The sequence below is a fragment of the Tachypleus tridentatus genome, chromosome 4, assembly GCF_004210375.1.
Source record: "Tachypleus tridentatus isolate NWPU-2018 chromosome 4, ASM421037v1, whole genome shotgun sequence".
In the NCBI taxonomy this organism is placed as follows: Eukaryota; Metazoa; Arthropoda; class Merostomata; order Xiphosura; family Limulidae; genus Tachypleus; species Tachypleus tridentatus.
In genome coordinates this window covers 26,447,152-26,985,708 of record NC_134828.1, presented here as the reverse complement: position 1 = coordinate 26,985,708, position 538,557 = coordinate 26,447,152, and the positions used below count along the sequence as shown (strand labels likewise).

The 538,557-nt window shown below is 34.2% G+C and overlaps 5 protein-coding genes and 1 pseudogene across 17 annotated transcripts; 4 read left to right on the top strand and 2 right to left on the bottom strand.

Moving 5' to 3' along the window:
* The first annotated feature begins 4,088 nt into the window (after positions 1-4,088).
* Positions 4,089-56,336, top strand: LOC143248731 (uncharacterized). Its single transcript, XM_076497406.1, has 4 exons — positions 4,089-4,247; positions 48,465-48,584; positions 50,210-50,378; positions 55,682-56,336. The coding sequence occupies exons 1-4, from the start codon at positions 4,179-4,181 to the stop codon at positions 55,978-55,980; spliced, it is 657 nt and encodes a 218-aa protein (XP_076353521.1). The 5' UTR covers positions 4,089-4,178; the 3' UTR covers positions 55,981-56,336.
* Positions 56,337-81,414: 25,078 nt separating this feature from the next.
* LOC143248730 (tyrosine-protein phosphatase Lar-like) lies at positions 81,415-324,400 on the top strand. Of its 9 annotated transcripts, none has more exons than XM_076497397.1 (37): positions 81,415-81,676; positions 161,964-162,114; positions 200,198-200,293; positions 220,222-220,257; positions 232,443-232,727; positions 246,965-247,147; positions 248,183-248,293; positions 254,497-254,769; positions 258,684-258,971; positions 265,720-265,740; positions 267,039-267,139; positions 267,630-267,825; positions 268,699-268,983; positions 271,281-271,589; positions 274,833-275,144; positions 279,738-279,935; positions 280,977-281,069; positions 281,813-281,999; positions 288,211-288,418; positions 289,213-289,399; positions 291,440-291,534; positions 301,050-301,266; positions 302,613-302,782; positions 305,988-306,170; positions 307,270-307,493; positions 311,971-312,199; positions 314,112-314,417; positions 314,732-314,845; positions 315,001-315,155; positions 315,587-315,872; positions 316,344-316,437; positions 317,075-317,151; positions 318,370-318,504; positions 318,736-318,861; positions 319,451-319,605; positions 320,099-320,234; positions 320,970-324,400. In XM_076497397.1, the coding sequence occupies exons 2-37, from the start codon at positions 162,039-162,041 to the stop codon at positions 321,036-321,038; spliced, it is 6,216 nt and encodes a 2,071-aa protein (XP_076353512.1). In that variant the 5' UTR covers positions 81,415-81,676; positions 161,964-162,038; the 3' UTR covers positions 321,039-324,400. The 9 variants fall into 9 exon arrangements, with proteins under 9 accessions (XP_076353512.1, XP_076353511.1, XP_076353516.1 ...); XM_076497396.1 differs by lacking the exon at positions 81,415-81,676 and adding an exon at positions 137,992-138,173; XM_076497398.1 differs by lacking the exon at positions 81,415-81,676 and adding an exon at positions 147,426-147,448.
* Positions 324,401-332,088: 7,688 nt separating this feature from the next.
* On the bottom strand, positions 332,089-346,769 carry LOC143248273 (bile acid-sensitive ion channel-like). The gene is made up of 9 exons (XM_076496680.1): positions 346,257-346,769; positions 341,690-341,921; positions 340,754-340,935; positions 339,530-339,663; positions 338,972-339,146; positions 336,960-337,040; positions 335,604-335,706; positions 333,249-333,337; positions 332,089-332,692 (listed from the first exon to the last, which is right to left on the bottom strand). Exons 1-9 carry the CDS (start codon positions 346,576-346,578, stop codon positions 332,544-332,546), a joined length of 1,467 nt encoding a protein of 488 aa, XP_076352795.1. The 5' UTR covers positions 346,579-346,769; the 3' UTR covers positions 332,089-332,543.
* A 7,445-nt stretch (positions 346,770-354,214) lies between these two features.
* Positions 354,215-440,811, top strand: LOC143248729 (kinesin-like protein KIF21A; annotated as a pseudogene). The gene is made up of 35 exons (XR_013027160.1): positions 354,215-354,408; positions 382,140-382,319; positions 385,412-385,454; positions 386,538-386,720; positions 387,813-387,869; positions 388,361-388,453; positions 389,327-389,455; positions 393,776-394,081; positions 399,252-399,447; positions 399,583-399,772; positions 401,044-401,113; positions 402,291-402,509; positions 404,743-404,827; positions 405,793-405,853; positions 407,349-407,540; positions 408,077-408,276; positions 409,574-409,814; positions 414,436-414,500; positions 415,966-416,034; positions 416,405-416,476; positions 417,437-417,556; positions 417,866-417,967; positions 418,509-418,668; positions 422,438-422,486; positions 425,283-425,340; positions 427,568-427,806; positions 428,198-428,350; positions 429,235-429,354; positions 434,023-434,162; positions 434,679-434,862; positions 435,089-435,253; positions 436,251-436,371; positions 437,035-437,205; positions 437,853-438,052; positions 440,592-440,811. The product of XR_013027160.1 is annotated as a kinesin-like protein KIF21A (transcript).
* Positions 440,812-443,160: 2,349 nt separating this feature from the next.
* Positions 443,161-473,715, bottom strand: LOC143248728 (uncharacterized protein KIAA2013 homolog). 4 transcript variants are annotated; one of them, XM_076497394.1, is made up of 16 exons: positions 473,698-473,715; positions 471,696-471,763; positions 468,822-468,925; positions 464,495-464,614; positions 462,088-462,216; positions 460,942-461,000; positions 460,538-460,630; positions 460,236-460,309; positions 459,325-459,459; positions 457,874-457,976; positions 457,049-457,117; positions 455,918-456,117; positions 446,470-446,582; positions 445,624-445,888; positions 444,812-444,936; positions 443,161-444,384 (listed from the first exon to the last, which is right to left on the bottom strand). In XM_076497394.1, exons 2-16 carry the CDS (start codon positions 471,749-471,751, stop codon positions 444,200-444,202), a joined length of 1,830 nt encoding a protein of 609 aa, XP_076353509.1. In that variant the 5' UTR covers positions 471,752-471,763; positions 473,698-473,715; the 3' UTR covers positions 443,161-444,199. The 4 variants fall into 4 exon arrangements, with proteins under 4 accessions (XP_076353509.1, XP_076353507.1, XP_076353508.1 ...); XM_076497392.1 differs by lacking the exon at positions 473,698-473,715 and adding an exon at positions 473,578-473,668; XM_076497393.1 differs by lacking the exon at positions 473,698-473,715 and adding an exon at positions 472,611-472,640.
* A 622-nt stretch (positions 473,716-474,337) lies between these two features.
* LOC143248727 (dedicator of cytokinesis protein 7-like) lies at positions 474,338-535,037 on the top strand. The gene is given in 45 exon segments (XM_076497391.1): positions 474,338-474,457; positions 476,608-476,698; positions 477,282-477,460; positions 477,769-477,840; positions 479,283-479,508; positions 480,353-480,577; positions 481,283-481,368; positions 485,183-485,249; positions 485,773-485,922; positions 486,219-486,281; positions 486,734-486,902; positions 487,410-487,606; positions 488,500-488,593; positions 489,799-490,079; positions 492,682-492,752; positions 494,434-494,575; positions 495,778-495,879; positions 498,288-498,374; positions 499,160-499,432; positions 499,773-499,940; positions 501,014-501,382; positions 503,583-503,732; positions 505,384-505,706; positions 507,618-507,799; positions 507,984-508,132; positions 508,939-509,118; positions 510,335-510,464; positions 511,260-511,359; positions 512,511-512,607; positions 513,583-513,628; positions 513,631-513,716; positions 514,867-515,019; positions 515,899-516,057; positions 516,316-516,492; positions 517,505-517,621; positions 520,127-520,270; positions 520,562-520,693; positions 520,903-521,037; positions 521,309-521,398; positions 522,112-522,202; positions 524,607-524,752; positions 528,966-529,109; positions 529,638-529,747; positions 530,369-530,518; positions 534,499-535,037. Coding segments are annotated over 45 exon segments (6,393 nt in total). The 5' UTR covers positions 474,338-474,416; the 3' UTR covers positions 534,548-535,037.
* Positions 535,038-538,557: the final 3,520 nt, after the last annotated feature.

Here is a 538,557-nt window from a genome sequence, read left to right as displayed (position 1 = left end):
AGACGCGCTACTTATAATTTGTTTTTACACCCGACTTAAACTGATCGTTTTACCAATAGAAAGTTCTCTTTGGAACCTTGCAGAACCAAACGATTCATTATAAAACTGTTTGATTGGTTAATTCTGGACAGTATCTGAATAAATGTTTCCTTTGAAGTTCCCGCCTACTTAATTTGCATGCTTAATCTACACTAATTAATTCAGGATTTAGTCGTAGCTGTTGATCTTACAGTTGGTAGAATCGTTGTTGTATGTTTCAATGTTAATTCTGTCGTAAGTATGAACACGCATTTACAAAATAATTAAATAAAACAGGAAGGGGCAATACAAGAAGTAGTTTTTTAACAATGACATGTAAACAAATTCATATCTTGTGTTTAGCAAAACTGATTCATATGAACCAAACTTGGCTGCTGAGAAACTCGAATAACTGTCTGAAATTCAAAAATTTAAATAATGCTTCTACTACGATTATCGATTATCTTTCAGATTTAACAGAAATATGAGGAGGCCCTGGTACTAGCTGGCTTCCCTCTAGTCTTACACTGTTAAATTAGGAACGGCTAGCGCAAATAGCCCTCGTGTAGCTTTGCGCGAAATAAAAAAAACCCAAACCAGAAATACGTCTGGAAAATCGAACCTTTATCATTACGAAACCTTCTTTTTTGACTTTGTTTTATTACAGAATTAATTTGAACTCTGTTTCATTTTCGTATAATAATATAACATCCTTTTTCTCTCGAAACGGAAATTAAACATAAATATCTTCTAAGTTATTACCGTCTTCACTTAAGCCTACAAAACAACCGGAAATGATGAGCTTCCGCTTCCGCAATGTGGTTAGTCTTCCTTTCTTTCGGTCAAGGTTTCTCAATGCTCTATAGAAGCAAGATAGCACGGATTAGAATTATGCATATTTTGTCAGCAATCGAGAATATGTGCGTCTATATATCACGATGGTTTAAGTTTGTTAAAATATGCAAATAAACCTTCAGCTATCTTGTAAACCTACGACCAAGATATGTTGTTTTGATTCACGTGCACAAAATGATATTGACAAATAATAACCAATGACAAGAAAATAGCGCTGCACGAGGAATTATTTACCCTTTTAATCCCACTGTCCTGCATCTGTCTTATCTTTAGTATTAGTACAGAAGTCTCCCACTAGGACAGCGGTAAGTCTTCAGATTTACAAATCAAAAATTAGGGGTTCGATTCTCCTCGGTGGAAACAACAGACAGCCCGTTATGGTTTTGGTATGAGAAAATCACAAATACACTCTTTAATATACGACAAACAAACCTGCACACGTGCAAATATCAAACATAAAACCAACGTGTTCGACGGGAAGAAGTGACTTTTGTTGTCTGATGTGATATCCTGTTTTAACATGTGACACACGAATTTTATTCACTGTGGAGAAGATGTTAAATCATGTTCAGGTACTGTGAAATTCCACAAAATAGCTTCTCTCTTTATCAGACTCGGATTCCTCATACAAAATGTTTGTGGTCAAGACTCTTGAAGTGCCTGAAGAAAAGTGCTTGTTGGAACACTTTCATCATGTTAAATAATTCTGTTTTGGAAGTTTCTGAAGGGAAGTATTTATCGGAAGATTTTAATCGCAGTAATTAATTCTCTTTGTGAGGGGAGGTATCTAGTGGAACACTTTTCACATTACATAACAAGTGAGTAAAAAATAAGATGTCATATGGTTGTAAGGTTAAAGATATAAGAAGTAAGTAAGAAAGTAAGATGTCGTTTGGGTGTAAAATTAAGGATATAAGAAGTGAGTAAAAAAGTAAGATGTCATTTGGTTGTAGTAAGATTAAAGATATAAGAAGTGAGTAAGAAAGTAAGATGTTGTTTGGGTGTAAAATTAAGGATATAAGAAGTGAGTAAAAAAGTAAGATGTCATATGGTTGTAAGATTAAGGATATAAGAAGTGAGTAAAAAAGTAAGATGTCATTTGGTTGTAAGATTAATGATATAAGAAGTGAGTGAGAAAGTAAGATGTCATATGGTTGTAAGATTAAGGATATAAGAAGTGAGTAAAAGTAAGATGTCATTTGGTTGTAAGATTAATGATATAAGAAGTGAGTGAGAAAGTAAGATGTCATATGGTTGTACGATTAAGCGTATAAGAAGTAAGTAAGGAAGTAAGATGTCATTTGGATGTAAGTTTAAGGGTATAAGAAGTGAGTAAGGAAGTAAGATGTCATTCGGTTGTAAGATTAAGGATATAAGAAGTGAGTAAGGAAGTAAGATGACATATGGGGGTAAGATTAAGGGTATAAGAAGTGAGTAAGGAAGTAAGATGTCATATGGGTGTAAGATTAAGGGTATAAGAAGTGAGTAAGGAAGTAAGATGTCATATGGGTGTAAGATTAAGGGTATAAGAAGTAAGTAAGGAAGTAAGATGTCATATGGGGGTAAGATTAAGGGTATAAGAAGTGAGTAAGGAAGTAAGATGACATGTGGTTGTAAATTTAAGTTAATGAAAATTTTAATATCAGAAGCTAAACAAAATTGAGTAAATAAACATTTTTTTTTTTAATTTCGCGCAAAGTTACTTGAGGACTTTTTACGCAAACCATCACTAATTTAGAAGTTATAGAGTGGAAAAACATCACCCACTGTAAACTCATGGGCTAGTATTTCACCAAAGATAAGTGCGATTAATTATCACATAATAACAATCTCACGTCTGAAAGAGAGAGCATGTTCAGTGACGGGATTTGAATTCGTAACCTCAGACTGCGAGACAAGCGTCCTAACCACGAGGCTATGAATGAAGCAGGAAGTTTTTGATTTCATGTACGATACTTCTGTATGCTCAGCAGGATAGATAAAGAGTGACGTAAGCAAAGACTTCCCTAAGGTACTGGCCACTTACAGAGGTAGTTATATTTCAAGTACCATTAGAAGCTGCCTAAGTGTCGACATGATGAAGATTAACACAGCTGACACATCCTATTCTTACAACACTATGTTGTACTTGTAGCACTTGCTTCTCACAGAATTATTGTATCCCTTTGCGTTTATAAACTTGATGACAGTGGTACGATACATTTCTAAAAATAAATGTTGGGTATATCTCAAAGTCTCCTTGGGCAATATTTACAAAAGGGTTTGGTTTGTTTTGAATTCAGCGCATAGCTACACGAGGGCTATCAGCACTAGCCGTCCCTTATTTAGCAGTGTAAGACTAGAGGAGAGGCAGCTACTCATCACCATCCACCGCCAACTCTTGGGCTACTCTTTTACCAACGAATAGTGGGATTGACCGTAACATTATAATGCCCTCACGGCTCAAAATGCGAGCATGTTTGGTGTGACGGGGATTCAAACTCGCGAACTCTAGGATTACGAGTCCCGTGCCTTAACCACGCCGGGTCCTGTTTATGTTGAATACATACATGCTAATTTCTAGTTTATTATTATTTTCTCTGTTTTAATTACTTTGATGGTATAAAAACAAACGGTTTAATTAAGAAACTTCGTAAGTTAATGTTGGAACGTTTCGAGACAATTAAACAACTACACTGCTATTCCAGACAAATGAGGTAACATTAAAGGTTACTGGATTGTTCCTAAACCATCCTCGCTTTTCACATGTATTGCTATTGAATCTCATCAAAACCTATTTACACTGTTAGAAGAAGAAACAACAGCTGCTATGGTCTATCAACAAGCTTTAATTTATATTTTATTATTTTTTGTTTGAAAATCAAAAGTTTAAATTAAAAATTAAAATGACACGAAATACGAACGTTTTAAATAAGATTTTAAAGGTAATTTCATCGCGTTTTTAAATACATGTTTCAAATACCTTGTAGACCTGTGCAGGAAACGAATAATTCAGCTAGCATTAAATAAAAGTAGGAAAGTCCTTTAGCTACAAATCGTAAGTAAACATTCGATTTAGCGAGCTTCCTTAAAAGGAACAAACAGTTCACTTTATGGTCTGAATAACTTCACATCCATAAGGAAAAAGTTACAGCTTTACTTCTCCAAGAGGTGGCGTTTCGACATGATAAGCCAATCAGCGATCTCGAAGAGCCAGACAACGGCATTGGTTTCGAGATTAAGGTAAGTTTGGATACAGATCCACACTCTGTTCAGATCTTAAGGATTTGCTGCTAGGAAGACGCTGTCTGTTCCTATCCACAAAGATGAAAGTTGTCTTTATCCCATTGCTGGTTCTTACAGTTCTAGTTATAACTGCTGATGCGTGGAAGTTGGTGAGTTTTTATTCAGATTGTTGTCACTAGTTAGACAGAAAACAACAAATTCCACACGAAAGAGTCTCGGTATTAACAACAATCTTAATTTAAACATTTGTCAATAAACACACAGTGTTAGTTGTAACACATTAGTGGAACAATATCGACATTTACAAACTGTCAGTAATAACGTTTATTAACTAATAAAAGTAGTAATAAATCTAAATATCCAGAACATTAACATTAGTATAAATTTTCAGTAGTAATGAAATTAAGCACTGTATATAAAGATGTTAATTAAACAACGCCGGTAGGGGGCACACGGAAACAGTGACAATAGTAATCAAACAACGTCACTAATGATTACTCGGAAATACTCAGTTTGAATAAATAATATTACTTAAACAACGTCGCAAATAATAAATGTGAATATTGCCCGTGGTGATCCATGCTTCAAATCCGTTCTCTTTATCAGACGTACTTTAAGAAAATGTTGTTCAATATGTATAAATATCGATCGAACTACAGGACTAAAACTACATCACTTGTGTGGCACTGGTGATGTCACTTGTGTGGCAGTGTAAGACTGGTGACGTCGAATAGTGGGATAATAGAGGGCGAGCATTACCCTCAGATTACGAGTCGCACGCCTTACGCGCTTGGCCATGCCAGGCCAAAAGAAATGTTAAGCAACAGAATTCGGCAAGTTTAGGCTAAGCATGGCCAGGTGGTTAGGGCGTTCGATTCGTAATCTGAGCGTCGTTGGTTCGAATTCCCTGTTACATCAAACACGCTCACCCTTTTCAGCCGTGGAGACGTTATAATATTACGGTCAATCTCAATATTTGTTGGTAAAAGAGTAGCCCAAAAGTTGACGGTGGGTAGTCAGGACTAACTGCTTTCCCTCTAATCTTACACTGCTAAATTAGAGACGGCTGGTGCAGATAGACCTCGTGTAGCTCTGTGCGAAATTCAACAAACAAACAAATCGGCAAATTTAGTGCCAATGCTTGTCTAACAATAGTGAAGTCTGTAAAAGCCATTCTTTAATAATTGTTAGGTTACGGTATTCAGCGAGTTTAGTTTCAACACTTGTGTGACAAACAATAGCAAAGTCTGTAGCAGGTGGTTTTTGATATCACTGCATAACAAAGATTTTGCTTCTTGAACACTGTTGTTCCTTATAGATTTTTGGCTGCTGATCACGAAAATCACATCCAAATTTGCGCATCACGTACCGTTTCATCGAAATCTTCAGTTTTGCTACGATGGAAAAATGATATCAGGGCAACTGGAATCCGTCAACGCTTGCTGACTACTGTTGGACACTGCAACGTGATGCACCGGACATTGAATACTAACGAAAATCAGGATTAAAACACTTTTAATTCTGTTGAACTTAATAGCGTATTAAAAACATAAATGCAATTAAATACGTTATTGCCGGTAAACAGTTAACTGTCTATTTCTCTGAGTTCCTACGTGATGAAACAAAACCAAAACTATATTTGTGCATATCCACCAGGTACCAGTCACAGTCAGCCAAAACCTTTCAGGAAGCAAAACTTTTCAAAAACATTGTTGTGCAGTGTAATCGTTGGTTTACATAATTTAACACGTTTAGATTTTAACATTTGCAGAGTTAGTGAAGTCTGTCATATGTATTCTTTCATAGTGTCTGGGCCTAAATAGATGCATAGTTTGTAACAAATAATAATAATATTAATAAAATATAACGTAAATACACTTAGCGCTGTCAAACTGGGAAATGTTTGTTATATTAAATATCTAACTATGTAGTTTGTCCAAAGAAATAGGTTCTATGGGCAACATAAGCGATTTATTAGAACAGCAAACAATTTTGTCAGACAGTTGTTTAAAGATTTGTAATTGAACAATTCACATATCACAACAAAACATATATAACGGTAACATATAACATCAAATTATTATAAACAGTGTTGTAACATTATACCAGTTCATACTGAACATTCAATACTTGCTTGGTACTCCATATTGTGGCGATGTGGCATGCTACCGATGAGGTTAGTAATGCTATCTACCGTGATTTCATCCCGACTTATTACTAAAAGGCGATGCAACTCAGCTACAGTAGTTGGTTCAAGGTTACAGATAGTAATTTTTGAGCTCAGTTCTGCTCAATAGTTGTTAATGCGATTAGAATATGAATAATTTGCTGGCATTCTTATGAAGTTCTCCTGGTCGAGATAATCCTGTTCAATGCACGCACTGGAACATAAAATTATTGCCAGATCTAGCCCTAGCATATGGCAGAACTATCTTCTTCATGTGACGCTTGTAAGAGACGCCACTGAAGTTACCTTGAAGGATATGAAAAATAGTTTTTCCAACATGATGAATAGCTGCCTAAACATGTACTGCGCCACCTCCTGTGTGTCCCATGTGGGAAAGACAGTCTTCTCTCATCTGTTTTCTAGGCAAGTGCCGAACAAGACTCCTGCCATAAGTTTTAACAAACCGAAATCAAGAAATATCTGAAAAGATTACATGTTACCACGGTCTTAATTGAAACTTGGAATGCTGTCTTGCCCAGGTAACACAATGACAGTGATGTGTTATGGTTAACATGAATTTGTAGATAGCCCTTCTTGCAAAATAACCTTGTTTGATCAGTTTCCTATTCAAGGTTTGTTTCTGGAATAAACGTATTCATGTCATTCCTCCCGTAAGATGTTGCAAGACTTCTTTCGACATCGACGTGTTGACCTGACCACAACACAACCATTTCGGGAGTATTTTCCGGTGTTTACCAGTAGATTTTCCTGGTACAATATGTCGTATTGTCCGATGATGTTGCAGGATTTTGTGTACAGTAGAATGGATGTGCCCTACTGTTCTGTCAACGTCTATTTACTTCATACTGTTTGTAGACAGTCGAACAACTTGACATCTTATCATTTGTGGCACGTGACGAAGCAGGGCTCTACATTAGGTACAGAGAAAGGTTCTGAACAAAGAGTTGATCAGTTTCGAAAAGGATTATACCAAAAGTACACCATTTGATACAAAACAGGTGGATATGTGAGTTTTGAAAAACAAGTACCCAAAACAACTTAAGCAGACCATAATAACAGCTGTACATGTTTGTCTGATCATACGCTACCTTCCATATTACTACTCGGATGTTCACTCAATAACAACTCTACGACAATAACACTAATATGGAACATTATGTAATAATTTTGGTCAATGATGTAATTCTTATGTTTCTTAATTCAGCGAGATTTATATTAACACTTGTGTAACAATAGTAAAGTCTGTAACAGACGTTATTAATAATTTTAGCTTACATAATTAATAGAGTTTAGTGTCAACACTTATGTAACAACAGTAAAGTCTGTAACAGACATTATTATTAATTGTTAGGTTACAGTATTGAGCGAGTTTAGTTTCATCACTTGTGTAACAACAGTGGAGTCTGTAATATACGTTCTTTAATAATTGTTAGGTTACAGAATCCAGCGAGTTTATTTTCAATACCTGTTTAATAATAATGAAGTCTGTAATGATGTTCTTTAAGAATTATTAGGTTTCATAATTCAGCGAATTTAGTTTGTGTACGAGTAGTGAAGTGTCTAACCGACGTTCTTTAAGGACTTGTTTGATATTTTGTTCTCTGAGTAACTCCACTGTTAGAAGTGTGTGCTGTTCAGCAGCCCTATTTTCCTCTGGCTCCAAGTCTGGCTGGACTCAAGTATTTCTTTGTGTTGTTTATATGGTTACTCTGAAACTAAGAAACTTTGTATTAAGTCTCACCTAATCCCAAAGAACCACATTATTGTAAGTATAAAGTGTCAGTTTAAACAATGTAAAGTTCAGTGTAGAATTATTCCATTCTTTGTTGTGAGGTAAGGCAGAAAAGGTCACTAGACTTCGTGATATTAAGCACTTTCTTCTCTCCAGGAATTAATATCTCCTCTGAAGTCTGGCCATGTTTCACAATTTTTGACATCGGTTATAACATTATAAATCGAAAGCGGAAAGCCTAAAAAACACTGAATAATATTACCTTACTTTTCGTAAGAATTCTTATTATAATACGGCAGAGAGCTCATCAGATCGGATTGATCTGTTTGTAGGTTAAACCGTTGACAACGAATACAGCCGAGAAAACAAATAGTTTCAGCTGTACAGCGGGTTACTCTTAATCCATTATAAGACTTCTCCTTGTGGGGTTTACTCCCTCCGTCAGAGCATCTATATAAACAACAACCTACGTTCTAATTAATATCGGCGTCACTTCATGAGCGACAGGGATTATACAGCGAATGATTTATTTATTAACAGGAGGTAGGACTTACTTTCACAGAATAGCAGCTGTTTATATGCTTCATTCTGGAGGTGTGATTAGAGCTATTATCATAAAAAATGTAACGATGGGCAGAAAATGTTGTCGTTGATTGGTTGGAGAGCGTGTAATTTTTGCGCTAAATTATAAACACATGTGGTTATTGATTTTAAAGTATGGGGATTAAATAATTAATCACCACTTTCTTGTGTAGATTAAATAAGCAGTCCTGTGTAATTAATCACCACCTCTTTGTGTGGATTAAATAAGCAGTCCTGTGTAATTAATCACCACCTTCTTGTGGGATTAAATAAGCAGTCCTGTGTAATTAATCACCACCTCTTGTGTGGATTAAATAAGCAGTCCTGTGTAATTAATCACCACCTCTTTGTGTGGATTAAATAAGCAGTCCTGTGAAATTAATCACCACCTCTTTGTGTGGATTAAATAAGCAGTCCTGTGTAATTAATGACCACCTCTTTGTGTGGATTAAATAAGCAGTCCTGTGTAATTAATGACCACCTCTTTGTGTGGATTAAATAAGCAGTCCTGTGTAATTAATGACCACCTCTTTGTGTGGATTAAATAAGCAGTCCTGTGTAATTAATCACCACTTCTTTGTGTGGATTAAATAAGCAGTTCTGTGTAATTAATCACCACCTTCTTGTGTGGATTAAATAAGCAGTCCTGTGTAATTAATGACCACCTCTTTGTGTGGATTAAATAAGCAGTCCTGTGTAATTAATGACCACCTCTTTGTGTGGATTAAATAAGCAGTCCTGTTTAATTAATGACCACCTCTTTGTGTGGATTAAATAAGCAGTCCTGTGTAATTAATCACCACCTCTTTGTGTGGATTAAATAAGCAGTCCTGTGTAATTAATCACCACCTCTTTGTGTGGATTAAATAAGCAGTCCTGTGTAATTAATCACCAACTCTTTGTGTGGATTAAATAAGCAGTCCTGTGTAATTAATCACCACCTCTTTGTGTGGATTAAATAAGCAGACCTGTGTAATTAATGACCACCTCTTTGTGTGGATTAAATAAGCAGTCCTGTGTAATTAATCACCACCTCTTTGTGTGGATTAAATAAGCAGTCCTGTGTAATTAATCACCACCTCTTTGTGTGGATTAAATAAGCAGTCCTGTGTAATTAATCACCACCTCTTTGTGTGGATTAAATAAGCAGTCCTGTGTAATTAATCACCACCTCTTTGTGTGGATTAAATAAGCAGTCCTGTGTAATTAATCACCACCTCTTTGTGTGGATTAAATAAGCAGTCCTGTGTAATTAATGACCACCTCTTTGTGTGGATTAAATAAGCAGTCCTGTGTAATTAATCACCACTTCTTTGTGTGGATTAAATAAGCAGTTCTGTGTAATTAATCACCACCTTCTTGTGTGGATTAAATAAGCAGTCCTGTGTAATTAATCACCACCTCTTTGTGTGGATTAAATAAGCAGTTCTGTGTAATTAATGACCACCTCTTTGTGTGGATTAAATAAGCAGTCCTGTGTAATTAATGACCACCTTCTTGTGGGGATTAAATAAGCAGTCCTGTGTAATTAATCACCACCTCTTTGTGTGGATTAAATAAGCAGTCCTGTGTAATTAATCACCACCTCTTTGTGCGGATTAAATAAGCAGTCCTGTGTAATTAATCACCACCTCTTTGTGTGGATTAACTAAGCAGTCCTGTGTAATTAATCACCACCTCTTTGTGTGGATTAAATAAGCAGTCCTGTGTAATTAATCACCACCTCTTTGTGTGGATTAAATAAGCAGTCCTGTGTAATTAATTACCACCATACTGTGAGGATTAAACAGGTAATTCTATGCAATTAATTACCACCATAATGTAGGGACGCAGTTGGCAACTGTACCTAATCACTGATTACCACATTGTATAGATTAAGGCAGTCCTGTATACGTAACCACCACCACATTATCAAAATTAGGTCAGTAAATCTGTGTAATTTAACCACCATCACACTGTGGGAATAAAGTAGACAGTTCTGTATAAGTAACCACCACCATATTATCAGGACTAGGTTGGTAAATATATGTAATTTAACCACCATTACACTGTGGGAATAAAGTAGACAGTCCTGTATAGGTAACCACCACCACATTATCAAGACTAGGTCGGTAAATATGTGTAATTTAACCACCACCACTTTGTAGGAATACAGTAGACAGTCCTGTGTAAGTAACCACCACCACATTGTGGGAATACAGTAGACAGTCTTGTATAAGTAACCACCACCATATTGTGGAGATTAAGTCTGCTGTTCTTTATAACTAATTACCAATTTTTTAATCTTACAACGATGATTTTCTATGTTTTGAGATTTATCTAAACCTTTATCAGGTTATTATGCATTCATAATTATTTTGAAACGTTCTACGAAGACAATAAAACAGTACTTCTTGACTAGGACTAAACGACCTAGTAACAGCAACTTCTTGTTTTTATTTAATTGAACACTAAACTTTCGCTTTATAGTTTCTTCATTAGCCTTAATAAGTGCTCAGTGACACAGCGGTATGTCGGTAGACAATGCTAGAAATCGGGTTTCGATACATGCGGGGCAGAGAATCTATTGTAAAGGCTTTTTTCTGAAGTTCAAGTAAACAAAGCATTTACTAAAACCGAAAGTGACAGCAGAAAGTTCTTTTGAGTTTGAAAATAATTCTCTCTTAAATAACATTATCCTTAAGGAAAACAAACTCTGAAAAAAACAACACACTCTTGGAAAGTGATCTTAAAATAACACTGTTGAAGAAACTATCACAATTTTTGGAAAACATAGCACGTTCTTGGAAATCTCCAGAGAAACAGTGAAAATGATCAGGCTCAGATAATTATATTAATTTTTATAAGGTATCGGCAAAGTAAGTTTGTTCACAGTCGAACGTAAACTGTTTTATTACTCTGAAATTTTGCTTCCAAGTGGCTCAACGGTAAGATTTATAATGTTCACATCCTGGTCTCGATATCCGTGGTAGGCATAAATAGTCCATTATGTAGCTCTTTGCTTAATAATAAAACTGAATAACAGAAAGCAGTGTTTTATTTTAGTTAAAATTGGTGGTTAATAACACAAAATACATTTTTATGCGTTTTGTTGTTGTTGTGGTTTGGTTGGTTAGAAACGCTTTATAAGAAATTATTTTGATAAATAACAGGGTTGCATGGAGAAACGAATTTTCTTTCTCGGATTTGCCTACATATATATATTTGAGTGTATAGATTTAAACACAACTGACTAACATCAAGTGGGTCTAGTGAAACCACCTTGCCTGTAGTCCAGCTCTATAAACATACCTTGTTATTTTACGCCTTAGAGACGTGTTAAATCAACATATATGTTGGCGTAGAAAAGCACGAGCTTTTAAAATTCTTCTGATTCGTTCAAGCCTCGTAAGACAGCTATGCGTCACGCACGTTTTCTAGAGCATTAGTAGGATGTATATTTGGGTATCTTCCCCCCCCAAAAAAAAACAACAACCAAGAAATACTCTATTCCATCAGGTTTCAGCGTTATTTATATTTTAAACTGACCCAAGTTACAGTACTACAACCTGAGGTTTAAATTTTAATAATATCCTCAAACCTTTAACTTTGCATGATATTTCTTTAAAAGCGCGAGAACCAAATTTTGTCATCTGTTAGATTACAGGTGGCGCCTTAATTAATTACACGACTTGCTAATAGCTGTTGATTCAACACCATGCTCCTGTCATTGGATGTAAAACAAGTAATGGTAGAAAAATTCTATGTAAAACAAGTAATGGTAATTTAATATTGGATGTAAAACAAATAAGGGTAAATTAGTATTACAGGGTCTAAAACAAGTAATGTTAATTTAGTATTACTCAACCAGAGTCCTCTGTTGACCTATGATTGCTTAGAATAGAAATAATTACGATTTGTAAGGACATCAGGATTTTCACGAATGAAAGATTACATTAGAAGAGAAGGTTCTCTGATTCCTAGTTGAGAACCTTATGTTAACTCTTCGTTTGGTCAGGCCCGGCCGGCATGACCAGGTGGGTTAAAGCGTTCGACTCGTAATCTGAGGATCGCGGGTTCGAATCCTCGTCGCACCAAACATGCTCGCCCTTTCAGCTGTGGGGGCGTTATAATGCGACGGTCAATCCCACTATTCGTTGGTAAAAGAGTAGCCCAAGAGTTGGCGGTGGGTGGTAATGACAAGCTGCCTTCCCTCTTGTCTTACACTGCTAAATTAGGGACGGCTAGCGCAGATAGCCCTCGAGTAGCTTTGCGCGAAATTCAAAATCAAACAATCACCTGAATTGATTGACAAGAAATTAAAAGAAAAACATAACTCGGAAAGTTTTGTTTTTTAGAACAACGTGTTTCGATTTCGTTCGTTACTTTGTCGTGTTTTTACTTGTTTTTTATTTTTAGTATTTTTCGATCTCCCAGCCCTGTGTTTGTTTCACTGCAGTCTCTGCGTTCTTCCAACTTCACGCCAGTAACACGTACTACAGTTTTCACAAGGTTTTGTTCAAAATCTATTCACTTGAAGAATCATCGGGTTAAGCCTTTCACACGTTGGTATCTAAACTGCATTACTTTCAATGGGTGCCTTGTGATATTCCCCTTCCCCAGTCAACACATTTTAAAATAATGTTAACATAGATGTTCTAATATCCAAACCAGGAGCCTTTGATGACGATTTTCAGTAAAGTACAAAAATATATTTAGTTTGTGAACATATACATAGATCACACTCTATTCTTAGATAATCTAATTGTTTAATTGGCAGACAAATACACAGACCAGACTCTATTCCGAGGTAAAACAAATTATTTAGTTAGTGAACAGATACATAGACCAGACTCTATTTCGAGATAAAACAAATTGTCTTGTTAGTGAACAGACACATAGACCAGACTCTATTCCGAGATAAAACTAATTGTTCAGTTAGTGAACAGATACATAGACCAAACTCTATTTCGAGATAAAACAAATTGTCTTGTTAGTGAACAGATCATAGACCACACTGTATTCCGAGATAAAACAAACTGTTTAGTTAGTGAACAGATACATAGACCAGACTCTATTACGAGATAAAACAAATTGTTCAATTAGTGAACAGATACATAGACCACACTCTATTCCGAGAGGAAACTATTTCTTCAATTGGTGAATAGATACATAGACCACACTCTATTCCAAGGTAAAACTAATCATTTGGTTAGTGAACAGATACATAGACCACACTCTATTCCGAGAGGAAACTAATCATTTGGTTAGTGAACAGATACATCGACCATACTCTATTCCAAGATGAAACCAATTTTTTAGACTGTTAACAGATACACAGATCAGATTCTGTTTTGAGATAAATCTAAGTAATTATTTGTTAGGTTGTGAATAGATACATAGATCATATTTTGGTCTGAGATTGTTTACATAATGAGTAGATACGTAGATTAGACTCTGTTCAAAGATAAAATATCTAACATAATTATTTATACCGTGAACAGATACATAGATCATACTTTGTTCTTGGATAAAAATAACTAATTTTTATATAATGAACAGATACGTTGATCAGACTGTTCTAAGATTAAACAATCAGTTATTCAGACAATAAACAGATACATAAACCAGACTCTGTTCTAAAATAAAACTAACTAATTATTTAGATAACGAACTAGTTACTAGATAACATTAATTAGATGTTTAGATAGAGGACAGGTACATTAATCTCTCTGGCCTGTGATAACGTTAACCTAAAAAAATGTACATTTTGTTACAAAAACTGTTAAGAGATGAGGCACACTAGTTGTTTTTTTTTCTATTGTCTAGATAAATGAGAACCACTAGAAACATTGCGTTTGAACGTGAGAACCAATGGAAACATTGCGTTTAAACGTGAGAACCAATGGAAACATGATTTTTGAACAGCAAAGACCACTTTCTCTGCTGTTAATATTGCACGAAACAACCCAAAATATACAAATGAAACTATGAACAGAGACTCAGCAGTACTGTCTAAACATTCCCTAGAGCGGAAAGAGATAGTTTCAACTTAAAATAACACAATATGCGACATAAATATTGATGTTGAAGGCCAGAGAAGAATCACCAGTAATCAAGTCACGGATACCTGCTGAGGGCCTGGCATGGCCAAGCGTGTTAAGGCGTTTGACTTGTAATCCGAAGGTCGCGGGTTCGAATCCCGGTCGCACCAAACATGCTCACCCTTTCAGCTTTGGGGGGCGTTATAATGTGACGGTCAATCCCACTATTCGTTGCTAAAAGAGTAGCCCAAGAGTTGGCGGTGGGTGGTGATGACTAGCTGCCTTCCCTCTAGTCTTACACTGCTAAATTAGGGACGGCTAGCGCAGATAGCCTTCGAGTAGCTTTGCGCGAAATTAAAACAAAAAACAACAAACCTGCTGAACAATTCAAGGATACCTACTGAACAATTTAAGGATACATACTGAACAATTTAAGGATACCTGCTGAACAATTTAAGAATGCTTACTGAACAATTGAACACTTCACGAACACCTGCTGAACAATTCAAGTATATCTTTTAAACAATTCAAGAATGCCTGCTAAACAATTTAAGGATACCTACTGAATAATTCGCGAACACCCGCTGAACAGTTCAAGGATACTTGCTAAACAATATAAAAATACATACTGAACAATTCATTTGTACACAAAATGAACAATTCACAAACACCTGCTGAATAAACCATTATCCTGAAATTACCTTGTAAACAGAGAATTATTTACCTGATTTCGTGCTGAACAATTAATTCAGTAACCTGATAACGTTATTGTTTTCTAAGCCTACGAGAGCCTTAGAGAAAGTTATTTGTGTTCAAGTTTGGTCCTTTAATCTTTTAGTTTGAACATCTATCATTCAGTCGAGTTTGTTTGTTCGAAATTAAGCACAAAACTACACAATGGGCTATATGTGCTCTGCACACCAAGGGCTTCGAACCCAGTTTGTAGCGTTGTAAGTCCACAGACATGCCACTAGGGGCATTCATTCGAGACTGGTGAAAATTTTACTGATATATTTTTTTTTTAAATCGTTCCCCCACTACACTTCCCCTCACCCTTAAACCGCTTAAGATTGTTGTTGTTAAATTAATATGCACACTTGGCTTCATCCCCCTGTCTTTCTTTCAGTTGTTTAGTCAACAAGACGTAAAACGTTAAATATATAAGAGAGGAAAACTTAAAGTAAAAATAATTTATTGTTGTTCTTTTTGTGATTTCAAGGTCCGTTGACCACTAAGTCTTATAAGATGATACATAATATTATATTGTGAGGTACATTCCATTAAGCCTTACAAGATGATACATAATATTATATTGAAGGGTACATTCCACTACGCCTTACAAGATAATACATAATATTATATATGTCAAAGTTAGGGTAAACATACATTCTTGTAGTTTATGCAGGAAAACGTTGAAGTGGTGTATAATTAAACATTTTACTTAAAATAAGACACGCTAAGAACCGTGAGCACCAGAGCTCCCTATAGAATCCGAAAGAACTTTTGTTTTGTTCTTTTTCATGTATCCCCCCTTAATCTGAGGGTCGCGGGTTCACATCCCCGTTGCACCAAACATGCTCGCCTTTTCAGGCGTGGGGGTGTTATAATGTGACGGTCAATCCCACTATTCGTTGATAAAAGAGTAGCCCAAGAGCTGACTGTGGGTGGTGATGACTAGCTGCCTTCCCTCTAGCGTTACACTGCTAAATTAGGGACGGCTAGCGCAGATAGCCCTCGAGTAGCTTTACGCAAAATCGTGAAACAAACAAACAAACGTACCTCCCCTAGCGATATTGTTGAAACAGAAGAAAGTGGACATGCTACTTAAGTATCATCAAATGTTTTTTTCTTTACTTTCTAAGCAGAAATAACTATTGATAAACTGAAGGATTATAGAACCAGTTCAGCGAGAGGTGCGCATGTTTCAAACACAATATGACCTCAAGAATAACAGTTTTAATAAAGGAACCCAAATTCCCGTTCCCTTACATGTTGTGAGGTATTTGGATTCATTTTCTTTTAGCTTAGAGCTGAAATAATTCACAGTCACTGTAAAACTGTTTTATTACCATCAGGATGACAGTCAGCAGTCCTCGCTGGTTGTCAACTAGAATTCATTAATATGTAATGGTCATTAATAGTTCCGCTTTCAGCAAAAAATGACAGGCAGTGACGACAGTCACTAGGCCTGGGTGGTAGTCAACTCGAGCTATGTAATAGTTGGAAATGCCTTCACTTTAAGCAGTCATCGTATGACAGTTAACAGCGTGTAAGAAGATCATACTAGTGGCCATCTTTACTTACTCCAGCTTTCATCAGAGCATGACAGTTAATTTAAGAGTCATGAAGACACAGTAAAATACTTCAGTTTTTAGGAAAATATGACAGTCAGTGGCGTGTTAGTAGGCTATGGTGGTAGTATTCAGGTTTAATTACTTGAGCTTTCAGGAAGGTATGACAGTTAGTGGCGTGTAGTAGTAGGCTATGGTGGTAGTATTCAGGTTTAATTACTTGAGTTTCAGGATACGATGACAGTCGTTTGTACTGTATTCTGGTTCATTTTTAATAAGTTGTCCAAACTTTTAGAGTCACTAAGTGGACACACATGACTCTGATATTCACTCTGACGACATAATTACTTTGTGTCAAATGTCGTTTCTACATCTTTAAACAATGTATTTACATTCGGTTATGAGCTTTGGGAAAAGCTTTTAAATATCATTATGACGTTGCTTTTCTAGGCCTAACTCCTTGTGTGCTATCTTGTTTACCGTTTTAACAGAATGCTCTTTACTTTCAAAAAATGACTCGCTATGTTCTTGGGCTATTTCTTGCACAATCGTTTAGTTTCTTCATTACTTCCGGTGTGCAACTGGAAGTCTGTTGGAGATTAGCCATATTTTTCTTGCTAATACTAAACATCATGAACAACCTTATATATTAAGTATAATAAGAGTGGAAACACATTATAAAAAGTTCCATTGAAATATGAGGGTTATAGTTATCGAATTTACCCGTTAGGCTAAAGATAACAAGAGCATTAGAGAAAGATGGAAGTTTCATTTTTTTCTGTTCTTTTCTCTCTCGTCACAATAGCTTCTCTACGTAAATATCTCCAAAAGTTTTTATACGATATAAGTGATATAACGAACTGTTAATATCAGATTAATCATTATTTTTTCCCTCACAACAAATGTCCTTTGAAATGTTATGTTTCTTTTCTACGAATCTTCTGACGTATGGAAATCAAATATACGGAACTTCACTATAAGACACGAAAATAATAAGTTTTATTACTAAGACAGTTGTCTTCTCTTACGAACCTATGTGATCCAATGGACCCCATATCCTAGTGGGACAGCGATAAGTCTTCGGACCTGCAATGCTAAAATCAGGGGCTCGAATCCTCTCACTGTACACAGCGGATACGCGATGTGGGTTTGCTATAAGAAAACATACACACACGAACCTAAGCGGACTAGTGGCTGCGTTACCCTCAAATACTATAGTGAATCACAAAAGCTGTCATATAAAACTCGTCTCATTTCTTTTCTGCAAAATTTGGTTCATATTTATAAAAAACGTAGCGTTAAATATGTTTCTACGGATTAACACATCAGTCATGTAACATTTTAATCATTTTGTATAACGTGTGATTTATAGCAGGGTTATTTTGATATAACACGTCATTAAAAGCAAGGCTAGTTTCATGTAACATATAATTTATAGCAGGGATACTTTGATGCAGCATACGATTTATAGCATTGATACTTTGATATAACACATGATTTATACCAGAGTTACTTTGAAACGTACGTGATTTATAGCAGGGGTACTTTAATATAACGTGATTTATAGTAGGGTATATTTTGACATTTACGTGATATAAGACAAGATTAGTTTGATATATATAGTACAACGTGAGAAAACTTACATTATATAATTACGTTTTATATAGTACCACGGAAGAACACACATCATAAAGAGCACAATATATCACACACAGTAACACTTGAGAACACACATCATATATAAAGTATCGCTCGAGAATACACATCATATACATAGTATCGCTTCAGAATATACATCATATACATATATTATCGCTTGAGAATACACATCATGTAAAATACAAACATTATACACAATACCACTTCAGAAGCCCTCTCAACCTCTTAGAAATTAGAACTTAAAAATCCAAGACTAGTTATTCAAACTCTTAAGAAGAGACAGGAACAACTGTACTACTGACTGGTTATTCACACTCTCAAAAAAAAACAGAAACAGCTTTACTACTGACTGGTTATTTAAACTCTCAAGAAGAGACAGGAACAACTGTACTACTAACTGGTTATTTAAACTATCAAGAAGCAAAGGAAACAGCTTTACGACTGACTGGATATTTAAACTGTCAAGAAGTGCCAGATACAGCTGTACTACTGGCTGATTATTTAAACTGTCAAGAAGAGCCAGGAATAGCTGTACTACTGACTGGGTATTTAAACTGTCAAGAAGAACCAGGTACAGCTTTACTACTGACTGGATATTTAAACTGTCAAGAAGAGCCAGATACAGCTGTACTACTGGCTGATTATTTAAACTGTCAAGAAGAGCCAGGAATAGCTGTACTACTGACTGGGTATTTAAACTGTCAAGAAGAGCCAGGTACAGCTGTACTACTGGCTGATTATTTAAACTGTCAAGAAGAGCCAGGAATAGCTGTACTACCGACTGGGTATTTAAACTGTCAAGAAGAGCCAGGTACAGCTGTACTACTGACTGGTTATTTAAACTGTCAAGAAGAGCCAGGTACAGCTGTACTACTGGCTGATTATTTAAACTGTCAAGAAGAGCCAGGAATAGCTGTACTACCGACTGGGTATTTAAACTGTCAAGAAGAGCCAGGTACAGCTGTACTACTGGCTGATTATTTAAACTGTCAAGAAGAGCCAGGTACAGCTGTACTACTGGCTGATTATTTAAACTGTCAAAAAGAGCCAGGTACAGCTGTACTATTGGCTGATTATTTAAACTGTCAAGAAGAGCCAGGAATAGCTGTACTACTGACTGGTTATTTAAACTGTCAAGAAGAGCCAGGAATAGCTGTACTACTGACTGGGTATTTAAACTGTCAAGAAGAACCAGGTACAGCTTTACTACTGACTGGGTATTTAAACTGTCAAGAAGAGCCAGGTACAGCTGTACTACTGGCTGATTATTTAAACTGTCAAGAAGAGCCAGGTACAGCTGTACTACTGGCTGATTATTTCAACTGTCAAGAAGAGCCAGGTACAGCTTTACTACTGACTGTGTGTTTAAACTGTCAAGAAGAGCCAGGTACAGCTGTACTACTGGCTGATTATTTAAACTGTCAAGAAGAGCCAGGTACAGCTGTACTACTGGCTGATTATTTCAACTGTCAAGAAGAGCCAGGTACAGCTTTACTACTGACTGTGTGTTTAAACTGTCAAGAAGAGCCAGGTACAGCTTTACTACTGACCGGATATTTAAACTGTCAAGAAGAGACAGGAACAACTGTACTACTAACTGGTTATTTAAACTATCAAGAAGCAACGGAAACAGCTTTACGACTGACTGGATATTTAAACTGTCAAGAAGTGCCAGATACAGCTGTACTACTGGCTGATTATTTAAACTGTCAAGAAGAGCCAGGAATAGCTGTACTACTGACTGGATATTTAAACTGTCAAGAAGAGCCAGGTACAGCTGTACTACTGGCTGATTATTTAAACTGTCAAGAAGAGCCAGGAATAGCTGTACTACTGACTGGGTATTTAAACTGTCAAGAAGAACCAGGTACAGCTTTACTACTGACTGGATATTTAAACTGTCAAGAAGAGCCAGATACAGCTGTACTACTGGCTGATTATTTAAACTGTCAAGAAGAGCCAGGAATAGCTGTACTACTGACTGGGTATTTAAACTGTCAAGAAGAGCCAGGTACAGCTGTACTACTGGCTGATTATTTAAACTGTCAAGAAGAGCCAGGAATAGCTGTACTACCGACTGGGTATTTAAACTGTCAAGAAGAGCCAGGTACAGCTGTACTACTGACTGGTTATTTAAACTGTCAAGAAGAGCCAGGTAATGCCTCAATATGATAGTAAATATTAAACAACAACATATTGCTAATGAAATGTTTTATTATGGTAGTAAATATAATATGTAGCAAGGAGATATTACTAGTGAAACGTCTTAATACGGTAGTAAATATGTAATAGTGCGATGTTGTTAGTGAAACGTCTGAATATGGTAACAAATATTCAACAATAATATTTTGTTAGTGAAACATCTCAGTATTATAGCATACATTAAAGTGTGAAATGTTGCTAGTGAAACGTTTCGGTATGATAGCAAACAGAAACACTAAAAATGAACTCAGCGCTATCTCGTATGGATCTGAATGTAAAATATATTTTTGAAAATTTTTTATTCCGATTTTTCCAGTTAAGAAACTCAAATCACGGCAACTGTAGTACCACTAAACGATTTCAAATAACACAGGTCCAGTGTTTGTCTAAACCACCAAAGTTTAAACAGGTAACTACGCGTATGTCTAGAACAGCAAGAGAAGACAAAGATATTTACCATACGCGAATCAAGCTCATTCGAAGAGATTCGCGTTCAGATAAACGTCGGATAGTTTATGAGAGTAGATCTCGGCTAATAACCGCAACTGTTGCGAACTTATGAATTATTCAAACTATCGATCATCGGACTATTGAAATCAAAGATCCTCCATGCCTAAACTATTCTTTGCGTGTGGTCGTCAGATACCAGCGTTTCTGCTCCGCTTTAAACACAAAATTTATAGAAAATTACACAGTGGATTCCCGCCAGCTGTATTCTAATGAACCCCAGACTAAATTAGTTCTTCAAATATGGTGTTTGAACTACTAATTGAATTTAAAGAAATTTTCTTTATGTGTGTCAGACACCACTTACGATCCTTCTCCAAGTATAGAAACATCCGCATTAATTACAGGTAGTAGAAATTCTGTTAAAGTTAGGTTGTGGTAAAATCACATCGTTAGTCTTAGCAAAACATTATCAGGGACTGATAGAGGACCATGTTTGTAGATAAATCGATAAAATATTACAAAAAATCTTCTGTTTTGGATTTTAATAAACAAAACGGTAATAAATTAAATACTGAGTAACATAAAAAAAACGAATTATGCAGAGAAATAGTTAGATACTATGTGTTGCCGGGAGTGTTTTTTACATGTTTTAAAACTTATGTCACCGACGAGTTTTTAAGAAAACAACATGATTTTAAATCTTTCAGTACAGACAGATTTCATCTCGATTCAGTGATTTTGCCAGCTTGGACTTTTCATTACTTAAACTACTGTGTTTCAGGTGTGTTCACTGTATTGTAAGTAAACGCACAGACCGGGCGGGGTCCATTTCTTGGTGCTTGTCAGCGTTCCGAGCGCGCGTGGGTTTGTGCGAGAGAACGTGTGCAAATTTCGGTTCAAGATCTTCGAATTCGCTCGATAGCTATCCATGCATATGTCTCACAAAAGAAAACTACTAAACCATTCCCCACACATTGGGGCTTTATCGACATGCAGAGAAAGCAAAAGTAAAAACTCGATCCGTGTCTTTTAAACTTGTGACAAATATAATTATCTACTGACTTACAATATCGGTCGTTGCCCGCATTGTGCATACTGGCTATCGTTTTCCTCTGTATCATGTTTGAAAACTTTGACAGACTGTTTTATTAGAATTGGTTTAAATATAACATATTTAAGTTACAATTTCTTTCAGGATGAGAAAATCAGGCTCAAAACAACCAATGTAACGTCTTGGGCGAACGATTTTAAAAATAGTTCTACCAAATACGAAAGCAGTACCACTCAAAGTATTGCTTTATCTTTTTCTTATATGCACAGACTGGCAGAAAAAGTAGAAAAATACAATTCTAACAGAAGCTATTACATATTAATAGTAATACCCTATGGATACAAGAGTTGAAATTTATTTAGATAAATTATTTTCATAAAAAGAGGTTATTAATGTTCCATAAAATGTCACGCTGTACACTGGAATCATAATATGATAACGTAATGCGTCAAACATTATTTATTTTCATAGGAAGAAGAAATACGACAGCCAAAATCGCCAAAAGCGATATTTCCTGATCGTCAACCGATCGAATACACTTTTGATTAGATGAGTGATTGCACGTATTACGTTACACACACTGTTCTTCGTTGATTCAGCCTGCATGCAACCAGAAATAAAGAAAGAGTTACAGAGGAAAAGTAATAACAAGTCTTATAAAACTAAGTCTAGGACTTCCTTATCAATGAACAGATGGTGTTGTGTACTTTAATTTAGACAGCTGTATTGTTGTTTTTAACAAAATAAGGTGTTGTGTACTTTAATTTAGACGTCTGTATTGTTGTTTTTAACAAAAGATGGTGTTGTGTACTTTAATTTAGACGTCTGTATTGTTGTTTTTAACAAAATATGGTGTTGTATACTTTAATTTAGACGTCTGTATTGTTGTTTTTAACAAAAGATGGTGTTGTATACTTTGATTTAGAGGTTTGTATTGTTGTTTTAAACAAATGATGGTGTTGTGTGCTTTACTTTAGAGGTCTGTATTGTTGTTTTAAACAAAAGATGGTATTGTGTGCTTTACTGGTGGTATCGCTGATAGATAAATTGTACTATATGAAGCAGATCTGTTGATGGAACTTCATTGGATCTAGCTAAATTATATGTACATTTAAAACAGTTAAGAAAGTATTATGCTTCTCTGATTCAGTTTTTTCATGTTTTAAACAGTTAAAAAATCGAGGGTCTGTGTTTCTAGTACGTGCTCTCATATTTAGATAAAATATCCTACATTTATTTGGAATGTATTTATATGGAAGTGAATCGGTTTTATTACAGTAGGTTTAAATGAACTTATAAGTTCGGTTACACTAAGTTTAAATGAATATATTCGTGTAAATAAACGCGTAACTTGTGGGTGTGGCATCTGTTATTTAAAGCACGTGTGTACTACACGTGTGAATGACATCACATCTTTAATTTCTGCTCATCCAACCGTTCTTTCTTCCAAGTTGTTATCGCTTATTGTCGGATGTTGCTCAGTTGCCTCGTCCTCTCGTGTCTATAATCGCGTGCTATTGCGATGATTAAAATGAGTTGTTTGTTCACGAACAGGCTAATAAGAAGAGACGCCGTGGAAATAAAAATAACATAAAATTGGACACTCTTTAAAACACAAACACGGCTACTTTATTGAAGTGTTCATAGTTGGTATATAATCATTCTTGCCGGGAATCTCAGTGGAACCATCGTCTTCAAATTAGATGAAGCCCTGGAGATGATTTGAATACACACCCTCAACACTGTTGGCTGGGAAAATCGATTCCAGCTTTGTCCTTACCTCTCCTGTTCTTCAGAGAAAGAAGAAACTCATATAGAAAAACGTACACTTAATGTAGGATTATTTACTGTTCCGGCGTAACTTTAATGAATCCTTTATGAGAGTTTTCATGATGGCGGAAAGATACTAATACTGTTAATATATTCAGGAATTTGAATGAGCAGTAAATGAAAAAAAAATAGAGGAAAGGAGAAAAAGTAATATGAACAAGAAACTTGAAGAAAGTTATATCATTTATTTAATTTACATTAATGGAGTTACGTTTCATTTTCAATAGAAAATTTGATAACAGCTTGCTTTATACTAGAATGAAATATCAGCCCGGCATGGTCAGGTGGATTAAGGCGTGCGACTCGTAATCCGACGTGCGCGGGTTCGAATCCCCGTCGCGCCAAACAGGCTCGCCCCTTCTAGCCGTGGGGGCGTTATAAAGCTACGGTCAATCTCACTATTCGTTGGTAAAAGAGCAGCCCAAGAGTTGGCGGAGGGTGGTGATGACTAGCTGCCTTCCCTCTAGTTTTACACTGCTAAATTAGGGATGGCTAGTGCAAATAGCCCTCAGTAGCTTTGCGCGAAATTCAAACAAACAAAGAAATACCACACTACCTATCACGTCATCACAGCGCCCCCAATTGTATCATCTATTGATGTAGCTTGGCAGCTCCAGTTGAAAGTATCATCTCAAAGCACTGCTTGATGTTTCTCATAACACTATCTAATAGCGCCATCTCGTGACAGTATCTTTTTATATCAATCGGTAATCTTTAGATTAATCCTAAGTGCATGTATTTTGCAAACACAAAATAAGAGAAATAATAATAAATATTGCAATTCAGATTAATAAGATCAGATATATTAAATTTTATGTATCAATGCTGTTAGTCTTAGTAATAATAAATAAATAATAAAGTGTACTTTACTTATGTAACACAAAACACTAGTTGTCTGCTTCAAGTAATAGCGTAGGTTTAATTTTTTTTAGTTTCGAAAATTTCGCTTACAACCATTTTGTAGTAATAATTGTCAGTGTTAATTTCCGGTCCAACTTTCGTAACATAATCTGTTAGCGTCATTTGAGAACACCAACTGGTAGTACCACTTAGTAACACCAGATAATAGCACCAACTGATAAAACCACACGATAGCACTAACATATGATAGTACCAACATCAGTTGGTAACAAGTAGCAGTTGCGAGTAAGGGTGGTTTACAAAAAACATATGATGAATAAAAAACCAGATAACTTAACTATTTCTTTCCAAACGTACAATACTTTCCTCGTGCAATACTTTCCAAACGTACAATACTTTCCTCGTGCAATACTTTCCAAACGTACAACACTTTCCAAACGTACAATACTTTCCTCGTGCAATACTGTCCAAACGTACAATACTTTCCTCGTGCAATACTTTCCAAACGTACAACACTTTCCAAACGTACAATACTTTCCTCGTGCAATACTGTCCAAACGTACAATACTTTCCTCGTGCAATACTTTCCAAACGTACAACACTTTCCAAACGTACAACACTTTCCAAACGTACAATACTTTCCTCGTGCAATACTGTCCAAACGTACAATACTTTCCTCGTGCAATACTTTCCAAACGTACAGTACTTTCCTCGTACAATACTTTCCTCCACTTTCAAGATGCCACGAATTTTGTAATAAAAATGAACACCGACAATCAATTTCACAACTGGCAACATCGCAACATGCTCGGGGTTAGTGTGCACGCAACAAGCAACTTAAGGAAAGACGGGTATATTAATGTGTTTGGATAAAAAGTGTGAACCGCACACGGGAAGCGTAAACAGGTCCGAGCAGTTTTGTTTTCTCTGTGAGCGTCTAGAAAGACTGGCGGTCGTACACGGTTCTTAGTCAGACACAAACCAGTTTGAAAAGTAAAAAAAGAACGTCTCACATGTTTTTGTGTATCCATTCTTCACTGTGGCTGTTTTTGCCTTTTCTTAGCTACACAATGTTATAATAAATCATTCACGTATAAAAACATAGACAGGGGCGCGAGACAAGGAATGTTGTGGCGCTGTATCAAATCCTGGCTTCAAGAACAGAAGTAAATTGTTTTAACATAATAACAACCGAATACATAGATTCCATAATATACAGGATTTTGTTAACAGGGGTTTCAGCGCCCTAACTATAAGAAGTGTTACAGAGACCAAAAACACAAAAATAATATTGTTTGTTGTTAAGTACAAAGGTAAAAAATGGTCTGTCTGTGCTCCACCAACTGCAGGTATCGAAACTGTATTTTTAACTTTATAAGCCTAGAGATTTACCACTGAGCCTTCTGTGTGGCCGTTAAAAACAATAATATCGTTTTAAAGTATATATATATATATGATAAACACTTACCAATCCTTCGGTGGTGTATTAAGAATTTTTAAAATATAAAATAACCAGCCGGTAGTAAAGCTGTACCTGGCTCTTCTTGACAGTTTAAATACCCAGTCAGTAGCAAAGCTGTACCTGGCTCTTCTTGACAGTTTAAATATCCGGTCAGTAGTAAAGCTGTACCTGGCTCTTCTTGACAGTTTAAACACACAGTCAGTAGTAAAGCTGTACCTGGCTCTTCTTGACAGTTTAAATATCCAGTCAGTCGTAAAGCTGTACCTGGCTCTTCTTGACAGTTTAAATAATCAGCCAGTAGTACAGCTGTACCTGGCTCTTCTTGACAGTTTAAATACCCAGTCAGTAGTAAAGCTGTACCTGGTTCTTCTTGACAGTTTAAATACCCAGTCAGTAGTACAGCTATTCCTGGCTCTTCTTGACAGTTTAAATAACCAGTCAGTAGTACAGCTATTCCTGGCTCTTCTTGACAGTTTAAATAATCAGCCAGTAGTACAGCTGTACCTGGCTCTTTTTGACAGTTTAAATAATCAGCCAGTAGTACAGCTGTACCTGGCTCTTCTTGACAGTTTAAATAATCAGCCAGTAGTACAGCTGTACCTGGCTCTTCTTGACAGTTTAAATACCCAGTCGGTAGTACAGCTATTCCTAGCTCTTCTTGACAGCATTACACTAGCACATTGCACTGCTTAATATTTACTATCATATTGAGGCATTACACTAGCACATTTCACTGTTTAATATTTACTATCATATTGAGGCATTACACGAGCACATTTCACTGTTTAATATTTACTATCATATTGAGGCATTACTCTAGCACATTTCACTGCTTAATATTTACTATCATATTGAGGCATTACACGAGCACATTTCACTGTTTAATATTTACTATCATATTGAGGCATTACTCTAGCACATTTCACTGCTTAATATTTACTATCATATTGAGGCATTACACTAGCACATTTCACTGTTTAATATTTACTATCATATTGAGACATTACACTAGCATCTTTCACTGCTTAATATTTACTATCATATTAAGGCATTACACGGGCACATTTCAGTGTTTAATATTTACTATCATATTGAGGCATTACACTAGCACATTTCACTGTTTAATATTTACTATCATATTGAGGCATTACACTAGCACATTTCACTGCTTAATATTTACTATCATTTTGAGACATTACACTAGCACATTTCACTGCTTAATATTTACTATCATATTGAGGCATTACACTAGCACCTTTCACTGCTTAATATTTACTATCATATTGAGACATTACACTAGCACATTTCACTGCTTAATATTTACTATCATATTAAGGCATTACACGGGCACATTTCAGTGTTTAATATTTACTATCATATTGAGGCATTACACTAGCACTTTTCACTGCTTAATATTTACTATCATATTGAGACATTACACTAGCACCTTTCACTGCTTAATATTTACTATCATATTAAGGCATTACACGGGCACATTTCAGTGTTTAATATTTACTATCATATTAGGGCATTACACTAGCACATTGCGCTGCTTAATATTTACTATCATATTGAGGCATTACACTAGCACATTTCACTGTTTAATATTTACTATCATATTAAGGCATTACACAAGCACATTTCACTGCTTAATATTTACTATCATATTGAGACATTACACTAGCACATTTCACTGCTTAATATTTACTGTCATACTGAGGCATTACACGAGCACATTTCACTGTTTAATATTTAGTATCATATTGAGGCATTACACTAGCACATTTCACTGCTTAATATTTACTATCATATTGAGACATTACACTAGCACCTTTCACTGCTTAATATTTACTATCATATTGAGACATTACACTACCACATTTCACTGCTTAATATTTACTATCATATTAAGGCATTACACGGGCACATTTCAGTGTTTAATATTTACTATCATATTGAGACATTACACTAGGACCTTTCACTGCTTAATATTTACTATCATATTGAGACATTACACTAGCACATTTCACTGCTTAATATTTACTATCATATTGAGGCATTACACTAGCACATTTCACTGTTTAATATTTACTATCATATTAAGGCATTACACAAGCACATTTCACTGCTTAATATTTACTATCATATTGAGACATTACACTAGCACATTTCACTGCTTAATATTTACTATCATACTGAGGCATTACACGAGCACATTTCACTGTTTAATATTTAGTATCATATTGAGGCATTACACTAGCACATTTCACTGCTTAATATTTACTATCATATTGAGACATTACACTAGCACATTTCACTGCTTAATATTTACTATCATATTGAGGCATTACACTAGCACATTTCACTGTTTAATATTTACTATCATATTGAGACATTACACTAGCACCTTTCACTGCTTAATATTTACTATCATATTAAGGCATTACACGGGCACATTTCAGTGTTTAATATTTACTATCATATTGAGGCATTACACTAACACATTTCACTGCTTAATATTTACTATCATATTGAGGCATTACACTAGCACATTTCACTGCTTAATATTTACTATCATATTGAGACATTACACTAGCACCTTTCACTGCTTAATATTTACTATCATATTGAGACATTACACTACCACATTTCACTGCTTAATATTTACTATCATATTAAGGCATTACACGGGCACATTTCAGTGTTTAATATTTACTATCATATTGAGACATTACACTAGGACCTTTCACTGCTTAATATTTACTATCATATTGAGACATTACACTAGCACATTTCACTGTTTAATATTTACTATCATATTGAGGCATTACACTAGCACATTTCACTGCTTAATATTTAGTATCATATTGAGACATTACACTAGCACCTTTCACTGCTTAGTATTTACTATCATATTAAGGCATTACACGGGCACATTTCAGTGTTTAATATTTACTATCATATTGAGGCATTACACTAGCACATTTCACTGCTTAATATTTACTATCATATTGAGACATTACACTAGCATATTTCACTGCTTAATATTTACTATCATATTGAGGCATTACACTAGCACCTTTCACTGCTTAATATTTACTATCATATTGAGACATTACACTAGCACATTTCACTGCTTAATATTTACTATCATATTGAGACATTACACGAGCACATTTTACTGTTTAATATTTACTATCATATTGAGGCATTACACTAGCACATTTCACTGCTTAATATTTACTATCATATTGAGGCAGTACACTAGCACATTTCACTGCTTAATATTTACTATCATATTGAGACATTACACTAGCACATTTCACTGTTTAATATTTACTATCATATTGAGGCATTACACGAGCACATTTCACTGTTTAATATTTACTATCATATTGAGGCATTACACGAACACATTTCACTGTTTAGTATTTAGTATCATATTGAGGCATTACACTAGCACATTTTACTGTTTAATATTTACTATCATATTGAGGCATTACACGAGCACATTTCACTGTTTAATATTTACTAACATATTGAGGCATTACACGAACACATTTCACTGTTTAATATTTAGTATCATATTGAGGCATTACACTAGCACATTTCACTGCTTAATATTTACTATCATATTGAGGCATTACACTAGCACATTTCACTGCTTAATATTTACTATCATATTGAGACATTACACTAGCACATTTCACTGCTTAATATTTACTATCATATTAAGGCATTACACGAGCACATTTCACTGTTTAATATTTACTATCATATTGAGGCATTACACTAGCACATTTTACTGTTTAATATTTGCTACCATATTGGTAAATGTTTACCTCTCTGCTGAGACAGTCCACTAGCAACAAGCCTGGCAATGAGGGTTCAAATTCCAATAACATCAAACATGCTCGCCCTTTCAGCCGTGGGGGCGTTATAATGTGATGGTCAATCTCACTATTCGTTGGTAAAAGAGTAGTCCAAGAGATGGTGGTGGGTAGTGATGACTAGCTGCCTTCCCTCTAGTCTTACACTGCTAAATAAGGGACGGCTAGTGCAGATAGCCCTCGTGTAGCTTTGCGCGAAATTCAAAAACAAAAAAACACTAGTAACATTTCACTCTTACATATTTATTACTATACTGAGGTATTTTACCTTTAACATCTCATTCTTTAACATTTGCTACCATGATCAGTCCCCGAGACGGACAGCAGTAAGCTTTCTAATTAACAACAGCAGACAGAGCGATGTAGCTTTGGTATAAGAAAAAAACAACACAATACCATGATCAAGCGTTTCACTAGCTATGTCTCAAAGTTACATATATTTACTACCCAATTGAGACATTTCACTCTTTAATAATCGCTACCATACTGAAATGTTTCACTAGCAGCATCTCCCCGTTTCATATTTCTTACAATGTGGAGACGTTTCACTTGCAACATCTCACTCCTACGTATTTACTAGTATGCAGAGACGTTTCACTAGTTATTTCTCAAAGTTACATATTTGAAACCATAGTGATACGTTTCGCTCCTTAATATTCGCTACCATACTAAGATATTAATATTTATTACCATACTACAACCTCTCGCTATCATCGTTTTAATATTTACAACCAAAACAAAGCCTTTCACTGGTAAAATATCATATTTTTATAATGTGGTAATTTAATTTTCAATATGAAACACGTGAGAATCTTCTCTGAAGATGCGAACAGTTTGTAACAGCATCCCTACCCTAAGAAAACAAAAACAGAGAACCTTTTGAAACATTATATATTTATTTTAATATTTTGTAAAACAATGTTAGGAATGATTGAGAAATTTGACTTCTTTATCTTTTACGTTTGGCTTTCCTGGATTTGTACATCCGGTGTATCTTATCCACATTTGATGTGATCTTTAAAGTCCTTATATCTGATTCACCTTTCTCTAGGTATTGAATATAGTGTCTTTGTGTTGTGGTCCATGTTGTCTTTGAGTTTCGAACATTCGGCTTGCTAATCTCTATGTATAAGGCACTGTATACTTCTGCTCCGGGCGGAGATAAATAGAACCTAAAGATCGACAGAAGCAAGCACTGTGATTGGTTATTTCTATTACGTTTGTATCTTCACTTCAAGCACATCCCTTGAGCAACGTAGACGAATTCGTAATAATTACGAAGGAAATGTTTTCTTAGTGTTTCACCCTCTTGACATCTGTCGCCTACAAGCGAAGACACCCAGCGTAAAGATCCACTATGTCATTATAACATAGCACATATGTTTTCTAAACCTGTAATAGTTTTTGTCCTACACTAAACAGTTTATTATTCTCGTCACCAACGACTTCCTCTGATACAAGAAAAACTACGTTACGTTTTGATTTCTCTAAATTATGTTTCTAGAACTCTGAACTACTCTCACAAACTTCTAATGTAAACGACGCCACAGTTTATAGTTTCTGTAAATATTAGGGGCATAGTTTTAGTTTAGCTTTCTATCCGTAAACTCTTCTAAATTATGCCACATTTTTATAGTCTCCAATAAATATCTATAATAGGGTTTTCCGTTCAATTTCCTGTCTGCAAGTTTGAGTAAAACGGTTTATTTTACCTCTAAATAATCAAATTTCTATCTAGTAAACTACACGAACTGCTTGAGGTTTTTAAATGGACGAAACTAGTGCATTTCTGTTGTAACATAGAAACGGACGTGATTAATTAGTGAAACTGGCACGGTCTGTTTCGTCTGTCAAGTGAACTTTCGCGTCACTACAAAATCAATTAATTTCGTCCGCCAGGGTGACTCCGTAGCTGTTTTTTTTTTTTCTGTGTACGGATTCGTTCTTTAAGTCTTTACTGTGAATTTATAATATTTTACATGAAGGGTTATTTAAATTAGTTTCGAAATTTTCTTGTCCAACAACCTCGAAATACATTAAATAAGTACAAAATCTAAAGCTAATTTATACACGCAAATGATTAAGAAACATTTTTTAGATGGGTTTGCTTCTTCGTCTATTGTTAAGCCCAAAGCTATACAATGGGCAAACTGAATAATGAAACTCTGTTTTTAATGGTATTAGCCTTCAGACTTGTTGCTGAGCCACTGGGGAGTGAAGTGGAGATTAGACAGGACTTTTTATTTAAGTCGCTGGTTTATTTGTTATGCAAAAAGCAACACGAGTGGTTATTAACACTTTTGTTTGTCGTGAATATCAGAGCCAGATTTTTGGCTTTATAACACATTAGTATTAATTATTATTATTAACTAAGTAATGGGCGCGGCATGGCCAAGCGTGTTAAGGCGTTTCATTCGTAATCTGAGGGTAACAGGTTCGAATCCCAGTGGCACCAAATATGTTCGCCCTTTCAGCCGTGGGGACGTTATAATATAAAGGTCAATCCCACTATTCGTTGTTAAACTGTTTTACCTATAATTAAAAAAATAATTGCCAGTATTAAAAACTCTTAGTGAAGATAACAATAGTACCACCACTAAGTATTATAAGGGAAATAAGTTGGTTATTTTCGGTAAAATGGTTAACATTTTTAATGATCCAATCAAACTACTCTTAACACCAGAGAAATAAAATTTAAAAAAAAATAATAATAATTTTTTAACTCAGGCACAAATAAGTCCAACATGTTTTTTATTACTTGCTCCAAGATACGTAAGGAATGATGTACACTTAGACCTGGGTTTGAAATATTGGAACCTGTAATTGTATGTAGGTATATTATCTATCTACAGAAATGTTATGCCAATATCGATTAATACCTACCACCGGTGGTTCAGCGGTAAGTCTGCGGCCTTACAACACTAAATTCCGGGTTTCAATACTTTTGGTGAGCAACACTGAATTTCGGGTTTCAATACTTGTGGTGAGCATAGAACTAACAGCCCATAGTATTGTTTTGCTTTTAGTAACAAACTAATTAATGAATATACTTGAAACATATTTTTGAAGTTTCTAATAAACGACAGGAACTTAAAAAGTTCCAAACTTAAAATTTATCCAGCTAGTTTTGACATTCATGGTTTCTATACCAGATACCCTTTGGAAGAGAAAAATACACGTGATGAAAGATCTAATTCTTAGTGTCAAGTAGAATGTGATATCCATTGTAGAAAGTGTTTTTGAAAATCTAGTTCTTCGTGTCAAGTAGAATGTGATATCCATTGTAGAACGTGTTTTTAAAGATCTAGTTCTTAGTGTCAACTGGAATGTGATATCCATTGTAGAACGTGTTTTTAAAGATCTAGTTCTTACTGTCAACTAAAATGTGATATCCATTGTAGAACGTCTTTTTAAAGATCTAGTTCTTAGTGTCAAATAGAATGTGATATCCATTAAAGAACGTCTTTTTAAAGATCTAGTTCTTAGTGTCAACTAGAATGTGATATCCATTGTAGAACGTGTTTTTAAAGATCTAGTTCTTAGTGTCAACTAGAATGTGATATCCATTGTAGAACGTGTTTTTGAAAATCTAGTTCTTAGTGTCAACTAGAATGTGATATCCATTGTAGAACGTGTTTTTGAAAATCTAGTTCTTAGTGTCAACTAGAATGTGATATTCATTGTAGAACGTGTTTTTAAAGATCTAGTTCTTAGTGTCAACTAGAATGTCATATCCATTGTAGAACGTGTTTTTAAAGATCTAGTTCTTAGTGTCAACTAGAATGTGATATCCATTGTAGAACGTGTTTTTAAAGATCTAGTTCTTAGTGTCAACTAGAATGTGATATCCATTGTAGAACGTGTTTTTAAAATCTAGTTCTTAGTGTCAAGTAGAATGTGATATCCATTGTAGAACGTGTTTTTAAAGATCTAGTTCTTAGTGTCAAGTAGAATGTGGTATCCATTGTAGAACGTGTTTTTAAAGATCTAGTTCTTAGTGTCAACTAGAATGTGATATCCATTGTAGAACGTGTTTTTAAAGATCTAGTTCTTAGTGTCAACTGGAATGTGATATCCATTGTAAAACGTGTTTTTAAAGATCTAGTTCTTAGTGTCAACTAGAATGTGATATCCATTGTAGAACGTGTTTTTAAAGATCTAGTTCTTAGTGTCAACTAGAATGTGATATCCATTGTAGAACGTGTTTTTAAAGATCTAGTTCTTAGTGTCAACTGGAATGTGATATCCATTGTAGAACGTGTTTTTAAAGATCTAGTTCTTAGTGTGATCTAGAATGTGATATCCATTGTAGAACGTGTTTTTAAAGATCTAGTTCTTAGTGTGAACTAGAATGTGATATCCATTGTGTTTTTGAAGCTAACGAAATCTGCTATTGGATGAGTTGCATTTTTTGTAACTTATATTATCAACTTTATGATGTAGTCCTAGGCTCTAGATTGTTTTATCACGAAAATCAATTATTACCACAGTCTTTTAAACTACTGTGTTATTGGTAGAATCCGAATGACAATATTAGAGTTTTCAAGAACTCAGAAAGCCGTTCATAGTTGAGGTGATTATAAGATAACAACAATCGCTAGTCTGTACTTAAATGTTACAAGTTTTATTTGGAGAAAACATGGTAAACGTCTTGGTTATCGTACATAGAAAATCTCAGATACCTGTGAAAATACTGGTAACGTGCAGAACCTCTCAGAACCCACTTTGTAGATTTTATCCAGAGTTGTAAACGTTCTTTGTGCCTTATCATAATGCAGGCTTATGTAAGCTTTAGGCGTTCAGGTCATTATTTCATTTTATCTCTTACCCCTGACGATGGCTACACTACCGATACATATAGAGTTTTTTTAAGGCAGAGTCTAATATAGTTACCTTGGCTCTATTACAATAAAATTACTAAATATTTACCCTGTTTCTATTGCAGTAAAACTGCTAACATAGTTACCTTGGTTCTACTACAATAAACTGCTAACATAGTTACCGTGGTTTTACTACAATAAACTGCTAACATAGTTACCTTGGTTCTACTAAAATAAACTGCTAACATAGTTACCGTGTTTTTACTACAATAAACTGCTAACATAGTTACCGTGGTTTTACTACAATAAACTGCTAACATAGTTACCGTGGTTTTACTACAATAAACTGCTAACATAGTTTCCTTGGTTTTACTACAATAAACTGCTAACCTAGTTACCGTGGTTTTACTACAATAAACTGCTAACGTATTTTACCTTGGTTCTACTACAATAAACTGCTAACATTGTTACCGTGGTTTTACTACAATAAACTGCTAACATAGTTACCGTGGTTTTACTACAATAAACTGCTAACATAGTTTCCTTGGTTCTGCTACAATAAACTGCTAACATTGTTACCGTGGTTTTACTACAATAAACTGCTAACATAGTTACCGTGGTTTTACTACAATACACTGCTAACATAGTTTCCTTGGTTCTACTACAATAAACTGCTAACATTGTTACCGTGGTTTTACTACAATAAACTGCTAACCTAGTTACCGTGGTTTTACTACAATAAACTGCTAACATAATTACCTTGGTTCTACTACAATAAACTGCTAACATAGTTACCGTGGTTTTACTACAATAAACTGCTAACATAGTTACCTTGGTTCTACTAAAATAAACTGCTAACATAGTTACCGTGGTTTTACTACAATAAACTGCTAACATAGTTACCTTGGTTCTACTACAATAAACTGCTAACATAGTAACCGTGGTTTTACTACAATAAACTGCTAACATAGTTACCGTGGTTTTACTACAATAAACTGCTAACATAGTTAACTTGGTTCTACTACAATAAACTGCTAACATAGTTACCTTGGTTCTACTACAATAAACTGCTAACATAGTTACCGTGGTTTTACTACAATAAACTGCTAACATAGTTACCGTGGTTTTACTACAATAAACTGCTAACATAGTTACCGTGGTTTTACTACAATAAACTGCTAACATAGTTACCTTGGTTCTACTACAATAAACTGCTAACATAGTTACCGTTGTTTTACTACAATAAACTGCTAACATAGTTACCGTGGTTTTACTACAATAAACTGCTAACACAGTTATAAACTGCTAACATGTGGTTTTACTACAATAAACTGCTAACATTGTTACCGTGGTTTTACTACAATAAACTGCTAACATAGTTACCGTGGTTTTACTACAATAAACTGCTAACATAGTTTCCTTGGTTCTACTACAATAAACTGCTAACATTGTTACCGTGGTTTTACTACAATAAACTGCTAACATAGTTACCGTGGTTTTACTACAATAAACTGCTAACATAGTTACCTTGGTTCTACTACAATAAACTGCTAACATAGTTACCGTGGTTTTACTACAATAAACTGCTAACATAGTTACCTTGGTTCTACTAAAATAAACTGCTAACATAGTTACCGTGGTTTTACTACAATAAACTGCTAACATAGTTACCTTGGTTTTACTACAATAAACTGCTAACATAGTTACCGTGGTTTTACTACAATAAACTGCTAACATAGTTACCGTGGTTTTACTACAATAAACTGCTAACATAGTTAACGTGGTTTTACTACAATAAACTGCTAACATAGTTACCGTGGTTTTACTACAATAAACTGCTAACATAGTTACCGTGGTTTTACTACAATAAACTGCTAACATAGTTACCGTGGTTTTACTACAATAAACTGCTAACATAGTTACCGTGGTTTTACTACAATAAACTGCTAACATAGTTACCGTGGTTTTACTACAATAAACTGCTAACATAGTTACCGTGGTTTTTACTACAATAAACTGCTAACATAGTTACCGTGGTTTTACTACAATAAACTGCTAACATAGTTACCGTGGTTTTACTACAATAAACTGCTAACATAGTTACCGTGGTTTTACTACAATAAACTGCTAACATAGTTACCGTGGTTTTACTACAATAAACTGCTAACATAGTTACCGTGGTTTTACTACAATAAACTGCTAACATAGTTACCGTGGTTTTACTACAATAAACTGCTAACATAGTTACCGTGGTTTTACTACAATAAACTGCTAACATAGTTACCGTGGTTTTACTACAATAAACTGCTAACATAGTTACCGTGGTTTTACTACAATAAACTGCTAACATAGTTACCGTGGTTTTACTACAATAAACTGCTAACATAGTTACCGTGGTTTTACTACAATAAACTGCTAACATAGTTACCGTGGTTTTACTACAATAAACTGCTAACATAGTTACCGTGGTTTTACTACAATAAACTGCTAACATAGTTACCGTGGTTTTACTACAATAAACTGCTAACATAGTTACCGTGGTTTTACTACAATAAACTGCTAACATAGTTACCGTGGTTTTACTACAATAAACTGCTAACATAGTTACCGTGGTTTTACTACAATAAACTGCTAACATAGTTACCGTGGTTTTACTACAATAAACTGCTAACATAGTTACCGTGGTTTTACTACAATAAACTGCTAACATAGTTACCGTGGTTTTACTACAATAAACTGCTAACATAGTTACCGTGGTTTTACTACAATAAACTGCTAACATAGTTACCGTGGTTTTACTACAATAAACTGCTAACATAGTTACCGTGGTTTTACTACAATAAACTGCTAACATAGTTACCGTGGTTTTACTACAATAAACTGCTAACATAGTTACCGTGGTTTTACTACAATAAACTGCTAACATAGTTACCGTGGTTTTACTACAATAAACTGCTAACATAGTTACCGTGGTTTTACTACAATAAACTGCTAACATAGTTACCGTGGTTTTACTACAATAAACTGCTAACATAGTTACCGTGGTTTTACTACAATAAACTGCTAACATAGTTACCGTGGTTTTACTACAATAAACTGCTAACATAGTTACCGTGGTTTTACTACAATAAACTGCTAACATAGTTACCGTGGTTTTACTACAATAAACTGCTAACATAGTTACCGTGGTTTTACTACAATAAACTGCTAACATAGTTACCGTGGTTTTACTACAATAAACTGCTAACATAGTTACCGTGGTTTTACTACAATAAACTGCTAACATAGTTACCGTGGTTTTACTACAATAAACTGCTAACATAGTTACCGTGGTTTTACTACAATAAACTGCTAACATAGTTACCGTGGTTTTACTACAATAAACTGCTAACATAGTTACCTTGGTTCTACTACAATAAACTGCTAACATAGTTACCGTGGTTTTACTACAATAAACTGCTAACATAGTTACCGTGGTTTTACTACAATAAACTGCTAACATAGTTACCTTGGTTCTACTACAATAAACTGCTAACATAGTTACCTTGGTTCTACTACAATAAACTGCTAACATAGTTACCGTGGTTTTACTACAATAAACTGCTAACATAGTTACCGTGGTTTTACTACAATAAACTGCTAACATAGTTACCGTGGTTTTACTACAATAAACTGCTAACATAGTTACCTTGGTTTTACTACAATAAACTGCTAACATAGTTACCGTGGTTTTACTACAATAAACTGCTAACATAGTTACCGTGGTTTTACTACAATAAACTGCTAACATAGTTACGGTGGTTTTACTACAATAAACTGCTAACATAGTTACCTTGGTTCTACTACAATAAACTGCTAACATAGTTACCGTGGTTTTACTACAATAAACTGCTAACATAGTTACCGTGGTTTTACTACAATAAACTGCTAACATAGTTACCGTGGTTCTACTACAATAAACTGCTAACATAGTTACGGTGGTTTTACTACAATAAACTGCTAACATAGTTACCGTGGTTTTACTACAATAAACTGCTAACATAGTTACCTTGGTTCTACTACAATAAACTGCTAACATAGTTACCGTGGTTTTACTACAATAAACTGCTAACATAGTTACTGTGGTTTTACTACAATAAACTGCTAACATAGTTACCGTGGTTTTACTACAATAAACTGCTAACATAGTTACGGTGGTTTTACTACAATAAACTGCTAACATAGTTACCGTGGTTTTACTACAATAATCTGCTAACATAGTTACCGTGGTTTTACTACAATAAACTGCTAACATAGTTACCGTGGTTTTACTACAATAAACTGCTAACATAGTTACCGTGGTTTTACTACAATAAACTGCTAACATAGTTACCGTGGTTTTACTACAATAAACTGCTAACATACTTACCTAGGTTTTGCTACAATAAAACTGTTAAGACGGTTGCATTGGTTCTGCTACGATAAATCTACTGATTTGGTTACCTTGGTTGTATTACAATAAAACTACTAACATATTTGCCTTGATTATAACATAATTACCTTGATTCTACTGCAGTAAAAACAATTAACATAATACTTTGGTTGTACTACAGTACAACTCTTAACATAGCTGTACTTGTTCTATTCCAATAAAACTATTTACACATTTATTTACCTTGGTTCTACTAAAATAAATCTGCTAACACGAGTAAACGATAAGAAGGCCGAATAAATCAAATGTATTAGAACCCGCCTTGGATGAGTGTGACGTATTTGTTCATTAAAATTATAATAAGATCTTAACAAGGTAAGTGATCAACCTGAAACTTAGCTTACTCTTTTATAAGCTGTGGACTGACACAAAGCTTACAGGTTGCTGCTTATGAAGAGATACTTCGCATGACTCAGATGGACTCATTTCCTGTCTTTGCGTAGGAAATACGACACATCTTTCTGATTAAATAAGTCATCAATACTTTCCAAAAAGACACACGCTTCAAACAACACCTGAGAACTAAAATATAGGTCTCGGGTGTGTTATATCTCTAAAAAGTAAGAACATGTTCATTAATTATGTAGCAGTACATCTGAAATTTGATTGTCGCTACGAAATAAAAACAAACGTAATATTATTTTTATACTACTGCCGTTGTTCTGAGCATGCGCCAACCGACCATTGTCACCACCACAAGACTAATCTCAAAAGAGATTTAGAATGAATATCCGATCACATAAGAGCAAAATAACGACGACAATCCTCACATTGCTCACGTTTGTCATGTATTAATTTTAATAATAAACGATGTAATTTACTGAATGTAAGCGCAGTTACGAAGGTCACGAGATCACCACGTAAATAGTGCATCAGTCACTATATGAAGATGCTTTTGTTCATTTTTGTGACTTCATATCAATTCCTTGATGTTTAAGCTTTCTATAATCTCTACTAATACTCAAATGTAGGAGATTATACCAAATTAATCTTTACTGAAATGCCTTTGAGTAATGTTTCTATACACTCTGCTGTTAGAAACTTTGGTTGTACACCAATGTCTACCATCTCTAGATGTAGTCTATACACTATATTGTTTGAATCTCTGGTTGTACATCAGTATGAACTATTAATGGATGTAATCTACACGCTCTGTTATTGGGATCTTTGGTTCTTCGTCAGTGTCTACTGGTATGGACGTAGTTTGTACACTATATCTCGTTAGGATCTATCTATATCACCACTGTATACTAGTTCTAAATGTAGTCTATACAGTGTGTCGATCTATCTATATCACCACTGTATACTAGTTCTAAATGTAGTCTATACAGTTGTCGTTGGGATCTACATCAGTGTCTACTAGCTCTGGATGTAGTCTATACACTATGTTGTTTGAATCTCTGGTTGTACATCAGTGTTTACTAGCTGTGAATGTAGTTTGAACACTTTGTCGTTGGGATCTTTGGTTCTACATCAGTGTCTACTAGCTCTGGATGTAGTCTATACACTATGTTGTTTGAATATCTGGTTATGCATTAGTGTCAACTGGTTTTTGGATGCAGTCTATACATTCTGTGCTGGCACCTTTGATTGTTTGATTGTACATCAGTGTCAACTAGCTCTGAATGTAGTGTATACATTCTGATCTTGGAATATTTGGTTATGCATCAGTGTTTACAAGCCTTTGTTGTATCATACACACTGTGTTTTTTGACCTTTGGTTGTATATTAGTATATTCTATCTTTGGATGTCACGACTATAATCTGCTAGGATATTTTTCAGCCATATTATAACATTATATTCTATTAGGATACATTTAGCCATTTTATAATTATATTGTACAAGGATATAATATTGCCGTGGTATGACTTATTCTAGTGGAATACAAAATAAACATTTCATGACTTTTTTTATTCTACTAGGATACATTTCAACTATATTATGATTTTATACTGTAATAAGGAACAATTTATTCAAGGTATTACTGTATTCCAATAGGATACAAATTATCCAAGTTTTTGATTATATACTCTTCAAAAAAAGAAACGCAAAAGGCAAAATTTGAGACAAATTGTTAACAAGTTTATTCCGGGTAGTTCTGTATGACGCGTGTGAAACTTTGTACATTCACTGCTGAACATCCAAAGTCTGCAAAGGCGAAGTCCACGCTCACTAGTTGAAGTTTAACGTCACTCAACGTCAATAACGAGTATGCCCCCCGTGAGCATTAATAACTGCTTGACATCTCCTGCCCATGGAAGCGATGAGATGACGAATCACATCCTGTGGAATGGCTGTCCACTCAGCCTGCAAAGCTGCTCCAAGCTGAGGTAGAGTCCGCGGTTGAGGTTGTCGTCGTCGCAGACGTCGGTCCAACTCGTCCCAAAGATGTTCGATGGGGTTTAAATCTGGTGATCTGGAGGGCCAGGGAAAATCGTTGATGTTGTGGTGTCTCAAGAAGACAGTGGTGAGTCGGGCTGTGTGAGGAGGGGCGTTGTCATGTTGAAAAACGTTGTTGACGTTCACCATGATGGGTTGTACATGGGACCTAAGAATCTCGTAGACGGTTGCGTACGGTCTGATCGGAAATCCTACGCAGCCCTGGTATGGTTGAGGCAGTAGACGTCGCAGTGGTGGTCCTATCCGAAGGTGACGTAACCGGATATAGCCATCTTGTGCGGGCGTGGTCACACGAGGTCTGCCAGATCGTGGACGGTCACGAGTTGATCCATGTTGTTGGTGACGATTCCATAGCTTTGTGATGGTGCTTGGATGGACATTCACAGCTCTGGCAACATCTGATCGAGATTCGCCTGCTTCCAATTGACCAATGGCGTTGTTGCGTTGTGTTTCAGTCAGTCTTGGCGTAACTGTATTGCGTGTCGGTGGCTTAACACTGAGCTATGGAAACCGAGAACCCGTCACTTTTATAGGGATTTTGCACATGTTGCACTTGCAGAACATGCAGATCTCTCAAACAAATATATTGGACACGCATGCGTTTTGGCGAAAAATCCGATGTTTTCCTCAGTTTTCAAAGTGCATAACTTTTATTGTCATTTTGGTCTGACAATCAGTGCCTTAACGCGTGTAACATCACATACTCTGAGCTTGTAACGTTATTACATATATTTCAATTTAAAATAACAAAAATATCCCTTTTGCGTTTCTTTTTTTTAAGAGTATATATTCCTAAGATACATTTAATCCGTGTTTTATTTTTATGCCCCACTGTGAATACATTGAGTTCCCTGATTTTAAAAAAAATAATAAAGAAATGAATGTATCTAAATAAAATATACAGTTTTTTTTTACAAAAGTTTTTCTGGAATTAAACAAAAATGTTATAAAAATTTTCGTTTAAAAAAAATCAGTTATCCTTTAATACATTTGTTATTACCAAGTAAAGCTTCAATCTGAGACGTAGATAATACTTAAAATGACGTCTTCGAACAATACTTTAATGTATTTCGAAATAAATACACTGCTCTTCCATTTGTGTTTGACGCTGGATTGATAGAAGACCATGTAAAGGAAATAGGTTCGTTGGTTATTAGTGAACTGTCAGTTCTCTAACAATTCCATTTCTCTGTCATTATAAAATATAAAAGACGATGCACGAGATGAGAATGCCCGTAGTTACTATTTATTATCACATTAGAGCTCTTTTTTTTCGTATCTTCTTAGTTCTTGTGTGTTTTAAAACCTTCAAGCTAAAGTTTACCTTGCTGTCACGAGAATGTATTATACGGTTTGGACAAACTATTAAAAATCCCAGGTAAAATAAATATTATCATAAACACAAATATAATTTTGTTGATGACAGTCCAAGACAATTCTGGTGAATTTATGTGCACGTTAACGTAGGTTTTTTGTTTTTGTTTTAATCTAATTAAGGGGCATAAACCACTAGAGCTTGCGAAACTGACATGCTTTATGGTTGGTTTGGCCTAAAAAGTATACAACAACTTCACTGTAGAGCATGCGTTAACAAGTGCTTGTTTTTCTGTCTGTTTTTACAGAAGTTTTTTTTGTTTGTAAGATTTCCAGTATCTAAACGATTAAGATTTTAGGTGTTTTTTGAAATCATTTTGCATGAGTGTTTTATTTTATTGAACACTTTAACTCAAATGACAAACTTCTTGCAGCCGCCACAAGTAACTCCATACTTTTAGGTGTATTATGGTTGGGAGTGTAATAGTATGACAGTATCCTTTTGTTGGAATAGCGTGACACACTGCTATTAGTTATCTCCACTTGAATACACCGCCAGAGGGTACCACTAGTGTGTTGGCCTCGAACAAAGGGGAAGATTGTAATATATTATGACATTATCGTCTCTGATAATATTACAAAGTGCCACTAGAAGGAGCTGGCGCCATGCTATAATGTCATCAGTAATGATGGCGTCATAATTTCTAGAAATGAAACCAGAGGACGCTACTGTTTTAGAAAGAGGCGATATAATAGTTCAATACCAGAAGGTCTGCTACTATAGACAAGATTGTGTGACGTATGGTTACATGCGGAATGTGTTGCTATAGGTGGTTTGTGCTACCAAAAATAGTGTTTGTATAAAAAGATGATGTTGCCAGGCGGATAGTGTTATTATAGATAGATAGCCTTACAAAGGCAGATATTGCTTAACAGGACTGCATACAGGTTTCAACTTAACATTCAACCGCGTAACTTCCGTGGAGCTATGACATCATCGTCTCTGACATCATATTACCATATCATCGCAATACAGCAATGGTGACACTTACAGCAACTATGATGTCTCAAGTGGCATCAATGCACATCAAGGGTAACTATAGGTAACTATTAACACTTCAGCTGTAAGAGCGTGACACAATACTTCAACTGAAATATTGTAACACAGTCCGTCACCTACAATAGTGTTACATAATCCTTCCACTGATAATGTAATTCAGTCTCTGTCGTTACGTATTACCTCAGATAGATATGTGTACTTTATAACTGTCACGGAACTGACACCCAGTGTGAAAATTGTAGGGGATAAAAGTGGATTTCAAGATCTTAATACTAAGTATTTCACTGCGTTATCACTAAGATCTTAATACTAAGTATTTCACTGCGTTATCACTAAGATCTTACTACTAAGTATTTAACTGCGTTATCACTAAGATCTTAATACTAAGTATTTCACTGCGTTATCACTGAGATCTTAATACTAAGTATTTCACTGCGTTATCACTAAGATCTTAATACTAAGTATTTCACTGCGTTATCACTAAGATCTTAATACTAAGTATTTCACTGAGTTATCACTAAGATCTTAATACTAAGTATTTCACTGCGTTATCACTAAGATCTTAATACTAAGTATTTCACTGCGTTATCACTAAGATCTTAATACTAAGTATTTCACTGAGTTATCACTAAGATCTTAATACTAAGTATTTCACTGTGTTATCACTAAGATCTTAATACTAAGTATTTCACTGCGTTATCACTAATATCTCAATACTAAGTATTTCACAGTGTTCTCACTAAGATCTTAATACTAAGTATTTCACTGAGTTATCACTAAGATCTTAATACTAAGTATTTCACCGCGTTATCACTAAGATCTTAATACTGAGTATTTCACGGTGTTATCACTAAGATCTAAATACTAAGTATTTCACTGTGTTATCACTAAGATCTTAATACTAAGTATTTCACTGCGTTATCACTAAGATCTTAATACTAAGTATTTCACTGCGTTATCACTAAGATCTTAATACTAAGTATTTCACGGTATTATCAGTAAGATGTCAATACTAAGTATTTCACTGCGTTATCACTAAGATCTCAATACTAAGTATTTCACTGCGTTATTACTAAGATCTCAAGACTAAGTATTTCACTGTGTTATCACTAAGATCTTAACACTAAGTATTTCACAGTGTTCTCACTAAAATCTTAATACTAAGTATTTCACTGAGTTATCACTAAGATCTTAATACTAAGTATTTCACTGCGTTATCACTAAGATCTTAATACTATGTATTTCACTGTGTTATCACTAAAATCTTAATACTAAGTATTTCACTGAATTATCACTAAGATCTCAATACTAAGTATTTCACTGCGTGATCACTAAGATCTCAATACTAAGTATTTCACTGAGTTATCACTAAGATCTCAATACTAAGTATTTCAATGCGTTATTACTAAGATCTCAATATTAAGTATTTCACTGCGTTATGACTAAGATCTCAAGACTAAGTATTTCACTGCGTTATCACTAAGATCTCAAGACTAAGTATTTCACTGTGTTATCACTAAGATCTTAACACTAAGTATTTCACAGTGTTCTCACTAAGATCTTAATACTAAGTATTTCACTGAGTTATCACTAAGATCTTAATACTAAGTATTTCACTGCGTTATCACTAAGATCTTAATACTAAGTATTTCACTGAGTTATCACTAAGATCTTAATACTAAGTATTTCACTGTGTTATCACTAAGATCTTAATACTAAGTATTTCACTGCGTTATCACTAATATCTCAATACTAAGTATTTCACAGTGTTCTCACTAAGATCTTAATACTAAGTATTTCACTGAGTTATCACTAAGATCTTAATACTAAGTATTTCACCGCGTTATCACTAAGATCTTAATACTGAGTATTTCACGGTGTTATCACTAAGATCTAAATACTAAGTATTTCACTGTGTTATCACTAAGATCTTAATACTAAGTATTTCACTGCGTTATCACTAAGATCTTAATACTAAGTATTTCACTGCGTTATCACTAAGATCTTAATACTAAGTATTTCACGGTATTATCAGTAAGATGTCAATACTAAGTATTTCACTGCGTTATCACTAAGATCTCAATACTAAGTATTTCACTGCGTTATTACTAAGATCTCAATATTAAGTATTTCACTGCGTTATGACTAAGATCTCAAGACTAAGTATTTCACTGTGTTATCACTAAGATCTTAACACTAAGTATTTCACAGTGTTCTCACTAAAATCTTAATACTAAGTATTTCACTGAGTTATCACTAAGATCTTAATACTAAGTATTTCACTGCGTTATCACTAAGATCTTAATACTATGTATTTCACTGTGTTATCACTAAAATCTTAATACTAAGTATTTCACTGAATTATCACTAAGATCTCAATACTAAGTATTTCACTGCGTGATCACTAAGATCTCAATACTAAGTATTTCACTGAGTTATCACTAAGATCTCAATACTAAGTATTTCAATGCGTTATTACTAAGATCTCAATATTAAGTATTTCACTGCGTTATGACTAAGATCTCAAGACTAAGTATTTCACTGCGTTATCACTAAGATCTCAAGACTAAGTATTTCACTGTGTTATCACTAAGATCTTAACACTAAGTATTTCACAGTGTTCTCACTAAGATCTTAATACTAAGTATTTCACTGAGTTATCACTAAGATCTCAATACTAAGTATTTCACTGCGTTATCACTAAGATCTTAATACTAAGTATTTCACTGCGTTATCACTAAGATCTTAACACTAAGTATTTCACTGTGTTATCACTAAGATCTTAATACTAAGTATTTCACAGTGTTCTCACTAAGATCTTAATACTAAGTATTTCACTGAGTTATCACTAAGATCTTAATACTAAGTATTTCACTGCGTTATCACTAAGATCTCAATACTAAGTATTTCACTGCGTTATTACTAAGATCTCAATATTAAGTATTTCACTGCGTTATGACTAAGATCTCAATACTAAGTATTTCCCTGCGTTATCACTAAGATCTCAATACTAAGTATTTCACTGCGTTATCACTAAGATCTCAATACTAAGTATTTCACTGTGTTATCACTAAGATCTTAATACTATGTATTTCACTGTTATCACTAAAATCTTAATACTAAGTATTTCACTGTTATCACTAAAATCTTAATACTAAGTATTTCACTGCGTGATCACTAAGATCTCAATACTAAGTATTTCACTGAGTTATCACTAAGATCTCAATACTAAGTATTTCACTGCGTTATTACTAAGATCTCAATATTAAGTATTTCACTGCGTTATGACTAAGATCTCAATACTAAGTATTTCACTGCGTTATCACTAAGATCTCAATACTAAGTATTTCACTGCGTGATCACTAAGATCTCAATACTAAGTATTTCACTGAGTTATCACTAAGATCTCAATACTAAGTATTTCACTGCGTTATTACTAAGATCTCAATATTAAGTATTTCACTGCGTTATGACTAAGATCTCAATACTAAGTATTTCACTGCGTTATCACTAAGATCTCGAGACTAAGTATTTCACTGCGTTATCACTAAGATCTCAAGACTAAGTATTTCACTGTGTTATCACTAAGATCTTAATACTAAGTATTTCACAGTGTTCTCACTAAGATCTTAATACTAAGTATTTCACTGAGTTATCACTAAGATCTTAATACTAAGTATTTCACTGCGTTATCACTAAGATCTTAATACTAAGTGTTTCACAGAGTTATCACTAAGATCTTAATACTAAGTATATCACTGAGTTATCACTAAGATCTCAATACTAAGTATATCACTGAGTTATCACTAAGATCTCAATACTAAGTATTTCACTGCGTTATCACTAAGATCTCAATACTAAGTATTTCACTGTGTTATCACTAAGATCTCAATACTAAGTATTTCACTGAGTTATCACTAAGATCTCAATACTAAGTATTTCACTGTGTTATCACTAAAATCTTAATATTAAGTATTTCACTGCGTTATCACTAAGATCTTAATACTAAGTATTTCACTGAGTTATCACTAAGGCTTGAATGTACAAAGTACACTGAAAGATATTTTTATCTTTTCCAGAGAGATGAACACCATTACAGAAGCCGCAAGCACGAGAAACGCGACAGAGTTATGTTCCACAAACATCCATTCGTGGTGCAAAAACGAGTTCACGAGGCTCATGGATCTAATCACCATCACGTAAGTATTCCGTCATTCGTGGAAAGGTTGGTGCAAGCACTCTTCGACTTCACTAAACTGACGGGTTTAGATACTTAACTTATGGCTAACAGTAAATATTCCAAGTTCATGGAGAGGATGGCGAAAAATCTAAAACTTCACTAAATTCATGGGCTTAGCTTCTCATTTTATGACAAACGGTAAGTATTCCCATGTTTATGGAGAAGATGGTGAATGACATTTGGTCTTCATCTTCCAGGCATGAGGATCATGGTGAATGACATTTGATCTTCATCTTCCAGGCACGAGGATCATGTTGAATGACATTTGGTCTTCATCTTCCAAGCATGAGGATCATGGTGAATGATATTTGATCTTCATCTTCCAGGCATGAGGATCATAATGAATGACATTTGATCTTCATCTTCCAGGCATGAGGATCATGGTGAATGATATTTGATCTTCATTTTCCATGCATGAGGATCATGGTGAATGACATTTGGTCTTCATTTTCCATGCATGAGGATCATGGTGAATGACATTTGGTCTTCATGTTCTAGGAATGAGGATCACGGTGAATGCCAGTTATTCATCACTTGGGTAAACTTGATATCTAAACCGAAATCTCTTGAATACCCAAATTATAATCACTTATCATTTATTTTTAATCAGTTTTTTGTGTCCTATACAGATGTTTTAGAAGACCCACAAATGACATTCTTCAATTGATATGAAGGTGCTACAAAATTCGGGTACCTACAAAATGATGTTCCAACAGGTGTACGTTAACGAAGTTATATGTGGCTAGAATCAAGGCCAAGTCAGGTATTGTGTTCCAATAAATAGGTTGAGTAAGATATATAAAAACTATTTGAAAGGCTTACATCATTACAATCCATGCCACGTCCGGACGTACTCTAACTGATGACCATGCATCTTGATAGTAGTCCTGCAACGTGGTTCCCTTTGCAAAATACACCTTCGTAAGGCTGTCGTGTTAAAGTAATAAATTACTTCCAGGATGCTTTGCATAATTCATCTAATGTAGCAGGAGGACGATTTCCCAGCATATATATCAATATTTCAATCGCCCAGACATTCTTAGATACTGTTTATTACGAGAGATATTTCTGTTTTGGAAATTCTAAATAATCGACCTGGAAACATTGCTAGGATTCGAGAGTATGAATACTTTGCGACGTAAAGGGCTGTTACATGCCTATTTCAAAAGTGGTTATTCCTCATTGGCATTACAATGCGAAATGACAAACAATGTCAGAATGTAGTTCTGATACATGGTGTTTCACCGCGACTATTTATTTGCAGTGGTTTGTGCGCAATATTTTTTCGCACATTTAAACGTATTTTAATATAACGTACTTCGCCTTCAACAAGCTTGAAATTCGAGAATACTTGCTTCTATGACTGGTAAAAAGAATGTGGAAAAGTTGAATAAATCAAAATGTTGCACATACTTAACAAACTGGAAAATGAGGAAAAGATATTTGACTTTTCATTATTTCCAAACAGTATTCTTAGTGATTTTGTTCTCTATATATACCAAAGACACTGAATTTGTTATTCTGTTATAAAAGAAAAGAACAGCGAAAATATTAATTTTAAAACTTTTTTTTATTTGAAAACAGGTCAAGCTTCAACCCAGTCTCGCTTCTCACAGACTGCAGAGTCATCTGTTGGTTTACAATGAAAACAATCAAAACATAATGGATCCAAAGGAAGAAAAGGATTTTCAAAATCTGAATAACGCAGGGCTACAACAAATCCACTACCGCAACAGTAGACACCATCAACACCGTACGTACACAGTTATTCAATATAAGTAATACCATACGTATTCAATTATTAGATACCACAAAAACCGTACTTACACAATCAGTAGACAACACCAACACTATGCGTACAATTAGTAGACACAACCAAAACAATACTTACGCAATTAGTAGACACCACCAACATCATACCTACATAATTATTGGACAACTACATAAGTAGTAGAAACCACCATTACCATATGTACACAGTTAGTAGACACAACCATCACTGTATGAACATGGTAAATATATACCAGGAACATAATCTCTACATAAAAAGCAGGTATCAACAACGATGTGTGTTCATAAACAGTGGACAAATAATACTGTATATACATAACTAGTAGACACTAGCAATAGTATATGTACATAAATCATAGACACCCACAATATTGTATGTACATAAATGGTAGCTGTTAACAATGATATACGTAAGTAACTAGTAAACACTAAGAATACTAAGTGTACATAAATCGTAGACACCAACAATACTCTAGGTACATAAGCAGTAGATACGAACAATATTGCATGTACCTAACTAGTAGGCCTCGCCAGAACGTATGTAAATCAACAGTATTCCAGAGGCGTAGCTAGGGTTTTCAGCGCCCGGGGACAAAGTCAGTTTTCGCGCCCACTCGTGACAAAATGTAAGCCATAATTCCTAATTATTAACATCAATTTGGCGCCCCCCACCCCCGATGCTGGTCCCGGAGACAGATGTACCCCTTGCCCCCCCCCCTAGCTACGCCAATGCAGTATTCATAAACAATACTGCATGTATGTAACTAGTAGACACCAAATATATGTATGTACATGTATAACAGACACAAACTTTACTCTATGGACATAGCTAGTACAAACAAACAACACTATGTGTATCTTATTTGTAGTCATTGCAACAGATTTTGAAGATAAATAGTAGAAACCAACAATACTGTATATACATAACCAGTAGGCTTCGTAAAAGACGTACAGTCATGTGAAAAAGTTAGGGCACCCTATGAAAGCCTGTGTATTCTTGTAACATTTTTGGATATATAGATATTTAATCTCAATTTTAACAATACTGAGAGATTATAGGAATATAACTAAACAATTAAAACTGAAGAAAAGACTTTTCAAGATCTTTTGTAAAGGTAATTCTACAAAAGTGCATATTCTAACTGAGGAAAAAGGACACCCCCACATTTATTCCCACTTAAAATGGCTCAACTCACACACAGATGTATCACACCAGGTGCACATGATTAGAAGATCGTTACTCAGCATTTTGAATGAGGCTTGCCCTATTTAAACCTCAGACATTTAGTTTGGTGTGCTCCTGACTGTTGAAGTGAGAGTGAGCACCATGGTGAGAGCAAAAGGGCTGTCTGAGGCCTTCAGAAAGAAAATTGTAGCAGCTTATGAGTCTAGTAAGGGATTTAAAAAGATCCCAAAAGATTTTGAAATAAGCCATTCTACTGTCCAGAAAATAGTCAACAAGTGGAGGGCTTTCAAAACAACTGCCAACGTGCCCAAGTCTGGTCGTCCAAGCAAGTTCACCCCGAGAGCAGACCGCAAGATGCTAAAAGAGGTCTCCAAACACCCTAACATGTCATTACAGGACCTACAGCAGGCTCTGGTTACTGTTGATGTGAAAGTGCATGTCTTTACAATCAGAAAGAGACTACACAAGTTTAACTTGCATGGGAGGTGTGCAAGGAGGAAACCTTTGCTCTCTAAGAGAAACATCAAGGCCAGACTGAAGTTTTCCAGAGAGAATGTAGACAAAGACCAGGTCTTCTGGAATAATGTTCTTTGGACAGATGAGTCCAAAACTGAATTATTTGTACACCAGAACAGAGGACATGTTTGGCATAAACGAAATACAGCATTCCAGGAAAAGAACCTCATACCAACTGTGAAGCATGGAGGTGGAAGTGTCATGGTTTGGGGCTGCTTTGCTGCAGCATGACCTGGACAGCTCACAATCATAGAATCCCCCATGAATTCTACTGTGTATCAGAAGGTGCTTGAGGATCATGTGAGACTATCTGTACGAAAATTAAAGTGAAGCAGAACTGGACACTGTAACATGACAATGACCCAAAAGATACCAGTAAATCCACCAAGGACTGGCTGAAAACTAAGAAATGGAGAGTCCTGGAATGGCCGAGTCAAAACCCAGATCTTAATCCCATTGAGATGCTGTGGGGTGACTTGAAACAGGCTGTACATGCAAGAAACCCCTCAAACATCTCACAGCTGACAGAATTCTGCATTGAGGAGTGGATCACACTTTCTTCAGACCAATGTCAGAGACTGGTAGATGGCTACAAGAAGTGTCTCACTGCAGTTATTTCAGCCAAAGGGGATAACACTAGCTATTAGGGGGTGGGGTGTCCTAACTTTTTCCTCAGTTAGAATATGCATTTTTGTAGAATTACATTTACAGAAGATCTTGAAAAGTCTTTTCTTCAGTTTTAATTATTTAGGTATATTCCTATAATCTCTCAGTATTGTTAAAATTGAGATTAAATATCTATATATCCAAAAATGTTTTAAAAATACACAGGCTTTCATAGGGTGTCCTAACTTTTGACATGACTGTATGTGCATAAATATCATACATCGACAACATTGTAATATCATACATAAAGTTTTGGAAAAACATGGGACCTATTATTCCATCTCAGTTGTTCCTTCTTATAAACTGAACTAAACCTATTATTAAATAAATAAATAAAAATCTTAAAGTCAGCCTTTATCATTCAAATACTTACAAAGCATTCTTTTAAACTGACTTCAATTTACTGCTTCCACAACACTAAGGCAACCCACTTGAAAGGCCAATCGCCTTGTTAAAAAATAAAACTGTCTTAGCTGAAAATGACTCCTATTCTGCTAAAATTTACACCTATGTCCCCTATTCCTACTATTCCCACTGTTAATTATGAAAAATGTTGAGACCTCAGCACAATCAATTCTCTTTACAATTCTAAACACCTCAACCCTGACTCTTCCTTTTTCAACATTAAACAATTTGAGAGATTTCAACCTCTTCTTGTATGACAACCCCTCCATTACAGACACCATTGTAGTAACCTTTCTCTGAACCATTTATAAATACAACCTAATATGCCATTTGTCCTACTATTAGCAACAGCACACTGCTTGGATGGCTTAAGAAACTGATAGACTATTACACCAAGATTGTTTTATTCCATGACACCATTAATTTTTTCTCATCCAAGTTATAATTCAAATTATGATAACCCACATACATTATCTTGTATTTATTTTAATTAAAACTCATTTGCCATTCATTTACCCAACTCAATAAATGATCTAAATCCTTTTGTAAATCAACAGCATCCTCTTCACAGCTAGCAACACCCAATACTTTAATATCACCTTCAAATATAAGTAACTTATTGACCATTCTTTCATTTATATTATTGATGTAAATCAAAAAGAGTAAAGGTTCTAATACTGATCCATGAGGTATCTCACTTGTGACTTTAATCCAGTTTAACTGAAGTCCATTTAGAGCAATCACCTGATTTCTTCCATCCAGCTACTCTTCTATCCAATTTGCTAACTTACCCCCACACCTATCACACCTACAGAGATAATATTTTTTACAAGCCTTTTATATGGCACATTTTTAGATACTTTTTGAAAACCCATAAACATCAAATCTACACCCATACTCCCACCTGTATAAACAGTAACCTTTTCAAAGATTACCAACAGATTTGTAAGGCAAGTTTCTCCCTAGTGAAACCATGTTGACTATACAATACAAGTCTAAACTTTGTTAAATGACTTTCAAAGCATCTTTTATCAGACTATCCAAACATTTTTCCCACAAATGAATCAGACTAATAGGTCTATAATTGCAGGGACAATTTTTATCACCACCCTTGAAAGGAGGAGTTACATTAGATAACTTCCAATCCTATCAAGGACTAACCAAGGACATTAGACATTGTTATTGTTATAAACTGATAGTGTTTTAAAGACATTAGATATTTTTATTGTTATAAACTGATAGTGTTTTAAAGTCATTAGACATTTTCTTTGTTATAAACTGATAGTGTTTTAAAGACATTAGACATTTTCTTGATTATAAATTGATACTGTTTTAAAGACATAAGACATTTTCTTGGTTATAACTTGATAGTGTTTTAATGACATTAGACATTTTGTTGGTTAAAATTGATAGTGTTTTAAAGACATTAGAGATTTTCTTGGTTATAAATTGATACTGTTTTAAAGACATTAGACATTTTCTTTGTTATAAATTGATACTGTTTTAAAGACATTAGACATTTTCTTGGTTATAAATTGATAGTGTTTTAATGACATTAGACATTTTGTTGGTTAAAATTGATAGTGTTTTAAAGACATTAGAGATTTTCTTGGTTATAAATTGATACTGTTTTAAAGACATTAGACATTTTCTTTGTTATAAATTGATACTGTTTTAAAGACATTAGACATTTTCTTTGTTATAAATTGATAGTGTTTTAAAGACATTAGAAATTTTCTTTGTTATAAATTGATAGTGTTTTAAAGACATTATAGACATTTTCTTGGTTATAATCTGATAGTGTTTTAAAGACACTAGACATTTTCTTGGTTATAATCTGATAGTGTTTTAAAGACATTATAGACATTTTCTTGGTTATAATTTGGTAGTGTTTTGAAGACATTAGATATTTTCATGGTTATGAATGGATAATGTTTTAAATTCATTAGACATTTTCATAGTTATAATATGATAGTTTTTTTTAAAGATATTACAGATTTCCATGGTTATCAGTTGAATGTTTTAAAGACATTAGACATTTTCATGGTTATAAATTGAATATTTTAAAGGCATTGGATATTTTCATGGTTATAAGTTCATAGTGTTTTAAAGTCACCAGGTATTTTCATGGTTATAAATTGCTAGTGTGTTAAAACTATTAGAGATGTTGATGGTTATGAATTGATAGTGTTTTAAAGTGATTTGAGATTTTCATGGTTATAAATTAATAGTGTCTTATGTAATCAAAATTGTTATGATGTTAAACTGATATTATATTTTCATAGTTAAAAACTAATATCATGTTTATGAAGTTTATGTCAATAAATATTTTTAATTTAACGAGCTGTACATATATCATACTCTTCTGTAAATTTTAGAGACTGCGTCCATTATTTTAATAGTTTATCTTTTTACCCTAAATAAAGTTTTTGTTAATACATTTAATTCAAAGTTAACCTTTAGTGACTTTCAACTGTGTTTTATGTGTGTAGATAAAATGAAGCCATCGTCAGAGCTGGTAATGCCATCAGAGCCAAGGCATGACTTGCTTCATCTCAAGAGAAAACACCAGAGTAACTCTCGTGGCCGTGGTAAACACCATCAGAAACAAGAACATACAAACAAAGGCTACCGGTATCACCTCAGTAATCAGCGTTACAACAATAAACAACATGGCTCGCACTCTAGTAACACTGAGCATGCGCACTACCCATCCGTTGTTGACCGTCATAGTCCTCACTACGCCTCCTTACGTATGGCTAGAGGTACTTGGAAAAAACACTCGGGCTAGGAAACTCCACAGAAATAAATCTAAAGAAACCGACCTTTCAAAGTCGACCTTTGAAAAGAAGTCTCCTGGTTGGGTAACTTATGCTAAAATCAACAGTCGTTTTATGGTGTGATTTATAGCTCAGATTTTTCTTCTATTCTTGGAGATGTGTTGTTTTCATTATTTCCACCTTCTAGTCTTAGAATCTGTATTTAGAACTAGCGTTCCTAATAAACACTGTAGATTTTAACACTGTCGGTATGTTTTATCGAAGAATGCCTTGAATATTGAGAACGGTGATGACGTAAACCATTCCCAGAATTCTTGTTGTAATAGAAAGTTCAGAATGCATGTTTTTGGATCTCTTTCTCATTAATATAACTCAGTATCTTACGTGAATTATTTATATTCTGCAATTTACTTTATTTTTGCAAAAAGTTTTACTATGTTTTATAACCGACTTATGGTAGATAAGATGTAAATTTAGAAGATTGCGACGCTTAATCCAGAGTTTCGATTCCAAATAGCGGACAAAATGTACATAACCCCTTGAGTTGACGCTCGACAACAAATAAAATTTGTAATCTACTGTCTCTTTTACGAGGTTTTATTTTAATCGTTTATATTTTATGTGTTTTTATGCAATAACTATAATTATATAAAGTGGAAAATAAGTGAGGTGTAAGCCTAAATTTAAGGTTCAGCAGTTCGAATGTTTCAGAGTTTTAGATCATTCTGATAACGCCTGTGTGAATAATCAGTTTAAACTATTAGTTACTTATTTCACGTTAAGAAAACAGGCGAGATCTCAAATTTAAAACTTTGCATACATTTGTTTTAGGTCAGATTATGAGAATGAAACGGTTATCAGTATTTGGTGTCGTTGTAGTTCACTTAACGTTTTCAAAACTTGTTACACTTTTGTCTAGCAGATTGTTTAAGATTAAAACAATTTGAGTGATGAGTGTTGTCATTCATTGTTAACAGTCTGGGATTCGCTGTTAACGGTTCATAAGTAATTTTTAGAATACCACCTCTTCAAGAAACCTGATCCATCACGTGCTAAAAGTAGGAAAGGAATTTAGTTGATATTTTAGGTTCACAGCAGTTTTCTCGTAATACGAGAGTTTGTTTTGTAATTGGATGAAATACTGCACGAATTCTAGTTCCACAGTTCTTATTGGTATAGTAGCTAAAGCTTGTTTAAAGTTTTAATATTGAGGTTGATTTTCTGTAGAACAACTAAGCGCTTCAAACTAATCTTTAATAAAAAAAATATTTATGTTCTTAGTTATCTTTGTTCACAAAAATAAATAGCAAACAATATGTAAACGTTTGTATTTATGTATATCCGTGATGTGTGTGGAATTTTCTGTTTTGTGATTTCATTCCGTTGTTCCGTAACCTGAACAATAAAGATATTGGTTTATCCACAGTTATCGTTTTTTGCTAAAGTGTTGCATTGTGAAAGATAGTAATAAAAGAATAAATAAAGCTAAATAAATTTTATCAAACTACGATAAGCATGTTTATAAAATTTAGCTTGTTTGGGATTCATTCGTAAACAAGACTAGAGTGAATACCTAAAGAAACTTGGTTATTGCTATTATAATGGTATACATACGACTAGTAGAAAGTGGAGTGAATACCTGAAATAACACGTTTTGCTACAACCATGGTAAACATTCAGCAGTTACAAATGCAATGAATACCTAAAGTATCATATGTCTGTTATTATCATGATATACATACTACTAGTACAAACTAGAATGAATCCATAAAGTAACATAGTTGTTGCTATTATTATGGTAAACATACAACAATTACAAACTAGAATGAATCAATAAAGTAACATAGTTGTTGCTATTATTATGGTAAACATACAACAATTACAAACTAGAATGAATCAATAAAGTAACATAGTTGTTGCTATTATTATGGTAAACATACAACAATTACAAACTAGAATGAATCAAAAAAGTAACATAGTTGTTGCTATTATTATGGTAAACATACAACAATTACAAACTAGAATGAATACCAAAGTTTTTTATTCCCTCTTATTCAGGCCTGGCATAGGCAGATAGTTAGGATGCTAGATTCGAATCCCCGTCTCACTCAAGATGCTCATCCCCTTACGTTAGCGGGCGTCATGAAAAGTAGGCATTCAATCCCGTATTCGTTGATACAAGAGTAACGCAATTACAAATAACTTGTAATTTGTTCGAATATTTACTGCTGAAAAAAATAAAAGAATGGACGAACTTAAAATATGGGAATTTTCAATTGAACAAAAAATCATAAATCCAGAAAGACATTACGAAATCTATCTTTATTCAGTCTGACTTTCAGACTAATTTTAAACTGGAGAAGGTGAAATTATTTTTGCTTTCGAACGGATTCAGTTTTTTCTTTAAATCCTGATATTTCAGTCATCAGTTATTGTTGGTTTTTTTTCAAAGAGAAAACACAATCAGAGATTTCGCAGTGAGTTTGTATTAGGCCCGACTTGATCAGGTCGTTAAGGAATTCTAGTTGTAATCTAAGGATCGCGGGTTCGAATCCTCGTCACACCAAACATGCTCTCCCTTTCAGCCATGGGGGCGTTATAATACCACTATTCGCTGGTAAAAGAGTAGCCCAAGAGTAGGCGGTGAATGGTGATGACTAGCTACCCTTCCTTTAGTCTTACACTGCTAAATTTGGGACGGCTAGCGTAGATGGCCCTCGTGTAGCTTTGCGCGAAATTAAAACCAAACTAATTTGAATTAATATACGCTTTCTTTTGAATGTTTGAAAAAATTATTTTTTCATGACAGTATTGAAAGTTATATATAACCCTTTGTATTTTCAAACAATTCGTGAAACTATTCTTCCCTCGTATTCAACCAGAAAGATGTAACTGATGTACGATTTCCAAATTTTATTTTTTTTTTATCAAAACTCCCAAGCGTTAAGGCTCGATTTGTTTTGAATATTACGGCTAGTTTCGGTTTCTCACTTTACTTCTGAAGAAATACCAAAATTTGGTATGGTTTTGAATTTTGCGCAAAGCTACACGAAGAGTACCTGCGCTAGCCATCCCTAATTTTGCAGTGTAAGACTAGAGGGAAAGCAGCTAATCATCACGACCCACCGCCAACCCTTGGCCTACTCTTTTAGCAATGAACAGTGGGATTGACCGTAACATTATAACGCCCCCACGGCTGAAAGAGCAAGCATGTTCGGTGTGACTGGGATTCGAACCCGTAACCCTCGGATTTCGAGTCGAATGTCTTAACCACCTAGCCAATACCAAAATAGAAGAGAAATTGAAAAATAGGAATTTTCTATCAAAATTCATACATATGGAAAATCCTTATGGTTCTTCTTTTCAAATTCAGTCTTACCAAAAGTAGTTTGTTTTCTATTCAAGGTAAAAGGAGTTTTTCTTTAGTTTCGAAATGATGTAAATCTTTTCACGTAAATCTTGAGTTTTTTTTAAGAAGTAAATGCAATTGTGGATTTCATATTATATATATTCTCTATATAATATTTATTTTTCATATTATATTTACAATTAAATTAAAAACGTTTCTCCGTATTTCAGAAGAAAAAAAAATCACGAAATTACCCTTGATATATTTTTGAAAAATTTCGGAGAAATTTTGTACACATTATTTGACTACAAAAATAAACGTAATGGACGATTTTCAAAATGGAGCTCCTTTTTACCATATCTCGTAAGATTTAAGTCTGGATTTGCCCGGAATAGTTTGTATAGGCACCCGCTAATACAACGGTAAGTCTAAGGATTTACAACACTGTAATAAAGTGTTCGATTCCCCGCGGTGGTTTCAGCAGATAGTCCGATGTGGCTTTGCAATAAGAAAACACACAAACGTTCATGTACAGTTTCGATTTTATCTTACTTGTGAACTAACAATAAACTGTACAAGGTAAACAGTTTTCCAAACTGTTTTCACATTTTATTTTGTTTTTATTCTTGTTAGAGTAATGTATTTTTTCAAGCACTGAAAGCAGTATAACATTTCACATTTATATACTTAATATTTAAGTCTTATGTTTTTTTAAAAAAGAAGTACACGCAACCAGAGATTTCACAGTTAAATTTTCACTGGTGGACGCTCTTTTTAGCATGTTTCGAAAATGAATTTTTTAGGGAGATTACGAATGCTACAACTCTTTATATTTTTCAAAAAATATGTCGACATTTTTTTCGTTCTTATTCGATTACAAAGACGTACTTGACGGATGATTTTCCAAAATGAAATTCTTTTCCTCACAGCTCCTAAGATGCAAGTCTCGATTTGTCCTAAATATTCTGGTTAGTTTGATTCGATTTCATTTCTAAAGAAATACCAACGATGGAAAATATTCAACTTTTAATCAAAATTCATAAATGAGGAAGGTCGTCAGACACTTGTTCAAATTTAGTCATATTTTAAGTTTTTTATAACTCGGATAAAAGGAATTTGCTTCATTAGTTTTAAAAGGGATAACCTGGCTAGTTAAGTTCTTGATATTTTAATCTTAACTTTTATCTGAGAAATAAAACACATTCGGATAATTTACACTTAAATTTCAAATTAAAATACGCATTTTTTTGGCACACTTCAAAAGGTATGTACACGTTTTAGTAAAATTTACTCAGACTGTAGGCTTAGTTTGTTTGGAAATGTCGCACAAAGCTACTCGAGGGCTATCTGTGCTAGCCGTCCCTAATTTAGCAGTGTAAGACTAGAGGGAAGGCAGCTAGTCATCACCACCCACCGCCAACTCTTGGGCTACTCTTTACCAACGAATAGTGGGATTGACCGTCACATTATACACCCCCACGGCTGGGAGGGCGAGCATATTTAGCGCGACGCGGGCGCGAACCCGCGACACTCGGATTACGAGTCGCACGCCTTACGCGCTAGGCCATGCCGGGTTCCCTATAGGCTTAGTAATTTTCTATAAATTTCGTCAAAATGTTTTTAATTCTATTTTAATTTAACAGATGCTCTGGATGTGTGATTTTCGTATTAAAACTATTTATTAAAACTCTCAAGAATTAAGATGTGGTTTTTACTGAATGTATTGCGTAATTCGATTTTACTTCAGAACAAAAGACAAACAATAGAATGGATTCGAAAGAAATGGATTGGAATCGAAAATCATAAATGTAGAGGTCGTTGTGATTATTTCACAATTAACTCCTTAATATTACAGTCTTGAGTTTTTCTAAGAAATAATCACAATCGAAGCTTTCACACTTATATTTTCAATTAAAATACAAACTTTTTTGCGTGTCTCGAAAAAAAAGGTTTTAGAATTTGCTTTCGTTCTTATTTGATTACTAAATGGAACTCTTTTCATTAATTCTCCTAATAGCTAAGACTTGATTTGTCTTGAATATTATGGCTACTTTCGATTTTACTTCACTGTTGAAGATTCATTTATTGTTTGTTTTGGAATTTCGCGCAATGTTATACGAGGGCTATCTGCGCTAACCGTCTCTTATCTAGCAGTGTAAGACTAGAGGGAAGGCAACTAGTCATCACCACCTACCACCAACTCTTGGGCTATTCTTTTATCAACGAATAGTGGGATTGACAGTCACTTTATAACGTCCACACGGCTGAAATGGTGAGCATGTTTGGTGTGACGGAGATATGAACCCGCGACCCTTAGATTACGAGTCAAGGGCCCTAACCACCTGTCCATGCCGGGATACATATTCTATGAAATATACAGAATCAGAGATTTCACATTTAATTTTGCATTAATATACGTGAATGTTTGGGTGTTTAAAAAAGAAACATCAAATTTCTCCAAAACTTGTGTCTTTGAAATTTACTTCACTAGAAACCATGTACGTGCTTTAAAAACTGAAATTGTTAATCATATTTTAGTAATTTATTTCACCTTCAAGTTTCTATTTACTCTGAATAAGAGAAATCTCCTGTTTACGTTTTGCAAGATATATATATTTCACTATACTCCTAATTTTTCAGGCTTGCTGTTTATCTTAGAAATATTCACAATACAATATAAAACAATGGTTGATTTTGTTTGTTTGGAATTAAACAGAAACCTACACAATGAGCTATCTCTGCTCTGCCCACCATAGGTATCGAAACCCGGTTTCTGACTGTGGTAATTCGCAAACATGCCACTGTTCCACTGGGAGGCATAATGGTTTTTATCAGCCATTATATCAAACAATTAAAATTGACTTGACGAAATACAAAACAATGTGAAAGTCGTTACATTAATTACCTCTTCATACAAACAGGTAAATTCAGAATTATTTTTTTTAAATTTTATAAATAATTCAAACAAAAAATATGCGCAGATACTTCAACTGTAATGTACTCAGTTTGAAATATGAAGACACAATTTCAGTTTATTAGTTTTAAACAGTAAGAAGTACTAATAACCGACTTGATATTTACTAGGTTTAATGACCAACTGATTACAAGTTGTCTGCTAAAAGTGAACAGTCATTTCGTTTAAGTAACAGGTTAGATACTCACTACTTCTAATGAATTATACAGTACTATGCAAAAGTGTTAGGACAAGAGAATATTCTGTCATTCAGTGATGACGAGAAACCCACTTGTTGAGAAATTTATATGTAATTAATATTACATCTAATACGGTATTACATCTAATACCGCCCTCTACATTTCGACACACAGTTACACAACCCCTTTCAAACATGTGGTCAGCTTCCGGTCAGTTACCTCTTTCTTTGTGAACCTGACGATGACCGAAGAAGGTCGAAACGTTGTTCGCTCTTCTATGTAAAAGTGTTTTCTCAGCCCAAACGAGCCGTTTTTGCATATAAAATTCTGTCATTCTTTCCATCTTATAGGGTTAATTCTTCCACGTTGTTACAGAATGTAAATTTCAACACTATAGTAATGCTTCACTAATCTCTGATGATAACTGAATGAGCGAAGGTGAGAATGTTTATTCTTTAGAATTCCCATATACTTGTACCAAGGACATGTCATACCGGTTCTGCGTGAATGAACATACTGGTCAAATTTAGGGTCTGAAATAACTGTCATGGTACCCCATGCAATGTCTTAACGATATAGAAACTAGCACATGGTACCGGTATATGATAGAAGAAATTAGTTTAATAACACTCTATGAATAAACCTTGATAAAAAGAGTGTTTAATAGTATATATTAAGTTTTGTGGTCGTGCTGTGGCGTTGATAATTGTCAGGAGAACAAAATTCACATAAAAGCTGCACGTGATGTTTGTTGGACTCTTCGTCAAATTATTGCTGCAGATTTTAAATGCTACCCAAACACTTCCAAGTACACCATAGATTGTGAAATCTATATGCCGGTACAATTTTAGATTTCTTTGGAATTTAGGTTAACTCTGCAAACCTCTTTCTTTTTTTGTGAACCTGACGGTGACCGAAGAAGGTCGAAACGTTGTTCGCTCCTCTACATAGAGTTTTCTCTACCCATACCAGCCGCTTTTATATATACATGTAAACATTAGCTTTATGCAATAGGTGAATTGAAAATATCACGCAACAACTGAAAATAGAACGCTGAAAACGTTAAAAGCTCAGTTGTAATTAATCGTAAGACAATTACAAATCCCCCGAGATAAATTTTCATTGCAAAGAAGGCTGGATAATTAATTGACTAATGATGAACTTCTGTACATACAACTTAATGTTTATATCGACGCTGCCTCCTGTATCTAGCTGGGATTGCGTAACTTGTTACAAAACTACTTCTCGCAGGGTTTGAAACACCTTCGTAGGTTTACTTCACAAGTAGGTTTGCAGTCACTACTAGAAGCGGCCCAACTCGTAATCTGAAGGTCGCGGGTTCGAATCTCCGTCGCACCAAATATGCTCGCCCTTTCAAGCGTGATGGCGCTATAATGTGGCGGTCAATCCCATTATGCGTTGGTGAAAAGGTAGCCTAAGAGTTGGCAACAGGTGGTGATGACTAGCTGCCTTTCCTCAAGTCTTAGACTGCTAAATGAGGGACGGCTAACGCAGATAGCCCTCGAGTAGCTTTGTGCGAAATTCAAAACAAACAAACTAGAAAATAAAAATTGCTCAATTACTACGGCAATTGTTTTGCAAGATTTATTTTTCAAAAAACTAGATATTTCAAAGGGTGTTAGCACAGTTATGCTTGCAGTTTATTCGATGGATGAATAAATCTCACATCCATCCTCTGCAAATCTCTTTTTCGTTTAGCGAAGTGCTTCGCATGGTTTCCTGTCACTTTACACGAACGGCGAAATTTAGGCCGAAATTCGTTTAGATTTCTTAGAAGGTGAATTCTATTACAGACAGTTGTGTGTGTTTGTAATAGCAAAGACACATTGGGCTATCTGCTAAGTCCACCGAGGGGAATCGAGCCCCTGATTTTAGCGTTGTAAATCTGTAGACTTATCACTGTATAGATAGTTTCTAATATTTAGAATATGTGGGTGAAATACTACTGTAAAGCTAGATTGTATGTCGAAATTCATAAGGTTTTGTTTTGTTATGTTTCAACAAAAATACACACATTACTGAATATTTAAATATATCTTTTTTATTTTTGGAATTTCGCGCAAAGCTACAGGAGGGCTATCTGCGCTAGCCGTCCCTAATTTTGCATAGTAAAACTAGAGGGAAGGCAGTTCATCACCACACACCGCCAACTCTTGGGCTACTCTTTTACCAACGAATAGTGGGATTGACCGTCACATTATAACGCCCCACGGCTAAAAGGGCGAGCATGTTTGATGTGACGGGTATTTGAACCTGAGACCTTCTGATTACGAGTCGAGTGCCTTAACCACCTAGCCATACCAGAGCGTCCTAACATTTGGGTTTAAACATATACTGCTGGCCAAAAACTTAAGGCCAATGAACAGAAAGAAAAAATATGCATTTTACGTTGTTAGACTCAACCACTTATTTGAGTAGAGCTTCGAAAGATGAAAATAAGAAAAGGGAAAATAAAAATAAAAACCTTTTTCAGCATTTAATAGCGAAAATGTAAACACTATGAAATTAGCTTAAATACTAGCTGGTCAAAAGTTTAAGACCATGACAAAAAAAGTCCTAAACAGGGAAGGAAATGCCCAACAAGAAGTCTCAGTTGTGAGTTGCACGCCGTCATTGCGAATAACTTCAAACTTTCACTTCGGCATGGTCGATATAAGCGTTTTCAAAAGGCTAGCTAGAATATTATTCCAAGTGGTGAAGATGGCTTCACAAAGATCATGCACTCTTTGGAATTGACGTCTATTTCTATAGACTTCTCTTGCCATCCACCCACAAACATTTTCAATGGGGTACAGTTCGGGCGAACACGCTGGATGGTGTTCCAAAAGAATCACGTTACTCGCCATGAAAAATTCCTTTGTCTTGGGGGCATTGTGGATTGCAGCGTTGTCCTGTCGAAATATCCAGTCATTTCAACACAAGCGAGGGCTTTCATTCAATAAGGATGCTCTCTCCAACATGCCAATGTAACCAGCTGCTGTTTGATGCCCCTGTATAACCTGAATCTCCATTGTTCCATGGAAGAAGAAAGCACCTCAGATCATGATGGAACCTCCTTCACTGTGTCTTGTAGAAAATTTCTCCGGTGGAATATCCTTATCGTGCCAGTAATGTTGGAACCAATCTGGATCATCCAAGTTAAATTGTTTCTCATCAGAGAACAAAACCTTCGTCCACCTTTCTACGTCCTATGTTTGGTGCTTCTCAGCAAGGTTTAACCAAGCTGTTTCGTGGTGTGGAAGGAGGCGTGACCTTTGAAGACGTTTACGGTCTTTAAAGCCTTTATCTCATAGATGCCATCTTATTGTTCTTGAGCTGCATTCTGCGTGGACCTTAATCTGGTTCGACGATCGGCTGGTGTCTTGCTGGACAACCCGTCAAATCCTCCTGCTCAACGCCGGTTAAATTTTTTTGGGCAGACCACTTGAGATTCTCGTTTCGTATCCCTCAGGGTCTTTTAAGAAATTTGCCACAGCAGTTTAACTACGCTCAATGTCACCAGCGATGGCACGTTGAGAGGGACCTTGCTTTTGCAGCTCGACTATTCTGCCACGTTCAAATTCTGTCAATATTTTAGCCTTTGCCATGCTTTTACCCAATGTAACACAGGAGATGTCAGTGGGAGATGTTGACAACGCTAATGCTTGAACACAAATTACTAAATTCCGTTACGTGTTTACCGATTAACGCTTCGTTTCAGTATGGTCTTAAACTTTTGACCAGCTAGTATTTAGACTAATTTCACAGTGTTCACATTTTCCCTGTTAAATGCTAAAAAAGGTTTTTATTTTTATTTTCCCTTTTCTTATTTTCATCTTTCGAAGCTCTACTCAAATAAGTGGTTGAGTCTAACAGCGCAAAATGCGTATTTTTTCTGTGTGTTCATTGGCCTTAAGATTTTGACCAGCAGTGTATGTCATTGTCACATACCAATAAATCCGTAAAAAAAAAATCGGATTATTTAGCAATATTTCAGTTAAGATTAAAACGCGCTTTAAAACAAATGAGAATGAAATACACATCAACACAATATGTGCACAATGAAAGTTACACTAATAACATGTAAGGATGTTCACTTATTGAGAGTTTTCTTGTTCATATAGTCACAGTTCATAATCTACTTCATCTGTCTTTACATATATATATATTTATATATATTTATTACGTATTAGAATATAATTGTAAGTTATTTAGAATTACTTCCGGTAGATGGCAATAATAACGCTATATGTTATTTCTTTATATTGAAGTAGTGAAATTTGTTTAAATTTTTGTACATAACATAAAGGAGTTATCTGTGCATAGCCACTCTTAATATTAAATTGATAGACGAGAGCGAAGGTAACTAGTCAATAGCATCCACAGAGTTATTTTTATCTGATCGAATAATAGGATTGACTGCGTAGTGTCAATCTTTTTGCACACCAATGGCCTTAAAGTTTGCAGCAAGTTTTTATAGTAACAACGTGAAAAGGGACTCTCTGAATCATAGTTCAGACACGCTAATCACTAAGCCACACCAGACCTAGTCATGAAGAAAAAATACTTTATAGGGAACATAAAACCAACTGATTGAAAATACATAAAATTAAAGAGTACTCGCAAAGCTACCAAGAAATACATATTTCATCAGCTGGCTTCGTGATGTTAGAAAAACACTTAGGTTCAAGAAGTCTTATAATCAAACGATAAAACACTATGATTCGAGCAGCTTCGAAAGGTGGACTTCTCTTCTTCAGGATTGAAGAAGAAAGGTCTACCTTTTATAAACTGACTCTCACCCTGACAAATTTTTGAACATTCTTTTAACTTGAAAATGACAAAGCTAATATTATCGATGCTTACTACAAGAATTCGTGGAACTGGAACAATGTCTAATATAAATATAATTTAAGTTGCATTTCTTCGAATACCCGTCAGTAAACCACTATGTAAGACATATGTTAGTCACTTCAATATGCCCATGCATTCCACGTGGTTAAAGTTCAATTACAAAATATTTAATCTCCGCCGATAGATGGCAAAACTAACGCAACATGTTATTATTGCTGAATATTGAAGTGAGGTTTAGAATTTTAGAAAGCTGAGCTCGGAGTTTAGTGTTCCTGGTACGTAGGACAGTCACTTTCGATTATTTTAGTTTTTCCAGTGGAAAGCTATTATTACTCCAAAGGTTTAATTGATGACTCAATTTTCGCGCCATTAGTTTTCTATGTTACAGTAAGTATAATTCAGGACATGAATTATGACGTCAAGTACGCCGTAAAATACTTCGAAAAGTTTTAGCAATATAGATAAAAATAAAAATATGAAACACCAGTATACGGTTCATGAGTTGTACCAATATAATTTTCCTTTGAAAAACACGCTCAGTGGCGTAGCTAAGGGTGGGGGGCAAGGGGTTACATATGTCCCCGGGCGCAGCATCATGGGTGGGGGGCACCAAATTGATGTTAATAATTAGGAATTATGGCTTACATTTTGTCACGAGGGGGCGCGAAACTGACTTTGTCCCCGGGTGCTGAAAACCCTAGCTATGCCTCTGAACACGCTCATATATCTAAACACCCTTTATGGAGAAACACTTGTATTTTCTGTTTTACCTTGTTTAGTGTTAAACAATCAACATCACGAAACTTAAGAGAGCTCTTACCAAAACGTAATTCACTTGAACTTGTAAACAAATTACTTATTAAGGATTTACCACTCGTTTTTAACTCTTGTAAACAGTCCATCTAGCCAACGTTGTAAGGTGGTGTCTAAACTGGGTAAGCAAGCTGCATTGTTAGTTTGCGTTTAAAATCTGTAGACATCTAACCAACAAAACTTTGTAATGTTTCTGGTTACTCAATAAACCTTCCACTAATTTTGATAACAATATTCTCGGTGTTTACAGAAATGTTCATAAACTCTTGATATTTCGAACTTGGTATTAAAGAAATTACTGAAAAAAATTTAAAACGAAATAGTTTAGTTGTTAGACATAAAGTAATCTAGATATGTATACATTTTAACAAGGAATAACGAAATATGATAGTTGAACTTTGAACTAGCTCAGAAGTCAATAGGTTTTAATAACGAAGAATTGGACAGTTTAATTGTTGTATTTGACCTTCTTCCAAGAAGTCAGTTGGTTTTAACTAAGAAGAACTACACAGTCTAATTACTTAACTAGCCTAAACCGCGTAAGCATTTTAAGAAGGAAGGTGAGTTGAAAAATTAATCGATTCTTCAGCGTATAAAATGACGAAAACAAATGAACAAAACAAGTTAATGTCAAATTACTCACACAAATAAAACATATTTTTTTCTCTTAAGCAATATCTAGTACGTTGAAAGTATTTTGAAAAAAACTGTAATATTAATTACATTGATTATAAGACGATTGTCACGAGTGTTTCTTTATTAAGTATCTAGAGTGCCAGTGGTTGCGTCGCTTAAGTTATGAAGATAAGATACATTGACACTTCTTTCTACCCTTGTTACTTTTTATCAGTATAACTTTAACTTCACATAAATTATGTTAACAAACTTCTGTAACGTTTCTAAAATCAGGAAATTTACTTTTACCTCAATTCATTTATACGTTCTCCATGTGTTTAATACCGGTGTTTCCTGGTATTAAATGATTATGTTAAACACAAAGCCATACAACTAGCTCTCTGTGTGGTGCAAATCACGGGTATCGAAACTCAGTTTTTAGTGTTATAAGTCATGGGAGTAATAATTGTATTATATAACAAATGCTAGAAAAAACCGTCAAATATTTCTATAAAAAAATTCACGAAAACTAACCCATATCTTCTAGAATTTTAGAAAAACACGAGTTGTTTTATCATTGTTAGATCTATATAGATCAGGGGTATAGCAGTTAGAAGATAATAATTTAGAGACACTTTTCATTATTCTTGTATAAAGACATATTTCAATCCTAATTCGTTGACAAAAATAATGCTAGGTTTGCTATGTGTTATTGATATAAAGATTAATTTGTATATAAACATATCTCAATCCTGATTCATTAATCTAAAAGTAATTCTAGGATTCTTTGTTGTTACTAATATAACATTACTTTTTATAAACACATACCCTACATTGTATTCATTAATTTAATGATTATTCTCTGTTTGCTATATGTTATCAAGCAGGCGCAGCATTGCCTATATAGGGATGCCTCAGATTCTTAGCTTGATTTGTTTTGAATTTCGCACAAAGCTACTCGAGGGCTATCTGTGCTAGCCGTCCCTAATTTAGCAGTGTAAGGCTAGAGGGAAGGCAGCTAGTTATCACCACCCATCGCCAACTCTTTGGCTACTCTTATTATAACGCCCCACGGCTGAAAGGTTGAGCATGTTTTGGTGTGACGGGGATTTAAACCCACGACCCTCAGATTACCAGTGAAGTGCCTTAACTACCTGTCCATGCCGGGCCGCCTCGGAGTTCTTATCGAAGTGGTATTTTAAATATCTCCTCAATAGGTCATCAGAACCTTACAATACCATATATTGTTTCCTTTTATGATATTACGTATTTAATGACTGAGTCACAAGTTCTGGTAATGTCTGTAAATATGAGAGCAAAAACTTTGGATATCTTGTCTATCTTTTTCTGTTTCTTTTTTATTACATAAAAACTCAAAAACAAAAAACAATATGTCGACCAGTTTCACTGGGGTGACGTAATTTCAAACAGTGTACCTTGTTTTACAAGTGTTATTAATTACTAATAATTTTTTAAAATCGTAATTCTTGTGTAGACAATGGTATCATTACCTCTGGAAGTTAGCTTTCCTACATCGATTTGGTGTTTCCTCACGGTGAAACAGCAATTACCAGCCGACAACAGATAAACAATAAATATTGCAGGTTAAAAGTCATTGCATTTAGAAGTTGGTTATAAATAGAACCATCTCTATTGAAACACTGAATTAAAACCAAAACAAAGAAAAACTTTTATAAAAAATTGAAGTAAATCTATGGATAATTAATATTAATCATTCATAAACATGAAAAGAATGGAATTTATATATCCTTACATAATAGCACAGGTAAGAATTAACACACACACATATATATAAATATTCAATCACTGTTTACTTTATCCTACCTTCGTTAACCTTCCACTGCTCTATGTGCCTATGCTATTATGTAAGGGTAATACCATCTCATCTATCTTGTTTGCATTGTTTTTGAGAATATTCATCTCTATATTTACTTCCTGTTTTAAAAGGTTTTCTTCACTTGTTGACACAAAAGTATTTTATATAAAAACAAATCTCAATCCTTATTGGTTAATTTAAATGTGATCCTAGGTTTGTTGCATGTTATTGTATGAACACAAAACTCAGTTATAAGTACATTAATTTAAAAATAATTCTAGGTTTGATATATGCTGTTAATACAAACCTATTTTGTATAAACACAAAACTCGATTACAACTTCATTAATTTCAAGAATTCTTCTAGATTTGCTCTACATTATTGTATAAACACAAAACTTAATCAAAGCTGCATTAATTTAAAGATAACTATATATGTTGTCTTTATTATTGGCGTAAAACTATATTGAGTTGATTTTTATATTTTCGAAGCTAACCGCAATGCAGTACATACACTGAAAGAAAAGACATTTTACTCCACGAAATACAGTTTATTGAACGATAAAATATATCGTCTCAACGACTTTGTCACTGACTTACAACGACGATGGAGACAGAGCATAGACAAAAATTGACGTTCAATAATTTATGTTTCTATAGTTGGTCTGTGTTTTGTTGTTTTTCACTCTGTGATGAATCATGACCACTACGATAAAACGTGGTATTTTTAGACTAGTCTAAAAAAAACACTTGTTCTTGATCATATAGAGAAACTCGATAAATGTTTTGTTACACTAATCTAAAGGTATGCAGAGAACAAATGGAACAGAGATTATACAGTGTAAACTGTAACGGATATACTACTTAAATATGTGATATTTGAATAAACTGTTTCTTTATGTTATTATTAAGCATAAAGCTAAAAAATGGGCTGTCTATGCTATGCCTTCCACGGGAACATCATGTGTTTATTTGGGCCTGGCATGGCCTAGCGCGTTAAGGCGTGCGCTTCGTAATCTGAGGGTCGCGGGTTCGCGCCCGAGTAGTGCCAAACATGCTCGCCCTCCCAGCCGTGGGGGCGTTATAATGTGACGGTCAATCCCACTATTCGTTGGTAAAAGAGTAGCCCAAGAGTTGGCGGTGGGTGGTGATGACTAGCTGCCTTCCCTCTAGTCTTACACTGCTAAATTAGGGACGGCTAGCACAGATAGCCCTCGAGTAGCTTTGTGCGAAATTCCAAATACAACAACAAAACAGCCTTCCACGGGTTTCAATGCACAGTTTTTAGCGTTTGAAGCCTTCAAACCTAACACTATTTATTCTATGGATTCATATTAATAATACTCGAGGATTAAAAAGGGAAAAGATAACGATGCTGTCATATTGAAATATAAAACCACAGCTAACACATCTTCATTTAGTTGAAAAGGTCTAAAGCATTCCAGGAAGTCGAACTGCAGCTTCCATTGTTGACGATGTAATTTAAATTACATATTAATTCATCCACTCTTTTATCACCAGCCTTTACTTTTAATAACCCAAATTAAATGTGTTTCTTTCTGTTCCTCTGAACGTATTGAGCTTTCTCCACACCAATACTTCTTTTATGTTCCAAGTACAAAGATGACCTTGTATCTCATTTTCCAATATGGCGAATCAGAAGGTTAGTAATTTTGAAGAATTCTCAGAGTGAAGTATAAGGTAAGGACTAATTAAATGATTTAATTAATAACTTTAATTGATAATGACAGTAGTTGTCTAGCTTTTCTAGAAGAATATGCTAGTAAAACAGAAAGTAAAATAGATATTTTCTTGGCATACAATACCAGTTTGGAAGAACGAGTTTATGTCATTTGTGATGAAATAAAGGAACGTGGGCAGGGAGTGCTGGCTCCTCATGGTTATAGTGTAGTTTTAGTACTGGAGTGTGATTTGTAACCTGATCCAGAAAAATTAACAGCTCTGCGATTTATGCTTCTGCAGTTAAAACTAAGTATCAGACAGTTAATTCAATTAACAGTTTGAATAGTGAACCAAAGAGGAACGTTTGGAAATGATGTTACATGAATTGAGAGTCCAATAAGATTTGTTGCTCACAATGACGTGTAAGATATCACTGGTGAGGGTAGTTCACTAATGTCACACGAAGTGCAAAAAAAAAAAAAACTAAATAAAAGATAGTTAATTGAAATCAGTTTATGGTGGTAGTATGAGAGTGCCCCCCAGTGGCACAATGGAACACCTATGGACCTGCATCACTAAAAACCGGGTTTCCATGACCCTGGTGGACAGGGCACAGATAACCCAATGGACTTTTTAACTATTTATTTGACCTGAGTTTATCGATTCGTTTGTATTGTTAAGAGTTTAATCCTAAAATGAAATATTAGTATTTTCTAAAGAAAGTTTGTATTCCTTTCGTCATAGAAATATCCATTACAGCCCAAGAAGTATTTCGGTTTTGAGCAGTAGCGTAGCTAAAGGGGGGGGGACAAGGGGGTACATATGTCCCAGGGCGCAGCATCGGGGGTGGGGACGCCAAATTGATGTTACATAATTAAGAATTATGGCTTACATTTTGTCATGAGGGGGCGCGAAAACTGTTTTTCTAGCTACGCCTCTGGTTTTGAGTTCTAAATATTTTTTTATTATTTGGCTTCGGTTACTCTAAATCGTTTTAAAATAAACGATTATCGAACTTCCAGTAGTAAGTTGTTTTAAATAAAAATGTTTAAATATGTATTCAATAATTTCTTAATTTTTGGTTTAACAAGAGCTTAAATGACGTTTTATTTTATGACTATTTATCCTTCATGGCTGTAACTGTATTAAATAATAAAAATAGAAAAATAACACTGAATAGTGTTTAGTCTTCTGACACAAGGATTGAAAATCAAAGAATATAAAACACACACAGGTATCTATACTAATCTAATATAACCGTAAAAAGTTGACAGAAATTATTATTTTCGAGACAAAATAATCGACACCTTAGCAAGCCTTTAACGATGTATGTAGCATTCCGAGTCTGTGATCATATTTAAGTAATATTTTCTTACTTAGCGTTTTAAACAAATTATAGTATGTGTTAATTTAGATATCATGGTCACACACCACGTTTTTAAATGAGTCGAAAAACAAAACTAGATTTCAGTATGTGATAAATAATTAAAAAACAGATATTTCTTGTCGGTTTGTTTGCTTGGTTGTTACTAAAGAGCAAAACTACACAATGTATTATCTGTGCTGTGCCTAATACGAGTAATTCGAATTTGAACATTATAAGTCTTCATATTTATTAGAAACACAGAAGGTGATGACATCTAGAATATTCAGCTCCTACACATGGATGAAGTGATGAGACAGCCAGAAAATACGTGACTCTAACTACGTCACAGAGAGCTCGGAAGACACCGTATTGATTGGCTGAGAAGGTGTTAACCTGAAGACTGGCATGGGATAAAGTGAGGCGCTCGTTTTGATTGAACTAGAAAACTGTGTATCGCACGAAGAGTAAAAATTTAAAGACCATTTGACGCTCCCCTTCGGTCATGGATGTCAGCAATTACAGTTAAACTGTTAGCCCTCTTACTATCAAGAAGAAACAAAGGTTGCGATCACCTAGGGTTATAACTCATTCAAGACGTATTTGTAACTACAGTTCATTAATAAAATTAACAAGAATTTCAATGGTCAATCGGTCAATTGAAGAAACAGCTCTTCGAATCAACGTTATGGTGTTTGTTGTAGTATAAACTTCATCTGAGTTAGTGTGTTATTGTAATTGTAGCCATTTTTATTACATTCCTCCATATAGAGTGCTAACGCACTCTCTTTGATATATAAGACGTTTGAATGCCCTCTCCCATTCTGTATGAATGCTGTGTGACTGATAATTTAAATTTCCTTTGGTGTTGGATGTAAGGACATGGCACCATTAGTGAATGTAGATAACGTTATCTTGCAGTAAAGATAATAACTGTTCAATAAAATCAGTAATGGGGTAAAAAGGGCAGTGTACCGCCATTAATTTGCCTCTTACTTCAAACTATCATCTCACAAAAGTTATTTGAGTTTGGCCCAGCAGCCTCGTAATATTTAGATAACAGACAAACAGACAGATATGCTGTTTTAGTTTGTGGTTTGGTATATAGATTATACTTGTCATAAGACACTGGTGTTTAGGTATATTATGTATTTTTAACACTACATTTCTTTATTTACTCAATTATGTTGTTTTTTAAGATTTAGAATAATATCTCATCCACATTAATTTTGTTACATCCACTGGCAACGATAGGTTAAGCTAGATTTAGAGCTTATCAGCTTTTCTATGGCACAATAAACGCAGTACCTTTTATAATATGTCTTTATTTTATTAAGCTAGATTCAGAGCTTATCAGCCTTTCTATGGCACAATAAACGCAGTACCTTTTATAATATGTCTTTATTTTATTATTTGCTGTACTTCTACGTTTTATTTAAAATAGCCTACTCTTAGACTAATCTGGAAGTGGTCACTTAACCTTATACTGTGTTTGTATATATGTATGTGTGGTATTCGAAAGAAGTGAACATGTTTTCCAGAATATTTTGTAATTCAAGCAATTTTTATTTTTTTAACTTGTACCCTACACCTGAGGTGGGGATCTCGAACTTTCAAAATGATAACTATTGGATTATCAAGTCTATAAAGGATCCATCAAATCGCGGTAACTATTGAAGAATCAAGCCTACTAAGATCCATCAAACATTTGTAGCTACTGAATAGTAAAGTCTATTAAGGGTCCATCAAATTGTGTTGATTATTGGATAGTCAAGTCTATAAAAGATCCACCAAAACATGGTAACTGTTGAATGAACAAGTCTATAAGAATCCATAAAACCGTGGTAACTATTGGATGATTAATATTATAAAAGATCCATCATATCAAAATAACTAATGGGTGGTCAAGTCTATAAAGAATTCATCAAATTGTGGTAACTCTTAGATGTCAAGTCTATTAAGTATCCATGAAATCGTGGTAACTATAAGATGTCAAGTCTATAAAGTATCCATCAGATCATGATAACTATTTAATAGTCAAGTCTATTCTATTTCAGATACGTACTTCAGAAAAACAGAAAATATTACATTCTGTGATCAGTTTCTAAGAATTTCAGGAAAGAATACCATTGGACATTTTGTTATGAAAAACAACAACAGTGGCATGATACATTCTCTGTTACTTGTCTCTAACTTTAAACAACATACAACAGAGTCATTCTATGTTCGGTTTCAGTGGCTTCAGAAAAAATAACAACACGACACACATTCTCTGTTAATTTTCTGCAACATTAAAAAAGATAACAGATATATTCTACGTTTCACATTCTGAGGGTATTATCATGGATCACAACAGTCGTTCGTTGTCTGCTGATCCACCTGGTGGACCAAAATGAATTGTTCTTCTAAACACTTCATTAACCTCAGATTGCACTGATGCGTGAGGTTAACGCCCGGGGCGACAAACATGATGCTGAATGAACCGTTGTGTTCATAATGGAATTTCTTGGTTAGTTAAACTGAAACAGCGATGCCTCGTCTTCCCAACACGTTTCTACCATGACGGTCCTTGGGGGTCATGCTGTTTCATTAGCGTCTAAGTAATAAAGGCGATACAATCACGTGTCCTAAGTAAGATCCAATAAAAATGCTAATCTAACAATTTCTTCTGGTCTTTTCACTGTTATCGAATGAGCACAGATGAAAACAGCTTTATATAAAGGTGCACCAGTTTATAGACTGTCTCATATTAATTAATTTGGTTTGTTAATTTGGTTGTTTGTCCGAGAAGTTTTCCCACACTGTATGGTAGTTTTCTGAAGACCGTAAGTTTGACTTTTTTTTTATATTTTTACAGAAGATAACGATTTATTCCGATGTAAAGAAAAATTCACATGTTTCACTTGCTGTACATGATATTACGTCACTTTCTAACCATTGAATTAAATCACTTGATATAGATTTGATTACTTTCAGTGTTCAGTGTAACAAAACTCATTTTCATTCGTTAGTTTGTTCAGTAAAACAGTTCAATAAAATGCCTTCATTCTTTAGTTTTTTCACTGTTACAATATTGTAAAATTCGTCTCCTTTTTTTTACTTTCTTCATTGTAACAGTGTAATAAAACTCATCTACGTTCGTTAGCTTGTTCTGTAAAACAGTGCAATAAAACTTATCTTCATTCTTTAAATTCTTTAGTGTAACAGCATAATAAAAAGTCATCTTCGTTTTAGTTCGCTCAATGTTACAGGGTAATAAACTAATCTTCATTCTTTAGTGTCTTCAGTGTAACAGTGTAATAAAACTCATCTTCATTCTTTAGTGTCTTCAGTGTTACAGTGTAATAAATTCATCTTCATTCTTTAGTGTCTTCAGTGTAACAGTGTAATAAACTCATCTTCATTCTTTAGTGTCTTCAGTGTAACAGTGTAATAAACTCATCTTCATCCTTTATTGTCTTCAGTGTAACAGTGTAATAAAACTCATCTTCATTCTTTAGTGTCTTCAGTGTAACAGTGTAATAAATTCATCTTCATTCTTTAGTGTCTTCAGTGTAACAGTGTAATAAACTCATCTTCATTCTTTAGTGTCTTCAGTGTAACAGTGTAATAAATTCATCTTCATTCTTTAGTGTCTTCAGTGTAACAGTGTAATAAATTCATATTCATTCTTTAGTATCTTCAGTGTAACAGTGTAATAAAACTCATCTTCATTCTTTAGTGTCTTCAGTGTAACAGAGTAATAAACTCATCTTCATCCTTTAGTGTCTTCAGTGTAACAGTGTAATAAAACTCATCTTCATTCTTTAGTGTCTTCAGTGTAACAGTGTAATAAATTCATCTTCATTCTTTAGTGTCTTCAGTGTAACAGTGTAATAAACTCATCTTCATTCTTTAGTGTCTTCAGTCTAACAGTGTAATAAACTCATCTTCATTCTTTAGTGTCTTCAGTGTAACAGTGTAATAAACTCATCTTCATTCTTTAGTGTCTTCAGTGTAACAGTGTAATAAACTCATCTTCATTCTTTAGTGTCTTCAGTCTAACAGTGTAATAAACTCATCTTCATCCTTTAGTGTCTTCAGTGTAACAGTGTAATAAACTCATCTTCATCCTTTAGTGTCTTCAGTGTAACAGTGTAATAAACTCATCTTCATCCTTTAGTGTCTTCAGTGTAACAGTGTAATAAACTCATCTTCATTCTTTAGTGTCTTCAGTGTAACAGTGTAATAAATTCATATTCATTCTTTAGTATCTTCAGTGTAACAGTGTAATAAAACTCATCTTCATTCTTTAGTGTCTTCAGTGTAACAGTGTAATAAACTCATCTTCATTCTTTAGTGTCTTCAGTGTAACAGTGTAATAAAACTCATCTTCATTCTTTAGTGTCTTCAGTGTAACAGTGTAATAAACTCATCTTCATCCTTTAGTGTCTTCAGTGTAACAGTGTAATAAACTCATCTTCATTCTTTAGTGTCTTCAGTGTAACAGTGTAATAAACTCATCTTCATTCTTTAGTGTCTTCAGTGTAACAGTGTAATAAACTCATCTTCATTCTTTAGTGTCTTCAGTGTAACAGTGTAATAAACTCATCTTCATTCTTTAGTGTCTTCAGTGTAACAGTGTAATAAACTCATCTTCATTCTTTAGTGTCTTCAGTGTAACAGTGTAATAAACTCATCTTCATTCTTTAGTGTCTTCAGTGTAACAGTGTAATAAACTCATCTTCATCCTTTAGTGTCTTCAGTGTAACAGTGTAATAAACTCATCTTCATTCTTTAGTGTCTTCAGTGTAACAGTGTAATAAAACTCATCTTCATTCTTTAGTGTCTTCAGTGTAACAGTGTCATAAACTCATCTTCATTCTTTAGTGTCTTCAGTGTAATAGTGTAATAAACTTATCTTCATCCTTTAGTGTCTTCAGTGTAACAGTGTAATAAACTTATCTTCATCCTTTAGTGTCTTCAGTCTAACAGTGTAATAAACTCATCTTCATCCTTTAGTGTCTTCAGTGTAACAGTGTAATAAACTCATCTTCATCCTTTAGTGTCTTCAGTGTAACAGTGTAATAAACTCATCTTCATCCTTTAGTGTCTTCAGTGTAACAGTGTAATAAACTCATCTTCATTCTTTAGTGTCTTCAGTGTAACAGTGTAATAAATTCATATTCATCCTTTAGTGTCTTCAGTGTAACAGTGTAATAAACTCATCTTCATTCTTTAGTGTCTTCAGTGTAACAGTGTAATAAACTCATCTTCATTCTTTAGTGTCTTCAGTGTAACAGTGTAATAAACTCATCTTCATCCTTTAGTGTCTTCAGTGTAACAGTGTAATAAACTCATCTTCATTCTTTAGTGTCTTCAGTGTAACAGTATAATAAACTCATCTTCATTCTTTAGTGTCTTCAGTGTAACAGTGTAATAAAACTCATCTTCATTCTTTAGTGTCTTCAGTGTAACAGTGTAATAAACTCATCTTCATTCTTTAGTGTCTTCAGTGTAACAGTGTAATAAAACTCATCTTCATTCTTTAGTGTCTTCAGTGTAACAGTGTAATAAAACTCATCTTCATTCTTTAGTGTCTTCAGTGTAACAGTATCATAAACTCATCTTCATTCTTTAGTGTCTTCAGTGTAACAGTGTAATAAAACTCATCTTCATTCTATAGTGTCTTCAGTGTAACAGTATCATAAACTCATCTTCATTCTTTAGTGTCTTCAGTGTAACAGTATAATAAACTCATCTTCATTCTTTAGTGTCTTCAGTGTAACAGTGTAATAAACTCATCTTCATTCTTTAGTGTCTTCAGTGTAACAGTGTAATAAAACTCATCTTCATTCTTTAGTGTCTTCAGTGTAACAGTGTAATAAAACTCATCTTCATTCTTTAGTGTCTTCAGTGTAACAGTGTAATAAAACTCATCTTCATTCTTTAGTGTCTTCAGTGTAACAGCGTAATAAACTTATCTTCATTCTTTAGTGTCTTCAGTGTAACAGTATCATAAACTCATCTTCATTCTTTAGTGTCTTCAGTGTAACAGTGTAATAAAACTCATCTTCATTCTTTAATGTCTTCAGTGTAACAGTGTAATAAAACTCATCTTCATTCTTTAGTGTCTTCAGTGTAACAGCGTAATAAACTCATCTTCATTCTTTAGTGTCTTCAGTGTAACAGTATCATAAACTCATCTTCATTCTTTAGTGTCTTCAGTGTAACAGTGTAATAAAACTCATCTTCATTCTTTAATTTGTTCAGCATAAAAGTGTAAGAAAACTCAAGTTTTCAAAAGAATCATACGGGTGGACGGACTTTATCGATTATTCATTGTTAGCTTTAAATCTCAAATTTACTAAATGTTATAAAACTCTTCTAATTAAAGTGCATTTAGCGCCACGTGATATTATCGTAAATAATGATCCTTAACATGGCAGTACCGAGTGCATGCGGGTGATGACAAGAAACTGTTAATCTAGTTTCCATGGAATTACTATAAAGGAAGTCATCAACACTGTTATAAGAAAGAAGTACACCAAATATTTTAAAGAATCTGGCTGGTTCTGTGACGTTAGTCTGTTCCAAGTAATAGGGTTAAAATCCTAAATCTAATGTTAGTTACTATCGATTGTCACTTTCTTACATGTAGTTATTTAGCGTGTGTTAAGATCTGAAGCATGATAAATGTGAATAAAAGGTGAGATAAATGAACTGAGTGTGGTATTCAAAGGAACGAAAACAAAATACCAAACTAGGTATAAGTCTATACTTGTAGCACTGATAAGAATTTTACAAATATTCAATCATTATTTTTTTGTTTTACCCATCATCATGCCCTAGTTGAACAAAAATCGTGGTCTGCTTAACTGATGGATGCATATTTGCTGTACAATTCTTAATTCTAAAAGTGTAACTGTCAGTATCAGTTTTGATTTCATTCTTTTAAGTCGCACACTGAATTATTTCTTGGTGGAACCTATTTCGACACACGTAAAGTGTTTTTGATCAGATTATATGTAAACACTTTTTAGTTATGTATCCTAGAAACTACAAACATTGCAACTCATGAATGGAACATGTCTCAGAACACAAACATTCCTACTCAACAATAAAACATGCCTCTGATAACACTATTCCGGAGTGGTACACAGCTCATAATACTAACATTACTATTTAGGAATGGAACATATGTCACAACACAAATATCACGGAACTGGAACACATCTGAGAGCACAAACATCACAGAGCTGGAACATGTCTCAGAACATAAATATTTCTACTCAGCAGTAAATCATGTCTCGTGACAACACTACACTGGAGTATAACATTACATGACTACAGTCATTAACACAGATGTGGTCTACTAGTGAGACGTGAAAAGTTTATAGTATGTTACGTTACTGCCTATAGGTTAGAATAACTGGTATGGTTTTATCTATGACGGTTGGAATAGAAGCTGTAATTGGCTATTGATTGATTCGTGGCCATTTCCATTGGACGGTGGGGTAAAGAAGCTAGAACTCTACGTCTATGAGAGCTATTCTTCGTTTAAGAAATAGACATATGCCTTTACAATAACGAATACATACAACAAAACAGAAACTGAAAAATCTCCTATCTATAACATATGAAATTTTCCATTTCTATTTTTCATGATCCACAAAACACAGCTTTAAAACCAGGCAGTTGGTGTGCGCATGTGCGACAGTTCTCTGAACCTCCACTGCCTCTGAAGGATCAAGCGTTGAGAAGAAAACGAGCAGTATTTAAGGCAAGCTTTGCTTATGGTCTCGCCTAACGTATATTTGCTTAACTAATTGCAATATACTAGTCGTGGTTTAAAACAAAGTCTTGATCCCAAAATAACGTATATATTGATTTTGAAACGACGAACCAAGAAAAAGAAATTATCAAAGAATCGTGATAGCAAATTATTCTGTTGTATGAAGAACTGAAAAAAACATTTTAAATTGTTGAATATTTGAAAAGTTCATAAGACTAGTGTAAAAATAAACACTTCTAGTCAACGAAGATTTCTCCAAGCCTCGAGGTATGATATTCGGCTTGTCCTTACTTACAATTCTAAGTGTTTAGTTTAGAAGTCCTGGTGTTATAATGAACCCCTACTCCAAGCCTCTGGGTATGATGTTTTGTTTATTCTAATCTCACCAACTGTTATAAAGTTTAGTTTAGAAATACTGCTGTTATAACAATCTTATCCTCCAATACCAGTGTGTAAATATTTATAATTTATACAACAATACCAGTGTATAAGTCTTGAACATCTATGAAACAATACCAACGTACAATTATTTACTGTCCATGAAACAATACCAGTGTATAGATATTTACCACTTATGAAACAATACTAGTGTATGAATATTTAGCATCTATGAAACAATAACAGTGTATAGATATTTACCACCTATGTAACAATAACAGTGTACAAATATTTACCATCTGTGAAACAATACCAGTGTATAAATATTTACCAAAAGTGAAACAATAATAGTGTATAAATATTTACCATCTATGAAACAATACCAGAGTATAAATATATAATATCTATGAAATAATGCCAGAGTATAGATATTTACCGTCTATGAAATAATACCAACGTATAATTATTTACTGTCTTCGAAACAACAGCAGTGTATAGATATCTAACATTTATGAAGCAATACAAATGTATAATTATCTATTGTTTAGGAAACAATAACACTGTATGATGCTTTGTCATATATGTTTGTTTGCAGTTAAGCACAAAGCTATACAATGGACTGTATATATTGTGCCATCACAGATATCGAAACCCGGTATTTAGCATTGTAAGTCTTCGGACTTACTACTGTACCACTAGGAGGCTACCATCAATCAAATAACGCTAGTGTTAGCACCTGTGAACAACTACCGAATATAACTCTTAGTATATTACTGTCAGATACCAGTTATAAGTATCTAATTTCTCTCTTACGAAACAAGACAGCATGTAAACATTTTTATTTCTTACATTACTTCTGTCACACATTTTACCAACTAACGTGTCGTGCTTGCCAGCTTATAGGGATGTTCTACCATTATACGCCCAAAGCCATCATACGTTCAAACACAAGAATCACACATAACTACTCTATTTAATTTGTAGAGAAAAAAAAAAGAAAAACCTGTACCATCTAGATCTTGTTATAATTTATTACACGTGGTTAGGACATAGTAAAAGATGGAAATAGCCACGCCCATTGACATGCAAATAAATATTGTCTTTGTAGTGTAGATGTCACTGCTTAAAACATGTACTAGGCGTTTTAGGTTTACTTGTCCAGGATTCACGAAATCCTGACATTAACATAAATTTTCCTATTCTCATTATATGGAATTTTATTAACACTGATTACAAATTTTGAGCTATGTCTTGGCACTCTAAAACTTATTACTTCAATGTAAAAGAGTTATTCATAGCAAAGTGGAGACGCGATTACCTACGATAACCCCGCCCTGAAATTCATTTATCACGTCAGGGAATATTGTTGTTTCGCTCACCAACAACTGTAACACTTAACAAAGGTTCTTAAAATGACCGAGGTATTAAGTCACCTGCTATATAACTTGATTGTAACAGTTGTCAAACATAATAATGGTGTTTGAACTGTCTCAAGTGTTTTTAACCACGAGATAGCGGCTCACATAATAGCTCTGAGTTCTCGAAGTTAAAACATTTATCTTATAGCTCCATCATGTCTTGACCGATTTGAGATCTAATTACAGTTTTGGACTCAGGAGATCAAACCCTTTCGATTGGTGTATTTGACCAAGCCCACGGTCCCATACATTAATATGCTCTAATTCTGCCTAAATAAGTTTCAATTTCAGAATAGACTGTAAGAGATCCTGATGAAGAATCAAACTTAATCGGGTATTCACGCGTCCCACGCGTAATTTGTTTCTGCTATAACCATTTTTAATTGCTTCTTACGTAAGTAGGCCCCCCGTCATAGCCAAGTGGATAAGGCCCTCGATTCGTAATCCGAGAGTCGCGGGTTCAAATCCCCATCACACCAAACATACTCGCCCTTTCAGCCGTAGGGGCGTTATAATGTGATGGTCAATCTAACTATTCGTTGGTAAAAGAGTAGTCCAAGAGTTGGTGGTGAGTGGTGATGACTAGTTACCTTCCCTCTAGTCTTACACTGCTAAATTATGGACGGCTAGCGCAGATAACCCTCGTGTAGCTTTGCGCGAAATCCAAAACAAACCAAACTTAAGCAAAGAAAAGATAAGTATGTCAGTGGCGTAAGGAGTTGTAAAGTGGAGGTACCTGGCTAGACTTGAAAGTTTTACAAGGGCATATCAATCTATGGGGGGTTTGGAGGCATGCCCCCCACAGAAAATTAATACTATAATTTAGAGTTGTTATATAAATGGTTCTGACGCCTCTATGTATTTATGCCCGGCATGGTCTGATGGTTAGGGAACTTGACTTGCAGGCTAAGGTTTATTGTTGGTTCAAATTATGTACTTGTATATGCTCGCCCTTTCAATCATGAGGAAGTTATAATATATTGTTCAATTACAACATTCTTTGTTAAGAAGTAGTCCAAGATTGGCGGTAGGCAGTTTTGACGAGCTAATGTCCCTCTAGTTTATCATCCAAAATCAGGGACAGTTCAAGCAAATACGTATCCCTCGAGTAACTTTGCGCAAAATACACAAACAAACAAACATATGGTGTGTACGTGTTGTACAGACAGACAGATAGAACTTTGGTACGTACATTCTTTCAATACTTTCAAGATTGTGAATGTCATTTGACATTACATGTTAGTTACTTCCTTAGATTTCGTAATTTGATGTATTCTTTCGTCTGAGCTTTTATTTACACAAACATTCAGACGTGGAGAAACTCTTACTTCTGTAGATCATTGAAAACTATTTTCTATTCTACATAGTGATGCGCTCTATTGAACTCTTAGCTTTTCTAGACAAAGAAAGACCTAATATATAAACAGAAAGCAGGTCTAAATTACTCAGCAAACGGGTGGGGACTTATAAAGCTGCGACATGAAATAAGCGACCTACTAATACAGTCAAAAGCATACACGAAGATAACTAAATAACTATACTGTATTCTTATAATCCGACAACTGTATATCCTATGAGATCCAGTGCTAAATGAAAGATAGTTAAAGCAATAAAAATACAATCATATCGAAGTATGACGAACTGTTAAAATATTACTTGTTTTAGGCCCACTTGCTTGAAATATTGTTAGCAGATAAGTTGTTTTAGGCCTACTTGCTTGAAGTGCTGTCATCAGATAAATGTTGTTTTAGGCCTACTTGCTTGAAGTGTGTTTATCAGATATAAGTTGTTCTAGATCTATTTACTTTAAATACCCTTATCAAGTGTCAATTGTTTCATGCCTAATTAAGTACACTTCCTTTCCTTACTAAATATTACCTGTCGTTAATTTTAACGAGAACTTGCTTAAAACACCGTTATAAACATAATGGCTATTACACAGTGTAATACATTGTACATATATATATATAATATATTTTATACTTGCAAGTAGAAACTTTAAAATAGTAAAATAATTTTTTTAGTAAACCTGATTAACGACGTGTAGTTTCGTTTGATTCAAAATAAATCAGCTTTCATATGGTAACGTAATGTACAAAATAAAACAGAAAAAAAAATACCACAGTGTAGCGGTATTTAATTTATTCTATCACACAAAAAGTGGAATACGTAAATGAATAAACTGTAACTTATAAGAAAAAAATAGATGATATAAAACCTAGAGATAAAAATATACGAATTAAATGAATAAACAGAGTCCAATAAGTGAGAAATATCATATTTATACGAAACATGGTATTTGCTCTCTCATGAAACCTAAGTTACTCCCGTGAGTCAAACATATTGTAAGGGAGAAACAAATATATTCTTAATGTTTTAAAGTCACGTTAGCTTAAATATAATATTATTTACGAAACTCGTTTTACTGATCAGACAAAGCATCCTCGCGCACGCATTTTACGGCTCTTGTAAAGCTCAGACTATCCTCGACGGGGGTGTGAAGCGTAATCAGTAATGACAGACATTTCTTAACAGTACAATTAATAGGTTCGCGCTCAGTTAATGCTTTAAGTGTATTTCGCAATCATGACAATCAGTTTCACCACATGCGCCATGACAGTATGACACCCTGCTGGGACCATATTTTCTGGTGTCAACGTACTGATTACCTTAATGTTTTGCAACATTTGTAACGAGTGTGTTGCTGACAAATAATCAGAAACTGAATACACAATAAACGACGACACATCTTGCTGTTTAAGTTTGTTTTTGTTTTGTTTTCGGAATTTCGCACAAAGCTACTCGAGGGCTATCTGTGCTAGCCGTCCCTAATTTAGCAGTGTAAGACTAGAGGGAAGGCAGCTAGTCATCACCACCCACCGCCAACTCTTGGGCTACTCTTTTACCAACGAATAGTGGGATTGACCATACATTATAACGCCCCCACGGCTGGGAGGGCGAGCATGTTTGGCGCGACTAGGGCGCGAACCCGCGACCCTCAGATTACGAAGCGCACGCCTTTACGCGCTAGGCCATTGCTGTTTAAGAACCATCAACCAAAATATTTTGTTAAGCTTTCAACCAATACAGCTTCAACACAAAAGTTCTCCCCTTTTTTTATCGTGCTTTGCTGAGGATTGGAGATTTCCTGATACCTGATAACTTCATTAAATATCCCTAATGATAATACTAATATTTAGATTCACCACGTGTCTTAGATCGTTTGAATCGATTTGGTTTGCCAACTTTTATTCTTGTTTTCCAAGTACCGTTTGTCGCCCGTGAGTGTATAGTTCAACCGTTGTGTGCAGTTCTCGCGAGATACGTGATTAATGGAACTAACAAAACCTTACGCTTTTTCCATACGATGACATTCTGCTAATTATTCTTCATCTAGCTAAACAAATTTCTGTACTTAACGCATGTTTTACCTTTCTGTCATTATAATCAAAATACATAGTCTGCGACTGACAGCCAGCACAATTTATTCTAATTATTTCAATTTGCTCAAAACGATGGTTAACAACCTCTCTTCATAATTTATTCTAATACTATCAATTAACCCCAACATAAATTTACAGATATTCTACTTAATTCATTTTAACACTGCCAGTTAACCTCAACAAAAGTTCTTAGCTTTTCTTGTTAAGTCATTCAAACGCTATCAATTTTTTTTTTCAACACAAGTAGTTTCTTCAACATAATAAACTTTGCCTACAAGGTAATCACTATTTACAATCTATCACTAATCGCGGGAGTGCTTAGCATCTAGAGATGGGCTGGGGGGAAAAAAAAGATCATCGCATATTATGTATTGTTTATCATTGCCTGAAATCTCTTTTACAAGGCCCTGCATGGCTAAGCGTGTTAAGGCGTGCGACTCGTAATCTGAGGGTCGCGGGTTTGCATCCCCATCGCGCCAAACATGCTCGCCCTTTCAGCCGTGAGGGCGTTATAATGTGACGGTCAATCCCACTATTCGTTGGTAAAAGAGTAGCCCAAGAGTTGGCGGTGGGTGGTCATGACTAGTTGCCTTCCCTCTAGTCTTACAGTGCTAAATTATGGACGGCTAGCACAGATAGCTCTCAAGTACCTTTGTGCGAAATTAAAAAAAACACAAAAAAACAAGCTCTTTTATAAAAAATTTAAGATACTTTAATAAATGCATAACTTTGGTTTTCGAGGTTTTCAAAAGCTATTAAGAACTTCAGTGTAGCCAAAGCACATCGTTAAAGTAGAGAACTGGTGCAATAGCCAAATGTTCTACTGGTTATTCTGATTTTGACGTCAGAAGAGCTAGCTGGCCAGTGCTTGGACTTGTTGATAAACTCACCAAAATGTTGCATTTTAATTTTTGGGAAGTGCGAAAGCAATAAAACGTTTCACAAACTGGAACATATGATGTCCATCAAGACAACCCATTACACAAGACTAAAACTGCTGCCATCATTGGGAATGACATTCATTAAAAAAACTGAGGTGAAACGAGTAATAAATAAGGATGACAATATTAAAAAGTAAAGAAGTAAGATAAGGATGAATACCCTAAACCATACCTGTATAAGCAGCTACTGGGTCAACGTTACAATCCTATGGGAATTGTTATTGCAAGACTTTATTACATTAGTCAGTTTAAATGCTATTATTCATATTTGAATTCAACCAGATGAAAATAATTCAACATTTATTTGTAGATAAAAGTTTTTATTGGAAATATGGAAAGATTTGGTTATTTATGTCGTGACTTTTGTGTGGTTTTGTGTATTCATTCTCCCTTGTTTCTGTACTTTTTAGTGTATTGCCATCCTTGCATCATACTTTGTTTACAACAAATTTTATTACTTGTAGAACATTTTCATGATCCACATTGCTTCTTGGAAAATATTTTAGGCTTAGTATGTTTATGAACGATAGTAGGAAAATGTTTTAGGCCTAGCACGTTTGTGAACGTTTTTAATAAACCATTAGCTTACGCTACGATTTGGAGAAATCTTTGAAGCCCGTGAATAGTAGAATGTATAATACACGTGTGAAAATTCGTGCCTAATGAAATATGTAAGTATACTCATTTACACCTTATGAAAACTTCAAGCTTTTGAAATAACTAATCATACATTCTTAGCAAGAACAGAACTATTATAAATTCGCTTTAACTGAAAACACTATGCTTGCTTTTATTAAAATGCGCTTTAGCTACATCGGGTATGTTGGTTCTTTCAATAGTCTAAAGAAATATTGAAGTAGTAAATGTTGGTATAATGTTCCTTTAGCGTGGTGGTGAAATTTCAATAAGTGCGCTGCCATATTCCTTATTGAAAGTATTTGATAAGGCGACACCTGCGAGCACAACTAAAATTACCAAACAGTAAAATAAAAAAGAAAGTGAGAAGAAGAGACTCAGCTTGTTTCACAAAAATGAATTAAGATCTGAAAATTTGGTCTCTCTGTGTCTGAATTTCTCCATCTTTACTATCAGAAGAGAGTTGTAAATCACAACGTTATATTGCTAGAGGTCACTAAGTTAATTTTAGTTTATGATTCTATAATCGACAAAACTAATTCTGTCTATATATACAGCTAGTGTACAGATAACACAGACGAACTTACCGTGTTTTTTTACAATTCGATTTACGTGTAAACCAGATTTATAGTCACGCTGTGTTTTCATATTTTTAACTTGCTTCTCTTCTTTAGCAGGAGCACAATTTTTTTTTTTACAGTTTTACTTATTAAACTGTATTTATAAAAGGCATAAATTCGTAATCATTAAAACTTATCGTGCTACAATTCGAGGCTCTATTCCTGTGTCGAATACATCATAGATACCTGATTCTGCAACATTGATATTAAAAAACAAAACTATTTAACCAATCATAAATTAAAGCTTTTCTCTTACCAAAACGTATTTGTATGGAAAATAAAATACAACAACGTTTCACATTAACTATTTTCATTATTTGATAAAAAAGTAGACAACGGTGCACAGCACTTACCTTCATCACACGATGAGAAATCAAATGTTTTTAACATCATCTAACTTTATCACTTGATGAAAAACCAGACAGTTTACATCATATCTCGATCGCAAAGTAGTAACTGGAATTTCTAGTTAAACAAAATACAGTGGGTGTCAGTATTGTATTTCTCTACGACGAGAGGTTTGTTCTCTCTGCAACATAAAACGGTAAAACTGCTAGTGTTGACTCACTCGACAAACATAAAGATTTCTCTTCTGTTCGACACGATCACCTTGGAATTAACTCCATCACTGACGAAATGAACCGGATGCACTCATCCAACCGATCTATCTGTGTGTTTCAGCTGTTAAATCACTATTCACAAGATATCGCAAATATCGCTGGAGAAATTGTGATTACTATAGCAACCCACTGTATCAAAAAAAAACATACATATATGTTCTTACAGAAACACGATATCCTTAAAACAGAAAAAAAATATATAAAACTTTAATGCAATTTTGAAACTCTTAAAATTCTAAAAACTATTCTATAAATAACCAAACACGAAAACTTTCACAAAACTTTAAATAAAAGAAAACACTAACTAAATACAATACGTAAAAAAAAAAACAATGAACGAGCAAACCAATAAATCACTTCTAAAACAGTATTAGTAGTGTTGTTATACGACTTTGTCGTACTGTGGCATCTAGAAATCATGTAACAAATTAATATACTATTTAACTTGTATAATGTGAACACTGGAAGCCATGTCATAACTTTACTCTTTGTGTATCTCACTATAACAACTGGTAATCACATACCAAGAGTACTCTTAGTGTCCTAATCTATAAAACCTGGTAATCATGTACCAAGAGCGCTGTTAATGTCCTAATCTATAAAACCTGGTAATCATGTACCAAGAGTACTGTTAATGTCCTAATCTATAAAACCTGGTAATCATGTACCAAGAGTACTGTCAGTGTTCTAATCTATAAAACCTGGTAATCATGTACCAAAAGCACTGTTAGTGTTCTAATCTATAAAACCTGGTAATCATGTACCAAAAGCACTGTTAGTGTTCTAATCTATAAAACCTGGTAATCATGTACCAAGAGCACTCTTAGTGTCCTAATCTATAAAACCTGGTAATCATGTACCAAGAGCACTGTTAGTGTTCTAATCTATAAAACCTGGTAATCATGTACCAAGAGTACTGTCAGTGTTCTAATCTATAAAACCTGGTAATCATGTACCAAGAGCACTGTTAGTGTTCTAATCTATAAAACCTGGTAATCATGTACCTATAAAAGTAACTGTTAGTGTTCTAATCTATAAAACCTGGTAATCATGTACCAAGAGCACTCTTAGTGTCCTAATCTATAAAACCTGGTAATCATGTACCAAGAGCACTGTTAGTGTTCTAATCTATAAAACCTGGTAATCATGTACCAAGAGTACTGTCAGTGTTCTAATCTATAAAACCTGGTAATCATGTACCAAGAGTACTGTCAGTGTTCTAATCTATAAAACCTGGTAATCATGTACCAAAAGCACTGTTAGTGTTCTAATCTATAAAACCTGGTAATCATGTACCAAAAGCACTGTTAGTGTTCTAATCTATAAAACCTGGTAATCATGTACCAAGAGCACTCTTAGTGTCCTAATCTATAAAACCTGGTAATCATGTACCAAGAGCACTGTTAGTGTTCTAATCTATAAAACCTGGTAATCATGTACCAAGAGTACTGTCAGTGTTCTAATCTATAAAACCTGGTAATCATGTACCAAGAGCACTGTTAGTGTTCTAATCTATAAAACCTGGTAATCATGTACCAAGAGCACTGTTAGTGTCCTAATCTATAAAACCTGGTAATCATGTACCAAGAGTACTGTCAGTGTTCTAATCTATAAAACCTGGTAATCATGTACCAAGAGTACTGTTAGTGTCCTAATCTATAAAACCTGGTAATCACGTACCAAGAGCACTGTTAGTGTCCTAATCTATAAAACCTGGTAATCATGTACCAAGAGTACTGTTAGTGTCCTAATCTATAAAACCTGGTAATCATGTACCAAGAGCACTGTTAGTGTCCTAATCTATAAAACCTGGTAATCATGTACCAAGAGCACTGTTAGTGTTCTAATCTATAAAACCTGGTAATCATGTACCAAGAGCACTGTTAGTGTTCTAATCTATAAAACCTGGTAATCATGTACCAAGAGCACTGTTAGTGTCCTAATCTATAAAACCTGGTAATCATGTACCAAGAGCACTGTTAGTGTTCTAATCTATAAAACCTGGTAATCATGTACCAAGAGCACTCTTAGTGTCCTAATCTATAAAACCTGGTAATCATGTACCAAGAGCACTGTTAGTGTCCTAATCTATAAAACCTGGTAATCATGTACCAAGAGTACTGTTAGTGTTCTAATCTATAAAACCTGGTAATCATGTACCAAAAGCACTGTTAGTGTTCTAATCTATAAAACCTGGTAATCATGTACCAAGAGCACTGTTAGTGTTCTAATCTATAAAACCTGGTAATCATGTACCAAAAGCACTGTTAGTGTTCTAATCTATAAAACCTGGTAATCATGTACCAAGAGCACTCTTAGTGTACCAAGAGTACTGTCAGTGTTCTAATCTATAAAACCTGGTAATCATGTACCAAGAGCACTGTTAGTGTTCTAATCTATAAAACCTGGTAATCATGTACCAAGAGTACTGTCAGTGTTCTAATCTATAAAACCTGGTAATCATGTACCAAGAGCACTGTTAGTGTCCTAATCTATAAAACCTGGTAATCATGTGCCAAGAGTACTGTTAGTGTCCTAATCTATAAAACCTGGTAATCATGTGCCAAGAGCACTTTTAGTGTTCTAATCTATAAAACCTGGTAATCATGTACCAAGAGCACTGTTAGTGTTCTAATCTATAAAACCTGGTAATCATGTACCAAGAGCACTGTTAGTGTTCTAATCTATAAAACCTGGTAATCATGTACCAAGAGCACTGTTAGTGTTCTAATCTATAAAACCTGGTAATTATGTTTTGCAGAGCACTATTATTGTGTTTAACTATATCTGTAAGTGTTAATTTATCTATCAGTTCAACTGATGTATAACATCTGAACATCTTTATCAAGTGTTGTAGTAACGTATCTAACTATAACTGATATAAAATATGTGTCAAATCTGCTCTTATTGTATTTAACCTTATCTTGGATTATTCTCTGTTCACATGATTATCTAGTTGTATTATTGCATGTATAGTGCAGTTTTATTGTTGTGTGTATTCTCACTACTAATTGTTTGTATTATTCTATGTACATGACTAACCACTTGTATTATTGCATATTAACGTGACTAGATAGTTGTATTATTGTATCTATTCATATGACGAGTTAATTGTATTATTGTGTGTATTCATATGACGAGTTAGTTGTGTCATTGTATATTCACGTAACTAGTTGGTTGTATTAATGTATGTTCATATGGTTAGTTAGTTGTATTAATGTATATTCATATGGTTAGTTAGTTGTATTATTGTGTGTATTCGTATGCCTAATTAGTTGTATTATATATTCATGTAATTAGTTAGTTGTATTATTTTGTGTATTCATATGACTTGTCTCTCTACGTCCATTGCCTAGTTATTAGCACCAGTTACACGTCTGTATTCGTTGTTTTAAATTTATTCTTTTTCATGTATTTCACAACTAAAGGTAAACAGTTTATAATATAAATTGTTACATTCTTACTTTATGGGTAATTAAGTTACACACATCGTGTATTTTTGTTCCTTTGTATGTAAAAACAAAGGTATGCATTAAGAAGTGAATTCTTTTAAGTTTTGGTTTTAGTTTGAGCTTGAAGGCAGTCAAATTTACACAGGGGAAATATGAGCTAACAAAAAAAAATTATAATGCGTTATTTATGATTAAAGTTCAAAAACTTTAATTAAAATAAAAAAACTGATGTTCCCCGAGCATGTGCGTGTGCTTTTTGTATTTCAACTTTACAAATGATGTAATAAAACATACACAAAACATTCACTACGTTACGGTGCTGCTAACTTATGCCAGAAACGATTTCTTTCTTTTTAGTTTGTGCACCAAAATTAATCACCTGTCAGATCCCCATGTTCTTCACGAAACCCCCCTTTGTAAAAGAGTTTCTCCCTCTAAGCTCATGAATCGTGTAACAAAGCCTTAGTATTTCAAAATTTTTACCCAGTGGTGTTTGTGTTTTCTTATAGCAAAGCTACATCGGGCTATCTGCTGAGCCCAGCGAGGGGAATCGAACCCTTGATTTTAGCGTTGTAAACCCGTAGACTTACCGCTGTACTAGCGGGGGGCTTACCCAGCGGAAAATGTTAAATTCTCTGTAATTAATTTTAAATACGCATGTTTACATTCTCTTCTCATATTGCATGTCGTTTTTTTTTTCCTTTGATTTGAATATCTGATGAAACACCCTTGCATCATTATTTGTTGTAATATTTTGTTTAGGAATCTTTCATCAATAATGAACAAGTAACACAATAAACAGGTGATTTTCAACGTCATATCCATATATGGCTCCAATTAAAATAAAACTATGTTGACATTCAACCAAAGTTTGCTACATTTCGTTAAAATCCTCTTGTAATAATTACATTGAGGACAAACCAATCTCACTACGTCATTTATGACGAAATGTTGAATAATAAAGACGTTTGTAATATTTTCATTTTTTGGAGAAAAATAAGTCAGTTTTACGGTAAGGACTTTTGTAGGGTAATAGGTTTAAAAATATTTAAATATTTATAATTACATTGCTGTTAAAGTTTTCCTGTTAAGCTCCCTTCTGGTGTAAATAATAACTAACACCGACAGGTTTCTTGTACAGAGTAGATAAAGTCAATATTATGCGGTGTGTAATAGTACAGAGTAGTTAAGGTTAATAGTATACAGTCTGTAATAGTACAGAGTAGATAAGGTTAATAGTATACAGTCTGTAACAGTACAGAGTAGGTATACTATTATACCTATTAGTATATTAGTATACAGACTGTATACTATTAACCTTATCTACTTTGCACTGTTACAGACTGTGATAGTAGAGTACATAAGGTTAATAGTATACGATCTGTAATAGTACAGAGTAGATAAGGTTAATAGTATACAGTCTGTGATAGTAGAGTACATAAGGTTAATAGTATACAGTCTGTGATAGTAGAGTACATAAGGTTAATAGTATACAGTCTGTAATAGTAGATCTGTAATAGTACAGTCTGTAATAGTAGAGAGGTTAACAGTATATAAGGTTAGATTAGTTAATATACGATCGTAATAGTACTAGTTAAGGTTAATTGTATACGATCTGAGTACAGAGATAAGGTTAATAGTATACGATCTGATCTAGTATAATAGTAGTACAGAGTAGATAAGGTTAATAGTATACGATCTGTAATAGTACAGAGTAGATAAGGTTAATAGTATACGATCTGTAATAGTAGAGAGTAGATAGGTTAACAGTATACGATCTGTAATAGTACAGAGTAGATAAGGTTAATGTCAAATGGCTCGTTCTTGTGATCACGTGACATAACATACCCTCTAGTTTGAAAGCGATTCTTCAGCATACGTTATTTTTCTTTCTTGTAGCTACTGAACCTTGGTGAAGCCTTCGTAGTAAGAAGATGTATGTGGCTAATAATCATAACCAATCACAGCAGCTGGTATTTGTTTCTTTAGGGAAGAATCTTAGCATGGATAATCCCTATAAAAGTTAGTAGGAATATCAGCGTAAGAACAAAGATGCTTACCACCTACAGTTAATCTACTGATATACAATCCTGTTTACCACTGAGAAAGATACTTGGTATTTATTACAGTCCCTAGATAGTACGCTATTGTATCCGCGCTTAAACTTGATTCTCTTGTGAGTAGTTGAATGAAGAAAATGTCAATATTAAGTTTGTTAGCTTCACGTCGACCTTTCTGATCTAAGGAGGTGTTCTCTTTACTAAGCAGGTATTCTCTTTACTAAGCAAGTGTTCTCTTTACTAAGCAAGTGTTCTCTTTACTAAGCAAGTGTTCTCTTTATTAAGCAGGTGTTCTCTTTACTAAGCAGGTGTTCTCTTTACTAAGCAGGTGTTCTCTTTACTAAGCAAGTGTTCTCTTTACTAAGCAGGTGTTCTCTTTACTAAGCAGGTGTTCTCTTTACTAAGCAGGTGTTCTCTTTACTAAGCAGGTGTTCTCTTTACTAAACAGGTGTTCTCTTTACTAAACAGGTGTTCTGTTTATTAAGCAGGTGTTCTCTTTACTAAACAGGTGTTCTCTTTACTAAGCAGGTGTTCTCTTTACTAAACAGGTGTTCTCTTTATTAAGCAGGTGTTCTCTTTAAACTGATCTTTGTGTTGTTTCACTGCTTCAGTCATAAAAGGCAACTGATTTCTTAACTTGCAATTGCTTTGTCAACTCCTCCGATAATATATCTAAACCTTGTGTATAAATATTCTAGAATTAAGATACGTCCTCTGCAAAAAATAACCGTGTTTGTCGAAAGTATGTTTAACATAAGAGAAACTGCACGAACGTAGTTACCAGAAATAACAGTAGGTTGACCACTTGTGATTTAGTAGAAAGAAAATATTTACTGAACATCCGTGCACGTAATTTGGAAATTATTATTATTTTGTTCGAATTTGTTCACGTATTCCCGTCGCTACAGGCATTTAGAGGATTTGAAATAAACCTTTATGTTGAGTAATCTCGAGATAAGCAAGCAAAGTACAAAAATAACATGGAATATAATTGTGTAAGACGTTATAAAATGTAAAACTAGGTGAAACCTCACGCGGCGTATAGAACTCTGTGAAGGTGCACTCCTGGTGCATTACATGATGGATCGTGGACTTTACATATATATACAAAATTCTATTGTAAAAGTAGTTACTCTTCATTGTTCCACAATAACAACAATACAAATATTGTGTTTACTTCTCGTAGTTGTCCGTGATGATACTTAAACTTATCAAACGTTGTAACCATAAATGTTATACTCTGTATATCTGACAGTAAACAAGTTTTAAGTTTTATTTAACAAGGTACTTCCTTTTAGTTATTTAGCTTTCAACATTATTTAAGTTCCCTATCTTTATTCAACATTGTTGAAATGCCTTTCTTTGTTCAACATGACTGTTGAACATTATTTAAGAATCCATCTTTGTTTCATAATGGTGTTCACATATTTTAAATACCTATATTTACAGTAGTGTTAAATTTTATTTAAGAATCCATCTTTGTTTCATAATGGTGTTCACAGATTTTAAATACCTATATTTACAGTAGTGTTAAATTTTATTTAATAATCCATCTTTGTTGAACACCACTCCCACTATTTAATGAATGGTATTCAACATTATTTAAGTACTTCCAATATTTAATGAATGGTATTCAACATTATTTAAGTACTCCCAGTATTTCATGAATGGTGTTCAACATTATTTAAGTACTCCCAATATTTAATGAATGGTATTCAACATTATTTAAGTACTCCCAGTATTTCATGAATGGTGTTCAACATTAATCAAGTACTCACAATATTTCATGAATGGTGTTCAACATTAATCAAGTACTCACAATATTTCATGAATGGTGTTCAACATTGATCAAGTACTAACAATATTTCATGAATGGTGTTCAACATTAATCAAGTACTCACAATATTTCATGAATGGTGTTCAACATTAATCAAGTACTCACAATATTTCATGAATGGTGTTCAACATTAATCAAGTACTCACAATATTTCATGAATGGTGTTCAACATTGATCAAGTACTCACAATATTTCATGAATGGTGTTCAACATTAATCAAGTACTCGCAATATTTCATGAATGGTGTTCAACATTAATCAAGTGCTCACAATATTTCATGAATGGTGTTCAATATTATTTAAGCACCCCTTTTTCTCAACGATGGTTTTTATACTCTGCTATTGTACTGTATATGAAATGATAATTAACAAAATAAACACTAAACGTTTCCAATATCTGTGAAGAAAACAATATCACCAGTTTAACTTTTTTCTATAACTGGAGGTGTTGGTGTCCTCAACCTGAATCATACATTATGCGATGGTTGACTAGAGGAGGAGCAAGATGTCTACAACACTTGGAACATATTAGGCTGTGTCGAATATTGTATTGGCTGTCAACTGTATTTCGTGGCTCGAGCTTTGGGCTTTCTGATCCTTAGCTTAACCTACACTTTACAGTTTGGGACCTCTACAAAAAAAAAATGTCATTAATATGTAGATAGTCAACAACAACTGGACTGTAAGTGTAGGTTAGAAAAAAACAGTGAAGTCTTTGGTTAACAAGGTTAATCAACAAGTAATCACTATACCGGGATCACTATACCAGGGGAAAAACCAGAGTAAGAATTTCTGCTTGTTTATTCATTGGACAAAAACAAGACAAAATATTTGAATGTTTAAAACCTCTAGTTCGGAGTAAACAAAGGAACCTTAGTAGGTTAGTGAAAGTAACAATGTAATATTTCTGTAACAGTAGAAAGTTTCTGTAGTAATACGATGTTTTTGTAATCATACCAAGTTTCGCTAGCACTAAGATGTTTTTGTAATCATACCATGTTTCGCTAGCACTAAGATGTTTTTGTAATCATACCAAGTTTCACTAGCACTAAGATGTTTTTGTAATCATACCATGTTTCGCTAGCACTAAGATGTTTTTGTAATCATACCATGTTTCGCTAGCACTAAGATGTTTTTGTAATCATACCAAGTTTCGCTAGCACTAAGATGTTTTTGTAATCATACCATGTTTCGCTAGCACTAAGATGTTTTTGTAATCATACCATGTTTCGCTAGCACTAAGATATTTTTGTAATCATACCATGTTTCACTAGCACTAAGATGTTTTTGTAATCATACCATGTTTCGCTAGCACTAAGATGTTTTTGTAATCATACCATGTTTCGCTAGCACTAAGATGTTTTTGTAATCACACCATGTTTCGCTAGCACTAAGATATTTTTGTAATCATACCATGTTTTGCTAGCACTAAGATGTTTTTGTAATCATACCATGTTTCGCTAGCACTAAGATGTTTTTGTAATCATACCATGTTTCGCTAGCACTAAGATGTTTTTGTAATCACACCAAGTTTCGCTAGCACTAAGATGTTTTTGTAATCACACCATGTTTCGCTAGCACTAAGATGTTTTTGTAATCATACCAAGTTTCACTAGCACTAAGATGTTTTTGTAATCATACCATGTTTCGCTAGCACTAAGATGTTTTTGTAATCATACCAAGTTTCACTAGCACTAAGATGTTTTTGTAATCATACCATGTTTCGCTAGCACTAAGATGTTTTTGTAATCATACCAAGTTTCACTAGCACTAAGATGTTTTTGTAATCATACCATGTTTCGCTAGCACTAAGATGTTTTTGTAATCATACCAAGTTTCGCTAGCACTAAGATGTTTCTGTAATCATACCAAGTTTCGCTAGCACTAAGATGTTTTTGTAATCATACCATGTTTCACTAGCACTAAGATGTTTTTGTAATCATACCAAGTTTCGCTAGCACTAAGATGTTTTTGTAATCATACCAAGTTTCGCTAGCACTAAGATGTTTCTGTAATCATACCATGTTTCACTAGCACTAAGATGTTTTTGTAATCATACCATGTTTCGCTAGCACTAAGATGTTTTTGTAATCATACCATGTTTCGCTAGCACTAAGATGTTTTTGTAATCATACCATGTTTCGCTAGCACTAAGATGTTTTTGTAATCATACCAAGTTTCACTAGCAGTAAGATGTTTTTGTAATCATACCATGTTTCACTAGCACTAAGATGTTTTTGTAATCATACCAAGTTTCACTAGCACTAAGATGTTTTTGTAATCATACCAAGTTTCGCTAGCACTAAGATGTTTTTGTAATCATACCAAGTTTTGCTAGCACTAAGATGTTTTTGTAATCATACCATGTTTTGCTAGCACTAAGATGTTTTTGTAATCATACCAAGTTTCACTAGCACTAAGATGTTTTTGTAATCATACCAAGTTTCGCTAGCACTAAGATGTTTTCGTAATCATACCATGTTTCACTAGCACTAAGATGTTTTTGTAATCATACCAAGTTTCGCTAACACTAAGATGTTTTTGTAATCATACCATGTTTCGCTAGCACTAAGATGTTTTTGTAATCATACCAAGTTTCGCTAGCACTAAGATGTTTTTGTAATCATACCAAGTTTCGCTAGCACTAAGATGTTTTTGTAATCATACCAAGTTTCTCTAGCACTAAGATGTTTTTGTAATCATACCAAGTTTCGCTATCACTAAGATGTTTCCTTACAAGCACAATGTATCTATAACAGTGCGATGTTTGATCATGTCCTGGCATCGAAAAACATTTTCTTTTATAAAAACAAAAATTCCATCTTTATCATATGTTGTTTTTTGGAGGATTAACTTATATCGAGACAGTGACGTCTGGACTTATCGGACGCTGCTTTTAGAATATTTAACATCCGCTCCTAACCGACGCTCGTGTAACACATAAATGTCCTTAATGAGCCACTATTTCGAAAGAATTATGATATTGCAGGTCTCTTGCATAAAAAACACGGTAGTCATGGTAACCACTTCACCGAGATTACGTTTCTAAGTCCAGCACTGGTTCTACGCGTATCTAGTTGGATTTGAAACAAATAACTCACCGTTATCATTTTAATACACGACAAAATCTTTCTTGTATAACCAGATACGTACTCACTAAAGGGGTAAATCAACAGTACTCAATTTTCGTTTCAAAGTTCGTGTGTAACGCCAGTTGTTATTACTTCATCCTCTCGTTTGATATTTAACGTTTCTACAACATAGCACTAATCCGATTCTTTGTGACGATAAAGAATTTTAGTAGCGTATAGATAGACGCTATAAAATAAAATCATGTTGAAGAAACAATGATCAAAACGTTGTAAGAAGTGTTTGTTTATTTCGGTCGGTTTGGCACGGCCTGGTGGTTACAGCGCTCGGCCAGCAGTTATCGTGTCGCGGAATCAAAACTCAACCCCTCAAACAAATTGTAAAGACGAACATAACGCTTGGTGAACCAGCTAAAAATATAAATCGCAACAGTTTTAGTGTTGTAGAACTCCAAGTTTTATTCAGTATTCAAAAGTTTTTCTTACGTGTTAATCAACAACAATAGGGTCACAAATAGAACCAGTCTCGCTGATATTTCTCTCGCTTTGAATATGAAGAGAGATAGCATGTGAAAACTGGATGTAAAGTCTAGCTGACGTAAAAACAGCAAAAATACACGCAAAATAAGCTGCTTTTAAATTACTAATACAGGATAATATTATAGTTAATTTTGTGTATCAAATAATATTGTATTATTATTGTTAGAGGATAAGATTACGGTTAATTTTGTATATCAGGTAGTATTATATAACTATTATAGGATAAGATTATGGTTAATTTTGTATATCACATAATATTGTATAAATATTGGGTCAGTTAAGTCTTGTGGCATCGGAACACTTGTAAATTAATGTATAACAGTAGCAACAAGGTATGTCAGTTAATACTGGGTCAATTAATACTTGTAAATTTACGTATAGCAATAGCAACAAGGTATGTCCTTTAATACTGGGTCAAGAAGCACTTGTACATTACTATACCAGTTCAGTGAACACTTGTACACTAATTTATAACAATAGCAATAGGGTATGTCAATTAACACCGGTTCAGTGAACACTTGTACATTAATGTGTAACACTCGTATGGTGTGTGGTGTTGAACAGGGTTATATCTAGTGGCGAGAGATTAATAAATATAGCAGAAGGGTATATCAGTTAATATTGGCTCAATAAACTCTTGTACATGAATATATAACACTCCCATTGTGTGTTATGTTTAGCAACATTATATCTAGGGTCTCCGAAAATTAATAGATGTGTCCATAGTGTATGTCAGATGACAAGAATTTCATTTATCTCGCCTGTCTTATAATATTTTTATCTTTACAATATAATATTAGCAGATTAAAATATATGTGAGAATCAAACTACAAACAACAAGAAGTTATGATTGTTTCGAGACTTTGATATGTTTATAAATAAAGAATCACATTTCAATGCCTCTTGGTGGCGCAGTGGTTTGTTTATGAATTTCGCGCAAAGCAATGTAATACTAGAGGGAAGATAGTTAATCATCACCACCCACCGCCAACTCTTGGGCTACTCTTTTACTAACGAATAGTGGAATTAACCATTACATTATAATGCAACTACGGCTGAAAGGGCGAGCATGTTTGGTGTAACGGGGATTCGAACCCGCGACTCCCGGATTACAACTCGAGTGCCTTAACCACCTGGCCATAATGTGCCAGGCACAGTGGTGTGTCTGCAAATTTGTATTACTAAAAACCGGGTTTCTGTACTAGTGGTTCGCAGAACACAGGTAGCCTTTTGTGCAATTGTGTGCTTCATAATAAACAACACATACCAATAAATATTAACTGTTAACATTTCATCCACTAATAGTTTCGGGCTAATTTCTTTTTTCAAATTTCATGTTGTCTTTAACTTCTACAGTCTTATAATCCCATTTATTTCATTCACAAGTGATATATCTTTGCCTCATTTCGATAGATAATTTAAAGTTAAATTGTGATGATTAAATTACTTGACTATAGGGGTCGTGCTATCAAAAACATTTTTCCAAGACGCAGTTTGCTTGATGCACATACGAAGCAATGTTACAACAGTAGATTATGTTTGTTTGTATTGAAATTTCGCGCAAAGCTAGCCGTCCCTAATTTAGCAGTGTAAGACTGCAGAGAAGGCAGCTAGTCATCACCACCCACTGCCATATCTTGGGCTACTCTTTTATGAACAAATAGTGGGATTGACCGTCACATTATAACGCCCCCACGACTGAAAAGACGAGCATGTTTGGTGCGATGGGGTTTCGAACCCGCGACCCTCAGATTACGAATCGAACGCCTTAACCCACCTGATCATGCCGGGCATCAGTACATTATATTCAATGATTAAGTCGGCAACGAATCTACTTGAACTTAAAGTTTAAACGCGATCAAATAAAATTATGTATGCATCTTAATCAGATAAATCAATAAATCACTTTTAATTGACTTTAACGCGTGGAAACTAGAGATTGTCAAAGCAGGTGATCTACATTCACAAGGCAGAATCTACATTTCTATCTATAATAAAAGTTCGTTCAGATAAATTTCTACTAAATCAATACTCCCAAATATATTCAAGATAGAAGGTACATCACAAGGTGTTATGTTGCAATAAAACTTCTTAGTCATCGCTGTCCCCATCAGGCTCATGTAGTCACTGTAGAAGGTACATCATATAGTGTTACATAGGACTAGCTTTCTTGGTCATCGGTGTCCTCATCAGGCTCATGTAGTCACTGTAGAAGGTACATCATATAGTGTTACATAGGAGTAGCTTTCTTAGTCTTCGCTGTCCCCATCAGGTTTATGTAGTGTACTGTAGAAGGTACATCATATAGTGTTACATAGGATTAGCTTTCTTAGTCTTCGCTGTCCCCATCAGGTTTATGTAGTGTACTGTAGAAGGTACATCATATAGTGTTACATAGGACTAGCTATCTTAGTCATCGCTGTCCCCATCAGGCTCATGTAGTCACTGTAGAAGGTACATCATATAGTGTTACATAGGACTAGCTTTCTTAGTCTTCGCTGTCCCCATCAGGTTTATGTAGTGTACTGTAGAAGGTACATCATATAGTGTTACATAGGACTAGCTTTCTTAGTCATCGCTGTCCCCATCAGGTTTATGTAGCCACGGTAGGAGGTACATCATTTTGTTTTCTAAATAAGGCATCAAATTCCAATGCCCCTCGGTGGCACAGTGGAATGTCTGCAGACTTATATTGCAAGAAACCGGGTTTCTGTGCGCGTGGTCCGCAGAACACAGATAGCCCTTTGTGTAGCTTTGTGCTTCATAATAAACAACACACGTCAATAAATAAATATGAACTGCAAACTCTTCGTCCACTAATAATTTCGGGTTAATGTTTTTTCAAATTTCTTCTTCATCCCTGTCCACATCAGGTTTACATAGTCAATGAAGAAGGAACATCATATATTAATTTATTTTTTTGGAATGGTCAGTATATTTTGACTTCTATATCGTCGTTATATTTTGAACTGTAACTTAACAATATATATCAGGTCATTCCATAAGTAATGTCCGAAAATTTAATAGAGAAAGCGCATCATCATTTCTCACTTTGTAAAAGCCTTTAATGACTAAAATATGTAGTAGGACGTGTATAAAAATGTTCAGACAGATAAAATAAACTAACCCAACTCCACTTCTTCAGGTCATTAATCAAATAAACCCTTATGAAGATCGATGTGTCTGAGGAGCACATTAGGCATATAACGCTTTGTGAGTTTTAAAAAAAGGCAATAGTGCAGCACAAACTACACGAAACATTCAAGGTGTTTATGGTGCGGAGTCTCTGAATGAAAGAAAATGTTGAAGGTGGTTTCAGAAGTTTAGATCAGGTTAGTACAGCTTAAGTGATGCGCCATCGTCCTGTTGAGTTTAATGATGACTTGCTGCTGGCTGTCCTTGATGAAGATTGTGCTGTAACAGTTGAAGAACTAACACAGAAGCTTAATTCAACCTATTTAACAGTTCACCCTCATCTGCAACAGCTTGGAAAGGTTAGAGCGCTTGAATGTTGTACAGACACTGAAAGAAATGATTTAATCATTCATAAAAGTGTTGTGTTACACCAGGATAATGTACAGCCCATTACAACTAGGATCATATCTGTAAAGATTGAAGAGCTAGACTGGGAAAACTTCCACATCCTCCTTATTCTCCAGACCTTGTCTCATCTGATTATCATCTATTCCGATGTTTGCAGAACTATCTTGATGGAAAAGAGCTCGGAACACATGAAGATGTCAAAACCACCCTCTCTACATTCTTTTCCCCCAAACCCCAAGAATTTTATAGAAGTGGCATTCAGAAGTTTGTGAATCGTTGGCAGGAAGTAATTAATAATAATGGAACGTACGTTATTGATTAAATAACATGAAAAGCGTTTGAAACCTTTCTCGTTTTTCTGAACCTAAAATCGGACATTATTTAAGGGATAACCTGATATATAGAAATTACTGAGGATGGCCAATATATACGTTGATCACTAGTTAAATACTTTCATGAAACACCTAAATTTTCAACCTCGGATTAATTTCTTAAAAAGGTATGTAACCATTTAGTTGCCTGAAGTAAAATATATCTTTTATTGTAAGCTGTTAGGACTTGTTTGGTTCTTTGGTCAAAGGAAAGTTCACTACAAGTTGGGAAAAAAAATATGTGTGTTAACCCTAAATACACGAGTGTTTAACAAGTGAAGTAAAAATACTGTTGCCCTAATTATTTAAAACTTTGTTGATACTTGCTACTCCGGAATTTACGTTTTGTGGTCGGTTCTGGAACCAAGACTGTTGGACATGTTTGGGATACGAACAATGTTTTATTCTTGACATAGGATTAGAACTGAGGGATGGTTGACAGAGATTCCGACGAGTACCATCAAACGAGAAAGAGCGAGAGGCAGACATGGGTTAGAAGTGAAAATTAGGAAAGCTGCTACGAGTAGTGAACAATAGAGGACCATTATGGCTGCCCCTCAGAATTGTGAAAGGTACCTAGAATGATTGGCTGAAGCTCAGATTAAATTTATTATATCTAGCCCCCTTTGGCCACCGACTTAAACTTTTTAAATCGACTTTTTATCTCATCAACGAACTACCAATGGCATTAATGAGAGTTTCGCATATTGTACGATGACTTTATATACATTTACAGCCAGATATGTCTTCCTCTCCAACATTTGAATTCCAGCTTTCGAATCTGTCTTTGTATAAAGTGGGTTCCAGCAACTCTAATCCTTAACTAAATTGGGCGGAAGTGACACCCTTAGCTGTGCAAAATCATCATCGTCGCGTGCGTATCGTCGTCTCTCTTCTGTATGCTTTACGAGTCTCGTTACCATGACAACGACAAGGACTTTGAGCACCAGTTTTCCATCGTTAATATCCATGTTGCCGCTAACGAGATGTGAAAGGACGTAAGAATACGAGTAGAGGTTTCAAGGAAGAGCGAGTCCTCTACTGACGATCACATTAGTCTGCCTGTTCCAGTCCAGTCCTATAGCAACAAATCCCTCTTAGTTTTCTGTTGTTGCCATGACACAAAGCCTTAGAAACCACGATCATAGCTAATTTCTAGAAAGCAGTAGGAACAGACAGAAGAAACGTTTAGAAATAATATTCTTCTGAAGTTGTCATAGTAACTTCTAAATGACAGAAACACGGAGTTTGAACTTAAAATTCCTAAGCATGCTACATAACTGCCCTCTATCAGCTATAGAATATCTGTTACACTCTTAAAACGTGCTACAGAACGCACTATATAATAATAATAATGTTAAACTCTTAAACCATGTATAGAACCTCATTCTGTTGGTCAAATAATGACGTGCTATATAACCGCCCTCTATTGGTTATATAATAATCTTTAAAAGTCTAAAAAGGTGACACAGAACTATTATCTAGTGAACGACATTCTGTGTGTATAACAAAGACCATTCAGCTTGTCAAACAAGAATTCAGAACTGCGTCTTAGCGGCAAAACCAGTTCAAGTTTTTGCACCATATCTAGCTGCATTTCGATGTGTGATACCTAGTCACAAAATCACGTATATTTACCATATCTTGTAACGTGTACTGGTACTTGTGTTTATAACAAAGCTAGAAAAGCTAAGTTTGACCCGCCGTACATGAAAAGAAAACAGACAAACAGTCAGCAGCGTCTGATTACCACTCTTATAACGTGTTTACTTGTATATCTTAAAGTGCGTGAAGTATTTTGTAATTTACGCTGGGCTGAAGTGTACCAGCATTGTTAACAAAAACAGTATTCTGTAATTAACGCTGGGGCGAAGTGTACCAACATTGTTAACACAAACAATATTCTGTGATTAACGCTGGGCCGAAGTGTACCAGCATTGTTAACAAAAACAGTATTCTGTAATTAACGCTGGGGCGAAGTGTACCAACATTGTTAACACAAACAATATTCTGTGATTAACGCTGGTGTACCAGCATTGTTAACAAAAACAGTATTCTGTAATTAACGCTGGGGCGAAGTGTACCAACATTGTTAACACAAACAATATTCTGTGATTAACGCTGGGCCGAAGTGTACCAACATTGTTAACAAAAACATTTTTCTATAATTAACGCTGGACCGAAGTGTACCAACATTGTTAACACAAACAATATTCTGTGGTTAACGCTGGGCCGAAGTGTACTAACATTGTTAACACAAACAATATTCTGTGATTAACGCTGGGCCGAAGTGTACCAACATTGTTAACACAAACAATATTCTGTGGTTAACGCTGGGCTGAAGTGTACCAGCATTCTGTGTTTTTTTAAACCGAATGAGCATTTGAAGAATCAGAACACCTATACTATATTTTTTTAAACAATAAACAACAACATTTTTTTTTAATTTGACGCTGTAACAAAGAGTTCCAATATTGTCACTTCTACTGGGCCCTCCAATGGCACAGCGGTATGTCTGGGGATTCACACCACTAAAAATCGGGTTTCAACACCCTTGGTGGGTAGAGCATAAACAGCCCATTGTGTTGCTTTGTGTTTAATTCTAAACAAACACTTATATTTGACTGACTCCTCAATGTCAGTTTCTTACATATCCTTGAACTTCTCTCTCACTATGACAACAAATTCAAAAATATGAAATACTAAATAAAGAAACAAGCAAACGTAAAATTAAAGAAGCCTTACTTATACAACAACTCAAGCCAAAATAAACCAATACAAAGGAACACCTTTATACCTATATTAATAAATATAATCAAACATCTAAGCACGCCCTCTATATTCCTACACTCAATTACACAACCCCCTTCAAACATGTGGTCAGCTGTCGGTCAGTTACATGTTTCTTTCTTTGTGAACCTGACGACTACCGAAGAAGGTCGAAACGTTGTTCGCTCCTCTACATAGAGTTTTCTCTACTCATACCAGCCGTTCTTACATATATATTTTTCTCTACAAGTGGGTTTTCTTGTCATCACGGACTATGAACTGTGACTATATGAGCAAGAAAACTCTCAATAAGTGAACATCCTTACATGTTATTAGTGTAACTTTCATTGTGCACATATTGTGTTGATGTGTATTTCATTCTCATTTGTTTTAAAGCGCGTTTTAATCTTAACTGAAATAATGCTAAATAATCCGATTTTTTTACGGATTTATTGGTATGTGACAATGAAATATGTTTAAGCCGAAACGTTAGGAGGCCCTGGCATGGCCAAGTGGTTAAGGCACTCAACTAGTAATCAGAGGGTCTCGGGTTCGAATGCCCGTCACTCCAAACATGCTCGTCTTTTTAGCCCTGGGGTTGTTATAATGTGTCGGTCGATCCCACTATTCGTTGGTAAAAGAGTAGCCCAAAAGTTGGCGGTGGGAGGTGATGACTACCTGCCTTCTCTCTAGTCTTACACTGCAAAATTAGGGACGGCTAGCGCAGATAGCCTTCGTGAAGCTTTTCGCAAAAATCATACCAAAACAAACCCAAATATTAAGCTGTATAATACAAACATTCCTTTTGCCTCATAAAACGCAGCTTAATTAGCTATACCAAGTCGTGTTTAATTTAGAATAAAGACTGTGTTATATCTGTTATAATAATATTCAGTTTTTGTCTGTCATAAAAATGCATGCACAACTTAACGTTTAAATGCGCATGTGCGCTCACTTCACTTCTACGGATGTATGTAAAAATAGACGTAAGTATACTTAGTGGACGTTTTGTAGAACAACATGTTTGAAACGTATCAAAGCTTTCAGAAAGGACTTACGTTAGGTCGTGGAATAACATAGTAAATTTATTTACTGGTAGTATTAAGTACATTAACGTTTAACCCTAACTAACCATATAATGTTAGTTTAACTTGTATCAAGTTTGTTTGTGTGTTTTTAAGTTTCGCGCAAAGCCACACGGAGGTTATCTTCGCTAGCCGACCCTAATTTAGCAGTGTGAGACTAGAGGGAAGGCAGCTAGTCACCACCACTCACCGCCAACTCTTGGGCTACTCTTTTACCAACGAATAATGGGATTGATCGTAACAAGATAATGCCCTCACAGTGAAAGAGCGAGTATGTTTGATGCGATAGAGATTCGAACCCGAGACCGTCAGATTACGAGTTGAGTGCCTTAACCACCTGGCCATCTCGGGTCTGTATCAAATAAAACGCTTAACTATTGTTAGGCCTAACAAAAACGAGCATACTTACATATTTCGCTACTTGCGATTATTATTATTTTGTATTATCCCAGAAACCCTATAGTTAAAAATCTTATTGTAATAGAAATATTGATTTGACCAGCAAATATTTTGCGGATCGCTGTAAGTATCTGATAGTATGATGCTTATATTCTCCGTTTAATAATAATATGTATGTGCATTTCCATAGATTATGCTAATTAGCCGTTCTCTATCTCATAATGTTAAGTTAGTGTTGACAGTTTAATAATACCCCCTCTAATAATATTAAGTTAGCATTCTTCTTCTGAAAATACTAACTGATAATGTTAAGTTTGTAATATTTGTCGGATATGTTACATATTATAATTTATCTCGGACGAGTCTCCGATTTCTTGTGTTATGTGTTACAATTTCAAATAACCGGAAATTTTAATTTATAATTTATTTAAATATCAATATGTATCAAATTTGTGATATTTTCCAACAAGGTTGAAACTCAGAATTTTCTTTCTTAACACAAATATATTTTAATATACAAAGATCAATATCATTTATAGTAACGGTTATTACAAATAATAATTTATATACAGAAGTTTTATCAATACAAACTTACAGACAATACTGAGTCTTCTATCTGGTCTGGAACTGAATATTTTATTAACGGTTCACGATGAGCGAATTAATTGTATGTTAATACATCTCCCTTGACGGGTGAGCTAGCTATCTCTTCACACTCTGAAGTTACACAATTTCTTTGTCGAAATACTAACATCCAAAGTTAATTTACTGAAGTTAAATGGATGGTTATGTTCGAAATCGATAAACATTCCTGGTCAGATATTGATAAGCGTTAATCATCGGTAGACCTTTCGGAGGTTTATAGTTTACTAACTGTAGCCAACCAACAATATTAAACTGTCTCTCCGCGTGCTGGTTTATAAACGTTTAGGTGAGGTTCTTGAAAGTTCAGTTGGCGATGGTACTGGTATATTCATACACGCCTTATACATTGTGGTTCTTATACTCGAGCATCTTTAAATTAAAAAAAAAAAAAACGCGAGAATTTTGCAATACACATTTAACGATATAAGTTACATATGTTTCTAAATATATATATATATTTAACTAAAACAAACATCAATATTAAAATAAATATACATTAGTAAATCCGTTACAGGTAATAGTAAGTTAGTGTGTTTTTGTGTGTGTGTTTTCTTATAGAAAAGCCACAGCTATTTGCTGAGTCCATCAAGTAAGTTAGTGCTCTCTGTCTGATAACGGTAAGTTAGTTCTTTCTGTCTGATAATACTAAGTTAGTGTTCTCTGTCTGGTAATAGTAAGTTAGTGTTCTCTGACTGGTAATACTAAGTTAGTGTTCTCTGTCTGGTAACACTAGGCTAGTGTTCTCTGTCTGGTAACACTAGGCTAGTGTTCTCTGTCTGGTAATAGTAAGTTTGTGTTCTCTGTCTGGTAACACTTGGCTAGTGTTCTCTGTCTGGTAATACTAGGTTAGTGTTCTCTGTCTGGTAATACTAGGTTAGTGTTCTCTGTCTGGTAATACTAGGTTAGTGTTCTCTGTCTGGTAATAGTAAGTTTGTGTTCTCTGTCTGGTAACACTAGGCTAGTGTTCTCTGTCTGGTAATACTAGGTTAGTGTTCTCTGTCTGGTAATAGAAAGTTTGTGTTCTCTGTCTGGTAATACTAGGTTAGTGTTCTCTGTCTGGTAATACTAGGTTAGTGTTCTCTGTCTGATAATACTAGGTTGGTGTTCTCTGTCTGGTAATAGTAAGTTAGTGTTCTCTGTCTGGTAATACTAAGCTAGTATGCTGTCTGATAATACAAATTCGTTGGTGTTTCTGTTTATAAACGTTTTTATCAACAATTACCGGAATAGTTTTGAAAATTGTAAACCAGACATGATTTTGAAAGTCACCTTTATGGTTTTCTTAAATTTCGAACGTATAATTCTTTCTCACTTAATTTGTTAACTAGCTATTGTGAGCTGCTCAAGTTCGGTAAAACATGACACTGAACGTTTGGTAATCTCTGGTAATTTAGTCTTCATTTAAGACTAACGTTTCCTCAAAGTATTTTCTGAGCTGTTGGTTTTGATCATTATTTTAAAAAATGGTAATCGTAAAAAAAAATGTTTTCAGTGACGTCCTTACACAGTTTTATAATGTGAAGGTTGATCCAATTGAAGATAGACTGCTTTATTCGTTAAAAAAACATTGAACGAAGGTACCTATTAAGAAGCTACTACACGATCAATAATAAAAAAAGACAGAACTACAAACAGACATAATCCACACAGTTCTTCATTTTTAGTTTCTTCTTTAAAACAAAAAAAAACCAAAAAAAAACGTTTTGTAAATTAATGGTTCTGTCCTGGAAATTAAATAGCATTGATTTTGTTTTTACGCCGACGTCGGCGCCGACACTGATCCATTGATGCCAGACGGACGATAGAAAGAAGACCTGACCATAGACTATTAAGCTCGCAGTTTTTCCTTAACGGGAGATTCGTTTATACATATAAATCTTAAGGTATTTCTGAAATTATGCCATAAAAAATAACGGAATTTTGTTTCTTTAATCGCTTATAATTTTACTCTAAGATCTCTACAAATATAGTCTGCGTATGAAATCAACATAAAGGGTTTAAGTTCAGTAATTAGGTAGAAAAAATCTATGATAGGAATTCTAATGCCACATTATTTGTGAAAGCTCATGTAAACGAACTATGACAAGACGACCTTCTTTCAAACAACTATATCATTAACAAAGTGAATCTGGGACATAAGAAACGAACACTAATATAGAGATACTGTAGTCATTTCCTATGTTACGTATTAGAATTTATCTCGGACGAGCCTCCGATTTGCTATGTTACGTATTACCATTTTAACTTGCCAGAAATTTATATTTAGAAGTTAGTTAAATATCTATGTGTGTTAACTTCATGATGTTTACCAACAAGACTGATACAGACAGTTTTTTTTCTTATTTTGTTTGTTTATTTGTTTTTGAATTTCGCACAAAGCTACTCGAGGACTATCTCCGCTAGACGTCCCTAATTGACTAGACCAGTGGTTCTTAACCTTGTTGGAGGAACTGAGCCCCGGAAGTTTCGTACTTGCATTCACTGAACCCTTCGTAATTGGAAAAATAAAATATGTTTTTTTTCAAATTCAAAACATAAGTAGATATTTTATTAGTGCACAAAATGAACCATGCATCAGTTACACACAATATCAGTGTTCAAAGAACAAAACCAACAAAACATGAATTTCACACAAAAACATAACTCAATGAATATTTACTGCAAATCAATATGACTTTTGCTGTTGCCTTTCAGAGACAAGTTCTGAAATGCACGGCTTCACCTTGGCAAGTGCCACTCCCATATCATTTTCGCAACAAATTCTGTTCCTTTTCTTCGTTTTATGTCTACCATCCTCGAAAAGGATTGCTCGCAGAGATACGTTGTAACAAACGGTATGAGTATCTCAAGGGCTTTCATAGCAATCAGAGGGTACGCTACGATTTGGTGACACCAAAACGTTGAGAGCGTTGTTGTTCTGAAAAGTTTCTGTTGAACCTGGCTCTGCTGAAGTTCAATGATTTCGTCGAGGTATTCATCATTGACATTTGCGGTCGCAACACTAAACGTGAACGGCTGTCTCACCTATGCTGGATATGACTCTCTGTGGGGAAGTATCCGTTGAGAGACTTTGCGAGCTCATCTAAGTGCATGGCAATTGCTTGCTTCAGTTCCCCGAGTACAGAAATGTCTCCGATTTCAGACACATCTTCGATCTTACTTACACAGTCGTCCAGCAGGGGAAAGTTTGCGAAGTTATCATTTTCTGTTCGTCGTTTCCATAATGGTAGCTTTCTTTGAAAAACCTTCAGGTTTTCTTTCACTTTGATGATGTTGACTCCACCGCCCTGCATCTGTTGATTGAGATGATTGAGAGCATTGAAGATATCGGCCATGTGCGCCAAAATGAGAATGAACTCAGATTTTTCGAAGCAATCTGCATGACAATGTTGGTGCTCTCACAAAAATAAGGCTAATTCCACACGCGTGGCAAGAACACGATTCAGCACCTTTCCCCAGGATAACCACCGAATGTTAGAATGGTACAGAAGTACCTCGAATTCAGAGCCCATTTTATTACACGACTCTTTGAAAATGCGGTGCTTCAGGGCACTATTTCGCACAAAGTTCACACATTCCACTACAATTTTTAATACTTCTGCCAGTTTTGAAGGCAAGGTTTTTGTTGCCAAAGCATGCCTGTGCAAAACACAATGCGTTACAATGATATGTGGTGCATCGGCTTTCACTAGCGCACCAAAACCAGAGTTTCGTCCCAGTATGACTGGAGCTCCGTCCGAACAAACTGCAGAAACCATATCCCACGTAAGATCGTTGTCTCTGATGAAGTCATCCACAAGTTTCTTCACGTCGGCTGCCTTAGTTGTTGTTGTAAGAGGCTTATAAAATAAAAAATCTTCTTTTATCTCGTCGTTCTTCACATAGCACACGAATACAACAAACTGGCTTAGATTGGAAACGTCGGTGGTCTCGTCGAGTTGAAGGCTGAATTTTGCTGGACTTGAAATCAGATCTGCAACTACTTCAGCCAGGATGTCATCGCTCATGTCATCTATTCTGCTGCTGATGGTGTCATTTGAAAGAGGAATTTGGGATAACTTATTTTCAGTAGCTTTTCCCAAGATGATATTCGCCATATTCAACGCAGCTGGTTTTACGAGTGCTTCACCAATGGTGTGTGATTTGTCCTGCTTTGCGATCAAGTACGCAACTTCGTACGATGCTGTGAGGATCGGTTTGTTGATGGTTACAAAGCCGAGAACAGGCAAAGTAGCCTTTTCATCGAACCTGGCTCTCTTTACCTTCAGCAAGCGTTGAGTCCTTGTATTTTCCATCTCCATGTAGCTTTAGGGAGTGTTCTCTTAGTTTTTGCCAGTGCTAGACTAGAAATGCTCAACTTGTCATTGCAAATCATGCATTGAGGACGCTGACTCCCATTATGTTCCGTTATACACGTGAATCTATTTTGTATGTATTCGTCCGACCACTTTCTGTTTTTGCTCGACATAGTTAGAATGAAGGGATTGAAAGATTAGGAAAAAAATCACAAATGACGCACGATTACTACAGTCACAAGTCGACTGCTAAGCGCACGAAGTTCTCTGCAGCACAGATATTAAGGCCAAGTGATGTGACATGATCAGCCGCAGCCAATGATGACCAAGTGGAATATGACGTCACGAATCATACGAGTGGGGTGAACGGAACAGATACACACACAATGTGTGAGTGTATGTTGATCTCCGCCGAACCCCTCAGACTGACTCACCAAACCCCTGCGGTTCGATTGAACCCAGGTTGAGAACCACAGGACTAGAGGGAAGGCAGCTAGTCATCACCACTTACTGTCAACTCTTGGGCTACTCTTTTACTAACGAATAGTGGGATTAACCGTCTCTTTATATATGTCCCCACGGATGAAAGGGCGAGCTTGTTTGGTGTGACGGGGATTCGAAACCGCGACTCTCGGATTACAACTCGAGTGCCTTAACCACCTGGCAATGCCAGGCGTTTCTTTCTTAACACAAATATAATTTAATGTATAAACAACAATACATTTTATAATAACGGTTATTACATATAGTTATTACAAATAATGATTTATATACAAACGTTTTACAAGCTTACAAGCAATATCCGTTTGACTCGTAATCCGAGGGTCGCGGGTTCGAATCGCCGTCACACCAAACGTGCTCGCCCTTTCAGCCGTGGAGTGGGAGTTATAATGTGACGGTCAAACCCACTATTAGTTGGTAAAAGAGTAGCCCAAAAGTTGGCGGTGGGTGGTGATGACTAGCTGCCTTCCCTCTAGTCTTACACTGCTAAATTAGGGACGGCTATCGCAGATAGCCCTCGTATAGCTTTGCATGAAATTCAAAACAAACAAAATAAACAAATAAATAAGCAATATTCAGTTTTCTGTCTGGTCTGAAACTGAATATTTATCGACGAGCGAATTACATCTGAGTTGATATTGTTACACTTCGTTTAAACTAGCCAGCTCTCTATTTCTGGTTGGTCTCACACCGTTTAAAAGCTGAATTTTAATCGTCAAAGATATTTAATGTCCTTGTAGAAATACTAAAGTCCGAAGCTAATTCATTGAAGCTGAACGATTTGTAATGGTCAAAATCTATAAACTCTCCTGGTAAAATATTTGTAGTTTTCAGATTAATAAGTCAGCCCAGATTAATAAATCTGAGTCGGCCCAGCAATACTGATATTTACATATATATATAAGCGTTGTTGATTTTTATGCTCGAGAATCTTCTAAAATGTTAGTGAACAATACATATTTTAACAATATATGTTATACGCACTTCTAAATATATATTTGACTGAAACAAACACTAATACTCATATAAATATATATTAGTAAATCCGTTACACCTACATAAGAAAGACCATGGCTAGCACTCTAAAGTATAGATCCTGTATTTACTTTCTACATGAAAATAACATGTCTAACAGTGTAACGTAGAAATCCTGTCATTATTTCTTCCATAAGAAAGAACTCCCCATTGGTACAGTCTTATGTCTGTAGACTTATAACGCTAGAATCCGATTTCGATACCCGTAGTGGGCAGAGCACAGATAACCCATTGTGTAGTTTTGTGTTTAACTTCAAATCAACAACAACCGTAAGAAAGAATGTCTCTAACACTGTAATGTAGGGATTTCGCAGATATTTCATACGTAAGAAAGAATGTCTCTAACACTGTAATGTAGGAATTTCGCAGATATTTCATACATAAGAAAGAACGTGTCTAACACTGTAATGTAGGAATTTCGCAGATATTTCATACGTAAGAAAGAATGTCTCTAACACTGTAATGTAGGGATTTCGCAGATATTTCATACGTAAGAAAGAATGTCTCTAACACTGTAATGTAGGGATTTCGCAGATATTTCATACGTAAGAAAGAATGTCTCTAACACTGTAATGTAGGAATTTCGCAGATATTTCATACATAAGAAAGAACGTGTCTAACACTGTAATGTAGGAATTTCGCAGATATTTCATACGTAAGAAAGAATGTCTCTAACACTGTAATGTAGGGATTTTGCAGATATTTCATACATAAGAAAGAATGTCTTTAACACTGTAATGTAGGGATTTCGCAGATATTTCATACGTAAGAAAGAATGTCTCTAACACTGTAATGTAGGGATTTCGCAGATATTTCATACGTAAGAAAGAATGTCTCTAACACTGTAATGTAGGAATTTCGCAGATATTTCATACATAAGAAAGAACGTGTCTAACACTGTAATGTAGGAATTTCGCAGATATTTCATACGTAAGAAAGAATGTCTCTAACACTGTAATGTAGGGATTTTGCAGATATTTCATACATAAGAAAGAATGTCTTTAACACTGTAATGTAGGGATTTCGCAGATATTTCATACGTAAGAAAGAATGTCTCTAACACTGTAATGTAGGGATTTCGCAGATATTTCATACGTAAGAAAGAATGTCTCTAACACTGTAATGTAGGAATTTCGCAGATATTTCATACGTAAGAAAGAATGTCTCTAACACTGTAATGTAGGAATTTCGCAGATATTTCATACATAAGAAAGAACGTGTCTAACACTGTAATGTAGAGATCCAAGTATTTAATTATTTCCTTCATACAAAAAGTACGTACTGTTTCTATTATTAATATTTTACATCATAACGACGTAAGGATAAATTTGTAATTAAAATGCTTTGATTAATAAGTTTGGTACTCTTGTTGCTATCTCGTTACCTCATCTGTCTGAACCAAATGCCACGAACTAGCAAACATTCTCAGAAATTATCTAGCTTTACTCTTTAGTTTTATTTCTAACACTATCTTTAAGTAGTTGGTATATGTACGTTTGTTTACGTATTATTAGCGTGAATAGTGGCAGATTGGGTGCTGCTGCTCTGGTTAGTAGTTCAGTTCAGAAACAATGTCACCAGTAGATAAACTTATTAACTTTTTCTTAGATACAAAGTCATTGTTGATCCCAAAAATGAATCTTCCTGCTTTTCTGATTTTTTGGAGTTGTTCATTGATGTGATATAACAACATACTATTGTTTGTTTGTTTTTTTAATTTCGCGCAAAGCTACACGAGGGCTATCTGCGCTAGCCGTCCCTAATTTTGCAGTGTAAGACTAGAGGGAAAACAGCTAGTCATCACCACCCAACGCCAACTCTTGGGTGGGCTACTCTTTTACCAACGAACAGTGGGATTGACCGACACATTGTAACGCTCTCACGGCTGAAAGGGCGAGCACGTTTGGTGTGACGGGGATTCGAACCCGCGACCTTCGGATTAGGAGTCGAGCACCTTGACCACCTGGCCATGCCGGGGCTACACAATTCTGACATCTGCTTGTGTAAGAAATAACACAATTTTGATTTCTGCTGACATGTGACAACCACAATTCTGTATTCTCAAGACAGCTGGTATGGGTATTAGCACTTTAACACTCCTAATAATTAAATAATTAACACTCCTGTTAATTAAAATAGAGAACAGTACAACATTTTGACCTAAGAAGGTCATCTTCAGGTTAACAGAGAACATTTTAACTTCGAGTCGGTTTTTCATCATCACGAAACCACAGTTCTGTGTCCTATTTACATGTCAAAAATCATAATTCCGATTTCCACTTATATAAGAAAAAACACAATTCTGAATCCTGAAACTAAAATGCATATGTATTTAACTTTATAAGGTCACGTGCACGATCATAATGTCAGCCAAACTGTTATGTGTGAAGCGCCCTCTTGATAGTTCAGAACAAAATAAATAAACCTTACTGTTACACGATATTTCTTCTCCTCTTCAAAGTAAAATAAGTTGTGTTCCTTATGTGAACATAAAAGTAGGCCTTTGTGACGTCACAGGCAATGATCAACACAAGGAAGAGCGAGAATACTAGTAGAGCAAACAAATGGTTTGTTTGTTTGTTTGTTTTGAATTTTGCGCAAAGCTACACGAGGGCTATCTGCGCTAGTCGTCCCTAATTTAACTGTGTAAGGCCAGAGGGAAGGCAACTAGTCATCACCACCCACCGCCAACTCTTGGGCTACTCTTTTACCAACGAATAGTAGGATTGATCGTCACATATAGCACCCCCACGGCTGAAAGGGTAAGCATGTTAGGCGTGGCGGGGATTCGAACCCGCAACCCTCGGATTGCGAGTCGAGTGCCTTAACCGCCTGGCCAACAAACAAATGAGGAGTTAAGCACCACAATAAAACCAAACACTATTCTAAGTATGCGTGAATAGATAGATAGATGTATTGTGTACACGCCCCCCAGTGGCTCAGCGGTATGTCTGCGGACTTACAACGCTAAAATCCGGATTTCGATGGGCAGAGCACAGATAGTCAGCCCATTGTGTAGCTTTGTGCTTAATTCAAAAAAACAATTGTGTACATTTAAATAATAAAAATGAATGACTGAAAGAGAGGTGAGTCAGTGCTTGTTGTGGGAGTCGTCTCACACCATGCTACAATAAATTTAAAGAAAAAATACAACATGATTGGTTTATAAAACAAACAATACAAAAACCAAATAACGAAAAACATGAAAACAAAATCGGTAAATTATAAGCGTTAAAAACGAGTGTGTTTGTATGTTACAAAACTGGTTGATAACGTATAAAACAACTGTTTAGTGGTTGAGTGCTGTAGTTAACACGCCGTTCTTGAAATAAATGACGTCAGGGGGTGACTTCACGTCAAAGAGTAGGTGATTAGTTGCTGTGTTTTAAGTGATACAACTACGGGTATCCTGTGATAGTGGCAATTACCAACACTGATGAGGAGCTGCATATTATCCGGCCGCTTCCTCGTCGTTTCACATGTTCTAGGTCGTTCTGTTAATTTTCACTTTCGTGCACCATTAGATCAACGCGATCCCATGTTAACAGAACTTATTCAAGACCGGAGTTCATAGGCATTCGAAGTTAATCATTCATTCTACGGCTCGCTATCTATGCATTTATAAACCAGACTATCTGGTTATATCTTCACTTTCCCTCTCTTCTTTCTTTCATTGATTTCTGTAGATGTGGTCAAATTCTTACCTATCTACAACTTTGTTTATCTTTGTTAAATGGGTGTGCCTTTGATATAATTTTCTTCGAAACAGTTCAACGCTTTGTTCAGACAGTTTCTCTGTACTTGGTGCAGACCTCTTCGTGTGCCACAAGTTATGGAGCGCCAAATTATGCGACTGTCTAGAATTGGTATGAAGTAAACCCATTATACAGAATCCTGCAACGTCATTGGATAATAATATACGTTGTACCAGGAAAATCTTCTGGTAGACGCTGAAACAATACTGCCCGAGATGATCGTATTGTGGTCAAGTTAAAATGTCAAGGTCAAAGGAAGTCTTGTAACATCTTACGACAGGAATGGTATGAACATATTTGTTTCAGGATATCAAAAAGAACAGCGAACAGGAATCTGACCAAACAAGGTTATCTTGTAAGAAGAGTTATCTACAAACTGATATTAACCAGAATTAACTGCTGTCACCGTATTACTCGTGGAGACAACATGCCAACTAAAAATTGGGACACTGGCGACATGTCATATTTTCATATGAGTCCTTTTTCCAGTTTGTTAAGACTGATGGTGTGATTCGTGTTCGTCGTTTGCCTGGAAGACAAATGAGGGAATGAGGTTTTTTCCACAGGAGGTGATGCAGTACATGCTTGGGCAGCTGTTCATTATAGTAGGAAAACTGTTCTTCATATCAGGGAAACGTCAATGGTGCCTTCTACAGGTATCATACGGAGGCAATATTTCTGCTATACGATAGAACAGGGTTTTGTTGTAGAAAAATAATGCTACTGCCCACAATGGGTGTATGGTATAGGATCATCTTAGAGGAAGACTACCATTAAAGTCTCCATATTATAATAACATTGAGAACTGTTGAGCCGGAAAACTGTTAACCTGGACCCTAAATCAGTTCCTATAGCTAAGTAACAGCTCATTTTGGTAACAAGCTAGAATGGAATCACGGTGGAATACATCAACAACATCACTAACAGCATGCCACATCACCTTGCGAAGGTTATTAGAATATGAGAATAACCAACAGAATACTGAATGTTTAATATGATCTGACATAATGTGTAAGATGCTGTTTATTATAATTTTATTTTGGTAAGTTTTGTTGTGATAGGAGAATTGCTGAAATATACATCTTTCTACAAGTACCTAATAAAAGTGTTTGTCATTCTCATAAATCGTTCAAGGTAACCATGGTTCCTGTCCCATTATGCAAATTACATATGTTTTAAAATAAAGTATTATAAGCAAGCCTCTTCTGTGAGGACAGATATTAAAAGGATGAAGAAGATCAACTGGTTTAACCACAAAAATAAAAAGAAGAATACAAGCAGGATGACAATTGGTGAAAACTTTGGAAACATACACTATCAGAAACTAGAAAAACGGTTAACGTGAACTTTTTAAATTATGCAAAGAATCATGCTCATAATTACTTTCAAATTTAACATAAGCCATAATTGAAAGTTCATTCTTATCTAAATTAGCAAATTTTGTATTAAAAATTTATTTATTTTTCCAAGAAAGTTTGGTTTGTTTTGAATTTCGCACAAAGCTGCACGAGAGTTATCTGCAGTAACCGTCCATAATTTAGCAGTGTGTAAGACTAGAGAGAAGACAGCTAGTCATCACCACCCACCGTCAACTCTTGGGATACTCTTTTATTACCCAATAGTGGGATTGACCGTCACTTTATAACGCCCCCACATATGACATGGCGAGCTTGTTTGCTGTGACGGGGATTCGAAACCACGACCCTCGGATTACGAATCGAGTGCCTTAACCACCTGGCCATGCCGGGCCTATTTTAGAAAAACAACTTTTAAACTTTGAAATACTTTTCTGATTTAATAGCTTTTAAAGCTTAATAATTTCCCGAAGTAACAACTTTAAACTTCATAGTGGTGATGTATTACATAAGAAACCTCTAGCGTAAGTAGCTTCCCTGTATTAGAAGCATACGTTATTTTCTTGCAACACAAACTTCCCAACATCAACAAACAAAATAGGATACCTTATCCTAGCTGTTTCCACATTCTTACACTAAACTAATGAACAAATATAATTAAATTAGTAAAAGACCACGGCTGAACACTAACCCTCACCGCACTTCATCATTTGCTGACTTTTAGCTGATAGTAGTGTAAGTTTTGATTCATCTGAGTTAGATTACATAATGTTTAAAATAAGGCTTAATGATTGACGTGGATATTGCGTTGACCTAACGCAGGCCCACATGTAACGAACCATCGTAAAAAATTAATAAGAACCTATAGCAACGTTGTTAGATAGGGAATATTTGGAAACACTGACGCAATTTTTTTAGACACTGAATTAATCTGCCTGAAAGAAGTAGTTTCGCTTATTATGTTAAGAAAACAGCTTATTACTAACACAGGCCTGCAATTTAGACTTCCAAAAAGTTGTTTTGGTTTCAGTAATGGATGTTCCATAATTCCGCTACACAGATTTCGAAAATATTCTTTGTTTTTCTTTTTCTATCACGTAAGGATTGATTACAAATCGGGAAAAAAAAACAACAACTTAGATCAAACTATTGTTTCGTTTATCATATGAACGTTTTTTTTTTATTGTTTTGTTTGGGTTCTAAAACGATCGGTGAGACTCTTACGTCGCATTTGGTCTAGAGAAATCTGTAGCCACTGGTGTCAACATTTTAAACATAACAAAATGTGACCCGATTTCAATTACATTTATTCACTTGTATAAACGTACATATGACGATTTGTTAAATAATCTGTTATACGTGATGGATAAAAACGTATATCATTTTCAGATTCAGCGTACAGAGATTACTGCAAAAAATATAAAAAATTCCAAGACAATAAAACCATCGCAGGCCTGTGTAATGTGTATCATTATCATATCTTGCTAAACGACCCAACAATTTGTATCTGTACCGTTAATTACTTGTCACAATGAATCTAGGGTTTACTTTTAACAATTTATTTACAGAAAAAAAAAAATCGTTAAAGAGCTATTAATTTGTTTGACTCATTTTGAAAAGGCCTCGCTTAAAGTCCCTGTAAGAAACTGCAGGCCTGTGTAGCATTAAACTAACACTATCACACAAGCTTCATTCATTTTCTATAAATTCAAATTCTGTTCACAGCAATTACAATTTGAATGAAGTAATTCTCACGCGTGTACAAAAATTTATTTTTCTCGAATATTCTTCGTGCACCCGAAACATCTGAACATTTACGATATTCAGATATCTTGCCCAAATGTTTGTGTCTCAGTACGTAACACATAGTTTCTTATTTCACTTCGTTATGTGTATTTTTGTGTTTCACTTCCGTACTCGTAGTTCTGTTTCTTACTTCGTTTTGTGTAGATTCGTGTCTGACCTCATTGTGTGTAATTTTCTGTCTCACTACATGAAAATGTCTGTGTCTCACTTTATGACTTATATTATATATTTAACTCTCTTACTTTGCTGCCTTCAATACTACTGTGTTACAATTAACACGCGGTGCTACATTTGTTGTACTAAATTACAATGAAAGATTTGTATACGCTATTATATGGTTTCTTAGATGCAAACCATGTAGCCACAATCCACATGTTTATCAAATTCCTGGCCATTCGACCGTGAAATATCTTCATGGTTACCTAGAGACTCGAGATTTGTATAACAATCTTTTATTGAGAAAGATATTCACAGAGGAAAATTGTTAAACTATGTAACCCTACACTGGTACGTTTAGGACAACAATGGACAAGAAACTACGCCAAACAAAACAGACCAACAAAGTGACGAAATAGTTACGAAAAAGATCCTTGACTCCATTGCGATAGCGATGTAGTTTTAACGGACTTTTATGTCTTTAGCCAAAGTAAATATGTTAATTAAAATTCCATGTCCATGTATATTGTAGTGGATGTGTGTGGAAAATTTCTCGAGACCTGTTGACCTTCCCATCTTTCACAAAAGATTTTTTTTTTTTTACAATGGAAATTGTGGTGTTGGACAATATTGTGTAATAATGACCACGAGAGTGAACTCGAACAACAAACAGAAAAGTAATTCCGAGGGATATGCACGATTAACCTCAGTTAAGTTAGTTAAAGCACAAGACCCGGAATTCGCAGTTACTTTTAGTACACGTAGTTGTAGCACGAGGATTGCTACACGTAGTTACACTCAGTGCACATAATATTAGCACAAGACCCGAAACACAATTACTTTCAGTACACGTAGTTGTGGCACAAGGCCTGAAACACACGCTATATCTGAGTACGTGTATAACGGTATGAAACGAACACGCCACTGCAATTAGGGTTCAACAAAAAAACAAAACAGTTTTTCAACAATAACAACACTTAGAAATCAACACAGCACTTACTACAACACAGTAAATAAACAAGTGCTTGGTCATGACTTGACACTGATGTTAATAAACAATATATCATATATATCAATATTTATACAGAGTATATCATGTCGCCTGATGTCCGTATATATCGATTTCAACTATTCTTATTAGTCATTAGGGCAGTTTTGTAAACGTTTTATACAAGTTGCATCATGTTCAAATACTGATTGGAACGGAGTTCACTCGATGCGTTTATTTTAACTTGCAGTACTTAAAAAAGACTAACATGGTAACCTGTGTCCCGCCAATATGTAATGGACTGGTGACGTCATCCTTTATGGAATTGTCAACGTGCCCAATTGCGTTATCTTATGGGAAACTCATATGTGATATACATTCATGATATTCAGGTTACATTGTTGTAACGCTTTCAAATGATCACGCCGCCACAATCATGGTTTAATAATAAAACAATACATCTCTTAAAACTAAATTCAACACTTAGCAAAATAAAGCTTATAAGTATAACGCCAGGCCAGCACTTCCCATCAATATTAATAAACATTTTATCAGAAATATTACTAAATCAATAATAATGAAATCAGGAAAAAAAACACCAGAAATAAAAAGACCTAATTCCAAAATATAAAATAAAATACTGTTAACACAACACTTAAAAATTAACTTTCAATATTAATAATAATATCAAGAGATAAACAACAATAAATCACTAACTGTATTGTTTACTAACTATCTTGTGACTCTCTCTCTCTTAATGAAGCTTTTGTTCACTGAGTAGATCACGAAAATACATCTCATACGATAATAAATTTACATACTCTTCTACTGCATTAATAGTATCTATACGTCACTGCTAGAGAAGCTGATGTCAGTTTCATCACACATAAATATTTACTCAACATACAAATGACTAACTAGGAGGTGTGTTAACGTTTTAATGCAATTAAAAATTCATAGTTAAACTAAACAATGGAAATAGATAATAGATAAACGATAAACGCAACCATAATCGTATTGGATACAAAAAAGTAGAATTTACTATCTCACACGTATTCTATTACTTTGGTATTTATAAGTACTGACACATAACTAAAACAGCACACCGATATTAAAAGTGTATTTCACTGGCGTTCCAAAGTTCCAATTGATATAACTAAGATCTGAACGTAATGCACGTGTATTTAGTTGGTATCTAGTATTATAGTTGTTTTTTTTAAATTTTCGCTGAAATATATACTAAACTTTCGTCTCATTTGGCCTAACAGTAACTTAGCAGTAAGTCTTAAGACTTTAAAGCTACATATCAAGCTATCTCCTTGTGTAGCTTTACGTTTAACAACAAACTTGTAAGCTTTTATGAAATTAATTCTATAATCGCGTCTATCTTTCCAGTAGCTCAGCGCCAAGTCTGAAGGTTTATAACACTAAAAACTGAGCTTCGATACTCGTGGTGGATCACAGCGGAGGTATCGCGCATAAAGTTCCCCTTAAACGCGTTATTATCCGTTCTTATTTGAAACTCCGATTTTATGACCTATATTTCGAGTTGTCCTGATGTTTTACTTCTCCATGGCAAAAAATTGTTACTTTAAGTATTCCAGTTTATCCGTTTGTTTACACTTTTTCCGAATTCTTCTCAACGTATAATGTGTCCCTTTTTATGATAATCCATTCAGCTTTCTGAATAAACCGGTGAAGTACTGTTAGATAGAATTTAATGTTTGTCATAGTACACCGTATTCATCACAAAATACACTTAAACTTCTCTCTTCTTTGTTTGTTTCTTAGCTCAGGCTTCAATTTGTATATACAAAAAGCTAAGTTTAGAAACTCGTTGTAATTGGCCTTGCATGACATATTAACGAGTTTAGTTTCCTGGAGCGTGGAATTAAAACCCACGTGAAGACAGGCAGTGAAACAGTGATGTATTGTCTAATATGAAATGTTCCTTTTCTCTCTTTTTTTTTTTGCAAAATATTCAAGTTCCGAAAAAAGTTGGCTGCTGTTTTCATGTGCTACGAGAAAAAATAAAAATCTAATTCGATAGAAGAAATAAACATGTAGTTTGATAGAAGAAATGTTTGTTTGTTTGATTTTTGAAATTTCGCACAAAGCTACTCGAGGGCTATCTGTGCTAGTCGTCCCTAATTTAGTAGTGTAAGACCAGAGGGAAGGCAGCTAGTCATTACCACCCACCGCACACTCTTGGGCTACTCTTTTATCAACAAATAGTGGGATTGATCGTCACATTATAACGCCCCCACGGCTGAAAGGGCGAGCATATTTGGCACAATGGGGATGCGAACCCGCGACCCTCGGATTACGAGTCGCACGCCTTAACACACTTGGCCATGCCGGACCCGATAGAAGAAATAAACATCTGGTTTGATAGAAGAAATAAACATCTGGTTTGATAGAAGAAACAAACATCTATTTTAATAGAAGAAATAAGCATCTAGTTTAATAAAAGAAATAAATATATAGTTTGACAGAAGAAATAAACAAATTGTTTAACAGCACTTGGAGAGAACTTCAGTTCTGTAGGTTGATATTGTTTAATAGCACTTGGAGAAAACTTCAGTTCTGTAGGTTGATATTGTTTAACAGCACTTGGAGTGAACTTCAGTTCTGTAGGTTTGAATTGTTTAACGGCACTTGGAGAGAACTTCAGTTCTGTAGGTTGATATTGTTTAACAGCACTTGGAGTGAACTTCAGTTCTGTAGGTTTGAATTGTTTAACAGCACTTGGAAAGAACTTCAGTTCTGTAGGTTGATATTGTTTAACAGCACTTGGAGAGAACTTCAGTTCTGTAGGTTGATATTGTTTTTCAGCACTTGGAATGAACTTCAGTTCTGTGGGTTGATATTGTTTAACAGCACTTGGAGAGAACTTCAGTTCTGTAGGTTGATATTGTTTTTCAGCACTTGGAATGAACTTCAGTTCTGTAGGTTGATATTGTTTAACAGCACTTGGAGAGAACTTCAGTTCTGTAGGTTGATATTGTTTTTCAGCACTTGGAATGAACTTCAGTTCTGTGGGTTGATATTGTTTAACAGCACTTGGAGAGAACTTCAGTTCTGTAGGTTGATATTGTTTAACAGCACTTGGAGAGAACTTCAGTTCTGTAGGTTGATATTGTTTAACAGCACTTGGAGAGAACTTAAGTTCTGTAGGTTGATATTGTTTAACAGCACTTGGAGAGAACTTAAGTTCTGTAGGTTGATATTGTTTAACAGCACTTGGAGTGAACTTCAGTTCTGTAGGTTGATATTGTTTTTCAGCACTTGGAATGAACTTCAGTTCTGTGGGTTGATATTGTTTAACAGCACTTGGAGTGAACTTCAGTTCTGTAGGTTGATATTGTTTAACAGCACTTGGAGTGAACTTCAGTTCTGTAGGTTGATATTGTTTAACAGCACTTGGAGTGAACTTCAGTTCTGTGGGTTGATATTGTTTAACAGCACCTGGAGTGAACTTCAGTTCTGTAGGTTGATATTGTTTAACAGCACTTGGAGTGAACTTCAGTTCTGTAGGTTGATATTGTTTAACAGCACTTGGAGAGAACTTCAGTTCTGTAGGTTTGTATTGTTTAACAGCACTTGGAGTGAACTTCAGTTCTGTAGGTTGATATTGTTTAACAGCACTTGGAGTGAACTTCAGTTCTGTAGGTTGATATTGTTTAACAGCACTTGGAGAGAACTTCAGTTCTGTAGGTTTGTATTGTTTAACAGCACTTGGAGTGAACTTCAGTTCTGTAGGTTGATATTGTTTAACAGCACTTGGAGTGAACTTCAGTTCTGTAGGTTGATATTGTTTAACAGCACTTGGAGAGAACTTCAGTTCTGTAGGTTGATACACGAAAAACATTCATTACTTTTCTTCCATTCACATCGCCATTAAAAATCCTCTCTCTGTCTTATTCGCAAACCTAAAGACAGTTGAACGTTGGAGTGGCTTATGAGGTATCATATATGATTTTGATACCTTTTGATATGATATTGGTACTTTCTAAAATCTAAGTTACTTTAACATTCAACTTACTGGTACCTTCTAAACTCATACAATATTGTATAAGTCATTCTAACTTTCAATCTAATGGTACCAATAGGTTGAACGTTAGGCAATGGTGAGTTATAGGGTCTTATGGCAAGTTGATTATAACTTTCCTTTGAAGCTCCAAGATAGCATAAGTTTGGAAATATGTCTTAGTTTCGGCGGCTTTATTAGGTTCCCTGGTTATTCCTTATTCTAGAAGATTCTTTAGACACATAAGAGAAAAATCGGAACTTTAATTCCTGACACCAACAACATTAATAACAAAGTAAGGGGTTTATATAACACCGTCATGGATTTTTTTATCACTATTCGAATATCTCGAGGTTAGAACTTTTGATTAGATTCTGGGGAACTTTGTAATTAAACTCACATCAACCTCTGATGCTTATTCGTCTGTATTACCAAAATAGTGATCAATTAATGGTACAAGCGAAAGATTAACGAGATATCAATAATTCACTGCTTATATTCCCCTTACGTCACTCAAACGTCACTGCTTGTTAACTTGTCGTTAACGTCGGTGTTCTTACACGACGTTGATGAACCCTTAAAGAACGGGAGAAACAAAATGCATTGTTTAAACTTGCGTGGTGATATATTTCTTCGAAGCTCAACTACCGTTTACACTTTCGAAGAATGTTATTCACTTGTTTATGAACTATGTGAAACGCATCCGCGACAAAAAGAAGTTATTGTCTTAAAACACTTCAAATGATAAAACGTGAGGCACAGACTACTCGGTACAGTTTTTCAATTGAATGAATATTAGGCCTAAAATTATGATAAAAATGACGTGGACGGCAGATATTTGTTTTCACTTTCATTTTACTTTATTTATTTCGCACTAAAAATCAGAAACATAGAAAAATAGTATTTCATATGTGTGTAACTTTTACCTCCCACAAGTCAATGCCAAAAGATGCCTTTCGTTCAACATCCAGAGGGCGTTAGTTGGGATGGACTATGACAGGCAAAAATTTTTTTGAATTGCTTTTTATATAAATAGTATAACACTTTTAAAAGTTAGAGTTTAAATGCCGGAAGCTGGTAAAGCATTAGAAACCATTAGGTAAAAATCTCCCCTCTCTAATTTTATGACTTGCTCTGTCAATTACAAACATACTAACTTCCATTTGAAATCTTATCTCTAAAACTTTTCAAAAAGTTATTTGTTAAGTTTTTGTCATTTATTGAAGAGACAAAATATTTTTTCGAGATGCTTTTCAAACAAAGATTACTGTACAGAATCCTTGTTTTATCTAATAACTTGGACATTTTTATCTTAAGATTATATTAACGTGTCTAAGGACTATTTATTAATTAACTCTATCATTTCAATGATTAATAGTTGTGTTTTGAAAGAAAACCGATATGACGTTTGTTTCTTTTTGAGTTTCGCGCAAAGCTACACGAGGGCTATCTGCACTAGCCTTCCCTAACGTAGCAGTGTAAAACTAGAGGGAAGGCAGCTAGTCATTATCATCCTCTGCCAACTCTTGGGCTACTCTTTTACAAACGAATAGTCGGATTGACCGCCACATTATAACGCTCCCACGATGAAAGGACGAATATGTTTGGTGCGACGGGGATTCGAACCCGCGACCTTCAGATTACGAACGCCTTAACCACCTGGCCATGCCGGGGCCCGATATGATGTAATTAGAAAACAAATTATGAAGAAGAACTAGACAACAACTAATCATTCTTCAGCTGAGTTGTGAATTATATGTTAAAATCTCGCTCGTTTTTTAATACGAATTTTATACACTATTGAAAAATACCTGTTTTCCCCCAACTCTTTTGTTTTTTCACAGGTTAAAACATCGTATATTTGTTTCTCGGTAAACACAAAACTACATAATAGGCTACCTGTGCTCTGCAGTCACGAGTATCGAAATTCACTTTCCAGCGTTGAAATTCATTGGAGGTAACAAAGTAAAATTTGTATGAAGTAAGAACATTTGCAGTATAGTAACAACAGATGGCGCGTTGAAACGTAATGTATTATTGATTAAACTTCTCAGCAACGCATAGTTGTTATACATATATATATAAGTACTGAAAGCCATGGAAATTTCTCTCTTTTTTTTATCTCGAACATTACGAGATTGAAATGTAAATAAAACACTTGATTTAGGGGGCGACGTATTTTAAATCACCTCAGTGTAACGTTGTTTCTAAGCAAGTGATTCTTCTACTTACATAAATAATCAAACCAATAATTCGGTTTTAGTTTCAGTTTAATCATTCCTATCGTGTCACTGTTTTTTATATAGCCCACTGTATCCTTACAATTCTATTTAACCTGCAGTGTCCCTTCCTTATTCACATCATTCACTGTAGTCCTGACTTTTTATATAGCCCACTGTATCCCTACAATTCTATTTAACCTGCAGTGTCCCTTCCTTATTCACATCATTCACTGTAGTCCTGACTTTTTATATAACCCACTGTATCCCAACAATTCTATTTAACCTGCAGTGTCCTTTCCTTATTCACATCATTCACTGCAGTCCTGACTTTTTATATAGCCCACGGTATCCCAACAATTCTATTTAACCTGCAGTGTCCCTTCCTTATTCACATCATTCACTGTAGTCCTGACTTTATATATAGCCCACGGTATCCTTACAATTCTATTTAACCTGCAGTGTCCCTTCCTTATTCACATCATTCACTGTAGTCCTGACTTTTTATATAGCCCACTGTATCCTTACAATTCTATTTAACCTGCAGTGTCCCTTCCTTATTCACATCATTCACTGTAGTCCTGACTTTTTATATAACCCACTGTATCCCTACAATTCTATTTAACCTGCAGTGTCCCTTCCTGATTCACATCATTCACTGTAGTCCTGACTTTTTATATAGCCCACTGTATCCCTACAATTCTATTTAACCTGCAGTGTCCCTTCCTTATTCACATCATTCACTGTAGTCCTGACTTTATATATAGCCCACGGTATCCTTACAATTCTATTTAACCTGCAGTGTCCCTTCCTTATTCACATCATTCACTGTAGTCCTGACTTTTTATATAGCCCACTGTATCCTTACAATTCTATTTAACCTGCAGTGTCCCTTCCTTATTCACATCATTCACTGTAGTCCTGACTTTTTATATAACCCACTGTATCCCTACAATTCTATTTAACCTGCAGTGTCCCTTCCTGATTCACATCATTCACTGTAGTCCTGACTTTTTATATAACCCACTGCATCCCTACAATTCTATTTAACCTGCAGTGTCCTTTCCTTATTCACATCATTCACTGTAGTCCTGACTTTTTATATAGCCCACTGTATCCCTACAATTCTATTTAACCTGCAGTGTCCCTTCCTTATTCACATCATTCACTGTAGTCCTGACTTTTTATATAACCCACTGTATCCCTACAATTCTATTTAACCTGCAGTGTCCCTTCCTGATTCACATCATTCACTGTAGTCCTGACTTTTTATATAACCCACTGTATCCCTACAATTCTATTTAACCTGCAGTGTCCTTTCCTTATTCACATCATTCACTGTAGTCCTGACTTTTTATATAACACGTTATATCCCCCTTTTTTTTTAAATACAGTCCTTCTTTTTTAACCCACTGTATCCATGCTGTCTTATTTTACTCACTGTATCCCGGTGTATTGTTTATGACCAGGCCCGGCATGGCCAGGTGGGTTAAGCCGTTCGACTAGTAATGTCAGGGTCGTGGGTTCGAATCCCTGTCGCACCAAACATGCTCGTCCTTACAGCCGTGGGGGCGTTATAATGTAACGGTCAATCCCACTATTTGTTCGTAAAAGAGTAGCCCAAGATATGGCAGTGGGTGGTTATGATTAGCTGCCTTCCCTCTAGTCTTGCACTGCTAAAGTAGAAACGGCTAGCGCAGATAGCCCTCGTGTAGCTTTGTGCGAAATTAAAAAAAAAATCGGTTTATGACCATGTATTTTTCACTATTCGTATATCTGTGTATTGTTTATGACCATATATTTATTTTACTCATTGTATTCCTGTATATTGTTCATGACTATGTATTTAATTTACTCAATCTATCTTTGTGTATTTTCATGACCATGTTTGTGCTTGATGCATAATCATGCCAACGTTAATGGTCTTTCCGACAGAATGAAAAACAAAAAATTACATTAATGTCTCTACATGTGACTTACATCTTCTGGGTTCGCTTTCATATTACAAAATAAATAAACAACCTGTGTACTAATCAGCAAAGCAGAGAAATACAAACTACAGAAGCTTTGATTTCAAACAACCTTTTTTGAAACCAATCAACCAGCCTTTTTTTTTTCACAATCTATTGACCTAGGCTTAACTTTACAATTTTTGGACAAAATTAAAAAAACAAACACTGCACTTCGAATTTCTGTTCTTTTTTGTTTTTACATCTGTCTCTCGGGTATATCCAAAAAATTAGAATTATCTTTCTTATACGGAAAAAAAAAATGTATAACAGAAATAGTTTATTCGGTAAAAGCAATACTGTGTGTAAAACTGATAAGTACATTTAGCCTAAATTTTGATTAGAACGCATTCTTAGATTACACCAAGACTATATTATAAAACCTGCTTCACGTTTAAGACAGCACGTGATTTCAGATAATACCCACGTATACGATAACAACACTGACTCTTCTACTGCAGTAATAATAGATATTTTAACGTGATAATTATCTAAAATAATGTATAATTTTCATGCCAGTCGTACGTTATTTCTTGGCACGGTGTATATATACCTTTTGTGTAGATGTTTTAATATGAATCACTGCTTTCTCTTTTCCTTCTTTTTTTAATGAACTATTCGTCCTCTTTTCTTTTTTTTTGTTGTTGTTTTTCTTTCTTGGAAACTGTTTCGGTATCCGTTGTTGTCGTGAGCACAGCGTGAATTGAGTAGCTTTACCCTTAACAACACACAAACATATGCAAATATGAAGTCAAGCCTAAAACAATACGATTAAACCCCGGACGCTCTCTACAGCAAAGCAGACGATTAACCTACATGGGGAAGACAAAAAGTCATAATGGCCCCATATTAAGCTTCGTTTAGTATTTAAGTCAACATTTAAAATAAAAAAACAAAACATGTTTTAAACCAAAGACACTCCACGCATTCCTTCACGCTTGTGAAAGTTGTAAAACTGCCTATACTGGTAAAACTATACGCCATCTGCGAATACAGGCACATAAACATTTCAGCTAGAAGCGGGTCTAAGCTTAATATATTACCTGAGTCTTGTGTCGACTGCATAGGCAGAATAACATTCACACCTCACAAAAAGAAATGACATTCTAGACTCAAGAGCAACAGCAGATTATAAACTAATTATTTCACAACACTGAATAACAATTTGCTGTGTCAAGTGCGGGGAATCGAACCTGAGATTTTGTCGTTTTAGCCATTGAACTTACAGCTGAAAGCAGTGGCACTAATATATAATCCTTTTTAATACTGTTTTTCTTAACAATGTTACTAAACATGTCTCCCACATGGTTTATTGTACAATTCATTTTACGTTTACCTTTTAAAGTCTCTCGCTAGTACAGCGATAAGTCTACAGACTTACAAGGCTAAAATCAGGGGTTTGATTCCCCTCAGCAGATAGCCCGAAGTGGATTTTCTATAAGAAACTACACATACCTTTTAAATGTTTGATCTTTCTAGTTTGGTCTGAATTTCGCGCAAAAAAAAACTACACGATAATATAGCAGTGTAAGACTAGAGGGAAGGCAGCTAGTCATCACTACCCACCCCCAACTGTTGGGCTACTCTTTTACTAACGAATAATGGGATTAACCGTACATTATAACGCCCTCACAGATGAAAGGGTGAACATGTTTGGTGTAACGGGGATTTAAACCCGCGACACTTAGATTTCGACTCCAGTGCTTTAACCACCTGACCATGCTGGACCTTTGTTTTTTCTGCCTTGTCAGTATCCTTTAAAATGTTACTGTGTTACTATATTTTGAACAGTCACTTAATACGTATCCTAAAAACTTATAACTCAACAACACTGTCACCAGGTTTTTCGTTGTGGAAAGTGAGGTATATTACAACACAAATAATTTACTGTAAAATATTTAATTACTAGTTTCTGGAGAGAAAAAATATATATATACTGTTTTTTAGGCAAATAAAAATCAAGGGTTGATGAAAAGGCAAGACCAATTCTTTTTGTTTGTTTGTTGTTAAGCGCAGAGCTACACAATAAGCTACTTGTTCTCTGTCTACCATGGGTATCGAAACCTAATTTTTAATGTTATAAGCCTTCATACTTATTGCTACCATGAGCAACCTGCTGGTTAAAAATAAATAAATAAAAAGGGACATATCGTCCATAAATATTTCTTAGTTATCTCTATTCAGGTCGTTTATCAAATACAGTTTGGAAAATATCAATTCCCTGTTTTTATTCAAAGTTTTTCGCATTTTTTAGAAAAACACACAAGAACAACAACGAATCATTGATAAACTTAGAAAAATAAAATAAAAATGATGTTTGAATGAATGCTAGACTTAACTGAAACGTTTGGGAAGTCCTGTAACAATGTGAATAGCTTTAACAATAAAACCAGTAAGGAGTTTTGAACAGTTAGATACCACATCCGGGTATTGTTGTGAGGAGTCTATGACGTCACTAATACAGATTCTCGTATTAAGACTGACAACCTAATCTCAAGAGAAGTGTTTATTCCATCTGATTAGGTTTCAGTATAAGTATATCACTGCCACCACAAAAGACGCCAGAAATGGAACAGTGATCTCGGAGTCCTAGTTGCTGACAAAAGGCTCGCTTTGTTTATATATCACACCAACTTGTGAATAGAAACTTTAAATTTTATTTATATGTCTCTGAAAAAAATAATTAAAATCGGGGCCATTTTTATCGACCAATAAGCAAGGAGTCAGTTTTACTTCACGAATTTCGCTTTTAATAACATCCAGTATTACAAATATCGTAATTTGGTATTCAACCTTAAATGATTAAAATGATATAGAAGTTTTTTACAATGAATATTGTAATTCATTATTTTACGACGTATATAATATCTGATATGATTTTATAACATATATTGTAACCGATACGGTGTTACAAAACAAATTGTATGTGATATAATCCTTTATTTTTATAACTGTTGAATGATAAAGAACTTAGGCAAACAATTATACGTTTCGTTTCAGTGTAATTTAATCGCATACTAAGTTAACGTAAAAACTAATTAACGTTTACAGATCACGCTAATTATGATAAAATAAATAGATGTTATAGCAGTGTTTAACACTAGTTCCTATTCATTGTTCAGTAGCCAGCAATATTTGGAACTGCTTGAAATTTTATAACTAAAAAAAATGCTTATTTTTTAAACTTGTATTTTTGATTTCAAGAAACTGAAACTTAAAGAGTTTCGTACGTCTTTTATTTTACTTTCTCATCAGTGCTGTCCTCAAGCGGACATGAAAGAACGAATTCATTGAAACAAATATTATTGAAAAATTGAAACCCTGTTGGTTGATAACAACAGAGCTATAAAAACTGGTTTTAGAGGCGAAGATTAATAAATTGTGAAGAATTTCATTAGTTTCCTTCTTGATATATTGGGGTTGAAGTACGAAGCACAATAAGATTCGATCAGTTCTAGACATGTTTTGGTGTAAGAACGAACAATAATATCTGAAGACAAACGGAGCATATAAAACAGGATCAATACGTCATATTATTATTCCTTTTAAGGTGTTTTTTCTATATATAAAGGAGATCGTATTACCAAATTTGAAACAATAGAGAGTCGTACCTGGTCGTAAAACCCGAGGATTACTTACTGAAGCTGACCTATGACACGTATACCACCTACCTTAACCCTACGTCTGGACTTGCAAGTACTACGCGAGCCGAACAACATGTCTGAATTGCATCTCATTTCATAGTTGTTCTAAGGTAACAACAACTAGCGACAGAGCCTCCTCTGTGTCACTTGTTTTAACATGATACTTTTCTGTATGTGTTAATCTGTAGACTAAAACAGCAAATGTATTGACTTATGTTTACAGAAAAAATAGCTCTCATATCGATTTCTCCAACTATTAACAGTTCTGGGATGTGATGAATTTTCTAATGTTTATTTTAGTGGTTTGTCGGTTTAACCACTTTTCTTCTGTTGTGAAACGAAACAACAATTTTCCCATTTCTAAACTTCTTTTTATTTTAAGGTTGTTGAATGAAATCTTCCAAAAGAAAGTAGTTAATTCTGTTTCCAAGGGCTGGTTATTATCTACTTTAGCAGGTTCAGTAGTGATGGAATGTTCTACCCCCTGTAAATCACTTTGATTGTGTCACTGAACTTCCGCGATGACAGCTGCTTTGGTTGAACTTCTGTGATTACAGCTGCTATGGTTGAATCACTGAACTTCCGTAAAGACATCTGGTATGGTTGAACCTCTGAACTTCTGTGATGGCATCTGCTATGGTTGAATCACTGAACTTCTGTGATGACAGCTGGTATGATTGAATCACTGAGCTTCCGTGAAGACATCTGATATGGTTGAACCTCTGAACTTCTGTGATAACATCTACTTTGGTTGAACCTCTGAACTTCCGTAATGGCATCTGCTATGGTTGAATCACTGAACTTCTGTGATAACATCTGCTTTGGTTGAACCTCTGAACTTCCGTGATGGCATCTTCTTTGGTTGAACCTCTGAACTTCCGTGATGGCATCTTCTATGGTTGAATCACTGAACTTCCGTGATGACATCTGTAGTTGAATCACTGAATGAAGCGTTTCTACGTAATAATTATTTTCATAACTATGTAGTTCACAGCACACTTCGTACACTTTTCAAAAGAAGTTAAACAGTAACTAGAAATTACAATTACATGAGGTAATCTTTAATAATATTTATAAAATAAATTTAAAAAACGAGTGTGTGTATATTTTCTAATAGTAAAGTCACATCGGGCTATCTACTGTGTCCACCGAGGGGAATCTAATCCCCTGATTTTAGAATTGTAAATCCGTAGACTTACTGCTGAGCCCAGCGAGGACGTTAAAAATGAATCTGAAGGCAAATTATAGTGAAAGATAGAAAACTTATTTGTAGGTTTTATAAAAGAAAAGTGCAAGAAATATTAATCCTGGAAACGTTCACTATATTAAGCAATTTTATAATGTTCTTTCTTTATTTTGGTTGTTCTTAAGTGCAAAACTATACAATAGGTCATCTGTTCTGTGGACTTTGCGAGTATCAAAACCCTGTTTTTACTGTTATAAGTCTTCAAACTTTCCACTGGGGGAAGAACTTCTATATTGTATTAATTTATTATTTTCAGTTAAGGTACATTAACAACATTTTTCAAAGTACATAAATTAGCATTAGAGGTTTAATTAGGTCTCTCATGTGATTATTTTCTTTTCCTAAAAACATTAAGACAAGAAATATTGTCGTGACCTTTACAATCAGCAGTAACATTACCTGTAATTCTAGCTTAAACTTCCAAGCGGCGTTTAACTCTCAGTAGTACAATAATATTCGTGTAACAGCTTAATGCCCCAGAGGAGTGGGGAGGTACTGCAAAGAACACTATATATATCTGTTAGCTTTGTTAAAACTAAATCATGTTTACAGAAACTAGAGACTTCCTCAGAAAAACAGAAAATCAAGAAACAATTAGTTCCTCACTATGACTTCTTATATTGTAGTCTATCTAACAATAATAATAAGCCAATAAAAATTCCCAACTTACTCAGCACAGTTGTATGACACAAGCTCCTAAGCTCAGAAAACTGTTTGTTTCTTAATTTCGCGCAAAGGGCTATATACACTAGCCGTCCCTAATTTAGTAGTATAAAACTAGAGGGAAGGCAGCTAGTCATGATCACCCACCGCCAACTCTAGGGCTACTCTTTTACCAACGAATAGTGGAATTGATCGTGGCATTATAACGCCCTCACAGCTGAAAGGGCGAGCATGTTTGGTGCGATAGAGATTCGAACCCGAGACCGACGGATTATAAGTCGAGTGCCTTAACCATCTGGCCATGCTGGGCCTCAGAAAATTGTCAAACATTTGCTTTTCATAAAACTCTAATTTGTATCTAATGCTAATAGAACTTTGTCGAAACGTAAACTTGTAATGAACTTTTTTCCACTGCACATTCAAGTAGTTTCGAGACTTTATTTTCTATCAATTTATTATTAATTTCTGAATTCAGTACAAAAATAAATCCACCTGGTGAAAATTTTTCATTAAACCTAAAATTCCTGTCGATTTCAAATTCGTTCAAATCCCAGCATATAATTGTAATAAGAGAACATAAAGGTGTCGCTTCACACTCAAAGTTCACCACCTGTACCACATTCTTGTGAGACTTGTAACTGTAGGCTAGCCTGATTTGTAGTTTTGCTCGAAACGTAACTTTTGAGCCGTATGTGGTGGAAGCCTGTTATTCCCTATGAATAATACCCTTGACAATAACCTTGTATCCTTCACTCAAGAAACTGGCTTCCATGTTATCAAAAGTTTTGGTAGTCGTGAGTATCACGATGTTTAAACAGACTGCATAAACTGTAAAATAATTATAGCTCAGGCAGATTTCTTTTGGTTGTTTGATTAAGACCTGATGTTATAGTGTAGGTGTGTTCGAACTCCACGTGACTGTATATAATCAATATTCCTTTCATTCATGTAATATCTTACGGAAATCGAGGAATTGTATTTTTAGATTTTCGAAGTTACTATTGATTATTTATTTTTTAAAAGTATTTTACAAATTTTGAAAAACACATAGTTGAGTATTGTCTCAACAGATAGCGCTACGCCCTTAGATACTTGTTCCCGGCGTTGTCGCTTATGAGCGTTATTTAGAGTTTGTACCCGTGAGATGTTTGTCGGATGTTTATTGTGAGAATTATCAAAGGAATAGAACGTACGTTGTGGTTTGCGATGAGGCTCAGGTAAGAGGAGTAAAGAATATGATAAATTCTAGAACTTGATTACTTATTAAAACGTAACAACAAAGTTAAAAAAATTCTACGTTATATTTGAATATTTTTGATGAAATTATAAAAGTCCTACCGTAGTAAGCCTTGTTGTTAGGCTTATGTTTGGAGATAGACAGTGACTTTTGTAAAGACACGTGCTTGTTGAACGAACACTGTACCTCTTCCTATGTATTTCTGGAGGACTGTAGTTGACAAACTGTATAAGAAGAACAACTGTCGAGTATTTACGTATTTCAATGTTTGTACGAACCTTTTATACCCCAGGTTAGGTAATGTAATAAGAATACACAAAAATAATGTTAGTAAATCTACCTTAAATTACGTATTTGTTAAGTCAGTGCTAGCACCATATGCTTTGTAAACACGTGTATCTATATAATGTTATGTAATAAACTGATTTTCTTAACTTGTAAAGAAGGTGATGAACTAGAAGACGCAATCGCGCGGTGCACTGTGACTGTCAGAGATTTATGGAAGTTGTTTTCCAAATTATGACAGTACGTTGAGTATAATTATTAATGTCCACTGAGCTTGATTATTTGAATAACATCTTACATTTGGTTACTTTATTTTATTATCGAAAACCGGTCAGTGACATGAGGCTTAACTTCTTAGTATAAATGTGACCATCTTCAAAGTAAGTATAAACAATGAATGAAAAAGAAATTCCTGAAACGTATTTCAGTCGTAAAATTAATGTTTAAACATTTCGAAACGTAACTAGTTTCTGTTTTTGTCCTAAATATGCCAGTAATGCTTTAAAATACATATACTGTGTCGGGGTATGTATACCCCATGTGATGAGAGAGTAGACTGGAGAAATACGATCGGTACGACTGCTAGCCACCCCCGCTGACTGATCAATATTTAGTTATCATTGAGACTATGAAATCTGAACATTTTAAAAGCAGAATAACTTATTTATGCATTCCGTATCCTTCCGAATTTACTGAATCGTATTTCACAGATACGAATGCAAAATTATAGGAAGGCTTAGAGAACTTCTTTCAAAGTATAATAATGTAGTTGGATTACTTTTTGTAGTGTTTTTCTTCATCGCAAGTGTAGCTCCGCCTATGGGCAGTTTTCTACATTTTTATTATCTTACGCTAGTAAATAAAATATTTCTATTATTAGTAACTTTTTCTTCCACTATTTACTATATAAGAAAAAACAATTACAAAACTATTCTTCAGTTTAATAATTTGATTCTTCAATATCTATTCAGTTGATTGATACACAATTTTTGTTTGAACTCTTGTAATTTTGTTGGCCTTACAGGGCTCGTGATAATGTACGTAAACATTTTAACAACAATATCAATGAAATCACATTAATCCAATGTATCAAAGCTGGAAAGCTGGGATATATATATATATATATATATATATCTTTGATGATTAATGTCAGACTTAACGCTTTTTATAGGGGTGAGATGACACGTATACTGCACATGTTATGTAGGAGGAAGCTAAGCTATAAGAAAATGGGCTTATAATCGGGTTTAGATACCTGCGTTGGAAAGATTATAGATACAGGATGGCCCGTAAGTCCCTGCCCATCCATATATCTTATGTATCCAGTGTATCTGTGTGCTGTCCCTCATTCTCGCTGCATAATATTATGCGACGCCATGTTCTGTGAGACATTTTCCTCAACATAGCAGGGGTTATTGTTCCGAATGCTGCGGTAACAGCTGCCTTCAATTCATCATTAGTATTATAATACATGCGTAATTGAATATAACATAATAACATATGGATGGGTAGGGACTTACGGGCCACCCTGTAGACATCCAGTTTTGTAGTTGCGCTTTATAACAAACAAACGAAAAAAATTGTAACTGGCGAAAACATAAATCTGCTTAATACGACCTAACAGATGGAACCCATCGGTAGTAAATGGTATAAAGACTAGTAATTTTAGAGTTAAATTTGTTAGAGAATTATGTGAAACCGCTAGATTGTAAAGAGTAACACAGGTAGAGTAACCAACAAACTTGTCAAGCTAATAGTGAAACATCTGCTCTTGTCGTCAGTACTAATTCCCCAAAAGTAAAGTTTGTTGTTTTTACCAGAAGATCAGAGTTCTTTATAGAACTTCTAAAAAGATAAATTGGTATCCAGTTTTTTTTGGTTATCACAAAACCAAGTTTGCTGAACCAAACTCTACTTACAGAATAAACTACTTTCCACACGAGGGGCCTTGTGGAATGGAGCAGGTGTTATTACAACTATAGTTCCTTATAGATCCTGAGAGAGAAAACAATTACAGTAGTTGTATGACACTGAAGTTAACTGGAGATACTTTTTGTATGGTGTCTTGCATGAGGGTTTGTTTATTTCACACTGGGTTATTCTCTGTGTCCTTCATGGGATTTTAGGGTTTTAAGTACGTAAACTTGCCATTTACCCACTGAGAAACACTAATAGGGAAGCACATGCAATAATTACACAAAACTGAAGTTAACGAGTGATACTTCGTGTCACGAGGTGTCGCGTGAGAGGAACATACAATATATAAAACTAATGTTAACTATTGACACTGCATGTGTGTGAGGGGATACTAGAGGGAAATGAACAGTAATTATATAACACTAACTTTAAACGAGTGATATATTTTGGAGAGGTTTTATTTGAGTGGAAAACACAATAAATATCCAGCATTGAAGTTAAATAGTGTTACTTGTGTGTGTATGAGGGGATGTTGTGTTAATGTGAAACCGTAATTATATAACATTGATGGTAGTGATAGTTTTTATGTGTGGGAAGAAGTGTGATAGGCAATTGATAGTGGACATTAGCCATAGATTCTCTGTTACTATAGTGTTTTTTTTTCTGTAAACACAGTAACATACCTTTAGTTCTTCAGTCTTGTTACTGTGTGTTTGTTACATGTTTTAGTAGTGACGTAGCCACGTTTTTCACTCAGTTCAAGGCATAACAATTTAAAGAGGGCCAACAAATTAAAAAAACTGAAATTAATCTAAATTGTTGATAAAATGGTCATTCAAACAAATAAAATGTAATTGGGGTTATATATATTGTTTATTATAATTAAATGATACAAAACTAAGTTATTCTGTTCTAGCGAATGTACTCGGATGACTAGTTTAATTTATTCTAGATGACTATATAACCACTTAACAACAATATTAGATTATACTTTTATTGCTAACAACAAAAAATAATATAACAATATAAAAGCCATTGTTGGAACGTATTGTTACTAAACTACACTAGATTTTCGATATATTAGAAGTTTGTTTTTTTAACAAGGAACCAGTTTTCTGGTTTTTTCGCTAGCCTGCTTCGTTAAAAAAGTACGCACATATACGGAGATACAATAAATAATAATACATAGGTACAGACCCTCTGGGTGCACTAATTACGGGTGCAAAATTTCAGGTTTCTAGGTTCTTTGTTTTTGGACCTATGGCGGTATTATATTATTTTGTTTTTCGCTTGCTTACGTCATAAAAATGTGCGTATGCACGTGAATAAGTAATAGCATCTAGGTGCACACATCCTCAGGGTCCCCCTTGTGTATGTGTGCGTGTGTGCAAAATGTCAGGTTTCTAGGGTTTTTTTCCTTTTGGTGTCATGGCGTTCGCGCGCATGCACACACACACTGAGATACGCCTTTCGATTATTATAGATAAAAGCTGAAAAATCTGTGAACAATATGCTTAGAGTTTTCAGGGGGCTCTTCCTCTCCTTGACTACGCCTCTATGTTTTCTGTATGAACGGGGTTGATTTCTACCCTTTGTACAGTACAAAACAGTTAAGTGATTCTCCATAGGACTATAAAACTAATCGGATTTACCGTGATGTAAACAGTAAAATGGCCCATCGTTTTCTTTTTATAAAAAGGAAAATGGTTCGTAGCTTTATCCACTCTTGTACACAAGAATCATTCATTCGTGTCTAAAAGCAGTAATATTTATTATAGTCCAAGTAGGGACTTGTAGCTTGTGGAAACAGTTTCAACATCGACTTAAAACTTACGCCTGTTTGTTTACTTTCGTACTGATTCCATTGTCACTTTAAGCTACCTAAGTTGTTGTTTTTTTATTCCAATACGCCTTTTCTTTAATCTTGTTGTTGAATACCCATCACAAACATAAATCTGTATAACAGCAACACTGTCCTATGTGTAACAACAATTTAAATAACTACTTAGGTGGTATATGATGCTTTCTCACAAAACCATGACAACCGTTGGATCGGTTTCACTTAGATTAGACGGATGGCTGTTGCTCCTGATATAATTACCACAATGTTATCATTGTAAGCGGCACTATATGTATGATCGTTTTGGCACGTGGAGATCAACATCCCACGTGCTGTGTATATGTTTGTAAGATATGTGTATAGCTTTAGTTATATGGGAAGTCTATAAACACTAGATTGGAAGAACTGCTGAGCGATACTGGAATCGTACTTGGATAGGACTTTGTAACCGCATAAGTTTTATGCATGAGTGCTTGTTGACTAGTATTTGTGTGTGGGGAAGCTTTTTAAAATCCGTATATGTAGATAGCCACGTGAATTTTTCGATTCTTTAGATGTATGTATGTTTTCAGTTCAAGTATAAGACAATGTGTCATAATACAATAGCACATCTATACAAATAAACATTGTAGTAATTCTTATAATTGTTGTTATTCCTCTTGCCTCCATCTCTTCCAGCATTATCTTACATCCTGTATCATATAATGGCCGGTGTTCTAGTTGTGGTTGTGACATTTTGTGGCCAGTCTTCTAACTGTGGCTGTAATTGTAAAATTTGTGGTCGGTGTTTTTACCAGGGATACCACATTTTGGAAATCCATACTGGTATCTCTCAAATATTCTGGAGTTACTCTACGGAATATTTTTTTTTCTTTTCGTGGATTTTCCCCACCTAATAGCTATCTGACAAGTTTTTTTTAATACTTAAAAGGACTCTCAACATGATGGGGAATGCACAGAGAAACCCGCGCGCTTGTGAGAATAACAGCTCGAGCGTTTGATGTACGTCCACCTCAGTTTTAGGAAGAAAATCGAACTTTTCCGTGCACGTGGAGGTCGTTGCTTTCTTTTATTTCTATCCAAGTAAAACTGAATAAAGCAAATGGAAAATCAGTTTTTCGTATACTGAGCGGTCACGTGTGTAATTGGTTTGATGTTGTGTGTCGTAATCACTGATATTTTGCTGCTTACATTCACGCTATTTTTGTCCATGATAAAGCGCAGTTTTCAAACTCTTTAGTGATTTCCTCAAAAAAAAAAAAAATTCAGGAGACATATGTTGAAAATTGAATTCGAGAGTATATTCAGGCAGAGGGACTATATCAGGGGCTACTTAATATAGTTTATATGAGTTATTACTATAATTTGAAACTTAAATTATTCTTTGTTTTATATGGGAATGAAAAGTGCTAGTAATAAGATGGATTAGGGTACCGTAACATAGTTTATTACAGACGAAGATAGGATGAAGTTAACTAACATTAATCCATAGCATAACTTTTTAGTCCTAGATGTACACAAACCTTGTTATTTAAATACGTGGTCTTTTCTAAATGTAATAAAATGTTTTGTTCAAACTGTTTGCTTTCGTTTGTTATTCCTTTAGTGTGTTGTTTCATTGTGACACACAAACACACACACACATTATCAACAAAACGAATTATATTTTACTGTTTTTATTTAAATATTTGCGAATTTTACGTCGATACCTTATTGTTAGTTTATATGTTTGTTTAAAGTTTATTACCCTACCAATTTTGTTACCACCTGACTTCTAACACGAAATGCATGTATATTTAACGTGTGATATATCTAATACTATTCTTTCTATTAATACAATACTATGTATGCGGCATCATTTCTTGGCAAGGTGCCAACTCGATTTCTGTGAAGGAGAATAGAGGGCGTTGTATGGTGGTATCAGTTGTGTGCTGTGAGGGGACTAGCTGTTAGCGTTAGCAGAGTTCCGTCTCATTTGTAACAGCTGGCGAGTCAAAGGCACGAATTGCGCGTCAGCGAAATAGGCAAATGACGGGTTGACAAGAAATCAACTGTTCACATTGTTCAGCCATTTCAAGATACTGGTCAACATTTTGAATGAAGCTTATTTATTTAGGAACTAATTGGAGTACCTATATATATATGTGTGTGTGTGTAACTAGTTGGGGTACCCGTCCTCAGAACAGAAGCTAGGTAAATTCATGATTAATCAAAGGTGATATTGGGACATGAAAAACTGTTTCCCTTATACGTAATTGTAAAAAATGTATAAACGCTCATGAAAACTGCAAAACACAAAATGTGAAACTCCAAATTTGCATGTATCTCCGCATGGACAACCAACCTTCATGTCAGTTGGTAACGATCTGTCAACGGAGAGCGAAGTACTGGTTAAAAAAAAAAGTCCATAAAAGTCGCAAAATTGAAAATCTGTGTGTATCCTTGCATGAACCTGGCTCGGCATGGCCAGGTGGGTTAAGGCGTGAGACTCGTAATCTGAGGGTCGCGGGTTCGAATCTCCGTCGCACCAAACATGCTCGCTCTTTCTGCCGTGGGAGCGTTATAATTCGACGGTCAATCTCACTATTCGTTGGTAAAAGAGTAGCCCAAGAGTTGGGGGTGAGTGGTGATGACTAGCTGCCTTCCCTCTAGTCTTACACTGCTAAATTAGGGACGGTTAACGCAGACAGCCCTTGAGTAGCTTTGCGCGAAACTCAAAACAAACAAACAAGCATGAACCTAATGAACTTAACTACTAGTTTTGGTGAAAATCCATCAACGCCCTGTGAAATAATTACGTGGTCATACAACAGACAGTACTGTTATATTTATATAAATGTATAGAAGCAATGCTTTGCACACCATTGAAGTATTGTATTACCACTGGTGGTACTTATTAATTCTTTATGGTCGTAGGTGGCTAAACCAAGATAAGTATGTGTATTCTGAGGGCTGGAGTGAAATAAACTGGTAGTACGTTACCGAGAGCTTGCGGACATTAGGGGGGGGCGCTTCCCCCCAAATTACTATTAATAGTAGCTTAAAGCAGTTTATATGATTCTTATCACAGGTTTATATGATTATTCTTTCGAGTACCTCTCTACGGTGATAAAGTCAGTAATGAATCAATATTTTACCCAAAACCTACTTTCAAATTAGCAAAGTATTAAAGCTATAAGTTAGGTGCTAATTCCTTTGTACTGAAGATTTGGGGGCATCTAACCACGTTGTTTACAGATATCTGTTTGTAATATATAAATACTTTATTTCAATAAAGGAAATGAACGTCAAAATGTTTTTGGTAATTATAAAAAAACAACAACATGTTTTTCTCATAATTTAAATTGCTTCTTTTATGGCTAAAATATTTGTGTGAGAGCTAGGATAGAGTGTAACCAAGGGAAGTTATGACTGTTGTAAAGTTACTAATGGCCATGAAACGTGTCGTGCCGTCGTTTCAGTTGTGTCCCTTAGAAACTGTTCTTTAACGATTTAACTTCGTTGTTGTTTGTTCTGTGTGCACGTATTAGTTACAAAGTACTGTAATTCTCACTTATAGATACCAAAACTGGCTTGGGTGCCATTAAGGGGTTATGAACATTTGAGAATTACCTGTTTAGACAAGTTGTTAAAGAAAGAGTGGTGAGTTAGACGAGATGTCATAATAGTACACGACCGTTCTTTTGGTGGCACGTGTTTAAATGTTTCACTAAGTTTGTCCGTTTCGAGAGTTTGGGTTTTCATAATTATAGATAGCAATGAAAGCGAGTTTTCACACTTTCTTTCAACAACGAAGAAGGTTCGAGTGTTGCTCTCGAAGCTGAGATATTACGCGCAGCTAGCTACTCAGCTGCAAAGTTATCACTTGTTCTAAGTGAGTTTTTTGGTTTTGTTAATTAGAGGGGGAAAAGTGCCTAAAGAAATTTTCAGAAGTCAAATGTACTGAGGCGTTTTAAGTATTTTCAAGGTCATACAGGTGCTCACGTGTGTGTGTGTGTGCGCTGACTGAATAAAGAAGAGGAAATAGCTATTGTACAGTGATGGAAGAAGGCGGAGCCATTGTTTCTTGCGGTCTTAAGCACTTTCACACTATGCTGCTGCCATCTACCTTCTAATTCATGAAAACGTAATTTAAACGTTTCAGCTACATAAGCAAACCTCAAATAGAACTAATAGGACGATTACGGGTTTTCTGTTAATAATTTTGCACTCATTAGCAGTTACAAGCGCTTTCATCTCGGGGTCGAGAGCGACATTCTTTTGTTATTGAGACGCGATATGATGTGGGGTAGATAAATCGAACTAAATAAATGGGTCTCTTCATCTTGTGTTAAATGAGGGGCATCCCGTCGTTTTAGAGAAAAGAGGTGACCTGGGGCTTCTAAATCGAACGTACCAAGTAATTTTCTTTTGGAAGAAGATTGGAACAAAGATAAGTATGGTGTTTGGAGAATACTTTGTCACACGGGTAATCAGATTATACAATAACCCACTGACAGAGATGCACATGATGTACACAGGAAATGGAACCTAATTATCTTGGTGTGTTGGACTGGTTTAGTGTTTTGTGGGGCCTGCACGTTCACGTGATATTTCGTATATTGGTTTAAAATAGAAGGCTTGTCTGCTGAAGTGTAACAACCGAGACAAACGTTTCTGTAATTTTACTATTAAATATCTGAAGAAGTATTACATCACTAAGCGTAAAATTGTTGACATAAATGAAGTTTCCACATGGTTACCTCCTTCAAATAAACTTTCAAGGTCGAATGATTCAGGACCAGTCGGTTTCTAGGTTGAAACACAAGAGGTTTGTTTTTGAATTTTGCATAAAGCTACTCGAGGGCTATCTGTACTAGCCGTCCCTAATTTAGCAGTGTAAGACTAGAGGGAAGACAGCTAGTCATTACCACCCACCGCTAACTCTTGGGCTACTCTTTTACCAACGAGTAGCGGGATTGATTGTCACATTATAACGCGAGCATGTTTGGTGCGACGGGGATTTGAACCCTCGACCCTCGGATTATGAGTCGAGTGCCACGTGACCATGCCGCAAGAGAAGTCGCATGAAGGAATTTAAAATTTCTTCTCTCGTCTTATATCCGCCACCATGGAAGGTGATGGGAGTTACGTTTTCACCACTGTGTGTGTGTGTGTGTGTGTATGTCAGCGCGTTTTCTCGTAGACGGCTGAATGGATTCGAACAAAATCTGGTAAACATTTGAACTATGACCAAACTTAGAAATGAATAGTTTTTTGTGTGGTCAAGGTTACAGTAAGGCCACAAAATTCAAAAACGGCAGGACAGAGGACGCTTATAATTAATACAGAATACTTGCAACACATTAGGTTGTAGTTCGCAAGATTTATAATAAATTAGGCTGTAATGCACCATATTTACAGCAATATAGGCCATAGTTCACAGAATTTACAACAGATTGATTTGTAGTGCAAAATATTTTTATATATTTACTTTCGCCGGAAATTTCGTGTTCCCTACTCTGTGACGAACCTAGTTTTTCCGCATAGCATTCCAAGAATAATTTGTGTACCACAATAGACTTGTGCACAAAGTATCTTTCATGCACTTGTTTGTCGATCTCTTAAATGCTTTCGAAGGATACAGATCGGTGTTGCAACTAAGTATATACACTTGATAGAGACAGTGTATTTTTAAATCAACCATCTCACATCATACAGATGCCCCCGATATCATACCAACCAGATAACATCATGCACAATGCTAGATGTCCCTGATATCGTATCGACCAGATAACATCATGCACAATGCTACATGTCCCTGATATCGTATCGACCAGATAACATCATGCACAATGCTACATGTTCCTGATATCACACCTCGGTGTGGATTCCTGTACGTGTTGAGGGAACCTCCCAGGGAAGGTTCTGTACTTTGTTTACCTCCTCTGGGATCTAAACCTCCACCCACGTGTTTGTTATGTGTGGTGACCCGTGAAGGGGAGGAGAGGATCCTGCTGGTTGAGGGGTCCAACTCCAACACGCCACTTTGGACTTGAATTCCTGTAGACGGGCGGTCTTGGGGTGCCCCCACCCGAGATCAATCGGCTAGTCAATTTGGGCCAGGGCTAACTGAGTGCCAGCGTAGGACGTCCTTAACAGGTGTAGTAGACATTATGTTTGACACTGGTGTTCAGGTATTGTGCTCACGAAACCATGGCATCGCTGCAGTGACCAGAAGGGTTTAGAAGGGCTTCCTGGCTCACCTAAATCGGTAAAAAAATTACGGTTTGGGGACATTTTAGTGGAAACCGCTTCATCACAACATTCCAAACTCCTCTTGAAATCAAAGGCCATTGGGGATATACCTATTGAGGTTACTCCTCATTCTACTTTGAATTCTTCTAGAGGAGCTATAGTTTAGAGGGATTAAAGACCATTCCTGAGTCAGAGATCCTCGCAGATTTCACCAGCCAAGATGTTACAGCCGTGCGCCGAATTTTTACTCGTATAAACGGGATTATGGAGCCGACAAATGTTCTAATATCGACATTTGCAACATCGGGTCCCCCTACCACAATCAAGACAGGATATCTAAATTGTAAGGTACGGCCATGTACCTCCTAACCTTGTTAGATGTTTTCATTGTCAACGATTTGGTCATTCAAAAACATCTTGCCGTGGTTCCTTAACATGTGCCCGTTGTGCTGGTAATGACCATGATGCTTTTGAATGCCAACTAGAACCGCATTGTATTAACTCTAATGGTCCACATTCTTCCTATTTTACTTTTTGCCCTAAATGGGTAGAAGAGAAAAAAATACAACGTCTCAAGACAGTTCATAATATTACTTATCCAGATGATCGGAAATTACTATTCCCAATTCCATCTTGGACTTATGCTGCTGTAATCCATTCCACTACTACAGAAGGAGTCCAGACAGACCTTTCTCTGCCTCCTACAGAATCCTTAATAGCACATCTTAATCTAGTACCCTTCAAAATCAACAAAGTTAACGAATCAGTATCTACTTCTATCTCTGTCCATGCCACATCTTCCAGTCATTGTCCAACTGCACCTTGTTCAAGCCCAGGTGTTTCCATGGGGTTTTCCTCTCTTGATATCCCAAAAATTAAACAACCCATTCGTTCACGTCCTCAATCACTAGAACGTATGTCTATAAACTCCGACCTGCCTACTCGATCCAGAGCAGAATCACTAGAGAGTTACCGACCCACATCCAGTAAAGAAAAAAAGCGAGGCCACAAGCAGAAGGTCTCCGTGCCGTATTCTCCTCTAAAATAAAGAAAAATGGCCACGCTAATCCAGTGGAACTGTCGAGGTTTTCAATCAAATGTGAATGGTATCAAGGAGTTGATTGACTTTTATAATCCTAAATGTTTTTCTTTACAGGAAACATTTTTAAAACCTACTAATACAGTCAAAATTCGACAATACTCCTTATACCGAAATGACAGGTCATGTGTAGGGCAAGGATATGGGGGAGTAGCACTGCTGGTTGATCAACATGTGCCCACGTGGTCCTTGTCATTGAATACGCCCTCGGAGGCTGTAGCCGTCCGTATCTTTGTGGGTCGTACCATCACTGTTTGTTTTCTGTACCTTATCCCCAGAAAAAAAAAAAATCGTCCCTCAGACCTTGATGCTTTCATTGAGCAACTGCCAACTCCCTTTTTAATTTTAAGGGTTCTTAATGGGCATAATCCCCTCTGGGGTGGTTCTAGTATTAATGTGAGTGGTCGTGCCATAGAGCATATGCTCCTGAATCACAATCTGTCTCTCTTCAATACTGGCTCTTACACTTATTTTCATGCATCCAGTCAGTCATTTACTGCTATAGATTTTTCTATCTGCTTCACTTTGGTTTTTACTTGCTTTTCTTGGGAGGCTAACGTCAATCCAGGGGGTAGTGATAATTTTCCTGTGATATTAAGAGAGATTGGCCGTGGTCAGTGCCACCTGACCCGTGTGCCTCAGTGGAAGTTGAACCAGGCCAACTGGCCCTCTTTCACTGCTCTCTCGGAACTTGATCGTGCCATCTTTTGTAAATCATCGATAGGTGATTGTGTAGCAGCAGTAACTAACTCTATTGTCCAAACACAGCTGCTCTTACATCCCCAAACCTCGACGTCTTTCCCACGGCATTCCCGCCTTTGGTGGAATACTGCTTGTTCTATAACACGTAAAGCTCAAAGACGTGCTTGGGATAAAGTTCGTAGATATCCGACACTTACAAACCGCATTGCATTTCGGCGAGTTAGACGTCAAAGCCAGAATGAATCTTGGATTAAGTATATCTCCGGCATTTCTTCAACCACCAGTTCAAAAGTCATATGGGACAAGATCCGGAAGATGAGTAGGCGGTGTACTTCTGCCCTCCTCTCTACCTTAATATTCAATAGCCATGCATTTGCTGATGCTTAGAACATTGCCAATACTTTTGGTGAATGTTTCTCTCATGCATCTAGCTCTTCAAACTCTTCCCGTTCCTTCTTAGTTATTAAAACACAAGTTGAACATCTGCCTTTTTCCTTTTCGACTGATCATCCCTATGACTACAATTGTCCTCTTACACTGGTGGAACTCAAACTTGCGCTTCATCGGTCTGGCAATACATAAGTTGGACCTGATTATATACATTGAGATACTATGCCACCTTTCTCCTGCCTCTCTTACTTTAACTGTCTTTAACTGGATATGAAAGGACCTGATGCTTGGTGCCAATAGCTTGTACTCTCTATTCTTAAACCTGGGAAGGATCCAAAGATTCCTTCGAATTCCCGTCCCATTGATTTGACGAGTTGTCTCAGTAAGACCTTAGAGAGGACGATTAATGTTCGTCTTGTTTGGTTCCTTGAATCAAACAACCTTCTCTCACCCAATCAGTGTGGGTTCCGAAGACAACGCTCCACGATAGACCACTTAATTCGCCTTGAAACATCAGATAGAGAAGCTTTTTTGGGGCGACAACATATTGTTTCTATTTTTTTATTTAGAGAAAGCTTATGATACAACATGGAGATATGGCATCTTGCGAGACCTTCACTCATACGGATTGCGTGGCAATTTGCCACTTTTTATTAAGCATTTTTAATGAACCGCCGATTCCAGGTTCGCATGGGCTCAACACTTTCCCGTTTTTTCCAACAGTAACTTGGTGTCCCTCAGGGCTGTGTTCTGAGTGTCACACTTTTCACTATAATGATTAATGCCATCAGTAAATAGCTACCCCTACAGTTGTAAATGGTCTTTTCGTTGATGACTTTCACATCTCATGTCAGTCATCAAACATGAGGTTTATTGAGCTGCAACTACAAACTGCAGTCAATCATATACTTAAGTAGACCACAGCAAATGGCTTTCAACTTTCTCTCTCTAAAACTGTTTGTGCACATTTCTGCCACCAACAGGGTATTCATCCAGATCCAGAACTTTGTATTGATGATGATGTACTTCCTGTCGTCCCTGAGGCAATGTTCTTAGGTCTTATATTTGACTGTAAATTAAACTTTATTTCACATATCAAATAACTTCATGTCAAATGTATAAGAGCACTGAACATCCTCCGTGTCCTCTCTTCCACCTCTTGAGGAGCAGATCGATAGTCCGTGGTTAAAATTTATCGTGCTCTTATTCGATCCAAACTTGACTATGGATCTATGGTTTAATCATAACATCAGCGCTGAAAATGCTGGATCCTATCCACCATCAGGGGCTTCGGCTTTGCACTGGGGCCTTTCGTACTTCTCCAGTCCAAAGTTTGTGTGTGTGGAGTCCCATGAACCCCCTTGTATATTCGCCATTTGCAACTGTCTCTTACGTATGCTTCCAAACTTTGATCTTTACCACAGCATCCTACTTGGGGTTGTGTTTTCCATCCTCAGTGGGCCACACTTTTTTATGATAGAAAATCTGCCATTGTTCCTTTTAGCCTTCGTATTAGTGCACAATCAGAAAAATTTGATATATCTTTGAATAGCATAGCAGTATCAACAGTTCGGCCTCTTTCACCATGGCTAATTACTATATCTAACTGTGACCTATCTGTGAGTCATCTAAGGAAGGTCGGTACTCCTGATTGGAAATATCACTCTTTATTTGCTGAACATCTTTCAAACAATCCATCCATTACCATATATACGGATGGTTCAAAATCAGGTGCCTCTGTAGGTTCTGCCATGGTTTATTACAGTTCGGTTGTAAAACATAGAATCTCCTCTACTGTTTCTATGTTCATCACTGCCAATTGCATGCCATTTTTCTTGCCCTGAATCATATTGAAACAATGCAATATACAAATTGTACGATCTGTACTGATTCACTCAGCTGTCTGTTGGCCTTGACATCATTCTTGGATAAAGATAGATGATCGAGAAAGATGGGCCAGTTTTTTTTTTTTGATACCAGGTCATGTTGGTATTCGTGGGAATGAGCTAGCTGACAGAGTGGCAAAGTCCATCTGCTCTGGCTCTATCACCAACGTCCCTGTTCCATACATGGACTATGGTCCAGTTATCAAAACCCGACTGTACACCAGTTGGCAGTCGACCTGGAGTGAGCAACCAAATAATACGCGTTTTCATATCAAGCCTCCTTTAGCTTTTTGTCCATCTTGTTTCTGTAAAGAACAAAGGGAGGAAGTTGTTTTGGCTACACATGGGGTTGGTCAGTTTTTTAACTCGCCACCTCCTTTTATCTGGTACTGATGCACCAATGTGTGGTCTGTGTGGCGCTCTGGTCACAATCGTACATATTTTATTATCATGCCGTCGTTACAACCAAGAACGACGACGCCATTTTAAACATATTTTAAAGGTAGGTTTGCCCTTGACATTAGCCAATGTCATAGGTGATACTGCCCACTTCACTCATGTTTTTACATCTTTAAGAGCCATTGGTCTTTTAAACTTAGTTTAAGGTTTTTATTGGACTATACACTGTTTTAGCATGATTTCTTTTACACATTTTAATTTTATTTTAACCTGAACCCAGGACTGGAAAGGTCAACTTCTGGTGACTGACAGCAAGTTTGAATTTCATGCTTCAGTCTTCCTGGCAGGTCTTAATTTTACATATTTTTACGTTCATTTCCATATACCATTGTAGTATATTACATCTTGTTTGGTACAGATAGCCTTGTAGCTTTGTGTCAATAAACATGATATACCTACCTATCTACCCTGTTATCACACCAGCCAGATGACATCGTATACATGTTTCTAATATCATAACAACCACTTAACAGTACACATCATACTAACCAGATAACATTATACAGAGTATACTTCGTGTTGAAACGTTTTCTTTCTGGCATATGTGATCTGGTGTGGGTCAGTGGTCAGTGTTGCATGTATTACGAGGTTCAAGATTCGAGCTCGCACTATGCTACTAAACACACTCCGTATTGCGTTGTATATATGTAGGCGGTGAGTTTCTCTACCCTTTGCTTATAAGTTGAAAATTAGGGGGTGTCTGTGCCTGAACCTTGGGGTCTATAACTCCTGGTTAGTTAAACCATGGAAATACTAAATACAGTAATAGGCAAATCCAGTGGTAGGTATATGACTAGACTGAACTATCTCGAGCATTGTAATGTAGAATGGTACACATCTTTGACATCATCACAACCAGTTGCAGTTCCTGAGCAGCTGAGTTTTATAGGGGACGTTTGGTATGTTTAGTCGATTTCTGAGGTGCCTTAAAAGTATAACGTACTTATTATTGTACCTGTGGCTAGTGAGGTCTGGTATTAGTGGCTTAAATGTAGAATGTACTTATTATTTTATCTGTGGCTAGTGAGGTATCGTACTGGATGTTATGTGCATACATGTTTTCGCCGTTTTAGGTCTGTAATTTATTTTGATATTTTGTTTCTGCAAGGTAAGAACTAGAATATATATTACATAAGACGGGCCCGACATGGCCAGGTGAGTTAAGGCGTTCGACTCATAATCTGAGGGTCGCAGATTCGAATCCCCATTGCACCAAACACACTCGCTCTTTCAGCCGTGGGAGCGTTATAATGTGACGGTCAATCACACTATTCGTTGGTAAAAGAGTATCCCAAGAGTTGGCGGTGGGTAGTGACGACTAGCTGCCTTCCCTCTAGTCTTACACTGCTAAATTGGAGACGGTTAACGTGTAGCTCTAAGCGAAATTCAAAAACAAACGAAATACATAAGACGTTTTATTTGTTCATTTATCTTTTGTTTCCATGCGGTAACAAAACTTGTTTTAATTTGTCAACGTTGTCAGTCTCTGATATTTCCTGTTTGGTAAAAACTACACATTGGTGGTTTACATCTCATGATATAAAGTGAATATTTTAGTTTAAAAGTACATTCTTCAAGCTTCTTTCACTTTGTGAGATATTTTGTACAAGTACATATCAATATAAGAAGCACGCGAATGCATTTTATTATAACAGAAAAAAATAAGAATCCGTTCTTGAACGAAACGGCGTGATTTGTATGCAAATAAATTTGAAAACGGAAGCAAAACGCCAGGTGTGTTATTTATCCCGAAGCTCGACATGGTAACAAAAAGTGAAGGTCACACCAAGTGGGCAGAAGACCGCTGCCCATCTGTACATCAATTTTTAGGTCGCGAGTAAAAGTCTTTAGCCTTCCGGTCATGTGACACACACATTAATTCACGGAAGCATTTTACTGGGGAGATTTGGTATGTTCAGTGGATTTCTGAGGTTTCAGCGAAAACAACATGCGGTAATAATTATTTTACAGACGAGTTTGGGTATTGTAATGAACCACAAAACAGTTAAAACTCGCCAAACTTCCGTATTCAAGACGAATCTCCCTCTTCCACGGATATTCGAATTTTCTTCTTACAATTCCATAGGTTTTGTTAATAGTGAACATACTGTGTTTCTTGATAAGTTTGTTCAACATATTTAGTGAGTTACATTTAAGTTTTATATAGTGTGACACTGTCGACTGCATAAATTACTATCAGGATGAACCACTGTTGTTCTTGTCTTCAGTTTTTTCTAGGGGAGGCTTTTCTCCCGAACTCCGCTGAGATGGCTTTGCACTTTCAACACTCGTTCGTATTTGTGTGTTTGTCACTTAAATATCTACCACCTCTGGCTTCTCATGTTTTAGTTTAAAGGCCGTGTAACCTCATATCTTTAACTTGTCATATCTCGACTTAAAACCCGTATAACCCTGTAACTTTGAAATCATAATTCTAATTTATTTTTGATGCATTAGTTAGTTTGGTTTGCTTTCGAATTTCGCGAAAAACTACACGAGGGTTACCCACACTAGCCGAACCCGCGACCCTCGGATTACCTCGAGTGCATTAACCACCTGGCCATGCCGAGCCTGTTAGTGACCTGATATGATTTAATTTAAATGAAGTTACCAAGGTAACATTATACTGAGCGTAAATCGCGTCACCGAAGATGATGTCGGATACTTAGTGTGAAACACGTCATCAAGGTCATGTTACACTTGTAATTAGTAAGATATTTATTTCATTGGTTCACAGAATTAACGGCGGTAATTTATGCAGTTAATTATCATTCAATATAAACAAAACGTGTATGTTTCTCTCTCCGTTTTCATTGTCTAGGAACAACATTTCTAATACTTTAGTGACATATTTTGAAATAACTCACTATAGTATATTTTCAGTGTTCATCCGGTCCGTCATGACCAGATGGCTGAGGCACTCGGCTCGTAATCGGAGAATCACGGGTTCGAATCCCAGTCCCACCAAACATGCTCGCCCTTTCAGCCGTGGGGGCGTTATAATGTGACGGTAAATCCCACTATTCGTTGGTAAAAGAGTAGCTCAAGAGTTGTAAGTAGATGGTGATGACTAACTGCCTTCCCTCTAGTCTTATACTGCTAAATTAGGGACGGCTAGCGCAGATAGCCCTTGTGTAGCTTTGCACGAAATTTAAACCAAACCGGTGTTCGTCCACACCCTACGTGTTATAATTATCACGCAGAATCTGCACACAGAAAATATCACCGTATTTCATAAATGTATTGTGTATAATACATGTTCTAAAGCTGTCGACTTAAATGTTCCTGGACTCCAAGTAACTAAATCTTTCACATAAAGATTAACAGACAGAACGTACACTGATCATGGATGTCTTGGCGAAAAACTCTCCCCTCTCAAATACTAAAGTTTTACACGAGTATAAACACTTTATTGAAGTGTGTATGTATATATATATATATATATATGTATGTGTGTGGTAAACACTTTTCTGTTCTCTCTTAAATCACAACAGATAAATTAATTGACGGTAGGATAATGATAAACGATCAATAAATGTACAGAAATTTTCCGTCTGTCTGGTTTAACAAACTGTTGTAAGTAAGTTGTTTTAATCAATTTCGAAATAATTTAGTACCTAAATCGGATGATTCACATCCCCACCCACCCCTAAAAGATCAAGTTCAAATAATCGGCGAACGGTTTGCTCTTTACAACTAATTCGGTTTTTATAACGTGAAACCGACGTCTAGCGAAAGTGACGTTTAATGCCGCGCGTAGCGGAGGTATCTCTGCTCTTCGCTTCTATTCAGTGGACCTGCGTGGGGAAAGACGCTCTCGTTGACGTCGTGCAAGCATGGAATAAATATCTCGCACGGAGATTTATAAACTATTTTAATGAAAATTGTGCAAGAATACAAATTCCTAATAACATTATTTTGTTTCTTTTTACTGGCTTTAAACCACACGGAGAGGTTCAGTAGTTTTATGATACACGCAACTTCTATCTTCGAACAACACAGAGAGGTTCATTGGTTTTTATAATACATACAACTTCTATTAAAAAAACAAACAACAACAACAACACATTCACATGGATGACAAGTTACCCGAAAAGGTGCCTCGTATTGAAACCTCTTCTGTTTAGCATGTGTGATCGGATGTGGCCTAGTGGTTAGTGTGCCGGGTTGCGTGTATTATAAGGTTCAAGATTCGAGCTCGCTATATGCTACTAAACACGTTTCATATTACGTTATAGATATGTAGACGGTGAGTGTCTCTTACTGTTTCCCTTCCCTCTGCTCAGGAGTTGAAAATAGGGGTGGTTGTGCCTGAACATTGTGGTCTATAACTCCTGTTTAGTTAAACCATAGAAATACTGAAAACAGTATTGGCAAATTCAGTGGCAGGTATATGACTAGAATGTATAATCTCAAGCATTTTACTGTATTATATACTGTTGTGGTTTATAATTCTGAAAATACGAAACGTTCAAAAATAAAAACTTTCGTTATATCTCAGGGTCGAAAACAAAACTAATGTTTAAAAGTGTGAATATACATAATTTTAGTACAAAGAGATTATTTTAGTTTTTTAATTATGTTGCTGGAAATTGCTTTACTTGTATGAAATTGATGTCATGGAAGTTCAAAATAGCAGAACATTAGGCTGAAAAGTATTCATTATTTATTATGTGAAATGATTGTTATAAGTATTTAACACTGAAAATAAATATTATAAAGGCTTAACTGAGTAAGCCAGATACATTTTCTCATTTTAATGTAATACAAATTTTGAAAATATCATGGTCAACTTTTTTGTTTCTTTATGTTTCAATCCATTAAAGGGGAATTTTCTATTAATTAATGATTACCGTTTTAGGTTCAATTTAATCGCCCGGATTTAACTCTAAATTATTTTTTAAACAGTGAATTAATTAATTTCCTTATCAGTAATTAGGCTTTACATTTTCATTCTTCCGTCTTCTCAAACGTTGATATTTTAACTGTTAACGAATAGGCGTACTAATACTTTCTGTTCGACCCTATACAACAGGACAAACAAACGTAAACTTAATAACTGACATAAAAACGCTTATTCAATTAGACACTTTATCGAAAACACCTTAGCATTACTTTCTTGCTTTTGAGGCAAATGTAGTTAAAACCACATAGACGACGAAAATATCAAAATTAAATAATAGGTTAAACAATCGCAAAATTGGCCATTGTTCAACAATTTTGGTTTTGTTCAACAATATGCATTGTTGCTTAACAACAGAATTATTACCTGATTGTAATTAGAAAATGTAGTTAAAATCACATAGGCGACGAAAATATTAAAATTGAATAATAGGGTAAGCAGTCGCCAAGCTCTAAACGTCATCCTTCTTTAAATAAAAATATAAAATACACTTGGAGATTGTTCAACCGGTGATTCAATTTTGAACATTACGTCTACTAAGTTGTCTACTTGTGTGTTTATGTTGAGTGATCGATATTCGTGTTGATTTGTTAACAGGTTTGTTTTCATTCTTTCTTTATATATTTTTATAATTGCGGTAATATAACAGCAAAATAGTTTAATTCAGAAGTTTTATTACGTTATGTTGTAGCTAAATGCTAGATAAAATTAATCAAGTAGTGTTTCAGCTGAGCTTTACGTTACCTTCAGGTATTAGGCCTAATGGTTAAATTAGATTACAAATAGGCCAACTATGGAGTCAGTTTTTAAAATGTTTTAAGTGGTGAATAAATGTTGTTTATTAATTATTATTTTAGAATTTTAATACATGTATTATTTACTTGGCCTTAAGACATTAAGAAAAATGAACGTTTATTACTACCAAATACGTTTTATTCTTCGTAGAGTCGAAAGAACTGAAAATTTGTGTCGGAATGACTGCACTGTGTTTGCTGTTCCTGACTATAATAAAGTGAAAAGGCACAAGAGTGCTATTTAATTATTTTTCAGAGTGTTCACAATGACGATTCATTTTTCTTCTAAGTTTTAATTAAAATTGTGGTGGTTTGAAGAATTACTTCGAGACTTATGAAATAATGAAGAGAAGATTTGATTTGGATGTGTAAAAAAAAATAATTTTATTTAAATTCTATAATTTTCATGAATCATTCAGCTGTGGTTTCCTGTCATTCCGGGCGGGCTTTTTAGTATAAAACTGCACATTTAATGAGATGTTATTAGTTTGAACGGATGGAGTTACTGTAGTTGTGTGTCTCTACATCAGTGATTATATTATTGAGGTAGATCGGGTGGAGTTACTGTAGTTGTGTGTGTCTACATCAGTGATTATATTATATTATTGAGGTAGATCGGGTGGAGTTATTGTAGTTGTGTGTGTCTACATCAGTGATTATATTATTGAGGAAGATCGGGTGGAGTTACTGTAGTTGTGTGTGTCTACATCAGTGTTGATATACCATGTTAGATTGGGTCAAGTTTCTAATTCATTAAAAGATTAACTATGTTTGAAACGGTGAGCTACTGTTTCATAATCCTGGTTGGAGAACGTTTTTCGGGAAGAGAACTAACTAAAACGGATAGCGAACAGTTTCCCCACAAAACTACATGCCGCGTTTATTCCGCCTGTCTTTTACTGGAGCCAGCTGACACGGTGACGGTAACCATGGAAACAGAGCTAATAAGCCGATTGAAGCGTTATTGAACAAGCAGGCATTGGCAGTTAGTGATAACGTCGAATCTGCATCTTGCACCGTGTTGTGACCCCCCACTCCACCCCTCCCTTACTTTTGCCTGGAGCTACACGTTCACCACCTTGCTAACTTCACTGTCTTATACGGTGGTCATTGTTAAGATACTCGAAGCTGGAGGTTACGGTTTTTTGTTAGTGTGTTGTCGTTTCTTTTGTCTGGTTGTGTATAATATATACTTTTATGCTTGTTTAAAGACACTTGACTTGTGTAAGCAAATTGGTAATTAAATATTTATTGTTAGGTATGGTATTATTAGGTGCTTATTTCAACCTAGCGTAAACCATCGGTGACTCAGACTTGCAATTCGAAAAATCTCGTATCGATACCCGTGAGGAATATCGCTTGGATATCCATTATGTAGCGTTTTTCTCAGCCACAAACACAATATCAAAATTAATAATTAACCAACTATATCATTAGCTTAAACTTCTATATCGAAGTTTTAAAGTAATACAATATTTATCGAGGTTGTTGAATGATTTTTCTGTAATATACATGAATTTTATGTATTGAATGAAAACAGTTTTCGCAGAAATTAGTCTTTTTAATGTTCAACAAAGATTTTTCAAATAATTTTAAACCTAATCTTGTATCATATTTATTTCAAATCTGTTGTGTTGTTTTGCATACCAGTAATGATATAATTTTTTCCATCTCGTGGTTGTGTGGGGAATTGATGTCGTGACATCCTGAAAACGTAAGAGAATCACGTAGTTGATCCTATTGTAAAAATAAGATAAAATGAAAACCTTTACCAGGTTCTAGACTTTTCAATCGATTAGGTGGGGTTTATAAGAAGTATTGCCATCTAGTGACTTAATGGTAAACTACTGAAAATGATTATACTGGTAATATAATATATTGTGGTTTAATAAGTTGTTTAGGAGTGTTTTTTAGTTGTAAAATCAGTCATTAATAGTATTTATTTTAACTATATTTGTGTTTGAGTTCCCTTCAACTGAGAAGTTTGGTCATTTATTGTTTTTCTTTTCTCAAGATTATTAATTTATCTTCTCATACTAAAGGCATCATCCCATTATTGGTTGTTTTTTCTTTTGCTACACCTTTTTTGTACTAAAGTTAAGCTCTGTTTTTTTTTCTCCCACAGATAAATCATATCTGCCAACAAACAGAACATTTGGTTGATGATTTTTTTCACAGATAAATCACTTCTGTTGACAAATAGAACATCTGGTTGATGTTTATTTTCCACAGATAAATCACTTCTGTCAACAAACAGAATATCTGGTTGATGCTTTTTTTTCCACAGATAAATCACTTCTGTCAACAAACAGAATATCTGGTTGATGCTTTTTTTTCCACAGATAAATCACTTCTGTCAACAAACAGAATATCTGGTTGATGCTTTTTTTTCCACAGATAAATCACTTCTGTCAACAAACAGAATATCTGGTTGATGCTTTTTTTTCTGCAGATAAATCACTTCTGTCAACAAATAAAACATCTGTTTGTTTTTTTTTCCCCACAGATAAATCACTTTTCAGCTGTGTATAGCCCAGTGATTACCTTGTCCTGACTGTACTTGAAGGTTTATGGTTTGCATCCATTGATACAAAAATGTATTCTGTACTTTGAGGCTGTCACTATGAGAGTGACAGTCAATTTCCACTATTTTATCAGACAAGAGTAACTGAAAAAATTAGCAGTTAGAATTAGAAACTGTTATACAAGAATATCTTTTGTGCAACTTTGTACCAAAAATGTAAAACAGCCATTTCTACTGAGATATTAAATGTTATATTTTGTGGTGTATACAGTGCCTATGTTTTTTTTACTGTACGTGTATCAAGCAAATGAGATAAAATTAGCACACTAGTGATAACTAGAAAATATGTTACAGATTTTTCAGATAAGTTATTCTAGATGAGATTTAACATGTCATGTTAAGATGCATGTCCCACAACTAACTTAGTCATTTGTGGATTGAAGGAGCTTTAAAAAGATGGTATCTCGTTCAGAATATTATGTCTACCATATATTAGTTTTTCTTCACATAAGTGAACAAGGCTTGCTGAGAGTTTAATTTTTAAAAAGAAAGATTTCCAGTACAAGTGTGTATGAACAAAACTATTTTGATCTGTTTTGTTTTTTTTAATTTTTCTAACATGTTATAGGTATAATGTGTAATGTAGTTTTATTTTATATTATTTTCCATTACTAGAATAACCTTAATGTTTGAAATTATTATAAAATAAAGTTGTTTTTTTGTATGTTTTTCAGGTAAATTAGGTGAAGTGGATGATAAATACTACAGTTATTTAATATTTTCCAAGTCTGTGAAGACCAAACACATGTATGGTGTTGCAGAGAAATATTGCTGTGCCTAGAGAAGACAGAGTTACTTGTTTGAAAAATTTAATATATATTCTTGGTAAGAAAACATTTTGGTTATTTCTAAGTCTTAATAAGAAATCTTGAGGAATAGAATAACATCAACTCTTTGATAACAAAACGTGTTGTTAATATAGAGTTCTTGGTTTTATGTGTTATTAATGTACAATTCTAAGGTTAGAGTAACCTGGTTCTTTACTATTTGACTTGTACCTTATTGATTCTGAGATTTTGTCTTATTCCAACTTGAATAAAGGCCCTTAGAAACAAAACAAAAAGAATTGCACCGAATGGCCTGACTCAGTGTATTTTAATACTAGCAGCTGATGCTAAGACCTTTCTCACCACCAACAACAAAAAGTCAGTTTGAAAACTCATTAATTCCACTAGGCATTCTACTGTGGTAAGAAAATTGATGAATCTGGTGGTTTCACTTGTGAACATGACAAAATTTTGTTTTCAAGTTCTTTAAGATCATGAAATACCGTAGACTGTGTGTAAAATGTTAACACGTATTATATCCCAGATCAAGTGTTTCTTAAGATAAAATAAATTATTCAAATAATTTTGTCTATGCAAGATTTATTTTTTATATGAAGGTTTCTACTTAAAACCTTACTTAAGGGCTAGAAATGTGAAATAGTTACAATGTGTGGAGAATAAACTTAATCCATTGTCTGTAGAGTATTGGTAGAAATCTTTCAAAATATAATTTAGAAGGATACAACTCCCAAATAAAGGTTTAAATATATCCGTAACTTTGTGCTGTGGTTTTAAACACAAAAGTGTTTATAAAACGAACAAAGGGTAAATAATAGGAAAGCAAATAACAATTTATAAGCATAAGAAAATATGCTTATAAATTGTTGTTTGCCTGTTTATTATCTCCGCTCAGTTTTGAATTTCATTACTAATATTAACCTTTACAAAACTACGTTTCTTTAATCAATTATCCTTGTGCTTCATTCCCTTAATAAAAAGTGCCGTTTCGAGTATAAAGAATTGTCATATTTTAAGCATTTTGCATAATTACAAATATGTATGGAATACAAGCTAATATTTACATAAACGTGAATCTATTATATAATTTATTTAAATATAAGTACACATTTAAAAGAGAATGCAGTGACTAAATGTTCAAGATTACTATAGGTGATATTTGTGCTCTTTTAAAAAGGTAAGTATAATTCATAAAAAAAATGTGCTTAACAACAACGCTACACAATATATATGTAAAAACGGCTCGTTTGGGTTGAGAAAATATTTTACGTAGAGGAGAGAACAACGTTTCGACCTTCTTCGGTCATCGTCAGGTTCACGACATCACTGATTAAAGCTACACAATGACCTATCTTCATTCTGCCCATCATGAGTGTGATATTGTGAATATGTCGCAACTGTTCTGGACTCTATTCTGTATACATTAAACAAAGTAAAATATATTTCTTCAAAGAGCGACACGAGTGTGTGTATAACTTGTTTATATAAAAGCTGTAAGCGACCCTAATAACGCCTTTATAAACCTGTATAAGCCGGAAACTGCATAGGGCGGGAACCTGTACAAGCCGAAAATATCAAAATTCTGCAGCATTATTTCAAGATTTCTCTTATAAAACGCCATCTATATGGCGGAAACTGCGTAACGCGGACGGAAAACTATCTTTCACCTACTTCATCTATCAACAAGTAGGATTAGAACCAGAGTAAAGCAGAAAAAATGTTTTAGATTAAATATTAATTTATTATTTAATTAATAATTTCTTTAAATATTAATAAATTTTCGGACATTTTGTTACAGTAAGTATTGGTTAAATATATTCTGTTCTTTTTTCTACTGTCATTATTTTTGGAGTTAACTTAGATTAATGATTTATAGAAATTTACCGGTGTTTTAAGTACAAAATTCTACTCTAAATAATTCTTACAAAAAAATAAATTATCTTACTTAATTTTAAAATTTAGGGAAAATTTTCTAAATACCCTCATTTTTTAAAGTTGTTTGTTATGACGATTCTAGTGAAATCCAAACTCTAATTGAAAAGATTGATGCAGATGATTCTATGAACGCGGAAAGTTTTGTGAACGTTGAAAAAAAATGTTTTAACAGAAACTGATGAAACTGATTTAAAATCTATAATAGAATCGCAAGATGGTAACAGTGTTAGAGATTCAGAAGATTAACAAAATGGAAAAGATAGTGAGGAAATAGTAATTCCTGCTTCATCGCAAGTGTTAACTTATATTGACGCTATCAAATTGTATGCACAAATGAAGAGGGAAAATGAACTTCATGAAAAGGGCACAGATTGGCTTTCCCTTTTAACCTCATGAGAAAGCCCATTAAAAAGCGAAACAGTTGAAATTAGACACTTTCTTCAAATAAATTTCATTAAGATTTTGTGTACTTGTATATATTTTGAATGTCTATTTTTGTTGTTATTCTAATAAATATAGCATAAACAATATAATAACTTTATTCACAAACGTCTTACTTCCTTTTAGTCAAGCGAGTATAATGTTCGGCTCAAAAATTATACAGGGTGAGCCAAAAGTAGCTGGACAGCATTTGGAATAGGTTTATGTATCGGTTATATTAATGCAATTGTATATTATAACTATGTTGCAATTTTTTCTTTTGGGGAGTACTCAAGGAAAAAGTTTATAGTCAAAAACCAAGTGTCGGTGATTTAAAAAATTACATAAGAGATGCATTTCAAGAAATTAATGCCCAGTGATTTGTGCAAAAATGGTTGTCGAAGCGGAAGAGGTAGACTTCAAAGCTGTGTAAATCAAGAAGGAAAACAATTTGAGCATTTGCGTTAATAAATAACATTTTATTTTCATTAATATAATTGTCTTATTACATATAGTTGTACGTATACGTGATCTCTAAATAAATGTTTTTTTACTGTCCACCTACTTTTGACTCACCCTGTATATAATTAAGGAAATGCATGGTTAGTGCCTAAGACCGAAAAAACTGCTAAAGCCAGAAATTTTACTCGGTCTCGTACGATTTGACTTTAGGCAGGTTTTACTGTATTGTAATAGTGTTAAAAATTCAAAAGAAGTGTACATAAAACCATACTAGATGGCAGCACAAACGGGTTTTTAAAATGAAATTTATTATTAAACCTTGCAGTTAGAACAACATAGAGAAGCTAAGCACGATCCTAGCCTGTCACGGTGGAGACCGGAGTTCGATTTTTTAAGTGTTTTTACCAAAGATATGTTTGTGAAAATAGTTTCGTTTCTAGTCCGAGTGCGAAGTGATTTTTGTTTCAATTAAAAACTATTCTTCGCCCCCAAAATCTCAAATATTATTTGTGTTATCTCTGAAACTTTCCATACACATTTTAAACGTTTTTCAGTTGGACTATATATTTTCTGTTAATTCATCTACTCCAAATATGAGGTCTGTATGTGAATTAAACTGACCTAATAACCACCATAAAAATTAGGAAATTTGTTTTTGTTCTAGAAAGACTATATATATATAACAAAAATGCAAATATTTAGTCTAAATAACTTAAACCTCAAACATTACACATTTATATATGTTTGTTATATAGACCTTTGGTAAAGTACAATCACATTTCAGTTATTATACATTATTTATGTATATTAGTTATTAATATTTACAAACACGTTTCCAAAGTTATTTTTCTTAAAACGTATAATAATAAGTGTAGCAAGTAATTTTCTTTTAGTTACGAATACCTTTTTACTCGTTTGTTGCTTGTCGTAAGTTGCTAAGCCTTTTCAAATTTCGCACGTGGAGGATGTAAAACGAAATAAGTAGCCAAAAAAAATCAAATAGTTGTATCGATACCACAGAAATCCTCTATAACTAAACTGTATTTTGTCTAAAAATATGCAATTTCCATCACATTAAAGACAACCTACCTCCTTGAAATCTTTGTTCAAAAGAACAAGAGGGCTTTTGAACACTTTAAAATTACTAAGAAAGTGTCTACGGGGACATTCTAAACGTTTTGTTGGTTTTTCACGTGTCATATATTGAAGTAAGAGTGTATAAGGGAACGTTTTCGAAAATAAAGACGTTAGAGGGTCCGTTGTGTTTAATGCAGCGCATAAGGAATATCTCGGTGTATAGGAAGGATGCGAGGCTCTTATTTTACATTCTAGCTTGTCAGTATCGATAATTTGAGTTCCTAATTTGTACAAAACTATAGACAGACTTAGTATTTTGACACCACAAACATCTAATTTGTGCTGTACTCAACATACTACCTGATTCACGACAGTGTTCTTTTAATATTTACTCTTAAAAATTAATTGGTATATAACGATAAAACTTGAATTATAACCTATAATTTAATACTAAACTTACTGGCATAAATTCATGAAACAATTGTGGATTGCAAGTCAACAAACGCGTTGACATGGTTTTTGAACCGTGACTTTTCACTACAGGGTTAATTCCGCGAGAATAGTGAAGGGAAACGCCAAGTTTCTGACCACCCCTGATTATGTTTCAAACTTTCTCGAGGCCTGAAAATTTTAAAATCAAAATTATTACCAATTATTGTTGTAGCTTGTTTTACCGCAGTAGAACTAACAGCTCACTGCTACATACATACAGACATGTAGCGAGGCTTAAAAATTAAAACGCCTTAATATATATTGAAATATATTAATATTCATATGTGTTTGATTATACAAGTTTTGATAAGATGTATAAACATTTGACAAAACGAAGATAAAATGGTAGTTCATTTGCATTATTAATTGTACAGCTGTTACCAGTTCAATCCATAACGTGAGTCATAAAGAACGAGGCTACGAAAATCTTTTTTTTTTTCTTTAAGTTTGAACTGGGTTAAAATAGTTATGACAAACTTTCGTACCTCGCTTTTATATTTTACCTGGTTTGTTGTTTGCAAGATGACAAAGAAATTTTTTAATGTGTTTATAACATTCTGTTGGTTTGCGTATCTGTATGACATAAAATACGCGAACTATGATAAATACTTCATAGTACACCTTTTTTTCAGTAGACTGGTGTTTACATGTAATCGCTTCTTCTTTGTGAGTATTTGGGTATGTTGGAAATTTTGATATCCAGGAGGGTCAGGTGCGAAAGACCTAATTTGTTTGTTTTGAATTTCGCGCAAAGCTACTCGAGGGATATCTGCGCTAGCCGTCTCTAATTTAGCAATGTAAGAGTATAGAAAAGGCAACTAGTTATCACCACCCACCGCCAACTCTTGAGCTACTCTTTTACCAATGAATAGTGGGATTGACTGTACAATTATAACGCCCCCACGCCTGAAAGGGTGAGCATGTTTGGTGTGACGGCGATTCGAATCCGCGATCCTCGGATTACGAGTCGATTGCCTTGACCACCTGGCCATGTCGGGCCGGATTCATGTTGAAACTAAGGGCTAGCTGACTTTTGAAGTTTTCTCCACGTTTTTTATCTTTAATTCTCCAACATTTCACTAACAGTTGGTAGTAAATTCACTTAAGTTAGTTATTTCATAGTAGTAACAGAAATTATGTTTTTATAAAAAGTTTTTCGAAAGTAGAAAATAAAGCTTTTGTTACTTTTGTTGTTGACCATGTATAGTACTAGTTCATTTACTTCTCAAGAGATGGCACTACATCTTTAACCATTGATGTTGATTGTAGGAATTCGTTTCCGTCAGAAATGTGTATACTTTGTACTTTCGTGTTTTCGAGAAACAGTTAAAATAGTTGAGATGAACTATTTGTCGAAGATTCAGATGTGTTATTTTAAATGTCAGTATATGACTACTGTACAATCGAAGAACACAGGACCTCCTTACTACGACTCTCCCCATGTGACATATGGAATATAATAACCTTTGGGCATCAATATTCTTTATATATTATCTCGAGAAGAAACTGTAGATACACTTAATTACGAGGGAAACGTAACTTTAGCGATCAAGTGCGTGAGAGAGAGAATTGAATTTTCTCTTCACATATGGAGTAACCTAGTAAGCGGGATAAGTCACGGTATATGGTAATATCGATAACAGTTGGTATTGAAGAAACACGTTTTACCAAGATCGTGCTCGTGAATGCACATTGTTGCACGTGATTTATAGCCTTCGTGACATCACTTCCTTTGATGATGATATTAAAGATCTTACAAACCTTGAAATGCTCTTAAGTAGAGGTGAACTTTCCGAGTTTTTTTTTTTATTTTCATTTCAAAATTGACAATTTCTGAAAATGGTAGAAACTACCAGTGTTTACTGTTATTGGTTGAATTTTGGTATTTCTGAAGGAGAAACAACGTTTTACTGAAGTAGGAATTTAATATTTACTTTTGAGGATTCTGAGTCAGAATAAATATAGTTTATTTATTTACGATGGCTCCAAACAGGGACATTCACGAGGGTGTCTGCTGAACTCCTCCTTTTCAACTCCAGGATTGTCCCTGTTCTCAATTATTCAAAAATGTCCACAAAGACTAAACGACACAGTTTGATTCTACATCTACACATCTGTGAGTTAAGAAGAAAAACGTACACCGGCTTTAAAACGAATAGAACACAGGGACTTCTAGATATTTGCAGTAAAATAATAATAACTATGGTAACTAATTAAGAATCTGCTGTTTAGTTTTAGATGTTGTGCTTATTAAACCAATTGAATAGTAACAAAAGTTGATCTGTTCCCTTCTTATGGTTATTTTCTTTCCAGATACATATTGCAAAGTATAATGCAGTATTGAGTTATTTCTTTGTAATCCAAACTTAGTATCTTTATATAATAAACATCATTTGTTAATTTTGTTCTCCGAGTGCTAAGCTAAGTAACACTTTAGGATTACAAGTAATTCATTTAAAAAGTTAACATTTCATTCCAAGGAGGCAAAAGGTAAACAGTGTATTATTGATTAATAATAACTTCTTACAAAAGTTTTTGTGTTCCATGGAAACACAAGTTTCAACAACTGGTAGGTGCTGTATCAGGGATTAATAATTTCTTACAAAAGTTACCATTTCATTCCATGGAGATAGAAGCCTCAAAAGTTGTACTGATTGACAGTAATTCCCTTTAAAAGTTAACATTACCATACATACTATAAAAACCATTTAATGTCCAGTATATTTTGTGTTACTGGTTATATTTCCACTATGTCACTCTTTATCAAAATGTGAATCTACACATTATTCCTTAAAGGTACACTTTACTTTCAGTTAGTTTTGTCTAACAAAACACATTTTCTATATAATTCTGGTAAACTCTTGTTTATTCATTGCTGGATCATTACTTCATAACTCCTTTCCAAAATGGATGAAAGAAAAGCATAGGAGATGCTTTCATGAAAGAACCTGTATTGATCCTGTGATAGAAGGCTTGAATCTCAGAGCTGAGAGCAGACTTTAAACCATTTAAATGCCACAGAGTGAGAGTCAATCCCTTCATGTTGATGCTAGGTTGCTGCTTTCCCTTGGGTTACTACTCCATTTTTGAAAATGATGAAAGATAACCTAAATATTTGTCTTGTTTGTGAGGATGATTGTTGTATTCTACCTACAGTTTTGTGTAAAAGTGTTAGAACAAAATTAAAAATTAGATTTGAAGCTACTTTCAAAAACAATGGAAGTTAAATCACAAGTGAAACATCAAAATATTATTAATTTTCATATTTTGTACCATAGAAACTTGATGGAAGTGCTTGAGATCAGCAGATGGTTAATATTTTGTGTCCCCCATTTGCTTTAATAACTGCAGACAGTCTTTCGGGTAGTGTTTGAACATATTTAACAAAAGTGCCTTTGGGTATTTTGCCATTAATGTCTTTAATATACTTTCCTGAAGTTTCTCTGGAAGTAACTTTTGATTTCTCATGTTTTGGATCTCTGTTTTCCATGTCTACTCTGTTTGGTTCAGACTGGGGATCTGTGGGAGCCATTGCATCATTTGAATGACTCCAGCAGCATCTCTATTAACTGAGTAAATACTGCATATGTTGAATGAGTGTTTGGGGTCATATTTTTTTGGGAGAAGAATCCTTTACCAATAATATGTAAATTGCTGGGTATACCATGATGGATCAATGTTTGATGGTATTCTATTTAATTTGTAAATATTTCCTGTTGCTCTGATAACAAAACACCCATAAATCATCATACTGCCTCTGGTAGGTGTTATGCATTTAAGTAAGTATCTTTCACCTTTTTTCCACCAGATGTTACAATTTACACTTTGAACAAAATATTTCAAACTTGGATTCATCTGTCCATAACACCCTTTTCTAATCACCAACAGTCCATTTTATGTACTTTTTATCAAATTTCAGTCTTGACAGTATTTGGAGATCAAATTGAAGGTTTATTTTTAACTGTCACAAGACTAAATATTCCATTCTTGTTGAGTCTTTTTGATACTGTAGATCTGGACACTTTTCTGTCATTATTGTTTATCTTGTGCTTGAGATCAGTGGCAGTCTTCCTTCTGCCCGAAGGCTGCATACTCAAGGATGCTTAATAGAGTCATGGAATTTAGGTGTTCTCTTTCTTTCCTATCTTCAAACTTACCTGTCTCAGTCTCATGATCTACAGTGCACTAGACAGTGTTTAGAGAGCATTTCAAGTCTGGAGCATTTGTGGGAGAGTCCAGCCAGAATCAAATAAAGCTTTTATGTAAACTCTCTGCTCTACTGACAATTAATTCTCTGCACTTTTTGGGCCACGACAACAAAACTTGATATATAGTGTTAAACAGTAATCTGTGATGAGAAGAAAACCTACTTGTAGAGAAAACTATATACGTTAAAACAATACTTCATCAACATCAGTAAGTTTCCTCCCAAAACTGTAGAAAACATTATATGCACACACCTAGACAAAAAGCAAAATCAACTGTCAAAAGTAAATATACCCCATGAATTAAAAAATCATGAAACCATATACTGCTGCATACCATATATTCCCGACATCAGCAGAAAAATAACCAACATTTGACAAAAATTAGAAACAAAATATGACATTCCAGTTAATACAAAATTTATTCAAAAACCAGGCACAAAACTGAGGTCTATACTATGTAAAAACTACACTGACCAACACCACACCAACATTATTTATAAATTACAATGTGATAACTGCCACGACTTCTATATTGGAGAAACAAGTAGAGAAATGGAAACCAGATTCAAAGAACACAAAAAGTGGCCTTCACACGTTTTCAAACACTACAAATCAAATAAACACAACATAACCATAGAAAACACCCAAATACTAAATAAAGAAACAAACATAAACAAATGCAAAATTAAAGAAGCCTTACTTATACAACAACTTAAACCCAAAATAAACCAATACAAAGAAACACCTTTATACCTATATTAATAAATATAATCAAACATCTAAGCACGCCCTCTACATTCCTACACTCAATTACACAACCTCTTCAAACACGTGGTCAGCTACCTCTTTCTTTGTGAACCTGACGATGACCGAGGAAGATGGAAGCATTGTTCGCTCCTCTACATAAAAAAAATCTCAACCCAAACCAGCTGTTTTTACATATATAGTGTTAATCACTGTTTTTATCAAGATCTATTTCTAGAGTGCTAATGAATTTATTTCTTCTGGTGTATACTGGTCCCACATGTTAGCTCCCTGCTATCTTCTTTCTATATAGTTAAGACACTACATGAGGTACCGTGACAGTTATTTAAGATAATAAATTCAAACAGAATCATTACTACATGTTCTTTGAACAAATACATTGGGTTTCCAAGTAATGGTAAATATTCTCTCCCTGACTCTCTCAGTTGTCAACAGGGATTAGTGAAGTGTTACCATAGTGTTGAAAGTTACATTCTGTAATGGTATATAACAATTAGCCCCATAACGTGGAAAGAATGACAGAATATTTAGTTCTAACACTTTTGAACAGTACTGTAGTCCACCTGTCTGGTATGTAAGGGTGGCGTTTTAAATTACATAGTCCACCTGTCTTGTATGTATGGGTGGCATTTTAAGTTACATAGCCCATCTGTCCGGTATTTAAGGGTGGCATTTTAAGTTACATAGTCCACCTGTCTTGTATGTATGGGTGTCATTTTACGTTACACAGCCCATCTGTCTGGTATTTAAGGGTGGCATTTTAAATTACATAGTCCATCTGTTTTGTGTGTAAGGGTGGCATTTTAAATTACATAGTCAACCTGTCTGGTATGTAAGGGTGGCATTTTAAGTTACATAGTCCCTTGTATGTAAGGGTGGTTGTTTAAAGTTAGAAAGTTCATTTGATAAGTATATTTCTTGTTTAAAGTCTGTTAAAAACATTGTTCAGTCTGGTTGTCATTAGCAGGCAAATAAGTTAATACTTTATGAAATACTTTGTGGTAGTTATAATAAACTGTATTTATAATCTACTTCTATATTATGGTAGTTGATCTCGTGTAATAACCCACATTGATACAGGAATAATTCCTGTTTCAGAAAGGATATGTATTCCTGATTGATATCTTCAGAAGCGTCATGTTTCGGTTATGTATCAGTTTCTTTTGTATCATCACAAGAACGGGCAGAATGCAACGGTAATAACTTTGGAAATCTAAATAGTAGAAGTGTGTATATGTAACGTTAAAATTATAACACACATTCAAGTGAAACTAAACTTTTTTCTTTTGTGTGTATATGTGTGTGTATCTTTATGTTTCCATGGAGACGTTTGTAATGGATGGAGAACGTGCACTGGGCGTGCAACGATAATGTTATTGAGTGTTTTATGACGTCATGGGTACTTCGTTCTGCTGTTTCTAGCTTTTATCTAACGATGCACAGTCGTATTAACATAACGCACCGTGGCGACATCTTTAGGATCACATATGAAAATGTTTTTAGGTTCTTTAAATTTAGTGAGCTTCTGTTTTCACACCTAAAAAGTCAGTTTGAAGTTTCACGTGATAGCTGGCTATCTTGAAGTAGAGCGTGGGAAAGCATTGCGTAAAAAGTACATACAAATTTTGCGAACTATTCTCGACTTCAGAGCGTTTCGAATGATCGCCCGAGCAATGGTTTTTCTGTGTTTAAATGCATTCACAGTGCCTTACTAAAATGAATTTTTTTACAACTTGGCTGGAAAGAGCTTTCGGTGGCACGTACGTACTTCTAAAGGGGGGTAACTGTGATTCTTCTATTAATTAATCCATGTGAGTGGAGAATAAAATATTGGTGGGCTGTATGGTGTGGTCAACCGTGTTTTAGTAAAAGATAAAAGTGTGGCTTCGTATTATATATCATTTAGAAGTTGTTAAGAGGTTTTATTTTTTTCCCCTATTAATGTGAAAACAAGCACGCGTTTCAACTTTTATGGATTTTCGTCAAAAAGGTGTTTTTGACCATGAATACACTTTTATCCGGCATGATCAGATGGCTAAAGCACTCGTCTCGTAATTGGAGGGTCGCGGGTTCGAATCCCCGTCACACCAAACGTGCTCGCCCTTTCAGCCGTGGAGGGGGAGTTATAATGTGACGGTCAATCCCACTATTCGTTGGTAAATGAGTAGCCCAAGAGCTGGCGGAAGGTGGTGATGACTAGTTGCCTCTCCTATACTCTTACACTGATAAATTAGGGACGGCTAGTGCAGATATTTCTCGTGTAGCTTTGCGCGAAATTCAAAACAAACCAAACCACTCAAGACATTCAGTTATATTTATATTATCATTAAAGATACCGACTTATTTTTTGCTAGTTTTTCATTATCGTTTTGTCTTTACTCGCGGAAGTTGCTCAGAAAAACAAAATCGTCACTCGCAGAATACATAAGAAATAGAAGAGGTGAAAATCATTTTTCACTTTTTATCCACTCGCTTGTCATAATTGTTTCACTTTTGATAATAAAACTAGTTTGTGATTTATATTAACAGTTTTAGGGTAGATTTTAATTTTTACAATAATATATAGTTGGACAATGTTGACGAAAATAGTTTCTTCAAACTTTCGTTGATATAGCCACTTGAAAATCTAATAAAACTATGGTATTTTCCAAAACACTTTTGTGGATTGTTTGACGTCTTCTGTGTGAAAAATGGTGTTTGTTCCGTTCTCTGTTTATTATTTTTTTTATCTGGCTTTTGTTGTATCTGTTTGTTTACTTTTTCTCTTTGTTTCTTTCATCTTGATCTAAATGTGAGCTGAAAGGTAATACATGTTGAAAGCTTGTCAATAAATGCACGCTCTATAATGTACAGCCCAGCTATACTGTGTTGCTGACCAACTGTACAGGAAAACAGCACTTACAGGGGTGATCCTGTTCGAAACGTTCAAGTTCGAATTGTTAACTTTATTATTTCTCTAAAACCCTACTATGTGACAAAAACGGCTATAATTTCTTGAGGTTTTCAAACTCAAGAGACTATTATTATCCTTGGATCAGATAAAAGTTTGAAGTAAGGACTACAAAAGAGCATAACAAAATTTTTGTTTTCAGGTTACGAGTTTTGAAAATTAAGCTTATTCAAGATGAAGTTGTACAATAGTAAGAATAAACAGAACATTGTTGTGATAACATACCATTACTATTTTCTCGAATATCATTAGCTAAGGAATTTGATCATGTTAATCCCCATGACTCTAAGATTATAACCAGATGATGTAGTTCTGTTAGTCTGCCATACTATTTTCACCAGGTGATGGCGATGCGGTTCTATTAGTCTGCCATACTATTTTCACCAGGTGATGGCGATGCGGTTCTATTAGTCTCCCATACTATTTTCACCAGGTGATGGCGATGCGGTTCTATTAGTCTGCTGCACTATTTTTACCAGGTGATGACGATGCGGTTCTATTAGTCTGCCATACTATTTTCACCAGGTGATGACGATGCGGTTCTATTAGTCTGCTGCACTATTTTCACCAGGTGATGGCGATGCGGTTCTATTAGTCTGCCATACTATTTTCACCAGGTGATGACGATGCGGTTCTATTAGTCTGCCATACTATTTTCACCAGGTGATGGCGATGCGGTTCTATTAGTCTGCCATACTATTTTCACCAGGTGATGGCGATGCGGTTCTATTAGTCTGCCATACTATTTTCACCAGGTGATGGCGATGCGGTTCTATTAGTCTGCTGCACTATTTTTACCAGGTGATGACGATGCGGTTCTATTAGTCTGCCATACTATTTTCACCAGGTGATGACGATGCGGTTCTATTAGTCTGCTGCACTATTTTTACCAGGTGATGACGATGCGGTTCTATTAGTCTGCCATACTATTTTCACCAGGTGATGGCGATGCGGTTCTATTAGTCTGCCATACTATTTTCACCAGGTGATGACGATGCGGTTCTATTAGTCTGCCATACTATTTTCACCAGGTGATGGCGATGCGGTTCTATTAGTCTGCCATACTATTTTCACCAGGTGATGACGATGCGGTTCTATTAGTCTGCTGCACTATTTTTACCAGGTGATGACGATGCGGTTCTATTAGTCTGCTGCACTATTTTCACCAGGTGATGGCGATGCGGTTCTATTAGTCTGCCATACTATTTTCACCAGGTGATGACGATGCGGTTCTATTAGTCTGCCATACTATTTTCACCAGGTGATGGCGATGCGGTTCTATTAGTCTGCCATACTATTTTCACCAGGTGATGGCGATGCGGTTCTATTAGTCTGCTGCACTATTTTTACCAGGTGATGGCGATGCGGTTCTATTAGTCTGCCATACTATTTTCACCAGGTGATGACGATGCGGTTCTATTAGTCTGCTGCACTATTTTTACCAGGTGATGGCGATGCGGTTCTATTAGTCTGCCACACTATTTTTACCAGGTGATGACGATGCGGTTCTATTAGTCTGCTGCACTATTTTTACCAGGTGATGCGGTTCTATTAGTCTGCCATACTATTTTCACCAGGTGATGGCGATGCGGTTCTATTAGTCTGCCATACTATTTTCACCAGGTGATGACGATGCGGTTCTATTAGTCTGCCATACTATTTTCACCAGGTGATGACGATGCGGTTCTATTAGTCTGCCATACTATTTTCACCAGGTGATGACGATGCGGTTCTATTAGTCTGCCATACTATTTTCACCAGGTGATGGCGATGCGGTTCTATTAGTCTGCCATACTATTTTCACCAGGTGATGACGATGCGGTTCTATTAGTCTGCCATACTATTTTCACCAGGTGATGGCGATGCGGTTCTATTAGTCTGCCATACTATTTTCACCAGGTGATGACGATGCGGTTCTATTAGTCTGCTGCACTATTTTTACCAGGTGATGACGATGCGGTTCTATTAGTCTGCTGCACTATTTTCACCAGGTGATGGCGATACGGTTCTATTAGTCTGCTGCACTATTTTCACCAGGTGATGGCGATGCGGTTCTATTAGTCTGCCATACTATTTTCACCAGGTGATGACGATGCGGTTCTATTAGTCTGCCATACTATTTTCACCAGGTGATGGCGATGCGGTTCTATTAGTCTGCCATACTATTTTCACCAGGTGATGACGATGCGGTTCTATTAGTCTGCTGCACTATTTTTACCAGGTGATGGAGATGCGGTTCTATTAGTCTGCCACACTATTTTTACCAGGTGATGACGATGCGGTTCTATTAGTCTGCTGCACTATTTTTACCAGGTGATGCGGTTCTATTAGTCTGCCATACTATTTTCACCAGGTGATGGCGATGCGGTTCTATTAGTCTGCCATACTATTTTCACCAGGTGATGACGATGCGGTTCTATTAGTCTGCCATACTTTTTTCACCAGGTGATGACGATGCGGTTCTATTAGTCTGCTGCACTATTTTTACCAGGTGATGACGATGCGGTTCTATTAGTCTGCCATACTATTTTCACCAGGTGATGACGATGCGGTTCTATTAGTCTGCTGCACTATTTTCACCAGGTGATGGCGATGCGGTTCTATTAGTCTGCCATACTATTTTCACCAGGTGATGACGATGCGGTTCTATTAGTCTGCTGCACTATTTTTACCAGGTGATGACGATGCGGTTCTATTAGTCTGCTGCACTATTTTCACCAGGTGATGGCGATGCGGTTCTATTAGTCTGCCATACTATTTTCACCAGGTGATGACGATGCGGTTCTATTAGTCTGCCATACTATTTTCACCAGGTGATGGCGATGCGGTTCTATTAGTCTGCCATACTATTTTCACCAGGTGATGGCGATGCGGTTCTATTAGTCTGCTGCACTATTTTTACCAGGTGATGGCGATGCGGTTCTATTAGTCTGCCATACTATTTTCACCAGGTGATGACGATGCGGTTCTATTAGTCTGCTGCACTATTTTCACCAGGTGATGGCGATGCGGTTCTATTAGTCTGCCACACTATTTTTACCAGGTGATGACGATGCGGTTCTATTAGTCTGCTGCACTATTTTTACCAGGTGATGCGGTTCTATTAGTCTGCCATACTATTTTCACCAGGTGATGGCGATGCGGTTCTATTAGTCTGCCATACTATTTTCACCAGGTGATGACGATGCGGTTCTATTAGTCTGCCATACTATTTTCACCAGGTGATGACGATGCGGTTCTATTAGTCTGCCATACTATTTTCACCAGGTGATGGCGATGCGGCTCTATTAGTCTGCCGCACTATTTTCACCAGGTGATGACGATGCGGCTCTATTAGTCTGCCGCACTATTTTCACCAGGTGATGACGATGCGGTTCTATTAGTCTGCCACACTATTTTCACCAGGTGATGACGATGCGGTTCTATTAGTCTGCCATACTATTTTCACCAGGTGATGACGATGCGGTTCTATTAGTCTGCCATACTATTTTCACCAGGTGATGACGATGCGGTTCTATTAGTCTGCCATACTATTTTCACCAGGTGATGACGATGCGGTTCTATTAGTCTGCTGCACTATTTTTACCAGGTGATGACGATGCGGTTCTATTAGTCTGCCATACTATTTTCACCAGGTGATGACGATGCGGTTCTATTAGTCTGCTGCACTATTTTCACCAGGTGATGACGATGCGGTTCTATTAGTCTGCTGCACTATTTTCACCAGGTGATGACGATGCGGTTCTATTAGTCTGCTGCACTATTTTCACCAGGTGATGACGATGCGGTTCTATTAGTCTGCTGCACTATTTTCACCAGGTGATGGCGATGCGGTTCTATTAGTCTGCCATACTATTTTCACCAGGTGATGACGATGCGGTTCTATTAGTCTGCCATACTATTTTCACCAGGTGATGGCGATGCGGTTCTATTAGTCTGCCATACTATTTTCACCAGGTGATGACGATGCGGTTCTATTAGTCTGCTGCACTATTTTTTACCAGGTGATGGAGATGCGGTTCTATTAGTCTGCCACACTATTTTTACCAGGTGATGACGATGCGGTTCTATTAGTCTGCTGCACTATTTTTTACCAGGTGATGCGGTTCTATTAGTCTGCCATACTATTTTCACCAGGTGATGGCGATGCGGTTCTATTAGTCTGCCATACTTTTTTCACCAGGTGATGACGATGCGGTTCTATTAGTCTGCCATACTTTTTTCACCAGGTGATGACGATGCGGTTCTATTAGTCTGCTGCACTATTTTTACCAGGTGATGACGATGCGGTTCTATTAGTCTGCCATACTATTTTCACCAGGTGATGACGATGCGGTTCTATTAGTCTGCTGCACTATTTTCACCAGGTGATGGCGATGCGGTTCTATTAGTCTGCCATACTATTTTCACCAGGTGATGACGATGCGGTTCTATTAGTCTGCTGCACTATTTTTACCAGGTGATGACGATGCGGTTCTATTAGTCTGCTGCACTATTTTCACCAGTTGATGGCGACGCGGTTCTATTAGTCTGCCATACTATTTTCACCAGGTGATGACGATGCGGTTCTATTAGTCTGCCATACTATTTTCACCAGGTGATGGCGATGCGGTTCTATTAGTCTGCCATACTATTTTCACCAGGTGATGGCGATGCGGTTCTATTAGTCTGCTGCACTATTTTTACCAGGTGATGGCGATGCGGTTCTATTAGTCTGCCATACTATTTTCACCAGGTGATGACGATGCGGTTCTATTAGTCTGCTGCACTATTTTTACCAGGTGATGGCGATGCGGTTCTATTAGTCTGCCACACTATTTTTACCAGGTGATGACGATGCGGTTCTATTAGTCTGCTGCACTATTTTTACCAGGTGATGCGGTTCTATTAGTCTGCCATACTATTTTCACCAGGTGATGGCGATGCGGTTCTATTAGTCTGCCATACTATTTTCACCAGGTGATGACGATGCGGTTCTATTAGTCTGCCATACTATTTTCACCAGGTGATGACGATGCGGTTCTATTAGTCTGCCATACTATTTTCACCAGGTGATGGCGATGCGGCTCTATTAGTCTGCCGCACTATTTTCACCAGGTGATGACGATGCGGCTCTATTAGTCTGCCGCACTATTTTCACCAGGTGATGACGATGCGGCTCTATTAGTCTGCCACACTATTTTCACCAGGTGATGACGATGCGGCTCTATTAGTCTGCCATACTATTTTCACCAGGTGATGACGATGCGGTTCTATTAGTCTGCCACACTATTTTCACCAGGTGATGACGATGCGGCTCTATTAGTCTGCCATACTATTTTCACCAGGTGATGACGATGTGGTTCTATTAGTCTGCTGCACTATTTTTACCAGGTGATGACGATGCGGTTCTATTAGTCTGCCATACTATTTTCACCAGGTGATGACGATGCGGTTCTATTAGTCTGCCATACTATTTTTACCAGGTGATGACGATGCGGCTCTATTAGTCTGCCATACTATTTTTACCAGGTGATGACGATGCGGTTCTATTAGTCTGCCATACTATTTTTACCAGGTGATGACGATGCGGCTCTATTAGTCTGCCACACTATTTTCACCAGGTGATGGCGATGCGGTTCTATTAGTCTGCCACACTATTTTTTACCAGGTGATGACGATGCGGTTCTATTAGTCTGCCATACTATTTTCACCAGGTGATGACGATGCGGTTCTATTAGTCTGCTGCACTATTTTCACCAGGTGATGACGATGCGGTTCTATTAGTCTGCTGCACTATTTTTACCAGGTGATGACGATGCGGTTCTATTAGTCTGCCATACTATTTTCACCAGGTGATGACGATGCGGTTCTATTAGTCTGCTGCACTATTTTCACCAGGTGATGACGATGCGGTTCTATTAGTCTGCTGCACTATTTTCACCAGGTGATGGCGATGCGGTTCTTTAATATGCTATACTATTTTCACCAGGTGATGACGATGCGGTTCTATTAGTCTGCCATACTATTTTCACCAGGTGATGGCGATGCGGTTCTATTAGTCTGCCATACTTTTTTCACCAGGTGATGACGATGCGGTTCTATTAGTCTGCCATACTTTTTTTCACCAGGTGATGACGATGCGGTTCTATTAGTCTGCTGCACTATTTTTACCAGGTGATGACGATGCGGTTCTATTAGTCTGCCATACTATTTTCACCAGGTGATGACGATGCGGTTCTATTAGTCTGCTGCACTATTTTCACCAGGTGATGGCGATGCGGTTCTATTAGTCTGCCATACTATTTTCACCAGGTGATGACGATGCGGTTCTATTAGTCTGCTGCACTATTTTTACCAGGTGATGACGATGCGGTTCTATTAGTCTGCTGCACTATTTTCACCAGTTGATGGCGACGCGGTTCTATTAGTCTGCCATACTATTTTCACCAGGTGATGACGATGCGGTTCTATTAGTCTGCCATACTATTTTCACCAGGTGATGGCGATGCGGTTCTATTAGTCTGCCACACTATTTTTACCAGGTGATGACGATGCGGTTCTATTAGTCTGCCATACTATTTTCACCAGGTGATGACGATGCGGTTCTATTAGTCTGCTGCACTATTTTCACCAGGTGATGACGATGCGGTTCTATTAGTCTGCTGCACTATTTTTACCAGGTGATGACGATGCGGTTCTATTAGTCTGCCATACTATTTTCACCAGGTGATGACGATGCGGTTCTATTAGTCTGCTGCACTATTTTCACCAGGTGATGGCGATGCGGTTCTTTAATATGCTATACTATTTTCACCAGGTGATGACGATGCGGTTCTATTAGTCTGCCATACTATTTTCACCAGGTGATGGCGATGCGGTTCTATTAGTCTGCCATACTTTTTTCACCAGGTGATGACGATGCGGTTCTATTAGTCTGCCATACTATTTTCACCAGGTGATGACGATGCGGTTCTATTAGTCTGCTGCACTATTTTTACCAGGTGATGACGATGCGGTTCTATTAGTCTGCCATACTATTTTCACCAGGTGATGACGATGCGGTTCTATTAGTCTGCTGCACTATTTTCACCAGGTGATGGCGATGCGGTTCTATTAGTCTGCCATACTATTTTCACCAGGTGATGACGATGCGGTTCTATTAGTCTGCTGCACTATTTTTACCAGGTGATGACGATGCGGTTCTATTAGTCTGCTGCACTATTTTCACCAGTTGATGGCGACGCGGTTCTATTAGTCTGCCATACTATTTTCACCAGGTGATGACGATGCGGTTCTATTAGTCTGCCATACTATTTTCACCAGGTGATGGCGATGCGGTTCTATTAGTCTGCCATACTATTTTCACCAGGTGATGGCGATGCGGTTCTATTAGTCTGCTGCACTATTTTTACCAGGTGATGGCGATGCGGTTCTATTAGTCTGCCATACTATTTTCACCAGGTGATGACGATGCGGTTCTATTAGTCTGCTGCACTATTTTTACCAGGTGATGGCGATGCGGTTCTATTAGTCTGCCACACTATTTTTACCAGGTGATGACGATGCGGTTCTATTAGTCTGCTGCACTATTTTTACCAGGTGATGCGGTTCTATTAGTCTGCCATACTATTTTCACCAGGTGATGGCGATGCGGTTCTATTAGTCTGCCATACTATTTTCACCAGGTGATGACGATGCGGTTCTATTAGTCTGCCATACTATTTTCACCAGGTGATGACGATGCGGTTCTATTAGTCTGCCATACTATTTTCACCAGGTGATGGCGATGCGGTTCTATTAGTCTGCCATACTATTTTCACCAGGTGATGACGATGCGGTTCTATTAGTCTGCTGCACTATTTTTACCAGGTGATGGCGATGCGGTTCTATTAGTCTGCCATACTATTTTCACCAGGTGATGGCGATGCGGTTCTATTAGTCTGCCATACTATTTTCACCAGGTGATGGCGATGCGGCTCTATTAGTCTGCCGCACTATTTTCACCAGGTGATGACGATGCGGTTCTATTAGTCTGCCGCACTATTTTCACCAGGTGATGACGATGCGGCTCTATTAGTCTGCCGCACTATTTTCACCAGGTGATGACGATGCGGCTCTATTAGTCTGCCGCACTATTTTCACCAGGTGATGACGATGCGGCTCTATTAGTCTGCCGCACTATTTTCACCAGGTGATGACGATGCGGTTCTATTAGTCTGCCATACTATTTTCACCAGGTGATGACGATGCGGTTCTATTAGTCTGCCATACTATTTTCACCAGGTGATGACGATGCGGTTCTATTAGTCTGCCATACTATTTTCACCAGGTGATGACGATGCGGTTCTATTAGTCTGCCATACTATTTTTACCAGGTGATGGCGATGCGGCTCTATTAGTCTGCCATACTATTTTCACCAGGTGATGACGATGCGGTTCTATTAGTCTGCTGCACTATTTTTACCAGGTGATGACGATGCGGTTCTATTAGTCTGCCATACTATTTTTACCAGGTGATGCGGTTCTATTAGTCTGCCATACTATTTTTACCAGGTGATGACGATGCGGCTCTATTAGTCTGCCACACTATTTTTACCAGGTGATGACGATGCGGCTCTATTAGTCTGCCACACTATTTTTACCAGGTGATGACGATGCGGCTCTATTAGTCTGCCACACTATTTTTACCAGGTGATGACGATGCGGCTCTATTAGTCTGCCACACTATTTTCACCAGGTGATGACGATGCGGCTCTATTAGTCTGCCACACTATTTTTACCAGGTGATGACGATGCGGCTCTATTAGTCTGCCACACTATTTTCACCAGGTGATGACGATGCGGCTCTATTAGTCTGCTGCACTATTTTTACCAGGTGATGACGATGCGGTTCTATTAGTCTGCCATACTATTTTCACCAGGTGATGACGATGCGGTTCTATTAGTCTGCCATACTATTTTTACCAGGTGATGACGATGCGGCTCTATTAGTCTGCCATACTATTTTCACCAGGTGATGACGATGCGGTTCTATTAGTCTGCCATACTATTTTTACCAGGTGATGTGGTTCTATTAGTCTTCCACACTATTTTTACCAGGTGATGACGATGCGGCTCTATTAGTCTGCCACACTATTTTTACCAGGTGATGACGATGCGGCTCTATTAGTCTGCCACACTATTTTCACCAGGTGATGACGATGCGGCTCTATTAGTCTGCCATACTATTTTCACCAGGTGATGACGATGCGGTTCTATTAGTCTGCCACACTATTTTCACCAGGTGATGACGATGCGGCTCTATTAGTCTGCCATACTATTTTCACCAGGTGATGACGATGTGGTTCTGTTAGTCTGCTGCACTATTTTTACCAGGTGATGACGATGCGGTTCTATTAGTCTGCCATACTATTTTCACCAGGTGATGACGATGCGGTTCTATTAGTCTGCCATACTATTTTTACCAGGTGATGACGATGCGGCTCTATTAGTCTGCCATACTATTTTTACCAGGTGATGACGATGCGGTTCTATTAGTCTGCCATACTATTTTTACCAGGTGATGACGATGCGGCTCTATTAGTCTGCCACACTATTTTCACCAGGTGATGGCGATGCGGTTCTATTAGTCTGCCACACTATTTTTACCAGGTGATGACGATGCGGTTCTATTAGTCTGCCATACTATTTTCACCAGGTGATGACGATGCGGTTCTATTAGTCTGCTGCACTATTTTCACCAGGTGATGACGATGCGGTTCTATTAGTCTGCTGCACTATTTTCACCAGGTGATGGCGATGCGGTTCTTTAATATGCTATACTATTTTCACCAGGTGATGACGATGCGGTTCTATTAGTCTGCCATACTATTTTCACCAGGTGATGGCGATGCGGTTCTATTAGTCTGCCATACTATTTTCACCAGGTGATGACGATGCGGTTCTATTAGTCTGCTGCACTATTTTTACCAGGTGATGGCGATGCGGTTCTATTAGTCTGCCATACTATTTTCACCAGGTGATGGCGATGCGGTTCTATTAGTCTGCCATACTATTTTCACCAGGTGATGGCGATGCGGTTCTATTAGTCTGCCATACTATTTTCACCAGGTGATGACGATGCGGTTCTTTTAGTCTGCCATACTATTTTTACCAGGTGATGGCGATGCGGCTCTATTAGTCTGCTGCACTATTTTCACCAGGTGATGGCGATGCGGCTCTATTAGTCTGCCGCACTATTTTCACCAGGTGATGACGATGCGGCTCTATTAGTCTGCTGCACTATTTTCACCAGGTGATGGCGATGCGGTTCTATTAGTCTACCACACTATTTTTACCAGGTGATGACGATGCGGTTCTATTAGTCTGCCATACTATTTTCACCAGGTGATGACGATGCGGTTCTATTAGTCTGCCATACTATTTTCACCAGGTGATGACGATGCGGCTCTATTAGTCTGTTGCACTATTTTCACCAGGTGATGGCGATGCGGCTCTATTAGTCTGCCGCACTATTTTCACCAGGTGATGACGATGCGGCTCTATTAGTCTGCCGCACTATTTTCACCAGGTGATGACGATGCGGTTCTATTAGTCTGCCATACTATTTTCACCAGGTGGTGGCGATGCGGCTCTATTAGTCTGCCACACTATTTTTACCAGGTGATGACGATGCGGTTCTATTAGTCTGCCATACTATTTTTACCAGGTGATGTGGTTCTATTAGTCTGCCATACTATTTTTACCAGGTGATGTGGTTCTATTAGTCTTCCATACTATTTTTACCAGGTGATGCGGTTCTATTAGTTTGCCATACTATTTTACCAGGTGATGCGGTTCTATTAGTCTGCCACACTATTTTTACCAGGTGATGGCGATGCGGCTCTATTAGTCTGCCATACTATTTTTACCAGGTGATGTGGTTCCATTAGTCTGCCATACTATTTTTACCAGGTGATGTGGTTCTATTAGTCTTCCATACTATTTTTACCAGGTGATGCGGTTCTATTAGTTTGCCATACTATTTTACCAGGTGATGCGGTTCTATTAGTCTGCCATACTATTTTTACCAGGTGATGTGGTTCCATTAGTCTGCCATACTATTTTTACCAGGTGATGTGGTTCCATTAGTCTGCCATACTATTTTTACCAGGTGATGTGGTTCTGTTAGTCTTCCATACTATTTTTACCAGGTGATGCGGTTCTATTAGTTTGCCATACTATTTTACCAGGTGATGCGGTTCTATTAGTTTGCCATACTATTTTACCAGGTGATGCGGTTCTATTAGTCTGCCATACTATTTTTACCAGGTGATGTGGTTCTATTAGTCTTCCATACTATTTTTACCAGGTGATGTGGTTCCATTAGTCTGCCATACTATTTTTACCAGGTGATGTGGTTCTATTAGTCTTCCATACTATTTTTACCAGGTGATGTGGTTCTATTAGTCTTCCATACTATTTTTACCAGGTGATGCGGTTCTATTAGTTTGCCATACTATTTTACCAGGTGATGCGGTTCTATTAGTCTGCCACACTATTTTTACCAGGTGATGGCGATGCGGCTCTATTAGTCTGCCGCACTATTTTTACCAGGTGATGGCGATGCGGCTCTATTAGTCTGCCGCACTATTTTTACCAGGTGATGGCGATGCGGCTCTATTAGTCTGCCGCACTATTTTTACCAGGTGATGGCGATGCGGCTCTATTAGTCTGCCGCACTATTTTTACCAGGTGATGGCGATGCGGTTCTATTAGTCTGCTGCACTATTTTTACCAGGTGATGACGATGCGGTTCTATTAGTCTGCCATACTATTTTTACCAGGTGATGTGGTTCTATTAGTCTGCCATACTATTTTTACCAGGTGATGTGGTTCTATTAGTCTGCCATACTATTTTTACCATGTGATGTGGTTCTATTAGTCTGCCATACTATTTTTACCAGGTGATGGCGATGCGGTTCTATTAGTCTGCCATACTATTTTCACCAGGTGATGGCGATGCGGTTCTATTAGTCTGCTGCACTATTTTTACCAGGTGATGGCGATGCGGTTCTATTAGTCAGCCATACTATTTTCACCAGGTGATGGCGATGCGGTTCTATTAGTCTGCCATACTATTTTCACCAGGTGATGGCGATGCGGTTCTATTAGTCTGCCATACTATTTTCACCGGGTGATGACGATGCGGTTCTTTTAGTCTGCCATACTATTTTTACCAGGTGATGGCGATGCGGCTCTATTAGTCTGCTGCACTATTTTCACCAGGTGATGGCGATGCGGCTCTATTAGTCTGCCGCACTATTTTCACCAGGTGATGACGATGCGGCTCTATTAGTCTGCTGCACTATTTTCACCAGGTGATGGCGATGCGGTTCTATTAGTCTACCACACTATTTTTACCAGGTGATGACGATGCGGTTCTATTAGTCTGCCATACTATTTTCACCAGGTGATGACGATGCGGTTCTATTAGTCTGCCATACTATTTTCACCAGGTGATGACGATGCGGCTCTATTAGTCTGTTGCACTATTTTCACCAGGTGATGGCGATGCGGCTCTATTAGTTTGCCGCACTATTTTCACCAGGTGATGACGATGCGGCTCTATTAGTTTGCCGCACTATTTTCACCAGGTGATGACGATGCGGCTCTATTAGTCTGCCGCACTATTTTCACCAGGTGATGACGATGCGGTTCTATTAGTCTGCCATACTATTTTCACCAGGTGGTGGCGATGCGGCTCTATTAGTCTGCCACACTATTTTTACCAGGTGATGACGATGCGGTTCTATTAGTCTGCCATACTATTTTCACCAGGTGATGACGATGCGGTTCTATTAGTCTGCCATACTATTTTCACCAGGTGATGGCGATGCGGTTCTATTAGTCTGCTGCACTATTTTTACCAGGTGATGGCGATGCGGTTCTATTAGTCTGCCATACTATTTTCACCAGGTGATGGCGATGCGGTTCTATTAGTCTGCTGCACTATTTTCACCAGGTGATGACGATGCGGTTCTATTAGTCTGCCATACTATTTTCACCAGGTGATGACGATGCGGATCTATTAGTCTGCCATACTATTTTCACCAGGTGATGACGATGCGGTTCTATTAGTCTGCCATACTATTTTCACCAGGTGATGACGATGCGGTTCTATTAGTCTGCCATACTATTTTTACCAGGTGATGTGGTTCTATTAGTCTGCCATACTATTTTTACCAGGTGATGTGGTTCTATTAGTCTTCCATACTATTTTTACCAGGTGATGCGGTTCTATTAGTTTGCCATACTATTTTACTAGGTGATGCGGTTCTATTAGTCTGCCACACTATTTTTACCAGGTGATGGCGATGCGGCTCTATTAGTCTGCCGCACTATTTTTACCAGGTGATGACGATGCGGTTCTATTAGTCTGCCATACTATTTTTACCAGGTGATGACGATGCGGTTCTATTAGTCTGCCATACTATTTTTACCAGGTGATGTGGTTCCATTAGTCTGCCATACTATTTTTACCAGGTGATGTGGTTCTATTAGTCTTCCATACTATTTTTACCAGGTGATGCGGTTCTATTAGTTTGCCATACTATTTTACCAGGTGATGCGGTTCTATTAGTCTGCCATACTATTTTTACCAGGTGATGTGGTTCTATTAGTCTTCCATACTATTTTTACCAGGTGATGTGGTTCCATTAGTCTGCCATACTGTTTTTACCAGGTGATGTGGTTCTATTAGTCTTCCATACTATTTTTACCAGGTGATGCGGTTCTATTAGTTTGCCATACTATTTTACCAGGTGATGCGGTTCTATTAGTCTGCCACACTATTTTTACCAGGTGATGACGATGCGGTTCTATTAGTCTGCCACACTTTTTTTACCAGGTGATGGCGATGCGGCTCTATTAGTCTGCCGCACTATTTTTACCAGGTGATGGCGATGCGGCTCTATTAGTCTGCCGCACTATTTTTACCAGGTGATGGCGATGCGGTTCTATTAGTCTGCTGCACTATTTTTACCAGGTGATGACGATGCGGTTCTATTAGTCTGCCATACTATTTTTACCAGGTGATGTGGTTCTATTAGTCTGCCATACTATTTTTACCAGGTGATGTGGTTCTATTAGTCTGCCATACTATTTTTACCAGGTGATGTGGTTCTATTAGTCTGCCATACTATTTTTACCAGGTGATGTGGTTCTATTAATCTGCCATACTATTTTTACCAGGTGATGTGGTTCTATTAGTCTGCCATACTATTTTTACCAGGTGATGTGGTTCTATTAGTCTGCCATACTATTTTTACCAGGTGATGTGGTTCTATTAGTCTGCCATACTATTTTTACCAGGTGATGTGGTTCTATTAGTCTGCCATACTATTTTTACCAGGTGATGCGGTTCTATTAGTCTGCCATACTATTTTTACCAGGTGATGTGGTTCTATTAGTCCATCATGACTGTATTATTGATCTTTACTTTTGCCAAGAATCGTTAAACGCTTCTTGTTATTCAGTGTTTTGGTATGTTATGGTCTAGTTGTCATGACAATTGTATTTTATGAAAAGTGGCTTGAAAACTTAAATCCAAATAATAATAAAAAAGTCAAATAAATGTTTTCAACATGTTATCCATCAGCCCCCACAGAAACACTATCAGCCAGAGAGTATTACCTTAAAACATGGGGCTTTGTAATCAATAATGTATGTACGATTTATAGAAATCGGGATTCTGGAAAACTTAACTTCTGATAGACTTTCTCGAAATGTTTAGTTTTAGTTTTTTCATATATAATGTTTTCTTTCAATAATAAATAGTTAGTTTAAAATAATTTGCCATAAACAATAAGTTTGTCGGAGAAAAAGAGAACTCCATTCGTAGTTACTATTAACGTTTCGTAAATGTCCCCTTGGACGTATCTCCATATTCCGAGTATATTAAAACTTGAAGGAGCATTAGGTCCTTGTAATCGGAATTTTTTGTTTTGTTGCGACAGATTTGCACCCGTTAGTGTTACATTTTTTATCAGACTTAAACATTATAATAGGTACTATACGACCAAAAATAAGAGTGAGATAGAACATTGACTTCACGTTCAACCCTATTTGGTTTTCATTATCTTTACATAATGACTACATCGAAATACAGTAACGGCGTTAGAACAGACCTGGTTGATCTTTGGTACCAAAGATAACCGCTTAACCTTTCACTGACGCCACATATCTTAGCCGTCTTGCATATACTCTTCTGGGAGCAACTTTATGTCAAATTGGGTTATTTGGACAAGTCATTTGACTTTACTACACAACGAGCCATTGAACTATCCTTATGTGGTTTTCGGGCAATGTCAGTTTAAACCCATAATCACCAAATCGAGATGTCTTTTAGTGTGGTCATCTAACTCTAGTTTTGTTTAACATCGAAAATACAGGTACTCTGGCTGGAATCTGATCACAGTCACTGAAACTCAAAGAAAACACAATGTGAATTATCTCAGGGACTAGTATAGACAGTTAACATCGAAAATGGAGGTACTTTGGATGGACTCTGATCACAATTACTGAAACTCAAAGAAAACACAATTAGTTATATACCAGAGAGTAGTATAGACAATTAACATCGAAAATGGAGGTACTTTGGGTGGACTCTGATCACAGTCACTGAAACTCAAAGAAAACACAATTAGTTATATACCAGGGAGTAGTATAGACAATTAACAATAAAAATGGAGGTACTTTGGATGGACTCTGATTACAATTACTGAAACTCAAAGAAAACACAATAAGATTTATCCCAGGGACTAGTATAGACAGTTAACATGGAAAATGGAGGAACTTTGGGTGGACTCTGAACACAGTCACTGAAACTCACAGAAAACACAATGAGGTTTATCCCAGGGACAAGTATAGACATTTAACATGGAAAATGGATTACATTGTGTTGACTCTTATCACAGTCACTGAAACTCAAAGAAAACACAATAAGGTTTATCCCAGGGACTAGTATAGACAGTTAACATGGAAAATGGAGGAACTTTGGGTGGACTCTGATCACAGTCACTGAAATTCAAAGAAACCACAATGAGGTTTATACCAGGGACTAGTATAAATATTTAACATCGAAATTGGAGGTACTTTGGGTGAACTGTGATCACAGTCACTGAAACTTAAAGAAAACTGAATGAGGTTTATCCCAGGGACTAGTATAGACATTTAACATGGAAAATGGAGGTACTCTGTCTGGACTCTGATCACATTCACAGAAACACAAAGAAAACACAATGAAGTTTATCTCGGGGACCAGTATAGACATTTAATATGAAAAGACGTATTTTGTTTTCGTGTTGTGTATTTTCCACAAATTTGATTAACTTCTTATTTTTTACTCTGAGAACACTTTTTACTCGATGCCGAAAGAGATCTAATTACTGTATGTTGTAAGGTGAAGAATGATCCCGGGAACGCAACGTTAAAAATAATACAATATTGATCAGAGAATGATGAGTTTTGTTGAAAAGGGAGTATAAGAAACGAATACTGGACATAGAAGAACATAGCCGTTACAATCGGTTAGCGATCAACCCCTCGGGGGCTGTACCTCATAAGTGGCAGTTGACGTTTATCAGCGGAATATAATCGAGGAAGTTTTGAAACATTATCTAAAAATGTCGGGAATTGTCCAAAAGTTATCACAAATCGTACATTCGTTAGAAATTGATTATAGTGTTTTAATCCTAGTTGCTTCTTTATCTAAGTAAAAGTCGTGGCGAGTATTATCACAGTGACTCGGTTTCAAGTGATCCAAGTACCCTCAGTGAAACGTGTTTCTATTAGTTTAGGCTGAATGGATTTCCTACATAACCTTCTGCTCGTGATAAACTAATCCCAACACGATGTTTTTACTTAACTAACCTATTGAGACTAATACTACTGGGGATAGTAAGGTATATTTTGCTTGTTTGTTTGCAATCAAGCATAAAACTACATAATGGGCTGTCTGTGCTCTTCCCACTACGGGTATCGAAACTCGGTTTCTAGCATTATAAGTCCCGCAGACATACTGCTGTTCCAGTGGGGGAGGATATTCTGCTATTCCTACATGTAGGGTTTGAATGTGTCCACATATCTGACCATTATGTTGTTCTAGGTGGTCACCACTATACACTTTAGGGTTGTTATCCTTCTGACTTAGATAACTCTTTGAAAATGAACATTCTCGATGACACCCAGTTCTGTATGTACGATTCACGTGTTGAGTACGTTATTTTTATCATTGTTCACCTAACATATACGTGGGCTCAAATTATTAGATCAGGTCACTTGGGTACAATGTAAGTTGATAGAATGGACCATGGAGAAAAATGGGCTGTGAAAGGCACGTGATTACCATCTCCAACGAGCCCTCTTGTCTTCTCTAACGACCTTTATTTCGGCGTACAAGACAAGTTTTAGCTGTGTATATGACTTCCCTTCCCTCTGTAGAGGTTGATTTGAATTTGTATAGTTCCCTAATGTGAAATATTGGTTGTGGGGTAAAATATACAACAACACGTCTACTGATAATACTGCCTTACATGGAAGGGAGGGGATACTGCAGATAAGTCGATTGAGACTTGCTTTATTCACGGGAAAAGGTAGATTTTGTAAAGAATCTAAAATATCATTAAAAACTGCTTGTTAATTAGTTCCTGTATAACTAACCGTAATTTATTAGGATGTACAAGGATGAATTTGGAATTGGTTCGAGACATTGAAAGTAGGGTTTAATAAACTAACTGTAACGCAGTAGGATAAAGTAAAGAAAACACTTTTCATAAATGAAGTGAATGTGAGGATAGCTAATATCAGTCAATCTCTCAAAACCAGTGCAAAAAAGATAGTAAGGATGGTACTTGCATTATCCCTATGTAATATTATGAAACATAATATTATGCTATTATGTAGGGGTTATACAAATTCCATCACAACTGTCTTATCTGTAAAGGTTTAATAGTAGCCGTCCATACATTTATTTACTTTTATGAAAACGTTATTTCTTTACTTGTTTTATTTTAATGTAGTAGTTCAATAGACATAGAAGAGTTGTATTTATAACTAAGTTCTAATACAGTGAAGTTCTAATTATAATATTTATTGTTTATTTATTATTGGCTGGCAATTTCTGTTTCTCTCTACACTTCAGCTTGTGACTCGGTGATTACATATATATATTGATATAAAAAGTCTGTTGTACTGTAGGGTTCTGATGATCTTTTGGGCAAATATTTAAAATACAATTTCGATGGACGATCCACAGATTAATAGTATAAAGAAACCAGTATCTGAGAAAGAACGAGCTACCTTGGAAGTCTGACTGGCAACAACCAAGGAGTTTGAACAGAAAAAAATATTAAAAATTTGTACAACGTACATAGGAACAGTCTTATAATATGTCTGTATAACATGGGTAAAGGTATTAAAAACATACATCAACAAACTACAGTTAATACAAAACTGTATGTTAATGAAACCATATAGAGTCCCACTATCAACAAATTCAGTATTTCTACACGACTATTCAAACATGCCAACACTACCAGACAGACTCCTGGATAACTAACTTCAATGTTATCAGTAAAATGTTAATAAACAGATGAACAAACTAAAGAGTTACATGATACATGATGAACCAAACTCTAAGTACCTCTACTCTCTAAACATCACAATTAAGAACCTTACAGTGTTAGGCTTAGTGAATCTTAGATACTAATGTAGCTCTTGTTTAAAAGGGTTTTGTATGTTTGTGTGTCTGACTGACTGACTGACTATTAAGTGGAATAGTATTGTGAATGCGGACTACCAGTGCAATCATGTACAAGTGAAAATATACGAGTGAATATTACACCATAAATTGGACATGGCACGAAAAGGGCATGTTAATTAAAACTCCGGACAATGAACAAATTGTAATATACTGTGAGTATTGTAACAAACTCGAAAGGAGGTTATTACCTGGGATTCAGTAAGAGCCCAAACAAACCTCCTGAGAGGGAGGAGGGGTCTACGCTGAACCTAACTCCACTGGTCCAAAACATGGACTGGATCCAGATGAAGATGTAACTATAACCAAATATTGGGTAAGAGTCCAAACAAACCTCCTAAGAGGGAGGAGGGGTCTATGCTGAACTTAACTCCCCTGGTCCAAAACATGGACTGAATTCAAATGAAGATGTAACTATAACCAAATATTGAAATCTTAAGAGTTTCATGAATTCAGGTTTGAATCTAAGCATTTAAACTAAATAGTCGCTAATAACGATAGACTTGTAAGATTGACTCCGTACTTACTGACTACTTATGTTGGGACTTTTGTATATTTTTGTGTATTTAGCCCTACCTTGTTCCTGTATCTTTTTGGAATTGCTTTCCCTACATCGTACATGTATGTATAGTATTGTTAATATCAGTAAAGTGAAAACACTAGAGTTAAGTTTTGGTTATAGCAAACTATTGTTAATATCATATTTTTTGTAGGTTTCTATAGTGTTGGATAACACTGCGGGGCCAATGAAGCTGAAGTGGTTCATCCAGGATACTACAAGTACCCCGGAGCGCTTGACCGATATAAAGGGGATATTTACGATTAAAAGTCACAAACTGTTGTCATATAATAACATTTTGTGCTGGCTTCTAGCGACCAGAAATGAAACCATTATTTATTCCTTTTTATTATTGCCTCACAAAAATACTGTTATATAAGCTGTGAAACACTCGATAATGGCAATTAGGTGTTTACATATGACTATAGTTCAACTTTAGCAGTTGTTTGTAAGTATCACAAAGTAATATATTGAATGTAGCGGCCATTATTTCTTCTACCCATCCGTACCTGTTCCCAAGTATTTTTAAAATACTTTTCTGTTATACAGAAGCAACTACGAAGAGTTTTCATTTTCTGGCTAGCGTGGGAGAAGAAATATAAAAATGGCTCTTTAGCTGGTTCCCAGTTTTCATTTTTCAATGATATTGGGAGTCTCGCAAGCTATGAAACACTCGTTAATGGCAGTTAGTTGCTCTAATAGAGCTATAACTCAACTTTAGAAGTTTCTTGCAAGCGTCATAAAGTAATAGACTGAATGCGTCGACCGTTTTTTTTCTCGGTTAATCCCTACGTACAAACCACTAACGTGCTCAGTGATACAAGGATGGGTTTAGAGGTGTCCTCACACCACCACAAAACTCAGGTTTGGTAACTAGCTATACTTTAATATTATATACAAGGATGAGTTCATGAATGACTGGAGAGATACTGTTGTTATAGTTGATCCTCTTTCCAAACATTCCTAAGTGCACGGTACTTCTGACTTGTTAACGTGGTCATACTGAATTTAAATAGGTTTTGTGTTTGTTTGCCGGATTTTCGCGCAAACCTCCTTGTGTGCTGCTATCTACACTGACCTTCTCTAACTTTCAAGTGAGATTCAAGAGCCAATGCGGCTGGCTAGTCAACAGAACCACTGCCCGTTCATGGGTTGTTCTTGTCACGCTAAAGAAAACTGATACAACCATCGGTCTCGTGCATCTTGCTGGGAAAGGCTCCATTATTTTTCCTTTTCCTGGGCCTCATCGATATAGTTTACCGACGTACTTTAAATAACGTTATTAGTAGTAGTGTAAACATGGGTGTTATTTTGTGTTTTTTTTATTTTGGCAGGAATGTTTCGTTCTAAAATTTAAGCACTGCATCACACCTTTTCCCAGTGTTAGTTTTATTATTATTTTAGAAAGGAGGTGACTTTTGATAAATTTCTGTTTTACAAGTGACCAGGAAAACTACGTTAGGTCAGTGGTTCACAAAACTACACTAGGTCAGTGGTTTACAGACGTTTTAATTCGCGACACACCCCCTTCCGACAGAAAAATTTGTTTGTGCTGCTACTAACAGTGTTCCTTTTAGTGGTGTGTTCTTCTCTTTAGGATCGTCTCACGAACTACTACGTTCACAACCACTACCCAATGTGACTAAACTTAAAGGGATTTTGCTTGCGCCGGTTATAGACATACAAGATTTGACACTGTTTGGTTGAAATTATGGAGTTTATGTCCATCCTAGCTGTTGACACTTAGAACATTTGACACTGCTTGACTGAACTTATGTAGTTTTGTCCATCTATATACAAGATATATAGATGGATGGATACAAGAATCAAACAAACGTGTACGTTGAATTTCTCTCTGTCCTCATTATATTTGTTCCAAAAACTTTAATTCTCATGGAAAACACTCGTTCGAATACTTAGTGTCGAAATCTTTATGTGTACTGAAGATACTGAGGGTGAGAGAGAGCACACATAACCTGAGACTGGTCTCGTGGGTTTTGTATTAAGTCCTGAAGAAATTGAGGGCGACAGAGATATTTCTGCCGTCCCAAATGCATACGTAACCTGAGACTGGTCTCGTGGGTTTTGTATTAAGTCCTGAAGAAACTTGGGGCGACAGAGGTATTTCTCCCGTTTCAAGTGCATACACAACCTGAGACTGGACTCGTGGGTTTTGCATTAAATCCCGAAGAAACTTGGGGCGACAGAGGTATTTCTGTCGTTTCAAGTACATACACAACCTGAGACTGGTCTCGTGGGTTTTGTATTAAGTCCTGAAGAAACTGAGGGCAACAGAGATATTTCTGTCGTTTCAAGTGCATACCCAGCATGAGACTTGTCTCGTGGGTTTTGTATTAGTCATGAAAGGTGTACTTTAACCAGTAGTTTGAAATTCTTTCAGATAATTACATGTTAAGTAAACAATCATGTTATACATTTTCATCCATTTCTGTTTAATACAGAAAACTGATATTACAATGATAGCTACCATCAGTAAATAGTATACCTGACTATGATTGGTAGGCGCTTGAAACAGTGTAGAATACACCTCGCAGTGATTGGTTGACGCTAAAAAACCGTTTATTATATAAACTCACAACAGTTGGTTGAAGCTCGAAACAGCTTACTGTGTTCTACACTGTGATTGTTAGACATTTGTTAAAATTTAATATAAACTATATTATGATTGGTAGACTCTTTAAACAACATATAGTATAGATTACTGCAATTCGTAGATGTTTGAAATACCTTACTGTGCAACTACACGTTGAATTACGGATACTTGTAATAGCTTCCTACCTTCTTCGCTGTGATTTACAGACCATTCAAACAGTTCACTCTATAATCTATTGTGATTGGTAGACCCTTAAATTTATACGGTATAATTACACAACTAATTCTGTCATGCATTATCTAGTGTGATCAACAGATTTCTTTACTTTTCGTAAAAACGATCCGGCTCTTCTGTTAAAAACAGGGTCCTAGTTATAAACTTGTAAGTCCAATATCCAAAGAAGCGATAAATTAAACAAAAAATAGTCATCCCTCAGTATGATAAATGATATCATTAAGTTTCCTTGACACATCTACATATACTTCAAGATAATGCTTTCTAACCCTAAAATAAGTATTCTAAAATGATTAAGAAAAGTAGGGCGTTGCCTTTTTAGGATTTTGCGTTGTGAATCTCGTATCTACCCACGTGGGATGACGTCATACTTTCAGAAAGTTTACGTGGGAAGGTAATTAAGCGAAGGAACCGTTTTATAACATTAAATTTGGTTACATATATGATGATATCCATCAGTACCTGTTATATTTAGCAACAACCCACGTATTTATATTTTGGGTACTTCACCGTCGAGATATATTTCTCTGACTATAGCCTACAGTCAAATTTGTTGATAAATAACATTACGACTACAGTTCACGAAACTCAAAAATAACCACAGGCTATCGACGCTTCTTTCCTGATTTACAGGAAAGTAAATTAACAAGTAGCCTGTTAAGCGTAGTGTATCTCTGAACCTTCACTAAAGAGAAAAGCTACCAGCCTATTGAAATGACGAATCTCTGAACCTTCACTAGAGAGAAAGTCTATTCAAGTAATTTGTTTTGTGACTTACACACTGAATAAAAAAAATAAACAAACGTTGTAGTGATGGTTGTTTCGTTTATTTCCTTATTCAGGATATATCAAGAGAAACAACTAGTTACTAAAACAGCAAGTTCAATATCGCACTACTTAATTGGCTGTTCTGATATAACTGATGTATGTCTTCTGTGAATATTATTGTCTCCAAAAATAAACTAACAAAGATCACAAGTTCAAGTTAGAAACAACAAAATCATTACTGACTGTCAAAGAGAACTCGAAAGATTCGTAATATTTGTGCTAAATGTTTCACAATCTATATAAACACAATAAAAATGTAACTTTACAACAGAAGTGTATTAATATAAGTGTTGAATTGAAAACCATACATTTGTGTTATCGTGTTATGAACGTCATTGTTTACACAGTAGTGTGTCATGAAACTGTACAGTGTTAATTTAAACAGTTTTTCTTATCTCTTATGTGGAAAGTTGAGGTTGTCAGCTTACGAACAAACTCGTTTTTCGTACCTTATCATATAATAGTAACAAGTGAAAGAGAGTTGTATATAAAAATATATTTAGTGTTATATATTTTATTTTAAGGAAAATTAAATCCGGGTTATTATTCTCTGATAATTGTGTTTATCTTCACTTTTTCCATGTACTTTTATTATTTTTATTAACAAATACAAGTTATTTTTGGGTTTTTCAAGTCAAAGATTGTATTAATAAACCTTATAGTTCATTATTGATTAATAATATATTAAATAATAATAAACCGACCTTGTGCTACATTATGTGATATATTACATTAATTTCTTAAATTTATTGTTCTAGTAACACTTAATAATTATTACATTACTGAAATAAATAAAATATCTTTATTAATCCAGAAAATTTATATAAAAATGTTCCCGTTAGAATGGTAAATGTGAATGTGCGCTCACGGAGTTTAATTAAATGTTCTGTCTGACAGTTTTAACATTTTCTGTTTCCCATATATGGACTACGAATAGCGAGTTTTTAATTTTGCAAATTAATTATGTTTTTCATTTTAAAAAAGGATGAAGATAGTTTTAACATACACTGGAAGAAAGGCCAAACTTCCGCGAGTTTTTAAGTTTTGATGAAATTAAAACTTTTCCTGCTTTGCGTAGTTTTAGTGAGACGTGATACTTCAAACATTTTGATTAATTTGTTAATCACCTGCCCGTTATAGATTAAATTATTTCTATTCTGAAGAAACGCATGTGATAAAGCGTTAAAAAAATTACAAATACGCCATTAAGTTTCATTATTTTTCAACCCCTAACGTGACAATTATACGAAGTAAAATTCAATCGAAAATTAAAAGCCTAACACAGCTCTACTTGTCGATAAATATAAGCCTATGTTAAGTCACGGATACAACATAACAGAATAAGTTACAGTACTGGTTTAAAATCGTATTTTTATAAGCACTAAACAAATTTAGATACGCGGGATTGGGGAACTAAACATCTCATTTAGATTACAAAATCAACTTATTAAACTTGTATGAACAAATTTCTTACTCAACACACTGTTTAAAATTCCTGAACATTTTTTTCTTTCACCAGTGAGTTATAGGCACTTTAGTAATATACTTGGTGTGATTAGTGTTACGTCATGGTTTCAGTATGGTTGCTGACTTCATCCAGTTATGTAATCAGTTTGACATGTTACAATATGGCTTTAATATGTTAGCGATACTTCGTAGTTTGATATACTTGGCGTGAACTTCATGGTTCCAGGGTATTGACTTTACATTGTAGTTTTGATGTAGTTGGTGTGGACAGTGTTATTTACATCGTGGCTCCAGTGTACTAGTTGACTGGGGTTTAAAAACGTTAAGTATTATCGTTGTTAAAAGGGTTGTGTTGCTAAATAAAACATCTGTTCCCGTGGTTAGTTCCTGGATTAGTGAAACGCTAATATTCGAAGTTAAGTTAAGTTGAGTAAAGATTTTTGACAAATTTCCCTGTCTGTATACATAATTGTGCAATGAGTAGTAATGGTACAGGTTTTTCACTAGGTGCCGATCAATCTACAATTTGTGTCTTATTCTGTAATGTTGAGTGCGTGCATCTAAACGTTGTCATGGCAGCGAACGTAGAGCACATTCATTGGCTAGGAAGTATATACCATGTGATCAGTTATTCCCGCGAGATCGCACTATAGTAGGCCTCAGTGCTAAGAGTGGTATTTGTGAATTTGTCTTGCTATAAGATTTGGTACTGCGCAAACGCAGACAAGGTTTTAGGATTTGGAGACTGTCATATTCAATGCACAACGATGCCCTTTAATATTTGCCTTTCAGTGGATAGTGGTGGGGGTGCGTGACCTTTGTTTTTTAGATGGAACGCAGTTCATGACGTGTTCCTTGTATCCCATGATCCTCTTCAATCTATTGAGAGACAGGTCTAAAACAATTTTTAAAATGCAGAATTTACTACGCTCGCGATACAGCGTAGTGGAAAGAGGTTTACACCATTGTTGCCTAGTGGTTGTATAGAGAAACGGGAAGCACGTGATAAGCAACAGAAATAGGTAGTGGGAAGAGACAGAGTCAGTCGGCTAGAGTACGAAGGCGTTACCTGAAATTAATTATTCTGCCGTTAAGCTAGTATGTGAGAAACTTCGAATAATAATCAGCTGGACCTTACTGATGGTTTTCGAGCTAACACTTCACACAAACTAGAAGAAAGATCCGCTTTCATGAATGAAGTGTTAAAAAGAAGGAAGATTGAGAACACATTACCGCATCTGCTGACCTGTTTCCAGAGTTTCCACTCATATAGGAGAATAGACTTTCAGGCCAGTATTGTGTGTTTGAGTTTTTCTTTTGTTAATTTTTAGGTGTTCCAGGCGGTCTGATGCCCTCCACCAGGATAACCGAGGTTTTCTGCCTCTTCCTGGTGCTAATGGTTGTTATTATTCCTTCCACTGCTGATGGTAAGTTGAATGAACTTTTTCATCTGTGTTTTAGTGGTATTGAGCTAATGTACTTTATAACGTAACTGTATGTTTCCATTACAAAACTATATATTGTGTAGAAAGCGCTTTTTTATATGATGTTTATACGTTGTTTGTGTGTGTGGGTGGGTGTATCGTGAGGTATTCTCCCGGTGAATTATGTCTTCCACATAAACGATATTGTATTATGTATCAGCATTGTATATTATTCTCACGCTGAATTATCAGTGGTGTATAAACTTTATATTACTGTATTAGGAAGTGTGTTATTATGATGGTGGAAATAGGTGTCATGCTTTAACAATAGGATTCGATACACTAACCTGTTTTTAGATTGGCGTAGATAATTGGTTACTATATGCTCTAATTACTGTTGAAATATAGAAACAGTTCGCAGTTTCCGTTACAATCAAGATTACGCCCGTGAGCTCGTGACGTTTCTTCATCACGGCCATCGTTTCCTGTTATAAATGTATTGTGTGCTAATGTTGTTTTTTTTCTTTGTAGGCTTATTTCTGTAGCTGTTTATAATTACTGGTTCGTCTCATTCATGTGGTATGGCCATTCAGTTTATAATCTAATATATTGTTTCAACGTGGCTGCTCGATACTTACGAGTGGTTTTAACAACTACCGATTTAAAATTTTTAACGTTTAACAAGTAGTTTTAACTAGCTGGTATTGTTATTAAGGATGTCAGAAACCCAATATGTTTTGAAATTGGTCCAACGTAAAACTGAATACTTGTCTCAAAGATAATTGAATTATGAGAGATACTTTCTTCTGGGTTATGAACAGCATGTTAAATTAGATAGAGATAAAGAAATATTATATGTAAATACAAATGGAAATGACGCAAAGTTTAACCGTATAAATAAATATTTATAAAAGCAGAATGTTTGAATCGCTAAGATTCATAAACACAGCTGCACAGTTCTGTACGTAGAATTCAGTTGAAAAGCTTCTTTCCACTACGCCTGTCTCTCTAGGGACCGTCTTAGAGCACACAACCAAAGAAGTCGACTGGTTCTGCTCCAGTATCGTGAATATTATCATGTTTACCTAACAGGAAGACTTAATATTATCACTGTTGATTGTTTGCCTCCACAGTGGGGGTATGTCAACAGATTGGTTAACCGCACAATAGAAAGATACATTTCTATGAGGTTAAATCAGATATTAGGATTTCTTATTTTGTGGTTGAGACTGTTAAAGAACGGTTATTAACATATGTTCCCTTTAAATTTGTCTTCCACTTTACAGCTGTCGAGATGTCTTCAACTTTAGTTGAATTAAAGTAAAATTGTACTTGAAATACGATATAAATATTATGTGTTAGTGAGCTCAAAATACGACGTAAAATATCTGTAACCGATACCCGCAGCATAATGTAACGAATAGCTGTAACACAAAACGAAGATGCAATAATACGTAAAACACCTGACATTGCGTAACAGAATTGTAACTGTCGTGTGTATCACCTTACATTACAACAGAATTGTAACTGTCGTGTGTATCACCTTACATTACAACAGAATTGTAACTGTCGTGTGTATCACCTTACATTACAACAGAATTGTAACGGTCGTGTGTATCACCTTACATTACAACAGAATTGTAACGGTCGTGTGTATCACCTTACATTACAACAGAATTGTAACTGTCGTGTGTATCACCTTACATTACAACAGAATTGTAACGGTCGTGTGTATCACCTTACATTACAACAGGATTGTAACTGTCGTGTGTATCACCTTACATTACAACAGAATTGTAACTGTCGTTTGTATCACCTTACATTACAACAGAATTGTAACTGTCGTGTGTATCACCTTACATTACAACAGAATTGTAACTGTCGTGTGTATCGCCTTACATTACAACAGAATTGTAACTGTCGTGTGTGTCACCTTACATTACAACAGAATTGTAACTGTCGTGTGTGTCACCTTACATTACAACAGAATTGTAACTGTCGTGTGTATCACCTTACATTACAACAGAATTGTAACTGTCGTGTGTATCACCTTACATTACAACAGAATTGTAACTGTCGTGTCTATCACAGTACCTTACACTATATCAGAATGTCAAACTTAACGCGTACAGTACCTTACACTATATCATAATGTCAACCTTAACGCGTAAAGTACCTTACACTATATCAGAACGTCAATCTTAACGCGTACAGTATCGTACACTATATCAGAATGTCAATCTTAACGCGTACAGTATCGTACACTATATCAGAATGTCAACCTTAACGCGTACAGTACCTTACACTATATCAGAATGTCAACCTTAACGCGTACAGTACCTTACACTATATCAGAATGTCAATCTTAACGCGTACAGTATCGTACACTATATCAGAATGTCAACCTTAACGCGCACAGTACCTTACGTTATTTCAGAATGTCAATCTTAACGCGTACACTATCGTACACTATATCAGAATGTCAACCTTAACGCGTACAGTACCTTACACTATATCAGAATCTCAGTCTTAACGCGTACAGTACCTTACGTTATTTCAGAATGTCAATCTCAACGCGTACAGTACCTTACGTTATTTCAGAATGTCAACCTTAACGCGTACAGTATCGTACACTATATCAGAATGTCAACCTCAACGCGTACAGTACCTTACACTATGTCAGAATGTCAACCTTAACGCGTACAGTACCTTACACTATGTCAGAATGTCAACCTTAACGCGTACAGTACCTTACACTATATCAGAATGTCAACCTTAACGCGTACAGTACCTTACACTATATCAGAATGTCAACCTTAACGCGTACAGTACCTTACACTATATCAGAATGTCAATCTTATCGCGTACAGTATCGTACACTATATCAGAATGTCAGTCTTAACGCGTACAGTACCTTACGTTATTTCAGAATGTCAACCTCAACGCGTACAGTACCTTATGTTATTTCAGAATGTCATCCTTAACGCGTACAGTACCTTATGTTATTTCAGAACGTCAATCTTAACGCGTACAATATCGTACACTATATCAGAATGTCAATCTTAACGCGTACAGTATCGTACACTATATCAGAATGTCAACCTTAACGCGTACAGTATCGTACACTATATCATAATGTCAACCTTAACGCGTACACTATCGTACACTATATCAGAATGTCAACCTTAACGCGTACAGTACCTTACACTATATCAGAATGTCAACCTTAACGCGTACAGTACCTTACACTATATCAGAATGTCAACCTTAACGCGTACAGTATCGTACACTATATCAGAATGTCAACCTTAACGCGCACAGTACCTTACGTTATTTCAGAATGTCAATCTTAACGCGTACACTATCGTACACTATATCAGAATGTCAACCTTAACGCGTACAGTACCTTACACTATATCAGAATCTCAGTCTTAACGCGTACAGTACCTTACACTATATCAGAATGTCAACCTTAACGCGTACAGTATCGTACACTATATCAGAATGTCAACCTTAACGCGCACAGTACCTTACGTTATTTCAGAATGTCAACCTTAACGCGTACAGTATCGTACACTATATCAGAATGTCAACCTTAACGCGTACAGTACCTTACACTATATCAGAATGTCAACCTTAACGCGTACAGTACCTTACGTTATTTCAGAATGTCAACCTTAATGCGTACAGTACCTTACACTATATCAGAATGTCAACCTCAACGCGTACAGTACCTTACGTTATTTCAGAATGTCAACCTTAACGCGTACAGTATCGTACACTATATTAGAGTTACAGCGTTGCCGTTTGTCTTGTCGTAATTAGCATATAATGACATGAGTCACGTAGTGACCTTTAAACCAGGTTTGTTGTATTCCGCGTAATGATTTTTATATTGTGGGTGGAGCTAAACCATTCATCTTCTTGGTTACTTTGAATATTATTCTCTAGTAAACAGTGTCTAGCAGGATCTGACATACTAGTGGTATTGTTGGGTATTAATGTAACATTGAATATGGGGTTTTGAGCTACTGGACGTATTCGAAGGACAGTGATACTGTAGTAAACACTCTGTAATAGAATCTAATACATTAATGGTATGTTGAGTTATTTATAAATTAAACTTTGATATTGTGATTATTTGGTATTGAACGTGTACGAACTACGAATATGTTCATCTCCTTCTCACGTTAACTCTGTAAATAAATTTTTATGGTTATATGAAGCGGGATAATTATTATTACGTGATGAAAGCGTAATTGATATGAATTATATCGTTCTGATAAGAATATGAATATCAAGGGAATATTAAAACCTCAGCCTGAATGATATCTAATGTAGTGTGTCATTAGACGTAAGATAGCCAGTAAGCTATGTATGCATATACAACGGTATGATAAATGTGGTTAGAGTATCACGTAGCTACAAGGTATGAGTTTTACAGTGTACATTTCTCTTCCCTAACCCTACTGATAAGTTAGGTTGGTATTCCATGTAGCTACAAACTGTGGTGTAAGGTTTGGGTTTACTAACCCTACTAACAAATGTCACACATCTCGGCTTTAAAGGTTTAGCGGCTGAGTACAAATGGCGTTAAACAATGAATTTACAAGTTGTTTTTGTAGTTAAACATGCTACATGGAATGATATGATACCATTTATTTTAGTGTTATAACGCTGGTAGCAGTTTTACCACAAACGCATTATGTTGGATGCGACCCTGTTGTGTGAGTTGTCATTACAGTGATAACGAATTAAAACACCTGCGATTTACAAACTCACTCCAAAAGAATTGGTCGAGTTATTGACGATATAACTATCTACATAACGTGGAGTGATGGTTCGTCGGTTTAAAAATATTAGTGGTGGAGTGGTGGTTCGTCGGTTTAAAGACGTTAGTCACGTGGTTTATATACGTTTCGAGTCGTGGTGTGTTTGTGTATCCCTTTAAAGACGTTTCTCGGTGTGTCAGCGTTAAGTTTACGACGTAACTTTAAAACCACTTCGTCAAATATACTTTCACGCCACCTATTAACAACATTTCTCTCTACTCCTTTGTCCATATTTATACTTTAAAGATATGTTATTTCTGTACTTTCACCAATGTTATTACTATTGATATTTATATGTTATAATAAAATAATAATTTCACATTGAAAAGTGTGTTTCTCCTAGCGTGTTCAGCTAAAGGTAGGTCTTTATATTCATATTTTTATGTTTCTTTTGTGTTCATTTGTTCTGTATTTTCAATTTCTTCTAACTTATCCTACATGAATATTCCCATATTCACATGATATTTTGTATGTACCAATTATTTTCGTTATATCAATTATGTCTTAAGTTATATTAAGAACATGTACAGCCTTATACATCGGTGTACATATCGTATGTAAATAGCAGGCCTTTTTTTAAGTAAACTATACACAAGTCCTAAGTTTTGCAAATGTTACATTTCTGATGATGACAAAAATATATCCAACGGGTTTTGTCTTTACACACTAAATAAATGTTTCATTGTGTTTTGATGCAGGAGACCGTGTCGCTTTAAGATACTTATTGTGTGTTTTTCCATCTAAACAAGTGTTACTTTAAACTATCGTCTGAACTTCCATTTTACGTTTCTAATCATGAGGAGCAAGTGAACAGTTACGTATAGTTATGAAATATGTAGATCGATAAGTTTATATTTTAAGATAATTCTAATGCATCCATTTTACCTTTTATTTTGTTTTTTGATGGATATTTTTCATAACAAAATGCTCTTGTATTTTAATTCTAAAAAAACAGTTAAGTTTTGTTTTCGTTTAACACTCACTGTGTGGTATAAGTGACTTAAGTTTCATCTCTGGCATTTTCGTCGTTTATTTTCATTCGTCAAAACCAGTCAAATTGACGTTGGTCTATAATAACAATAGAGTCCATAATGCCAATTTCTACTGATTTTATATATATATATATCGTGAGAAATAGACCATATGTTTGCTTGCTCGTTAATGCGCTCTCGTTGTTTGGTAAAGAAGGCGGATCTTACAGTACTGCAATGTTTTAATCTGAATAATGGACTGCTGCGAAGATAAAAAAAAAAAGAGTACGCACTCACGTTGCTTACACTTAATTCATTCATCTTATGTACTGCTTATGTGGGTGTGTGATTTGTATACTATCAGTATACAGAATGAGTGGTGATTAAAATTACAGAGAACTGTTTTGGCTGCTACGTCCGTCTTGGAAGTCTCTGCTCGATTTCTTAAGAATGTAAAAACTGGCGTAGTGGACACATCATAGATGGTGCATTGTGCAGCGTTATGCTCAACAACAAACACACCTAGGTAGGTAAGTATACTGAATGTGTACGTGAAGGTACAGGAGAAAGAAGTCACGTTGTAACTGTGTGGACTAAAATAAAAGTGGCTGCAAGTTCACGTTGCACTTTTGTTGGATAAAAGTGACTACAAGTTCACGTTGCACTTTTGTTGGCTATAAAAGTGACTGCGAGTTCACGTTGCACTTTTGTTGGCTAAAAAGTGACTACAAGTTCGCATTTGGTAACTGAAAGTAATGACAGCTCTATAAGTAAAACACAACGGATGGGAATTTCTGTTTCTGTTTTACTAACATGGTGTTGACCAATTAACATCAGCTATTTCATAGATTGATTCATATTTTACCTTTTTTTTTTCCTCTGTCGCGTGAAATAGAGTATTTTTATTTATCTCGGAAAGCGCTTAAGACCACCTACGTAAGTTGTCCACTATGAACGAGAGACATCCATGCTCGCTGTGGAGAATCAGTGGTCAGCAGTTTTAGCCTGGTCGTGCGCAAAGGCGTAGAAATTTCTTTTGAGTCTGTCCACGTAGGATGAGTCGTTCGTAGCCTTCACCTCTACTTGAAGATTAATCCTGCCCTTTCAGGTGCTTAGAATACAGCTAATCCCTGTGATTGACTCAGGAACTGCGTGGAGAATAGAACCATGAAATGATATAACTATTTTTTTTGTTTACTTATTTGGACTGTCCCCAAGATTCGGTAATTCACAGATATGTTTTATTTATTTACACGAATATTTTTTCAAAGCACATATTTTACATAAGATATTCTCATAATACCCGGCTCATACTACGAAAATATATATTTCTAACCTACATTATGCATATTTTAAATGAAAGAGAGCAGTTTATCTTACAACTAAAGTTTAAAGAGCTGGAAATGGAAGATGCTACAAGCTGGATGAAGAACATACAAAGCGTATAGAGTATAGAAAGCGCAGATTCAGATAATTATTAATGTTGATCCAGCAAGAGAAACAGAAGATTATTGTAACTGGTTCCATGAAACAGATACAGCAGTAGTAACATAAATATTGATCCAGTAAGAGGAATGGAGAAAATAATATTATAACTAGGTGTATGAAACAGACAGATAGAAGTAGTAACATAGATATTGATCCAGTAAGAGGAATGGAGAAAATAATATTATAACTAGGTGCATGAAACAGACAGATAGAAGTAGTAGTATAAACATTGATCCAGTAAGAGGAATGGAGAAAATAATATTATAACTAGGTGCATGAAACAGACAGACAGAAGTAGTAGAATAAACATTGATCCAGTAAGAGGAATGGAGAAAATAATATTATAACTAGGTGCATGAAACAGACAGATAGAAGTAGTAGTATAAATACTGATCCAGTAAGAGGAATGGAGAAAATAATATTATAACTAGGAACATGAAACAGACAGATAGAAGTAGTAACATAAATATTGATCTAGTAAGAGGAATGGAGAAAATAATATTATAACTAGGTGCATGAAACAGACAGACAGAAGTAGTAGTATAAACATTGATCCAGTAAGAGGAATGGAGAAAATAATATTGTAACTAGGTGCATGAAACAGACAGACAGAAGTAGTAGTATAAATACTGATCCAGTAAGAGGAATGGAGAAAATAATATTATAACTAGGTGCATGAAACAGACAGATAGAAGTAGTAACATAAATATTGATCCAGTAAGAGGAATGGAGAAAATAACATTGTAACTAGGTGCATGAAACAGACAGACAGAAGTAGTAGTATAAATACTGATCCAGTAAGAGGAATGGAGAAAATAATATTATAACTAGGTGCATGAAACAGACAGATAGAAGTAGTAACATAAATATTGATCCAGTAAGAGGAATGGAGAAAATAATATTGTAACTAGGTGCATGAAACAGACAGACAGAAGTAGTAGTATAAATACTGATCCAGTGAGAGGAATGGAGAAAATAATATTATAACTAGGTGCATGAAACAGACAGACAGAAGTAGTAGTATAAATATTGATCCAGTAAGAGGAATGGAGAAAATAATATTATAACTAGGTGCATGAAACAGACAGACAGAAGTAGTAGTATAAATACTGATCCAGTGAGAGGAATGGAGAAAATAATATTATAACTAGGTGCATGAAACAGACAGACAGAAGTAGTAGTATAAATATTGATCCAGTAAGAGGAATGGAGTAAATAATATTGTAACTAGGTGCATGAATCAGCAGACAGAAGTAGTAACATAAATATTGATCCAAGAAGAGAAATTGTTAGCTATAACAAATACAGCTTTTATATATATATATATTATTTAAATTACTTCTCCACATGTTTATGTCCATACTTTCCATAGTGTTATTATTACAGATGATATTTGTGTATATTTGTTTTTAATTCAAAGCTACTGAAAATTAAAAAAATAACTTTCATAGTGTAGGGTATGTTTTACAATTTGTACTCGAGTATTTCTTCTGTGAAGCTAAGCTGGCTATAATTAATATTATATAAATAAATTAAGACACTCGGTAGTGTGTCATGCGGCCCAAACAACCAGCAGGACACACTTACTCAGAAGTGACAGTTTAGCAATATTCCACGTACTGTAACTCCGACTGTAGCAATTTAAGTTATCACGTATTTACAGTGTATGTGCTTTAGTGGATCGTTACCACATATACTGAATTTCAATCCATTAAAGAAATACACGAGATATAACATCTATTTTGATTTCTTTCTGCCGTTTTTTCCTTTATTCTTCGCATCGAAAGTTTGGAAACTTTATTCGTTATAAAAACGTATTCAGATTTCATGGATTTGGTTCGAATGTGGTACACTTATAGATCTTTACGACTTACAATAATTTTTCAAATTTGGTCTAAATGTACGTTACACGTGAAAAGTTATTTTACAAAAACCGCTTAATGTTGACTGAAGATTTTGCGTACTTTTACATAAAGTCACTTAAGCTGTCGATCTAAAATTTTTACTACAGTTTTATACAAGTGTAAATGTATATCTTTTTTTTAATCCTGTCATGCGAATGAAGCACGGCTGATTTAGAGCAAAAAAATTAAGAGTACACAAGTACTGGTTAGGCCATGCAAACTAGCATAACAGTTTCCAGCTCAAGTTTTCAAAATAATCACGCGAATGGACAGTTAATATTTATTATTCATTGCAAATTTTAAAACAGAAAATTTGTTCAGTTTTGAGAAATTATCCTAATTAAAGAGCTTGTGGCGTGGCGTGATGTCATAAATATTGATGTTTGATACGTCTGTACTGAGTAAATGCGAGCGATGACAGGAAACTGTTTATCTAGTTTTACTATAAAGAAAGTTATTAACACTGTTCATTGAGGAAAACTACGGTATATTCTAAAGAATTTGGTTGGTTCTGTAAAGTAAAAAGGTCTGTTTTGAACATACCCGGCATGACCAGGTGGTTAAGGCACTCGACTCGCAATCCGACGGTTCGAATCCCCGTCACACCAAACATGCTTGTCTGCCCTTTCAGCCGTAGGGGCGTTATAATGTTACGGTCAATCCCACTATTTGTTCGTAAAAGTGTAGCCCAAGATATGGCAGTTGGTGGTGTTAACTAGTTGCCTTTCCTCTTGTCTTACACTGCTAAATTAGGGACGGCTAGCGCAGATAGCCCTCGTGTAGCTTTGCGCAAAATTCAAAACAAATCAAACCTGTTCTGAATAATAGGGCTGTGGGCATAAATGTGATGTTGGTTACTATCGAGCGTCAATTTCGTTCTTGCTGTTTGTTAGTGTGTATTGACAAAAAGTCGTAAAAGTTAATCAAAAACACCTTAGATGTAGGGGAAAAATGTTGAGCGTACTACTTGAAAGAATGAAATCAGAATTGTTTGTGTAAACTTCAGTATCGGGGCTGGTGTTAAAATAATGCTATACATATACTAGTATTAGAATTGTGTTAATGTAAACTACAATTTCTAATCACAAACACAAGTGTGAGAAAAAAATAGTGGTAAAAAATGCATTGAATGTGTGATTGAAAGGAATGAAATCAAAATTGTAGCATGGATTATAATTTTACAGCAAATATTTATTCATTAATTAGCTAGGCCTCGTTTTTTGTTTAACTTGGGATATGATGGTGGGTAGAACTAAATAGGCGGCGTAGCTTACTTATGCATGAATATTTCCTATAATTCTTTTTAGTGCTACTAGTATAGCTATATTATAGTTTGTCTGCCAGTTTTGATTTCTTCCCTTTAAATCTCACACTCGATCCTTTTTTTGCCTCGCAGTTTTAGCCGCGGCATATCGGCTCGTACAGTGGTTCTGAGGTTTTCAAGTACAGATGTTTAAGTTCATAGCTCCCTCATCTCGTGTTCGATTTCAGATCTAATTACAGTTTCGGACTTAGAAGGTGAAACCATTTAAATTGATATATTTTACTACGTCCAAGTTTACTCTAACCCTTTCTAAAATAATTTTAATTTGAGGGGTAGGCTGACAGAGATTCTGATGAGTAATCAAAACGAATCGGATATACGTATGTCCCGCACTTGATATCGTTGATGTTGCTGACGAAAACAAAACAATAAAAAAACAAAGCTAATAAAAAGGATAAGTTTTAAACCTGCTTAAAAGAATTTCAGTTGCCGTGTATGTTGAAGGTTCCCTTTCGTTTTCACACCTCATGTAGTTTTTGATCAGATAGTAAAAAAATCCTCAGTTATATTAAATATAGAAGATTTAAGAAGATATAAGAACTTATATTTTAAATATTGTGTATAATATATATAGTTGTTACACGAACACTCTCCCAGTGGCACAAATATAAGTGTGAAGGCTTGTAACGCTAAAAACGGTTTCGCTTCTCGTGATGTTTAAAACACAGATAACCCATTGTGTCGGTTTGTGCTTAAATACAAGCAAATTAATCTGCACGAACATCTTCCACATCTGATGATAATTTTCCCGAACATCTCATAATAAACTAGTTACTGGTTTGCAGCTCAGATAAATGTTGTATTGTGTTACGTAGTTTGTGTATATTGATATTTGTTGGGTAATTAATGGCTTGAAAATATTACTAGCGTTATGACATTCAAATAATCTAAATTTTATTCAAACTTCATACACTTTAGAAACGTATGTAAACGACTAAGTTGTCTTCTTATGAAAATAAACTTTTTTTCGACGATCCAGTTGCCCATTTTGTCATCACATTGAACCATTTAGCGACATCTTCAAGTTTTAATATTATTCTTGTATGACACGTTCACGTGATGATGGCAACTGGAGGTTTTGATAGGATTACACACTGTCACAAATGTTGGAAATCAGACAAACGCATGGATAATTTCTAACTTATCTTGGTGTGTCTGGGTTCGTACTGGGATTGTTTTGGGGTCACTAATAGAGGTCTGTACATTAAAGGTCGTGTAAAAGACCGGTATTTGTACAATATGGACCTCCCCATAAAGCCATCTTCCAACTCACTGGACGTATGTCTACGCTGGACCTCCCCATAAAGCCATCTTTCAACTCACTGGACGTATGTCTACGCTGGACCTCCTCATAAAGCCATCTTTCAACTCACTGGACGTATGTCTACGCTGGACCTCCCCATAAAGCCATCTTCCAACTCACTGGACATATGTCTACGCTGGACCTCCCCATAAAGCCATCTTTCAACTCACTGGACGTATGTCTACGCTGGACCTCCCCATAAAGCCATCTCCCAACTCACTAGAAGTATGTATACGCTGGACCTCCCCATAAAGCCATCTCCCAACTCACTAGAAGTATATATACGCTGGAGCTCCCCATAAAGCCATCTCCCAACTCACTAGAAGTATGTCTACGCTGGACCTCCCCATAAAGCCATCTCCCAACTCACTAGAAGTATGTATACGCTGGACCTCCCCATAAAGCCATCTCCCAACTCACTAGAAGTATGTATACGCTGGACCTCTCCATAAAGCCATCTCCCAACTCACTAGAAGTATGTCTACGCTGGACCTCCCCATAAAGCCATCTCCCAACTCACTAGAAGTATGTATACGCTGGACCTCCCCATAAAGCCATCTCCCAACTCACTAGAAGTATGTATACGCTGGACCTCCCCATAAAGCCATCTCCCAACTCACTAGAAGTAAGTCTACGCTGGACCACCCCAGGAAGGACTCATTATTGTTAACTAATCACTAGTTTCTACTTTTAATAGACAAATTAATTCTGCCACGCTCTATCTCATATCCTGTGGGTTATTGACAAACGATATGTCAGTGAACCTAATTCGTTTCTGTATTTAGTAAATAACGGTGCTCTGGTTTCTGCTGTGTTATTCATCTGATTAGGAGAAGAACTCGACAGGCGAAACATTTGTAGATATAGTGAACTGAAGAAATTTGTGTAAGTTCTTATTTAATCGTTTCCTTATTTTTACCATACAACATTTTTATTTCAGTGTTATGTGTTTTTCAGCTCTTTAACTACAGGAAAAGGAAGTCTTATTAAACATGAGATCAGGAAACTGTTAAGTGTATTCTGTATTATTTGGATCACGAACTCCCATTCTGAGCCCCCCATACAATGAATCTCTAAATACTGAATACCTTAATAGTATTGTGTATATTCTACGGACTCCTTCCCTGACGCTTTCGTCAGACACCCAGTTCATGAACAACCCCTAATTTATGAGAAAAATATATATCACGTTAGGTGATGAAAACCAACAAACACACACACATCAGGAATTGAAAACGATATAGTGTTTTGGATCAGACACTTGGTAATTAAGCTAATGTACTTAAAATACTAACATCATTAATATGATATCACTGCTGGGATCCATCATTTACAGCATTGCTAACACTTCAGTGACAGCACTTAGGTCTGATTATTATGGCTTAAGTCAAAGTATAAGCAACTTACTGTTGAAGCTGCTTCAGGCGTTGTCCCGAGAAATAGAAACTACTTATAAAGATTTGGACTTCAGTATTTCAATGCTTTCACTCTTAAAAAAGCCACAGCACCTTCGTCTAAAATACAACACACACTAAGTAAGAAAGTATGTTGAAAATTTTCTATTTTATGCTAATTGATGGGGAGTTAATGAATTTTTAGCATTTCTCTACTACTGGGGAATTTTTTACCTCTAACTAAAAGGAGGTAAATACTAACAGTAACATTCTTCTAATCAAGAAATGCCTGCACGTAATTTTCTGGTAACATTTTTTAGTCCACCAGCGAATTAGCAATAAATTTACGGAACATTTTATGTGTGTTATACTAGAAGTGTTATCAAGTTTTTTGTTTTTGTGACATACAATGTTTGCTACATTACCGCCGTTTTTATGTGTTGTACCCAAACAGTTGGAAATAATCCAGATTATTCGTTACAAGATGGTTCTTAGAAAATATTACTGGCTATAGAGTTGTTAACACAAAAAACCTGTCCCGTGATCATGTTAGATGTTCTTTTTGACTTGGGCTGTACTCTCAGTATCATCATTGGTCGTTAGGAAACGTTTACACCGGATAATTGAAGTATGTTCTTCCCGGGTAATGGAGCGGATAATAATTTCTACGGGACTTCACAACCTTACACAACTAAATAAGTAAGACATGAAAAATCGATTAGAAATAATCTTCAGATAGGGTATTCAGTTTACTGTGCTATAAAGTAACTAAACGCAGTCAAACTGAGTCTCGGTAACTAAACTGTTTTACTTGAAACTGTATCTTAGAAATATAGAGGACTCTGCTAAGCAATATAGCAAGTTGTGATTTGCTTGTTTCGAGTATTTAGTTCGTTAGAAGCAAGTTACTTTGTTTTTAGCAGAATGTTTAGTTAGCCTGAAAATAAGCTGGCTGTTTTACTTTATAACCACAACATGCCGATTAAGTTTTCCACTTAAATATGGAGCATTAAAACTTATAATTCCCTGTTCATTTGTACATTTTAACACAAATAATGTTCGAAATCATGTTCTTGTGCCACACGGTACATGCATTGTCTTGTACGGTGTATGAACTTTCACCTCTTTTACACGCGAGATGGACTTCTGTAACTAAGATGGATTTTGGTGTTCTTTTTCACGAACTTCATTGTACAGTGTCCAGGGGAGTGATTACTGTACAGGTCTGACCTTAAACTTTGTTAACAGTAAAGATGAATATCAAAATTGTGAAGTAATTTGTTATGACTAGACCTGATGTTAAACGGATGGTAACATGTAAACAGAGCTATCAGCATCATTAAGTAATTTGTTATGACTAGATCTGGTGTTAAACTGTTGGTAACATGTAAACAGAGCTATCAACATCATTAAGTAATTTGTTATGACTAGATCTGGTGTCAAACTGATGGTAACATGTAAACAGAGCTATCAACATCATTAAGTAATTTGTTATGACCAGATCTGGTGTTAAACTGATGGTAACATGTAAACAGAGCTATCAGCATCATTAAGTAATTTGTTATGACCAGATCTGGTGTTAAACTGTTGGTAACATGTAAACAGAGCTATCAGCATCATTAAGTAATTTGTCATGACCAGATCTGGTGTTAAACTGTTGGTAACATGTAAACAGAGCTATCAGCATCATTAAGTAATTTGTTATGACCAGATCTGGTGTTAAACTGTTGGTAACATGTAAACAGAGCTATCAGCATCATTAAGTAATTTGCTATGACCAGATCTGGTGTTAAACTGTTGGTAACATGTAAACAGAGCTATCAGCATCATCAAGTAATTTGTTATGACCAGATCTGGTGTTAAACTGTTGGTAACATGTAAACAGAGCTATCAGCATCATTAAGTAATTTGCTATGACCAGATCTGATGTTAACTAGACTGTCCTGATGTTATTGTTCACAGTGGTCTTTCACTGAACTGGAAGAGACGCTTGTTTTTATATCTTTTTACTTTATAAGCGAATCAACAAGTGCAAGTTGCAAATAATAGTTTTATAGCCTTGCACAGCTATGAAATAAGGCCTCGAAATAAAGACGGGTAAATTATCAATTCTACGACGAGGAAAGATGAAAATATTCCATGATTATCGATGTCTGAAGTTTGGATTAGGTAGGGTGCATGGTTTACGATTGTGTTAAATGTACCTAATGAAAAGAACTATAATCTTCACACAGTGCATCTTGTCTAAAGGGAGTTCCGTTGTATAGTAATACTTGTTGTTAACAATGGATTGAAGCTGTTAGGGAGTTCCGTTGAATAGTAATACTTGTTGTTAACAATGGATTGAAGCTGTTTTTTATGTATGTTTGTTTTCCTGGGTGTATACTTAATGACAGGAGTGCAGAACAACATGTCCGGTGAGATTAACCAATCAAAACCCGCATGAACATTAAACCGAGAATTCAGTTTATGACTCACGTTAACCCTGTTTATTTTGCGTGTAGAAAATTTTATCATGGAATTAACGAATGCTAAACATGGTAGTGTTGTGGAATTGTATAGTTTGTTTTTCGCGTGTTCTTCGGTTCAGTAAAAATAATTCTTCGAAGGAAAACGTTTACATACGCAAACAAACAAGTGATGCAGTTCGTAGATATTGTATACTTATAATATGTAGCCCGATTTGTGTCAGTTCTCTTCCAAGTCATCAAATGCTGAAGTGGTGCAGTTTTTGGATGTTGTCAGTTGTAGCCCACTCCATGTTACTTCTGCTACAAGTTACGTCCTTAAATTGTGCAGTGTGTGAATGTTGTATACTTGCAAGTAGTTGTAGCCCAGTCTGTGTCAGATGTTGCATACTGGCAAATTGTAACCCAGCCTGTTCAATATTTTAGTTAACCCGAACTTCCGGATTCCGCACGCACTAAAAGTTCTCAGGACGCATCATATTTGAACCCCCACGAAAAACGCCCCATGCGCAAGACAAGCACCAGTACTTTGCTTCTTTGTACCTTAGCAAACTAAACAGAACAGTTCGCACATAGCTGTTCACAATCAATTTATACCAGGTTTCATCAATGACAGTAAACTGCATAAAAGTAAAACCTCATGAAAGTACCATATGATTAACCACTTCTCTTCGATTAGGTCAAAATTCGCATCTTTCAACCTTTCACAAAGTTACATTCAAAAGTTAATTAAACTATTTTATAATCAGTGCTTATGAATAAAATTGGCATTATAACATAGATAATAAATCAAAATTTAGTATTATTTAAGTTCTTAATTTTCTATGGAAATATTTTTAAAATTCTCAATTTCCCTTAGTGTGAGAACTGTGACGTTTGTCACGTGTCTTCCTTCTTCTTTAATTTGTTTCTAACATCCCTCCCAGAAGTACAGAATCTAATGCAAATTACGTATTGTAATGCTTACATCGCTCAGGCAAAGCATAGTTCACATAGTCTTCAATATTATTTAGTTACAGAGCAATAAAACTGAAATTCAGACGCCTCTTTCCACGTTTTCCGGTCACATTCTCTCCTTGAGAACTTGTCAATAGTTTTCTGAAATTTAAAACTATATTATGCATAACGATCAGGAAGTCAGAGTTTTAGTCTGTAACATGACGTTGTTGTCTGCACAAACAGTTGCCTATTTTACTCCCAGTTCAAACTCCATTTTCACATGAAACACAACGAGTCTAACTGAATTTTTAACGGCTTTTGTTACACAGTTAGCCAAGAAAAATGCGATAGTTATAGATCGTTGTTTACTTCCTAAATATCATTGTTTTGTTCTTTAGTGCATTATTTAATGAAATAGAAATTATTTAACCCATAAGTACAATCAGTATTAAAAAGTAAGGTTAAGTTTTATTGACAGCTTCTTTTGTTCTCGAAAGACCCCAGGGAAGAACTACATTTCTTGTTTTCCGTATGTAATTATTATTATAAAAGTAACTAAAGTGTAAAAAGTAAACCTTTTAGGTTAGATAAAGCGAAATCGATGATGATACTTTTTGAGACACGCTCGCGAGTTATGTAATTTGATACTGTAATGTGACTTGCAATTTATCTGGTACGAATAGTGGTTCTAAACGGTTCAGAGTATAAATAGATGTATAGTGTTACAGGCTTACTTGGAATAAATAATTGTTTTTTATTACAATTTCCAGTCTCTCTAGAAAGAAGTAGGCGAGAATTATAATTATTTCCTGTTTTTATAGTGGTTACGAGGTCGGTCAAATCAACCACCTCATATATAGTTAATGTAAAGAAAATAACAAAATATAAAGTTTCTTTGAAAAAAGTATTTATTTAAAATGTTTCAGGGGTTCCACAAATTATATTTGAAAATGCTCATATGAGCAAAAGAAATGTTAATCTTATCATGAAAATTACTTCCCATTCATAAAGGGAAACAATATGCATTGTAAATTGTAAGTAAAGTTTCTTATTGAAAAGTAATATACTCTCTTCTACTTGTAGAAGGTAAACATATAGTGTAAATTGTAAATATAGATATTTTATAGACACTGAAAGTTCTTTTTTTCTCTTTTGAGTTAATTAAAATCTACTTGTGATATTCTTGAATTTCACTGGGACTTTTGAATAACAACTCTCGAGTCCGAGACCCAAGTGAGAACTCTGATGTTTCAGTTCTCTGACGAGTCACTCCTAAAATGGTGCAGTTTGTGAATGTTATATACTAGTTTGTGTCTTGAACGTTCTGGATCGAATAACAGATACAGTGAAGTTCTGAGTAGGAATGTCTAAATATTGCTACTGACTTGCATCTGCGTGCAGTTGTGTATTATTTAATAACATTAAATTATGATGAATTAAAGTCGTAGAAAGAGGCGGCATTCAATCGTAATGTTTACACTTCCTTATTCTGTAGTCGTGAAACGATGTTAGCGACAATTACTGATAAGTCGACATGTTATATAACGTTAAATAAATCACATTATATGCATGCTTCGGTTAATTACATAATAATTTCTAATATTGATACACAAGAGATTGGTTGGGTGGATAGTTAGCTGATACATATTTCGTAATTAAAAGTCAGGCATGTGTTTATTAGCATTCGTCAAAAATAAATCGCTTAATCTCTATATAACCAACCACTGATAAGATTAGTGATTTCCAGATTTCAGAATTACCCATTGATGTCATTGTGATACCATAATCGTATTTAATTTTTTGAGTTTCTTGGTTATGTAAAAGCGAAAGTAGCTAAGACTCATTACAAAAGTATTTAATTTAGCACTTGTTGATTGTTGTTACATTGATAAAGCTGTGCGACGTGTAGAATAAAATATCTCAAAAATTACACAATATCATATGAAGGTGACTGTAGTTGAGTGAATAAGTATGTATTTACTATTAAAGTGATTGAATTTAATGTTCCTCCACAAAGTATGTTAAGGCTCGGCATGGCCAGGTGGTTAAGGCACTCGACTCGTAATCCGAGGGTCCCGGGTTGGAATCCCCGTCACAACAACCATGCTCGCCCTTTCAGCCATGAAGACGTTATAATGTTAGGATTAATCCCACTATTCGTTGGTAAAAATAGTAGCCCAAGAGTTGGCGGTGAGTGGTTATGACTAGCTACCTTCCCTCTAGTCTTACACTGCTAAATTAGGGACGGCTATCACAGATAGCCCTCGTGTAGCTTTGCGCGAAATTCAAAAGAAAGAAACAAGCCACGTGATTTACAAGAAAATATGGTGTGAAAGTTTAAGATATTGGTAATACTTATAGCAGTTCAGATGTGTGATTATGAAAAGTACTCTATAGGTGTAGATGCGGTGATAACTGATGAAAGGAAGTGCCACCAGTATTGATTGCATAGTGATGTTCACTGATGTAAAGAAGCACGCCTATGTATTTAGTGATATCCCGTATGATTTGATGTTGAATAATTTAAGTTTTATCCTATGACTACAAGAAGTGACGTCAAGTGCACTGACATGATATTAGTAAAGATAAGAAACTATGACTGTGATGAAGAAAGGCCCACCCTTCAAAAGCGCTCGTGTATATATGTTTGTTTTGTTTTTTGTCTTTATTTTCGTCAACTTACGTGATTTCCTAACATAATGAATTAATAATGCATTTTTCGTTCTGTTCGTAATTGAAAATTTAAAAAAGTGGAGATACTAATATTTAAATAAAATAGAATGTTGCTATACGTAATGTTACGTAATTTATATGAATTATTTGTAGGATGTTTGTTTGGTAATGCAGAACGCAAATGGACTTTACTGAGCTTAGCTATAAGGCGTGTGTTTTGAACGAGGTTACCTACGTCACAGATTCTCAGTTATATTCGAATATGATGATATTTTGGAGATAACAGATTTTGAATTATGCAGCCTTGTACACTGAATGAATAATCTCGAACTGTCCTTATTAATTTAGGCGCATGGACTGATTTATCCATTTATCAGAATTCTCTGTTTAAAAATACATAAAAGTACTTTTGTATGTAATATAGGTACAGTCTTGTTCATAAACTTAGGAACACGAGCATTACTGAGTCAATAACAGGAAAGTGACATTTCAGTGTATGTTGAACAAGGACAGACTTCTGCCCCTAGAAAGGGGAAAAAAAAAGGTTTTGTTTGACTTCTTTATGCAATATATTTTCAACAATAAATTCTGTACAATTATTCTGCATTGTTCATGAGATCTTACGTCATTTCCAGGCAGCTCGAACAGAGACTACGTCAGGTTTTTAAAGCGTAAGTATTGCTGGCCGCTGCTTTGGAAGATTTTTGATTTATTTGAAAACCCTTTTTGAAAGGCGTTACGCACTGCTGGTAGAAATACGAACAATAAACGTTTATTGTAATTGTGAACTAATTTAGTGAACTATGTCACTAAAACTGGCATAAACTTGTGTTTTGGTATTTCTATAATTGTAGACAGTAATAGTGTTTGTATAATAATTAAACGTAGTTGTAGTGTTAGCTTTAGCAAAGAATGAGGGCAAATACTTTGTTCAATAGTTTTTGAAGGATAAAATACAAGATTCAAAAAGTTATATACGTTGGAGCTACGTTATAATACTTTATCTTTGGATTCGTATATTATTGTAATGTTGTTAATGTTTGAAACTTGACACTAATATGAGTGTGTACTGCTTAGCATGTAATATATATTACAGTATCTTAGTTAAAGTATTTTTACCTAGGTGACACAAAAGTCGCGATACTCCATGTTTTGTGTAAGTTCTTCCTGTTTAGCTCTGAAACGTGACGTCACAATAAGATCACCGGCGAAAGGTAATGACAACCCAATCGTGAGTTATTGGTTATCGTCAAAAGGAAAAGAAAGTGGGTGGGTGTTATGTAATGGCGCGCGACATTACGTCACCAAGTTTGTCTAAACGAATTTAACTAAAATGTGTCAGTGACTGTATCACTTAGTATTATAATAGTTATATTTAATTATTTTAGAGTGAATGTAAGTCTGTGGCCTACGAAAGTTAGTTTCACATCAAAAGGTATTAGTCGATTACGCTATTATGAGAAACAGTAGGGTTCATTGTTAAATAAATAAAACTTAGTCGCTGCAAGATCACGTCTTCTTCCAATCCTCTAGTACAAATATACATCTGATTAGTCATGTAAGCTAAACCTAACATAGTTGAGATCCAAGTTTCTCTTAATAGCTACAAAGTAGCATACCGTGTGTAATTTCAGATCGTCCTTGTGCTTACCCAAGTTGAGATCTACGAAAAGTTTAACAGTTTTAGCATGTAATATTGTACTAATACTATAACCGACTAGTCCGTCCAGCTGAAGGAGGTACATATTATTTACTGTACTGTATAACATTCAGTAAATCTGGTGACATGCGCTCGGTGTGGCCAGTTGGTGAGGGCGCTGGATTCGCAATCTAGAGGACCTCGGTTCAAACCCCCGTCCAACCAAACATGTGCGCCCTATCAGCTATGAGGGCGTTATTATGTTACTGTCAATCTACTGTTAGTTGGTGTAAGAGTTGACGATAAAGGGTGATGCCTAGCTGGCTTCCCTCTTGTCTTTCACAACTAAATTAGGGACAGTTAGCGCTGATAGCTCTTGTGTAGCTTTGCGCAGAATTCAAACGAAACCAAACTGATAACTTGTACAGTACTGCTTGTTAGGCGTTTATTTGTACACAAACAACGTTAAGATAAATCCTTTCTTTCCGGAAATCAACCTTAAAGCTGCAGACCAAATCTTCAACCCACACGGCCTATTGACTTCGTTGCTGAGTCTTCGTTTTATATACCAAACCCAGCTCAGCTCGATAAGAAACTGGACCCAGTAAATAAGTAAAACATTCAACGATATCCTAAAATAACTTGGATATCATAACGACACTTTTGAGTCTAATGAAACACTTGTGGTTGGCAACTTAGTCCTGTAGAACTGTTCACTAGGGGTCTCCGTTTTTCAACTTTCGTTTAATTCTCACATCTACAACAACCATTGATTTTTTAACGGTGTTAACAGTGACTGAGTTCCGTTTTAAATGCATTGTTTGTACATTTTCAGCACTAGGATGTGACGACCACTTATTCTATACACATAATAACTTCGTTACTACTTGCTGAAATATATCTTAAAACACGAACTTGATGGACCACATCAAAAGGGGCACAAGAACATGTTAGAACTTTTTATTATTTTTTATATGGTTATTCGATTGAATGTTATGATAGTTTGAGTTTGGAACATCGAGATGTTTGTATGTATTTTATAGTGATGTTGTGTGTATCATGTAGTATTCTACGTAACACTTTAAGAATCGAATGTCTTGTCATTCATTAGGTGAAACATGGATTTTTTTACGTAACCATTACTTTTTGTTTTCTTAATTTGGTTTAAAATAATCTTTAAGGAACAAAAATTAAAGGTTTGTGTATCACCAGCTATAAAAGGTTTATTTCCTCTGTGTAGAACGCTTTCATACTAATTTCTTGGTAACATTCAACAATATACATCATCGCTTAGGAACAAAACTATCACATGATTGTTGTCACGGCAACTGTTGTGTTAGTGATAAATGCTCAGTATTGAAAATATTTGTTTATATTCATTGTTTGATAACTTCAGTAATATAACAGTAACGTAGTTCAATTCAGAAGTTTTATGTAACTACTGAACACAACAGCACGGATGTGTATCATGTATGTAACCACTGAACACAACAGCACGGATGTGTATCATGTATGTGACTACTGAATACAACAAGTTGTTTAATGTTTAAAACTGAATCAAACAACAGGTTTAGGAAAACGTCCAGGACACTTTAAAAGAGTAAACTTTTCAGTGTCTTTATATTAGGAATAGACAGGTTAATCAAGTATCATCCACACTGCAATATTGTAGTAATACATAAATTAACCTTTGTGTGACTCCCTGGGTGGACTCGGTAGATAGGCCGATGAGGCTTAGCTTTTAGAAAACGCACACACACACCTCAGATAACTATTGAATCAACAAGTGAAAGTATTGTAACAGCTATCCAACTATTATTGAATCAACAAGTGAAAGTATTGTAACAGCTATCCAACTATTAACAAATAATTGTATTACAACAGCAGGAATATACTGTTCTCCATCTAAATTAGTAGTTACAAATTTATTAATAATTTAAGACATTGTAATAATAATACATCTTAATAATAGCCATAAAGATGTTGAATGTAACGAAACTACACAGAACAGGAGAGAGTTACTGAAACTTGAAATATCGTCTGTGTGTTGTTGAATGATGACATCTGTGTTGTTGTGTTCAGTAGTTACATGATACACACCTATGTGTTGTTGAATGATGACATCTGTGTTGTTGTGTTCAGTAGTTACATACATGATACACACCTATGTGTTGTTGAATGATGACATCTGTGTTGTTGTGTTCAGTAGTTACATACATGATACACACCTATGTGTTGTTGAATGATGACATCTGTATTGTTGCGTTCAGTAGTTACATACATGATACACACCTATGTGTTGTTGAATGATGACATCTGTGTTGTTGTGTTCAGTAGTTACATACATGATGCTCACCTATGTGTTGTTGAATGATGACATCTGTGTTGTTGTGTTCAGTAGTTACATAGATGATACACACCTATGTGTTGTTGAATGATAACATTGTGTTTTTGTGTTCAGTAGTTACATGATGCTCACCTGTGTTGTTGAATGATGACATTGTGTTTTTGTGTTCAGTAGTTACATGATACACACCTATGTGTTGTTGAATGATGACATCTGTGTTGTTGTGTTCAGTAGTTACATGATACACACCTATGTGTTGTTGAATAATGACATTGTGTTTTTGTGTTCAGTAGTTACATGATGCTCACCTGTGTTGTTGAATGATGACATTGTGTTTTTGTGTTCAGTAGTTACATGATACACACCTATGTGTTGTTGAATGATGACATCTGTGTTGTTGTGTTCAGTAGTTACATGATACACACCTATGTGTTGTTGAATGATGACATCTGTGTTGTTGTGTTCAGTAGTTACATACATGATACACACCTATGTGTTGTTGAATGATGACATCTGTGTTGTTGTGTTCAGTAGTTACATACATGATACACACCTATGTGTTGTTGAATGATGACATCTGTATTGTTGCGTTCAGTAGTTACATACATGATACACACCTCTGTGTTGTTGAATGATGACATCTGTGTTGTTGTGTTCAGTAGTTACATACATGATACACACCTATGTGTTGTTGAATGATGACATCTGTGTTGTTGTGTTCAGTAGTTACATACATGATACACACCTATGTGTTGTTGAATGATGACATCTGTGTTGTTGTGTTCAGTAGTTACATACATGATACACACCTATGTTGTTGAATGATGACATTCCTATATCACAATTTTGGTGATATCTTGAATTTTGTGTAATCTCAAACCAGTAAGTAACAAGTGTCAACTTCAGTGTTGGATTTGACTTAGACAGTGGTCATTAACCAATAACGAGCGTCTTCGATTCGAACCCTATCATAACCAACCTTTAATAAAGCCAAAAATATAAAAAAGCAAATTACGCAGAATATGGAAAATTCTTAAATCAGTTATTACCAGAATCAACAATAAATCTGGCCGATAAATCATCAGATATTGATGACTGCTGTCAAACAGTTACCGAGTGCCTTACCAAAACTGCAGAACAGGCCCATACCTAAACAAAAACAATACAACAGCTCATTATGAATGGCAGCGCACAGATAATGCACATAAAAGAAGATAAGATAATATATGAATGCAAGAAATTTGAACGTTAAAACTCAGATTAATACAATAAGGAACGAAATTCGAAATGAAATAAAAGAAGTGGGACTTTTTTTTTGCTCGTAATTGAACGAATACACGGACTCGCACAAGTTTTGGACACATCTGAAATGATTCTCTGAGAATCGAAACACGTACAAAATGTATTCGACCTTAAATAGTGAAAATAAAATGGCATATGAAAACACATGGAAAGCAGGAGAATGTTCCAGAATCATTGGTAAGTAATTCAAGTGAAAGAAAAGAATGTGTTATTTGACTATGTAACTGTTTGTCACTGTAAATGACCATAAGTAGTGAAATAGCACTAAATACTGTAAGTATTCTATTCATGGATATGGTCTTGAAGAGGGAAGAAGGGTTAGTTTTATCCCAGTATTTTACATAGTGTTCAAGCCTGTATTTAGTGAATATGTTGCAGTATCTGACAGTTTAATATATGATATCAGGTAACCCTAATGTCCGAAAATTTAATGTATCATTTGTATCTTTGTAGAAGGCTTTAATGACTAAAATACGAAATAGGACATGTATAAAAATGTTCAGACAAATTAAAGAAACTAACCCAACTCCACTTTCTCAGATCATTAATCAAATAAACCCTTATGAAGATGGATGTGTCTGAGTTTTAAAAAGGCAATAGTGCAGCACAAACTGCACGAAACATTCAAGGTGTTTATGGTGCGGAGTCTTTCAATGAAAGAAAATGTCGAAGGTGGTTTCAAAAGCTCAGATAAGGTGACTACAGCTTAAGTGACGCGCCATGATCAGGTCGTCTTGTTGCTGGCTGCACTTGATGAAGATTGGGCTGTAACAGTTGATAAACTAGCACAGAAGCTTAATTCAACCCATTCAACAGTTCACCGTCATCTACAAAAGCTTGGAAAGGTGTCAAAACTTGGGAAATGGATCCACCATGATTTGACAGAAGCCAACCTCAGAGAAAGAATGGACATTTGCACTTCTCTGCACTCTCGTGAACGTAACTCATCCATATTTTTATCTCCATTGACAAATCTGTCCAAAACAGGTATATTATAAAAATGTAAAGCGCCGTAGACAATGACTCAGTGCAGGTAAACTTTCTAAAGCACAGCCCAAAATGGACCTCCACCCGAGAAAAGTCTTGTTAAGCGTTTGTTTGGATATTGTTTCTGTGATCCACTTTGAGTTGCTGCCACACAATGTAACGATTGTATCAGACTTCCATTGTCAACAGTTAGAGCGCTTGAGTGTTGCACTGAAAGGAAAAGGCCTGCTTTGATCAATTGTAAAGATGTTTTGTTACACCAGGATAATACATGGCCCCATACAGCTAGGATCACATCTGCAAAGATTGAAGAGCTAGACTTGGAAAAACTTCCACATCCTCCTTGTTTTCCAGACCATGCCCCATCTGATTATCATCTGTTCCGAAGTTTGCAGAACTATCTTGATGGAAAAGAGCTTGGAACACATGAAGATGTCAAAACTACCCTCTCTACATTCTTTTCCTCCAAACCTCAATACTTTTATAGAAGTGGCATTCAGAAGCTTGTGAATCATTGGCAGGAAGTACTTAATAATAATATATTACTGATTAAATAACATTAAAAGCGTTTGAAATCCTTTCTCTTTTTCTGAACCTAAAATCGGACATTACTTAAGAGATGACCTGATAGTAAAGGAAGAAACCTGACCTTCGCAACGACCAAATACTGATCCAGACAGACAACTTGAACAGATTTGGTTTCTGCGCACAAACTTTATCAACTTGTTTCTATAAAGTGAATCTTCTTACTAGTTATAATTCTTTGATCCTGATAAACGCTACTGGGCCCAGCATGACCAGGTGGGTTAAGGCGTTCGACTCGTAATCTCAGGGTCGCGGGTTCGAATTCCCGTCGCACCAAGCATCTTCCTCTTTCAGCCGTCGGGACGTTATAATGTAATGGTTAATCCCTCTATTCGTTAATAAAAGAGTAACCCAAGAGATGGCGGTGGGTGGCGATGACTAGCTGCCTTCCCTCTAGTCTTACACTGCTAAATTAGGGATGGCTAGCGCAGATAGCCCTTGTGTAGCTTTGTGCGAAATCGAAAAACAAACAAACAAACACTACTGAATATTGTAATTTATGTTACACTACACGTTTTATTTCTTGCAGGTTTGATTCTACCGGCGTGTTTCTTGTGTGTGTTTTTTTTTATCTAAAGAAACGACCCGTGTGGGTTTAATATTTTAAGATTCAACAGTGGAGTCGGATATAATCCGACTAACAGACTGGTTTTATTGGTCACTTTTCGTTACTGTCAACTGAAATAACTGTCAATTCTACTCTTCCGTAAATAGCTTAGATTATATTCGGGTAAACTTTTGCAGATGTTCAGTATGTAGGATTACATTATTATTAAAAGAATGTAGAGAGGCCCTAGACATGCACTAATTTTTACACGTGCAAGCAAGGGGTGGAACAGACGCTTGTACAAAGTGGTGGCAGTTAGAAGTAATATTATTTTTGTGTGTTTGTGTTTGTGGAAATTTCTGCAGTGAATCAAAATTTATCTTTGATGTTATCCGACACGAACTCAGTCTAGAATGTTTTTTAATTCCTGTTTTCTTCGTTCTATATAGACGTGTACAGAACTTCCCTTGTCCTTATTCTGTGTCAACGTGTGTAAATCCTCTTGCCCTTTGTTTTGTGTGGACTTGTGTAAAGCCTCTTTCCCCACATCCATCAAAAGTCAGGCAAACTGTAAACTGGCCAGTAAGTGAAATCTTACACAAGTACAATTACGGTAAATAAGGTTTTATTTGTTTCTTCATTTGTGTTTCTTTGTTTCGTTTACAACCCGAGTTCACCTTATTCTGTACATAACATTTACAGAATATGGACATTTGCAAATAATTTTTAAGTTATACACTAGTTACTAGTGGACTTCAATATCACATTACAGCTTGGAGTTTCATGCGAGCTTTGCTTTATCAGTCAGTAATTTCATTTATACTGTATAGAGGCAATAACAGGGGTACCTGGAAGTGATGGCAAAATTGGCTAAAGCCCTGGCGATCCTGGTCAACAAAGAAAATGTAAAGACGATTACAAAGGTCTGTTGTGGTTAGTGGTACCTGACCTACAAATATTAACATATATTATTTCGCAGTTTTCTTCCAAAACAATAGATTAGTAATCTACGTGATAAAACGCTTTAAAACGGTGTATGATCGTAAAATATAGATGTCCGAATCAGTTGTGGCTAAACTACTTGATTCCGTCCGTCGTCCACATGACTGTAACTCGACCATCAACTGATCAAAATGTCTGCCGGTTACAACGCTTTTCACTCCTTTTATGATGAGTATTTTTAAATCGTAAATCTGGCACCATTTATATCTTAAGTCATACGTATGTGGTACCGTGTGTATCTGCTTACTATTCATTTATTTTGGAGGGAGGGGACACGCACATTTTCCATCTGATCCGATAGCTGTGAATAAAATCATAAATGTAGATGATGTTTTAAAATATCTAGGTAAAAAGGAGCGCCTTTGATTTTAGGAAAACAGAATAAGCTTGTATAGTCTGTTTCGCTCAGGTAGAACGCGTTATTTGTAGAATTGGATTTTTTCTTTCTGTGTAACAGAATTTTATTTAATATCACTTTTTGTCTTGTTAACGTAGTTCATTTCCAAACTGTATAAAATATTGACGTGTAAAAATAAATAAAATGTATATATATCGAATGAGTAGAAATACCGTTTCATTCCATAGATTAGTTACACCAATGCCGTTTCGTATTTCTACCCGCGGTGTGCTGTCTTTCAAGCTGTTTTATCACGTTCATGTTAAATATTCACATTCGTAAGAAATTCATAATGCCCCCTTCTTTTCGAATTCAGTTAACGTGGTTTACTAGGCTTGTGTGGGTGAACGGTATGTTCATAGACACAAAGACCTTTTACTGTTAGGCCCGGCATGACCAGGTGGTTAAGGCACCGGACTCGTAATCTGAGGGTCTTGGGTTCGAATCCCCGTCACACTAAACATGCTCACCCTTTCACCCGTGGGGCGTTATAATTCGACGGTCAATCCCACTGTTCGTTGATAAAAGAGTAGTCCAAGAGATGGCAGTGGGTGGTGATGACTAGCTGCCTTCCCTCTAGTCTTACACTGCTAAATTAGGGACGGCTGGCGCAGATAGCCCTCGAGTAGCTTTGTGCGTAATTCAAAGCAAAACTTTTCCTGCCACGTAACGGATAGAGCAAGTGTTCACACAAAAGGACAGACATATTTTCACGCGATAAGATGAAACACGTGGCTTGATAATATAGGATAATATTTTTTTTGCTTAGATAAATGTTTTCAGACGGCAGGATAAGACATGGATTCATTATACAACTAGAATCCAACCCTGAAGTCTAAACCAGCATGTTATGTAGCGTCAGATGTGAAAATGTGAATTTCCGTCGAATGTGAACATTTAGCTTATTATGAAGATTATATTTCCACTAATTGTGTAAAACTATATAATGGAGGAAAAGTTTATTTTAAACCTTCATATTTTCGGATACTGGTCACTATAATTTTTCTAACTTTCAGTAAACAAGTGGTAATGATATGGTGGTTCATTAAGGGTAGAAACAGTTCATAGTTTTGTTCTTGGAGGTTTTAAACGTTATAAATACAGGTAACATATTATATATCAAAACGTTATCGTTGTACCAAGCTTTAAGACTCTCTTGAGATAACTGTAATATAAACGTGTCAATCATATGGTATCTTTGGCTCACTTAAAAACCGCTCTGTGGGACGTGATTCGTTAACATAAGACTGAACGGTCTCTGTACAACATTCATCACCATCTTATTCGTGTCATTACTCTGAGTGAGGCTCTGAATAGCAAACGAACAGCTTTAAAATCCCTGGTAAGGTACTCGAAACCAAAGGAGCTACTTTAGAAAATACTGGTAATCAAGAGAGGTGTTTAGAAATGTGTGGTAAGGTACTCGAAACCAAGGGAACTGGTTTACGATTTTCTGGTAAGGTATTAGGAACCAGAGAATCTGGTTTGGAAATATTTAGTAAGGTACTGATAATCAAGGGAGCGGGTGTAAAAATACGGTCCTAATGGGTTAAAACTGGACACGAATGGCCAGTAGTATTATAGTTAGTTGTACAAATATCCCTAGAACAACAAACACAGTAAATGCTTAACGGTATATCAAAAATAATTTAAGAATCATTTGTTCTGAAACCGGTTTTAAGGTTTCGCTTGAGACACCCTAGTTTTTTACATGAGACCGCGCTTAATAATTCGAATGCGGTTTCAAATACGTAAGTTTTATCCCGGTAGAGGATGTCTAATTTAAATCATTTAGTACTCGATTTCAGTATACGTATTTTCGACACTTCATAAGTGCTCAATTTGAATTCACGTGCCTGGACAGTTCTGGAACACACACGTGTGTTATCATTCTTATCAAGAGTTTTTACTCACAGGGCAATTTTCATCATTAAATCGTCGTCGGCAAATGTCTTTTAGGTATATGTCTGTACAGGATATCGGGTTTTCATTGCCGTGTAACTCGCTACTAATCACGTTAATATAAAAGGGCACACCGACAAAACCGAGTCTAGACATCGATGTTATCAAAGAAAGTAGTAATCAAGAGAGTGTTTACCCTTGGATTCACCTGTAGAAGCGTTTTGTATAATTACTACAATAGATGTTCAAGTTAGCCATCAAGAAAGTTCATCAGTACAGGAACTCCGCATTCTGGAATACTTGGAGTTTAATAGCTTGAAAAGTATTATTTAGCTCACTAACTTTTCTCATTTCTGATGCAAGTTTGTACGTTTTACTTAATTCACGTATAAAATAATGTTACAGAACTAATATATCAAACACATATCATCTCTAAGGCTTTGAAATGGACATGTTTCCAGAAGAGAAACTACAGCTAATATGGCTGTACAAAATATTAACAGAAGACGGACCATGGCTGTACGAAAGTAAACACATTTACTGAAGACGGGCCATGGTTGTATGAAAGTAAACAGACACATTTACTGAAGACGGGTTACAGCTGGATGAAAGTAAACACATTTATAGAAACGGGCCACGGCTGTATGAAAGTAAACACAATTATAGAAACGGGCCACGGCTGTATGAAAGTAAACACATTTACTGAAGACGGGCCATGGTTGTATGAAAGTAAACACATTTATAGAAAACGGGCCATGGTTGTATGAAAGTAAACACATTTATAGAAAACGGGCCACGGCTGTATGAAAGTAAACACATTTATAGAATATCGGGCCACGGCTGTATGAAAGTAAACACATTTATAGAATATGGGCCACGGCTGTATGAAAGTGAACACATTTATAGAATATGGGCCACGGCTGTATGAAAGTAAACACATTTATAGAATATGGGCCACGGCTGTACGAAAGTGAACACATTTATAGAATATGGGCTGGGCCACGGCTGTACGAAAGTAAACACATTTACAAGCCACGTATGTGTGGAATGAAGCATCTTTTCATCTGTGTATCTGTGGTTCACACAAGAAATCTTTTAGTTGAAATTTCGTGACAGGTTTCCCCTCTTCCAGTATTGAGGTTTACACAACACTGGAATGGAAAATTCCCAGCACGTGACACCGGAGGTTCCCTAAATATAACATCGAGCTGTTTTCATTTCCGAAACGTAAATCCACAGTGAGAATATGAGTTAATTGTGCGTGATTAGCATAAGCTTCGGTGAATAAAGTCATTTATTTCATTCACATGATAAACCTACGTGAAATTAACAATAGCGTGTTTCCAAGTCATGTGATTCCTAAAGCTGACGTCATATTAGGCTTATTATTGTTCTCTGAGGATTGTTCTAAGTTATAGTTAAAACAACTTCAGTGTTAAGTAGTAGTTACAAGAGGTGGAGAAAATACGACTTATTCTAAAGAACACGCGTCATAAGAGATTCCTATAAGAGTAGCGTTACCCAGATAACGTAATCCTTACATCTCACTCAAGGTAGGTCACACAATTCCTACACCTTGATGACGAGAAACCCACTTGAAATAAAAATGTATCTCAGAACGGATGGTATGTGTGTTAACACTTTTACTGGTAAGTTCTTCTCTCCATATCAGTAAAAGTGTTAATACCCATACTAGCCGTTCTCAGATACAATCCCTACACCTTTTTTGGAAGCCGTACTGGGGGTTCCGGATAACTTTCTATGTGTTATTCGGAAGTCGCAAGATTGTGGGTGTTAATTATTATCTTCGTTCCATATTCCTAGCAGATTACGAAGCGACATCTTTCAGTCGGGTGTTTAACATACCATTTGTTCCCCTAGCGGTGTAGTTGAGAACGATGGTGTGTGCATGTTGTACTGAAGGCTAAATTATTCTTATATATTTTGTGACATCGAAGAAATAAAGGGGTGCTACATCTATTAATACACGTTGATTAGAATGTTAAGAACAATTATCGTATTATTTATTCTACCACCAGAAAGGAGGATATTATGAAATGTTATCTTCTTCGTATTTATGTATGCAACATTCAGAGATTTTCGTGCATTTAATCTCAGCTAATCCCTCTGCTTTGTTTTGTTTCACAGATCCACCGAAAATCGAAAGGGCGCCTCATAACCAGACGGTGATTAGTGGCGGCGTTGCAAGCTTCACCTGCACCGTCTTGGGTAACCCTAAACCCGTGATAGAATGGCGGAAGAATGGCCGGAGACTGGTCACTGCCAGATATGCTGTCCAGGACATGCCGAATGGCTCGGTGCTCCGCATTGAACCTGTCCGGAAAGACCTCGATGTTGCTACGTACGAATGTGTGGCAGAGAATGGAGTTGGGCTGCCAGTGTTTGCTAAAGCCAAGCTCAATGTCTTGTCAAGTAAGCTCCGCTGTTTATAACTGAAGACGGAAGAAATCGGATAGAGTTGATTGTTAAAGCAAGTAGTGAGAATAATACGAAACTTCCAAGTAACGTTAGTCCTACAAGTAATCCACTAACATTTTTAGGGTTAAAACCTCAGTCGTTTTACAACAGAAATTTCAGAAAACGAAGTTAAGTGAAAAAATGGTTAACGAAATATAAAATAATGAGTCAGAGAAAGGCTTTTGTTTATATTGAAGCAGAAAGGGTTATCTGGGCTCTGCCCAACACGGATATCAAAACCTGATTACTAGCAGCATAAGCCCTCAGAATTGCTGCTAATCCCATCAGTGAGAGACTCCTGAAGAAACATTATAGGGATCTGATTATGGTAGATAAGCCTGATTATTAAATAGTCTTCCATCCTTAAACTATCCTGATCTATGCCTAAAGTTCCCATGTCTCTGAGGGCTCAGCAGTAAGCCAGACGGCTTATCAAGCTAAATATCGAGTTTCGATAACTGTAGTGCAACCAACCAATTTCTTTATGGCTCAGATAATTTTCTTTCTACTTTCAGAATTTTTATTTTTGTTTTAATCAGTGCCTTAATTTTAATCATTGTGTTTTGTTGTTGTTGTTGTTGTTTTAAGAATTAGGCATATGTAAAAGATTTTGTGGCTGATCTCATAAGTCTCTGTAGTAATAACAGGTCCTCTATCGGTGAATAAAGATACCATTTACCTAGTAAGGATAAATAACTATACGTGAATAACTGTTGATGAGAGAGTTACACTTAGAAGTTAACGCAAGCGTACCCACTCTCACTCTATCTTTCTCTCTTTCCAGGTTTCTAAATAATGTATGTATGTGTGCGCGTGTGCATGCGTATTGGTGCACCAAGCACTCTTGTGTGCTATACATCTTAATTAGGTTCGGGATCAGTGCGCCTGAGTCTTCCAAAGCAGTAACATGCCTGAAATAAAGTATTAACGTGTCTCTGCGTCATGATGTGGTAAACTTTATTACCAGCTGTAGAAATTAAACCCAGTCTTGGAAATATAAATCATTTTGAGATGAATGTTAAAACTGTTGTGATTAAGTCGTCAGGTATACCTGTGGGATAGGAGGAATAACGAGGCTCCGTTGCCATGGCAACAACAGGTCGATCTAAGCAGTGCACTTATGAGTGTTAGGCTTCACACTGAATCGCTTTTAATACGGTCTCGACTTAAATATTCACATACTAATTTAAAACCCCAGCTCTCTATACCTTATCCAGTAAACAACCATCTTAATACTATATCCATGATATTGTAATTAAAGCATCCAACTTAATACCGTATCCATGGCACTGTAATTAAAGCAACCAATTTAATACCGTATCTATGGTACTGCAGTTAAAGCTACCAGCTTCATATCGTATCCATGATACTGTAATTAAAGCATCCAAATTAATACCGTATCCATGATACTTTAACTAAAGCAATCAACTTAATACCGTATCAGTGATACTTTAACTAAAGCAACCAGCTTCATATCGAATTCATAATACTTTAACTAAAGCAATCAACTTAATAACGTATTCTAATACCAAAGCATCCAAATTAATACCGTATCCATGATGCTTTAACTAAAGTAACTTAATAACGTATCCGTGATACTGTAATTAAAGCATCAAATTTAATACCGTATCCGTGATACTGTAATTAAAGCATTCAACTTAATACCGTATCAGTGATACTTTAACTAAAGCAATCAACATAATACCGTAACAGTGATACTTTAACTAAAGCAACCAACTTAATACCGTATCCATGATAATTTAACGAAAGCAACCAGCTTCATATCGAATTCATAATACTTTAACTAAAGCAATCAACTTAATACCGTATTCCATGATACCTTAACAAAAGAATCCAACTTAATACCGTATCCGTGATACTGTAATTAAAGCATTCAACTTAATACCGTATCAGTGATACTTTAACTAAAGCATCCAACTTAATACCGTATCCGTGATACTGTAATTAAAGCATTCAACTTAATACCGTATAAGTGATACTTTAACTAAAGGAATCAACTTAATACCGTATCAGTGATACTTTAACTTAAGCAACCAGCTTCATATCGAATTCATGATACTTTAACTAAAGCATCCAATTTAATACCGTATCCATGGTACTGTAATTAAAGCATCCAATTTAAAACCGTATCCGTGATACTTTAACTAAAGCATTCAACTTAATACCGTATCAGTGATACTTTAACTAAAGCATCCAACTTAATACCGTATCAGTGATACTTTAACTAAAACAACCAACTTAATACCGTAACCATGATAATTTAACTAAAGCATCCAACATAATACCATATCGATGATACTTTAACTAAAGCAATCAACTTTATACCGTATCAGTGATACTTTAACTTAAGCAACCAGCTTCATATCGAATTCATGATACTTTAACTAAAGCATCCAACTTAATACCGTATCCATGGTACTGTAATTAAAGCATCCAATTTAATACCGTATCCATGATACTTTAACTAAATCAATCAACTTAATACCGTATCATACTTTAACTAAAGCAACCAACTTAATACCGTATCCATGATAATTTAACAAAGCAACAACTTAATATACTTTAACTAAAGCAATCAACTTAATCTATTCATGATAATTTAACTAAAGCATCCAACTTAATACCGTATCCATGGTACTGTAATTAAAGCATCCAATTTAATACCGTATTCATGATAATTTAATTAAAGCATCCAATTTAATACCGTATCCATGATAATTTAATTAAAGCATCCAATTTAATACCGTATCCATGATAATTTAACTAAAGCAACCAGCTTCATATCGAATTCATAATACTTTAACTAAAGCATCCAACATAATACCATATCGATGATACTTTAACTAAAGCAATCAACTTAATACCGTATCAGTGATACTTTAACTAAAGCATTCAACTTAATACCGTATCAGTGATACTTTAACTAAAGCAATCAACATAATACCGTATCAGTGATACTTTAACTAAAGCAAGCAGCTTCATATCGAATTCATGATACTTTAACTAAAGCATCCAACTTAATACCGTATCCATGGTACTGTAATTAAAGCATCCAATTTAATACCGTATCCATTATATTTTAACTAAATCAATCAACTTAATACCGTATCAGTGATACTTTAACTAAAGCAACCAACTTAATACCGTATCCATGATAATTTAACTAAAGCATCCAACTTAATACCGTATCAATGATACTTTAACTAAAGCAATCAACTTAATACCGTTTTCATGATAATTTAACTAAAGCATCCAACTTAATACCGTATCCATGGTACTGTAATTAAAGCATCCAACTTAATACCGTATCCATGATACTTTAACTAAAGCATCCAACTTAATACCGTATTCCATGATACTTTAACAAAAGCATCCAACTTAATACCGTATCCATGATACTTTAACTAAAGCATCCAACTTAATACCGTATCGATGATACTTTAACTAAAGCAACCAACTTAATACCGTATCCATGATAATTTAACGAAAGCAACCAGCTTCATATCGAATTCATGATAACTTAACGAAAGCAACCAGCTTCATACCGTAACCATGATAATTTAATTAAAGCATCCAACATAATACCATATCGATGATACTTTAACTAAAGCAATCAACTTAATACCGTATCAGTGATACTTTAACCGTAAATAACCAGCTTCATATCGAATTCATGATAATTTAACTAAAGCAAGCAGCTTCATATCGAATTCATGATAATTTAACTAAAGCATCCAACTTAATACCGTATCCATGGTACTGTTATTAAAGCAACCAACTTAATACCGTATCAGTGATACTTTAACTAAAGCAACCAGCTTCATATCGAATTCATTATACTGTAACTAAAGCATCCAACTCAATTATTCCATGATATAACAAAAGCATCCATGATACCGTATACTTTAACAAAAGCATCCAACTTAATACCGTATTCATGATACTTTAACTAAAGCATCCAACTTAATACCGTATCCGTGATACTGTAATTAAAGCATCAACTTAATACCGTATCAGTGATACTTTAACTAAAGCATTCAACTTAATACCGTATCAGTGATACTTTAACTAAAGCATCCAACTTAATACCGTATCGATGATACTTTAACTAAAGCAATCAACTTAATACCGTATCAGTGATACTTTAACTAAAGCAATCAACTTAATACCGTATCAGTGATACTTTAACTAAAGCAACCAGCTTCATATCGAATTCATAATATTTTAACTAAAGCAATCAACTTAATACCGTATTCTATGATACTTTAACAAAAGCATCCAAATTAATACCGTATCCATGATACTTTAACTAAAGCATCTAACAATAGCGTATCCGTGATCTGTAATTAAAGCATCAATTTAATACCGTATCCGTGATACTGTAATTAAAGCATTCAATTTAATACCGTATCCGTGATACTGTAATTAAAGCATTCAACTTAATACCGTATCAGTGATACTTTAACTAAAGCATCCAACATAATACCATATCGATGATACTTTAACTAAAACAATCAACTTAATACCGTATCAGTGATACTTTAACTTAAGCAACCAGCTTCATATCGAATTCATGATACTTTAACTAAAGCAAGCAGCTTCATATCGAATTCATGATAATTTAACTAAAGCATCCAACTTAATACCGTATCCATGGTACTGTTATTAAAGCAACCAACTTAATACCGTATCAGTGATACTTTAACTAAAGCAACCAGCTTCATATCGAATTCATTATACTGTAACTAAAGCATCAACTTAATACTGTATTCCATGATACTTTAACAAAAGCATCCAACTTAATACCATATCCATGATACTTTAACTAAAGCATCCAACTTAATACCGTATCCATGGTACTGTAATTATAGCATCCAACTTAATACGGTATCCATGATAATTTAACTAAAGCATCCAACTTAATACGGTATCCATGATAATTTAACTAAAGCATCCAACTTAATACCGTATCGATGATACTTTAACTAAAGCAATCAACTTAATACCGTATCAGTGATACTTCAACTAAAGCAACCAACTTAATACCGTATCTATGATAATTTAACGAAAGCAACCAGCTTCATATCGAATTCATAATACTTTAACTAAAGCAATCAACTTAATACCGTATTCTATGATACTTTAACAAAAGCATCCAAATTAATACCGTATCCATGATACTTTAACTAAAGCATCTAACTTAATACCGTATCCGTGATACTGTAATTAAAGCATCCAATTTAATACCGTATCCGTGATACTGTAATTAAAGCATTCAACTTAATACCGTATCAGTGATACTTTAACTAAAGCATCCAACATAATACCATATCGATGATACTTTAACTAAAGCAATCAACTGAATACCGTATCAGTGATACTTTAACTTAAGCAACCAGCTCCATATCGAATTCATGATACTTTAACTAAAGCAAGCAGCTTCATATCGAATTCATGATAATTTAACTAAAGCATCCAACTTAATACCGTATCCATGGTACTGTTATTAAAGCAACCAACTTAATACCGTATCAGTGATACTTTAACTAAAGCAACCAGCTTCATATCGAATTCATTATACTGTAACTAAAGCATCCAACTTAATACTGTATTCCATGATACTTTAACAAAAGCATCCAACTTAATACCATATCCATGTTACTTTAACTAAAGCATCCAACTTAATACCGTATCCATGGTACTGTAATTATAGCATCCAACTTAATACGGTATCCATGATAATTTAACTAAAGCATCCAACTTAATACCGTATCGATGATACTTTAACTAAAGCAATCAACTTAATACCGTATCAGTGATACTTCAACTAAAGCAACCAACTTAATACCGTATCTATGATAATTTAACGAAAGCAACCAGCTTCATATGGAATTCATGATAATGTAACTAAAGCAACCAGCTTCATATCGAATTCATGATACTTTAACTAAAGCAACCAGCTTCATATCGAATTCATGATAATTTAACTAAAGCAACCAGCTTCATATCGAATTCATGATATTTTAATATAGCAACAATTTAATATCGTATCCATGGTACTGTAATTAAAGCATCCAGTTTAATACCGTATCCGTGATACTGTAATTAAAGCATTCAACTTAATACCGTATCAGTGAAACTTTAACTAAAGCATCCATCATAATACCGTATCAATGATATTTTAACTAAAGCAATCAACTTAATACGGTATCCATGATAATTTAACTAAAGCATCCAACTTAATACCGTATCGATGATACTTTAACTAAAGCAATCAACTTAATACCGTATCAGTGATACTTTAACTTAAGCAACCAGCTTCATATCGAATTCATGATACTTTAACTAAAGCAAGCAGCTTCATATCGAATTCATGATACTTTAACTAAAGCATCCAATTTAATACCGTATCCATGGTACTGTAATTAAAGCATCCAATTTAAAACCGTATCCGTGATACTTTAACTAAAGCATTCAACTTAATACCGTATCAGTGATACTTTAACTAAAGCAACCAACTTAATAACGTATCCATGATAATTTAACAAAAGCATCCAACTTAATACCGTATCAATGATACTTTAACTAAAGCAATCAACTTAATACCCTATTCATGATAATTTAACTAAAGCATCCAACTTAATACCGTATCCATGGTACTGTAATTAAAGCAACCAACTTAATACCGTATCAGTGATACTTTAACTAAAGCAACCAGCTTCATATCGAATTCATGATAATTTAACTAAAGCAACCAGCTTCATATCGAATTCATGAAACTTTAACTAAAGCAAGCAGCTTCATATCGAATTCATGATACTTTAACTAAAGCATCCAACTTAATACCGTATTCATGGTACTGTAATTAAAGCATCCAATTTAATACCGTATCCATGATAATTTAATTAAAGCATCCAATTTAATACCGTATCCATGATAATTTAACTAAAGCAACCAGCTTCATATCGAATTCATAATACTTTAACTAAAGCATCCAACATAATACCATATCGATGATGCTTTAACTAAAGCAATCAACTTAATACCGTATCAGTGATACTTTAACTAAAGCATTCAACTTAATACCGTATCAGTGATACTTTAACTAAAGCAATCAACATAATACCGTATCAGTGATACTTTAACTAAAGCAAGCAGCTTCATATCGAATTCATGATACTTTAACTAAAGCATCCAACTTAATACCGTATCCATGGTACTGTAATTAAAGCATCCAATTTAATACCGTATCCATTATATTTTAACTAAATCAATCAACTTAATACCGTATCAGTGATACTTTAACTAAAGCAACCAACTTAATACCGTATCCATGATAATTTAACTAAAGCATCCAACTTAATACCGTATCAATGATACTTTAACTAAAGCAATCAACTTAATACCGTTTTCATGATAATTTAACTAAAGCAATCAACTTAATACCGTTTTCATGATAATTTAACTAAAGCATCCAACTTAATACCGTATCCATGGTACTGTAATTAAAGCATCCAACTTAATACCGTATCCGTGATACTGTAATTAAAGCATCCAACTTAATACTGTATCCGTGATACTGTACTTAAAGCATCCAACTTAATACCGTATCCATGATAATTTAACTAAAGCATCCAACTTAATACCGTATCGATGATACTTTAACTAAAGCAATCAACTTAATACCGTATCAGTGATACTTTAACTAAAGCAACCAACTTAATACCGTATCCATGATAATTTAACGAAAGCAACCAGCTTCATATCAAATTCATGATAATTTAACTAAAGCATCCAACTTAATACCGTATCCATGGTACTGTAATTAAAGCAACCAACTTAATACCGTATCAGTGATACTTTAACTAAAGCAACCAGCTTCATATCGAATTCATTATACTGTAACTAAAGCATCCAACTTAATACCGTATTCCATGATACTTTAACAAAAGCATCCAACTTAATACCGTATCCATGATACTTTAACTAAAGCATCCAACTTAATACCGTGTCAGTGATACTTTAACTAAAGCATCCAGCATAATACCATATCGATGATACTTTAACTAAAGCAATCAACTTAATACCGTATCCATGGTACTGTAGTTAAAGCAACCAACTTAATACCGTATCCATGATAATTTAACGAAAGCAACCAGCTTCATATCGAATTCATGATAACTTAACGAAAGCAACCAGCTTCATACCGTAACCATGATAATTTAATTAAAGCATCCAACATAATACCATATCGATGATACTTTAACTAAAGGAATCAACTGAATACCGTATCAGTGATACTTTAACTTAAATAACCAGCTTCATATCGAATACATGATACTTTAACTAAAGCAAGCAGCTTCATATCGAATTCATGATAATTTAACTAAAGCATCCAACTTAATACCGTATCCATGGTACTGTTATTAAAGCAACCAACTTAATACCGTATCAGTGATACTTTAACTAAAGCAACCAGCTTCATATCGAATTCATTATACTGTAACTAAAGCATCCAACTTAATACTGTATTCCATGATACTTTAACAAAAGCATCCAACTTAATACCGTATCCATGGTACTGTAATTATAGCATCCAACTTAATACCGTATCCGTGATACTGTAATTAAAGCATCCAACTTAATACCGTATCCATGATACTGTACTTAAAGCATCCAACTTAATACGGTATCCATGATAATTTAACTAAAGCATCCAACTTAATACCGTATCGATGATACTTTAACTAAAGCAATCAACTTAATACCGTATCAGTGATACTTCAACTAAAGCAACCAACTTAATACCGTATCTATGATAATTTAACGAAAGCAACCAGCTTCATATCGAATTCATAATACTTTAACTAAAGCAATCAACTTAATACCGTATTCCATGATACTTTAACAAAAGCATCCAAATTAATACCGTATCCATGATACTTTAACTAAAGCATCTAACTTAATACCGTATCCGTGATACTGTAATTAAAGCATCCAATTTCATACCGTATCCGTGATACTGTAATTAAAGCATTCAACTTAATACCGTATCAGTGATACTTTAACTAAAGCATCCAACATAATACCATATCGATGATACTTTAACTAAAGCAATCAACTGAATACCGTATCAGTGATACTTTAACTAAAGCAACCAGCTTCATATCGAATTCATGATACTTTAACTAAAGCATCCGGCTTCATATCATATTCATGATAATTTAACTAAAGCATCCAACTTAATACCGTATCCATGGTACTGTTATTAAAGCAACCAACTTAATACCGTATCAGTGATACTTTAACTAAAGCAACCAGCTTCATATCGAATTCATTATACTGTAACTAAAGCATCCAACTTAATACTGTATTCCATGATACTTTAACAAAAGCATCCAACTTAATACCATATCCATGATACTTTAACTAAAGCATCCAACTTAATACCGTATCCGTGATACTGTAATTAAAGCATCCAACTTAATACCGTATCCATGATACTGTACTTAAAGCATCCAACTTAATACGGTATCCATGATAATTTAACTAAAGCATCCAACTTAATACCGTATCGATGATACTTTAACTAAAGCAATCAACTTAATACCGTATCAGTGATACTTCAACTAACGCAACCAACTTAATACCGTATCTATGATAATTTAACGAAAGCAACCAGCTTCATATGGAATTCATGATAATGTAACTAAAGCAACCGGCTTCATATCGAATTCATGATACTTTAACTAAAGCAACCAGCTTCATATCGAATTCATGATAATTTAACTAAAGCAACCAGCTTCATATCGAATTCATGATACTTTAATATAGCAACAATTTAATATCGTATCCATGGTACTGTAATTAAAGCATCCAGTTTAATACCGTATCCGTGATACTTTAACTAAAGCATCCATCATAATACCGTATCAATGATATTTTAACTAAAGCAATCAACTTAATACCGTATTCATGATAATATAACTAAAGCATCCAACTTAATACCGTATCCATGGTACTGTAATTAAAGCAACCAACTTAATACCGTATCAGTGATACTTTAACTAAAGCAACCAGCTTCATATCGAATTCATTATACTGTAACTAAAGCATCCAACTTAATACCGTATCCATGAATACTCCCACAAAAGTAACCAGATTAGTACCGTCTCTGTGGTTCTCAGCAGGAGTGACTTTACACCTATAAAACACCCAAACAGGAGTGACTTCACACCTATAAAACACCCAAACAGGAGTGACTTCACACCTATAAAACACCGAAACAGGAGTGACTTCACACATATAAAACACCCAAACAGGATTGACTTCACACCTATAAAACACCCTAACACCGTTATTGACATCTCATTAATGATCGTTCTTTAGTTATTCCATTGACATAAACTTCCGATAGTGTTTGAACTTCAACTGATCTGACATTTTCTTATAGATTTGATCTTCGTTTATTGAACTAATGTGACACTTCTTTAAAGATTTAGTAACATAATGAAACACGTGAATTTGTTTTCCACAGGGATTTATAATATATTCTCTTCCCCTCTCCCCAACTCACCAAATATCAAAATATCATCTAACATTTCAGGATGTTTCCACCAGCAATGATGTTCTCATCATTGATTCTCCATACTTTATAAAACAAGAAATAATATAAACATGACCATGTTTCTCACAGTCTCCTTACTAATTTCATCATGAGTAAATCCAAGAAGCAGATAGACAATTTTGAACTAGATGTTTCAAATAACGCTGCGTTATTGACATCCGTAATGCAGTCTCAAATATGAGAAGCGATTTTGATATGTACACCAAGCACTCATGTGTAACATGTGTCGTGGTCTTTCGGCGCTTATGCTACGTGCGAAAATTATATGCTAAGTCTTAAAAATCACGTGTTCGTTACTAAATATGGATAAACACTTCAATCTTCAGACTGCGTAACATGAACAAACGAAGGTTCAACTCTTTAGAGACTGTAGGATGAACTGAGAAAACGCCATCGAGTATTTAGAAGGAGTCATATGAGCAAATCAGTCTTCTCTGAAACTAAAGATAAAATCTCTAAGGAAGTGTCACGTGAACAGATCAGTTGAAATTCAAACTCTACAGGAAGGTTCATGTAAATTAAATAAAGATGAAAATGTGAGTGGAAGGATCCACGATTCTGGAAGTGTTGCAGAAATCAAACAAACACTTTTCATGTTACAATAAGTGTCCCACCAACAAAACCAACATAATTAATCAGCGAATCAGTTACACAAACCAGAATTATTTTTGATTTGGTTTAAAAACAATTATTTGAATAATTATTACCGATAATTACTTGTTTCAAATCATCTACTCTATTAACATTTTGAAATAAATTGCATATTAAGTGTCAAGCGAATAAAATCTAAGACTTTTATACTAAGTAGAAGAGTATGTATACAGTGCTTCATCTGAACGAACCAGTGGAGAACGAGTTTTGACCTGTAGTATGTTTGATGAGAACACGTTTTTATTGCATTGTCAACCATGAAATGTTAAAACACAAACGAGCATACAATCATCATTGTATACTGCCATCCAGAACCATTCGTTTATCTGATGTAAAGGTATGAAACTGTCGAGTCTAGAACATGAATTATTCAAGATCTCAGCCAATGACTGTAACGGCTAGAAGTAGCGCAGCTTTACGACTGAGTCCCCAGGGTAAACTGTCAAGACGTACATTAGAAGCACGTGGAGCTACAGATGGACTGGCTGAACATTCTTATCTTTAGTTTTGGAAGGCAATATAAAAAGATTATTTTATATTTGTATTTTATTTCAACTTTTATTAGTTGACAAAGCATTAAAAAACGTGTTCTAATCAAACATACCATAAGTCAAAACTCGTTCTACACTGTTTCGTTTGAGCTAATCACTATATTAATATAATATTCAGTTTTATAATATTAAACAATATACATACTCTTCTACTTAGTATAAAAGCCTTAGATTTTATTCGCTTGACACTTAATTTGCAATTTATTTCAAAATGTTAATAGAGTAGATGATTTTAAACAAGTAATTATCGGTAATAATTATTCAAATAATTGTTTTTAAACCAAATCAAAAATAATTCTGGTTAGTGTAACTGATTCGCTGATTAATTATGTTGGTTTTGTTGGTGGGACACTTATTGTAACATGAAAAGTGTTTGTTTGATTTCTGCAACACTTCCAGAATCGTGGATCCTTCCACTCACATTTTCATCTTTATTTAATTTACATGAACCTTCCTGTAGAGTTTGAATTTCAACTGATCTGTTCACGTGACACTTCCTTAGAGATTTTATCTTTAGTTTCAGAGAAGACTGATTTGCTCATATGACTCCTAAATACTCGATGGCATTTTTTCAGTTCATCCTACACTCTCTAAAGAGTTGAACCTTCGTTTGTTCATGTTACGCAGTCTGAAGATTGAAGTGTTTGTCCATATTTCGTAACGAGCACGTGATTATGACCCAGAAGATAATCTTAACATAACTACATGAGTGCTTGGTTACATTTCAAAATCGTGTGAAATACATAAAGTTACACTACACACGACAAAGACTTGACGCAGTGTGGTTTGAAATCGGTTTTGTAGTTTTAATGTTTCACGTTTCACCTGTAACGTTCAGTACTGTAATTTTAACGTTTCACGTTTGGTATTGTAGCTTTAACGTTTTGCGTTCAATACTGCTCTTTAAACGCTTCGCACTTGGTCCTGTAGGTTTAGCGTTTTACGTGTGGTCATCTAACTTTAACGTTTCATGCCCGGTACTCATGAGTTATTAGAATAGAGATCTTGTTTGATGACAGTATAAAACTTCATTCATTCGGAGTAAACAAAGACTCGTGAAAACCGTAGTAATTTGTATATAAAATAGATTGACAAAGTGTGTTCTGGTAAACATTCTGTTTATTCTGTTGATAATTTATGTAATGTTGATGGAAACAAGCTAATCCAAGTCTTTAAACACATCAGTTTTCTATCGTACATACACTGTTTGATGTAACCATTCAAGCTGGTTCCACAATGTCTGAAGAAATGATAGTCAAAACCGTAAACACTACAGCCATCTCGTTGTTTTCTCGCCAGTTTAAAGTGCTTTTGGAAAGTTTCGTTATTATCTGTTAGATGCATCATCGTTTGAATTTTTATTTTAAAATAAATGACCTATGGCCTATGAATTAGACAAAGTTTTTATTTGAGGTAATACAGCTACTCATTACTAAAATGCTTTAGTAACTCATGTGTTCCTAACAAAAAAACACATTAGTAATTGCGGTTCACATTAACGAAAAATACGGAAGTGACACAGCTTCACGTAACGATGATACGGTAGTTACACAGGTGCACATAACATAATACGCTAGTAACAAAGGTGCCTTACCCATAACGATAATACGATAGTAATACTGTTGCACTTTTCGAGAATTACAGTATTAGTGTTTAATACGTAGGGATTGGCCGAGAAAAAAAATGTTCCCTACAACCAATTTATTACTCTATGATGCTTACATGTAACGGTCTAGTTCATTTATAGCCTTATGTCGGCACCTGATTACCGTTATCGAGTGTTGCTAAAATGGAGAACTGGGAACCAGATAAAGAACCAAGGTGTTCATGTTTTTTTATTCCTTCTCTCGTGTTAGCCATAAAATGTGTGGAGCTTTTGCAATGATCATAGTGCGACAGAAAATCATTATAAAACTATAAATTTAGGCACAGATTTTAATTCTCTAAGCTGTATCGAAAATTTACTTTCAAATATGTACAGAAAGGACAGTGACTTTATTACAGTGTACGATGTTTTTATGTTTTATATACCTGTACCCAGCAGAAGAAAGCAACTGTTTCCACATCTATTACAGTATAAAACTAACCTGTTTTGTGAGTATGCACCCGTACATAGTAGAAGAAAGCAACTATTTCCACATCTACTAGAGTGTAAAACTTACCTGTCAGGGATTTGTTTACGAAGCATTGAAAGCCAACATTCGTCTCATGTGTGTATTTTATAGTTTTTATTTTTCTTGGTGTTGAAAGCTGATAATATTTGATACCACTTTTTCCTACTTTAGAATAAATAGGAAGATTTTTTTAAAGATAATGTATGTGTATGTATTCATCTTTTCCAGAAGATCAAATACCTCTAGGCTTTCCAAAGTTTACAGTTGAACCCTCATTGCAAGGAGTTGAAAGAGGTCGTGATGCTTTATTACCCTGTCAAGCCACGGGAACCCCTCAACCGGACATCTTTTGGTTGAAAGATTTTGTACCTGTAAAACTGGATGACCCAAGATTGCAACTGATTCATGGAGGTAGATACCCATCAGTATTGCTTTAACTAAAACCTATATTTATTTATTTAGCTGTGTTACAAACAGCAAAATTTCTAAAATAATTGAGATTTGAACCTGGATTCACAACTGTAACCAACTGGCAAGACTTTTCTGGCCCTAACTCCATTCCCCACATCCTGTTTGAGTTCCCCCCTCTTCTTCTTATGTAAAGTGTGAAGTGTCAACTAAGACTGTTAAATTTTTTTACTATATGACAAAACTGTTAGTTCAGTAATTCAGATCGGTTTGAAGGTTATGTCTGATTAGTCAGAATTTTTGTACAAGTGAATTTAACACACCTGAAGGAAACATATATCTTAATTAATTAATGAAGCTTTATGTTTCACTAGTGTCAGTAACACAGTTAACATTACCAAGACTTTAACTAACAAAGCTTTATGTTTCACTAGTGTAGATAACAGTTAGCATCACCAGGATTTTAACTAAGTAATAAAGCTTTACATTTCACTAGTGTCAGTAACACAGTTAACATTACCAAGACTTTAATTAACAAAGCTTTACGTTTCACTAGTGTAGATAACAGTCACCAGGACTTTAACTAAGTAATGAAGCTGTACATTTCACTAGTATTGCTGACGTAGTTAACATCATCAATAAGGCATAAAATATTTAAGTTTGAAGCGTTTATTTAGCCCACTCGAATAAATGAATTCACTTCTTTAATAGGCTTAACATGTTGTTCATAAATTTGTAAAACTAATTTTCTCAGGAACACACAAGTAGTAAATACTCAACTTTGAATAACTAATTTTTATTAAGTTTTCAAAAACAAAAAAATGTTCAAATTATGCCAAAAATTCCATGTAACTATAACCTTCTCATACAGGCTAATATTCAGTTTTATATTTCATTTCTTTGCTGGTATCTTCTCATAAAGTCAGCATCTGGTCAGTTCTTCATCACTCGATAGAAATAAATGAATAATAATGAAATGATGAATCCTTCATATGTACATAGAGTTTTATTCAGTGTAAATTTGCTTTGATTCAACAGGTTCTTTGCAGATTAAGTATGCTGAAGATGAAGATAATGGCGACTACGAATGCGTTGCTGAGAACGCTATTGGTACAGGCATCTCTAAAAGGGCATCTCTTTATGTTAGAGGTGAGTGTTATGATGATAGATAATTAGAACTGTTTGTATGAAGTTTACTTCTGTAATGACAAAAGTATTATTTAACATCATTTTGTTGTTGTTGTATTCAAAATTTTTTGAATGTCTAAATATATTTGTGATTAATTATCAAAATTCTGAAACGTTATGTTGTTAATGAAATAATCTTTTTTTCATTTTCAATCTGTGGAAAAACTTAAAATGTATTATTCTAATTTTTGGAATATCTGATTATTCCCCATACACCTCCCTGTATTTCATTAATCCAAAACATGCACTTTTAATCTTGTAATACTTTTAATTGTCTTTGTGTTTTTGGCATCAGATGTCATTATAACTCTGATTAATTTTGTATTGATGTTTTTTGTTTGTTATAAACTATTAATTTTGTATATGTGGGATACTGCATTGTTGTAACTTTGTTCAAAATTAAACTATTTGTTTAAAAACAGGATATTTTTGTCCACCATAAAAATTATCGCTAGAGAATAACTGGGAACTTTTTAAGCTCCTAAGGAGAATGATATTGGCAGTTTGGGATTGTTATTTCTTAATGTCCAGCAAGTATATATGAAGTATTGGCCATGAAAGTTTACTAATGACAGAATAAAAATAAAACTGGTGTTGAAGACTCAAACACTTGTATAAAATAAGAAAAATATTTATTACTTGCACAACACTTTGGAAATGAAGACATGCTTGGGTCTGCACCATCATACTGAGTGTTTTCTATCTTACCATCATAGAAACCATGATAACTGCTAAGAAATAATATGTTTTCACAGGACAAAAGATAATGTTTTAGGCCTAATGGTTGTATCTCACAATTCTCTATTACCTTCGACAAATAAGCCTCGCATTATATGTTCATCACTTGTAAAAACTCCACAAGAACCTTTATAATTCTGCTACACTATGTCCCACAGGAGTGAATACGCAGAAACATGACCAAACAAGTACAAGTTTGAATTAGACACTATGATATGTAACCTTAGCCCAAAATGAGGATTAATGTAAGCCCAAGACTAATCACAATTTGTATGTAAAGAGTACTAAGTGTATAACACCTGCAGAAAGAAACTGTGCAAATTCTGGCTAAATATATTCTGTTCTACCTATATATGGGTATAGTAGTCATTCACAACTGCAAAAAGAGTACCATAATTTACTAATGAGCTATTTCACTCATGAACACAATCTTTACAAGAGATCTTTTAATGTTTTTTTGTAAGAAAAGCATGCCCATCTTATTTTGTTTTTGTTTTTTCTTAAAAAGAACCTTCAGCAAATAATTTTGTTTTCATTAATAGGCCCTTTTTGCCACGAAAAGTACTTCACTAAGTATAGGTAAACCATATATCTTAGTGCTGGAAACGAATTTAAAGATGGGTGTGGTACAACATATATGGGTAGTGGCATGAAAATTCTAATAAATGCGACAACGCCCTATTGGTCTACCGTTTACTTGTTCTTTATTTTCCTGTTTTTCTGAAGTGACGGTGATATAATGATCGGTGAATTCACCGTTGTTCTTTAATGGAAGAACTTTACAAGAGCTGTTTAAATTTACTGGCTGATTTTATAAAATCAAGTGAAAAAATTGATTAATTTATTGAATAAATGTAGCTGTGATCACAAATGTTATTTGAGGAATGATAGCACCCATACTGTATCCATTTATTTCATCTCTACTGACCCACACATACAGATTGTTGTCTGGGTTATGACAGTCTACTTATTTTACTGTTGTGGTCTTATGTCAGTCTTGGACTGTTGGTCTGTTGTAGTCTCAGAATGTTGACTGTGTTATCGCATTACGTGCAGTATTCTTGAGTATAGAGGCGAGTTTAAATTGCAGTACTTTTATGTGTCATACTGGTGATAGCACTAAAATTACATGAGTGTAAAATACAATATTGTGAGTGATGTTAAAGCAGTGCCACACAAGTACCGATACTAGAATTATTTAACCAAAAACCACTTTATTAGGTCTTACAAAAAAAAATGTTCTGCCAGTAAAAAGGATTCAGCACGAGAGTTAAAGAAATGAAATCAAAATTGGTAGTTAAACTTGTAGGATTAAGAATTTAACAGCAAACATGCATTCATTAGTTAGCTGTACTGCAATTTTTGTTCAACTTGGGGCACAATGGTGAGTAAGACAAAATACAAGGCCTAACTAACTAATGAATAAATATTGGCTGTGAAATTATTATCAAAGTTGTAAGTATTGCTACCAGTTTGACTGCCAGTTTTGATTTCATTCCTTTTACGTTTCACATTCATTTTACTGCTGGCAGCTCCTTCACTACCAAAATGACTTTCATTCAATTTCATGACTTTTGGTCAATACACACCAACAAATCACAGCAAGTATAAAAAGTGACACTCGGTAGTAATCAACATTAGCTTTAGGATTGAACCGTGTTATTCAGAACAGACTTTTACTTTACAGAAACAACCAGATTTTTTTAAAATTATCATGGCAGTCCTTCTTTCTGAAACAATGTTAATAACATCCTTTATAGTAATTCTGTAGAAACTAGACTAACAATTTGCTTTCATCACTCAAGTACACTTGCTTACAGCCCTATTGAGCATCATTTTTTATGATAATATCATGTGGGCCAAATGCTCATTAATTAGGAAAATTTAGGAAACTTATATTCAAACGTTGACAGTGAATAATAACTGCTCATGCATATGATTTTTTGAAAACCTGAACTAGAAATTGCTAATCTGATTTACTTGGACTAACCAATACTTGTGTGTGTATACCTTATAGTTTTCCTACCGTAAATCAGTTATTTTTAATTCAAGTTACAGAAAACGGAAATCAGTCCACCTTTATTCTTAGTTGAGGCTGTAGTAAATATTTTAGATCAATGAATTTTTTTGCATACGTGTATGGAAACATATTTTGTTCAAAATTGAGTGGTTTTTGCATAATAACTTTGCATGTGTCTTTTATTTAGACCAAATTTGAAATATAATTGTAGGTATTAAAGAACTATCATTGTACCAAATTTGAGTTTAAATGTCTGTGAAAGTTAAGTTTGGTTTTTTTATCAAGTAAAGATTTTGTGCTTTTTGCAAGAAGAAAAAATTAAAACAAAAATAAAAAAATCAATCAAAAATGAATATTTTATATCTCATATTTTTTAGTAGATTGCCTTGAAATTTGGTATGTGAAGTATTGGTCTAGTAGAGCACATCCACTGAAAATGTGATTATTTGGATTACTACTGTTCAAAGTACAGAAAGTGGAAAATTCCCAGAATATCATTTCTGTTAGTAACGCAGTATACCCTGCAGGTTGTTTTGGCTGCACGGCATAGTCACACGCTACCATGTATTTTAATCGTGACTGGTATTAAAACAATCTCATACAAAATGGGGTACTAGAACCGTGTTAGCATAAACTACAGTATGATGACAAGTGTTAAAACAATGTCATAAAAGTACATGTACCAGAACTGTATTAATACAACAAACAGTACTGTGTCTGGTATAAAAACAATGTATACAAGTACTAGTACTAAAATTGTGTTAGTGTAAACTATAGTATTATTTATGTTTATTTATTAATGAGAAGCTAAGTAAAGAATTCAGAAGAAGGAAGACCACTATCTGGTTTCACAAAAAGTTTCATTCATGAGGACCATAATTTCATGAGTAATTGTTCAATTATGTACAAAATGAAACAGCTGTGAATAGTTGTGTGTGTGTTAAACCAAAGTATTGAAAGTAATCTTGTTAATTCACCCTGAGGCAAGTTGGAAGGAGCTTGAATTGGACATTTAGAACTTTGTCTCAATTCAGTTTTATACTTTTGTTTAGTTCTACAATTTCCAGTTTGTTTTCCTTTTTTTTTACTTCCATATGAAATTGTTCAGTTTTTTTCTGGAGGAAATTTGTTTACTTTCCATATGGTAAGGTGCAATGGCTTGAGTCCCTTTTCTCCAGTTATCAGTTTCTGAACAGGAAGTTCCCTGGGAACAAGAGTTAGAAAACATTCAGGCAATCACAGCATCAACAGAAAAAGAACTGTGTTAGTAATTCTAAGAGTCAATGAATCCTTTGAAGCCTTGAGGTTTTTATCTATATGCAAGTAACAGAAATGGTGGCCCCAGCTTTCTGCCTCACTTATACACAGAGTTTCTACACTATGATTTTTGAGGTGTCATTTAATGGTTTTTAGAGTTGTATGGAGATGTATGTATCTTTGATTTTGTTTTTTTATGGCTAGTAGCTTGTAGATATCCTTCATTTACTTCAAACACAAATAAGCATCCTATTAAAGATGGTTATTAGCTCATGAGCAACTCCTGCAGCCTCTGTTGAGAGCTTGCCTACTGCACCTGGGTAGTAAGAAAATTAGCTTGATGGTCTGCCAGTTCTTACGAACGATAGTGAAAATTAATAATAACAACAATAAAACTAAACATATAATCAGCATGAGAAAGTTAAATATTTTTATGTTATTAATTCTTATTGTAAAAATTTGATATGAAAATTACATAAATAAAATTGATGATAATTACAAGTCACTTGTTTAATCTGGTTCACAATGTAGCAGTTGTTCATAAAAACTAATAGTATATTTAGTGCCTAGACCACACTACTGTGTATCCCAGCTAGCATAATTAGCTCTGGTATTGGGCAGATGGTCTTTTCAGCACTGAATATGGTAGATTTAGTGTTGACATGGTATAGCATATTCTCCTTTGATTTCAGTTATGGGTTCTTAGAATTAGTTTGTATATTCACCACCAGGGAATTTGAGATTAGTTTCTTAATATAAAAATAATTTATTTTATATACACTACATGGCAGGTGAGATATGTTTTTAAGGCAAATGCAAAACATAATCTCAGTTAACAATTGAAGTAAAATTAAATAAATGATAAAAACCATAACTACACACATGTACCTCTGTGTGTGTTTGTGTGTATATTTATTTCAACATTCAAAAGTCATGCATTGTTTAACTTATAAGTCAGTGAGTCCCAAACATTTTTTGCTCACAGCACGCTAGGAAAATAATGTTAACTTTGCTGCACACTTGTTTCATCCTGCACCCAAAAAGAAGACAAATAAATGTTACAACACATACAAGAATTCTCTATTTACTTTACTTTGATGTCCTGTGTTAGGATAATGAGGCAGTGTTGGCCTAAATAAACTCTATTTTACACAAGCATGAAAAAGACAAACTTGATGCCATACAATTACAAAATTTCACGTCACACCATTTGGGAACTACTGCTCTTGGTTTACATCAATGATATGTTACTGTTGAATTTCACTTCACACTAGTTTTGATATTCTACATAGTCATCTTCAAAAACATAATAATAACTTATACATTCCATACCAGACCAAGCATGGCCAGATGGTTAAGGCACTCGACTAGTAATCTGATGGTCGTAGGTTTGAATCCACATCACACCAAACATGCACACACTTTCAGCCATGGGGGCAATATAATGTGATGGTCAATCCCACTATTTGTTGGTAAAAGAGTAGCCCAAGAGTTGGTGGTGGGTGGTGATGACTAGCTGCCTTTCCTCTAGTCTTACACAGCTAAATTAGGGGCAGCTAGTGCAGATAGCCCTTGTGTAGCTTTGCATGAAATTCAAGACAAACCAAACCATCCATGCCACACTATACTGCATCCATGTTTAGTTGTTTTTATTTTGTGAAATTCAGTTAGATATATGTTGTTTTTTACTTGAGATAGATGTTTATTGGTACATAAAGACAAAAAAAATAAAAAAAAACTGTTTAATTTATTTAATAAGAATACATCAACTATTGGCTGTCAAGAACCAATTACCACATGGATACCAGAAAACAGTACTCAGTTTATTTAATTAGAACACAGTGGTTATTGGCTGTCAAGTACCAATGACAACATGGATACCAGAACAGTAATGGATGTATGAGGCATGATTTATTTTGAAATACAGCTCCATTGTGTAGTTTATATTACACTGTTTCATCTTTCAAATGTGCTTCTCTTAAATAAACTGAAGAGAGATAGAGAAGAAATTTTTTTGAAATGCACCTGAAAACATTTATAAATCCTAAAAGAAAATAGCTTATAAAACTTTATAAGTATTAAAAAAAGTGTTATTGTTTTTTCAAAATTAACTCTCTTACATGTTTATTAACTCCAATGAATCTTATAGCTCGAAGAGTACCGCCATATTTTTCTATTCCTCCTGATAAAAAGTATGAAGTAAATCCAGGAGCAAGCTTGAACTTGACATGTGTAGCGGTAGGTTCACCCATGCCGTTTGTTAAGTGGAGAAAAGGATCTGTTGATCTCACCTCGGAGCATAACATTCCTATTGGTAAAAACAGCCTGGAGTTAAAGAATATTACCAACTCAGCCAATTATACATGTGTGGCCTCATCTAAGTTTGGCAGTGTGGAAACAGTATCTCAGGTTATAGTACAAGGTAGTGATGTAACAATAATAAAATATTGTATTGGTTTTATATTTAACAAACAAGTAGGGTAATTTTTCAGGTATTGAGTAAATAATCTAAGAATAAAGCAGCTTTACTGTATGTGTGGGGTCAGTTAAATGGAAGGAGGGAGTTTTTTGGAATGGACGATTAATATTTAAATAGGATACAGGCTGGCTTGTTTGCTAGGGCTATTAACTTGGCTGGAATGGATGTTTTAAACTAGAACTAGACAGTGGCCAGGATAAACTGAATGCAAAAAGAAGAAGAGGCAGAGAAAATTTTAGCAAAGGAAATGAGTATAGAAGTGGTTCTAATGGTAGGGTTAATTGTTACTATTGTAATACTAGAAGTATAAGATATAAAATAGTTTTAGAACATATAATGAGTATAGAAGTGGTTCTAATGGTAGGGTTAATTGTTACTATTGTAATACTAGAAGTATAAGATATAAAATAGTTTTAGAACATATAATGAGTATAGAAGTGGTTCTAATGGTAGGGTTAATTGTTACTATTGTAATACTAGAAGTATAAGATATAAAATAGTTTTAGAACATATAATGAGTATAGAAGTGGTTCTAATGGTAGGGTTAATTGTTACTATTGTAATACTAGAAGTATAAGATATAAAATAGTTTTAGAACATATAATGAGTATAGAAGTGGTTCTAATGGTAGGGTTAATTGTTACTATTGTAATACTAGAAGTATAAGATATAAAATAGTTTTAGAACATATAATGAGTATAGAAGTGGTTCTAATGGTAGGGTTAATTGTTACTATTGTAATACTAGAAGTATAAGATATAAAATAGTTTTAGAACAGTGGTAGGAAGGGTGGATTTTGGTCTTCAGAGAATAGCTAAAACATAGGTGATTTTAGATAGAAATTTCTTTGAAATATAGAGTTATAGGCTGTTTAATAGGATAGAGTACTAAAGAGAGTGGAAGGGAATGGTTTTATATGTAAGGTATGAGTTACATCTTGTTGATTATATTAAAGATAACAGCAAGGAGATTGAATCCATTTGGGTTTCTATTACCAGATATAAATGAAAAAGGTTTTTATTGGGAATTTGTTACTGCCCTCCAAATGATACCAATGAAATTAGTGAGAAACTTTACAGTGAGATTAAGAGTTTCGTTATTAATGAAGTCATAATTATGGTTGATTTTAATTTCAGGCATATTGACTGGGAAATTCTAGAGTCAAATCACGAGGGAGAATGGTATTGGAAAAACTGATAAGGATGGCCTTCTTGACCAATTAGTTAAGGAACCTACTAGAAACAATGCTATTTTTAGATTTATTATAATATAGAAATGATTTCGAGGGTGAAACTTGTGGAACATCTGCATGTAAACAATCATTGCTTTATTGGGTTCAGTGCTTTGAGCATATGGATAAAAGGAATAATAATATTTTGGTAACAAATTTCAAAACTATTTTGAAGGGATATGACAAGAACTGTATGTGAATTGGGTAGCAGAGTTTATTTGGAGGCACTGATCAAATGTGGAAATGTTTAAATATTCAAGGTAAATATATTCTTTATAGAAAGTAAAGGGTAGCTCTGAGTAAAAATCCTGGTCAATTCACAAAGAGTGTGCAAATGATAGAATTAAAGAAAAGTGTGATAACTTTAAGAAATTTAAACTGACTGATATGACATGAGATTTATAAGATTATAAATGACCAAAGTTTATTCAAATGGGATATTAGGGCATTATTAAGGATGTATGAAAAAGGCTGGCTGAAACTGTGGAAATTAACATTAAGGATTTGTTTAAGTATGTTAAGGAGACACAAAATATTAAGATTGCGATAAGATCCTCAAGGGACGATGAAGGAATTCTCAAATCTGATAATTATGAGTTTGCTGGGATATTGAAATTTTGCTCTTTTCTTCAGTTTTTACTAACGAAGATTTAAGCAGGATTTCCACATCTTGAATAGTTAACAGATAGAAACAAGATAATGGCATTAATTCTAAGCTTGTTATATAAAATTGTAAAGTTTACAAAACAATATGGCACTTGGCTAAATAATATTTACCAAATAGTTTTGAAGCAGGTTAAGGATTGGATATGTGAGCCACTTGCTACTACTTTTTGTCAATCCTTGAATAGAATAAGTACCAATAGATTGAAAATCAGCTAATGTTACTCCTATTTTTAAAGAACGTGATAGGAAGTGTCCCAGTAATTATAGACCTATTTGTTTTACATCAATTGTGGGAAACGTTTTGGAAAGTCTGGTAAAAGATGCTTTGCAAAGTATTTAACAGAGTTTAGAACTTTGTTGGATAGTCAACATGATTTCACTAAGAGAAAATCTTTTCTTACAGATCTGTTGACAGTCTTTGAAAATATTACTGCTTATGCAGATGAAGGTATGGGTGTAGATTTGGTGTATCTGGATTTTCAGAAAGCATTTAAAAAGGTGCAGCATAAAAGACTTGTAAAAATCTATATCTGTTGATGTAGGGGTTAAGTTAGTAAATTATATGGAAGAATGGCTGGATGGAAGAAAGCAGAGGATTCTTAGAAATGCAGCTCAGTCAACCTGGATTAATGTTACAAATGGGGTACTCCAGGGCTCAGTCTTAGGACCTTTGCTCTTTTTTATTTAAATGAGTGACACAGATAAAGGAATAGTCAATAAATTACTCAAATTTGCAGATTGATATTAAGGTATTGGGTGTTGCTAGTGGTAAAGAGGATGCTGGTGATTTACAAAAGGATTTAGATCATTTAATGAGTTGGACAAATAAATGGCAGTTGGGTTTTAATTGTAATAAATGCATGGTAAGGCATATGAATTATCCTGATTTGAATTATAAGTATAATTCAGATGACAGTAACCATAACAGTGTCATGAAAGAAATGGATCTTTGTGTAATAGTTGATCAAACTCTTAAGCCATCCAAGCAGCATACTTTTGCTAGAAGTAAGACAAATAGAATTTTAGGTTGTATATATATATAGAAATATTTAATACAAGTTTAAAGGGGTTATAATAGTGACATTATATATGTCATTGGTTATGTCACATTTGAATAATTGTGCTCAGTCTTGGGCTCCTTACCTTAGAGAGGATATTGAACTGTTTTAAAGGGTTCTAAGTGTGTTACTAAAATGGTGCCTTGGATAGAGGGGTTGTCATATGAGGAGAGATTGAATCTCTGAAATTTTCTCTTGAAAATAGAAGAGTGAGAAGAGATTTGATTGAAGTGATTAAGATTATATGGGTAATTAATAATGTTGATATATCATCTTTTATCACACTTAACTATGAGAATAGTAGGGTTAGGAGACATATATAAATTTTGTCAGGGAAGGAGTAATCTTTTGCCGAGACAGCTTCATTTTTCTACTAGTTGGCCTTTGGAATGGATTGTCTCTGAATATTGTGGATGTATTAAATTACTGTTAATTTAAAAGGAAAATTGATAAGTATATAGATGATAAAATTAAAAGTTTTAAAGTTTTTTTTTTATTAGTAGTTTTAGTTTAGAACTTTAGAGGATGTGACAACTAAGACTGACCAATAAATGCCATATTGTCCCAAACCTTGAGTGAATAATCCAACACTGAAGCAGTTTATGTAGGGTATGAAATTTTGAGTGAGTAATACAACAGTAAATCATTTTTTACTTGTGATTATTAAAATAAAACTTGTGTTTTGACTTCCAGAGCAAATTTTATCACTGTATTAAAACATAATACAGATTAAGTAGTTTCTTTTGAAATTAAAACATTTAATTGCTGCAGATTTTGTTTGTGTTCTTGAGAACCGTATAAAACAGTTTGGAATGCTATTCTTGTTTGTGAAGAACTGTATAAAACAGTTTGGTAATAGTGATCCAGTTTGTATAAATTAATTTATTTTTGTGTTCTTTCAGCCCTTCCTCCTCCTCCTTCAGATGTTCGAATATCTGATGTCACTGCTACTTCTGTGAGGTTATCCTGGTCCTATAATACGGGTGCTGAAAATGTTCGGTACTATGTTGTCCAGTACAAACCAAAAAAAACGAACCAAGATTACAGTGAAATTAGTGGCATTAATTCTAAGTTTTATACAATTCAGGACTTGTCTCCCTACACAGAATATGAGTTCTTTGTTATTGCAGCAAACGACATAGGTCGTAGCTCTCCTAGTACTCCCGCTATAGCAACCACAGGAGAAACAGGTATGTGAAACACTCTGTGATTTAGTTCTTTTTAGTTATTTCTGTGCTAACATCTCTTCTTACTTCTTGTATTGATGCAATTATATATTCAGAATGTGAAGTATTTTTAAAAGAGAATATATTAATACATTAAACACAGTTTTCAATACTTTAGAAAAACATTTGATACTTTGTTAGGATGGTAACTTTCCTCATCCTTTGTAAACAGTAATTTTCACAGTTCAGCTTTAACTCTTTATTGATAAAGAACATTTGTTGTGCCCAGTTTATTATTATATGCACAATAATAATAATAATACAAGTGTTATAATATTTCATTACGTATTTGAAAGTTGAAACTGGCATTAGAGAAGTCTGAATGGTGGAACACCCTTTCTTAACAGTAGTGTTATATTTCAATATATATTGTATATTCTCTTAATTGAAACCATGAAACTGGAATTAAACCCAAAATTGTTATCTGTTGGTTGCAGGATAGTTTATTATAAGATTTTTTTACTGTCAGACTTTCATTATTGTTATTACCAGTTATACTCTCCTACTAGAAAGCTTACTCTAACCTTGACTTAGTTAAAACCTTTCCCACAGAAATACATGAAGTAAAAATATTCTACATTAAGACACATTTACTTATCATTGTCACTTTTGTGACACCAACTCTTTCAGAAAAGACTTTAAACCCACCTTAAAGTGTATTTCTGTGATTGTTGACATATTTTATATTAGTGAACCTTCATACATTTAATTTTTCAACACAGCAAACCTTCATATACTGCACACTTTCCTATATGACAAATCTTGAACAGTGGACTAACTTTCTTACGTGTACACAACAACTCTTCCTGTATGTCAGATAAACTTTCGTCTACATACACAGTAAACCTTCCTGCACAGTAGACTAACCTTCTTTTCTACAAGTAATAAAAAATTGCAAAATTATGCATGGTGTGGAATGGTAATGCCAAAAATTATGTAAACAAGGAAGAAATTAATATGTAATACCATAAAAAATCACTGCATAAGAAGCTAAATCTTTCAAAAAAAACTTATCTACAACTAAGTGTGAAGTGTTGTCAGATACATGAATAAAAACAATTAAAATGAATAATGCTGTACAGTTTTATAGTATCTAATAATCATAAGCTTGTAAGATTTTTTAGTACTTACTCTGTTGTTCCAAATAATCATATTTATATGACTAATAATTTTTGAAAAATTTTCCACCTTGCACAACACTTGTTTGAGTCTGCACAGTTATTTTGTCAGTCACCTTTACCAAAAAACACAAAATTTAGTTTCATACTATGATTTGACCTTTACAATCAGTAAATGTGAAGCCTGAACGTGAAAGTACAGGCTACTTGTAGGAAGTTTTGTGTGGTTTCTGTATTCTTAACCTTCCTAACCCTACATCATAGTTCATTTTTGCAAATTGTTTTGCTACTTATTTCCACTCTTTTTATGCTTTTAAACAATTTCATTGAAGCAGATTGATAAGTGAACATTTATTTGAGTTTTATAATTCAGTGGTATATATATATATATATATATATATATATATATATATAGTTTAGTTCATAACAGTTTTGACAGTTTCTTTCATTTTGGATTACATTTGAGATTGGTGAAGCTGGAATGGTTCCTCCAATATACTATAAGCATCCCAGAGCACTTGAACAACATTATAGGGATATTTACAGAATCCACACCTTCCAACTTACACTAGGGTCATGTCACTTAATAGAAAGAACATCATACAGTTTCCAGATCTTGAATCTTGATACCATGCATACACATACAGCTGCCAAGCTCAGCCCCACTGAAAATTTGAAGAAATGAAGACCTCCATATGATGTTTTATTTTGATAATTAAGAAACTATTGTTTATAAACTCGTACATTAATAAAATATACAAAATTCTGTAAATTACATAAATACCTAATTTTCTTGACATTTTGACTATTAATTTAGATTATTATTTATCTATTTATTTTTACAGAAATTGTTTTGAAAGATATCATGTTTGTGCAGTTAAAAATCAACTAGTTATTACATAAGAAAATTTTGTGTTGCCATCTAGCATTTTTATTTGTAAATGTGGAAATAATACATCCTTCTAAATAGTGGTTTTTCCTTTTTGATTATTTTCTTTCACAAAAATGTGTAGTTGACCAGCAGAGTAATATTACCGTTACATAAGCTGTCAAACACTTGGTAATGGTAGGAGGGTTGCTCAGATAAGGGTATAATCAGATTTAACAGTAAGTTTTGTGCTTCATGGGTTAATAAATTGAATATGTTGGTGAATTTTTTTCTGAGCATATCCCTACATCCTAATCATACTGAGCTTAGTGATACATGGTTAATTTTACTGTACAGCAGATGGCCAAGTGATTAGGATGCTTGACTCGTGATCTGGGGGTTACAGGTTCAAATCCTCGTCACACCAAACATGCATGCCTTTTCAGCCATGGGGGCATTATAATATTACAGTCAATCCCACTATTCATTTGTAAAAGAGTAGCCCAAGAGTGAGTGTTGATGATGAGCTGACTTCCCTCTAGTTTAGTCAGGGAAGGTTAGCACAAATAGTCCTTGTGATGAGCTGACTTCCCTCTCTAGTTTAGTTAGGGAAGGTTAGCACAAATAGTCCTTGTGATGAGCTGCCTTCCCTCTAGTTTAGTTAGGGAAGGTTAGCACAAATAGTCCTTGTGATGAGCTGCCTTCCCTCTAGTTTAGTCAGGGAAGGTTAGCACAAATAGTCCTTGTGATGAGCTGCCTTCCCTCTAGTTTAGTTAGGGAAGGTTAGCACAAATAGTCCTTGTGATGAGCTGCCTTCCCTCTAGTTTAGTTAGGGAAGGTTAGCACAAATAGTCCTTGTGATGAGCTGCCTTCCCTCTAGTTTAGTTAGGGAAGGTTAGCACAAATAGTCCTTGTGATGAGCTGCCTTCCCTCTAGTTTAGTTAGGGAAGGTTAGCACAAATAGTCCTTGTGTACCTTTGTGTGAAATTAAAAAAATAACTTTCTCATATACTTGGTAAACCTTCCTGCATAGCTGACTAATCTTCTTATGTGTACACACAGTAACCTTTCCTTTACAGTAGACTAACCTCCTTACATATACACACTAACCTGCCTGTACAGCATGTTAATCTTCTTATGTATATATATATATATATACAGTAAAGCTTCCTGTTAAGCAGCCTGACACTCCTATATGTACACATTAACTTGTATGCACAGCAAAAGAGCCTTTAAGAGACATTAAATCTTCTTGTATAGCAAAATAACTTTTTTTTTTTTTACAAACAATACATCTTCCTGTGTACCAAATGACTAAATTTCTTATAGTTCTATGGAGTAAACATTTCTGTGCAGCAGACTAACCTTCTTTTATGTGTAGAAATGTAGTAGAAACAGGTAATATTAATTTTTGGTTTAATTATGATTTTTGTGTTTGTATTTATTGCTTAATTTGTACTGTAGCCTAGTTAATGTTTCACAAATAACACCTACAAATGATACTGATTCATAAATACATTTCTTCTCATGTTTCATTTGGGTGTTTGATCTGTTGTCTTGTTGTTCTTTTGTGTGTATTTTCTTTGCTGGTTTGTTGTTTTCTTGATTGTGTGAATAGTTATACTTAGATGGTGCTCATTTTGTGTTTTGAAACATTCTCCAATGTTTTGAACTACATATTTCAAACTTTCATTGGTCCATTGTCTCAGTGCTGTTATTATACATCCTGTTAATGTTCTCATTTCTGTATTTTTTATCACAAGTGGAAAACAAGTTTATATAAGTATTAAACCTGTTCAGAAACATTTTATAACATTAAAATTATATACAGTCAGAGAAATTAACTAGAAGTTCTTGAAAATATGTTATTTCATCACAGGAGTAATGGTAGTTTGAATTCTCTCTTCTTTTTTTTCCAGATCATTTTACAAACTGACATGCTTGTTCAGAGTTGTCTTAGATTCATTTGAGTACTGTAAATAACACAGAATATTCTATTAACCCTCATTATGGTTTTATCTATTTGAATTAGCTTTGTTCTAAGCCTCTTGACACAAGGTGAGGAGCAGTCACTGATTCTTTTTGTTGTTCCTCTAAATTAGAATTATTACTTCTCACTTACTTTTAGTGTTTTTTATCATTAATTATAGGGTTGAACACAACCCACTGACTAGTTTGTTAGACTGTGAATCTGAGGTTCTGTGATTTCCACCCTATTACCATCAGTAACAATAATACTCTGCACTTGGTGCATTATAAGAGTGAATTTTAAATACAACTCTTTCAGTTAGAGCATTCCATGAGCTTTGAGTGGATGGTTTTGATTAAGTATGTTTCTTCTAGTCTGTCACTTCAATATGTCAGAAAGCCCTCATGTAGTGGTTTAATGAAATTCAATAAATGAATTATTGCATCTTACTGACTCCCAGCAATGTAGTTTTAACATTGCTGCATTTTACTGACTCCCAGCAATGTAGTTTTAACATTGCTGCATCTTACTGACTCCCAGCAATGTAGCTTTAACATTGTTGCATCTTACCCCCTTTGTTGTAGTTCTTAACATTTTTTATATCTCACTGTCTTTCAATATTGTGATTTTTACTATTAATACATTTCGCTCCCTTCTAATAATGTGGATTTTAGCATTATTACATCTCACCCACTGTAATATTTTAATTTTGAGCATTATTGTATCTTAATCATTTCCAGTTATGTAGTTTGTAACATTATTATATCTCACTTACTTTCAGTGTTGTAACATGATTACATCTTACTGACTTTTAATATTGTAACATTATTACATCTCGCTGACTTTCAATATTGTAACATTATTACATCTCGCTGACTTTCAATGTTGTAACATTATTACATCTCGCTGACTTTCAATATTGTAACATTATTACATCTCGCTGACTTTCAATGTTGTAACATTATTACATCTCGCTGACTTTCAATGTTGTAACATTATTACATCTCGCTGACTTTCAATGTTGTAACATTATTACATCTTACTGACTTAAGTGTTGTAACTTTTGGTGTTATTAGATCTCTCTCACTATCAGTAATGTAGGTTTAGCATTATTACATCTCACTCACTTTTAATAATTTGTTTTGTAGCACTATTACAATTATTCTCCATGTTGTTTGTAAACTTTTACATCTTGCTCACGTTGTCATGGTTTGTAGGATTATTACATGTCACTCACCTTGTCATGATTTGTAGCATTATCATGTCTTATTCACTTCCAGTAATGTGATTTTTAGTGTTATTAATTGATTATTTTTCTAACTTTTCAGTTCTTTCATTTTTCATTATTACGTAAAGTTAAATAATGTTGCATAATGAAGGTTCTTTAAATTATCTAACTGTTCCAGGTGGATTAGTGGTAACTATGCAAGCTTGTAGCACGAAAACACAAGTTACAATACTCTTGGTTGACACAACATGGATATCCCATTGTTTAGCTTTGTGCTTAATAACAAAAAAAAAAACCTCCCACATTTCATTACTTTGGGTGATAATCTGATATAGTATTTACAATTTTTTGTATCCCTTAACTTTATACAATAGAATATAAATATTGTGAAGCTTCTGAGTGCTTTGTTATAGTCCGTAACTCCATACTGTAGCATGAATGGTATGATATTTTTTAGTGTTTTGTTATAGTCCATAACTCTATACTGTAGTATGAATGGTATGATATTTTTTAGTGTTTTGTTCTAATCTATAACTCTATACTGTAGTATGAATGGTATGATATTTTTAGTGTTTTGTTTCTAGTCTATAACTCTATACTGTAGTATGAATGGTATGATATTTTTTAGTGTTTTGTTCTAGTCTATAACTCTATACTGTAGTATGAATGGTATGATATTTTTGAGTGTTTTGTTATAGTCCACAACTCTATACTGTAGTATGAATGGTATGATATTTTTGAGTGTTTTGTTATAGTCCACAACTCTATACTGTAGCATGAATGGTGTGATATTTTTGAGAGTTTTTTGTTCTAGTCATAACACTACACTGCATCATGAAAGGTATGATATTTTTTAGTGTTTTGTTCTAGTCTATAACTCTATACTGTAGTATGAATGGTATGATATTTTTGAGTGTTTTGTTCTAATCTATAACTATACTGTAGTATGAATGGTATGATATTTTTTAGTGTTTTGTTTTAATCTATAACTCTATACTGTAGTATGAATGGTATGATATTTTTTAGTGTTTTGTTCTAGTCTATAACTCTATACTGTAGTATGAATGGTATGATATTTTTTAGTGTTTTGTTCTAGTCTATAACTCTATACTGTAGTACGAATGGTATGATATTTTTGAGTGTTTTGTTATAGTCCACAACTCTATACTGTAGTATGAATGGTGTGATTTTTTGAGTGTTTTGTCATAGTTCCATAGTGTTTTACTCTAACATGAATACTGTGATGTTTCTTTAGTAATTTAAAAAAAAGGTAAATTATTCCTTCTGTTTCTTACTGTAATATTATGCTAGGCATTAACATGATTTGTATTAGCTTTTGCTTTCTAATAAAATTCCACACATCTGTGTAATTTGTGTACACCTTTACCTTCTGTACAGGTTTGATTCATCTAAAAATATTTTACTTTAACATCTAACTTAATCATTATAGATTTTTTAAATCAGTAATCAGAAAATATAGTACACAGAAATGTGTTTTTACTTCTCTGTCTCTGTTTATCTTCCTCTAGAGAACTCAATGGGAACCATCAGTAAGTGTAATAAATTATTACCTGTTCAGTGTATCTTGTAGCTGATGTGGTGCTGCTTGCTGTTTTCATTTCTGTTCACTGTATGTGCTTTATAGACTGTTGTTCTTATTTGTGTGATTGTATGTGTTGTTATAAATTGTTTTGATTGTCAATTTGTAGTTATTTTTCTAGTTCTTTTTGCATTATTTTAATGATGGTGAAATATTATTACTTGATATTCACAACTATTCTGTGTTATGACTCAATTTTACTAGTATTTTCATATGATAGTATCATATAAATATTCTCTAATGATTTTTTTTTATAGTTTGTATTTGATAATTATGTCACAAATAGCTGTAATGTAGTGTTTTCATTATCTTATAATGTTGCATCCTATTCTGTAGTGTTGTTCTCTTAGTGTCATTGTATAATGCCAAACAGTTTATCTGTAGTGTTACTCTATTAGTGTCATTGTATAATAATTTTGTATTTAACTTAGCGGTAGATTGTTTTTTATTATTATTCGTATCATCAAGTAATAATGTAATTTTGAAAATGGACTTTTTTCTTTTGCATGTAATTTTTGTTTGTATTTAGGCTTGCTGTAGAATGCAGTATGTTTTCCTTTTTTTTTGAAATTTAATTATTCATATGAATATTCATTATTTGTTTGTTTGATGTCATGTTAATTTGCATAAATCTTTACTAAGTAATTTTTTAAGATAGTACATAGTGATGTTAGCTAAATGTAAATAGTATTAGAATTCTGCAGCTTTAATGTGTCAGTTTCTTCAGTACTATTTCTCATATTTTAGTATTGGTTTACTAGAAATCTGTTACCAACAAGTTACATGAAATCACCAGTATGTTTGACATCATTCATAGTTGTAAATTACTGTTAATAATCAGTGTAATAGTTGAAATTGAATATTAAGATTAATAACCTTTGTAACAAACTGAAATATAGTGTAGGACTTGAATCTTGTTATGAAACATATTTTTAGTGTCACGTTAAAATGCATTAAAAATTTAAACAATTTTCATAAAATTATTTTTTTTTTTTTGGAAAAATAGGATGTACATAATATGTGCATAAAATTGCAAAAGAAATCTTGCTGTAAAGTATTGGTTTTTCAGTGTAATAAGGTAACTTTATTATGAATTGGTAATTAATTATTTATTTAGTACATAATAGTAGGGTACATGATTTTTGTTATAGATTTATTATGAAGAGAATGTTGAGCTTTAGATTTTATGAAATGTCAGAACATTTATACATTGATTCACATCATTAATCATCTTTCCTGTTATAAAAGAACCTGGTAGTGCTCCACGAAATGTAACAGCACGACCACTCAGTTCAAGTACCATCGTCATACAGTGGGATCCTCCTAAAAAACCAAATGGTCAAGTGACTGTAAGTACTTACCGTTATCTTAGGTTTAATAAAACATGACATAACTACAGTTTCTAGAAGTACCTACCACATCTCTGTTATATTTGTATAATGACAAATAAAGGATGTAAGATGTACTGCATTGTAATAAAATATCATGTCACTGTCTTATTGTGTATGGTGTCTTATATCATATATAACTTAATAACATTTACCATGCATTAGCCTTCTTATGTAGTGTGACTTGTATTGTATCATACTAAGTTATCATGTATCAAAACTTCAATATATTGTGTACATCACAACATTGTCATATAACATGTCTTGTATCACACTAAGTTATCACATGTTACAGTCCTGTAGTGTAGCAGGAACTGCATCATAGTAAATTATTGCATGCCACAACTCTATATTGTAACATTTACATCATTGTACTAAACTACTACAGTGAGTAGTTTGATTTTAGGGATGCAATAAGTATTTTGTGATGTTTTATTGCTTAATCTTCCAGAGTTACAAAGTGTACTACACAACTAACCCTAAACTTCCAACAAATGCATGGAATACTCAAACTGTTGATCGGAATCAGCTGACCACAATCAGTGATATGACACCACACACAATCTACACCATCAGAGTACAGGCTTTCACCAGTAGAGGTCCAGGACCATTCTCAGCTCCAGTGCAAGTGAAGACACAGCAGGGAGGTAACTAGTTTATGTGAATGGCATATAAACTGATATATATGAAAAAACACTGAAATATCAGACTAATTTTTTATTATTAATTTTTTCTACTGTTTTTGTGATTTCAAAGGTCACTTTTTGGGAGAGTTTTACTGAAAATCTGTAACAGTAAACATATTTACAAATAATGCTTTTCAGCTAAACATAGATAATCTAAGTTAAATACATACACTTTACAAATGTAGAAAAACACAAGGTCCATGTATAAATTAAGCACCTTACAATTGTTCAATTAGTCAATATATTTTTCTTTTAAAATTAAAATCTTATTTTAATCATATTTTTCCTTATTATTATTATTATAGAAATACAATTTATTTATCCTATAATTTCTTTCTCCTACTTACTTTTTCTATTTTGTGAGTCTCAGTAACTATTTTCATGATTTTACAATTCATACTGGTTTATAATGTATGGCAACACCTTAAAATATTTATTACATTTTCATTATATCTATTTCTAGAAGTTACTTGTACATAATGTAAATTTGTATTTTTGATATGACATTTACTAAAAGCTTCAAGTTATTGATAGTTCCTTCAAACTGTTTATATTAACCCCAGATTCTTCTCAGTTTACAAAAATTAGTGGAAACTAGCTATGCTGTCCTCAAGTTTTAGAACTATACTAATTCTATGATCTCTCTGCATTTGAAAACTCTTTAAATATATTTGTGAGTCATGGTAATGCTAAACATATTTCTTATAACTCATTATCTTATAATGATAGACCAATATGTATGGAAATTTTCGTGTATGTAGTAAATTAAATAAAAAAATATTTCAAAACTTCAGTGCTTATTCTGTTATGTGATAAAGTGTTGTGATCTTACAGTACCTAGTCAGCCAAGTGACATGAAGGCTATTCCCACATCATCAACAACAGTAGAGTTGTCATGGAAACGTCCAAAATATTCTGGAGAAAATATCATAGGTTTTGAACTCTATTGGAATGATACCTTTTCCCACCAGCAATATCATCGTTCAATTCCCAACATAGAATCATACACACTTAGTGATCTGTATCCAGATACTGTCTACTATGTGTGGGTTGCAGCCAAATCAAAGAGGGGTGAAGGTGCTGCCACACCTCCCATTGCTGTTAGAACAGACCAGTATGGTATGTTGCTGTGTTTCTCTTTCTCTGTGTGAATGTGTGTATGTGTATGTCTGTGCATAGACCAAATGTCTTAATTTTCCAAAAAAATTATTATCTTCAACTGATAGATTCATAAATAGTTTGTAAATTTATAAAAGGCAAAATAATTTAATAAGCAAAGGATTTAGTTTTGTTTAGAAATTTTTTTATCAACGTGAGTAATAAATTTACAGGTTGTGTTAAGTTGGTATAAATTATTTTAACATACATGCATTTCTTTATTTACATGTGTATATTTTGTTCACAAGCTGATGATACTATTGGGTTGAGGTGACACTGGAAACAAAAAAAGGAGTATGTTTAATACACTTTTGGGTTGATTTAGGAAAGAAATTAAGGCCATGCTGTAAAGATAGTTAATTTATTAATTTCTATTATCTTTTTGTACACATAAACCAAAAAAAAAAAAACAAAGCATAAGAAAAGGTGAATCTTATAAAATTACTTCAAATGAATTTATGAAGGTTTAATAACTACATTAGTAATGTGTTTTAAGATTTAAAGTGTATACCAAACATGTACTACAGGTTTTCTCACTTCAAGATTTTTATTCTACTTAACCATCATTGATGTACTGACTTTTAACCTTACATTAACCCAGTTACTGCCCAACTCTGCAAGTTTCAGGCTTTTCTACATTTTGAAAGTCCAGAAAAGTAAGTGTTCAACTTCCCTGAAGTCACTGTCCTCGTAAAAGTCCATAGAAACCATTAGAAAATATCTAAATAGAAACATTTGAACCAAGCTAACAGTTTTAAGCTGGTACAATACCACATAAGTTATTTTCTCGCATTTCCAACATTAAATCCAATGGACTGTAATTCACTTATGTAATTAAATGGTTTGGTCAGTTGCCAACTGCTTGGCAAGCTCCTGTCCATCCATCCCTTGGCCTCTCACACCAGTAAGACAAAGCATGTTGTATTTTCCTAGCCTTGCCAAGGCTGCACTGCCTTTTTTCCCTTGCACCACTGATGATAGCTGAACTCTATTTATTCCTAATGAAATGACAGAGAAGGGTAAAAAATAGCTCCATAGGTTTTGAACAGGGGCAGTCATAGTTATTTTGGAGCCCTGGGCAGGATTTAGTAAATAGGGCCCCATAATGATAAGAAAGCTCGGAATTAGATTAAAATACTTAGCATCGGGAGCCCTTCCATGTGTGAGTTCCCAGGCAATAGCCTAGTTTATCCAATAGTTAAGACTGCCTAAGGTTTTGAACAAAGTTCAGTAATAGTAACAGTGTATTTTAACTCATTACCAGTTGGATTCATCATTAGCATCTTGCTCCTAAGACTGTACAGTCTACATGCATGACATATGGTAACTGTATTTGTGGTAGGTGGAGTTAATAAGTATGTGATGATGTTAGTTGATCATAATTAAATAAATATCAGTTTTAAATATTTGGTTACTTTCTTTTAAGTATTCAGATTTATTTAGTTCTTTTGGTAAATGCTTTCAGTATTCAGAGATAACTTTTAAGTTCCTTTTATGTAAATACATATATTATCAGAAGCTATGAAAAATTATTCCAGGAAAAGTGCTCCATAATGTTGAAGAATCACAAACACCAAGAAGTCTCTGGTTTTAACTACAGATAATAATTTTATCTTAATGTGTAGTCAATCACACACAAAGTGCATTTTTTCCCTTCTCTGTTGCTTTTTTGACCTTATCACAATCACTTAACCTTACCTTCTCTGTATTTTTACTCCCTGCTTCCATTATAAAGTTACCTTTACAGATTTCACAGTAATCTATATAGTAACAAACTTAAGTTTTGTTATTGTTTGGTTAAGTATTCTCAACTGATAGATCAGCATTAGTCAGTCTATTTATTTTTCTCTTTTTTTATCCTTCTTTTTTGTTGTTGTTAAATATAGATTTGTACATTATCTGTCTGGAAATTAGATGAAGTATAGTGTATAAGTGTTGAAGGAATCACTACGTGTGCAGAATTAATTGAAAGTTAGTCACTAGAAATTTAGAATAATCAATTTACAATGTGATTTATATTTCATGGATGTTTTTTTTATTATTCATTAAAAATGATCTGTTCAAGTTAGTTATAAACTGTTTTTTGTTTATGTAACTTTATCTCTTCCTTTTGAAATAAACATTGCTGAGAATCTTTATTGTCCAGGAAATACCATTCTGTTTATTTTGTGTTATGTTTTATTTATTTTTATGATTTATAAAATTTCCCATTTGCACATAACCGGCACTGTCCACCCTTACCTTCCCCATTCCTGCAGTGCCTGGCGCTCCTCCCCAAGATGTCCACGGCTATGCCTTAAACTCCCGATCCTTTCACATCACCTGGCAACCCCCTTCCCTGGACCAGCAGAATGGCAACATCACCTACTATAAACTCAAGTACTTGAAGGCCGACGAGGGTAATGATCCAAGCAAGGCCCGTCAGATCCAGACTGGCCCTGATGAACGTTCGTTTACCATTGATGGGCTGGAGAAGTGGACAAAGTATCTTGTATGGGTGCTGGCGGGCACTGTCATTGGTGACGGTCCTTCCTCCAAACCACTTAATATATGCACCGATGAAGATGGTAGGTAAAAAAAACAACTATTGTCTACATGTCACTATGTGACATCTTTGTTCCGCTCTGAACAGGAACATTCCACTGATCAGGCAGTGGTATGTACAAGTTTTCTTTGTTTTATTTCATAGCAAACACAATGTGAAAATATCTTGTGTTTCTTAAGGGGCATCATTTGAAATCTAAATTTTGTTTAAAAATACGTAACGAAAATACTTTTTTTTAAGTATATAAACTAAATCTCCACAGGTGCTTGTGTCTTAATTTAACTGCAAAGCACCTGTTGATAACTTAAATTAAAAAGACGAAAAAGATAAATAAGTAAATGATTAGTACAATGTAATATAGATAATATTTAGTTTAGTAAATGAGTTGTTTCATATGATTAGTAACAAATAAAAGTGTACAATAATCCTACATGTTGGACCCCTCAATGTTGAGTGTACAACGACCCTACATGTTGAACCCCTCACTGTTGAGTGTACAACGACCCTACGTGTTAAACCCCTCACTGTTGAGTGTACAACGACCCTACGTGTTGAACCCCTCACTGTTGAGTGTACAACGACCCTACATGTTGAACCCCTCACTGTTGAGTGTACAACGACCCTACATGTTGAACCCCTCACTGTTGAGTGTACAACGACCCTACATGTTGAACCCCTCACTGTTGAGTGTACAATGATCCTATGTGTTGAACCTCTCACTGTTGAGTGTACAATGATCCTACATGTTGAATCCCTCACTGTTGAGTGTACAACATCCTTGTAAATTCCAGCAAATCTGTGGACAGCTTTTCTTAGTATTTAACTTAATATTGCCTTATTCTGGGGACAGTCATTTATATTCAGTAAATTTGTGCTTTGACTTATTTTTTGTTCTTTCTAATAAGCCTGGTGCAGTCCAGAGCATCTGATATTTTAATGTTGTTGTATTTTTTTGTGTAGTTATACCTACCCTCATGGAATATGTGAAAGCTTTCCTTTAAAAGCAACACTGGATATAACACACTGAACCACTTCTACAGTGATTTTCTTCAAACACATTTACATTGTATACTTGTGTTGTTGCCTTTTCTGTATCATACGTTTTTGTTTTTTTTAATTATTTAATGCATATTTTGAAATAGGTGCTGTTTTGTAAGTAGTTTTAAGAATGCCAAAAAAATGATTTTTTAAATGATCTTAAAAAAAACTTTTGAATATTTATTTATTTTTTACTATTATTCTTTTAAAGACAATTTTCAGTAGCAAAAAAAAATGGTTAATAACATATGGTAAGTTTTAAATAAAAGCTTTGGACAAATATACAATAATGTAAAAATTAGACACCCACAAAAGGCACATGTATAGAAGTTCCAAACATTGAGTAAAGAAAATAAGAGTTTGCCTTTATTAGTGGTTCAAGATATTATCACACACAATACATAAGAATAGTAAATACATTGTACTAGTATTTTGTATGTGTATTATTTATTTTACATGTAGCCTAACCTATTCAAGCAAACACATGTATTCATTAATGAAATAGTCTGTAGACAGAATGGAAATAATGGATATTTAGTGCACAAACATTTTTTTATTCAAAATAAAATCATGCAGCTTTTTTTCAGAGTATTTAACTAGAATTTTAAATGTAAAATTAAGTATATTATATACTGTATTTAAAAGAACTTACCATTCTAGTTTTTTTCAACTAAAAGTTAATTATAAGAATGTTTTCCACTCTTACATTTTTCTTTGTCATCTGTTTAGTGTAACATACCTACCAAAACATGTAGTTAGATCATAAAGATGCACTGGAAAAGTATGACAATATTCTTATTAACAGTTATACGTTTTGGGAGCCGTAATACCCTGTACAAAATGTCCGAAAATGTCACAAAATATGTTTTGGTACATGCTGTTGTTCCCCTTCTGTGGTTGTCGTATGGCTTGTTGATTTTTGTATTCAAAGTTGTTTTCATGTTACATACTCAACTCTGTATATTACATGAGTTTAATGATTAAAAATATGTTTTCCTTCTTTAGAAGTTATTTCTTTCTGTTTACATGTAGTGGACATTTTGATTGTTAGTTTTATCTGTTATTAACTATGTTTTCTGTACCATCCTACATAATATATATTTATTTCCTGTTGTATGTCAATAGTTTTGGGTTATGAAGTAAAATTGCATCACAATCAAAGAAATATTAAGGCAGAATTAGGGAAAGATATAAATACCCACAAATGAAGATAAATTAATTTTTTGTTTCCAGTAACTAGATTTATGATCTTTAACTATTTCACACATTTTTTTGACATAGAAGATCTGTAGATCTACTACCATACTTTACAGACTTTTGATACCAGTTGTCTCACTTTTCACTAAAGACATCTGTTATCATTCTCATATACTTTGATATTTGGTGCCACTTATATCTTTCTAAGACTTATAATATCAACTTATGCTTTCATGTAGTTTATAAATTATTAAACATTTATACTCAAATGGATATTAATTATCATACTTGTATATAATTTTGATATTAGTTATACTTTTATGTACAGTTTGATATTGGTTAATATTTTTATATATGTGTGGAGACTTACAAAATGCCTCAGTTTTTTTAACAAACCGGTTGAATGTTGATTTGCAGTACAGTGCTACAAGTTACTTATTAATAAATCATTTGGTATATCAGTAAGTTAAAAAAAAAACAACTAAAAAGCTTAGCTTAGATAAGTCATGAAAACACTATGTAGTTTTATTAGTATTTTCTTTGTTTGCTTGTTAGGATTACATGTATAATGATCACTGAAACCACTTCTGTATTTAATTTTATCTTCACAGTAACTTAGTGCAAATAATTATATTTGGTTTCAGATTGGACCTAAGTCATTATATTTGCATTCAAAATTAGATAACTATAGCCTTTTTATAATGTTATTTAAGTTTGTGAAAAAATATGACTACTTCGTTTTTACTTTCAATTTCTGTTAAAAAATAATTGTTCAGTTTTTTATTCCTTTTTGTGTAAGTCACTTAATATTTTATTATTGAAAACAAAGCAATATCAGTTTTTTATTGAGTAAAAATTCTAGTGGAATTATTGTGTCGAAATCTTCTATAATTAGGAATGAACTTTGGAAAGTATCGTAAGTTTCATATTGTTTCTCATTTTTTGCTAGTAGTTTTACATTATTAAAGAATATTTCCAAAACAGATTTTTGTTACTTATTTTGGTGTGTTTGACAATCTTGGTTGTCTAGTACCAGGTGAGCCTCGTCAAGTCCAGGTCAAAGAAATAAACAGTACCTCCTTGAATGTCAAGTGGAGGCTTCCATCAATTCATGAAAGAAATGGGCTGATCAGAGGTTTTCAGATTCATGTGCAGGAGAAAAATTTGGACGGAGATTTAGTCAATGAGCCTATTCGATATGATGTAGCCAATGAAAAAGCAGAAGAGTATAATGTAACAGGTCTGCAACCAGACACAACATATGCCGTGCAAGTGGCAGCTGTGACTCGTAAGGGAGATGGAACTCGCAGTCATCCTAAGATTGCAAAAACAACTGGTGGAGGTAATCAGAAAGGTTTACTGTACCCATAAACTTTGTAATTTTGGTAAAAATATTTGCTTTAAAACATATACCAAAGAATTAATTTTCTCAAATATGATGATAATTTCAATGAACAGAAATTGCAATATAGGAAAATAGTCAATCAAATCATGCAGTTTCATATGCTGTTAGTACAATTCAAAAATGTAAGTAATTCCTAATAATTCACCACCAAGTTCATTATATAACTAACTAATACTATTATTTAATCCACATTAAGTTAGTTGTGTACACATGCAGGTCTGGTTTTAAGTGTTTTGTTGTCTCAGGCAAGATTTTAAAATGATGTCCTGATGAAAATATCATTAACAGCATGCAACTGATATATAGTGTATTCTAATGTTTAAAAATAGAAATGAAGAAAAGTATGTTAATTGTCTATAGTATTTGCTAAATTGATTTTTAATGTAATGTTCTTATAAGAAGCTGGAAATAATTGACAAACACCCATAATACACAAAAACACTTGACAAAATATACTAGAAAACTTGAATATGTACATTATGTTAAGTTCTAAAATGTGTAATGTCACATAATGTGCATCTGCTGGCAATGTCATAAACATAAAAATTGACATGTAATATCAGTAGAATTATTATTTTTATGTATATGATTAATTATAACAAAAGCTGCACAAAAATAATTCGCATGTATACATTTATACTGAATATTTTAAATAAAGAAATATAAGTTTAAAAGTAACAAAGTCAACATAATATTATTAAAGTTACTATAATCAGTTAATCTTAACAGTCTATATAAGTAAGTGAGGGGCAACGTTAAGTCAGCAGGATTTTATTTCACTGACTTTATTCTACTATAGTCATGATTTAAAGTGTGTTTTTTGTCTTGTCTTAGATGATCTTGTTTCATTTATTGTGGTTCATTTTCAATGACCTCACTTTACTTTCTTGGATGTTTCCCTACAACTAAACTGCTGTTCAGCAGATGCTGATTTTGGCTGAAAGTAAAATTAATTAGGTGATTTTCCATGTTCATTAATGTGAATTTAAGAAGGCTTACTGTTCATTACAGTTGCACTTAGTTCTATGAATAATATTTCATTGTTCATATTTAGGTATAAGATCTCAGGTCTGAGTTGAAAGGCCTTTTAAAGTTCTTTAATAAGAGATGACAAAAATAACATTTTTTATGAATATATTGTAATTTTTCTTTCAGGCATAAAGGCAATACAGAAGTTGGTTTGTCATTTTTATTTCTTTCTGTTACTTTATGGATTTGTTGATGTTGCTAATTAGGAATTTTTAACTTTTAGTTAACAAAGAAAATGTGGTTAGTATGTTGATGAAAACAATATCAAATACTTACTTCATCTAGGTATTTAGGATCACAAAGTTAGAGGACTATGTCTTATTTCAAACTATTTAGATTTAGAATAACATGATTTTTCTTATTTTTTTTAAGTTACAAAGATGTAAACTCTTTAAAGATGTGTTTCTTGAATTTAATAAATGCTTGTTTTACCCTTAAGTTAATTATACTTCACTGTCTTGCTCTATAAAAATAGTTTTCAAGTCAGTAAAACACAGCAGAGGATACAAAGCAAGTGCAAGTTAGCTGGTTCTGTCAAAGGTAGAATTAATGTACTGAATTTGATACCCTAGGAAGTTGTGTATGCACTGAAATCCAGCTTGTGTATCTGTGTATTTGTCTGTGCTCATAACTTAGCAAAAAAAAAAGAAAAATAAAGAGATGTGTTGTTAAAAAAGATGCATTTTATGTAAATAAATTTGCTTATTGTGAGTGAAATATTTGAAATGTATTTGGTAAAATTGTATCTAAGCATAAAGAACTTTAATTTATTACGGTAAGACATTATTTTTGTTAAAAATAGGGTTAATTATACACTCAATGGCTACTTTATTAGGTACACCTTCTAGTATTTGGTATAACCCTCTTTTGCCTCCACAAAAACCTGAATTCTTCACAGTATTAATTCAACAAGGTGCTGGAAACATTCCATAGAGATTTTGGTTCATGCTGACTCGATTTGTTGGCCACACAATCATGCTGAGAACCTCCCATTCCACCTCATCTCAAAGGTTTTCTGTTGGATTTAAATCTAGAGACTGTGCAGGCCATTAGAGTACACTGAAATCACTGTCATGTTTACGGAACCAGCTTGGGATGATCCATGCTTTGTGAAATGGTGCATTTTCTTGCTGGAAGTAGCCAATCGAAAATGGGTAGGCTGTGACCATAAAGGGATGCACATGGTCAGCAGCAGTGCTCAAATATACTGTAGCATTCAAATGATCCTCAATTGGTACTACGAGGCCTAATGTGTGCCCAGAAAACATTTCTCACACCATTACACCACCAGCCTGTACTGTTGACACAAGGCAGGATGGATCCATGGATTCATGATGTTTGTGCCAAATTCTGACCCTACTGTCTGCATGGTGCAGCAGAAATTGAGATTCATCAGACCAGGCAACATTTTTCTAATCTTTAATTGTCTAGTTTTGGTGATCACATGCCAACTGTATCCTCATCTTCCTATTCTTAGCTGGGAGGAGTGGTACCTGGGGTGGCTTTCTACTGCTGTAAGCCCATCTGCTTCAAGGTTCAGCACATTGTACATTCAAAGATGGCTTTCTGCACACCATTGTTGTAAAAAGTGGCCGTTTGATTAATTGTAGCCTTTCTGTCAGCTTGAATGAGTCTGGCCATTCTCCTCTGACCTCTTTCATTAGCAAGGTGTTTTTGCCCACAGAACTGCAGCTCACTGAATGTTTTTTTTTTCACACCATTTTCTGTTCTGTAAACTGTAGAGACTGTAGTGTGTGAAAATCCCAGGAGGTCATCAGTTTCTGAGATGCTGGAATTCCCATGTCTGGCACCAACAATCAAGTCAAAGTAGCTTAAATCACATATCTTCCCCATTCTAATGTTTGGTCGAACGACAACTCAACTTCTTGTCCATGTCTGCATGCTTTACATATTGAGTTGCAGCCACATAATTTGCTGTTTGTTTTAAAGAGCAAGTGTAACTAATCAAGTGGCCACTGACTGCATGTATACCTATTAATTTATCATTTTTATTGCACTTTTTTGCCATGTGCAGTTGTTGTTTAATGTACTTATCCTAAGCCACTATAAAGAGGTTTTGATACTATTATTTTAATATACAATGTAAAATTCTGCATGTGTTTCTCAAGAATGAACTGTTAACTTTGATAGTTAATTTATACTTACAATGTTTATGAGAATTGTCATCATTGTATTGGTTATAGTAGTTCATAAAATGTTTTGCTTGGTACTTTAATTTGTCATTTATATAGAAGTTTCTTGTGACGTACATCTTAATGGGGTGGAAATATCAGAAAAAAAATAATGAAATGACTGTTTTAACCTTCAAAAGTGAATTCTGTGAAGTTAGGTAGAGGTTTAAAATTCTTCATTTTTGTGTTAACTTACTCCCTTTCCATTTATCATATGCTATTGTAACATGTTTTTTGGTTTTGACTTATTTTATATCAATTCTTATTTGTATATATACCACCTTATTTTGAAATGTTGGATTTGTGTGTTGGTCTTGAAGGACTTAATTATCTTAATTCTTTAATCTATGGATATTAATTATTTTCATGTATTTTATCACATAAGAATACAGCTTGCATTAAACAATTTTAGTTTTGTGAAATAATTTGTTGCAAAAAAGATGTTTCACAAATCCTCTCTAACATTTATAAACAAATTGCTTGTTAGTTTAACTTGTTTAGCAAAACACCAGAAAAATGTATGTATTTATTAGGAATTTCATTAGGAATGTTTTTCAGAATGCATTGTTTGGACCTGGCATGGCCAGATGGTTAAGGCACTCAACTTGTAATTCGAGGGTCGTGGGTTCGAATCCTCATTACACCAAACATGCTCATCCTTTCAGCCATGGGGGCATTATAATTTGATGGTCACTCCTGCTATTTGTTGGTGAAAGAGTAGCCCAAGAGTTGTCGGTGGGTGGTGATGACTAACTGCCTTCCCTCTAGTCTTACACTGCTAAATTACAGACAGCTAGTACAGATAGCCCTCATGTAACTTTGCATGAAATTCAAAACAAACAAATGCAATGCTTCAAAATATTTAGTGAAATTAGTCATAAGTTTATTTGTAAAAACTATCAATATAAACATAGAAAACCACAGATGGAGAATAACACAAAAACTCAAAGTTGTTTTTATACAGAAAGTTTACTTGAAAATATTGACTTATTAATCTTTATTTTGGAACCTATGGATCTTTCAAGCACTTCTGTTTATCTTTTATGTAATATGTGGTAGAAAATATCATTGAACTAATGTACAAGGTTATTAAATCATATCAATATATTTTTTTGGTTGTGCTTTATGTGTATTTTCTCTTGCTCTATTCTGTCTTTTGTCTAAAGTTTGTACATGCAGTATTCATACATGTGCATACTGTTGGCTTTTACCCTTTTTTTAAAACATTTATCATCATAAATTACAACAGTTTAACAGTTATAAAACTATGAAATACAGCTTTTCTGTAGTGTGAATAATATTTTTTCAGTTCCTACAAGGCCAGAGTTAATATTAAAGGTATTGAAACAGGACCCTCTAGTTAGTGTCAATGTATCATGGCTTCCACCTTCTCGTATTTATGGAGATCTTAAGTTGTACCGTTTGATGTTTGGCCGTGCAGATGGATCACATAAGGAACAAAAAGAAATTCCACCCAACAAGACATACATAGTCATTGAAGATTTGGGTAAATTCCCTAACATATACTTCTCATCTGGTATTTATGAATCAGTATTAATTCAAATGCCAAAAAAGAAACCTGAATGTTATAAAAACAGATGTAAAAATTGGCAGAATTTGAACAGACGAAATATTAATTGTTTTTACATTGATAATTTTCTACAGTGTAATATTGTCTTATTATGATACTTTAAAAGTGTACTCACCAATGTCACTATAGTTTGTTTTTTCTCCAGATTATAATAATCAAATATATTTGTTTAAAATTTTTCACAAACTCTATGTTTATGAATAATCAAATTAAATGATACATTTTAACATACTGATGATAACAGTACTGTACCTAGATTGATCATTACATTGTGGGTCTGACAAAGATTTTATTATTCTTCGAATCAAAAGGTAATAAAAACTTTGTCTATATTTAGTTGAGTATTATCTTCAGTTTAACTGTTAAACAACATGCTTTGGATAGAAACGGAAATTCTCTAATTATATGTAGAGGTGTAAATGAATTGTTAAATAATATATAATAATATATTTTGTTTTTACAAGGAGACAGAATTTTTTTAAATATAACCATATTCAATAAATTTAATATGTGCAGTTTATTTTAATACATTCTTAAAGATGACCTCATTCTTCTCAAATACCCACAACCCCTAACATGGTAACATACCACAACCCCTAACATGGTAACATACCACAACCCCTAACATGGTAACATACCACAAACCCTAACATGGTAACATACCACAACCCCTAACATGGTGACATACCACAACCCCTAACATGGTGACATACCACAACCCCTAACATGGTGACATACCACAACCCCTAACATGGTAACATACCACAACCCCTAACATGGTAACATACCACAACCCCTAACATGGTGACATACCACAACCCCTAACATGGTGACATACCACAACCCCTAACATGGTAACATAGTTTATGGCTATCAGCTTTAAATTGTTATATCCACAGATATGTTAAAAAGAGATCTTTATTTTTTCTTTATTAAATGATTGGTGTTTTATTTAAGATCGTGGGGCTAAGTACCAATTCCGACTAGCAGGAAAAAATCAAGTAGGGTTGGGACAAGAGGTCATTCTTCAACTTGACACACCTGAAGGCCGTGAGTGTCATTTATTGAAATAGATGTTTCAAAATTTAGGGATACATTTCTTCAAAACCAGTTATTGTGCTTAGTAGGATAATATTAGCCAGACTTACAGTATTTAAGACTTATCCACATATTGGTACATTGATAGTATCTCTATCTCTACCTTAAACCTTGCATTTTTCTCACTTAGTCTTACTTTTGTGCTCATTCTGTTTTGTATAAAAACAATTTTTAGTTTATATACATATGTATGTGTGCATGTGTGTATTTTGATTATTAATTTTTAATAATAATAATATTAATAATGACAATATTCAAAAAAAAAAAAATGTAGTACAGAGTTGATCTTCCCATTATCACTATTGTATTTTGTGTAGCCATACTGTTACAGCCTCCTACTATTTCTTGTGAAATATATTTAAAACAGCTTCAAGTAATTATGTGATGTACTGATGTAAAATTATACATATCAGTATAGTCAATGAATCAATTTCAAACTAATGTTTTGTGCTGATAATGTCATCATTTAAACAAAACCGTATGATATTTTGAAAAGGGAAATTAATTATAATAATTAAGTTATATCTGAAATGGTGCCTTTAAAGTCAGTATAAAGTTTCTGTTGTAATAATTGATTTTCTTTTATGATGTTTAAAATAAATCAGTGGTTGTATAGTAGTTTACAGGTCAGAAATTAATAAATGTTTGCAAAATTATAATTTGCTGAATCCTAAGGAATGTTCTTTAACTTGTAGGACCAACAGCTCCACCACAAAACATCAGCAACCATCTTCAGAGTCCAACGACTGTTCTTGTCACGTGGAGTCCACCACTGAGACAGTATATTAATGGAAAAATCATCCTATACCAAATTCAGTTTTATCGAGCTTCAGATCAGAATCCCGAGACAAAGAACACAACATTAACTCGTCTGGTCTTCAGGTAATGCTCTTCTATTTGTTATATAAACCTTATATAGTACTCAGTGGAACTTGAAATTGTTTGGATTCCTTATCAGCAAGAGATAAGAGAATGTGAAGTATTAATACAATTTTTAGGTTTTTTCCCCATTGTTTAATTAAAATACACATAATATCTTACTGTGATAAAGGAATTAACATAAAAAGTATTCTCTTGTATGGTAGTTTATGTTAAGACATACTGATATTTCTTTAACTAGTGATTGTAATGGAAACATCTGTTCTGTGGTATTTAATATTAACCTTCTTGCCACAGACATCCTTTAATGTGCGTATCATAAGGTTTTCAATGAGTTACATTCAAAATTTAATTAAAATACTTTTTTCTTTATGTTATACGAATTTGTATACCACAAATTCATAGCTAATAGTTCTTACTTTTACAAGACACTAATAAAAAACTTGAATATTTCCTCGTGTGAGAAATGACATTTTCTCTAGGCCTACTATATTCCCTTATTTATTGACAACCCCTCAATAAGTATAAAATTCATATAAATTACTCACTATAATATCATCATTGCTCAGACAAAGCATAATTTTCCTCTTCTTCAATCTTATTTGTTTACAGAGCCATCAAAGTAAAAAATATTTTTTATCACACCCATCTGTCCCAACCTCACTTTCGGCATCTGTTAATAGTTCTGTTTTACACCTTATACTATATAATGTATGACCAATAGAAACCCAAGGCTTTCATCTATTAACTCTCTCAATATTGGCTTGATCAATTAATCTAACCACATGTTTTTTTCACTCATGTAAAGTTTTTATAGATTTAATACTTCTAACATTAAACATAGCGTGCCTATCTTTACAAAACTTGGCAGTCTTTTAGTTAACATTATAAGTCTTTTACGTACAAAAAGTAATTTTTGTCCATGAATATATTGAGTTTTTGTTTCGAATAAGTCCATGTGCCCAGTTCCAAGGTCATATGGGACAGGATTCAAAAGGTCAGTAGCACTACAATACTGTCCCCCTCTCGATCTTACTCTCTGATGGTCAGGAGGTGGCTGATGTCCAGAGCTGATACTCTAGGTGAAACCTTTTGCCGGGTATACAGCACTTCTACTTGTTCCTGCACCTTCTTGGCCATCAAGACTCGGGCAGAGCATTCACCTCTTTCCTTTCGAACTGACTGTTTCTTTGACTATAATTGTCCCTTTACACTGGTGGAACTGAAAATGGCCCTTCATCGGTCTGGCAGTACATCTGTTGGACCCGATGATGTACACTATGACATGCTGCACCATCTATCTCCTGCTTCTCTTGATGTCCTTCCAATTGTCTTTAACCGGATCTGGCAGGAGAATGTTTTTCCTGATACCTGGCGCCAGGCTATTATTTCACATTCTCTAAGCCAGGGAAAGATCCCAAGATTCCTTCAAACTACCGTCCAATTGCTCTGACGAGCTGTCTCTGTAAGACCTTAGAAAGGATGGTTAATGTTTGTCTTGTTTTGTTCCTCGAACCAAACAACCTCCTCTCGCCCACCCAGTGTGGGTTCCGATGACAGCACTCCACCACAGACCACCTAATTCGACTTGAAACATCAATCAGAGAAACTTTTCTCAAATGCCAACATCTTGTATCAATATTCTTTGACATTGAGAAGGCTTATGACACAACATGGAGGTATGGTGTTTTGCGAGACCTTCATACATATGGGTTATGTGGCTATTTACCCATGTTTATTAAGTTTTTATAATGGACAGGAGATTCCAAGTTCATGTGGGTTTGACACTTTCCTGTTTTTTGTACAGGAACTGGGAGTTTCTCAGGGCTGTGTTTTGAGTGTCACACTTTTCAGTATAAAGTTAAATGCCATCACTGAACAACTCCCTCTCACTATTGTGAATGAGCTGTATGTCGATGACTTTCACATCTCATGTCAGTCGTAGAACATGAGATATATTGAGCAGCAACTACAAACTGCCCTCAATCGTGTACTAGAGTAAAACCATTTGCATGCACGTTTGCCACCAATGGGGTATTCACCCTGATCCTGAACTTCATATCGGTGAAGTTTCGCTGCCAGTGGTCCCTGAGACCAAGTTCTTGGGGCTTATCTTTGACCATAAGCTGACCTTTATACCACACTTAAAACAGCTTCGGGTCAAATACACAAGAGCACTGAACATCCTCCGTGTCCTCTCTACTGCCAGTTGGGGAGCAGATTGATGTTCTGTGTTAAAGGTATATCATGCTCTTATTCTATCAAAACTCGACTACGGATCAATGGTCTATGGCTCTGCCAGACCCTCGGCCTTAAAGATGCTGGACCCCATTCATCACCAAGGACTTTGACTCTGCACTGGGGCTTTCCGCACCTCTCCAGTTCAAGGTTTATACGTTGAATCTCGTGAACCTTCTCTGCACCTTCGCCGTTTGCAACAATCTTTACAATATTCTTGAAACTTCGTTCCTTACCACAGCATCCCACCTGGGGATGTGTTTTCCTTCCTCAGTGGGCCGTACTTTTTCAGAACAGACGATCTGCCATTGCTCCTTTTGGCCTTCGCATCCAGGCGCAATTGGTTGTATTGGGTCTGTCCTTAGATAACATTGCAGAATCTACAGATCAGCCCATTTAACCATGGCTTATTACAGCCCCCAAATGTGACCTTTCTTTCAGTCATCTGAAAAAGGCAGATACTCCAGATTGGAAGTACCGTCTTTTATTTAATGAACATCTTTCAAACAATCATTCTGTTCCAGTTTATACAGATGGTTCCAAATCAAGTAATTCAGTGGGCTCTGCCATGGTTTGCTGCGGTTCGGTGGTTGCATGCAGAATCCCCCCTACAGCTTCTGTGTTCACTGCTGAACTGTACGCCATATCTCTTGCCCTGGATCATATTGAAGCTGAGCAGTAATCCAACTGCACTATTTATACTGATTCGCTTAGTTCTATACTGACCCTGGAATCACTACATGTTGGCTCACATCCTGTTCTCGCTGATATTCAAAACCAAATGGCCCATTTCTCATTAACTGCTACTTCTATCCAGTTTTTCTGGATACCAGGCCATGTTGGTATTTGCGGGAACGAGCTTGCAGACACGGCAGCTAAATCTATCTGGTCAGGCACTATCACCACTGTGCCTATTCCGTACATGGACTATGGTCCTGTATTCAAGGCTCAGCTCCATGCCAGCTGGCAGTCCACTTGGAGTGAGCAACGCGACAACAAGCTTTTTCAAATAAAACCCTATATTGGGCTTTGGCCATCTAGCTTCCATAAAGTTCGGAAGGAGGAAGTTGTTCTAACCAGACTACGCATTGGTCACAGTTTTTTAACTCATCATTTTCTTTTATCTGGAACTGATGCACCAATGTGTAGTTTGTGTAACACTCAAATCACTATCAGTCACATTTTACTTTCTTGCCATTGTTACAGTTCTCAACGACGGCACTATTTTAAACATGTTTTTCCCAGGGTTTATCTGTAACATTGGACAGTGTTATTTGTGATGGTGACACTGTCCACCTTGATAAAGTTTTTAGTTTGTTAATGGCCATTAATCTTTTTAATCGCATTTAAGTGTTGGATATTTATTCATTCCACCTTTTTAATTGTGGTTCCCTTTTTAAAGTTTCAGTCTCTCTAGTTCAATTTGAAATTGGAAAATGGCCAGAACATTAAATAACTTGACACCAGGACTGGAAAGGCCAACTTCAGGTGACTAACACTGCTGTTTGAACTACCCGTTAGTCGTCCTGGCGAGTTGTTATTCCACTTTTGCTGCATGTCTTTTAAACTTTTATTACTTTACCCTTTGGTACTGGCCATAATGACACATAACCCAGAACCAGGACTGGAAAGACCAACTTCAGGTGACTGACGGTGGTTCTAGTACTTGCCTGTTAGTCTTCCTGGTGGGTTATGATCATTACCATTATGCTACAGGAAGTCTTTACAACTTTATAGATTGGATGTCAACATCGGTTTTACGCCATTTTCTGTTTTAATTGCCATTTTGCTTTTATCTTCAATTACTTTTACAAATTTTACTCCATTTACTTAACTTTTATCTTTTTACTGGACATTTGGCTACTCATTGTTACAATTTTGCTATATGTCTTTTAAAACTTCTATTATTTTACATTTTAATAATGGCTGCTATGACACATAACCTGAAACCAGGACTGGAAAGGCCAATTTCAGGTGACTGACAGTGGTTCTTGTACTTACCTGTTAGTCTTCCTGGCGGGTTATGATCATTACCATTTTGCTAAAGAAAGTCCTTTACAACTTCTTTTACTCTGCTTTCTCTCTTAACATTGTAGACTAGGTGTCAACATTGGTTTTATGGTTTTTCTGTTTTTCAATGATGTTTTGTTTTGCCTTCATTTCTTTTTGTGCCATAAAACACTAAATCAATCAGTCAAGTCCATGTGCAACGTAATTTTAATGCTTAGGTTAGTTTTATAATAATAAATAAAGACTAAAGAAATAAAGTACTTACTCAAACTTTTTTTTTTATGTCACTTGTTGGTGAAACTTAAGCCTATTTTTTATACCAATGATAATAATGCAACAAAGAACATAGACTAATAACATGCAAAAAAGCAAACAATTTCCTCTAAAAATCACATTTTTTTTTTTTTTTGGCTATCTATCTAAGCGACAAAATCTATTACAAATTCATCTAAGCTAGCCGTAGTAGTTCCCTTGGGAACCAAATTTGTATTATAAGTGAATTTGAAAAATATGTTCCTAACACAGTGTAATGCAATATGTCATTTAATAGATGAAAACCTGACTTTCTATTGATTATATGTAATATGTGCTTAAATGTAAGAGAGAACTATTAATAAATCCTGAAAAAAATAATGTGGCAGGAGAGATCTGATTTTTCCCAATATCTGTAATCGAACAAAATTGAAGGCTATAAAAATAATGTTTTTTTATGAGCAATGACAATTCTATAGTGAGTAATTTATGTTTTAATTCTGTATTTTTTTGAACAGGTGTCAGATAAAATAGAGAAGATGCCTATAGAAAATCACGCGTGTTACACTAGGGTAAATTCATGATTTTTAAACATATCAACCAGCATGGATGAATTTGTAATCTCATGTTGTGTAGTTAAAAATCCAGAAAGACTGTGATAGTTATAGGATATTATCTTCTTTTTTGTATGTTATTATTCAATGTTCTTTGGGTGCATTATTTAATGCATTCCTACCATTAGTATAAGAAAGGTAGGTTTAAGTGTCAACAAGAAGAAGAGATCCACATAAGTAATACATCTCTTATTTTTCATGGTGATTCATCAATTATTGTTACAAAAGTAATTAAAACATAAAAACAAGGATTGTTTTAGTAAAATAAATAATGATAATATAACAAAAATGTTCATGAGGGACGTATTTGAGCAACTCAGAGTAGCTTGTGGGTAACATAATTTGATGGTGTAATGTGAGCCCCACATTTTCAAAGTGATTTAAAAGTTATAATGTCATCAATAGTAGTTAAACACATTTCAAAGGACAATAAAAGAATACACTTTAAGTATAAATAGATGAATATTCTTACAAATTTTAAAGCTACTTAGGGCAAACAAATGTTTGCCGTTTTAGAAAGAAAAAAGGGCAATTTAAATGTATTTATTATTATTTTTTGGTGGTTAAAAGGTCAATCAAATTAATTAACTGTTTACAGTTAGGGTGGAGAAAATAAAAATTAAACTATAACGTTTTGCTAAGGAAAACATTTGAAATGTATTTAGAGGTTAAGTAAATGAAATTTAAGAATTTTTAGATAAAGAAAAGTATTTTTTAATCTTAACAAGAAAATGATGTTGGATTTGAATTAGTAAAAAAAAATACTGTATATTCATGGACAAATCCTTTTATAACTTATTAAAAACATTTCACTAAAAAACTTGTTTTTCTGTGTATAAAAGACCTCTAATGTGTACTGAAAGTCTACCAAAGCTTGTGAAGATGTGTGTGTGTGTATACTATATTAAAACTTAATAGTATCAAAACTATAGAAATTTTAAATGAGTACCAAGTGATCATGTGGTCAGTCAATTTAACCAAACCCACGTAAAGAGAGTTAAAACATATTGATAATACTTTATTTTTACAGGGGAATTGGATGGAAATACTTGTTATGTGTTAGTTTATTTTAAATATACTGATATTTTTACTTTAACTAGTGACTTGGATGAGAACACAGAGTACTTGTTTCGAGTACGTGCCATGACCTCTGCAGGGTTTGGACCATGGAGCAGGCTAGAGAGTGTCCATACCCCTGGTGATGTTCCTTCTGCTCCCACAAATGTACAAGCAATGGCAACTTCTGACCAGTCTGTAGAAGTCTGGTGGGATGAGGTTCCTTATTTTTTAGATATTCTGGGATATCGGGTAATTTTCTTTTTACCTTTTCCGTGTTTATATTCACTTTATTGTATTAAACTTGAGTCATTTGTTGAATAATAGCCTAATTAATCTCTTCTTTTTTTTCAGTTTTTTACTTGCATGTTTTTCAAGTAGAACTCATACACCCACGGCTCAACATTAATAATATTCTGCCCTCAACTAAAATCTACCCATATGCCTGTCTTTATCATTACACATGGACTGTTCTTGGTATAATAATAATGTTTTGCATATGTCCATTACTTTCATCCAAATCTGATCATTATTGACTGAGTTATAGAGCAAAAACAGTGTAAAAATTAGTCTCCATATGAACAGATAGATTTGTTTTATTTTTGTGGCCCTAATCCTCTTTAAAACTAATAACTTAACTTGGTTCACAGCCCAAATGTATACCAACTTTTGTCTATATCCATTTAGCTGTTATTGATAAACTTATTCACAAGTGCAAATGGTAATGGTTTATGCAATTGTTATATTTATGTATCTACAAATTGCAATTATTTCAGTTTCATGCAAATACCCAAGACAGCTTGTAAAACTGTTTTAGAAATAAGTGAAGTAATGTATGCTTTGTGAGTACAAATTGACTCGTATAATTCCCCAAACTTTAAATTATTTTTATCCTAATGTATGACACAGAATATAATCCATTAATAATTTTTAAAAAGAACGTGGGAATTATTTATAACTATGGCATATTACACTTGTTTTTTTAAAGCTCTTGACACACAGTTTCTTGTATTAATAATTAACCATTCAATTAATATACATTCCAGGTGCTCTATACCCAAACTGCTGGAGAAGATTTAGATCTTTGGAGATTAAAAGAAGTTCCTCTCACTTGGTCAGCAGAATTGACTGGACTTGACACCCATGGTCAGTATTCAATAAGAGTAGGAGCATTCACCCGTCAAGGCGTGGGACGACTCTCTGAGATAATAACTGTGAAGGTTACCCCTCAAGGTAAGTTGGGAAACAACGAGAGATAGAATCACTTTTAAATAACATTTGCAAAAATAGTACTTGAGGTATTGTTCTGTAATAGAATCCATGTTTAAAAGTATTTGTACTTTTAGAAGAGTATTTAATTCTGTAATTGTTAACACTTAGGTGTCACTGTGTATTATCTTAATTGTGTATTGTACAGCTTATTGTTAATATTTCTTAAAGTTACACATCTTGTAAAACGTATCAACATTGCTAATATTTAAAAATGACTTTTCCACAGAAAAACTAAATATTTAAAACAAAAGTATTAGTCAGTATTATAGAGCCAAACATTTAATCTTATTAGTCAGTTGTAAAATGATTCAAATTACGATTAATCCTTTCGCAACAGGTCAACATTCAGAAGCCATGTTATTGCATTTGTTGACTTGTATTCAAAATTTTATTGAACTACTATTTTATAAATTTGTGTCAATAACTTTGTAATCAAATCGTAGATTATAATTCGAACTTTAATATATGAGATAATTTCTTAATTTAAAAGTAAATATGAAGAGAACACACTTAAATATAGATTTTAATGAGTCATATGGTATGTTGAATGCAGCATTGTTTAAAATTAGGTGTTTATGATGTCAAAATGTTAAATCTATAATTTTATACACATTATGAACTCAGATTACTAATATCGACAAGCTAGAATATAAAATCAGAACCTTGTATCTTTTTATTTTGCTGAGATGTGGCTTATATACTGAATCAACTCTTATCATTTTTTGAAATGGTTCCTTGTATACTCTTACTACAGTATATGACATGTGAATAACCTATCAACAGTTTAATATGCCCCCAGAGTACAAAGGTTATAGCAAAAAGAGATAATTATTTGCTTTACTTCTTTATTTCTTGTTTTATATTTTAAGAAAAATAAGTTTAATAATATATTTTTAAACAGTAATAATCTATATACATATATAATATATAATAATTGAGGTATGACCATATATTACAAAATACTAGCCCACTAAAGCACAGTGAAGATTAAAGATCAGTTTTATATTACTGGTTATATGACCCGAGTGCACATGCACCACGTCAGTGCAAGCTATGTTATGTTATGTGGGCATGACAATATAATAAAAAAAAATTAAAAAGTATATATGTAAATATATATTGTTATGAGACTTTAGCTATTTAAATTAAACATTTCTATTTTTGTGTTATAAAATGTAGTCATTCTAGCTTGAAAAAAAAATTTATATTTATTTCCTAATTTTTTTGTGATAGTTACAAGGTTGATTAAATGACAGACCTCACATATAGTTAGGGTATTGAAAATAACATCAAATAAAAAGTTACTGAAAATTCGAAATGTATTTAGGAGGTCTTAGAGATTACACAAATACTATTTGAAATTTTTGAGATGAGAAATAGTTTTATTAATCATAACATTAAATCACTTTGAACTCAGACCAGTAATGAAACAGACTAGATATTTTCACAAACAAATCTTTAATAAAAATATTTCATTAAAAAATCTGATTTTCTGTATACAAAATACTTTTAATTTTTATTAAATGTCTACCAAATTTTGTGAAGATACACATGCTGTATCAAATGTTATATTACAAATGTGTAGATGAACTTCTGTGTATTATACCAAGCCCATTGTTGAAAGATTAAATCAATTAATGTTACAAAACTATCAATTTATTGAAATTAATGTTTTCCATTGTTCTAGCTGTTTAAGTAATCAAAACATTGCCTTTATTCTTTATCATTGTTATTTTACATTAATAAATTAAGCTGACTTACAGCCTTGAATTAATGTCATGACTCACAAAAATAATTGATTAATTGAACTTACTGTCTGTGATTATTACTATTTCTCAATTATTCCAACTAACTAGGTCATATGTGAGAATAACCAATTAACAAATTCCACTAGTCATCAAGCTCTAAACAAATATTATGTTGTTTACGTAACTTATTTTTTGTAGCTGTATTCGTTTTACATGTTTTCATGTTGTGTACATAGTTCACTTTCATCTGCAGATGTTCCCAACAATCTTCAAGCATATGGAATTACAACTCACAGTATGAAGTTGTCATGGCGACATCCTATTAAACTTAATCCAATAGGATACAAAGTAAGTAGATAAGTATGTATTTGTTGCTAATGTTCATGCACCTGTGTTGGATATAAATTGTTACTTGATTCAAATGTTATTGCATTTATGAAGTTCAGGTAGAGGAGTTTAATTACCAAGATCAGAAAAGTTGCAAATGCTTTTATATGGCATACTGTTTTCCAGTAATTTGATAGAAACCTTTAAATCTTCCAAAGCTTGATAAAACTCCTTTAATTTTAGAAAATGTTTTTATTTGGGAAAGGAAAGTTCTTTCATTAGTCATCATTGTAAAGCTGTTTTTCCCTGTATTCTAAACCATAGTTTTTTTGTTAGGAAGAATTTAAATGCTTGGCCTTATCAACATGTCTGGTTGAGGCATAAAATCTTTACTGTTAATAAAATATTCCAAAATCGTCCAGAACAGATATTAAAATTTGGAAGTAATTTAGCTCAGAAACTGGGAACATGCGTAAGTTCTATGAAGGGTAAGACAGGAAGATAATTTCTTACTCATTCACAAAGAGGTGATTGAGCATTGTCAACAAATAAATACTACAGTACATTAAAATTATAAGACTTCTCACAGTACTTGCTGAAAAACAACACACGCATCTTTTCAGTGTATACCATGTAATGTTTGTCTCAGCTACTGTCTACAAACATTCATATGCTTCCATGTATTGGTGATGGCTGTCACGCATACTGACTGTGAACATCAAGATTCTTCTGTGCACTGGTGATGGTTGTTATCTCACCTACTGTTTTTAATATCTATACTCTACCATGTACTAGTAATGGTTATCTCACCTACTGTCTATTAATATCCAGACTCTGCCATGTACTGGTAATGGTTGTTATCTCGCCTACTGTCTGCTAAAATCCAGACTCTACCATGTACTGGTAATGGTTGTTATCTCACCTACTGTCTGCTAATATCCAGACTCTACCATGTACTGGTAATGGTTGTTATCTCACCTACTGTCTGCTAAAATCCAGACTCTACCATGTACTGGTAATGGTTATCTCACCTACTGTCTGCTAATATCCAGACTCTACCATGTACCGGTAATGGTTGTTATCTCACCTACTGTCTGCTAAAATCCAGACTCTGCCATGTACTGGTAATGGTTGTTATCTCACCTACTGTCTGCTAAAATCCAGACTCTGCCATGTACTGGTAATGGTTGTTATCTCACCTACTGTCTGCTAAAATCCAGACTCTACCATGTACTGGTAATGGTTGTTATCTCACCTACTGTCTGCTAAAATCCAGACTCTACCATGTACTGGTAATGGTTGTTATCTCACCTACTGTCTGCTAAAATCCAGACTCTGCCATGTACTGGTAATGGTTGTTATCTCACCTACTGTCTGCTAAAATCCAGACTCTGCCATGTACTGGTAATGGTTGTTATCTCACCTACTGTCTGCTAAAATCCAGACTCTACCATGTACCGGTAATGGTTGTTATCTCACCTACTGTCTGCTAAAATCCAGACTCTGCCATGTACTGGTAATGGTTGTTATCTCACCTACTGTCTGCTAAAATCCAGACTCTACCATGTACTGGTAATGGTTGTTATCTCACCTACTGTCTGCTAAAATCCAGACTCTACCATGTACCGGTAATGGTTGTTATCTCACCTACTGTCTGCTAAAATCCAGACTCTACCATGTACTGGTAATGGTTGTTATCTCACCTACTGTCTGCTAAAATCCAGACTCTACCATGTACTGGTAATGGTTGTTATCTCACCTACTGTCTGCTAAAATCCAGACTCTGCCATGTACTGGTAATGGTTGTTATCTCACCTACTGTCTGCTAAAATCCAGACTCTACCATGTACCGGTAATGGTTGTTATCTCACCTACTGTCTGCTAAAATCCAGACTCTACCATGTACTGGTAATGGTTGTTATCTCACCTACTGTCTGCTAAAATCCAGACTCTGCCATGTACTGGTAATGGTTGTTATCTCACCTACTGTCTGCTAAAATCCAGACTCTACCATGTACTGGTAATGGTTGTTATCTCACCTACTGTCTGCTAAAATCCAGACTCTACCATGTACTGGTAATGGTTGTTATCTCACCTACTGTCTGCTAAAATCCAGACTCTACCATGTACTGGTAATGGTTGTTATCTCACCTACTGTCTGCTAAAATCCAGACTCTGCCATGTACTGGTGATGGTTGTTATCTCACCTACTGTCTGCTAATATCCAGACTCTGCCATGTACTGGTAATGGTTGTTATCTCACCTACTGTCTGCTAAAATCCAGACTCTACCATGTACTGGTAATGGTTATCTCACCTACTGTCTGCTAATATCCAGACTCTACCATGTACTGGTAATGGTTGTTATCTCACCTACTGTCTGCTAATATCCAGACTCTACCATGTACTGGTAATGGTTGTTATCTCACCTACTGTCTGCTAATATCCAGACTCTACCATGTACTGGTAATGGTTGTTATCTCACCTACTGTCTGCTAATATCCAGACTCTGCCATGTACTGGTAATGGTTGTTATCTCACCTACTGTCTGCTAAAATCCAGACTCTACCATGTACCGGTAATGGTTGTTATCTCACCTACTGTCTGCTAAAATCCAGACTCTACCATGTACCGGTAATGGTTGTTATCTCACCTACTGTCTGCTAATATCCAGACTCTACCATGTACCGGTAATGGTTGTTATCTCACCTACTGTCTGCTAAAATCCAGACTCTACCATGTACCGGTAATGGTTGTTATCTCACCTACTGTCTGCTAAAATCCAGACTCTACCATGTACTGGTAATGGTTGTTATCTCACCTACTGTCTGCTAAAATCCAGACTCTACCATGTACCGGTAATGGTTATCTCACCTACTGTCTGCTAAAATCCAGACTCTACCATGTACTGGTAATGGTTGTTATCTCACCTACTGTCTGCTAATATCCAGACTCTACCATGTACCGGTAATGGTTGTTATCTCACCTACTGTCTGCTAATATCCAGACTCTACCATGTACTGGTAATGGTTGTTATCTCACCTACTGTCTGCTAATATCCAGACTCTACCATGTACCGGTAATGGTTGTTATCTCACCTACTGTCTGCTAATATCCAGACTCTACCATGTACCGGTAATGGTTGTTATCTCACCTACTGTCTGCTAATATCCAGACTCTACCATGTACTGGTAATGGTTGTTATCTCACCTACTGTCTGCTAATATCCAAACTCTTCCATGTACTGGTAGTGGTTGTTATCTCACCTACTGTCTGCTAAAATCCAGACTCTACCATGTACCGGTAATGGTTATCTCACCTACTGTCTGCTAATATCCAAACTCTTCCATGTACTGGTAGTGGTTGTTATCTCACCTACTGTCTGCTAAAATCCAGACTCTACCATGTACTGGTAATGGTTGTTATCTCACCTACTGTCTGCTAATATCCAGACTCTACCATGTACTAGTAATGGTTGTTATCTCACCTACTGTCTGCTAATATCCAGACTCTGCCATGTACTGGTAATGGTTGTTATCTCACCTACTGTCTGCTAATATCCAGACTCTGCCATGTACTGGTAATGGTTGTTATCTCACCTACTGTCTGCTAATATCCAGACTCTGCCATGTACTGGTAATGGTTGTTATCTCACCTACTGTCTGCTAAAATCCAGACTCTACCATGTACTGGTAATGGTTGTTATCTCACCTACTGTCTGCTAAAATCCAGACTCTACCATGTACTAGTAATGGTTATCTCACCTACTGTCTGCTAAAATCTAGACTCTGCCATGTACTGGTAATGGTTATCTCACCTACTGTCTGCTAATATCCAGACTCTACCATGTACTGGTAATGGTTGTTATCTCACCTACTGTCTGCTAAAATCCAGACTCTACCATGTACTAGTAATGGTTATCTCACCTACTGTCTGCTAAAATCTAGACTCTGCCATGTACTGGTAATGGTTATCTCACCTACTGTCTGCTAATATCCAGACTCTACCATGTACTGGTAATGGTTGTTATCTCACCTACTGTCTGCTAATATCCAGACTCTACCATGTACTGGTAATGGTTGTTATCTCACCTACTGTCTGCTAATATCCAGACTCTACCATGTACCGGTAATGGTTATCTCACCTACTGTCTGCTAATATCCAGACTCTACCATGTACTGGTAATGGTTGTTATCTCACCTACTGTCTGCTAATATCCAGACTCTACCATGTACTGGTAATGGTTGTTATCTCACCTACTGTCTGCTAAAATCCAGACTCTACCATGTACTAGTAATGGTTATCTCACCTACTGTCTGCTAAAATCCAGACTCTACCATGTACTGGTAATGGTTGTTATCTCACCTACTGTCTGCTAATATCCAGACTCTACCATGTACTGGTAATGGTTGTTATCTCACTTACTGTCTGCTAAAATCCAGACTCTACCATGTACTAGTAATGGTTATCTCACCTACTGTCTGCTAAAATCCAGACTCTGCCATGTACTGGTAATGGTTGTTATCTCACCTACTGTCTGCTAAAATCCAGACTCTACCATGTACCGGTAATGGTTGTTATCTCACCTACTGTCTGCTAAAATCCAGACTCTACCATGTACTGGTAATGGTTGTTATCTCACCTACTGTCTGCTAAAATCCAGACTCTACCATGTACCGGTAATGGTTATCTCACCTACTGTCTGCTAAAATCCAGACTCTACCATGTACCGGTAATGGTTATCTCACCTACTGTCTGCTAAAATCCAGACTCTACCATGTACTGGTAATGGTTGTTATCTCACCTACTGTCTGCTAATATCCAGACTCTACCATGTACCGGTAATGGTTGTTATCTCACCTACTGTCTGCTAATATCCAGACTCTACCATGTACTGGTAATGGTTGTTATCTCACCTACTGTCTGCTAATATCCAGACTCTACCATGTACCGGTAATGGTTGTTATCTCACCTACTGTCTGCTAATATCCAGACTCTACCATGTACCGGTAATGGTTGTTATCTCACCTACTGTCTGCTAATATCCAGACTCTACCATGTACTGGTAATGGTTGTTATCTCACCTACTGTCTGCTAATATCCAAACTCTTCCATGTACTGGTAGTGGTTGTTATCTCACCTACTGTCTGCTAAAATCCAGACTCTACCATGTACCGGTAATAGTTATCTCACCTACTGTCTGCTAATATCCAAACTCTTCCATGTACTGGTAGTGGTTGTTATCTCACCTACTGTCTGCTAAAATCCAGACTCTACCATGTACTGGTAATGGTTGTTATCTCACCTACTGTCTGCTAATATCCAGACTCTACCATGTACTAGTAATGGTTGTTATCTCACCTACTGTCTGCTAATATCCAGACTCTGCCATGTACTGGTAATGGTTGTTATCTCACCTACTGTCTGCTAATATCCAGACTCTGCCATGTACTGGTAATGGTTGTTATCTCACCTACTGTCTGCTAATATCCAGACTCTGCCATGTACTGGTAATGGTTGTTATCTCACCTACTGTCTGCTAAAATCCAGACTCTACCATGTACTGGTAATGGTTGTTATCTCACCTACTGTCTGCTAAAATCCAGACTCTACCATGTACTAGTAATGGTTATCTCACCTACTGTCTGCTAAAATCTAGACTCTGCCATGTACTGGTAATGGTTATCTCACCTACTGTCTGCTAATATCCAGACTCTACCATGTACTGGTAATGGTTGTTATCTCACCTACTGTCTGCTAAAATCCAGACTCTACCATGTACTAGTAATGGTTATCTCACCTACTGTCTGCTAAAATCTAGACTCTGCCATGTACTGGTAATGGTTATCTCACCTACTGTCTGCTAATATCCAGACTCTACCATGTACTGGTAATGGTTGTTATCTCACCTACTGTCTGCTAATATCCAGACTCTACCATGTACTGGTAATGGTTGTTATCTCACCTACTGTCTGCTAATATCCAGACTCTACCATGTACCGGTAATGGTTATCTCACCTACTGTCTGCTAATATCCAGACTCTACCATGTACTGGTAATGGTTGTTATCTCACCTACTGTCTGCTAATATCCAGACTCTACCATGTACTGGTAATGGTTGTTATCTCACCTACTGTCTGCTAAAATCCAGACTCTACCATGTACTAGTAATGGTTATCTCACCTACTGTCTGCTAAAATCCAGACTCTACCATGTACTGGTAATGGTTGTTATCTCACCTACTGTCTGCTAATATCCAGACTCTACCATGTACTGGTAATGGTTGTTATCTCACCTACTGTCTGCTAAAATCCAGACTCTACCATGTACTAGTAATGGTTATCTCACCTACTGTCTGCTAAAATCCAGACTCTGCCATGTACTGGTAATGGTTGTTATCTCACCTACTGTCTGCTAAAATCCAGACTCTACCATGTACTAGTAATGGTTATCTCACCTACTGTCTGCTAAAATCCAGACTCTGCCATGTACTGGTAATGGTTGTTATCTCACCTACTGTCTGCTAAAATCCAGACTCTACCATGTACTAGTAATGGTTATCTCACCTACTGTCTGCTAATATCCAGACTCTACCATGTACTAGTAATGGTTATCTCACCTACTGTCTGCTAAAATCTAGACTCTGCCATGTACTGGTAATGGTTATCTCACCTACTGTCTGCTAAAATCCAGACTCTGCCATGTACCGGTAATGGTTATCTCACCTACTGTCTGCTAATATCCAAACTCTGCCATGTACTTGTAATGGTTGTTATCTCACCTACTGTCTGCTAAAATCCAGACTCTGCCATGTACCGGTAATGGTTATCTCACCTACTGTCTGCTAATATCCAGACTCTACCATGTACTGGTAATGGTTGTTATCTCACCTACTGTCTGCTAATATCCAGACTCTACCATGTACTGGTAATGGTTATCTCACCTACTGTCTGCTAAAATCCAGACTCTGCCATGTACCGGTAATGGTTATCTCACCTACTGTCTGCTAATATCCAGACTCTACCATGTACTGGTAATGGTTGTTATCTCACCTACTGTCTGCTAATATCCAGACTCTACCATGTACTGGTAATGGTTATCTCACCTACTGTCTGCTAAAATCCAGACTCTACCATGTACTGGTAATGGTTGTTATCTCACCTACTGTCTGCTAATATCCAGACTCTACCATGTACTGGTAATGGTTATCTCACCTACTGTCTGCTAAAATCCAGACTCTACCATGTACTGGTAATGGTTATCTCACCTACTGTCTGCTAATATCCAGACTCTACCATGTACTGGTAATGGTTGTTATCTCACCTACTGTCTGCTAATATCCAGACTCTACCATGTACTAGTAATGGTTGCCTCATCAATTGTTTGTAAACATTCAGATTCTTCATCTACTTGTAACAGGTGGGTCATTTTGATTTGACTTTTCACAAATAAAATTATGTAAAATTCCATGAAACAGTAGTGTGTTTAGCTGAATGAGCACATGGACCACCAACACAAGAAATTTACATATGAATCAACTAGAAAACTGATACTTTATATCCATATCTAATATATACTGACATCTTCATTGACATCAAAATTGCTAATATTGTCTTAATCAGTTTTTCATCAAATATGTCAAAGTTTTTCATTTGGTTGAGTAAGTAAACCTTTTATCATATTCAGTAATTCTGATATACATAAAACAAATAATCCACTAAATTATTACAGAAAATATATGCAGATGTAATCCAGTTTTATTTGGAGAACTTATTTAAACATTATTTATTGTATATTGTTAGACTATGGAAAATGCAAGTCAAAACTAACAAACAGATTGCCTCTAGGAACTGGGAAAATGGTTGCACGATGGCCATATTTTTCAATAAAAGGAATTCCAGAAAGAACTAATTCAGATTTGTCTAACCTCAAGAAATGCTGAAGATAACTGGTACAGATTTTTTTTGCCTCAGAATATGCAAGAGAGGACTAATTTTCAACCAAAAACATAGAGTTTTTCTGGATATTGTTATGATTTCTCAAATTAGCTCCCCAGGTTAAATGTATAAATAGGGCCTTCATGTAATTTGTTCAGTATGCTGGGTCACTGCTGATTCTTTTAACAATAACTTGATATTTATTGTATATTGTCACCAGCTGTTTATTTGCATGTATCTTTCCCTTTTATTGACCATTACATTCCTTAGTCAGTGAAGTAAACGTACTTTTTGTATCCTTTCTCTCTGCTACAATAGTAGTTGTTTATATAAACAATTGATGTTTCAATTTGTCACTATGTCTCTTGTTACATAACAATTCCTTGTTTTTTTGACTACCGCCTTTATGAAGCTTCTGTTATATGCTCGTTAATGTGCATATCCTTGCTGCAACTCGTGTATCTATGTCGTAAATAGGTAATTCAATTTTCTTTCCTGGAAATGCATGGCAGTAATTGGAACGATATTTATAGAAGCCATTACTGTGTTTGTTGTATTCCAGCTGTCTTGAAGAGCTCTAAATTGACCAAATTTCATCAATGACAGTGGATAAATATGGTGTGGTTAGAATATTATTATTACACACCTTTCATATTCTCAAAAATCTCTGAGGAACTAAATCAAGAATGTATTATTTAAAAATTTAATAATGTCTTATGATAAATATAATGGGATATTGAGACCCTCTAATGCCATTCAGTCATTTCTGCACCTGGTCAATTTTTGTAATTGTGTAAATTTAGGTAATGAACATCTGTCACTGGTTATTGTATTTTTTTGGGGAGTATCACACATTGATGCTTATTGTTATATGTTTGGATGAAGAAGAGATGTTGTTTGTATGTCAATGTTTCACACCCATACTTTCTGACTAGTCTCAGTCAAAATACCTTTTAGTCCCTTCTGTTGGAGGTACATAGGGTTTTAAGTGTTTGGATCTGATCTGACCCTGCCCGTGTCACTCCATGGGAGCCTTTATATTGTGTCTTACCTGTACTTTGAACAGGTACATCAGCTGGTATGTACATATTATATGTGTAAAGTGAAGTTGCTGAGCTATCTTGTTTCTTGAGAACGAACTTAAATGGGCAAACAGTCAGATAAATGGTTTTGATGTTGAGAGGCATTTCAGTTTTTACTTTGTCAAACCAGTACCAGACAAAAGTTACAAACCACTATTTTGACTTCATAGCAGTTTCTGAATACATAGCAAGAATACATTTGGTGAAATCAAAATTGGGACTTGTATTTTTGTTAAATGATGTCTACAATTGTCTACAGTATCTCCAGCCTTATGTTTACTTGTTTACTATCCCTATTTGTAGTTTTTAAATCGTTAATTTTTAATTTATCTTGCATCTCAAACCTTAAACTTGTTTGTTTAATTTTTTTTGCAACTGTATTTTCACTCTAAGTTAGCTATCTTGTTTCTGTGTTTTTTATATTTTACATCTGTTCCCTCCTTTTAAATTAATGATGTTTAATTGTTAACTTTCAGGAGAAAACTACTGTTGTTTCATGACTAACATTTTTTATTTAGATATCCTATGGTGCTCACAAAGAGTTTTTTGACAGCCAGGGACAACTACAAGAGCTTCACATCTCACCTATAGACATTTTTATTGAGGAACATCACAGAGAGTACACCATTGACGAACTTATGCCTTTCACAACCTATCAAGTCAATGTAACTGCTGTTCCTCCTGACCAACTGTATCGTCCACCAACAAGAATAGCTGTCACAACAGCTAGAGCTGGTGTGAAACTAAACTTCTATATATTTTTGTTTTCATTGATGTGTTGTTTAATACTGTCAAATTAGGCAGATGTTTATGAAGATGTCATGTAATTTTTTTATTTTTTTTTTTAGTTTGTATCTCATAACAGCTAGTCACATGTATCATGGGTGGGATTAGGGTTTCAATTCCCCAACCTTCTACAGAGTGCCATTCAATATGATATTATGCTTTTGATGTCAAATCAAATATAAATAATTCCTGTTACTATACACCTCTGAATTTCCAACAGTATCTATTCGAGTAGAAAAAATACCACATAATATATAGAGACGCTGGATGAAAAAAAAACTTTACACATACTTTTAGGAGGTTATAGAGATCATACGACTGGGATTTTCAAACTGTACAATAGACAAAAGTGTTTTTACTTTTCACATGAACATTATTTTGCACTTCAGCTTCTCAGAGTCTGAATCAGATTGATGTCACCATTACACAGACATTTATTTAGTATAAAAACTTTATTAACACATACAATTGTTTTGTTTCCAATGTAGTTGTACTGTTAACTAAAAGCTTGCCATATTTCATGAAGATATACTAAATAAAGTAACCATTACTTACCCAGCATTGCAAATTCAGTTGATAAAAACAAATGACTTTTGAGCTTATTATGACCCCCTCTCTAAGAGTTGAATTCTTAAATTTTTGGTTAAACTTACCCATAAAACGACTATAGGTAACACTGGGATGAATAAAATTATATGTGAAACTGATTCCTGATTAGCAGATATCACCAAATTTAATCTAAGGTAGTTTCATGTATATTCCTGTAACTATAATGATATAGTTCCAACCTAAATCAAAATCTAAATAATAATAAGGCTCGAGAAAGGTTCATTTCTTATTATTTTCTTACCCGAACTCTTAAGTTTTAATAAGAGAAAATATTAACACACTGATGTATGTTTTGGGAACACAGTAGCTGTACTTCCTCATATTTAAAAAAATGATCAACTAAGTTTACCTACTATTCATTCACAATAGACATAAATTTTAAAGTTACAATAGCATTGCAAAATTACTTTTCCAGTGTGACTTCTCTTGACATCTACTTGCAATTACCCTATAAGAGTAACTGACATCTACTTGCAGTTACCCTATTAGCATCACTAGCATCTGCTTACAATTACCCTGCTAAACTGACTACTCTGACATCTACTTGCCGTTACCCTTCTAGGTGTGACTACTCTGATATCAACGTACAGTTACCTTTCGAGGTATGACTACTCTGATATCTACTTACAGTTACCTTTCTATGTGTGACTATGACTTTTTTACAATATTAATCTTTTGTCTTTCAGCTCCAAGGCCTATGGTCAAGCCTGATCACCTTGGGGTTAATAATAACCAGGAAATTAAGGTGATATTACCCCAAGCCTCGGAGGAGTATGGTCTGATAAGTCACTACTACCTCATAGTTGTTACAGAAGAACAGGCTAGAGAGAATACTGACACATATACAGAGGATGAGGTGAAAAACCTAGATTTATGGTCATTATTTATCTAGATGTGAATAGATGTAAGCTAAGATGACCACAATGCAGAGTTCCAGATTGAGTTATGATTGATTTAAATTTATAAATAAAATATTACTTTTGTTCATGTTTTTATGAGGTGTCCAAGAAGGTATAGTGGTTCATTACATAGATATCAGGAAAACATTATTTTATTTTATTTTGTTAAAAGGAGCTCGTTAAAGTATAGTGGATCATTACCTATATCAGTGCTTCTCAACTGGGTAAATGGCTCATCCAGAGGTTAATAAGTATTAGCAATTATACAACAAATTCAAGAGCAAAAAAGTCATTATTATTTATTCTAGTCGTAGTTTGATGAATACAATTACTTGTTGTGTTGATTCTAGTTTAATTTCATTGTATATTTAAGTCATAATAAAGAATTCTGTATTATAATTTGGTACTTTCTGTCTTTTGTTTGAGCTGGTGTGAGTAAGCTGTTGTGAAACACTTACAAGGATGAATGGTATTGAAAAACTTTGAGAAGCACTGACTTAAATAAAGGATAATATTACTTAGTTTATATTATTTTGAGGAATATAACAAAGCATAACTTATTAGATACTTATTTTTTTTCCAAAATCTGTTTTTTTCACATAAAATTGTTTTAGTATTGTATGGATCTGTACCTCATTCATTTGGATATCTTTTTTCAACAGTCATCACAATTGCCCCAACATTCTCTTGTCCAGCTTGTTCTACGGAACAGGCCATTCAAAATGACCTGTTTGCTCCTTCGCTATCATTTCGTGAAGTTCTATATCTTTTGGAGATGTGGTCTTCTATGACTTCTCTAATACCCCTTAGTAGGGCTCATAAAGGGGTCCCTTTAGTGGGTATTAATTTCAATGTCCTTAAACTCTTTGCTGTTTGTTGGACTTTGAATAATTTTATTCCTATCTCCAGAGATTGGTTGGTCATGATTCACTTTTACAATTTAACAGAGGTAGCTTGTGTCAATCACCTAGGGGAGTAACTGGTTGAGAACCCTATGTTTTCACATCTTGAGGCTCACAGTTATCACATTCATTTGATGGCATGTCATGTATTGGATGATTTCAACCTATTTGCAGATTGTTTTTTGCAACCAGACTGAGTTTACCCAATGGGGAGTGGTTTTTTTATCTCTCTGTTTCTTGGTGGCTTTGCAGTTGGTGTTGTACTCCACATATTGATGCAGTTGCCACTTACCTGAGTCACCAGTTACTTCTATTTCCATCCTTGAGCTTTGGTTGTAGATACCTTTAGCCTGGATTGGTCAAACAAGCTCTTTTATGTTTATCCTCCTATCTGATTACTTTATCAAATAGTCTCCCACATTCATATTACTCTGTGTAAAGTCCTTTTGATTGCTACATACCGGCCTCACCTAACCATGATTTCCTTGTTTTTACTGCAGTTACAGATGTTTCCTCCCATATCTCTCCCTTTATTCCCTGACCTCAGTCATCAACCACAGTGCCCTCAGCTAGTACAGCGGTAAGTCTACAGATTTACAACGCTAAAATCAGGGGTTCAGTTCCCCTCGATGGGTTCAGCAGATGGCCCAATGTGGCTTTGCTATAAAAAAACAAATCAACCACAGTAGCAAGTTATGCATTCCACATATTATGTTTTACATCTTCATGCCTGGCTTTTGTCCAGTCCCTGGCAAGGAGATCCAGTTTTTTATGTCAGCTGGCATTTAACTTAGGTTATTCTCTTTGTCCTTTATCCCTGGCTATGCATCAGTGGAAATGGAATGTTCTTTACATGAGGACCCTGGCTCAGGGAATTCTGACTTCCTGTCTATTGGTTGCTAGAGTCTCAGAGTTTCTTTCATGGCCTTTTGAGAAGGGGTTTTTGGTCTCCTCAATATCTGGGCATCAGGCAGCCCTATCCCATACTTTCTATTTTTCTTTGTGCCAAAAGGTCTTTCTTTCCCCTGTCCTTACCCTTTTGATTAGTTCTTTCTGTATACATTGGTTGCCCTAACATCCAGTAATTCTGGAGAATGACATTAGTGTTTGCTTCCTTACTCCACCTCTGTTTGAGCCAATTGCCTTGTGTTTTATGTTTCACCTATCTCTTAAGGCATATTTCACTGTCATCTTGGCCAGCAGGAGTCATTGGTCAGATATGTTTTCCATCACTCACTAATGTACTTTGTACCACCCAACATATATTCTCCTTCATCTGGATTATTCTTTTCTTCCCAAGACCTCAGCAGCTCATGAGGGTAACTCCTCCTTTTCACTCATTTTCCTTCTTTTTGTTCCTGATCATGTTCTGGATAGACTTCTATGTCTGATGCATGCTCTTTGTTGTTGTATTGCCTGCACATCTTCATTCAGGGATTCCCATCCATTTATTCCCTAGCATCTCTTTTCCTCTTGGGATCTTTCTCCCTTTAACTTTACCAGTTGGGTTCATCATTTAATCCAGTTGGCTTATTTTTCTTTGTCCCATTCTCAACATATGTTATTTCATGTTATCTCCCATTAAATTTATCACATCACCTTTTCCCTTGCTTCTTGTCTCGGTCAACCTTTGAAGATTTTACAGTCAGACAAGTGAACAACCCTTCAGATATTCATTTTGCATTATCTCCATCACATTGAGGTTTCTGCATCTTCGAGTTATCACCTACCAACTATGGGTATACTTCAAACTTTGGTTAGGTTTTGACACTAGGTACGTATTTATTAGTGCTTTTTTTTCAGAGGCTCTTACTTTGAATTTCATCTATTGAATCCTGTTCTGTGGCAAGTAGTACCTGCACAGGTATTCTTTCTTTGCAGATTCATACTATATACTATGTTGACTTGCATACTCCTTTCATAGCTCTGAATGCTTATTATTGAGATATGGTTTCATGAGATCACTAGAAGGCCAATAATTTTGTGGTATATAGTTCATAAGTAGGCCTCTCTTGGACTGTACAACCCATGGACAGCATGGGTAAAGCAGAAGGGGATGTCTGTCTGGATGAGAAATAATAATTTCTCACAAGGTGTACATCTATTGATTATTGTCTTTAATTGTATACACTTTTGTACTTTATGCTAACAAGAGAGCCAGTACAAAAACTAAGTATTAAGTAAGCCTCCTTAAACACATTTCATAATCTAATTTAATAACATCTTCAAAAATTCTTACTTAGAATTTTCTTTTTTTCAGCTAATGAAAACAACTTTAGATCAACGTGAACCTTACATTACTGCTAAATTCTTAAGACGCAACATGCCCCAAAACTTTCTTCTAGGAGACGGGAAAGTCTATAATGGCTTCCTGAATCACCGCTTACAACATGGGCAGAAGTACAGGATATTTGTGAGAGCAGTAGTGGATACACCGTTAGAGGTAAGAAGAAAATAATACAGTGGATATTTAATAAAATAATGGGAGATAAACAGTTATAATGATGAAGAAAAGAATATTATAGATATTTAGTAATATAATGGTAGATATATCACTGGATCTAAAATGAAAATGTAATAGATATATAATAAAATAATGGTAGATATATCACTGGATCTAAAAGGAAAAGAATATAAGAGATATATAATAAAATAATGGTAGATACACCTCCACAGTTAAAATGGAAAGAATATTATAGATATTTAGTGAAATAATAGTAGATACACCATTAGAACTGAGAGGAAGAGAATATTGTCGGTATTTAGTAAATTAATGATAGATACACCACTGGAGCTATGAGGAAGAGAATATTGTAGGTATTTAGTAAATTAATGATAGATATGCCACTGGAGCTGTGAGGAAGAGAATATTGTAGATATTTAGTAAATTAATGATAGATATGCCACTGGAGCTGTGAGGAAGAGAATATTGTAGATATTTAATATCTGTACATATACCACTGTATGTTCATTATTAGAAAAGTGTAGATTTAACAGTTTTTCAGTTAGTAATGTATACACCACTGGAAGTTAGAAAAAACTTAGTATACCCTGTTGGAGGTAAAAAAAATCGTACTAGTATAAACTGCTTGAGGTAAGAAAACTTACTTGTAAATATTTACTCTAAAATGATATAAAAAGAAACCTATAAAACCTTTTGTATTGTACCACATTTAACAGAGAAATATTATTTAATAAATGCTAGAAAACGTATTTTGCTTCAGAGTTAAAATTAATGCTTTCATGAGATTTCCAGTTAAGGATAATGTAACATTATATTTCATAACACTAATTAACCAAGCCCAGAACTATGCAGTCATTTTGTTATCTAATCAAGTTTAAAAGAACCAACCAAGCTCTGAGAAACATGACTAAACTCAGTTTTTTTAAACTGTATTATCTCAAAGTATATTCTAAATTTCATTATATTCATCTTACTAGTTTTTAAGTGATCATTGTAGAGATAAACTTATCCCTCTATAAATAAGAATGGGTACTATATAATACAAAAATGTATGCAAACTGTTTTTTTTATATTCCAGAATCTCTATACCAGCAGTCCTCTGTCAGATGCTTTGAGTCTAGATATGAATGGTGGTCCTGGAGGTTCAGAAAATACTGAGACAACAGAAATTAATAAGAGTCATGATGATGAAGTTAATAAAGTTTACAGCAACCAACAATCTGGAATATTTTGGATCATTGGTCCAATAGTTGCATGTGTGTTGATCATAACTTGTGTCATTATTGTCTTTATTATGAAAAGGTATGACAGTAAGTCTTTTTGTTTAAGCAAAATATTCGTTTAATACAGTGTATACACCTAACTGTGCTCATTTGTGCATGCATAGAGATAGAACATTGGGACAAGTCTGGAGGACAGGAAGAATTTACTTATAATTATGTTGTTTAAACCTAATATAAAAATATAATGTTTAACATAATTATGCAGATATATACTAAGACAAATGGATACCAAGAACTTGATTAGTAGCAGGGTTTTGTCCTTAAGAGTGCTGATAATTTGATTGGTAGTAGGTTAGCTGTACAAGACAAAGCAATAACAGATGTGTGGTACCCTTAGATGTTGGAGACAATATATATGTACACACACGAACATGCTACACTGAAAGAACCAGTCTGGGAAAATTGGGTTGTCTGTTGAGTCTCCTTTATGGTAGGGTTGTAATTATTTCCCTCAAACAAGAAACCAAAGTTTCCAAACTCTGAAGAACATATAAGACATTAACCTGTTCATTGCAGTAGACGAAATAACTCGTCCAGGCCGATTGGTAACACAGTGCCACGGACGATTTAATTAGTTTTCAATAATACCTAACTTCAACACTAGATGTCAGCACCATACATACATTTGACCTACTTACAAATTGTTTCACTTGCGATCCAAAATGGCGTCACAAAAAATGTTACAAAATGAAGAAGCATTAGAGTTGTATTTTGAACTAGGTTCGGAGTTGCGGTAGCAGATGAAATACTCGGCAGTCAACAGGTTAAAATCTGACTTATTCTCAAACTTCTTGATAGGCAGGTGTGGCTGTCTGACTGATGTGACAGAAATCAGTGAATTTTCCACAAGGCTAGAGTTAGAGTGAACTCCAAATTAAACCACCATCATGCATGTTAGTATGCATGATTTCTGTCAGTACTACCACAGACTGCTTCAAACTTGCTTTTATAGTTTTTTTAAACTATCACAGTAACAGTTATATTCTTCTACAAGTTAAATGAACTTTTCTGAACTAAAATTATTGTTCAATTAAAACTTGAAAATGCACTTAAAAACCAATTCATTTAAAGTCAAAACTCGAATATCCTATATGAAGAGGTCTGTGTTTGGCCACCAGTGTAACAAACTGAAACAAAACACTGCTATAACCAGGGTCCAAACAAAAAACAGAATTATTAAACTTTAATAACAACAGAAATGCTAAATAAAACTTTTAAAAATTAGTTATTAAAGCTGTGCCTGGCCAGGACATTATACAAATGTTAGAAAACAACATCAGTATTACCCAGGACATTATACAAATGTTAGTAAACAACATCAGTATTACCCAGGACATTATACACATGTTAGTAAACAACATCAGTATTACCCAGGACATTATACACATGTTAGTAAACAATATCAGTATTACCCAGGACATTATACAAATGTTAGTAAACAACATCAGTATTACCCAGGACATTATACAAATGTTAGTAAACAACATCAGTATTACCCAGGACATTATACAAATGTTAGTAAACAACATCAGTATTACCCAGGACATTATACACATGTTAGTAAACAACATCAGTATTACCCAAGACATTATACAAATGTTAGTAAACAACATCAGTATTACCCAGGACATTATACAAATGTTAGTAAACAACATCAGTATTACCCAGGACATTATACACATGTTAGTAAACAACATCAGTATTACCCAGGACATTATACACATGTTAGTAAACAACATCAGTATTACCCAGGACATTATACACATGTTAGTAAACAACATCAGTATTACCCAAGACATTATACAAATGTTAGTAAACAACATCAGTATTATCCAGGACATTATACAAATGTTAGTAAACAACATCAGTATTACCCAGGACATTATACAAATGTTAGTAAACAACATCAGTATTACCCAGGACATTATACACATGTTAGTAAACAACATCAGTATTACCCAGGACATTATACAAATGTTAGTAAACAATATCAGTATTACCCAGAACATTATACAAATGTTAGTAAACAACATCAGTATTACCCAGGACATTATACAAATGTTAGTAAACAACATCAGTATTACCCAGGACATTATACACATGTTAGTAAACAACATCAGTATTACCCAAGACATTATACAAATGTTAGTAAACAATATCAGTATTACCCAGGACATTATACACATGTTAGTAAACAACATCAGTATTACCCAGGACATTATACAAATGTTAGTAAACAACATCAGTATTACCCAGAACATTATACACATGTTAGTAAACAACATCAGTATTACCCAAGACATTATACAAATGTTAGTAAACAATATCAGTATTACCCAGGACATTATACAAATGTTAGTAAACAACATCAGTATTACCCAGGACATTATACAAATGTTAGTAAACAACATCAGTATTACCCAGGACATTATACAAATGTTAGTAAACAATATCAGTATTACCCAGGACATTATACAAATGTTAGTAAACAATATCAGTATTACCCAGGATATTATACAAATGTTAGTAAACAACATCAGTATTACCCAGGACATTATACAAATGTTAGTAAACAACATCAGTATTACCCAGGACATTATACAAATGTTAGTAAACAACATCAGTATTACCCAGGACATCATACAAATGTTAGTAAACAACATCAGTATTACCCAGGACATTATACAAATGTTAGTAAACAACATCAGTATTACCCAGGACATTATACACATGTTAGTAAACAACATCAGTATTACCCAGGACATTATACAAATGTTAGTAAACAACATCAGTATTACCCAGGACATCATACAAATGTTAGTAAACAACATCAGTATTACCCAGGACATTATACAAATGTTAGTAAACAACATCAGTATTACCCAGGACATTATACAAATGTTAGTAAAGAATATCAGTATTACCCAGGATATTATACAAATGTTAGTATCAGTATTACAGGACATTATACAAATGTTAGTTACAACATCAGTATTACCCAGGACATTATACAAATGTTAGTAAACAACATCAGTATTACCCAGGACATTATACAAATGTTAGTAAACAACATCAGTATTACCCAGGACATTATACAAATGTTAGTAAACAACATCAGTATTACCCAGGACATTATACAAATGTTAGTAAACAACATCAGTATTACCCAGAACATTATACACATGTTAGTAAACAACATCAGTATTACCCAGGACATTATACAAATGTTAGTAAACAACATCAGTATTGCCCAGGATATTATACACATGTTAGTAAACAACATCAGTATTACCCAGGACATTATACAAATGTTAGTAAACAACATCAGTATTGCCCAGGACATTATACAAATGTTAGTAAACAACATCAGTATTACCCAGAACATTATACAAATGTTAGTAAACAATATCAGTATTACCCAGGACATTATACACATGTTAGTAAACAACATCAGTATTACCCAGGACATTATACAAATGTTAGTAAACAACATCAGTATTACCCAGGATATTATACAAATGTTAGTAAACAATATCAGTATTACCCAGGACATTATACACATGTTAGTAAACAACATCAGTATTACTAATTTAAATAAACAGGAATTTGGAAGAAGAACCAGAAGAATAAAAGTTAATTCTGAAAAAGTACAATATTCAAAATCACCAAAATAAATAAACAGTATCAGGTAACAATCATTAATAAGTCATTCTAACATTTTCCCTTGTTTGTGACCCCACGTGCTTAGCTGCAGTGAGGAGAAAAGAGAGAACAGGGCTTCTTCCATGCCTGTTTAACTTTTGTTTTGTCCCTCCTTTCGTTGTGTGTCTGTGTGTCAACCTTCTTTTTCTTGCTGTTGATTGAAAATTAAATAGAATCTTTTTTTGAAGATTTACCTCTGGTGTTCAGATCCAGAATCAATATTTATTTCATAGTTATAAAGTCAGTTAAATTATAATACTTGTACAATATTGTTTACTTTGTGCATGTTATTTTGTGTTATTGAGTGTTTTAGTTAAGTAAACTTTATTTATTGTACTGATACCATTAGTGCAGTTGTCAGAATATTTACCAAATTCTTGTGACTCCATTTTTTTCCAAATACCAATTCCTACACATTAGTAAAATGTTGTTGGGTAGACAGGGCTAAACTTAGTGATTTTTCTTTTCTCTTTTTTAAGGGATTTTTCATAAATAAATGTGTATTTTAAACCAAAACATCCAACCTGTGGTATAACCTCACTGATCTTTATAAATCCTGTAGAAAGCTTTGTTTTTAGAATGTACATGTTAATTACTAAGTAATATATTTTAATCTTTGTGCTTGTTTCAAGAAGTTGCATTTTAATAATTATTTTTTGAGTGTGTGTGTGTGTGTGTGTTAGTGTTTGCTTTCGCTCATTAATAACTAATCACTATTAATTGTAAAACATTGTCTTGTTAACTGGTTGTTTTTGACCCTTGTACTAAATGCACTTTTTATTTAATTCCAACAGACGTAGACAGTTGAGTAAAACACCTGGTGGTGAAACAACGACAAAACTCCTTGTCAATCCTTCAGACAGAGAGTTTACTACCCATCCAATGGACCCTGTTGAGTTGCGAAGGCTGAATTACCAAACCCCAGCCATGATGAATCATCCTCCCATTCCACTGACAGAGTTGGCCAATCACATTGAAATGTTAAAATCAAATGAAAATCTGAAATTTTCACAAGAATATGAGGTTTGTGAAAAACTTGTCCTACTTTCACAGCATCAGCTAGACAAACGTATTGATAGTAAATTTTATATGAGTTTCTCATGTTTATGACATTGTTCATTCTAAAATCTGTGAAAAGTTCTAAACATCATCACAAATAACTTTGCCTTGCTTGTTATCTTTAGTACTGTTTATTAAATGGTGGCAAAAGTTCTTTGGAACTTCTATAGTAAAGATTTCTTTCAAGAACACATTGAAATCAGATACTTTGTCAGAACATTTCTTACTCCTGAATTTGTGGGGAAAAAAATAAACAACATAAACACAACATTATCAGTATTATAAGCCCCATTTTAGTTTTGAGTGAAGAAATTTCTTTATGAGATGCTTAACACATAATGTGATCCAAGTGGAGGCATTTCTCACTACATCATCTTAATTCATGGCTTGACATGTTTTGTGTTAGGTGTACTTCAGAATGGAAGATTCAGCAAGATATGTTACAAATATATAAATAAAAGGACTGGACACAAGATAATGAAAGTCTTTACTGAAGCTCTTTTGGATTTACATCAGTGACATAAATGAAGAAAGAGTCATTAGATTATTTAAATTAGCAGATTACATAAAGTTTTATGTGTTGCTGACTATAAGGATATTGCTGCTTTGTGAAAGAATTTTAATTATTTGGTGAGTTTGGCAAATAGGTAACAAATAGCTTCTATTTATAAGCTTAAGATAATGCATTTGGAATATCCCAATTTAAATTATGAATGTAATTATGATGTGAATAACCTTAGCAGAAGAACAAGATCTTGGTGTTCTGGTTGATTAGTTTATTAAACTGTCAGAACTATGTGTTGTTGTTAGTGATATGGTAATAGAAGTTTAGGTTATATAAAGAAGTATTGAATCCAAATCTAAAAAATTTTATAATCTCATTTGTTTAGACCACATTTGGAGTATTGTGTTCAGTCTTTAATACTACCTTATAAAGGACATTGAATTGTTGGTAAGGAATCATAGAAGATCTACTATGATAATACCTAGGATGGAAAAGTTGTCATTTGAGGATAGGTTAATACTTCTAAAGGGATCATATTGAGGCATTTAAGATTGTTTAAGGTGCAATAATTTAAGGGAAGGATTGATAAATATTTGACTGATAATGGCTGGCTTTGAGTTTTTTCACGTTTGTTTAATTTAGTAGATAAGATGGTCTAGGTTGTCCAGAAGATCTCTTGATGCCCTTTAATGTTACAGAAAAACAAACAACAATGTGCATACAACACCTTTGGGTGACGAACAGTTGCCTTCACTGGAAAGTTGTGTTGCTCAAACTGGCTATATTCCAGGTTGACCACCTTACTTGAAGCTCTTTTACAAACTGGCTAAATCTTGCATTACTTAGTTAAATAAGTAACATCTGACTTGCTTAGAGCAGTTAGTGCTACCAAAGTGACTAGTCATTTTCATTTAAAAAGTAAGGGACATTCTAACCTTAAGATAAATCACCTGATCAACTTTTGCAGAAAGTAGCTGATGAATTTCATAAACAAAATACACCTTGACAGGTATATCCTCCATGGAAGAACCAGGAGCTATCTCTAAAGTACAGTACAAAATTATAGTAAAAATAAATTACAAACCTTCTTGACTGTATATCGTGTAATATATTAGAATAATCGACTCATTCCCTAAACAAATCATTAAAATTCTAGAATATACAAGAAAGGAGTGTATTATATCCCATTGTTCTGTATTGTGCACACAGTAATAAAGGTAAAGGATTTATTGGAAACAAAGTGTTAATTTAACCAAGGATCATAAGCTAAACAAGAAGGATTAACTGTTACAACAAATATTAAAATATGATTCACTAATTTTAAGTTTGAATAGCAACAAATATGATACTGACTGCTTTAACTACATTTAGTCCATAGAACCTGGGCAGCAGTTTACTTGGGAGAATTCCAACTTGGAGGTTAACAAACCTAAGAATCGGTATGCTAATGTTATTGCTTACGACCACAGTCGAGTGGTGCTGCAACCTCTACAAGATATTCCAGGCTCAAATTACATCAATGCTAATTACTGTGATGGTTACAGAAAGCAGAATGCCTATATTGCTACTCAGGGACCTCTACCAGAAACGTTTGGAGACTTCTGGAGAATGGCTTGGGAACAGCGTTCAGTCTCTATCGTCATGATGACAAAATTGGAAGAAAGAACCAGAATTAAAGTAAGTTTGTTTTTTATCATTTAGTTCTACACTATGATCTAGCAGTTCATATACAAACACTATTACTTTTTTGTATATTTTTAAGAAACATTTTACAATCTGTGCAAGTGTTGTCATTTGATCATCTGGAAATTTGAATCTGATCGCAGTATCTAACTCGAGATACATACAATTTTTGTTTGAATTAGTTTTTCTATGGAAACCTGGTATTCATAAAATATACTCAGATCTAATCAGGTTCATAGAGTTAAACAAAATTAAATTGTTTAGTTATCATCTGTTTAGTTCTTTCTTGTTTGACCTTTTATTTATAGTGTGACCAGTACTGGCCCAGTAGAGGTACAGATACTTATGGAGTAATGCATGTCACTTTGACAGATGTACAGGAATTGGCAACATACTGTATACGAACCTTTACATTACAGAGGGTAAGTCATGGTTAACTTTCACCTATTTTAAACAAAATAATGAGTTATCTTAAACTATGTTATGCAGAATAGTTCTGAAAAATTTGTTGTGTCAATAAAGCTTTAATTTGTTTGATTTTTCAATAACATATCTTGTTTTCTCTCTCTTCCAATAGATGGGATACTCAGAGAAGAGGGAGATTCGACAGTTTCAGTTTACAGCATGGCCAGATCATGGAGTGCCAGATCATCCCACACCTTTCTTGATCTTTCTGAGACGAGTTCGGTCCATGAATCCCCCAGATGCTGGACCTATCATTGTGCATTGCAGGTAACATTCAAATATCTTTATGACCTTCTCATTTTTACCTGGTTGTCATCCTTTAAAAGATTTGAAAAACTATAAAGTGCATGTTTTAGAGAAATTTAAAAGGATAATCTCTTGTGAAAAGAAATTCTATTACTTCAAATATTCAGTGATAAAGTTCTTTGCGAGCCAATGAAAATATTGTAAATGTTTTGCCACTGACTTCACAAGAAGACACTTTTATAAGTTAAAAATATATGAATATGATATAAGTGAAATCAGAAAAAATAATACCAATGATTTCAGTACATTTGTTGGAAAATAACTACGCATTTTTTATAAGGTACAAGAAAAAAACGTGTTCGTTGTTTAGTGAGTTAGCTATTTTGAAAGTAAAATAATGGTTATTTTATCATCATTGTTCAATTACTTGATGTGTGATGTTTACATTGTAGTGCTGGAGTTGGAAGAACTGGTTGCTTTGTTGTCATTGATTCCATGTTGGAGAGGCTTAAACATGAAAACACAGTTGACATATATGGCCATGTCACATGTTTGAGGGCCCAGAGGAATTACATGGTACAGACAGAAGACCAATACATTTTAATCTATGATGCTGTTTTAGATGCTGTTCTCTCTGGAAATACTGAAGTTCCTGCCCAAAATCTTTATTCCCACATACAGCAGCTAATGGAGGTTGTGCCAGGAGATAACAGTACTGGCATGGAAATAGAATTTAAGGTGTGGTTTACTGTGTTGTTTGATTAGAAAATCAGAAATTCTTTAAAGATACTTGAATTATTCATTGCAGTTTTTTTAGGTAAAAAAGAAACAGTAAAATATGCAATTATTTCTCTACCATTTTAATCCATAGAATTAATTACACTGGGTTATAGTTTACAATTAGCTGTAATGTTTCTAATCATTAGCGTCTTTTACTATTGTAATAATTATAATCAATGAACAAAATGCATCTTTGTGCACAGCTTGTCTCTGTTCTCTTCTTTATTTCTGTGATATATAATTCCTGCATACACTTAACTGTAGCTTGTAACAACAGTCTCATTTAAAGTCAGTTGCTTGTGACACAGTTAACAAGAAAAGTGTAAGTTTTATCACTGCAATGAGCTTTATTTTTGTCTTCTTTATTAATATGAATTTTTTTGCCAACAGAAATATTATTTTGTATATGTCATTTACTATTCCTTTCAGAGGTTAACAAGCATAAAGACAGCCTCTGCTAAGTTTATTAGTGCCAATCTTCCAGTCAACAAGTTCAAAAATAGATTAATGAATATCTTGCCTTGTAAGTAATATCCGTTCAAAGTTTTTTTTAAAGTTTTGTTTGTGAGTAATTATGCCGAGAAACTACAATCATGAGTAACTGAGCCAGGCTTCTAGTTAAAAAAAAAAAATCTTTGTAAAGTAGTTCTGTGTTGTAACTTTAATATTAATTCTTTAAGATTCTTTAGTGTAATGGTAATTTATCTTTCAAGAATATTTTATAAATATATATAAGTACATGATTATGAAATTTTAAACTTCATTTTTAGATAGAGAAGTTTGCTATAGCCATCTCTGTTTACTAATTTACTCTCAAAAATAATCAACATTGTCTTTTAGTTCTCAAAGATAGGATGTAGTAAAAATGTTCTTTGTTAAATGTGTTAGCTTAAGATGAAGAAGCATTATGTTGTTGTGAAGTAAAAATATTTAAATAAACAGTAGATCCTTTATTTGTAGCACTTCATCTTGTTTTTCATTTGTTTCAATTCTGAGATTACCAAAATATTTTACTCCTTCTAAATAACTTTTTCATAAAAATTTAATTTAATTTAAGAAATCAATTAAAAAATAGAGATAATGTTTATTGATCGTTACTTTGTAAAGCTGTTATTAATTAACATTTATTGATTTATCTATTAATCAATATTTCTCAACAGATGAAGCCACGCGAGTTTGTCTCCAGCCGATTCGTGGAGTTGATGGATCAGATTATATCAATGCCAGCTTTATTGATGTAAGTTTATTTATTACATCACCACATACATTCAATTGATGGATCAGATTATATCAATGCCAGCTTTATTGATGTAAGTTTATTTATTACATCACCACATACATTCAATTGATGGATCAGATTATATCAATGCCAACTTTAAAAATATATATGTAAAAACGGCTTGTTTGGGTTGAGAAAATTCGGTTATTGTCAGGTTCACAAAAAAAACCTGATAATGACCAAAGAAGGTTGAAACATTGTTCGCTCCTCTACATAAAAATTTTCTCAACCTAAACCAGCTGCTTTTACATATGTTTTTCTCTACAAGTGGGTTTTCTCATCATCACTGACAATGCCAGCTTTATTGATGTAAGTTTCTTTATTACATCACCATATACATTCATTTATGAAGTACCAGTTTCAGGATGTATCAACTGTTTTGTGGTGTTCAAGCATCATTAAACTTTTATCAGTTACTAACTTGATCGAGGTAAGTAGTGGTTTCAAAAAAATGTTTTAGCAACTCAAGTTCAACCAGCATATGTTGTGTTAATTTTCTGACAATAGACAAATGTAATTACAGTGAGTTTTTATCATATTTCTTTGTTTTCTTTTTAAACATCATTGCAATCAGCATAACAGTTGTCTGCTTTCCTATGTATCAATAAATTTTAATGTATAAAACCGTTCCATAAAGAAAACTTAGAGTAATAACTGTAGCAGGCTAATTGTCTGAAGTGATCAGTTTGAAGATGATTTTTGAGCTTATGTAAATGTTTTTTAAACCATAGTTAACAAAACTTATTCTGAGCACTTTCTCAGTTATCCAGACCCAATGTTACAACTAATTGATGCTTTTAGAAAACAAGACAGAAGATTTATTAACATAAATTTAATCAAGTTTGAAATATTTCTATGTTTAATATGGCAATTTTTGCAAAACATTTACATTCAGTGTATTATATGCTTAGTTCAACTTGAAGATGTATCAAAATAGAGAAATCAAATGCTAGAAAGACTCTTTGTGATTTAATAAAAATGTTGTTGTTTTTTATCCCCTAAGATATATAACTATATAAACTACTTAATTTCTTGTACATTCCAAAATAGGTCCTATATGCTTTGCTTCAACATCATTCTGTATATAATTATATTTTGTGTGATAAGATTATTTCTCTGACGTCTAAAAGGTTCTTAATATTAGTAGTTTTCAGGAAAGTATATTTTTCACTCTAGGGTTACAAGTATCAGAATGCTTACATTGCTACTCAGGGTCCGCTACCAGAAACAACTGAAGATTTCTGGAGGATGTTGTGGGAGCACAACTCAAACATTGTTGTTATGTTGACAAAACTTAAAGAAGTTGGTCGGGTAAGAGAGTATTAGATGTCAATTTTATTTATTCAATTTCAAATAATCCTGAGTCTGGATAGGTGGTTGTAGTTCTTCATGATCTATGGGCATTTTTTAATTGTCCATTAAATGGAAACCCTTTTATTCCTCACTTTTTTCTTGGACTTAAACTCATTACTTTGTGAAAATGTTAAAATTTACCCTTTCTGAACATGTATATATATATATAATTTTACTTCACTATTCCAGGAAAAGTGTCACCAATATTGGCCAAGTGAGCGATCACAGAGATACCTGTATTATGTGGTTGACCCTATTACAGAATACAACATGCCACAATACATCTTGAGAGAATTTAAAGTCACAGATGCCCGGGTAAGAATACTAGGATGAAAACAAATACACTCTTGATTGGATACCAATAGATATGTACCCATTTTTGGGTACCAACAGATATACCTATGTTGGAATACAAATAGATGTACTCATGTTGGGATACAAACTGATATAAAAGTACTTCATTGCCACTCAGGTTTTGTTGTATAGACAAAGAGATATCAAAATTAAAGATCAGATTAAACAGTTGCCAAGTTTCTTTATTTTGTTTTAAGAGGGTGATGTTTCAAACTAGCATTTTTCATCAGGTTGTGCATCTTATAACCAGGATTTTTAATGATTGTTTCACCTATTTTTTAAATGTCGGGATACCAACAGTTTCACTCATATTGTATATCACTATTCTAAAGACGTTTCTAAGGCATAATAAATTGGCTTGAATTTTTAGTGTGGATAACAGTTGAGAATTTAATCAAGTAATTGGGAAGCTGTGTTGCTGGTTTTATACAGTTTTACAGATAAGTTATTTTGGGTACCTTGTGTTTATCATTTTTTGTTTTGTTTTTTTAACTTTTGTAAATGATGAAATGTTTCTTGCACGATCTAATAAGTGTTTATTGAAACCTAGGATGGCCAGTCAAGAACAATTCGTCAGTTTCATTTCACTGATTGGCCAGAACAGGGAGTGCCCAAGTCAGGAGAAGGATTTATTGAATTCATTGGACAAGTTCACAAGACTAAAGAGCAGTTTGGTCAAGAAGGTCCAATTACTGTTCATTGCAGGTAGGAGAACTTATAGTTATTCCCTGTGAGGTGCATTGCAGGCATGAAAACTTCCACTATTCCTTAAGTTTTCAACTTAAGTGATTCTTAATGGTGGATAAGTTTTGAAACATTAGATTCATAAATGATTCATGTGCCACTGAAATAAATTAGTATTTCTATGTAATGGAAAAGGTTTATGTTTCTTAAGTGTACTTGTAGTTGTAAAATAAATTAAAGATTTTTCAGATGTAAGTAACTTCTGAAATAGATTTTGTATTTCTCATTAATCCATGAATTATGAAATTATTTATGTATTTTTCTGTAATTAATTTCAATCTACTTGATTTGAAATTACAGTACAACAAAAAGTATGTTTTTTTTTTATTATTTTGTGATTTGTTTTCCCATACATCAAAATTATCTAAGTGTGTTTATGAATACTTGAATATGTAGCAGTGTATTATTCTGTTTAAGCATTTTTGTACAACTTATAAACCGTTTAATGATTCAGTGCTGGAGTTGGTCGAACAGGAGTGTTTATCACCCTCAGTATTGTATTGGAAAAAATGCAGTATGAGGGATTTGTGGACCTCTTCCAGACAGTCCGGACCCTGAGAACCCAACGACCAGGAATGGTTCAAACAGAGGTAAGCATGTTCAGTACAAACGTGTGTTAGTTGGCACACTTAATATCTCCTGGCTTTCACTCTTTGTGATGTTTCATCTCTCATATTATGCACTATGTACAGCTGAATCTCTGTGTACTTTCAGAATTGTGTGTCATTTGTTCAAAAAAACAATTAATTTTACTACAATTTCTACTTTTGTATGAGTTGTAGATGTGTAGATATCTCTCCAGAGTAGTTAGCAGTAATCTTGGTTTTAAGGTAATAGCATTATTTAATTTCATAATTGTGTACTGCACTGTTGTAACAGAACTTATTGTTAATGAAACATTTTTCTTATATGCATTCAAATGGTGCTCTGATTCCAAAAAATATAACAGGGTTACCTTTGGTATTCCAGAGCAATTTTCTGAAGATTTACTTTTGTTGGAGCTATCTAACATAGGTATCATCTGAAAGAAACTTGTCTGCTTTATGACGTTTTCTAAGATGTAGTAGTTTATTATAAAACATTTTATGAATCTGTTAACATGCTGCCATTTATCAATTTGTGACTTTAAGAAGAATCAATTTATGATTCTGTTAAATTGTTACCATGTATCAGCTTATGATTCCATAAACATTTTTGTCTGCCAATTTATAATTCTGTTAAAATACTAATATATAGGAGCTTGTGATTTTTTATGCATCTTACTATGTAGCAACAGCAAAAGGCTTTCAGTTGTTTGTTTGTTTGTTTTTCTTTTTACGATACAGGACCAGTACCAGTTTAGCTACAGAGCAGCATTAGAATACCTTGGCTCATTTGACCACTATGCAAATTAGCCTTCACATCAGTTTGGCCAGTGAGTGTTGTGTCTGTGTACTCATACTTGAGACTTGCTGAAGAAAATTGTTTTCCTAATCTTACCACTTTCAACAGTTAGTCAATACTCGCACTTGGGACTTGCCGAAAAATATATGTCTACCCTTACCACTCAGTGATTAAAGTGTTGTGTGTGTGTGTGTGTACTTGCACATGAGACTTGCTGAAAAATATGATTCTCATACCCTTACCATTGTGAGCGATCAAAGTGTTGTGTCTGTGTACACACACTTGAGACTTGCTGAAAAATATCGTGTCTAACCATACCACTGTGAATAATTAAAGTGTTGTGTTTGTGTGCACACACTGAAACATGGTGAAGAATAAGGTTCTCCTAATCCTACCATTGTCAACAATTAGTGTTGTGTTAATATACTCACACTTGAGACATGCTGAACAACAAGTTTTCCTAATCCTACCATTGTCAACAATTAGTGTTGTGTTAATATACTCACACTTGAGACATGCTGAACAACAACAGTTTTCCTAATTCTACCATTGTCAACAATTAGTGTTGTGTTAATATACTCACACTTGAGACATGCTGAACAACAACAGTTTTCCTAATCCTACCATTGTCAACAAGTGTTTACTTACACTGGAGACTTACTGGAGAATATTGTTCTACTAATCTTACCATTGTCCTCAAGTAAAGTGTCTTGTTAATATATTCCCCTTATGTGAGCATGCACAAACACACACTTGAATCTTGCTGGAGAACATCATTCTCCTAATTTGGTCATCTAAAACTTCGTCTACAAGAGAAAGAAATGTGAACTAAAACTTAGTGAAATAAACTTTATCATTTCACTTCCTGGTCTCAGGTTCACTAGAGAGCACGTGTTCTGTTGATGCATGATGTAGTCTCACTGCTTGTGCTCTTTCTTATCATTGAAATGAAAACAACAAAGGTGGTGATCTCGTTCAAGTCTCAAGGCACTCACTGCCACAGTTCATTATCCCATGCTCAAGACTCAGACGTTGCCTTGTGATGTGTTGTGATGGAAATGTCTCTAGCTGCTGTGATGGTTGCCACTTTAGTCAAAGCTGCTCTTTTTTTCAACTAGTGTTACAAATTACTAAGAATGCTTAATTGGTGACCTCCAATTTCTGTGTGGTCCTCTATTGTTTGATATCAAACAACATTCCTGGGAAATTGGAAATGAGATTATTGTACTCAAACTAGCATAATAGATTTGGAACTTTCTATGTTGTAAACAAGGTGTGTTTCAATGAGCTTGTTTACCAAACTTAAGTGATGTTTACTTAAACAACTAAATGTAATACTTGTCTTTTTTTTCTTGATATTTTGTTTTTCCTTAAGTATTATTGCAAGAACAAAATTTTAAATGTTATCTGTAGTAGTTTTATTGACTAGACACACTCTTCCAGTTCCTTAGGTGTTCAGACTGTAACAGTTATAAAACTTGCAGTTCAGATAAACCACAAGTAATTCTAGAAATACTCCAACAGTAACTACAGTCAGTAGGTTTAAGTTGATGGAAGGTAAGGAACCTCCACACTTTTGGTAAATTTATTTTTTAAAATTCATACATAGTTTATGATGATGCATACCTTTCATTATTTTTGTATTTGTACATTAATATTTGAATTCCCTGTGGTATTGTGGTAAGTAATTTTATGTAATATTTTGTTACCACACACTGTGGTATAATCATGCCACTTAAAAACGAAAGGTATAATTATTTTATCGTGTATCTAGTTAATTCAATATAGGTGTTCCAGTTTATGCCCCCTTCCCTTTCTGTGACATCAGAGTCACATGATTGCAATGATGAACAAGAATAGTTGTATGCTTTAAAGCATTCTAGAATACTTTCTTACAATACAATGTTTGCCGAGCTTATAAAATTTTTTAGTGTAGGTGATCTGTGACTTCTTTTTTTTAATGGCATGAAATGTACCAGCTTAAGTACGTCTATTATGTCATGCTAACCCATAATGCAGTAGAATAGAAGTGAAAATCTAATTCATCTGATATGGAAGCACCTTCGTTTAATATTTTTTTCAACAGATAATGAACATTTTGTGTTCATAAGTTAAAGAACCTGTTCATTGTTTTTATTTGTTTGAAACTAATGATTGCGTATAATTGTACTACAATTAGCATGATTCATGTGGAAGTAGTTGTCCATTGCCTAGATTTATTGTTTATTTCACAATTTTAGATTTAAAATCTGAATATTTGTCAAAGTTTCCATTCCCACAGTCTTTGAACAGAAAAACTGTATGGGAGAAGAATTACTAGTCCTTTTCTGTTTTTATGGGTGATGTGACAGTCTACTTGGAAGAGCTGAAACAAGTTTTTACTTTTTAATTGTTTTTTTAAAAAAAACAACATTTTTCAACCTCTAAGAGTAATGAGGTTTTGAAACGGACATTCTCAAGTTTAGAGATTACTGATGTATTTTCTTGTTTAACTGTTAATATAATAATACATTCCTTTTTATTTTGTTCCATATAAATCAAAAGAGACAACATTTAGTAATAGTAGACACCTAAAGCAACAGTATACTGTAAACAAGTGTAAATACTTAGAACAGATTAGCATTAAATGAAAAATTGGCTACTTGTAGATTTGATCAATTAGTATCTACAAAGATTTTTGAAACATTTTAAAAATTACTTCAGGAAAAGTTGCATCACATCACCATAAAATGAGAAGTACATGATATTGTAAACAGTGATAAAGGAAAGCAAAGATAGTAGAGTGCCTTTTATTGATTAACAATGTTTAATAATATGTTGTGGATGATATTTTAAAGGCAAGTTAATGAGACCATTATTTAAACCAGATAATCCTGATTATACTACTCTAGCTATCTCAGGTTAAGTTTAATAAGGAACTCTGCAAAGTTATTTACGTTATCTTGAAAAGAGGAAAATATGTATCTCCAACCATATGTCTAAACAGGTTCTAATTAAAGTCTCAGTACACTTGATTTGTTTCTTGTGGCTTGTTTCCTCTTCTGTATTAACACAACTGGTCTATAAGTAGCTACATACAGGTTTATTTCTCATCCAATAAAGGTACTTGGGAATTTGGCTAGTTTACTTTCTAATTCTATAAATAAATGACTTTATAACTTTTTTTTAAATTTTAATATAACTTTTGTTCTACTTATATTAAATGTAGGAGGTGGATAATTAGTCTCTCGCGCGTGGTACGGGCAAGCTAGCTTTCTTCTTCAGAAACAACTTGAAAAGTTCTATATTTTGAAAGCACTCGTGTTTCGTATTTATTGATTCATCTAACGTATTTATCTTGTGTGTGCTGAAAATAAAATAATTTTATGGTTTATATAGCAATGTCATGTTCATGTTTGTTAACGTTAGGCTTCGATTAGAAACATGATCACGAACTATATACCGTTTACATTTGTGAGCATTAGGCCTAGATCAGCCTCGCTACTGGGTGCTATATAAAGCTACACATTTATGTACGTTAGGCCTAAATTAGCATCGCTACCGGTTGCTATCGACAGCTTCACAATTGTGGGCATTAACGGTGTGACTGCATGTCATCTGCTCCATACTTAGATTAAGAAAAAAATACAGAGCTTTCTACCATTAACATTTCCCGTACTTTTGTTAAAATTACGACCTTTTGCAATGAATTTTATTATATTAAAGTATTTTAAACCTTATTATTTATTGTTGCTGTTCTCTGATAAGAAACGATACATTATATAAGTGTATGAAAATTCTACAGCTAGTTACTACGATATATACTTGAAGCTATATTCCTCTTTAATTCCGAAAGCATGTTATGTGGTGTGCTTCATCTATCACATATTTACATTATATAATTATGCTCAAAAGAAATTAGTCATACAATTATCAAAACGTTTGGTATGTGCCCATTGCGAGAATAACCTCGAATTTTAACGTTATAAGCCCTCACGATTACCGTTGAGCTTGGTAAAACAAAACACCGTTTGGTTTGTTGTTAAGCACATGGCTGGGCGGCGGCTTATATTTACTGTGCCCACTGCAATGATCGAACCTCTAATTTTAGTATTATGAACCCGTAAACTTACTACGTAGCCATTGAACATTTGCATAATACCATCCCCACGAACACAAAGCCGTAGATAATTTTGTAAAACATAAATTTATTTTACTTGTTTTTTCATTTAGCTATTTATCAAGACATAACCCACAATTCCCAAAAATCACTTTACAAGCTACAAATATTTGAACATTTTAAAAAACATTTTTTTATGTGGAAGTTTTAACATTAACGTAAATATCTTTGATGTAGAGGTGGGATATACTAACTTTTCTGGAAAATTAAAAGTGCCTTTATTCTCTTTCAAAACACTATCACACTCAAAATGGGCATGCTTCAGATAATGATTAAACGTTATTAAAACTAGACCAAAAAAAACGCAACTGCTTCTTTGGACTTTCTGTAAATACCATAAAATGATTAATGTAAATTCCAAATTTATAAACGTGTTATTTGATACAAAGGAACTTTTCTCGCATTTTTTTTTTTTTTTTCATAATTAAAGCTTTTAAATAAATCACTGTCAGCTGCAGCAGAGACTCCTGTTCTTATTAGCCTCCTCGGTGTGGATTCCTGTACGTGGTGAGGGGACCTCCCAGGGAAGGTTCTGTTCTATCTGGTTACCTTCTCTGGGATCTAAACATCCACCCACGTGTTTGCCGTGTGTGGCGACCCGTGAAGGGGAGGAGAGGATCCTGGTGGTTGAGGGGTCCAACCCTAACACACCACTTTGGCTTTGAATTCCTGTAGACGGGCGGCCTTTGGGTGGCCCCCCTTGGGTCAATCGGCTGGTCCACTTGGGCTAGAGTCAACCAAGTACCAGTGTTGGAAGTTCTCAACGGGTGTTGTGGACATTGTGCCTGATGCTGGTGTTTGGGTATAGTGCTCACGAAACCCTGGCATTGCTGCATTGTCCTTGCGTGACTTTGTAGTGCGTCCCCTTGTAGGGGTCCATGGTGGGTGGGGTAAGTGGGTACCGAAATTTTTCTTTTTTCCTATGGATCCTCCTTCAAAAAATTTAAATAAAATAGTGAAAAAACAGTCAATGGGTAAGCGACCACGTCTTGAAGACTCTGAACAGCAATCTTCAACATCTGTAACACACGTACCTCATTTTCTTATATTACATTCTCTTTCGGAAAAACCTTTAGGGCAATTGTCCCCTTTTTTTATTCAGAAGGGACTAGAGGGACTTGCTGGCTCTCCAAAGTCGGTAAAGAAGCTTTGATCTGGAGACATATTGGTTGAAACATCCACATCCAAACACAGTGAACTCCTCTTGAATTCAAAGGCAATTGAGGATATACCTATTGAGGTTACACCTCATGCTACTTTGAATTCATCATGAGGAGTTATTGTTGAAAGGGATTTGAAGAACGTCCCCGAGTCAGAGATTCTCGCCGGTCTCTCCACTCAAGGAGTTTCTGCAGTGAGGCGCATCTCCACTCGCAAAGATGGAGTTACACTGCCAACAAATACCCTCGTTTTGACATTTACTTCATCACGTGCACCTGCCACCATCAAGGCAGGTTATCTCATTTGCAGGGTACGGCCATACATTCCAAATCCTCTCCGATGTTTCCAATGTCAGAGATTCAGCCACTCAAAGACATCATGTCGTGATTCCCTGACATGTGCTCGTTGTGGGGGCAAGGACCACGATGCCTATGAATCAGGAAAAACATTCTCCTGCCAGATCCGGTTAAAGACAATCAGAAGGACATCAAGAGAAGCAAGAGACTTCAAATAAAGATTTGACTAATCTTTATTCTCACCCCTCCTACTTTCGTTCCTGCCCAAAATGGTTGGAGGAAAAAGAGGTGCAACATTTGAAAACGATACATAACATTAGTTATCCTGAGGCTCGGAAATTGCTGCCCACCACTCCATCTCGGACATATGCTGCTGCACTTCATTCCACAACTACAGTAGGAGTGCAGACAGATCTCTCTGTGCCTCCAAGAGAATCGTTTTCACAACAAATGAAAAGCCTTTTGACCTCCATGGTTAAAAAGGTTGATGAATCGACTTCCGCACCCATCTCTGTTCCTCCCATACGTTCCAACAAACCTCAAGATCCACATCCTTCAGTTTCAAATACAGGCATTTCTTCTGATACATCTTTTTCTTCCACCCCAAGAAGCAAAACAATCATTCGTTCGCGTCCTCAGTCACTGGAATCCCCTTCCAATAACAAAGACCTGCCCACTCGACCCAGGGCAGGATCCATGGAGGTTGATAGATTTCCTCCGACTTAGGACAGTAAGGAAAAAAGACATGGTCGTAAACAGAAGGGTTCTCCAACCACTTCACCTACCCGTCATTAAAAATGGCCACCTTGATACAATGGAACTGTCGAGGTTTATGTTCTAATCTGGATGATATCAAAACACTGATTGCTTCCTACCATCCTGTTTGTCTTTCCTTACAAGAAACATTTCTCGAACCTGCTGATACAGTCACCATTCAGCAGTTTTCTCTGTACAGAAATGACAGGCTGTGTGATAGACGAGTACATGGAGGGGTGGCACTATTGGTTGATCAGCATGTGCCCATCCTGTCTTTGTCACTCAACACACCCTTGGAAGCCGTAGCCATCCGTGTTTTCTTGGGTCATACCATCACTGTTTGTTCTCTCTACCTGTTCCATGGAGAGACATATGATCAATCAGACCTTGATGCTTCGTTGAACAGTTGCCAGCTCCATTTCTAATCCTGGGGGACTTTAATGGACATCATCCCCTCTGGGGAAGTGCTGTTGTTTATGGGAGGGGTCACTCTGTAGAGCGTATGCCCTCTGATCACAATCTTTCTCTTTTCAATACTGGTTCTTCAGTCAGTCCTTTACCGCTATTGATCTCTCGGTTTGCTCCCCTTCATTATTTTCCCATTTTTTCATGGAGGGTTGACAGTAATCCACTAGGCAGTGATCATTTTCCGATCCTTTTGAGAGAGACTGACCGTGGTCGATGCCACCCTACCCGCGTGCCCCGGTGGAAGCTGAATCAGGCAGACTGGTCCACTTTCACTGCTCTCGCAGAACTTGATCCTGCCATCGTAAATCAGCCATCAATAGACGACTGTGTGGCAGCGGTAACTGGCTGTATTATACAAGCAGCTGCTCAGTGTATTCCTAAAACCTCGACACGTTTTCCACGATATCCTCGTCCGTGGTGGAATCCTGCTTGCCACATAGCAAAGAAGGCTCAAAAACGGGCCTAGGATACTTTTTGTAGATATCCCACACTTTCAAACCGCGTTGCTTTCCAACGGGCCCGTGCACGTGCCAGGTGGGTAAGACGTCAAAGGCAGAAGGAATCTTGGATTAAGTTCGCAACTAGCATATCTTCTACCACCAGTTCCAAGATCATATTGGACAGGATTTGACAGGTTAATGGGCACTACAATTCTGTCCCCCTCTCGATCTTACTCTCTGATGGTCAGGAGGTGACTGATGTCCGGAGCATCGCTGATACTCTAGGTGAAATCTTTTGCCGGGTATCTAGCACTTCTGCTTGTTTCTCCACCTTCTTGGCCATCAAGACTCGGGCAGAGCGTTTACCTCTTTCCTTTCGAACTGACTGTTTCTTTGACTATAATTATCCCTTTACACTGGTGGAACTGAAAATGGCCCTTCATTGGTCTGCCAGTACATCTGTTGGACCTGATGATGTTCATTATGACATGCTGCACCATTTATCTCTTGCTTCTCTTGATGTCTTTCTGATTGTCTTTAACCGGATCTGACAGGAGAATGTTTTTCCTGATGCCTGGCGCCAGGCTATTATTTTACCTTTCTTTAAGCCAGGGAAAGATCCCAAGATTCCTTCAAACTACCGTCCAATTGCTTTGACGAGCTGTCTCTGTAAGACCTTAGAAAGGATGGTTAATGCTCGTCTTGTTTGGTTCCTCGAATCAAACAACCTCCTCTAGCCCACCCAGTGTGGGTTCCGACGACAGCACTTCACCACAGACCACCTAATTCGACTTGAAACATCAATCAGAGAAGCCTTTCTCAAACGCCAACATCTTGTATCAATAATCTTTGACATTGAGAAGGCTTATGACACAACATGGAGGTATGGCGTTTTGCGAGACCTCCATACATATGGGTTACGTGGCTATCTACCCATGTTTATTAAGTTTTTTTAATGGACAGGAGATTCCAAGTTCGTGTGGGTTCGAACTTGGAGTCCCTCAAGGCTGTGTTTTGAGTGTCACACTTTTCAGTATAAAGATAAATGCCATCACTGAACAACTTTCTCTCACTATTGCGAATGGGCTGTATGTCGACGACTTTCACATCTCATGTCAGTCGTCAAACATGAGATATATTGAGCGGCAACTACAAACTGCTCTCAACCGTGTACTGAAGTGGACTATGGCGAACGGCTTTAATTTCTCTCTCTCTAAAACCTTATGCATGCACATTTGCCGCCAACAGGGTATTCACCCTGATCCTGAACTTCATATCGGTAAAGTTTTGCTGCCAGTGGTCCCAGAGACCAAGTTCTTGGGGCTTATCTTTGACCGTAAGCTGACCTTTATACCACACTTAAAGCAGCTTCGGGTCAAATGCACAAGAGCACTGAACATCATCCGTGTCCTCTCTTCTACCAGTTGGGGAGCAGATCGATGTTCAATGTTAAAGGTATATCGTGCTCTTATTCGATCAAAACTCGACTATGGATCAATGGTCTATGGCTCTGCCAGACCCTCGGCCTTAAAGATGCTGGATCCCATCCATCACCAAGGACTTCGACTCTGCACTGGGGCTTTCCGTACCTCTCCAGTTTAAAGCTTATATGTTGAATCTCATGAACCTTCTCCACCTTCGCCGTTTGCAACTGTCTTTACAATATTCTTCAAACTTCGTTCCTTACCACAGCATCCCACCTGGGGATGTGTTTTCCTTCCTCAGTGGGCCGTACTTTTTCAGAACAGACGATCTGCCATTGCTCCTTTTGGCCTTCGCATCCAGGCGCAATTGGTTGTATTGGGTCTGTCCTTAGATAACATTGCAGAATCTACAGGTCAGCCCATCCAACCATGGCTTATTACAGCCCCCAAATGTGACCTTTCTTTCAGTCATCTGAAAAAGTCAGATACTCCAGATTGGAAGTACCGTCTTTTATTTAATGAACATCTTTCAAACAATCATTCTGTTCCCATTTATACAGATGGTTCCAAATCAGGTAATTCAGTGGGCTCTGCTATGGTTTGCTGCGGTTCGGTAGTTGCGCGCAGAATCCCCTCTACAGCTTCTGTGTTCACTGCTGAACTGTATGCCATATCTCTTGCCCTGGAACATATTGCAGCTGAGCAGTACTCCAACTGCACTATTTATACTGATTCGCTTAGTTCTCTACTTGCCCTGGAATCACTACACGTTGGCTCACACCCTGTTCTCACTGATATTCAAAACCGACTGGCCCATTTCTCATTAACATCTACTTCTATCCAGTTTTTCTGGATACCAGGTCATGTTGGTATTCGTGGGAACGAGCTTGCAGACATGGCAGCTAAATCTATCTGGTCAGGCACTATCACCACTGTGCCTATTCCGTACATGGACTATGGTCTTGTATTCAAGGCTCGGCTCCGTGCCAGCTGGCAGTCCACTTGGAGTGAGCAACGCGAGAACAAGCTTTTTCAAATAAAACCCTATATTGGGCTTTGGCCATCTAGCTTCCGTAAAGTTCGGAAGGAGGACGTTGTTCTAACTAGACTAGGCATTGGTCACAGTTTTTTAACTCATCGTTTTCTTTTATCTGTAACTGATGCACCAGTGTGTAGTTTGTGTAACACTCACATCACTATCAGCCACATTTTACTTTCTTGCCATCGTTGCAATTCTCAACGACGGCACTATTTTAAACATATTTTTTCCCAGGGTTTATCTGTAACATTGGACAGTGTTATTGGTGATCGTGACACTGTCCACCTTGATAAAAAAAATTTTAGTTTTTTAATGGCCATTAATCTTTTTAATCTCATTTAAGTGTTGCATATTTATTCACTCCACCTTTTTAATTGTGGTTCCTTTTTTATAGTTTCATTCTCTCTAGTTCAATTTGATATTGGAAAATGGCCAGAACATTAAATAACTCAACACCAGGACTGGAAAGGCCAACTTCAGGTGACTAACGCTGCTGTTTGAACTATACGTTTGAACTACCCGTTAGTCGTCCTGGCGAGTTGTTATTACACTTTTGCTGCATGTCATTTAACACTTTTACTACTTAACTTTTTAGTACTGGCCATATTGACTCATAACCCGGAACCAGGACTAGAAAGACCAACTTCAGGTGACTGAGGGTGGTTCTTGTACTTACCTGTTAGTCTTCCTGGCAGGTTATGATCATTACCATTCTGCTACAGGAAGTCCTTTACAACTTTGTAGACTGGATGTCAACATTGGTTTTATGCCATTTTCTGTTTTAATTGCTGTTTTGTTTTTACCTTCATTTACTTTTACAAATTTTACTCCATTTACTTGACTTTATCTTTTTACTGGACATTTGGCTACTCATTATTACGATTTTGCTATGTGTATTTTAAAACTTCTATTATTTTACATTTTAATAATGGCTGCTATGACACATAACCTGGAACCAGGACTGGAAAGGCCAACTTCAGGTGACTGACGGTGGTTTTTGTACTTCCCTGTTAGTCTTCCTGGTGGGTTATGATCATTACCATTTTGCTAAAGAAAGTTATTTACAACTTCTTTTACTCTGCTTTCTCTCTTACCATTGTAGACTAGGTGTCAACATTGGTTTTATACTCTTTCTGTTTTTCAATGATGTTTTGTTTTACCTTCATTTCCTTACGTATTTTACTATATTTACTTTATTTTTACCTTTTTACCGGACGTTTGGCGCAGATAGCCTAGCTGCTTTGTGTCATAAAACACTAAATCAATCAATCAATCATGTTTTTATTAGGATCCACTTGTTGCATTACAAACACGAGTTTTAACTTCAATTTTGTTTACTTATAAATAACCAGAAAATTGGTATTAAGAAAATTTAACATTTTATTTGACAAGGACACATATGAAGTTTAACTTCACATATAAAGTTTGCAAATAATAGTTTTAGTGATAATTCTAATTTTGGCACGTAGTCTTTTGTATTGTTAGAATAGATAAATTAGAAAATAATAATAAAAAGCTCCCTCTGTTGTATCAAACTTTCATGTGAGTTCCCATGACAATCACTGAATTTATGTTTATCAACCGGAGCATGAATTGTTTATTTAAAATGCATCAAAATAATTAATATAATCGTGTCGAAAGGTGGCAGCAGCGTTTTCTATAACATAGGTTGTAGTAGTGTTTTTAAACTTCACTTATCAACCTCTTTATAGAAGAGTGTCAGTTCATCGTGTACATAATTACTAATTTTTTTATAATGAAATTCCGATTTTGCTATCGTCGCTTGCTCTTCAGACAACACCAGCAGCAACAAAGAAAGCCACAAAAATTCCGCAATGCCCTCTTTAATAAGAACAAGGAAACTTCTATCACCGTGATGACGCTAGCTCCTAGTAAAAGCCCCATTGATCCTCCAATTTTACCTAAAAAAGAAGTACAGAAATAACAATGATATTGGACCTGGCATTTCCAGTGAAATTTCGTGTTTTGTAAAATGTTTATTTTGACAAATGATTGACTTTACGCATAACCTTTCAGTTTCCGTAACATTTTGAATATGTGGTACAAAATTCCCATAAAAAAAACAGACTAAAAATTGTAAATTTATTTGTACCCCGCATGTATCATATCTATTGAACTACCATAACAATTTTGGTGAAAATCTATCCTCACCCTACGAAGTAGTAACGTGGACATACAGCACACAGAACTGTTGTACTTTTATAGTTGTGTTTGTATTACCCAAACAAGCGTTTCGTTAATAAGAAATTCATTAAGTTACTTTTTATTACTAAATTAAGTATTATGGCTTTCAAAATTCTATTCAGTTATTGCATAATAGTATTCATTTTAGGAATAATATTTCAAAATTTCCTTTGAAATTCTGGGTTACAATGAGAAAACAAACTACGAAGTATGTTCATACAGTAACAATATCCTGAATATAGATTCAATATTTTAATTTGTTGAGGTACTTACTGACAACTTCGCTTATTCCATCATAATGATATTTAACTTGAACGTATTTCAGATCCTTGTGTTTAAGTTTTAACCTCATGGCTTTAGACCTGAAATGTAAAAGAACACTGGAGTTATAATTATTCATTCCGTAGCTTAAGATATATTAACACTATGCAGCTTCGAATACGTTAAATATAAACCAGGAAATAGGAATATATTACTTCTGGGACGTAGGGGGTCACCAAATGGCCCAGCGGTTTGTCTGCAGACTTCCAACGCTAAAAACCAGGTTTCGATCCCCGTGGTAAGCAGAGTATAGCCTATAGTGTAGCTTTGTGCTAAAGTACAAGCAACCAATAATGTAGGAGGATGGGGTTTTCCCCAGAAAATCTGTGATGACGAGAAACCCACTTGAAGTGAAAACATATCTCAAGACGGTTAGTATGGGTATTATAACTTTCATTAAAATAAAGTAGAGAACAACGTTTTGACCTTCTTAGGTCATCTTCAGGTTAACAAACAGAAAAGTGATTCAAATACATATTTTTGAAGAAACTGTTACTGATCATATAAAAAATCAAGTGAACATGGCTTATTGTTTATTAGGTATGAAAACATAACGGAAAATAGCTAATAACATATGAATTTAATTATTGTCTGTAGTACATTATTTGAATTAAACGGTCAAAGAAGAAACGTATTACACGTTACTAGAAACTTTAAAAAATTTAAATTTTATATTTGACCTCAATTTTTTATTTTATTATATTATTTTCGTAAGCATAATAAGCTTCTGCGAATTGAAATATAGGTTTGTTTTAATTTTGTGCAAAGCTTCGCGAGAGCTATTTGCGTTAGCTGTCCCTAATTTAGCAGTGTAAGGCTAGAGAGAAGTCAGTCAGTCATCTCTACCCAGTGTCAACTCTTGGGCTACTCTTTTACCAAAGAATAGTAGGATTGACTGTCATATTATAACGGCTCAAAGGGCTTGCATATTTGGTGTGACGGAGTTTCAAACCTGCGATCCTCAGATTGTAAGTCGAGCGCCCTAACCACCTTTAGAAACCTAAAGAAAGCGATACAACACGTAAACCCATTGTCTTTCTATAAACCTATCATGTATAACTTCTGTACACAGAGGAATTTAACCGAGTTTCTTTGAAGAAACATAGCATGAAATCATCCGTATATTCTAAATGCCACATATTTGAACGTTTGTATTTTTTGTGTATGTGTGGATAAATGGAAACTCGCGAATAAAAATGTATAATTTGTATACAAATCCTACGGCCAAACTGATTACTGTTCAACTCCTTGTGGTGACAGAGTTGTGACTGTCCAGAGAAAGCGAGGAAGAAAAAAAGTTCAATTATTGATAGCCACATTGGTCACTAAATGAAAACGAGCGAAGATGAAAGGAAAATGATTGGTTTACTGGAATATCTTGTATAATTTGAACCACTATACAATCTGGCATAAAAACATGAAGTTTTATAACTCGGAAGCACACTCAATAACCCTTATTGTGATGGATAAAATATATCACTTTCTATATATTTTCACCAGCACATGTTTTGGAGAGACTCGTTGTATAGTCATGAAAAACAAAAGACTGCATGACATAACCTCATAAGTTACGAAAAGCCATAACTGGCATTTGAGTGTAATCAATAGAAATTAATAATTGACGCTGAGATAGATGTTTATATATATATAAATATTCTGGATATTTTCAGTAAAAATAAATCTCAGTTGAGGTGTAATCGTGTGCTAAAACTGTATCTCTCTATTATGATAATCCATTTCTCTAGAGCAGGATTTGAACCTGGCATTTCTTGCCCTAGCAATGAGTGCTCTTCCTGCTGAGCTAAAGGGTTAACCTACTTGCACTTGTTCAGAAGGTCATAGGCCTTGCATGGCCACATGGTTAGGGCACTCGACTCGTAATCTGAGGGTCGCGGGTTCGAATTCCCGTCATACCCAATATGCTCGCCCTTTCAGCCGTGAGAGCGTCATTATGTGAAGGCCAATCCCGCCATTTGTTGATGAAAGAATAGCCCAATAGTCGGTGGTGGGTGGTGATGACTAAATTACGGATGGCTAGCGCAGATAGCCCTCTTATAGCTTTGAGCGAAATTAACAAAATACTAAAAAATATAAGGTTGTTTTTGATAGTTGGAATTACAATAATGTTACCAACGCATACTTTTGTTTTCTTTCAAAATAGCACAAGATGTTTGAAAACAAGCTGCTTTTGTGCGTATGTAGCATTAGGCATAATAGGGCTTCCCACTAAACCTTCGTAGTGAGTGTAATTCAGTAACAGTTGTTAAACAAAATTTTAATCACGACTAGTAAGAATATTTTTCTCACCTGTTTACACTGCTGACGTTATATGAAGAACCTAGTCTAGAGTACGAAGGTTCTCTTTCGTAACGATATTCTTTACACGCTGGATTGCAAAGAGATAAGTTATCTGTAAAATATCATTATTTGTCAAAAACTTTTATCTCCCTCTTAAATATGTGTTCATCGTTAATTTTTTGCCATTTATTTCGTATGTTTGTCTCGAGTATACCTTCAAAACTATGACACATTTTGTGAAAGAATAAACAAGTTAGAATGGTTTAACACTGAATGATGCAGTGGCAGTTTGTTGAAACACAATTATTTAGTTGTCAGTGCTTTTAAAGTTGATCGTATATTTTATAAAATAGTCAGAGGTCCAATAGAAAACCAAAACCACACCCGAGTAAGCGAAAGCAAAACTTAATGCTATACGTTTAAAATCTTAAACCAAATTACAAGACGTCATAGCTTTCAGTGATGTCGAGAAACCCACTTGTTGAGAAATTTATATGCAAAAACGGCTCGTTTGGGTTGAGAAAATATTTTACATAGAAGGTCGAAACGTTGTTCGCTCTTCTATGTAAAATATTTTCTCAACCCAAACGAGCCGTTTTTGCATATAAACGTCATAGCTTTGTTTTTCTCTACACAAAAATTGTATTTAGAAAAAAATCAAACTAAACTACATCGTGCCACGCCTTTTTGTAGGAACTCTAAGGTAACAAAAACTACATACGATGGCATGTTTTTGTTATGAGCACTACACAAGGAAAAATAAAAAAAAAAGATAGCGTCCACAAGACACTTATAAAGTTGTACAGACAAGAATCCTCATGACGAAATAGTAGCATTTCACTAAGACACTTATAAAGTTGTACAGACACGAATCCTCATGACGAAATAACATTTCACCAAGACATAAAGTTGTACAGACACGAATCCTCATGACGAAATAGTAACATTTCACCAAGACATAAAGTTGTACAGACACGAATCCTCATGACGAAATAGTAACATTTTACCAAGACATTTATAAAGTTGTACAGACACGAATCCTCATGACGAAATAGTAACATTTCACCAAGACATTTATAAAGTTGTACAAACACGAATCCTCATGACGAAATAGTAACATTTCACCTACTTTAATTTTTTCTGCCTCACTTGTGTTCTTTTTTTGTATATTTTTTCTGTATCTTTCATGTCTGTTCCCCTCCCCTCGATCGGCTTATGTTGTTTGTTTACAATTTCAAATATATAGGTACCTTTGCACTATTCGTTATTACTTCTGTTAGAGAAAACACAAACTTGCAGCTCAGTTATGACTTTGTTATAACACCTGTAAGGAAATCACTTATGGTTACGTGAAGTATTTCTTACCGAAAATAGCTTCTGTGTTTGGGATAATACATTGAAGAAAATCCTGAGGTAAACAGTAGCGGAAGTAATTACTGTTGTTTCCTGTAAAATCAGTTTAATTATAAATATTAAAACATCCTGACAGCACAAACTACGAAATAGCCGTTATGTTTATTCACTCTTTAATATGTAAAGAAACAGAAAACAGTTGGTTTTAAAGGCACCAATAAAAGAGGCAGACATTGAAACATAGAACCATCGTGAGAACTTACCAAGAGAAGAGACAAGTGAATTATTTGTCAGATACAAATACTAGGTATATGAAGCATGAAGGGTTTCAAGAAGCAAATTTTACTTATATTTTATCATATATAAAATAGTGGATCGAAAATATTACAAGAAATCGTAGGCAGAAATTAATAAGCCACAATACCTGATAGGGAAGATACAGACTTGAGGCCAATAGTAGAAGTAAGCTGAAACCAATATTCCAGTCATGACATCGGAGTAAATATTTACAACTCGCAGACATGGTGTGTTGAGAAAATTCCAATAATTAGACAAAATGAGCCATCGTTCCAAAAAGCAGTTAATGGAACGGCAATGAAAGACAACAGTGAACTATAATTAGTAAAGAGTTTTCCGTTATATGGTTTGTCTTTATAAGCCGTATGCCCAGCATGGCCAGGTGTTCAGGGCGCTCGACTCTTAAGCTGAGGGTTCAGAGTTCGAATCCCTGTCGCACCAAAAATGCTCACACTTTCACCCGTGGGGGCGTTATAATGTGATGATCATTCCCACTATTCGTTGGTAAAAGAGTAGCCCAAGACTTGGCGGTAGGTAGTGATGATTATCTGCCTTCCCTCTAGTCTTACACTACTAAATTAGGTACGCTTAGCGCAGATAGCCCTCGTGTGGCTTTGTGCGAAATTAAAAGAACAAAACAAACAAAGGATATACGCTGTAAGTTGATTGTGTTGGGTGATTTCGCCAAAAATATTAAAAAAATAAGCTCTATAAAGACAATTAACCATGTTGATTTTAATTACAGTCTAATGAAATAACCCCCTTGTTCTTGGAAGATTCCACTTGTATCAATCGAGTTACAAGAACCATTTTGAAAGTAGCTCTACTAAACTTCTTGAATAGTCGAAAAAACACTAAAAATCGTGTATATAATTCCGTGTTTTCAACTCTAAAGGACAATCTTCCACACTTATCAAGTGTTCTGACTCCAGGATAAGACGACAACAATGCAGAATACAGTGGAATCCCTGTAAATCAGCCACCTTCGGGACTGAGACAAACTGGCCTGATTAGAGGGGTTCCACTGTATACAATAAGTTTGCCACACGAACTCCTTGTCATAATGATATTTTCGATCTAGTCTAATAGTTTCCCTTAAGGTTCAATAATGTGAAAAACATTAATGTGCTAAAGGAACAATTGATTTGAAAATGTTTAAATTTGAATGACTTAAAAATATCTTAAAATAATTGTTTATACAGATTATGACCAACCTTATTTCTCGTATTAAATTAATTGATAACTAATGTTGCATCTATATTATTGAATGTAATAGAAGGGCTTATTAATAATCATTTAGACATCCAAAATAAAGAACACAATGATTTAAATGTAGTGTTATTGCAGATCAACCTGGATAATTTCAATATGGATGAACTGTTCAACAGTAAACAAATAAAGAAGTTATTTTGATTTGTAATTAGTTGTTGCCTCTAGTAGCACAGTAGTATGTCTACAGACTTACACTTCTAAAAATCGGTGTTTGTTTAGTTTTGTGCTTAATTACAAATAAAAACGAGTTTTCTCTGTACAAGTTCTTTATTCCTCACGTAAACGTCCTCGAGTTGGTGACTTGTGTGCTCTTCTCACAACAGCACGACACAAAATCCAAATTAATTTCTTTGTAACGAGTGTAACGTCGAACCCAACGACTAAGCCCATAGATTGCACACACGCCCATTACACAAAAACTGCAGCACAGCTTCAGAACCAATGATACAACTTACCAGTAGAAGAGACAAGCACTAGAGTACAGTTACAGAATCTATGAACCAAACGAATAGTTTCTTCCACTTCACAGTTTGATTTGGTGTAAGGTCTGTTGAGAATTGGGAGAACTGGATGTTTACATTGGGCAAAACTGTCGCCTGCAAATTTAGACAGCTTTGAAGTGAAGTCATTCTGAAAAGTTAAAAGAAAATTATGAGCCAGCTAGTTAGAAGTTGTTTTAAGTTATAGTGGAAAGTCGTGTTATTATTACACAACTAGACAAGCGGTTAAGAAATTGGGTAATAGCTCTTTCTCAGAAAATGAAAAAAAATTCTAAGAAGATGCACATGGTCTCGTCAAAGAATATCATTGTTTTCTTGAAACAACAATACCTAAACTCTTAGAATTATTATATATATTGAAACAATAGATAAATACTGTTAGAATTGTTGTATCCACAGAAACAATACCTGACTCGTCTAGTTTACTTTTCTCATTTTTAAAGGTTTTTTAACCTTATATTTAGCCTAGATTTAAAAATACAATGTTACATTTGATATCTAGAAACTCATGACCTGAATCAGATGAAACCTGAGGTTCACCATCATCCCAGTCCAAATTCCGACACTATCACTTATGATGGAATCAGAAGGAAACTCTCTTGGGTCATGAAGAGAGATGGTAACTCCCTCTTCTTCCACTAGATGGGCTGCAAGAAACACACGATCCTTACAAGAAAGAAATTATTGAAAAAAAAATATACTTGAGGAATGTTATATTTAATGTACAGTTAAACGTTATTTTGATTACAATTCTTCTTGCTATCTTCCTGAAATAACAAAAAAAAACACTGCAAAAACTAAGTATGACTTTGGATTGATAATGTCAAAATAGTACAGAAACAAGGTAAAAATGAATACATAAAACTATACAAAAATTTCCACATAAATAGCTGATTCAACCATATTAACTTAGGGTTATTAGCCACTGCAAGTTTGTGTAGTACTGTTCAATTTAAATGATTTTATTAAAATTTGAATTCGTGTAAATAGCAAGAAGTCAACGTTTCGTTGTAGATAAAAGTTATTCTGAGACAGATTGTGCTATTTATTTATTGATTTTTATACGGTATTTTGTACTATTCCCTACCTTGTCTGTATTTTTGCTTTTTGCCATCGGCCTAGCATGGCCAAGTGTGTTAAGGCGTTCGATTCGTAATCCGAGAGTGGCTGGTTCGAATCCCGATCGCACCAAATATGCTCGTGGGGGCGTTATAATGTGACGGTCAATCCCACTATTCGTTGGTAAAAGAGTAGCCCAAGAGTTGGCGGTGGGTGGTGATGACTAGCTGTCTTCCCTCTAGTCTTACACTACTAAATTAGGTACAGCCAGCGCAGATAGCCCTCGTGTGGCTTTGTGCGAAATTAAAAAACAAACAAAACTTTTTGCCATCTTTACATTGTACTTCATTTTTGCAAAAGTTTTTCTTTTTAACTTTATTTTCCTTCCTTGAAGAAAATAAATGAAGTACGTATACAAGTGAACATTCGTTTTATTTTTGTAATTCAGCTGTAATGTATATTATTAACATCACATTAATTCTGTCAGTGTCTTCATTGCATTTGTACAATGACTTCATATACTGATATTACGCCGTACAATTGGCTGCAATAGATCACTAACCATCACTGGCCATAATCTTGACGTCTTTGGATTCAATTTTTTAGGAAGCTACAAGTATTCTTTCTAACTTGTAGAAATGTTTTCAAATCATTATTTATGCATGTGTGATTCAATACCTGAATTTCCTGGGATTCGAAAGTCCACGGAGAAAACGTTCGACTGAAACATCTTATTCTGCCATGTTTTGTTGGGAGAGAAGGTGAAACAGACACCTGACGTTGTAATGATCGTTTCAAAATGGACACAGCAGTCAGTAAAGTAGTTGGCAAACTTGCACTGAAGAAAGAATTCTTCACATCTCGAAAAGAAATTAATATCAATGATTAGATCAAGACACAATATCGTTTATCATGAGCAACTAAACGAAGACACTCATAGTCCAGATTCCAAGAATATAATGCTGTAAGATATTACTTGTTAGAAAAAAAACTTAAATAAGACACTAAATGTGTAGAATTTTAGGAGACACCTTCGATATATTGTTCCAACTTGTAATGCATGCAATGAACAATTCTGCATGCTTCGTATTCTCTTTCTGGAAACTTAAATAGCTGCTCTATAAATTTGTAGAAATCATGATGGGTTATCCATAACGTTATATTGCGTTACATAAGTAAAAACAACAACAACAAACTATTGTATTTATTCAGGAATGCATCTTTTTGTTCCACTTGTATTAAAACAGAAATATTAAGCCTTATGAGGTTATACAATGAGAGGTATAGGATTTGCTTGGATGCGATGTACAAAAATGTTATTAAACTGAAAGTTCTTTTAGTTAGATCTTTTATTATTTTTATATTGTTTCATTTAGAAAATATTTGATTGTTGAAACAGTTTTAATGGCCTCACCTGGTACTTTATTCAATGATCTTATCTATAATTATCTCACCTGGTACTACATTCAATGATCTTATCTCTAATGACCTTACCTGGTACTTTATTCAATGATCTTATCTATAATTATCTCACCTGGTACTGCATTCAATGATCTTATCTCTAATGATCTTACTTGGTACTTTATTGAACGATATTATCTCTAATCATCTTACCTGGTGCTGTATTGAATGATCATATCTCTAATATAGCCTGAATTGTCAGATTCAGCTAACAAATCCAAGGAAGTTCGGCTCCAGAGTTTTGCTAAATCAACATTTTCTGTTTCTGTTGAATTAACTAACATTTCATGCAGCTCTACCAATTCCTTTCTATTCTGGTCAACAAACGGATAACCAAGGATAAGTCCTAAGAAGTTTAGTGGTTCGACTGTGCTCGACTTTTCTGCTACAGTTGTGAGAGGATAACAGAAATAAATAAAAAATTGAACAATACATGGACATATATTTTGTTGCAAATTAGGGCTAACATAAAGCATATGATAAAATTACCCAGTTACTCAACACAATGTTGAAGTATTCTACTCTTTTCAAAGTTCATTCGAAAAATATTACTCATACTCCAAGTGATAAAAAGTTTCTCGTATTGAAGTTGTTTGATTCAAGTATTCTTACTAATATAAATAACAAGTATTCTTACTGATATAAATAACAAACCAAACGACTAAAATAATAAAATTCAAGCGATTATTGACCACAGAGAATATTTTGGGGGGATACATTTTGTTACCATTCAGGTTCTAGTTCACCAAGCTACAATCCATTTTCTCCTAATATAGTTTTGAGAATTGTTTCTAATGTACGTTGTAAATGATCACAGGAATTGTTACTGTGGAAGACAACAAACATTAGTAAGCCAGAAAATGAACCGTTCAACTAAGTTTAATTAGTTGTTGTTTTGAATTAAGTACAAAACTACATAATGGGGTATGTGCTCTGTCCACCACGGTTATCGAAATGAGGTTTTTTGGCGTTGTAAGTCAGCAGAAATTGCGATGTGCCACTGAGGGGTAAGTCATAGTTTCACATAAAACCCATTAGTGATGCAAGATTTTAATGGAATTCTAGGACATTCCTGGTGACGTTTCTGAATAAGAACTCCGTCGTTAACATTGGTTTATTTTTATGTGAAACTAAAATTCTGTTTTGTCAATAGTTAGATTTTTACGTGTGTGAAATCAAAACTCGTTTACAAGGATATAGAATATAGATAATATAACAAGTCTATAAAAATTATACTTGAGATTACGTTTTCACATGACTATGACACAAGACAGTCAACTATGACCGGGTTCCGTATATTTCCCTAGTGTTTAATACTTTTTATTAAAATCGATTTCGGCTCAAGAGACAAATGCCCGATTGACCAACAACAACATTCAGTCATTATTTCAAAACATTTGTTAAACCAAACAGATGTTTATCTATCTCTCTGATTTCTCTTTCTCAGAGTTTATAATTTTTGGGGATTTTTTCTCCATTCTTTGAAAAGGTTGGCACTTAAAACCGTTTGTAAGTTTCATTTAAGTTAGTGTAGTGTTTGGTATATATATTTATTCTTATCTCAAAACCTGACACGTTTCTCTAATTAACGCCAAGTATTACAGACGACAGGTTCGATAAGCGTTCAGCTTTGATACCGATATTTGTACTGCCATTAAAGTATATATATCACACGTCTCTAACTCTAGATTATCCAAAAATAAGTGGTAGATATTTCTAGTAGTAGTACTCCACCGGAACATCTGAAAATCGATTGTGTTTGAAACGTTAATGAAAGTAATGGCTCTTCACTGGAACATTTAACAATCGTGTTTTAAACATTGTTTGAGAAACAGGTATTTCACTGAAACATTTGAAAAATCCTATATTTCAAACATTTCAATAGTTTGAAATACTAGTATTTCATTGAAATATTATTTGAAACTAGCTGAAGTACCCTGGACGAAACTTATGTAAATTAATGAAAAGTAATCTTATAACATGAAAAGTTGCTTCCCTACGCATCTCCCCATGGACCCAATGAACCTTCATACCAAGTTGAGTGAAGATCCATTTACAGGGGTGAAGAGGTGGAAAAACAAACCTCCATAAAAACTGTAAAATGCAAAATAGAAATGTATGTGTACCCCCACAATGACCTAATGAACCTCCAAACCAGTCTTAGTGAAGTTCCATCCATGCCCTGCGAAGTAGTTACATGGATACATAACAGATAATACCATTATATAGATACTACACAAAGTAACTGATGTTTTATACAAGAAGTATGGGTAACAATTGCCAGAACAGGCACAAAGAGACTCGTGAATACGTTCTCGTGCTTTAATGTCGCATGGTTACATTGATAAGTATTAAAATAATGGGCCTGGCATGGCCAAGCGCGTAAGGCGTGGGACTCGTAATCCGAGGGTCGCGGGTTCACGCCCGCGTCGCGCTAAACATGCTCTCCCTCCCAGCCTTGGGGGCGTATAATGTGACGCTCAATCCCACTTTTCGTTGGTAAAAGAGTAGCCCAAGAGTTGGCGGTGGGTGGTGATGACTAGCTGCCTTCCCTCTAGTCTTACACTACTAAATTAGGGACGGCTAGCACAGATAACCCTCGAGTAGCTTTGTGCGAAATTCCAAAAAAAAAAAAAAAAATTAAAATAATGAAACGTGTTTGTTTTTGGAATTTCGCGCAAAGCTACACGAGAGCTATTTGCGCTAGCTGTCCCTAATTTAGGAATGTAAGAAGGTAGACAGCTATTCATCACCACCCACCACCCACTCCTAGACTACTCTTACCAACGAATAGGGTCCGGCATGACCAGGTGGTTAAGGCACTCGACTCGTAATCTGAGGGTTGCAGATTCGAATCCTCATCACATCAAACATGCTCGTCCTTTCAGCCGTGGGAGCATTATAATGTGACGGTCAGTTCCATTATTCGTTGGTTCAAGCGTAGCCCTAGAGCTTGCGGTGGGTGGTGATGACTAGCTGCCTTCCCTCTAGTCTTACACTGCTAAATTATGGACGGTTAGTGCAGATAGCTCTCGAGTAGCTTTGCGCGAAATAAAAAACAAACAAACCAACGAATAGTGAAACTGACAGTAATTTAAACGCCCCCACGGCTGAAAGGCGAGCATGTTTGGTGTGACTGGTAAAACGAGTGAATACGTTCTTGTTATTTAGTTTTACATGGTTGTTGTGACAAGAACTGAAATATCTTAATTATTTTATATGTGAGTACATAACCTGACCACAAGTATAGCTCCTAGTCAACCTTTTATTAGGAAGTGAGTACGTAACGTGACCACAAGTATAACTTCTAGTTAACCTTTTGTTAGGAAGTAAGTACATAATATGTCCACAAATATAGCTCCTAGTCAACCTTTTGTTAGGAAGTGAGTACATAACATGACCACAAATATAGCTCCTAGTCAACTTTTTGTTAGGAAGTGAGTACATAACATGACCCCACGTATAGCTCCTAGTTAACCTTTTGTTAGGAAGTGAGTACATAACATGACCACAAGTATAGCTCCTAGTTAACCTTTTGTTAGGGCGTAAGTACATAACATGTCCACAAATATAGCTCCTAGTTAACCTTTTGTTAGGAAGTAAGTACATAATATGACCACAAGTATAGCTCCTAATTAACCTTTTGTTAGGAAGTGAGTACATGACGTGACCACAAGTATAACTTCTAGTTAACCTTTTGTTGACGTGACCACAAGTATAACTCCTAGTTAACCTTTTGTTAGGAAGTGAGTATATAACGTGAAGTGAGTACATAACGTGACCACAAGTATAGCTTCTAGTTAACCTTTTGTTAGGAAGTGAGTACATAACGTGACCACAAGTATAGCTCCTACTTAACCTTTTGTTAGGAAGTGAGTACATAACGTGACCACAAGTATAGCTCCTAGTTAACCTTTTGTTAGGGAGTAAGTACATAATATGACCACAAGTATAGCTCCTAGTTAACTTTTTGTTAGGAAGTAAGTACATAATACGACCACAAGTATAGCTCCTAATTAACCTTTTGTTAGGAAGTGAGTACATGACGTGACCACAAGTATAACTCCTAGTTAACCTTTTGTTAGGAAGTGAGTACATAACGTGACCACAAGTATAGCTCCTACTTAACCTTTTGTTAGGAAGTGAGTACATAACGTGACCACAAGTATAACTTCTAGTTAACCTTTTGTTAGGAAGTGAGTACATAACATGACGACAAGTATAGCTCCTAGTTAACCTTTTGTTAGGAAGTAAGTACATAATATGACCACAAGTATAGCTCCTAATTAACCTTTTGTTAGGAAGTGAGTACATGACGTGACCACAAGTATAACTCCTAGTTAACCTTTTGTTAGGAAGTGAGTATATAACGTGACCACAAGTATAACTCCTAGTTAACCTTTTGTTAGGAAGTGAGTACATAACGTGACCACAAGTATAACTCCTAGTTAACCTTTTGTTAGGAAGTGAGTACATAACATGATCACAAGTATAACTCCTAGTTAACCTTTTGTTAGAAAGTGAGTACATAACGTGACCACAAGTATAACTTCTAGTTAACCTTTTGTTAGGAAGTGAGTACATAACGTGACCACAAGTATAGCTCCTAGTCAACCTTTTGTTAGGAAATGAGTACATAACATGACCACAAGTATAGCTCCTAGTTAATCTTTATAAGGAAGTGAGTACATAATGTGACCACAAGTACAGCTCTACTTACGTGTTTTGAAGGGCGAGTGACTACATAACGTGACCGCTGGATAACGGGGCAGGTCTTTGTCAGAGGTTGTGAGAATATTGTCCTTTTCAGTGACGAAAATGTACATTCGTGGACTTGTTACGGTATTTTCGATCACCATAAACACCTGGAGAATGAATCCAATTAGGCACATAGACAAAACCAGTGACCATACCAAACGGTGGTACCATGAACTTGACCTTGCTATGTGACCCACTCCATGGAGTGAGGTATTTAAAATAAATTCCTGTGATGAATTCTGTTTTTCTTTTGTTGACTTGATATTCATTTTCTGTTGTTTCATATATTCAATTAAACCTGGTGAATCTGAATGGCTGAACCTACTGAATGGCTTTGGAATTTGCAGAACCCATGACAAAACCAGCGGATTTCTTTTTATTTAATCTAATGTACACAGAAACAAAGAGTAGCTTTGAAGTCACTTCTTGATGTTTCACGTGGTTTCTTCTACTGGGTTTAACTAAGTGAAAATAATGCACCAGCTGGTGTTATATTAGTCTCACATTTGAGGAAAAGGGAAAATGTCATACGTTATTTTGAATATCAGTTTAACAACGTCACGTGGCTTATGAAAGCCAATATTGACTCTCTGATTATTCCCGTTTAAGAGGACTATCTGAAAGCAACGGTAGAGTGACACATTTGAAGTGAAACCACTCCTCGAGACTGCGAATAATGTTCTAATTATATAGAGGAAAGTAAGATGTGTGATAATTGATAATTAATCCCTGTCCACCCAACAAAATCTGATATGAGATATAACACGTGGGACTTAACCTGCGATAGACTGTTTTATGGGATTCGTTACCATTTTCATCTAGGGTTAAATACAGTCGTTGTTTCACATAAAAAACTGGAAATGTTTAATACATTAGGTAATTTAAAAAACACGGTAGCACCATTCATCTTTTACTAGTACACATCACAAAATCAGTTTACAATAATTGTACAAGAACTATTTGATGACTGTGTATTCTGCTAACCCAGATGGGGCCACAATGACAAAACATCACCTGAAATAAAATGTTTTTAATTATTACTTAGAGAATAAAAGCAATTTTGTTTTTTTAACGTTTTCCCAGTTTTTTAAAAATTATCTCATTTCTCAAGTTCTAAAACATAACAAAATATGTTTTCTGGTCTATTACTTCAAACTGATGGACGACAAGTGCAGATAGTACTATTATAGCTAAGTGCAAAATCACATAAACAAAACAAAATCCTACAGGTAACGTATGAAAAATGAAAGCTGAGAAATTACATTATTCAACAACTGAGATCTCCAAGGAAACATTTCCGTGCACTCCACGAGTGAGAAAATAACCCAAATGTAATTATTTCTAAGCTTTATATATTGTACTAATTTCGGTACTTTTTAATAAGAACTTGGATTTGAAGCACTCAAAGTTCTTAAATTATATTTGTTTAATTACACTGTTCGTGATATTTTTCTTTAATGATACATTAACTATTTAATTAACTTAATTACTGATACCACATGTTGAACCTACGCGTTGAGTTGGCGAACACTTAAAAGCGAAGCAGATTACTGGACCATAAGTCAACGCCCTCCTTGTAACCTACGGGATGAGGTAAAGTCACGCAAAACTGATTGCAAACTATCCACCTGTTGGATTTCTTGTTCTTTTTTACCATTATTAATTTGCCAAAAAAAACAAAACAACAACATAGCGAACACAGTTCAAATTAAGTTAATGACGTTGCCATAGCAACCACATTTTGAAAGTTAAAAATTGAAAGATTACTAAGTTTAGTCACCAGCCCGACACGCTAACCGGTAGGCTACATAGGCTCGCATCTTTGTCATAAGAACGGTAGTGCTTATAGTAGGAATAGGCCAGATGTACAATACAAATTAAAATCTCGAACACACTGCAAACAGTGTGTGAACAAAACTGTATAATGACTTTTTACACACTTTTGAGTAGTAAACAAACTAACTACAGAGTAACAGGTCACCAAAACACTGGAGAAGGTTGGCAGAGTAAAAACACAAATTTTCAGTTTGAGTAACTGACTAAAGTTGTTGGAAATGCAGATTTCTCTTGCCTTCACTTTATGCAAATCTAAATGCACATGAATAAATTACGCTACCTTGGCTAAAAGCTTTGTTTTTATAACCTTGGTAATAACAAATAATAACTATAACCATTTGAAAAACTATTAACGAGCTAACAATACACTGATAGCCATATTCTATAATAAAGTGCACGCTCTGTGAGTTGCCATCTAAAACCCCACCATCATAAAACGTGCAGGTATGCGCACGTGCTACTTGACCAGATGTGTCAGCTACAAAAACAATAACAAATGTGGAGTATGTATAGTATTTAAATCTAGGTTCCAATTCTGATATAAACTTTGAAAGCGAAGTCTTCATTTCTATACGTCTGACTTTAAAGTTCTGACTAAAATGTTATATAATAAGCAATGACTAAAACAGCAGCCACTAAAATGTCTACACGACGACAAGAACTTTTATATAATTGTTTCTGAGTCATTACTATACTGGTTCTTGATTTCCAAATGTTTAAACTGGTATACGGACAATGTCTCACCCAAATATTTTTTATATAGTTTACCTTTTTATTAATTTTTGAAAACATCTTAAAAGTTTGTTTATTTCAAAGTGAGAATATAATTAGGTAGGTAATTTGGTAATTATAGCATGAATTTTTCAAGATGAGAAATTACACATTGTAAAAAATTCAGCACTTTGTTACATAAAATTGGCGTCTCATTAGAAATAAATGGCTCTATTTCAGTAGTAAAACAATTGTCAAAAACATTTTCAGTCAAATGCAAGAGACTAGAAAACTATATAACACAAAACAAAAACTATGAAAATCCAATTCGTGTGAAGAAAACATTGAGCAATTGCTCACAATTGAAACGTCCCTCAAAACAATTATTGAATATTTATAAAAATTAGAGAAATTTTGGTGGTCAACTTCATTTGACTATTGCATTCAAGTCTTATAGTTATAATTTTTCACAAAGTATGCATCTAATGTTTTATCAAAATAACGACAAATTTCGCAAAAATTTATATTTATGAATAGGAATGTAACATCAAAAGTTGGTTTATTTTCAAGCAAGAGTCGGTAATTACGGAGGTGAGACATTGTTCTGGATCCGTTAAAACTATTAGTTTTTAGGGCTAAGTGTAGCCTTGTAGCTTGTCTTAAATTTTGAAAAAGAACAAAAAATTAAACTTTCGGTTCTAAAATTACCTGCTCTGGACTCGTATATCTAGTGCGAGAAATATGTTATGTTGCAAATTAACAAATCTCAGCTTGATATTGCACGCCGAAAATGTTGACAGAAGAACTTAGTTGTTTGAATACGATGGAAAGCAAGGGGTATACGTTGAACTTTATCCTATATAGACCTTTGCTGAAAGCTTTTTTAATGCGCTTTCTAATGTGAAACATATATTCCTTCAAATTATGTGAATGAGACAATACATCAGATGGTTTTAGACATAACTCTGGATATACGATCAAGTTACCTTTGCTTTCTATAGCTGTTTTATCGCACTTTAGTAGACATTACAATAAAACTCGTTACGAAAGTCTTTTGAAATAAAACATAAACTCTATATAACGAAAAACTGCAAATAAGTCATAATAATAAAGCTAGCATAAGAAATACAGATTATAAATAGACCTAACAATAAATATCACAGAACGTAAGCAGATTTTAAATGAGTCGTAGTAATAAGGCTGCGTAACAGAAACGATTTCTAAATAAATCATAACAAAGGAACACTATAACGAAAACGTTTTTCTGAAAGTAAGTCATAACAATAATATCAGTACACGAAGAACAATTTTTCAAATAATTTGTAGCACGTTTACTGCGCCTCTTTTTTTTAAATATTCAAAAGTAAAAGAGATACAGAAGTAATCTACATGTTTTTCGATCTTTTTTACAGCTTTAATTACATTTTGTGCAACGCGTTTTCAAACCATCAAAGTCCCCCACTCGTACAACAGTAAGTCTTCAGAATTACAACGTTAAAATCACAGGTTCGATTCGCCTCGGTGGACTCACCAGATAGCCCAATGTGACTTTGCTATAGAAAAAAAAAACCAACAAAAACACACAAACCATTAAAACAACCAGCAGAAATATCAGTCCTCTGGGCATTCATAACTACCATTTCTTGGGAAAGGCTATTAGACCTACGGCTTTTTATGGAATTGTCTGACAGTTCCACAACAATGTACTCGTACTTAACATTAATTAATGTTCACCATTTACGAAAAAATGATTTTATTCACATTGTAGTTTAAAAACAAACTATCATCACAAAGATGATTTTATTGAAGAATTACTTTGTAGGCACAGTTACGGATGAAAATGTTTTGTTTTCATGATGTCACACTCACGAGATATACACTAAAAAACAATTTTTAAGTTTGTTTTTTATTGTTTTATAATTGAAACTTGCTTCTTTCTGTAATTTTTTTACTGTTTAAATCTAAAACTTGCCATTTCTGTGAAAATTTCAATTGATTTATTTATTGCTCAGCTATAAAAATACGGTCCAGTTATAAAAATATTAGTTATGATTAGTGGTGATCATAAACAAGACAAAATCATAGTAGCAGGCGTTTTGAGCTCACAGGATAAGCGTAAAACGTTAATAAACTAACAACAAATATCCATCAAATCAATAAAGTGACAAGTGCGTATTAATTATTACTCAAATTATTGTTTCAATTATTTTTAATGTATCAAGCGGCTATTTGCAAAGAAAATCTAAAAATTATTATTTTTTTTATGATTAAATGACGACAGTGAAGAGTAAATAATGGTGCCTTGCGAGCTTTACGTCATAACCCTGTTTCATTCGCCCGAGTCCCTAAGAAGTTGGTCCCTGTCCTTTCCTGTCTACGGACTATAAACTAAATCATATTTTGTTATGCTTAAAATGTTGACAATCACTGATTATAGATTTCTCTAAACCAATCGCGGCGTGAAAATCTTATTGATCGTTCTAGAACCGAAACATAAAAACACAACAATAAAAATATTCATTATCTTAAACGAATTAATAATATTAACAAGTAAGAGATCTCAGTGATGTCAAGAAACCCACTTGTTGAGAAATTTATATGCAAAAACGGCTCGTTTGGGTTGAGAAAATATTTTACATAGAAGGTCGAAACGTTGTTCGCTCTTCTATGTAAAATATTTTCTCAACCCAAACGAGCCGTTTTTGCATATAAAGTAAGAGATCTGTTTTCTAATTTATAAGATGTCCTTACGTAATAGAAGAAAATGAATATATCATTTTCAAAATCTGCGTAGTTCACTTATAGAAAATTCGTTTATAAAACCAAAACAAATTTCATGGAATTTAAATTAACAGGCTTGTGTAATTGGTTATCGAATCGGAAAAGCATCCTATATCTTTGTTTTTTTTTTTTATATTTTTGTTTGCTTTTCAACAAAGCTAATAGAACTTCGACAGAAATCTAAATTTAAATAATCCACTTACGTTTGTCTGTTCGGAACATTTCTCGCAGATTTCTCGATCAAAATTTTACAAATCTCATATCGTTAGAAAGGCCTTGATCTGAGAGTTGAGATTGCATTTTGGTTATTCCATTCAGAATCACCTTACGTGTTTTTGGCTTAGCCACACTTTTCAGTGCAACAAGTATGCCTCACAACGGCACAATGTCGTCGTCACGTAACGATCAGCTTCGATTTCAACTTTATATTTTATTTGTAAAGTATTTCACACAAACAACATTTAATCCGCATGCAATTTTCCTAATAAAACTGGCATTATACTCAATACAATTTTTATGGGCCTTCGCGACTTGTTTAGGTCTAAAATACGCATGCACAGTTCGTTTGTCACTTACCACTTTGTGAACATGCATTAAGAAGTTTCTGTATATTAGTTAATTTTGCTTTGATAACAACCTTACATTTATTTCACTTTGAAATAATTTAACTTCAGTTCGTTTTATAGACTGCTATAAACATCTTTTAGCTGCTTTTTTCGTTACTACGGGATATAACCTTCGTTATTTTTGTTTTTTCAAACTGTCATAAATTTTTGCAATAATAGTTTGATACCTTTCAATAAGTCACATTTTATAAGAAACTATATTTTCTTCAAAATAAAAACAGTTAAGTTTTAAAACTCTGAAAGTTACTGTTTTTTACTATTTAATCAAATATATCATTAAGCAAATTTATTTTAAGGAAATATGGCTTGAATATTTAATATGTGTAACAATTTGCAGAATTATTTCGAAATAATAGTCATCGAAATAGATAGTAATATATATATATATATATATATATACATATAACATGATTCATTAAAGTACAGTCGCCCGCTGGGTCAGTGATAAGTCTGTGCGCTTACAACCGTAAAACTGGGTTTTCGAGACCCATGTTAATAAAAGTATAGATAACTCATTGTATAACTTTGCGCTTAGCAAAAAAACAATCATTAAGCAAACATTTTTGATAAAATTTTCATCATATTAGTTGAAATTTATTAAACCACTTAAGTATGACATATTTAAAACCTTTAGTGGTAAAGAGTATAAGATTTTTGAAGTCTTGACTTTTATATATTCCAATTGATTTTGTTTTTCTTGATGTGTAACACGGATCGTAACTATTTTTGCAATTTTCGAGACGGAATCTCAGTATTCAGAATTCAAAGAAGGCATTTTCCTTGTTACGAAACGGCTCGGCATGGCCAAGCGTGTTAAGGCGTGCAATTCGTAACCTGCGGGTCGCGGGTTCGCATCCCCGTCCCGCCAAACATGCTCGCCATTTCAGCCGTGGGGGCGTTATAATGGTACATTCAATCCCACTATTCGTTGGTAAAAGAGTAGCCCAAGAGTTGGCGGTGGGTGGTGATGACTAGCTGCCTTCCCTCTAGTCTTATACTGCTAAATTAGGGACGGTTAGCACATATAGCCTTCGAGTAGCTTTGTGCGCAATTCAAAAACAAACAATGGTTACGAGACTATGCTAGTAGAAAATATTACTATTCAAACTGGAGTAAACATTTCTTTTCTATGACTTCATGAGAGATTAACAACGTCTTCCGCTGGTACAGTGTTAAGTCTACGGATTTAAAACGCTAAAATCAGGAGTGCGCTTCTCCTCGGTCAACTCAGCAGATAGCTTACTGTGGCTTTGCTGTAAAAAAACACAAATAGATTAATAAAAAATACTACAACAACTTTTAAACCTTCAATTACGACCTGAGGCAGCGAAGATATTTTAAAGACTAATTTGTTCTTTAATAATCTTACCAATTCCTTTTAATACTAGATTTTGTGTCAGTAGTCATATGCATTTTTTATTTATTGTTTTTATTTTTTTATTTGGATACTTTGTATGAAACGAAGTCAATTTATAACAATAAACTTCATAGTACGGGTTGATTTCGTTTTACTTCGAGTGAGCTAAATTTTATTCGATATGTTTAATTTTTGAATATCCTAAGGTGTGACGTAAACTATTTTAAATCAGAATGACTTAAATCTTCATAGTAAAGTTGAAAATGTTACTTTTTTTTTGCTCGTTTGTTTGTTTCTTGTTACTGCCAATACATTTTGTGTTCAATGTCGTCTAAAGTCTTTTTCACTTAACCTTTAAGGTTAGTTAATCATTATAACAATAGATGGCATTAAGCTCTTATACTATCAAACAGTTTTAATCCTAAATTGCATTTTATTACTTTGCGTATTGACTTACTTCGTATTCTTTAGATTTTGTCATAAAAATTGTAAGAACTTTTACATTAAAAATTATTTTGGAACAAAACAGACTAGTTATAATATTGACATAAAAGAAAGTCACGTGATCTATTCCTTCCCTTGGCATGTGAGACGAAGGTTATATAGCGTAAATGCAGAAACTTGTTAGGTAGAAACGTGGGTATGTTGTTGGTTGTAGCAAATGGTGATTGTAAGGTAGAATGGTTGTCGTTGGGTTAGTTCGAAATAGAAACGTGATAAGTAAAACACCTGTGTCGTGTCATTCTAATATTTGAGAGATAGTGAAATATGGCCGACGATACAAGTGTTAGAGTTGCAGTTCGGTAAGTGAATGTAATTCATTCTCTCAGTTTTTCTTTAGTTGCATTTCGAATCTCTTACCATAAAGGTATAACCGAAAATATATCGTGTATTTTTTGTTTTTTTTTTTTTCTGGGCGCCAAGCAGCCTAGCTTTTATTTACGTATTCTACGATTCGTATACTAAACCTGTGTTACTGCTTGCTGTTTTGTGCAAACTGAATGAAAACAAGAGTTATGAAAGTTATATTACTTTGTGGCAAGAAATAATTTGAAATATGGTATTTAAAAATTGTTTATAAGGAAAAGTAGTAATTGTATAGATCTAGAAAGCTTGGATAAATTACTAGTTTTTATGGTTATTTTTACCGTGTGTAATAAGTATGATAATCTTCTCTTTAATAAATAAAAAAATATAAAGGCTTAAGAAAGTGCATGAAAATATTTTTTAATGTGTAACTATGTTTAAAAACCGACGTCATCGCTAACTTGTTTTTGTATATTTTTCCAAGCCCTCGTTTTATTTTCTGTAAATGTAATGTAGAAAAAACAAACAAAACAAACTTGGACAGAGAGAGCATTGAGTAAATATTGCAAATAATAATGAAGCATAATATTGGGTTAAACTCTGTGATTATTAAGTTTCATCCTGTTGCTATGTTATAGATTTCATTATTTTGGCCCAGAACACCAATGAATATACTGGAATAAAGTTTTCTGACTTCAGAAACATGGTCATGAGATTACATGATCCCTTCTGTTTTTACTACATCAACTTCCTGTAACTGAATACAGAAGGTAGAACATAGTCATGGGATTGTATGATACCTACTTGTAGATAGAACAAGTCTATACAGGCTATTTAATACTTGTGTTCTTGCTTTCAAATTTTGTAAATGAGAAAACATTAAACAAACTTACCTGGAAGTTATTTGAACTCTCACACATACACATATACAGAGAGAGACATTAATTTAAAGACATGCTATAATTAGTTTTAAAGATCTCAATTTTGCATGCCTCAATACCTTCTTGTTATGCTTTAATTTCATGTTAACTTTACAAGTGATGTCTTTTTTTTTTTTAACTGCTGTTAGATAGAAGTTATGAATATTGGAATTCTTAGTTTGTGTACTTGTTCTGAGTTGTAAACCAATACTCTATAACATTACAGACACTGTAATTGATTATAATTGGAAGAAGCATACTATAGATGGTAAATCATTAGAAAGCAAGTTTTATTTTTTATAGATAGGATATTCACTGTGAAAAGGTTACATGTGCTTTGAGCAAATAATATTGTCACATTCCTCATTTCTCTTGAAGCTATAATGTATTTGGGCTTAACAAAGTGACCTTCCAGTATTCAGTCTCTGTTGGTGGCTTAAGTACTGTCTAGGTATGGCTCAGTCAGGTAGTATACAGATGGATTAAGTTAAGCCTAAAACATTAAATCTGTGAAGTTCATTTAGGAACTATTTTAGTGCTTTATTATAAATCTTATTTTACAAGTTAAGTGCTAAAGTTTTATCACATCAGGAACACAGTTTCTTACTATAAAGTTTATTATGATTTTTTATAACCATTATGTTAGAAGTTATGACATGAGCGTACCTTCAGTTTTGTAAATTGACAAAAGGTAAATCTAAAGAGGACATTGGATTGAAGAGCTATGTTCATAAATGTATTATAACTGCACAAGTGTGACATTATGAACATGCACATTAAACTGACAACAAACTTTAACATATAAACTCCCCTACAGTGTACTCTGTAAAACATGTCTGTCTTCTGTAGTTCATTTTACTGTTTAATTTTTAAGAAGTCCAAGTTATAATTTGTTTAGTATTGATCTCATTGTGGATTCTGTATTTGGTTAGGTTGTTTATAGCTTTTACATTATATTGAAGTAAACTGAATAGTAAGCTGAATTCTGGATCGAAAAAAAAAGTTTGCTGTAAATCAAGAACTTGCCTGCTCTCAGGTCTGGATAAAACTAACCTGTATATTTAGAAAAACAGCTCAATTCTTCATGAGTGTCACTGACAGTTTTTGAAAAACTTTATTTTTACATACCTGCAGTGTATCAAAACAGTTTTTTGTTAAATTCAGTGAAAGGTTGTGTGTCTAACAAATCCCTATGTGTATGTATAATGAAGATGTATGTTCAAGTTTGTGGCTGATGGATGGAATTAGTTTGTTCTAGACCACTTTGTGTATTATAACCATACTGATCTTTGAGTTCATGTATTATTCAAAGTCAAGTATAGATATGTGTGCAAAATGTATAACAAAAATAGCAGAGTAATTCTGTGCATTATAAATCTCCTAGTGATATCAGTGTAATGGTGAAATGGATTTGGCTGTTGTGGCTTAATATAATAAGTTGGATTGTTGCCACATAAACAATGTATGAGCAGTGGAAATAAAATCTTTGAATAACAAGTAGCCTCATTGACCTTCAGTGGTTCACATGCAAGTATTTAAGTGGAGCAGTTACTGCTGAGTTTGTTTTTATGTGGAAGTGGTGCTGATCGTAACATGTAAGACTGCCATCAGTTATTATTGTACTTATTGAGATTAAATCATTCTCTACAGGAAAAACTTGTTTAACAGCTTTTTAAACCTGCTGTGTTTGTCACTTGTGTTCAAGTACATCAAAACAAAAATAGTAGCACATATGCAAGTCCATACAAACAAATATAGTTGTAGAATACGTAATGTCACAAAAAAAATCATAATGAAATATCAGTGTACAGTGCTCTTGTTTGTCAGATGCTGGACCATGTAGTCTACCACAGAGCACACTTGTTTGTCAATTTAGAATATAATAAAGTTATGTAGTCAAGTTCATTTACTGTGTTTAGGTTTTCTAAAAAAGATCATAGTACATGAAATCTTTGTGGAAATACGAATGTGAAACATTTAAGCCTATTTTGAGTTTGTCATACTTGCCCCATTTCATTTAAAATTTGTGTTTATAAAAGAGTAAACAGTAAAATTTATTTGGATATTTATTGTTTCTTACTGCAAATATACATACACATTTTATTATTTTTTATTTATTAGAAAATCTTGTTAGTTAGAGGTTTGAATTTGCTTTTTTGAAGGCAATCCTTCATTTTGATTGATTTATTTTACTTCACTGTTGTGTATTAATATTCTATGAATATATAAATGAAATGTATGTTTGTTTTGTACCCTAACTCTTCAAAACCTGTTGGGACAACCTCAACCAAAATTTGTATGCAAGTACTATGAACTATGGAGAATGTCCTAATTTGTTCAAATTGAACTTAACCCTATTTATATTTTGTAAATCCTGTTGGTTAATTACTCTCTGCCTATTGAGTAAATCTCAACACCAATGGGGAGGTTGATGTTTTAGACAATGTTGAATATTCTATTGTAACTGGATTCAAGGTCAAAGTGTGAAAGTTGCTGGATTGTTTCTCAAACAGTCATGCTTTTCTTATGGTCAATGAGATGTAGGATGTCCAAGGAGGGGAATCTTCTCAACATTTTTGTTTGTTGGTAGATGAAAAATAAACTGTAAGCATTGTTTATGAAGAGGTTATGATTGTGGGATGAAGTTTGTGTTAAAATTATTAATTTGAACTGTATGATTGCTGTTACACTTGCATTGTTTGTTATTTTTATATATATATTGTAATATTGGATTTTGTATTAATATAATTTATATCCACTAATGAGAATGTCTGACCAGACAATATTGGTTTGAATGAAAAAAAACAAAAACAAATTGAAATACCTTTGCTGAAGAAGATGCAAAGAGATTAAAAAATAGTTCAGTTGAAGATGCTCTGTTAAAAAAAATTGAAACTGCGAAAATGAGAATATAAAAATAATTTGTGGACAGCTAAGAAAAATGGCACACTATAATAGAACGTATCGGTAGGGCTTGTGATTGGTTTGTAAAATAGTTTGAAAATAACGTTAAAAATGTTTCTTTTCTTTTTTGAATTTCGCACAAAGCTACTCGAGGGCTATCTGTGCTATCCTTCCCTAATTTAGCAGTGTAAGACTAGAGGGAAGGCAGCTAGTCATCACCACCCACTGCCAACTTTTGGGCTACTCTTTTACCAACGAATAGTGGGATTGACCGTCACATTTATAACGCCCCCACGGCTGAAAGGGCGAGCATGTATGGCGCGATGGGGATGCGAACCCGCGACCCTCAGATTACGAGTCGCACGCCTTAACACGCTTGGTCATGTCGGGCCACTAAAAAATGTACTTGAAAGACAGTAAGGTTACACTATGGTTATGAAATCACGTATTTTATAAACTTTAACCTGAAGATGACTTGAGAAAGTTGAAACGTTGTTCTGAACTTTAATTAAAATAGTTTTAATACCCACACCAATCGTCTTTAGAATACATTTTTACTTAAGTGGTTTCTGATCGTCATGGGTTTTGAAACCAGCTTGGAGACTAAAACAGATAGTACAAGAAAAGGCTGTACAAATTGTATTAAATAAAATATTAAGGGAGGAAGTGAATAAGAACAGTAGGGGACCATGAAGCTGCATAATTTTAATGGTAGTCGCTTCTAATCTGACGAAAATTGTTTGGAAAACCGAACATTTTAGAAGGTTCACTTATCCATCCAAGAGTCGAACGGTAGGCTCCGGGTGATTCTCAAACCCAAACTTGGTTCTTTAGTTCCAACAGATGTACATAAGTTAGTTTACTTATTAATAAAGAATAAATATATGCAATATTTTTCTACATCCGTACACCCATCTAATGTACTGTTTCTGTGTAGTTTGGGCGTATTGCTTTTTCCGTATGAAACCTGGTGCACGTAGTTGAGTTTCCGCCATAATTATCAATTTCTGTCATCTTGGTTAAAAAAGATCATCCTTGTTTGTCTGGGAAAATTTACATAGTAGGAACCCAGAGATTTAATTAGGTTACCTGTGCAAATAAAAGGAAATATTTGTGTTTAATGATTGTCTTCCTCGTGGAAACTGCAACATCACATATTTCATGAATATTTACTTGATCGTAGCTGAAGTAAAATACCTTATGTTTAAATTTTAATTATTTTGTTTTCAAAACAACTACAATATCTTGAGACATTAGCCAGTTTGCATGTAATGGTCATCAGATAGCACTAAGATTGGAAATCTGTGTAACACGTAGTCCGTGCGTGTATGCGTGCTAGCTCACATGTAAACGCGATATTCCTTTTGTTTAATTGTACAGTAGTACTTTTACGTTTATAAGAGTGCAAAAGTGCACAGTATTTAGCGTGCATTGTTGTATATACGAGTGTAAACCTGCGACGTTTATGACATTAACTTTCAAGGCAGTTACTTCAGTAACATAAACAAACACGTAAGGAAAAATTAAGTTACTTATGTACTTCTAAATAAAACTTCCCAAAGTAATCTTGGGCCTAAAGATTTAATACGTTTCGTATGCCTCTCGAGGTGGATTCCTGTATGTGGTGAGGGGACCTCCCAGAGAAGGTTCCGTAATTTCAGTTTACTTTCTCTGGGATATGAATATCCACTCACGTGTTTGATGTGCGTGGCGACCAGTGAAAGGGAGGAGAGGATGCTGGTGGTTAAGAGGTCCAGTCCTAGCACAATACTTTGGCCTTGAATTCCTGTAGACGTGCGGCTTTGGGGTAGCCCCCAGGGTCAATTGGCTGGCCCACTTGAGCTGGGGTCTACCAAATACCAGTGTTGGACGTTCTCAACAGGTGTTGTGAACATTGTCTGATGCTGATGTTTATGTATATTGCTCACAAAATCCTCGCGTTGCTGTGATGTTCTTTCAGATGTTAGCGGTTTGGTCACTCGAAGACGTCATGTCGTGGTTCTTTAAGGTATGCTCATTGGGATAGCAAAGACCACGATGCTTGCGAGTGTGAACTGGAACCATACTGTTAACTGTAGTGGCCTAAATCCCACTTACTCTAGTTCAGTGGTGCACAAAGTCCGTCCCGCGATGTCCAACGGGAAAGTCCAACATGGAGTTCGCGCCTGCGCGAAGATTAAGCGCTATTGAAGAATATACATTAAATTAGATACTGGATGGTTCATATTTGTGTCGAGCAATAAAGAAAATGTAATAAGCAAATCTCGTTGATGTGTAGGCATTTAATCATTGGCGCAATGACGTAATATTTCCGTAATTACGAAATCTCACGCGCTCCAATTGTTCTTCCAGATCTACTTATGAGCCCTATTTTGATATTATTTCGTAACAAAAATGGCAGCTAATCGCAAAAGAAAAGTTGAAGACGAAACTGGCAGTTTCATGATGATTGGACTGTGCAATACTGTTTTGTTCAACGACAGAAGAACGTGATTTGTCTGCTGTGTCATTCGACAGTAGCAGTGGCGAAGGTATCTAATATAAAGCGTCATTATGAGTCGAAGCATAAAGCTTTCCACAACGTTGTCAGTAATGAACGAACAGCTTGAATTGAATCTCTCTGGCGGTCACTGAATCACCAGCAGAACGTTTTCTCAAACCAGATTTAAGTGCAGCATGTGAGGTGAGTTACGACATTTTGTTGATGATAGCGAAATCTGGCTGACCGTTCACTGATGGTGATTTTGTCAAGCAATGTATGATTACTGCATCGGAAAAGTGTCCAGAAGCAGTTCACAAGCTACAGACGGTGGCTTTGAATCGTATGACAGTTCAACGAAGACTTTCACACCTCTCAGCAGACGTGACAAAGCAGCCAACTTTGTCTACTTCTCTTTGGCAGCACGAGTCGACTGACATCAGTTCAACAGCACAGCTACTAGTTTTTGTTCATGGTGTGTCGTCATCGTTTGATATCACAGAGGAACTAATCGGCATGGGTTCTATGAAGGGTCAGACAACTGGGTCTGTTCTATTCGAGGAGACAGTACGACTGTGTAGTAGTGTTTCATTGGATTTCACGAAACTGGTAAGTGTGATAACTGATGGAGCAGCAGCCATGACTGGAGAAAGTAGCAGGCTGGTAGCACTGTTGATGAAGCATCGAGGAAAGCAGAACAGACAGTTGGTGAAGTTGCACTGTATTATTCACCAACAGAACCTGTGCAGTAAAGAATTTGGTTTTCAGGCACTGATGGCATTAGTGACGAAAACCATTAATTTCATTAAATCACGATGGCTCAATCACCGTCAGTTTTGAAGTCTTCTTGAAGAAATTGATTCAGAATATGGTGACCTTGTGTATCACTGAAGTATGCTGGCTGAGTCGAGCACAGATGCTCAGAATATTCTGGGAGTTGATTGATGAGGTGATAGAATTCCTCAGAAGCAAGAACAAAGACACAGAAGTGATTTTCATGACTGATCCAGCATGGCAAACTGATTTGACCTTTCTGGTCGACATGACACAACACTTGAATAATCTGAAGTTTGCAGGGGCAAAAATCAGCTTGTCTGTCAGCTTGCAAATCACATCTCACCTTCCAGGACAAAGTTGCAGTTGTTCTGGCAGCAAGCAGCATCAGCCAACTTCGTGCACTTTCCCACTTTTCAGTCACAGCTACAGAAGAATCAGGACATTGACACAGAGGTTTATGTTGGGAAGCTAGATACCTTGATTCAATCCTTCAACTCACGGTTTCATGACTTTGACCATTGCAGATTGTTGATGAAAATTTTTACTGATCTGTTCAGTGTGTCAGTGGATGATTTGTCAGCAGAATATCAGCTAGAACTTACTGATCTCTAGGCATCTGATGAACTGCGTGCTATTTACCGAGAAAACAGTTTGCTTGACTTCTACAAAACGTTGCCTGATACATTTGCTGATCTGAAAGAGAACTCACTTGTCCACACCAACATGTTTGGCAGCACGTACTGCTGTGAACAGGCTTTCTCGCATATGAAAATGAACAAAAACAACACTCACAATCAGCTGACTGATGATCATCTAGAAGCAGTCTTGCGTCTTTCAACATCAAACCAGACATTTCTAAGCTTGTAGATGACATGCAGCACTATCAATCACACTGACTTTGTGACAGTTGACGTTTCATAACATTTCTTAGAATAATGTGCAAACTCTTTGTTGTAATTGTTATTTGTGCGCTCTTAAATGTGATGTCCATTTTGTGTGAAACATCTGTGGGACGATTTTAATCTTCTTTTTTGTGGCCCCCAATATTTGCGAGAAGTCTGTTTGTGACCCCTGACTCAAAGGTTTGTGCACCACTGCTCTAGTTGTTGCTATAAGTGGGTGGAGGAGAAAGAGATGCAATCCTTGAAGACTATAGACAATATCTAATACCCAGAGGCTCGAACGTTATCATCCTCCACTCTGTCTTGGACATATGCTGATGCATTCCATTCCACTGCCACAGTGGAAGTGCAGACAGATCTCTTCATGACTCCAGCAAAGTCGTTTGCAAAACATTTGAAGAGTTTTTTTGCCCTCTGTGGTTAAGAGTTGACGAGTTTATGTCTATTTCAATCTCTGTCCCTGCCACTCTTTCAAGTGGCTTCCTGGGACCACTATTTTTGGCTTCGGGTTCGGGCGTTTCCTCGAGTCCATCTTCTTCTCCAGCCCCGAAATGAAAAAGATTATCTGTTCACGTCCACAGTTGATGGAATCTTTGTTTACAGACAGAGACCTGCCTACTTGACCCAGGGCAGAATCCATAGAGGTCGATAGACTTCCATCCAGTAAAGAAAAAAAGATGTGGTTGAAAACAGAAGTGCTCTCTACCCCATTCTTCTCCACATAAAGAAAAACGGCAACTTTAATACAATGGAACTGTCAGGTTTTTGTTCGAATATAGATGACATTAAGGATTTGATTGATTTTTACTGTCCTGTATGTCTCATTACAGGAAACATTTCTGAAACCTGCTGATGCATTTACCCTTTGGTGGTTTTATTTGTGCAGAAATGACAACTTCTGTGATGGAGGGGTGGCACAAGTTGGTCAATAAGCATATGCCTGCCTTGTCTTTGCCACTCGATACACCCTTAAAAGCTATAGCCATTTGGATTTTCTTGGGTTGTACCCTCACTATTTGTTCTCTCTACTTGTCTCCTGAAGAGATTTCTGACCAGTCAGACCTTGATGCCTTTATTGAACAGTTACCGTCTCCATTTTTAATTCTGGGGGATTTTAATAGACATAATCCTCTCTGAGATGTGACTCATATTGATGGGAGGGGTTGTTCCTAGAGCATATGCTCTTAGCTCGCAACCTTTCTGTCTTCGATACTGGTTATTATACTTATTTTCATGCACCTAGTAACTCTTTTATTGCTATTTATCTCACTGTCTTTTCCCTTCACATTTCTCTTACTTTTTAGGGTTTATAGTATCCCACGGAGTAGTGATTATTTTCCTATAATTTTGAGAGAGACTGGCAATAGTCGATGCCATTTGACCCGTGTGTCTTGGTGGAAGTTGTATGCACTCAACTGGTTCTCTTATGTTGCTCTCTCAGAAATTGATCCTGTCATCATCTGTAAGCCATTGATAGATGACTGCTTGGCAGCAGTGACTGACTGTATTGTATTTTCCACAGTATCCTCATTTGTGGTGGAATCCTGCCTGCCAAATGGCAGAGCAATCGCCTCTTTCCTTTCAGGTTGATCATTTCTATTACTATAATCATCCTTTTTTGCTGGTGGAACTCAAGTTTGCTCTTCATCTGTCTGGCAGAACATCAGTCAGACCTGATGATATTCACTACGAGATGCTGAATCATCTCTCTCTCTCCTGCCTCTCTTGTTACTCTCCTGGTTGTTTTTAACTGGATTTAACAGGAGAATGCTTTTTCTGATGCTTGGTGCTGGGCTATTGTCCGCCCTTTTTCCATGGCTGGGAGGGATCCCAAGATTCTTTCTAACTTCTGTCCAGTTGCTTTGAGCTCTCTGTGTGAGATCTTAGAGAGGATGGTTAATGCTTATCTTGTTTAGTTCTTCATATTAAACAATCTCCTCTCGCCTACCTAGAGTGGGTCTTGACAGCACCCCACAGTAGACCACATGATATTACTTAACATCAGTCAGGGAAGCCTTTCTCAAGAGACAACATCTTGTTTCTGTTTACCTTGAAAAGAGCTTATGATACTTCGTGAAGGTATGGCATTTTGCGGGACATCCACTGATATGGGTTGCATGGCCATTTGTCCATTTTAATCGAAAAATATTTAATTGACTGGCGATTCCAAGTCCGTGTGGCTTCAACGCTTTCCTATTCTTTCCACCCAGGGACTTTGAGCCCTCAGGGCCTGTGTCTTGAGTGTCACACTTTTCATTATAAAGATTAATGTCATTAACGCCTACAGTTGCAAAAGGACTCTCTGTCGACAACTTCCACATCTCGTGACGGTCGTCGAGCATGAGGTTTATTGAGTGATAGCTACGGAGTGCCCTTAGTCACTTACTGAAATGGACCACAGCAAATAATTTTACCTTTTCTCTCACTAAAACCGTTTGCATGCACTTTTACCACCAACAGGGTATTTACCCTGTTCCCAAACTCCATTTTGGTGAAGTTGAGCTTCCTGTGGTCTCTGAAGCAAAGTTTTTGGGGTTTTATTTGACCATTAGCTGACTTTCATTCCACACATCACGCTGCTAAATGTCAAGTGTACAAGGGCACTGAACATCCTCCATGTTCTCTCCTCCATCTCTTGGGAAGCGGATCGATGTTTTATATGCTCAATACCTATCTTGTTCTCATTTGATCGAAACTGGGCTGTGGGTCTGGTCTGTGGCTCTGCCAGAACCTTGGCTTTCAAAATGGTGGACTCTGTTCACCATCTGGGCTTTGGCTTTGCACTGTGGCTCTCTGCACTTCTCCACTGAGTCTCAGGAACCTCCTCTATACCTCTGTCTTTACTGTATGCTTCAAGACCTTACCACAGCATCCCACGTTGGGTTGAGTTTTCCTTCGCTAGTGAGCCATTATTTTTCAGAATAGACAGTTCCCCAATGTTCCTTTTTGGCTTTCGTATCGAGGCTCAGTGGGCTGAATTGGCTCTGTCCTTGGATCCCACCATAGCTTCTTATTATCCCCAAGTGAGACCTTTCTTTGAGTCATTTATAAGGGTGGATACTTCTGATAGGAAGTACTGTCTTCTATTTGTCGAACATTTTTCGAACCATCCTTCCATTCCCATTTGTATGGATGGTCCAAAATCAGGCAACTCTGTGGGCTCTGCCATGGTTTGTTGTGATTCAGTGGTTGCACACAGAATCTCCCTCTACAGTGTCTGTGTTTACTGAACGCCATTTCTCTTGCCCTGGATCACATAGAAACTATGCAGTACACGAACTGTACTGTTTATACCAACTCGCTTAGCTCTCTACTATCCATGGAATCACCTCACGTTGATTCTCACCCTATTCTTGTCGATATTCAACTGGTCCATATCTCTATCATCTACTTCTGTCCAGTTATTTTCTGGATACCAGGTCACGTTGGTATTTGCTAAGTCCTTCTGCCCTGGTGCTGTCACTGCTGTGCCTATTCCATACATGGATTACAGCCCTGTATTTAAGGCTCGGCTTTGCGCCAGTTAGCAATCGACTTGGAGTGACCAACGGGATAACAAGCTTTTCCAGATAAAACATTCCATTGGACCTTGGTCGTCTATTTTTTGTAAGGATTGGAAAGAGGAAGTTATCCTGGCTAGGATATGCATTGTTCAGTTTTGTAACTCATCATTTTTTTTTTTTATCTGGGACTGATGCACCAGTGCGTGGTCTGTGTGACACTTAGGTGGGAGCGTTATAAGTGACGGTCAGTCCTACTATTCGTTGGTAAAAGAGTAGCTCAGTAAGTTGGCGGTGGGTTGTATTAACTAGCTGCATTCCCTATATTCAGTCCTTTTTAAATTAAGGACTGCTAGCTTAGATGTCTCTCGTAGATATGTGCGATATTTCAAAACATACCATTCAAAACCAACTGCGTAATACAACACTATTTTTTAAATTGTTTATCTATTTAAAACACACAACTTTGTCATATAGATATAGTATTTAATTTAATAATGCTGCGTACGTGAACATTTCTTTGAGTCAAATTTGGCTCGTATGGCACACATCATATGCAGGAGGTTGAGGATTCGGTTCCGTCTAAATCCTCCCCCCTAACAGTGTTTCAGTGGTCAAATAATTTTACTACAAATATTGTACGTCTAGTTTATCCTTTGTTTTATAACTTAACGAAGCTTTTTCTAGTTTTAAGCGTAAATCTATATAAATAAAAGGCAATTCATATGGATATTTGTTCCTTGTACGTTACCACATTTCTGGATCACTCGGTACCAAACTTGACACTGGTATACAGGATGACACGCGGAAGGTCATGGGAGTAGATTCCCTTATGCAATTTCATATCTAAGTTTGCAAAACAACAACTCAAACAAAAACTACCAGTATCCTCTGAGTATTAAAATGTACTATGTAACCATTGTTAAAAACAATGTTTCTCTTTTCTCTACTGATACCTTTATCTATTGTTATTGCACTTTTAATGTTTATTATGTTAAGAAATAAAAATGAATAGGAACCCAAATAGCCATATTTCGTTATAAACGAATTTTTATTTCACCCGTTCAAAGGACGGGTACTCTAGCTAGTTTATAGGTAAAATTGAGGTCTTAATTCTGGAGTAGCCCTGTGCGAATTTCTACAAACACTGACTTAACAAATTTCATATTTTTAGTATGACGGAAGAGAAAAAGTAGGTGTGATTGCCTGTTTGTGTCTCTCCTTCCCGTTAGAATTATACCTGTAGGATAAAGACCAAATAATCACGCACTGACTCGTGTGCTCGAGGCAGGTTTAATAGTTACGTCATTGTTCTACGCAGTGAATCGAGCGCGATCTCCTCAGGGAGGGTTGGGATGATTTACGTCATTCTTGGAACTGCTATTAATTTGATTTTGTGTACAGTAGGTTCTTCTGTAATGTACAGATCATTAAGGGCCGATTAAGAACGTGTCATAAACGTGAAAGCTCTGACGTGACTATACGTATTGATGTGCATGCATTCGTTTCCGTAGAAATATTTTGGCCGCGAAATATGAACTGAGATTTATAATTCGTATTTAGATGTCGCATCAGCATACGTCATAAACTGTACCAGTGTTTAATGTTAAGCATGTTAGCGTCGTATACTGTACCGTTTTTTAATGGTAAGTTTGTTTGTTTCTGTGGTAGAGTTTAGGGTTTTATATCGCTCCGAGTAAAGTATGTATAAGAATGTCAACCAATCTTCGGCTACTAACTATATCTAGTGCCAATGGTGTCCTTCCTCCAATACCAGGTCTGAAATACGACACATGCTGATGACCTTAAGGTCGTGCTTGAAGGTATGAAACACCTGATCGGAATAAAATTATATTTCACCTTGAATGAAAAGTAGGGCAAACTTTCAGTGTCGCTAAGACTTGTTTATAAGTTTGCCGCAGATGGGAAGCTGCACCAGAAAAGTTTACCTTTCACTGCCATATTTGTTTTAAGAGTTATATAGAGGTGTTCTAGTACTTTATTATGAATCTGAAACTTAGATGGAGAACGCCTTTCCTCGTAGTTGTAAAAAGTTCGAAAATCCTGTCGCACGTATACGTCAGTAAATGTTACCTAAAAATGTGGAACACGTGTACAACAATTGACACGATCACGTAGCACAATTTCATAGGATGTGCACGTGCACCGCAATAGTATTCATCTATCTTTCATGGACATCTTCCAACAGTGTATAGTATAGGAGAAACATACTTTCTGGTTAGCTGAAAGATATTTATCATGACATCTAGCGTGTTTAGAAATTGAACTGAAAGTTCATAATATACATATTTATATTGTGTACGAAGTCCATGTTATAAGGGAACTTGTATAAAAAAAACGGCCAGTGTTCTTTGTTCATGTCTTTATTTTGCCCATCCAGTAAAATGAAATTGAATTGACATAGGCAAAAATCAGTCTATAGACATTTTAAACATTTGTAATCTACTAAGATAGTTTCATTATTTATTTCAGCATTTATAAAAAGAAAACAAAATTGGCTGACAAATTTCATTAAGCCCTCTATTCGATAATGCGCATGCTCAGTGCAATGCCTTCTGATTTTGGTTGCTTAACATTTGTGTTTATTGTTTTTAACATGCCAATTTTCACATAGATGTTTTTTGTAACGAAGTTTGCTATTGATACAAGTTGTAGTTTAAAAAACATATGATAAATGTTGGACCCTGTGTTTGGTTAATCCGGACGTTACAAGATATTGTGACGTTACGTATTGACAACACGCTCTCTTGTCTTTGTCGCTGTTTGGTCAGCCTTCTTTCACCCTTTTTTACGAACTGCAAAATACTAAAACGTTATGCAAGAAACAGGACTTGAATACTAATAAAGAACACGGGTTTCACTTCTATGTTCAGGGCCATGCTAACGAATAAACTATCTGCAGCAGTTAGTGCTGTTTTACAATTATTTTTACGTTTATTATAGACACTCGCAAACAGTTTCATGGCGGAAAGTCACTTTTCGCTTGAATTATTATTAGTATCGTGTTTTTCGTGTAGAAACATTTTTTAAATACATATGGGATACCTAATTCTAAGTGATATGTTAAGTTTTTGCCAACTAATAGTAGTATTGACCGAACGTTTTAACGTCCCCACTGCTGAAAACGCGAGGGTGAATTGTCGTTTTTAACTTTTGCATATTTTCTATTCCATTTCAGCCGTTTTATAATTTTAAATTTTGTAGAGTGTGGGATACCTCCAACATTTATATTTGTAGATAAAAACTGTGTTGTACTAGAATGTTGCATTTTCGTGAATAATTTAACTTCATAGTCCTGATCTTTGTGTCATGATGCTCACGATGAATTCACGTGTTTGTCATTTTATTAAACATAAAAGGTTTCACGAATGTCATCTCTGGTTCACCATATAAACTGTAGACTTCGGCAGAGAGTAGCTGTATGTTGTACTCTTCCAACCACTGCAGGTCATGCACCCGGTGGAGTTGTACGTGGGTCTGGGTGCTCCTCGTTAGAACCGCAACTTCCTTAGATGGAGAGACTGTTTAAGAAATAGACAATCGATAATTAGGCGTAATGTGTTGGGCGACCGTGACGCAGTAACTCTGTGCTGTGATTGGTTAGAAATTAAAATGTAGGAATTGGAAGGTGGAACGTCAGTTTTAGTGCGATACATACAATGTTATTTCCTAAAAATTTCGATTAAAAAACACCAAAATTACGGCCTTTCTTTTACAGACGCGATTGATGAGTTTTCATTCTTTAAATCGACAGTTTCTGTACTCGTAATTCAAACAAATTTTGGTTTATAACTTCCTTGAACGGTTTTCTGTTATGACTAAACTTTTACCATTTCCCTGTATAATAAGTTGATAAATAATTAGATGACAAAACTGTCAGTAACTGACACCCTTCACGTTTCGATACTATCCAGTAGTTCATGCTGATCTTACTTCACTCAGTTCGACACAAAACTTAAACCGATGAACATCGGAAAAAGCGTTTGTTTGTAGTTACGTTCCACTGAGTCCTCTGCTAGCACAGCGGTAAGTCTTCGGATTTACAACGCTTAAATCAGGGGTTCGATTCCCCTCGACGGGTTCAGCAGATAGCCCAATGTGGCTTTGCTATAATCACACACACACACACACACACACACACACACACACACACACACACACACACACGTTCTACTGGTGTGAAGCGGTGCGAGGTGAAAAGTGGGTTTATTATTGTTTTATAGGTGTGAAGTGTGTTTGTAGTTAGGTTTTACACATGTGAAGCGGTGCGAGGTGAAAAGTGGGTTCATTATTGTTTTATAGGTGTGAAGTGTGTTTGTAGTTAGGTTTTACACATGTGAAGCGGTGCGAGGTGAAAAGTGGGTTCATTATTGTTTTATAGGTGTGAAGTGTGTTTGTAGTTAGGTTTTACACATGTGAAGCGGTGCGAGGTGAAAAGTGGGTTCATTATTGTTTTATAGGTGTGAAGTGTGTTTGTAGTTAGGTTTTACACATGTGAAGCGGTGCGCGAGGTGTAAAAGTGGGTTCATTATTGGTTTATAGGTGTGAAGTGTGTTTGTAGTTAGGTTTTACACATGTGAAGCGGTTGCGAGGTGCGAGGTGAAAAGTGGGTTGTGAATTATTGTTTTATAGGTGTGAAGTGTGTTTGTAGTTAGGTTTTACACATGTGAAGGTGAAAGTGGGCGAGGGTGAAGCGGTGCGAGGTGAAAAGTGGGTTTATTATTGTTTATAGGTGTGAATTGTTTTATAGGTGAAAAGTGGGCCCAGTGTGAAGTGTGTTTGTAGTTAGGTTTTACACATGTGAAGAGGTGCGAGGTGAAAAGTGGGTTTATTATTGTTTTATAGGTGTGAAGTGTGTTTGTAGTTAGGTTTTACACATGTGAAGCGGTGCGAGGTGAAAAGTGGGTTCATTATTGTTTTATAGGTGTGAAGTGTGTTTGTAGTTAGGTTTTACACATGTGAAGCGGTGCGAGGTGAAAAGTGGGTCCATTATTGTTTTATAGGTGTGAAGTGTGTTTGTAGTTAGGTTTTACACATGTGAAGCGGTGCGAGGTGAAATTAGTAGGTGTGGTCCATTATCAGGTTTTTTATAGGTGAAAGTGGGAATTCATTTATAGGTGTGAAGTGTGTTTGTAGTCAGGTTTTACACATGTGAAGCGGTGCGAGGTGAAAAGTGGGTTCATTATTGTTTTATAGGTGTGAAGTGTGTTTGTAGTTAGGTTTTACACATGTGAAGCGGTGCGAGGTGAAAAGTGGGTTTATTATTGTTTTATAGGTGTGAAGTGTGTTTGTAGTTAGGGTGAAGAGGTGCGAGTGAAAAGTGGGTTCATTATTGTTTTATAGGTGTGAAGTGTGTTTGTAGTTAGGTTTTATGCGATTAGGTGCGAGGTTTGTAAAGTGGGCGAAAGTGGGTTCATTATTGTTTTATAGGTGTGAAGTGTGTTTGTAAGGGTTTTACACATGTGAAGCGGTGCGAGGTGAAAAGTGGGTTTATTATTGTTTTATATGTGAAGTTTGTTTGTAGTTAGGTTTTACACATGTGAAGCGGTGCGAGGCGAAAGTGGTTCATTATTGTTTTATAGGTGCGAAGTTTGTAGTCAGGTTTTGTGAAAAAGTGGGTTTATGTGAAGCGGTTGTCATTATAGGTGTGAAGTGTGTTTGTAGTTAGGTTTTACACATGTGAAGAGGTGCGAGGTGAAAAGTGGGTTTATTATTGTTTTATAGGTGTGAAGTGTGTTTGTAGTTAGGTTTTACACATGTGAAGAGGTGTTTGAGAGAGTGAAAAGTGGGTTTATTATTGTTTTATAGGTGTGAAGTGTGTTTGTAGTTAGGTTTTACACATGTGAAGAGGTGCGAGGTGAAAAGTGGGTTTATTATTGTTTTATAGGTGTGAAGTGTGTTTGTAGTTAGGTTTTACACATGTGAAGCGGTAGTTAGACAGGTGAAAAGGTGAAAAAGTGGGTTTATTATTGTTTTATAGGTGTGAAGTGTTTGTAGTTAGGTTTTACACATGTGAAGCGGTGCGAGGTGAAAAGTGGGTTTATTATTGTTTTATAGGTGTGAAGTGTGTTTGTAGTTAGGTTTTACACATGTGAAGAGGTGCGAGGTGAAAAGTGGGTTCATTATTGTTTTATAGGTGTGAAGTGTGTTTGTAGTTAGGTTTTACACATGTGAAGAGGTGCGAGGTGAAAAGTGGGTTCATTATTGTTTTATAGGTGTGAAGTGTGTTTGTAGTTAGGTTTTACACATGTGAAGCGGTGCGAGGTGTAAAACGGGCTCGTAGCTAGGTTTTACAGGTTTGAAAAGATACAAAGTGTTAAGTTTGTTAGACGTAACGTGTACGGTGATCACAACGAAGACAAAATAAACTTTTATTAGAAGTATAAAAAAGATGTTAAAGTAAACACTTGAAACGCGTCGCTCGGAATATGTTGTCACGAAAGAAACCATTTCAGAATATATCGTTATGATAAACGAAATGTACTGACTTCTAATTGACTGTTGCCAGTAAGAAACGAATCTTTGACTCAGTGATAACGAGAAAATCCACTTCTAGAGAAAAATATATATATGTAAAAACGGCTGGTTTGAGTTGAGAAAATGTTTTTATATAGAGGATCGAACAACGTTTCGACTTTCTTTGGTTATGGTCAGGTTCATAAAGAAAAAGAGGTAACTGACCGATAGTTGACCACAGATAGTTGTTTGAAGGAGGTTATGTAACTGAGTGTAGGAATGTAGAGGGCGTGCTTAGATGTTTGATTATATTTATTAATATAGGTATAAAGGTGTTCCCTTGTGTTGTTGTATAAGTAAGGCTTCTTTAATTTTGCGTTTGTTTATGTTTACTTCTTTATTTGGGTATTTTTTTTGGTTATGTTGTGGTTATTTGATTTGTAGTCGTGTGAAGGTGACTTGTGTTATTAGAATCTGGTTTCCATTTTTCTACTTGTTTCTCCAATATAGAAGTCGTGGCAGTTATCACATTGTGTTTTATAAATAATGTTGGTGTGGTGTTTGTCAGTATAGTTTTTACATAGTATAGACCTTAGTTTTGTGTCTGGCTTTTGAATAAATTTAGTATTAACTGGAATGTCATATTTTGTAATTAGTTTTTGCCAAATGTTGGTTATTTTTCTGCTGATGTGGGGAATATATGGTATGCAGCAGTATATGGTTTCGTGATTTTTTAACTTGTGTGATAAAGTTTTCTTAACCCAAACCTACGTTTTTACATATGAATCTTTGACTCCTTTGTTACGCTCTTCTGTCGTAAATATTTTCGTGTTAGTTGGTTCGATTCTGGACTCTTAGCAGAAGGTACGAATACTTCATGTCACTTATTCTTAAAGACTACGTTGTTGATAAGTCTCTTGAAGCAATGCATATTAAAACGATTTAATGTGTATATTTGTAATCGTACCATATTCTAGTGGGTGAAGGAATATTGCGTCATGAAAACAACTGGTGCTCTAGGCTGGGCTTGTTGAGTTATTTGGAGTATGGCCTGTGTAGATCCTATAAAAAATTGTCACCTAATGGCTATCTTTTCTTGGGGGTTTCTATTAAATGTTTCAAAACATAGAACCCAAAGTATTTTGACAAAGGCTTTTGGTATGTGATGGTTTTGACTGTGATTAATGTTGATATAAATTTCTGGAGTCACTCGTTTAGATACGTATTTGCGGGCGAAACGGGGGTTGCACTCTGTTTTTAAATACCATAAAAAAAAAGTTGTCGTACAAGGTGTTTACAGCGCGATCTGGTGTCTTCGCCTTCATTTCGGTTATTTTTCACGAATGAAATTACATACTTGTTTCTGTTAATCCATTTTGTTAATCCAATTTGTTTTAATAGGTCTTATTTCTTATAATGATTCATTCAGTCTCCCTCTTGTGTTGAGCGTACTTGTGTAGCACATGTATTTATGTACACAAGTGCTCTACCGTTTAGTTTGAATATAGGAGTTTCAAATGTTTTCATATATTTTAAATCTGTGGATTTTCGAAGATAAGATAAAAAACATCGTTAATTTGCCTTTTTTTCTAACTGCACTTCTACCTTTGTCATTTTGTAGAGATTTTATAGTCTGTCCACTTCAGGAATGTCTGAAATACTGTCAGTTTTCATTCATAATGTCGAGCCAGTAGCCTATTCTGTATTTGAATAAGAATGACCAGTCATATTGGTAGCGCTAGTCGCCATGGTTAAATCCAACGTCTTCCATTATGCAAGTGATCGTTACGTTTAAATCATTTTGGAATAGATCTTCAGAGAATCAGTATTATTGTTCCTAATCTGTTCTTATTATTGTTTTGCTCAAACTCAGTTTAACCAAATTCAGTATCACTTCATCATTTATCAGGTTGATCATTCTCCCAATGTAAAGTGGACCTATCTAACATTATTTGTGCAATGTAAAGTGGACCTATCTAACATTACTTGTGCAAACCAATTTTATCTGAAAATACCTAAAATGTAGAAAGGAGAAACTTTGGTAACAAATCCGCAGGGTACTGTTGTGGAAGTATGTTTTCAAATGTGTTTACTTCTCGAACTGTTGTGCGGTAGGAATTTAAGGGAATGTTTCTAACTTAAGAAATGACATTTTCATTAAGTCAGGGCTAAGAAGATGATGATTTTGCTGCTAAGGAAGGATGGTTGTTTGAGACAGTATCGAATCTAAAAAGGAGTCTTCTCCTGGAAATCGGACCTTTGCCGTGATGTTTAGTATTTGCAGATACTTACTCAGGAATGTTAGCTGAGATCTGCATCCAGAAGGGCAGGTCAGGTGTTTATCTTCATTAACCTCAGCATAAGAGAAACCGGGATGACTGAAGGTTACTGAGGTAAAATGCAAACCGAGTCCAAGACTGGACTGCTGTATTCTCAGGCTGTTGTTAGACAGTTCTGGTAAAAAAAAAAAAAACTACACAAAAATAGTCAAGGGAGACCAGAGAAGCTACTAGTAAATAAAATATACCAGTCGGAACTGTTTTTTTTTTTTTCCAGCAGGTAAAACCGTGGCTATCAACCAGCAAAGACTACAAGCCAAGAAGTATTTTGCCAAGGCATCTGTAGATCTTTGATTTTGTTAACCTGAAGTTGACATAAGAAGGTCGAAACGTTGTTCTGTAATTTATTTTAATTAAAGTTTTAATACCCATACCCAGCCATCTTGAGAAATACATTCTGTGGTTAACTATAGATAGTGTCTAGTGTCTTGATGATATGTCCTGTAGTTGTTGACACTACATGGTATCCGGTCCACAACACAACCAGCATTAGTTTGGGTATTTAGTTCTGTCCAAGGAGGGATGCAATCTGGGTGTTTAGTAATTGTGGGTGGTAATGTGAGAGTTGTCTCTGAAAGGAAGCACATGGCAACCAACACATGTAAGATTACTGGTTGAAGACTGCACAGAGCCCAAACCCTCTCGAAGAAGATAAGGACCAACTTTTTTTTTTTAATGAACTCGTATTTTTAAAATGTTCATTATTTATGAACTACAAAAAATCACTTTAGTTATGGAATACAATAACACAAACTTCCCCCTCGTTTCTATGTAGGTACACAAAGTCAAAACTACACACGTCTCCCTCAGTCAGCACCATCTGATTTATAATATTAAAGTCAGATACAATATATATAGAACAGCTTAGCTTATACTCAAATAATTGCAATGTACCTTACTATATGACAATTTTGCATACCAAATCCATACGACCAGAAGTGATTACATGTAGAACAGCTTAGTTCTAGCTAAAAAAAAACAAACAATTACAATGCATTTTACTACAGTTCGGTACGCCGAAACTATACGACCAGAAGTACGTCATCTGAACTCTGGGTAAGCATTTTAAATTACACAAAACGCGTATAATTGCTGTAATCTCTTCATATGTCGGACACTATTTCCTTAACATCATACGACGCAATCAATGAGCTTGATTGAAGACGTGTAAAATTACTAATAATATACGAATGTTATCCAGGATTTCTGTGCTTTTCTTTTCCATGGTTGTGTGTGATTGTCATAGAAAGGTTTGTACGGAGAACTGTATTCATTGTGTATTCAAAACTATCATGACCTAAATTAACGAACAGTGATTTACAGTGATTTAGGACGTGTACGTGCCAGCGCTTGGGGCGTTCTATCGATTGTTGCATTGGGTGTATGGTGTATAACAATTAATATATTCGCGTGTTCATTACCGTGTCTCAAACCTATTGTTATGAAAGTATCAGCTTTTTATGAAATAAGTTAACACACTGTAATCTCGTAAACAGTGCCACGACCATTATAAGGTAAAAAACAAAACAAAACAGACAACAGGGAGTGTTACCAATTGACTTTTATCTATTAATACAATAATTACCAACTTGTTTTTTTAATTTTGCATAAATATACACGAAGGCTATCTGCGCTAGCCGTCACTAATTCAGCAGCGTAAGACTACAAGGTAGGCAGCTAATTGTTACCACGCACCTCCAACTCTTAGGCTACTCTTTTTTACCAACGAATAATGGGATTGATCGTAACATTATAACGTCCTCACGGCTAAAAGGGCGAACATGTTTGGTGCGACGAGGATTCGAACCCGCGACCATCGGATTACGAGTCGGGTGTGTCTTCACTCTCCTGTCGTGCTGATTACCAACTTAAGGTGTGCCAACTTCCACTATGCAATTGGACTATTCAACTGACTCTACCGTCGAGTTTAAAACTTGTTGTAGCACTGTTTTCTAAACAACGCTTCCTGAAGCAACTTTAGCACCTTCTTAACGCTTGTTGAAACAATATTGTAGCATTTTCTACATGTAAACCCATTGTGCTCCTCTAATCATACAACGTGTATGAAAACAACATGCGTATCCAGTATAATGTTCATGTCGCTACAGGTGCAAGCCGTTGGGCCAAGGACGCCATGTTTGATAGCGATATTTGTATGTCATGATCAATAGCTATCATTTCAAAGAAAAAGACAAATAGTGTATTCAGCATTTCTGGTTGTATTTAAAAGCATTTTCTGGATCACTGAGGTCCCTGTTTTGGTGTTTTTACACAAGAATTAAAGTGAAAGTGTGTTGAACGTTTCTAGTTACATTTGCATCTATTTTATGTAGATTGTTAAACAGTAAAATACCAGAGGAAGGATATTCTTATACCGAGATTGTTAAACAAATGTGAAACTAAAGAATGGATATTAGTATAATGACACAGTTAAACAACGTACAGCTAGAGGAAAGACATTCGTATAATGACGTTGGTAACACTGGAGAACCACAGGAAAGACATTTGTTTAATGACAATGTTAAACACTATAGAACCAGGGGAACGATATTCGTGCAATGAGATTTTTAAACGATGGAAAACCAGAGGTTACGACTTCCTGTTTTCCATGGAATACGTTTAATATCAGAACCTTTACTCAAAACATGGAGACTGTTGCCAATCTTAAAAGCCATTGCTAGAAATCTCATTGTGCTATAAATAACCTGCAGTGTCTTGTTTCACTAGACCTACTGTTACTTCTACTGAGCCGAAATTGTCTAAATAAACTCTCGTAAATATAAATTTAATATTGAAAAATAACAACAACTTGGGAGCTTTTCGTTATATTATGTAGTCGTTTTACGGTCTACAGTATTTATTTCTTTTATGCGATAAGAACATAGCTACCTTGCCCACTCCTGTTCTTTTAAATGCACCTACATCTTCAACCTGGAAATGTCTTTGTTGTAGACCCTGTTTGGTTAATGGATTGAAAGTCCACATTTGATGGCACTTCCTCGACTTGTGTCCTAACATTTACGGGTCTCTCACTATTGATTAGTCGTCAGTAGAAATAGATTTCTGTGCATGATAAAAACTGGTTGATGAATGCATAATGTAGCGAGTTGTTGGTTCTGGTTTAGCATTGCAAGGCAGTATAGCTACCACGGAGCTGTAAAAGTTTTTCTTGTTGATGTCGTGATACGTTATTTGCTTTTTGACGTATTTTAATGCACTGGTACTTTGGTACTTTACCAAGATAAAACTAGTTTTACGTTGCCCGGTTTGTTTCTTGCTTCGTGACTTGGTACTTTGACTAGATTCGATCTGAAATGTCAATAGTAGTGGCGTGTGAAGAGTAACAATTTGTTAAAAGGTTCAGATCAGTCCATCAGATGATTGCTATAGTTCTGGTTTCTAGAGAGATCGTAATGTCGACATTCTATGTTCTTGTTCAGTAACTGTTTTTTTTTTTTTTTTCTTAGTCACAAAAAATTATATGATACAGAAACAAATTAATGGCTACTAAAAGGGGTGATTAAGTTACATAGCTTACGACTACATTGTTACAACTTGTGCACGGTGTATTAATCGAGATTGTAGAACACAACTAGAAAACGTGGAAAATAAAATATATCAGTATTAATAATAATATACGAATACAATATTTGTTAATTTTGGTTCTTTATAATGTAATCCGGTAATCAAAATTTCATTTTTAAGGGTTTTATTCACACCAAAAAGGGGTGAAACATTAATCTCTTATTCGATAGAATTCTAAAAATGGTGTAAATTATGTTATGAAGAGATTATATGACGTAGCACCCCGCATACCTTCATGCTGAGAAGGTCACGCCCTTCTGTGAAGGAGTGTATTTTTTGTTTTATCGTTGTGACGTATGCTTAAAAAAAAAGGCCCGTTAATTTATATACATAAAAGTGCGAAATACAATAAACTTGTAGAAGCTAAGCCTATTTGTTTTACATCTATCGGGGTATCTTCTGCAAACCAAAACGACAGTGCACTTTGAACATTATGTATTAGAGATATAAAGTGCCTTCTGTTTACCTAACGATTTCTGTTTGAACTTCCTAATTTAACATCATGTCCCTATTAACGTCTTTCTGTTCATGTGTGATGAACAATAAATATTATTAATCATTAGCCTGAAAGTTTGACTTGTAAATGAAGTAAATAAGTATTAATAATAAGTACAGTTCATTATATGGTCTACGCGATTAGTGTCGTCCTTGTTGATATAGAGTTTATACCACTGTCTTTCGTATTCCAATCATCCTTATGAGTTCTGGTTCAGGACGAAAGGTCTCGTCGGTACTGCATATGGCAGATATAATGTATTTCTCACACAACTGCATATTTCTGTTTTAATTTCGAAGCTTTTAGAAAGAATATGAGCAGTGTTTGCGACTTACTGTGAACGAAAATGTAAACATTTTATTGTACGTGTTGAGAAAACAATGTGAAAAAAAATGAAACGAAAAACCTTTTCTTAAAGCTTTCACGTATTAAGTAGTTGGGAAAAATCTAATAATACGTCAAATTAAACCTTTTTTTCAACTCGTTAATTTTGAGAAAAAGAAAGGAAGTTTTTTATCATGCCGATAAAAGAGCAGTTTATTGGAGACAACTATTATTGGAGCAATAACAGTTTTATAGAATAGAGATAACCTGTCCTTTTGTCCCAGTTGTGAACTTAAAACGAATGTGTGTGGGTGGATGGCATGGTAAATGACACAAAAATTCTAACTTTTACACTATTTGTAACATAACATATTGCCCCCCACCCCACCCTAGTGGCACAGGGTTATGTCTGCAGGCTTACAACGTTAGAAGCTGGGTTTCGATACTCGTGGTGGGTAGAGCACAGATAGCTCATTGTATAGCTTTGTTTTAACTTTTAAAACAAACATAACATGCTACAATATTCATTATTACCTCACCAAACGTTTTTTATAAACCTTAAGCCTCAGATATGTATATACATACAACATGGTATACATTGTCAGAGTGGTCAGAGTGACTTTGTACTAAGAGGTAGCAGAAAAGTAGTGGCGGTAGGGGGTGCTATCTGTTACCTGCTTTCAACATCCAGCTCTTAATGTCTTTCCAGAGTGTTTCACGTGATTAATTAATTGGCCGCAGAAGTGTTTACGGGCCGAAGTTGAAAGTCACAGGTCAAAGTAGTAAGTGGGTGAAACTGAAAAAACAACTCTTCGTATCACCCTTATGTTGGCTCTTGAAAGAGAAACTTCAGCTGGTTTTATGTATTAATACAATTGTGGAGGCCCTTTTTCATTGCATTTCCTCCATAGTGCTAGAGATATATAATACGTTTGTGTCCCTCCACGCATATACTGTGTATATGTTGCGTTATACAAAATTTAGGGATGCATTTCTTGTGTGACGACATCTATGAATGCAGTTAACTTATGTCAAAAATGATAATAATCAATAATGGCAATAATAGGGTGAAAGGATTGTTAACCCTAATTAATATGCCTCTTATTTCAAACTCATTCCGCATAGTTTGGTTAATATTGGTCGTTTGGCCAATTGTGCTTTACAATATATAAATAGTCAGTGATGTCGAGAAACCCACTTGTTGAGAAATTTATATGCAAAAACGGCTCGTTTGGGTTGAGAAAATATTTTACATAGAAGAGCGAACAACGTTTCGACCTTCTTCGGTCATCGTGAACCTGACGATGCAAACGAGCCGTTTTTGCATATAAATATATAAATAGATAATAATACAGAACGAAGCTAAAAGAAAATAAAAGCACAAATATGAGTAAGAAATAAAAAGACGGCAAATGGTAGCAAAAACGTAAATTTTAAACTTTCCAATCATTTTTTCGTAACAATTTTCTGTAATAATGCCCCATCTGTTAGCAACGTTGAAACCTAAAGTATTGTACTTTTAGTAAAAATTTGTTGATTATCTTTTAATTTGGTTTTGTTTTACGTTATTCACCCCCATTTTCTTATTTTTCTATAAGTAAACATTTTGTTCTTCATTGCTACTGTTCGACATCTTGATTTACATCGATAGTGCTAGCAGTGAATAATAACGCTTTTCCCTCTCAATAACGAACGAAAACCGTGACAGGGGTTTAGAGAGAGAGAAATCTGACGAATTCTCTCCCCGTCAGGGGTGTTCAGGAACGTTGCAATTCCTCTTCGTCCCTTGCTCGTGGAAGATTATTTATCTGTGCGTGGGGGTTTTCCTATATTTTAATTTGGTTTGTTTGAGGCAATGAAGTGAGGTGGGACAGTGTGAAAATGTCGAAGGAGGCTGGTTTATTTTTTATATATAAGGCCTAATGAGCTTTAAAGAGGTCAAGTAGGTCATTAGCAGGTGTAGTTTTGGATGAGTTAGGTTAGATCAGCAGTCGTATTATGTCAGTTGGGTAAACACTTGCACAGAAAGTGGGTTTTTACCATTTCTGACCTACATCTGTTTTGCAAGAAAATGTCTAGCGATCACAGCTGTTCTGATTTTGAATAAAATTTGTTTTTTCGTAAATTTACTTATTGCGTTTTTGTGTTAACATGCTGTAATTATAAAGTTTATTTTGCAGATATATAAACAAGCACACAGTTACACTGTAGCTGGTTTTACAGCACATCAAAATTCCACTCTTGTTTGTTTTTTTTATCTTACTCTGTATTATGCATTGTTAATTGTTTCTGTATTCCTAGTTTTAGGTTGGTTGAGGTGTGTAAGAAAATCACTGATTAAATTACCCATGTGGATACTAAACTTTAGCAATGAATAGAAGGTAATTAACAATATTTATTTAAAAGATTGATATAAATCAATATATTTCAAGACTGCTGGTATGGGTATTAACACTTTTACTAATAAAGCAGAGAAAAATGTTTCTACCTTCTTAGGTCATCTTCAGGTTGACCTGATATAAATCAAGTTTTACAAACACTTATGAATACTTTGTGCATCTCTGGTGTCAAAACTGGCTTTTTTTTGTCATGGTTTTATGTTATGATGATGCTTACAAATAAGTTACTTTAATTTTTTTTATCGAATATAATAAAGTTTGAAAATCTCGCATGATTTTGTTGTTCAGGGGTTTAAGTATTGCTTCTAATAGTTGCCATACAACAAGTGTTTTATGTTCTTAGCAAATTTTTTTTTCCTGCGGTCTTTTGATGTAGTGAAGTTAGAACTTAATGAACTTTCAAAATCTGATAATGTTTAAGATTACTAAAGTGTTTCTTATACATGCCAGATAGCTTCTAAAGTATACACAACACTAACGCTGCAACAACCAACCAGGCTTGAAATATTTTAAATGTTATATACCTAAACCAATTCTACTTATTAAATAAAATGTTTATCATTGTATCTAAAGTGATTTTTTTACAGGATTGTCTGATATAAGGAGGAATAAATTTTTCTTCCAGAATTCGCCCTCAGGTTCCACGGGAGATTATTGACATGTGCCATGTCTGTACTACCGTGACTTCTGGTGAACCTCAGGTCTGGCTGGGAAAGGATAAGGCTTTTACATTCGATCATGTTTTCGACATGCCAAGTTTACAGGAAGAAGTATATTACACTTGTGTAAAGGATCTTATAGATGGGTGAGTAGGGTGTGCAGAACACTTGTACAGAGAACTTAGTGAGTTTATAAATTACATTACTTCAGTGTTCGAGTTTATAAATTACATTACTTCAGTGTTCATTCAGAAATTTTCATCCATTTATCAGTAATGAATTTTAGGATACTAAAGCTCAGAACTTTATCAGAATTAAATTCTGGTCAAAAAAAGTTGTCCAAATAGGACCCCAACTAGAGATTAACCTAATGAACTTAGCTTGCTTTAAGAATACATGGTTTAATTACCAGTACCGGTATTGCTAGTGGTATTGTCAACAGGAATTCAAATAACGTCTCTTGAGGTTTGTGCAGGTTAGGATATCAGGGTTGTTCCTAAATTGAAATACAGTGGTACCTCGGTTCTTGAACGACTCCCTTCTCGAACAATTCGGTTTTCAAATTGAGAAAAAAATGTCTCAGTTGTTGAACATAAACTCGGTTCTTGAACCAAGCTGTTGTGGCCAGAACCCCCGAAATAACCAGACTGATGACCCAAATGACCCTTCGACCATTTTTGGCCCATACCAAGCTTGCCCAAAACATTTTACCCACACCTATTCCTCAGTCCACACACGTGCTAAAATCTGCTGTGAACGTTCTCTTTTTTTTTTTGTTATTTTTCTAAATATTCTGATTAAGTAAGCCACCACGGGGTCAAAGAAGGATAATGAAAGCAGCAAACCAAAAAGAAAAGTTGTTAGAGCCACAACAGAGGTGAAAAAAGATCTTACAGCGAAGTATGAGAGTGGCGTTCTCGTGTCTGTCCTTGCTACACAGTTTGGTATGGCAAAGTCTACAGTCTGCATCAAACTGAAAAATAAAGAGGTCATCAAAGGAGCTGATGTTGCAAAAGGAGTAACACTGTACAAAACAAAGATCACAAACAATGGAAGAGGTAGAAAAACTGTTGTTGATTTGGGTAAATGAAAAACAGTTAGCTGGTAATAGCATTTCTGAGACCATCATTTGTGAGAAAGCAAAGCAGTTGCATGCTAACCTCCTGAAAAACACCCCTGGAACGGGTGCTGATACAAGTGGTGCCTTTAAGGCTAGTAGGGGGTGGTTTGAAAAATTTAGGAAGAGAAGTGGCATACATAGTGTAGTGAGACATTAGGAGGGTGCCAGTTCTAACAAAGATGTTGCTGATAAATTTGTTAGGGAATTTAAGGACTATGTAGAACCTGAGGGTTTTATTCCCCAACAAGTGTTCAACTGTGATAAGATAGGCCTCTTTTGGAAGAAAATGCCAAAGCGGACCTACATCACCAAGGAGAAGTCGCTGCTAGGATACAAGCCAATGTAGGACAGGCTAACTATTGTTATGTAGTAATGCAAGTGGGGACTTAAAACTTAAGCCTTTGTTTGTGTACCATTTTGAGAACCCAACAGTTTTTAAGAAAAATAATATCCTGAAAAGCAAACTAAATGTCATGTGTAGGGCTAATAGTAAAGCATGGGTAACCAGCCAATTTTTTATGGAGTGGGTCCATGAAGTGTTTGCCCCAAGTGTAAAGAATTACCTCACAGAAAAACAGTTGCCACTCAAGGCCCTTCTTGTGATGGACAGTGCACCTGCTCATCCAACAAACTTGGAGGACAGGTTGGTGGAGGAGTACAGTTTTATTACGGTGAAGCTCTTGTCCCTAACACGACTCCTCTCATTCAGCCCATGGACCAGCAGGTCATATCGAACTTTAAGAAACTCTACACCAAAGCACTGTTTCAAAGGTGCTTTGAAGTGACCTCTGATACAGAGTTAACCCTCAGAGAGTTCTGGAAAAATCACTTTAATATCCTCCATTACTTGAGGATCATAGACAAAGCCTGGAGGGAAGTGTCTTTGAGGACCATGAACTCAGCCTGGAAGAAATTGTAGCCAGACTCAGTAGCAGATAGAGACTTTGAGGCTGAGTCTGTTGTCGAGGATATTATCTCACTAGGCAAGTGTATGGGCTTGAATGTGAGTAGTGATGATGTGGAGGAGTTGGTGGAAGACCACAACACTGAGTTCACCACAGAAGAACTCCAAGACCTTCAGAAGGAGCAACAGAAGGCAACTGAGGAAGTGTTTTCAGGTGAAGAGGAGGGAAGGGAGGATGTTCCTAGTTCACTAATCAAGGAAATGTGTGGAAAATTTTCACCCTTACAAAGCTGTAGCAAACCACAGCATAAACCTTTTCAATGACAGTGTCATGTCTTACTTCAGAAGCATTTTAAAATGCAGGCAGAAACAAACCTCATTAGACAAGTTTTTAGTGAGAAACAAGTCCAGTGAGTCTCAAGCAGGTTGTAGCAGTGCAAAGAGACAGAAAAGAGAAAGAACCCCAGAAGGAGAGTTATCTGACATTTTATGGAAGGTGACTCCCCTCCAAACAATAATAACCCTCCTACTCTCCACGTTCCTCACCACCTTCACTTATGCAATCAGCTCTCCTCAGCACAGGTAAAGTGAAGTTAAATTTTCATTTATTTTTTATTGTGTTTATAGTTTTTGTGGTTGACATGTAAGTATTATTATACAGGTATAAATAAGCAATATTTTTACTTAAAATGCTTCATAATGCATAATGATTGGAGGTCTGTAACTGATTAATTTAATTTACAGTATTTCTTATGGGAAAAATTGATTCTGTTTTCAAACAGCTTTCTGGAACAGATTAAGTTCGAGAACCAAGGTACAACTGTACTAAACTAACTATGCAAAGTAATATTTATACTAAAAATATACAAAGAAAAAGAGAAATAACAATAATTAGTTATGTATTAAACAAGTGTAGAATACAAATTACATACAGAACACAAAACTAGTCACTTATTTTCTGTCCGTTGGGGAAAAAAAAATCACATCAACATAAACAGATCAATATCTAGAACACGTGTGTAACAAATTTATCTGACTGCATGATTTTCTGATATTAATCAATGTAATTTGTTTTTGTGCCATAAACGGATGACCTACTTTAGCTTACATTTTTTAAATATCTTATACAAAACACTATGTAGCTAGTAAGTTTATAAATTGGTTTGTGTTCTTTCACAGTAAACAAATCTGTAACACATTTTATATTCTTCCAGATGCTTTGATGGATATAATGCAACTGTCTTTGCCTATGGCCAGGTAAGCACTACTAGAATAATCAGCAATCATATATAGGTGTTTAACAGTTGTATTAAACAAGTTAGAGCACAGCCAGGATATTGGTATACAAACAAGGTACGAGGCATTTATTGTAGTTTTAATAGAATGGCTGAATAATAAAATATTCCATGTCTGAGTCTGTGTTGAAAACAAGTTAAAGAATTACAAGATAAAATAACAAATATTACATACTGTTTGTTGATATATTCTACATTTAAATATCAAACAAATAAGCAATTAATGATCAAACATATTCATAATCACACTGTACCCATATGCACATGAACAAGTGAGTAAACAGTCAAATGTAACGATACCAATGGGGTTTCTAACACAAAATATTGTAACCTAAGTTAATGTAGGTATGTGAATAATAGGAAGTTGTGCCTAATTTCTTATTTGATATTATACAGTGAACCAACTGTTTAATGATTATTTTGTAGATATCTTAGAAGGGTCATATATAAATCACTATTAAAAGAGGCATAACTGTATTTCTTTGGTTTGCTGATCCAAGCTATGCTGATGAGCCTGGAATTGGTAATAGTGCATTCCATAGCAGAGGGTGTGGTAAATCAAAACTCAAATTAAGTCACTTTGTTGGCATAGCACACTTATTATATGGCAAAACTATTAACGTTAATACGATCTCTTTTGCATAATTTGATTTCTTTTTAAATATTATGATATACATTCATTTATCAGATTCATCTTGCTACCTCCTGTTGAATTTGTACTGCAAGTGAAAAGAATCTAGAGGGGTTTCTGAGTACCTTAGTATGTTTTCTAAATACAAAGACTGCTATTACCAACTGTTTAATTGCATTGGAATAAAATAATTCAGCAAGAGGATTGGCAACCTCGTATAATTTAATGTAAAGCTAAATATCTGTTTGTGGGTATGAACTAATATTGATTCTTTGTATAATTTCTATTTTATTTTTAATGAAGAAGGGTGAGCAATGGAATATATATTTTGGTAGTAACTATATGTTTGTAAGTGTGTTCTGTTATTGATCCTCTTTGTAAGTGTGTTCTGTTATTGATCCTCTTTTGGTTTAGACCGGTTCTGGTAAAACTTATACCATGGGGACCGGTTTCAATCTTAGTCTTAATGCTGAGGAAAGAGGAATTATACCACGAGCTGTTGAACACTTGTTCAGAGGAATACATGAACGGCAGAGACAAGCACGTGAAAAGGGAGAACCACCACCAGAGTTTAAAGTGAATGCTCAGTTTATGGAGGTATATTTTCAACTGTTGATTGAGCTTTTGTTTTTAAATATGTAAATAGATTTTACTGAAATGTTGTTTCTTTTAATAGAGGTGAAGTGTATTGTATAGAATGTTTAAACATTGGCAATTGTTAAAAGCTGTTCAGTTGTAAGAACCATGAGTGAAAGCAAAGGAGAATGTTATGTCACACGCACTACATCTTCCATATCCAGTACTGATGAGACTTTTTACCCAGTATCAGGGTTCTTTAGGCTGTCTGCAGTATAACGGACATGGTGGTCTACAGGATGTCAACCACGCAACATTTGCTTTATCTGGTGCCAATGAGGCCTTTCAAAATGCACCATGACTCATCAGGTTGCTTAGACAGAACAGACATGTTGCCAGCTGCACAAAATATAATACAACAAAGGAATAATGAAGTTACTATATATATATTTTTTAACAGAAACATTTATTTTCAAGCTCTTATTTGCACAAAAAATATTGTTTTTCTGAAGTCATGCATTTTAGCAGTTAAAGATTCTCTCTAAGCTTTGCTCTCACACGGCATCAATAGTTCCTGAAATTTTACTTTCACCTAGAAATATTTTAATCTCAAAATGCACTCTCCTAGCAACATTTTGGAAACAAACACTTCCAGGAACATTTCATAAAATTATTCTCTTTTAGCAACATTTTCTAAGGTCCTTTTTTTAAGAACTGCTTTGTAAATGTTTTGTCTCCAATACATTTGAAAAATATGTTCAAATGACATGGTTAAATATCATGTTAAAGCTTTGTTTTATTTTCTAGTTATCCTTTTATAATTTACCAACATTTTAACCTTCTAAATCTTTATTTTTATACAAAATAATTTGAAAACTTGGCAAAAACTGTTTGTTTGTTTTTTATTTCAAACACCTATTCCTATGAAGTGGTGTTTTCATCTAACAACATTTAAAATTTTCTTTAATTCAAGTTAATTTTAAAATATTTTAAGTCCAAAACTCTGCTTGAAAAGTTCCTGATGTTTTCTGAGTAAAATGAATATCTGTGTAGCAGTGTATTACAGTCATAAATCATTTACTTTTTAACTTGTTGATGTTTTACTTGCTATAGCTGTATAATGAGGAAATCATTGACTTGTTGGATCCAGCAAAAGAATCGGAAGAAAGAGTAAGTTGGAGTTCATATTAGAAGTACATTTTGAAAACATGAAATCCAGGAATGTGTTCCAGATTAATTGGTGATATGATAATAGATATCTGTAAAAAAAAAAATGTTTATTTAAAGGATTTAAAATGTGTTAACTTTGAATGAAAGCTGAAGTCTTAAAAAAATTCATATTAATTTATTTTGTTTAATGAAACATAAATTAGTGATTCCTTCACTTGTTCAAAGTAACCATTTTTTAATAAAAATGTGACATATTATTGATTAGAATAGTTTTTGTGTGACACTTCTGTAATGTAAGAAAAACATTTAGGGTAAGGGACAGAGCTTTTAGTTTAACTTTGTTATCTTTGTTAGTAACCAATTCAAGAATTTATTTGGTAGATTTTCTGAATTAAAGAATGGTCATATAGTGTTAACACTTGTGTGAAATACTTTGGAGCACCTAAAGTTTTCACATGTATTACCTTATAAGCATTTTGTTTTTCCTGTAGGTAAAAAAGTCTCAGATCAAAATACATGAAGATTCTAAAGGAGATATTTACACAGTTGGAGTAACCACTCGTAATGTTTCCTCCACAGAAGAGGTGTGTAAAATATTATGTTGTTATTGTAAATTATTTGTCATTTATGTTTTTTCAAGAAGCAAGATGTGTGTTGATTTTTTGTTATTGTTCCAATACATATTAAATTCTTTATTGTCATTTTTATTCTATCTTCAATACATATTAAATTCTTTATTGTCATTTTTATTCTATCTTTGAAGTAATAACAGTAAAACTTTTACAAAAATAAATGAAAATATCATTTAGTTATCAAATGGTTATATATAAAATTTATAGTTTAACATTCTCTCCCAAAATTCCATAAATATTTATAACTATTTACTCATGATGACAACAGTTTTATTTAGTTAATGTTTTAATATGCTCAACTAATACCACTCTTAGTTAATTGTCTAAAAGACCAATAATGATGAATCAACAATTGTTTTCAACTTAAAAGGGTTAATATTATCTAAAGCTGACTTAAAATTAAATTTGTAAAATCCTTGTTTAAATTTTACAGAAACTTCCTAGAATGAAAGTACAATACCTCTTGAAACAACAGAATGCTTCATATTTTACGTTTGTTTCTAATTATGCATTTCTTACATCCTGAGCATCTTGAACTTTCTCGTTATCATCCGTTTCTTCATTCTGCTGTTTTATCATCAACTACTACATTTCCTTTTCCTTTAAAAATACCAAAAACCTTTCTTTATTAAATAAAAATTTGTATACTGTATAACTATATATAAGCCTACTGTAATGAACTGAAAAAAACAGTTAATAGTTTACAGAATCAAGGTAGTCAAAAACTGTTGAAAAAAAATACTTGAAAATCAGATAAGAGACCATTTCAGAAACAATGGATGTAGTGTGTGAAGATAATGATTTATGATTATTTTTTTTCCTTAGACTCTGCAATGTTTGAAAAATGGAGCCTTATCCAGAACCACAGCAAGCACGAATATGAATGCTCAATCATCTCGCTCACATGCAATTTTTACATTACACATTAAACAGCAACGAGTGATCTTCATGGAGGTAATAATTCATCAGTATATAAAAAAAAAAAAATCTAACAAAATCATATTACCATAGTGCTTAAAATATATTCTTGTATGGTGTTTTGGGACCATGCAATAAAAAGAATGTCCATCAACTTAATAAAAATGACAGCTTTTTTTTTTTCTTGTACATATTCTGACACACAATGTTTTTTAATAGTTCTAAATTTACAATAGAAATTACTATAGTGACATCACTCATTAATTTCCTGTAGATTGTACAATATATGTCTTAACACTTTTGTTACTTAACTGAGAACACAAACTTAATATTCCAAAACAAAACTATCTAACTGGCTCATTAAATTAATAGTTCATTAGTTTATTTAATGTAACTTACTAGAAGACTTGGAAATCAATAATCAACTATTCTAGATGCATGCTTTATGAAGTTCAAAAGTTTAACCCTTTCGGCGAGGTTGGCGACCTCAGTCAACTTGAAGGCTCAGCGCGGCAGATGATTTTCCTTTATTCCTGTTATTCTTATCTATTGAATTTAACATATATAGTATTGGGTACAATCACTGAATACTTCAGGGACTTTTGTTGAGTTATTGCCGAGATATCATGCTTTTAGTACTGATACCGTAACTAGTTGAAGTATCAAACATATATATTCAGCGGCATGCCAAACATTAAAAGTTGTTATTCAGTGCCGAAAGGGTTAAACTTTGAAAAAAAATTACAGACATCAAGCTACTTGCTCACCACCTGATGTCAAATGTCTTTCTGGTCAAACTACAACATGAATAGCTAAATAAAAAGTACTTAGCCTACAATAACATGTAAGTAATAAAGAAGTTATTTCTTAAGTTTAAGTGCTAGACACTGTTGAAAACATGTTAAATAAGGCATGAAATATTTTCAGTGTGATAATTTATTTATAAGTGAATTATAATAGAACAGTAAGAACTGTGCGTGGGTATTTTGGAAAATATTTTATTGTTTGCAGTGTTATTTAGTCATTTTTTTTCAAATGCCTTAAGGTCCTAGTTATTCTTATTTTTTACAGAAATGCATGATCTAGTGTTCTTCTTTTTTAGTACGTATAAGATAACTTCACAAACTTTGTAAATACTTTATTATAAGTTTAATATGAAGGTCATAAAATTATTTGAAATTATTAAAAAAGCTGATTGTGATAAATTTAGGAAAACTTGAAAGATAGCATTTGTAATCATGATGAGTAAACTGGAATGGATGACAACTAACTGTCTGTTGTAAAAACACAAAAGTAGAGGACCATGTTCCAAAAGTCTTCCATCTTTCATTTTGCAGATCAGCATATTTAAGAAGTTGCAGGTTTTCTACAGTATCCTGTTGGTTTGTGGAGGTCGTGTTATGATTGGTTTGTTTATCCCTGGCTCTGACGAGTGGAAAGACTGCATGAGATTTCAACCAATGTTAGCAATAGATTGGTCACCTCTAATTTATTTTGTTGATTCAGAAAAATTCTTTAATTTTTCTTGCTTTCCAAAGTTTCTCTATGTCAGTGATTCTAGTTTTATCCCAGTTTATTTTGTGTTCCATTGTCTTGGTGTATTCTGCAGTGGCAGTTTTTTATTGTCACGAGTCTTGTGTTCTTGTATTCTTTTCCTGAGTCTTCTTCCTGTGTTTTCAATGTACATTTTATTGCAAAAATGTGGAATTTCATAGATGACGTTTTTGTGCTTTTCTATTGGATTTCCACTAGCCATCTACAATAAACATTTTGGTTATGTTTGAGTTTTTCATTGAAAGTTTGCATGTAAGGGTAGGTAAATGGTAATAATAGTGTTCTTTTGATCATTATTTTTTGTTGTGGTCGTCTTCAAAAAGTTTTTGAACTTAGTAGAATGGTTACACCTATATTCTTGACCATATTGTCATGGGGCAAAAGCTATGCCATTGTATTTGTAGACTTGCATTTAAAATATTATTGAACCACTATTTTATGAATTTATCTCAATAAGTTTGATATCAAAGTATAAAATATAATTGAAATGTTGGTATTATGTATTAGTTAATTTTCTAATTCAAAAGCAAATAATAAAAGATCACACCAAAATATTCATTTTTGTGTCATGTAGTATGTTGAATGGAGCATTGGCTCAAATTATGTTATTAATGTCCAAATACAAAGTATATAGTTTTATACAAATTACCAATATTAACAATCTAGAATATAAATAATAAAGTATATACATGTATGTATAATGTATTATAAATAAAATGTGACTGTTTTACACTAAAACACAGCTAAGATAGGTCACTTTGTAAAGGCTACTTTTATTTTCTTACATACTGTAACATGAGTGCACATTTGCCAGGTCAGTGCAACTTCTGTAATGTAAGCCAGGCATGAGTGAAGGGTCAGTATATATATATAAATGTATAGATATATGATGTTATAAGATTTGTGTTATTTAGACAAAACATTTTTGGTTTTTGTATTGTGTAGTCATTCAAAAACGAAAATTATAATTTATATTTTTTTTGCTTTTTTTTATGGAGGTCAATCAAAGTAACAGACCACATTTAGTTAGGGTAGAGAAAATAGTCTAAACTGAAAACAAACATTTCAGACATATTGAGGAGGTTTCAGATTACACAAATTTTACTTAAGATTTTTGGAATGAAGAATAGTTTTTTTTAAATAACGTGAAAATCATTTCACACTCGTACAATTAACAAAACAGATTCGATATTTTCACAAACAAATGTTTAGTAAATTTACTTTATTAAAAAATCTGATTTTTTTGTGTACAAAAAAAACAACTTGCAATCTTTACTAAAAGTCTACCAAATTTTGTGAACGTACACATACTGCATCAAAAGTTATAGTATAAAAACTTGTATAAATGTTACCAAGCCCATTGCAAAGGAGCTAAAACACACTATGATCTTTCTGCATTCTGTATCCATTAATCGAAATTTCAGTGAAAACCTCAAGTGCATAACTAAGACGTTCAACATAAATGTCTTGTAGAGATATTGAAAAATAATAAAATACATAAATAGCGAGGCCCGGCATGACCAGATGGATTAAGGTGTTTGACTCGTGATCCGAGGGTCTCTGGTTTAAATCCCTGTTACAACAAACATGCCCTTTCAGCTATGGGGGCATTATAATGTAATGGTCAATCTCATTATTTGTTGGTAAAAGAGTAGCCTAAGAGTTGGCAGTGGGTGGTGATGTCTAGCTGACTTACCTCTAGTTTTATACTACTAAATTAGGGACGGCTAGCACAGATAGCCCTCGAGTAGCTTTGCACGAAATTCAAAAACAAACAAACATTATAGTGAAAACCAAATGGAAACCTATTAATAAAAAGTACAAAACTTCACCTATGAAATTCCAAGTTCCTACAATGAAAATTACATTGGAACAAAGGAAAGAAGACTTGGGATGTGAACAGAAATAACATAAAAAGTATACAAGACTGATGACAATACAAATTTCATCACTTGCAGAACACGTTATGTCAACTGGATGCAAAATAAACTGGGATAAATTTAGAATAGACAGACAAATTTTGGAAAAGAAGAAAAATTTAATCTCTAAATTAATACAATCAGTTCTTCACCAAACAGAGATTCAGGATTAGAGTTAAGTAATCTGTTGCTACCATTGGTTGAAACCTCATGCAATCTTTCCACTAATCAGAACTATGGATAAACAAACCAATCACTGCACGTCTTCCACAATCCACCAGGATACTATAAAGACCTGCAACATTTCACATGTACTGACCTGAAAATAAAAGGTATTACTTTCAAAACATGGTCATTTACATTTGTGTTTTTACAACAGACAGTTGCTATGCATTCCAGTTTACCCACCTAAACAATCTATCATTTGAAATGGTGTTATTATTGGTAGACTAATGTGCTGTCATCAACTGAAATTATCTACTAAACATATGATGATTCATTAATCTGATTGTATAACACTTTACAAGAAATATAATTTTGTTGTAATAGTTAATTATTATGTTAAGATATTCAAATGAAATACTGTAAGATGACTAACATTATTGAAGAGATGCTAGTTGAATTTGATTGTGGCAAAATTAGCAGAAGATAACATAAAGAAAACAAATTGAACAAATTTTCTGTAAAATGTTAGTTTTTGAGGTATTTAGTTAACAATTTCAGTAAAAGTAATGGTTAATTAAATAATGAAGAATATTTATACTTATGATGTGTGTGTTGAGCACAGTATTTAACTTGTGTACTGATGACTCTAATGGATAACTCACTGTTTTTGTGAACTGTTGATGGTAATATTTAATTTGTGGTTTTTGTGTTCTTCTAGACTCCTGAACATGATATCTCTGAAGAAAATGTTGATAAACCAACCCTAACTCAGAATGGGGAAGTGTTGAATGAGTTTGAAACACTGACTGCTAAGTTTCACTTTGTGGATCTTGCAGGCTCTGAGAGGCTTAAGAGAACTGGTGCAACTGGTGATAGGGCCAAAGAAGGAATTTCCATAAACTGTGGGCTTTTGGCTCTTGGAAATGTCATTTCAGCATTAGGAGACAAGTCGTAAAGTTACTCATGTTCCTTATAGAGATTCAAAACTTACAAGGTTGCTTCAAGATTCTTTAGGAGGGAATAGGTAAGAAGTAACACAGTGCAACATCTCATTGGTCTTCTTTCAGTAATTCATTGTAATGACAGGATAGATTAACAATTCAGTGTCAAGGCTGTGATAGCAAGTGTTACATATTAAATGCAAGTTGGCAATTTACAGCACCAAGGATCTATGTTGTATGATATAATATCTACCTAACAAAGATAAAACTATTTAAGGTTCAACGTATAGAAGAAATTTGAATGTTGACTCGGTAGTGGAAGTAGCTCTAAGAACATAGAAATAATGATTTATTTTAGAATTACATTGGATGAATGAATTCTAAGTATTATGTAACGTAAGAATTGAAAGCTCAAAATTAACCTAAGAATTGAAAGAACAACTTAAAATGTCAGAAGATTGTCCTTTTAACTGAGCAAGATTTCTCATTGTTGAACCAATTGTTTGCCATTTTTCAGTTCAGGATGATGTTCCATTTCTATGATGGTCAGATTTTGTCTTTTCAGTCTCAGGCCCTTCCCTTCAAGTTGGTGATGGCCCTATACATTTTCAACAGGGATGTGTGAGCTTTAACTGAAAGATACATTCACTGGATCTCCAATTCCACTACTGTATGAACAAATTGAATCTGTCTTGCTCCATTTTAAGAAACACCTATGACTGCAGTGTGCCTACTTTGGTAATTATTTTGTTTGGGTTGGTTGGTTAAGTTTTCCAGGTCCATCATGATCCCTACATGAAACAAGATTCACATGGAAAACTTTTTCAACTTCTTTGCAGGACAGGATCTGATTTCTTCTTTGCATCTTTGACATGTGAAATTTCTCATTTTACTAGAGATTTCATATTTCTTTTAATGTGCAAATCTGTCTTTCTCAGGGACTGGATTTGCTTGAGTTCCTTGTTCTTTTCAGATGTACCCATTTCCATCCTCTTCAATAGTCTTCTTTCCAGGAGTCTACTGTTTTATGTTGTACCTCTCCATCCATGTCTCCAACTTTTGCATTTGCGATAACTCGATCAGTTCTACATATCCCTCCTTCTCCATCTTAACCCATCTTGCACCTGGACATCTACACACTTTTACAGATTTGGTCTTCATGGAGCACTCTGTTCATATCGAAGTCCTCCAGATGTTAGCTGCTCAGTCTCACCTGTCTGGTTGTCTTGTTATGATCCATTTGGACAATTCCACTGTTTTTTTTATACACCAACATGAAAACGCCTACTCTTCAGACCTCTGATTTGTAGTGATGAATTTTCACCTATTTGGCTCACAACCATCACATTTAGGTATTTGTCTGTCATGTTCCAGGTGCTTTGAACATGAAGCAGATTGGCTGTCTTGTTTTGCTTATACTGATCATTCCTATGTAGCAGTCTCTACAGCTTGTATTTATGTGGATTTATTTCTGTTTTGGGAGACCTCATTGTTGCCCTTGTGACTCCCCTCAATGCTAACTTCTTTTCTAGTCATCAGTCCCAAACTCTGCAGCTCTGAGTGAGAATTGGACTGATCTCTCTTTACATTCTTTCTCTTGACTTGTTCCCAGGATTCTCTTATTTGTGATACCCTATGCAGGATCCTTCTTACTGCTTCCCTTTGGCTAGCTTAGTCAGTTTTCACCTCTATGCCTTTTGACATTTCATGATCCTCTTCCAGCTTGAAGATCTCTTTTATGTCAGCTTCAGACATCTGCTTATCACCCAAATATGTCAAGCCTTCATTTTCTTGTGGATTTTGTTCAGTTTCTTGCAAGATGTGTAAAATTTTCTCGCAGGGTAATCCATTTTCTTGCTCCATTTTGCAGACCATTTACCCTTGTACTTTATCAACACAAGTGGATTATTTGCTGCCATTGGTTCATTTATCACTCACTTCCTCTTTCGTCCAGGTTGTTTATCTCTCCCTGCTTTCATTTCTTTTTTTTAGGGTGGTTCATCCAGCTTTGTCAAATACCTATCTCTTCTTCAGTCATTCGTTTTTGTTTTTTTTTCTCTGGTTCTTTTAGATCCTTTCCAAGCCTTTCTCTTCAGTCATTCTTCTTAAGCCCCTCATATGGACTGTAATTTCTATCTGGTTCTTAATAACTCTGATATATTCCACATTCATATCTTTAGCCACCTGTTTCAGACATCATCTTTTTCTATAGATATATTTTCTTCTTGCTTGGGGAAGGCATGTCTTTGACATTTTTTTCTTTGTCACCTCTCACATACTTTTTTAAAGGGATAGGTTATATCTTATTATTTGACTGTACCTTCCTTCCCAAGACTTGGGCTGCTTGAAAGGGTAATTGGATGTTTTCTATAATCATCTTTTTTTTTTTTTTTCTTTTTGTACAAGAAGATGCTTGCAATGCTTATAGCTCTTTCTCTCTTGTTTGGGTAGTTCTTGTTATCTTGCTACTACTGCTCCAGTATGATCTATCTGTCTGAGTTTATTCTTCTATAGGAAAGGACACCTTTTGCCCTTTCCATGTCACCTCCCGTCAAGTTTGGTATCTCACAGCATTTTTTGTCTTTCCTTTTGGTATACCTTGGATGAAATTGTGCAGGCAGGGGTGTGAATGATCCTTGGTACATTTGTGTTCTATTGTTTATGTCACAGTGCAATCTGGGTTTTTGTCTTCTTTCAGTTGCCCTTCTCCATCCAATCTTTTAGATAGGGACTAACAAGGGAAGTTGTATATCATTATTCTTTGTTGTTGTTTTCAAACTTTTTCTTGGTTCTTTTATGCTGAAGTTATTCACCTTGCCATGTGACTGCAATGATTCATAGGGAACCTCTCTCTCCTGAAATCCATATTAAGTTGGGGGATAACAGAAACTGTTAAACCAATTTACCTTTACTAAGTGATATATATTGATAACATATTTGTATATTTTACCTTCCTGGCCACACTCTTACCACCTCACCCTCCAAAGAAAAACGTATGAAAAAAAAGAAAACACAAACAGCAACTTTCACACCTGGCTAGTATCTGCTGTTCCAACTCATTGCACAGTGTTTTAGTGTCAAATATCATTCTTGTTTGATTCATGTGCCTCTGGTGTTTTTCCCTGTGGTAGTGGAAAAACTCTTTTTAAGTCCCAAGCTGTAGAAAATGTTGATATAGAGAGTTCTTCTGGTTGGTGTAAATCTGTTTATATGTGACAGAGTGTATGCACTCTTCAATCAGAAGTATGGCTGACTTATTACCTGGAAGTGCAGTACACACCATCTTGCTACACCTTGAACAAAGCCATACCAGGTGAACCTTGGGATGCAGGTCTGAGAACTTCCCTCCCTCTACTGGCTTCTTCTGCCATTCTTTATTTTTTCCACAAGTATTTCTCTAATATAGAATAGCCTAACTTATTGGCTTAGCCACATTACATGCTCAAGCCTAGCCAATCAAGTGAAGATTAATAAACAATCTTTCACTCTGCCCATTCCTTGGATAACATTGCTGTAGCCACTGGTCAGCCCATCCCACCATGACTTATTACAGTCCCCAAATGTTACCTATCTTTGAGTCATCTGAGAAAAGCAGGCACTCCCGATTGGAAATACTGTCTGTTATTTGCTGAACATCTTACGAACCATCTGCCTTGTTTGTTGTGGTTTGGTAGTTATGTTCAGAATTCCCTCTACAGCTTCTGTGTTCACTGCTGAACTAAATACCATTTCTCTTGCTTAGGATCACATAGAAGCTAAGCAGTACTCAAATTGCACTATTTACATTGACTAGCTTAGTTCTCTACTGGCCATGGAACTACTTCACGTTAGCTCACACTCTGTTCTTGCTGATATTCAAAACCGGCTGACCCATTTCTCTTCAACATCTATCCAGTTTTTCTGGATACCAGGCCATGCTGGTATTCATGGGAACAAGCTCGCCGACACCGCAGTTAAATCTGTCTGTTCTGGAACTATCACTGCTGTGCCTGTTCCATACATGGACTGTAGTCCTGTATTCAAGGCTTGGCTTTGTGCCAATTGGTAGTCGACCTGGAATAAGCAATGTGAAAACAAGCTTTTCAAAATAAAGTCCTCTGTTGGACTTTGTCTGTCTTGCTTTCGCAAGGATCAGAAAGAGGAAGTTGTTCTAGCTAGACTACTCATTGGTCACAGATTTTTAACTCATCATTTTCTTTTATCTGGGAGAGATGCACCAGTGTATTGTCTGTGTAACACTCAGGTCACAATAAGTCACATTTTACTCTTTTGCTGTTGTTACGACTCTCAATGATGGGACCATTTTAAACATGTTTTGTCCCAAGGTTTATCTGTAACGTTAGACAGTTTTATTGGCGATGGTGACACTGTCCACCTTAGAAATGTTTTTAATTTTTAAAAGGCCATGAATCTTTTTAATGCTATTTAAGTTTTTAATTTATATATTAGACTTTTTTTAATGTGATTCCCTTTTAAAATCAAAGTACATCTAGTGTGATTTGAAATTAGAAAATGGACTTAACGTGAAATAACTTTTTACTGGATGTTTGTTGCAGATAGCCTAGTTGCTTTGCACCATAAAACACCAAACCAACTAACCGCTCTGCCCATAAATACAACACTTTTACATTACACAGTACTCTTTAATTTACCACTTCTACTGGTATTTCTTGCAGAAGAAGAATGTGGGGTTTCTTGAAGTGATGCTCCAAATAATCTTCTTTCCCCACATGGACAACATGTTCCATAGATATTCCATTTCTGGTATTATGTTTCAAAAAGGGGCTTGGTTTGATTGTTTTCAAGTTGTATCAGTTCTTCCGTTTGCCTCACCAAAAATGAACCTTTGTTTCAGAGCTACTGCTCATGGGAATTACTACACATAAAAGGATTCACATTGCTATTGAGCCATAATCTAATGGTGAGTACATCATAGGTTGTTGCATTACAAGTGAATATTTGTAAGGATGCGAAATTTGTTCAAAGCTTGGAAATGCATAGAAATCTTCAAGACAGTGACACAATGTAACATCTCTTTGTTGTGTAGAGAGATATGAAGTAAGGAAAATGTTAGCTTTTGTTTTGATGGAAAAAACTAGTCATCAATATCTAGTGTTATTGTTGTGGTAAAGAAACTTCCATAATTAATAACGTGTTTATCACTTCACTTAAAATTAAGTGTAATATTTGTACTTTTATGTTCTATCTTAGCCCATGTAATGCATTTCAGAAATTCTTCTTTCACTTCCACAGCCAGACTTTGATGATAGCTTGTATTTCACCATCTGATCGAGACTTCATGGAAACATTAAACACGCTGAAGTATGCCAATCGAGCAAAGAATATTAAGAACAGGGTAATGGTTAATCAGGATAAATCCAGTCAAACAATTTCCATTCTTCGTCGTGAAATCCAGCAACTGCAGTTGGAGTTAATGGAATATAAACAGGTATTTATTAACTTGGAATTAATATCATTAATCCTTTTAATATAAAATTCTTGCTCTTGAAGTACTGTAGTCTGTGTTCTTGGAGTTTCATTGTGTATTTTCTAAGGCAGGTCGTATTTTGTTTTGTTTTTCTAGGGAAAGAGGCTTGTTGGGGAAGATGGAACAGAACAAATTAATGACATGTTCCATGAGAACACAATGTTACAAACTGAAAACAATAATCTTAGGACTCGTATTAAGGCATTACAAGAAACAGTAGAAAGACTGACTGTTAGAAATACAGAGCTGTTGGCAGATAAAGAGGCAGGAACCTGGATAACCTCAGGTATGTTTCTTAGAATAGTAATTTCAAACATTCAGTTGAAAAAGAATTAACATGATAACATTTGTGTTCTTAAATGTTATTGAAGGGAAAGATGAAGTGTTTGTTATATGTTTGACAAACTGTAGAATGAAAGTGTATATTGTGATTTTCTTATGAAAAGCACTTTATCTGAATTTTATACAAAAATTATTATACAATGAAATTATTGTATTTGTTCTTAGTTTGATGACTATAATCATCCTTACCAGGAGTCCTGCTCCTTAACCTCTGTCCCCATCCCGACACAGATGTACACATTTTGGAAGCAGTTGCAACTTTTCCTAAGGCTAACTTGTCCTAACTAATAACCACTTGGTCTTAAAAATACATAATTTTGACTATCACACAGAAATACAAGCTACTATTGATCATAAAATCAGACTTTCAAATCAAAGCTTATTGTTAATCATTTGGCTTTTAAAATAATAATAAGAGCTATATTTTAAACCTTCAGGTACATTTATCTCCCCTCCCCCCCACCCATATTATTAGCAAACACTTAAATACTGTTCTTAGTTATAAGATACATATGAGGTTAGGTGCCAGTATGAACTGTACTGTTATATGTAGTTGTATTTGTAACTACTTGTGTTAAGTTTTACTATTACACTTATGGTATTTGATTTGTGCTGATTTAGTGAGTGCAAAACTGAGTAGCATTAGAATTAAGCCCCATTAAAGTTATGTTTGGAGATATTTGTAGTTTATATTCTTAACAATCATCTATTCTGTATTCCATTTAAGATACAATCATAAGATTTTATTTTTATAAATCAGAAACTGGCTTTACATAAGTCTTAATTCCAAGTGAGTATTTTTGGTTTCAGTATGAACTGGTTCCTCAAAAGTACTGCATTATTCATGTTAAAATAACTCTTGATCTTGAAGTACAATGAATTAAATGTCAAAGCAGTGTGTTAGGGAAGTTAGTGTATTAGCAAATGGGAAATAAATCAAGGAAAAATCCCTTGTTAATGTATTAAATAGTTTTATTTTGTACAATAAGCATGATTAAGTATCATGGGAGGACTGTCTTCATCACTAGTGTTAGTTGGTATAAAATAGGTTGATATAATAAGGATTCCCCAACCCCATGCACCTAACTTTCATTTGGTTCTGCTATATTTATAAGAACTCGGGGTGCTTAAAGTGGTAAAGTTACATCCTGTTGTAAAAATTTCATTTTATATATTTCTTATATAAAGCTTAATATTCAGTGGCTATTATTTCAGACAAAGACTCATCAGAATCGGATATAAAAGGAATGATACAAGGATATCTCAAAGAGATAGAAGACCTAAGGTAAGTTGTGCTTTAAGGAAAGTTCATACATGTTGACATCAAACCTTAAATGGTATTTATCAATTTCTAATTTGTCATTTTATTAAAACAAGCATTGCAAAGCTTTTTTTTCTTAATCACAGAACTATATGTAGGTTAGGACCATTTTTACTGTGAATCTTACAAGTATTCTTTTGTAGTATGTAAATACTAAATGTTTCACTCTGCAGCATGTAAGTACTTTATATCACAACGTTTTTCACTTTTCCTGGATTATCCTGAGCCGTTGAGGTCACATACTCAAATCATGTATTTATTTCAACCTGAGGTGTGACATTCTGTAGACTTTCTAATCAAGGAACGTATTACAATTTAACACAACTGCTTCATCACATTTTACTTCACATTGAGTGTAGATAACTATCATGTGGGTTTAACATCAGAGATATTTCCACATTATAGTGTCTAGTTTTCTAATTGATCAGCTACAGAGTATTGAATACTGTTTTAACAGCTGATTTGTTATGACCTGTGATGTTTGTTTCATCTATTATAGCATCAAGATTCACTGGTGACTTCCAATCTGTTGTTTTGTCACATGTCTTCTACCTGATGATCATTTTAAGTTCCTTTTTATCTTTCGGGACTTTGCAAAGATACAAGTCTATTGCTGTTGAAAGGTGGCATTTTAGCAGTTGGTTTGGTCTATTTTAATTTGCTTTGACATCATACTATGTCTTGCCTTTTTAATCTACCTGAGAAAAATCACTACATAAAGCAGACTGCCCCTGTGCTAAGTTACTGGTTTAAGGTGTGGTACTCTCAAGTACTCATTAGCTGATCCCTCCATCAGACTTGTTGATGGTTGTTTACTGTCATACAACTGATAACAGAAGCTTTACATTAATGATTCATCTGTCACAAAATATTCCAGTTCTGTAGCTATAAAATGGAAAAGGAAAATATACAAGTTTTAGAGACATTTTTTACTTTGAAGAACTAAAACAAAGCATATGAAGAAAGGATTTGCAAGATGTTATGTACTGCAACTGTTGTGGGTTGTATTCTAGATTTGTAATGCTTGACTGTTAGCTTTGATAATACAAAGATCTCTGAAACATATTTTTGATTTTACATGTGTTTGCAGTTTATATTTAAAGGAGCTTGTTGGTAAACATGTTTTTTTCTGTTTACAAAGGGCAAAGCTCATGGAATCTGAGGGTATGTGTGTCCAGTTTCGAAGACAAGTCCAACGATCTCCAACTCGTCACTCGCTAAGTCCAACACTGGCTGCAGTATCTATTGTGGGGCATTATGATATTGGGGTTGACACTGAGGCTCCATCAGTCCACGAACTTTTAGTGGAAGCTAAGCGGGATGTGCATAAACTGAAGAAGAAAACAAAAGTTTTAAAAGAGTGAGTGAGTCGAGGATGATGTGTTTTATTTTAAAGAGTGAGTGAGTCGAGGATGATGTGTTTTATTTTAAAGAGTGAGTGAGTCGAGGATGATGTGTTTTATTTTAAAGAGTGAGTGAGTCGAGGATGATGTGTTTTATTTTAAAAGATTTTATTTTAAAAGTGAGTGAGTCGAGGATGATGTGTTTTATTTTAAAAGTGAGTGAGTCGAGGATGATATGTTTTATTTTAAAGAAAAGAGTGAGTGAGTCGAGGATGATGTGTTTTATTTTAAAGTCGAGATGATGTGTTTATTTTAAAAGAGTGAGTCGAGGATGATGTGTTTTATTTTAAAAGAGTGAGTGAGTCGAGGATGATGTGTTTTATTTTAAAAGAGTGAGTGAGTCGAGGATGATGTGTTTTATTTTAAAAGAGTGAGTGAGTCGAGGATGATGTGTTTTATTTTAAAGAGTGAGTGAGTCGAGGATGATGTGTTTTATTTTAAAAGAGTGAGTGAGTCGAGGATGATGTGTTTTATTTTAAAAGAGTGAGTGAGTCGAGGATGATGTGTTTTATTTTAAAAGAGTGAGTGAGTCGAGGATGATGTGTTTTATTTTAAAAGAGTGAGTGAGTCGAGGATGATGTGTTTTATTTTAAAAGAGTGAGTGAGTCGAGGATGATGTGTTTTATTTAAAAGAGTGAGTGAGTCGAGGATGATGTGTTTTATTTTAAAGAGTGAGTGAGTCGAGGATGATGTTTTATTTTAGAGTGAGTCGAGTGATGTGTTTTATTTTAAAGAGTGAGTGAGTCGAGGATGATGTGTTTTATTTTAAAAGAGTGAGTGAGTCGAGGATGATGTGTTTTATTTTAAAAAGTGAGAGATGAGTGTTTTATTTAAAGAAAGAGTGAGTCGAGAGATGATGTGTTTTATTTTAAAAGAGTGAGTGAGTCGAGATGATGTGTTTTATTCGAGTGAGTGAGAGGATGATGTGTTTTATTTTAAAAGAGTGAGTGAGTCGAGGATGATGTGTTTTATTTTAAAAGATGATGTTTTATTTTAAAAGAGTCGAGGATGATGTGTTTTATTTTAAAAGAGTGAGTGAGTCGAGGATGATGTGTTTTATTTTAAAAGAGTGAGTGAGTCGAGGATGATGTGTTTTATTTTAAAGAGTGAGTGAGTCGAGGGTGAGTGAGTCGAGGATGATGTGTTTTATTTTAAAAGAGTGAGTGAGTCGAGGATGATGTGTTTTATTTTAAAAGAGTGAGTGAGTCGAGGATGATGTGTTTTATTTTAAAGAGTGAGTGAGTCGAGATGATGTGTTTTATTTTAAAAAGAGTGAGTCGAGATGATGTGTTTTATTTTAAAGAGTGAGTGAGTGATGATGTGTTTTATTTTAAAGAGTGAGTGAGTCGAGGATGATGTGTTTTATTTTAAAAAAGTGAGTGAGTCGAGGATGATGTGTTTTATTTTAAAGAGTGAGTGAGTCGAGGATGATGTGTTTTATTTTTGAGTGAAGGATGATGTGTTTTATTTTAAAAGAGAGTGAGTCGAGATGATGTGTTTTATTTTAAAAGAGTGAGTGAGTCGAGGATGATGTGTTTTATTTTAAAAAGTGAGTGAGTCGAGGATGATGTGTTTTATTTTAAAAGAGTGAGTGAGTCGAGGATGATGTGTTTTATTTTAAAAGAGTGAGTGAGTCGAGGATGATGTGTTTTATTTTAAAAGAGTGAGTGAGTCGAGGATGATGTGTTTTATTTTAAAAGAGTGAGTGAGTCGAGGATGATGTGTTTTATTTTAAAGAGTTGTGAGTCGAAGTAGCTAAAGCTAAAAGGCCAAGTTATTTACAGGTAGGATATTGTTGAAAATTTTAGAGTATTCAGCTGATATACGTGTATGTAAAAATGTGTGATGATAGATGTTGGGCTGATATCTTCATTGAATACAGTTGTCAGAAATCTTGTATATAGTTTTCCATATTTGATCTTATAAGGTTACCTTTCTAGTCAAGCTTTTGTAAGACTCGTTGGACAGCCTTTTAAAAGTTCACTGAATATTACAGCTGTTTTTGTTTTAGGAATAACCTTTGAACAGTTAAAATGCTACAACTGTCAGTCTAAGTAGCATATAAGGGTTGTGTATAAAAATGTTTATTTAAGATAAATCATTGGTAACAAAAATTGTTTTTCTTCATCTCCATGTTTATAGTATATATATATATTCTTTTTAATAAAGAAAGGTTTTTGATATTTTTAGAGGAAAAGAAAATGTTGGAGTTGATGAAGAAACAGAGCAGGATGGAGAGAAAGATGATAATGAAAAAGTTGAAGATGCTCAAGAAGTAAGAAAAACCTAACTAGAATTAAAGAATGCATAACTAGAAACATAAAATATGAGACATTCTGTTGTTAAATGTGCACTTGTGTAATGGATAACTGAATTTGATTGATGGCATTATTGTATTTGTTTAACAAATACATTGGGAAATATTTATAATTTAAGTATTACCTCAAATTCCAATGATTTGATTTTTCTTTTTTACTCTGAATATGAAATGCAAACAACAAAATTAGTGAGATTTGGTAAAGCACGTTTAAATATTTTATTTATTTTTTAAAGAAAATAGTTTCTATTATTAAGACTTATTATTTGAGATTTAGTTATTGACAAGACAGAGAAAATTAATTTATTCTCAACTCATACAGGCTTGTCATGGCCTTGTAGTTAAGGCATTTGGCTCACAATCTGAGGGTTGCTGGTACAAATCCCATCCATAAAAATGTTTGTCATTTTAGCCAGAGGAGTGTTATAATATTATTGTCAATCCCACTTCTCAGTGGTAAAGAGTACTCCAAGAGTTTTTGGTGGGTGATATTTACCATTTGCTGATCCTCTCTCTAGTCTGTCACTTCAAAATTAGGTACAGCTATCATAGATGGCTCTCTAGTAGCTTTGTTTGAAAAATAAAACAAAATAAATATATTTCAGTTGTGCCATTTATCTAAATTAAAATATTTTGAAGACAGGAATGAAAAGTTTTGATGTAGTGAAGACCTTGTCATACAGAGCAAAATATCTTCCCACTAAAGAAATAAGACTGGATCAGCCCATTACCAGTTTCAAAACTATAACATCTACATTGCATAAAATTTCAAAAAATAGGTTTTCAATGTAATAATGCCAGAGGACTGAACCTGCAGATTGAATGTTTTGTTAGTTAATAAATACTTTATGCAGAGATTAAAAAGGTTTTGTTTTGTAAATGACTTTATTACTGTACCAACAGTCTGCTTTATTCTTTGAAAGATAACTGAGGAGTATGATGATGAAGATGATGACAGCTCTGAGTCAGAAACTGAAGATAAAGGTAAGTTTGAATGGGTTTAGTACATACTTATTTATCAAATATCTGTAATGTCTTACTGTGCAAACTCAATCAGTGAATTAAGTAAAATAATTTTAAGCTATTTATAAAACAAATATTTCCCGTCTTTCACCGGAACTTGTGAACATTTCTTCAGTAACAAGTAGTTTACATGGACACAGCAAGTATATAGGTGCAGAATAGGAGGAAGATGCCGCATGACCAGAGATTGCTTAACAGCTTGCATCTTGGTATCTTGAGGTGTTGGTTTAGAGTTGGGTTATTATAAAGTTTTGCCTCATTACCTATTCAAGTGTGCTCTGCTAGTACAGCAGTATGTCTTTGGATTTACAATGCTAAAATCAGGGGTTTGATTCCCCTCGATGGGCTCAGCAGATAGTCCGATGTGGCTTTGCTATAAGAAAACACACACACACACACACACACACACACACACACACACACACCTGTTCAATCTGTCTTTAAATTTTTTTTCTAAAAAGTGTTCCTTGTCATAAAATATTGCTCAATTATTTAAGGTTTTAATTAAATGTACTTCAGTAAAAACCTTTGCAGTTTTTCAAACTTTTTTGTGACAGTTTATTCAAGTCTATTGTGGTATCCAACAAATAAGTATATCAAATATCAAAATAAAGTGAGATTCTTAATGGTATACATGATTATAATGAAGTTTATCTTAATTTAGAACCACTGATAACATTCTGAACTAGATAGAGATTCATTAATTAATGTGTTATCTTAGGACAACCTAAACCAGGTAGAGGTGTATTACTTAATATGCTACTTTATAACATCCTAAACCGGGTAGAAGTGTATTATTTAATGTGTTACTTTAGAACTAGGTAGAGAATCATTACTTAGTGTTACTTTAGAATATTGTGAACTAGGTAGAGATTCATTACTTAATATTACTTTGGAACATAGTGAACTACATAGATTCATTACTTGGTGTTACTTTATGTTGTGAACTAGGTAGAGATTATTAATTAATTTTTAAGTACTATTATTAATTTACAACATTTAGATTACTTTCAACCATAAACAAATAGAACAGTACTAGATAATCCAATGTAGAACCGATCAATTATAATTATGTAATGTACAATTTGTTTTTCAGTACGACTCCCTAGTTCTAGAATTAGGTTTGTTTTATTAGTTGCACATTTCTTGTGATTATCAGAAATCAGTAGTGTCTACAACAACAAGATGTTAATGAACTCAACCAATTTTTTTAAAAATATTTTATACCACTTTAAATGTACTTCTGCTGAAGTGGATATTTTGACTCCATGCTGTTTATAGTATAATATTATGCTTTGTTCATTTTGCTGAAAAATTAAGCATTTTTATAAGTGAAGCAACTTACAAAACATTTTTTCTTTTTTAATATCTGACAAGTGAAAAATAACAACAAAAAATTATTTATATAAATGTTTCAAATAATTTTGACAATGTGTAAATATCTTTTGACTGTTAGAAAATTACAATGAGGATCTAGCTGAGCTGACGTGCGACATCAGCATAAAGCAGAAACTCATTGAGGAATTGGAGAACAGCCAGCGTCGCTTGCAGATAATGAAACAACACTACGAAGACAAACTTCAACAGTTACAGAACAAAATCATAGATACTGAGCAGGAAAGAGACAGAGTTTTAGCAAACATGACAAGTAAGCATGCTGCCTAAAGTGGTGAATGTAATTATAACATTTCCATTCTGTAGCAGTTAAATTTATACTTTACTAGAGATTGCTGTTTTGTCAGTAGAAGCTTTTAAAGTTTAGCTGAGAAGTAAAGTTATTAAATCTGTAAAATGATGTTAAACAACACGTCTTACTCTTATATTGACATAACACTTTTTACCTTAATATAAAGAACCTGGTATCTTGTTACAATAACCATAACAAAACAAACAGATGTAATTTTTGGGTATTTAAAATTACACAATAATCAACATATATTGTGCCCATGTTTACCATGGGGATCAAATCCAAATATTGGTGTCATAAGCCCCCCCCCCCTCAAAGTGGGGTTAGTGTTTGATGTTTATTATTTAGCATACATTAAACCACTGAGCCACTGGATGGATGAATATTCCTCATTTAGCATATTTTGTAAATATTTTTTTAAAGTATAGATTTAGCGAGAATCTTCAGTGCTCACTTATATATGTAAGATTTTTACAGTTACGTATAATAACTTGCAGAAGGTTTAGGAGGTCAGTCAGAAGATAAAGTTAGAAGGGTGCGAGAAGACTTCGAGAAGAAACTTAATACCCTTCAGAGTGAGTTGAAAAAGATGCAAACAGCAAAGAAAGAACACGCCAATTTAATGAAGAATCAAGCTCAGTATGAACGGCAGTTGAAACAGTTGCGACAAGAAGTTGCAGACATGAAAAAAGCCAAGGTTAGTGTTAAATTATGTAGTTTATTATGCTGAAGTTGATGTGATATAAAGCTGTTTTTTTAAAGGTTAGAAAGGGCCATGAAATTCACAATGTGAATACTAAAATTTCAATTACCTGTTTTCATTTGACTTACTGATTCCCAGCAAATATGGTGAATTATAACATTGAATGTACGATGTTTATGTTCTAAAGTTACTTTGCTTGAAACTCTATGTTCCATAAACTTGTATTAATTTGTTATCAAATTCTGAAACCATTGATTTTTTTTTAAACTGTTACTTTAATGAAAGAACAATCAAGAACAAAACTTAACATAGAATAATTTTCAACTTAAGAATATAAGCTACTCTCAGGATAAGTGTAATTTATAATGTAATCACCTTAAGAAATTTTGAAGCAGTTTGTATATATCTCAGAATGGCTGGTGTGAGTACTAACACTTTTAGTGATAAGCAGAGAACAACATTTCAACCTTCCAAGGTCATATTCAGGTTAAATTGTGAAAGTGTTAATACTCATACAAGCTGTTCTGAAATGCATGTTCATTTCAAGTGGGTTTCTTTTTATCAAGAATTTAAAGCAGTTTGTTAAAGAACAAAACCATAAATGTCTTTAAAATCATCAAATTTGACTTTTTTCATTTTGCAGCTATGATTTGTATGATATTATAGGGTATAGTTTATTTGCAGCTATGATTTGTATGATATTATAGGGTATAGTTCACTTTGCAGCTATGATTTGTATGATATTAGAGGGTATAGTTCACTTTGCAGCTATGATTTGTATGATATTAGAGGGTATAGTTTATTTGCAGTGATGATTTGTATGGTATTATAGGGTATAGTTTATTTGTATGATATTATGGGGTATAGTTTATTTGTATGATATTATAGGATATAGTTTATTTTGCAGTGATGATTTGTATGATATTATAGGGTATAGTTTATTTGTATGATATTATAGGTTATAGTTTATTTGCAGCTATGATTTGTATGATATTAGAGGGTATAGTTTATTTTGCAGCTATGATTTGTATGATATTAGAGGGTATAGTTTATTTAATTTCTTTTCCTGTGAATGTTTGTTAGATATACAAAAATATGTTCCTCCAACAAGGTCTACAATAGTTCAACTTGCAGTATTTATCATTTTGGTACCAAAACAGTTATCAAGGATAATGATAACTTGTTTCTATAATGAATAACCATGATAGTATCAAGATGTTACTACAAGTGAAGCTAATAGTAAACTTTTTTCGATAATTCTTATTATTGAACATTTAATTAATTTTTTTAGGTTCGTTTAGTAAACAAAATGAAGGAGGAAAGTCAGAAACATAAGATACAAGAACAGCGTAAAAATAAAGAGATTGCACAGTTGAAAAAAGAAAGTCGAAAACATGAGAACCAGATCCGGACTCTGGAAGCCGAGAAAAGAACTAAGGAAGCTGTGCTACGTAGGAAGCAGGAAGAAGTGTTAGTCCTGAGAAAAATGAGTAAGCCCATGTCTGATAAGGTTGCTGGAAGGATTGGACGGACAACAACACAACGTAAGTACCCAGACTGTGTTTTGTTACTTTTACACACACATTTTTAATATTCTCTAAGTACTTTTGCAATTCAAGTTGAATCAATTTAACCTTGGAGTTACTACTATCGGTGATGGTGGTGGGGTTCACTGTGGACATTATCTCTCTTAAACTATTTATGCTTTATGGGTCCATGAATTTGTTAGCTACAGTTAATATTGCAACTAATCCCACTAATTACTGCTGGGGCTTTCTCTACATTTAACATAAAACTGACTGATCATATTCAATTTTATTTTGGGGATCAGTTCTTTACAAAGAAACCAATGGGTAAAATTACTCTGTTATACAAAAACTGGACTTTTCTTGTAATGAATGGCGTAAAAACTAGTATGTAACTTGAAGGTTAATAATTTTTTCAGTATAATTGTACTGATAAGCATGAATTTTTGTTGCATTTTTACTTTGAATGATATATGTAATATATAACTGTTTTGAAAGAGTAAGGTTGTAGTAGCTTACTTGCTGGCATAGATAATTGTCTGTAGTATTGTGATAGTTTAATAACTGACATAGATAATTGTCTGTAGTATTGTGATAGTTTAATAACTGACATAGATAATTGTCTGTAGTATTGTGATAGTTTAATAACTGACATAGATAATTGTCTGTAGTATTGTGATAGTTTAATAACTGACATAGATAATTGTCTGTAGTATTGTGATAGTTTAATAAACTGACATAGATAATTGTCTGTAGTATTGTGATAGTTTAATAAACTGACATAGATAATTGTCTGTAGTATTGTGATAGTTTAATAAACTGACATAGATAATTGTCTGTAGTATTGTGATAGTTTAATAAACTGACATAATTTAACTGTCTGTAGTATTGTGATAGTTTAATAAACTGACATAATTTAACTGTCTGTAGTATTGTGATAGTTTAATAAACTGACATAATTTAACTGTCTGTAGTATTGTGATAGTTTAATAAACTGACATAATTTAACTGTCTGTAGTAGTTTAATAAACTGACATAAGTTTAACTGTCTGTAGTATTGTGATAGTTTAATAAACTGTCTGTAGTATTGTGATAGTTTAATAAACTGACATAATTTAACTGTCTGTAGTATTGTGATAGTTTAATAAACTGACATAGATAATTGTCTGTAGTATTGTGATAGTTTAATAAACTGACATAGATAATTGTCTGTAGTATTGTGATAGTTTAATAAACTGACATAGATAATTGTCTGTAGTATTGTGATAGTTTAATAAACTGACATAGATAATTGTCTGTAGTATTGTGATAGTTTAATAAACTGACATAATTTAACTGTCTGTAGTATTGTGATAGTTTAATAAACTGACATAATTTAACTGTCTGTAGTATTGTGATAGTTTAATAAACTGACATAATTTAACTGTCTGTAGTATTGTGATAGTTTAATAAACTGACATTGATAATTGTCTGTAGTATTGTGATAGTTTAATAAACTGACATTGATAATTGTCTGTAGTATTGTGATAGTTTAATAAACTGACATTGATAATTGTCTGTAGTATTGTGATAGTTTAATAAACTGACATAATTTAACTGTCTGTAGTATTGTGATAGTTTAATAAACTGACATTGATAATTGTCTGTAGTATTGTGATAGTTTAATAAACTGACATTGATAATTGTCTGTAGTATTGTGATAGTTTAATAAACTGACATAGATAATTGTCTGTAGTATTGTGATAGTTTAATAAACTGACATAGATAATTGTCTGTAGTATTGTGATAGTTTAATAAACTGACATAGATAATTGTCTGTAGTATTGTGATAGTTTAATAAACTGACATAGATAATTGTCTGTAGTATTGTGATAGTTTAATAAACTGACATAGATAATTGTCTGTAGTATTGTGATAGTTTAATAAAACTGACATAGATAATTGTCTGTAGTATTGTGATAGTTTAATAAACTGACATAGATAATTGTCTGTAGTATTGTGATAGATAAGTTTGTCTGTAGTATTGTGATAGTTTAATAAACTGACATTGATAATTGTCTGTAGTATTGTGATAGTTTAATAAACTGACATTGATAATTGTCTGTAGATAATTGTCTGTAGTATTGTGATAGTTTAATAAACTGTGTATTGTGATAGTTTAATAAACTGACATAGATAATTGTCTGTAGTATTGTGATAGTAAACTGACATAATAACTGATAGTTTAATAAACTGACATAGATAATTGTCTGTAGTATTGTGATAGTTTAATAAACTGACATAGATAATTGTCTGTAGTATTGTGATAGTTTAATAAACTGACATAGATAATTGTCTGTAGTATTGTGATAGTTTAATAAACTGAATAGATAATTGTCTGTAGTATTGTGATAGTTTAATAAACTGACATAATTTAACTGTCTGTAGTATTGTGATAGTTTAATAAACTGACATAATTTAACTGTCTGTAGTATTGTGATAGTTTAATAAACTGACATAATTTAACTGTCTGTAGTATTGTGATAGTTTAATAAACTGACATAATTTAACTGTCTGTAGTATTGTGATAGTTTAATAAACTGACATAATTTAACTGTCTGTAGTATTGTGATAGTTTAATAAACTGACATAATTTAACTGTCTGTAGTATTGTGATAGTTTAATAAACTGACATAATTTAACTGTCTGTAGTATTGTGATAGTTTAATAAACTGACATAATTTAACTGTCTGTAGTATTGTGATAGTTTAATAAACTGACATAGATAATTGTCTGTAGTATTGTGATAGTTTAATAAACTGACATAGATAATTGTCTGTAGTATTGTGATAGTTTAATAAACTGACATAATTTAACTGTCTGTAGTGTTGGGATAGTTTAATAAACTGACATAGATAATTGTCTGTAGTATTGTGATAGTTTAATAAACTGACTGATATTGTCTGTATTATTGTGATAGTTTAATAAACTGACATAATTTAACTGTCTGTAGTATTGTGATAGTTTAATAAAGATAATTGTCTGTAGTATTGTGATAGTTTAATAAACTGACATAGATAATTGTCTGTAGTATTGTGATAGTTTAATAAACTGACATAATTTAACTGTCTGTAGTATTGTGATAGTTTAATAAACTGACATAATTGTCTGTCTAGTATTGTGATAGTTTAATAAACTGACATAATTTAACTGTCTGTAGTATTGTGATAGTTTAATAAACTGACATAATTTAACTGTCTGTAGTATTGTGATAGTTTAATAAACTGACATATTTAACTGTCTGTAGTATTGTGATAGTTTAATAAACTGACATAATTTAACTGTCTGTAGTATTGTGATAGTTTAATAAACTGTAGTATTAGTTTAATAAACTGTAGTATTGTGATAGTTTAATAAACTGACATAGATAATTGTCTGTAGTATTGTGATAGTTTAATAAATAATTTAACTGTCTGTAGTATTGTGATAGTTTAATAAACTGACATAATTTAACTGTCTGTAGTATTGTGATAGTTTAATAAACTGACATAATTTAACTGTCTGTAGTATTGTGATAGTTTAATAAACTGTATAATTGTCTGTGTATTGTGATAGTTTAATAGATAACATAGATAATTGTCTGTAGTATTGTGATAGTTTAATCTGACATAATTTAACTGTCTGTAGTATCTGTAGTATTGTGATAGTTTAATAAACTGATACATAAACTGACATAATTTAACTGTCTGTAGTATTGTGATAGTTTAATAAACTGACATAGATAATTGTCTGTAGTATTGTGATAGTAGATAGTTTAATAAACTGACATATTTAACTGTGATAGTTTAATAAACTGACATAGATAATTGTCTGTAGTATTGTGATAGTTTAATAAACTGACATAGATAATTGTCTGTAGTATTGTGATAGTTTAATAAACTGACATAGATAATTGTCTGTAGTATTGTGATAGTTTAATAAACTGACATAGATAACTGTCTGTAGTATTGTGATAGTTTAATAAACTGACATAGATAACTGTCTGTAGTATTGTGATAGTTTAATAAACTGACATAGATAACTGTCTGTAGTATTGTGATAGTTTAATAAAACATAGATAATTGTCTGTAGTATTGTGATAGTTTAATAAAACATAGATAACTGTCTGTATTGTGATAGTTTAATAAACTGACATAGATAACTGTCTGTAGTATTGTGATAGTTTAATAAACTGACATAATTTAACTGTCTGTAGTATTGTGATAGTTTAATAAACTGACATAATTTAACTGTCTGTAGTATTGTGATAGTTTAATAAACTGACATAATTTAACTGTCTGTAGTATTGTGATAGTTTAATAAACTGACATAATTTAACTGTCTGTAGTATTGTGATAGTTTAATAAACTGACATAATTTAACTGTCTGTAGTATTGTGATAGTTTAATAAACTGACATAATTTAACTGTCTGTAGTATTGTGATAGTTTAATAAACTGACATAATTTAATAAACTGTCTGTAGTATTGTGATAGTTTAATAAACTGACATAATTTAACTGTCTGTAGTATTGTGATAGTTTAATAAACTGACATAATTTAACTGTCTGTAGTACTGATGTAATTTTTTTGTCTATTCTAGCACTCACTACCAGAAGACGTCTTCCTTTTCACCCAAAGTAGCTAAACAGAAGTGGCAACGTTTAGAGAAGGGGGTAAAGTGGGGCTTGAAATTAGCTTGTAGTTCATAACATACATATTTAGCCTCTTTATTTTATGACAACTATTTCAAGTAGAATACAAGCCCTTTTGTTCTTTTAGCCTTACAACATTGTGACTGTTGCTGTCAGAGTTTAATTTTCTAAAAGGAAATTAAATTTATATATTATTCATTAAAATCTCTTTGTTAGTCTAAACAATTAGTTGAAACTTTTTTTCAGGTTTCAAAACTATTTCAGTTCATTTAATTTGGTATTGCTTGCTTACTTTAGGAAAAAAATACTTCTTATAAATCACTGCTGCAGTCATAACTATTGGACTTTCACTAATTTAAATGAAAGTTAATGTTTAATGAAACAAGTGAAGCATTTATAGTACTAAAAAGTTAAAAGTACATTGTATGAAAATAATTTTGATTTTTTTAGAATATAAATGAATATGTGTTGGGCTTGTTTTTGTTACAGTAAAATAGTTTCTTCATTGCTGTGTATTTTATTGCATTTAGGTTTTAAATGTTGGCAAGTAAAAGTGTTTGGGATATATGGGAGGGGTTATATGGGAGAAAGTTGCTAAGATTACACTGCTGGTAAAAAGTTATTTCCTTTCTCAAACTTTTCAAACTGCTGGGTACTGATGGTTCTCAGACTTTTCAAACTGCTGGGTACTGATGGTTCTGAGACTTTTCAAACTACTGGGTACTGATGGTTCTCAGACTTTTCAAACTGCTGGGTACTGATGGTTCTCAGACTTTTCAAACTGCTGGGTACTGATGGTTCTCAAACTTTTCAAACTACTGGGTACTGATGGTTCTCAAACTTTTCAAACTACTGGGTACTGATGGTTCTCAAACTTTTCAAACTAATGGATACTGATGGTTCTCAAACTTTTCAAACTGCTGGGTACTGATGGTTCTCAAACTTTTCAAACTGCTGGGTACTGATGGTTCTCAGACTTTTCAAACTGCTGGGTACTGATGGTTCTCAAACTTTTCAAACTGCTGGGTACTGATGGTTCTCAAACGTTTCAAACTGCTGGGTACTGATGGTTCTCAAACTTTTCAAACTGCTGGGTACTGATGGTTCTCAAATTTTTCAAACTATTTGGTACTGATGGTTCTCAAACGTTTCAACAGGAAACTCTGGAATAATTACATGTGGATATTTTTAACTACACAGAAATGCATTATACACAGTACAAAAAGACTGGTCTTACTGGATTTACCACTTTTAAGACATGTTATTGTTCATTTTAAAAACTGAAACTTTGACTGCTATCCAACACCATTCTTTGGATCTGTTTGTTAAGAACTATTGCTGGATTAGTAACTGCTAGATTTTTGCTGGTTTAAGTGAAAGGTAATATTTAATGAATGGTGATAATGAATCAAAGGACATTTTTAAACAATTTTAATAGTCTATGAGTTGATACACTTCAAATATTTTTGTTTTACTGCTTTAACAGATCACCAAGTTGGCATTAAACAAGCAGAGTATTTCAAATGTGGAACGAGAAATGGACAAGTGGTTGCTGGTAATTTAAAACATTACTTTAAAACAAATGTTGAAGCTAATATTATAAGTTAATGTTCCTAAATATTATGCTTTATTGTTTAATGAAAATAAGTTTCAAGTTCCTGCTCATTTAGCATTACTTGTGACTCATGTCAGGTGTTTTTAGTTCCACAAAGTTATTAGTTAGTCTAAAATTACTCCAGTTATACAGTTATAAATATTCGTTTGAAATATTTCAAAATTTAGAACTAAGTTAGTGTTCCTGAATGTTAACAAAAATTTTGTTTATAAGTTTGTTTTAAGGAACCAAAATTATTTTCTGTAGAAGCACCAACGAATATTTTACAAGCTTTCCTTCTTGGAATAACTTGTTATGTTTTCTTTTTCAGGAAAGAGAGAAGCTGAGTCATTGTTTGGAAAGAGTTTGTAAAAAAAGAGACCAAGCAATATTAGATGGAAAGGTATTGAAGTATCAAATATTATTTCTTATGTTACTAATGGAAGAAAAAAAAGAGGTTTATCTTCATATAAATAATTGTTACGGTAATTTTAACTGTGTTCCTAATGTATATTTATTAGCTCTTTTGTTACTCGTTGGGTGTTTGGTACCATTTTAGCATGTTTTGTAACTGACTGGATTTTTGTGTGATTGTTTGAAATCTGTTGTATGTATGAAACTTTGTAGAATGGATGGCAACTGCCTGTTGTGGAGAAACAAGTTTAGAGGACAACATTTTGAAAGTCTTCTGCCTTTCGACTTCGAGGCGGAATTCTATCTATTGTGTGTAGATAGAATAAAATGCAGATTTAAGAGTGATTGATTAAAACAAAAACAAATATATATAAATATTGTGAAGTTATCCCTGCTCTCTTTACCAGTTCTAGAAAGTAGTTAGAAAAATTAGTCATGCATCATATTTTTGAAAACTTTGATCCAGCTTGCAACAGTTGTTATGAACATGAATGAGAACTGGGATAAATGATTTACTAAATTCATAGGTTTTAACATACAGGTGCAAACCAGTTTGATCTGCAGCAAGTTTAAACATAATAAAAGCTAAATTAAAGTCTGATTGTTATATGCTCAAATCTTTCTACATTATGTTCTTTTAGTTGGGCTTTTATTCCGAGTTGGTATCAGTTTAAGACTTTGTTTTCCTAAAAGTTATTAGTTTGTAAATGTCATTTTTCCACTGGACCATTATATTTTTTTGCTATTTTCCATCTGTTCATTTCTACTTTTGTTTAAAAAAAAACTCACTTTGAAAACAACTCAAACATTGTAATTCTATATTTCAACTAAGTTAGACAATATTCATGTGAATTTTAACTTTAGTTAAATATACTGCATTTTTAAAACTATAGAATTTGACTGTTTGAAAATCTTTATGGTATGGTTTTTAAGTGTGTTAACTTTGCAGGGAGAAACAGTAATTCGTGACTTGGAAGATGAACTTGAAAATTTGAAGGCTAATATTGACTATGTTCATGAAAACATTTCAGAGTGCCAGTCAAGTGTAATGCAGATGGAAGAATCTAAAGTATGTTATACATCTCACCTACAGACTTACATCATTACTTATTTCATAAGTTTATGTGGGTATTTGAATGTGTTGTTGCAGATTGTGTTTGGATGAACAGTAATATATTATTATGCTAGGATTATACTTGGGTTTTGAAAGATGTACACATTTTGATTGTTAATAGTCTCTTTGAACTTATGATTGTTTTCAATGTTCAACACATAATTATATTGTAGGATGACCCAGGTGTTTTAGATGTTAAACATTGCTAACAGCCTCTTCTTCTTCTAAGATGTTTCAGATGTTAACAAGCTTCTTGTATTGCAGGATGATATGGATATTCTGGATGTTAACACTGTCCTTGGACAGCTTCAGATGGATGAAGCAAAGTACCTTGTTGAAAAATTATTAAATATGGCTATTAATCAGGTGAGAAGTTTGTGAGTACCAAAAAACTTTACTGATCTCCAAAGTTCTTAACACATCATATAAGGAAATGAGCCTTACTATCTCACACTGTGATAACACGCAAATACAGTTCACTCAGAATTATTTGCTATAGACTGTACTCTTGTAAAAGAAACAAAATAGATCTTTTTGAACAAGTGCAGAAATTAGAAACATGAATCATGTGAAAATATAAGCTAACATGTGTTTTAAAAGTTTTGATCATGGTGTTTGAATCTTCTTCCATGTGTTTATTGTGTACAGCACTGAATGTTTGTACACACATGTTTTAGTAGTTTGTACAGCAGAAGAATGGGATTTTAGGTGAGATTTTTCTTTTGTTTTTTTACTACATGTACTGCATTCATATCACAAATATAATAAAAGCATTGTATGGAAATAGTAAAAATTATCTCGCATCACTATATTCACCTCTTTATCAGATCCCAAGTTCGAAATACTGTCAGGTAAAGTTGTAATATTCCTCTAACAGTAACTTAGCTTGTGTCTTTATATCTTGCAGAGCTTCCAAGTGGCCCAGAAGGAAGCCAACTTGAAAGAAATGGAAGTCAAGCTGAAGCAGGTGGTTGATAGCAACGCTGTGCAACAGCAACTTTTGCAACATGTTTTACAGCAGGCTAATGAAGAACTGTATAACTATGTTATGGCTAGTGTAGAACCAGGTATGAATGTAACACAAAAATTTACATCATGAAAATAGGGGTCAGTTTTAAGTATCTCTTCTATCCCAGAAAGAGGGGTCAGTTTCAAGTGCCACTCCATTCCTGGGAATGTGAGTCAGTTTTAAGTATCTCTTCCATCCTAGAAAAGAGGTGTCAGTTTTAAGTGTTACCTCCATCCTAGAAACAGAGTAGAACTTTAAACTAAGAGCTAGTTTTCCAAGTAAAAAACAAATTCATTCAGTAATGAATTTGTTCTTTCTTTTTGCTTGCTGTCTAAATATTGAGCATTAATTATTTTCTTTAGCCATCTATCATGAATGTGAAACAGTAAATAAGGTACAACTCTGAACGAGTAGTTCATCTGTGGAGTACATGGTGTTTGATGAATGTGAAACAGTAAATAAGGTACAACTCTGAACGAGTAGTTCATCTGTGGAGTGCGTGGTGTTTGATGAATGTGAAACAGTAAATAAAGTACAACTCTGAACGAGTAGTTCATCTGTGGAGTACGTGGTGTTTGATGAATGTGAAACAGTAAATAAGGTACAACTCTGAACGAGTAGTTCATCTGTGGAGTACGTGGTGTTTGATGAATGTGAAACAGTAAATAAGGTACAACTCTGAACGAGTAGTTCATCTGTGGAGTACATGGTGTTTGATGAATGTGAAACAGTAAATAAGGTACAACTCTGAACGAGTAGTTCATCTGTGGAGTAACGTGGTGTTTGATGAATGTGAAACAGTAAATAAAGTACAACTCTGAACGAGTAGTTCATCTGTGGAGTACGTGGTGTTTGATGAATGTGAAACAGTAAATAAGGTACAACTCTGAACGAGTAGTTCATCTGTGGAGTACGTGGTGTTTGATGAATGTGAAACAGTAAATAAGGTACAACTCTGAACGAGTAGTTCATCTGTGGAGTACATGGTGTTTGATGAATGTGAAACAGTAAATAAAGTACAACTCTGAACGAGTAGTTCATCTGTGGAGTACATGGTGTTTGATGAATGTGAAACAGTAAATAAGGTACAACTCTGAACGAGTAGTTCATCTGTGGAAATACATGGTGTTTGATGAATGTGAAACAGTAAATAAGGTACAACTCTGAACGAGTAGTTCATCTGTGGAGTACGTGGTGTTTGATGAATGTAAAACAGTAAATAAAGTACAACTCTGAACGAGTAGTTCATCTGTGGAGTAACGTGGTGTTTGATGAATGTGAAACAGTAAATAAGGTACAACTCTGAACGAGTAGTTCATCTGTGGAGTACATGGTGTTTGATGAATGTGAAACAGTAAATAAAGTACAACTCTGAACGAGTAGTTCATCTGTGAGTGCGTGGTGTTTGATGAATGTGAAACAGTAAATAAGGTACAACTCTGAACAGTAGTTCATCTGTGGAGTGCGTGGTGTTTGATGAATGTGAAACAGTAAATAAGGTACAACTCTGAACGAGTAGTTCATCTGTGGAGTGCATGGTGTTTGATGAATGTGAAACAGTAAATAAGGTACAACTCTGAACGAGTAGTTCATCTGTGGAAATACGTGGTGTTTGATGAATGTGAAACAGTAAATAAGGTACAACTCTGAACGAGTAGTTCATCTGTGGAATACGTGGTGTTTGATGAATGTGAAACAGTAAATAAGGTACAACTCTGAACGAGTAGTTCATCTGTGGAGTACGTGGTGTTTGATGAATGTGAAACAGTAAATAAGGTACAACTCTGAACGAGTAGTTCATCTGTGGAGTACGTGGTGTTTGATGAATGTGAAACAGTAAATAAGGTACAACTCTGAACGAGTAGTTCATCTGTGGAGTAACGTGGTGTTTGATGAATGTGAAACAGTAAATAAGGTACAACTCTGAACGAGTAGTTCATCTGTGGAGTATGTGGTGTTTGATGAATGTGAAACAGTAAATAAGGTACAACTCTGAACGAGTAGTTCATCTGTGGAGTAGTGGTGTTTGATGAATGTGAAACAGTAAATAAGGTACAACTCTGAACGAGTAGTTCATCTGTGGAGTACGTGGTGTTTGATGAATGTGAAACAGTAAATAAGGTACAACTCTGAACGAGTAGTTCACCTGTGGAGTACGTGGTGTTTGATGAATGTGAAACAGTAAATAAGGTACAACTCTGAACGAGTAGTTCACCTGTGGAGTACGTGGTGTTTGATGAATGTGAAACAGTAAATAAGGTACAACTCTGAACGAGTAGTTCACCTGTGGAGTACATGATGTTTGATGAAATTGAAACAGTAAATAAATTACAACTCCGTACAAGAAGTTCGTCTGTGAAATACATGGTGTTTGAGAATTAGAAACTTACACTTGGGATACACTTACTGTTGTGAAAAAATACATTTTAACACTACAGAAGTGCATGAATTCAGTATGTGAATGGGTTTTTTTTTTACATATGATAAACATATATCTGGATTGGATGGCATGAAATTATAGTTATAAAGACAGAATTCCTATTTTGATGAACATACATGTTGATTGTAGGGTGTGAAATTATTGGTATAAATGTAGCAGATTGTATATCTAGTTGAACATCCATTTTGAGTGGGTGGTGTGAAACTGGTTTATAAATACAACAGAATCTGTATCATTTTAAACTTGCATATTGAATGGTGTAGTATATAAAACTGTTTATAAATGTATCAGAATGTGTCTCCCAGTGCATTAATCTGTTTATGTTGAGCTTAACATTTTACAGATATACCTGAAACGGCTGTTTTTACTTTAATAGGTTTATTCATCATTCACCTCTATTTCCATCTCAAGTAATCTCTTGTTAAAAGCAAGCCCTTGTAACTTATTAATTTTGAAGTTTCTAACAAGTTGTTGAATTTATTTTAAATTTTTTCAAACATAACTTTGCATTAATTCTGTTTTATTCTTTAGTTGTTGGAAAATGTTAACTGTGGTTTTAAGAGTTATTCTCTAGTTGTTGGAAGATGTTAACTGTGGTTTTAAGAGTTTATTCTCTAGTTGTTGGAAGATGTTAACTGTGGTTTTAAGAGTTTATTCTCTAGTTGTTGGAAGATGTTAACCGTGGTTTTAAGAGTTTATTCTCTAGTTGTTGGAAGATATTAACCGTGGTTTTAAGAGTAACACAATTTATAAAATCATATAAAATTGTTTGTAACTTCCACAGTTTCTGGTGAGATATTCAGAGGCTGTAGTTACAGACTCAGTTTAATGAACTTAGTAGTTCACCTGTACCACCACAACAAACTATTTTGTTCCAGTAAGGAAGGAGACTTCTCTGAATTAATTGTTTTGATCAAGGATGGAAAATATTATCCGACATACCTTTTTATTCACTGTAGGTTTGGGAATAATTGGCTTGTATTTTGCTTATACATACTAAATCCATCCATACTGAACAATATTTATTGTTCTTGTTGGAATTACTTCTTTGCTTACATTATCACTTATTGGTATCTCGTTATGACAACAGGGACACAAACCAGATTAATATTTGATTACGACACCACAAACATGAACCATATCAGTAACTTATATCTGATAATTTGTGATTGTCATTAATAAATAATGTTTTAAAATATTATTTGATGTGATATTAATTAAAGCAAATTTTCAATTGTATTAACAACTAAGTCTGTTTACTTAATTCATGTAATAATATTCAATCTTTTTTAAACCTATATATGCCTTGTAATTTAATAGGTTTACATTTAAATTCTCATTTCTGGAAAGTGAAATTTAAGACTAATATAACTATATGCTATTTCAGAATATTTAAAAAGTGAAGAAACGTCGAGGTCAAGTTCCCCTGCAGATAGGTGAGCATGCTCAAAATGAGAGTCGTGGAGTTAATTGCTATCATTAATTCTTCATAATATATATTAAGTTGGATTGCTTTCTTACTAAATGTAGATGCTCTCTTAAAATCATTTTCAAGTTTTGAATGCATAGATAAAATGTGTTGAGTGGTTAGTTCAAACTCAGTCCATTTTTCATCCTTAGCTGGAGTAGATGTTGTCTGTTTGAGCCTTAATATTTATTTATATTAATATAGATGTTTAATGAAAGCTTGTTCTCTTTTAAATTATGTAAAATGCTTTGTTAATATTTATCCTTTATTATGTTTTGTATATAATTTGCAACATGCCCTATACTTCCCATTTTATGAGACCAACAGAGTAAATGTGTTTTCTCATGTTATCAAAAGCTATTGACTTTCCATAGAAACAAAAAGCATTTTAGCTGGATTTTCAGTGTTCAAATCGGAGACATCGCTAAGCACTGGCACACGGGCTTGTGCCCCATTTCTTTTAACAGTACCCTGAATCACCAGTTGGTGTTTTGAAAAATAAGAACAGAAAACCGTGATCTATATCAAACTGAAACACTGAAAATTCCCATAGGTGTTGCTAGTCTTAAAAGATTTGGAGTTCAGTAGTTCTGATATGGGTATTAACACTTTTACTGCTAATGAGAGAACAACGTTTAGACCTTCCTAGGTCATCTTCAGGTTAAGAAAGAGTTTGAAAGTGACCGTTGCTGGACACGTCTTCGGGATGAGAGTATAAACGAGTACAGGATTGTAGGGGGCGTTGTAGGTAGATGTTAGGTTATTAATTAGTATAGGTATAAAGGCGTTCTTTTATGCTGATTTAATTTTGGTTTTAGTTGCTGTATAAGTAGGGCTTCTGTGATTTTGCATTTATTTATATTTGTTTCCCTATTTAATATCTAGGTGTTTTCTATGGCTATGTCATGTTTATTTGATTTGCAGTGTTTAAAAATGTGTGAAGGTGTTTTTTCTGTGTTCTTTGAATCTAGTTTCCATTTTTCTACTTGTTTCTCCAATAAAGAAGTCCTGGCATGCTGTTGCATTGTATTTTATAAATTATGTTTGTCGGTGTAGTTTTTACATAGTATGGATTTCAGTTTTGTACCTGGTTTTTGAATAAATTTGGTGTTTACTGGAATGTTGTGTTTTCTTTCTTTTTTTTTGCTGATGTCTAGAACATGGTATGCAGCAGTATAAGGTTTTGTAGTTTGTTGCATCTTGGGATTTATTGTTGTTGGTCTCAGCGTGTGCATATACTTTTTTCCACTTTTTTTTTTTTTTTTGAGGAAATTTGTTGTTAATGAAACAAAATGTTTTATTTTGTTGATTTTATCATTAATTTTATCAGGTTAACATAGTTTTGTGGCTGCATTTATTTGGTTTCTTAATATGTTATGTTTTTGATTTGTTTCACGTGCTGAGTTCCAGGGAATATATAATCCAGTATGGGTGATTTTTTTATGTGGATTTCTGTTTTGAATTGTGTATCAGTTCTGGTGATCTTGAGGTTAGGAAATGTTATTTGGTTAGTTTCTTTCCTGTTCACAGGTGAACTTAATGTTGGGGTGTATCGAGTTAACATGGTTAAAAGAAACTAAGTGTATGTTCTGTAGATGTGAATCCAGCAATTGTATCGTCAATGTACCTGCACCAGTATAGTGAATCTCAAGTGATCAATTCAGCCTTACACCCACCACTATATTGATACCTGTATTCATTTATACACTTGTCTTTAAGATATGTCCAGCAACGGTCACTTTCAAACTCTGTCTTTCTTAACCTGAAGATGATCTAGGAAGTTCGAAATGTTCTTCTCTCCTTAGCAATAAAAGTGTTATACCCACGCCAACCATTCTGAGATACATTTTTATTTCAAGTGAGTTTCTTGTCATCAAGAACCTATGGTTTCAGTTTTAATGTTAGCTAGAAGGAGCATGATATTAAGGTGAAGTAAGTTTATAGAAATGCATCTAGTAGAATGTTCTAAATGATGTCACAAAATTCTGTCAGGTTTTATGAATGTCTAGAAGTGAAAGACCAGTTATAAATACTAGTTAATAGAGTGCTCTAGTTAATAAAATGTATAAGTGATGTTTTCACATTTGTTACGTAGTTCTTAATCAAGTAATAGTTTTTCAGTTTGAAGAGTTCCGCTCATTCGGTGAGGTGTTTGGATCAGTATTAGTTATTTTATACATTTTTTCAATTAGTTAGTAACAAAGCTTTACAAATAAATTTGTTTTTAACATTGTGTAATACCATTAGTAAGATTTTTCTGAAATCAGAAAATTACTGTTTTGACTTGTACATTTTAAATGTCATTTTGTATATTTCCTTCATTTATTGTTGTTTTTTCCATCTTCTCTCTCTCTTTCTCTTTTTTTGCTTTTCATAAAACATATTGTTCCTTTGATTTCTCTTTTCTCTCTCATAATTTATTCTTTAAACTGATTGCTTTCTTTGTTTTTTTTTTATCTAAAAGTTTCATATCTATTGCAGTTCATTCATCATTTGCATAGGTCTGTTTACGAGTGTTTTTTATCTATTTCATATCATTTGTAGTCGGTTTTTTCTTCCATCTGTTTAACATCTTTTTGTAGTCTAGTTACATCTTTTCATGGTATATACTGTTTTTTATCTAACTTCACTTTTTTATGTCTTTCTACTGAAATTTCACTCCATAATTTAATTTCAGCTTGTGTATTTTTTATAAACCAATACTTCAAAGTTGTGTCTTCTGTTTCATCATCCAGTCTTGATTTGTTTTTATTTTTCTCTTCAGGAATCTAAGCCAGGAATCTGACTCAACAAATGTGGACACTTTAGGAAGGAGAGATAAGGTATTCATAAGTTTTGAAAATTTTTGTAAGAACTGCATTCTGTAAATCAGAAAATTGATCTTGGAGTTTCTTTATGGTCTAACATGTAACTGGTTTATGTGCATGAAAAAATTCACTTTGAAAACTAGCAAAAAAATTACAAATTTCACTCAATTTTTAATTTTTGCTTCATTTGAAGAATGATTTTATCTGTGTAATACAAAGGTTAAATAAAACTAAGTTAAAAACTTTCAGTTAACCCTTTCTTGTTGTTGGGTTATGGCTCAAAAATTCTGTCATCTTGTTTGTTGACTTGCATTCAAAATTTGATTAAACTACTATTTTGTGAATTTGTCAGTAAGTTTGTTATCAGAATGTAGGTTATGATTCAAACTTATATATAAAGTTAATTTCTTAATTTAAAAGTAAATATTGAAAGAACACACCTAAATACAGATTTTGGTGAGTCATGTAGTAAGTTGAATGCAGCACTGTTTAAAAGTAGATGTTTGTGATTTCAAAATATTAAGTCTAGTTTCATACAAATTAGTAACTTGAAATCCTAACGTAGACAAGTTAGAATGTGAAATATGAACTTCATATCTTTTTATTTTGCTGAGTTATGGCTTGTGCACTGAATCAAACAGTGGCCCTGTTTACCTTTTTCAATTTTTGAAAATGGTCACTTGTATACATTTACTTTAATATATGACATGCAAATAACCAATTGACAGCTTAGAATGTGTGTTTAGTGGTTTTCTCAGCCATTTTAATCTTCGAAAAGACTACCATGTTCTTTCAAACAACGATTTCAAGAAGGAAGGTTGTGTTTTTAGTCTGAAGTTTCTTATTTTTTTAAACCCAACTACAGCTTAGTTGCTAACTTAATAAAATTATTATTGAATTCTTTTTGTTATTCAACTACATTGTGTGAGTGTGTGTGTGTGTGTGTAATGTATAATAATTGAAATGTGTCTGAATATTACAAAATATATGCATTGATGCAAGTTGATGCACAAACAGAAAAACATCATAATAAATATATAAGAGATTTAAGCTATTTAGACTACTAAACGTTTGTATTTTCATGGTACAATATGTAGTAATTCTAGCATGAAAAAAAAGCATAATTTATATTTATTTCCTAATTTTGTATGATGGTTACAAGGTTGGTCAATTGACAGATCCCACATAGTTATGAGTAGATAAAACAAAATAAAATATAGTGTTACTGAAAACAAACATTTAGATTGTATTTAGGAGGTCTTAGAGATCACACAAATATTTGAGATTTTTGGGATGAAGAGTTTTTAATTATATCATGAAATACTTTTCACTTGGACTACTAATGAAACACTATTTTAACAAATAAATGTTTAGTAAAAGTATTTCATTAAAAAATCTATTTTTTTGTGTACAAAAAACTTGTAATTTGTACCAAAATTATACAAAATTTACACATACTGTATCAAAAGTTGTAGTATAAACACTTAATGTGTGCCAGTGTGTAGATAAACTTGCGTATATTATACCTACGCTATTGTAAAAGGGTAGGCTTATTTTTATCCATTCTGCTTCTGTAGAGCTCATGTTACTTTCAAAATGCTTATTTTGATATACAAGTTTATCACGTATATCTTAATTTGAAAATACTTTTAAATAAATGTAATTGATGGCATTTCATTCTTACTTGTGAATTTGGTTTACTTACCTGATAGAAAATATGGTAGGAAAACAATTAAAATAAGACTTCTTGAGATATTTCACTGGTGTGAAAGGAATATTTCCAATCTCTCACATCAATCACTGTTTTAATTCTCAATTGCTGAAGGTATTTAGAACATAGTTTAATATTTTCTTTCCCATTATGAAGTGTATTTTCATTCTCTAATGCAGGAGGTATGTTTGAAATATCTTTTAATCTCTTTCAGTATTGTCCCTCAATGACACAGCAGTATGTCAGCAGATTTATAATGCTAGAAACTGGGTTTCAATATCTATGGTTAGCAGAGCACAGTAGCCCTTTGTGTAGCTTCGTGCTTAAAAACAAATACATCTTTTAATGTTAACTGTGTTTTATTTCTACTGGTTGATATTTTTGTGATCTGTTAACAAAAGCTAGTAAGTTATCTTTGAAGATTCCTGGAAGAAAAATAAAATATTCTAATTATTTTAAAATTAAGTTATTTTTTGTTTTTTTAAACAGATTAAATTTTATTGTGGTATTTAAGTAAAATATTTATGGCAGGCTCGACGTCGAACCGCAACACCACAAGAACTGTTGTTCCCCCTGTCGAATGAATCTGTGGTTCCTTCAGTTAGTAAGATAGAAGAAGAAATGGAATCTTCCTCACAGCAGAAAGACTTGCCTTTTATTTCCTACCGTCAGGCGGAAGACATGACACAGAGTGTCTCAATACCAACTCATAATGTCTTGGCCGACAAGCTGAATATTCATCGAGTGATTAGTGATCCGGGATCCCTCAAGTAAAACCAAGTTCTATGTGCATGATTGTTTCCACTAGAAGAATATTTTTAATAACAAATGAAAATTTTATGTGATTGAGTAACGGGTACTCTTGATTTAACTGTGTGAGCAACTGGAAGAAAATAGGCTCAGTCAAAATTTACTTGTCTTTATGGGTTGAGATCATTGAGTGACTTGCTGTTGTACATAATACTGATTTTACTAGGTGATTCAAACTGTACAGTTTCATGAATTATTAGTCTGAATTTTTATAATTCAGTTTACCTTAATGTTCTTTACTTTCATATGTTCAGAAATTTATTTCTCTTTGAAGTGTATAATATGCACGGTGGCAAACTTTGCCACAAAGTAAAATCTACTGTGTAATGATGTAACTTCCTTTTATAACAGAGATATGCCTGGCAAGTTTAAGCCTGATTCATCCCCTATCCTGAGGCGCAAGACTTACAACAAAATTTCAACTGAAACTTCCCCTGCTCTCCGCCGTAAAAATCTCAATAATCCCTTATCTTTCTCCACACTGACTCTACGGCAGCATTCTGTGTAAGGCAGTTTGTTTTGAGATAACAATATTATTTCTAATGCCTACATTAGAAGAATTGTGCAAACAATGTTAACATTCTTGCTTCTCCTAATATTGAGTAAAATTTCTTTATCCCTTTCTGTTGTGATTTAACAATACTTTCTGATTAACATAACAAAACTGATATTCTCTGTTCTGTACATTTCAATTACAAACTTGTTACAGGAGAAAATGAGTTATTTTGCAAATCAGTTTTCTACATTATTTGCTAGATAATGATAACAGTGACTATTTCCTATGTACTGTATTATGTGTAATAGCTAAAAACAATATTTTAATACTCTGTCAGGTCCAACTGGTTACAAAGTTAACAATGTAACTGAATCAGAAATGTATTGTTTTTGTGAAGATTTTATGAGAAATGATTTTGAATCACTGAAAGTAGCATGAAGCTCATATAGTTTTGTTTTCACTCGTTGAATAAAAATAAAATTTTGTGTGCAACACAATGTATTGAGTTTTTCCTCATCTTTTATTTTATTAGTGTTTATTTGGTTAGTTTTATTTGGCATTATTTTTGCTTATAACACACAATTCTGGTAGATTATAATAGATGTATTGAGTGGAGAAAATTAATTTTTTTACAATAAAAAATATATGTGAGTACCTTAAGAACTCCTGTGTTTACTTACTTTATTCAAAAACATGGACCTTACAGAAATATTTAGCATTTATGCTTCTGTACATGAAATGAGCATCATTAAACCATTGTGTAAGAGATAATTTTACGGAAATGTTAAACTGTTGTTATGAATTTTTGTATTTTGCTTATACTAAAACTACTAGCTCTGTTTAACCCAACTGACCCTGTGTTTTTAAGCCTTTGTGTGCTTGTGATTTCCAGTGAATCTAGCTCTGATGCCACCCCTCCCAACTCCCCACCTGTTGGTCGTCGTAATGCTGGAGACAACGTTTTCTCTCGGCTTACTAGTGGCACTACTACTAACAATTGTAAGCCTGATAGGTGAGATGTAAATACTGAGGTTTTCTTTCATTTCAGTTTGAAGCTAATACATTGCTAGATATCAGACCTGAGTAAAAAGAAATTGGTTCTAACCGAGTGCCTGTATGTGGTGTGTGTGTGTCATCTTTGTGATCAACAAAATTACAGTCAGTTGAGTCAAGTGACTACATTTCTCCTTCCTATGATTTTAATTTCCATTTTCAACTCTTCACATATATATTTTGCTGTCTGTCTGATAACTATGATTCTCTCATAAAGCTGTTTTTTCATGGACTGTCAGCTAGCTGTGATTCTCTCATAAACCCATGTTTTGCAAACTGTTAAGTAGTCATTATATATTTATAAAGCCATTTTTTTTATACACTGTCAGCTAATTATGTTTTCATAAAGCTGTGTTTTGCAACATAAGAGTTGAATGTAACTCCCTTTAAGCTGGTTCTTTTTCTTTTTTTTTGTTAGTAATGAGATGGTGTCATTAGATGTGTAACCCTTTTCTTGCTTGTAGGAATACATACTTTAGGAGTTCACCTTCATTGGTGCTCGTTACAAGAACCTAAGTAACATGAAAGGGATCATAAAAACATTTTCATACAAGTAAAAAATGTGTATTCTTGTAAACAGAATTTCCTAAGTGATAAAATAACCTTCAAATCTCAAATTTTATCACAAAATAAGTATCCCTTCAAAATGGTAAATAATCTTCACTGCCCTTAGAAACTTAATTACAGGTTGAAGAGACAAACAGGGAAAATTTAGAAAATCTGCACATTTATTGTTTTGCTGTACAACTCTAACTTTCACCCAATATCTATAAAATGTGTTAAACTGTTAATAAATGTGATATGGATTTTAATGGAAAACTCTTTCCTAACAGGGAAGAAATAAGGCAAGTTTCTGTTAAAAAAATTTTATTTGTATTGAACCATCAGCATCAGTGTATCAGATTAAATGTAAAAACTGAAATTCCTAACTGACAACTGTTGTTAGCTAGGTTTAAAGAACACTCAATGACTCCCTCTCACGTATCTGAACATATGATTAAACATAATCTCTCTATTTTTCAGAAGTAGAGTTTGAAAAAGAATACAGTGTGAATTGTAGAGAAATTAAAAGTTCTCTTCATCACAAACTCTGTTGTTTGACAGGATTACCAACAACCTCTCAGGTGTAGGTTTTGTTAGTAGTTGTTTTACAGCAAACAGTGTTGTCAAGCTTTGAGTTGTAAAACATGGCAATAAGGTAATGTAACAGAGTGAGGAGAATTCATGAGCATTGTAAATAATTGCAAGTATATAGTTTGTGTATGCATGATTTAGCCTGTGACGAATAGTCTAAAAGAAGTAACAAATTTCTTTGACTGTTTTTTACTATCCTATTAACACTTCGAGCTAAGTTCTACTGAATTTGAAGTGTAACACTAATATAAACGATCTTTGTAAAGTTTGCTGGTCATGCTTGGTCCTGTTTTCATTGTTTCATACCAAAGTGTGTATTTACATATCCAACTACTAAAATCCTTGTGTTCATTAATAAATGTTTGGTGATTAATTTTATAATAATTACACCAATATCTCATAAGTATGTTTCATAAAATATTGTTTATAAAATAAGGATAACCGAGAAAGGAACTCTGAGTTACCTCAGAAGGACTCGGGAAAAACTTCCAAAAACATTAGTTGTTGTTTTTTTAAATTATAAATGTACAAATTAAAACACCTCATACTGTTGTGTTGTTATCCACTGCAGAAACATTTCAGTGCTAAAACACAATTTGATGCTTGTATTTCTGTTTATAAGATTGGATTTGTATGCTCTTAGCTAAACATTCTTTATATGTTGTAGAAGCTAAGAAAGAACAAAAACAAACCCTTAAGCCAATATTTCCTGTTAGTTCTACTTTATAATTATCTCCCTAGGTTATACTCTCTTCCACTTGTCTTATCTAATTTTTCTTTCTCTTCTCATGCATTGACTAACCTGTGTTTTGTTTCTTTACCTGCGCTGGCTGATCTGTACGTCTCATTTCTTTACCTGCGCTTGGCTGATCTGATCTGCGTCTCGTTTCTTTACCTGCGCTGGCTGATCTGTACGTCTCGTTTCTTTACCTGCGCTGGCTGATCTGTACGTCTCGTTTCTTTACCTGCGCTGGCTGATCTGTACGTCTCGTTTCTTTACCTGCGCTGGCTGATCTGTACGTCTCGTTTCTTTACCTGCGCTGGCTGATCTGTATCGCCTCGTTTCTTTACCTGCGCTGGCTGATCTGTGCGCTCTGTTTCTTTACCTGCGCTGGCTGATCTGTCGCGTCTCGTTTCTTTACCTGCGCTGGCTGATCTGTATCGTCCTTTCTTTACCTGCGCTTGGCTGATCTGTCGCCTTCTTTACCTGCGCTGGCTGATCTGTACGTCTCGTTTCTTTACCTGCGCTGGCTGATCTGTACGTCTCGTTTCTTTACCTGCGCTGGCTGATCTGTACGTCTCGTTTCTTTACCTGCGCTGGCTGATCTGTACGTCTCGTTTCTTTACCTCGCGCTGGCTGATCTGTGCGCCTCGTTTCTTTACCTCTGCTGGCTGATCTGCGTCTCGCCTTTCTTTACCTACGCTTGTCTGATCTGTATCGCCTCGTTTCTTTACCTACGCTGTCTGATCTGTATCGCCTGCTTTACCTACGCTGTCTGATCTGTATCGCCTCGTTTCTTTTACCTACGCTGTCTGATCTGTAATGCCTCGCTTTTACCTACGCTGTCTGATCTGTATCGCCTCGTTTCTTTTACCTCTGCTGTCTGATCTGTAATGCCTGCTTATTTACCTCTGCTGTCTGATCTGTACGCCTCGCTTATTTACCTCTGCTGTCTGATCTGTAATGCCTCGCTTATTTACCTCTGCTGTCTGATCTGTAACGCCTCGCTTATTTACCTGTGCTGTCTGATCTGTACGTCTCGTTTCTTTACCTACGCTGTCTGATCTGTACGTCTCGTTTCTTTACCTACGCTGTCTGATCTGTACGTCTCGTTTCTTTACCTCTGCTGTCTGATCTGTACGTCTCGTTTATTTACCTCTGCTGTCTGATCTGTACGTCTCGTTTATTTACCTGTGCTGTCTGATCTGTACGTCTCGTTTCTTTACCTGCGCTGTCTGATCTGTGCGCCTCGCTTTTACCTGCGCTTGTCTGATCTGTGCGCCTCGTTTTTTACCTGCGCTGTCTGATCTGTACGTCTCGTTTCTTTACCTCTGCTGTCTGATCTGTACGTCTCGTTTCTTTACCTGCGCTGTCTGATCTGTACGTTTCGTTTCTTTACCTCTGCTGTCTGATCTGTACGTTTCGTTTCTTTACCTCTGCTGTCTGATCTGTACGTCTCGTTTCTTTACCTCTGCTGTCTGATCTGTACGTCTCGTTTCTTTACCTCTGCTGTCTGATCTGTACGTCTCGTTTCTTTACCTCTGCTGTCTGATCTGTACGTCTCGTTTCTTTACCTCTGCTGTCTGATCTGCACGTCTCGTTTCTTTACCTCTGCTGTCTGATCTGTACGTCTCGTTTCTTTACCTGTGCTGTCTGATCTGTACTTTCATTATCTAATCTCTACGTGTTTCTCTCATCATTTACTGATAACTTTCTGTAGTTACTTAACTTCAAGTCAACAGTATATACACTTGCAACAGTTTACATTATCTTGTACCTTCTGAATCAAACGTTTATATACTAGCATATTGTGTTTTTTTTTTCATTTTTCTTAATTATTAAAGAAGTCTTTGTTTAGTAATGAAAATACCTCTGATAACCTCATTTGATGTACAGTTGTACAAAACTGCAAGGTATAAACATTTATATTAAGTATTGTAAATTTCCCAAAGCTTGTTTTCAGATTGAGGTTGAATTTGTATAAATCTGTTTCACAAGTTCAGTGAAAGAAATTTTGATCTACATTTAATGTAGTCCTTGAAAATTAGTTATTTGTATTTTCTCTGTGCATTTGACTTAATTTGTGTCATTTTAAACTTTTGTGCTTAAAAGTTTATAATGTTTAATTTAGTGTGCATATAAACGGTAAAAAAATTAAATGGATCTATGGATCTAAGTTATATCTCAGTGCCTTATCATAAATTTTATAAAAGGTAAGAACAATAAATCAAAACTGATGTATATTAATCATGTTACAATGTTTTTAAGGTTCTATGATAAAAAGGTCCATGTTACACTATTTGTCAGTAAACTGACAACCATTTGTATGATTATATCATTAAACTGACAATTGCTTCATTGTTATTGTTATAACATGAGAAGCTCTAATATTGTTATAACAAGAGAAAGTCTAACTTTGTGTAACATTCACATGAATAAACGTTTAAAGTATTTATTGTAGTTTGTGTGTATTGAATCTAAAGTACAAAGAAAATATCCAAACAAATGAATCTCGCTTGTTGATAATTGGCCTTCTGTACAATTAAAGTTTGTCAAAACAAAATAAAACTAAACTGGCATTTAAATAATATTTTTAAATTGCATAGAATCAAATGTTATATTTAATAGTTTTAATGTGAATATTGTCTTAATTAACATTGGAGTGACAGCTTTAAAATCTTGACTGTTAGTGTGGGTTTAAACCAATACCATTTATATAGGAAGAAATGATTAAAATTTACAAGTTTTCTGTAAACATTCTCTACGTTACAGAGGAAATATTAACCCTTACACTGGCAAACCTGTACAGGGAAGAAATGCCCCATTGGTCTGTACCCACGTGGCTGAAGGTCACAGCAAAGCTATATTATCTGTGGTAGCCACTGATGATGTGTTATTTAGTAGTTCAAAAGGTGAGGAATAGGTTATGAAATATCTGTCAAACAAGTCACTGTTCTTTAATAAACATATTTGAATTTGTAATTTGAAGCTAATTTGTAATTGTTTTCGTTCACCTCATGACAGACCACGTTGATTGTTGTAGTAAAAACATAAACTTTTATACTTTACTGAAAAATATTGAAAGTGTATCTTTTTTTTTTACTAAGGATTTAAATGTTATTATTCATCATAGACTTCACAATGGTAACATAATTAGATCCAGTTTGACTGAGCAAAACTAATTTGGTAATTCAAGGTAAAAAGTTCTGAGATGGAAAACTAAGCTCCAGTGTTTAGTTTTGTCAAGGACACTTTTGATTTTGCTTTTCCAGTTGTAATTTTAGTGTTAAAAAAAGTACATTTTTAGGAAAATGCTAAACATCTTAATATGGAGTGGATGTGTTAATAGATGGTACTGGGTAGAGTATTTATTAGGATTCAGTAAAAGTTAAATTAATAAGGACTTACACTAGTATTGTTTTTCTTAGATCGAACAGTGAAAGTGTGGGATCTTCAGAGTGGAAGAGAGATTCAAACCCTTGGTGGTCATCCAAACAATGTAAATGTAGTACGTTACTGTGAATACACACGCTTAGTGTTTAGTGTCTCCACGGCATACATTAATGTGTGGGACATCCGAGAAAATCCCTCGCGTTGTGTCAAGACACTTTGGTTAGTAATGTTAAGATGACAGAATCAATAACAAATTTAATATTACTTCTAAAACTGTTTTAAAAGTATTTATTATTCAAAAGTTTTGTTTTTTATTTTAAAACAATAAGACTACTTTTCTCTTCTCTTTTTCAGTTTTCATAACTGCAGATTTTATATTCTAACACAGTGTAATAAAGAACAGTGGTTTTCAATGTTTGGAATGTTATTAATTTAATCTCTTCAGTTCCTCTGGATTGACAAACACTGGACCTATGCTGTTTAACACCCCATCAAGAACAATACAGTTGCCTCAAGGTGAAACGCAGATCAACGATATTTTACTCGATCAGTATGGAACAGTTCTGTTTTCTGCAGCAGGCAACATCGTACGCATCTGGGACCTGAGAATGTATGTTTTCTAGTACCTGGCATGCTTTAGATGTTGGTTTAATATTAATTGTGTTTCTAAACTTGTCTTCTCAGATCCACATAGTACAATACACTAGTAATAGTGTATTTTGTAAATCTGAGACTTGAATAATTGGTTTAATACCAGTTGTGTTTATAAAGTCTTTAAGAATACTAATGTTGTATCGTATTGTGTGAATCTTGGACTTGATGTCGATTTAATACTAACTGTGCTGCTAAAGTCTTCTTACATGCTACTGTAGTATGAAACATTAAAAAATAAAAACCAACCAACACTAACAATGACATTGCTGAGCATTTAGAAAGGAATATGGAATTCAACAAGCAGATGACATCAAATATCAAGATCTTATCTAAATGTCATTAATTTAAAACTAAAAGGTGAGGAATCCATTTTAATCAAGAGAAATACATTTACAATCAACATAACTACAGTAGCAACTATGTTTGCTTTCACCTGGTTAACCTCAGCATAGTGATGTAGAGAATGATGCTAAATGTTTCAAGTAACAACCTTTAGCTCGTAGCTAAATTTGAAACCTAATTACAGTTTTGGATGTGGGAGGTTGAATTCTTTAATTTTTCATTGGTTCCAAGGTATCAGATTAATTTTCTCTAATCTTTTCTAAAAGAATTTCAATTTGAGGGTGGGCAGGTATAGATTTTGATTAATAATAAAATTGAATTAGGTATGCACACACCCTTTGCTTGGTATTGCTGGTGCCCAAAAATATAGCTAATAAAAAGGAAAAAAGGTCTTGTAGATTAATTTACTTTAATCCTATGTGGAAGAATTTCAAATGCAGCAGCTATTGAGGATTCCCTCTTGCTTCAGGTTTGGATTATAAAATTACATTATTACTTAAATTGTTTATATATCAGAACTGGGTAATATTGAGTTTAACAGTGAAAAATTCCTAGGTACTTTCTCTCTTTCTGTTTTTTATTTTTCTTAGAGCACTTTTTTTGCCCTTTAGGTTTCACAGCATAGGCAAACTTACTGGAGGGCATCAGGCTGCAGTGATGTGTCTCGCTCTTGATGGTGAGAGGGAAGATAACAAGTTGGTTATTACTGGTTCAAAAGATCATTATATAAAGGTAGAAATACTGTTAGTAATTCGTACAAACTTAATTATAAAAACCTATTATTTTAAAGATTACCTACAGTTTTAGTTAAGACTAGATATTGCAGAAGACGTAGTATAGAAAAAAAAACAACTTTCATTAGTGGTATTCACTTTGTATCAAATTCTTATGTGGACTTGAATTTTCTTAGGTTGTGAGTTGAACGTTTTTTGTGTTTTAAGCACTGGAAAATTCAAATTCTCAATGTTAATTGAAATTACCTTACATAATAATGGAATGAAGTATAATCATATATCATACTAGTTTTTCTAAATATAGTAAATACATATCCCAAAATCTTTGTGTTTTTAATATATCACCAGTTAGTTAACCCTATTTTGTTTTTTTGTCAGAAAATGTGTTGATTGGTGTTTATTAATAGTTTCAATTAAGTTTGACCAGAGCAATCTATGATTCTTTCAAGGTTTTGTCACTCCTCATGTGAAAAACCATGTCTTTAAATGATGTAATTGGGAATTATAAAACTAATAACCTAATGTTAATATTGTACAAATTATTAACTTAAAAAAACATTTACATTTTAAAGCATTTACTCTTGTGCACCTTTTGAAATATTGCATTTAATTTAAAATAATTTCAGAATATCTCTCTTGAAATGGTTTTCATTGCATACAGGTGTTTGAGGTTATGGATGGTGCCAGTGGTGTTTTGACACCCAAACTTAATCTTGAACCTCCCCACTATGATGGAATTCAGTCCCTTGCTGTTCATGGAAACTACTTGTTTTCTGGTTCTCGGGACATGTGCATCAAGAAATGGGATCTCGGTAATCAGTGTTTGGTCCAGGTAAATATGAAAAATCCTTTGTTCTCTTTTATATGAAGTAAAATGGTTGTAGGTATGCTAATGAATTTTTGTTCTATGTATTTTAGATAAATAGATTTAAATCATTTCTTAAACAAAAGCTATTTATGCCACTAACAACAAAAAATATTGTAGAAAGTGCTGTTTTTGTTTTTTCCTCCTTTCTAGCAAACTTTCCACTTAGAGAAACTGTTGATTTCACCAGTTTTTTTTTTGTAAAGGCTTTATTTTAAAAAAATCTAATTTTTAAAGCAAATTCATAAGCATTTCCCATACCAATTGAATCTCTGAGTAAGTGCTACAGTTATCACTCTCTGCAAGCTCTCCAAGATTTAGATGTAGCTGAGTAGTATGGCATTCATTAATTAAATGTATTTTCTACAGGGCTAAATTATGCATTCTGTATTGCCTTTCATGAAAGTTATACACTTATACCATTATAAAATCTTAAAATACAAAAAAGTGGTTAAAAATAATACAGGGATGAACATTATGATACTTACTGGGACCTGGTGAAGGTTGTTTGATCACTGGGACCTGGTGAAGGTTGTTTGTTCAGACTGTACATTTTCTTTTGTCAGTTATATATGGTTAAATTGTTATTCAATGTGTGTTTTTTTTTCTTATAGTCACTGAACCAAGCCCACAAAGATTGGGTGTGTGGGCTGAGTTTTCTGCCAAACAGCAACACACTGCTCAGTTGTTGTCGTGGTGGATTTATTAAACTGTGGTCTGCAGACAGGTGCCAGTTGATAACTGAATTAAAGGCTCACAATGCACCTATTAATGCCATTACAACCAACTCAACATTTGTCTTCACAGCATCAAAGTAAGTTAACCTACCTACTAGACATTTTACTACAAACCAAATAACAACCAACTCATTGTTTATCTTCAGGGTATCAAAAGTAGATTAATCTGTAGCCAGATCATTATGTTACATTCCAAAATAATAAACAAATAATAAACAACACATCATTTATCTTTATAGCATCAAAGTAAGTTAATCTATTCCCTAGTCACTCTGTTACATAGCAGATAACAACTGACTCATTGTTTGTCTTCAGAGTAACAAAAGTAGGTTAATCTACTCTCTAGTTATTATGTTACATGCCAAATACAAAAGAAAACTATCTGTACAGGTTGCACAGACTACCAGAAAGGAAGTGTAGAAAAGTTGTTGACCAGCTAAGCACTACCTAAAACTATTCAAACTTACTGTGTATCTTAAAAAAATAAATGTATCAAGTAATTTCAAGAAGGAAAAATAAATTATTATATTTTCTCCACAGGTTTGTTTAAAACGTTTAATCACATAGTCAAAATGAAGTAAAGTACCAATTAATTTGAAGTGTTTAAAACTATGACTTTTCTACTAAGCAGTTGCTCAATTCACCCTCAAAATAAATTTTTTTAATATTTTTCATATTATTATTGTATCTTTTCATTCCCTCAGTAACTGTCATGTAAAATAAGAGATCACACCAATCTTGTGATATCCATTTTAGAAAGACATTGATTCAGGGGCGTAGATCCTGGAGGGGATGGGGGGTATACATCCCCTCCTTCATATTAGGTGGGGGGTATGGTGCATACAATCATCCCCCCCCCTACAGTTTGGTCTGCTGAATTGTTTTATTGCATCACAGGCCTACAAATTGTGTGTTTGTCGTGTTCTTACCAATCGAATTACATAATTAGGCCTTGATGTAGGCTTTTTCAGTAGCCGAAATGTACATCTTTAATATAGGCGTGCTTCTAAGCTTTTTGATCTAAGCGATAGTTCATAAGTATCAGTCAGTAGGCCTAAGTATACATGCAAGTATCGTGGCAACAACATTACTGTGTGACTGCATGTTTACAGCTTTCAGGTTCGCATAATCAGAGATTACCAATTTGCAAATTGAACAGTCCACATAAGTGGTTGCAAAAATCATCCCCCCCCCCATCGGGTGTAAAAAATCTACGCCCCCTGCACTGATTAATTGTTACTCTGAAATAGATTGCTTTACAGTTTTTCATTACCACATAATACTGTATATTCTGTATCTTACTAATTATTCTCCAATTTAAAATGTACATCACTCTTAAACAGTTGGATCAATTTAAAACTATTGTTTTTTCATTGATAATAAACTATTCTCATCAGCAGAGAGCAAACTATTATTGCATATTGTTTTAAATTCTTTGCAAGTGCCTGAAATAGATTTTTTTTAAAGATATCGAACCTGATTTTAAAAAGTTAGTTGAGAAATCTGTTATTCTATGGCTTAAGCTGAGTGACATAGCATGAAACAACAAACTGTCATGAAGTCCATGGACAAGATGGTTAAAATCTTGTTTTCATACATAGGTCTAAATCTTTAGTCAAGTTTTTGTTATAATTTAATGCAGATGAACATGAAACATTTGTAATTATGATTTGCTGATGAGAATGTTTCAAACTCATATTATTTTCCAACAAATTTTCTATTGAACTATGTAGATGGTGTAATTATTTTATTCATTGGCATATGTTGTTTGTGTTTAGGAACTAGTTCTTCTATTGCTATGTAAATGAAACAACTGAATTAAGTTTAACAAAACATGTTTACTTTCCAAACATGTCCCTCCCTCAAAGAACTGCATTTCATTTTGGTTCTATACTAATTGTTTGCATCTTTTATTTACAGTGAGGCATCCATCAAAATTTGGAAACCTCTTGCTGCTCCTCTAACTTGTTGAGCTCCTTTGTCCTCTGGTTCTTCCGGTGACTTGGTTCTCTTTACTTTCTCTTATTTCTTTAGTAAAACGGTTCTTTCCTACTCTGACTCAGTTAAATACTATTTGTTTACTATTTTCCTTTTTAAGAATCTTTTACTATTAGTTGGGTACACTACAGAGCTTTTCTACAAATGATATCCACATACCTTTAATTAATACAATAGAATGTAGTAAAATAGTGACATTTTTACATCATTAGCTTTTAATTTTTCTTTTAACTAAAGTCATCAATAGCCCTGTCTAGCTCTGCAGTCAAATTCAGAACCCACTTTTTAATGTTACTTGTAGTTCTAGCCAAACATGGCTTACTTATTTATACCAACTTGTACATGAAAAGATGTTATTCAGCTCTGTGGCCAAATTTGTACTTTGTGTCTAAACTAAAGTAAAAAAGCTATATAAAGTAGCATTCAGATGATTATTACACACAGTGCAAATGTTAAATTTAACCAGCTAGAAAAATTAGGCTAAGTATAACTGACAAGTTGAACAGTGCAGCTTTTCATTCCAGGAAGGACTTCTTACCATTTACGGGTAAAAATAGAAAGTATATATATATTATATTATTTATCATTTAGTTTCCTTTCATGTTCATGTTTCCTCAGTGATCATACAGTGCGCATGTGGCATGCACGTGATGTTTCACCAGAGATCAGTTGTTTTGGAAATGGAAGACTATAACAGCAACACATTAAGACAGAAATCGAAGATTCCTACTAAATATCCTAGATGGGGATTTAGAAACAATGTTAACCATGGGAACATTATTTTTGTTTTTCTATTAAGGAGATAAAATCAGCTCACCATATGCTGCTTCATAGAATATTCAAGTTTCAGTGAAACAGATGTGATTTTATGGTTTCATTTTCATGGATTTTCTGATGTGTTATTTGTAAAATTAGTCCCTTAATATTCAAGAAATGATTTAAAGACTGTAATAGTTTGAATTTCAATAATTATAAGAATTTGAGATGTTTCCTGATTCTGTTAACCAAGAGGCTAATGTTTAGGGCCTCAAACCTACTTGACATTAAAAATATTTCCATGGGTTTAGAGTATTAACTTATTGTTTAATGTAATTTAGGAGACTGTACAGGATAAATTCTAAGTTATTTGCTTTCTGCTACATGAATATTGTACAGTAATAAAAATATAGTTTTTAAACATTCCATAAGGTCATGTCTTCAAACTCCAAAAGTTTGCTTCACCAAAATACCTTTTGAAAAACATGTAGCAAAGGACTATTTAGCTCTTTTTTGCTTCGTTTTTCACATGTTTATGATATGGATAGTTTCAGGCTAATGTTTTTTCAATCTTTCAAAATGTACAAAGTATGAATTTTTATAGCATCTGCTGTGGTTAGTTGATACTGCATGAAAGAAAGTTCCTACTAATGTTATAACTTTAGGTAACCTACGTCCCAGTAGGTACAATAAATTTAAAAGTTTTTGATTAAAGTATAGCTGGGGAACATGTCCTTAAAGACAGTGATATAATGTCATCAGTTGCACTGTCTCCTGGGGTGTATTGTTATACTTTTAATTTTTTAATTATTCATAAAGTTTCCAAATTAATAGTTTTAACAACTCTAAAGTGCTTTGTAATTTGAATTTTGTGCAACACGAAATTCTAGGGAACAGACTGAACATTAAAAAAAAATTATGCCACCTACTGCCCATCTAGTTAAGGGTATGTTCTCCCAGTAATGGAGCATCAACATTTTTCATATTGCTTCAAATGAACAAAGTCTGCCTTTTACCCGTCCCTTTAGACCTGTATGAATGAGATATATCTTAAACATTTGTAGGTGGAATAACAGAACAAAAACTCAGGTTTTTCTTGCTACCATTTTAAGTATAATATTAGGATATTTTGCATTCCCCATCATTTCAACACTAATATATAATGCATTTGGAATTTAGCTTTTTTTTTTTTTACTTGTTCATAGCCCTCTATGTGTAGTGTAAAAATGGCACTTTTAGATAACCTTGGAATATTGAAATTAAAACAGTCCTCAAGGCTGCTGTCATTAAGTTTTCAGTAGGGTATATTAAATCTGAATAGCCTCCCTCATTTTGTGTGAAAAACTACACTATCATTCGGTTTTTATTTGATAACCAACATGAACAAGAGTGGAATTCTTAAAATAGATGAGTAGAGATGTGATAAGAAAGGTATTTATGTTAGAAGTTTGATATTTACTGTTGAAAGATTGAAATAAATTCACTTGTTAGTCCAAAATATTTATTTAAAAGTTGTAAATAAAGCATCACTTGTAGATTAACTTGACATGTTAGGGACCAGCATTGGAGTATTTATAGTTTAATAAAATTAAATATTATTCTCACTACTAATTTTCTTTTCCTTAATATGATGAAGGTTGTGATGGCCTTTTTTTTTATTATTGTTATAAGCTTCTTTTGCTTGCTAGTAGTGATTTATAAAAATATATGGAGAAATACTAATGGTGTTAGAATTTCACAACGATAGATCCATATTAATAAAAAACTAGTACTGTTTAAAATGTATGAAAAGTTTCATAAATGCAAAGAAAACATTTCTGGGTTTTTGTTAAATATCATTCAATTGTAATAAATTTCAATAAAAAGCTTCCATCTTCATAAGACTAATTAGTAATTAAACTTAACATTATTTTGAAACTTGCTTATGGCACTTGTGTGACAAACAAAGCAGGTAAATATATAATTACTTCAGCCTTGCCATGAAAACAAATTTTACAACAACCTCGATTATTTGTTCTGACGGCTCTGGTCCTTCAGGATTTTTAACAAATGACTGGCTGAAATGACTAAACATGTTCAACTTATCGAGCATACATTCCACTTAGACCCTTTTACCCAATTGTTTCAATTTTATTTTGTAAAACAAAGACCCCTGCAGTGAGTAATAACCATTTTACAAATGTGTAGTTTTAGTTTAGTAGCAATTTTTAGTGAAGTTCTATAAAACTGGATAAATGTACACAGTGAGAAGGAGAGAAATAAAGATGGATTAGTACAATAATGGACTACTTTTTATGTTGGCATGTAGCAGTGTACTCTCCAATCAGAGGTTCAGCAACATGGTATAAACTAACCACCCTACCTTATGCTTTGATAAATTACAGTAAATTCTCGTTGCACCTCTAACTGAAAAATAATTACTAGAGAAAGATTCAGAAAATTAAAATTCGAATTTATTTAGTTCTTTGACAACAATCTACCTTGCATGTATAACTTACCCACCGTTCTGTGCACTAACAAGATAATGAAATGTACACTACCAATCAAACTTTATAAATAACCACTGTAATCAAGTAACTGTCCTTCATATTTACAATAGTTCAATCCTGAACAGATATGTTTTCTAATATATAAAAAAAACTAGATACAAAAGTGAAAAAAATATTTGCCATCTTAAAACCCTGCTTAAATCATGGAGCTAGTTTCTTTTTAAAACACCAAAATATGATTGGATTCCTTACAAGTAGTTATTGTGTATCATTAACAGCCAACATCTTGTTTAATGATTTAAGAAATTAATTCACTTTCAATAAAGAACAGAATTTTTTTACAGCAATTTTGTGTACAATATCTGAAAATTTCAGTATTTAATAAATGCGTAAGTTTGCTACGTCTTCTAGAGTGAATTTCATTTCGCCTCTAAGGATTACTTAGTTTGTAGAGGTAATATAATATAGAATACTAATCTATTTATGTATAAATACCAAGATACCAGACTGTTAATTATACATAATGACCAGATTTTAAAATATTGTACTACTAAATCTGATATTAACTCGGGCTAGTCCTTCAGTAACATCTACATATCTAAAACAAATATATTTAAAATTAGTTCAGGCTACTTGATATTAACACACAAACTAATTTATTTCTAGCATTCGAGATTTCACCAACACAAATTATTTTCACACCTAAAAACAAACATGAAAAAGTGCAATTCATATTTAAATTTGCATGCCAAAACCCATGGTAGTTATTAATTCTGTGTACAAGATAGAATCAGTTCAATGGCAAATGGAATGAAAGTTTTCACTCTTTACCACAACGAACACCTCTGACAATGTGTTAAAATCCTTTCACACAGGTTTCTTACATAGAATCCAGTGACTAGTAGAAAGCTGGGAAGGCAGCTCCTTGGGCTTACATTCCTACCTTTGTTTTCTCTCCTTTAAACCAAATGTGAAAAATAATCACACAACGTAACGTCCTCTTATTTTATCAGACGTTGCACAATACTCGTTGTAGATCAATTTGATAAGAAACAAGTGAAACACCACAATAAGAAAGGCAATTGATACCCAAAATAAAGCTGGCAATCCCCCTAACTGATGTCCGTGTCGATGTAAGGCAAGAACATGGTGCTCGTGAGCCGGAGCTGAAATTAAGCAAACAAATATTTTAATTCTGTAAAGTTTCATTGAGGTGTGGTACAAAACTGAGTGTTAATGGAAATAACATTTGCTTTAATAAAAGTGAACTTCTGGAACATCATCCACAATGTCTTTTTAATAAACTCACTAAAAAACTGAAAACCAACAGGGGTGATTACTTCTACATTAACAACTTCCAATTTATCTCAACACCCAGAAATACTTTGAAGAACTAGAATTCTTTTTGCTCTAGATAGAAAGGATTATTTTAAAAGTGATATTCTATAATCAGAGACTGAATAATCTGAACTAGCAATTTTTGTTTGTACTAAGAAAGGGACACTAAATCATAGAAAAAGATTCAATAATTGGGTATCATTAACTTTATATCATCATTTTTCACTCATAATAAAATATAAACATAAGCTCTACCTTCAACAACTTCTTTAACATGAATGGTGTGTTTCAAGTCTTCCATGTGTTCCTTGTCAGAAGTGATGTAGAGAATTGCTGTGACTGGTTCAGTGAGCTTAACTGGAAACTGTTCTGTCTCTGATCTGAATAATAAAACACAATACTGCAACGTCTTTCTTTAACCTGCACAATGTTTATGTTGGTTTAAAGAAACATACAATCTACTTTGATAACTAATTAAAACTGAACTGTATGTACTACTGTGAAGAAGTAAACAATGTTTGATGGATGTTTAAACAAAAAATATGAAACTATTAACAATTATTAATATTGTACTAACATATACCATCCTTGTGCCCTAACACGTAAAGATGCCAGCTGGGTGAATTATAACATGCTTAAGTGAGTCCATTAATTATTTCAAATCATAATCATATACAATTCCCTGTAAAATTCCTGTATAAAATAGCAGCCCAAACTAGTTAAAGCATATGAAAGGCCTTGTGGACAGTTATTTGTAGGAGACAAATGAGAGAGCTAAAATGCTAGTTCTATGCATACGACTTGAAAACCTGGAATGAAAGGTGGAAAAATTATCAACATCAAGTGTGATTTTCATTAAGAATATTAAACGTCTTTTGATTATCATTAGTCTTCAAACATAAACAATATAAACTGTGTTACAAACTCAGTTTGACATAAACCTGTCTCTAAACATACAATATAAACTGTTATCAGCTTAGTTTGATGTAAACCTGCTTACAAGACATATAAACTGTGTTGTAACCTTTGTCTGATATAAGCTTGTCTATAAACAATAGTGTTATAACCTTAGTTTAATAGGAGGGTCTAAACAGCCACCGTCACAAGCGTAGTAGTCCCTGTCACTACGATCTAATGCTACGTAAATGACAGCCTTGTTGTTTTCTCCCACTACAACACTAATGTTTAAATGAGTGGAGTTTCCATAGCTCAGGCGACGAAAGAAGTAATCCCTGTGAAGGTCTTTTGGATGTGTGGCAAATTCAAGATGGTGGTTATTGAACTTGAAAGCACCAAAGCTCAGCACCATAGCCTGCATGACTCCTTCTGAACCTTCAGTAATAAACATAGCATTTTTTATATAAAAGGGATGGTAGGTAAGACTTAACTGTAGGAAAATGTTCAAAACAGACAAAAGTTAAACAGTTGAATGATTTAGTTTCCATGTTAAAAAGTATCTTTTAACATATACTAGAACAAGAAATGTTATATTATATACATACAGTACTTAAAAACTAGACAGAAAAGAACACAAAACCTGTACAATTTTAACAGCTTCAAAATCTAAAACACAAAATTATTCAGCACAGATTTGTAGAAAACAAAAAGTCATTAACCATTAGATGTTAAATGTATCAATACTTCACTGATTATTTATTTCAAAATTATTATCTGCTACTTTTGAGATACCTTTTTTTGTTTAATAAAATATTGAAACAAATATACATGTGCACAATTGTATGTTTTGTAAATTACATTACATCTGAGTAGACAAAATTAAACACATTTGAAAATGTTTTGTTTAAACTGTTATTGGTTTGAATATTAAATAAAAACATCCATTTCTAGTGAACAACCATTAGGTTATAAAGTTTTAGAAGACATAATTCAAGTATATCATTTCTCACACTTACCAGATAGGAGTAAATTATGACAACCTTGTTTTTCAAGTGTCAATAGCCAGAGAGCAACAACATTGTTAACTTCTTTCTCAGTTTTAAGTTCAGACCAAAGGGTAGATGCCTGCCTATAAGTAAATACACCTTCATGTATAAAAATGCTAAAAACAATATTTGTTAAACATAGTTCAACATCCAACAGAAATAACACTATTACAGTTCAGCCTCACTCTTCATGTATAAACCTTTCTAAACCAGATGTGTTACATGTATCAACACTGCCCAGAAACAACACTATTACAGTTCAGCCTCACTCTTCATGTATAAACCTTTCTAAACCAGATGTGTTACATGTATCAACATTGCACAGAAACAACACTGTTACAGTTCAGCCTCACTCTTCATGTATAAACCTTTCTAACTGAGATGTGTTACATGTATCAACATTGCCCAGAAACAACACTATTATAGTTCAGACTCACTTTCTGTGTATAAAGCTTTCTAAACCGGATGTGTTACATGTATCAACATTGCCCAGAAACAACACTGTTACAGTTCAGCCTCACTCTTCATGTATAAACCTTTCTAACTGAGATGTGTTACATGTATCAACATTGCCCAGAAACAACACTATTATAGTTCAGACTCACTTTCTGTGTATAAAGCTTTCTAAACCGGATGTGTTACATGTATCAACATTGCCCAGAAACAACACTATTATAGTTCAGCCTCACTCTTCATGTATAAACCTTTCTAACTGAGATGTGTTACATGTATCAACATTGCCCAGAAACAACACTATTATAGTTCAGCCTCACTCTTCATGTATAAACCTTTCTAACTGAGATGTGTTACATGTATCAACATTGCCCAGAAACAACACTATTATAGTTCAGCCTCACTCTTTATGTATAAACCTTTCTAAACCGGATGTGTTACATGTATCAACATTGCCCAGAAACAACACTATTATAGTTCAGCCTCACTCTTTATGTATAAACCTTTCTAAACCGGATGTGTTACATGTATCAACATTGCACAGAAACAACACTGTTACAGTTCAGACTCACTTTCTGTGTATAAACCTTTCTAAACCAGATGTGTTACATGTATCAACACTGCCCAGAAACAACACTATTATATGGTAACTGTATGAATGGTTCACCAAGTTAATGTAATTCACATTCTTTGTGATTTTGAATCAGACTGGAACTGTGTATAAATAAAGACAAACAGTTTACAATGAAGCTGTGAGGGACAAGTATCACACTGAAGAATGTTACAGTATTCTAACATAGCTGGGTCATACACTTGAACCTTCAGATAACCAAGCATTAGTTGTACAGATTGGATGCAACTAAATAAGCAAGAATTGAGCTTTTGGAAATTCTACAAATTTTTGTGTTTTGACATAGCTGTGAGAGGACAAATACCATGTTGAAAAATGGGCTTGGAAAGATACTGTGTTGAGACATAGCTCTGAAAATATAAACAGTTTGTATATAAAACAGCATGTATATAAAAGTTGTGCTTTGAGAGCAGGAATTCTTCATTTGATAAGTTTATTCACCATACCACTTAAACAGCAGGAATGTTGTAGGTAGCAGAATCATTTGATGGTGGTCACCATTTAAAGGTTAAAAACGTTAGACTGTGGATTTGGTAGAACATCTTCCATTCTGACCTGTTGCACTTGTGAAATACAATTTACAGAAGTATATCTATACTTTAAAATGTATCTGTTAGATATCAATATTTTAACTAATAAAAATTATAGCATTTATTTAAACCTTGACTAAGTATGAATCTACTAGGATGTAACTGTACCAGAACAAAAACAAGATTAAAATTTTCCCAATCACACCAGCAAGCTTTGACTTCATAGTGATTACCTGAGGTACTAACCACATTCACCTTGTTCATACATATAACTATCTTCACACTTTTTTGTATTGTTTATGGTTCATTTATGTAAGCCTTCATATAAAAGATATTTAAGTAATATACACACAAAATCACTGTACTAGTACAACCCACAAGATTGGTTGGTTGGTGGGTTGTTTAGCATTTTATGGTGCAAAGCAACTTTGCTATTTGTGACAAACAACCAGTAAAAAATAAAAGTAAAGTATAATTATTAAAATGGTCCTTAAAAAACTAAAAACATTTGTAAGGTGAACAGTGTCACCATCGCCAATGACACTGTCCAGCATCAGAGGTAAACACTGGAACAAAACATGTCTAAAATGGTGCCATCATTGAAAGTCGTAACAGCATGACAATAAAATGTGGAATATTGTGACCTGAGTGTCACACAGACCACACATTGATGCAGTCCTAGATAAAAGAAAATAATGAGTTAACAACTGTGACCAATGCTTAGTCTATTTAGAACAATTTCTTTTTTCCAATCCTTATGGAAACCAGACGGCCAAAATCCAATAGAGGGTTTTATCCGGAAAAGCTTGTTTTCACGTTACTCACTTCGACTGCCAAGTGGTGCAGAGCCGAGCCTCGAATACAGGACCATAGTCCACATACGGAACAAGCAGAGCAGTGGTAGCGCCAGAGCAAACAGAATTAGCTGTGGTGTCAGCTAGCTCGTTCCCACAAAGACCAATGTGGCATGGTACCAAGAAGAACTGGATAGAAGTAATGTTAAAGAGAAATGGGCCAGCTGGTTCTGAATATCAGTGAGAACAAATGTTAAGTAATTCCAGGTCCAGTAGAGAGCTAAGCAAGTCAGTACAAATAGTACAATTTGAGTACTGCTTAGCTTCTATGTGATCCAGGGCAAGAGAAATGTCGTAGTATTCTGCAGTAAACACAGAAAGTGTTATATAGAGGGGATTCTGTGTGCAACCACCAAACCACAACAAACCATGGCAGAGCCCATAGAGTCGCCAAATTTTGAACCATTAATATAAATGGCAATGGAAGGATGTTTCATAAGATGTTTAGTAAATAAAAGATGGAACTTCCCATCAGGAGTATCTGCTTTTTTTAGATGACTCAAAGTAAAGTCACACTTGGGGATTGTAATAAGTCATAGTGGGATGGGCTGCCCATTGGATACAGCAATGTCATCCAACTGCATCTAGATATGAAAGCCAAAATGAACAATGGCAAATCGTCTGTTCTAAAAAAGTATGGCCCACTGAGGAAGAAAAAACAACCACAGGTGGGATGCTGTGATGAGGATCAAAGTTTTGAAGATACAGTAAAGACATCAGAGGTGTAGACGAGGTTCATGAGACTGTGTACAAACTCTAAACTGGGAAGACGTGGAAAGCTCCTGTGCAGAGCCAAAGCCCCTGATGATGAACAGGGGTCCAGCATCTTCAAGGCCAAGGTTCTGGCAGAGCCATAGAAAGGAACGCATAGTCCAGTTTCGATCAAATGAGAGCACAATAGATCTTGAGCATATGACATCATTCTGCTTCCCAATAGGTGGAAGAGAGGACCCAGAGGATATTCAGTGCCCTTGTAAACTTAACCAGTAGTTGCTTGGTGTGTGGTATAAAAGTCAGCTTACAGTCAAAAATAAACTCCAAGAACTTTGCCACATGGACCATGGGAAGCACAACTAAACTGGTACAGATTTCAGGATTGGGGTGAATACCCCATTGATGGCAGAAGTGAAGGCAAATGATTTTAGAGAGAAAAAAGTTAAAACTGTCAGCTGTGGTTCATTTCACTAAATGATTGAGCTGAGTGTCTGTAGCTGCCACTCAATAAACCTGTTCAACAACTGACACGAGATGTGCAAGTCATCTACATAGAGCCTGTTTGCAACAGTAAGAGGGAATTATCCAATGATGGCATTAATCTTTATACTAAAAAGGTATGACACATCAAGACACAGCCCTGAGAGACAACAAGTTCCTGTAGGAAAGAATGGGAAAGTATCAAACCCACATGAACTTGGAATCACCTGTCCATTAAAACTTTTTAAATAAAAATAAGCAAGTCTCACAAATTACTATACCTCCATATAGTATCATAATCCTTCTCAAGGTCAAAGAATACTGACACAAGATGTTGTTGCTTGAGAAAGGCTTCTCTCATCAGTTTCAAATCAAATCAAGTGGTCCACTGTGAAGGGCTGTCATTGGAACCCACATTGGGTGGATGAGAGGAGGCTGTTTGATTTGAGGAACCAAACAAGATGAACAATTAACCATCCTCTCTAAGATCTTACAGAGACAGCTTGTTAAAGCAACTGGATGGTAGTTCAAAGGAATCTTGGTATCTTTCCCAGGCTTAGAGAAAGGTGGGACAATGGCCTGGCACCATGCATCTGGAAAAACATTCTTCTGCCAAATCCAATTATAAACAACTGGAAGAATAGCAAGAGAAGCAGGAGAGAGATGGTGAAGCATCTCGAAGAGAAGATTATGTCTATTAAAGTCCCCCAGGATTAAAAAGGGAAATGGCAACTGTTCAATGAGAGCATCCAGGACACAGGTAGAGAAGATAAACAGTGATGGTATTACCCATGAAAACACGGATGGCTATAGCCTCCAAAGGTGTGTCTAGTGGCAAGGACAGAGTGGACATGCTGATCAACCAACAGTGCCACCCCCTCCATGCACTCATCCATCACACAGCCTGTCATTTCTGTACAAAGAAAACTACCAAAAGGTGAATGTATCGGTATGTTTCAGAAATGATTCCTATAAGGAAAGACACAGGATGGTAAGAATCAATTAGTGCTTTGATGTCATCTAGGTGAGAATGTAAATCTCAACAGTTCCACTGTATCAAAGTGACCATTTTTACTTATGTATAGGCAAATTGGGTGGAGATCTCTTCTGTTTTCCACCACTTCTTTTTTCTTTATTCAAAGGAGATCTACTGACCTCCATGGATCCCACCCTAGGTAGATTTGGCAGGTCTCTGTTGTTGGAAGAAGATTCCAGCAACTGAGGGTATGAACGAACGATTGTTCTGCATCTTGGGGTTGAAGGAGATGGACCTGAAGAAACATACAAACCCAGAACCAAAGGAACTGGATCCAGGGATCTGCTGGAAGGAATGGTAGGGGCAAAGATGGGTGTTGACGTTGATTCATCAACTTTTGTAACCATGGAGGGCAAAAGACATTTTACATGGTTTGAGAAAGATTCTTTCAGAGGCATGAAAAGATCTGTCTGCACTCCCACTTCAACACTGAAACAAAGTGCAGCAGCATACATCCGAGATGGAATGGTGAACATTAATTTTCAAGCCTTGGGTAAAAAATGTTGTACCTCTTTTTATTCCACCCACCTGGGAATGAACAAAAGTAAGATGGGTGACAGCCACTACAATTAACACAATGAGGGTCTATTTCACACTCATAGGCATTGTAATCCTTGGCACCACAATGAGCACACATTGAAGAACTACAACATGATGTTTCTGAGTGACCAAATCACTGACATTGAAAACATCTGAGGAGATTTGGAATATATGGCCATACCTTGCAATTTAAATAACTAGCCTTGATGATGGTAGGTGGACATGGTAATGTAAACATCAAAATTAGAACATCAGTAGGAATCATAATTCCATCTTTGCAAGTAGAAATACACCTCACTGCAGAAACTCCTCGGATGAAGAAACAAACAAGGATCTCTGTCTCGGGGATTTTTTCAAGTCCTTCTCAACAATAACTTCTTGTGATGAATTCAAATCAGCATGAAGAGTAACCTAAATGGATATATTCCAAATGGCCTTTGAATGAAAGAAGAGTTCACTTTGTTCAGAAGTGGATGTTCCCACCAACATGTCATCAAAACAAAGCTTTTTGACTTAAGAGAGCCAGCAAGCCACTCTAGTCCATTCTGAATAAAACAGGGAGACATATGCCCTAAAGATTTGCCTAACAGAGAACGAAGTATTAAAATATTAAGTACATGAGTTGAAGATTGCTACTCAGAATTTTCAAGATGTGGTCGTCCACCTGTGGTCTGTTTTTCACAATTTAATTTTATTTTTATTTGGAAAATCTATGATAAAGAAAATATATTTTGGTGCACACTGGCCCCACCCACTATAAAGCCCTATGAGGGGATGCCCTACAAATGCCAAAGAAGGATATTGCAGCAATTCCAGGATTTCATAAGCACTATACCCAAACACCAGCATCAGACACAATGTCCACAACACCCGTTAAGAACGTCCAACACTGGTATTTGGTTGGCCTTAACCCAACTGGACCAGCCAACTGACCTTGGAGGGACCACCCTAATGCTACCCATCTATAGGAATTCAAGGCCAAAATTGTGTGTTAGAGGTGGGCCCCTCAACCACCAAGATCCTCTCCTCCCCTTCACAGGTCACTATGCATGGCACACACATGGGTGGATATTTAGATCCCAGAGGAGGTAAACTGAAAGAACAGAACATTCTCTGGGAGGTTTTCTCACCACGTACAGGAATCCACACCAAGGGGAAATCACAAGAACTTCTGACCACTTCTTACTACATAATATTATCAATGCACTAGCAATATACCCACCCATGATGTTCTGGATTAAGCACAGCTAATTTAGAGGTACAATGTACTACATTCACATACATTACTGACAATTTCACTTCAGAAATTTAAACTGCATAGTTGTATCGTAACAATAACATGTTCAGTATGGAAGTAACTAGAAAAACACAATCCTATTTTATCAACTACATATAAATCTTTAGTAATACTGTTTGACACAAAAACCAAGTGTTTCACTCTCAGTTTTAAGTTTGTCTCCTTAATTCTGATACAAGACATAGATCCCCTGAACTATAGAATCTAGAAACACTGAGTCGAATGGAGTGATGTTTTTTGTTTCTTTTTGTCAAAATTAATGGTATTATGATAGAAGATCAGATTCACCAAATCCCAGGACCTCAAGCAGTGCTTGTTGGATCCTGGATTATAATTTCATCAGCACAACAATGCAGGAAATATGCTTTTGAATAAGAGAGAATGGCTTATGAAAACTGGTAATATAAACTTATGAAATTATCAATTTATCCACTAATCCACGTGAAAGTGTGAGACAACACTTAAGTTTTATTGAAAAAAAAAAAGGTAGTTTACTTGATATAGTAAAATAAAATACTGCTTAACAGTTTTAAAGCACTTACAGCATCCATGCCTAATCAATGCTGTTATACGGTCAAGGATTTACTAAATATTCATCATTTAACTTGTGTTAAACACAAGCCTTTTATGCCTGATGTTGTAGCCCTAAATATCAGGGGCAAATTTTGTTTAAAAAAATATGATTGCACTTTAAAGAGCAAAGAATGTAGAAAAAAATTAAACAATATATTTTAAACACTTGTTTATAAGAAACGTATATTTACTAACACTAAAAATATTTTATGTTATTAAAATAATACAGTAATAATACTCATACTATATTGTAAGTCTAACAACTTTATGTAAAATTATTTTTAAAATGTTACCAAAGAGATTCCCATCAAATCTTCAAAGCTGACATTGACATTAATTGTAAGTCGTTTTTGTTTATTGTTAGGTATAAAGCTACAAAGTGGGCTATCTGTGCTGTGCCTACCACTGATAAGGAAAGAATGTGTTTTTTTAGTATTATAAGCCTTCAGACTTACTGCTGATCCACAGGGTGAATCATACATGCAAATTAGCAAAAATATCAGTTAACTTTTGCAAGTTCAGATTCAAACACATTAACATCAGCTGCCATGGCCACAAGTCAGGAAAAACAGCAAGTCCTCGTAAGACGGAGAAGAAAAATAACAGTTTCTCTAACACATCATTTTAAATAACAGAATTAATAGTTACCAATGGTTTGTCATCACTATATCTCTGGAACTTAGCACTTTCATACTTAGCAGTCTACTTGTTTAGTATTGTAAAGGAGTATCAAAGTCTACTTAAGTAGTAATCCCACACTAATTACTAACTAGTTTTTATCTAATTTACTGGTGTCTTCTAAGAAGTCCTGAGTAGCACTCTATTTCTGTTGGATTTTTTTTCCAATGTATTTGAACCAACACTCACAGAAGATATTGTAAATGGTGTTTTTGTTTTCCACTAGGTCTTTAGATGTGTTGACATGAAGTAAGTGTGAACCAGTTGTGGTTTTTAGATAGTGTCCTGACTTTATATTGTTTATGTATCCTCTTTGTGTTTCCAAAGAGCCTTCTGATGTAAAGAAGGAAGGCATGACTGTGTCTGTAATTTTCTTCTTGTTTATTATAGTGTTTATTTTCTTTATTTCATGTTCTTGGTATCCTTTTTTGAGGACAGTTGTTGTGATGTCTTTTTCTTCTTAGACTGGTTCATTCTGGAAACAGAAAACTAGGTAGTCCGTAAGCCTGTCTCCACGCTCTTAAGGTGGTTTGATTGAGAGTTGAGTGTCTGTGTGTTTTCTGTAAACTTCTTTAGCATCTGAGTTTAGAGACTTAGTAACCTCTGATGACAAGAAACCCACTCGAAGTGAAAATGCATTCTCAAGATGGCTGGTATGTGTATTAAAACTTTAAACTAAAGCACAGAACAACGTTTCAACCCTCTTTGTTAACCTGAAGATGACCTGAGAAGGTCTTGATAACCATCATGTCTAAGAATGGAAGTTTATTTTTTTTCTGCCTTCTTTGTGATTTGTATCACAGGATATTGTCTCTTCAAAACTGTTCAAACTATCTTGAGTATTGTAGATATCATGTTGCCTATTACAAACTCATCTAAGCCAAGTCTTGGGCATACAGCAGTTGGTTTTAGAGCACTGAATTCAAAATGTTCCATGTGGAGGTTACGAAGTCCTGATGATAGAGGTGAGCCGATAGCAGTCTTCCTGTTAACAGCACTCATCTTCAAATTGAAAATAGGTTATTATAAAAACAGATTAACTGCAGATGATTTGTTTTTCCATATTCATATTAATTTATCTACTGCAATTCAAAATCAGAGGTATGTGAAAACAGCATTTCAGATCTACCTTTTGTCTCCCACATGCTGCTGTCTGATAAGCTTTTCAGTCAATACCAGAACTCATCAACCAGGAAACTATTGAAAAACCAGTAAATCTCAAGGTTGATACAAAAATAAATCAACTTCAGATGATTTATTTTTTTTCCCCTCATTCCTTTTAAATTTTCTACCACAGCTCTAAATCAGAGCTACATACAAGTAGCCTGTTGAACATACTGTGTACTGGAACAGTTATTCTGATTTTTAGTTGATATTTTCTATTCTAGAAATAATCTTTGAAAAGTGAAGTCACAGACTGACACTATAAACAAAATCTTAAGTTGAGCATAAATGGATACATTCAAAATGTGGAATGTAGTTGCATATAAGATAAAAATAGATCAACCTTCCATATTTAGCTGAGTGAAGCTCAACATAAAAATAAATAAAAATATCATCAATTATATTCAGGTCAATAGCTGTACACAACTTTACTATATCTTTCTAAACAATTCATTAGGCCTAACTTACAAGGTGTGATGGCCTCTGTAACACATATCTGGATAGGAAAGCCACGACTCCAGTTCCTGAAGATGTGATGATGTGGTTGTCAGTTCCAGAGTCAGAGCACGAGTTTGGGACAGCACATAATAGAGTGTGGCATTAATTTTGTCTCCATTCAGTGTGCCCTGAGCTCGAGAGTAACTGATGCCAAAGCCTGTATTCCACAGCTAGAAAATAGCAGAAGACATGAAACCATCTAATTTTATCCCATAAAATATACTAATAAAGACATTTTTGCTGAAAAATAATAAATTTGGGATCAGGTTTCTTGTACATTTAGAATATTAGATGCATAATGTTACAAAAACACGTAGAAAAGAAAAGTGGAAAATTAGAAACCCCATAACACAAGCACTTCTCGATCACAAGGTATATTTTAAGAGTCCAAATTATATGCAATTTAATTTTTGCATAAGTTGAGATATTCATTTTTACTTTAAAAGTATATATACTCATTGAAATAGAATGTTCTGCTCTACAACAGAACCAACCAAAAATAACATCAAATGTAAACAGAGTAACAGTGAAAAGTAGTTACTTTTAGACATAACTGAACTGTATACCATGTGGTTCCCTTCATTCATAATGTTACTTTTAAAATACATTATAACATTTTATTATTGAACTTAGTGGTACAAATTGCAGCCTGCTTATACTTCCCCCATGATGATAAAATTTCCAGCATGCTAAAGATCCTAGTGATAAACTTGAAGCATGCTACAAGTACCCCAGTATTTCATCTTCTGAATATGCTACATGTAATCAAATGATGCAACTTCCAGCATGCTTTACGTCCCCATTGATTCAACTTACAGCATGATTTATGTTTCTACTGATACAACTTACAGCATGCTTTATGCTTCGAGTGATACAACTTCCAGCATGTTTTATGCTCCAAGAGATGCAACTTCCAGCATACTACACGTCCCCTGACAGTAACATATTTTTACTTGACCTGGTAAAAATTGGATTGAAAATTTAATTTGAAAACATGTTAAATGCACCCAGTAGTTTAGGTTTTAACTTAATGTTATAAAAGAAAGAAACTTTTGGAGCCAATATCGGGAAGAAATAACAATTCCACAACCACCACTGTACCTGTTTCCACGCTTGCACATGACTTTTCCTTAAGGCCACAGGCTGAGCAGCTAACACTTTCTTCATATCCTATATAAATAACAGAATACTTAGCAACTGATACAATTAAATGATGAAATGGTGAAAACATAAATGAATATATTTGTTTTGGAAATTGCTTAATAACCACCAATTTCTTCTCTTTAGAGCAGGCCTGTGCAACTTCCTCCAGGATGTGGGACACAACATTTTTTAAATGTATTTCCAAACAGGGACAAATTTATAAATATTGTAATTTCCTAATATTTTAAGAACTAATTGCAGGTTGATATGGACCCATGGGTCCTGTTGTATAGTATATATATATATATATTATCAATAATTTCAATTCCTTATACACAATTTTTATATGTTCCAGAGGCTTGTCAATAGAGAATAAATAAAAATATTACTGATTTTACTCGATAAAAGAAGGAAACAGAATAAATCTCGCTAATTTCACACAAAGCCACCTAAGTACAAAAATCTATCATATTCTGTGTCAATAATAATTTCAAAGTTATGAAATGTAAATCAGTAATGATTAAAAAATACACATATTCTTTACATTAAACCTCAACTATACAAATTATGTAGACATTTTAAATTACGCCATTATAAAAGTCAAACAAGTTCACCAAACAGTGCTGAATTAATAAAATAAAAGTAAAAAAAATAAATTTGAAATTTGTTTATGTAAGAGACTTTGATTTTTTCCCCAACAAACTCAATGGTTAGGATATGGATGGCATAAAAAACTACAACTAGAAATCATTAACAGAATATGTAATCAGATAAAATCATCACCTCCTCTGCCAATGCTCCAAGTTCTTTGCTAATATGGTCAACTTCACTACTTGTTATTGGCTGCGAATGGTGAAGAACTAAACCAAAATGTAGAAACTGAGAGCTGGGAAAAAAGATATATCACGACAATTGTTAGTTTCTGCTGTACATCATTAAAAAAAAATACAGCGTTAATTTCATCATCAAGATACAAGCTAGTGACAGTTTTGTTACATACGTGTTTCCATTTCATATCAAAGTCGGAAGTCACACATTTTCTTCATTTTAATATTCTAGTTTACTAACCTTACATCACTGATTGTTTAAAATATTGTTCAAATATAACATAATAGTTTCAAATAAAGATAATCAATGATTTCTTACCATCATTTAAAAAAACAAAACTGATTTAGCACCCCTAGTAATGGTTAAATGTGTCCATTTTATAAGCAAAATTACTACTTCCTCATGGTAGAATAGAATTAATTTATTAAATATAGATACCAATAAAATCTTGTAGAAAAGATAATCTCAATAATTTTACGTAAATCAGCTTAAACTTGAAATATCAGATCTCGACAGAGCTTGTGATATTTTAGTATTCTTATCATATACAAAAAGGCTACACAAAGTTTAAAAAAAAATTAAGTACTTTCAAACAACTCATAAAGAACACTATATATCTTTCATGTTGAGTAATACTGGAACACAATTATATCTTAACGATTGATACCTGAGTCAACAAGACAATGTATAGTATTCCACCTTCAAAAGGCACATACCAATTATTTCTTGAACTCTCTTAAAAACTTTACAGAATATGCACTGTTACATGAGAAGAAAAACTGGAGAAGAAACAATAGTTTTCTTTTTTGTTAGATGATGAAATGTATTACAAACTTTTGTCAGAGGTCATAGTGTTATTGTAACATGATATCTGAAGATTCTCATAAAGTATCATTAATTATAAGAGCAACCAGCAGATTATGTCTATATTACACGTATCTCAGAGGATAGATGTTAGAATCATTAGATTCAATGTTCACTCGCAAGTAGAAGGTAACAAAACCCTTTATATGCTGGTAGCAAATTTTGTTACGATCAGGACACAATGGGATGCCAGCTGCAGGGTAGACAGCAAACCTTAAAAGAGATCAGAGAAGAATTTCAGTTGGTACTAATGAAAATGCCAAATGGCTAAAGAAAGCATGTCTACCTACAAACTGGGTATGTTCACAGAACTGTCAGATGTAGAAAGACATGGACAAAGCATGAATGTAGAAAAATCACAACGAACACAATACCAACAGAAAAACCGTTAGAAAGAAAGACTCCTCAGATCAATCCCTATGTTATTCCAGATTTCTGGATCTCATGTGAATCCTATTTCCTTAACATAAATTCCATAACTGGCCCACTTGACACAGAGGTTTATTATTACATGAAATACATAATTTACATCTTAAACTTACCCTCTTCCTGTGACAGTAACAGAGTCTGGTACTTTAACTGCTGCAATAGCAAAAACAATCACCAAGTTCTCAGAATCTGGTACTGCAACTTTTCCTATATGTAAGTAATATTCTGTAGCTTCGTTTCCCTGGACGCTGGAAGAATGTTAAACTATATAATAAATACTTAAATCATCCAACCAATGCTTTTATTAAACACTTTGTTTCATTTAATGCTGAAATAATGTTAAAAGTGCATATCAAACATTCGCAACACCCAACTCTAGTAAAAAGCTTAGTTGTTATCCCTTTCAGCACAGGTCAAAGACCATGTCGTCGTGATTGTTGACTTACATTCAAAATTTTATCAAAATACTATTTTATGAACTTATTTCAATATATTTGGTATCAAATTGTAGATTATAATTCAAACAGTAATATTATATATATGAGGTGATCTCTTAATTTAAAAGTAAGCATTACCAAATACACCTAAATATAGATTTTAGTGAGTCACATGGTATGCTGAATGCAGCACTTGTTAAAATTAGAGGTTTATGATGTCAAAATACAAAGTCTATAATTTCGTATGAATTAGGAACTCAAATTACCAATATTTAAAAGTCTAAAATATAAAACAAAACCCTCTTATCTTTTACATTTTTCTGAGATTTGTATTGAAACACACACACATTGACCCTCTTCACTGCTTTCTAAGTTTGGAAATGTTCCCTTATTTACTCTGACTTCAATGTATGACATGTTAATAACCAATAGACAGCTTAGAATCTTCCCTCGTGGATTATTTTACACAAAATTGGGCACTGTGACTATATGAAGTTCTTTCTCAAAGAGTTGATAAGTCACTCCACAAAGACACAGAAACTACAAAGTGTTACAGGTGTTTTGAAATGTCCCCCTGTAGAACTTACGTTTTTAACTGCGTGTGGACATCAGTATCACCAACTACTCCGATCTGCTTCAGTACAACAGTTATGTCATCACTCTGTAACAAGGAGACATTATGCATGAATACTTGACTACATATTAATCCAAAATAAACTGGGTTACAGTTTCTCATCACGAGCTTAAACCGAATAACTTACAGTGGACAAATACATACCTAATAAACTACAGTGAGTACATGCTGCTAATAAACTATACTAAACACATAATACCCACAAGTTACAGATATATTTTGGCACAAAAATCATTTTGAAAGAAACATTCTTACCAAGGGGTTGTTAACTTTAATACTCTGTAACAAAATAGCTGGTATGGTACGATGTGCATACACTTGTTGTGAAACACCTATTGTCTTTCTCTTCTAAAAAATTAGAAATACAATCAAAATATTGTATAATAAGTTTGATTAATGATAAAAAGAATGGAAAGTAAGGAAATAAACTGAAATTTCAAATAATTTTTTTAATTTTTCAATTAAACTTCATAATGTTTGTAATCCATTTTTCAATATATATCTAGGAAAAGGTTCAGTTTACAACAACAGTTAGATGCACAATATGGAGTAACTTATTGTGACAAGAATATTTAACAAAAATAAACTACATAAAAACCTTCTGGTAGGATTAAGTCACGGCAAGTCAAATAAACAAAGTTTGGTTACATTGTACTTACTTGACTAAAACAATAAAAACGATGAACAATTCCTGTGGTGAATGAGACTGCCACACCCTCTAAAAATGATATTAGAAAGTAGTTCAATATTTACCACTGTCTTCCAATTCATAGTGAGTACTAATAGAAAAGTTAATTGGTGCTTACAACTTGTAACAAACAATAGAAACTTTGAAAAATATGGTCAGTTGTCTTCACCTACGTGAACTGAGTTCATGTTTGCTGACGTACCTTGCTCTGCGTAATTCAACAATAAGAAATAAATGTAAGATTTTAAGATAAACATCTGGCCACATTCAATGAAATCTACGAAAATATAGTAACTAACTGGCAAAAGTGGAAACATAAAATTATTTTTTTCTAGAATGATCTTTACATATGTACATTTGCCTTAGTTTCACCTGATATAACAGCCAGTTCACTTTTACTTGATACACCAAGACAGTTTATTTTCACTTGATATACAAACCAGGTAAATTTACTCAAGATCACGGTTCTTAAGAAAATATTTTCTCTAGTTATAGTTGTATTCTTAAAGTTTCACTTTTCTAATGTTCATTCATTATTAATACACAGACAAAAAAATTTGTGCATATTAAACTTTATAAGAAACATCATTTACTTACAACTTTAAACCAACGTTTCTGAAACAAAACTGAATAGCTAGCTGTCAAAAAACATGTGAAAGCTTTAAAAGCAACCATTACTTTTGAACATTATAAAAAAAACAGCTTTAAAAATATTTCTATGATAAGAGTGACACGCAGAAGTGAGTGATATAGTTTAGACAATGAAAAAAAACAACTGAAACTAAACATTTAATTATCTTCTGGGAAATAATATGACAAGAAAACCCACTTGCAGAGAAAATTATATATTTAAAAACGGCTGGTATGGGTAGAAAAAGCACTAGCAGAGAAGCAAACAATGTTTCGACCTTCTTCAGTCATCGTCAGGTTCATTCTGGGAAAGTTAAACACTAAACAATCACTAATTCACAATGTTTTTTTTAAATATTTTTATTCATCTATAACTGTTTTTAGCTCACATATTAATGAATCTAAAAACTTTATAAAAGTTATAAAACCTGTATGGCAAACAATGATTGAAACCCACAAATATCACTAATACAAAATTCACACCTACCTTGGCTGCTAGTCCCAGGCAAAGACACATGGATCAAAGGTTGAAATGGCAAGGGAAGAGATAAACTTCGTTTAGACATGATGTACAAATGACTGTAATCTTCAACAGATAGTCCAAGTTTCCCATTACCTAGATTTAAACACAAAACCTAAACTTAAAGTAAAAGTTATGTTCAAAGAACAAGCCACAGGTCTTAAGTATATAGATAACTGAAACATTGTTATTCAAGCAAAAGTTAAATTTATAACATGAAAGACCATCAAGTACATGTTACAGTGACATTCCACTAACTAGTTAAAATTATTCAAACTGATAATAATAACTAATCTTTCTTTAAGTGACAGTGACCACTAAAAACATGACTTCAAATTAAATATATATTCTAGTATTGGTGAGCTGCTCTTCAATATGTAATGAATTCATTTAAAAACCAAATATTTATCAATAAAACATCAACAATGTTACATGAACACAGTACATTGGTATGGAGGTTACTAATAAGACATTAACAGTGTTACATGAACACAGTACATTGGTATGGAGGTTACTAATAAGACATTAACAGTGTTACATGAACACAGTACATTGGTATGAAGGTTACTAATAAGCCATTAACAGTGTTACATGAACACAGTACATTAGTATGGAGGTTAGTAATAAGACATTAACAGTGTTACATGAACACAGTACATTAGTATGGAGGTTACTAATAAGACATTAACAGTGTTACATGAACACAGTACATTGGTATGGAGGTTACTAATAAGACATTAACAGTGTTACATGAACACAGTACATTAGTAGAGGTTACTAATAAGACATTAACAGTGTAACATGAACACAGTACATTGGTATGGAGGTTACTAATAAGACATTAACAGTGTTACATGAACACAGTACATTAGTATGGAGGTTACTATTAAGACATTAACAGTGTTACATGAACACAGTACATTAGTACAGAGGTTACTAATAAGACATTAACAGTGTTACATGAACACAGTACATTGGTATGGAGGTTACTAATAAGCCATTAACAGTGTTACATGAACACAGTACATTGGTATGGAGGTTACTAATAAGACATTAACAGTGTTACATGAACACAGTACATTGGTATGGAGGTTACTAATAAGACATTAACAGTGTAACATGAACACAGTACATTGGTATGAAGGTTACTAATAAGATATCAACAGTGTTACATGAACACAGTACATTGGTATGGAGGTTACTAATAAGACATTAACAGTGTTACATGAACACAGTACATTGGTATGGAGGTTACTAATAAGACATTAACAGTGTAACATGAACACAGTACATTGGTATGAAGGTTACTAATAAGATATCAACAGTGTTAGATGAATAAAGTACATTGGTATGGAGGTTACTAATAAGACATTAACAGTGTTACATGAACACAGTACATTAGTATGGAGGTTACTAATAAGACATTAACAGTGTAACATGAACACAGTACATTGGTATGAAGGTTACTAATAAGATATCAACAGTGTTAGATGAATAAAGTACATTCGTACATAGGTTATGAGTACGACATTAAGAGTGTTATATGGATAGTACATTCGTACAAAGGTTAGAAATAAGACATCAACTATGTTACTGTTGGCACTGTTCTACACAGGTTTAACACACCGATATTGTTAGTACATTAATCTACAGACGTCAATCGTGTTATATGAACACAGTACATTCCTACATAGGTTACTAATAAGACATCAATAATGTTATATTGACACAGTACACCCCTACCAAGGTTACTAATAAAAACAGGCAATTCTATACAGATATTGAAATTTTCTAAAAAAGGGTCAGTAGAGATAATTCAGCTACGGAAACAATTATATATGTAAAAATGGCTGGTTTGGGTTGAGAAAATTTTTATGTAGAGGAGTTCGTCATCACTGATTATTATTTCAAGGAAACAATAAATATGAAGGACTATTTTTGACAGCACATGACCATTTGTTTCCTTCACAGTATTGTTCTTACTGATACCCATTTGTTTCCTTCACAGTATTGTTCTTACTGATACCCATTTGTTTCCTTCACAGTATTGTTCTTACTGATACCCATTTGTTTCCTTCAAAGTATTGTTCTAACTGATACCCATTTGTTTCCTTCACAGTATTGTTCTTACTGATACCCATTTGTTTCCTTCACAGTATTGATCTTACTGATACCTCTAATGTTTGTATATCAAAAGTAAAAAAAAAAAAAAAAAATCAGAAATCAATACCAAGTAACCATTTTCCAACTTTGATTTATAATGGTCAAGCAAGGTTCAAGTTATTGTACATAGGATATAAAATACTTGGAACAGATAAAGTAAAGTTAGACATTGATGTGCTATTTAAGTGTTAACCTCTGACAAATTACTCACCTGTATATGGTAAGAATGAAGTCTCAGATGGTTCATAACTTTTACGTATGGAAGCATCAAACTTACTAGCTTCAAGAGAGAATGGATCAAGAAGTGTGGCAACACATCCAATATTAGGGTCTGATAAAACAATTCCAAGATTACTGAATCATTCACTTGCATGTGAATAGACATTGTACTGTTATTTCTATTACATGGTAACAATGTACACTTTAAATAACTTAGCAAACTTCGTTTGAATTTATACACTGCCATTTTGTCCATGAAAATCTTAGTATATTTGAAAGTTACAATACAATTCAAATTTTGTGAATCTTACTTTTGAATAAATTTATTCTTCCTTACTAATAAACATATTTCTCTACACAATTAACATTGAAACAGACATCAAACAAGGTTTAAAATTTGATTTACAGTCTATAAAAGCTAACTTGTAATATAATGAACTTAAGAACAAGTAAAATGACAAAATACCATTTAAGAAACTTATTGTTTCAAATTACATGCAGTATCTATTGAATTCACATAAATCATCTGTAGGCCTACCAAATCTACTTGGAAAAAATAACTGGATCCAAGTTTTCAAAGCTCAAACCTCTAGCATCCAAGCCATGTTAATTCAGAAGTGACCAACAGTAGTCAAATCCTTCACTCTCCAGTGGTCACTTTTTGTGTGTAAACAACACTCCCAATGGCACGTATATTTTTAGATACAAAAAAAAAAAACAAGAACACATTTTAATTAAAATTCCATTAATTATCCAAAACTTGAAACTGGTAAACAATTTTATTTATGATGGCACAAACTCCACAAACAAGGACATGTATGTCCCCTTGTAGCCAGGGAATAAAAGAGCAATAATAAGAACCATGTGAGGAAGCCTCTTGGGAAATGTAACAATGAAGAGTGTGTATGAGACATTAAACCTATTCAGATCATAATGGGAAGAAAAGTGGGACATGGAGGGAAGCAAGATTGGCAAGCTGCTGAAGTCTTGGAAAGGAAAGATCAATCCAGATAAAGGAGAACATGTATGTTATGGTACAGAATGCAAGAGACATCAATGGCAAGCATACCAGACCAATGACACCCAAAGGTTCATAGAAGTAGGAAGTAGGGCTTAAAGAATAAGTGAAACAAAGAACAAGAGGACAAAGTTTCAGATTTAGGTAAAGTGAGGCAGTGAAGAACCACACTGACATACCAATCCTGAAAAACTGCTAGACGAGGTGGTCTACAAATTGGATGAAGAAGAAACATGACAACATGGAGGGGATATAGGAATTAAACACAAGATGGTACCAGGAAAAATAAAAGGTGGGTGATAAGGCTGTTTAACATTCAGTAATGGAAGGTGCCAAAGAACCATGATCAAACAGCTAAATGAAGAAATTTGTAATAAAAGAAATGATGGATCGAGAAGGGGACAAACTCTGATGTAACGACCCACAGCAGAAGACATTCTATCCATGTTGTTAAACTGTCAATGAAGATGGGTGAATGCATGGATATTTGTACGGTTTTGTGGATTCATCACTACCTTATTTCTGTATGTTTCGGCAATGCAATCCCTACGTCTTATTTGATTTTTATAAACTTTTTATTATTGGTTTTCTCTTTTTTAAACAAGTATTTATCATTAAAGTGGGTTGATAGCTGAACATTTATCTTATTTGTATAATTCATAAATCAATGGTAATATACTATATCAGTTTCTCTAATTTTGAATTGCACTGGGGACAGGTGAAGCTAGAATGGTTCCTTCAGAATGGTACAAGTATCATGCAGAGCTAAAAAGTGGGCAAGATGATCCAGACCTGATAAATTCCAGACATGAAGATGGGAGTGATGTGAGTAAGAAGGGTAGAATAAAATACTGTTGACTGAGGTTGGTAGAAAATGGATTGAGTGAGAGGAAGTAGCAACAGAGTTGAAGTAGTTAAGGAAACTACTTTTGGGCTAACCAGTAGAGAACAATCAGATGAACCTCACACTAAGTTGCATAAAAGACTGAAATCACTCTGGGAAGAAGATGGATGAGGATACAAATATAAAGGTATTTGTCAGCCCAATTCTGGCTGAACTCATCAACAGCTAGGGCTTATAAATGAGAAACTGGAGACCACAAAAAAGTAACCTGGCATTAAGAAAGATGGAAAATGCATGCAGATAGGTATATACCACTGTTGGCATAGCCACCAGAAAATATGAGGATCAAGGGACCACTCCATGGGATAAATTTATCCAGTCTAGAAAGATTATCCATCACAAGGTTGAAAGCACCCATGACATGATGGCTAACAGATGCAATAGCTCTTTGTGATAGAAGATTCTGGAATGCCTCAGAAGATATTGACTAGTAATGAGATCCTGAAACAACAGAAAGAACGGTTACGGGGAAACAACTTTGTGGGAAAAAGAAATGGATGACAAGTCCTTTTCACAAGACCTGAAGAACCCAATGATCAGTAGTGACTTATTGTGTGAACAAAACTGGTGAAAGAGACTCCCACCAGACTGGAACTAACAGGATAGAGATTACAAACAATAGAACCCTTACTGAAAGGGACAGAAGTTTGCAAGATTATAATACACAAACAAGCAACCAAGAATGAAAGGGTCAAACATGCCTCACACATTCTACAATTTCAAGAAAACATGCATGAATAAAGCACAACAAAAACATCTTGACTATAACACTGCCAAATAAGTGATAGTTTGGGAGAATTAAACAGAAGGAAATATGTGTCAGTAAGTTGTGTTACTTTCCTATTGGTGGCAGGTTGTCGCATGAGGATTTGCACCTTAGATGTAGTGAAAACAATAATTGTGGTGTAGCGAGAGTGTAAGGCTTATGGCATGTGAAACAATTTTGGCATATGGTGGGCTGCAATGAACAAGAATAGCTATATATGTGAGAATAGGTAATGTCTAATATCATAAATAACCAACTAATCAAAATTAGAATTTCAAATTATCTAAACAAACCAAAATATTGTCATTATGATTTCTCTTTACTCTTTCATTTGGTCAATTAATTTTATATCAATTATTAACACACAGGAACTAATAACAGTCTTACAGTTGGTAATTCTGTTATTTACATGAACAGGAGTCCTGTTTAAATAAGAATAGCTCTAGCTAGGTAAGAAGCACTTAGTATAAAACATGAAATTCTCACTGTTGTCATGTGCCACTTAAACACTGCCTTGTACAATAAGATCTATGTTGTTTGATTTATTTCTCAGCAAGAGCCTTTCTACCATTTTTTCCAGTTTATACTGTAGAATTTATTAAGCATTTTAATGTTGTTGTTTTTCTAAACTTCAACTGGTATCAATAATTTTTGCTTTAAACTAATTATATTTATTTTCACACTCATGGTGGAATTAGATTCAAGATTATGAAAAGTTTGCATTTAAAGATTTTTTTGCTATTACTGGGACTTCAATATTTAATGATACTTTGATTTTCACTACATGAATCATTTTAATCTCTATAAAGAGGTTAGAATGATCACAAGTTTTCTGTACTGTTTTTGTTTCTCTGAGGTTGGAATGAATTATACATCTAACAACATGTAGAGGGAATATTTTATGGCAAAAAAAAATTAAATTTAAGGAAAGTTATTTTTAATGAAGTACTTTATTCAGCTTTGGTTGTCTTAAGAAAATTTGTTGGAAGAAGCTGGGAGAATGGTATTAATTGTATTTTAAATTTGTTACAGGTTTCGTACTAAGTTGCACATATGATACATTTTCATTTACAAAAGTCTAGGATTAAAAAGTAACTTAATCCTAAATTGTAGTACATTAACATGTGTACTGTGTATATATATATTTTTTAAAAAAAGAGAGAGAGAAAGAGCTGAAAATAAGATTAGTCTTATGTGAAAATAACTGATTAGTTGAATGTAACTGAGTAACAATTGTGATGATTTATCAATTAGCAATCCACTAACTGGCCAGCTTTAATCTCAATATGTAATACATCTGAATTTCTTACATGGTAAAAAAATATGTTGCACAAATAGAAATTATCAACAAAACCCAAGCTATATATAAGCCACAGAATACCAGATACAAATGCTTACTTTGGTAATATGAAAAGTATCTTCAGTCGATTTAAGAAAGTTTAATTCCCAACATACAGGTTTCAACTTTGAACCCATGTTAAAACTAAAGTAATTTAGTCCATCAAACTGGTCTTGTATGCACAACAAAATCAGTGATATTTTATAATACCCTCTTGTAAACATTTACTGTGGCACATTTTTTATTCTAAAGCACATTGTTTGACACATATATGAGAAACACAAATATTCACCTATCATTATTGGAGTTTTTTGTCTCAGCCACCGAAACATGGATGGTCCAAAGTAGAGCAGAAAGCCCAATACAATAGTAACAACAAGGAAAGCACGTCTTGACCTAGAGAACACAATAACCACATCAACAATTTTATATGTAGCTAATAACACGTTCCTAATTTCTAAAGATTTTGGGATAAATATTACAAAATAAATATTCTTATATGCTTATACATGCAATATACATATCAAAGGCTAAATAATAGCCATATTGTTTGACTTGGGAAGAAAAGGATCTCTAAATGCAATAATTAAACTACAACAGCAATTACTATGTTGTTTGACTTTGGATAAGGAGGGTCTAATAATATCATAAAACTGCAACTGTGACTACTAGCCATACTGTTTGACTTTGGATAAGGAGGGTCTAATAATATCATAAAACTACAACTGTGATTACTAGCCATACTGTTTGACTTTGATAAGGAGGGTCTAATAATATAAAACTACAACTGTGATTACTAGCCATACTGTTTGACTTTGGAGAGGAGGGTCTAATAATATCATAAAACTACAACTGTGATTACTAGCCATACTGTTTGACTTTGGATAAGGAGGATCTAATAATATCATACAACTACAACTGTGATTACTAGCCATACTGTTTGACTTTGGAGAGGAGGGTCTAATAATATCATAAAACTACAGCTGTGACTACAAGCCATACTGTTTGACTTTGGATAAGGAGGGTCTAATAATATCACAAAACTACAACTGTAATTACTAGCCATACTGTTTGACTTTGGATAAGGAGGGTCTAAGAATATCATAAAACTACAGCTGTGACTACAAGCCATACTGTTTGACTTTGGATAAGGAGGGTCTAATAATATCACAAAACTACAACTGTGATTACTAGCCATACTGTTTGACTTTGGATAAGGAGAGTCTAAGAATATAATAAAACTACAACTGTGACAATTACTATGTTGTTTGACTTTGGATAAGGAGGGTCTAAGAATATCATAAAACTACAGCTGTGATTACTAGCCATACTGTTTGACTTTGGAGGAGGGAGGTTTTGAAATACAATGATAAGTCTACAACTGTAACTACCAGCCATACTGTTTGACTTTGGATAAGGAGGATCTAAGAATATCATAAAACTACAACTGTGACAACTAGCCACACTGTTTGACTTTGGAGGAGGGAGGTTTTGAAATACAATGGTAAATCTACAACTGTAACTATCAGCTATGTTGCTTGACTTTGGATAAGAAGGGTTCCAGAATGTAAAACATTAATCTTACTAAAGGTAGACAATTTCTTAATTTAATTCTAAACAAAAGCAACATAAAATTCAAAAGACCATAAACAAAAAGGGAATCTGTACTTTTGTAAAACATTAAAACTCAAACCTTGGTAAATTGAATGAATTAGTTTACTAAAAGATTGAAACATTAAATGTCAGAATAATAACTGAAAGAACTGATGTTTCTTACTCAGTATTGATAAATATACATTTTCTATCTCATTATTAATATCGTGTTAGTAGGTAACTCATACTAATTACAGCTGAGATCCAGTAACAAAATTATTTCAGTACACTTGTACTCAAAATAACAATTACAGTAAATGTTCCTATAAAATGACAAAATATACTTAAAAGTTTAAGCCTTTACTTAAACTTTAGTTATACAGTTTTAGAGCAACAGTTGATCTACTGGTAAATTTATAATAGTTTTTAGGGTATTTTACCGTCTTTAAAATATCCATTTGCAAGTAACACTCAACCAACTGTAAAATTCACATTTTATACACATGTAAAGTTTGTAACAACTTACAAAACACAGTAAGTGAATCAATAAAATAATGTTAAAAAAATTACTATTTTAAAAACAAAAAAATGAAAGATCTATATTTTACAGTTTGTTTAAAACCAACAGTAATAAATAAACACAATAGAAGTAATATTTTCTATTTCATTGACAACTTTGTAGAAGCTTTTAAATTTCTAGCAACCCTACGATATAAAAACTAAACTGATATCTTGTTACCTTAGTTTATAAACCTGTTCCATGCTTATAACTGCAGAATATCAACTATTTTATTCATAAGAAAAATAGTAGTATAAGATTATAATGCAGAATAAACACAGTAGAATACAATTATTATATAATGCACAATATGAATAGTAGAATACAATTATTATATAATGCACAATATGAATAGCAAAATACAATTATAATGCATAGATAAGAATGATAGAATATGTTAATTGTAAAAATATGATGTTAAGAAAACTTGAGATTATTCTTATGAATAAGTAGAAAAATTAAGCTATTGGGTTGAGGAATAATACGTGAGCGTTTTTTCAAGTTAACAAAATATATTCATAAATGAAATGCTTTCGCAAAGATATTTCATGTCATTTGGTAGATAATTTTTTGCTCTAATAGATGGTGTGTTTGATTTTCATATGTCTTTAATTTTTGCTTTCATTTTCAGCTCATTAAATGGAATGTCAAGTGGACAAAATCGAGCATTTTCGACAACATCTGCTTTTCGCATTTAATTTCTTGCAATTTCGTTTAAAACAATGCATACTATATACCTAGGTATTACATGAAATAAAGTATCATAATAAATGTTTTGGGTGTAATGTGTTCATGCATTGAAGTATTGTATAGTCTTGCATGTAATGCTTGAATGAAATTATTTAAAAATGCTCACTAATTATTCCTCAACCTAATATAAACAATATAATGTATAAAGTGAATCCATGATTGGAATTGTTAAGTGACAAAATACAAGTAGTTTACATCACTGGTGGAATCAACACAGATTCCAATATCAGAAGTCTCAGTTTTTTGTGATAAAAACATACTTACGACATATAGCCATCTAGGACCCTTTTTAACTTTCTACTTAGTTCCTGCATTTCCATTATTTGGGAAACCTAAAAATATCAATAGCAAATATCTCAACTAGCTAATTTAAAAAAAACAACATCACACAAATACCTTTTACAACAACAACACTGCTGGAAAGTCAGTAACAGCATAAATACAGATTTCTAATTTGTGTCTTTTTATAAAATTCAATTACTTTATGCTACAAAAATTATTATATATTGGAAAATATGATTTGAAACTTGTTTGCCAGTTTTCAACTGTTTTAGATATTCCAACAGTTTTAACAAAATTACAGAAGCAGGTAACAAATAAATCCTTTTTAAAATCTAACTTCAATTTACATTTTTATTCAAGACGTGTTGAAGTGACAAAACAGGAAATAAGGTTAAAAAACTTATCAAATAAAACTGAAATGAAGAACAGTAATACATAGTATCACAATTTCTTTTTGAGATACTGAAAACAATCCACACATTCAAGATCTCTGATCAATTTTAATGTTTAAGTTACAAAATGTAGGATATCCTACATAGTCTCAATCAGCCAATTAGCAGCTAATTATAAAATCATGTTGCACACTAAATTGTTCAGATCAATTTCAAGCACTTCTAAACAAGAGAATCTTTTTCAAGCACTGTTTAAAAACTATGATTTACATCAAAATCAACTGGATTCCACTGAAATTTTATAAAATTCCTATTTATTTATTCAACATATTAATGCAGACTAAGAAAAGAGAGACTTTACTTATTGCACTCAACTCTGCAACATGCATTAAAGTCTGATATACTGACATATTCTGCTATTATAATATTTTCAAGTAATTTAAAAAAAAAGACCCTTTTCAAGCACTTAAAACTTCTTTTCTCAATTTCAAGGATATGTATTCACCTTGAAAAATATCATGACACTTCTAATTTATATGCAGATCTGCCCAGTATGTATTTTCTTGTATACACAGAGATTCACCACTTTTCATACTGTCTTAGCAGAAAAGCTTGTATAAAGAAAAAATATTAATGCTTGCAGGTTCCCATTATATGGAAAACTCTATTAGTTTTAAAATATAAAGCATTACTACTACAAGTTTCAATCTGGTTTACATTTCCCAAACTATGTGATATTTATTCGAACAAAAATTCAACCCCAACACATTTGAGCTATGATATCGTATTCTTCTATGTCTTAATCAACATAATTACTTTTATTTACTCATCCTAATAGAATTATATATTTTTAATAATTTGACTGTTATATATAATTAAGGTTATTTGTTATTAATTGTAATTATTATTGTAGAATTTTAGTATATTTTCTGTTTAATGTTATTACATAATTTGATCCAGTTTAACTTGTAATGAAACATCATTACACTAATAATTTAACAATTTCTATCTAAGCAATGTAATTTTACATATACGCTGACGATTTTAACATGTTCAGAGGTAAATAAGTAATTTGTTTGGAATGCCACAGTGATGGAAACTTAACAACTGGGTAAAATTTCTTTTCTAAGAATGAACTTTCTAAAAGTGGTGTCACTAGGAAACTAAAAATAACGTCTCATTAAATACTTCAAATGTAATTTGCGAAAACACCCAAAAATAGACAGATACAGTCAATGTCAACTGTCGGTATCACTGATGGTATAACTTCAAAATCTACTTAATTTCACTTTTAAGTATTATTATTATTATTACACAATGAACACTCACAAGTCACTCCTACTCACACAGGGAACAGTTTACATACAAATATTTTAAAACGTATTCCTAAAAGTACTTTGAACAAAAGTACTTTATATTACTTAAATTTAATTACTTGTTGATAACAAAACAAATTCTCCGAAATATTATACACGAAAAACAGCGAAAGCACAGTTTTCACGAGGTTCATATTTCTTCCCTTTCCAACTCATACGCAAAAAACCAGCGCCATCTACTAGTTCATTTTCAGTACGCACAACTATCGTCCTCACCTGAAATGATGAAAGTAATTGAGCTGAAATCGCCTTAGCCACCTAACGGTAATTCAATGTTAGTCAAACAACTGTTTTCCATCAACACATTTATTTATTTATTTTGTTTTTCAGCTATATTTCATATAACTTCCACCGCTAAGTATTTCTTACGATTGAATTACTCAAAATTATTCAAGACTGCTATCTCTAAGATAATGTCAAAAGTGTTTGTCTGCCATGTCTATAAATCAATGTTTTTTTATTGGAAACAGCTTTAATGACTTTTTAAGCTCCACATTTAAACTAAAATTGTAATTAATTAAAAGAAAAGACTCATATAATACTTTAAAACCTATTTAAATTTAACTTACGCCAGAAGCTACTGATTAAATTAAATCAAGTTTTTTTCAGTTAATGCAAACACAAAATCATATCAATAAATTTAATACAAAACTAACATAAATTAATAATCCACAAACACGATATATAGAAAATGAATTAACATTTATAACTTATAAAATTAATTAAATAATTATGTTGTTTTTTCTTAGTTTCTTATTTTCTTAAGATATCTTGATTTTTTGTATATCATCTCATTTACGCGTCATAAAGACCATCATCTTTTGTAAACTATAAAAATTAAATGTTAAGGTTTTATGAGTTTATTTTTTACATTTTATTATTCATACAGTTTTGTTTTCAATGATACCGAATGTAACTTACGTTCGTTTATAAAGATGGCGTGTGGACAGAGAGCTTTCGCTCAAAGATTGAGCAAGTAAGTCTTCTTGATGTAATTCATAGATTTCATTTGGTTTTCCTGAACAGAAGACTAGATACATTTATATTGAATATATGTGTGCTTTTTCGCAAATGTAAGAGCATTTTCTCCTGTCATAATACTAATATTGTTATTAAAATCTCAAATTGCAGTTGACAAACCCTAACTCAAGTCCCGGGTATCAAGCATATCCTATAGCAGTTGAGTTATTCACTGTTCCATGCTTAGAATTTTAACATAATCGTGTAGTAAAATACTGAAATATCAAAAGAGATGTATATTATAAGATATACAAATAATCTTAATACAACTAATTGTAGTAGAACAGGAACCAACGTTTTGAACCTTAAGGCTCATCTTGTAACTTTTTCTTGTTTCTCTGTGTCACTTGTGTATCCTCTACACATTTTAGAAAATACTCGGATGTTGACTACAAAATGTTCATGTTTGAACTCATTCATATTGGAAGGGATCACATGTTTCTGACAATTCTGTTTAATCTGTTTGTGCATCTCTCAGATTGTGCCTTAAACATCATTATAATAAAGTTTTTTAACTGAAGTGGATATGTGGTTATGATGATATTTAGGCTTGAAATGTATACTTATAAAAATTTTGAAACACTGTTTTTAACAGAAAACATTTATTTTTAACCTTTAAATGGTGGACATTATCAATTGATGTTTAAGGGTTAAAGTGATGATATGGCCAAATGGTCAAAAAACTCAGAAGTAATTGTTCTGTTTCAACTCTTCATCCTACCATTGTTTACATGGACATCATAGTAGGCCTAAGCCTTAAAACAAGGATCCCAGGAATTTTGTCAATATTATGTTAATGCTATATGTGATGATAGGAAAACTCAGCATTGTGTCAAAGGAGTATCTAGTACAATGTAAGTGCTGAAGAAAAATATTTGTTTGAAAAGATAGAGAAGATTGTAATCTGTTGTAACAATTGTTTATAGGATGTTTTTAATACTACTATAAAATTATGGAATGCAGCATTATTTTATGGAAAGCACTTGTAGTTTCTTAATGTCAGCTTGGTACTTCACATGCAAAATGTTTCCCAAATGTTGATTGAAGTCAGATCTTTGTATAGTTTATCAATATTGTATTGTTTTTGTAAAGCTGATTTTGTATTGAAGGTTGTATGTCTGTTTATCACACTTTGAGTTGTAAATATCTGTATTTGTGTGTTTCTGTGTGCATCCTGTTTGTAAGAATAACTGTTTTCACATGTTGATGGTATTATATGTACGTGTAACATTTTAAAATGTAACTATATAAAGGGTTATAGAAATAACCTTTCTATTATTACTGAGCTTTAATAGCTCATAGTTTGTATACATATTAATTTTGGATAATATCAAAATTAATTTGTATCTAAATTTTATTAATAAATTACCAATACAGAATTCTTTTCATAAGTGTTCAGTGTGGCTTTTAACAGCTGTAAAGGTGTTGATACAGTTTTATACACAGTGTTTAATATGCAGATTTAGTTATCACCATATTTGTATTGTTTTTCATATTTGTAATATTTTATAGCAGCATATAACTAATTAATCTATATTATTAGTCAATTAATTAAAGCTTCTGACTAGTACAGTGGTATGTCTATGGATTTACAATGCTAAAATCAGGGGTTTGATTCACTTCGGTGACTTTGCTATAAGAAAACATAATTAATTAAAATATACATATTACACTAATTTTGATATTATCATAAGCCTCATAATTGAATTGGTATGTATACAAAGTTTCAGTAATTTTCATTTAGTAATGATGGCTTAAAGTTTAAAACCGGAAGCTACTTCTGAAACATTGTGTTTATGTATGTGTGTACATATTGTTTTTGTTCCATTTTGAAAATAAGAGATAGTAGTTTTTCAAGTACTCTTCTACTAGACTTGACATTCATCACCATGAAGAGAAAACAAAGTATGGGTTATACGTTTGTTAAAAAATTATATAAACACAATTAGATTTTTCTCTATCATCTTGTCATTCTGTATTTCCTGTTGTTTTTTTGACTGAAACGTATGATTATGTGGTAGCACTTGTGTCAGAGAGAATTCTGCTGAAAACATTATTTATTAGTTTTTGTATAAATAAATCAATTGAATTTTATTTGGAAAATAGACAATCTAATGCAGATGTTCGAAGACAGATTGCAGCAGCTTCAAGTGGCCGAGACATACCTCGTGGAGGAGGATCCAGTGTGCGTAATAGTGTATGTACTTTAAAAACCTTTTAGTAGTTTTTGCTTGGACAAAATGTCTTAAATAAGCTGACTAGTGTCCTATGTTTAGTACACAAATGTTGGTTTGTTCTTGACTCTTTAACTATGTCAATCATATTACTTCAAAGTAATGTTTCTAAAAAGAAACAATTGATTTTCGAGTATAAAGATTTTTGATTTAAGTATATGTTAGCAGAACCTAGACATAGTTTAATTCCAACTAATTTTCTCATTATTTGAATTTGAAAATTAGAGGATTGTGTGATATAATTCTAGCTTAACCCTAAAATCTCTCTAGGTTCAGCAGAACATAAATTTCATATTTATGACATGTTGAAGATATTAGGTGCAGGTCCTGTTGGTTTTTGTTTTAATCAAACATACTGTTCAAGTATCCTGTTTCTTTATGTATTTTGAAGACAGTATACGTTTTTGTTAAAAGTATCCATGTAAAGTTACTATATATTTTGTGACAAATTTTGTTCTAACACATGAAGTAATGAGGGAAGTTTTTATACATGTAAATGAAATTCAAAACCTATTATTTCACTAGATATTTTTGAATATATTTAAGGTGCCATTGTGTGATGTGGTGGATCCAGTAGATTTTGAAGATTTTCTTCAACAACACCAAGAACAAATTGACCATGACCCAATTCATCATCTGTTGGAATTCCCTGCAGATGATATTGAAGTTGGAATTATTCCTCGTAAATGTCGCACAGTTAGGCCGATCATACCAGAAGAAAATGAGTAAGCCGGATTTCTTTTTGAAATTGTTACTGATGTGCAACAGGTTAAACAGAAAAGTGAAAGCAACATAAGTAGCATTAAGAAGAGAACTTTAACTTAACCAACAGAATAACTTAACTAACAGAATAACTACAGCTACTTGAGATGGTGTTTTTTCTTTCTTTCTTTTTTTTTGAGCGAAGTTTATTTGAAATTCACCAACATTTTTAATACAATTTAAATTTGTAATAGTTTAACTTCATTGTAGACACTTTTATTAATTGAAGTCAGCAATTCTCTGACCTTTTATTTTTTTATTTATTGGCTAGGAGTGAACTTGATCCATATATCAGTGACTGTATTCAGAGCTATACTTCAGACTGGGTATTTGTCAATAGGAGGTAAGAAAAAATTCACAATTATCTTTCTGCTATTGAAGGTGATAATGTTTTCTTTTTGAAATACTCATTATGGACTGGAGAACCTTAAACACTTTACAAACAAATGTCCTTCAGCGCCAGGTGAGACTCCCCCCCCACCACCACCACCACCATTTCAGATTATACCTTTACAAAGATCTGTAGCTTCTAGCAAAACAGCTGTCATGTGGAGTTAAATGTTGCTTGAGTAGAGAGATCCATTTGAGTAGTTTTTACAAGCTTTCCAGGATACCAAAATAACATCTACCTTAAACTTGAACATACACATAACTCTTCAAATTATCCTACACAATTTATTTATAACTTACACACAGCTTTTATGCATAGCCTAATAAAAAGAAGTAAACATGTTTATAAATTATGACATCAACAAGTATCATACAACACAATTAATTTGAGATTTTCATAGATTGAACTGCCTTTTTTTTTTTTTTATCATGATCATATTGTTTAGTTTGTGATGGTTTTGTTGCAGGTTCATAACATTGACAAGAAAATGTTGTATAAAACTGTAAAGAGATAGGAAAATGCTACCAGTACTGGTTTTAAAAGTAAGGAAAAATAGGACAATATTACCAGAATTGAATTAAAGTCCAGACAAAGAGTGTTTTGAGTTGATTATTATTTTTTAATCTTTAAAACAGTGTTTCATCTATGTGTATAGTCATCATCTCCTAAACTATCCAGTTTTTAGGATTAAGGGTTAACTGCAAATGGACTTTAAGATTTTAAAGCTCTTATATATAATTTGGCCTGAGGCTGTTTACTTGGTATTTTGTTCAGATGTGTTTACTGCAAGACAGTGTACTTGATGATGGCCAGATAAGTGGTCAAAATGTTGTTATCACGTTAAAAAAAAATAATCCACTCAAAAAGACATGTCTATGGATTTCTATTTAAAGTATACCAGATCAATTTTACATGTATAGCAGAAATATAAGACAACTCCACCAAAATTTCTTCAAAATACGGAGCAGAAAGGTAAGACGGTGTTAGCAGAATCAGTTTTAAATACAGAGCAGAAAGGTAGGACAGTGCTACCAAAATCAGTTCTGAATACAGAGGAGAAAGGTAAGTTAACTCTACCAAAATTGGTTCTGTGCTGAAGAACTAAAAATTCTTAATCAGTGAAACAACAATGATAATGTGAAGAGAAAGTTGTAATGGTGATGTGTTATCACTCTTGTATAAGAACAAAATCAAGGAAAATTTTTAATTGTTGGTAAGAATTTTAATATAGTTAAAAACGTCAGTCCTGGATATCAAATAAATATTTCACTGAGTATATTTTTATTATTGTTTTTTAAATATTTTATACTGCATGTATAATGTACAATAAAAGTTAAATAAGTTGGGTAGAGAGTGTTTTCAGTGCTTTAATGTTTTCTTTAATCTGTCACGAGGTATCAGCAGTACAGCACCAGCTGTGGTCTGCATGATGGAGCACTGGAGCAAGCCACAGTGGTCCGAGCTACGCCAAAACAAGAGTTTGAGGTGGATCTGGAAGATGAAATCTTCCTTGAGAAAGATTCTGATAAAGCAAGTACAGGTGTATCTCAGCCTTTCTCAAACCAACCATCTCTTCCCTTACCTTCACAACCTCCTCTAGCTGATGAAGAAGATATTTCTGTGAGTTAGTTTTGCTAACTGGCTTGTACCAAACATGTCTTCTGTGAATCAGTTGTTTTTTCCTTATTGGTGGGTGGTGTAATACTATTTCAATGTTCCAATATACTAATTTCATTATATTTGTGTATTTTTTTTCATCAGACTTACTCAGACTGGCTCACTTCACTAAACATGGAATTATACAAGCTTTGAGACTTATCCTGAAGTCTATAAGTGCTATATATATAAAGAAAATATCAACATTATACAAGTTAGCTGTAATGTAATCTAATCATACATTTTTTTAATATCTGATAGTGAACTTACTAATGCCTAGTATCTGTCATTTTTGGAGGTATTCACTTGTTGGTTTTTATAGAATAACTCCTCATAACTGGAAAGATAGAGACATAAATGTAGCCAACTACTAGAACTTTAGTTACTAAGGTATCTGATAAATAACATAAAAATATGCTTGCAAAATTTGAAGTTTTAAAGTGTAATTAAATATAATAAACATCTTGTTTGCAGCATTTTATTAGTTTTTTTTTGTATAATTTGTTTTAAAATTGTTTGAAATTAAAAATACTGTTAAAACAGTTTTCCTGAATTATGAGGCTTTTCCTACATCAACAGTAAGCATCTGTACATTCATGGATGCTTTTGTTTGCTTATCTTCTGTTTATACGTTTACTAAACTTCAAAAATGAAATTCCAAATAACTAATTACTGTTAGTGTTGTAGATCCACGAGTTTCATTTATTTTTTACGTTGAATAACTCATTGTGAGCATGTTTTATGGAAGAACAGATGTAGTTTGATTTGTACATAAATTATTATTGCATCGAGCTTATTGTATTTTTAGGACTCGTCACTGCCACCATCGAATCGACAATCTGTTAACCTTGGTGATACTCCTCGGGCTAGCTGGGCTAGTAGTGTGTTTGATCTACACAACTCCCAGTGTGATTCACTTATTGCTTCACTTCTAGATCGGACTCCAGCAGATGAACTAGATAGGCTGAATGAGCTTAAAAGACGTGAAAACAGACAAGATGGACTCTTTGCTCTCTATCGAATTCAGAATGAGGTCATTAACTCTATCATTATCTTTTAGATATTGAGTGCACAACTGTGTATCAAATCTCAAACACTCAGTAAAAATAATATTTGTTACTTCATTTTGACAATGTTTAATTCAGAAATATTGTAGTATTTTATCATTTTTAAAACTTACTTTGTTTAATCTACAAAGAACTGTAAAATAAATGTTGAAACATTCCTTTCTGTACAACCCTTTTTTGTAAACAAATGTTTCTGTAAAATAGAGGTCTTACAACAAAATTTTGGTAATTTTACTATATAAAAATGTTGTAAAAAGTAAATCAAAACTGTATGAATATTTAAGCCAAATCTTGAAACTGTTTACTGAAGTTTATTCTTACCTTCATGTAATTTGGTTAAACATTTTGACTGTGAGAAGGAATGAATTGTGGGATATCAATGACATCTCCAAGGAAAGGGTTTAAATAAAGGTGAATTCAGTATGATAGTCTCAAACTTCAGGCATGCTGATTTATATACTTATTAATATTCAATGAAATAATATGAACTTTATATCCTCATTTACTCTGTTATAATCCTCAACATTGTTTGGAGGAGAACTCAACTGAGACCCCTTAAGTTTCTGTTTCTGATGTTTTTGTATCCTCATCAACTGTACATTAAACAGACAGTGGCACTTAAATTTTTATTTATGTATATGTACAATTAATAAAGCTGTTTCTTCTTACAGGAAGATGTGATTGAAAGAAGACTACCTGCTGAGACACCCAAACAGCACTTGGGACACAGAATATTAGTCAAGTGCTTGCAACTAAAGTAAGTATTAGAAATTTCACCAGATATCTCTATTTGTACTATTAGAATGTGTTTATTTAAGTCAGGGCTAGTTTTAGTTATTTTGCCTTCCTAGAATGATTTTAAATTATATTCTCTCCAAAGAGTGTGCACACCCTTATCATTGGTAAATACATATATATTTGAGCATTATGCAAACAAAATACCAAAATGCTGTTCTGTTGAATGTCTGTGCTGCTATTGCTAATGAACTGCTATGTTTGTATGTAATACTGATATGAATAAAATGTCATGGTTACACTTTACCAACTTAATCCAACTCGCACTAACAGTTTGATAATATACGTAGCATCTTATGCACTTTCTATATCTGTCTCATTCTGACCTGAAGAGCTCTGGTATTAGAAGAATGGCATTGTCACCACTGGATATGACAGTTAATCTGTGGTTGACGTATTATTATACATTTTGCTTTTACTTGAAATTATTTTTAACTATCTAGTCACTGAGTCAGTCACATTAATTAGGGCGTGGCATGGCCAGGTGGTTAAGGCACTCAACTTGTAAACCAAGGGTCACAGGTTCAAATCCCCTTCACACCAAACATGCTCACCTTTTCAGCTGTGGGGGCATTATAATGTGATGGTTAATCCCACTATTCATTGGTATAAGAGTAGCCCAAGAGTTGGGAGTGGCTGGTGATCACTAGCTGCCTTTCCTCTAGTCTTACACTGCTAAATTAGGAACGGCTAATACAGATAGCCCTCGTGTAACTTTGCATGAAATTCAAAGAACAAACACATTAACCAGTCCTGGACCTGAGAAGCTGTACATTCTCATGTTGTACTGTAACTCTAGTTTCTTCAAGACATTTGGCCAACATTAAAAGACTGTTGTATAATCAGATATTTTACTAAAATATTTCTGTGGAAGATTTGTCTGAATTTACAGAGCCTTTACTAGGATATCCAGGGTGAAAAGTGATTTTCATGTTAAAAGTGAAAATACTTGTCATTCTACAGTTTTCATATTTCATAAAATTTTAACTGAAAAAAAAACACACTCAATATTTCTTTAGTACATTCTGAGAAAATATTGAATGTTTTTTGTTTTCAGAAAATTTTTTATTTTATCTCTCTTTTCTTTAAAACTAACAATGTACTTGATTCTTGCATCAGTATAAATATCATCAATGTACAGTTGAAAACCATAAAATAACACAAGTAATGTCATTCTGACTAGAGTAATGATCAAATTGTTCAAAATTATGTGTCTTAACAGTTTCAACTTTTCACGTTTATTTTTCTCTTATGGTTTTGTCGGAGATTTGTTATCCTTTGGGGCAGTAATACTTGTGTCCAAACAAAGCAATAAATCACAACCGTTTCTGGTGTACGTTATAAACACCATGTGACCATATGGTGAAACATAATGTACATGTTGCTTAGTCTCAAGCTTGGGGAATTTTAGACTTTTTATTCAACTAAAGTTTTGTTAGGCTAAGCTGAAAAGTTTATAATTCTTGTATTTTAATTGTTTTTTGTCAAAAGTGTATAACAAGAAACAAAAAATGTACAAAATAATAAGAATATATATTAATCTCTGTGCTATCAAACTGGTTTGCACTTGAGCAAACCTGAAGCCATTCTTCCTTAAGGCTTATCGAGTTTCTCAAACTTGGGTACCCAAAAATAATCCATTTAGCTTTCAAATTTGCTTTTTAGAATACAAGAAATATATCAGTTACCAAACTGGTATGTCCCAAAACTATTATAATTTATCCAAATATTCTAAGTAAGCTATAAACAAGTTAACTTTCAGTAGTCATGCAAAGCAGCAGTACCATGATCTCATGAAAAGAAATATCTTTCAAGTGCATTTTCTCCCTGCTAAGACCAAAAGAACAATTGTATGTTTCATGTAGAAGAGAATCTGCTTTTTCTATTGGTTATAAACAAAGTCAGAATAAATAGTTTGTGGTTGGTTTGATATTTCAGCAAATCAAGAAGGTAGATAGTTTGAATTTTATGTTTTTAATTTGTAATTATGTGTACATCGTGTTTCTGATTGGTTGGAAATTGTAGTAGCCTGCCTGTGTTTGATGTTAGAAAATTTGGAAATAAAGAGATTAGAACTCAAATGTATCGTGTGACACTGAAAAATGAAGAATGAGAAATTTTTACACATTTCTTTTAGAAATTAGTAAGTTAAAAGTTAGATAATATGAAAACTAGAATTATAAACTGTTTTTTTTGTACCAAGTTTATTGACAAACATTTAAAATAATATTTGATTAATTTTTTAAAAACTGTTAAAGAAGAGACTGTTACATACTGCTCTTTGTTACATTTAAAGGTATGAGTTGTCCTTAACTAAGCATTATGGAGATAGGTGAGTTAGTGTAATAACTCTTTTTTTTTTTATGCCTCGTCGAGTATTGCACTACTTTATTATGCTAGTTTTTCCAAAGTTGTTTATCATCCTTAGACATGATGAGCTTGACTCAGGAGTATCTATTCCTGCATTTTAAAACGTGACATGCAAGATATGTTTCATAACAGCTTAGCTTCAAGTTGCATTTATTAAAAAATTTTGCTCTGACTATGGTTAGAATTTTTTGTGCCCTTTCATGTAGCCACTAATATCAAGAGGTTCAGCTGTGTGCTAACACTGCATCAGAACTTTGTAGTTGTGATAATGTGATTAGAAGGAGTGTTATTTCTCAAATATAATTGGTGAATTGTTTTGAAAATGGCCACAAGCATGTGATGTCTTGGTGCCACAGTTCAAGTTTAACTTGTGTTGTTTGGGTGCACCACTAATTTGTATGTAATAAGTAGTTGTTGCCTGGGTGTGCTGCTAATTTGTACATAGTATGTAATTAAGAATATTGTACATTCTGTTATTTACTGTAGCATCTTGATACCATGGTACACATATAACTTGTGCTGCCTGGGTGAACCAATAATTAGTATGTGGTATTTGATAAGGAAGGTTTTACATTCTGTTATTTACTGTAGCATCTTGATACCATGGTACACATATAACTTGTGCTGCCTGGGTGAACCAACATTTAGTATGTGGTATTTGATTAGGAAGGTTTTACATTCTGTTATTAACTTGTGTGTCCTGGATGGAAATTAAGAAAAGTAAAGATATACCCCTTACAATACTTTTGAGTTAAATATAATTATTTTTAGTAATCCATATTTTGGCCTAGCAAGCACTGTGTTAAAACCGTTCTGTTAAAATATTCAAAATTATTGTGTATGCTTTTTTGTTGTGTTTTTTTTTCTGGCATTTTTCTTCATTACTTAGGACTAACATAAATCTCCTAAGCTGACCAAACCTCATGTAACATTACTAGGATTATGACACAAAGGGTACACATTTCATCAATCACTACATCGTAATCATTATGGGGTGTCTGTTACACTGGTATATTAACTTTATTTGTTACAAAGATAATTTTTAGTTTCAGTCCATATAGGTACCTTGCTCCAAGAATAAATAAATGTGTGTGTGTGTGTGTATGCATACCTATTTATATATGTAAACAAAATATGTTAACATTAAATGTATTCATTAAAAAAAGTGTGTTCCTACACTTAAAAATTTTTATAAACAACTTAGTGCTTATCCATTAACAGTGTCAGAAATATTTCTTCTATGACCAAATGCTGTTTGTTTTCATTGATAAACTGATATTAGCTAAGTTTATAATTTTAATATTGCAGAAAAATGGATGTTTTGTGTGCCTGATAGCTCTTTACAGAAATGAACATTAAACTGTCAGTCTTATTATTAATAAAGGCATTTTTTATCTTTTACCCAGACTAGAACTTGAAATTGAACCTTTGTTTGGGATCATGGCACTATACGATGCAAAAGAAAAGAAAAAGGTAGAACTAAAAATAGTATTAATTAATTAATTACAAAAGTTTAAGGGCTTTGCATATAAATTGATAATTTTATAGTAAATGTGCATCAGTTTTTGATGTCTTATAACTAATAGTTATGCAAGACTTCGAATTTTAATAAAATATCAGAAAAAACTCTCGCTTCCTCAACTCCTTAAACATTAGCAGACCCTGAAAAGTTATTGTCTGCCTGTTATAAAAAAAAAAACTGAAAGTTTTATAAGGTTTAATGGTAATTATTAGGACACCATGAAAATAATTCTGGCAAAACAAGCAAAACATTTTAGGGTTAAAGGTTGAAGTCACTCATCTGTTTCTTTATCATTATTAGTAATTCAAGTTTGTTACTTATATAATTTTATTTGACGTGAGATTTCTACTAATTCACTTACATTTAAAAACAAACTGTAGATGTAATTGAAGGTAATATTCTGCTGTTTCTTTGAATGTAAAATCCTATGTCACGTCTACAAGATTTATTTACCTGACTTTTGGTACATTTTAGGTTTCTGAAAACTTCTGCTTTGACCTCAATCCAGAGCCTTTTAAGAGGATGCTTTCTTCTCATGTTCCATATCAGGACATCTCAACTCTTAGTCGATCCTGTATTTTTAACATCACTTACCCTTCTCCTGACCTGTTCTTAGTTGTTAAGGTATTCTTTAAGTTATATCTTTACCTTACAGTTTTTACTGAGGTAATTTATCACAAAACAATGATGATGATATATATTTAATACAAATATTTATCGTGCTTAAACACAAGTTCTCTTTAAGCTGCGCTATGGTGATAATGTTTTATATTTAATACAAAGATTTAAATAATGCCTAAATGTAATCTATATTTTGGGATCACTTATAGTCTCAACTGTAACTATCTTCACATGTATAGTAAATGAGGTATATCTGTTAATTCTTCATGCACATAAACTGTACACAAATTTTGTTTCAGCTGGAAAAAGTTCTTCAGGGAGACATCAGTGAATGTGCTGAACCATATATGAAAGATGACAAAGTGAGTTATGAACAGAGTGGCTACTTGAAACATAAAAATAATTTAAATGTACAGTGTATGAAAGTGTAATGACTGGACATATCAAATGTAGACATTCTTCTCTAGTTAGAGACAATACAACTGTATTAAGTTAAAGTACTACTGTGAATAGGATAGATAGGCAAAATGAAAAACAAGTTGTCAGAAATAATGTATTAGGACATTATAAATTAATATATTTTTCTATTTATGTTCATATTTATTTACATACTAAAATAAATGTTATAAACAAGCATTGTTTTTGTCCTGTTTTGTTAGCTACTTGTCCCACAAAACACATCCATGTTTTTGTTTGTGGTCATTTCTTACTTTTAATTGGAATAGAGTTACAGTTATTGTTTTATGTTTTCAGGATATGCACTTATTTTAAAATTTATGATACATGAAGTAATAAGTTGTACTTTCTTTTATAGAATCGGGATAAGGTCAAAAGCAATGCTGTGTCTAGCTGTGACAGGCTTGGGAAATACAGAATGCCTTTTGCGTGGACAGCCATTTACCTGATGAGCATTTTCAATGGAGTGAACAGTTTAGACAGAGATTCTGGATCAAATAAAGATGGCAGTAGGTCCAATAGCTTAGGTGAGCATATTCATTCATAGTTTACAGTTTTGATAGAAATATTCATTTTCTACATTATGAAAATACTTTATTCAGTCAAAATGTAAGCATCAGGAGTTCATGAAAAAGAATATATCACTTGATTTTTGCTAAGTTTTGAACCCTTTTTTCAGTTTTTATCTATTCTTTCTCTCTCTTTATTTTTAAAGTACAAAAAACATTTTTTTCTTCTAAGGGTTGCTACTTCTCAATAATTTTCTTTTGTTTTGTGTTGTTAGGTTGTAACCTGATGCATAAGTTAATCCTGTAATTTCTTTTTCTTATCTTAGTTTGTTTATTATACTGTTGTGTCACCTGGTTGTCTTATTGTCCTTCATGGAAAAAACTGTTCATATTGAAACCACGATGCACCATTTAATTAGTAATGCTTTATTAACTTAATCGTCAGGCTGTCACTAAGATGCTATTATTAGATTTAAACATTTCCAACTTCAAAAACTTGCAAGGATGATGGGTTATTTTGTTTAGATCGAAAAGGAAGCAACAACTCCCTGGAAAACTTTCGTAAGAAGTCAGCTGGAGATTCTGGGTCACTAGGTCGCCGAGGTTCTCTTGAAAGAAGGAGTGGGTGTGAGAAGAGAAGAAGCTGGTCACCTGATGACTTTGGCTCAAATTTAGACAATTTCCGAGCAGTGACACTAACCGTGAACAGTTTTTTTAAACAAGTATTTATCAGTCAATTTCTTATTTTTGAGAACAAGAAGATTTCTCTCAAATCATAACAGTTTAAAATATTTTCAATAACAGTTGTAGCAATTATTAAGGCTTTATTTTAAAGACCAGTGACATAAGGTACTTGGTGGATTTCTGGCTAAACACATGAATTTCAAGTTGTTGGGATGAAATCAGAATTAGTCTTTCTTAATAACAGATTAGTGTCTGTGTTTACACTCTGAGGTGAATATTTTACAGAAAATCAGTAGAAGCTAGGAACCCTAAAGTGTTATTTTTGTAAAAAGAATCGTTTTGATTCTTCTGATATCTTTACAAGACTATAAAGGATATGTTTTGTATTGGATATTGAGACCATTTATATTTAATAACAAATTGTTTTCTTCAAGTGTTTCAGATGTTAATGATATGATATAATTTTTCTTTGTCCAAATTTTAATGTTATTCAACAAGAGTAAAATTGGTTTTAGTTTAGCTTTCTTTAAAAGAATAATAAATGAGGCATACGGTAATGTGATAGAAACCTGCCATTTAGTTATGTTTTATAATTTACTGTTCAAAATGTTAAGTTGATGGTGTATTGGCATAATATCAGTTTTCCCACTTTGTTACTAATCTCTAAAATGTACTCATTACTGTCTTAGATATTTGTTATCATTTAAAGACAATAATGCATGTGATTGTTTCATTACTAATGTCTTACATATGTTGGTGTTTAAAGACAGTAATATATGTGATCATATTGTTACTGTCACACATGTTGGTATTTAAAAACAGTAATGTATATGATTGTATCATTTCTGTAGCACATATTCACTATGTAAAAGACAATAATGCACATGTTGTAATAATTTTGTAATACCTTGATGAAATTATTTTTCAACAGGAAAGTGATCGTCTGAGAGACGAAGACCTTTACAAGTTATTGCTAGAATTGAAGCGATCTTCATCGGTTTTAAAAAGACTCAAATGTATTCCAGGTGAGACTAACATTTAGAATTAGTCTTTACTGTCTGAAGTAAATAAAACTGTTTTATAATACACAGTAGGAAATGAACAACCACAGAAAAGTTTGAGATATAATTACCATCATAATGTTTCCTAAAATGCTGGATGAATTTTTTTGTTGAAAGACATTAATGTAAGGGGGAAACTTTTTGTTAACTCTTAACAAAAACTTGTTTTACATCATGTGTAACAATCTTTACTATAATTTAGAATTCTGTATCTTCATAGAACTTGGCATGTTGTTACTAAATGTTACAACACAGTTGGATAAGAAGAATCATATTTTATCAAAAGGTATTTTTACTAAAAATTTATCTGTGAATTTGCAGTCTTTACTAGTCAGTCTGAGAGAAAGTTGCTTTTCATATTAAAAGTAAAAATGCACAGATTAAAATAAATTCCAATACAATATCTTACCTCTTCTCACATAAAGCTTTATCAGTTTATATTGCCCTATACTGGTTCAAATTTTTGCTCACTTCTAATCTGAACACTCCCCCTCACTCTCACATATATTAACTTGAAATATCTTCATATTAACATGCAAATGATTATGCAGTAATCCTCCACATGAGTATGATGCAACCCTTAACATAATTAGCACCCTTCCTAATCTTAAACTGTTAATCACTTCTTGATTGGCAGTCTCATTGAATAGATGTAATTTTGTTTTTGATTTGATTAACTTCTCTTGAAGTTTTTGTTTTCTTAATTTTTCAAATTCAGTTATTATTTACCATTTTCATGGAAAGTTATGATTTATTTATCTTCTCAGTTTTTTTATTGTGAGAATTATGTTCTCACAACTTCAAGTGGTCAAGACTACAGTTGATGTTAGTGCTGTAGCAAATTTACTGACCATGTCCAATGGGTAAGAGTCCTGATTATGAGTTTACAACGTAACAGCTCTAGTATGTCAGAAGTTGGCCAATTTCATCCAACATTCAGAGCTAACTAGTGATTGTCCTTTCATTCCTGCTGTGGATTTGAGTGACCAGTAAATTTTTATATTGTTTAACGTCAGACTTGTCTTCATTCTAATAAGTATAAAACTTTTCAGTGTTTCTTAGTGGAACATTAAAACTGGACATATCATCATGTCCAGAAGTCAGATATTATTTAATGTCAGACTTGTCTTTATCCTATTCAGTATAAAACATTTCAGTTTTTCTTGCAGGAACATTAAAACTGGACATATCACCATGTCCAGAAGAAGTCAGATATTGTTTGACGTCGGACTTAACTCGTCTTCATCCTTACCCAGACGAAAAAGGACGACCAACAAAAGAATTGATGGAGTTTCCTCAAAAGGAAGTTTTTGTGCCCCACTACGTGTATCAAAATCTGATGTTTATTTATCCAAAAGACTTGAATTTTACTAACAGACCAGGATCAGCTCGTAATATAGCTTGTAAGGTTCAGTTCATGGCTGGAGAGGAGGAACACTGTGCTCTGCCAGTAAGTAAATCCTGTTGTTCTAGTGGTTTTGTACAAAAACAGACAAAAGCACTTTGCATGTAGTGATATCTCAGTTCTGTTTTAATTCTCATTAATCTTAACAAGTAATCTAGAGTTCATTAAACACAGATTTGAAAAAAAAAATATTCTATCAAGGCTCACAATAATGGAAGTAGCCATATTTGATTTCTTGAATAAATATTGTAGTGATGGCATGTTTGTCACTTACAGTTATTGAAACTTGATCTTGGAAAGATGGTTTACTGTACTTTAGTTTTACACAATATCAAGTAAAACACATCATAATTATTGTACTGAAAGTGAATTTCAGGGGTTTGAAATAAAGTTTAAAGTAATTAATTAAAGCTTAGCTTTTTTTGAATTTTAAAGTAAGGGATAATTATTATGTTGTTAGACTTAGAAACTTAGAATAAATATATCTGTTAAGGACACCAGACACTTAAAAGATGAAGTAAACATTGTATGGCTTAAACGAGCATTAACATTTGGTGTTAGCACCTAGAATGTAATTGTTTTCTCAGAGTTTCTTAATGTTGAAATACTTTTTCAACATTTCTAGTGGATTTTGTTGTGAAAATTAGACTAATATATATAACAATTAGAAAGTTTAAATGATTCTCAAAAAATTTGTTTTTGTTTATTCATAACAATGTGAAAGATGTGCTTTGCTTTAATTTGCATCATAGAATGAAGTAGTCTTTAATTTTGTCTGTTTTTGTGGCCAGCAGTACATTTGGTTCTTCTTTCCCACAGTCACTGACGTGGCCAGCAGTACGCTTGGTTCTTCTTTCCCACAGTCACTGACGTGGCCAGCAGTACGCTTGGTTCTTCTTTCCCACAGTCACTGACGTGGCCAGCAGTACGCTTGGTTCTTCTTTCCCACAGTCACTGACGTGGCCAGCAATACATTTGGTTCTTCTTTCCCACAGTCACTGACGTGGCCAGCAGTACGCTTGGTTCTTCTTTCCCACAGTCACTGACGTGGCCAGCAATACATTTGGTTCTTCTTTCCCACAGTCACTGACGTGGCCAGCAGTCACTGGTTCTTCTTTCCCACAGTCACTGGCGTGGCCAGCAGTACGCTTGGTTCTTCTTTCCCACAGTCACTGACGTGGCCAGCAGTACGCTTGGTTCTTCTTTCCCACAGTCACTGACGTGGCCAGCAGTACGCTTGGTTCTTCTTTCCCACAGTCACTGACGTGGCCAGCAGTACGCTTGGTTCTTCTTTCCCACAGTCACTGACGTGGCCAGCAATACATTTGGTTCTTCTTTCCCACAGTCACTGACGTGGCCAGCAGTACGCTTGGTTCTTCTTTCCCACAGTCACTGACGTGGCCAGCAATACATTTGGTTCTTCTTTCCCACAGTCACTGACGTGGCCAGCAGTACGCTTGGTTCTTCTTTCCCACAGTCACTGACGTGGCCAGCAGTACGCTTGGTTCTTCTTTCCCACAGTCACTGACGTGGCCAGCAGTACGCGGTTCTTCTTTCCCACAGTCACTGACGTGGCCAGCAGTACGCTTGGTTCTTCTTTCCCACAGTCACTGACGTGGCCAGCAGTACGCTTGGTTCTTCTTTCCCACAGTGACTGACGTGGCCAGCAGTACGCTTGGTTCTTCTTTCCCACAGTCACTGACGTGGCCAGCAGTACGCTTGGTTCTTCTTTCCCACAGTCACTGACGTGGCCAGCAATACATTTGGTTCTTCTTTCCCACAGTCACTGACGTGGCCAGCAGTACGCTTGGTTCTTCTTTCCCACAGTCACTGGCGTGGTGGCCAGCAGCAATACATTTGGTTCTTCTTTCCCACAGTCACTGGCGTGGCCAGCAGTGCAGCGGTTCTTCTTTCCCACAGTCACTGACGTGGCCAGCAGTACGCTTGGTTCTTCTTTCCCACAGTCACTGACGTGGCCAGCAGTACGCTTGGTTCTTCTTTCCCACAGTGACTGACGTGGCCAGCAGCAGCAGCGCTTGGTTCTTCTTTCCCACAGTGACAGTGCGCTTGGTTCTTCTTTCCCACAGTGACTGGCCAGCAGCAGCGTGGCCAGCAGTGCGCTTGGTTCTTCTTTCCCACAGTGACTGGAGCAGTGGCGCTTGGTTCTTCTTTCGCCAGCAGTGGCCAGCAGCAGCTTGGTTCTTCTTTCCCACAGTCACTGACGTGACCAGCAGTACGCTTGGTTCTTCTTTCCCACAGTCACTGACGTGACCAGCAGTACACTTGGTTCTTCTTTCCCACAGTCACTGACGTGGCCAGCAGTGTTTTTTCTTTGTTTCAGTTAATTTTACTTTTGCTTACACTTTTTTACTACAGTTTTTGTTCATTTGTGTTTTAATATTTTACTGAAAAATCAACATCTGAGAAAACTTTATTTTCTTAAACGTGTATCATATTTTTTGCTATTACTATTAATACTACTAATAATACTAACCTCCATTTTTCCTCTGCTTCTATTACAGGTCTTCATTCCTCCGTAATTTTCTTCTGTTTTTTTAGTATTCTAGTTCTTTATTTAAGTATTTAAAAACACTTGGTACTTACTTATTTGAAGAACTTCTGTTTATATTTTTGTTTCTTTATAAAGGTTATCTTTGGAAAGTCCAGCTGCCCTGAGTTCTCACAAGAGGCTTATACAACTGTTACCTACCATAATAAGTGAGTGTTAGCACCGTGTGTATAATATGCAAAAAGTTGAACATGTGAAAATTAAAAATACAGTATGATTTTTGTACATGGACTTTGTTTTTGTGTTGAAAATAGTCTTCACAGAAGCTGTATCTTCACATGCTTGTGAAAAACTACAATAGATTACAAACTAACATTACATTGTATGTATAATGTTTTTAGTTGTCTTTTACCCACAATGGTAAATCTATGTTTATAATAGACTAAAAACATGTATCTTAGGACAGCTGGTATGGGTATAAACACTTTTACCAAAATAAAGCAGAGAACAACATTTCAACCTTCTTAAGTCATCTTCAGGTTAACCTCTGTTAAAATGTTAATACCCATACCAGCCATCCTGAGATACATTTTTACTTCAAGCAGGTTTCTCTTAATCACAAATGACTAACAATATGTAGCATTAATGAAAATAATCTGTTCTTCTAAATTACTCATCACACAAACTCTTTAACCTTATCTCTACAAGTCTTCCTATGGTCATGGGTCAAAAGCCATATCATCTAGTTTGCAGACTCACATTGAAAACTTTATCGAACTACAAAGTATATAGTTTCTTATGAATTAGGAACTCAATTTAATGATACTGACAAGCTAGAATATAAAGTAAGAGTCTCTGATATTTTCTGTTTGTTGATATATCATTTACTGAATTAAACACACTGGCTCCACCCCGCCCACCACTCTTCATTTTCAGAGTTTTGCTTACTACACCAACTTCTGTCTGTGACATATGAGTAACCAATCAGAAGCTCAGAATGTTCTCCTTGTGACTTTCTCAGCATCTTTGAAATATTGTGGCAGCAATCTTTTGATGCTAGATTTCAAGTGTTAAAATAAGATGTTATCAAGCTCAAAATTTTATATATGACCCAAATATAGCTTACTTACTAAGTTTGATAAATTAAAGTGGAATTCTGTGGTGTTAATATAGTAATTTATGATTTCTGGTTCTTTTAAAACATATATATATATCAAAGAAAATTTCACATCCTCCATGTGCAAAATTTAATGAGAGTTAATAACCTATGGCAAGCAGAAAATTAGAACAAAGTTTGTAACTATAAGAGATAATTGTATTTATAATATTTTATTCACCATTCTATGTTTCAAGGAAGATAACTGAAATTCAATAACTTATTTGTAAATTGTAATAGTGTGTATATGTATATAACGTAAGTGAAATGTGACTGTAGTTTACAAAACACTTGTCTATTAAAACACATCCAGCTAACAGGTCATTTTGTAAAGGCCAGTTTTTGAACTCTTGAATACAATAATGAGTACACGTGCACTGCATCGTTGCAACTTCTATAATATTAGCCAGGCAAGACAGAAGGGTCAAAAAATAAAAATGATAAATATGTATTGATTTTTATGATTATGAAGTTTAAACGATTTAGACTAAACATTTGTGTTTTTGTATTGTAATCTGTAGTCATTGTAGAACAAAAAAAGATAATTTATGTTTAATTCCTAATTTCTTAAGGTGGTTACAAGGTCTGTAAAATTAACCCAATCCATACATACAAATCACCACTTATCACCAGTAGACTGGGGCTATTTATTTTTTTAGTTTCACATAAGTTTCCAGATTAACTTTTTTTTTAAGCTTTTAGCAATTTTCTATTATACTTTCCTGTTTTAATAGGTGTCCAAGTTTCTACGATGAGATAAAAGTTAAGCTACCAGCAAAACTATCTGAGCAACATCATCTTCTCTTTACTTTTTATCACATCAGCTGCCAGAAAAAAGTTGAGCAAACACCAATAGAAACTCCAGTTGGTTATACAGTAAGTTAAATTGTGTTTGAAGAAGTATCAGTGTGTATGTGACATTTGTCTGAGTTTTTTTTTTATTATGATCCCTTTGAGAAATGTCAATTTGCTCATAGAAATGTATTTTTAATCCAGTTTTTAATGGGAACAATGAGCAAAAAATATTTGTTTCCTAGATGTTTATAAATAAATTAATTTTGATTATTAGTTAATGACAGTTTTTCCCTCACCATGAAGGAAGATAATATTAACAGAGCAAATGAGGTTATATTACTACAGAACAAACTTGAAAATGTTTTATATGGCTGAATTTGAAACATATTTAAAATAATACACCATATTCAATCAACACCAATATCTGTGTAGATGTTCTGGGCTTTAGTAATACACATTTAACCATTGAAACAAAAAGATGAAACTACACATCTTGATGGACAAGCAACAATGGACTCAGAAACATAACTATCTTTCCAGACAGATAAAGTTTATATAAAGATTATTCATAAACAAGCTAAACTGAATACAGAAACATTTACGAATTAATGAGCTACAGCAAACAAGGGAACAATTACAAACGAACTGTCTATTGTGAGCAAGGTGACACAAACGAACGAGCTACAGTGAACAGGGTAACACTTTCAAATGAACGATCTACAGTGAACAAGGTAACTTACAAACAAGCTATATTGAAAACAGTCAGTTAAGAAATTCATAGTAGATGAAAACACACATGAATGAGCTTTAATAGACACACAAACAAATGTGAGAAAATCTACAAGTAACACAAACATTCATGTGAATGAGCTACATTGACAATATCACACACATACAAATGAAAAAATATGCACACAAAAATACAAACAGATGAAAAGTTGGTGTGAAGAAAAGAACCCATTAAAAGTTACAGAGGACATGGAGAAATGGATAAGAAAGCTAAAGTGGACACAGATAAAAACAGATTTAAAAAACCTGATATTAAAGCATTGTAAGTGGAGGAACTCCACTGAACAATAACATTTTTAAACAGTCTTATTTTTTTTTAAGTATATCTACTTTAATTTCTTTAAGACACCAATGATATATGTTGTTTTTGACAATGATACAATACATAACAAAATGAGTTGTTAGTGATTAATTTAAAAAGTGGTATTTTTTCATTATATTCTCTAGTGTTTAAAATATAAAAAAAATATTAATCCTTTAATAAAAACTTGTAGTGGCTTCCATTGTACAGAGATGGACGGATTCAAACTGGGGAGCACAACTTACCAGTTTTAATGGAGAGCACCCCATCAAGTTACTGTTTTCTTTCAACCTCGGTTTGTAACTGTTTCTGTATATTTGTAAATTTACATTAGTTATTTTGTCATCTTTCTATAACAATTTCAGCATGTGCACAAATGTACAGTTACGACAGAAAGTGTTCGTACCCCTACGTCCTGAGTGGTTTTTTGCTCATAACTTAAAAAGTATCATGAGTAGGCTAATAGAAGTATAATATATTATAAATGTTTATACTAACACATCTACATAAATTTTTATATAAATTAAACGACAAATAAACTGTTTATAAACAAATAACCAAAAATAGGAGGAGCAGAAAGTGTTCGTATATTTCAGAATGTGTGAAAAAACTGATATTCCTGTAAAAATTTTGTTTAGTTTGGCGAATAAACTACATTATACCATTCCAGAACTAGACACTGGGTTCATAATTATTGGAATTTAGCCAGCAAAAAATGTACTTCCAGCAATTTAGCGCCATCTCCGTCATTATCTGCTTGGTCATCATGGTGAACAGGAAACAACTGTGCAGTGATTTAAAAAACTGAATTATTGTAAAATACAAGTTTCATGTGTCTCTTTCCGGTATTGCTACACGATTTAATGTGCCAAAATCTACTGTTCAAAGCATAATTGCCAAGTTTAAGCTTACAAGATCAACTGCTAACCTCCCTCGTTCCGGATGCCCCACCAAAATTTCTCAGAGGAGTTAGTAGGGACCCTCGTTTAACACGTAATGACATACGTGTAAAGGAAACTGGGGTTGAAGTAAGCACCTCTACAGTTACGAACATGTTACGCTCTTCTGGGCTCAAAGCATGCCATCCTCATAGAACTCCATATTTAAAGACTGTTCATTTAGAAACATGATGCTCGAAACTTGCGGCTTGGGCGTCGTTGGATCTTCCAGCATGACAATGACCCTAAGCACACATTGAAATATGTGCAATCCTGGTTGCAGAGGAACCATATAAGTGTTCTGGAGTGGCCATCGCAGTTACTCGATCTCAACCCAATTGAAAACGTTTGGCATGAGTTGAAGACCAGGGTTCATCAGCATCATCCAGAAAATTTGCAAGAATTAGAGGCCTTCTGTAAAGAATAATGGAAGAAAATACCAGTCGCGTAGTGTAAAACGATCATGGAGGACTATGAGGAGAGATTACACCAAGTAATTCATCTGAAAGGCTACACAACTGACTATTAAAGTAGATGCACGAACACTTTCTGCCCCTCCTGTGTTTGGTTATTTGTTTATAAACAGTTTATTTGTCGTTCAATTTGTATAAAAATTTATGCAGATGTGTGTTATTATAATATTTATAAAATACCCTACTTTCATTATCCTAATTGTGATACTTTTTAAGTTATGAGGAAAAACTACTAATAACACAGGGGTACGAACACTTTCTGTCGTAACTGTATCTTTTCAAACCTTTCATGTATATCTTTACAGATGTTACTGTTTTTATTCATGTATGTGTATATAGGAGATTGTGTATTATCATTCCTGTTGATTTGTTCTGGTATCAGTATGTTTATGTACATAATAATTGTTACATTTCTTGTATCATCATGTGCATGTTATGGGGTACTGTAGTTTGTTTTTTTATAAAATGTGTTTGTGTGTCACCTTTATGACATGTTCACACATTGACTAAAACACATTTGTGAGTGTAAGTTTACACATTTTATGATGTGGCTAAAATGCACTTGTGCAAGTAAGTATGTAGGTGTAATAATTATTTTGTTGTACGTGGTGGCTAAACCTTCTTATTTGTGTGTGCATGTTTCATTTATATGACATGTTCACATGTTGGCTAAAACCTCTTGTTTGTACATTTAAATGTACAAATGTCATCCTTATGACATGTCCATATGTGTTGGCTAAAACACCTCATTTGTCTATGTGAGTGTTCATGTGTCCTCTTGATGATGTGTTGAGGTGTTGACTAAATTTTTTTTACTTATGAGTGTAATGTTCATGTATCATTACTGGATATTTTGATGATGTGTAATAGTTAATGAAATGTATTCTTACATAATGTTAATTTTAATGAACTTTTATTTATCACATTAAAGCTATGTGTATATGACCAATTTACTTTTTTTAAATTTGTCTTTACCAAATTTATTCCTGATATTGTAAGATCTCTAGTGTAACTTTATGTACTTTTATCCTGGTGTTTTCATTTGTTTTTTTCCTTTTTTTCACACATCTTATAATTATGTTTAGAAGATTCAATGCTGTTGTAGTTTGCTGTAACACTGCTATAAAAACTATACAATCCTTGCTTAGATGGTAGAAAATATCAAAAGTGTGCAACAACAAAAAAGACAGAATTAAAACTGAAATACAAATACTTTATTTAATATTCCTTATGTTAAAATAGATCCAGAAAAATTAATTTTGCATTCATTAAATATATATTTCATTACTTAGGTGGAGATTCCTAATACCAAATGGGTTGACAATCATAAAGGAGTCTTTAATGTTGTAGTGGAAGCAGTGTCTTCTATTCATGCCCAAGTAATTATTTTTCTTTGTGTTGCCTTTAAGAGATCAAAGCACAGGAAGGATTTTCTTACTTATTAGAACTATTAAGTATTTTCTAAAAACTCACTGATATTAGTGGAAAGAAGACAGATATGAATGTAAACCAAGATCTGCAATCCTCGTGTTTGAGATTGAGTTAATAATTTTGGCTGCTTGACCTTTTTTAAGAGTGGTACATCTGTGTTGTATTTGTTTGAAGAAGTCAATATCAATATTTCTCTGTTGAAATCATGGATGTATGTCTCTGACACACTAGAGAGGTGTTCTTTCATTAACTTTAGTAATGTCTGAATTAGGTTATTGATGCTCATGTCAAATGACTTGACTTCTTCAAGTTTTAGTTTTTTTGAAACATTAATTATTCAAACATGATCAAGCTATGGATGAGACACTTCTTAAGGGTTACATAACCTGGCTAATTCATGTTCTGTAACATAGACTTTAGAATGGTTAGATAACTTGTTAGATAAGTGTTAATTAATCAAATCTTTTCATTGCTTTAGATTAGAAGTTTGGTGAGTTATAAAACTTTACCTCTGTAATGTAACATAACTTAAAGTTACTTCTCATCCTTCTTTTAGATGGGGTCTTTGTACAAATAATCAAGGTAGCTATTATTTATATTTTCTTGTATTTCCACTGATATTAATGTTTTAGAGAATAAAAATGTAACGTTCTTTAACAGTGCAATTTCCTCTTTATTTTCTTTTTTTTTGTAAAGGTAGATTTCAAGTTATATTTTTATGACCTTCTTTCAGGATGAGTTTTTAGATAAGTTCCTAAATCTCTGTACAGCAATGGACGAGAATTTGATTCCCTCTCGTATTACTGAAGCAAACATTGAAAATGAACTCAAGAACAGCATTTTGAAAATCACCAATTCTAACCCAGAACGTTTGGTTCAGTTTTTGCCTATCATTCTCAATAAGCTCATTTGTCTACTTGTACGGCCACCGATTGTAGCTGGCCAGGTCATGAACATTGGACAGACAGCTTTTGAAAGCATTGCCAATATTGTGAAAAGACTTGTTGTGAGTAGTTTTGTTTTGTTTCATGAGTGTTTTGAACGAAAGTGTTCAGTTGGCTCGATTAGCTTTCCCTGTTAAGGTTTATAGATTTTAATTAGTTTTATCACGACTGAAGGAAATGGGTAATTTTGTAAGTTATTTTATTGAAGGAAGGTTGTTTTCTTAGGTTTCATTTGTTTAGATGTGCTTCTTTTTTCATCATCTTACCTAATATGTAACATTTTGCATTATCCAGTTTTTATAGATACAAAATAAAAACTTTGTGTGCATAACCGTAGAGCTTGTAACATTTAATGTGCAAAATAAATTCAGAAACGTCTCACAAGTTTGAATTCTGTTATAGGATCTGTTGGAATCTCAAAACGATCAGCATGGGAGAAATAGTCTGTTAACAACATACATCCATTACCAGTGTACACTTCCCCATCTTGACATCTATCCTATGAGTGGTCACGTAACTATAAGTGGAGGTTACAGTACTGGTGGAAGACCAATCTCTCTACCACCACAGGTTTGTAACGTTTTGTAGAGTTGACAAACAGGGGATATCTGGTTAGTAAAATAGTCATTCTACCTATTATAGACTAATTATTTAACTGGTGAAAGTGGGTGTGCAAAAGGCAAAATCTCTTGTACACTCAGAGATACCTATATACAGGTCATTCAGACATATGTATTCCTAATTCATCCTTGCAATGATCTGGGATTGGCCTAACAGTTAGTACTGTCGGACTGTGAATTCTGGGGGTGCATAGTTTACAGCCAGTTGCACATAATTGGGCTCTTTAGTTTGGGGTTATGAACTCATTAAATGGTGGTGGTCAAACTCCACTGTCAGATTGTAGGTAGTTATAAGAGTGACAGGTAAATTCTACAATTAAGCGAGAGTAGCTGATTTCTTGTCGTCTTAACTATCAGCTTAATTTAAGGGATGGCAGGTGTGGTTGCACTTATCCTTTGTGTAGCTTTACAGGAATATCTGAAACAAACAACTAAATCATGCAACAGTATGCAAAAAAGCAAGTTGATGAAAGATTTCATTGTATCATATGCAGTTGTTTTGTATGAATACATTATTATGCTATCAGAAGAACAGAGAATGTAAAAAAGTTTCACTTAGTAGTTGATTTATATAAGATAGTGTTAGAATCACTGTAAGAGAAGAATAGAAATGGCTTATCTTGTAGTGTTTGATTTTCAGAATTAACTTTGCATATACAACTGGGAAATTATGAAAAAATAAAAGGAATAGCATTGGCTTTACAGAGATGATAAATACCTTTTAGATTTATATTCTTATAGATCTTTCTGGGATGGATGAACAAGAAAAGTGTAGGTGTGATTCTGGCTGAGTTAGTCCCTTGTTATAAAGTTTTATTATAAAATAAGTGAGTACAACATTATTCAGAAACATTAATTTAATTTTATAAAAGTGCAAAAACTTTCTCTGATTATTTTGTACAAGTTACATTTCATCATGTTATACCTCAAGAAAGAAATCAGCCAAGGTTGAAGAATAACCATGTAAATTAAAATGAACCAAAGCATCATTCCAGATACAATTTTTTATTATTATTTTTGAAGAGGTTATATCATGAGCGAAGCAGCAGCAACCCAGACATCGCTTCATTTGCTGAATCTGACTTGGAAGTTGGAAACATTTTGAATCGACATTTAGACAGAACGGGAAGTATGAGGAATGCCATCTTGGGACAAGATAGTGCAATCTATTCACTTTCTAAGTCACACACACGGAAGATTGTGCACGAAGAATTAGCATTGCAGTGGGTAGTGTCAAGTGGATCAGCTCGAGAATTGGCTTTGTCCAATGCCTGGTTTTTCTTCGAGCTAATGGTGAAGAGTATGAATGAATACTTAGCTTCCTCGGGACGGCTGGACTCTCCAAGGAAGATGAGATTCAGTGAACAGTTTATGGACGATATTACAACATTGGTAAGTTTTTTTGTTTCCGTTATCAATTTGTCCATCAGTTCTTTAGTCATTTAAACAAATGTTGGTTAAACTTCTTTTGCTTTCCCTGATTTAGGCCAATGATGAGTTATCAGTTTAACAAGAGGGAAGGCTGTACGTAATATTTATTTTAATATCTAGTCGAAAGTTTTTGGTTTTTGAAAGTAATTATTGTATTGATGATCAGTATGTTGTGATATGATAGACAGAAATCATCTATCTGTGGTGACTGTTCTTAACTCTTACTTAATATATATAGAAAACTTCACACAAAGTTTTAACCTTTTCACAACAGACTTGGTAAAATATACACAAGTTCATCTACACATTTGCACACGTTAAGTATTAACTTTTGATACAGCATGTGTATCTTCACATATTTGGTAGACTTTTAGTAAAGATTACAAATATTTTTACACAGAAAAATCAGATTTTTAGTGAAATATTTTCACTAAAGATTTGTTTGTCAAAATATCAAGTCTGTTCCATTACTAGTCCGAGTGCAACATGATTTCATGTTATTATTACAAAACTATTCTTTGTCCCAAAAATCTCAAATATTTGCTAATCTCTAAAACTTCCTAAATACACATCAAATGTTTATTTTCAGTAAGACTTTATATTTTGTTATTTTCCTTACTCTAACTATGTGGGTTCTGTCAATTGACTGATTGCATAACCAGCATAAAAAATTAGAAACTAAATATAAATTTTGCTTTTGTGTGTGTGTTATAATATGTAATCATTCTAGCTTATATCTTATAATGCTATATATTTATTATTTTATCATATTGATCTTCCAGTCATGCCTGGCTAACATTACACAAATTGCATGTGCACTAATGTTATGTACTCAATAATATAAAACTGACCTGTAGTATTCCCTGTCTTGGCTGTGTTTTAGTGGACTAATATTTTGTATTATACAGTTACATTTTGATTATTATACATTGCATATGTATATACATTGTTAGTATTTAAAAATAAATTATTAAACTTATTTTTCTAGAAGTATAGAACAATAAATATAGAAGTTCAAAGGTTGTAGCAACAAGAGAAAATTGAACTCAGTTTCTGCTGGACATAAGTTGCTAAACCCTTTAAAATTTTGCACATGGGTTATATCATAGAAAATGTTTTTAGGTTTTATATATACAATTGAACAACCAAAAAATCATGAACAACTGTACTGATAGCATAAATTCAACTATAATTTAGTAAACATTGTAACTAAGATGTATTTATATTTCAAAAATATGAAACTTCAAGCAGACTAAAGACGCAACCTACCGTCTTGAAATCTTTGTTCGAAAGAACGTGGTGGTTTTTTTACAGATTAAAATGGCTGAGAAAACCACTAGAGAGACATTCTAAGCTGTTGATTGGTTATTCATATTTCACATGTTGAAGTAAGTGTACATAAGGCACTGCTTACAAAAATGGAAAGAGGTGAATGGGGTCACTGTGTTTGATTCAGTAGATAAACCATATCTCAGCAAAATAAAAATGATATGAAGTTCTTATTTTACATTTTAGCTTTATGGTATTAGTAAATTGAGTTCCTAATCTATACAAAACTAGAGACTTAGTATTCTGATATGACAAACATCTAATTTTAACCAGTACTGCATTCAACATACCACATGACTCACTGAAATCTACATTTGGATGTGCTCTTTTACTATTTACTTTTAAATTAAGAAATTAACTTGTATATAATATTAAAGTTTGAACTATAATCTACAATTTGATACCAAATTTACTGACATAAATTCATAAAATAGTAGTTCAATAAAATGTTGAATGTAAGTCACAGAATGTGATGACATGACCTTTGACCTGTGACCCATTGTGAAAAGGTTAAACTGCTTTCATTGACATATGACTTGTGAATGATTATTTGTAAAGGTTTCAGTTGAATTGATATTAAATATTTACTAGTAATGGATGTTAGATAACACTAATGTATTTTAGACACTATATACTTACCAGTATTGTTCTGTGGATATAAATACTTGTCAGTTATGTACTTTGGATATTAGATACTTAACAGTAGTGTGCTATATTTTCATTATGCTATAAAATAATTAGAGGAATTCCACTCAAGTATTATCAAATCCACAAATCTCATGTGGTTGAAGGTTAAAAAAGACATACTTTTGAAGGAATGTTTTATTTATAGGTGACTACAATGACTTCAGACATCATTAGCCGCTATAATCGAGAAGTGAAAGACATGAAATTCATTCAGGGTTTAAATACTAGTCTCGCCTTTTTCCTGTTTGACCTGCTGTCCATCCTAGACCGAGGTTATGTATTACAGCTAATTAAGGTAAACAAACTGTGCCCATTCTAATGTTAGTATTTTAGACCAATATTTAAGTAGGTCCAACATGGCTTGGTGGTTAGAGCACTTTTTGCAGAACATGAGGGTCATGGGTCCAAATCCCAATGCCAAATGTACCCAATTTTTATATCAGTATTTATGTAGGTCTAATATGGTTTGTTGATTAAATCACTGTATTTGCAACCTGCAGATCTTGGGTCCAAATCATGTCCACAAACATTCTTGCCTGTTTTCATTTCAATATTTAATTAGGTCTGGTGTAGTACCCAGGTATTCTATTATGTTAATGGCTGTCTTTGTTACAAGAATAAAGTGCACTCAACAAGTACGTAAAGATTTGGATGTTGCTTCCTGGTTGCTCAGTGAAACCTTTTAATGCTAAAAATTGAGTTTTGATACCTGTGGTGGGCAGAGTACACATGGTCCATTGTCTATCTTTGTGCTTAACAATAAACAACTTTAAATGTTTTTAAAATAGAGATGACAAGCTGAAATACTCATCAACTGATGGGGAATGTTTAAACTTAATTAGAACAATCTAAGTTCAGCAGTGGTCATATATTTTAAAGTAATAACAGGAATAACATAAATGTTATCCCAAAATTTTATAATTATAATAAATATTCTTCATAAACAACATTTGCAGTTTGCTTTCAGTCTATCAACAAATAAAGATTTTGAGGTGATCCCCCATTTGAACACCCTACATCTCATTGAATATGAGAAATGCATGGTTGTTTGAAATACAATCCAGCAACTTTCATACTTTGAATCCATTTAGAATGTTCAACATTGTCTAAAGCACCACCCTGCCAATACTGTTTGAGATTGACTCAGTAGGCTATGAGTAATTAACCAACAGGGTTTACAAAATGGAAATAGGGTTAAGTTCAATTCTGACCCTCTTGGAACATTTCTCAGAGTCTGTAGTGTTTCTATACAAATTTTGGTTGAGATTGCCCCAGTGGGCTTGGCAAAGCTAGGATACAAACTCACACATGCACATTTTGGCTTTGTGATATAGATATTTCATGTATTTCATAATTAAAACAAGGAATAAAAACTTCCAGCTATTCTTGCAGTAGAAAAAGTAGAGGTATGAGATGTTTACCTTAAGATGCTAGTCAAGAGATGGTTGTAAGCAAACTAATTAGTTTGTTAAAATGTCACATACAAGTAAAAACAAAAAAAGGACAGATTAACTAATTATTAATAATAGTCAAGAAATCAACTTGTAAATAGTAACAGGTTTGTTATGCTGTTGGTTTGATGGATTTGGTTGTTATATTTTTGAACATCATCAAATAAACTGGATATATATCCTTGTGGAACCTACAAATATGTGAATTTATATCTTAAAGTGAATATTAGTGAGTTACAGCAGAAATTATTATTTAAACGTTTTTTTCTTGCTACATACTAAAACTACTTGCATCTCAAACCTTATTACTGGTCTAAAACTTAGGCTAATTAGCTAAACCTAAGTAACTGTAATTTTTTTCTTTCCTCATGTGACATTTATTCTGAAACAGATACATATATAAGACATATCCAAAAATAATTATTCTTTTTGTATGTTACTCTTTTTTAAAAGTAGTGATTTTGTTATAATTTGTCTTTAATCTCTTGTTTATAGACTTACTGTAAACAGATGGCAGCAAAAATTTCATCCTTTCCTGATGCTGGACATTTGATATCTCTAAAGCTGGAGTTCCTGAGAATTATTTGTAGTCATGAACACTTTGTGACCCTTAATCTTCCATTTGCCACACCTCTTACCCCCTCACCTACTACTTCTCCTACACCAAGTGTTGCTTCATCAACTTCCCGTAGTTCTTTTGCCTCCAACAGCACAATTGCTGAGAAAGGAAGTTTTGCAGAACTCTCCACGGAGTTCCGACATCAACACTTTCTGGTGGGATTAGTACTTTCTGACCTTGCCACAGTTCTGGAACTAAAGTTAGTGTGATGGTCCACTAAGTTATTGCTGTATTAAAGAGTTTAATTGTTGAATAGGATATTTTATTTAATAAACAGAGATCATTTCAGTTAATTGAAGTGAGTTCCCTTCTGTAAAAAACATAACTAGTTTTAAAATACCTCCTGTAATAATAAAGATCATAACTTTCTCTTCTTCTCTCTCTCTCTCTTTTACTAACAATTCTGTTTATTTGTTTCCACTCTTATTTAGTAATGCTGCTGTTTATATGTATCCACTCTGGTCTGTTATTTAGAACAATTCTCTTCATTTGTTTCCACTCTTATTTAGTAATGCTACTGTTTATATGTATCCACTCTGGTCTGTTATTTAGAACAATTCTCTTCATTTGTTTCCACTCTTATTTAGTAATGCTACTGTTTATATGTATCCACTCTTGTCTGTTACTTAGAACAATTCTCTTCATTTGTTTCCACTCTTATTTAGTAACACTACTGTTTATATGTATCCACTCTGGTCTGTTATTTAGTAACCCTGTTTTTCATTTGTTTCCACTGATCTTTATTTGGTAACCCTACTTTTTATATGTATCCACTCTGATATCTTGTTTAGTAATCCTGATTTTCATTTCATACCATTCTGATCTTTTATTTGGTAACCCTGTTTTCCACTTGGGTACACTCTGATATCTTGTTTAGTAATCCTGATTTTCATTTCATACCATTCTGATCTCTTATTTAATAACCCTGCTTTCCACTTGGTTACACTCTGATCTCTTGTTCAGTAATCCTGATTTTCGCTTGATACCATTCTGGTCTCTTATTTAATAATCCTGCTTTCCACTTGGTTACACTCTGATCTCTTGTTCAGTAATCCTGATTTTCACTTGAAACCATTCTGATCTCTTATTTAATAACCCTGCTTTCCACTTGGTTACACTCTGATCTCTTGTTCAGTAATCCTGATTTTCACTTGATACCATTCTGGTCTCTTATTTAATAACCCTGCTTTCCACTTGGTTACACTCTGATCTCTTGTTCAGTAATCCTGATTTTCACTTGATACCATTCTGATCTCTTATTTGATAACCCTGCTTTCCACTTGGTTACACTCTGATCTCTTGTTTAGTAATCCTGATTTTCACTTGATACCATTCTGATCTCTTATTTAATAATCCTGCTTTTCACTTGGTTACACTCTGATCTCTTGTTTAGTAATCCTGATTTTCACTTCATACCATTCTGATCTCTTATTTAATAATCCTGCTTTTCACTTGGTTACACTCTGATCTCTTGTTTAGTAATCCTGATTTTCACTTCATACCATTCTGATCTCTTATTTAATAATCCTGCTTTCCACTTGGTTACACTCTGATCTCTTGTTCAGTAATCCTGATTTTCACTTCATACCATTCTGGTCTCTTATTTAATAACCCTGCTTTCCACTTGGTTACACTCTGATTTCTTGTTTAGTAATCCTGATTTTCACTTGATACCATTCTGATCTCTTATTTAATAATCCTGCTTTCCACTTGGTTACACTCTGATCTCTTGTTCAGTAATCCTGATTTTCACTTAATACCATTCTGATCTCTTATTTAATAATCCTGCTTTCCACTTGGTTACACTCTGATCTCTTGTTCAGTAATCCTGATTTTCACTTCATACCATTCTGATCTCTTATTTAATAACCCTGCTTTCCACTTGGTTACACTCTGATTTCTTGTTTAGTAATCCTGATTTTCACTTGATACCATTCTGGTCTCTTATTTAATAACCCTGCTTTCCACTTGGTTACACTCTGATCTCTTGTTTAGTAATCCTGATTTTCATTTGATACCACTTTTATTCAGTAAATCTATTTTTTACTTAATACGACTCTGACCTCTTATTTAGTAGTTCTGATGTCCTCTTTATACCTCTGTTATGTAGTAACCCTGCTGTCCATGCTAAAGCAGTCAACACTCTTCGCAACCTGTTGACCAGTCATGACTGGGACCCTAGGTTTGTGGAGCCAGAGGTTAAAGCTCGAGTTGCAACTTTATATTTACCTCTAGTTGGAATTGTCATGGATTCTCTGTTTCAGCTTTATGATTGGCCCACTGAGAACAGAGGTAAAATAGAATTTGTAAGCATTATATCTAAATATACATTTATGGCAATATAAAAACTTAAAAAAATTCATATTGCTCATGAATGTTTTATTGAACATGACTGTAATAAATACAATACATGTATGAGATCATTTCTGGGTACGTCTGGCAAGGTACTAATGTTTTTTTTCTTTTTGTGTTATAGGTAGACCAGTCTCAACAAGTGAAGATGGTGGTGACCCAAATTTAGCCACCTTTCCCCAATCTGTTGCTAATGCAATTGCCAGCCCAGGAGTCTGCACTAGAGGTTCTGCAGGGAGTGGGATGATTTCTCACTATGACCCATGCCAACAGGTAGTGACCATTTGATCCAAACTGGACCAGAGTCTAAACAGATGTGAAAGCTTTTAAATAACATTTTATGTATTTTAAACATAAATAACTTATTACATATTGAATGTCAGCCAGAGAAAATGTTTAGTCCTGTATACATTCTAATTTATGCTGCAAGACTTATAAGAATTAGAACCTAAACTTGGCCTCTGGTATTTTATTTGGTTAATAATGTGTAATCAACTAATCTTATTTATCTATGGCAGTATTATGTGCTAGAGATCTCTGCTGAAATATATTCTGATGAGATTTAAATTGTGGAGTTAGGGTTACAAAATAAGGAATAGTAGTAAAAATAATGTTTGTACTCTTTTGTGTATTCTTTTTGTTTCAGATCTTTGTATAACGTGATGTTCTAAGTAAATATTTATATCAGGTTCTAAATTTTGATCTAGAGAAATCTCAACTGTAGCAATGAGATAGTGTTTTATGTTCACTAATGAAAAGTAGTATATTTGTATATATTTTCTTCATTGCCATTAGAAGTTCAACGTAAAATTACATTGAATCATTCATTTGGAAAGTTTGCAAGCACAGTCTCAGTCGCCCAACATTACATGCACAGTTTTGCTTTAGAGATTTTAACTGTAAAAATATCATTAAAAAGTATTGTGTTACGACATCTCACAAAATATATTCTAATGTATTGAAACAGATGAAAGATCTGTTTACATATTTTTTCAGCCTCTGTTATATATTTAGTTATAATCTAAAATCTAGAGCATTAGTATGGAAAGTTAGTCTATAATGCTTCTTAAATATTGCAGTCAAACCGAAAATGCCAGTTGAAAGAAGAGACCACTCGACACTTGCTGATGTGTTTTCTTTGGGTCATTAAAAACACTGATAAGACAGTTTTACAACAGTGGTGGGCTGAGTTGCCATATCATCGTCTTCAGCAACTTCTGGAAGTACTCTTGATTTCTGCTTCCTGCTTTGAGTACAAGGTAATAACAGTTGGGCACTATGTTACTCAAGGATTTGACCACTGACAAAAATTAATAGTAAAAAAATAATGTTCCAATGAACATTGTTTATCCATCCTTGAATATTCTGTCTATTAATTTATCTCTAATTATTCTCATTATTTGTACATCCCTAAGTATTCTAGCTGTTAATATATATCTAAATAAATACTAAGTATTCTAGTTGTTTATCAATCCCTAAGTATTCTAGCTGTTAATATCTCTCTTAAGTATTCTAGCTGTTAATATATCTCTAAATACCCTAGTTGTTTATCAATACCTTAGTTGTTTATCAATCCCTAAGTATTCTAGCTGTTAATATATCTCTAAATACCTTAGTTGTTTATCAATCCCTAAGTATTCTAGCTGTTAATATATCTCTAAATACCCTAGTTGTTTATCCATCCTTAGGTATTCTAGCCATTAATATATCTCCAGATAGCCTAGTTGTTTATCAGTCCCTAAGTATTCTAGCTGTTAATATATCTCCAGATACCCTAGTTGTTTATCAGTCCCTAAGTATTCTAGCTGTTAATATATCTCTAAATACCCTAGTTGTTTATCAATCCCTAAGTATTCTAGCTGTTAATATATCTCTAAATACCCTAGTTGTTTATCAATCCCTAAGTATTCTAGCTGTTAATATATCTCTAAATACCCTAGTTGTTTATCAATCCCTAAGTATTCTAGCTGTTAATATATCTCTAAATACCCTAGTTGTTTATCCATCCCTAAGTATTCTAGCTGTTAATATATCTCTAAATACCCTAGTTGTTTATCCATCCTTAAGTATTCTAGCCATTAATATATCTATAAATACCCTAATTGTTTATCCCCTTTTGATTTATATAGTTGTTTATCTATCTAATTATTCTAGGTGTTAATGCTGTTGAATATTGTTGATGCTGGTGTTATTACTCTTAGAATTTGTAAACGTAAGACTGAATAAGAAGTTCTGATGCTCTTCTCTGTTTTTGTTTTTTAACGACCGAGTAGTGTTAAATGACAACCTAACATCTTAGCTAAAATTTTAGTTATGTGTGAAAATGGAGAAAATATAACTTAAATGGTCAAATTGTTTTCAACGATGCCAATATTTTCACAAACTATCCCTGTCTCTCTGCTTCGATAAAGTGTTGATAACTATTTTATAATGTGTTATTCATGACTGATTCTCAGCATAGCATGTTTATTTTAGGGGAAGAAAGCTCTTCAAAAATATCGACAGCAAAGCTTGCGAAAGACATCAGACATGAAGTCCAAGCTGGAGGAAGCTATACTTGGACACAGTTACAGTGCTCGGAGTGAAATGATGATGAGAAGAAAAGGTAATTCTCCAACTGCCTGTTATGTTTTGACTTCTGTGTACTTTAGATCAAACAGAAACATTTCCACTTTTCATATAACAGTTCATTTAAGTTCTCATATATCTACTCTGTCTAAGGTTTCACTGAAACACCATTGTAAATTATGTAGTGGAAAATTTATAAAAGCAAAGTTTCTTAAATTCATTTAAGTAAATATATATTTAGATAAGCTTTAAAATAAAAACTTTGCCATGATGATAGTTTCTCCAAAAGATCAGTTTCATGTGCAGCAGAATAATAAAGTAAAAGTGCATTAGATATTTAAACCATTGTGGCTTCTCTGAATCAACCAGCAATTAGTGTAAACCGTTCACTGTATTCACCATACACGCATTCAACTGCAGGAGGCAAACCTTATCCTTTCTGGTAAATTAGCCATGCAAGTGTTAGGACTAGGGACTTCACAAAGAAGGTAATAACGCACAGTTATCATTCCTGGATATTCCAGACTGTATGTGCGTGTAGATGTTTATTTGATAAAAAAATGTTTTAGAAATTTCATCAGTACATGCTTAACAAAACAAAGCAAATTTTTCTAAACGTTGTTTCTTTTTGCACTAAACATCACTTTTATTTTACTAGATTATCATATAGAATGGCACTGTTCTTTAAAAATTGTAAAATTCAGGAGAAATTATATATTTATCATCCATAATGACTGTTTGACTTTTCTCTGTTGATATTTTTCTAACAAAGCTAACCCAATAAAAACAATTCAAAACATTGTTAATGTAAGTTAAGTAATATTACCACCAGGTGAGAAATATCCTCCTTCTCCGAATCCCTACCAAGGAGATAAACTTCGTTGGAGAAAGGACCAAGTGCAGTGGCGACACAATGCCGAGCAGTTTGAAAGGTTATGAAACTTTAAGAAATATTGGTGCTATTGTACTGCCTGTATCCATAAAATTTTAAATGTATTAGCTTAGATATTCCAGTGTGGTGGCACTTCCCCACTTCCACCTGTGGGTGTATTATAAAAGTAATAGTAAACTGCACTGTTTAATTGAGAGTAACTATATAGGCTGCAGGTGCTTATTGGCTGCCATTCCTCTGGCCACCAGCTTTTATTCTAGAACCTAGGGGTCTCTGAATCAGCCATTTAGCTGATGTGTCACACAAGATGCTGTGAAGTCAAAAATTCATTTACCAAATCATCCAAATATAAAAAATTAATTTGTTCCATAATACTAGATTTCAAAAAATAAGTTCTTTCTTTATCTTTAAAAATATTTATTTACTCTACAGACAATATTATATTGGAAATCTAATTATTGTGTAGTTAATTTTCACTAGACCTAAAACTTGAAATGATTCTAGATTCTTAATATTGTGTGTAAGAGACTCAATGAAGATGTTAAGTGAAATAAAATACGTTTCAGTGATATAAAGTTATATTTAAGATTAATATTGTTGGTACACTATGTGGAACTTATCTTTTAAGTGTTTATGTTGCAAGAAGTTAAAAGATATTTTGTCACACCCAAGTTCTTAAGCAAAATATCATAAGTGTTTTGAAATTTGGTTTCAAGGTTGTTTTTTTTGTTTTTTTCTTGAGAGAGTGAGAGACATTTTATAAAAAATTATCTTTTTATGTGTAAATGATTAATGAATAAACTTGTTACTCAAAACCTTTTATTAATTAGATATACTTTTTTCACTCAGTCAAACCATATACTCTCTTTACTCAACAAGATCATAAATTATATATACAGTGGAACCCATCTAAAGCAGCCACCTTTGGGACTGAGACAAATTGGCCTGATTAGAGGGGTTCCACTGTACATAATTAGGGATTATGTAAACAAAAAAAGGGACTGTGATTGAATGACTGCTTTCAAGGGGTGAACGAATCTGAGGGGTGGCCACTTAGAGGGGTTCCATTGTACAAGATCATGTTAAAGGTATTTCCTTTTCTTTAAACCAGACCCTGTAATTTATTTACACACACACCCTCTTCTTTCAGTGAGACCATAATTTAAAAATATGCTCTCTTCTTACTCCCAGACCAAAGATAGAAGTTGAAACTGAAGCCCATATTGAAGCAAACCTTTCTACAGAAGTCAACATGATTATTTTGGATACACTAGAACTCATTGTTCAGGTAGTCTTCAATGTTCATACTGTTTTTTGTTTTGGTTTATCACGTTTGTTTCATTAGCAGTTTTGGAACATTGGTTTTAATTTTTAATCTTCATGTATAAACTATAGAGGAATTGTAGAGGAATGTCTTTTGTCGTCTTGTCTAACAGAGTTTAAGCTGTTTTTCAATATTTAAGAACATATTAGTGTCATTTTTTTAATTTCTGGGTAAAACAGTGTTTTGAAAGTTATTAGATGTTCACAAGTGTTAAATGATTCCACATATCCTAACCTTTTATTAAAAGTAAATGAAATGTAGAATCGAATAAGAATTCTGTCTAAAAAAGGACACCCTTACACACACACACACACACACACACACACACACACACCCTCTTTCGTATTGTACAACTGCTATATACTTGAGGTGGAATGGTAAATTAGTGATGGGTGATAGATTTACATTTTTATTTACATAAACAATCAAGTTATTGTTTAAATGTTATAAATGAAATTAAGCATTAATAAATATAATTTTGTTTAAACTTGTATCTTAGTTTATTTAATATATTACAATGTTTTCAAGCAATGGCTTATTACAGTTATCATCCTGATTAATTGGTTAATGAAAGATGAGGTTATTTAAAGCTATTACAGTAGTTTTAATTATAATTAATTGTAAGAAGAATTGACAGTATGAATAAAAACATGTAACATGATAGTAAAACACGTCAGTCATGAAAAAATTACCGATACTTAATAAATGTATTAATTAATGGTATATGTGATTTATATTTTAAAACTGTATATTATTCAGTTATTTTTACTGTTATATATTACTAGTTGCTCATTCTTTCTAAAGTTAATGAAACACTGGACTCTAAAAGTGGCTCTTAGCTTCACGACACATCAAGTAGGAACTATATAATTTTAAACAGAATCTGTCTCTAAAAATCTATTGTTTCAAATTCTGTAATTATTATGTTCTGTATTGTAGGTTGTGGCCAGCTCGGATTCTCTACCTGGGCTCCTTGGAGTAATTCTCGGGTTCTTTTGCATGCCTTAGGATGTAATCAGAGCACCACGGTGCTACAGAATATGTTTGCAACCCAGCGATCTTTGGTTTTCAAGGTATAACGCCTGTTTTACATATATCATTAAATTTCTTGTACTTGCATTGCACTAGAATAGAAATGTGGATGGTTAGGTCACATTGGATTTTGCCAATTTTTTGTTAGCACTGTTTAAGAAACAAATACAGTTAAGATGCTGATTTGAAATGCTGTAAAAAATGAAACATTTACTGTAAAATTAAATAAAACTGAATGTGTGTTTTGAGTTCACTATATATTACTTCTGAATGGCTTTTATTCTTTTACTTCATCAGACTGGGATTTAACTGTTTTGTCAACTTTTGTCCTTCTCACAACATCAAATGTTACTATTTTTTAATTTATATAATATTTATTGTTTCTGGAAAGGGCAGAGCAATTTGTTGTTAACTCAGAATAATTGGTCTAATATGATAAGGGAGCCTTACAGTTTGACCTGTAATATTTCTGACAGTGCACTTGATGAAAAAGGTTTCCTGTTTTCCAACCAGCAGCATATTTGTTGGTAGTAAACCATCTGAAGACTAATCTTTCTAAGATATAGGAATGTCTCAAAACTTTCCTATGAAAGGTCCAGACCTTGCTGCTGAGTCACTACTTATTAGCCATATTAATTAGGATTGCGTAAGAGTTGAAATACACCAAAGTCTTTAAGAATGTTTTTGTCTTGTGTGATAAGCACTTGGGTGAGAGCATTTGCTCATTTAATATAACCTAAGTCACAAAACAGTGAGAAGAAAATTATTTTATGTGTTTAAGGGGCAGCTAAGTAAAGACATGAGAGAATAAAAACTATTGATTCATGGATTTTCATGTGGCTTATAAAACACATTTATTTAGACTATTTATGGGCCTAATTGCTTGTTGGTTCATAGTGTTGTTGGTTATAGGATTCTTAATAACAAAAACACAACTTAGGTAAAACTGTAAAACAAAATACCATCTCAGTTAATTGCATTAATTATTAATTGGATCCCCTGTGTATTTTACACAGAAAGAAACTAATTGTATCCAGTTTGTTTTTTCAGTTCTTTACATTAAGTGGCATAACAGGCAGAAACATAACATTGCTCAGCATAATGCAGTATGTGGAGCCCTCTATAAACTGTTTTATGGTATGAAAAGAAACTGAGAGTTAATATGCTGTATTCTAACGTAACTTTCAATAGTTTCCTGAACTCCTGTTTGAAGAAGAAACAGAGCAGTGTGCAGACTTGTGCTTGAGACTTCTGAAACACTGCAGCTCTTGTATCAGCACCGTCCGTTCTCAAGCATCGGCTTCACTCTACCTTCTGATGAGGCAAAACTTTGAAATTGGAAATGTATGTACAGACCTTCACTAATTAGTTTATTTCTTAGTTTCGATTTACATTATTTAATAAAAGATATAATAGTAACATCCTGGATTCTGTTACATTACAAGTTGATGTATCTCTTGTACCATTTAAATTAGCATTCAGTAAGAAAATAACTGTCTTTAAGCATAAAGAACATTGTACTAGAGTAATGGTGAATTTTGTTTTGTGAAAATAAACCTTACTTCATCCTTTGTGGTGAATAATGTTTTTTGAGGAAACATCCAGTCTGACACATCAGATTTGTTTAAAGTTTTCTTGTTGTTGTTGTTTGTTTTGGTACTAATGTGTAATGTTAAACATACTTTAATCTCTGGGAGTGATTTTTAATATAACTTGTTAATGGCATGGACTGAAAAGTTGTGTACTTTGGGGAAAAGTTTATAAACTTATTAGAGTTTCAGGTTTTATATATATTTATATTATCAAATTGTAGTTGCAATCTATGTATATTTTAGATCCTATCACCAGTTACACTATAGTGAATTTTTATGATTGAGATAACAATACTTTACCTGCAAGAGGTGCATTTAGAGAAAACTTGGCTTTGTTGTAACTCTATTTATTTATTTACTACAAGTAGACTGTACAAATAAGCTGATCCTGGTGTTAAACTTTACTTTTAGATCATCTGAATATAGAAAGAAGAGTACACAGTATAAAACCATGCTTTGTTTTAATATTAAAGTTTGTTTTTTAATAGATTGTACAGAGAAATAGCTGTTAGTTGAAAATAACGAACTTGTTACCTGTTGGTGTCGAGGAATCTCCATTAGAATCTGTAAAATTGTGTGGTTTGTTATCGTGTTTTGTTTCATGTTTATTAAGTATTTACATGTTTTACAGAACTTTGCTAGAGTGAAAATGCAGGTGACAATGTCATTGAGTTCATTGGTTGGAACCAATCAGAACTTCAATGAGGCATACTTGCGTCGGTCATTAAAAACTATCCTAGTGTATGCAGAAAGTGACTCAGAACTTCAAGAAACTACTTTTCCAGAACAGGTAAGTAAGTTTTAATGTTTTATAGTAAAGAATTTTCCCTATACATCATAGTTAATAATATAACACTTCTTATTTATAGATATATGGAAAATTGTACATGACTTGATTTTCATTAGGTTATTAATGGATTATGCCAAAATTAATCTTTTTGGTATTAGGTTAATGTGTTGTAGTGTTTTTCTTATAACCACTATACTGTAGTTTAGTTGAACAAATACGTATTTATTCAATGTATAATAAAATTTTCTGTTGTGGTAGGTGCGGGATTTGGTATTTAATCTGCATATGATACTATCAGACACAGTAAAAATGAAAGAGTTCCAGGAAGATCCAGAAATGTTGATGGACCTGATGTATCGGATTGCTAAGGGTTACCAGAACTCTCCTGACCTGCGACTTACTTGGCTAGCAAACATGGCTCAGAAACATACTGAGGTTTGAAATATTTATTAAAACTGCAATTGTTTCTCAGCAACATAAATAAGTGTATAAAACTTAAATATGTTGTTTATGAGAGTTAATATTGATTTAGAGATTATTAAACAAATGTCCGTATGTTGCAGTTACCATAAATATTTGTGATTGTTTGTGCACTGTAATAAAACTAGTAAATATTATAAATGAGTCGCTGCTGTAAGTAGACATATCATATTTTTTAGTGGGATTTTTGTGGATGAAAATAACAGAGATTATAATTTTTAATGAATTTTCTAAACATTTTGCTATGAAAGATATTAAGTGTAAACTCACTAGAATTTTATTGAAATTGGTTTCAAATACGAGTGGTATCAAACACATAAAGTTTGGGTTTGTAAAAACTGATACAACTAATTTAGCCAAAGAATCCATGCCAACAACTTTAAGTCATGATTTTGTTTGTTTAATCAGGAAGTTTTATTTGTCATCTGGAGGTAGTAAGGACAGTAAAAGCTTAATCAGAAAAATCAGATTTTATTTGTCATCTGAAAACTGTAAGGACATTGACAGTTTAATCAAAAAGTTGTTGTTTTATTTGTCATCTATAAACCATGAGGACAATGACTGTTTAATCAGGAAGTTATGGTTTATTTGTTTGCTGAAGGTAGTAAGGACAGTGATAGTTTAATCAGTTGAGATTAAAATGTTCTAAATAGACAATAGTTACTTTTAACATCTGTTGAATATTTTAATTGTTAAACAAGGTTTGAAATCCATGTGATGTCAGGATGAGATGAGTGAGATGAAATTTGAGATCTCTTGAGTATTAGTACTCTTTCCTATTGATTATGTTTTAACTAAAGACATCACTGTTTTATTTTAAGTTAGGCCTGTGATTTTGTTTTGGGTTATTGACTGAGAATCAGCTAAGAGTTTAGTATCAAATAAGAAAAACTGAAAGTCTAAAATATATTGACTTTGTATTTCACACTTTATCAGCTTACTCCAAAAAAGACTGTATACCTTTCAGAGATTTAACCATGTAGAAGCTGCACACTGTCTGGTCCACTCAGCAGCTCTAGTGGCTGAATATCTGCACATGCTAGAAGACAAACCATATCTTCCAATAGGGTGTGTAAGTTTTGAGGTTAGTATTGACGGGTGTTTGTTCATTTGTGTGAATTTCAACTTTTGGTATGTTAATGATATAGGAATAAGTTACTGTTGTAATTGTTAATTTTTGTGAAAAAGAACATGGACTCACAAGATAAGTACATATATGTATATACTAATACGTCGTGATGATATTTAGTCAGTATTTTGTTTTTGGTGAAAGAAAGTCTACTGCAAGTGTTTATACATGTGTTTATATCCAGTGGTATTACCTGTGGACCTGTATTAAAGTGTTTTTAGACAAGGATCTTTTGATGGTGAAGGAAATTAGTAGGAAAAATCTGTCTCAGTAAATTCCTCATTCATCTTATTATATTTTTCAGACAACTGTTATTTTTGTTTGTTTTTATGTAAGTTTCTGAAAGAATCATATGTATGTCTACTTAACCCTATGTGTAAGGAAGGGTCAAAGTTTGAATGTCAGTCTTTTTTATATATAAAGTTGCAATAAAAAATTTAAGTAACTTGTCGTTAATGTATGCAAGTAAACTTAGCACCAAAATGTAGTTTATAATTCAAAGGTTTAATATTTGAATAAATTCACAGTCTTCTATTCTCTATATCACCTGATGTCTGTGCTTCAAATTGCCCATTATTAGATTTTTTTTTTAATTTTCTTTGATCTTCAAAGTGTTCCATCAACCACACACTTATACTACAGATATTGGTAAGTCAGAATTTAAATTTCTAGCTTCTAATCTTCTTCACTGATATATAAGAAAAAAATAGGTCAAATCCATGTGCCATGCCCCTCTTATCTCATTCTGTCTTTTACAAAATGTCAGTATTTTTCTTTGACATTTACTGTTAGATTATTTATGACCAAATTTGTTTTTCACAAGGTTTGTTGATAGGCTAGCTTGTGTTGATGCTCATAATTAGGCATTTGGTCTTGACCAAATAGTTCTTCACAAGGTTCATTGATATGCTAGCTTGTGTTGATGCTCATAATTAGGCATTTGGTCTTGACCAAATAGTTCTTCACAAGGTTTGTTGATAGGCTAGCTTGTGTTGATGCTCATAATTAGGCATTTGGTCTTGACCAAATAGTTCTTCACAAGGTTTGTTGATAGGCTAGCTTGTGTGATGCTCATAATTAGGCATTTGGTCTTGACCAAATAGTTCTTCACAAGGTTTGTTGATAGGCTAGCTTGTGTTGATGCTCATAATTAGGCATTTGGTCTTGACCAAATAGTTCTTCACAAGGTTTGTTGATAGGCTAGCTTGTGTTGATGCTCATAATTAGGCATTTGGTCTTGACCAAATAGTTCTTCACAAGGTTTGTTGATAGGCTAGCTTGTGTTGATGCTCATAATTAGGCATTTGGTCTTGACCAAATAGTTCTTCACAAGGTTTGTTGATAGGCTAGCTTGTGTTGATGCTCATAATTAGGCATTTGGTCTTGACCAAATTGTTCTTCAAAAAAGTTCATTGAGAGGCTAATTCATGTTGATGTTCATATTAGGCAGGTGGCCTAACTAAATAGTTCTTCACAAGGTTCAGTGGGGACATGATCTTTTGATGCTGGTAATTAAACACTTGGCTTCTTTCATTTGTGTGCTTTTCTTCTCCCAGCAGGAAAATACTTTTTAAAACATATTTGTAGCTTAATTGAAGGCTAGTTAAAATATAGTTCTTTTAGGATATTTTGTTCTATTTCCTGATGTGTTTTCTGTTCTAAAACTGATATTTGAAAGCTCTGGGAATTTTTATCTGAAGAACCAACTTTGTGAAAATAATCAGGCCAAGCTCAAATATGGTTTGCACTTGCAAACTCCACATGGGCGTATACTTCACCTGTAATGTTTGTGATCTATGGCTAATTATTTCCTACTGTGTTTACAGGTTTTGGTGGGAGGATTAGAGCTGATACATTCTAAATAGAACAATAAAACCTCAGGTTTACAGATATAATAGACATGAAAAGGTTAACAGTTAACTTTAAAGGTAAGGCCCACATGAAACAAGTGATATTATGTATCAAAAAAAAAAAGCTGTTGTTCCATTTATTTTATATTTTTCAATCTTTTATTTTACTGTACATTGCACACAATTTGGGATTTTACTACAGTTAGTGTTAGAGTAGACAAAATGACAAATAAAATATACAGTTCTACCCAAAAAAATTGACATTCATTTAGGAGGCTCTAGAGGTTATGGAAATGAAACACAAAAACTGGTTAGAGGAAGAAAAGTATTTCAATTCATAAAATGAAAATGACTTTTCACTCAGTCTGAGTCAGACTGACTTAGTAAATTCACAAACAAATCTTTAGTAAAAATTTAGTATATGTGTGTACAATTGAATTGTACAGTTAGCAAAATTTTGTGAAATTTTACAAAAATGTGTAGAATTAATTCAAAATTATGATAAATTATAATTTCCTAATATGGCACTGTTCTATTGGACCAATTCCAAGCACATAGGGTTAAAGTGAGAGTTTAAACTGTGTATGTAACATCTGTTTGTTTGTCACAGTCCCTATCATACAACATTCTTGAGGAAAGTGCTGTATCAGATGACATTTTATCCCCCGATGAAGAAGGAATTTGTACTGGAAAGTACTTCACAGAGAACGGTCTTACTGGTTTGTTGGAACAAGCTGCTAGTTCTTTCTCTTTGGTAAGCATCTTAGTAACCTGCATTTTGTTCAAACATATCTTAGATTTAGAAAGGGATTACACATTAATAAATTTAATAAAACCCTTTGTAATGATGCTTAGACTATAGTCAAGGGATAGTTATTTTTTCTATTGCTGAAAATGTTTCAATTATATTTTCCTTTTGAAGAGAGTTATAAAGAAGTAGATATGCATGTTTATTATTGTCAATTTAATTTTTGCAAATGTCAAGTAAAAGTTAATATTTAAACTCATGTTTCATTATGATTCTTTTAAATACCTCATTTTGTAGGCAGGAACGTATGAAGCAATGAATGAAGTCTACAAAATACTGATCCCCATTGCCGAAGCTCATCGTGATTACAAGAAATTGGCTAATATTCACAACAAACTTCATGAGGCTTTCACCAAAATAGATCAACAGGTGTTAACCATGATTATTGAATAAGTTGTTTCTTTTGTGCATCCAAAACTATTTTAAGAAATTTGTTTGGATAACTATGGGAAAAAATTTATTGTAAAGTATACATTAAAAAAAGTTTAAATTTGTAGTTTGTTGTAATTTTTGTAGGATTAGGAAGCACGTCTTTAGCACCAAATTTAACATTTGTAGTTTTGTTTACTTTTCTCAAGACTGGAAAGCGTGTTTTTGGAACCTACTTTAGAGTGGGGTTCTATGGCTACAAATTTGGAGACTTGGATGAAAAAGAATTCATTTACAAGGAACCAACCCTGACCAAGCTACCAGAGATATCTCATCGCTTAGAGGTAAAAAGACTTTATGAAACTATTATTGAGCAACGTGAGATAGCCAAATTTCTTATAATAAGATGAGATTGTAACTATATAATCATAACAGATTTCTACTTTTGACATGTCCACCAGTGACAGATTTTGGAGTTTGTCAGTTTTTTTTTTTTTGTTTTTTTTTTGCACAATTCTGCATAGCTTTTGCACTATCAAGTAGTTATACAATAATATTTGTCTCTAAATGAAATATATTGTGAATGTTGTTAAAAAGTGTCATTTTGTTTTTCAGAATTTTTATTCAGAAAGATTTGGAGCTGAATGTACAGAGGTCATCAAGGACTCCAACACTGTTGACTCATCAAAGCTGAACCAAGAAAAAGTAATGGATGATAAATTGAGTTTTTCCTTTTAAGTTGTATAGGTCTTTGGATATGTGTCTTTAAAGATATCTTTATTTAAAAGTTTACCTTGTTTGGATGCATATACAATGAGTTTAATATGGGAGTATGGGTTAGCCTTATGGTAGATTTGTTTGTTGCTAAGCACAAAGCTACACAACAGGCTATGTGTTATGCCAACCACAATATTGAAATCTGATTTGTAGTGTTAAATGCCTTCAGATTTATTGCTGAGCCAATGTGCGGCTCCTCTGAAAGAACTCAAGCTTTATAGATGGTGAACATGGTTTAAAAATCTGCAATACCACAAAATATTATTACCTTGGACTTTAAACTGTAGGTGTGTTATAAGAGTGAGAATCAATCCCTTAGTGTGGGTAGTGGAGTGCTATTGACAAATTTTCATTTGTTGGTCAGTAGTTAAAAAAAGACAGAATGACTGCAGATTGCCTTAGCAGCTTTGCCATACTTACAAAGATGCCAAAACAAAGTTATCCATTTATTAAGGAAAGAGAATAACTTCTTGAAAACTACAAATAAATAATTAATTAGCAAGACATGATGAACTGTCTGATATTTATTATCATTGTACTAACAAAAAAAAAGTTGAATGATTGTTGTTTCTTCTAAAATATTAGATTATTAATAACCTTCACAATATGTGCCGATGTCTGATTTTATCCTTTTGATATAGGCTTACATTCAGATAACCTATGTGGAACCTTATTTTGAAATGTATGAAGAAAGAAACAGAGTGACATATTTTGAAAAGAACTATAATATCAGTAAGTTTCCTTTCTGTTTTTCAAATGCCATGCTTTGCAAAATAGTCACAACTTAGTAAGTATTACCAAAAAGGCATTGGTGAACTCAGTTTTCATAGTGAAATACACTACAGTGTTGTATGTTGTATTATTATAATGTTAATATGGTTTTTTAAAAACTCAATTAAGTTTAAAATGCGTATTTGTATATTAGATTGTTGTGTAGAAAGTTTCATAGTGTACTTGTTTTATACATTAACACTGTCACCTTTACGGCACACAACACAAGGTTTTAGATCTCTTACATTCCAATTATTATTAAACTACTTTTCATTTAAGTTATATCAATTATTATAGCATAAAATCTTGGCTAATAATCCACATTTTAACAGTATATAAGTTTTAATTTCTTAATTCTAAAAGACAGTATTTTTAACACTCCTATGAAAAGACGTTTCTAGTCCTGATTTCTCCAAGCCCGTTCCCCTGGCTGTGGTTTCGCTAGATAGTAGATAGGGACAATTGGAATCTCGTTAATCCATTCATTAATGGATTTAAATGGCAATTTCATTTAAATACAAAATTATTAGCCTAATATTAATAACCTTTCAAGTTGCTCTGGGGCCTATTAGGCCCCACTTTTCGTAGGAGTGTTAAAAAATCCTGAATTTTCCCTTGTGACATGTGACACATTTTTCTTCTCTATTTTATCTACAACCTCTCCAAAATGTAGAAAATTAATTTGTCATTGTTCAGACAAACTATAATTTTTATATCCTTCAATTTTGTTTGGTTACAGAGCTATCAAACAGAATCACACTTACCTCTTTCATTCTCTTTTTCAGGATTTTTTAATAGTTCTCTCTTATGTTTAACTTTTTATCATCTATTACCAATAGAAAGACAAGATTTTCATGTATCAAATGATGTATTGTATAACATTGTGTTCTAAACAGATAATTGCCAATTTTACTCAGGACCAACATGGGAAGGCTAAGAAGTAGCTATGATGAATTTGTAAGTTCTTGTCACTCAGCTAGAAAGCTTAAAAATGTTTTAGAGTTAGGGGAAATTGTCTACTTTTGACTTGCTATTAGTCTGTTTTATTTGGTGCATTATTTAATTAAATAAAAATTTAGTGCATCACTGCCATTAGTATAAAAAAGTAGGGTTGAATGTGATGGACAATTTACAGTAAGAAAACAGAAGATTGAGTAAGTACTTTATTTTTAATTTTCATGTTTATTCTTTATTAATAATTACAAAAGGAGCTAAAATGTAACAGTAGGGGTCGTTTTAGGTTCTTTAAGGTTATAAAATATATAATAATGCTAATATAATAAAAATATTTCACAAGGCATGCATGCAAGCATGAAGTTTGGAATAGCTTGTGAATGATGTAATTTGATAGTGCATGAGCTGCATATTCCTCAAGTGATTTACAGCTTATAATGGCACAAATGGTAGGTGGACATGGTTCAAAAAGTTATAAAACAATATAATTTAATTATAAATAGAAGTTTACCATACCAAGTTTAAGGTTACTTAGGATAAACAACTGTAGTTTCAAACTACATTTGAAGTTATTCTAGAAAGAAAAGAGAGTGATTTAGATGCATTTCAATTTATTTTCTTCTGGTGGTTATGAGGTTAGTCAAATTGATCAACCATGTGTGGAGTTAGGATTCAGAAAATAACAGATAAAATATAAAACATTTGAAGTCTATTTAGGTGGTTTTAGAGATTCTACAAATTAAATTAGAGATTTTTAAGACGAAGAAAAGTATTTTTAATCATAACATGAAAATCACTTTGCACATTGACTATTCAAAACAAATACAGTGGAACCTGTCTAAAACAGCCATCTTTGTCACTGAGACAAATTGGCCTGATTAGAGGGGTTCCATTGTACATAATTAGGGATTATGTAAACAAAAAGGGACTGTGATTGAATGACTGCTTTTAAGGGTGACTGAATCTGAGGGGTGGCCACTTAGAGGGTTCTACTGTACTCGCATGTTCAAGTACAAATCTTTTTTTAGTTTATTGAAAATACTTCACAAATATGATTTTTGTATGTGAAATAATTATAATGGTTACTGAAAGACTGCTAAATTTCATGAAAATGTACACACTATTAAAAATTATTAGTATAAAATTGTATAAAGACTTTGAAATGAGTACAAAAAGGTCACAAGGTGGGTCAAATTGACCAAATCCCTGTTGAGAGATTTAATGTCATTTCTACTACTTTGTATTTATTTATTTATTTAAAGTTTAGGATTATTTTTTGAACCATTTAATGTACAGTTACGAACAAATTTAACAGAAAAATGTTGAATAGTATTTAGTCAGACAAGAATAACTTGGGTATCTTAATAATGATCTTGACATAGCATTAATTAACAGATTGACTGTTTCACAGACTGTTTTGTGTATGCCACGCCCTTCACTCCGGATGGTAGGGCTCATGGAGATTTGCATGAACAGTTTAAGAGAAGAACCATTCTAACTACAGAAAACAGCTTTCCTTATGTAAAGACAAGGGTTCAGGTTACTAAGAGAAAACAGGTGAGAAGGTTCTTTCAGAATAATAATCAGTTTACATCTATTTCAAGTTAACATGAGTCAACTTCACCTTTTAAAGAATAAAGAGCCAACTTTATCTCTTTCAAACCAATAAACAGCAATTTCAGTCTCTTTCAAGCTATCAAGAATCAACTTTGGTGTTTCTCAAGCTAGTAAGAATCAACTTCACTCTCTTTTAAGGTGTGATGAGTCAATTTTAGTTTCTTTAAAATAATAAGTCAACTTCAGTCTCTCTCAAGGTAGTAAGAGTTAAATTTACTCTCTTTCAAAGTAGGGTGTGCCATCTTCAGTTTCTTTCAAGCTGGGTGTGTGAAAACTGTGTCTTTCAAAGTAGAAAAAGTCAATTTTGGTTTTAATTTTAGAAAGTTTCAAATCGTATATATTACTGACTGAATATTTGTTGGAGTATTATTTGGAAAATGTCAATTACTAAAACATTTTATCACCTTTATTGTAATTTAGGAGTACTCTAAACGTGTCTAAAAATTTATAAAATAAAAACTAGTATAATTAGACTGTAGACATTATAAAACATAAATGAGTATACTTGGATTGCATTCACAGAGTATTACAAAACATAAATCAGTATACTTGGATTGCATTACAAAACAAGTATACAGAGCATTATAAAACATAAGCCAGTGTATTTAGGTTGTAGTTACAAATCATTATAAAACATAAACCAGTGTACCTACAGTTACAAATCATTATAAAACATAAAAAGTTAGGACACCCTCTGAAATCCTGTGTATTTTTGTAACATTTTTGGATATATAGATATTTAATCTCAATTTTAACAATACTGAGAGATTATAGGAATATAACTAAACAATTAAAACTGAAGAAAAGACTTTTCCAAATCTTTTGTAAATGTAATTCTACAAAAATGCATATTGTAACTGAGGAAAAAGTTAGGACACCCTACCCCCTAATAGCTAGTGTTACCCCCTTTGGCTGAAATAACTGCAGTGAGATGCTTCTTGTAGTCATCTACCAGTCTCTGACATTGGTCTGAAGAAAGTTTGCCCCCACTCCTCAATGCATAATTCTGTCAGCTGTGATATGTTTGAGGGGTTTCTTGCATGTACAACCAGTTTCAAGTCACCCCACAGCATCTCAATGGGATTAAGATCTGGGCTTTGACTTGGTCATTCCAGGACTCTCCATTTCTTAGTTTTCAGCCAGTCCTTGTTGGATTTACTGGTATGTTTTGGGTCATTGTCGTATTGCAGGGTCCAGTTCCGCTTCAGCTTTAATTTTCGTACAGATGGTCTCGCATGATCCTCAAGCACCCTCTGATACACAGTAGAATTCATTGTGGGTTCTGTGATTGTGAGCTGTCCAGGTCCTGCTGCAGCAAAGGAGCCCCAAACCATGACACTTCCATCTCCATGCTTCACAGTTGGTATGAGGTTCTTTTCCTGGAATGCTGTATTTGGTTTACGCCAAACACATCCTCTATCCTGGTGTCCAAATAATTCAATTTTGGACTCATCCGTCCAAAGAACATTATTCCAGAAGTCCTGGTCTTTGTCTACATTCTCTCTGGCAAACTTCAGTCTGGCCTTGATGTTTCTCTTAGAGAGCAAAGGTTTCCTCCTTGCACACTTCCCATGCAAGTTAAACTTGTGTAGTCTCTTTCTGATTGTAGAGGCATGCACTTTCACAGCAACAGTTGCCAGAGTTTGCTGTAGGTCCTGTAATGACATGTTAGGGTGTTTGGAGACCTCTTTTAGCATCTTGCGGTCTGCTTTCGGGGTGAACCTGCTTGGACGACCAGACCTGGGCATGTTGGCAATTATTTTGAAAGCCCTCCACTTGTTGACTATTTTCCGGACAGTGGAATGGCTGATTTCAAATCTTTTTGGGATCTTTTAAATCCCTTACCAGACTCATAAGCTGCTATAGTTTTTTTTTTTTCTTTCTGAAGGCCTCAGACAGCTCTTTTGCTCTCGCTATGGTGCTCACTCTCACTTCAACAGTCAGGAGCACACCAAACTAAATGTCTGAGGTTATAATAGGGCAAGCCTCATTCAAAATGCTGAGTAACGATCTTCTAATCATGTGCACCTGGTGTGATACACCTGTGTGTGAGTTGAGCCATTTTAAGTGGGAATAAATGTGAGGGTGTCCTAACTTTTTCCTCAGTTAAAATATGCATTTTTGTAAATGACATTTACAGAAGATTTGAAAAGTCTTTTCTTCAGTTTTAATTGTTTAGTTATATTCCTATAATCTCTCAGTATTGTTAAAATTGCAATTAAATATCTAATATCCAGAAATGTTACAAAATACAAAGCATTATATAACATAAACCAGTGTATTTAGGTTGTAGTTACAAATCATTATAAAACATAAACCGCTGTATTTAGGTTGTAGTTGCAGAGCATTATAAAATATAAACCAGTGCATTTAGTTGTAGTTACAAAGCATTATAAAATATAAACCGGTGTATTTAGGTTGTAGTTACAAAGCATTCTAAAATATAAACCTGTGTATTTAGGTTGTAGTTACAAAGCATTCTAAAACATAAACCAGTGTATTTAGGTTGTAGTTACACAACATTATAAAATATAAACCAGTGTTATTAGGATGTAGTTACAAAGCATTATAAAACATAAACCAGTGTTATTAGGATGTAGTTACAAAGCATTATAAAACATAAACCAGTGTTATTATGATGTAGTTACAAAGCATTATAAAATATAAACCAGTGTATTTAGTTGTAGTTACAAAGCATTATAAAACATAAACCAGTGTATTTAGGTTGTAGTTACAAAGCACTATAAAATATAAACCAGTGTATTTAGGTTGTAGTTACAAAGCACTATAAAATATAAACCAGTGTATTTAGGTTGTAGTTACAAAGCATTATAAAATGTAAACCAGTGTATTTAGGTTGTAGTTACAGAGCATTATAAAATGTAAACCAGTGTATTTATTTTGTAGTTACAGAGCATTATAAAACATAAACCAGTGTTATTAGGATGTCGTTACAAAGCATTATAAAACATAAACCAGTGTTATTAGGATGTCGTTACAAAGCATTATAAAACATAAACCAGTGTATTTAGGTTGTAGTCATAAAGCATTATAAAATATAAACTAGTGTATTTAGGTTGTAGTTACAAAGCATTATAAAATATAAACTAGTGTATTTAGGTTGTAGTTACAAAGCATTATAAAATATAAACTAGTGTATTTAGTTGTAGTTACAAAGCATTATAAAACATAAACCAGTGTATTTATTTGTAGTTACAAAGCATTATAAAACATAAACCAGTGCATTTAGTTGTAGTTACAAAGCATTATAAAATATAAACCAGTGTATTTAGGTTGTAGTTACAGAGCATTATAAAATATAAACCAGTGTATTTAGGTTGTAGTTCCAGAGCATTATAAAATATAAACCAGTGTATTTAGGTTGTAGTTACAAAGCATTATAAAACATAAACCAGTGTATTTAGGTTGTAGTTACAAAGCATTATAAAATATAAACCAGTGTATTTATTTTGTAGTTACAGAGCATTATATAACATAAACCAGTGCAATTAGTTGTAGTTACAAAGCATTATAAAATATAAACCAGTGTATTTAGGTTGTAGTTACAGAGCATTATAAAATATAAACCAGTGTATTTAGGTTGTAGTTACAAAGCATTATAAAATATAAACCAGTGTATTTATTTTGTAGTTACAGAGCATTATATAACATAAACCAGTGTTATTAGGTTGTAGTTACAAAGCATTATAAAATATAAACTAGTGTATTTAGGTTGTAGTTACAAAGCATTATAAAATATTAACCAGTGTATTTAGGTTGTAGTTACAAAGCATTATAAAATATTAACCAGTGTATTTAGGTTGTAGTTACAAAGCATTATAAAATATAAACCAGTGTGTTTATTTTGTAGTTACAGAGCATTATAAAACGTGTACAAGTATACTTAAGTTGTGGTCACAACATGTTGTAAAACATTGGCTGGTATGATTAAATGTCAGTATAGATTGTCTATATAGGTTGCAGAAAGATGTGTTTGTTTGATGACTGATTTCCCTCCATCTATCCAGCATCTTAAAATTATCATGATTCTTTTGTCTGACCACACCTTTTAGCCCACATGTCACATAAAACACTGTTTAGATGTGATTGTTTTAGTTTATATGTGTAATGTTCGTTAATTATTTCTTTAAAGGTTGTCCTTACACCCATAGAAGTAGCAATAGATGACATTAGGAAGAAGACCAAAGAATTGGCCATTGCAACTTGGCAAGAACCAGCTGACCCAAAGATCTTACAGATGGTTTTACAAGGATGTATTGGAACTACGGTAAACCAGGTAAAAAACAACAACAAAAAGAAGTTATTTATGTTTATAATTAACAGACAGAAGTTTGTTATTGTCTGGTGATAAATATTTTGCAAGAGCAAAGACATAATGTTCTATGTTCATATGAATTGTGTGAGTAATCTGTACCTAAAAGACCATTATGCTCAAAAGGCTTGACACTTGTGTTTAATGATTGAAACTTGAAACACGTGTATGTATAATTAGCAAAGGACTTGAGACAGTTATATGATAATCATAGAACTTGAGAAATTATATGTATGATAATACATAAATGATAAAGGCTAAGGTTAAACTACATCAGTGCCATAAGCAAACTGATGAGTGTCAGTGTAAGTGATATTTGAAATATACAGAAGACATGAACCTGTGGAGAACCATGACTTCCATTGTTCAAACTGGCACCTAGAGAGAGAAAGAGAGATTGTTGTTTAGTATACTGTTGCTACACAACAGATAAATAAACGTATGTAATATCTGTGTTGATGTATTCATTACTGGTTTATTTTTGTTGTTTAGGGTCCAATGGAAGTTGCTGTTGTATTTTTGTCCGATCTTGTCGATGGTGCCAAAACACCGACACCATTACAAAACAAGCTTAGGTTATGTTTCAAGGACTTTTCAAAAAAGTAAGTGGTGCGTTCTAGGTGTAATGTTGCTTTATCTTCATTTGATCTTCCAGACACAAACAAAATACTGTAATCCAAGAATAATATTTTTCAGCAGTTGTACTGAGCTCATTTCGTGTTATTGGTTCTGATAAATTCTGTTATTCTATCTCAACCACATCACCTATAAAGCTTAAAGTTCACTTTGGTTGCAGATAATTTTGTGTCTGATGATTTGACTTAGCAACTGTTCACATTGTCCAGTCTGAGTGTTAAAGATGGTTGAAACAACTTTGGAAGTTATTCTAATTACCCAATCAGACATCCAATGAGACAATTTTAAATTGAAGAATACATGCACATTATTTGTTTACCTATGTCAAATAATAAGATTAACTAATCACTTTGCAGATTGTTTTTTCTCTATATGTTTTCAAGAAATTTCACTATTGGCATATCTCAACAGTAGAATATCAGGTTTCTCTTGTGTTTTTAATTTCTTTGTTAAAGTGAATGAAACTTCCTTTTACTTTTGTGCTTTATTTACCTAACAGCATCAATGATATTTGTTAAAACAGTTTAAGTTTATTGAGAATCTAAAGTAGATTAGAGTTAGATTATGTTAACCTTTCTTTGGTTCAGATGTAGCGATGCCTTAAGAAAAAATAGAAATCTTATTGGCCCTGACCAGCGAGACTACCAAAAAGAACTCGAGCGTAACTATCAACGTTTCACTGACCATCTAGCACCAATGTTAAGAAACAATGGAACGGCTGTACTTAGAGCTGGAAGGTAAAGGTGTGAAATTGTTCATTATAACATGAGTGTAATGTGTAGTGAAAGTTAAATATATTTAAAATCTGAACATGTGGAAGAGCTACATTACTGTTGTTTCCTGTGATTTACGTAATTGTGAGATTTCCTGTTTATTACTCTTACAGTTACATAGGTTTCAAATCTTCTTGTTAACCATTAAAATAGCAGTTTTTTCTTATATATTGTTTGTTATTGGCTTTATAATTTCAGTACACATAATCTTAAGTCCTGATTTATAGTATATAGATCCCTTTTTTCATAATTGTAATACACATATTCTGATTTGTAAAGTGTGTGCCATCATTTCTAGTTTTGATACACATATTCTGATTTCAGTGATGTCGAAAACCCACTTGAAGAGAAATATATATGCAAAAGCGCTCGTTTGGGTTGGGAAAATATTTTACGTGAAGAGCGAACAACGTTTGACCTTTTTGGTCATCGTCAGGTTCACAAAGAAAGAAAGAGGTAACTGACCAGAAGCTGACCACATGTTTGGAAGGGGTTATGTAACTGAGTTTTACATAATGTAGAGGGCGGTGTTAGATATTTGAATACATAATTTTATTTTATTATATTTAATATAGGTATAAAGGCATTCCTTTATATTGGTTTATTTTGGGTTTAACTTGTTGTATAAGTAAGGCTTCTTTAATTTTGCATTTGTGTATGTTCGTTTCTCTATTTAGTATTTGAGTGTTTTCTATGGTTACGTTGTGTTTATTTGACTTGCAGTGTTTAAAAATGTGTGAAGGTGACTTTTTATGTTCTTTGAATCTGGTTTCCATTTTTCTACTTGTTTCTCCAATATAGAAGTCGTGGCAGTTATCACATTGTATTTTATAAATAATGTTGGTGTGGTGTTTGTCAGTGTAGTTTTACATAGTATTGACCTCAGTTTTGTGCCTGGTTTTTGAATAAATTTGGTATTAACTGGAATGTCATATTTTGTTATTAGTTTTGCCAAATGTTGGTTATTTGTCTGCTGATGTCGGAATATATGGTATGCAGCAGTATATGGTTTCGTGATTTTTTGATTCGTGAGATATATTTGTTTCATGTGCTGAGTTCCAAGGAATGTATAGTCCAGTATGGGTGATTTTTTGATTGGATTTCTGTTTTGAATTGTGTATCGGTTCTTGTAATTTTGAGGTTAAGAAATGATATTTGATTGCTTTCTTCCTGTTCACATGTGAAGTTAATGTTGGGATGTATAGAGTTAATGTGATTGAAAAATTAAGTATGTGTTCTGTAGATTTGAATCCTGCAACCGTGTCATCTACATATCTGTACCAGTATAGGGGTGGATGTAATGCTGTGTTAATTGCTTGTGTTTCAACTTGTGTCATAAAAATATAGGCTAGACACAAGTTGAAACACGATTCAACAATATATTCCCAACATCAGCAGACAAATAACCAATATTTAGCAAAACTAGTAGCAAAATATGACATTCCAGTTAATAACAAATTTATTCAAAACCAGGCACAAAACTGAGGTCTATACTATGTAAAACTACACTGACAAACACCACACCAACATTATTTATAAATTACAATGTGATAACTGCCACGTCTTCTATATTGGAGAAACAAGTAGAAAAATGGAAACCAGATTCAAAGAACATAAAATGTCACCTTCACACGTTTTTGAACACTGCAAGTCAAATAAACACAACATAACCATAGAAAACACTCAAACACTAAATAAAGAAACAAACATAAACAAATGCAAAATTAAAGAAGCCTTACTTATACAACAACTTAAACCCAAAATAAACAAATATAAAGGAACGCCTTTATACCTATATTAAATATAGTAAAATAAAATTATATATTCAAATGTCTAACACCGCACCTCTACATTCGACACTCAGTTACACAACCCCTTCCAAACATGTGGTCAGCTTCCGTCAGTTACCTCTTTCTTTCTGTGAACCTGACGATGACCGAAGACGGTCGAAACGTTGTTCGCTCTTCTACATAAAATATTTTCTCAACCCAAAAGAGCCGTTTTTGCATATATATTTCATATTCTGATTTTTATTGCATGTCCCATCATTTCTACTTTTGATACACATATTCTGATTTGTGTTGCATGTGCCATCATTTCTAGTTTTGATGCATATTCTGATTTGTATTGCATGTCCCATCATTTCTAGTTTTGATATCGCATATTCTGATTTGTGTTGCATGTGCCATCATTTCTAGTTTTGATATTTATATTCTGATTTGCACTGTGTCCCATTATTTCTAGTTTTAATACACATATTCTGATTTGTGTTGCATGTGCCATCATTTCTAGTTTTGATACGCATATTCTGATTTGTATTGCATGTCCCATCATTTCTAGTTTTGATACGCATATTCTGATTTGTATTGCATGTCCCATCATTTCTAGTTTCAATACACATATTCTGATTTGTGTTGCATGTGCCATCATTTCTAGTTTTGATACGTATATTCTGATTTGTGTTGCATGTGCCATCATTTCTAGTTTTGATATGCATATTCTGATTTGCACTGTGTCCCATTATTTCTAGTTTTAATACACGTATTCTGGTTTGTGTTGTATGTGCCATCATTTCTAGTTTTGATACGCATATTCTGATTTGCACTGTGTCCCATTATTTCTAGTTTTAATACACATATTCTGATTTGTGTTGCATGTGCCATCATTTCTAGTTTTGATACGCATATTCTGATTTGTATTGCATGTCCCATCATTTCTAGTTTTGATACGCATATTCTGATATGTATTGCATGTCCCATCATTTCTAGTTTTGATACACATATTCTGATTTGTGTTGCATGTGCCATCATTTCTAGTTTTGATACGTATATTCTGATTTGTGTTGCATGTGCCATCATTTCTAGTTTTGATACGCATATTCTGATTTGCACTGTGTCCCATTATTTCTAGTTTTAATACACGTATTCTGATTTGTGTTGTATGTGCCATCATTTCTAGTTTTGATACACATATTCTGATTTGTATTGCATGTCCCATCATTTCTAGTTTTGATACGCATATTCTGATTTGTATTGCATGTCCCATCATTTCTAGTTTTGATACACATATTCTGATTTGTGTTGCATGTGCCATCATTTCTAGTTTTGATACGCATATTCTGATTTGCACTGTGCCCCCTTTTTTTTAGTTTTAATACACGTATTCTGATTTGTGTTGTATGTGCCATCATTTCTAGTTTTGATACTCATATTTTGATTTGTGTTACATGTCCCATCATTTCTAGTTTTGATCGCATATTCTGATTTGTATTGCATGTCCCATCATTTCTAGTTTTGATATGCATATTCTGATTTGTGTTGCATGTGCCATCATTTCTAGTTTTGATACGTATATTCTGATTGTTGTTGCATGTGCCATCATTTCTAGTTTCAATACACATATTCTGATTTGCACTGTGTCCCATTATTTCTAGTTTTAATACACGTATTCTGATTTGTGTTGTATGTGCCATCATTTCTAGTTTTAATACACTTGTTCTGTCATCAGTTTCAATACACATTTTATATTACATGCATGTCACCACTTTCATAGTTTCAATATACATATTCTAATTTGTATTGTGTTTGTCATTATTTTTGTAGTTTTAATACACCTGTTCTGATTTGTGTTGTGTCATAACTTATAGTTTTAACATACATATTTGATTTATGTTGTGTGACATTATAGTTTTAATACTCATGTTCTGATGTATGTTTTATATATGTCAACAGTTTCGTAGTTTTAAAACACATTTATATTCATGACTTGATTTGGTGTTAGCCACTTGCAAAAAAAAGTCGTGAATTATTCATTTCTTGTTAATAAAGTTAACTAAACTGAATTTTAGTGCATTTTAGAAAACATTCTGTGCTTTAGTTTCAGCTGTTTAGTGGCAGTTGTATTTCTTTCAGCTGTTGTTAAACTCTGTCATTTGTTTTGATTAGTAGAGATAGTCAGGTAGATCCTCGACAGAAGACAAGCCCCATGGTGTGAGAGAAGATAGAATACTCATCTGTGAAATGCTGCCTACGTTAAAGATCAAATTATTATTTGTTGTTGTGTGGAGAGTATAATTTTTTTGCATTAGCACTTGAACATCTCTTTCAGTTTCTCTATAAATACTGAAACCAGGATGAGAATGGATGGATCATATATATGACTTTCTTTTAATGTAGTCATCCACAAGAAAACTAGTATTATTTGTTAGTTCTTGAAACAGTTCCCACCAGTTGCTTTATTTTTACATGTAAATGATACTTTGTAATTATGTTATTACTTGTGATAGTTTTACCCATTATTGTAGTTTCTTACTGGTGTAGAAAACTCCAACAGATACATAACAGGTTTTGTGATGGCGTAATGAAAATTAACTGTTGGAAGAATACATACTCTATTTCATGAGGTATGGAAAAGGACCTCACAGAATTCATCCTAAATAGTCAACATGAAACCTTCCTTTAAACTATGATTGTGACAAAATGTAATATGATTGATGTCTTCCTGTAAAACAACATAGTTTGATTTAACATTTATTGTGTGTTAAGGTTTTGATGGAACAAGAGACACCGAACATTTTAACATCTACTCATCTATTCTTTTTCTTTCTCTGCGTGTGTTTATAATGATGTTTGATGTGACTTCCAAGTCTCATGATGTTGACAAAGGTGTTTGGTTCTACAAAACGGTTTGACTTGGTGGCACACCTTGTGTGGCACACAAATTCAAGAAGAATGGTTTTGGTTATTTAATATTACCTTAGAAGAAGGTTTTTAATCATAGATGTTATGATGTATTTAAAAAGTTTTGGTGTTCTGTGTATTTATTGTTTTCGTTTCATTGGTGTTGATGAAAATGCAGTGAGAACTTGTTTGAAGCGTATTCACTAAAATAAAATGTAATTAATGTCCTTTAAAAATAATCATATTGTTACTGATTTCTTTTAACAACAGAAGGTAAAGATATTTAAACTTTCGTGCATCTTGACTGTGAGAAAAGAAGTGTAATAGTCTATTTTGTTATTGTCATCCTTTATATTGATATGTTCGAGAAATTGTTCAGGGCTGGCCTGTAAATAGTTCCAAGTACATGTTTCCCATGGAACAGAGAAACTAGGAAAAGGTGGTTAATTTGATACATTGTGGTCCTGGTATGGAAAACATCGAGAAATTTCACCTCACAGATGAAACCCAGTAATTTCATGTGATATGGTGATACTTCTCAGACACAGATCACAAAATTATTAATTATCATTAACTTGAAACAATTGCTTAGAAGTTAATTCTAGGACACGTAGTACATCAGTGTATGTATTGTATTCAGAAACTCTTTTGGTTAGATCAGTCTTTTCATTTATCGTTTGTTGTCTTGGAGTACAAAGATAGTGGTAATAGAGTATGTTCCTGCCTAAACAGAGTATGAAGGTTCTGAACAAGGCTTTGTCTCGTATCCCTAAACATTATAAAGGAGCATTTTACTACAGCCCGAGAACCCTTCATAAATATATACTTAGGAATAGACTGTTTCCATTAAATAAATTATTTTGATCATTCAAAGACAGTGCAGTCATAAAACAGCCACATCCCATGTCAGTAGTCTTACAAAAAGAAGTGATACCCTGGCTGTACTATTTCATTAACAAACTTGTTTCGGAGAAATTTAAAAGATGTCTAAACAAAAGCAAGCAGTTTGGTTATTTAGGTGAGTTTTAAACTTCAAGAGAGAACAAATGTACACAATTTTGGTGAGTTTTTCTTTGATACACGTGTACTTATATTTATTCATTTAGTCATCAGAAGTAGCTGTAAAATTATATATGATAGTAGTTTGTTCTAATTCTTTATCAGAGAAAATATACATCACTAAGCAATGCCTAGAGCACACAACCTCATGATAAGTAGTACAATATAGGGAATGGGCTGTTGATAGACGATAACTCCGAGAGTCACGTAGAATATCACCAGTACAGTTAAGGAAATCCTGTATAAAGAAAAATATGAGTGGCAAGGCGTAATATTAGTTACTTAAAGATAAGGTTTGGAAAAAAAGTGTAATTACAAAATAGTAAACTATAGAACGTTTCATGGGCTGTATTTAATATGCCACACATTAGGGTTTTAGAGAACGTAGCACAAACTATTATCCATGAATCTTTGTAGAAAGAGCTTAACCTGTGTAGAGTACCTAACTAGATTGTGTTTACTTAATAATCTATAATGTAATGAATACACCCTGTTTACTTTATAATAAATATGTCCTGTTTACTTTATAATAAATATGTCCTGTTTACTTTATAATGAATACGTCCTGTTTACTTTATAATGAATACACCCTGTTTACTTTATAATAAATATGTCCTGTTTACTTTATAATAAATATGTCCTGTTTACTTTATAATAAATATGTCCTGTTTACTTTATAATGAATACGTCCTGTTTACTTTATAATGAATACACCCTGTTTACTTTATAATGAATATGTCCTGTTTACTTTATAATGAATATGTCCTGTTTACTTTATAATGAATATGTCCTGTTTACTTTATAATGAATATGTCCTGTTTACTTTATAATGAATACACCCTGTTTACTTTATAATGAATACGTCCTGTTTACTTTATAATGAATCGTCCTGTTTACTTTATAATGAATCGTCCTGTTTACTTTATAATGAATACGTCCTGTTTACTTTATAATGAATACGTCCTGTTTACTTTATAATGAATACGTCCTGTTTACTTTATAATCTACGTTTTAATGTTTACTTTATAATCTACGTTTTAATGTTTACTTTATAATCTACGTTTTAATGTTTACTTTATAATCTACGTTTTAATGTTTACTTAATAAGCTGTGTTTTTAACAAATATGTAACGTTTACTTAATCTGCATTTTAATGAATACATTCTACTTACTTAATGTACATTAGTAACAAATGTGTCATGTTTATTTAATAATCTATATCTTAATGGATACATTCTGTTTTCATATTAATCTGTAATTAAATGCATCTGATACTTGAGAATATATCAGGAAATGTTACTGTTAAACAAGATGCTAAGAAGAAAGATACAAGACTGGGTGTAAATATGAGTAGGCACAACCTGACAGAACTGGACTGATAGTTTTGGTATTGTTTTGAAGCTATGGGCTTCCAGATCTTGGTATGTTTGTGAGGTGTGGTTATTATGGAGATTTAGGGTGGTTGAGTAGGAGTGAGATGTTAGTCTTTGTCACTGTGTTTAAATCTAAGTAACAAGTGTTTATTGTACAAGTCTTGCTTAGTGGCAGTTAATGTAAAGTATCATTACATAAGAAGAAAATGAAAAACTTGATACTTGAGTGATGGGACACTATACCACTGTCATTTATGAACACGTCTGTGTACGGTAAGACCTGTACCTGTGTCAGTTACTGTAGCCTTTACAAATATGATTGTATGTCATGATGGTGTTAAGTTTCTAATGTAATTATAAATATTTTGAATGTTTTAGCAAGAGGTCTGATTCTGTGTATGAAGTGTCCTAACTCTATGATTAGAATTTACAACTTAGTTATTTGGTGATCTTGTGAACAGATAAAACATGCATGAACTTAATAATAAGTGTGATATTAAGATTGATTGATAAATGTATAGTCAGTACTTTTGAGATAGATGAATTTGATAAGCACATGCAAAAATAATACAATGTCCTCTGTGTCAGTGAATAATTTTATTAACATGTGTAGTTGTTTTATGAAATATTGAAAATATGAGTTTACCTCAATGTGAGGTCAGCAAATGTGAGTTATGTGCATGTGTAAACACATCAGTAAATATTGCTTTCATGAATGTTTGCCATATGAGGAATGTGCTTGCTGAAGAATATTCCATTTTACTACAGTTATAAACATTCCTTCCACTTATATAAAGTTGAAATGTAATAGTCACATTGTTAAAAGCTGTAGGGTTGTTTACTTTCTAATATTTTGTGACTTAAAATTAGAAAGTGTAGTTAGTATTTAATA

Bases quoted from the DNA above. Each gene is read 5' to 3' on its own strand.
- LOC143248273 (XM_076496680.1), bottom strand. From the start codon at position 346,578: ATGAAACAACAGAAAATGAATATCAAGTCAACAAAAGAAAAACAGAAT. The intron at 341,922-346,256 runs GTAAGTAGAGCT...TCACAACTGTAG, and splicing joins TCACTCGCCCTTCAAAACAC to CAGAAAAGTCGAGCACAGTC. The intron at 335,707-336,959 runs GTAAGAAATACT...GATATTTTACAG, and splicing joins AAACACAGAAGCTATTTTCG to ATAACTTATCTCTTTGCAAT.
- LOC143248731 (XM_076497406.1), top strand. From the start codon at position 4,179: ATGAAAGTTGTCTTTATCCCATTGCTGGTTCTTACAGTTCTAGTTATA. The intron at 4,248-48,464 runs GTGAGTTTTTAT...TATCTTTTCCAG, and splicing joins CTGCTGATGCGTGGAAGTTG to AGAGATGAACACCATTACAG. The intron at 48,585-50,209 runs GTAAGTATTCCG...ATTTGAAAACAG, and splicing joins ATGGATCTAATCACCATCAC to GTCAAGCTTCAACCCAGTCT.
- LOC143248730 (XM_076497397.1), top strand. From the start codon at position 162,039: ATGGTGTTGCAGAGAAATATTGCTGTGCCTAGAGAAGACAGAGTTACT. The intron at 267,826-268,698 runs GTAACTAGTTTA...GTGATCTTACAG, and splicing joins AGTGAAGACACAGCAGGGAG to TACCTAGTCAGCCAAGTGAC. The intron at 318,505-318,735 runs GTAAGAGAGTAT...TCACTATTCCAG, and splicing joins AACTTAAAGAAGTTGGTCGG to GAAAAGTGTCACCAATATTG.
- LOC143248728 (XM_076497392.1), bottom strand. From the start codon at position 473,637: ATGAGTTGGAAAGGGAAGAAATATGAACCTCGTGAAAACTGTGCTTTC. The intron at 471,764-473,577 runs GTATAATATTTC...TGATATTTTTAG, and splicing joins GTGCTTTCGCTGTTTTTCGT to GTTTCCCAAATAATGGAAAT. The intron at 462,217-464,494 runs GTGAGTAATTTG...GTTTAAATCTAG, and splicing joins TTCATTCTTACCATATACAG to GTAATGGGAAACTTGGACTA.